The 481,613-nt window shown below is 36.6% G+C and overlaps 11 protein-coding genes and 1 long non-coding RNA gene across 19 annotated transcripts in view; 2 read left to right on the plus strand and 10 right to left on the minus strand.

Moving 5' to 3' along the window:
* Positions 1-38,121: 38,121 nt before the first annotated feature.
* Positions 38,122-46,787, minus strand: LOC129758432 (uncharacterized). The gene is made up of 5 exons (XM_055755936.1): positions 46,635-46,787; positions 46,478-46,562; positions 38,863-39,134; positions 38,213-38,781; positions 38,122-38,146 (listed from the first exon to the last, which is right to left on the minus strand). Exons 2-5 carry the CDS (start codon positions 46,542-46,544, stop codon positions 38,137-38,139), a joined length of 918 nt encoding a protein of 305 aa, XP_055611911.1. The 5' UTR covers positions 46,545-46,562; positions 46,635-46,787; the 3' UTR covers positions 38,122-38,136.
* A 21,940-nt stretch (positions 46,788-68,727) lies between these two features.
* LOC129758430 (uncharacterized) lies at positions 68,728-73,039 on the plus strand. The gene is made up of 5 exons (XM_055755933.1): positions 68,728-68,929; positions 71,258-71,685; positions 71,809-72,119; positions 72,187-72,621; positions 72,685-73,039. Exons 1-5 carry the CDS (start codon positions 68,863-68,865, stop codon positions 72,974-72,976), a joined length of 1,533 nt encoding a protein of 510 aa, XP_055611908.1. The 5' UTR covers positions 68,728-68,862; the 3' UTR covers positions 72,977-73,039.
* A 1,939-nt stretch (positions 73,040-74,978) lies between these two features.
* LOC129752275 (uncharacterized protein K02A2.6-like) lies at positions 74,979-77,078 on the minus strand. The gene is made up of 2 exons (XM_055748062.1): positions 76,927-77,078; positions 74,979-76,551 (listed from the first exon to the last, which is right to left on the minus strand). The coding sequence occupies exons 1-2, from the start codon at positions 77,076-77,078 to the stop codon at positions 74,979-74,981; spliced, it is 1,725 nt and encodes a 574-aa protein (XP_055604037.1).
* A 2,585-nt stretch (positions 77,079-79,663) lies between these two features.
* Positions 79,664-80,796, minus strand: LOC129752276 (uncharacterized). The gene is made up of 3 exons (XM_055748063.1): positions 80,636-80,796; positions 80,388-80,529; positions 79,664-80,089 (listed from the first exon to the last, which is right to left on the minus strand). The coding sequence occupies exons 1-3, from the start codon at positions 80,794-80,796 to the stop codon at positions 79,664-79,666; spliced, it is 729 nt and encodes a 242-aa protein (XP_055604038.1).
* A 4,026-nt stretch (positions 80,797-84,822) lies between these two features.
* LOC129758433 (uncharacterized) lies at positions 84,823-96,528 on the minus strand. The gene is made up of 6 exons (XM_055755937.1): positions 94,666-96,528; positions 94,541-94,606; positions 94,372-94,441; positions 93,006-94,256; positions 85,576-86,158; positions 84,823-85,511 (listed from the first exon to the last, which is right to left on the minus strand). The coding sequence occupies exons 4-6, from the start codon at positions 93,056-93,058 to the stop codon at positions 85,245-85,247; spliced, it is 903 nt and encodes a 300-aa protein (XP_055611912.1). The 5' UTR covers positions 93,059-94,256; positions 94,372-94,441; positions 94,541-94,606; positions 94,666-96,528; the 3' UTR covers positions 84,823-85,244.
* Positions 96,529-97,608: 1,080 nt separating this feature from the next.
* On the minus strand, positions 97,609-99,020 carry LOC129758434 (uncharacterized). Its single transcript, XR_008739981.1, has 4 exons — positions 98,781-99,020; positions 98,656-98,721; positions 98,487-98,556; positions 97,609-98,371 (listed from the first exon to the last, which is right to left on the minus strand). It is a non-coding gene; the product is annotated as an uncharacterized LOC129758434 (long non-coding RNA).
* Positions 99,021-99,331: 311 nt separating this feature from the next.
* Positions 99,332-264,780, minus strand: LOC129753518 (homeobox protein orthopedia). Of its 6 annotated transcripts, none has more exons than XM_055749337.1 (8): positions 263,158-264,780; positions 213,551-213,783; positions 213,303-213,464; positions 119,663-119,732; positions 109,658-109,792; positions 109,272-109,397; positions 107,313-107,575; positions 99,332-100,725 (listed from the first exon to the last, which is right to left on the minus strand). In XM_055749337.1, exons 1-8 carry the CDS (start codon positions 263,189-263,191, stop codon positions 100,543-100,545), a joined length of 1,206 nt encoding a protein of 401 aa, XP_055605312.1. In that variant the 5' UTR covers positions 263,192-264,780; the 3' UTR covers positions 99,332-100,542. The 6 variants fall into 6 exon arrangements, with proteins under 6 accessions (XP_055605312.1, XP_055605311.1, XP_055605310.1 ...); XM_055749336.1 differs by having other exon boundaries at positions 107,313-107,578; XM_055749335.1 differs by having other exon boundaries at positions 107,313-107,560; positions 109,245-109,397; positions 263,158-264,775.
* A 21,137-nt stretch (positions 264,781-285,917) lies between these two features.
* LOC129752277 (uncharacterized) lies at positions 285,918-288,434 on the minus strand. The gene has a single exon (XM_055748064.1). The coding sequence runs from the start codon at positions 288,432-288,434 to the stop codon at positions 285,918-285,920; it is 2,517 nt and encodes an 838-aa protein (XP_055604039.1).
* Positions 288,435-301,380: 12,946 nt separating this feature from the next.
* LOC129752278 (uncharacterized protein K02A2.6-like) lies at positions 301,381-302,487 on the minus strand. The gene has a single exon (XM_055748065.1). The coding sequence runs from the start codon at positions 302,485-302,487 to the stop codon at positions 301,381-301,383; it is 1,107 nt and encodes a 368-aa protein (XP_055604040.1).
* A 7-nt stretch (positions 302,488-302,494) lies between these two features.
* On the minus strand, positions 302,495-303,322 carry LOC129752279 (uncharacterized). Its single transcript, XM_055748066.1, has one exon. It carries the CDS (start codon positions 303,320-303,322, stop codon positions 302,495-302,497), a length of 828 nt encoding a protein of 275 aa, XP_055604041.1.
* A 77,186-nt stretch (positions 303,323-380,508) lies between these two features.
* Positions 380,509-385,844, minus strand: LOC129752280 (uncharacterized). The gene is made up of 3 exons (XM_055748067.1): positions 385,060-385,844; positions 383,620-384,903; positions 380,509-383,545 (listed from the first exon to the last, which is right to left on the minus strand). Exons 1-3 carry the CDS (start codon positions 385,842-385,844, stop codon positions 380,509-380,511), a joined length of 5,106 nt encoding a protein of 1,701 aa, XP_055604042.1.
* Positions 385,845-479,742: 93,898 nt separating this feature from the next.
* LOC129756514 (retinal homeobox protein Rx) overlaps positions 479,743-481,613 on the plus strand; it is a 133,525-nt gene continuing 131,654 nt past the window's right edge. Inside the window, exons 1-2 of one of the 3 annotated variants that reach the window (XM_055753423.1) lie at positions 479,743-480,698; positions 480,785-480,898. In XM_055753423.1, the coding sequence (XP_055609398.1) occupies positions 480,485-480,698; positions 480,785-480,898 (328 nt within the window). In that variant the 5' untranslated portion in view covers positions 479,743-480,484. The remainder of the gene's footprint in view (positions 480,699-480,784; positions 480,899-481,613) is intronic. The other 2 variants (XM_055753422.1, XM_055753421.1) reach the window with 2 other exon arrangements.

Below are 481,613 nucleotides of genomic sequence, written 5' to 3' on the forward strand. Positions count from 1 at the left end.
AAGTCGTTTTTCGGGATTCTGAGCTTAATTTGGGATCACAACTTTAAAATGCGTTTTCTGGCCTTTAGAAGCCGTTTTTCGGGATTCTGAGCTTAATTTGGGATCACAACTTTAGAATGCGTTTTCTGGCCTTTAGAAGCCGTTTTTCGGGATTCTGAGCTTAATTTGGGATCACAACTTTAGAATGCGTTTTCTGGCCTTTAGAAGCCGTTTTTCGGGATTCTGAGCTTAATTTGGGATCACAACTTTAAAATGCATTTTCTGGCCTTTAGAAGTCGTTTTTCGGGATTCTGAGCTTAATTTGGGATCACAACTTTAAAATGCGTTTTCTGGCCTTTAGAAGCCGTTTTTCGGGATTCTGAGCTTAATTTGGGATCACAACTTTAGAATGCGTTTTCTGGCCTTTAGAAGCCGTTTTTCGGGATTCTGAGCCTAATTTGGGATCACAACTTTAAAATGCGTTTTCTGGCCTTTAGAAGCCGTTTTTCGGGATTCTGAGCTTAATTTGGGATCACAACTTTAAAATGCATTTTCTGGCCTTTAGAAGTCGTTTTTCGGGATTCTGAGCTTAATTTGGGATCACAACTTTAAAATGCGTTTTCTGGCCTTAAGAAGCCGTTTTTCGGGATTCTGAGCTTAATTTGGGATCACAACTTTAGAATGCGTTTTCTGGCCTTTAGAAGCCGTTTTTCGGGATTCTGAGCTTAATTTGGGATCACAACTTTAGAATGCGTTTTCTGGCCTTTAGAAGCCGTTTTTCGGGATTCTGAGCCTAATTTGGGATCACAACTTTAAAATGCGTTTTCTGGCCTTTAGAAGCCGTTTTTCGGGATTCTGAGCTTAATTTGGGATCACAACTTTAGAATGCGTTTTCTGGCCTTTAGAAGCCGTTTTTCGGGATTCTGAGCCTAATTTGGGATCACAACTTTAAAATGCGTTTTCTGGCCTTTAGAAGCCGTTTTTCGGGATTCTGAGCTTAATTTGGGATCACAACTTTAAAATGCATTTTCTGGCCTTTAGAAGCCGTTATTCGGGATTCTGAGCTTAATTTGGGATCACAACTTTAAAATGCATTTTCTGGCCTTTAGAAGCCGTTTTTCGGGATTCTGAGCTTAATTTGGGATCACAACTTTAAAATGCGTTTTCTGGCCTTTAGAAGCCGTTTTTCGGGATTCTGAGCTTAATTTGGGATCACAACTTTAAAATGCATTTTCTGGCCTTTAGAAGTCGTTTTTCGGGATTCTGAGCTTAATTTGGGATCACAACTTTAGAATGCGTTTTCTGGCCTTTAGAAGCCGTTTTTCGGGATTCTGAGCTTAATTTGGGATCACAACTTTAGAATGCGTTTTCTGGCCTTTAGAAGCCGTTTTTCGGGATTCTGAGCTTAATTTGGGATCACAACTTTAAAATGCGTTTTCTGGCCTTTAGAAGCCGTTTTTCGGGATTCTGAGCTTAATTTGGGATCACAACTTTAAAATGCGTTTTCTGGCCTTTAGAAGCCGTTTTTCGGGATTCTGAGCTTAATTTGGGATCACAACTTTAGAATGCGTTTTCTGGCCTTTAGAAGCCGTTTTTCGGGATTCTGAGCTTAATTTGGGATCACAACTTTAGAATGCGTTTTCTGGCCTTTAGAAGCCGTTTTTCGGGATTCTGAGCTTAATTTGGGATCACAACTTTAGAATGCGTTTTCTGGCCTTTAGAAGCCGTTTTTCGGGATTCTGAGCTTAATTTGGGATCACAACTTTAAAATGCGTTTTCTGGCCTTTAGAAGCCGTTTTTCGGGATTCTGAGCTTAATTTGGGATCACAACTTTAAAATGCATTTTCTGGCCTTTAGAAGTCGTTTTTCGGGATTCTGAGCTTAATTTGGGATCACAACTTTAAAATGCGTTTTCTGGCCTTTAGAAGCCGTTTTTCGGGATTCTGAGCCTAATTTGGGATCACAACTTTAAAATGCGTTTTCTGGCCTTTAGAAGCCGTTTTTCGGGATTCTGAGCCTAATTTGGGATCACAACTTTAAAATGCGTTTTCTGGCCTTTAGAAGCCGTTTTTCGGGATTCTGAGCCTAATTTGGGATCACAACTTTAAAATGCGTTTTCTGGCCTTAAGAAGTCGTTTTTCGGGATTCTGAGCTTAATTTGGGATCACAACTTTAAAATGCGTTTTCTGGCCTTTAGAAGCCGTTTTTCGGGATTCTGAGCTTAATTTGGGATCACAACTTTAGAATGCGTTTTCTGGCCTTTAGAAGCCGTTTTTCGGGATTCTGAGCTTAATTTGGGATCACAACTTTAGAATGCGTTTTCTGGCCTTTAGAAGCCGTTTTTCGGGATTCTGAGCCTAATTTGGGATCACAACTTTAAAATGCGTTTTCTGGCCTTTAGAAGCCGTTTTTCGGGATTCTGAGCTTAATTTGGGATCACAACTTTAGAATGCGTTTTCTGGCCTTTAGAAGCCGTTTTTCGGGATTCTGAGCCTAATTTGGGATCACAACTTTAAAATGCGTTTTCTGGCCTTTAGAAGCCGTTTTTCGGGATTCTGAGCTTAATTTGGGATCACAACTTTAAAATGCATTTTCTGGCCTTTAGAAGTCGTTTTTCGGGATTCTGAGCTTAATTTGGGATCACAACTTTAAAATGCGTTTTCTGGCCTTTAGAAGCCGTTTTTCGGGATTCTGAGCTTAATTTGGGATCACAACTTTAAAATGCATTTTCTGGCCTTTAGAAGTCGTTTTTCGGGATTCTGAGCTTAATTTGGGATCACAACTTTAAAATGCGTTTTCTGGCCTTTAGAAGCCGTTTTTCGGGATTCTGAGCTTAATTTGGGATCACAACTTTAAAATGCATTTTCTGGCCTTTAGAAGTCGTTTTTCGGGATTCTGAGCTTAATTTGGGATCACAACTTTAAAATGCGTTTTCTGGCCTTTAAAAGCCGTTTTTCGGGATTCTGAGCTTAATTTGGGATCACAACTTTAAAATGCGTTTTCTGGCCTTTAGAAGCCGTTTTTCGGGATTCTGAGCTTAATTTGGGATCACAACTTTAGAATGCGTTTTCTGGCCTTTAGAAGCCGTTTTTCGGGATTCTGAGCCTAATTTGGGATCACAACTTTAAAATGCGTTTTCTGGCCTTTAGAAGCCGTTTTTCGGGATTCTGAGCTTAATTTGGGATCACAACTTTAAAATGCATTTTCTGGCCTTTAGAAGTCGTTTTTCGGGATTCTGAGCTTAATTTGGGATCACAACTTTAAAATGCGTTTTCTGGCCTTTAGAAGCCGTTTTTCGGGATTCTGAGCTTAATTTGGGATCACAACTTTAAAATGCATTTTCTGGCCTTTAGAAGTCGTTTTTCGGGATTCTGAGCTTAATTTGGGATCACAACTTTAAAATGCGTTTTCTGGCCTTTAAAAGCCGTTTTTCGGGATTCTGAGCTTAATTTGGGATCACAACTTTAAAATGCGTTTTCTGGCCTTTAGAAGCCGTTTTTCGGGATTCTGAGCTTAATTTGGGATCACAACTTTAAAATGCATTTTCTGGCCTTTAGAAGTCGTTTTTCGGGATTCTGAGCTTAATTTGGGATCACAACTTTAAAATGCGTTTTCTGGCCTTTAAAAGCCGTTTTTCGGGATTCTGAGCTTAATTTGGGATCACAACTTTAAAATGCGTTTTCTGGCCTTTAGAAGCCGTTTTTCGGGATTCTGAGCTTAATTTGGGATCACAACTTTAGAATGCGTTTTCTGGCCTTTAGAAGCCGTTTTTCGGGATTCTGAGCCTAATTTGGGATCACAACTTTAAAATGCGTTTTCTGGCCTTTAAAAGCCGTTTTTCGGGATTCTGAGCTTAATTTGGGATCACAACTTTAAAATGCATTTTCTGGCCTTTAGAAGTCGTTTTTCGGGATTCTGAGCTTAATTTGGGATCACAACTTTAAAAAGCGTTTTCTGGCCTTTAGAAGCCGTTTTTCGGGATTCTGAGCTTAATTTGGGATCACAACTTTAAAATGCATTTTCTGGCCTTTAGAAGTCGTTTTTCGGGATTCTGAGCTTAATTTGGGATCACAACTTTAAAATGCATTTTCTGGCCTTTAGAAGCCGTTTTTCGGGATTCTGAGCTTAATTTGGGATCACAACTTTAAAATGCGTTTTCTGGCCTTTAGAAGCCGTTTTTCGGGATTCTGAGCTTAATTTGGGATCACAACTTTAGAATGCGTTTTCTGGCCTTTAGAAGCCGTTTTTCGGGATTCTGAGCCTAATTTGGGATCACAACTTTAAAATGCGTTTTCTGGCCTTTAGAAGCCGTTTTTCGGGATTCTGAGCTTAATTTGGGATCACAACTTTAAAATGCATTTTCTGGCCTTTAGAAGTCGTTTTTCGGGATTCTGAGCTTAATTTGGGATCACAACTTTAAAATGCGTTTTCTGGCCTTTAAAAGCCGTTTTTCGGGATTCTGAGCTTAATTTGGGATCACAACTTTAAAATGCGTTTTCTGGCCTTTAGAAGCCGTTTTTCGGGATTCTGAGCTTAATTTGGGATCACAACTTTAGAATGCGTTTTCTGGCCTTTAGAAGCCGTTTTTCGGGATTCTGAGCCTAATTTGGGATCACAACTTTAAAAAGCGTTTTCTGGCCTTTAGAAGCCGTTTTTCGGGATTCTGAGCCTAATTTGGGATCACAACTTTAAAATGCGTTTTCTGGCCTTTAGAAGCCGTTTTTCGGGATTCTGAGCTTAATTTGGGATCACAACTTTAAAATGCATTTTCTGGCCTTTAGAAGTCGTTTTTCGGGATTCTGAGCTTAATTTGGGATCACAACTTTAAAATGCGTTTCCTGGCCTTTAGAAGCCGTTTTTCGGGATTCTGAGCTTAATTTGGGATCACAACTTTAAAATGCGTTTTCTGGCCTTTAGAAGCCGTTTTTCGGGATTCTGAGCTTAATTTGGGATCACAACTTTAGAATGCGTTTTCTGGCCTTTAGAAGCCGTTTTTCGGGATTCTGAGCTTAATTTGGGATCACAACTTTAAAATGCGTTTTCTGGCCTTTAGAAGCCGTTTTTCGGGATTCTGAGCTTAATTTGGGATCACAACTTTAAAATGCATTTTCTGGCCTTTAGAAGTCGTTTTTCGGGATTCTGAGCTTAATTTGAGATCACAACTTTAAAATGCGTTTTCTGGCCTTTAAAAGCCGTTTTTCGGGATTCTGAGCTTAATTTGGGATCACAACTTTAAAATGCGTTTTCTGGCCTTTAGAAGCCGTTTTTCGGGATTCTGAGCTTAATTTGGGATCACAACTTTAAAATGCGTTTTCTGGCCTTTAGAAGCCGTTTTTCGGGATTCTGAGCTTAATTTGGGATCACAACTTTAAAATGCGTTTTCTGGCCTTTAGAAGCCGTTTTTCGGGATTCTGAGCTTAATTTGGAATCACAACTTTAAAATGCGTTTTCTGGCCTTTAGAAGCCGTTTTTCGGGATTCTGAGCTTAATTTGGGATCACAACTTTAAAATGCATTTTCTGGCCTTTAGAAGCCGTTTTTCGGGATTCTGAGCTTAATTTGGGATCACAACTTTAGAATGCGTTTTCTGGCCTTTAGAAGCCGTTTTTCGGGATTCTGAGCCTAATTTGGGATCACAACTTTAAAATGCGTTTTCTGGCCTTTAGAAGCCGTTTTTCGGGATTCTGAGCTTAATTTGGGATCACAACTTTAAAATGCATTTTCTGGCCTTTAGAAGTCGTTTTTCGGGATTCTGAGCTTAATTTGGGATCACAACTTTAAAATGCGTTTTCTGGCCTTTAAAAGCCGTTTTTCGGGATTCTGAGCTTAATTTGGGATCACAACTTTAAAATGCGTTTTCTGGCCTTTAGAAGCCGTTTTTCGGGATTCTGAGCTTAATTTGGGATCACAACTTTAGAATGCGTTTTCTGGCCTTTAGAAGCCGTTTTTCGGGATTCTGAGCCTAATTTGGGATCACAACTTTAAAATGCGTTTTCTGGCCTTTAGAAGCCGTTTTTCGGGATTCTGAGCTTAATTTGGGATCACAACTTTAGAATGCGTTTTCTGGCCTTTAGAAGCCGTTTTTCGGGATTCTGAGCCTAATTTGGGATCACAACTTTAAAATGCGTTTTCTGGCCTTTAGAAGCCGTTTTTCGGGATTCTGAGCTTAATTTGGGATCACAACTTTAAAATGCATTTTCTGGCCTTTAGAAGTCGTTTTTCGGGATTCTGAGCTTAATTTGGGATCACAACTTTAAAATGCGTTTTCTGGCCTTTAAAAGCCGTTTTTCGGGATTCTGAGCTTAATTTGGGATCACAACTTTAAAATGCGTTTTCTGGCCTTTAGAAGCCGTTTTTCGGGATTCTGAGCTTAATTTGGGATCACAACTTTAGAATGCGTTTTCTGGCCTTTAGAAGCCGTTTTTCGGGATTCTGAGCTTAATTTGGGATCACAACTTTAAAATGCGTTTTCTGGCCTTTAGAAGCCGTTTTTCGGGATTCTGAGCTTAATTTGGGATCACAACTTTAAAATGCATTTTCTGGCCTTTAGAAGTCGTTTTTCGGGATTCTGAGCTTAATTTGAGATCACAACTTTAAAATGCGTTTTCTGGCCTTTAAAAGCCGTTTTTCGGGATTCTGAGCTTAATTTGGGATCACAACTTTAAAATGCGTTTTCTGGCCTTTAGAAGCCGTTTTTCGGGATTCTGAGCTTAATTTGGGATCACAACTTTAGAATGCGTTTTCTGGCCTTTAGAAGCCGTTTTTCGGGATTCTGAGCCTAATTTGGGATCACAACTTTAAAATGCGTTTTCTGGCCTTTAGAAGCCGTTTTTCGGGATTCTGAGCTTAATTTGGGATCACAACTTTAGAATGCGTTTTCTGGCCTTTAGAAGCCGTTTTTCGGGATTCTGAGCCTAATTTGGGATCACAACTTTAAAATGCGTTTTCTGGCCTTTAGAAGCCGTTATTCGGGATTCTGAGCTTAATTTGGGATCACAACTTTAAAATGCGTTTTCTGGCCTTTAGAAGCCGTTTTTCGGGATTCTGAGCTTAATTTGGGATCACAACTTTAGAATGCGTTTTCTGGGCTTTAGAAGCCGTTATTCGGGATTCTGAGCTTAATTTGGGATCAAAACCTTAAAATGCATTTTCTGGCTTATAGAAGCCGTTATTCGGGATTCTGAGCTTAATTTGGGATCACAACTTTAAAATGCGTTTTCTGGCCTTCAGAAGCCGTTTTTCGGGATTCTGAGCTTAATTTGGGATCACAACTTTAAAATGCGTTTTCTGGCCTTTAGAAGCCGGTTTTCGGAATTCTGAGCTTAATTTGGGATCACAACTTTAAAATGCGTTTTCTGGCGGGAAATGCGGGATTCTGAGCTTAATTTGGGATCACAACTTTAAAATGCGTTTTCTGGCTTATAGAAGCCGTTTTTCGGGATTCTGAGCTTAATTTGGGATCACAACTTAAAAATGCGTTTTCTGGCCTTTAGAAGCCGTTTTTCGGGATTCTGAGCTTGATTTGGGATCACAACTTTAAAATGCGTTTTCTGGCTTATAGAAGCCGTTATTCGGGATTCTGAGCTTAATTTGGGATCACAACTTTAAAATGCGTTTTCTGGCCTTTAGAAGCCGTTTTTCGGGATTCTGAGCTTAATTTGGGATCACAACTTTAAAATGCGTTTTCTGGCCTTCAGAAGCCGTTATTCGGGATTCTGAGCTTAATTTGGGATCACAACTTTAAAATGCGTTTTCTGGCCTTTAGAAGCCGTTTTTCGGGATTCTGAGCTTAATTTGGAATCACAACTTTAAAATGCGTTTTCTGGCCTTTAGAAGCCGTTTTTCGGGATTCTGAGCTTAATTTGGGATCAAAACTTTAGAATGCGTTTTCTGGCCTTTAGAAGCCGTTTTTCGGGATTCTGAGCTTAATTTGGAATCACAACTTTAAAATGCGTTTTCTGGCCTTTAGAAGCCGTTATTCGGGATTCTGAGCTTAATTTGGGATCACAACTTTAAAATGCATTTTCTGGCCTTTAGAAGCCGTTTTTCGGGATTCTGAGCTTAATTTGGGATCACAACTTTAAAATGCGTTTTCTGGCCTTTAGAAGCCGTTTTTCGGGATTCTGAGCTTAATTTGGGATCACAACTTTAAAATGCATTTTCTGGCCTTTAGAAGTCGTTTTTCGGGATTCTGAGCTTAATTTGGGATCACAACTTTAGAATGCGTTTTCTGGCCTTTAGAAGCCGTTTTTCGGGATTCTGAGCTTAATTTGGGATCACAACTTTAGAATGCGTTTTCTGGCCTTTAGAAGCCGTTTTTCGGGATTCTGAGCTTAATTTGGGATCACAACTTTAGAATGCGTTTTCTGGCCTTTAGAAGCCGTTTTTCGGGATTCTGAGCTTAATTTGGGATCACAACTTTAAAATGCGTTTTCTGGCCTTTAGAAGCCGTTTTTCGGGATTCTGAGCTTAATTTGGGATCACAACTTTAAAATGCATTTTCTGGCCTTTAGAAGTCGTTTTTCGGGATTCTGAGCTTAATTTGGGATCACAACTTTAAAATGCGTTTTCTGGCCTTTAGAAGCCGTTTTTCGGGATTCTGAGCCTAATTTGGGATCACAACTTTAAAATGCGTTTTCTGGCCTTTAGAAGCCGTTTTTCGGGATTCTGAGCCTAATTTGGGATCACAACTTTAAAATGCGTTTTCTGGCCTTTAGAAGCCGTTTTTCGGGATTCTGAGCCTAATTTGGGATCACAACTTTAAAATGCGTTTTCTGGCCTTAAGAAGTCGTTTTTCGGGATTCTGAGCTTAATTTGGGATCACAACTTTAAAATGCGTTTTCTGGCCTTTAGAAGCCGTTTTTCGGGATTCTGAGCTTAATTTGGGATCACAACTTTAGAATGCGTTTTCTGGCCTTTAGAAGCCGTTTTTCGGGATTCTGAGCTTAATTTGGGATCACAACTTTAGAATGCGTTTTCTGGCCTTTAGAAGCCGTTTTTCGGAATTCTGAGCCTAATTTGGGATCACAACTTTAAAATGCGTTTTCTGGCCTTTAGAAGCCGTTTTTCGGGATTCTGAGCTTAATTTGGGATCACAACTTTAGAATGCGTTTTCTGGCCTTTAGAAGCCGTTTTTCGGGATTCTGAGCTTAATTTGGGATCACAACTTTAGAATGCGTTTTCTGGCCTTTAGAAGCCGTTTTTCGGGATTCTGAGCCTAATTTGGGATCACAACTTTAAAATGCGTTTTCTGGCCTTTAGAAGCCGTTTTTCGGGATTCTGAGCTTAATTTGGGATCACAACTTTAGAATGCGTTTTCTGGCCTTTAGAAGCCGTTTTTCGGGATTCTGAGCCTAATTTGGGATCACAACTTTAAAATGCGTTTTCTGGCCTTTAGAAGCCGTTTTTCGGGATTCTGAGCTTAATTTGGGATCACAACTTTAAAATGCATTTTCTGGCCTTTAGAAGTCGTTTTTCGGGATTCTGAGCTTAATTTGGGATCACAACTTTAAAATGCGTTTTCTGGCCTTTAGAAGCCGTTTTTCGGGATTCTGAGCTTAATTTGGGATCACAACTTTAAAATGCGTTTTCTGGCCTTTAGAAGCCGTTTTTCGGGATTCTGAGCTTAATTTGGGATCACAACTTTAAAATGCGTTTTCTGGCCTTTAGAAGCCGTTTTTCGGGATTCTGAGCTTAATTTGGGATCACAACTTTAAAATGCGTTTTCTGGCCTTTAGAAGCCGTTTTTCGGGATTCTGAGCCTAATTTGGGATCACAACTTTAAAATGCGTTTTCTGGCCTTTAGAAGCCGTTTTTCGGGATTCTGAGCTTAATTTGGGATCACAACTTTAGAATGCGTTTTCTGGCCTTTAGAAGCCGTTTTTCGGGATTCTGAGCCTAATTTGGGATCACAACTTTAAAATGCGTTTTCTGGCCTTTAGAAGCCGTTTTTCGGGATTCAGAGCTTAATTTGGGATCACAACTTTAAAATGCATTTTCTGGCCTTTAGAAGTCGTTTTTCGGGATTCTGAGCTTAATTTGGGATCACAACTTTAAAATGCGTTTTCTGGCCTTTAGAAGCCGTTTTTCGGGATTCTGAGCTTAATTTGGGATCACAACTTTAAAATGCATTTTCTGGCCTTTAGAAGCCGTTTTTCGGGATTCTGAGCTTAATTTGGGATCACAACTTTAAAATGCGTTTTCTGGCCTTTAAAAGCCGTTTTTCGGGATTCTGAGCTTAATTTGGGATCACAACTTTAAAATGCGTTTTCTGGCCTTTAGAAGCCGTTTTTCGGGATTCTGAGCTTAATTTGGGATCACAACTTTAGAATGCGTTTTCTGGCCTTTAGAAGCCGTTTTTCGGGATTCTGAGCCTAATTTGGGATCACAACTTTAAAATGCGTTTTCTGGCCTTTAGAAGCCGTTTTTCGGGATTCTGAGCTTAATTTGGGATCACAACTTTAAAATGCATTTTCTGGCCTTTAGAAGTCGTTTTTCGGGATTCTGAGCTTAATTTGGGATCACAACTTTAAAATGCGTTTTCTGGCCTTTAGAAGCCGTTTTTCGGGATTCTGAGCTTAATTTGGGATCACAACTTTAAAATGCATTTTCTGGCCTTTAGAAGTCGTTTTTCGGGATTCTGAGCTTAATTTGGGATCACAACTTTAAAATGCGTTTTCTGGCCTTTAAAAGCCGTTTTTCGGGATTCTGAGCTTAATTTGGGATCACAACTTTAAAATGCGTTTTCTGGCCTTTAGAAGCCGTTTTTCGGGATTCTGAGCTTAATTTGGGATCACAACTTTAAAATGCATTTTCTGGCCTTTAGAAGTCGTTTTTCGGGATTCTGAGCTTAATTTGGGATCACAACTTTAAAATGCGTTTTCTGGCCTTTAAAAGCCGTTTTTCGGGATTCTGAGCTTAATTTGGGATCACAACTTTAAAATGCGTTTTCTGGCCTTTAGAAGCCGTTTTTCGGGATTCTGAGCTTAATTTGGGATCACAACTTTAGAATGCGTTTTCTGGCCTTTAGAAGCCGTTTTTCGGGATTCTGAGCCTAATTTGGGATCACAACTTTAAAATGCGTTTTCTGGCCTTTAGAAGCCGTTTTTCGGGATTCTGAGCTTAATTTGGGATCACAACTTTAAAATGCATTTTCTGGCCTTTAGAAGTCGTTTTTCGGGATTCTGAGCTTAATTTGGGATCACAACTTTAAAATGCGTTTTCTGGCCTTTAGAAGCCGTTTTTCGGGATTCTGAGCTTAATTTGGGATCACAACTTTAAAATGCATTTTCTGGCCTTTAGAAGTCGTTTTTCGGGATTCTGAGCTTAATTTGGGATCACAACTTTAAAATGCATTTTCTGGCCTTTAGAAGCCGTTTTTCGGGATTCTGAGCTTAATTTGGGATCACAACTTTAAAATGCGTTTTCTGGCCTTTAGAAGCCGTTTTTCGGGATTCTGAGCTTAATTTGGGATCACAACTTTAGAATGCGTTTTCTGGCCTTTAGAAGCCGTTTTTCGGGATTCTGAGCCTAATTTGGGATCACAACTTTAAAATGCGTTTTCTGGCCTTTAGAAGCCGTTTTTCGGGATTCTGAGCTTAATTTGGGATCACAACTTTAAAATGCATTTTCTGGCCTTTAGAAGTCGTTTTTCGGGATTCTGAGCTTAATTTGGGATCACAACTTTAAAATGCGTTTTCTGGCCTTTAAAAGCCGTTTTTCGGGATTCTGAGCTTAATTTGGGATCACAACTTTAAAATGCGTTTTCTGGCCTTTAGAAGCCGTTTTTCGGGATTCTGAGCTTAATTTGGGATCACAACTTTAGAATGCGTTTTCTGGCCTTTAGAAGCCGTTTTTCGGGATTCTGAGCCTAATTTGGGATCACAACTTTAAAAAGCGTTTTCTGGCCTTTAGAAGCCGTTTTTCGGGATTCTGAGCCTAATTTGGGATCACAACTTTAAAATGCGTTTTCTGGCCTTTAGAAGCCGTTTTTCGGGATTCTGAGCTTAATTTGGGATCACAACTTTAAAATGCATTTTCTGGCCTTTAGAAGTCGTTTTTCGGGATTCTGAGCTTAATTTGGGATCACAACTTTAAAATGCGTTTCCTGGCCTTTAGAAGCCGTTTTTCGGGATTCTGAGCTTAATTTGGGATCACAACTTTAAAATGCGTTTTCTGGCCTTTAGAAGCCGTTTTTCGGGATTCTGAGCTTAATTTGGGATCACAACTTTAGAATGCGTTTTCTGGCCTTTAGAAGCCGTTTTTCGGGATTCTGAGCTTAATTTGGGATCACAACTTTAAAATGCGTTTTCTGGCCTTTAGAAGCCGTTTTTCGGGATTCTGAGCTTAATTTGGGATCACAACTTTAAAATGCATTTTCTGGCCTTTAGAAGTCGTTTTTCGGGATTCTGAGCTTAATTTGAGATCACAACTTTAAAATGCGTTTTCTGGCCTTTAAAAGCCGTTTTTCGGGATTCTGAGCTTAATTTGGGATCACAACTTTAAAATGCGTTTTCTGGCCTTTAGAAGCCGTTTTTCGGGATTCTGAGCTTAATTTGGGATCACAACTTTAAAATGCGTTTTCTGGCCTTTAGAAGCCGTTTTTCGGGATTCTGAGCTTAATTTGGGATCACAACTTTAAAATGCGTTTTCTGGCCTTTAGAAGCCGTTTTTCGGGATTCTGAGCTTAATTTGGAATCACAACTTTAAAATGCGTTTTCTGGCCTTTAGAAGCCGTTTTTCGGGATTCTGAGCTTAATTTGGGATCACAACTTTAAAATGCATTTTCTGGCCTTTAGAAGCCGTTTTTCGGGATTCTGAGTTTAATTTGGGATCACAACTTTAGAATGCGTTTTCTGGCCTTTAGAAGCCGTTTTTCGGGATTCTGAGCCTAATTTGGGATCACAACTTTAAAATGCGTTTTCTGGCCTTTAGAAGCCGTTTTTCGGGATTCTGAGCTTAATTTGGGATCACAACTTTAAAATGCATTTTCTGGCCTTTAGAAGTCGTTTTTCGGGATTCTGAGCTTAATTTGGGATCACAACTTTAAAATGCGTTTTCTGGCCTTTAAAAGCCGTTTTTCGGGATTCTGAGCTTAATTTGGGATCACAACTTTAAAATGCGTTTTCTGGCCTTTAGAAGCCGTTTTTCGGGATTCTGAGCTTAATTTGGGATCACAACTTTAGAATGCGTTTTCTGGCCTTTAGAAGCCGTTTTTCGGGATTCTGAGCCTAATTTGGGATCACAACTTTAAAATGCGTTTTCTGGCCTTTAGAAGCCGTTTTTCGGGATTCTGAGCTTAATTTGGGATCACAACTTTAGAATGCGTTTTCTGGCCTTTAGAAGCCGTTTTTCGGGATTCTGAGCCTAATTTGGGATCACAACTTTAAAATGCGTTTTCTGGCCTTTAGAAGCCGTTTTTCGGGATTCTGAGCTTAATTTGGGATCACAACTTTAAAATGCATTTTCTGGCCTTTAGAAGTCGTTTTTCGGGATTCTGAGCTTAATTTGGGATCACAACTTTAAAATGCGTTTTCTGGCCTTTAAAAGCCGTTTTTCGGGATTCTGAGCTTAATTTGGGATCACAACTTTAAAATGCGTTTTCTGGCCTTTAGAAGCCGTTTTTCGGGATTCTGAGCTTAATTTGGGATCACAACTTTAGAATGCGTTTTCTGGCCTTTAGAAGCCGTTTTTCGGGATTCTGAGCTTAATTTGGGATCACAACTTTAAAATGCGTTTTCTGGCCTTTAGAAGCCGTTTTTCGGGATTCTGAGCTTAATTTGGGATCACAACTTTAAAATGCATTTTCTGGCCTTTAGAAGTCGTTTTTCGGGATTCTGAGCTTAATTTGAGATCACAACTTTAAAATGCGTTTTCTGGCCTTTAAAAGCCGTTTTTCGGGATTCTGAGCTTAATTTGGGATCACAACTTTAAAATGCGTTTTCTGGCTTATAGAAGCCGTTATTCGGGATTCTGAGCTTAATTTGGGATCACAACTTTAAAATGCGTTTTCTGGCCTTTAGAAGCCGTTTTTCGGGATTCTGACATTAATTTGGGATCACAACTTTAAAATGCGTTTTCTGGCCTTTAGAAGCCGTTTTTCGGGATTCTGAGCTTAATTTGGAATCACAACTTTAAAATGCGTTTTCTGGCCTTTAGAAGCCGTTTTTCGGGTTTCTGAGCTTAATTTGGGATCACAACTTTAGAATGCGTTTTCTGGCCTTTAGAAGCCGTTTTTCGGGATTCTGAGCCTAATTTGGGATCACAACTTTAAAATGCGTTTTCTGGCCTTTAGAAGCCGTTTTTCGGGATTCTGAGCTTAATTTGAGATCAAAACTTTAGAATGCGTTTTCTGGCCTTTAGAAGCCGTTTTTCGGGATTCTGAGCTTAATTTGGAATCACAACTTTAAAATGCGTTTTCTGGCCTTTAGAAGCCGTTTTTCGGGATTCTGAGCCTAATTTGGGATCACAACTTTAAAATGCGTTTTCTGGCCTTTAGAAGCCGTTTTTCGGAATTCTGAGCTTAATTTGGGATCACAACTTTAAAATGCGTTTTCTGGCCTTTAGAAGCCGTTTTTCGGGATTCTGACATTAATTTGGGATCACAACTTTAAAATGCGTTTTCTGGCCTTTAGAAGCCGTTTTTCGGGATTCTGAGCTTAATTTGGAATCACAACTTTAAAATGCGTTTTCTGGCCTTTAGAAGCCGTTTTTCGGGTTTCTGAGCTTAATTTGGGATCACAACTTTAGAATGCGTTTTCTGGCCTTTAGAAGCCGTTTTTCGGGATTCTGAGCCTAATTTGGGATCACAACTTTAAAATGCGTTTTCTGGCCTTTAGAAGCCGTTTTTCGGGATTCTGAGCTTAATTTGAGATCAAAACTTTAGAATGCGTTTTCTGGCCTTTAGAAGCCGTTTTTCGGGATTTTGAGCTTAATTTGGAATCACAACTTTAAAATGCGTTTTCTGGCCTTTAGAAGCCGTTTTTCGGGATTCTGAGCCTAATTTGGGATCACAACTTTAAAATGCGTTTTCTGGCCTTTAGAAGCCGTTTTTCGGGATTCTGAGCTTAATTTGGGATCACAACTTTAAAATGCGTTTTTTGGCCTTTAGAAGCCGTTTTTCGGGATTCTGAGCTTAATTTGGGATCACAACTTTAAAATGCGTTTTCTGGCTTATAGAAGCCGTTATTCGGGATTCTGAGCTTAATTTGGGATCACAACTTTAAAATGCGTTTTCTGGCCTTTAGAAGCCGTTTTTCGGGATTCTGACATTAATTTGGGATCACAACTTTAAAATGCGTTTTCTGGCCTTTAGAAGCCGTTTTTCGGGATTCTGAGCTTAATTTGGAATCACAACTTTAAAATGCGTTTTCTGGCCTTTAGAAGCCGTTTTTCGGGTTTCTGAGCTTAATTTGGGATCACAACTTTAGAATGCGTTTTCTGGCCTTTAGAAGCCGTTTTTCGGGATTCTGAGCCTAATTTGGGATCACAACTTTAAAATGCGTTTTCTGGCCTTTAGAAGCCGTTTTTCGGGATTCTGAGCTTAATTTGAGATCAAAACTTTAGAATGCGTTTTCTGGCCTTTAGAAGCCGTTTTTCGGGATTCTGAGCTTAATTTGGAATCACAACTTTAAAATGCGTTTTCTGGCCTTTAGAAGCCGTTTTTCGGGATTCTGAGCCTAATTTGGGATCACAACTTTAAAATGCGTTTTCTGGCCTTTAGAAGCCGTTTTTCGGAATTCTGAGCTTAATTTGGGATCACAACTTTAAAATGCGTTTTCTGGCTTATAGAAGCCGTTATTCGGGATTCTGAGCTTAATTTGGGATCACAACTTTAAAATGCGTTTTCTGGCCTTTAGAAGCCGTTATTCGGGATTCTGAGCTTAATTTGGGATCAAAACTTTAGAATGCGTTTTCTGGCCTTTAGAAGCCGTTTTTCGGGATTCTGAGCTTAATTTGGGATCAAAACTTTAAAATGCATTTTCTGGCGTATAGAAGCCGTTATTCGGGATTCTGAGCTTAATTTGGGATCACAACTTTAAAATGCGTTTTCTGGCCTTTAGAAGCCGTTTTTCGGGATTCTGAGCTTAATTTGGGATCACAACTTTAGAATGCGTTTTCTGGGCTTTAGAAGCCGTTATTCGGGATTCTGAGCTTAATTTGGGATCAAAACCTTAAAATGCATTTTCTGGCTTATAGAAGCCGTTATTCGGGATTCTGAGCTTAATTTGGGATCACAACTTTAAAATGCGTTTTCTGGCCTTCAGAAGCCGTTTTTCGGGATTCTGAGCTTAATTTGGGATCACAACTTTAAAATGCGTTTTCTGGCCTTTAGAAGCCGGTTTTCGGAATTCTGAGCTTAATTTGGGATCACAACTTTAAAATGCGTTTTCTGGCGGGAAATGCGGGATTCTGAGCTTAATTTGGGATCACAACTTTAAAATGCGTTTTCTGGCTTATAGAAGCCGTTTTTCGGGATTCTGAGCTTAATTTGGGATCACAACTTAAAAATGCGTTTTCTGGCCTTTAGAAGCCGTTTTTCGGGATTCTGAGCTTGATTTGGGATCACAACTTTAAAATGCGTTTTCTGGCTTATAGAAGCCGTTATTCGGGATTCTGAGCTTAATTTGGGATCACAACTTTAAAATGCGTTTTCTGGCCTTTAGAAGCCGTTTTTCGGGATTCTGAGCTTAATTTGGGATCACAACTTTAAAATGCGTTTTCTGGCCTTCAGAAGCCGTTATTCGGGATTCTGAGCTTAATTTGGGATCACAACTTTAAAATGCGTTTTCTGGCCTTTAGAAGCCGTTTTTCGGGATTCTGAGCTTAATTTGGAATCACAACTTTAAAATGCGTTTTCTGGCCTTTAGAAGCCGTTTTTCGGGATTCTGAGCTTAATTTGGGATCAAAACTTTAGAATGCGTTTTCTGGCCTTTAGAAGCCGTTTTTCGGGATTCTGAGCCTAATTTGGGATCACAACTTTAAAATGCGTATTCTGGCCTTTAGAAGCCGTTTTTCGGGATTCTGAGCTTAATTTGGGATCAAAACTTTAGAATGCGTTTTCTGGCCTTTAGAAGCCGTTTTTCAGGATTCTGAGCTTAATTTGGAATCACAACTTTAAAATGCGTTTTCTGGCCTTTAGAAGCCGTTTTTCGGGATTCTGACATTAATTTGGGATCACAACTTTAAAATGCGTTTTCTGGCCTTTAGAAGCCGTTTTTCGGGATTCTGAGCTTAATTTGGAATCACAACTTTAAAATGCGTTTTCTGGCCTTTAGAAGCCGTTTTTCGGGATTCTGAGCCTAATTTGGGATCACAACTTTAAAATGCGTTTTCTGGCCTTTAGAAGCCGTTTTTCGGGATTCTGAGCTTAATTTGGGATCACAACTTTAAAATGCGTTTTCTGGCCTTTAGAAGCCGTTTTTCGGGATTCTGACATTAATTTGGGATCACAACTTTAAAATGCGTTTTCTGGCCTTTAGAAGCCGTTTTTCGGGATTCTGAGCTTAATTTGGGATCAAAACTTTAGAATGTGTTTTCTGGCCTTTAGAAGCCATTATTCGGGATTCTGAGCTTAATTTGGGATCAAAACTTTAAAATGCATTTTCTGGCCTTTAGAAGCCGTTATTCGGGATTCTGAGCTTAATTTGGGATCACAACTTTAAAATGCGTTTTCTGGCCTTTAGAAGCCGTTTTTCGGGATTCTGAGCCTAATTTGGGATCACAACTTTAAAATGCGTTTTCTGGCCTTTAGAAGCCGGTTTTCGAAATTCTGAGGTTAATTTGGGATCACAACTTTAAAATGCGTTTTCTGGCCTTTAGAAGCCGTTTTTCGGGATTCTGAGCTTAATTTGGGATCACAACTTTAAAATGCGTTTTCTGGCCTTTAGAAGCCGGTTTTCGGAATTCTGAGGTTAATTTGGGATCACAACTTTAAAATGCGTTTTCTGGCCTTTAGAAGCCGTTTTTCGGGATTCTGAGCTTTATTTGGGATCACAACTTTAAAATGCGTTTTCTGGCCTTTAGAAGCCGTTTTTCGGGATTCTGAGCTTAATTTGGGATCACAACTTTAAAATGCGTTTTCTGGCCTTTAGAAGCCGTTTTTCGGGATTCTGACATTAATTTGGGATAACAACTTTAAAATGCGTTTTCTGGCCTTTAGAAGCCGTTTTTCGGGATTCTGAGCTTAATTTGGAATCACAACTTTAAAATGCGTTTTCTGGCCTTTAGAAGCCGTTTTTCGGGATTCTGAGCTTGATTTGGGATCAAAACTTTAGAATGCGTTTTCTGGCCTTTAGAAGCCGTTTTTCGGGATTCTGAGCCTAATTTGGGATCACAACTTTAAAATGCGTTTTCTGGCCTTTAGAAGCCGTTTTTCGGGATTCTGAGCTTAATTTGGGATCAAAACTTTAGAATGCGTTTTCTGGCCTTTAGAAGCCGTTTTTCGGGATTCTGAGCCTAATTTGGGATCACAACTTTAAAATGCGTTTTCTGGCCTTTAGAAGCCGTTTTTCGGGATTCTGAGCTTAATTTGGGATCAAAACTTTAAAATGCATTTTCTGGCCTTTAAAAGCCGTTTTTCGGGATTCTGAGCTTAATTTGGGATCACAACTTTAAAATGCGTTTTCTGGCGTATAGAAGCCGTTATTCGGGATTCTGAGCTTAATTTGGGATCACAACTTTAAAATGCGTTTTCTGGCCTTTAGAAGCCGTTTTTCGGGATTCTGACATTAATTTGGGATCACAACTTTAAAATGCGTTTTCTGGCCTTTAGAAGCCGTTTTTCGGGATTCTGAGCTTAATTTGGGATCACAACTTTAGAATGCGTTTTCTGGCCTTTAGAAGCCGTTTTTCGGGATTCTGAGCTTAATTTGGGATCACAACTTTAGAATGCGTTTTCTGGCCTTTAGAAGCCGTTTTTCGGGATTCTGAGCTTAATTTGGGATCACAACTTTAAAATGCGTTTTCTGGCCTTTAGAAGCCGTTATTCGGGATTCTGAGCTTAATTTGGAATCACAACTTTAAAATGCGTTTTCTGGCCTTTAGAAGCCGTTTTTCGGGATTCTGAGCATAATTTGGGATCACCACTTTAAAATGCGTTTTCTGGCCTTTAGAAGCCGTTTTTCGGGATTCTGAGCTTAATTTGGGATCACAACTTTAAAATGCATTTTCTGGCCTTTAGAAGCCGTTTTTCGGGATTCTGAGCTTAATTTGGGATCACAACTTTAAAATGCGTTTTCTGGCCTTTAGAAGCCGGTTTTCGGAATTCTGAGCTTAATTTGGGATCACAACTTTAAAATGCGTTTTCTGGCGGGAAATGCGGGATTCTGAGCTTAATTTGGGATCACAACTTTAAAATGCGTTTTCTGGCTTATAGAAGCCGTTTTTCGGGATTCTGAGCTTAATTTGGGATCACAACTTTCAAATGCGTTTTCTGGCCTTTAGAAGCCGTTTTTCGGGATTCTGAGCTTAATTTGGGATCACAACTTTAAAATGCGTTTTCTGGCTTATAGAAGCCGTTTTTCGGGATTCTGAGCTTAATTTGGGATCACAACTTTAAAATGCGTTTTCTGGCCTTTAGAAGCCGTTTTTCGGGATTCTGACATTAATTTGGGATCACAACTTTAAAATGCGTTTTCTGGCCTTTAGAAGCCGTTTTTCGGGATTCTGACATTAATTTGGGATCACAACTTTAAAATGCGTTTTCTGGCCTTTAGAAGCCGTTTTTCGGGATTCTGAGCTTAATTTGGGATCACAACTTTAGAATGCGTTTTCTGGCCTTTAGAAGCCGTTTTTCGGGATTCTGAGCTTAATTTGGGATCACAACTTTAGAATGCGTTTTCTGGCCTTTAGAAGCCGTTTTTCGGGATTCTGAGCTTAATTTGGGATCACAACTTTAAAATGCGTTTTCTGGCCTTTAGAAGCCGTTTTTCGGGATTCTGAGCTTAATTTGGGATCACAACTTTAAAATGCGTTTTCTGGCCTTTAGAAGCCGTTTTTCGGGATTCTGAGCTTAATTTGGGATCACAACTTTAAAATGCATTTTCTGGCCTTTAGAAGCCGTTTTTCGGGATTCTGAGCTTAATTTGGGATCAAAACTTTAAAATGCATTTTCTGGCCTTTAGAAGCCGTTTTTCGGGATTCTGAGCTTAATTTGGGATCACAACTTTAAAATGCGTTTTCTGGCCTTTAGAAGCCGTTTTTCGGGATTCTGAGCTTAATTTGGGATCACAACTTTAAAATGCGTTTTCTGGCCTTTAGAAGCCGTTTTTCGGGATTCTGACATTAATTTGGGATCACAACTTTAAAATGCGTTTTCTGGCCTTTAGAAGCCGTTTTTCGGGATTCTGAGCTTAATTTGGAATCACAACTTTAAAATGCGTTTTCTGGCCTTTAGAAGCCGTTTTTCGGGATTCTGAGCTTGATTTGGGATCAAAACTTTAGAATGCGTTTTCTGGCCTTTAGAAGCCGTTTTTCGGGATTCTGAGCCTAATTTGGGATCACAACTTTAAAATGCGTTTTCTGGCCTTTAGAAGCCGTTTTTCGGGATTCTGAGCTTAATTTGGGATCAAAACTTTAGAATGCGTTTTCTGGCCTTTAGAAGCCGTTTTTCGGGATTCTGAGCCTAATTTGGGATCACAACTTTAAAATGCGTTTTCTGGCCTTTAGAAGCCGTTTTTCGGGATTCTGACATTAATTTGGGATCACAACTTTAAAATGCGTTTTCTGGCCTTTAGAAGCCGTTTTTCGGGATTCTGAGCTTAATTTGGGATCACAACTTTAGAATGCGTTTTCTGGCCTTTAGAAGCCGTTTTTCGGGATTCTGAGCTTAATTTGGGATCACAACTTTAGAATGCGTTTTCTGGCCTTTAGAAGCCGTTTTTCGGGATTCTGAGCTTAATTTGGAATCACAACTTTAAAATGCGTTTTCTGGCCTTTAGAAGCCGTTTTTCGGGATTCTGAGCCTAATTTGGGATCACCACTTTAAAATGCGTTTTCTGGCCTTTAGAAGCCGTTTTTCGGGATTCTGAGCTTAATTTGGGATCACAACTTTAAAATGCATTTTCTGGCCTTTAGAAGCCGTTATTCGGGATTCTGAGCTTAATTTGGGATCAAAACTTTAAAATGCATTTTCTGGCTTATAGAAGCCGTTATTCGGGATTCTGAGCTTAATTTGGGATCACAACTTTAAAATGCGTTTTCTGGCGGGAAATGCGGGATTCTGAGCTTAATTTGGGATCACAACTTTAAAATGCGTTTTCTGGCTTATAGAAGCCGTTTTTCGGGATTCTGAGCTTAATTTGGGATCACAACTTTAAAATGCGTTTTCTGGCCTTTAGAAGCCGTTTTTCGGGATTCTGAGCTTAATTTGGGATCACAACTTTAAAATGCGTTTTCTGGCTTATAGAAGCCGTTTTTCGGGATTCTGAGCTTAATTTGGGATCACAACTTTAAAATGCGTTTTCTGGCCTTTAGAAGCCGTTTTTCGGGATTCTGACATTAATTTGGGATCACAACTTTAAAATGCGTTTTCTGGCCTTTAGAAGCCGTTTTTCGGGATTCTGAGCCTAATTTGGAATCACAACTTTAAAATGCGTTTTCTGGCCTTTAGAAGCCGTTTTTCGGGATTCTGAGCTTAATTTGGGATCACAACTTTAAAATGCATTTTCTGGCTTTTAGAAGCCGTTTTTCGGGATTCTGAGCTTAATTTGGGATCACAACTTTAGAATGCGTTTTCTGGCCTTTAGAAGCCGTTTTTCGGGATTCTGAGCTTAATTTGGGATCACAACTTTAAAATGCGTTGTCTGGCCTTTAGAAGCCGTTTTTCGGGATTCTGAGCTTAATTTGGGATCACAACTTTAAAATGCATTTTCTGGCCGTTAGAAGCCGTTTTTCGGGATTCTGAGCTTAATTTGGGATCACAACTTTAAAATGCGTTTTCTGGCCTTTAGAAGCCGTTTTTCGGGATTCTGAGCTTAATTTGGGATCACAACTTTAAAATGCATTTTCTGGCCTTTAGAAGCCGTTTTTCGGGATTCTGAGCTTAATTTGGGATCACAACTTTAAAATGCGTTTTCTGGCCTTTAGAAGCCGTTTTTCGGGATTCTGAGCTTAATTTGGGATCAAAACTTTAAAATGCATTTTCTGGCCTTTAGAAGCCGTTTTTCGGGATTCTGAGCTTAATTTGGGATCACAACTTTAAAATGCATTTTCTGGCCTTTAGAAGCCGTTTTTCGGGATTCTGAGCTTAATTTGGGATCACAACTTTAAAATGCGTTTTCTGGCCTTTAGAAGCCGTTTTTCGGGATTCTGAGCTTAATTTGGGATCACAACTTTAAAATGCGTTTTCTGGCCTTTAGAAGCCGTTTTTCGGGATTCTGAGCTTAATTTGGGATCACAACTTTAAAATGCGTTTTCTGGCGGGAAATGCGGGATTCTGAGCTTAATTTGGGATCACAACTTTAAAATGCGTTTTCTGGCTTATAGAAGCCGTTTTTCGGGATTCTGAGCTTAATTTAGGATCACAACTTTAAAATGCGTTTTCTGGCCTTTAGAAGCCGTTTTTCGGGATTCTGAGCTTAATTTGGGATCACAACTTTAAAATGCGTTTTCTGGCTTATAGAAGCCGTTTTTCGGGATACTGAGCTTAATTTGGGATCACAACACAACTTAAAAATTCGTTTTCTCCGAAAATAAAAATTAAAAAGAAGTGATTTTTTTTTTTCTAAACTTTATTTTCCTTTATTTGTTCAAGATAAAATCGTACATTTAAACTTAAAATCATGAATCACGTGATTATAATAAAAAAATAAGAATTTTTAACTTCTACACTTTCACTATTTGCTAAGAGAACGGCAAACATCAGACGGGATCGAATTTATCGGTGGTCCTTTTTTTGCCTTGCGTGTACGCCTCGAAGTTTTCTGCGTAAAACCATCTTCGTCAGTATCACCGGTAGTTTGTTCCATAACTGGAGATCGATGACGTTTACTAGCATTCTGCGTTCTGGTTTCTTCAATCTCCATCCGTTCTTGCTCTGCAAATCCCCTGAGAACCTCAGCGAAATTGCTTTTTTCTTTACCAGTTTGCGAGGTAGGCCTCTGTACAACTTCTGAGTTACTCAAATCTGCAGACTGCTCAGCACTGCTAGCACCGCTAGCTGTGGGAACCGAGTGCATTTTGTCGTGTTGGTTAGAGTTTCTTCTATTTTGTGTCCAGTCCACTTTTTTCGGGCAATTGGCCTTGAGATGGCCTTCTTCTTTGCATAAAAAACATCGTTGCTTGACTCCTTCATAATATATCCTTCCTCTTCTATTCAGAAAATAAAGAAATCCTGGGATATCTTTTTTAATCTCGATAAACACACCTCTGACTCCTGTGTATAAATCTAGATCGAGCTCCATGGGAATTTTTCTCTTATCATTCTTTTTACTGTTCCGTATTTGCCCAAAACAGCTTCTACACTTTCATCCGTGATTTCCGGAGGCAAATCGAAAATCCTTAAATATTTGGTAAAAGATCCTGCAATCGCAACCGTTACTTTCACTATCCTACCATCGAAGTATGGAAACTCAAGCTGCTCTGCATTCCGGGTTAACGCGTCCGTCAAGGCATCAATTGTCTTAAATTTGATGAACAATGATCTTTCCTCTCCTATTTTATAGTACGATTCCATCATCGACAAATCCGCATCCAAACTCTTCACAAACTTGACCATTTCGACGAGTGATGGACTGGGAGCACCATCGGGGAACTTGATAGCTAGCGTATTTTTTACAAGTTCGTCGGCCATTTCTAACACGTGTTCAGAGAACGATATCTTATCACCGCGTTTGTGGTTATCTTGTTTGCTGCATCGAACCGAAAGCAGGTCTGTTTCCAACGAAGTCTGATCGTCAACTAAATTCGGCAATTCAAAAGCTTCCTCGAAGAGTCTAATATATAAAGATGAGTTGGGCTATATATGTTTGTATATATATATGCACCTTATACAAATCCGCACAGCTTAACCGATCAGCTTGAAATTTGGTACAGTGATGTAAACGGACATGAGAAAGGTCGAGGTAATAGTTTTGAGCCCCTCCCACCTAAGAAAAGGGACCCTCCTGTAGAGGATATAGATGAGAAAGTCAAATAAGATAGAACAGATTCAAAATAGAAAAGTTGTGTGAGAAAAATCCTCTCTTTTATCCAAATAGAAAAACCGATCGATTTGGCTCCGCCCATTTCACTGACGCTCGGGTATTTGACGCTATAAAAAGAGCGTACCCAGCTCGTTTGGGCTCATTCGTTTAACTATTCTTGAACCGACAACATCTCTGAGAAGATCCTCCCAAGAAGACGGCAACAATTGGTGGAAGAGTTAGTCTTGGTTGGTTCAGCAGTTTTCACTGCTGCCAACAAATAAAGTTAGTCTTGAATTCATTTTGAAAGAATTGGAAAATTACGACAATGGCACAGTTGGTACGGTGAAGTGACCACGTCTCCTGTTTTAGAAAAAGGAAGTAGATGCGCTAGTCTCCGATGGGAAAGCGGTTGACTTGAATGCGCTGGTTGAACTTATGAGTTCAAAGATAATTCAGTTAGATTGCACTAGTCACCGATGAGAAGGATGACTTGAATGTGCTGGTAAACAGCTGATTTGTGATAAAGAAGCTAGCAAAGAGAACGATGCGTTAGTCTCCGATGAAAAGGCGGTTGACTTGTATGCGCTGGAAGATCGTTTCATGTTACTCTGATAAAGTATTGAATGAAAGAGCACTAGTCTCCGATGAAAGGCGGATGACTTGTATGTGCTATCAAGCACTGTAATCCGATAAAGAACGAATGTCATAAGTGTGCTATGATTAAATGGAAGATAACATGCATGAAAAAAGGTCAAAAATTAATAATATAGGCCGCCATGGTTCAATCTCTCTGCAGTTCGGCCTATTAGATACTGAAGTGAATGAGACCTATGAGTATTGTCACCAAGCAAAACAAATGGTTTTACCTCAGCAGTAAAACATAAGTCGAATCTTACTTTTGATTTTGAAATGGAAACTCCGAGAAAGTTATACAATGAAATTTAAGAAAACCATGCAGATTTTACTAAAGCAGATACGTTTGTCTCCTATACAACGGAAGATTACTCGAACGTGCCGCTTGAGCTTGAATGCCCTGTAAAGCATCCGATGATAAGGCGGATAACCTGAAACGTTAGAAGGTAGTTGAAGTTGAAGATAAAGAATAATGACTCAAACTTGATGTATAGTAAATATTTTCCAATCAAGTGGACAGCATGAATACGGACTAGAAATTGTGAGAAAACGCCAAAGATAGAACTTAAGAATATTTAAAGTGAAAAAAAATAACTAGCGATTTTCATGCATAGATAATACATATCATATCTGAATAAAGAGTAGAGGTAAATAGTAATGTAGAGGATATAGATTTTTTTTTTTTTTTTTTTTTTTTTTTTTATCTTTATTATAGAGACTTTCAGCCTCGGGCTGGTTCGTCTCTTGAGGATATAGATGAGAAAGTCAAATAAGATAGAACAGATTCAAAATAGAAAAGTTGTGTGAGAAAAATCCTCTCTTTTATCCAAATAGAAAAACCCATCGATTTGGCTCCGCCCATTTCACTGACGCTCGGGTATTTGACGCTATAAAAAGAGCGTACCCAGCTCGTTTGGGCTCATTCGTTTAACTATTCTTGAACCGACAACATCTCTGAGAAGATCCTCCCAAGAAGACGGCAACAATTGGTGGAAGAGTTAGTCTTGGTTGGTTCAGCAGTTTTCACTGCTGCCAACAAATAAAGTTAATCTTGAATTCATTTTGAAAGAATTGGAAAATTACGACACCTCCCATACAACTTATGTTTTTATTCCCACGAATCAAAAGTCATGGCACCCATTTGTCAACCGATTTTCGTTTCCTTTGGCGGGATTGTTTTCAACATCACCATGGGCCAGGCGTTAGAAACGACCATCCAAAGTTCACGTGTACTGGAAAGCAAATCAAAGCTTGCTGAGCATAAAAAATTTGAATGGATAAATTTTGGCGGGTGTTTTTTTCTTCTACTGTTCAAAGCACGTGGAACCGGTGCGAGGCATTTGATTGCAATAATGAGCATTCATTTAGGGTAGAAAAAACTACTCGCCTGTTAGAAATATATTGAGAAGAACAGTGTGTAAAGTATGGATACATTAGTTCATGTTCATTTTGAATTGACTTCTTCAGTTGAATAACTGTTTGGACTGAAAACTAATGTCCAGCTTTTAGGAACCAACCATATTTTCAGAACTTCTCATAGGGAAACAATTAATAAAACTGAGGGTTGTAAGTTCAAGGCTGCAATCTCAGCACTTTGATTGCCGTGTAGTAATTTAATTTACAATAGGAATTAGACAATTAAACGTTCATTTTATGCAAAAAATTAAAACCAAATCCAACGCACGAGACTTTAATCTGAAGTTTTTAGTTATGTACAATTCAATTTCATTTGAAAATTTTTAAATTTTAAGTTATTATTGATCATCGATGTGTTCAATTCTACCATCTAATTATAAGAACTTAAAAAGCTCATTGAAAACACGCAGAGGAAGTCTTTTATGAGGTTTCAGCGGAAATCTATTTAGAAATTTTTAAGTACAAAATAAAACTGAAATAGGTATTCCATTCTACGGGTAGATCTTGAAGAGGTCATTAACATTTGTTTACAAGCTTAATACATTAGATTTTCACTAGATAACCCATGGAAAAGATTAAAAAATGTTATCATTTAATGAAAAAAAGGGTAATTCAATTCAAGCTTCCTAAAAAATGGTGGGTGTAAAATAAGGTTGCCAGAATTGCCGTATCAGGACCGGACAAATCCAGTCAATTTTTGTCGAAAAACCTGCCCAAATCCAGCCTTTGATTTTAAAATGTTCAAACCGATATCCTGGCAATATTCGGGAAAACTTGGTCAAAACCGTGGAGTTATTCAGTAAAAATATCGAAATATATACTTGCAATATTTGTTTTCAACAAACCGCATCAGCAGATATTCAATTGTATATCAATCTTCCAAACACGAGTCATGATTATTTCTTAAACTTGGCATTTAAAACTTCTTTTTGAACGTAAAAATGAAAAAAAAAATAATTATAAAATCTCAGTTTATGTTACGTTTTGTAAATGATGTGAATAAATCCGACCTTTTGCAACATAATCCGGGAAACCGGGCCAGACCGGACTTACTTCAAGTTTGATTGAAATGTTCTATCAAATCCGGATAAATCCGGGCAACCTGGCAACCTTAGATTGAAATGTTTTTCGTGATAGAATGGATAAGCATTCCAGGGAAATTAGTTCAAATTTCTATTAGCAAACCTAAAAACTATTAGTTATTCAATAATATGAAAACGATAAACTTTGCTAAAAATCTCAATGAAAACTGTAAGAAGACTAACAAAACTTACAAAGCTCACATGGCCAAACATGGTCCAATTTGTTATGATGATGAACAAAAGCTTTCAAAATTTCAAAAAGTCAAACGACTCATTTCGATTAATATATGTGAACCCGAGCAAGGCCGGGTAAAATCAGCTAGTTAGATTATAAAAAAAAATTCAATTAAGTCTTGATGTAGTGAATTTCATGTCTACAAAAACAAACACATTCCAAAAACTGAAAAACCATACAATTATTTTAATACCTGATTGAGTGACTGAAAATAAATTTGGCTTTGAGTGCATTTTTCATTCGTTGAAGGTACTATCGTCTGAGCGTGTAGAAAAAATGGAAAAAATAAAAGTACCGGTAACGACATCTGGTGGCTCTTAGCTAAGTTGCAAAAATGGCGTCGTTTATTTTGAAATCACGGTTGGTATTTTTACACACGGTTGGGGCTCCAGCCCGAACTCTGGTTCTCTGTGGTAATACCACTGACCATACTGACTGGACACTCGATTTCGTTTTCTGGATAATTTTTCCAACAGTACGCAATGTCGATTCCAGGGTGCGCATCGATCGATTTGAAGAAATGCTATCCCAGTTAGGAAATGCCACCTAACTTTAAAAATAAAACACGCAATTTCTACGATAAAATCGGGCTAAACAGGACCATTTTTCCTACACGGCATTTTTTGTCAAATTTTTCAGGTTCGCCACCTGCCGTCGATATTGCGAACCTGCAAAATCTGACAACAAAAAATTAGACAGAAAATGGTTGAATTTTTGTTCTAAGTGTCATGTCAGTGTGATCAGTGGTAATACTATACTCATGCTAAATCCATTTTTCCATGGTAATTTTACTATGCGCTTTGTTTGAGTGTGTTTGAACATAATTTTCTTGCTCGATTTTGGTTTGCGGGAGCCGGAACTTGTCCTGTTTTTTTGAATTTGTGTTTGTCATTCTGCACCCTGGCTCGTGTTATCAATACTGATGCTTCAGATAGGTTCCGTGCCGTGCTCCGTGCCTACCGTAAGTATCAAGTTTGTAATTTCTCCTCCATCATCGGAACTAGCAAAACCAATAGTTCCTGGCAAATGAAATTATGGTTATCTTTTTTGGTAATTTGTTTTCGATTTTACAGGCTCGTGCCTGGATCCAGGCACCATGTTAAGCAGCTTCCAACAAGTTTCAGATGGCTACTTCCTTGGACAAGCTGGTGGTTCACAATGCCAAAACGGTAAGTTGAAACTAATTAATTGAGTGTAATTGACATTGGACTACATAATGTTTGTTTTCGTCCTAATCTAGGTCACCAGCGCCGGAATCCGAACATTTTCGATTCGCTGCAGGCCATCATCGAAGTAAAACATGACTATGGAAGACGTAAGAAACTGTTTTGTCCAACTCCACCTACTGCTGGTGGCAGTGGTGGACAAACCAAACGAGCCAAGAGCAAAATATATTGGAAAATTTGTTAAAAGTGCTAAACTGTGTAAAATTAGCTTGTTTAACTGAGTGCATGTATACGTGTATAAATTAAAATAAATTTAATTTGCAATTAATATCGTTAATATTAATAAAACCTCGAAACACCATTTCAAGAAGTAATGCTATAATACTACATTGTAATACTACCATGTAGTATTATACTGTAGGCAAATCTATGATAATATTATGATTAAAATCATGCTACATACACTTATAGTTTTATCATGGAACATTGGAATTCTACCATGCGGAAAGTAAAATTACTCGTGCTATTATTGATAGTTTTACTACAAACTCTGTCCAAATTACTATGCTCAAGAAAAATTAACGCATATTAAAATTACTATGCGCAAGGTAATATCAAGAACAAAACATTATTGACTCAAAAATATGGTTGCGTGTTGTTCATTTAAAAAACGGATTTAGTAATTTTAATCTGGGGGAGGAAGACTGAATAAAAAAAGAAAAAAATCTTGCAAACGTCAAATTTCTCTCATCAATCTACCGACCAGTGCGAAGGTTCAAGATTTTACTTTCTTATTTAGAGATTTTCAATAAAACATTTTTGATGCTGAAAAGCACTTGTTTTGCATTAAACAATTATTTAATTAGGTTTTGTTTCACTCTGGCAAATTCTTGCATGTTCAGGCATATTAAGTCGCTCAAATTTAGTTGAAGTTTTTGAAGGTGATAAATAAAAATTGTTTGATCAATCGCTGTTCTTGAAAATAGCTTAAATAACAGATTTAGATTTTGGGTAGTTCCCTTGGACCGAACAACATTTTTATATAGTTCAAAGTTGATATTTACGACAGAGTTGACAGACTGGTATCGAATAATCTAGCTGTTGGATTCGATTTCGATGTTTACTTTAGAATCTGCAGCAATTAACTCAGAAGACTTAAATGTAGCACCTAAACAACTGAGTTACATGACTCGCTACACAAAATTGATCATCTAAAGTTAAAATTTGAACGATTACAAATCTTTTCTAAAATTGCTGGTTTTTGTGGAACAGTAAAAAAACGATACAGAAAACGATACAGCGAATTTCAGTCTTCCTCCCCCAGATTTTAATATGCTTTTTTTTGTGTGTACACATTCAAGAAGTTGATCGCAAATGATGATCAAACGTATCTAGAATCTAGGTAGCCTAGGTGATTTGGTGTAAAACTCCGTTATCGGCATAATTTTTAAGGTTTGAAATCTAATATCGACCGATAGATCAGATGGAAATAAATATGATTATGATACTGAATAAGGTCGGTTACAGATAAAGGTAAGCTTAGGGTGTCTTGAGGTAAGTTGGGTATAAAGGTAAGGTTATTCTGTTGTATAACTATTTCATTTATTGATTATATTGTATAAGAACGTTCAACCAGTTGCCAGCTGGGCAGGTATCTACACGCATGCGGAATACCTGTCGTAGATTCATAACACTGAGAATGTTATGAATTTTATACGGTTGCGAAACTGTTTGCTCGTTCTACAAATAAGACATACACATACATAAAATACATTCATTACATGACAGTTCACACGAAGCCATGGTGTCGGGTATGTGGTAATTTGCATTGAAGATTGGCCGAACTTATAATCTAAAGAATGCAATTTAGCGCATACGTTGGCGAAACTGCGGTGAATCCGTGCACCCATGGTGGATTATCTACATACATACATACATTTACGCAAATTAACACCTAGGTTGTCAAAAGAAATCTGTGTTTTGACGATGATAAAATCTGACGTTCTAAGATTTTATCCAAAAAAATCTGTGATGGTTTTCTGTGTCGCTTTTTTTCAATCATTTCTTTAAAAAGTCATGTCAATTTGCGTCTTTTTTACATTTTACTTGAGAAAAATCAAAGAACATTACGAATCTTATTATCATATTTTCCAATTCATACTAATCAATTCAAAATGTATAACGACGTAAAAAAAATAATTTTCAAAAAACCTATGCAATTTCAAGATTTTGTGGAATCTGTGGCTATATCTAAAATTCTGTGTTCTGTGACAAAGATTCTGGGATGAAAATTTACTCAAAATTCTTTGTGATTAAAGATTTTTGTGTGATTTCGGCACCCTTGATTAACACGTTATTAGAGAGAAATATTTCAAGTCCTACATGTGAACGGCGAATTTAATATCATGTAAAAAACTTTTGTGCATTAACAAATATGTATATTTTAAATTTGTTTTGAAAATTTGAAACTCAAGAAAATTTCCATCATTGTATACTTGACTAATTAAGTTGGCGTGCAAAAGGCAATTGAACTTAGATTCTGTCGCGAAGTTAAGTTTTATAATCATCTAGAAGCAACTTAAACAGTACTAAATTTATTTTATTGGTTGAACGTGCTCCAAGAACAATTAATTGATCCGAATCTTATTGTAACGTCAGGACTTTTTAGTATTGTCTTATGTAAACTCTGAAAAAATTATGCTTATTTTGAGGAAAATGACCTTTTCGATTTGTTTGTTCTGTGTTGCTTATTTTGAGAGAAAAGACCTAATCATAAAGAGGATAAAGTTTGATTTTTTACAGTGTTAATCTGTGAGTTTTTTAAAAGTTTTCCTTGAAAAAAATAACGGGACATTTCGAGGAAAAAGCGGGACGGCAGGACATTCAACAAAAAAGCGGAACATGTCCCGCTTTTGCGGGACGGATGGCAATTCTATGTTAAGAGGGTCAGAAGGGGTGAGTGTTGTTTCTGAAGCAGATATTCAAAATTTCTGAATGCACGCTCCTTTATTTTAACTCAAAATTAAGTATGACCGACGTTCAAAACATAGTTCGATTCGATGAACTTTAAGTTAAGTACTATTTTTCCTCCTTGCGATGGTTCAAAACGGAGTTGGAACTGCGAACTCAAAGTTGATCCCTTTTTTCCCTTTGGCGAGGGAGCAAAGCTGAGTCCGACCTTATAAACTAAAAATTGAACTCTCTTTGTATAGGGCTGAAAACACTTAGCGAGTTCATTTTGAACCGGAACAGCAACCAACGAACACTCGGGATGAATAAGCCATAAGGATGCTTAAAATCCCTCGAGAAAAAAAGAAGAAAAAAAATCTCAACACTGCCGGGTGACAGCCTTCAATTCCCTGAAAATAAACAACCGCCTCGAATAAATGAGTATGCCTATCAGAACTTAGTTTTGCGATAGCCCAGTCGAACTCAAAGTTGAGGGCTGCCACTGAAGTGCTTTTTTGAACCAAAACTACTTAATTTTGAGTTTAGAAAAAGGAGCGTGTGCCTTCGTAAATAAAGGACTTTAAAGACTTTAAAGCCACACTAGGAGACGGTTCGTCTCGAGACGGTCTCAGCGTCACCCATTTTCTTCGGGAGACACTGCGACCGTCTCAGGTTTCCAACAGCAACAACAGACAACAGTTCGTCTCATAACAAAAATCGCAGTTCATGTTGCCTAATGTGGGCTAGGCTTAAGATAAAACAACAGTCAGCAAAAATGAAGTTCCTTAAAGTAATTTATACTGCACGAAAACAACAAATACATCAATGGGTACGACAGCAATTGTGGAAAACGCACGGACGAAACTGGAGACACGAACAGGATATCGCACTAAGGAAAATAAAATCGACTACAGGAAAATGGACAGGCATCGCCACGAGAAAAGAGCGGAAAATTTTCACCAGGCTGAGAACTGGTCACACGCTGATCACCCATCAACATGTCCTGGAAGGAAAAGAGGCACAAATTTGCTGCACATGTGGCGTGGCAATTACAGTGAAACATCTTCTAACAGAATGTCGAAAATATTCTGAGCTCAGACAGGATATATTACCAGGAGGATTAGAGATTATACTACAAAATAGCAAAGAAAGTGAAGAAAAATTAAGGCCTGAACAAATTTTAAATCCTTCTTTTGTCACTCGGAGTGGAGCATCGCGAGGGGGGGGGGGGGGGGGGGGAGGGCACAATAAAAATGCGGAAAACGAATTAATTGGAATAAATTTCACGGAAGCTAGTACAATATTGCATAATTGCATACTATATCGTTGCACAAAACTTATAAATCAAGTATTTTTTTATCGAATAATTTAATCAAATCAAGAAAACAAAATGTGAAATAACTTCCATCTTCTTAATTTTTTTTTTTGGTCTTGTAGTCTTTCATATACTGGAATGTTTTATGGAAATTTACATAAATTACTTCAAACTTTATTTATTTCCCCCTTCGGGTTTTTCGGAAATTTCTAAGGGTCCAGCCTAATAAGATTTCTGAAATTAAGTGAATTGTACAAGTGATATTTGAAAAATTGTAAAACTGTAAACTAAAACTAGAGGGTGAAAACACTTGGAAAACAAAAAAAAGGAAAAGTCAATGGCTTATCAGGTTCTCAGGCTGAGCCAAGAAAAATCAGGCACATTGGCATCACTGCTTGCAAATCGCTAGTGTAAACTGTTCGACTCAGGTGTGGTGCTCAAATCATAACTCTATACAGTGAACACTTGTTTGTAAATCAGCATCGGACAAAAGTCCACTTATTCTCCAGACCAAGATTGGATTTCTTGGAATTTTTGAAGCTGGGATGTAACAGAGACCTCATTCCAGTATAATGTGGGACCACTATCCTAAAAGTTAATTTAGCAGGTAAATTTATGGCTTAATCCAATAATCTGCAATTTTGGATAAGATCGGTATCAATTCTCTCTCATAATCTGGCTATGGAGGAGGAATCTTCCTGTCGGTTGTGACCAGCCTTGCCAGATCTACGGTTTTCTCCGTAGTTCTACAGATTCTAAGCATTTCTACGGAGCTACGGATCGATGCTCGAAATCTACGGGTTTTCAGCATTTTCTACAGATTATCGAAACAATTCAAGGATAAAAATGGACATCAAGTTTTATATTCACGCAGCGAAAAGATTTTTTATTTCAAAGGAAAGTGCCGCAAAAACAAAGGATTTTTTTCCTTTGATTTTGGGATAAATAATTTTTTTTTTTTAATTCAAAGGCATTTTCCTTTGTTTCAAAGAATTTTTCTTTTGAAAAATCTTTGAATCAAAATATAAATGCTTTGAAACAAAAGACAGTTCCATTTGATGCAAAGTTGTTCTCGTTTGCTACAATGTAATTTAGATTTAGATTTAAAAGGATTGGTTCATTGAACCATTTTCCTTTTATTCCAATCGGAAGAAATATTTTCTGTTGTCCCGCAGTTCCTATTAGGAATTTAGAATAATAAAAAGAAAGAATTTATATTTTAAATTCATTTTTATTCACAAAATTAACACTAGCACTGGTTCACTATAATTGAATCATCCAGTCCTAATTTTGGCCTGAGGGCATTCTTCTTGGGCCGCTCAATAGACTTTCGGAAGCAGCTCCGGTTGCTAGCTTTAGTGGTCATCCAACTGGTATTACCACTGAAGATCGGGCCGAAGATAATCAGACCGCTGGATTTAGGGCGGAATCTGCCGTAGTCCTGTAATGCAAGAGTTTATATAAAATCTTAAACATTCACCTTTTGATTAATGGATTAACACGCACTTACCATTCTTCATCCTGAATCCTCCTAAAGCTATCTCTGATTCACTAGTTTTGATTTTCAACACAACCGGACAAACTTTATTCGAAATTCGGTTCTTGCTCAATCCAAAATATCTTCTAAGTTTAAAATTTCAATTCAAAGAAATTATTCCTTTCTGTTGAAAACAATTACGTTTGATTGGAAGAAAATTTACTTTGTTTTAAACGAAATGTGCAATTGAACAAATTTCTTTTGAATCAAAGAATTTATTTAAAATCAAAGTTCAAAATTATTCAGTTCAAAAAATTAATTCTTTCTTTCAAACATTATTCATTTGAATCAGAACGATAATTCATTGATTCAAAGAAAACAGGAGTTTGATTCAAAAAACTGAATGTTTTGAATCAAAGTCAGTTTTGTTTTGTATCAAAATCCAACTTTTCTCTGCGTGTTGCCTTACATATATTTTATTTTTAATAATACTACAAAATAGCAAAGAACCGTGGGCGTGATTGAGTGCTCATTTATATCACTTTGATATAAATGGGTATACCTTGACGTATAGCAACATTAAATATAGAATAGTGAGAGTATCACAGTTCAGTGTTGCTATAGGCATCAACGGATCACTTCCGACCATAAGTGAAACGGAACCCCTAGATGTCGGTCCCACGGCTTTTAACTAAAGCTCAATCACATGGTCAATCTGGTCCGATCAGAAATGATTGTTTGACCTTTTTTTGTCATTTTAATGTTCTTTTCTATTTTTCTTAATGTTCTTTTCTATTTTTCAGATCATTCGGAGGTGGAGTTTTTTTTTTCTCTTCAGATATATTCAAATAGTTGGAAAGTTAGAAAGGAGTAGGTTAACATATTCAAATACCATATTCCTCCCCAATGCTCCAGTGGATGTGTATTTGCGGTTTATGAATTACGATGGCTTATTCTTAAATCTAGCTTTTTTCAATCACTGGGGGCTAATTGGATGGAAATGATATTTTGTCGTTTAAGGTTTGTGAAACGGATCTGTCACCTGAGTTGTTTTGATAGTATTATAGTTTAAAGCAAACAGTCTTGGCAATTTTTATCTCATTCAAAAGTAGGCATTCAACTATGTGAGGCAGGTAGTGTAGGGCAATGCTCAAACGGTAAGAAAGGGTCTTATATCCATATTTTGGTGAATTCGCATGATTGTGATGATGTTGTGATAGGAATAAGGTAGCTTACTTCTACTATTAATTTGAGCTAGAATTTTTATTAGTTTGAAATAGGCTTGCTTCAAAAAGCAATCAGGCTCTCACATCCATATTTTGGTAAAATAGTATGGTTCTATGATATGACAGGAACAATGTAGCTTACTTCTACTATTAATTTGATCTCGGTTTATTATGAGTTTAAGCTAGGCTTCTTCTTAGATATTGATAGATGATATGAACTAAAACTCTTTTTTTTCTCTTTTCTTTCTTTCTTTTCTTTTTTTCTGTTTTCTTTTCATGTATCGTGGCATGTACTACCGAGAAATCATTTGGTCCAATGATGACGTTGAGCGAACCTTCAAGCCATCCCCTAACATCATGAGACCCAGACGTTGGCTTTCGCATGACATGGTTGCCAGCCCAAGGATCTAACCATAAATCAACTGCTGAAGATGGTGTCCTGTAACTTGGTGAGATCCTTCCTTTTTATTTTTAATATTTTCAATGCGCTTATAAACCGTAGTATGTAGATGCTTGGGGAGTATGTAGAGGCCAGTCTCGAACCCACCCTTGTCCTTCCTCCAACTGGTATCGGGAGGGGTTGGTTTATTATCTTGAACTGCATTTTATCCATATTCCATGGATATAATGAGGTGCTTGATGGTTTAACCAACGTCTCAAGATCGCTTACTATTCTACGCTGCCTTCTCTAAACTTTAAATTTTCTTCTCCAAACTATTCTAATTTTCATTTCCAGCGTCAGCTCCCCGAGCTATTTAAACGCCATAAAAAAAAAAAAAAAAAAAAAATAATACTACAAAATAGCAAAGAAAGGGAAGAAAAATTAAGGCCTGAACAAATTTTAAATCCTTCTTTTGTCACTCGGAGTGGAGCATCGCGAGGAGGGGGGGGGGGGGGGGGGGCACAATAAAAATGCGAAAAACAAATTAATTGGAATAAATTTCACGGAAGCTAGTACAATATTGCATACTATATCGTTGCACAAAACTTATAAATCAAATGATTTTTTATCGAATAATTTAATCAAATCAAGAAAACAAAATGTGAAATAACTTCCATCTTCTTAATTTTTTTTTTGGTCTTGCGAGTCTTTCATATACTGGAATGTTTTATGGAAATTTACATAAATTACTTCAAACTTTATTTATTTCGAAGGTTCCAGCCTAATAAGATTTCTGAAATTAAGTGAATTGTACAAGTGATATTTGAAAAATTGTAAAACTGTAAACTAAAACTAGAGGGGGAAAACACTTGGTTAATGACTCTTTAAATAAACGATACAAAAAAAGGAAAAGTCAATGGCTTATCAGGTTCTCAGGCACATTGGCATCACTGCTTGCAAATCGCTAGTGTAAACTGTTCGACTCAGGTGTGGTGCTCAAATCATAATTCCATACAGTGAAGACCTGTTTGTAAATCAGCATCGGACAAAAGTCCACTTATTTCTCAGACCAAGATGGGATTTCTTGGGAATTTTTGAAGCTGGGATGTAACAGAGACCTCATTCCAGTATAATGTGGGACCACTATCTTTAAAGTTAATTTAGCAGGGTACAGCCGAACCTGGATGTGCGAGAAACCTCTATTGTGAGGGAAAACATCAAGTCTCAAGCTTTGCTAAACACAAAACCTCTTCAAGTGAGAGTGTAATACCTCTATAAGCTAGAGTCGTTTTCCTAACTAGACCAAGTAAATTAGAAAAAATATCACTTTTGTACCATATTGAAACTAACTCAGAGAACTTCGAACTGATGTCAGGTGGATTTTTATCAAATATATATTGAATAGTTGCATTTCTAGATCACTTTAATGCATTTGTTTGTTGCTGACCCTCTATAAAAGAGAACCTGGTTGGTTAACTTAGAAACCTCTTGAAGCCAGAAAAAAAAGTTCAGTACTTTGGACTCTTACTTAAGCAGGTTCGACTGTAGTTAGTTTTGTGTTTAGTTTTGTCGATAATAGTTTCATTACTAAATTTATATCATTTGAGTTATGCTTGTAAGTGTAGCACACTTGCGGAGAGTGAAAAAATGAGATAAATCATATTTCTCCGCAATTAGTTAAAACAACAATTCAAACTTCGTTTGCTTACTAATGAACCAAAATAAGCGTTTATGAGATAAATATACATCGAGACTCTCAAAAATACTCTTAAATTTTGAAATAATTATAAAAATATTTTTGAAATTCCGTGAAAAAATTTCAATGTCAATTTTCCCGGTGAGATGCCGAAATTCCCGGTTTTTTCCCGGTGGCGTGATGAAATTCCAAAGTTTTTCCCGGTTTTCCCGGTTCGCTAGCAACCCTGAAATGAGATTAAACAAAAAGGTGTTTTTCAAATAAGCAAAACTTGTATAAATTGACATGTTTGAATTCGAACCTCCCACTACATAATAGCTTTGTATCAAAAAGGAGGAAACTTTTATAATGGGTCTAAAAATAATAGCACAAATTACCAAATTATTAAGAATTATCAGTAATACTCCTAATTTTTTTTAAAATTATTTCTTCAAGATCGATGAGCCAAGGAAAATTTCACAATTTTCTGCATTAAAGACACATACAATGTTTTAGTTTCGTTTAAACAACAAAAAATAACAATTATATTTACCTTTCAATGTCACTGCAAAGGTGCCGATAGGATTTGTACAACCTACCGGAACGGTTTAACTTATCAGCCGACTCCCGATAATAGAAGGCCGCAATTTCGTTCGGGAACATAATAGCGATTGCACGTGCCCAGCGGCGAAAAGCTTTAGCGCTGCAATCGTTCTCGTACATATCGTACAAATATTCGGCAATATGCCTAGCCAGATTGTTCCGAAGAGACCTGGTGAGGAAAGTTTTCCCCAGCAATACTTTCAGCGTATCGCTCTGTTGTAGAAGATTCCTTAAAGCTTCAACGGTTTCGCGATCCCGATCAGTTACTTCCGATGGAGATGCAACGCTGAAAGTTATTGGGTCGCTTGTTGACTTTTGAGTATCACTTTGTTGAGGTGTATCTTCCAACAAGTGTTCAACAAGATTAGCATCTTCCTGTGCTTCGACAGCTAATTCCGAATGTCTTGTTGGGTTGAGATTTTCTGAATTTCCTGGCGTTTCTGCTGTATTTTCAGAGAAAGAGAAAGTTTGCGACAATGAAGACTCAATTTTAACTTCACGAATAATGATGATTTCATCCTAAAATAAAAAAAAATACAAAAAATTAACATGATTCTAAGCAATTAAAATTTTTAAACTATTGAGTAAATTATTTCCTACTTTGAGTTCACCCCTTTGCTGATTATTGGTTGAGTCCGTTTCCCGTTCCTGCAATATCCCTGGCAAGTCAGCTGCAACGACCAAAGTTTCACCTTGTGGCACTTCCGGTTCACTAACCGGTAGAAGCCGCATTGAAGCGGATGCTGCGGCTAGCTGCTCTCGGTAGGAGTTGTAGGCATTGCTGAAAATAGCACGTTTGCCTAGCTTGGGAACCAGCTCTCGAATGATTTCCTCGGTGAGACATTTGAAGGCTGGTTCGTTGACTTCCTCGTCTAAGTTAATTTAAAAAAAAAAGAGTAGAATAAGATTAATCATTCGATTGAATGATGAGCTTTTGTCTATTTAAAATTAATGTTTAGGTGTTTTTAACCATTATTATCAAAATTAATCTGTACAAAAAGAGATTCCACAGGGGTGGACTTGGAACTTATAAGATTCGGTGGAATAGGAGACGTTTAATATATTTTGATACTATCATTCAAATAGTACTCAATAGCAAAATTTGCAAACTTATCTTTTAAACACTTCCAAATATAGATGTAAAACGTCATTTTTCTGGATTTTAAAGTTCTAAAAACACAAAATACCTACTATGGGAGCTAAAATTATTCTGAAACAGAAAGATTTTGACGTTTACCTCAATATTGTAAATTTTATAATAGAAAGTGGAATTGATATGTAAAATGTTTAATGTTAGGAGAATCACTTGGCTGATTATGTAGTATAGAGGTTAAGCCAATAAAAAAAAATAATAAAAAAAAATACTATGGGAGATATTAACCAAACAGTAGCACGACAAAGTCTTCCATAGAAAAGTTTAGAGAATTTGGGAAACTTTCGGGAACAGACATAAAATTATGAGGAAATTAGCTCCTAATGTTATTTTTCAATAATTATTGGGCAAAATGTCATGAGAAGGTACTTGCAAGACACGCCGACGGAAATACATTTGATTTTTTACCAAAAATTTACGAAAAATGTGAAAACAGCACTCACAAGAGAAGTGTATTTTTTTTAAATGGAATACAACCCTTAAATCTATTATATAAAATTCTCTTGTAATGGTGTTTGTAGTACCACTCCTCCGGAATGACCCAAACGATTCAAATGAAATTATTTTTAGAATATTCTGTAGGCATGCGAATCGGTTTATATCGAATAAAAATAACAGAAAGTCGCATCAATTGTCCGTAATAATTAAATTTGTAGTTTTTGGAATCAAATTAAAAGTCATGGCTGTCATGTCCGGATTTATATTCTACACACTGTAAATGAACTCTGAAAATAACTCATGATTATGAGATCTCTCACGATCCGATCGAACGACGATCGTGATCGATGTCGAAATAAAAGATCATTCTATTCTTACCCGTGGTACATAGCGGAAGCCTTCTAAACGCGTGTTTGTTTTATTAATTGGAAAATCCCATTTCTTAATTTTATAATAAGGTTTTATAAGTCAAGTCGTGTGATAAGGATATACATTACAGCTGGCGACGACGGTAAAAATACTCAAACAGAAATTTAGCATATTTCTAGAGTGAGTCCGTAAGTATTCTTGAACTAGAATTGCTTGGGAGCTTGGCTCAAAGATTTGAAGTTGAGAATAATCTGATTGTAGCTTAGTGTAAAAATTCATGAAAGCTAGATCGCCGTTAATAATTTGATCAATCTAAAGAAAAATTAAATAATTCTATGCGTGCACATTAATATTGTGAAAAATATTGATTAAGTATAAAACGTGTTTTAACGCCATTTTCCTTTCTTCCAGCAGGTTACTCAAAGGGTTATTCGAAGAACAAAAGATTTGTTCTGGAATAGCGTGTTCAACGTGAGTTCCTTGGGCTAGTAGACTGCCTTAGCGAAGTATTCTACCGACGCCTGCTACTCGACGCTGATCAGCACAGACAGTGAAACAAAGTTTCTGTGAGTGCAAGTGAGAAAAAGCGTGCGAGTTATACTGCAACTGTGGATCGATCGCCAGGCAAGTGGAATCTTGTGGGGATTTCTTGTGTCGCTAGCGTCGAACTTCTTGTCACAAGTGAGACGTGAAGTAAGCCAAGAAGAACGATCGAGTTTGACTGGGAAGGTGCAACTCATAGTGCATTTCGCAAGACACCGACAGGTAGTAGATTCTACTGAAGCGTGAGTACTCAGATTTTACATTCTTTCTTTCATTACATTTTTACACAGTTTATTTACTATCGAATCAATAATGACTGCTCCAAGCATGATTGGAACGATTGACCATTACAATATTGGTCGATCTTTTCAAAACTATGTTGAAAGATTTGAGATACTGTGCGATTTAAATAAGGTGACCGAGGATTGCAGAAAGTCTTGGTTTATTTCGTTGAGCGGTGATTTCGTTTACGATGAAATAAAACTGCTGTTTCCTAATCAGGAAGTCAGTAATTTACAATACAAGGAAATAATAAGTAAACTAAAATCTCGATTCGATAAAACACAGCCAGCGCTAATGCACCGTTACAAATTTTACAATCGTTTTCAAGGAGCCAACGAAGGTTCTGAAAATTTTGTACTGGCAGTTAAATTGTTAGCGGAAAATGTAATTTTCGGGAGTTCAAAAATGAAGCGATCGTGGATCGCTTGATCATTGGTCTGAAGGTTAAAATTTTACAACATAAACTACTAATGGATGATGATCGTGAATTAGAGGAAGTAACAAATATGATTATTAGTAATGAGCTAGCTGGGGAACGCGCGAAAATAATAGGTGAGCACAGTGAAGCTCAAGCGGATATTTTTTCAATAAAAAATAGGCTGGGTCGTCGTGACAACTTCGAAATGAACGGATATGGGAATCGTACGGATTATAATCAACAGCGCTACGGCAAGTTTGCTAGATACCGGTCACGTAGCAGGAGTAGGGACGAAGGGGGAAATAATGATCGCCGTTTTCGCAGTCGCAAACAGTTTAATCATTCGCGAGCTGTTTGTAACAGATGCAATCGTTCAGGTCATTTGCGTAGAGATTGCTGGTTCGAAAAAAAGAACGTGAACTTTGTAGAACAGGAAGATCAAAAAACCGTTTCACCCACTGATAAATTTGATCGTCTCCGTTTACATGATTCTAGTGAGGAAAGCGAAATCAATTGTATGATGATCAAAACAATTAACAACATTTCGGAAGCTTGTCTCGTAGATGCGGTGGTAGAAGGACAGTGTCTTTCCATGGAGGTGGATACTGGTTCTGCTGTGTCCGTGATGAGTGATAGATTATACAAACAACGTTTTCGTACCCTACCGATCATAAAATTTGACAAAAAGCTAATCGTGGTAGATGGAGCCAAACTTGATGTACTGGGACAGGTTCAAGTGTTGGTTAGTCTCAATAATCGGATGAAAATTGAAAAATTGATTGTTTTAAAAAGCCAAAAAGATTTTATACCACTACTAGGTCGAGACTGGATGAAAATTTTTTATCCACAATGGAAGGCCAGTTTTTCGCATGTTTCATCTATTAATAATGTTGTTTTGGATGCAACAAGAGAAAAAACTCTGGGGGAAATAAAACAAAAGATGGAGCAACCGATTTTTAAAAGAGCCTATCAGGTACCATACAAACTCAAGGAAAAATTTCTGATTCATTTGCAAGAACTAAAGAAGCAGGGTATCATAACACCAGTCAAATCGAGTGATTGGGCATCTCCAGTCATTGCGGTCTTAAAGAAAAACGAAGAAATTCGTATGATATCTTTGGAGAAGCACGTTATCATGGCGCATCGACACCAGTTAAAAATGGTACACAACCCGCAACGAAAGTGGAACGTGATGATCCGGTCAAAGGTTTTGCAGGGAAACCAACAACCTTACAAACGCCGACGAAGCTCATCAGATGACGATATTTTGGGATTTCCGGATGATGAGGAACAACTGGATCAACCATCAAAAAAACGCTTCGTATCAGTACGCAGTCCTATTTGGACGCGGTCTAAAGGGAGCCCAGCAAACAATTCCCAAAATGGATTCTAGATATTCAGCAAGTCGTTACATAAGAGGTGTTACAAGTGCTGTCACATAAACGTGTAATCGAAGAAATGCCTAGAGAAAGAGAAGCAATTTAATGCTATCGAATATTTTCTTATCAATCAAAACTTTAATTATTCATACTGATATTGTATTTTCTGAAAACGGAGGACTGTCATGTCCGGATTTATATTCTACACACTGTAAATGAACTCTGAAAATAACTCATGATTATGAGATCTCTCATGATCCGATCGAACGACGATCGTGATCGATGTCGAAATAAAAGATCATTCTATTCTTACCCGTGGTACATAGCGGAAGCCTTCTAAACGCGTGTTTGTTTTATTAATTGGAAAATCCCATTTCTTAATTTTATAATAAGGTTTTATAAGTCAAGTCGTGTGATAAGGATATACATTACAATGGCATCCATTTTTTCGAGATTTTCTTTCCTTTGGCGGGGTTTGTTTTTTCGTCTCCAAGGTTGAGGCGTCGCGAATGAACGTCGCGAGAGAATAGTAACCATGGCATAGCATACTGATTAGTGGGAAAATTTGGGCGCGTATTTCTCAACCAAGCATACTGTCAATGCACGTGGTGGCGCTTTGAAGCCTTGATGTGATTTTTTTCTTCGTTATTCCTAGCTCATTTGTACAGCACATATTAATGAACGACGCCTAGATGTGACCAAGATTGATATTTTGACGATCGAATTAAAACCATTTGAACGATTTTAAAAATTGAAACATTTTTGATTTCGTGTAAATTAAAGCAGCAATTATTGTCTAAAAAATTTGAATTGAATACTGATGTATATGAAATAATGGTAAGACTCTTTGTGGACGTTTGAAAAAAAAAGAAAGTGGGAAGATTTACACACAGTTGAATAATTTAATACGTGATTAGTTAAATTTTGATTCATATCGAAAACAGATAAAATAATAAGGTGTTTTCAACAGAAATAGATCGAAATCCTTTTTTGAACATGAACTTAACCGAAGATGTATCAAGCGCCTTATGATTTTTTTAGAACAGACACTGAACTATCCTTCAAAATGGAGGAATGATGTATTTAGAGGCCGAATTCAGAGAATTTACACACAATTCAAGTACGTACTTTACATGATAATTGTGTTTTTGTTTTTCATATTTTGGCTAGATAGAAGAGACTTTTGATCCGTTTTTCTTATATTTTTTTAATTGATATTCCAGTGGAAGCAGATTTTTTTTGATAAATTTTAATATGACCTAAAAGCGTTGAAAATAATATTAACTTATGTCATTTCAAATGGTGAAACAAGTTCAAATGGTGAAACAAGTTCAAATGCGCCTATTAGCCATGAATCATCTACGCTTTAGAAAGGTCAGAAGGGGGTATCCCGTATGTTGAACCTGACGTGGATATTCCAAATTAATCAGATATAAATGTCAGCTATATAAATTACTAAGTTCAGAAAAAGCATTGTGTTTGAACTTGCCTTTATAAACGGGACAAATAACAATATTTTTGCATATTTTACTTTCAACAAGAGTTTGAAACTGATTTAGTTATGCAACAAACTAAAATTCATTTGTTTTAAAGATTTACATATTTTTCTTTAATTTACAAAAGTTCAACTATCGTAAAATCCGTTTGCATTTGCCCCGGCGTATCTGAATTGAAAATAAGATTCAAGTTAAAAAAAAGCAAAATAAACTTTAATAACTCGCACAATATAAAAGTTAGATAACGGCACAAAAATCATCATTTTAAGGTTTTGTGTGATGTTTACATGAAAATTTTCGGAAAAATATTCATTATACCGTCAAAACACGAACAGATTTTTTTCAATCCGTTCAACTTTTGAAAATCTGCTTCTCAATCGATTAATTAACAGATAAGGTTAGTAAGTTGAAATCCTGAAATGTCTTAAAAAGGAGGTAATTTTGTCGAATAACAAAATTTAAACAAATTTTTTCCCCCTTTAAAAACAATACTTTTCCTTAAATCATTGAGTTACAGCTTATCCATATGAATTCAATATGCACTTTTTGCTTTAACAAATAAAAATATAGTAATTTGCAATATAAAAAGTCGTCAGATGTCATGCCATGAAAAGTTTTTTTTTCTCGAGATTTTCATCCCGAAGGATGATTAATCCCTCATACCATGACAAGTGCTGTTTAGCATCACATCAAGTTGTAATGCGTCATATCTCCAAGTTAAGTATATTGCAAGAAAAATCTTTCTGCATTTACACTTTCTGCATTGCAGTGTAAAAGAGGGAGAGACATAGGGAGTTCCATATGAATTGCGTTGTATAGCTTGAAAACATATTAACCAATAAGGGATTCCATACGAGTTTGTTGGCATAAATAATTTGAGATCCTCCCTTCTTCTGGGTGGAGTCGGAAAGAAGAAGGCAAGTCATTAACCATATTAAATTTGGCATAATATCAAAACTTATGAGACAAATAAAGCGAAATGTTTCCTCAATCAGATACTAAAATTATTTTAAAGCAGTTCGTGAGCACTTCTTGCATTGGAAGATGGAAAGGGCAGTAATTCCATATCATTAAAACATTGATTTTGACATCATTTAAAACTCTATGAAGCTTATTAAATTAAGGAAAAAAAAAGTTTCAGATCTTGAAAAACCAATTTAAAGATTAATTTTAAGAAAGTATTATTAAATCATCATTGTACTGAAATTCGAAACTCCAATTGCAGCTCTCTTTCAAACGAGTTTGCTTCTAGATTATGGAGAAATTTGATTTGAAATGCTGCCTTAGAAAATAAATTTCCATTATTTAATTTATTTTTGGAAGGTGTAGCAAAGCACACCGGGTCAGCTAGTAGATCTATAAAAATCTGAATCATGTTAAATCTTCTTTCAGTACAATAAACAACTCTAGCACTCCGTTGATTCCATAAAAACCCATCAATTTTTTTACTTCGGTGAACAGAAAACAGGATAAAATTCCAGTTTTTTCAACCAGGGTTTTTCCTTGTTAGAATGCTTTCCAAAACAGAACTCTCGTAAATTTAGCTTACAAATATCTCCAACATTTTTTTTTTGAACGGAAGTTTTTGTGAAAATATCACTTATTTTTCATTCAAAAACTTTTAGAATACTTAGGTGTTTTCAATCGCAACAAAAACACCAATTTTTGAAACTCAATTTATCGCTTAGTAGCTATCAATATTTAAAACACTAGAAGAAGACCTAAAAGTTGATTCTACTTACTTTTTAAGAGATCTCTGAAGTAAAAGGCCGTAGTAAAATGAGTTTTAGTTTAATCGAAACCTTTTTGTTTACATTTTTTCCTAACCACAAAACGTCAAAAATTTACCTGGCATCGCGGATTTGCAAGCTTTTAGACTCACAAACTTAGAGCTTTAGAACCGTATAAATGTGTTTTGTTTACGATAAAAAGCAACCGTATAAATGTACGTTTAAAAAAAAAGCATGACTCGAAAGCTCAAACCTCACAAAATACCTTTTATAGTAAACCGCTATATATTATGGTAAACTGCAGATCTTGTAAAAACTATGAGAAAATAATTTCACATTAAATTTTAATTTTCATTTTTTGTATTGCCTTTCTATACTTTTCGTTCTATTAATTTCGAGATACTTACCGGCAAACTTTGGGATCAATTCCTCCAAACCCCATCGGGTCAGATGCGATTTGACGTAGCCATCCATGAGATTGTCTGGGTCAACCTGGAAGGAAAATAATGTATATGCGTTAATTGTGCATAAATAAGCCTGCTTATCCTTCAATATAATAGGTACCTTGAATGCGGTTCTACTATATTTCCATTTAAAATTGTTAAAAGCTAACTTAAAATTTATTCCATAACGGATGCCCTTTTCTTAAGAATTGTGGAGCAAGCACACCACTTCCAAGCGAAAACAAACAAACTCACCATAGAACTCACTCTGTTTCGCATTGAAATGTGTGAACGTACTCCGTATCTCAAAACAAAAATCCGCCATCTTCGAGCTGAAAATTATAAGCGTTGAAAAGTTCGGTGTAAAAAAAAAGTTTGTGGAATATTTGCGGATGTGAGGACTTGAATTGGTAGGTACCTACTTCTTTATTGGTTAAGCGTTAGCAATAAATCGTTTTTACCGAAAATAGATACCCGTTTCTCGGCTTGAGATTTTTTTTCCTAAATCGAGTACGAGTTGGGTGGTTATCTTTTGAAACTGTGCAAGATTGTGTGCAACATTGCTTAAAAATATAAAATATTCCAGATAGGGTGGATCGCCCCACTTTCCATAATCCATATTAAAGTATGTGCATCAGATAATGTTAATATCAATTCAGAATACTGGAATCAGAAATCTGAATCTGGAATTTGAATCTGAATTCGAAATCCGAATCTGAATTCTAAGTCTAAAATTTGAATCTAAAATCTAAATCTTTTGGGCTCGTAAGGCCGGAAATATTTGTAAATTCGTTTTAAGGGTTTCTCTTGTTGAAGAAATGATAAAATCTGAATCTAATATCTTAAATTTATTGGAATTTTCCCTACCTAAAAATATAAAAGATTCGAACTGCAATCTATAAAGATAAAAAAAGTGTCTGACAGTTCAAGCATATAATTAAAATGATAAGCTGGAAATCTTATGGAATGTTTGTTTAGCTTTTTTAAATTTAATTAACGTATTTCGTTGGAACAAAAAATGCAAAAAAATCATTTTTCTTACGGTCTTTCTTTTCCTAGACAACACTTTTATTGTTATCCTGGAAACAATTTGTGTATTTTTTTTTCTTAACCCTTTAATCAAATATAATAATAATCAATATACCTAACATCCCAAAAAAAAAAAATGGAAGACACACCGTGCGCGCCTACATATGGAGAAAGCTCTAACTAATCGTAGAAAAACAAATAAAAATAACCAAAGTTGCCACAGACATAAATTTTTCAAAACAGAACAAAATTTAGGTATCACAGTAATCGAACAGTTGTTGTAAAACATTTTTCTTCGTTGTTGTTTGAGGGCGTTTTTTTTTGAAGAATTTATCGGTTTGTGTTCAGCTCGGGTTCAACAATTTGGTTTTCAAATAAGGATACTGGTAGTTTTCGTATTACTTATTTAAAAATGGATGTACCTTAATTGTGTATTATTACCTGATTGATTTTTTGGGTATTCTAAACATCGACCATTGCGGAATCCATTTTTTTGGAACACTCAGCTTATATTTGCTTGTGTATGATCCAATTGAAGAAAGCCTCCCCCAAACACAAACGTAAAAAACCTGGATGATAATATGTTTGCTTTAATGCATAGTGTTGTTTATAACAACACTAATCAAAATTCAAATATCTCGAAAACGCGTGTAAATTTTTTAGTTTTGTATTCACAAAAAATATTCTAAAGATTAAAAGAAATCAGTCCATGGTATTTTTATTGCGATATTCTGATGTATGTGTGAGATATCAAACAAAGTATGGGAAAAAATTGCAAAAATCAAATTTATTTATTTTTTTGAAAAAAGTAGTTTTCGGAAAATCGATGTTATTTCTTCAGATTGGCAAATTCTTACAAATTTTTTAATCTCAATCAATCAGAAACACCTTCCTGCACCTAATTATAAAGGTTTGGAAGAAATTGGCAAACTCGTATTGCAATTAATTAAGAATTTCAAAAATTATTTTGTAACTTTGATTGGCCATAAATTTTATAATACTCATAATAATGACTTCAAACCTGTTGTGTTGTGTTATTCGAATTAAAATGTTATTATTTCAATGAACCAATAGCTGATATTTTCATTTAAAAAAAGTCATGCATTAAAGGGTTAAATAAACTGCTGTGCATCAATAAATTGGAAATTAAATGTTTGCAAACTTCATATGGATTGTTATTATACATTTATCTACACTTATAATATCTGCCATGTGTTTTTGAAAAAAGCCCCTTGAATTCGTATAAAAGCAGAAGTGTTCCTTCCATTCCTTTCCATCCATATCATTGTTTAGACAGTTTGTAAGATACTGTAAACATATATTTTTTTAAATATTGTCTGGCCAAGATGTTAGTAAAGCAATTTCAAAAACTGGAACTCTTACGTGATGTTTGATCAGTTGTTTTTTTATTTATCAATTTAATTTATCGGCAGTAGTTCTAAATTCATCTTTATTATCTTTTTTTTTTTTTTTGTAAATTCTTTATTTGAAACGGCTCATATCTTTAGGCTTTAAGGAGCCAAACTCGTTTTGTTTAATTACAATTGTGTGCTTATATCTAGTTCACTTTTAAAGAAAAAAGAAGATAGATAGGGAAATATGAAAATAAGAAGAAATTATAGACGAAGATCAATAGCTTTTAGGAAAAGATATATTTCGAACATGTAGTCCAAGTCCATCACACCCAGCACATCTCTCACTGGAACATAGGGTGGTTTTCGTCGGGCCCGAAGGGAGTCTATCAAATTCGTTCTAGCGACAAGATGGACCTCGCACGACCAAACAATATGCTCGATGTCGTGGTAACCTTGGCCGCAACTACACAAATTGCTGCTAGCAATATTCAAACGATAGAGTACCGCGTCTAAGGAATAATGATTGGACATGAGACGGGAAAATATACGAATAAAATCTCGACTCAGGTCCAATCTATTAAACCATGGTTTAAGGCTTACCCTTGGGATAATCGAGTGCAGCCACCGACCCTTGTCATCCTCGTACCATTTGCGCTGCCAGTTGACAAGAGAGTTTCTTCGAACTAAAAAGTAAAATTCGTTGAAGGCAATTTCACGCTGGTACGTGTCGCCCCCACCTTTGCCAGAGAGTCTGCCTTCTCATTACCCTCTATCGAGCAATGAGAGGGAACCCAAACAAAGGTGATAATAAAGCGACGTTTTGATAAAGCACTCAAACTATCCCGTATCTTCTCGAAGAAGTATGGCGAGTGCTTTCCCGGTTTTATTGAGTGGATTGCTTGAACAGAACTCAGACTATCCGTTACAATAAAGTAGTGCCCAACTGGCCTTGAAGCTATACTATCCAAAGCACAATGAATAGCTGCTAACTCTGCTATATACACAGAGCATGGTGACTCGAGGCTGTAAGAGGCGCTAGATATTTCGTTGAACACTCCAAATCCTGTTGATTCCTCTATAAGTGATCCATCAGTAAAGTACATTTTATCAGCATCGACGTGTCTATATTTAGCTTTGAAAATTCTTGGAATCAGAAGGGAGCGATGTGGGACCGGGATTCCACAAATTTCCTGCTGCATAGACAAATCAAACTGGACAGAAGAATGATCGTAGTCTGGGCTACAAACACGAGCTAGAGAATACGGAGAAGGGTTTACCTGCATTGACATGAGGACATGGTATATAGACATAAATCTGGTTTGAAAATTTTGCTCAAGAAGCCTTTCAAAATTTACAATCACCAATGGGTTCATGACCTCACACCTGATGAGGAACCGGAGTGATAATAAATTGAATCGATCTTTAAGTGGGAGTATTCCTGCCAAAACTTCGAGACTCATGTTATGCGTTGAGGGCATACAGCCCAAAGCGATGCGGAGACAACGGTATTGGATACGCTCGAGTTTGATAAGGTGGGTTTTGGCAGCTGACTGGAAACAGAAGCTTCCATATTCCATAACTGAGAGAATGGTTGTTCGATACAATCTTAAAAGATCTTCTGGATGGGCTCCCCATCAGGTGCCAGTGATTGATCGGAGAAAATTGATTCTTTGTTGGCATTTTCCTTTCAGATACTCAATGTGGGCCCTCCAGGTACACTTGGAATCAAACCAAACCCCAAGATACTTAAAACACCTCGATTGAGTGATCGTTCTGCCCAGGAGTTGAAGCTTAGGTTGAGCAGGTCTACGTTTCTTAGAGAAAACAACCATCTCCGTTTTCTGTGGAGAAAACTCAATCCCAAGCCCCAAAGCCCAGGTTGATAATCTGTCTAAAGTATCTTGTAAAGGTCTGTGCAGATGAAACTCATTAGATCCTGTGACAGACACCACGCCGTCATCTGCAAGTTGTCTTAGAGTGCAGCCTTCAGAGAGACAACTGTCGATGTCACTTACGTAAAAGTTGTACAAAAGTGGACTCAAACATGAACCCTGCGGGAGCCCCATGTAAGAGGTTCTTCTAACTGCAATATCTCCGTGAGCAAAGTTCAAATGTTTCTCACAAAGCAAGCCGTATAAGATGTTGTTCAATAGAGGAGGCAGACCCCGGGAGTGCAACTTGTCTGACAAAACCTCTATTGAGACAGCATCAAAAACTCCCTTTATGTCCAGAAACACTGAAGCCATTTGCTCACGTTTTGCGTACGCCATTTGTATCTCTGAAGACAGCAAAGCAAGACAATCGTTCGTCCCTTTGCCCCTTCGAAACCCAAATTGAGTATCTGAAAGGAGGCCATTTGTTTCTACCCATTTATCCAAACGAAACAAAATCATTTTCTCCATCAACTTGCGTATACAAGACAAAATCGCTATTGGACGGTACGAATTGAAATCAGACGCTGGTTTTCCGAGCTTTTGGATAGCAATGACTCTCACTTGTCTCCACTCTTGGGGAACAATGTTATGCTCCAAGAATTGATTAAATAAATTTAACAAGCGAAATTTTGCGGCATCCGGAAGGTTTTTCAACAAGTTAAACTTGATTTTATCAATTCCCGGAGCTGAATTGTTGCAAGAGAGGAGGGCAATTGAAAATTCGACCATCGAAAAGCAGGAATCCAGACCACACCTATCTGGAGGCACATTCCGGATTATTTTTTGTACTGGTGCAGAATCTGGACTGACTTTCCGTGCGAAGTTGAATATCCATCTATGCGAATATTCCTCACTTTCATTCGTAGATGATCGATTACGCATGCTTCGTGCCACTTTCCATAAGGTACTCAATGATGTTTCACGTGATAAACCACCCACAAAATTCCTCCAATACGCTTTCTTTTTCCCTTTAATCAATTTTTTGAACTGATTTTCAAGGGAAACATATGTATTAAAAAGAACGAGAGTTCCATGTTTTCGAAAATCTTTGAATGCTTTTGATTTGTCCTTATGCAGCTTGGAACACTGCTGGTCCCACCATGGGTTTGGAGGCCTTCGAGGAACTGATGAATCTGGGATAGGTTTTGTTTGTGCGCAAAGTGCACTTTCATGTATCAGACGTGACAGAAAGTGGTACTCCTCTAAAGGAGGTAAAATATTCATAGATTCGATGGATGTTGTTATTTCGTCCGAATATTTTTTCCAGTCGATGTGTCTTGTAAGGTCATATGCCATATATGTAGAATTTGAATTGCTGACCCCATTGGTGATTGTAATTTTGATTGGCAAGTGATCACTACCATTGGGATCAGGGACTACCTTCCACTGGCAATCCAATGATAGTGAATTTGAGCAGAGTGAGAGGTCAATTGCACTTGGTCTTGCAGGAGGTTTAGGTACCCGTGTTTTTTCACCCGTGTTCAAAATTGTTAAATTGAAACTGTCACAGATATCATAGATAAGAGTAGAACGACTGTCGTCAATTTGTTCTCCCCAGACAGTTCCATGTGAATTGAAATCACCCAGGATCAACCTTGGTTCAGGCAAAACTGAACACAGGTCCTCAAGGTGACTTCGATTCACTGCAACTCTCTGAGGCCAGTACAAACTGACAACGCATAAGTCCCTTCCTCTTATAGTTGTATGACATGCAACAGCTTCAATTCCTCCCGATAAAGGGAGGTTGATTCTAAAGAAGGAATGGCGCTTGCTGATTCCCAAAAGCACCCCTCCATAAGAATCGTCGCGGTCTAGACGTATGACATTAAAATCGTGGAATGTGATGTTAGATTGAGAAGAAAGCCAAGTTTCGGATAACGCAAAAATATCGCAACTAGTTTCATGAAGAAGAAATTTGAACGGATCCAGTTTAGGAATAATACTACGACAATTCCACTGTAAAACAGTGATATCTCCGACCTCTTGGTTTAAATTAGCCATCGAGAGAGATAAACACTGAAATGAGGGGCCAAGTTTGCATCAATTGCTTCAAAAATGTCTTCACTACAGGAAGCATTGCACTAACAATACCTTTGATGGATTCAGAGATGTTAAAAAACGAGAAAATACCGTTTAGGATGTCTGTCAACTTAAACAGTCCCGACTGGGAAGATGAATCAGATAAAATCTCATTAGTTATGGGGGCCTTTGAGGTCCCTGCTGGTGTTGGATCGATTTGTGGTGAAAAGATCGTGCGGAATCCAGAGGGAGTTTGGTTTTTTTGTTTTGCAGCAAAGGTTTTTTAGGGGGGCTTATTGGACGACTTATTGTAGGGATCTTTTTGGGAATCTTGGGTGTCTTTGATGTTGTTTTTACACGTTTCCGGGAGTTCGCAACAAAAATAAATGGGTTGTCTTCATCAGTCGTCTCTTCGTTGTCAACTGGCAACACAGAAAAAATGTTACTCGAATGAGGTTGGGCCAGTGGAGAAGCGCTCTTTAAGATAGAGGCATAAGAACGTCTTGATCGTTCTTTTAAAGAGCGCTTCTGTTTATCCCAGCGACTCTTAAATGCCTCGCACGAGGAGATCTCATGAGGTGAGCCCCCGCAATAGACACATTTCTGCTCTATTGCTGAGCACGCTCCAGCCCCATGAATCTCCCCGCATTGGGGACAGCGTGGCTTATTGCAACAGTGCGACGCTGTGTGCCCCAACTTGATGCAATTTTTACAATCCATGGGTCGAGGCACGAAGAGTCGCACAGGAAGCCTTAAAACTCCGTCAATCAAGACGAAGTGAGGGAGGGCGGTACCAGCGAAGGTAACACGAAATGAGTCTGAAGGTGAGTACACTTTGACTCCGTTTACGACGTTGGCAGTTCTGAGTTGTCGGCAGTCCAAGATTTCGACCGAAGCCGAATCAAGGCTCTTAAACTTACCAACGCCGTTGGATTTCACGTAATCAGCCTCCAGACTCATCTCTGTGATCACGCCCTCAATCTCTACGTCTCGAGACCACCTCGCCAGATCTTTGGTGATCTGTACCACATTAAGAGGTTTGCCGTTCTTTTTGGGCCGGATGAAAACCACCCAAGGTCCAGCGGAAGATGAACTGTCAGCATATTTTCGGAGCCGGGTTGTTCTACTTTCAACTGGTAAAGATGAGGAATTACTTTCCTGCTGAGAAACGTGAGCATTTGAGGGACCAGCAGCATCTGGATCCTCCAGATGCTCCTCATTCTCATAAGTCATATTCTCATCATTACCAGTTGAGGGGTTTAACCCCCCGCCTTCGTTCATATTTCTGCACGGGGACACGAATGTCTTCCGTGCTAGAAATATGAACGAAGCAATCAATTATCGAAATAAAAATAGGGAAATAAAATAGAAAAAGTAAAGGGAAAAAGAATAAAAAAGAACTCACAATTGTTTTTTTTTATCGCTTCGCTTCAATTTTTTTCCTGAGTGTCCGTTAATTGTTTCGAGCACGTGGTCCTCCGTTGAAAAAAGATGGCGACGTCAATCGGGGAGCACGACCAACCAAACACCGAATCGACCCGTAGCGTAGCTCTGCAACTGGGTCACGATAATCAAGCTTGTCCACACACTGACGGTAGAAAAATCCGGATTCTTGGGCGAACAGGGGGGCGATGATGATGATTATTGCCGTAGATGGTGATGGCAAATACTTGTGGTAGCAAACCAAATGGCGATGGAAATTTTTTTTCCAATTTGTTGTAGCGCGCGAGTCTCGGCAATTGACGACCGAGCGGGATGAGCAGGAAAATCACTCCGGGCTAACAAAAATGCACTTTCGCAAATAACCGACAAATAATAACTCCGACTTGGTAAAAAACCAAACTTCGTCACAGCGGTGAGGAAACGCATCCGAACTGATCGAACGATTGGAACAGAATACAAACGTTACGTTATACCGGTCCTTAGTTCAGAGCCAATTAATTTTGGGATTCAGTTTTGATTTCGAATTCTATCTGGCTGAGGCTATAAATAAGGCTATAAATAATTCATTGAGTTCGGAATCGTTCGTTTTAATCTCAATGGTTGATTTATTGTCTACTGCGACCAAAAAACAAACTACATGGAACTTTTTGAAAAACTTGAGTTCCAATTTATCTTAACTGTTTCTGGGCTCGTACCTATAGAAAGGTTCGAGGACATTCTGGTTGGATTGAGTAGAACAATTGTTAAGACAATTAAAAAAAATCAGAATAATAATCGTGAAGAATATATTGATTTATTAACTTTAATTTTATTTGGCGCTGGAAGTGTTCGTGATATAATGCTGTTTCACTTAAACTTATATTTTTTGGAAAAATAACTCCAGGAACGACCGTGTCTGTCGCCTGGTTATTTTTCCTTGCTCATTTGTACACGACCAACAAGTGTGCGTGAGAAATGTCAAAAACAACTGTATTGGCCTTTTTGGCATAATTCTGAACTTGAGTAAAATTAACCTAAAAAGCGATCATTTTTTAAGCCTATTTTTCCTAATCCGTATCCTAAAAGTCTTTTATTCAAAAAAAAATTGTTGAAAAACAAGGGCAAATATGCACTGAATTTAGAACATTTCAAAATATCTGTTTCAAATCCATTTTCTTTGCTTTCAAAGATTTTTCACCATTGACGTTTAACCATATTCTGGAAGTAATTCGTTTACAAAATGAATCCACTCTTCAATAAATTATAACATTAAATAAGGTTCATTATAATTTTCCTTAGCCGCTGCCCAGTAAATAAGCAATAATTTCGCAGTAGCTAAACTTATTTACCGAATTCAATGCTTTTCCACAACATCAAAACGAATTTTGAATGGTAAAAGAACTTTACTGTCTTGATGCAAACGAAGTTCATTTTTATTTTCTCAAGTTTTTATTTAATTTTCATTTCTGCCTCAGTCGATGTATTTGTTATAAGCTTTATGGTTGAATTCTTTAACCACATTCGGTTAATGTGCTCTAATTCAAAAATGGTTCTTTTGTGGTTTATGAAATATATCGTGTTATTTTTTCTATCAAAAGTAGGTAATCAAAAACGACCGTGTTCATTGCTGGATGTAAAAAAAACAAATAGCACAATGCAAATGTGTGTATAATATATCGATATTTTTCCTTTTGTGTATGTGGCCGTTAGTTTCACGATTTCCCGTAGATAGCGCTGCGGAACAAGCGCCAAAATCAGCCTTAAGTGGTCAGTCTGGGTATCTGGTGTCTGCGCTAAAAGTCTAACTTGTCTAAAACTCTGTTGACAATGTTCTAAGTCTTATGCAAAGGGTATTGTTCGAAACTGTAATCAAAGATCATAGTTTTGACCACAAACATTTAATTAATTGAAAAGACACCATTTCAACGTTTAAACTATTTTATTCCAAACAAACTTTAACCAGACCTTACAGCTTTTCCGGTGAGTTTTGCAGCGATCGACAAAACATTCTTCATGAATTGAGCATTTCCGGGCTCGGCCTCAGGAGCGGCATTCGGGAGTGCCATGGCAACGACTGCAAAGACAGCGACCAGGAAGAAGATAATTTTGTACATTTTGGAGGAATTTGTTAAGCGTCGATCTACGGCCAAACAAGTGATGTCTATCTGCAGAATAGCTTCTGCTTTTATACGAAATCGATCACAAATTTGTGATTGCCACAGCTGTTTCAAACAACTGGAATAAAATCTTGTTCAAAGTGACCGACTTTTGTATTTTGCAAGAAAAATAATCCTATTTCATAAAATGTGAAACATCTTTTACTGTCAAGTATAAGATTGTATGGAAAGGTTTAGATTGTCAAAATTGTCAAGACAACAAAAAAGTTTGGTACTTAATATGAACAACTGTTTTGAAAAAAAGAAAAAAAATACTCTGATGAAATGTTTTAATAGCTGTTGTTTAATTTCAAACTATGGTTTGTCCTCTACAGTGTTTGGTATTGAAATATTCCATATAAATTTTGTTTAGACAGATGCTGAACTAGAAGAGAAGATACAATGTTTTTTATATAGCTTGTTATTCAAGCGTATTTCAATTTGCGAAAACTGTGTCGATCGTAAACTGAAAATTTACGCTTTTGAAATAAATGCAGAATTATGATAACGTGACACACATTTAATAAACTTTTAATAATGTTATCTATTCTTTATTGAAAATTTGGAAAACATATTACATCCAAAGTAACATTTGAAATATTATAGCAGTCTGCTAGACCAAGTTTTGGATTCCTAAGAGGCTTAAAGATTCTCACAAAACAATCGGTATTAAATACTTAAGCATGCTTGGAAGTAGAACTCTTTAATCCAATTTCGTATTCTGATTGTGAATCTTTAATCCCGATTTTTAGTCTTGAATTTCAAAGCATTAATTCTGAATTTAAACTTCGATTTCGAAATATTCTATTATTATTTTATTCAGCATTCTGTATTTTGATTTCTGAACTTTACAATCTGAATTCTGTTTAAGACTCCAATTCTGGATTTGAGTTTTTCTTTCAATTTTTTTTCAAAATTCTAAATCCGTTTCCGTTAAATCTTTAGTGCTGATCCTGAAAACTTAACTAGAATCCAGGATCAGAACTCATAATAAGAATTCTGCAACAGAGTTCTTTCTGAAAATATTTTTCCCTACTTTGACTTTATAACAGCTATTTTGTAAAAGATTGTGGTATCGTTGTAATAATCAATAATTTTCATATTTATTTTTTAACTACGCATAAGCTTTGCGTTCGTTTAAGGTTACCCAAACAAAGTTTGGGTTTCTAAAGTTTAAAAAAATCAACTACTTATTCAACCATTTCAATTATCAATTAAAAGTGATGTTATTTGAAAATTGAATGAAAATTTAATTGAAAATTTCGTATACTTTTTTTGTTTTCAATGTCTTTGTTCTCTGGAAATTAACCGCCTTTAAACATTTTTTGTTTATATTCATGTTTGTGCTATTTTGTTTAATATATTTTTAAAAAGAAGTGATAGTTTTGAAAAATAATCCTTGTTATTAAACAGTATTTCTAAATTTTCATTATAATTTTTCTTCTTCCGTTATTCATCAGCTTACATCGGATATTACTCTATTCCATTCGTGTGAAACATCTGTTTAAACTTGACTCAAACCAAAAATATCGATCGATTTCGTATAAAAGCAAGAGCTCATCTCCGAAGGTCATCACATCTTTCAACGAAAAGTAGAGCTTCAAAAATGTTCAAAGTAAGGTACACCGGGGTAAGTGTGGACGCGGGGTAAGTGTGGACGATGGCTATAAAAACAATACTGTGCACTATTTTTTCAAACTTTTGATGCAGAATGTTCAATTTACTTGTAATCTATCAAATAACTGTGAAAAAGATACGATTCAGACAATAACGGTTGTTTACAGCGACTTATTCGGAATTTTCTATTTTCAACTACGATGAAAAACTCTACATTGAAACAATCCTTACATTCCAAACAACCAGTTAGGAAAAGAAACGGCGGTTAAAAATTAAGAAAAAAGAGTTTGTTTACAAAAAACTAAAATTTTGTCTCCAACCCCTACCTGGGGTAAGTGTGGACGGCTTTAAAAAGACTTGATGTTTACACATTTTTTCAATTTTCTGTCCTTCATCCTTTATGAGTTGTATTATTTAGCTATATTAAGCATTCGGATCATGAAAATTTGAGTAAAGTACATATTTGTTCTGTGTTTTTGATGAAATCGGATCTCGTGTGTTGTAACATAAATTACACACTATAATTATAGTATCATGAACTTTTTTCAAAATTTTAGACGGTTCGAGCAATAAAGTAACGTATTCAACCAAGAAAACACAAATTTTTTGAAATTTTCCTGAGAAATCAAAGGGAAAATCTACCGTCCACACTTACCCCATAAAGCGGGGTAAGTGAAGACACCAGCCGTCCATAACGATTTGCGTGATAACTTTTTTCGCTTTGCTTCTATCGAGCTCATCTCTTCAGCTTTTGTAAAAAACATGTTCTGCATCACATTGAACGTCAATTTGTAACCGATAGTTCCAAATGTACTTGTTGGCTTCGCCACAATAGTATTATAATACCTATCTAGTCAATTTATTTATTTCCCAATTTCCTTGAACCACCTTAATCACAACCTTCGTTTACCACGAGGCCTTGTGAATGTATAACTGTTATACATTCATGAGTGCCGGTCGTACCTGGTTTGAGATGCGCGCGTTCCGCGGCGCTGAGTTCTTGGTAACCGGGTTTGAACATCCTCAGTAACTACCTCTGTCGGTCGCTGGCCGAAGCTGCTCATGGAGACGGAAACCGAGTGGGTTGAGCAGTAGTATTAGCTTTCGGGAATTTGTATAAGCTCTCTCTTCTCACAACTTAAAATAACTTTCGATGACCTATTGTTAGCAATCTTTGTTCTTTCGGTTTGCAACCTTCGACGAAGGAACAAGTGCGCGTTTAACGTCCGTGAAAAGGTCAGAATTGTGACCATGTGCTTTGGTGAAGATTTTTAATGTTCTTTTGGTTATATTCTAGGCTCAAATACGGTTAATAACGTTACAAGTACCGTGTAAAAGTACGTTCACAGTTAAAAGAACGATTACAACAGAAATAGTACGGTGTATTTAGCTAAATCTAATGAAAGTTAAAACCACATGTATAAGATACGTTCACAGTTAAAAGAACAATTGCAACAGAAATAGTACGGTGTGTCAAGCTAAATCTAATTAAAGTTAAAACCACAATAATAAAATTATTGTACCGTTATAGTGAACGAAAAATCAGCGTAGTCATGCAAAATTAAAATAAGCGTGCTTTATATACAACAGAAAAAGGTAAATTAAAAACTATATGTACAAGCGAAATGTAATGTAGAAAAATGTATTTACATATAACAAGCGTATAAAATGTGCTTTGGGCTTGCTATTAATAATGTTTGTGGGGCAGGTCCAAACAGGGCCTTTTTTTGTTTATGTGCCAGTCAACGACTGGATCTATTTCCGCAGGAGCCATCGTTCCGACGAATCCTTCGCCGATTTCGGGGCAGTCGACCCTCGAAAGACACATGTTCGAAACCAACCACTGCGAACATAACCCCAAACTGGACTACATCAACCAACAAATCTAACCGCAAACCGAAGGTACAACATCGAAGCGAATTTCTATGCTGGTTCCGAATGCTGGTAGAAATTCGTTACAGCTGCGTCTGGGCCAGCAAACTTGTTGGATTGGCTCAGTTCCTGGAGTAGCCGAAGCCGAAGGTTTTTGGAAACCTGAAAAAGCCCCCACAACACCAACTAAAACAACAAATTATACGCAAGTACAAATAATGTGACGTCACAAACATATATATGTAAAAACCTTAAAAGTAACCGTTAAAATTGTTAAAATATAGGCCTAAATTATGTACACAAAGCTCAAAGTCGGTCTTATCAAATATAGCCTTGGGTTCTTAAAAGTTTTCACCATTGTCGGGTTTTAAAAGTTCGAATACTCGAAAGGAGTCATCCAAACCTTGCTCGTCGATTGTTTCTTCCCTAAGGTCAAAGATTGCTATATTTTGCTTTGGATAATTTAAATTTCCGGAGGTACGCCTCTGTCGATGCTTTTGGTAACTTTGTGAGATCCTACGAAGAATCCTATGGACCGATAGTGGAAACAGCTAGCGACAGATTTTGTTTTCCTATCCCTCGGTTCCCTGCGCATTGAGAATTCACGTTGTCGGTTCTGTGCGCATTTGAGATTAGCGACCCTGTGGTAACATCAACTCCCAACCAACATATTTTTCCCCTATCCCGAGTGCTAGCGGGTAACAAATTGGCGCCCAACATAATTTTGTTTTTAAAAGAAACTTTCTTAGCTTCCCTACCGAGGGGAAAATAAACAAAAGTAATACTTTTTTCTATATATATTTATCGTTCTTCAAACGAGTGCTGAAAGATGGATTTAGATTATGATTCTCAGTATAAGAATATTCTTAGTCACCACTTGGAGCGTGATGAAATGGAGTACGAACTCTTGATAAGAGCTGTTAAATGTAATAATTCCGAACCAAGAGGTGCCATCCTAAGAAGGCTGCGAGAACGTTTGAAGGAAGAGAAAGATAAAAATATTTCAGATACAGATTTCCGTAGATTAGAAACGTCTATTGATGACGAGATTAAAACTATTGATCAAAACCTTAACCGTATACGTGACATTTTGGAAAAAAGAGTCAAATTTGATGGGCTTAAGCAAAGCTTAAAGACCCGTTTAATTCACTACCTGTTCCGAGCTAGAAGAGCTCAAGACCAGGCTGAGAGTGATCAGGATTTAAACGATCTTGATCAAATCACATCAGTAATTACAGATTTACTGAGTACTTACTTTTCCCCCTTCCCTACATCTCAAAATATTCGTGATGAAGTGAGCCTTCAGATTGCTCAATCGTTCTCTAATCTTCACCTGACTCCTCTAGCTGGACCATCTACCTCGGAAAATAAGACCAGAAGTAGGAAGAAACCACGAAACCGTAGAAAACCTAGTAGATCTGGAGCAGCAAAAGAGAGAAGAGAAGGAGATGTCGAATCAGGTGTAGAAGAAATCGAAAAACCCGGTAACGTCGGCGTAAGTCGGTCATTGAAATCGATACGTAGTAATGAATCTCAGAACGATAAGCTAAAAGTGCCCCCAGGGTATCCACCGATTTGGAATCCCTACGCGTTTCCCCCATACCCGTATCCATGGCCACTTCCTGGCACTTCCGGTGAACATAAAATTCAAGAAAAAGTCATTCAAAAGATTCAACTTGATCCCAACCATTCATCGAAGAACCGCAAATTGAAATATGATTCATCTGACTCGCTTTCTTCTAAGGACTCTATGCATTCGGATTCATCGTCAGAACCAGAACAAAATAAATCTCGTTCTAGACAAGTTCGGTATTCCCGACGGAGATATCGACCTGTCTCAGAATGGAATTTATTTTACGATGGTAGAGACAATGGTCAGAAGCTTATGAAGTTCCTTAGAGAAGTCGAGTTTTACGCTAAGTCTGAGCACGTGTCTAAACGAGAACTGTTTCGTTCGGGAATATATTTGTTTCGGGACCGCGCTAAAACATGGTATATGTCGGGTATTGAGAACGACGACTTCGCTAATTGGGATGAATTGGTTAGGGAGCTTAGACATGAATTTCTTAGTCCAGATCACGACCACGTGAACGAGATACGCGCCACTTCACGCAAGCAAGGCGCTAAAGAATCTTTTCAAGATTACTTGTCCGAGATGCAAAAACTGTTTAACGCGTTAACGAGACCAATTTCTGAACGCAAAAAGTTCGAAATTGTATTCCGTAATCTTCGCTCTGAATATAAAGGACACGTCGTATCGTCCGAGATTAATAATCTCGCTGACCTAAAGAAAATCGGTCGTCAATTAGATGCAGTTTATTGGTTTAAATACGCGAACCCCATTCCCGAACAAAACGTGCGTAGTCGTCCACAAGTCAACGAGATCAACCGCGGCGCGAAACCAAAGTCCAACCCGCCGGAGGACTCGAAAAGATCAACCAAATCGCGAACGTTTTACAGGTCTTCGAGAAACGATAATGAATCATCAGGAGAAGAAATGCAAATTAACATTTTTCGCCGAGACAATACAAAAGTAACGAAACCCGACACCAGAAAGAAACCACAACCGAAAGGCTTACAAGCATTGTTAGAGACCTATGTGCCTCCGAAGAATGGCGTATGCTATAACTGCCGTCTCGCAGGACACTCCACCGTTGACTGTACTCGTCCCAAACATCAGTTTTGCGAAAAATGCGGTTTCTACAATGTCCAGACTTCGGACTGCCCGTTCTGCGCAAAAAACGAGCAGTAGACGACCTGGAGGGGCAGGTTTGTCATAACGGTTTCCAAAATCCCCTTAATCCTAACTTGACACAGCATCTTACCAGTCATGGGTTTATTCCCATAACTGAATCCTCTTACGATTCCCAAGACACCCGATTAGAAGAATTGTTCATCCAACTAAAAGGAGATGACCGTCCATTCGCTGAAATCATGGTTCTAGGTTGTCCCATAGTGGGCTTACTCGATAGCGGGGCTCATAGAAGCATTTTAGGAACGAACGCAGAACAATTCGTCAATAAACTCAAACTCCGAATTTTCCCTTCTAATTTAACGGTTTGTACGGCCAGTGGGCAAGAACTACCAATTTCCGGTTACGTTAACTTGCCAATGACCTTCAACGATACCACCAAAGTTATCGAAACGCTTATAGTACCCCAACTCAAACGACGCCTGATTTTAGGCACCGATTTCTGGCGGGCATTTGGAATCGTTCCACACCTGCAATCAGTATCGGTTGATGAGCTGGCGGGGCTCGAGGACTCCTCAGAGTTAACCCCGGCTCAGAATTCCCAGTTAGACAAGATCAAATCACAGTTTAAAGTGGCCGTTGATGGCAAGTTAGAATGTACATCGTTAATATCCCATCGTATAGAACTGACTGATGAGGCGAAGAAATTACCACCAGTTCGAATTAACCCTTTCCCAACTTCACCTCAACGACAACAACAAATTAACACCGAACTAGATAGAATGCTAGAAGCCGGTATAATCGAGAGATCCTACAGTGATTGGGCTCTTAGATTAGTTCCGGTAGACAAACGGGATGGTTCGGTTCGCCTGTGCTTAGACGCGCGCAAACTGAATGAAAGAACCGTTCGGGACTCCTACCCACTTCCTCACGCGGACCGTATACTCAGTAGACTCGGGCCTTGCAAGTACATATCGACCATAGATCTTTCACAGGCTTTCTTACAAATACCACTACATCCCAAGTCGAAAAAGTATACGGCCTTTTCCGTACTGGGTCGTGGGCTGTTCCAGTTCCGTCGGGCTCCTTTTGGTGCTGTTAACTGTCCTGCCAGCCTTTCGAGACTAATGGATAGGGTACTGGGGTCCGGCGTGCTGGAACCGAACGTATTTGTCTATCTAGACGACATCATAGTCGTTAGCGATACGTTCGAGGAGCACCTACGGTTCCTTCAAGAAGTGGCATCGCGACTAAGCCAGGCAAACCTGTCAATCAACCTGGATAAGTCTAATTTTTGCGTCAAAGAAGTCCCATATCTGGGGTATATATTGACCCACAACGGTCTTCGTCCAAATCCAGATAGAGTAGAAGCTATTCTCAACATAGTCCAACCCACCACGCTTAGGTCCTTAAGAAGATTCCTAGGGATGTGCAACTACTATAGGAGGTTCATAGCCAACTATAGCGAAGTTGTACAACCTCTAACGGAACTTCTTAAGGACAAACCTAAGTCAGTGAAGTGGAACGATAAGGCAGAAGGGGCCTTTAAGAAGATTAAAGAGCTTCTGATAAGTGCACCCATTCTTAAAAATCCTGATTTCAGCAAACCTTTCGATATCCACTGCGACGCTAGTGACATCGCAATTGCGGGTGTATTGACACAGTCACATGAGGGGGTGGATATGCCCATCGCGTATTTCTCCCAAAAGCTGGGTGGAGCCCAGCAACGCTATTTTGCAACAGAAAAAGAAGCACTAGCTGTCTTGAATTCGATTCAGAAGTTCCGCTGTTATGTGGAAGGTACTGCATTCACGGTCTACACAGATGCCTCAGCCCTCACATACATTCTTCGAAGTAGCTGGCGTACCTCGTCAAGGCTCTGTCGCTGGAGCATTGAATTGCAACGTCATGATATGCAGGTCAAACACCGGCGAGGCGTAGACAACGTGGTACCTGACATGTTATCCCGGTCGATTGAGGTCCTCACTGCTCCAGTGACAGGCCAAGACTGGTATAGCAAAGTATACAAAGGGGTGCAGGAAGAACCCGAACGCTATAAAGATTTCTCCATTGAGAAAAACGTCCTAAAAAAGTTAGTTTCCTCTCAAAACGATTCGTTAGACTACCGGTTTAGCTGGAAGATATGTGTTCCACCGGAACACCGAGAAAAAGTCCTCGTCCAAGAACATGATGACTCTCTGCACCTTGGGATCGATAAAACGATCGCCAACATCAAAAAGAAGTACTACTGGCCTAAACTCGCACAAGACGTCAGTACTCATGTTCGACGATGTTCTATTTGCTTACAATGTAAACCTTCCAACCGCTCACAGCAACCAGAAGTAGGTTCCCAACGAATAACAACAAAACCGTTCCAAATTCTAGCTTTGGATTACATCCAGTCGCTTCCAAGAAGTAAATCTGGAAACACCCATCTTTTTGTCACTATGGACCTCTTCTCGAAGTTTTGTTTGCTGTTCCCGGTTCGTAAAATATCATCGCAACAAATCTGCCAAATCCTTGAATCCTCCTGGTTTCGCCGGTACTCTGTTCCAGAGTGCATAATAACGGACAATGCACAGTCATTCCTCTCGAAGGAATTCAAAAATCTTCTGGACAGATACGGTATCCAACACTGGGCTAACTCCCGATATCACAGCCAATCGAATCCTGTCGAGCGGCTTAATCGCACGATTAACGCGTGCATTAGGACATATGTTCGTACCGATCAGAAATTATGGGATACTCGGGTACCCGATATCGAATTTCTACTCAATAATTCTCCGCACAGTGCAACTGGGTTTAGTCCGTACAAGATTCTTTTTGGACATGAAATTATAGACCACGGAGAACAACATCGCATGGATCGAGACACAAACGTAGTTTCCGATCAAGAACGGGTTTCTAAAAAGAAAGAAATCGATGAAAAAATCTACGATCTGGTTTATAAAAACATAAGAAAACACTTCGATAAAAATTCACAATACTACCAAACGCGTAATAAAACATTCGCCCCTGTTTATTCAGTTGGACAGGCGGTGATGAAACGTAACTTTCGTCTCTCTTCAGCCGTAGACAACTACAATGCCAAATTAGGTCCTTGTTATGTTCCGTGTCGCGTATTGGCCAGAGTTGGAACCAGTTCGTACGAACTGGCCGATGAGAACGGCAAACCGATCGGTGTATTTTCCTCTGCTGACTTAAAACCAGCTGACCCCTGAAAAAATAAAAGAAAAATCCACAAAGAATCATATTCATCAAAACACTATTTCGATCTACTTATCTGATGTAAACAGTGACTAGAGCCAGTCAGGGCTCAGCCTGTAGGAAGCTTCCTGAAAAAGAAAAAGAAAACAATTATTAGTAATGGTTATTGCAACCAAGCTTTCCGGAAATGTTTAGCTCCCTCCAGATCATCGAAATGATTTGTTTTTATGATCTTTGGAAATCGCGCGACCCAAAGATCACAAAAGTGACTTATTTCAGCTCTTTTTATCACCAAATCCAATTGAAACTTACCTTTATCTTCATTTCACGTACAGCCATCTTCCGCATTCAACTTTTTGTTCATTCGTTCCATATTTGACAGTTCACATTTTAGGATAAAAGCTTGTGTTGGTGAGTGACCAATCTAGAGCGTGCTTTGATGTACGATATATACAAGGCAAGGTTGCCAAGTTTACGGATTTAATTGCAAATATTTATTTAACATAAAATTTTGAAAAATTAATCATTCCCAATAAATTGGATACTCTGATCTAAAGAAAATGAACTAAGTTCATTTTCCTCCGGAAGAATGGGGTAATGTAACCGATAGTTCCAAATGTACTTGTTGGCTTCGCCACAATAGTATTATAATACCTATCTAGTCAATTTATTTATTTCCCAATTTCCTTGAACCACCTTAATCACAACCTTCGTTTACCACGAGGCCTTGTGAATGTATAACTGTTATACATTCATGAGTGCCGGTCGTACCTGGTTTGAGATGCGCGCGTTCCGCGGCGCTGAGTTCTTGGTAACCGGGTTTGAACATCCTCAGTAACTACCTCTGTCGGTCGCTGGCCGAAGCTGCTCATGGAGACGGAAACCGAGTGGGTTGAGCAGTAGTATTAGCTTTCGGGAATTTGTATAAGCTCTCTCTTCTCACAACTTAAAATAACTTTCGATGACCTATTGTTAGCAATCTTTGTTCTTTCGGTTTGCAACCTTCGACGAAGGAACAAGTGCGCGTTTAACGTCCGTGAAAAGGTCAGAATTGTGACCATGTGCTTTGGTGAAGATTTTTAATGTTCTTTTGGTTATATTCTAGGCTCAAATACGGTTAATAACGTTACAAGTACCGTGTAAAAGTACGTTCACAGTTAAAAGAACGATTACAACAGAAATAGTACGGTGTATTTAGCTAAATCTAATGAAAGTTAAAACCACATGTATAAGATACGTTCACAGTTAAAAGAACAATTGCAACAGAAATAGTACGGTGTGTCAAGCTAAATCTAATTAAAGTTAAAACCACAATAATAAAATTATTGTACCGTTATAGTGAACGAAAAATCAGCGTAGTCATGCAAAATTAAAATAAGCGTGCTTTATATACAACAGAAAAAGGTAAATTAAAAACTATATGTACAAGCGAAATGTAATGTAGAAAAATGTATTTACATATAACAAGCGTATAAAATGTGCTTTGGGCTTGCTATTAATAATGTTTGTGGGGCAGGTCCAAACAGGGCCTTTTTTTGTTTATGTGCCAGTCAACGACTGGATCTATTTCCGCAGGAGCCATCGTTCCGACGAATCCTTCGCCGATTTCGGGGCAGTCGACCCTCGAAAGACACATGTTCGAAACCAACCACTGCGAACATAACCCCAAACTGGACTACATCAACCAACAAATCTAACCGCAAACCGAAGGTACAACATCGAAGCGAATTTCTATGCTGGTTCCGAATGCTGGTAGAAATTCGTTACAGCTGCGTCTGGGCCAGCAAACTTGTTGGATTGGCTCAGTTCCTGGAGTAGCCGAAGCCGAAGGTTTTTGGAAACCTGAAAAAGCCCCCACAACACCAACTAAAACAACAAATTATACGCAAGTACAAATAATGTGACGTCACAAACATATATATGTAAAAACCTTAAAAGTAACCGTTAAAATTGTTAAAATATAGGCCTAAATTATGTACACAAAGCTCAAAGTCGGTCTTATCAAATATAGCCTTGGGTTCTTAAAAGTTTTCACCATTGTCGGGTTTTAAAAGTTCGAATACTCGAAAGGAGTCATCCAAACCTTGCTCGTCGATTGTTTCTTCCCTAAGGTCAAAGATTGCTATATTTTGCTTTGGATAATTTAAATTTCCGGAGGTACGCCTCTGTCGATGCTTTTGGTAACTTTGTGAGATCCTACGAAGAATCCTATGGACCGATAGTGGAAACAGCTAGCGACAGATTTTGTTTTCCTATCCCTCGGTTCCCTGCGCATTGAGAATTCACGTTGTCGGTTCTGTGCGCATTTGAGATTAGCGACCCTGTGGTAACATCAACTCCCAACCAACATATTTTTCCCCTATCCCGAGTGCTAGCGGGTAACAAATTTATCATAATTGCTCCACTGCTGATTTTTTTATGATTTTTTAAAGTTGAACTATACGAAAACCCGTCCACACTTACCCCGGTGTACCTTAATCTTTTTTCTAGTTGCTGTAGTTGCAGCTATTGCCATGGCACTCCCAAATGCTGAACCTGAAGCCGAGCCTTTAAATCAAGCTCTTTACCTCAAATTAATTGGGTAAATAGTTGGAAAACTCATCGGAAAAGTTGTCAGAACGGGTTTAAATCGGTTTGGAATAAATTAACTAAAAAGTTGAAGAGGTTTTGTTTTGTTTGATTAGTTTGATTATAGCTTCGAACGATATCCTTTGCATGATGCTTAAAAATTTTGTCTCACGTTTCCGTTAACCGAACAAAATTTCATTTAATGAAAAAATGCGCCAAAACTTGCTCAAAACATTGCGTACTACTTTCTTCAAGGAGCACGTTCACACATTCTGCAAATTCTAAATGAGTGTCTTCAGCTTTCATTTCACCAGGCAGTCCAAGAACGTGCATCGGAATCACATAAACGGAGTGCAGTTTACAGTCGGGCGTGAAAGGTGAATGATGCGAGTTGACGTGTAAAAATAATTTGTTACGGAAAACTAATTGTTGCATGTAGTTATAGTTGTTGTGTACGGTCTTGAACGAGCGGGCAACCATGGACGAATTTGTGTCCAACACGCTTAAGGCGTGGAAGTTACAAAATCTTATCGACACTTTCAAAGGTAAGGATGTAAAATTAATTTGCAGGATTTTGCATTGCGTTTGTTTTGCACTTTTGACAGCGAGTGAGTTCACAGTTCTGCACTCGGGTAGGTAAGTTTACCCAGTTGGTAGTGTGGGTGAGTGAGCGATGAAAACTTGTGTGCAACTGAGCGCACTACATCGCGCACAATAATCGTCCCTTAAGAAAAACAACTAGGTATTGTCAATTGCATGAATTTTTAGACTATTGAGAGAATCTGATTTGACAGATAACAATTCCGCACTCACTAACACCATCACATTCTTTATATAAACTATGATGTGCTAAAAGTTGAAAAGGGACTATATGAAAAAAGGACCAACATTAGAGTTCAGTTACTTCGAATTATCTCTACCAAAAAATCAACTTTCATACGCACCGTTGCCGTCTTTAAAAAACTGCGCAGATTGCACCTATTTAGACCCCCGTGCAAATAATTTTCGCGCAGTAAAATCTGCTCAAAGACCTATTTAGACAATGACACATATCGATATACTTTACATCTTTGGATAAAATTAAATTAAAAACAATTGCGACTGGTTTGTCAGTAAAAATTTTCAGTGAACCCATTATTTTTGGCTAATTTTTCAGTAATTCGAAAAACGCCTGAACAATGCATGATTTATTTGTCCCACTTACATTCTTGCATCCGAATGTACAGAATGCATTCTGTTTTCTGTTCGTTTCTTCTCATTTGTTGGTCGGTCAATTTTCGTTATTAAACTCCTTGGTTCGCATTTCATCATAATTTTCGCATTCGCATTTCATTTGGAAATGTGATTCAAAAATCAGAGGCGAGCAACGGTTGATTTGAAAAACTGACACGGGTTGTCTATGTGTGCGTCAGTGCGAAAATATTTCTGCGTGGAAATTATTTGCACAGGAGTCTAAATAGGTGCAATTTCCGCAATAAATATTCATTATATTTTATTTGTTCAGTTAAAAAAAAAATTATATGTGATTCGAGTCTTGCTCCAGATGTAAATTGAAACATGAAAAATCGTTAGGTATACTGAATTCAAAATTGATTGTTTTGGCACTTGCACCCATCTGATCCTGAGGGTCTCAATTATAATTCTCTAATGTTTAATACGAATTTTTGGCATGTACGAAATTGACATTGCATTGGTCATAAATAATAATGCCTACTTGTTTTCGCTCTTGTGTGTTAATATGACACTACTGGAAGTTTGGCGGCTTGTAACTTTATACGAGTGCATCCCAACAGAAATAATCTTCCGGGACCCTAATGAAATCTTCAATTTTGCATTATTACTATTTTCAGGGCCTTATTACATAAGACGAGTCGAGTAACTCGACTTGACTCCAGTCACTGTCGAGTCGAGCGAAATGTCGTTTTACGGTAGTCGAGTGAAACAACTGAGTCACGAACGTTCAAGCAGTCGACTCAATCGAGCTAATCGACTCGACTCGACTACTGTAATACCAAAATGGTTCACTCGAGTAAAATGACTCGTGACTCGTCTTATGTAATAGGGCCCATATACGCTCTTAGAAATCCTAGACAAACAACTCCCTAATCAGATCTTGAGTGTAAATTTTGTACTCTTATCTCTCATAACAACAATTGTTTGATTCGTACGAAATTTATAGTTGTATTACTCAAATATGTTTCTCAGACAATATTTAGTTAAAACTTTCATTTTTGGTTACTTTGGGGCCGTTTTCACATACCACGTGGGAAACTTGGGGGTGGTGTATGGACTTTTCAATCAACGAACCGTCAAAATTCTTTCAGTTGCATTATAATGACATAGACAAATTTTGAAAAGTGAGTTGGAAAGTTTACGTTATGTCCGGAAAATTTACATCAAGTAATTTTAGGAAAAGGCGAAAATGTCTTGACCAATTCGGAGGGCCTGATATCAGGAAAATAATGTATCAGTCAGTTGAACAATCCAATCATCAGATGGTTTCTCGATTTCAAGCTGCACTGCATAATTTGGATGAATATTTTATTCCACGACGTTCCAAAATTTTTGAACGATAGAAATTCCGACAAGCCGATCTGATGGAAATCGAAGCTATGAACAAGTCAGACTGCGGCAGTTACCTGAAATTTGTGACATGATAATCAATCGAATCATGTTTACAACTAGATTTCAAATCGTCTGAAGATAATCGTATTTCAAACCTACTCTCACCATATTTGGGGCCAGATTTTTAAATTTTATAATTCCGAATTTCAAAATTGTTGTTTTATTTAGTTTTTTTTAAATTTTATTTGTTATCCCTAGTTTTGTAATTTTCAATTGTAACCATGATAAATACATCAATATTTTCACAGATCAAGAGGTCGACGAAGAATCTTTCGGATTTCTGACCCCGGAGTTAATAACTGAATTGATACCGAAAATAGGGAAGCGTGCGATCTTCATAGCGCGTTACACAGACTTCAAAAGACAACTCGAAACGGGCCTCAAACTGTGCTCGACCTCTACCCAAACAGAACCGTTATTGGAAGTGCCACCGATTACGCCATCGGATACCTCGAAAAAGCCACGACTGAATCCTTCCCCCAGGGATGAACCTTCGCCGGTAAGCTCTATAAGCACCCTGAGCTGTTCCCGCAGATCGACACCAAAGGTTGAGGAGCCTGAAACAACTAATCCTAGATTGACGGTTTTTAATGAGTCATCTTCCTACGAAATATGCATCAAAGAGGAACTCCAGGACGAAGAAATTTTAGTGGCAGACGAATCGATTGAAGATGAGGTTTGTATACGATTTCTTACTACATTTCGAGATTTTTTCAAAACTTAACCAAAATATTCAATTTATTTTGAGCCTTCAGTTTTTCCTAAATTATGATTGAAATTTTTAATCATGTTCTAACAGCCCGAAACCGATCCTCTTCCGGATCAGGAAATTTCAATCATCGAGCAAACATCGGACAAGAATAGTTCCAACGAAATACTGGAAGTCACAGAATGTTATGCACCATCACCCAAACGATTCAAATGCAACCCGGTCGAAGTAAAAGGCATCAATGATCCCACTAGACCTAGGGCAGACCGTCTGCGGGACCTTCTGTTGGCTACTCGGAAAACCCGATCGTTGGTCGGCCTGAACGTCCTTACGAAAAGCCAACGACTGGACGTTTGCGGCGTGCTGATCCACTATCTGGACCAAATTCGTTCCGGAAAAAAGTAAGTCTTCAGATTAGAAAAAGTAGTTGACACAAAATGTTACTTATATCATTCATTCTCCGTACAGACGAATACCAACGTCGGATTTCTTCTACTGGGCTCAGGCCATTGGTGAACTGTTCTCCGGGGAGGACCCCCTTTTCTATGTCGGCTATCGGGACGATAACTGCCGGGAGGGCAGAACAGGGAAACTTCACCAGCAGTATAGTTACTTTCAGCGCCGCCGCAGGGCTAAACAATCGCAAAAGAAATCGACGCCAAACAGCAGCGGTAGTGAACCGATGGTTACTCTGGGAGAATCCTTCGAAGAGTATTCGATGGAGGGTTTCACAGTTTCCACTAGTGATCCAATGCTGCAGCAAACAATCGCCGAGTTAAACGAGCTTTTTGGATCGTGCTTTTTACTGAAGGATTTGGCCAAAGCAAAGGTTTTGTATGGGACCCAGAGGAATGATTTGACCGCTAACGTAGTGGATTACCTGATGGAAAAATACGGTGGACCGTAAGCAAAAAAAAATTTGGAGGGGTTTTACTCATAAACCTTATGCTTTAATTTATCTTTAAGAATATCGTCGGAACATTTTGAGCTGTGGGCCCGGGCGATTGGGACGGTTTTCCCGCAGGAAAACGTTGGTACCTATTTTCGGCGAAACCCGATGGCACCGGGTCGAACCTACGGTAAACTGGTCGATCGGTATGGCTACATGAAACGGAAAAATGGACATAAGTATGGCTTTGGGCAGAAAAACCGGGGAAGAAGAAAGTCAGCGTTGATGGTGGAAACCAAAGTCCTGTGGGACAATAATCCTCAAACCGCAACAGAATGGCCGGAAGATGTTAAACAAGCAAATATGTAGATGTAATTGGACGGTTGATGAAATGCTATCGATCAAATAAATTTTATTTAACTGTTAACTGTATCGATATGAAAGTTTTTCTTTAAACATTAACTTTTATTTTTACGATAACTATTAGCAAAACGCGTGTGGTTTATGAGAGTGAAGTGAACATTTATTTCAAACTTAATGCATAGCCTACTAAGTGACAATTACAGGTTACTTATTCAACAACCCCCTCATAAGCTGAATTTTCTAAACCTAGGGCTCTGGATGCTTCGAAGAATTTAGGAGCTCGAATGCCTTTCGTTAGGACATCTGCTTTCTGGAGATTGGACGCAAAGTGGAATATTTGAAAAGTCTTCTTCTCAAGTTGCTCCATTACGAAGTGATGTCTTAGATCGATGTGTTTGCTTCGGGGCGAGCATCCTATTTCCTTCTCAGCTAGATAAGTAGAACTTCGATTGTCACAAAGTAGTGGTACCGGTTTGCCTATTCCGAAGACCTCCTTCCGGAATCCATGCCACCACAAAGCTTCTTGCGTAACTGCGGACTGCGGCTTCTGTAGTAGAGAGTGCCCCAGTCGGTTGTCTTCTGCAACTCCGTGCTACAGATCCTCCAGCAAACAGGAAAGTGCATCCAGTAATGGACCGTCGAGATTCTGGGTCATTGCCCCTGTCAGCATCACTGAAACCTTCGAAAACTGCTTCTTTTTGCTTCCGCTAGACCAACTTCTTCGCTTTCGATTGTACAGGAACCGTAAGATCCGTTTCGCTGCAGTCCAGTGTGCCTCACCTGGATTCGAACTGAACGTGCTAACCATGTTGGCCGCATACGCAATGTCTGGTCTCGTACACTGCGCAACAAATTGAAGACCACCAATGAGCTCTCGAAAAGGAACCTGCTGCATTACTTGCTTCTTCTTTTCGATATCCGGGTACATCGATTTTGACAAACGTTGATTTGGATCCAGTGGAGTCGAATCCGTGTTATCATTTTGAACCGCTCCAACCATTCGTCGATGTACCTTTCTTGGTCCAGCGTAATTGCGTCATCACGTCGAATAATCCTTATGCCAAGGACCTGCTTGACCTCTACCAGGTCTTTCATCCGGAACATGGACATCAGCTGCTTCTTCACTTCTACAAGTCTGGCTTCGTCGCTCGGGAATATGAGAAAATCATCAACATAAACCACTAGAATCTGCTTTCTGCCGTTTTTTGTAGTATACAAACGGATCACGGATCGTAACTGGAACGTTTCAAGCCAAGTTTTTCAACTCAGTGTCCAGTTTCAAGTTCCATACTCGGCTGGCCTGCTTCAAACCGTACAGCGCTTTTCGGAGACGACAAACTTTCTTGGGATTATTCTTGTCCACGAATCCCTCGGGCTGCTGCATGAATATTTCCTCCTCGGAAGCTTCCTCTGGAGGAATGCTGTCACCGCATCCATCTGGTGAACGTGCATCCCAAACTGTGCCGCCACTGCCAGCAGTGATCATAGTCCACGCCGTGGACTTGGTAGAATCCTTTTATAACGACCCTCGCCTTTCGTCTTTCAACCGTACCGTCGCCATTCATCTGGGTCTTGTACACCCATTTACTTTTGAGTGCCTTTCTGCCGGGTGACAGATCGGATAGGTCCCACGTCTCGTTCAACCCCAAAGCTTTAATTTCTGCTTCGGAGACGTTGAAAAATTTCAGAACGTAGGTGTTGTAAACTGGGGTAGCACGGATACAAGAATAAATAACACGTAGTTACTTAACACTACATATTAAAAATGACGATTTATTAACGAGATAAAATACGTCGCGACTAAACGTTTACAAAACAAAACATAAAGTGATTGGTTGTTGTTGTTGTAATCTACCCGCTGGTTGGCGCGTCGATCGGCTGACAGAGAGGCTGTCAGCAGTGAGCCCAGCGGTATTGTTCGTTGGCCCTTACTGGGTCAGCAGAGCTTGATGATGATGGAGAAGGAGACGTTGAGAGAGAGACGGGACATTGGTGAAATATTTGGAGATTATTGGAACCGAACTTCTCCCCTCTTGAATGTTTCGAAATGGTTCAGCCTTGCTGTGCGATTGTGCTTTGGTGAAGTGCTGGATGCTGAATTTTTGGAACGTGGTGCTGCCTCAAATGACTCCGACGATGTGAATGGTTTGGCACTCGTGTTGCAAAAAGAAGAAATCGGCACCGACCAGAGCCCAAAAGCGTCGAGCAAATCGATACCGAACACGTTGAACGATTTGTCGACCACGTGAAATGTCCCACGGCGCTGCTGGCCATTGACGTTGACATCACACTGGAACTTGAAAAGGAGCTGGAGGGGGGCACCAGAAGCCGTAGATGCATTACGTAGTGCAGGGGTGGTAGAAGGCTTCCCGATTTTCTCCCACACACGCTTCGATACCACACTGATGTCGGATCCAGTGTCCAACTGCAGTTGCACTTCAGCACCGTTGAGATGAGCATAAACAAATTTTCGTTTTTGTTGCACTGCATTCACTTTCACTGCATTTGCTCGAAAAGTTTTATTTTTGTTCTTGCGATAGGGCTTTGCACTTTTGTTTTCGGATAAACAATAACCGTCACGGTGTCCGTTGTTGCCGCAATCACTACACTTGTAGTCCTTGTACGGGCACTCACGAGTGTAGTGCATTCCGCCGCACTTCCAATAAGGGGTTGGGGGAATGTTTTTTTGGGAATTCACTTTTTTCGGAGAACTTTTGGAAATTTGTTTCCGATTATAGTTCCGCTCCACGAACTGCACTGCTGGTGGTTCGGATGTTCCCTCGATCAGAGCAGTGTCTCTCTTCAGACACATCAGCCGCTGGCAGTCTTCAGAAAGCTGCTCCAAGGTCACGTCGTTCCGGTCCTCGATTTTTGCCAACAGTCTCGTACGCACCTCTGCATCACACTCCGCTTTCATGCCGCAAACAAATAATAAACATTTGAACTGCTCCTCCGTTAATTTGCTCAGATCAAAATCGACCGCGTTCTTGTTTACACGGCATGAAAACGAAACGTAATCTTCGGTGGACTTTTTCGTTGTCTGCAGGCAACGATACCGCTTGCTGATGAGCGATTCAGCAGCACCAAACAGGATCCCCAATTTCCGAACTGTTTCATCGAATTGGTAGTCCCTCGATAGTTTCGGAAGAATGAAGTTGACGTACCGTTCATGTTCGGCGGAACCCATCTTCCGGAGAAGCAAACGCACTTTTGCTTCGCTGTCGAGCCGGGAAGCGTCTTGCTCGAACAGGTCCTTGTACCGCGCGTACCAAGCCGCAAACGTTATGTTGTTTTCCGGATCGTACCGGAACTCCTTGATGTGATGCGAAAGTGAGTCTAAAATCACTTCAGGGTTAGATGGTACCTGCACGCTCAACGATGACATCGTACGGAGGAACATCTCCTGCTGCTGTCGCATAAATTCCTGCTGCTGATTGAGCATTTGTGTTGCAAATGCTTGCTGCTGTTGGAGGAGCTGGGAAAGGAGTGCGTCGGATGCTGAGAGGTGGTGTGTTGATTGATACGACTGTTGCTGCTGTTGCTGCTGCTCGGGGAACTGTTGAGAAAGTCCCTGTCGTAGCCTTTATTTTTCCGAGCGCAACTTTCCATTGAAAGCGTAGAACAACGTTTCTGCACACTTTCTTGGTCATCAAAGTTCGTACATAGACTGACGCGAGTGACGCGCAATCCATCCGAATCCAATTCAACCGTTCATTGAAGAAGTGTTGGTTTAGAACCCTTTAATGATATTTGCAACACACCACTACAAATAATCTCGTTCATCCCGCGTGTTTCCATTACCACAGTTCATCATGATTTTCGTTGTCTAGAATAGATTGATCCAATTTACATTCAAAGTGTGCTTTGAGAAAGTTACTCAAAACCAACGAAAGAAATTTAGTGTTAATTCCGATAATGTTTTTCTTTAAATTCATATTCTCGGATCCTTCTACTACAGTCCCGTCGGTGGCTGCTGACCGAACTGTGTGGGGCGAACAAAGCTTGCCATGCCAGCTGGGAGGAACTGCTGTCCACTGGGGAGCCCGTTGATGGTCCCAGTTGATCCAGCGGCTAGATCCGAAGTACGGTTATGTTCTTCCGAATCCATTTCACACCGTTGTCGTTTCCGCGTGGGGGGAATTAATTTTGCGATAATTCGGTGGATTTCGCGAAAATTAAACGACCGACTCGTCGCCACTGTTGTAAACTGGGGTAGCACGGATACAAGAATAAATAACACGTAGTTACTTAACACTACATATTAAAAATGACGATTTATTAACGAGATAAAATACGTCGCGACTAAACGTTTACAAAACAAAACATAAAGTGATTGGTTGTTGTTGTTGTAATCTACCCGCTGGTTGGCGCGTCGATCGGCTGACAGAGAGGCTGTCAGCAGTGAGCCCAGCGGTATTGTTTGTAGGGTGTTTCACGCCCTAAGAGCAAGTTCACTGGTTGAGATGGAGATAGAAATTTCGAAGGTTTACAACACATCACAATACATTTGCCGTACACCGGTGTTGGGAAAATCTGATATTCGAACAGTTTCGCGCTGCAAAATTTGTATCGTATAACACTTTTTGGCTGAGGGTGATAGAAAAACACGATGTTTTGCAACACCGAACCGAGTGATAGAGTCGGCGTTGCAATACAGTATTCGTGCATGAAACGCTTCGGTGCTGCCATCTTTCTTATGCTCAAAACCTTAGTTGAGGGGAAAATAACGAAAATTGACCTATTTCAGGATTTTAACATAAAGTGATATTTTCTTTTTTAAACAAATTATCTTATCACATAAATTGAAACGAATTACAAAGAAGTTAATCAACTCTTTAAAACCTACAGCCAATTTTTGTCATGCCCTTGCCAATTGAGTGGGCTATCATACATTTCGAGGCGCAGCGATGCCAGATAGCTGGGTAAATAAATTTGGTTTGTTTGAGCGGTTTCCGGGAGTAGGAAATCGTTTCGTTTTTTTATTTGAAAAAGATATTGCGTCGGAATGTCCGGTATCAAAGTTTGAACGCCGCCTTTAATGGCTCCATCATCTTTAGAAAACGGAACCCTCGCTGTTAATTCGTCGATTTTCAATCATATCAAACGCAAATTATTTTATTATCAAACCCCATATTCCAAATGTTAGGTTGTGCTGCCGGAATGCACCAAATTTGGCTTCCGGTGGGTTGGATCACTGATCCCTTTGTTGAAACACGGTCAGGAATTGTTCTGATATCGGAACGTTCCACAGGTGGGACCTGGTTGGATTTTCAAAGAAGGAACAAGAGAAGAAACCAATATAAGTTTGAATTAAAAGTTACCAAACAAAAACACTTAATTTAAATTATGTGTGAAACCTTTAAATTCGAAGAGTTTATCAAAGACCAAAATCACTTTCATGTGTGTTCTACTTGCCCAAACAATTTCGAGAATTTTACTCATAGCATTGGAAGAACGTTGCTATACCACTACCATATAATAACCTAGGTCAGGCAAATATAAATTTTGATGCAGCATTTTCGCAGTAGTTTTTACGTTTCTACAGAAAATTAGCATTTTTTGAAAAGATTTGTAAGCGTTTATAATAAAAATTCGTGCCGGAACCAAACAAAATCAACAAAGCTGTTGTTTCATAGAAGGACATGCTCAGTTTGGTGAAACTTGTAAACTTATCCAATGCAAAACTCTCTAAACAACTTAGAAAAAGTTTTAAGAATGGTCATTCTAATGAAACAAAATTTGATGCCTGCTCACTGGTCGATGATTTTATCAGATCAATTTGATATTTGAGCGTTTTTTTTGTTTTTTGTCTTATGAACTGATTAATTTTTTTAAATATTGGATTCCATTACAACTTATACAGTTTTTGTACATTAACATTAATAATAAATTTTTCATATTAGCACTACTATTTCAATAAAGTGAATTTGATTTCAATTTTTAAACGATCAATTCGAAATAGGAAAAATAGTAAAAGTACTGAACAGCAAATGCACTTGGCATCGCTGGTTGCCCCCAATTTTATACCTTCGTTTTCTATCACACCGGTGGACGGCCAACATTTTTGGTCTATTTTTCACGATACAAAAATTCCCATCTGTGCTACAGCTGTCAAAATTCCTACCACTTTTTTCCAACACCATTGGACTTGCTCTAACAGTAGGTACACTACAACTCATGTCAAAATCAAATACTTACCTAGAGGTTTGCTCTCCCGTACGCTGCGCCATCCTTCTGTTGATCTTATTTATGCGTAGGGAGCGCGGCCGGCGTCAAGGTCTCGTTGGCACTGTCAAAGTCGGTCGTTTCAGCATCGTCACTATCACAATCTTCAATTGTGATATCAGCATCCTCCCGGACCTTCACATCATCTTGAGCACATTCAGATTTAGCTCTTGGGACTTGAATTTCATCAGGACACCAAACTTGTTCTTCAATTACTACAGGTACCTTCTATTTTTCAGCTTCCGGATCCAAACTCAACGGTGATTTGCATGCTTCACTGACGAAAACAACAACTCGGCACACCACAACCCTTCTCGCTCTCGGGTTGTATATGCTCAATCCCTTTGACTGTGCAGCGTAACCAACGAAAATACCAGGTTCCGACTTCGGGTCCCACTTTTGCCTCTTCAGTCACTCCAATCACCATGGAGCGCACTAGTTTTAAACTTTGCTGGTTGAGGTGCCCCATCAGTCGATGCCACAAAGATATATCAGCAGTTCTGGAGCACACGTTGTTTGCTGACCAGCTTGACACAGCTTGTAGAGACCATCGCTTTCTCGACCAACAGCCACCAGCTCAGCGGACCAGGTTCGGACATCACACTTCTTTCCCGAAAACGAGACAATGTAGCCATTAGAGCAAATCTTACTCACCGATATCCAATTCAGTGCAAGATCCGGGACGTTTAAAACGTTTGCCATCATCAGCTCACACTTGTCGCCTTCAACCATCGCTTGAAGTCTCACACTTCCGCTTGCTTTGACCAGGGCTACGCCGTTGTTTGCCACATTTATGCGCTGCTCAACCTTCATTGCATCTTCCAAAATCGCTCTGTCAAGACGCATGTGAGCAGTCGCTCCGGAATCGAAGATCCATTGATTTTCATTGGACGACTGAAACAAGCTAAAAGCTGCATGTTCCCCAGCCTTGGGTTTTCTTTTTCAGTCGATTGCTCTTGTAGCATTTCACGCCGGATTTTTCGGTTCTTTTCATCGTTGATCGTTGTTTTGAAAAGAAAGCACCATCTCGGTTCGGAACAGCCGTCAATCTCGCACCCGATGTCTCCATTCTCATAATCATGGGCTCGTACGCTTCCGGGAGGCCCATTAAAAGAAGACTAGCCAGCCACGTGTCATCTGCGGCGAAGCCCACTTCCGCGAGTTAATGGCTTGTCGACATCAACTCACTTACATGTTCCTTCACGGAACCACAATCTTCGAGACGAATTCCAGTCAGATTCCTCAAAAGCCCGATCCGACGAAACATTCTGTCATCCTGGAACGCGGCTTGCTTGTTCCACGCTTCCCTTGCAGTTCGAGCACGTTGAACCAAACTGTAATTTACGGGTTCAATGCTAAGAGTCTCAGCCTGAGACAAATCGTTTCCAGTGCCTTCATGGAAATCGTATCCACCGGGCCCTCGTCTTGTCGGCCATCTACAGCTTCCCACGTTCCTTCCACGAGGAATAATTTTCGCGTCCTCGCAATCGCTCTACCATCAACATTGAGAAGTTCCCGCCAGCAATCCTATTGGGACCATTTCCGCTTCCTTCTGCTGTTAAGTTGCTGTTGGAACTACTTGAATTCGCTCGACCGTTCATTATGACTACTTGCGGAAATTTTTCAAATCTTCAACAAAAAAATCACTTTTGTTTGGCCGTTATTTCGGCGATACTCTGGGCTCATAACCTATTAGCAAAACACGTGTGGTTTCTGAGAGTAGTCAGAGAGAAGTGAACATTTATTTCAAACTTAATGCATAGCCTACTGACAATATGGAAGCTGACAAGACCGATCAAGGCGACGATGGATCGAACGCAGTGCTGTGTACGGATTTCGGGTGAATGGTCGAGTTCATTCCAATCGCGCAGGGCGCTTCGACAGGAGATCTATCGCACACTGAAACGCTAAGTAGGAAGGATTGGGTTGATGATTAATACGTCCAAGACGAAGTATATGCTCGCCTGCGGATCCGAGACCGACCGAGCCCGCTTGTCCAGTAACAACAAGGTCACGATCGACGGCGATGAGCTGGAGATAGTTAGAGACTTTGTCTTTGACACCAGCCGTGAGATCCGGCGGCGAATGATGAGTGGAAGTCGTGCCTACTATGGACTCCACAAGCAACTGCGGTCGAGAAGAGTTAGCCCTCGCACGATGTGTAACCTGTATATGGCGCTCATTAGATCGGTTGTTCTCTACGGGCATGAGACATGGATATTGCTCGAGGATGACCTGCGTACACTCGGAGTATTCGAGCGACGAGTGTTAAAACTGTCTTTGGCGGCGTGCAGGAGAACGGAGTGTGGAGACGAAGGATGAACAACGAGCTCGCGCTACTCTACGGCGAACCCAGTATGCAGAAAATGGTGAAGGCTGGATACGACTGTCCTGCAAAACAGGTGTTCGCTACGGATCCGGTAGGAACAAGACGAGCAGTGGCGCATAGAGTGAGGTGGTTAGACCAAGTGGAGCGTGATCTGGCGAATGTGGGATGTCCGAAAAATTGGAGAACGGTTGCCATGGACAGAGTGAATTCTAGGAATTATGTTCGTCAAGTTATGTCGTGAGACGGAATACTACGAAAATATAAATAAATAATGAAAGAGGCAGTTTGTAACTTGACTGACAGCTACACTCAGTGGGATGTGGGAGGAGAAATTATGGGACTCAGGGTCGTTATGTTAAGTTCACCACTGTGTCGAAACCGACAGGTTTGTCCGCCATATTTACTCGCTTCTTAAGTCACTTTTCACAACGCTAGGAGCTATCCGTGTCCGACGCTCTCTCTGAAAAGTTAGTCTTCAAACTGATCTCCTTTACACATCTTGTCCTGTGCCGAACCTATTCTCTGAGCTTTTTAGGAAACTCTACACACTCTCGTCATCCCTTGAAGCTCAATACAAATTCTCCCTTTTTATTCAAAGAGCAAGCATTGTGATCCGCTCCTTATACAACAAATAACAGGAGCACTTTTTTTTGCGATAGGGGTGGGAACTCAAACTATAGTAATATTTCTTGATGATTTCATTTTTCTGTAAACGCATGTTTGTTCGATTCTATTAATTTAAAGAGCTCATCCTTTTATATTTGATTGAAACAATTCTATTTATTTTTCTGTCTAAAGCATTATTATAATGTATATATTTATACCTATTGGAGTTTCTTACTTATTTATCTAATACCTATCCATATAAACTTAACCTGCCTTAGTTTATTTATTTAGATTACCTACACTCCACTTTATTTCCTACATTCGCCTCCGCCTCTATACTGCATTGAAGGACGAAATCGGTTGGAAAAGATGTTCATATATTTACGTGAATTAAGAATATTTTATTAATTAACGCATCTTTACAACAATAAATGGAATAACTAATACAATCATTTTTATTTTAAACTAGCTGACCCGGTGTGCTTTGCTACACCTTTCAGAATCAAATGATGTTTTCAAAAATTATTCAAATTTTTATTGTTTTATTGGCATTATTTTAAATCAAATTATAACATAACCACAACCGCTTTAAAGTGAGAGCTGCAGCTGAAGTTTCAAATTGCAACACAAAGATAACTTAAACTAATGTTTTGAATCTTGCTCTATAAACTTGTGTTAATGATCTGATAATTTAGATCTGTCTGAAATGTCTTAAATTAATCGTACGCAAAGAATCTAACTTATATAATATGGTTGTTTTTTCTTGATATGTTCTGGATTCATGCTAAAAAACTGATAAGAGAGCCCTCACCCCTGTCCTTCCCTTCACCCCCTGCTGAATGGAGATCGTGATCTTTAATAATCATACCCAGTTTTTTCGTTCCCAAAAATTCTCTTATTTCAAATAAAGTTTCATTGGTTGATAAGTTTTTAAGCCTTACAACAAAATGTATATGGAGCCTCCTCCTTTCTTCCCCTCTCTACACTGTAAAGCGTAAAGGTCTGTAACAATCGTGGAAACATATATCGTAATCAAGTACCTTTCCATGCCATATTTGTCTTCCTTTCGTTGGCATCGTTAGCATAAATTAAGAACTTATGCTAACAAAATTGTATTGGGCTCACCTCCCTCCTCCTATGAACCTACTCACTGAAAGGAGGATGGTGTGTCAGGTAATCATAGAACCATACCAAAATGATTTGTCCATTTCTCGGATTTTGTAAGGAAAAAAATTAATGTAAGCTTCCTCTTCCCTTCCTATATTCCCAATTCCATCATCCGACTGCAAGAAAGAAATTGTTTCACATAGAAAAAGTATTTTTCGTACTCAAATACTTTTTGATGCCAAATTTGGTTTCATTTGTTCGATTAATTCTCGAGTTATGCAAAAAATTGTATGGAAACCCCTCTTTCCCCCTGTATATCTTTCCTTTGAAAAAAGGTGGGGCTTAAATTAATGATAGAAACATTTCTCGTATCCAAATACCCTTACATGCCAAATATGGTTATATTTGCTCGATCAGCTCTCCAGTTAGACTAAAAATTGTATTTTCATCCAACTCTTTGAAGGAGTGAGGGATACCAAATATTTATAGAAGCATTTTTCGTACCCAAATATCGTTCCATGCAAAATTTGGTTCCATTTGCTGTTGTAGTTCTCGAGTTATGCAGTAAAAATTGTATGAAACTCCCCTTTCTCTTTCCTTTCTCCCCGCTGGAAGAAGGAAGGGGTCTCTAACAATCATTAGAACATGGCACGTTCCCAAATACCGCCTCATGCCAAATTTGGTTCCATTTGCTTAATTAGTTTTTGAGTTATTTAAAAAATCATAAAAGAGGCCCCTCCCCCCTTTATATCTCCCTACTGGAAAGAGCGATGGGTCTCATAAAATCATAGAAATATTTTTAGTATCCAAATACCCTCCCATGCCAAATTTGGTTCCATTTGCTTTATTAGTTTTTGAGTTATGTAAAAAAATATGAAAGAGGTCCTCTCCCCCTTTTTACTGGAAAGAGGGAGGGTTCTCAAATAATCATTGAAATATTTTTCGTATCCAAATACCTTCCCGTGCCAAATTTTGTTTAAATATCTTGATTAGTTTTCGAGTTATATGAAAAATTGTAAAGTAGCCCCTCTCCCCCCTTCCTATCACCCCACTGAAAGGAGGGAGGGGTACCTGATATTCATAGAAGTATTCCTCGTTCCCAAATACCACCCCATGCCAAATTTGATACCATTTGCTTGATGGGTTTTCGAGTTATGCAAAAAATTGACTTTTGTTTGGGAGGCCCCTCCCTCCTTCATGAGAGAGGGAGGGGTCTCAAACTATAATAGGAACCTTCCCCTGCCTCCAATACCCCCACCTGCCAAGTTTCACGCAAATCGGTTCAGTAGTTTTCGAGTCTATAGGGAACAGACAGACAGACAGACAGACAGGCAGACAGACAGACAGACAGACAGACAGAAATTCATTTTTATATATATAGATAATGGTAACGTTTATCTCTTATTATCGAAATTACCTCGACTTAATTTTATTAAAAACATTTAATACTTTTCTTGAATGTTTTATTGAATAATCCAAACTAAGAGTGTAAATTAAGATTAAAAATTAGAAACGGATAAAGTGCCAGAAAACCTGGCACCCCTGGTTGAAAAGGCCTTTTAAGTTTGACGTCTCACGCCGTCTCACGGAGCATCGAAAAAGAATTCAAGATGAAGAAAAAGTAAACAATGAATCAACTGACGAACTCGGAGCATCTGAAGCCATCAACAATGCGAAATTCAATTAAAAAGGACATTATCCAGATCGAAACCACTACGAAACTTCCTCGAAACCGCTGCTGAAATACTTAAGCGCTGAAGTATTGACGTTTGACTGTTCAACTGCAAATGCAATCGTGAGTAAAATACTTTTATTTTTTTCTAAGTGAGGTTAAAGAGTTTCGGAAGGCTTGATCTGTAAAGCAGTTTGCAGATCTGTAACTGTGGTTACTGTTTTTGTAACATAGAACTGATGAGTGTCACGGAAACATATATCAGTAATGAACTTTGTCACATGGATTTTAATTAATTGAAACTTTAACAAAATAAGATTACACTCAGAAAAAAATTAATATATCACATGATAGACAAAGTGATCATTAAATTTGTTTGGCTTGTTGATAATTCGCTTAGGTCTTTGCTCGTATGGATTTGTAACCATTGTAGGCGAGTTTCTCTCTCTCTTGTTAGGTGTAGCGGGAACCAAACTATTCGAGATATTGATTCCTTCAGTGGAATGATGTTCCATATCGATATCTGTCTCTTCCGTTTCGATGTCATGGCACTCCGTTTCTTCAACAGCATAATCATCCTCAGAACATAGATCGAAAGAATCCTAATTAATATGATGAATGATTTACTTATTCAAATACTAGAATCAATTTGTTATGATAGTTTACCTGATTTAACACCATATCCTTAAATTTCATAGGCTGTCTGATGTTACGCCTTGGTCTGATTCTTGGTGATTGTGCATTTACTCCTCCTGTTTGTTCATCGGTATGCGAATTCATATTAAAATGACCTCGTGTTCCCATTGTATAATCCGTCGACTGAGCGTTCCCGACGTTCGATGTCTCTGCTGAGTCGATAATATTTTCTTCAAACTGGGAAATACGCTGGTTTTCTGCACCTGGGACTAGTTTGATGTCTTGTACGTTACGTGAGAACCTTACACCTTTTTCGTTCTCGATAACCACCTTCGCTCCTTCCCTCGACAAAACTCTGAAAGGCTCGCGTGAAAAGGATGGATCGGTTTTGCTCTTCTTGGGTATAGCCATAAAAACCATATCTCCACAACATATTGAAGACTCTTTGGCTCCGCGACGGTCGTCTGCATGTTTCTTGCTTATGTGTTTTGCTTCCCAATCTTTTTCCTTGACTTCTTCACGGTTTATGCTCTCCTCCTTAGAATTCCACAGACAAGGAAACATTCCTCGATATCGCCAGCCAACTAGTAGTTCGAACGGTGTAATTCCCAACCTAGAGTGAGGTTTAACGGTGTTGTGTATTCTGACATAGTTCTGGAGGGCCAGTTTCCAATCCATTTTGTCTTGTTTCGCTCCAGCTAAGGCTTTAATGATGCCCTGGTTCTGCCTCTCAACACTACCATTTGATTGGGCGCTCAAGGGTATGGATTTTCTAATTTTGACACCTTTGTCCTCCCAACATTTTACGAATTCTGTCCCTTGAAATGGGGGGCCATTGTCGGTCTGTATGATGAGAGGCAGACCCCATCTAAAGAAAATCAGATTCAATGCGCTATTAGTACTTTTTGCGTCCTTATTATCCATTTCTACTATCGACAGAAATCGAGAGTACGTGTCCACAAGAATTAAAAATTCCCCTGTTCCACAACCGTTAACTGTAAGAAAGTCTAATTGTAGGATTTCCCATGGCCCATTAGGTAACTGACGGTTTGATAGCGGTATTGGAGGGTTCTTATTAGAAATAAGGAGACAAGTTTGACACCTCTTCACAAACTTCTCCACGTCCAAACTCATCCCTGGCCACCAAAAGTAGTCTCGCATTACTCGCTTCATAGCGCTAATTCCGATGTGGCCTTGGTGGGCTGATTTTAATGCAGAATTGTGAAGGCTTTTTGGTAGGATTATTCTTTCCCCTTTGAAAAGCGTGTTTCCAACGAACCGTAGCTCCTTTGCATGGGCTTCATATCTGTTGAGTTGTTTGGGCCATTTTTGGGAAATCATAGATTTTTTAACAAGTGAGAGTTCTTCGTCCACTTCCGATTCTGCTTCGATTTCTGCCCAAGTCATAGTCATCGAACCTGGATCAAGAGAGTAAAGTAGATGTTTGTCATCGTCCTCGTCAAACCCTTCGTCACTTTGAGCTCTGCTTATGAGGCGTGAAAGGGCGTCAGCCACATTCAAATGTCCTGGAACTCTGGCTATTGTCATATCGAAACACTGTAACCTTAACGCCCAAGCCTCCGCTCGCGAAATGGCTCGTTTGCATGTCTTATACCCGAATCCAAATATGAACTCGTTCGCTTCAGAGTCTGTACGAACGGTAAATTTTAGGTTAGTGAGGTAGAACTTGAACCGTTCCACTGCCCAAACCACCGCAAGTGCCTCTTTCTGGGTATGGGGGTATTTTAATTCGCGATCAGTCAAAGCCTTGGAGGCGCAAGCAATTATCCTTGGAATTCCCGCGCTGTTCAATTGTGTTAGGACCGCCCCTAACCCGATTGGAGACGCATCGACGAAGAGTTCGGTCTTATCTCTGTGATCAAAATATCCGAGTCTGGTTATTGTTTTAAGTGCTTCATGTTTTAGATAATTGAATTCATTTTCCTCTCCAGGACCCCAAGAAAACTTTTCCGAATTAGCAAGTGCTCTAAGGCACACGGTTTTGTCCGCTCGGTTTGGGATGAATCGCTCCGAGAATGTCACTAGTCCCAAAAAACTTTTAACTTCATTCAACGTTTCTGGCCTACGGAAGTTTTCAATAGCTTGTAATTTTGTGTTTTCGACTCTCATCCCATCATGAGAGAGCTCAAACCCAAGAAATCGTACGGTTTGTTTTCCGAATGAGCATTTAGTTTCATTGAGCTTTACGTTGTGCTCCTTTAGACGATTCAAGGTTCTATTTAAATTGATATCGTGTTCTTCCTTCGTACAGCCGTAAACAAGGACATCATCCAAATAATTGCGGACTCCTTCTAGACCTGCCAAGACGATCGTCTGCATGGTTTCCTGAAAAATATCAGGAGCGTTTGACAGTCCAAAGCAAAGTCGCTTAAAGCGGAATGTGCCGTTTCCAGCGAAAAAGTTTGTCAAATGTCTGCTATCCTCCGCTAGCTCTATATGAAAATAGGCACTCGTGAGGTCAAGCGTCGAGAACCACTTGGCTCCATCTAGGCTGGACAAAATGTTCTCTAGCGTTGGCATTCTGAACGGTGTCCGAATTATGCTCTTATTCGGCCCTCTCAGGTCGACGACCAGCCTAATGTCGTCCTTTCCTTTTGGGACTACAAGAAGGGACGAACAAAAAGACCTGTCCATATCGTCCGTTACCTGCTCTATTATTCCTGACATCAGGAGTTCGTTTAACCGCCTTTCCGTTTCCTGTCTGAATGCAGGAGGAATATTCGTATATATGCGTCTAGAAGGTGGTTTACTGATATCGTACGAGATGGATACTGGGGGTATCTTGAACTTGGGGAACTCTGGCCAACTTTGTAGGGCACATATTTCTCCCGGTACCAGCCTATACTCCGACTCCGAAAGTTCCGATCTAATAGTAACTTTGAGTCCCAACTGAAGCACACTAAATCGAACTGCTGTGCTTCTACCTAGCAAAGCCCGAGCCATCGGGATAACATAAAACTTTTCTAATAGAATCGGACGATCCTCCGAAATAAAGAGCTCCGCGACAAATGTAGCTAAAACCGTTATATGACCATGAGAGGCATAAGCCTTAAGAGGTTTGTCGGAACCTTTCGTTACATTAATCAACTTATTCCTTGAAGAACTTTTCGTGGACAGCAAAAGGAAAGACTCTTCACTAATGGTGTTGACTTCTGCTCCCGAATCGATCAGAAAATATATTGGTACTCCTGCTACGTAGCCCAAAATAGTACCGTCCTCACACTCATTGGTTGACAAGCTGAATACCTGAAATTATTTCTTGTTTTAATCAACATTGCTGTGAACATTGAAAAACAGTTTATTTCCTGCCTGTTTATTTCTCAAGGTAACCAAGAAGTAGAAGCGGTTTATAACTAACAGATGCTTAATGGTTTTTTTTCAATAATTGCATTCGAAGACTTGGATCACAATTACATGCCATCCCTATGATACGATCAAATAACAACAATAACAGTTACAACTCATTAATATTTTATTTGTTTTTCTTTTATCCAACAAAAAAGTAGTTACTTTCTATCTTTCAATTACAACCAACCAAACTTCAATTTCATTTACGATTAATAAAAGGAAAGAAGAAAAAAAAATTGCTTGTCACACCGGAAATTTCTATTATGAAATTCAATATTAAATATCAGAACTTACAGAATTGCCTTCCGGCTCGATATCCTCATTATTCTCATCCTTAGTGATTGCCAACACCTTTCTCATTTTAGGTACCGGTGGCTCCTCTTCGGTTTGATGACGACGCTTATTTCCTCTAGTTTCCCCTCGGATATCGGAACGTCGCTCCCGTAACATCGGACACGCTCTTTTAATGTGCCCACGTTCACCGCATACGTCACAAACTTTGTGTTTTGAGTTGCAGTTCTCAGACGGGTGAAATCTTCCGGCACAATGAATACAAGGCTCAAAACCACGAGGCATTGTTTGCTGCGAGAAACGGCCTCGTTGGTCACGATTGACTCGTTGGTCCTGGCTATGAGCATTTCTAGAGTAACCCGAAGATATATTCATTCTTGGCTGGACGCCGCCACGATTGCCAGATGGAAAGCGATAAGCGTCTTGTTGATAGCGCCTTGTTGGTTGTCGCTCTTGGGTAACCGCTGCAATCACACTTTGGCTCCCTTGATGAGTTCTTGCGAATACTTCTTCATTTACTTTGGCCAATTCGTGGGAACGTACCTTATCGACAAACTCTGATATTGGATAACCCTTCCGAGCGACCTTTCGAGCAATGTCTCTTACCTTGGCGTCACGAGCGTGGCTTTGGACTACTTCAGCCACATTCTCAGCGAGTTGATCATCGGGAAAATCGCACATTTTCGCCGCAGCAACCACCCTTTTCAAGTATTTGAGGTCCGACTCGTCACTCGATTGTACCGTGGCTCTCAATTTTTGACGATGTGTCATCACGTACTGCCTCGAACTGAAATATTCAACCAGCCTACGGATTGCGTCGGAATACGGTTCCGTACCAGGGTCAGGACCACCAGCAGAAGACTTAGTTCCGTCGAGGATTTCAAGTAACTTCATACCGGCCTTAACGCGAAGCAAACGCATTTTTGTGAATTCGTTATCAATTCCAGCGAGTTCCATAGAAGCTTCAAAAAGGGATTTCCACTGCTCAAACGTTTTTCTGTCGACCTCCTCTTCTCCGGATGCTGGTTTACATTCGGCCACATTTAAAGTAGCGAACGACAAACTGTTCATTGAATTTATTAGAACCGATTCTTCATTATGTTGTAAATTCTCGCGCATCGTGGAATGCTTTTGGATAAAATCCACGTTATATTCACTGTTTTCCACGATTTCTTCTAATTCTCTTTTATCAGATCGTGCTTTCTTCAATTTATTCGTCAACGAAAGCCTACGAGATCTTTCCAATTTTAACTGTCTTCTCAGGAACGCCAATTTTGTATTCTTTCTCTCTAACTTCAATTTCTTATTCTTCCTAAAAAAGATTGTAAAGACAAAAACTTGTTAGCCACGTACCTTATACAGTTGTAGTTTTCGTTTTCATTGTTTTTTTTTTGTGCTTTTGAATTCAACGAGTCATTCAATCGTGTTTTTCTAACTATGAAGATAATGCTGACTCTCTCAAAGCTTTGCTCTTTTTGTTAAGTAATACCTCTACTGGGGTTCTACTTAGGTACCGCAGTACATTTTACCTTTAAGTAATTAACCATACATTGTAAGATATTTTCCCTATGCTGCCCCTCTCAGGGGTTTGCACTTAGGTGATCATTTTTGTTTTATATTTCTGTACCGGGGTTTTTACATTTCACTTCAGAGTAAATAATCGTACTGTTCCTCACAGGAATTTGTACTATTTGTTAACAAAATGTATAATGCTACCCCCCTCAGGAGTTTGCAATGATCATCTTCTTAAAGGCCTAATCAATACTACCCCACTCCTAGTTTGGTACTGTTCCTCACAGGAATTTGTACTCATTATAAACTATCTCCACAATGCTGCCCCTCTCAGGGGTTTGCACTTAGATGATCATTTCCATTTTATATTTCTATACCTCCCCTCTCAGGGGTTTGTACATTTTATCGTTGAGTCATTAATCGTACTGTTCCTCACAGGAATTTGTACTAATTGTAAACTATCTCCACTATGCTGCCCCTCTCAGGGGTTTGCACTTAGATGATCATTTCCATTTTATATTTTTATACTGCCCCTCTCAGGGGTTTGTACAATTTATCGTTGAGTCATTAATCGTACTGTTCCTCACAGGAATTTGTACTAATTGTAAACTATCTCCACTATGCTGCCCCTCTCAGGGGTTTGCACTTAGATGATTATTTCCATTTTATATTTTTAAATATACTGCCCCTCTCAGGGGTTTGTACAATTTATCGTTGCGTAATTAATCGTACTGTTCCTCACAGGAATTTGTACTAATTGTAAACTATCTCCACTATGCTGCCCCTCTCAGGGGTTTGCACTTAGATGATCATTTCCATTTTATATTTTTATACTGCCCTCTCAGGGGTTTGTACAATTTATCGTTGCGTAATAAATCGTACTGTTCCTCACAGGAATTTGTACTAATTGCAAACTATTTCCACTATGCTGCCCTTCTCAGGGGTTTGCACTTAGATGATCATTTCCATTTTATATTTTTAAATATACTGCCCCTCTCAGGGGTTTGTACAATTTATCATTGCGTAATTAATCGTACTGTTCCTCACAGGAATTTGTACTAATTGTAAACTATCTCCACAATGCTGCCCCTCTCAGGGGTTTGCCCTTAGACGATCATTTCCATTCATATAATTTTTTGCCCTCTTAAGTGTTTGTACGCTTACCGCTAAGAAATTAATCGCACTGTTCCTCACAGGAATTTTATTATTTGTGAAAAAAAAAACAAAATCATGCTACCCCTCTCGTGGGTTTGCACCTCCTCAGGGGTCAGTACTGCTGCTCGCAAAGATCTATCCCATTGGACTAATAACGCTACCCCACCTATTATCAAGTGTCAAAGGTTGAATTTTATTATTTTATCATCTTTTCTGTTTTTGTTATTCTCACGTAGTTTTAACAATTATGGGATGCAACCTTTAGTTAGCATGAATCAAATTCAACCTGTAAGGCTTAATGTGTGTTTTTTTTTAATAATTTCGAATCACTTTACGTTAATAGTTAGTCATGATTTACACTATTCAGTAAATAATCATGATTTACACTATTGTAGCCAAAATAAAATGGAAAGATTATTCCCGTTCCAATTTCACGTGAGGATTTTGAGCATGTTTTTATACACCCAGAAATTGAAATAGCGAAAACATATTTTTTCAACATTCATTTGGAGATCTTAACTTAACTAATCTCACCTTAGAGGTCCGTACGAAAGAGACACAATTTTCTCTTCTTTTTTTTTTACCTAACCTCCCATTTTGTTTTATGCGCATTATGGCTGGAAATGGTTCTCCAGCCAACATAAAATTAAATCCCCACGTATAAAATATCCTGGTTCCGAGCAGTTTCCAATACGCCGTAATAATAAGTAACCGGATCATGCTAACATTCATTTGAAAGGTTTTAGTTACACTTAGTGGAATATACCTAAGCACGCTGATTGAGTGAGATAAGTCCCCCTTTTCCCCAATCTTCCATTTTGTCATTTACACGTGATTGCAGAAGCTGATCCGCCATTTTCTTTTTAGGAACAACTTGATGCTAGAATCGAATAGATTTTGCTACTGACCAATGAAAAACTTTATTCCAGTAATCTATTAACTACATTAGCATGCCGATTGACTGTGATTAATCACCTTCGCATTTTCACAACCCTCCATTTTGCAATTTTATCGTAATGGCAGGAACTGGTTCGCCATTTTCTTTTTAGGAGCAGCTTGATATTTGAATCGAATGATTTTTTTTTTTTTTACTGACCATCAAAAACCTTTATTGAAATAATTTATTAACTCACCTCTTCGTTGTACCGGCTGCGCCAATGTCGAAACCGACAGGTTTGTCCGCCATATTTACTCGCTTCTTAAGTCACTTTTCACAACGCTAGGAGCTATCCGTGTCCGACGCTCTCTCTGAAAAGTTAGTCTTCAAACTGATCTCCTTTACACATCTTGTCCTGTGCCGAACCTATTCTCTGAGCTTTTTAGGAAACTCTACACACTCTCGTCATCCCTTGAAGCTCAATACAAATTCTCCCTTTTTTATTCAAAGAGCAAGCATTGTGATCCGCTCCTTATACAACAAATAACAGGAGCACTTTTTTTTGCGATAGGGGTGGGAACTCAAACTATAGTAATATTTCTTGATGATTTCATTTTTCTGTAAACGCATGTTTGTTCGATTCTATTAATTTAAAGAGCTCATCCTTTTATATTTGATTGAAACAATTCTATTTATTTTTCTGTCTAAAGCATTATTATAATGTATATATTTATACCTATTGGAGTTTCTTACTTATTTATCTAATACCTATCCATATAAACTTAACCTGCCTTAGTTTATTTATTTAGATTACCTACACTCCACTTTATTTCCTACACACTGTTCACTTTCCTCTGCGGTATCTCACAACAGGAACTTCCAGATTCAGCGAACGTGCATATCCAGGGTGCCGAAACGGGTGGGTACCTCTCATGCTACCAACCAGAGTTAGACGACATCAATTAAAGAGGAACTATAAAACCTGTCAAACTGTTAGGACCACCCCAGGGCGAGGACTGAAGACAATTTCTGATCTTAGATTCGTGGGAAAACCCGAAAGAATAAATCACTTACGGAGGTCTACGGTTCACAAATATGGATGTTTTTATTCCTAATGGATAGCCCTAACTTTATGACGTGCTACAACATGGGGTACTTGCGGTATTATTGTGTTGCTACGATGCTTCGGTCGATCTAGCTTTCCGCCACGACCAATGGCGGATTCCGATGGTTGTGAATAGCCGCATCCGTTGACACGACTGTGAATCGCTGTTTTCGGAACGATTCCACCCGTGCTCGGTACTACTTTGCATGCGTTAGGGACAGCGAGATGTTTGTGTCGATGCTGACCCATGGATGTAAGGTTAGGTGCCGACTCGAGGTGTTGTATCGATGGAGTCGAGGCACGCAGGGACCTTTCTGTCCGGATCTGGTGATTGCCTGGGGATGAAGGAATTGTGGCTCGACAGAACCAGCACAAACCAGAAAGAAAAAGGCCCTCTTGGACCTTTCCGAGGGTGTTAGCATATTGTAGACGTCATTTGTTTTTAACTTGTTTGTACCCACATGTGGTTTTATGTTTTTAACTAAACCTTGTATATATATATAAAACATTATTTTACCTTTTTCTTTGTTTTTCGATTGCTCGTTTGTTTCCGTGTGTTTTAACAATGTTTATGTTTGTTACGCTTGCTTTTAATACGATAGAATAAACATAGATATTATTTTAATATGTTGTCTTTACAAAGCACATGTTTGTTCTTTTACTATTTGTTTTAACTATTACCGTACTTTTTAGGCTTTTACACAATTTTAACTTTATGTTCACCGTGTGTACTTGTCGCACTTTTTGTTTCTCTGTGAAAGTAGACTTTAGGTAAATAATTTAAACTTTATGTAATTTTACAAATTTTTACTCGACAAACTAACACGTCGCGCACTTCTTTTCCCTCAGGCGGTCACGAACAGAAAGGACAGGACAGGAAACGGATCGCTAACAAAGCGTTAAGTACACTATCTTGTCCAACCAACACACTAACAAACAACTATTATCTACAAAACATTTTAAGAGTGTGTTGCTTTTCTGGGTGGCCACACTTCCCCGCTTTGCTCTTTAAAATACACGGCGCCTCTGGAGAATCTCTGAGAGTGCCGTGAATGAGTGGTGAACTCCTGGACAGGGATGTCAGTTGTGCTGATAGAGGGCGACTGTTGTAGGGTTTTCTGAATTGTACAGGGATGTTTGAATTTTGTGACGGAGTCACATAGACATTAAGTAACAGATGGTTACATTACCCCATCGTCCCTTTTCAAAATGAATGGTAACACATTCATTTTGTTCCAAGAGAGATGAATGAACCTGTGTCTTGTCTCTATACTTTATTTTGTTTGATCAAAATAAATAATCCAACTTAATTTGAAATTTTTACTATCACAATCCGCGTAATTTCATGTCCACTCGTGACAGAAACAGCTTGTGATTTTATTTCAGTGTTTTGGTTATTGTAGCGATTCTTGACAGTAACTCACATAAGAGACGTCAAATGTATGTTCAAAATATTCATGAACAGGAATACATTTAAGAAGAAGTATAATTCAAAATAAACAAGTGAATGACTTGTTCGACCGGTCGAAATTTGAAGGTAAATAAACTTCCTATAGCTGGTGGATTATCAAGGTAAGTCCTAATCTTCGCAACATAATTCCTTTCTAGCGCTAATTATGCAGACTTCAGCCTAATTCTTACGTTTTTATAACTCTAATCTGTTCTAGCTCAAACTGCGGAAAGGAAATATCCGGAACCAGTGGAAATACATCTCGAAATATCAGCAGGTAAGTTTTTCTCGTTTTAGTTTTGCTATGTTCTGCAACACATCCGAAATGGTTGCTGTACATACAGTCGCAAAAAAAATAATCATTGTTTTTGTCGTCGTTCCAGCTCTTCACATCAACAATCACTTTTGGACGGGATGGAAGGAAAGCAACGCAAAATTAGATTCAAGGTTAGTTATGTATCGTTTTAACTCGAAAACAGTAACCTTTTAAGGTGTTTCTTTTTCAGATACCCGGTTTAAAGTTAACAGCAGAGAATGCAACGATGGATTTACCAGATGCCTCTGCTAACTTGTTCGGGATCGTCTGCAACCTAGCCATGACCGTACTAAGGAGGTACCATGGGCTAAATTTGGCTTCGTCGCCTGCAGAAACTAGGTGGGATTCCTCGTATGCTCATTTTCCGACGACCTTTAGGCACGGGAGCAAAAAGGGTGAAATGTTGAATGCAAGATTTAGTCTTTTTTGATAATTTTTTTTTCGTATTTAAGAGCGATTTTATCAATACATATTTTTGTTGTTGTTCGAATTTGAATGTGTAAATTGATATCCGAAATTCTTATACAGCTCTATCGATGTAATGTTCCTACAATGGGAACGATTTTTAAGTGAAAAAATCGTCAATATGGGGAAAATCCAGTTGTTATGTGTAACGAACAATTTGAGGTGTGTTATGAGGATTCTAGTGTCTTATGTTGGATCAGATCTCCGGTAGATCTTGATCCAATCACTTTAATTCGAATCAGTCTTTCAATCGAAGTTTGTATTCGAGAACTATTCTGAATTGATCTAGTTTGAATCTGAATTCGTTGCGTTCTATCCTAAAACTTTTTTCATTTTTGATTGTGGGACACGTAAGGATTCATTGTCTTCGAGGTTTTCATCTGTTAATGAAGGAACTTTGAAATTCCAATTTGCTTCATTTCTCCTGACTAATGTCGGGGGAGTGAAATTTTGAAAACTTTCGATAAATAATCCGCTTGCTCGACTAAGTTGGTTGCAAAAGGTGATAGAATTTCAAACATGGTGTAAAACCTGAATTGAAAAATCGGTTTCGTTCTACAAAAAGAATAATAATTTTAGTTTCATTAACTACGTAGGATTATAAACGAACAGTTGTACTCTGAATGAGCCCAAAACAACAATATTTTAAACGTTCGGAATTGTAACTTTTAGTTTCAGTTTATGGTTGGTTTTTTTGAACACCTAGTTGTGAAAATTTTCGGCTTCTGTTAGTGCACACTAATCGATGGGATCATTCATTGAATTGGATGACCTTTCCTTTGCACAAAGGCATTTAACATGGACATAATCGCAATAAATTAGGGTTCGATATCCTTATTGGATAAAATCTAGAAACTGGTCGAGTTTAGAAAGGGATTTTGAAAAAATCAGAACTACTTGCCCTTCCAAGTAGTTACCTGCACAATTAAAATATGCTGGAGGATTGTTACTATTCTTGTAACCGTTATCTTGGAGTCTAGAATTGTAACACTTTGCTTCACATAATTTTAAAAATTTCCAATATCACGGTCATCCGGAATAGGAATTTTGGTAACGGGTCTTTCGCGAGAGTACGTTCCTAAAATTTGATAGTGTTTCTGCTGATTTTGTTCTTGTTTGAGGCGAAATTCCTGATATTTCATTTTCCGACTCGTATTTGTATTTGGAACTTTTTTTTTAACTTCAATTCTTGTCCGATGATAAACCAGACATTTCGCTAAAAATTGTTCAGGTTCTGAATCCATTTCATTGATGTTCCAGTCCTAAAAAAACAAAAATTATGTGAATAAAAATAACACCAAACAAAAATCCATGAATGCTGCAACAAAAGCAATCAATTTTGTACAACATAAAACGTAAATTTTCATTTTTTTTTTACAATTTAAACTTAAACCACTTCTTTAAATAAATACTTGGTTCGGAATACCAATTCGTTTGGAGAACGACCAAGATCTAATCAGGAACTGATTTCGTCTCCCTCCGGGGGATGGAGAAATGTAAACATTGTGAATTTGTTTTCTTTTATGTGGGCGCCAGAATGTAACTTGACTGACAGCTACACTCAGTGGGATGTGGGAGGAGAAATTATGGGACTCAGGGTCGTTATGTTAAGTTCACCACTGTTCACTTTCCTCTGCGGTATCTCACAACAGGAACTTCCAGATTCAGCGAACGTGCATATCCAGGGTGCCGAAACGGGTGGGTACCTCTCATGCTACCAACCAGAGTTAGACGACATCAATTAAAGAGGAACTGTAAAACCTGTCAAACTGTTAGGACCACCCCAGGGCGAGGACTGAAGACAATTTCTGATCTTAGATTCGTGGGAAAACCCGAAAGAATAAATCACTTACGGAGGTCTACGGTTCACAAATATGGATGTTTTTATTCCTAATGGATAGCCCTAACTTTATGACGTGCTACAACATGGGGTACTTGCGGTATTATTGTGTTGCTACGATGCTTCGGTCGATCTAGCTTTCCGCCACGACCAATGGCGGATTCCGATGGTTGTGAATAGCCGCATCCGTTGACACGACTGTGAATCGCTGTTTTCGGAACGATTCCACCCGTGCTCGGTACTACTTTGCATGCGTTAGGGACAGCGAGATGTTTGTGTCGATGCTGACCCATGGATGTAAGGTTAGGTGCCGACTCGAGGTGTTGTATCGATGGAGTCGAGGCACGCAGGGACCTTTCTGTCCGGATCTGGTGATTGCCTGGGGATGAAGGAATTGTGGCTCGACAGAACCAGCACAAACCAGAAAGAAAAAGGCCCTCTTGGACCTTTCCGAGGGTGTTAGCATATTGTAGACGTCATTTGTTTTTAACTTGTTTGTACCCACATGTGGTTTTATGTTTTTAACTAAACCTTGTATATATATATAAAACATTATTTTACCTTTTTCTTTGTTTTTCGATTGCTCGTTTGTTTCCGTGTGTTTTAACAATGTTTATGTTTGTTACGCTTGCTTTTAATACGATAGAATAAACATAGATATTATTTTAATATGTTGTCTTTACAAAGCACATGTTTGTTCTTTTACTATTTGTTTTAACTATTACCGTACTTTTTAGGCTTTTACACAATTTTAACTTTATGTTCACCGTGTGTACTTGTCGCACTTTTTGTTTCTCTGTGAAAGTAGACTTTAGGTAAATAATTTAAACTTTATGTAATTTTACAAATTTTTACTCGACAAACTAACACGTCGCGCACTTCTTTTCCCTCAGGCGGTCACGAACAGAAAGGACAGGACAGGAAACGGATCGCTAACAAAGCGCTAAGTACACTATCTTGTCCAACCAACACACTAACAAACAACTATTATCTACAAAACATTTTAAGAGTGTGTTGCTTTTCTGGGTGGCCACACTTCCCCGCTTTGCTCTTTAAAATACACGGCGCCTCTGGAGAATCTCTGAGAGTGCCGTGAATGAGTGGTGAACTCCTGGACAGGGATGTCAGTTGTGCTGATAGAGGGCGACTGTTGTAGGGTTTTCTGAATTGTACAGGGATGTTTGAATTTTGTGACGGAGTCACATAGACATTAAGTAACAGATGGTTACAAGTTGGCGGACAGTCATTGAAAAACTTATCCGGTACAACTGTGATCGATGTTTAATTTTGGGCTCGAACTCATATTTCCAATTTAAATTTTTTTCCGGTTACCAAACCTTTCACTAAATGGAAATATTTCGAATCAGTGAAAAAAACAGCAATATTATTTCATAGTTTTCTGTTATTATTAGATATCAATAATGAAATATTTTACTAACATACATCTTCTTTTTTTCTTAGATTCGTCTTAATTTAAGAATTTTTATTTTCATTAATCGTATACACTGGTTGCTGATCGAATTGTTCTCAAATTTTAATCCATCTAGCCGTCTTCTACTTTCTTTTTTGTTGGCGGAAACGCGCGATGCATAAGTAAGAATGTTACGTACTCCGTTGATAGGCTCTTCCTGTTTGTTCTACTTATCGGGTTTATCTGCTTACGCCTAGCTTAGATACACATGTAATCGCCTGATTATTGTAATTTTTGGCCATTGAAAGGGGGTTTGTTCTCGTTTTTAATGAAAGAAAAAATTTAAAAGTGCTGTGAAATCTTTTAAGCGCTTTCCTCATCAACTGTTCAAAATAAAATGGTTTAGGACTGTACAAAATGGAAACGGCATGCGGGCAAGTTTACATGGACCAAATGATATCTTTTTGTTTTTACAACCAATTTCAATTACACTGTTGTCCCTTTTTAATAATTCTATAAAGAAAATTTTGAAGAAAACGAAAGTGTTCGCCTATTTACAGCACACTGGTCTTGGAATGTTGGCTTTTTACGTTCATTTATCAGCTGCATTGCGTTGTTTCACGATCGAGAAAGATTATTTTATACAGATTTTGCGTGTCCTTAAGATGAATTCAGTTTTCAATATTCATTAGAGTTTCACTGTGTATGAGTATAGAGAATAATTTATGATTACCACAAAAATACTTTATTATCATTCCTTTCATTCCGCGTTTTCTCTCGTTTGGGTTCCACTTTCACAGTCGTGGAAACTTCGTATACTTGGTTTCGCTGTTGAAGCACTTTTTGTATTTATAAAACAAATGAATTTTCCTTTCAGTTTTGAACTAAGCTAATGTTCGGTTTGAACATGATTAAAAATCGTATACTTCGAGATGTTGTTCCTTCACCAGGTTCATCACTGGTCTCACAGTTTAGTTTCCGCTATATATCGTATACTCCATTTTTGTTGCATTATAAAAACGATTTCATCGATTTGAATGGTAGTACGAGCTGTCTTTCGAGAGCCAAAAAGAAGATAAAATAGATTTGAACTAAAAACTTCGTTCAACCTGCGGGAGTCACGACCGAGCTAAATACCTCGACGTTTCAGCGGCCTTCGAACAGATCCGCAGCCCCCCACTGGCTGTCCTATTTGTATAACTGCAGTCAATACACCGAGTTGTGGTGATCGTAGTTGTGAGCGTGCAAGTACGAGGGCATCGTTTGGTTGAGCTCCGAGGCCCGCCTCCTGAGGGCCGCAATGCTGTGACCCCGCCAGACATCTTCGTCGCCCTCCGGGGTGCCGGAAGTTAAGCCCTGGCAGTTACCCAGATGCGGTCCTTGATTTGACTGGAATGAAAAGAAAGAGATTAGTCATGTTAATCGGCGTTTTGGATTCAAAATTTTTAATTGATAGGGCCTTCAGTGAACGAAATCTACATAACCTTACCGAAAGAGAAAAAAATTACATAAATAATTTTAGGGTGTAAGTAAAACAATCATTTTAACAAGTGATACATTTCGCTTAACGTTGAGAATTCATTTATCAAAACTTCCTCTTATTGTTTCTTAGAGGCTCATTCTTTAAGACCTTGAGTGTCCTGTGGAGCGTACCTGTCGCACTGGTGCGTCACGATCGACGGCGACGAGCTGAAGATTGTCAAAGACTATGTCTATCTTGGCTCCCTGGTGACCGCAGATAATGACACCAGCCGTCAGATCCGGCGGCGAATGATCAGCGGAAATTGTGCCTACTCTGGACTCCACAATCAACTGGGGTCGAGAAGACGTAGTCCTCGCACAAAGTGTAACCTGTACACAACGCGCATTAGACCGATTGTCCTCTACGGGTACGAGACGTGGATATTGCTGGAGGAGGATTTGCGAACACTCGCAGTATTCAAGCGACGAATGTCAAGAATCATCTTTGGCGGCGTGCAGTGTGGAGTGTGGAAGCGAAGAATGAACGCTGCAAAATGCAAGAGCTGAGAGTGGAGAGCTGTCCGAACTTTCTTGAAAAGACATACACCGTCTTAGCCAATTAAGGCTTTACAGACTGAATAAATGACGTGGACAACTTAAGATTAACATTTAACACCCAGTACCGAGATGGGAATCGAACCCATGCCATCAGTGGACCAGCGATTACCGTCTTACCACGCTAACCACTCGACCACCGAGACGTACGTACGTTTCGAATCATATGAACCGTGGTGCGGCAAGCACGGTGTAGCATTATAATTAAGTTCGTGTAGCTATTTTGTTCTGAGCGTGTCCTACCATTGGAGTTAACAAAAAACTAAAGATGAGTGTTTAACGACCCAGCTAACATGAAATCGTAATAGAAATGATAATCCAAATCGAATATTCAGACATTTTCAATAACTATCGTAAACACGTTGGTATTGAGTGATTTTCTATCATTCATTTACGACAAGCTTTGTCCAAAAAAAATTGAATCGGATAGCAGTTTAATCAATTCGTAAATATGTCTCCAAAAAGTTGATAATATGCTAATTCGACATTTACGATTTGAGTGAACTGATTTACGATTAATGAGCGGCCCTGCAATTGACACTCTCTCCGGTTTCTTCCTTTGACCGATTCGTAAAAAGAAAATCTCACCTATAGAGCTATAGTGTGGACCATATCAACTGATGAGTTGGCATCGTGGTAAGATACCGGACAGCGAACTCGGATACTGAAGTTCAAATCTCGGTCAAGGAAATTTTTTTTTCGTTTATTTTGTTTTTTGTTGGAAAATCGAATTGTTGGAATCTTGTCATTGTAGATATATCGCCTCCACTTTTGTAGCTATATGCTCTTTTGGTAAGTTTAATACAATCTTTTTATCTGGTATATTTGTTTGAATAATTCTGTTGTTCCTGCGTTATACCTTCATAAATGTTTGCTGGGGATGAAAGTGCACCTGTCAAACACACACATGGTGAAACAACACAAACAACAATCACAAACTAAAACAATATCAACGGAGGAAAACAAGTTAAGGGCCAAGATCCACCACTGCATTGGTAAAATTGTGAACGTTGTGCAGTAACCGTTTATTCGCAGACATCCCGGAGCCGAAGCCAGCAAAATAGGAGGTAATTTAGTGCGTATTTGCTGAAAAAGTTGAGACATCACGGTGGAACTTGTAACGGAGAGAAGACAACGACCTCAATCGGTGAGTTACGTGCAATTGGCGATGAAATCGAAAAGTTATTCTTTCTCTAAGTGGAGATGGATTGGAGATGAGAACGAGATTTACAGAGAGGCGCTTGACTGGAATTCAGATGGGCAGAAGAGGCAGGCCGAGAAGCTCGTGGCGGTGTATTCTAGCCGCTGAAATCCGCACAGTTGAAGAGAACCTTGGCTAGCAGCAAGTGAAGACGCTGGCTCCTGATCGTCAGCCCTATATGCCGGTCAATCGGCGCCGGACCATTAGGTAGTTAGGTAGTACTAAGGTACTAAGTCTAATTACAGGGTTCTCAATACACTTTAAACTCTACTTCGGAAACATCTCTCGAAACGTCGAAGTCGAAGTACACAGAAAAACATTATTGATCAATCTAATGGGAACATACAATCGAAGATCTTGGTTCCTGAGTCCACGGGGTCGCACACTGAGAGGAATGGCTTCCAGGAGAGTGGGGCAGTCGATTCGCGATGTCAGAAGATCGGCGACGAAGGAAGCTCGTGCTGCGTTTCTGCGGGCTTGAAGAGTGTATATTGTGAGGCTTGCTCCCGATTGCGTCGTTACTTGCGGCTAAAACCGAGCCCTGCTGGCCTAGTTCGCGGCTCGCTGTCGACTGGCCGAAGCGAAGCACTTCGTTTGGCCGAGCGTATCCAGTTCGCTGGAGAAGAGCGTGTCCGCGAGAAAGCGAAGGAGATTCCTAGATAATAATGATGTCGATGAGAGAAGATATTTGAATGCTGTCAAAAAGCGATGCCAGTTAGCATTGTTCATTATGTTAAATAAATGAACAAGATTACCCAAGCAACCAGAATTCTCTTAAAAAGGTTCCATAGAAGCTAAATCAGCTCTCGCTTGTGTCTGGAGATAATGCTAATCAGCCCAAAATTTAAGTTCTTAAAGCTACTTTCAAGTTCGTTTAGGTGGCTGTAGAAAACGCTATTCAGCTTCTAAGAGAATGTCAAAATGCTTACGCCTAGAGAATTGAACCGCTGCTCTCTAGGTTGCAATGAAACTCACCAGCCTCTCGACCAACCGAGCAATAGTTCATTGCCACTGTAATAATTAGTATTTAAACTTAATGTCATTTGAGATAATTGAATAGGTTGGTTAATAGATTGTACCTTATTTCGTTTAAAGGACTTTCAATACACAACATGAATAATAACAAAAATCCGCATCATCAAAACTTTATTCGAATATCTTAACATTTATAAGAAAAATTCGAAAAAATCTTGTATTCCATTTGTAAATATCAGTACAGATATAAACAAAACAAATACTATGACAAGAAATTGACAGACATTTTTGACATGTCGCTTAGAATTCCCATAAAGGTTCTTTAAAACACCTTCAAGCATCTTAATGGTGCGTTTTAGAATGTTACGCAAACGTTATCGACTTTCTTGAAAGGTTCTTTAGGTCGCTTAGAATTCCCATATAGGTCGCTTAGAATTCCCATATAGGTTCTTTAAATCACCTTCTAGTAACTTAATGGTGCGTTTTAGAATGTTACGCGAACGTTATCGACCTTTTTGAAAGAAGTTCCATTAAAAGCGCTTAGAAGTTACGTTATCGATAGTTGAACCTTTCAAAGGGCGATGGAAGTTCCTGAGTAACTTTTACGCGACAAGAGTCACCTGAAGTTCCCGTAAAACATTTTTTCAGCCAAATGTGAACTTCGGAGTTCCATCTTTAAGTAAAAATGCGACTTTTGGTTGCTTGGGTATTGGGCCTCATGCCACTGTAGTGCTTACATTGTGCAAAAAAGCATTAAAGCAAGCTTGTGTGATGCTAATTTAATGCTTAGGAAATATAGCATTTTTTATTCTGATTTAGAGCTATGTTGCATTTCAAAAGCATTGTGTAAAGCTGATAAAATGCTAGTTGCATTTTAAAAGAGTGGTATAAATCTAATATGATGCAGCATAGCAGCTGTTGTAGAGCAAAATTGCACTTGATGTGCTGATATAGTGTAATTTAGCACTTGAATGCTGGTGTAAAGCTAACAAAATGCAAAGCTTTAGTGCTTATGGTTACTTGGGTATTCTCCTGTTCCACAGAAGGAGTGTATCGAAAATGAATAAATTTGGGCATATTAGGGGGAAGTGTTCCTAAATGCGCATGTTGGGTAATATGCGCATACAGCCGATTGACGATATGGCTAGAGATTCGTCATATCTAATCAGTGCAGTTTGAGGGTAATACGCTTTTAACACATGGCATGAAAAAATTAAATTGTTATATAAAGTCGAAAATATTTAAAAATTCAAACAAGATTTTTGCCAGTTTTGTTATAATATATTGAACTTTAATTATTGTGCGTACAGATTCTATGAACAAAAATTTTAATGGTTTTTCTTTCTTATTCATCTGGAAATCGGAAATTCAACAAATTGAAGCTTTTGGCAAAGTTGTAGATGATATGATATTGGAATAAGAGACAGGTTCTGAATGCCCATATCAAGGCAGGTTAAATGCCTATATCAAGAAAAATAGATTATTCTTATAAATTTTTTACTTTCTATCATTTAAACATTAAATCTACGCTCAAATCACGATCTTACAGCAAAAAAAAAGAACTTCATACTGATCCGATAAAAATACAATATGAGCAAAATATTACCATGAAATATGGCCATATGGCATACTTAACTATGTTTCATGCAAAAGAACTATTGATGTAAAAAATTTCACCAAAATTTCAGCCTTGACGTATGCTCAATATCCGTTTCTACCGTTTTCAATTAAATAATATCAAAATATTGTAAGTGTAGATGAAATATAGCTTAAAACATAAATATGCGCATTTAGCCCGCCGGTTTCGGAAATCGGCTATTTTGACTTCTTTTGTTATAAAATTATTTTCACAAAAACTGTAAGAGATTTTAACAGAAAAATTGCTCTTACGTATAGAAAACAGATGTCCGCTCATGTGCATATAGTTTTCAGACTCCTATCTATCGGAATATGGGAGAAAATGAGTGTTTTCCTTAATATGCGCATATAGCCTTCCTCTCCCCTAAACATATTTGGGCCTTCTATTTATTAACGCGTGAACGCGCACGACTGTATGTAGCATCTTGATCTGTCAAAAGTGAACCAGCGCTTTGTTTACGTTTGAAACATTTGTTACTCCCAAAATGTCGCGAAGTAAAAAAGAAGTTAAATTCGTGGGTTGGACACTTGGATGCGAGAGAAGGGCATCTCGATGAATGAAGTGGCGAAACGTTTCGGCATTTATCCGGCAAGCGTAAAACTCATCATCCACAAGTTCGGGGAACACTAGACGTTCGATGATTTGCCAGGAAGAGGCAGAAAACCAGGACCATCTGACCCAAATCTGGACCGTAAGTTTATCAACCTCATCAACCGGAATCGATCGATGTCCATACGGGATTTAGCGAAAAAGCTGGGATATCGATCGGAATGGTACAGCGGATCAAGAAGCGGAACAACCTGAAGACATACAAGAAGCAGAAAGTGTCCAAACAAACGGCTGAACAAAAATCACGAGCCAAAACCAGAGCCCGGAAGCTGTAGGTATCATCGGATTTTGCAGAAGCCAGATGCGTGCATTCTTATGAACGATGAAACTTATGTAAAAGAGACCACAATTATACACTGCAGCTATTGGGGAGGATGTGAGTGACCACAAGAAGTCGATTGAGGTGGAAAAATTTTACCAGAAAGTGCTTGTGTGGCAGGCAATCTGCTCCTGCGGATTGAAGTCGGCGAGTTTAGCTACAAAAGAAACAAAAAATGCCGACATCTACCAAAAGGAGTGTTTGCAGAAAAGGTTGCTGCCACTATATAAGAAACATACGACTCCACCATTGTTCTGGCTTGATTTGGCGTGAGCCCATCCGGCTCTTAGATGGTTTGAGGAACACGATGTAGATTTCGTTGAGAAAGATATTAACCTACCAAACTGCCCCAGCTTCGCCCCATAGAACTATATTGGGCTATCGTCAAGAGAGTTTTCAAGAAGGATGGTAAGGCCAACAGGACCATGGCGGTTTTCAAGAAAAATTGAAATGCTGCGACCAAGAAGTGTGATTAATCAGCTGTACAAAACCTAATGAAACGCGTCGAGTCGAAAGTCCGCGAATATTACCAATAATTACATTTCTACTTGTATTTATTTATTGGTACATGGCGATCGATAACGTAATTCAAGATGGTCGAGAAGGTTTCGGCCGCAGCGTTGGGATCAGATAGGTCGAGCTCAGATTCCCAGTCGATGGTAAACCTGGGTAATCTCTTCAAAGTCGGCGTTCTTGAAGTCAAGATATAAGATATAAGACATTTTGTACCAGTAGACATATCGGTTCAGCCAGTAACGCTGCGCTTCTGTAGCATGCCCTTTTTCCCTAAATTTTTTGGGTACATTCCAGGCGAAGCTTTCTCATTTATTGTTGCGCCCATCACCCGACCGTCCTTGGGGCGTCACTCCAAGGGCACTGTTCCAATACGGAGAGGTAGTATTTGGCCATCGCCAAACCATCCTATGGAAGTAACTCCAAGGGCAGTCTTTGGAGGCAGGGCTCATTTACCTCTGTTTTTATTTAAAGCAAAGCCTCGAAAACCTAAAACTTAATTTGAGGAGTTACAAACTTAGAAATCTTTGAAACAATCCAATATTCCCCATTTTTTTCAAAAAGCCTATAAGTAGTTTGAAAAAAAAAAAATAAAAAATCAAAATTTCAAAGGCTGAAAGTTGAGAAAAGTGAATTCAACATACCATATCACCGTTGGCGTTCGGTTCGTTTTGACTAGCACCTTGCTGTTGTTGTTGCTGCTGCTGTTGTTGTTGTTGTTGCTGTTGCTGTTGCTGCTGCTGTTGTTGCTGCTGCTGCTGCTGCCCACTGCTGCTCCCGAGTGGCGGCGTCGACGAAGAACATGCACTAATGTTGGGCGGGGTCGAAGTCGGCGATCCTCCGGTGCATCCCCCAACTCCGCCCACCGAGTGTTGGTACATCATGCTGTCACCTGGAAACGGTACGTCTACTACAGTGAGCGAAATAAGAATAGCACCACTATGTGTTTCGCTTGTTAAAATATGAATGTTTGAAAATCACCGAAATTTTCTACTATAAATTGTTTTAAATTGTTTAACGGATGAATCAAGCATAAGTTTACTTTTTTTGGACGTTGCAATTGGCGTTGAGGACCAAAACTATGGAAAAAGGGTGCGAAATAAGAATAGAACCACTTGTGTTTTTTCAACAAAAACAAGATTATTTCTAAAAATTTGCTATGTAAAAGTGAATAATAATGCTTCTACGAATTATTTGAATAGTTTACTGCATTTTAAGGAGTTTTCTAGAATTACAAAGATTTTCGAAGGTTTTAAAATGGTGTTTTAAGAGATGCTCTTCTAGAACTAAGGAATTTGATATTTGAGCTGTAATTCTTTACCAAACTACTTACTTTCTTTATAAAAATGACGTGAAATGATGAATCAAACATTTTCGGTTTATTTTAAATACGAAAAAACAGGTTGGTATTCATAAACTTAGATTTTTTTTTCAATAAACATCACTTTTTCCAGTTTCAAGTCATAGATGGCAGCACTATCTTGCCGTTAATACCAAATTAAGTCTCAATATTTATTTTTCAGGTTTATTTCGGCCCATATTCATCATTTGGATGTAGTTTTCCAACACAGTTTTGTTGGAGTTCACGCTGCAGAAACCTTTTCCGGATTTGCAAAAAAACCACCAGCACAAGAATGTAACACCGCCAAAATTCCTGCACATCTCAACTTCCGATTCAATTGCAAATCATACCAATATTACTGATAGTTATCTGGTTCATCAAACTCCATCGGAAAGTACAAAATTATTCTCATTATCGGTCTAAGAAATTCACTTTTATGGGTTCATGATAAAATTCTTATTTTTTGATATTGTGATCTTAGAATTTCCAAGGCGGTCACACGGTACCAAGTACTTATTTCTTGACCAAAATCATCCAGCACACCTGAATTAATCTCAGATATTCGAAAATGGGCATCAATTCGGTTTAATTGCAAGATAGTGCTGCCATCTATGACTTGAAACTAGAGGAATAGCGTTTGACTATTTAAAAACATTAGTATTTTTGAATTTGAAGCCTGTTTTTTTATTCAAATTCAGCATCAAATCTATTTTTCGTCAATTTGCATCATACTCATGAATAATAATGAAGAAATAAAGCAGTTTGATAAAGAATTACAGCTCAAATAACAAATTCCTGAGTTCTAGAAGAGCATCTCTTAAAACACCATTTTAAAACCTTCTAAAATCTTTGTTATTCTGAAAAACTCCTTAAAATGCAGTAAACTATTCAAATAATTCGTAGAAGCATTATTATTCACTTTTACACAGTAAATTTTTAGAAATAATCTTGTTTTTGTTGAAAAAACACAAGTGGTTCTATTCTTATTTCGCACCCTTTTTCCATAGTTTTGGTCCTCAACGCCAATTGCAACGTCCAAAAAAAATAAACTTATGCTTGATTTATCCGTTAAACAATTCAAAACAATTTATAGAAGAAAATTTTGGTGATTTTCAAACATTCATATTTTAACAAGCAAAAAACATAGTGGTGCTATTCTTATTTCGCTCACTGTATTAGTGCTCATCGATAGGATGTGTCCTTCGGGGCAGAAAGGTAAAAGTATTGGCCTCACAGGAAAAGTCAGCTCTAAATTCATTACCAAGGGCGTTCAGTCCATAGTTGTGATAACCGCCGGCGCCCATGGCCGACGAAATGTTGATCCCCGAGTTCAGGCCACCATTGAGGGTGGACGAAAGCGAGGTGGTTTGATTCAGCTGACCGAATCCTTGAAGACGCGGCCGTGCGATGATGATGTTTGTTGATGAGGTTTTGTGGTTAGTCGATTAGCAAATTATCGAGGGAGAGGAGAAAAAGTTTCCAAAACAATGGTTAGTTTCAATTAGCTCGATGAACGGTTAGTTTGGGTGGGGAATGTTTGCTTAAATATTAGAAGTAGGTAAGCTTTGTGTTTTGTGGTTCTACTGGATTGCGTCTGATGTGTTTTTGGGAAAGCAATTACTACTTCTAGGAAGCTTTGGAACTTACCGGCGGTCATTGGATTGACTCCTACTCCCCACCGATCGCCACCGAACATCGAAGTCCCGCATAAACTTTCGCTCATTGCAATATTGGTAATGTTAGTGCCAAAGGGTGGCAGACCATGGGAGGGGAGAAGGGCACCTGCAAAGGACGAGAAAAATTTACTGCGAATTTTAAAAAAAATGTCCGTACAGTAAAAGTTTAAACATCAAGATCAAATATTATTTTATTCATGCACATTAGACTGCCCCAAATGACCCGACTTTAGAAAAAAATAATACGCTGCAGATAAAAATTGATCCTGGGCCTAGTACAAGATCTCATGCCAAATTTGGGCCAGATCGGATCACGGGAAGGGGTCGCTCAACGAGCCTGAAGTTTGTATGGGATTTTGAGACATTTTGTTCGAGAGGAACATGAAAAACCAGTTTTTCGTCAATAACTTTTGTCTCCTTCGACCGGTTTCTTTCAAAAACGGGTTTTCTTAAAGCCTAAACTATGACAAATATTTCATCCGAAGGTTGCATTTCAATTAAAGTTAAGATAAAAAAGTTATTAGGCTTCAAAAATTGGCAAACTTTTTTAAGGGTGATTTTCTTCACTGTTTTAATGAGGCGACTAAATGTCCGACCAGAACACTCAATGTGGAATGCATGCCGTTTCGTCAAATAATAACCGATTTTAACCATTGTTGTTGCGTTCGATTGCAATTTTTAATGCTTTTCTAATATTTAAGTATGGATGATATTCACTTGATAGTTCGAAAAGAAGTTAGGGCGGAAAAATGCTTGACAATTTAAAAAAAATTGCATAATCACAGAGGCTTAGGAACATGACTGGACGATTTGTGATGCCGTTGAGCGACCACTTCCCGTGGTCCGATCTGGCCCAAATTTGGCATGAGATCTTGTACTAGGCCCAGGATCAATTTTAGCCCTCAGTGTATAACATTTCACAGGTTTTAAATTTCCCATACAAATTTGGGGCAGTCTAATGCACTTACTTTTTCATAAGATTCAATAAAAAGCTATGAGTCCTCAAAATGAAGTAAAAAATTAATCCTCACACTGGTGCTTAGACTGGTTAAACTTGCCCATTTTTCTTAAGTTCACAACCAAACTTTCAGCAATTCGGCTAAATCGAAAGGTTTTAGGTAATGTGACATGAGATTTTGTGGTTTTTTTTAATATATTCTGTATTTTTTTTTTCTAGAGATCCACTGTTTCACACTTCTAAATGATATTGTCTTATACGGGCGTTAAATCCAACCATAAGAAATCTACAGTTCAAATACACTTTTCAAAAACTTGAAACTTAAAAATCGGCATTATTCATGAAATAATTCTAACCTTCCCATTGATGCATAAAACATAAGTATTGTACGCATAAGTTCAGTAAAAGTAATTAAAAAAGTTTGCAACACTAAATTTGTTTCAAATCAAGATACAACCTACTTATAAAATATGGAGTTTATTTGTTTCTTGAGATTATATTTTTTTTTTTAATTCAAAGCATTAAGATATTCATTAGGTATTTAAGCACGCAACTAAACTCAATATTTTTGGAATGTCTTAACTTTCAATTACTTTTAGTCTTGTTTAACTACAGGTTGATTCGAACCGCCGTGTGATACAGACGTGTTTTCGCGCAGTTCCTTAAGTTAAAATTATTTATTTTTCCGTCATAACCGTCAAGTGCTCGAAGTGCCTTCGTCAGTTTTATTCTTTTTTTTTTCCCAAAGTTGCTGTACAAAAAAAAAGTGTTATAGAAACATGCCGTGTCATATCGCCACATGTAATATCGTTGATAGCGTCCACCTTTGGACGTGTACTGGACCATGCCACCGAAGGTACCATGCTGCCTGTATTGGAGTGCAGCGGAATTGCGAAGAATCGATTAGGCGGTTCATGCTCCCGATGTGCCATGACTGCCAACTTTTAATGAACGAGCAGATTGACCATACAAGATTGATGACCCAGCAAACACAAATATTGGAGCAGCTCAAATTGCAAAATACGGCACATGAGAAGTTGAGCTCTAAAGTTTCAAAATTATCATATATTGAAACTTTGATTGAGGGTATCGATACACTCTCGAACCAAATAAGTATTCAAAAAAATGAACTCTCCTCATTGATAAAAGCCGCCATGCGACCATCTTCGTCAGCAGATAATCTAATTGACACGCTCCCATCGTATATGAAAGAGCAATACGTGTCAACTTTCGACGGACATAAAAAGAAGATGGCGCAAACCTTCGAAATGCTGGAAGAAATGATCTTAGGCCATCAAAATTGCCTTATGTCCATGGTGGAGGAGCAGCACAAAAATTGCTTCTCCAATTTAGAACAGGAGCTTACTCCTTCGCTCCAGTCCATTGCCCTGGAACTTAATGCACTAAGGGCAACCGTCCAAAACCCATCGAGTAACGTGGACCTGATTGATGAACTACGGTCGATTCACGACGCTGTTGCAGCAAAACCAGTCACCCCTTTGCCTGAACCAGGAACGTGCTTGGCCGAGGAATTGAATCAACAAATAAGTCAAAAAAATGTCTCAGGTTGGCGCCTTCTGGGTACCAGAAAGGTTTGGAAAGCCGATTGGACGGAGTACGACAATCGACAGTTGCGCCGCAAGAAGCAGCAACTAAAAGCCGATAAAGCAAAAAAAAAGACGGCAACGAAAGGCGCGTAATATTAACAACAATAATATGAACCCCTACATTAATAGCCGTTCTACCCACAACATGAATCATCCACTACCGCCTGATCGAGAGCTTCTTGCGGCGGCCAAAAACCTTTTTTCGCATCCGCCAGCCAGCCCCAGTAAACGCAGAAGCAAACGAGGTATCCAATTTATAAGGGGTGAAACTTTAAACCCTGCAAAGGACAACGTTCGAGGAACACCAAGCCCCGTGCCGTCACCGCGCCGTTATAGGCGTCCGATAATTACTGCACCCACCGTCCCACCAAATTTGCCAACAAATTCTTCGCCTGAAGTATCACCGCGCCGTAAAAGACGTCCGAGAATTACTGTACCTGCCGTCCCACCAAATTTGCCAACGAATCATAACGGAAACATGACGCCTTCAGTGCCACCTGTCTCCCCACAAGCGACGTTTGCCTATCCGTTTCCCAATCCGTACGTCACACCGTTTGCTGCCCCATGCTGCCATCGCGCTCCAACAGCTCCCACGGCGTTTGATTACCCGGTAATGTATGGGCAATATAATTTTCTGCCCCAACGACGCGTGCCAATGTAGGTACTAGATCCTCTATCGAAATTCTAGTTTATTGCCAAAATGTAAACCGTATGAGAAGCGCGGTAAAAATGAAGGAAATAAGCTTGAAACTTTTAGGCTCCTCTTATCAAATTGTTCTCTTTACTGAAACTAGCTGGGACGCTAGCGTTAACAGTGAAGAAGTTTTCGGTTCGAGGTTTAATGTGTTCCGCAGTGATAGAAATTTAGCATTGTCCAAAAAAAAGTCAGGTGGCGGCGTTCTTGTAGCTTTGGATTCTATTTTTCCCTCAGAAGAAATTGCAACGCAAACATATACTGAATTTGATTCTATCTTTGTAAAAACATTATTGGCAAAGGAAATGCACATTTTTGCTTCCGTGTACTTTCCGCCTGAATATGCCACTTCACATTATTTTGAATTATTCTTCCAAATTCTTGAAAATACATTAGCTGAACAACCGGAAGCAAAATTACACATTTATGGCGATTTCAATCAACGCAACGCTGACTTTATTTTGGATGATGACAATGAAGCAATTCTACTTCCAGTCGTAGGCGAGAACGAAACGTTACAATTAATCTTCGGCAAATCTTCTATTTTAGGCTTAAACCAAGTGAATCATGTTAAAAATAGTAACAATAATTATCTTGATCTACTTTTTACTAACTGTACAGAAGACTTTTGCGTAAACGAATCGACTGATCCACTATGGAAAAACGAAGCATTTCACAAAGCGATAGAATACTCGCTCTTTATCCATAACTGTGTAATACCTCGCGACTGGGAGTACGAGGAAATGCCAGACTATCAGAACTCAAACTTCGAACTTTTGAAACTAGAACTAATCAATATAGAGTGGTCAAGTGTATTGAAGAATGAAGGAAATGTTGATACAACAGTAGAAACCTTTTATAACATAATGATTAATCTCATAAACAGTCATGTTCCTTCAAAATTTAAAAGACGGTCCTACAGCTCTAAACACCCTGTCTGGTATAACAAAGATTTGAAAAACTTACAAAATAGGAAGCAAAAAGCTCATAAAGTCTACAGAAGTGATAGAAGTGTTACAAATCATCAAAATTATATAAATTTATGCAACCAGCTTAATTCATGTATAAAAAGTTCTTTTGAAAAATACAATCAGAAAATTGAAAAAGAAATTAAGCAAAACCCAAAAGCGTTCTTTGGCTATACTGAAACGCAGATGAAAAATTCAAACTTTCCTACTCAATTGACACTTGACGGGAGCATTGGAAATAATCCACTGGAAATTTCTAACTTATTCGCAACTTTTTTTCAGGAAGTGTATACTTCTTTCACTGAGGCTGACCGAGATAGGGAATACTTTTCAGTCATTCCAGATTTAGCGTGTGACATTCAGGTCAATGAAATTGATTACAATAATGTTTCCGAAGGACTTAGAAAACTTGATGCTTCCAAAGCAGCAGGGCCTGATGGACTTCCCCCATGTTTCCTTAAAAACTTGGCGGCCGAATTGACAGAGCCTCTTCTGATTCTTTTTAATATGTCATTAAATTATAGTAAAGTACCCAAATTTTGGAAAAAATCTTTTTTAATTCCGATTTTCAAGTCCGGGAAAAAATCAGATGTCCGAAATTATAGAGGAATAGCTATTTTGTCTTGCATCCCAAAACTCTTTGAATCAATAATAAATGAAAAAATTTATCAACAAGTAAAAAATATTATAACGAGCAAACAACATGGTTTCTTCAAAGGACGCTCTACAGCATCAAATCTTCTCGAATTCGTTACATACGTTATCGATTCTATGAGCAAAGGCTTTCATGTTGAGGCTATTTATACCGACTTTAGCAAAGCCTTTGATCGCATTGACATACCCCTTTTAATCTTCAAATTAAAAAAAATTGGCTTTCATCCAAATCTTCTCTCCTGGTTACAATCATACTTAACTGATCGAACACAAATCGTTCGTTTCCAAAACGAATTATCCAAATCTGTAGCTGTGACCTCTGGTGTGCCTCAGGGGTCTCATTTAGGACCTCTCCTTTTCATACTGTTCGTTAACGACATTTCCTTTATTCTAAAACGGATTGAATACCTAATATACGCCGACGATATTAAACTATTTCTGAAAATAAAAACAACCGAAGATGCTGAAACATTTCAAAACGAAATCAATGTTTTCTTTGAATGGTGCAACAAAAGTTTACTTCAATTGAATGTTAAAAAATGCAACTCTATATCATTTAGCAGAAAGCAAAGTTATCCTATCATTGAAACAAAATTAGGCAATCAACCAGTACAAAAATGCAAAATTGTAAGGGATCTCGGCGTCATATTGGATTCAAAACTCACGTTTGTAGAACATCAGAACAATATCATCAATAAAGCAAATTGCATGCTAGGATTTGTAAAACGTTTCAGCAAACACTTTCAAGACCCATACACCATAAAATCTCTTTATATATCCTATGTTCGTTCGATATTGGAGTATTGTAGCATCATATGGAATCCTTATTCAAATATTCACGAGCAACGTCTCGAATCAGTTCAAAAACAATTTTTGTTATATGCGCTACGTAAAATCAATTGGACCACTTTTCCTCTTCCATCGTATGAATCTCGTTGTAAGCTTATTGATATAGAACCTCTCAGTAAACGCAGAGAATTTTCCCAAATTGCATTTGTAAATGATGTTGTTACACAAAGAATAGACAGTCCTGAATTACTTTCAAAACTAAATTTTTACGCACGCTCCCGTCCATTGAGAAATAAACATTTGTTCTACATTAAACTTTACGACAAAGACTATGCAAAACATCAACCTATTAATCAAATGATGTACAAATACAATTTACAAAGTGAAATTTTAGACGTAGCGATGAACAAAACACAATTAAAAAAGGCATTCAAAAACAACTTCATAGAACAATAAAACAATAGCTTACATTAGTTTTAAGTAGTTTTAAGTATTGTAGTCTACATAGTTTGACTCAAATAAATAAATAAATATCGAAGTGTAAAACTGGTATGAAAAAGTACTTAGCATAGAAAAATAGGTTTATTGAAACAAAAAGCCCCATGCGTTTTGATGTTTTACGTTCCATAAAATCATCATCCACCTTTTCTAAAAACTCTGAATAATTATTTTTTAGAAACTGTTTGATTTTCGCAGATTCGTTTAATAAGTAAACTCATCAAAAAATCAATGTCGAAGATTAGCAATTCTCGATTAAGTGCTCTCACATATGCAGAAGTATGCAGGAAGTGAATGCTTCTAACAGCGTTGAAGCTTAAGTACCTATTTATTGAAGGTATTTCACACTATTTTTTCGTGCTTTTTACAAATTTTGCAGGACAACTGATTCCAACTTTCAACTAATATTATTATCATATTCAAAATGTACTTTTAAAAAAATGTAAAAATTGTTTTTAACAGTTTGGTTAACTTTACTACTGAAAATTTCAAAAAATTTAATAAAATTCAAACGTGGTTTGATCTTTTATTTTTGAAATGCAAAAAAAATAAAAATGATATTTTTATTTTTGTTTAAAACATTGTACCATTTTTATGTTATTTTTAATACAGACCCCGTTTGTTTTTGGCAACATTTGATATTGACAGTTGACACATGTGCCAATCGGACGGTTTTTTTGAAACGACAGTCCCTTATAGTTTTCGCTAAAACAGGACCAATGTTGCTTAGATAAACACCATAAATACGTTTTAACGTTCTTTTAAAATGATAAAATCAACAACAAAAACAAAAATAAAAAATGTAAAGTAATCAAAAAGGACGAAAAGATGATAATTTGATGAAATTAAAAAACAAATACATACAACAGACTAAAAAGGCCAAAAAAATTAAAAAAATTATGAAAAGTGACAAATTAACAAATAAGGCAAAAAACAACATTTTAAACAAAACAAGAAAAGTTTTAAGTGGTCAAAAACATGATAAAAAAGTTCAAAATAATTGAAAATGGTCAAAAATTGACTACAAATTATGTTAATGATAATAGTTTTTATGTACTAATAAATCAAAAACACAAAATATTCAGACATGTTGTCAAAATGGAACGAGGTCTGTATTAAATAAAACTGCAAAAAGTTTGTGGTTATATGGTGCAAATACAAACCCATTATGAAAGTTTGCGGAAAATCTAAAGATTCCCGGCACAAATTTTCAAATTGTGAAAGAATATCCATTATTCTAAACTGGCATCATTTCAAAACAAACCAATGAGCAGCCTTTTAAATCTGCGCTTCGTCAGTCTTTCTTAATTGCAGGAACTGGCAGGGTTGCCAACATTTTTTCACAAACTCAGGGAGCCTTGAGAAGAAAAATCAGGCAAAATCAAGCTAACAATAAATAGTCAAACAGATGACCTGTTTTCCCTTTCTTACATACAGTATGAAACCTTATTTTATAGGTACCTATTTAGCTCGATGATCTATCGAGCTGTTAGTAACTACATATGTTCGTGCGTGGCTGTTTGTTCATTTCTCTTCCAAACTGGGCTGAGCTAACCTATATTAAATCAGTCCCCGAAACTAAATAAAACGCCGCTTCATATTTTGACCTCCTTCATTCTTATGCAGTTTAATACCACCTATTTCCATCACATTCATAAAAATCAGGCGAATTTTCAAACATCAGGGAAAACTATGGCTTATCAGGGTGTCAGACTAAGCCTCCAAAAATCAGGCAAATCCTGAAAAATCAGGCACATTGGCATCTTTGGGAACTGGTATCTTATCAAAACAATCAAAGCAGCAGCCTTTCAAATCTGCGTTCATCGTACCAACCATGCCATGGTCATGAACTGACGATTAACCTGACAATAATTTAGAATCTCGCATTAGCACGTCCGTCTCTCGCAAGATTAGACCAATAACCAGGGATGCCAATGTACCTGATTTTGCAGGATTTTCCTGATTTTTTTTTTTCAACCCGATAAGCCATAGTTGTGATTTTCCCTGATTTTTGTGAATGTGATTGAAATAGGTGGTTTTGAACTGCATAAGATGCCACTGAAAGAGGTCAAAATTAGAGGCAACGACAAAAAAAGGTCCTCACTTTGACAGAGATTTCCGTTACTTTGATGTATCCTGATTTTTTTTCACACGTTTTCCAATTTTTGAAAAAAAAAAAATGCTGGTAACCCTGCTATCACCACCCATCGATTCGGCATTTAGCAGAGCACGCACATGGTGAATTGCTTCGCGTTTGCCGCTATTTAAAAAAAAACCAACTAGGTTCTTAAGTGACGGAAATAAGGTAATTTTTGAGCACCGGAAAATAAGTTCTTGTGATCTTAATCTATAAGATACGCACTGCAACATGATGTACACATTGTTCCTCAATTTTCACCATAACAAATTTTTTATTTTTCATCATAATTAATTTTAAAACGCATTTTTACTTTAACTTGTTGTCTCGGGCGTATAGAGCACGATTGATCGGGGCACGATGAGCATTTTCTACCGTAAAGTCTAGCAACGAATTCAACTCGACAAAGTTAACTGAATTATAGAGCCACAGCTTGATGATTTAGTCTATTGGTTAGGTGTCGGAAAGGTATTATCTTCCCGCAAGAGACCTGGTCGAGGTGATTTTTTTCTTCATTTACCATTCATGATCGATTATTTTGATTGTTGCATTATACGGATAGTAGCATCATCCGCCAAATAAATCACCAGAATCATCATGTATGAGTGTGTGTGAATTGTTTGTATTCTACAAACAGACATACATTATTTTGTTATTGCTTTGTTTGATAGATCTTCGACTCACCGTTTAGTGCAAAATGTTGTTCGACTCACCGTTTAGTGCAAAATGCATCGATCATGAATGGTAAAGTAAATGATAAAAAATCACCTCGACCACGAATCGAACTCGAGTCTTCTGATTATCTCTCCGACACCTAACCAATCGGCTAAATCATCAGATGAAACAAGTCAAGCTGTCCCTATATAATTCAACTAACTTAATCGAGTTGAATTCGCTGTTTGGTTCTACGGCAGAAAATGCCCATCGTGCCCCGATGAATGGTGCTTAAACTGTCCCTGTGAGCGTTCTCATTATGCCCCTACAGTGACCGATTTTCAGTTTTTGGCAAAAAAAAAAAAATAAAATGGATTTTTAAACGTTTTTATCTACTTTTTCAAGTTTTGTTGTTAGGAAATAGACTTTTTTAGTGTCTGAATACGAAACAATGGAGTAACCTACTAATTATGGCTGTTTTTATTGAGTAAATTAGCGCCCTTTTTAAGGTGGCCAACATGCCCTTATCTCCCCTAGTCAATATCAATAAAATAATATCAAAGTCGTCTAAAAATTGAATGACCAAGCGAAAAAGTCAGTCAGGCAGCAATGTCAATGTTGCATTCCGCTTTTTATTTAGTTTTGGGGTTGTGTTGAAAAGGATTTTATGTTTTTTGTAGCACAACAAATTGAAAAATGAAATCTTTTATTGCGAGAAAAAAATTTCGCAACATTCAAGATGTTGATCTTTCAAATCGGCCATGACATTGTAAGCTCAACAGAAACTTAGTATCGCAGAACATAGACATTCAAGGCACTATCGAAGTCGACTGACATTGGAAGTCTGACACTGACCATTTGCAGCTCCGATTACAAGTTATTTTAAACTGTGTTGTACTTTAAAGATTTCGAAAAAATGTAAAGTGATCAACTTAAGATTTTTAAGCTTAAAAATTGTCATACGACTGTTTTTGGATTTTTTTTTGTTTATCTGGAGTTTATCAATCTGAAACATACCTGGAGTTCTGAATACGTTGGTTGTCTTCTTTCGTTTCTTCCACTTGGCTCGTCGATTTTGGAACCAAACCTGAAAACGGAACAAAAAATGAAAAAGCAATTAGATGGAATTCGAAATTTCTCATCATCGCAATCAAAAGTTCGTTAAAATAGCTGTACCCGGGAAAAATCTCAATATTCAGAAATGTCGTTCCAATTTAAGCAAACGGGAGAAAATGTCGACAGTCCTAATTCGGAGACTACCTCCCGGTGGAAAGTTCTCATTCTCGATGCACCCTCTTATTCTTTTTTCTCGCCTAAAGTGGCAATGAAAGTGGGATTGTTTATCTGGAGCAAGGAAGAACCGCCACTGTCAGTATTTTTTTATCCCGAGCTTCAACCGGCAGCCGAAAATGTCGCGCTTCTTCCTCACGTGCAATTTATTATTTATTATTGTTTATCATTATGGTTATGATTATTATGTATGAAATTGCGCCAGGAGACTAAAAGCGAGAAAATAAGCAATGCCGGTCGCGGAATAGGGAACTTGCTTGGCCGGGCTAAAACCGACAACCGAAAATTGAACTCCTGGAAACAATCAGGAGCTACGAGTTCTACGGGTTCCACTTTTTGGCAGCAGCAGCTTAAACAAGATGATCTACGATTATGGTGATGATGTCGTGGTGAGCATTTCCCGGTACCTGGTACAGGATTGAATCCTTTGTAGGAAATACTGCCGCCGTTTGTGCTCGGAAAATTGCAATTCCGCGTTTCGCGGAACGGCTAGCTGTTATCTACGTACCTGACTGTATTTAAAAAGAATCCAAGCAAAATTGAGGAAGTTGATGAAATGAGAAGGAGAAAATGACAGTGCTCATAAGGTGAAACTGAAATGTAAAGGCCCATTTACACTTTTCGTGAAAATGAACGTTAAAAATCTTATTTCGTCAATAACTCGACACTGTGACTAAACTAGATTTTGTTACGTGGTGGAATCGATGGGGAATGGTTGAAAGATGAAAGTCAAACTGGTCTTGTTGTTTAAAAATTCTTAGAATCGATTAATTTTCGATTCCCATCTTTCAACCATTCCCTACACTAGTTGTAAGTTACAACTTGTAACCAGCGATGCCACTTTGAAATCGGTATTTTGAAGTCCGAAAAATCGGTATACGGTATGATAATCATCATAAAATTTATGATAATTAATCATTCATAGGTCAGAGTTTTATCTTAAGATTTAGCTTTTCTTCTGCGTCAAATGATTTTTCACAGTTAAATGATCTGTTTTATTATACAGTTTTTTAATGTGCTGATCTCTTAACTATTAGATTATCAATACATACTTAGTTTATTGAGACTTGCTGGCTGAATAGGCACTAGAATAACATTGGTTCAAAATTTAAAAAATATACGAAAGTTTTAATTATGTTATGGAAATAACTTTTCTGGCTAAGGAAGTTATTCAAAAATGGGTATGAAATCGATATGTGTTGCCAAAAATCGGTATTTCAAATATACCAATTCTTGAATTTCATCAAAAAATCGGTGTAAATACCGGAAAATCTATTCAGGTGGCAAAAATGACAAAATTGACAAAAATGAAAAAATGACAAAAATGACAACAAGGGCTTGTGATATAGCTCAGATGGCAAGTCAGTTGCTTTCTGAGCCGATGTCCGTGAGTTCAAGCCCAAGAGTAAACATCGATCACAGTTGTACCGGATAAGTTTTTCAATGACTTGTCCGCCAACTTCATCGTTGATATGAGTCGCGAATGACATGAAGATGTCAAAACGACTATAATCGAAAAAAAAATGACAAAAATGACAAAAATGACAAAAATGACAAAAATGACAAAAATGACAAAAATGACAAAAATGACAAAAATGACAAAAATGACAAAAATGACAAAAATGACAAAAATGACAAAAATGACAAAAATGACAAAAATGACAAAAATGACAAAAATGACAAAAATGACAAAAATGACAAAAATGACAAAAATGACAAAAATGACAAAAATGACAAAAATGACAAAAATGACAAAAATGACAAAAATGACAAAAATGACAAAAATGACAAAAATGACAAAAATGACAAAAATGACAAAAATGACAAAAATGACAAAAATGACAAAAATGACAAAAATGACAAAAATGACAAAAATGACAAAAATGACAAAAATGACAAAAATGACAAAAATGACAAAAATGAAAAAAATGACAAAAATGACAAAAATGACAAAAATGACAAAAATGACAAAAATGACAAAAATGACAAAAATGACAAAAATGACAAAAATGACAAAAATGACAAAAATGACAAAAATGACAAAAATGACAAAAATGACAAAAATGACAAAAATGACAAAAATGACAAAAATGACAAAAATGACAAAAATGACAAAAATGACAAAAATGACAAAAATGATAAAAATGACAAAAATGACAAAAATGACAAAAATGACAAAAATGACAAAAATGACAAAAATGACAAAAATGACAAAAATGACAAAAATGACAAAAATGACAAAAATGACAAAAAATGACAAAAATGACAAAAATGGCAAAAATGACAAAAAAGACAAAAATTACAAAATTACAAAAATGACAAAAAATACAAAAATCACAAAAATTACAAAAATGACAAAATTTTCAAAAAATTACAAAAATAACAAGAGTGAAAAAAAAAAATCTGCAATGTGGTCAATTCTACCAATTTTGTCAATTTGTTTGTTTGTAAATTGGTTTCAATTTTTTTTTAGTGTGTCATTTCTTTGTGTTTTTTAATTTCTTTTTGTCTTTTCCATCATTTCTGTTCATTTTCTCAATTTGACCAAAATTATTAGCTTTGTCATTTTCGTTTTTTTTTTGCTAATCTGATAAACTTTGTCATTTTTTTTAAATTTTGGCAATTTTGTCCGTATTGTCAATTTTCCAAATTTCATAATTTTCGACAATATTAAGTTTCTATGAACAAACTTGGAATTTTTCGAAACACTAAAGCACTAAATCGAAACACTGATAGTTACGTTGAGAATAATTTTAGGAATACTACTTCAGAGTCATTAAACTTGCAATAAATTTAAGGAAAACAATTTTTTCACAATTTTTAGACTCACCAATTTTTTCAGAATACACGCTCTTACTATTGCTAGGATCAAATTTTAAATATCATTTATGTAGGGCTAGAAGCGACCATGAGGCAAAAAAGTAAGGCAAAATAGTTACTTTTAGGTAAAATTAGGGTAAAAATAGTGACCAGATCAAGTCGAAAACTTACTCAATAGTGATTCCAAAAATTCCTATAGATCGATTTTAGAAGGCTCTTGGCCCCACTTATAGAAAGGCATATGTGGGACAAAAACCAACATTTTACCTAAATGAGTTTTGATGATTTAAGAATAGCGACTATAGAGTTCTAAAATTTTGTTCGACGAAAAGTTTGAAGAATAGACTTGATGTTAAGTGAATATTGGCTCAATATTGAACAATAAATGACATAAATAAAGAAAGTCATAACGTAAAAATAGAAAGATCCTCATAAAAAAGTGACAACACATTGATACAAGATTGAAAATAGCTCACAACAGTATGTTGACAGAAGATTGACAAAAGACTTACAGAAGCTTAGTAAAAAAAATATCGAAAGATTCTAGATATTCACACAAAAAAGAACACAAATTTGACTAGAATAATCTTCTTAGTAGAGTATAACTTGTTAATTCAAAACTAACTCAAAGAACATTTGCTAATAACAATGAAACATCAAGCAGAATTAAAAAAAATCATTAAAAATTGAAAAGGTTTTATGAGGTTTTAGAATGCCTCGCAAACTTTAAAAAAAGCCCTTAAAATTTTTTTGGAAATATTGCAGAAGTTCCTCATAATACTGTAAAAAAAATCATGAGCCAACCTCCAAAAAGGTGGAGAGATAACTGAAATATGTTTTGAAATCGTCAATTGATTCCAAGCTATCTTTTGAAGGATATCCAAGTAACAATTCGTGTTTTTGAATGCACTCTAGTCCAACTATGAACATTTGACTAAACATTTGTATATTTATAGACATTTGAAAATGTCAATAAATATACAAACTTTGAAATGAATTAACAGATTTTTTCGATTCAATTAAGTCACTTTTCACAAGTTTACCTTACATTCAATTCAACCAAGAGCATTAATAAATAATAGCAAATGTTACCAGCCATGCCATGCCATTACTTTTTGCATATTTTGCACTTAGATGTGGTGAATATTAGTTTTCATAGGTTTACGAAAAGCCCTGTTTACAGTTCCTGTGAACTCGGACGCGAACGTGAACGTGAACTCACCACAGTGAAAAAATATTCCGCAGTGAACTGTCAAATCGGTCAAATCTTCGAAATTAGCAAGAGGTTTGTTCAATGACAGGTTGAAATATGGTTTCGACCGGTAAATGACAAATCATTCAACCAATGTTTTTATCGATACTAGTCGAATCGGTGTTCAAATTTAAATTCAAATTTCTTAAAAAATATATAAAAAAACATATTGTTCTTCTTCAAAACATATTCAGCTTTGGGGCTTGTGATATTAGACTGAGTCGATTTGGGGTCATTTTTGAATATCTCAAACCCTGGGGTCTAAAAAGCTTCGTCCTGGTGCAAAACTCATCCATGATTTTTTGCAGAATTTTTAAATAACGTTTACATGAGTAAATTTGAACTTTTAGGTTTGTATGAGAAAATTGAATATTTTGTACTGAAAAATCAACATCATTTTTGTTTCTTCTGTGGAACCAAGCCAGCTGATGGTTTTTGTGCCAATTTATAAATTTTCTCACGGAAATTTTTCGCTGAACAACTTTATTGAAGACCGTAACTTTGTATCTTAATAGGCAAAAAAGTTATAAGCTGTTTAACAGGGTGCGATAAATCATCAGGAGAATTCTGGAATCTCGGGAGCAGTAGGATGATTTTAATATTTGTCGAAAAGATATCCGAAGGATTTTACAACAGCTAAGTATCCATAATTAAGAAAAAAAAATTTAGTCTTTGTATTTTTAGCAGTTAACGTATACTCAACCACTATGATTTGCTTGAAGGTTGTAAATTGTTGCATTAACACAACGATGTTTGAAGTTGTTTTTGTGCAGAACGGAATGTGATATTTTGATTGCAGCAAATTTTAAGGTCTCCTATATTTTCTTAAGATTTAAAATATGCAGTTTATGGAATAAGATTTTCATTAAGTGAAAGTGTGTTTTTTGTTTATACTTAGTGCCACAGTGAATGATTCGATAGGGAAGTGTGAAGGCATTTTCAACGTATGAACTTATAAAGCTATTTTATCAATCCACATATTATTGTTAGCAGTGACTTGTTGTGGCGATAAGAGTGACGCGATCGTTATTGGTGTGGACTAGGTTTAATATCAGACACTTTTTTTTTTATATATAAACTGACTGAATTAGTTTCGGTTGATTCAATGTGTCTCAGGACCCGTTTCGTTTGTGTGGGTTGAAGGTGTAGGATCTATGAAGAAAAGCACAGTGTGCACGCGCGCGCACGCGCATGTGTGTGTGTGTGTGTGTGTGTGTGTGTGTGTGTGTGTGTGTGTGTGTGTGTGTGTGTGTTATGTGGCTCTTCCTTATAGAATCATTTCTATTATGTTCAACGATACAGGGCTACCAGTTCGACCAAATGAAATCTTACACTCTAGCTGTTATCCGATTTTTTTTTCAAATTTATTTGGATTAAGTTTTGACATTAGACTGAGTTTCAAAAGATTTTTTTTTGATAGGTACCTTCAGCTGTTGGTGAATAAGACCAACAGAATGTACTCAAAATATTATCACATGAATGATTTTTATAAGATCGAACAGATTATTTTTTGATTTGCTTGGTTTTCTAAATATTTTTTTTTCTTCATTTCCGGATCAGATAATTTGTTATTAATCATGGAATATTTGACTACATTGTTTATAAAATATTTTGAAAATTTGAAACCTCATCCAGGAAAAAAGCTTTTTATAAAAAACTGATTAGACGTAAAGTTTTTTTTTTCTATTCATGAATATTTATGTAGGTATATATTTCATTAACGAACATAAACGTAATGTTTATCTAGAGAAGTAATGTATTGGACTTCAAAGCGATAACCAAAATCCAAAGTCCAGGATGTATCTAGTTCTAAATTTTAATTTTCATACTTCTCTGATGGTTTCAATCGTCAACATTGATTTTATTTTTCATAATAAACAGCTGCTTAACTTCGTAACTCATTGAACTTGGCATTAAACAGTTTTAATAAATTTGCGGTGTAACCGTTGTTGAATTTTTCCCAAAAAATATCATTAACTTAGAACTCTCTACCTCTCCCATATTTATTATTTGGTTTGTTTTAAATACATAAAATTATTCGATTCACTTTTCAATTATAAAAAAAAAAAATATGCATTTGTTTGGTATTTAAAGTAACCTACAGTAAGTAAGTAAAACTGAATAAAATAAAGTAACCTTAGTTAATCTGGCAATCAAATAATATCCATAATTAGGAAATAACATGCCATTAAAATGTAAACAATACGCAATGGAAATTAAAGAAAGTTGAAATCTAACACTTATTTTGATCAAAAATAACGCAAATTATTGTAACACATAAAATTTTTCTACAATATAATTGAGGAACATTACAAAGACCAAGGAAAGAGATTTAGTGAATAGGTAGAACATACAGATCCATACACTTGTCAAAAGTGTTTCCAGATCATATCCCTCTGAACCCACACTCCCAAACCAAATTTTTTGCTAGGATGCAGAGGTGACCTCGGTCCTAAAGCACAAATATAATTCTTTCATCCTTTTCTCTATTTTTCCTTTCTATCTATTGACTACTAGGACGTGGCCGGCGCCGTTATTGACGTTTCAAAGAGAGAGCATCAGTTTTGTCCATTGAGAATGAGCTACTAATCTCAAGTACCATTCTTTTGACCTCTGAGCAAAATTGATGGTCTCGGTCAATCACGGAGTAGCAACCATTGGCGATGTGGAATTCATTCTACTGAGCCACTCCAGCGACCGAGGAGTTCAAAATGCTATTATTTATTGTTCGATAAAAAGTTCAATTAAGCCTTCTTTTTTCAGTTGTGAAAAATACAAGATTAAAAAAATAATAATAAGGCTTAAATTTTCAAAAGCATTTTGGACTCGACGATTTAAGGTGGATGTGAGTAGTCGATCAAGCTAAGCTAAGCTAAGCTAAAAAAGTTATAAGCTGTTTAACAGAGGTATGTCTTTTCGCACTGATGAACAATAAATTCCATTGACATCACTGCTGGAGCCTCGCGAAGAGATGCATGAAAAGTAGTCATGCAATACTTCGTTAGGCACCCAGCAGTGATGTCAATTGAATTTATTGTTCATCAATGCGAAAAGACATACCCCTCTTAAACAGCTAATAACTTTTTTGTCTAATAAAATACGAAACTACAGTCTTCAACAAAGTTGTTTAGCGGAAAATTTCCTTGAAGAAATTTATAAATTGGCACAAAATCCATAAGCTGGCTCGGTTCCACATATGAAACAAAAATGATGTTGATTTTTCAGAACAAAATATTCAATTTTCCCATACAAACCTAAAAGTTCAAATTTACTCATGTAAACGTTACTTAAAAATTCTGCAAAAAATCATGGATGAGTTTTGGACCAAAACAAAGCTTTTTAGACCCCAGGGTTTGAGGAATTCGAAAATGACCCCAAATCGACTCAGTCTATTGTGATATAGCTCAGTTGGCAAGTATATTGTCTCCTGAGCCGATGTCCGTGAGTTCGAGCCCAAGAGTAAACATCGAACACAGTTGTACCGGATCAGTTTTTCAATAACGATCCGCCAACTGTAACGTTGATAAAGTCGCGAATGCCATAAAGATGGTTAAACGACTATAATCGAAACAAAAAAAAATTCAGCTTTGAAAAAAAAAGAAGAAAATAATCCAAAAATCCTTATCTATGAATACAATGAATTTAAATTTAAATTATGAATTTAAAGTACTCTCAAAAAGTATTTATCGATGAAGGAGTAACGAGCTTTCGCAATTTGTTTATTTTGAAAAGGTTATTGAAAGGACGTTATGAATAACTTCTACAAAATAGCCATTTTTTTTGTTCTTGAGGAAAAAACAAATTCAATATTATTCCTTGATAAGTGAAATGATCGAAAAGGTTTTTATAAAAATAAAATGCATCAGTTCACTTTTTTTCGTTAATTTGGCTGCTTTTCAGGTTCTCCTTAAAACACATTAATTTTGAATCATTTCATAAATTTTCCAATTATTTCCATACCTTTTCTAAAGCACACATTTGAACAAAGCGGAATCCATGTTTTTTTTCTTATTTCATTGGACCCTGGCCATTCGATGATCATCAATTACATTTATTTGTTGAGAAACTCTTCCAACAGGTGCAATTAAATGATGCCCAAGCGGATTTAAAATTAAAAAAAAATCGTATACGTTTCATTTCAAACTCGTAGTATTTTTGGCCTTTAGTTGCCTCTAAATGTGCTTGCAATTTAAAAACTTATTTTAATGGAACAAAATGAACGTGACGTGACGTGAAAATGAACGTGGAATTTATATTCACCACTATTGTTCGTTTTCCGTTTTCACTTTCGCTCAGCGCGTCTACACTTCGAGCAGAATAGCAGTGAACGCGGAAAAAATATTCAGCAGTGAAAATCGGAGGAATTGAAATAAAATCAATTTAAAGGGGTTTTGAACAAGGGAATCAGTTTAAAAATCATCTTTCAAGCATTCCGCATCTATTCCATCTAGTTTCGCAGCCATGAAATGCAGCATAGTCGAGTTTTTGAAGAATAGAAGTTTTTCCATTTTCACGTTCGAAAGAACTGTAAATGCACCTAAAGAAGGAAAAGAGAGGGAAAAAAGGAACACGTCAAATAGACGTAATTCTTTGGGTAAATCTGATATAAATACTTACTACGTGTCTTGAAACAATTAACATTAAACGGAATTTTCAATAATTAGAAAAAAAAAGTTAGAAAATTAGCTCAGTTGTAAAGTAATTATTGGAAAAAGTGACTTTAGTAACGAAATTTCAAAATAAGTGACATCTGAGTGACCTGTCTGAAAAAAGTGACAAAGTTACTAAAAAGTGACCAACTTCTAGCCCTGTATATGTATTCCGAATTTTTTTAGGAATTTTCTTACGTGGCTTAAAAAAATAATTCAGATCTCTCACATTGTGCCGATAGTTTAAACCTTCCTGCAGAAAGCTATTGTGAGATTTTAATTCTCCCTGCCTTTCTCGAATCTTCTGGCTAGAGTATATTTTATTACTAGAAAAAAGATCCCTATCCCCTCTTTTTTTTTAGGAAAAGTATGTTTTTCAAGCTTCAAACTTCAGATTTTACAGATTTTCTAAAATGAGTACTCAATTTTTCGTGGCTTTTAAAAGAAATACATGCTTTTTTCATCACAGAAATCCATAACAATTTTTTTGGGAATAGTAGGGGAAACGGACCAATTTTGGACCGCTTTGGGAAGTGGCTATGCTATTTTCTGAAATAAAAAAGTGCATGTTACAATTTTTGACTGCTTTATCCTTTCATTATGAAGATCAAGGCTTTTTCTTTCGAAATATATCGTCGTTTGTTGCAATGTAACAAGATTTAAGCCTAAAAACGCGTTTCTTCGATAATTACTCTGGTTGGTATTTTGGACCACCAGATTTCTATTTTGGACCACCCTCTGGACCTATTTTGGACCACCCTTAAACTAAAAAAGTTTTCTTTTAAAATTTTGCTATATTTACGACAGCGATTGTTGCGCAGTTATGCGAATAATTCAGTTAATCTTGTTGTTTCTTATTCTCGTAGCCAAGTTTTATTTGTTCGATAAGAATAGAGTTAAAACAAGAAAAACTCCTCCGTTATATAGCGTGTTTCAAATGTTTTGAAAATTCCGACAGCAAACTGCAATCTCGACGAAATTTATTCTGCAGTGTTAAACACTGGCCAATGGCTTATCTTTAGGGTAAATTTTCAAAACGCAAATCTCCTTCAGGCGACCCAATGGTAAGTTAAGAAAGTCTGACATCATTAACTCCGCGACATCAATTGAGGCATTTTGACTTCCAAAACCTTATTTGATTTGGTTTGGCTTCAGTTCTGAAAACATAGATTCAAAATGATAAAAAGGTGCGAGAATTATTCTATCTTTTTAACCATCTAGAAGCCAGATTTTTTTCGCTTAAAAATCGACAAAATATCATCTTTGAAACAACTTTTGTTCCAAATAAAAAATTATTGTTGGAGTAAATTTTTCAACAGTTTTTTTTAAATTGCATAACCACAGGGGCTAAAAAACTGGATTTCAGTACATTTTCGCTTGTAATTTTTACACATTTCTACAATTTTCTTCCAATTTTCGAAACATATATAACTATATTTGGATATATTTTTATTAAAAATGTTTTAACTTAAATTGAGGTAATTCAACAGTTACAAAAAATAAACTTGTTGTATATTTGCGATTTTCGGTCGTTTTTTCCAAACCACTCCGGGTTTATATTTCGTCTCTTCTACCTAACCAAGTTTTTTATCTACTAAAAACTCAACCTTGAATAGTGGTAACTTTTATACTAAACTGTCAATACATTTTCATGAAGCATCAAAAATAAGGACTTGGTGCAAGTCTAGTTGTTTCATGTTTTAAGCTTCATTAAGCTGTAGCTTTTGACAACTGCTTATCAAACCGTTGCCAATAACATGGATTACAATATGTGATTGAAATAGTGTGCATATATCTTTCATATAGTCGTACAACGTCTTATTACGTCCCTGAACATTTAGCAGCAAGTTTAATACTAAGGTTATGTTGAGTGGTCCAAAATAAGTCCCTTTTGAATTAAGTAGGACCTATTTTCGACATGGGTCAAATTAAGATTAAAACATGATTTTTTGGTTCTTCGGGCTGGAAAACTAGTTTTCAAGTGTTTTATCAGATCTTTGAATATGTATGTAGTTATTAAATTTATCTCAGTTATGCAGAAAACCTCTTGAAAGTTGACTCCAATAATGGCACGTCCTTCTGAAATGGCCTTGATTCGGTCCAACTGTGAAAAATCAAAACTTTATTTTCAATTTTATCTCCCTTATCAACTTATTTAAATGAAATGTTAGATATGATTAGAATCAGAAGAAGTAGCTTTAACTATATTTGTTCAAAATTTTCATGATTGACATGATTTTTGAGTGTAATATTGGAAAAAAGCGGAAAGGTGGTCCAAAATATGTACCCGGTCCAAAATAAGTCCGTTACCCTAATCACTGATAGTAATTTTTATTTGTCGTAAAAATAAAAAATTATTTTCTATAACCTTGTGGTGACGGCATTTTTTGAGTGAGAGTCAACAAAATGTTATTTAAATATCTATATGTAGTTCACGACTGAACTACGACGACTAAAGACGGCAAAGAGATGTGCCCTTAGAAATTTTAACAAATCAAGATCCTCCTATACTAAGGACATTTATCGTAGACTTAATTCTGTTTACAAAAAAGTCAGCAAACGTTGTCACCAAAACTATCTTACTCGAGTTCAGCGTGATCTCAAGTCCAGACCAAAATCGTTCTGGAAACATGTTAAAAGTCAGCGGAACGAACCTGGTCTGCCAAACCAAATGGTTCTGGATGACAATACGGCGAACTCTGATCGTGGAATCTGTGATCTCTTTGCCGAAAAATTCTCGTCTATCTACAATACAGCATCGACATCCCCTGAACATCTGGATAGTGCAGTCAGGAATATTGCGCCACTGGGCTTCTCTATAAACAACATTGTGGTTGAGGATGCAGTCATCTCAAAAGCAGCAAACAATTCTCTGCTTCTTATGGTGTGCCTCAGGGAAGCCATTTAGGGCCGATTATCTTCTTAATCTACTTCAACGATGCGCTCTCACTCCTCAACGGCCCAAAGCTATGCTATGCTGATGACCTAAAACTATTTTACAACATCAGCGGCCAGGACGATATTGATTTCCTACAAAATCAATTTAACCTCTTCGCACACTGGTGTGATATAAACTGCCTGCCTTTGAATCGCAGTAAGTGTGCAGTCATCAGCTTTTCAAGAAACCGGCAGCCTTTTTCCGCTGAGTACTTCCTCGGAGATGAGCCAATCGCACGCGTAGAACACATCAATGATCTGGGTGTAATTCTAGACCGGAAGCTGGAATTCAGGACACACACAAACTACGTTGTCGACAAAGCCTCGAGAAGTCTTGGATTCTTATTTCGAGTGTCCAAGAACTTCAAGGATGTGTATTGCCTGAAAAGTTTGTATTGCAGTATTGTTCGCTCTATCCTTGAATATGCATCAGCTGTTTGGTGTCTATACTACCAGAATGGAGCCGAACGGATCGAGGCTCTACATCGGCGCTTCTTGCGATTCGCCCTTAGACGCCTGCCTTGGCAAGACCCGTTTCACTTGCCAAGCTATGAACATCGATGCCGTCTCATAGACATAGACACTCTTCAAGCCCGCAGAAACGCAACACGAGCTTCCTTCGTCACCGATCTCTTGACATCGCAAATTGACTGCCCAACGCTCCTAGAAGCCATCCCTAAGTGTGCGACCCGTGGACTTAGAAACCAAGATCTGCGATTGTATATTCCCATTCGTTTGAACAATTATGGAGCTAATAGCGCTATCATCGGTGTAATGAAAACATTCAACCGTTTTTCTGAGCACTTCGACTTCAACGTTTCGAGAGATGTTTTCCGTAGTAAAGTTTTAAGTGTATTGAGAACCCTGTAATTAGACTTAGTACTCTTTTTATATTAATTTTAAGTCATCATTTGGACCAATATGTGTTCCGTTGATTTGTAATAAATAAATAAAAAAATAAATAAATAAAAGGGAAAGCGATATTTTTAGACTATCCAGAAACGAAAAGTAATTCAGACAATAACGTTGAAAATTCTTTAACATAAGAAACATAAGGGTATGAAAAATTATATTTTAGTATACTAACAACTACGAAAATTATTAATGTGGATAGTTCTTGAGATATTTACAGTGTAAGAAAAAATTTGGAAAAGTTACCGAATCCCTAATCTATTTTTTTAACTGTTTTCCAAATTTCAATCAATTCATATCATTTCATAGCTTTTTCTATTTTAACAAAAATGTAAATAAAAACTTTTTTTTGTCGAAAACGTGTTGTTGAATCGTTTCAAACGCTGAAAAATATCTTCAACGCCAAAAGACGGGTAGTGGGTAACAGAAGCACCGTAAAAGGTGTTTGCTGTTCGTCGTCATTCATGTGTTATTTTTTTCAGCGCCCCATCGGTTCACAACCGCTTTGGCTGGAAGAACGTCCATAGAGGGGGTAACGCGGAAATCAGAAATCAATGTTGGTGAGTTAAAACACTAGATAACGCTTAAAAAAATCAGTGTCAAAATATTGAAATTATGAATATTCATCCAATTTAGAACTCCAAATTAATTAATCTTTACGTTGCAAATTTTAAAATTTAATTTTATAATTTGTTTAAAAAAAAGGCATCAGTTGATGGAGCTAATTACTTCTTAGTGCTTTGAGTGTTTTTACGTAGATCCTATAGTTGATTCTATACATGGCGACCGTGATAATGCATCATGTTATGTGCCCTATCAATAAGGGAATACCAAATTTAGAAATTAAACGATCGAAACATACTGATTTCTTATTCTTGAACGATCCCTCCAGTTGAAACGAGCACCTGAACTTTAGAGACGAACCAAACAGAACCAGAAGACGAAGGTAAAAAAAATCCATCATCTCAAACAGCCACCACGTCAAAGGTAGCACATGCGGGATACAGAGAACGCGTCTTTAGTATAAAATTTCACACCTGCCTGCCAAAATATTTATTAGTCTCAGTTTTATTTACTCATCCATATATTTGTAGCCCTCTTTGTACCTGGTTTAGCGTGACTGTTGGCTTGTTTTTTTTCGGTTTCAAAAGGGTTTCATAAAGGCTTGATTTACAGGTGATCTTCCAGAAGCTTAAGTTTTGACTTGGATTTGTGAATGAAATTGAGCGACTGCCAATTTCTGTCTCAGAATATCAGGAACTGATAAAAAAACGCTGAAATATTTCAAGATTTCCAGTTCAATAACAGAAATTTTCGAAGAAAAATCGTTATATCCATTTGAATTTGTTTCTCCATAATTCAAGTAAATCGGATGATAGTATTGCACTGACGTTGCATTTATGGCAGGTGAATAAAAATTTTCTTCGAATTCATCTGAATATTAAAATCATCACAAGTCAAATCAAAACCATCCTAAGATAACAGGTGTCAAATATGTTGAACATGTAATGCACATTTAATGCTTTTTTGTCATTCCACTCTGGGGAATCGAGTCACTTTTTCCCCCTATCTCTAAAAAAAAAAATGAGCGAGTGAGTCCCTGCAATCTGTACGATTCTTGACTGCTGCTGGCGCAAAACGTAAGGAACAAAAAATAACGTCCTGATGAATCCACCTCCGCAGCAGAAGAATGTAGCGCTTTTGACAGGATAAAATTTTAAAATCTCTCAAAACGATTCCAATCATACATATAGAATTAGTTTGAAGTGAAAAAAAACCGATCGAAAAAAAAAACAATCCCATCCACTCAGACAAACTTTTCCTCAGTGGTTAGACCGCAAGCAACTGACTTAAAACTAGAGAATTCATTCCGGACACTTTTTTCTTCCCGCTTCCCATTGATGGACGGGTGAAGTGAAGTAACAAATCTGGAACCGAAATTCGGCGAGGGGGTAAAAATCCATGCAACTCGCTCGAATGCCAAAAAGAAAAGCTCTGCTGGATCATCGATCCGGGTGCGGGGAAAATGTTTACCGACGACGATTTCATAGATTTTTATTTCCATCATTTATATTTCAGTCGGATCTAAAGTAGTTTTACTTGTAGCTTCCATCTCCGGTGGGATTTTTTCCGTTCGTTTGTTTAATATTGTTGGTTAGAATCATTCCATGGCTCTGTTGCTGCTGGTGCCAATTCGAGGAGAGTGGGTTGGGCCAATATTTTTCTACACAGCACCAACATCATCCGAACGAAACATTCCGTTCGTTGATATGCTTTCGGTGACTTTTGTTTTATCCCCGGGAAAAAAAATGTCCACCTGGCAGGGGAAAAATGGGAAAACATTTTTTCTGGTTTTCCCTTTCCCTCCAGCGCAGACCGGAGAAGCACTCAGAACTGTGAGGTTTTGCGTTGTCGTCGGAGTCCTGAAGGAATGTTAGCCGTAACATTTGGCTTGGTTGTATCTGGTCGAGAATTGTTTTTTTGTCTATCAAACCAATGTTTTTGAATAATTTATCCACGTGCAAATGAAATAAAGGTTTAGAAATAGTATGGAAATCAGTTATGATATCTCTAATTTATTCCCGATTTCGTTGTCAAACATCGCAGCAATCAACAATCGGATCTGTTCAAAATAGAAAAATATTTAAATTGCGTTCAGTTGTAAAGTTGACAACTGTAGTTGTCGAAAATAGATATATTTATGGAGTGAAAAAATAGAAAACAGTTTAGACAACCAACAGATTTCTAAGAACTCCTCCAAACGTTCGTCTAAATATTATAACTACATAAGGATTTTTTATTGAAAAAATTTATATGAATTTAAATACCATATATACAAAGAAAACAATAATTTTTAAAAAGCTTAGCTAATTCTTAGTTCTTATGTCTGGTAATATTATTAGAATGCATCATGGTACATTTAATTTTTATTAGAAATTGTAAGAATTCAATAACACATTTGAAAATGATATGAAAATAATCAGAACAAACCATGAACTTTTTTTCACTGAACTCAACTTAGGGGAGATAAGGGCACAACGAGCACCCGGGGCATAATGAGCACTCCTCTTTTCTACAAAAGCACGTATTTTCATAATTAAATTTTTATGAGGATTTGTTTCGTACTTCCTATAGTATTAATATTTCTTCAAAAAAGAAACCTTCTTACCATCTTTACAGAAATATTTAAAAATAATCAACTAGGTTCTCAGGAGACGAAAACATTATAATTTTTGAGCACCACGAAATAAGCTTTTATTAGTTTTAAATCATCTTGATTCAAAATGTACGGACTGAAACATAATTCACATTGTTTCTCAATTTTCACCATCATTAAATTTTTGATTTTTTACTTAAATCAATTTTAAAATGCGTTTTTACTTAAATTTTTTGACTCGGGGCGAACAGAGCACTATCAATCGGGGCACGATGAGCGTTTTCTGCCATTTAATCTAGCAGCGAATTCAACTCGATGTAGTCAACTGAGTAATAGAGCTACAGCTTGTTTTGTTTCATCTGACGACATTAAAATAGTATATTGCCTAATTGGCTAAAACTTGAAAAAGTAGGTAAAAATGTTTAAAAATGCATTTTAAAAAATTTTGCCAAAAGCTGAAAACCAGTCACTATAGGGGCATAATTAGAACCCCCCTGGGGCAGTATAAGCACGATTTTTCGGGGCACGATGAGCGTTTTCTGCAGGGAATCTAGCACGAATTCAACTCGATGAAGTCAACTGCTTAATTGAGCTACAGCTTGGCTTGTTTCATCTGACGATTTGGCCTATTGGTTAGATGCCGGAGAGGTAATCAGAAGACTCGAGTTCGATTCCTGTTCGAGATGATTTTTTTTAAATACCATTCATGATTGATTTTTTTATTATTACGTTATATGGCTAGTAGCATCATCCGCCAAAAAAAGCACCAGAAACATGAAGTATGAGCATGTGTAATTTGTTTTATTCTACAAACGAGCTTACATCATTTTGTTATTGCTTTGTTTGATGGATTTACGTCTCACCGTTTAGTGCAAAATGCATCGATGATTAATGGTAAATGAAAAAAAAATCACCTCGACCAGAAATCGAACTCGAGTCTACTGATTACCTCTCCGACATCTAACCAATAGGCCAAATCGTCAGATGAAACAAGTCAAGCTGTAGCTCTATTAAGCAGTTGACTTCATCGAGTTGAATTCGCTGCTAGATTCCCCGGCAGAAAACGCTCATCGTACCCCGAAAAATCGTGCTTATACTGCCACAGGGGGGTTCTAATTATGCCCCTACAGTGACTGGTTTACAGCTTACGGCAAAAAATTTTAAAATGCATTTTTAAACGTTTTAATCTTCTTTTTCAAGTTTCAGCCAATTAGGCAATAAATAGACTATTTTAGTGTCTGAACACGGTACAATGATGTAATTCACATATTACATTGGCTGTTCTCTATGGTTAAAAAAGCGTTTTCCTTAAGGTGGCCATTATGCCCTTATCTCCCCTATATACCATAACATAAACCATAAAATATCATGAACATAGACGCTCCACGCTTTTGAGAGAAATTCAAGGTCCTGGAAATGGTTTCTGAATTATTTCCAAAAAAGGATGATAAAATCGAATGAGGATGAATTTGGCGAGTATAGATAGAATCAAACAGTGATAAAATCGAAAAACAATAATTTTTTAAATGATTTTCAATTTTTCAGTTCTGGTTCCGGTAATGTTATTAGAATGCAATGCAGAAATGTTCATTTAATATTTGTTAAAAATTGTTTGTAAGAATTCAACAAAACATTTGAAAATGACAAGAAAACAGTCAGAACAAACAATGCTAAAAATTTTCACTGAACTCGACTAACGGGAAAAAAGGTCATTAAATTCAAATTGATATACGGCATGAGAGGCGTTTTATGACTAGAAAGTAAAACTTGGTATCATATTGCCCGAATAAAGATGGTATAATGCCATGATTTTGGTTTCAATTTTCATATATGGATACTATAGTCATGCCTCGTTTAGTCAACATTTTCCGATGCCATTTTTCGGTGTCAAATGAGATCAAAATTTGGCAAATTCTTTTAAAAAGGCTCGCAAAAAAAAGTGACAAAATACTTTCTGTAAAACCAAAGTTTGGCAGAACTGTGCTATCCGCAAAATGTTGCATTGCCAGAATAAGCTTGTTTTTGCTTAGAAAATGACTCTGTTTAGAAAAATGTTGCCAGATTTTTTTCAGCACATATCCGGAAAAATTTATTCAAAAATCTGGCAAAATCCGAGCATTTGATTCCTAAATTGACAACCTTAGATCCGGCCAACATCCGGGCAAATTTAGTAAAAACCAAGAAATTACTAAACAAAAATTAAGAAAAAAAAGTAGAAAAAAAATTTCCATCAAAACTTATCGACAAATTAAAAATCGTATGTAAGCTTCCCAAAATTTGTAATGGTTATTTTTTTTTATGAAACAAGCTCATAAAATTTAAAAAACACTATATTTTCAAAGTTGGCTAGTGAAGTAGACAATGTGCAACTCGAGACCCCATACACCCAACCCTCGGGTAGTGGTCATATCACCTCTTGTCTGCAACTCCGATTCTCTACCTCCCCGTGGTACTAGCTGGGGTGCGAGCAACCTTAGCGGAGATCGGGTACCCAACTCCGGTGGATGCTTTGGTCGCATGCAGAATGAGTTAGGGGGCTTCGTACGCGTCTGTTCTCCATGTTAGGGGCGGCGTGCGGAGTGCAACAACGTCCTGGTGGTGTTCGGGACCCAAAACAGCAACATCACGACGGTCCTCCTGCGAGATAGTGGGGTTAGCTGCGGGCCTTGCGAGCCTGTGACTACTAAAAAAACCTGATTTAATACACTTGACAGTGGATTGTAGCCTTTCTTACAGCCTGTAAATTATATTTGGGTACATATAAAATAAAATGAATTATGAATTATGAATTATGATTAATGAATTTCATACGCAATAAATCCAAAATGAATTTAGGAAATAAAGATTCAAAGTTTTTATTAGGATAAAAGTATTTTTATATAATCATAAATTTCATATAAATAACCTTATTTGCAACTAATTGGAGATTTTTGAATAACTAGATTCTGGAATATCATGTATGATTCCGTTTCTATGACATTATAATCTAACTCAATTTACTCTTTTTGGAGTTACAGCATATGATATCTTCCAAATGGAAGGGGTATAAAAATTAAAAATACAATTTAAAAAAAGATACCTGACCATGTATTTCAAATAATTCAACCCCTCAAGTAGAGGAAACAAATACATAGATAAAATTATTGGATAAAATTTAAATTGCTAGAGTAAAATACGATACCAAAATGTAGAAAATCGGTAGAATAAATTTTGAAAATTAATAATATTGAAAATTTTGAAAGCGTAGTATTTTTAATTTTGTTATTTTGAGATTTTTATTCTGTTTTGTTGATTTTGTCTATTTCGTTAATTATGTTAATTTGGTCATTTTTTCCATTTTGTCAATAATGTCAATTTTATCAATTTTCATGATATTGTCAGCATTGTTAGTAAGTAAATTTTGTCAATTTAACCAATTTTCCAGATTTCGTCGATTTTAACAATTTTAATGATTTTGTCAATTTTTTCAAATTTGAAAATTCTGTCAATTTTTTCAAATTTGTCAATCTTGTCAATTTTGTCAGCTTTGTCAATTAAGTGCATTTGTCGATTTTGTCATTGTCAATTTGGCCAATTTTCTCAATTTTGTCAATTTTCTTCGATTTTGTCAAGTTTGTCAATTTTGTCAATCTTGTCAATTTTGTCAATTTGGTCAATTGGGTCAATTTTGTAAATTTCGCCAGTCAATTTTGTCAATTTTTTAAATAAAGTGAATTTTGTCGATTTTGTCTTTGTCAATTTTGTGAATTTTGACAATTTGGTCGTTTTAGTCAATTTTGTCAATTTTGTCGATTTTTGTCAGTTTTATCAATCTTGTCAATTTTGTCAATTCAGTGAATTTTGTCGATTTTTTCATCGTCAATTTTGTCAACTCTGCCAATTTTCTCGATTTTTTCAATTTTATAAATATTATCAATTGTTATGATTTTTTCAGCTAGGTGAATTTCGTCAAATCAATGAATTAAGCCAAGTTTGTCAATTTGGTCGATTTGGTCAATTGTGTCAATTTTGTCAATTTTGTCGATTTTTGTCGATTTTTGTCAGTTTTATCAATCTTGTCAATTTTGTCAATTTAGTGAATTTTGTCGATTTTCTCATCTCTTTTGTCAATTTTGTCAATTTTGTCAGTTTTGTCAATTTTGTCAATTTTGTCAATTTTGTCAATTTTGTCAATTTTGTCAATTTTGTCAATTTTGTCAATTTTGTCAATTTTTTCAATTTTGTTAATTTTGTCAATTCAGTGAATTTTATCGACCAATTTTCTCGATTTTGTCAATTTTATAAATTTCATCAAATTTTATGATTTTTTCAACTAAGTGAATTTTGTCAAATCAATGAATTATGTCAAGTTTGTCAATTTCGTCAATTTTGTCAAATTGGTCTATTTAGTCAATTTTTTCAATTTTGTCATTTTTGTATTTGGTCATCCTGGCGAAAATGTTTTTTTCTGTTTCTTCAACTTTGTCAATAATGATTATTAGAGCAAGTTTACTGGTGTTGGAAAAAAGTGGTAGAAGTTTTGACATTTTGAAAACTTTACCATGCAAAAATGTTTTCAAGATTTTTGGGCGTTGTATTTTTTTACAGCACTGTTTCTATTTCAGCCGTATGTGATAGAAATATTGCTATTTTTGCATCACAGCATACGAAACTACAACACGTGTTATTAAAAAACTTGAAGGCCACTGATCTTGAAAATGTTTTTGCATGACAAAATTTTCAAAATGTGCAAAAAGTGACCAAATTTCTACCACTTTTTCCCAACACCAGTGAACTTGCTCTTAGCATTTTAGCTTTATATGCATGTTCCAAAAAAAATCCCAAATGCTTCAAACTCTACTATGGAGGGCTTGGTGGCGCTACTGTTTGGTTGTCATCTTCCATTGGCTTCAGCAAGTGAAAGTTCAAATTGACCTCCAAGCAGTCATCGTTTTTGCAAGACACCAACCCCAACAACAACAACGCAACGTTAGATCTGAAGAGAGGAAGAGAAAAGGGAACAAAAAAACAAGCCCGAGAGCTTAAAGCTCGAGAGGATTCAGTAGCATTTGTCTTATTAGATTTAATTTGCTTCCACGGGCGAAATACTCTCCTGTCGTTGCTGCTTAAGAAAAAGCTTCGTAAGCACGAACGGCATGTGAGAAGATGAGAGGACATACATCGTCTGCGCACCCGTGTTGTTTTCCCCTTCTCAGAGCAATCTGTGCCTGAATATAATGTTGGGCGAAGTTACTATCGCTTCCGTACCATGCAGTGTGGGCATGACGTACTCATCAACGACTTCATCAATTTCGGGGTAGTACCCCTTGGTGAAAACCATTTTTATGATTCTACATTCGGGGCTTCGGTTCCGATATTTTTGCAATGGATTGGTATCAAACTGATCCATAAAAATTTAAAAAAAAATCATTGGCCGGGAAAGTTATAACTGTCTTCTTCCTCCCATACGGTTTCTGTCAGGATGACATCAAAACTTGAGTGGGAGTGAATTCTGTCTGTTCTCCCTTCCACACATCGACAGGTCCATACTTTTAGATAGCAAGCGCGTATCTATGACGTCACGTATAATTTGACGTCATATATACGATAATCTTGAGTTTAGTGATTGCTGGTTGTGGCTAGCCAGCCATATTGACACGTTTTTGGAGTGATGATTTGATGATAATTACTATGAAAATTTATTTTTCAAACTATTTTGTTTTTTTTTCTTTCTTTTATACATTGAAGAGGGAAAAAAATCTAATTTTTTAAGACAAAAATCATTTTTATTGTACTTCCCAGTTTCGCAAAAACGTGTGGACAATGTTTACAAAAAATCACACCAGCACACACAAATACACTGACATCGTCTGAACTCGTCGAGCTGATTCGATAGGTACCTATAAAGGTATATCTAAGACCCATAATTAAGGATCTCCCAAATCGACCGATAACTATACCTTTCTGTAAGAAAGGCAAAACATAAGCAACGAATAACGAACAACAAATTTCGGATGGAAATCGGCAAAGACACACGCGACGAAAAGGGACTAGCGATTGGAAACTTGGAACATGGAACTGCCGATCTCTAAATTTTGTGGGCAGTACCCACGTGCTCTCCAACGAATTGAAGAGCCGCAAATTCGACATCGTAGCGCTGCAGGAGGTATGCTGGAAGGGCTCCACGGTACGAACGTATCCAGATGGTCGTGCCATCTACCAGAGCTGCGGCAACACACACGAGCTTGGAACAGCTTTTATAGTGATGGGAAAGATGCAAAAGCGCGTGATCGGGTGGTGGCCGATCAACTCACGAATGTGCCGGTTGAGAATCAAGGGCCGGTTCTTCAACATCAGCATCATCAACGTGCACAGCCCTCACCTCGGAAGTACCGGTGACGACAAAGACGAATTCTACGCGCAGCTGGAGCGTGAATACGACCGTTGCCCAAAACATGATATCAAGATCGTCATCGGGGATTTCAATGCTCAGGTCGGCCAGGAGGAGGAATTTAAACCGACAATTGGAAGGTTCAGCGCGCACCAGCTGACCAACGAAAACGGCCTCAGACTCATTGATTTCGCCGCCTCCAAACGAATGGCCGTACGTAGTACCTTTTTTCAGCACCGCCTCCCACACAAGTACACCTGGAGATCACCGTACCAAACTCAATCACAGATCGACCACGTTTTGATCGACAGCCGGCACTTTTCGGACATCATCGACGTCAGATCCTGTCGGGGCGCCAACATCGAGTCGGACCATTATCTGGTGATGGTGAAGATGCGCCCAAAACTCTCCGTAGTGAACAACAAGCGAAACCGGCGCCCGCCTCGGTTAAACATCGCGCGACTGAAGCAACCTGAGGTCGCGGCAGACTACGCGCAATCGGTCGAAGCAGCGCTGCCGGCAGAGGGCGAGCTTGACGAAGCCCCTCTCGAGGACTGTTGGGATACCATCAAAACAGCCATCAACAGTGCGGCGGAGAACGTCATCGGTTATGTGGAGCGATCTCGACGAAACGACTGGTTCGACGAGGAGTGTAGGAGGGTGATGGACGAAGAAAATGCCGCGCGGGCGGCAGTGGTGCAAAGAGGCACCCGTCGAAATGTGGAAAATCACCGACAGCGGAAGAGGCAGCGAGTCCGACTTTTCCAGGAGAAAAAGCGCCGCCTGGAGGAGGAGGAGCTCGAGGAGCTGGAGCAGCTGCATCGTTCCCAAGAAACACGAAAGTTCTATCAGAAACTCAACGCATCCCGCAAAGGCTTCGTGCCGCAAGCCGAAATGTGCCGGGATAAGGACGGGGGTATCCTGACGGACAATCGTGAGGTGATCAAAAGGTGGAAGCAACACTTCGATGAACACCTGAACGGCGCACATGCAGGAGATCAAGACGGTGGGGGAAGGTACATCGCCGGCGTAGCCAACGACGAAGAGGAGCCACTCCCAACGATGAGTGAAGTTAAGGAAGCCATTCGCCAGCTGAATAGAAACAAGTCGGCTGGGAAGGATGGCATCGCAGCTGAACTCATCAAAATGGGCCCGGACAGGTTGGCCGATTGCCTACATCGGTTGACAATCCGGATCTGGGACATAGAACAGCTACCGGAGGAGTGGAAGGAGGGGGTAATATGCCCCATCTACAAGAAGGGCGACAAATTGGACTGTGAGAACTACCGAGCGATCACTGTCCTCAATGCCGCCTACAAAGTGTTGTCCCGAATCCTACTCCGCCGCCTAACGCCACAAGCAAACAGATTCGTGGGAAGTCATCAGGCCGGCTTCATGGAGGGACGGTCTACGACGGACCAGATATTCACATTGCGGCAAATCCTCCAAAAATGCCGTGAACACCAAGTCCCTACGCATCATCTATTCATCGACTTCAAAGCCGCATACGACACGATCGACCGTAACGAGCTATGGAAAATCATGGACGAGAACGGCTTTTCTGGGAAGCTGATCAGACTGATCAAGGCGACGATGGATCGAACGCAGTGCTGTGTGCGGATTTCGGGTGAATTGTCGAGTTCATTCGAATCGCGCAGGGGGCTTCGACAAGGTGATGGTCTATCCTGCATGATGTTCAACGTGGCGCTAGAAGGTGTTATTCGACGAGCGGTGGGCGAAATGCGGGGCACGATTTTCAACAGATCCAGTCAACTTATCTGCTTTGCCGATGACATTGATATAGTCGGCAGATCATCTGCGGCGGTGGAGGAGATCTACCGCAAACTGAAACGCGAAGCAGGAAGGATTGGGTTGATGATTAATACGTCCAAGACGAAGTACATGCTGGCCTGCGGATCCGAGACCGACCGAACCCGCTTGTCCAGTAATAACAAGGTCACGATCGACGGCGACGAGCTGGAGACAGTCGAAGACTTTTTCTATCTCGGCTCACTGGTGACCGCAGACAATGACACCAGCCGTGAGATCCGGAGGCGAATTATCAGCGGAAGTCGTGCCTACTATGGACTCCACAAGCAACTGCGGTCGAGAAGACTTAGCCCTCGCACGAAGTGTAACCTGTATATGACGCTCATTAGACCGGTTGTTCTCTACGGGCACGAGACATGGATATTGCTCGAAGAGGACCTGCGTACACTCGGAGTATTCGAGCGACGAGTGTTAAGAACCATCTTTGGCGGCGTACAGGAGAACGGAGTGTGGAGGCGAAGGATGAACCACGAGCTCGCGCGACTCTACGGCGAACCCAGTATCCAGAAGGTGGTGAAGGCTGGCCGGATACGCTGGGCTGGACATGTTGCTAGAATGCCGGACGACTGTCCTGCAAAACAGGTGTTCGCTACGAATCCGGTAGGAACAAGACGAGCGGGGGCGCAACGAGCGAGGTGGTTAGACCAAGTGGAGCGTGATCTGGCGAACGTGGGGTGCCCGAGAAATTGGAGAACGGTTGCTATGAACCGAGTGAATTTTAGGAATTATGTTCGTCAAGTTATGTCGTGAGACGGAATACTATGTAAATAAATATATATTTTCAAAGTAGATTGTTTGCATATATTTAAATACAATTGAATTTAAACAATTTTTCGATTAAAGTCATCGTTCCTCGGAACGAGTTCGGCTAATGATCCACATACTTAACAAAAAGTTGAAAGTAATAACCGTGGCCATGGTTGTAGGAACAGGGGGAGGGTTCACCTCCCCCCATGAGGGTCCAGAAAAAAGCAAGCAAGGTATCCTACTCTACATTCAAAATTAAAAATTCCTAATCAAATTTTGATGATTGAGGTTATTCAAGAGTAACAACTCAGAAATAATGCCAAAACCTCGAAAACTGATCCCAGGTTCAGAACTCTACTACAGTTTTTAAAAATATTCTCACTTGTTGATAGAAATCTCCAGTTCGAATCAACATGAGAAATTAGAAATAAAATGCTGTTTTGAAATCTCGGTTCAAATAAGGTTCATCGGTTTTAAAAATCGTGACTTCTAGTATCGAAAACCATGATTTTTTGATGAAATTTTCATAGTTTTTTGAAACTTGAATTTATCGAAACTGATGACTTGATTCATTAAACTCATAGGTATTTTTAATGTTTAAATAATAAACTTTCCGAATATGAAAAAAGAGTATAAGGAACCATCCTTAGTTTGTGCTTTATATTTAGATTCGAAATTCTTGAATTGAATCCTTATACAGAATTTAAACATAACAAAGCTTCATAATGGCGATTCAGAAATAAAAAATCATTTTCAGAATCATCATATGAAATTCATTTTTTTTTCAGATGCACAAGTTGGATTATAAATAAATAACTGAAATGATGAATCCAGATTGAAACCAAAAACAGAAGAGCTAGAATTACAGATTCAAGAAACAAAATTCTCTTCTTAGCTCATAGTAAAAATTTTGATATGGATTTAAGACTAAGATTGTTTTTGATATTTCAAAAAACTTATCATCAATATTTCAGAAATCGTTTTGCAATTTTGAAAACAGATCAAAAATTTAAATTTTTAATTCTGGTTCTGACAGAATCTGATTTTATATTAAAACGTCAGATTCTGATTTAGCTCGTGAATGAGTTTTACAATCAAGATAAAAATATCAAGATGAATGTTTTGTTTAAAAAAATTAAATCGCAAGAGATAGCAGACTGATAATTTTTATTGTTAATTCAATTTAAAATTATTTTTTTTTTCATCAAAGATGATTTGTATAAAAATTTAACTGAAAATCACGAATTTAAATTAGGATTTTTGTTTGTTTAGTAAATTTCGTTCAATACAAAGCCCTCCAAACATCGAAAAAATTTTAATAATGAAATTGATTTTCAAGGGAACATATTTGGTGATTGAGACATGAAATCTTAATTTGAAAAAATCTGTAAGGAATTCTAAAATTTCTTAGTTTATTCTTTCAGATTATTAATATTGCAGTTTCTACAAGAGCTAATTTTCAAACTAAAACCTTAGGTTTGGATCAAGTTTGCAGTAATCAGATTTAAACTGCTAATTTTTAATCTTTTCCTTTAACTTTTGAAGTTTTGATTTATTTTCATCGATGGTTAAATTTTTTCAATTTGCTCAAGAGTTTGGAAGACTCAGTTTATTTGATTTGAGCATAAAATAAGTTGTTTGCAAGAAATTGAAAAGAAAACTAATATTCAAAAACAAGATGTTGGCAGAAAGAAAGCAAAGTCAATTCTGGTATTTCGGTAGAGAAATATAATATTTTCATCATCCTAGGATAAAACTGTGCAATTCATTGAATACCATATACTTTAGAAACACACTTCAGGTTATCTAAAATATTTAATTTCTTTTAAAAATAACACTAATGCAATAAACTTTTGGTTTTTAATTAAAACGATACACTCAAAAAATACTTCATATCCGTATGGACTTGAAAAAGTATTTTTTAGAAAAATGTGTTTCCCTTAAATAAAGGGTGAACACGAAATTATTGTGATACCGAAAATGTCATGCCAATTTTCTTATAATGTTTAGAATAAAACCAAAATTTCAGGTTAAATGTATACATACATTTACTTCAAAAATCAAATGAAAAATTAGTCAATGGAGCCTTGAGTGCAAAATTGAATGCATTTTCGCTCGATTTCCTTCATCAAAATCTTTACAGTGTCATCCGGTTTTAGTTTTTCAGTTTTTTTTCCATTTTCTTAACATGTTCTTCTCGTCTTTGATGTCTTCTTGCTCCTCCGGGCACAGTTCCGGGCGGTTTGACAGGTTCATGTCCTTTGGAAAAAATGGACAGAATTGACCTCATACCACTCCAGGAATATTTTAGAATAGTGGCATGATGCCAAATCTGGCCAAAATAGCGGAGTTTCATCGTGCTGCTGCAAGAACGGAAAAAGGCGTTTCTCGGGGCACTCAGATTTGTAGATCTCGTCATGTACTGTGCCCTTCGTCACGAAAGGCTCACTCCTCAGTCCGGCCTGCTCAGACAAATGGCCTGCCAAACGAGATATTTGGAGGTGAACTTCGGCATTTTATTCTTCTTAAATTTGTCGTCCATATCGAACTTGCTCTTGCCAGTGAAAAACTTTAACCCCGTAATTTGCTTGAAATCGGCTTTTATAAACGTTTCGTCGTCCATCACACAGCAGTCATTTTTTGTCAGCATCTTCTCGTAGAGCTTCCGTGCCCGAGTTTTAACTGTCGATTGTTGCCGCTCATCGCGATTCGGGAAGTTCTCTACCTTGTATGTATGTAGTCCAGCTCTCTTCTTTGCATTGTGGACGTAGCTCTGCGACATGCCGATCTTTTAGCGAAATCACGGCTTGAGACGTTGGGATTTGTTTTGATCATCCGCTTCACCTTTCCCTCCGTCTTTTTGATCTCCGGTCTCGGTTTTCTTCCAGCTCCTTTGTCGTGGTTTAACGTCAACTGCTCCTGGAACCACTTCAACACTGTGGAGACGGTTGAATGGGGAATGTTCAATATTTTTCCCAACTGCCCAACTCCAGGTGTTTGGAAAAAAATTGTTTTTTTCGACTTGCGTTGGTTCACCTCCATTTTCGTTGAATCGAAAAACACGACTTCGAATTTAACAGCATGTAAACAATACACATGTATGTATGTATGTTGGTAATCCACCATGGGTGCACGGATTCACCGCAGTTTCTGCCAAAGTATGGGTTCACATACATTCCTTAGATTATTAGGTTCGACAAATCTCCAATGCAGTGCACCACCATACCCGGACCCCATGGCTTCGTATGAACTGTTATGTGGTGAATGTATTGCGTGTGTTGATGTAGGTATATTTTGGAAGAACGAATCAATCAGGTGGGCTAGTTTACTTACAGGTATTCCGGCATCCATGTATATACCTGGCCAGCTGGCAACTGATTGAACATTCCAATTATATAGTCAGTTATATAATGAAACACATCTTACCTGTCGGCCCGCTTATGGGATTCGAACCCAAAAGTTTTTCTTGCCGATACCGGGAATCGAACCCAGTACGCCTGGCGTACCAATACCAGACTCGCGCCCGCCTATCCACTAGACCACATCGGCGATCTTTAACAGCATGTAAACAATACACATCAATGATAAAGTGTGCAAATTTGCTTGATTTTTACCCAATGGTAAAAAAGTTATGCCCTGTTGAATGTGTCCCAATAATTTCGTGTTCGCCCTTTATGCACAGGTTGCAATGTATGGACGACTTGAAGGTCTTATAATTACCCGGCTTGGAAAAAAAAATCATTAAATTCCGAGGTTTCATTTTTTAGGAAATTGAGTTTCATTTAATGAAATACATTTTTTGTCAGTGTAGGATTTAAAAAAAATCTTTTTTTTCAATCGTTTTCCCAAACCTCTCTCTGAACCACATTTGTATAAGAATTGTAATTTTCGAGCTAAAAATGTTTATAAAATGTTTGTCTGAAAAGTTTGGCCCTTTGAAATGTCAGACTAGATAATTTTTGAGAAAACTAAGTATGCTAAGGATACTAAGTATGCTTAACTAGGTAAGATCTTCATGTCCACAAACGTTCATTGAATTCTGTGAGGGTCATGCCAACTTCGCGTTGATTTGGCGTGAAATCCGTCTTTAAGATTCATTAAAGACAAGTGTAGGGCATGCATGGTTAAAAGTGTTTAAATTTTCACTTCGAGATACATTAAATAGCTCTTTTAGGGCTAAAGAAATAAAAATTATACTTTTTTCATTAATTTGAACGCGATAAATCTGCGAAACAATAAGGCCATTCTGGCTGTTCGAATAAGAACTCATTATTTGTAATTATTCCCAACAGACATGATATGCTGCAATTTTTTAAGCCAGTTTTTGATGATGGTTTTGGTTTGTTCGCACTGTTTTTTTATTCAGACTGTTTTACATTAAGGGCCGAATTTGTTTGAACCTTCACACTAGACAAAAGGCACTAGGCAAATCTTCTATCCCATTAAAAAAATGTCTTTGCTAGGATGCAGAGGTAACCTGGTCCTAAAGCGCAATATTGATATTTCATCCTCTTCTTCTATTTCCAAACTATTGACTATTAGGACGTGGCCGGCACCGTTATTGACGGTTAGAAGAGAGAGCATCACTTTTGGACATTGTGAATGTGATATTATTCCCAGCCAACATTCTTTTGACCTTTGATCAAAATTGTAGCCTTGATCAATCACGGAGTAGCAACACGTAGATCAACTTCTACTGAGCCGCAATCATGGATCTCAAAATGTATTGATCTTTGCTAAAATTTCAATTTGTATTCAAAAACATCTTTATTTTCACTGTTCTAAAAATGTAATGTCAATCAAACTAAGCTAAGCTGACTAGTTTCTGAGTTTCTGAGAAGTTCGATATGCTTATCATTTTATGTCAAATGGAAAGGGAACACATAATTTTGAATCTATTCTCACCTTTTGAGTTAGTGAACTATGATTGCTTCGAAAAAATTGGTTAGGCTTCCGCTTTTCCAAATCCGAATTGCCGGGCCTTATGCCCCTGCCATCAGATTTTTTGCAGCCACCTTGTCCACCTTCTTCGCCGCAGAAAGCCAGTTTGCCTTGAACTGCTGCTCGTCCTTAGCAGTTTTTTGGTCTTCTTTAGGTTCCGCTTGACAATAACCCAGTATTTCTCAATTGGGCGCTCTGGCGTGTTGGGAGGGTACTTGTCCTTGGAAACCACCTGCACGTTGTTGGCGCCGTACCACTCCATAGCCTTTTTACCGTAATGGCGAGATGCAAAATCCGGCCAAAACAGTACGGAACAACCGCGTTTCTTCAGGAAAGGCAGCAGACGTTTATTCAAACACTCTTTCAATTAAATTTCTTGGTTGACAGTCCCGGAAGCTATGAAAATGCTGCTTTTCAAGCCACAGGTACAGATGGCTTGCCAAACCAGATATTTCTTCGCGAACTTTGACAGTTTCATGTGCTTGAAAATATCTGCTACCTTTCCCCTTCCTTTTGCCGTATAAAACTCCTGTCCCGGAAGCTGCTTGTAGTCGGCTTTGACGTAGGTTTCGTCGTCCATTACCACGCAGTCAAACTTCGTCAGCATCGTCGTGTACAGCCTCCGGGATCGCGTTTTGGCCGTCGTATTTTGTTTATCATCGCGATTTGGAGTCACTACTTTCTTGTAAGTCGATAGTCCGGCTCGTTTTTTGACTCGATGCACGGTTGTAGACGATACACCCAGCTTATTTGCGGCATCTCGAAGAGAGAGGTTAGGATTTCGCTTGAAACTACCGACAACTTTCTTTGTCGTCTCAGCGGCTTCCGGTTTTCGATTTCCCCCCGATCCAGACTTCCTGGCTGTCGACAAACGTTTCCCAAACACATTAATTACATTTGTAACGGTTGATTTGGCAACTTTTAGCGATTTTGCCAGCTTTGCGTGCGAGTAGCTCGGATTTTCGCGATGCGCAAGCAAAATTTTGATACGCTGCTCTTCTTCCTTGGACGGCATTTTGACAACTGAAGAGTGAATTCCAAAATAAAAATAGGAGCAACATTCTACACACACACACACACACACACCTTCAAAATGAGGGGTGTTCAGGTTTTTTAAATGCAAAATTGAAAGAAATACGTCAAGTTGATATTAACCAAATTTTGACCGTATCACCCTTCAAAGTTTTAATTAAACTCTACGACAATAAGCAATCATTTCGCTCATATTCAGACTTCGACTAATCTTCTCCCATCGGAAATCGCTACTGAAGGTGTCAACTCTGAAGCCTTTTTATTGTATGCGGTCATGACTTTCACGCCTTATTTTTATTTATCATTGTTATCAACCCTGCCCGGTTTTAACGCTCTTGTTTTGAATTTTGTTAGTAGGTTTCCTTTGGCATAATTTGAGCGAAGCTAGTTAAGAAACGCCAAGCAACAACACGCCGCCTTTTGATGGGGTAAAACGAAATCCTTCAACAAACAAGCCAGGGGGAATTTATTCCCGGGATTGGTACATAATAAAATGCACATCATTAAATAATGATGATATGGTCGTTTTCATATTTCAACCCCTCTTTGTTTATCCCGGCCGGGAATAATGTTTTAGCGCGAGATTCCTCTTCTTTTGTTCCTCAGTTATAGCTAACCAAAGCTGTCAACCGACATGACTGATGGATTTAAATAAAAAAGTTAGATTATCGTGTATGTGTTATTAAATTTTCTAACAAAGGATTGAAGTGATAGTTTTTTTTATTTTACATTGAAATAACAGCAAGTAATTTTAAACATTTTCAAAAGCATGTAGCACTGTTTTAGATGTGATTGGTCGAAATTCAAATCAAACCCTCCAAATTGGTAAAATACATTGTATCATACCTATCATTTCGACAAATAGTTAATTGAAAAAAAAAAAATGCGGCAAATGTTTTTGAATCCTACATTTCCTAAATAAATCGTCTCAACAAATTGAAAATAGATTGAAATTGTCCAAAACTGTTGGTGGTTTTGTGAGTTGAAATCTAAACCAAATATATTTTTAGAATTTTACATGGTGCTGCTCCTCCTCTCCAGATATTGTCAATACAATATATCACCTAATTTTGTAAAAACGTATTTGTCAATTCAATAAATCATCTCATTTTGTCAAAATGATTACATTCATACATTTTTAACGAAAATCCTTCAAGAATTGTGAAAATTGTGTCAATTTGTGTTAATTTTGTATGGGAGTCCCCCTTTTTTGGATTTGGAGGGGTTTGGAAGTAATATAAAAACCATTTCCGGTTTTAAAAATGGCTCTACACCAAATTTCACGTTGATCGGTTAAGTGTCTTGCGAAAAATGTTCGAATTGTGTTATATTTTTATTTATTTGATAAGGGAGCTCCCCCTCCTTTAAGTCGGAGCGGTTTGAAAGTGTTTTAGAAACCAACTACGATCCCAAAAGTTCTTACATACCAGATTTCACATTGATCCGTTCGGTATTTAGACAAACAGACAAACAGGTAGACAGGCAAACATTCATTTTATATATAGATACAGATGAGAGCTCTCATTAATTAAAATCAAAAGAGACTTTCAATAAAAAACTTGTTTGCCAAATCAATAAATCAGCTCATGTAGATAAAACGATTATGTTTATCAATTTTTATTAAAAACTAGCTGACCCGGTAAACTTCGTTTCACCCGTTACTTATTAAATCGTTGGAAAATGTTTACAGTTCTTTAACTTCTTCGTGATCGTGAATCAGTTTTCATGCAAAATCGTCTTCAAGTTGTTCAAGTTTTGACCCGTTTCTAGTTAATTTTGTATAGGAGGCCCCCTTGCATAAAAAGTAATAATCTCGAAACTAAGTATTATACAAACCATCACTAGTCCGAAAAACCCTCGGATACCATATTTCACTTCATTTCGGCCGACCATTCATACGTGATGGTGTTACAAAGAAAAAGCCTCCATTTTTATATATAAGATGTGGAAAAGAGATAATTTTGTATGGGGACCCCCCTCCTATAAAAAGTGAGATTCTTGAAACTATTACACAAACAATCTTTGAGCCGAAAAACCCTCGGATACCAAATTTCACTTCATTACGACTGACCATTCTTACGTGATGGTGTTACAAAGAAAACGCCTCAATTTTTATATACAAGTTGTTTCAAAAATTTATCAAATTTATTATGTTTCTATTTGTTTCGTATAGGAGCCTCCCTCTGTACAATCTATAACATAATACTTTAAATAATTTCATGACATAAAGAACTTTATTTTGTGACAAATTAGATCATAACCGTTTGAAAATGGTCGAGTTCTGTATCATCTTACAATGTATTTGTGAATGAAGCCCCCTCCCCCCCTTTAAAAAAATAGAGATTTTTTATACAATTACGTATGCAAATAGAACAAAATCTGTCAACCAACAATATGAATCATTTAATTGTGTGAAAATATGTTTGTGTAGAAATTGTTATGAAAATCATTTGTGAATAAATAAGATTGTGTCATTTCCATGTTATTTTTGTATGGGAGTCCACCCTCTTCCAAGTCCGAGGGCTCTGAAACTATTATAGAAACCATTCCCGGTCCTGGAAACGCTCATATACTAAATTCAAGTTTACCAGTAGTTTCTGAGTCTATAGGAAACAAACAGACAGACAGACACTTATTCATTTTTAGCGTGAGCTTTCATAACGTCGTATGAAACAAAATGTAAACAAACATTTTTTTTTTTATAAATTGTACCAAAACTGTCGCAACTTCTTTCCATTCAGAATATTTATAGTCTAGACAACAAATTCTAAATGTGAGATACACATTTTAAAGCTGTTTAGATAACTTTTGCAGCAGTTTTCTGTTAATTCGCTAGATGTTTCACACCACGTAATGAAAGCTCACGCGAGATATATAGATTAAACTTAGTAGTAAATCGGGAACATTTTTAAAACTATAAAAGTTTACTGCATCATGACACAGGTTATGCATAACATGTAAATAATATTTAATTTTCTCTTCACAAATGAAATACGTTCATTTAAAAATGTTTAATGATCTTCAAAATTTGGCGGAACTTCTTGAAAATAAAGCTTTTATTTCTACTGAGTGACCAAGCTATAACTATACATAGGACCAAAAATAAATCCCCCAGCATTTGAGAAGATAAATGGACAACTCACTCGGAACGATATTATCCTTCACCTTGTAACTTGTAACCATAAATCTTCCAGCCAATGCAATGTTGCAGATTGGTTTGCGAAAAAGGCCAAACAAAAAGTTTCCTTATTTCGGTTGTTCTCCTGCTCCCGTAAATCAGCAAAACATCGATAGTGATTTTTATTCCGATTATTTGCTAGTGCAAACATTTTTCTCCATTCGAAATAACATGTTTCCCCTATAATGAGTTGGGCAATTAATCATTTGCTTGCTCCGAGGGTTGTTGATCAGGGCGAACGGGAAAAAGACAGATGGAATAAAGCTTTTCCGTAGTTTGGTTTGGGTCACTAGCCACTGGCTGGTGGTGGCTTTTCCCTTGACGACATTATCGGGTTTTTGATCGATGCCGGTGATTTGGGAAGCAAATTTGGCAAGAATCCTTTTAACTGGACGTAAGTTTGACTTATGATATCTTTATTTTGGGTTCAATATTGTTGCTAGCTTGTTCTGTATCCTAAAGTTTAACTCGGAAACTTTTTTTGTTAACTTTTAATAGTGTTTTGAAAACTTCGACATGAATGGTTCTTAAAATAAAGTTTATTTTTTACAACAGATTTCCGTGTGAATTTGTTTACAAGTAAATATGATGAATAAGAATCCGCTTCTATTTTCATGGCGACCGTGAAAAATTCAAAGATATATTCAACGTTTTGTATTATTTCCTGAATTCACAAAAAAAAAACAACAAAATTTTGATTTCAATATTATAATGCGCATGCTTCGAGATTAGAAACTTTAAAAGGAGTGCTATCCTATTGCCTTTCGTTATTCATCATCCGCATCGAACGGAAAAGCAACTTCCAACGTTGAAAATCTTACAACCATCAGCGCTGGTAATAGAATGAAGTTCAACCCAAAATTCAGATTTTGTTTTCTAGCTCTTGAATATTTCCAACGCCCAAGAGAGTTGGAAAATTCTCACCCTCCCGAAAGAGATCGAGGAGAGTGGTTCAGTCTCGTGGAAATATTTCCCCATTCCAGGGGAAAAATCCTGGAAGTTCCAATGGAAATTGTGCAGACAATGTAGGCCACGACGGAAAATTTCATTGGGCTCCTGGTTCTATGCAACTAATGTTGGAAAGAACAGTAACGAAGGTAGAACGTTGCTTGCAGTTGGTGTTTATTTAGTGGAAATCTTTTGTTTGGAATCATTATTAAATACAGAATTTAGAATTTTTCGAATTTTCTCTTACTTTGAAATCTGAATATTTGATTAGGAAATCGTTTCTCTAATCTATGGAAGCCATTTTTTTGGAATTCCCTCCTGGTATTTGTGAGCTGGAAATTGAAATTCCTGTCATCAAAAGTTATAGTTATATCTAAAATAAAGTTGCCAGATTGCTCGGTTCTATCCGGGTTTACCAGGATAATTAAAATGAAATTTGGGGGCAGTTTTGCACAGCCTGGTTGCCCAGTTTTTATTGAAAAAATGCCCGGAATTTGCCCGGCTTTATTTACTTTAATTGGCAAATCAAACACAAAAAAAAAACAAATTTTGTTGTAAGATTATTTTTATTTATGCCTTCAAAGCGAAATTCTTTAAGCAAGCTTTATAAAAAAATCATTAAAGGTTTTTTGGAAGCCGATTTAGAATCTGTCGATGAGTTTTGATTAAATTTTTTTTTCATTTTTTTTTCTTGGTTTTTGTTGAGATATTTCTGGGAAAAATGAGAATGAGAAAATTTGCCCGGATATTGCCCGGATTTTTAGTCGACAATTTTTTAATCAAATGCCAAGATTTTGCCAGTTTTTTTTTATAAAACTGCCCGGTTTTGCCCGGCCTGGATACACTGAAAACATTCTGGCAATCTTAATCTAAAATTTTTAACAGTAAGTTCTACTTAAATCCGACATTCGAAACCTAAAATGTTGAATTTGATACATGTTTACTGATTTTTTTGTGTGTTTAAACATAAACCTGGTCGATTTTTTTCTTAATATTGGTGCATAAAATCAGAATTTGAAATGTACATTAAATTTTATTTTCCAAACTGTAGTTTGTGATTCTGGTGAAGTTCGGAAATTAAAATTTATTACAAAATTTGTGTTCCAAAGAAAAAATTGATGAAATTTCTGGTATTTCGAATCTTCATTTTTTCATTGAAATAAAGCGAATCAAGGAGATTTTTTTACTTAAGTTTGTTTGAGATTTGAAATCCAAAAATTTTCCCGTTTCTAGTCCTGATTGAACCCATTTTACGGATCATGTTTTGAATTTAAAAAATGCAGGCTTCAATGGAAACTACGAATTCCAAATATGAATATTTAATTTTTAATGAATGATAAGTCATAATATTAATGATTGTTATTTTTTTGAATTTATTGCTATTATAAACTTCAAATTAAAATTATCGATCCGAAAAAAAAAATCATTCCCTGAAGTTCCCTTTTTCTACAAGAAACATTTTTAAATGGTTTTCATTTGCCTCCTCAACTGAAGAATTATAATATTTTTTTTTGAAATTTGTTGTAATTATTTCTATTTAAGTCCTCAATGCTTTATTTAATATTGCTAAAAGATCTGGATTCTCTATCAACTTTGGATATTCATTTTCACTTTGATTACTGAGGAAGAATTATTGTCATATACATATTTTCAAAGCAGTTTAGCTTTTAAATGTTTGTAAATGTGAAAAGACTTTTGTATTTTGTTTTCAAAATAGCTCAATTAGTTTATGGGGTTTTATAACTTAAAAAAACCAAAAAAAAAAAATTAAAAAATTTTAATTAGAAGCTATGATTTCAAATTAGAAATCAGTTTTCGCTTTCTAAACGTTAATGTACTCCAACATGATTTAGTTAAAGAAACTAAAAACTTTTAAATAAGTTTGTGATTAAAAATTATTCGCATCATTTAAAATCAGAAATTTAAATATTGTTTAAAATTTTGATTAGAAACCCTCATTCTGAGTTCTTTTTTTCGGGTTTTTAAATCAATACGTCGTATGAAATAAAATGTAAACAAAGAGTTTTATTACGAAAAAATACGAATTTACGATTTAATTGCTTAGGACTATTCCGCAAATTGTATAAAAAAGGCTGAATTCTGAAATCAACACATTAGGTTTTCATTAAATTTGATATCTATTTTAGATCAAGCGTTTTAAAAAAAGGTAAATCTGTTGTGATTGACAAAATATATAAAAAACGATCTTTTGACCAATTAGAGATTCGAATAATAGTTGTAACTTTAGAAGCACACCTCAATATACCAAAAAAAAAAAGCTATTTTGCTCACCAAGAGAATCTCGAAATGAAATATGATCGAAAATCTTTTCCTGTATGTAGATTTAGGTTGCCAGAATTTTTCAGCACGTATCCGGGACAGCATAACTGGGCTATTTTATCTGAAAATCTGACAAAATCCGGGCATTTAATTTTAAAATTGCCGACCAAAAATCTGAGCAATATCCGGGTAAATTTGGTCGAAAAGCTGAAACAACTCAACAATAATCAAGGAAAAAAATTGAACCTTTTTTTTCAAAACTCATCAGCAGATTTGAAATAGTTTAGATATCAGGCTTCCATTAGAACTTTAATGATTTTTTTTATACAACATGCTTTAAAAATTACGTTTTAGACGCATAAATCAAATTTTTTACAACACAATTTGTTTTTTTGTGTTCCTTTTGGCAAATAAAATGAATAAACACTGGCTTTTCCAATGAAATCCGGGCAACCGGGCAGATCTGGAGTATTTCCAAATTTTGTATAAAATATCCGGGCAAACCCGGATCGAACCGGGCAATTTGGCAAGCTTAATGTAGTTGTAGTTGTTCTTAGAACATTTACTCACAAAAATCCTACTATACTGCAATAAATTCCAAAAGTTCATGGATGACATCAATTCTTTAGGGTAAAAATTTGGGAAAAACATGCATTTTTAACAAGTGATTAAAAGTTAAAATTTGAAATTTAATTTAAAAATATTTAGTGTGTATTAATATCCAGTTTTGGAAAATAAATTTTGTTCCAAAACTTACAAAATCAAGCATCAAAATTTTGTTTCTCAAAATTTAAAGTACTTTGAACGTAAGAAATTTACTAGTGTTTTCATTTGTTTGACACTCTTTATTCAAGGGCGGATTTTTCATGCAAAATCAATATGTATAATCCATAATTATTTTTCAAATTCTGAGTCTAAACTATTGCTCAGAGTGGAAAAATTTGGACTTTATGTCCAAAAAATTCACTGCCATACAAAAGTTTGTTTCTTTCACCCTTAAGCTATCATTTGAAGGTTGAGCCCCCAGAATACAGACTCCAGAGGACATAATACAATTTTGGGCCCTCCTTATTTTTAAGCTCAAATGTAAATTTTTTAATAGTTTATTTTTGAGATTTAATCGTCTGTAAATGATTTTAAGTATTTCAAAGCCTCTCAGATCGTCCAAAACTTCATCTTGCTAGAACATATACATTAGACCGCTGCAAGCTTTGTATGGAAATTTCAAATTCATAAATTTTAACATCTCTCATAAGGCTGGAACAAATATCAATTTCTTCTTTTGTCATACCCCCCCCCCCCCCCTTCGAAATTTCCAAAATCCCGAAGGGGGGGATAAATAAAGTTTGAAGTATTTTAGGTAATTTGGTTGCATACAAGCTTTCGTGCAATTCATTCTAATTTATTTGTTTTTCGCATTATTTTTTATTGTTCCCCCCCCCCCCCCCCCCCTCGCGATGTTCCAACTCCGAGTGACAAAAAAAGGATTTGAAATTAGTTCCGGCCTAACTTTTCTTTGGTGGTTTTTGCTGTCAGAAATAAATAGCAATAACAATTTTGGAAGCGAACCTTTTAGTTCTGAATTAGAGCAACGAGTTTTAATTTGTATGGGATAGCAAAATTGTTCAATCAAAAATCGCCAGAGATGTAATGAATCTTAAAAAAAATGTCTCTTTGGATGAAAAATAATCCTAGATTCGAGCAGTACAACTTATGTAAACAAAGCACAAACCTAACTTTTAACTCAGAAAAGATATTTGATGTTACACAACTTTTTTGTTCAATTTTTGTTTTCTATTTCAGCGTTTTCGACTGGTAATTTGAAATCTGTGTAGCCGAACGATGAGAAAAAAAATCTCAACAAGCTGCTTTTAGAATTTATTAATACATATAACTTTTGCAAAAACAAGTTATAAAATAATCAAAAACTCTGCCATTTTTAAATGCTTTTCAATGGATTCAGATTTTTTGTACTTTGAAATGGTTATAACTTTTTTCATAAAATGCTTAGCTGTTTTTCATGCTAGTTAAAAAATATAGATTAAGAATAGTCAATACCAAAAATCAAAAACCAACTTCATTTCAAGCTTATTTGAATTTTCAGGATGATTTAATGTGCAAGAATTTCTTTTCCATTAAAATTTCCATACAAATTTGAATAGCGTTGCGATAATTCAGGAATCAACCATATTATTTAAAAATTCTACTGATATTTGGTGTCTCAAAAGGAATCGAAAAACATATGGGAGCAAAAAGTCATTTTTTGCAGCTAACATACATACATATGTAAGGAACGTAGCCCTTTTTTTTTTTATCTTGAGAAGAAGAACATGAGATGGTTCTGGCCAAATCTGTCGGCATATTTGAGTTCCAAAGAAATTTTCATTTAAAATAAGTATTATGTATGATCTTTTACGATTTTTCAGAATTTTGAGGCCAATTTTTACCACTGTGCATTGTTTGAATTTGTTATGAAACTTTTAAATTTTTTTAATCACAAGTTCTGCGTAAGATAGAACAACTATCACACTATTATTTCACAAAATTTGAGCTTTTCGAAATTAACAAACACGTGATGCAAAACAATCATATTCCAGCATATGGAAACGAGATTTAAAAGGTGAATCTTTGATTTGCATTTTGATGCGTTTAAGCCCAGACTGATAACTGAATTATAAAAAAAAATTATTTAAAAATTTACTGATAGTTCGAAAAACAGTTTTCCAGTGTGTGTGTGTGTATAGGATAATAAAAGCAATATAAAGTTCGTAGGTGATATCATAAAGCCTATCCGTCATACTGGGTAAGGGTGGCCAGCAAGTTTCCATTTTCAAATTCCCGTTTTCCCGGTTTTTTTCGATCCGGATTTTATGATCTTCCCAATTTTAAAATACACAAATTAATATGTTTATCAGGATTTTTTAAACCAAAATAAGCCAATTTTTTTTAATGTTAAACATAAGTTTATTCAGATAACTATGATGTTGGTTATGATTTCTACGGAAAATACTTTAAACAGGTTTAAACGCAAAGGATTAATAAAATAACTAAGGTTCTTAGAATCAGAGAGATGACCTGCCAAAATCGTCAATTTTGATTTAAGTACATATACCAATCGATTTTTCATATCCTAATCTTCATCTGGTGCAAAACTCTGATTTTTGTTATATAATTTTGTTACACTTTTTTGATTACCTAAAAACGATGATGTTCGCATACATAATTTGACTATTGAGCTCTGGCTTTTTAATTCTGAATTTTGAAATATAATCATCAACGATTAATTTCGGGTGAATTACAGATCTATGAATCGAAATTTTACTTTAAGTTCGGATTCATAGTTCGAATCTTAACTTTTACTTATAATGCTTTGCTCCAGTTAATTGCTAGTGATTGATGTTCTTTTTCAATTTTCATGCATTTTTGAGAACAGAATCCGCTTAATTCTATTCCTCTTGATATTCTAAAATTGTGTTTTGATTTTCGTCTTGAATACTGAGTGAGGTTTTCATTTTATATTTTTAAATTTATTTAGAGCCTGAGTTCTGAATGTTTGATTCCTAACTTGGCATGTTAATCTGGATTTTGAGTCTGAATTTTAAATCTAACCAGAAAAATTGAATAACGTAATTCAAATTTAAAATTTAAATTTGAAGTCTTGATTCAAATTTTGAAAATTATTCTACGGTTTGAATTTTCTTTTCAAATTCTCTTTTTAATTGTGATAATTTCTTTATGTGATTTGTAGCTCATACATATTTACGATCTGTATTTTTTAACATTTTTTAATCAATAACGAATGCGATTACGAGTAAAAGCGCAAGGTGTATAATACAATCAAACAAACATTTGGTATCTCATTCTACCTTTTGTGCATTTTATTAATGAACCATGAAACATGGCGGCTTTTCATTTTCAATTTAACTATTTTCTTGTTTTTCCCCCGCATGATCTTATGAACTCCCGACTCTCCAAGGTTAAAATTGAATTTAATTGTGAAAAACATTTTTTTCAACCATATGAGAGATAAATTCTTCGCGCTTTTGACGCTTGTAAAAATTTCCTTTTTCATTTTTGTACAAATGTTTTGTTAGTGTTTGACATGTTACACAAACCAGAAAATTTAGATTCAATCAGATAAATTTTATATATTTTTTTCCATGAGCAGGGAAAAACCGTGGGAAAATACCTTCTTCCTGGACCTTGGACCTTATCAGTGAGCGCAAAAACCTCCTGTTCATTTATTATTTTTGTTTTTTTCGTTTTTGTTCATGTTGTATGAATGAAATAAAAACTTGAAGTTTGGTTATGCTAAAAATGTGTACTGAATATTGTGATTTGAAAAAAAATTAATCTTTCATATCCCCAATTCAAAGCAACTAAAAATAATTTAACTCACAAACAAAACCTCAATAAATTTAGAAACTGAAACACTTCAGAGCACTAAAAGGTATGCGTTGAGTTAAATAATCTCGGTTTTTTAAAGAAATTAAAAAAATGATCCACCGAGTTTTTCCTTCATTTTATCCATGGAATTTAGATCCCCATTAATATCGCTTTTCAGAAAAAAATTATGATGACATGAATGAAATTTATATCATCATTTTTTTCCCGGTTTCATCTTCAATTACCGGTTTTTTACGTTTTTCCCGGTCACTCTGTTGGTGAAATTTTTAACGGCATCGAAAAAAGTTAAAATTTGTACATCTATTTCTCCAATTTTATTAAATTTTGCTATGAGATTTAAAAACTTGAATACACTTTCTAACGATGTGAGAACCTATGTCATCTTCATTTTGTTGTCATTAAATGATAACATTTTGACATTATATTAAAATAGAAATTAAATAGATAAGTGTTGTGGTAAACACATGTTGCATCTAACTCTGCTGTTGCATGATGCCCCGTTTAACGGTATTGTTACTCTAAATAATTAATGTTTATTTGGTTTATAAGTCTATGAATATTTTTTACCTTTTTTTTCGATTCAGCTCTCACGAAGTTATGAATTTCTAGTACGCACTGGATTGAGTCTGACTTCACATTAGTTTTAAGTATCAATACGTTGATCTATCTTTTGATGCATTTTTTCATATTTCTTGCGTTTAAATTTTTATTATTTTGGATAGTAGGTAAATTTCCAAATCACAATGACTGAATTCTTTTTTCAGAAACATGTTCATTAGAATAATTTTTCTTAAACAAAATTCCTGAATTGAACCAAAAATTTTAATAGTCAAAAGCTCTGCTCAAGAACAAAGGTGAGATGCTTCAGTTTTACTTCTCTAATATTTTTGATCACATTTGTTTCAAAACCATGCTCAAAACTGCGGGAAACGTTTACTCTACATTCACCCATCACTTCTTTCAATATGCAATGATCTCCAGCAGCGTTTTCCATCGTCGTTGTTGTTGCTTCTAGATATCGACAAGAGCAAAGCAAAATGGTGCTGCCGCAAATGGCAGCGAGCGAAGCGATATGGGATGGAGTTGTTTTGGAGCAGGGAATGGGGGAATGAATCCAAGCTAGAAACGGAAATGGAAATAAAAATAAAATAAATCGTTCGCTCATCTCATCCACTCTCGAGCACATCGCACAGCGCCCACCATCACCCCTACCGGTTGTCAAATCGTGACGTGGGGAGAAACTGTTGTGTACTTTTTTTTTCTTTCTATTTTGTGCCGAGCGCTGCTGAGAAAATTGCTTTCTGCGCTTGGTTGTGTTGGTGACCGGGAATAGAATGGGGGGATGAAAACCCCTCCAGCTGGTCACGGAGTAATCGGGAGGTGGGGAAAAGAATACCGAGGAAGGGGGGATGCTTTCGGTTGGCTGGTTGGTTGGTTGGATGGCTGCCTAGCAGAGCGAGCACGCCATGATGCCAGCAGGGATTCCAGCTTCTGTGAATGACGACCTTTCGAAATGGCAGACAAACGATTTTCACGGTTCAGTTGAGATTCGTTTTTGGTTGGGCAGCAGCCAGTAAGGGGGGATGATGAAGCTGAGCGAAAACGAAAAACACGGAGGAAAAACGCAATGGTGGCCGTTTGCTCCCATAATAATAAAGCTATGAGCGTAAATATGTCTATATAGCGGGCGAACGTCGACGCTGCCAGGCAGTGGATATTGAAGTGGAGTAAAAAAGCGATTCGTTGAAATAAAATAAAACTAAAATGGGAAAGTATTCCATTCTCGTTTAGCTTTCATGGCGGAATGTCATAATTTGAAATTGGGTAGATTCTTAGCGTATTATACCGAATGTTGCCATGGTAAAGCGTTTGGGATGTGGTGTTTTGGGGAAGTTGTGACTTTTTTTTCTCTCTTTTTTCGTTCAATCGATATGAGATTTTGAAGCTTAAACTAATAAAGGCATATTTGGAGCTCGCCAGAGGTTGGGAGAAAAGTTTGTTTGCGGAAGTTTTTGCAAAGTTAAGCGAAAAAGGCTAGAATTGCTTATCATTTGGAATAAAAAAACACTGTTGTTTTTGGTTTCAATAGTGGAGTGTGGGTTGAGAGAAATTATCTATAATGAAAATTATTGTTCGAGTTCTTGGAATACTATACTTTGACGACTCTGGAAAAATTGATCTTTACTACTTGTAGAAAGTACAACCTATGCTCAATCAGGTCTTTGGTTGAAAGATCTTAACCGGCTTCTGATCCTCTCGTTGGAAGTTCTTCAGACTAAAGATTTTAAACCTAAAAGCCTTGACGTAAGATCGGAATACTGAAAATGGTCCCAATATCCAAGAAATCACTGGAAAATGTAGGTTAAATCTCACAAGCTATGTTTTGAATATCACGAATGCTAGAAGATCTTAATAATTTTTCATCAATAATATTTCAGCTACTCTAAGCTGAGATGGATTATTTAACATTTTCAAAGACACGACCTAAGTAGTGAAGCTTCATGGAAACTTATTATCGACTTCAACAAAATACTTTTTTCGAGCTAACTATAAATGGAGTTCAGTAATTTTTTGAGCACTTGAAATATGGCGAGCTCTGAAAGCTTAAATGTGGCTTTCCCATTTGCACTTCCGTCCCTTCATACAGTTAGCAAAAGTTACGATTGAAATAATCGAATCTCGACCTTCCGAAAGGGTGAGTGATGAGAGATCTGTGTACTCTGTCACTTCATTTTGCGAGTAAGTAAACCCTGCAAAAACCGACGGACAGTGAGGAAGTCAGCAAAAATCGTGGCCCACAAAAATCGATCCACCGAAATTCCGTCGGGCTGATGATTTTCCTTTTTTTTCCTCCGAAAACGTGAAGAGGAAAATTTTCTCCCCATGAAACCAAACCAGACTTGAAGCCGACCATCACCCGTCGGCTCATTTTCCCTCTCTGTATACAAAAGTGGTCTGGTGGGGGAGAAAATGTGTGAAAATAAATCTTTTCCCTCAGTAAATCTATTTGGGATTAATAGCACATTACGGGGGCACACTATTTATCATGTTGGGAAAATCTTTCCGGGATCGATGAATCAGGCGTCGCGCGATGACAAGGAGGAACAAGGACATCGGCGTCGCCGTCGGGGTGATGTTTTCCGGTGTACTGGTGTGAGTGCATGCGAAATGACTTTTTGATTTTTCCTCTTTTTCCGTGTTTATTTTAAGCCCAAAGGACGACAACGGATGGACGGGTCAGCTGAATACCCACCCATCATACCATTTGTCTGCGGGGGAGTGCTTTATGTCGAAGATTTACTTTCACGCCTAATTTCCACCAAATTGGTGATTGTGGCAGCCGATAAGCTCACTTTAATGCAGGAGGGTGGTTCGGTTTCTTACACCCGGTTAGTTAATTGTTTTCCAATTGAAGAAAATGTGAAGAATGAAAATTGTAACAAGGCAATGTCTCGTAAATATTTATTTAGTTTCATGAAAATTGGTCAACAATTTAAATTTAGAAGCTGTCGAAAATTTTGTGAAATTTGAAAACTGTTAACTAATTTCTTAGCTAATTTTTCTCAACCCATGTTTTGTGAGTTGGTGAGCATTTGATTCAAAGAATAATTGTCTTGCCTGAGGCTGATTCTGTTCATTCCGAGGGCAAGAGAGTATTCTGAAACATAGTTCCAGATGCCGCGCAAGCTTAGGAACGGAGAGATAGTGATTTTTTAACCCCAAAATCCCCTTCATTTTGTGAACAATCCAGAAAAAAAAACTAGTTTGGACTGAAAAATTTTGAACAAAAACAGACTTTTATTGTGTACTCTTTTTTCGAAAAACGGAATGAAGGCTGTTTGAACCTCTTCACGCTTCGGAAATGGAATTATGGCTATTTTTTCTTATATTTTTATTATATTTTTCAGGTTATTGAGGAAAAAGTAATTTCGGTATTGAAACATTTGAACGAAATGAGTTCTATCATGTGTGATGTTTTCCGAAGAATTGAATGAAGGCTATTCGAGCCACCGCACGCATCGGAAAATGGAGCTATAGCATTCGATTCCTCGATAAAAATCATACAAGATAAGTCTCATATGGTTCCAAATTTTCCAGTACCGAACAAATATGTTTATAATTAATTAGCATAATGCTGGTAAAGCCTCAAAAATTAAACCTTAAAAAAATTATTTAAAAAATGTTGGGAAAAGGTAAAGGTGGTAAAGGTAAAGGTGAAGATAAAATTGCCATTACTCCAGTTTCCGATGCGTGCGGTAGCTCAAATAGCTTTAAATATTTCGTAATTAAAAAGTTTAAAATTTTTTAGTCCGAACATGTTTTTTTCTCAATTAATTAAAACATGAAGAGAAATCAAGAGTGAAAACAACCATATCTCCATATTTCGATGTGTGTGGTGACTAAAATAGCCTTTATTCGATTCCTCAGAAAAAAAAACACACAACATAAGTCTCACTTGATTTTAAATTTTCAAGTCCGAACATGCTTTTCTGGAATACTTAAAAATTGAGGGAAATTTAGGTTCATTAGATTCTTCAGAAAAAAACATAGTACTAAAATTTTCTAGTGCGAACATGCTTTTCCTGGAATGTATTGAAAATGTAGGAAAATTGAGGGTAAAACGGCTATAATCTCGCTTTCCGATGCGTGTGTTTGCTGAAATTGTCTTCATTCGATCCCTTGAAAAAAAAAAACCCACGCAAGATAAGTTCAAAAATTTTCAAGTCTCATCATGAATTTTTCAGAACTAATCGATAAATGTATAGGGGGAATTGAGGGCAAACACAGCCATAACTTCATTTTACAATGCGTGCGGTGACTCAAACAGCCTCCATTCGATATCTCGAAAAGTATCACTCTAGATAGGCCACATTTGGTATAAAAATTTTTGGTACAAAATTACGAACTTACTTTTTTCATAATCAATTGAAAAAATATAGGGGAATCGAGAGTAAACCAGCCATGATTCCATTTTTCGAAGGGTGTGGTAGCTCAAGCAATCTTCATTTGATTCCTTAAAAAAAAAAAAAAAAAAGTCTTAAAGTCGAGTGTCTCTAGACTGAGGGCAAAAATGCTTTGAGTTTTGAGTGACTTGAAGACGAAAGTTTTCAGGAAGAAAGTCTTGGGGTCTCGAGGCCAAGAACCTTGAAAGCGAGAATCTAGAGTTGACCCAATAAACTTGAGATCTTAAGGCGGATTAAATGAAGTCCGTGAGTATAAAAAAAAAGTCCGTGAGTCATGAGGCCGAGGTACTTAACCGAAGAATTTTGAGATCAGAAGTCTAAAGGTCTAGAGAGTTGAGGTCCAGAGTCATGAGGCTGAAGGTCTATAGGCCAAAGAGACTAGGGGTTGAGAAACTGAGGGGTGTGAGGTCGATTGTCCAGAGTTTTAACACTGATGTTCTGAGACCAGAAGCCTTGAGATTGACCTTTCAAACGAGAGTTTTAAGGTCGAAAATCTTGAAGTAGAGAGCTTTTAGGCTAAGAATCCTTAGCCTGCAAACTTAAGGCCCTAGAGTCTTGAGGCTGAGGGCTTTAAAGATCTTATGGTCAAGAATATGGAAGCAAATAGTCTTAAGGCGGATAAAATAAAGTCCGTGAGTCATGAGGCCGAGGTACTTAACCGCAGAGTTTTGAGATCAGAAGTCTGAAGGTCTTGAGAGTTGAGGCCAAGAGTCATGAGGCTGAAAATCTATAGGCCAAGATACTCGGAGTTGTGAAACTGGAGGGTCTGAGGTCGATTGTCTAGAGTTTTTTCACATTGACATTCTGAGATCAGAAGTCTTGAGATCGAGGACCTTGCAAACGAGAGCTTTAAGGTCGAAAATCTTGAAGTAGAGAGCCTTTAGGGTAAGAATCTTTAGCCTGAAAACTTAAGGCTAAGAGTCTTGAGGCGGAGGGCCTTAAGGATCTTATGGCCGAGAATATTGAAGTCAACAGCTTAAGGCCGGGAATCTTGAGGTCGAGTCGTGAAGACGAGAGTTTACAGAACGAGGATTAAGAGACCGAGGGTCTTTTTACTGGAAATCTTAAGACCGAGAGTCTTGAGGCCGAGAGTTAACCCGAGAAACTTTAGATCTTAAGGCTGATGAAATGAAGTCCATGAGGCATGAGGCCTAGGTACTTGATCGAAGAATATTAAGGCCAGAAGTCAAAAAGTCTAGAGAGTTGAGGCTTAGAGTCATGAGGCTGAAGTTTTATAGGCCAAGAGAAACTGGAGGGTCTGAGGTCGATTGTCCAGAGTTTTGACACTGACATTCTGAGATCAGAAGTCTTGAGATCGAGGACCTTGAAAACGAGATTTTGTAGGTCGAAAATCTTGAAGTAGAGAGCCTTAAGGCTAAGAATCTTTAGCTTGAAAACTTGTGGCCAAGAGTCTTGAGGCAGAGGGCCCTAAAGATCGTATAGTCAAAAATATTGAAGTCAACAGTCTTAAGGCCGGAAATCTCGAGGTCGAGAGTCTTGAAGGCGAGAGTTTACAGACCGCGGATCAAGAGGCCAAGGGTCTTTTTATTGAAAATCTTGAAACCGAGGGTCTTAAGGCAGAGTCTTGAGGCCGAGTGTCTTGAGGCCGAGAGTTGACCTGAAAAACTTGAGATTTTAAGGCTGCTAAAATTGAGTCCATGATTCGTGAGTCCTAGGTACTTAAACGAAGAATTTTAAGGCCAGACGTCGAGTCGAGAGGTCTATAGAATTGAGGCCAAGAGTAACGACGATCTTCAGGCAAAGAGATTCGGGCTTGAGAAACTGGAGGGTTTTAGGTTGAGTGTCCAGAGTCTTGGCACTGATATTCTGAGACCAGAATCCCTGAGACCGAGGGCCTAAAAACGAGAGTTACAAGGTCGAGAGAGGCGTAGATTCTTTAGCCTGTAAACCAAGAGTCTTGAGGCCGAGGGCCTTAATGATCTTTCGGTCGGGATTATTGAAGTCAACAGTCTTAAGGCCGAGAATCTTGTGGTCGAGAGTCTTGAGGCTGAAGACGAGAGTTTTAAGGCCAAAAGACTTGAATTTGAGAGTCTCGAGGCCAAGAACCTTGAAGGCGAGAATCTGGAGGCCAAGTGCCTTTTAGATGAAAATCTGGAGACCAACAGCTACGAGACTGAGAGTCTTAAGGTCGAGAGCCTTGAGGCCTAGAGTCTTGAGGCCGAGAGTCTTGAGGCCGAGAGTCTTGAGGCCGAGAGTCTTGAGGCCGAGAGTCTTGAGGCCGAGAGCCTTGAAGCCGAGAGTCTTAAAGCCGAGAGTCGATCCGATCGAGTTCGAGATCTTGATTTTGATAAAATTAAGTCCTTGAGTCATGAGGCCGTGGGTCTAAACCAAACAATTTCTAGACCAGGAGCCGGAAGGTCTAGAAAACTAAGACCAAGAGAGGCCGAAGGTTTTTGGATCAAGGCACTAGAGGTCGTCAATCCAGATTCTTGAGACAGATATTCTGAGACCTGGCCTTAAAGAGTCATAAAGTAAAGTGTCTCTACACTGAGTCTTGAGGGTGAGAGTTGACCCGAGAAAATCGAGATCTTGGACAAAAGTCCCGGAGTCATAAGGCCGAGGATCTTAACCAAAGAATGTTCAGGCCAGGAAGTTCCAGAGAACCGAGGTTAAGAGTCATGAAGCCGAAGGTCTATGCACCAAGATTCTTGAAGTCGAGAAACTAGAGGGTCTTGGGGTCGTGAGTCTAGAGTCTTGAGACAGATATTTGAGACCGAAAGTCTTGAGGCCGTGGGCTTCAGGAGCGAGTATTTGATGGCTAAAAATCTTGAAATAGAGAGCCTTGAGGTCATAAATCCTCAGGCTGCAATCTTAAGGCCAAGAGTTTTGAGGCCAAAAAAGTCATGAGGACAAGAGTCCTAGGTTAAGGACTTGAGGCTGAAAGTTCGATATCGAGAGTCTTGAGTCCAAGAGTCTTGACGTCGAGAGCATTGAGGATAAGAGTCCTAGGCTATAAATTTTGAGGCCGGGAGTCTTTAGGTCGAGAGTTTTAAGACTGGTAGGCTCGATGCCCAGAGTCATAAGGTGGAAGAGTAATTTTAGTCCAATTAGGGTCTTAAGTCCGAGAAGAGCCTTTAGTCCGAGAAACGTTACTAAGTAAATAAGAGTCTTTAGTCCCAGGAGAGTCTTCAGGCCGAGAGGGATCTTTAGGCCTAGAAGTATCTTCATGTCGAGAAGGATATTCATATATGTAATCTTAAGGCCAACAGTCTTGAGGCCGAGGCCGTTAAGGATCTTGTGGTCGAGAATATTTGAGTCAAAGGTCTTGAGGCCGAGATTCTCGAAATCGAGAGTTTTGAGGCTGAAACACTTAAGGCCGAGACTCATGACCTAAGAGATTTGATACCGAGAGTCTTAAGATCAAGATATGTGAGGTCAAGAATTTTAAAGCCGAGGGTTTCGAGGCCAAGAGACTTTAAGTCGAGAGTCTGAAGGACGAGGGTCCTAAAGTCTTGAGCCCAAGGTCTTGAGGTCGGAAGTTTGATATCAAGAGTCTTTAGGCCGAAAGTCTTGACGTCGAGAGCCATGAGGACATGAGTCCTAGGCTGAAAATCTTGAGGCCAAGAGTTTTGAGGTTCTGAATTCAAGATTGGTAGACTTGATGCCTAGAGTCATGAGGAGGAAGAGTGTTTATAGTCCAATTAGGGTCTTTAGTCCGAGAACGGCCTTTAGTCCGAGAAACGTTATTAGCAAAGAAGAGTCTTTAGTCCGAGGAGGGTCTTCAGGACGAGAGGGATCTTTATGCCTAGAAGTATCTTCAGGTCAAGAAGGTTATTCATATATGTATCCTAAGGTCAACAGCCTAGAGGCCGAGGCCCTTAAAGATCTTGTAGTCGAGAATATTTAGGTCAAAGGTCTTGAGGCCTAGAATCTCGAGATCGAGAGTCTTGAAGCTGAAGCACTTCAAGCCGAGAGTCATGAGGTCGCGGGTCTTGAGCTTATAAATTTGATATCGAGAGTCTTAGAGTCGAGAGATGTGAGGACAAGAATGATAAAACCGAGAGTTTTGAGGCCAAAAGAACTTAGGTCGACAGTCTGAAGGACAAAGGTCTTGAAGTCGTCAGCTCAAGGTCTTGAGGTTGAAAGTTTGATATCGAGAGTCTTTAGGCCGAAAGTCTTGACGTCGAGAGCCATAAGGACAAGAGTCCTAGGCTGAAAATCTTGAAGCCGGGAGTCTTGAGGTCGAGAGTTTTAAAACTGGTAGACTTGATGCCCAGAGTCATGAGGACGAAGAGTGTTTTAGTCCAATAACGGTCTTTATTCCGAAAAACTTTATCAGCAAAGAAAAGTCTTTAGTACAAGGAGGGTCTTCAGGCCGAGAGGGATCTTTAGGTATCTTCATAAATGTATCCTTAAGGAAGGATATTCATATATGTATCCTTAAGGCCAACAGTCCTAAGGCCGAGGGCATTAAGAATCTTGTGGTCGAGAATATTCAGGTCAAAGGTCTTGAGGCCGAGAATCTCGAGATCAAGAGTCTTGAGGGTGATACACTTGAGGCCGAGGGTCTTGACCTAAGAGATTTGAAACCGAGAGTCTTAAGGTCGAGATATGTGAGGTCAAGAATTATAAAGTCAAGGGTTTTGAGGCCAAGAGACCTTAGGTCGAGAGACTGAAGGACGTGGGTCTTGAAGTCGTGAGTCCAAGGTTTTGTGGTCGGAAGTTTGATATCGAGAGTACTGAGGTCGAGAGTCTTGACGTCGAGAGCCTTGAGGACAAGAGTGCTAGGCGGAAAGTCTTGAGGCCGGGAGTCTTGAGGTCGAGAGTTTTAAGACTGGTAGACTCGATGCCCAGAATCATGAGGTCGAAGAGTGTTTTTAGTCCAATTAGGGTCTTTAGTCGGAGAAGAGCCTTTACTCCGAGAAACGTTACTTAGCAGAGAAGAGTATTTTTTAGAAGAAGAGTCTTCAGGCCGAGAGGGATCTTTAGGCCTAGAAGTATCTTCAGGCACAATTTTCCCGTAGGTTTGGATAACGTGCCGCTATTAAGCCTACCCCCATTCTGATACCTGATCTTCAGGTCAAGAAGGATATTCATATATGCAATCTTAAGGCCAACAGTTTTGAGGCCTAGGATTAAGGATCTTGTGGTCGAGAATGTAAAATCCGAGATTTCCACCGTAAACTTAAACATAAACTTGAACTTAATATAATTCTCCGTTTGCTCTCTAATTTCCACATTTATGGAACCTAGGCAACCGTCGCTTTCTGCCTAGCGCGGTGCACGCCGTACGCTGACTGGCTCCCCGATACTGGACGCATGAAAACCCATGTGAGTGCGAAAGAGAGACGAGGGACAAAATAAGAGACGATTATATAAAACATACTTGGCGAAGGTTGGTGCTGGCGTGCATAACGTAATATTACACTGCGATAAATCCACACCTTACAGAGAATATTTAAATCAAAGGTTTTGAGGCCGAGAATTTCGAAAATAAGAGGCTGATACCCTTGAGGGCGAGACTCAGGAGTCCAAGGTTTTGAAGTCGAAAGTTCGATTTCGAGAGTCTTAAGGTCGAGATTCTTGACGTCGTGAGCCTTGAGGACAAGAGTCCTAGGCTGAAAATCTTGAGGGCGGGAGTCTTGAGGTCGAAAGTCTTGAGGTCGAGAGTCTTGAGGTCGGAAGAAGACTTGATGCCCAGAGTCATGAGGTCAAAGAGTGTTTTTAGTCGAATTAGGGTCTTTAGTCCAAGAAACGTTACTCGGCAAAAAAGGGTCTCCAGGTCGAGAGAGATTTTTAGGCCGAGAAGTATCTTTAGGTCGAGAAGGATATTTAGGTCGCGAAGGGTGTTTCGGACGAGAAGGGTCATTTAGCCAGAGAAAAGTGTCTTTTAGCCAGAGAGTCTTTCGGGGGCGGAAAGTCTATAGACCGTGGAGAGTTTTTAGGCCGAAGAAAGTCTTCAGGACGATGAGGGTCTTCAGGTTGAAAGGTCTTTACGACAAAAGAGAATCTTTAGGCCGAGGGAAGTCTTCAGTCCTAGGAGGGTCTTGAGGCTACAGAGGATCTCCTGGGTGTTAGGGTTAGTGTTTTAAGAGTTTTCACTATAAAATACATATGAACAGCGGTTATCTTGAACTAAAAATGGGAGAATAACTTTCGATACTTATCTTCGTTTTTTGAGGAATTTTTAAATAGTTTGGGAATTCGAAATTATTTGCCGTTTATTTCCAGCCATATTTTGATTCCGGCAAGTTAGACAAACATCGGTGTTATCAATAAAAGAAGGTGCGTCGGGTGGCACCATGCCGACTCTCTCAGCCTTTTTGGTGGGCCATCAAATTGACGGCTCATCCCGGCCAGGAAAATCGATTTCCAAACGGTCAAACCCCTCCCCGGGAGCAGGATGACACGGCACATTGGCACGACAGCCTTTTTCTCTTCCAAACGAAAATTCTACCTGCTGTGAGACAGCAGCACGCGCGTAATCCAAATTTAGCGCAAACTGACAAGGGTCGTTTCTGGTTTTGCCGTGTTGTGTTGTGCCTTTTTTTTCGGTCATTCTGGGAAAACGAGGGAAAACTAGGCAATGTAGGGGGAAAATGGGACCACGGGCAATGAATCTACACAAATCCCTGCCTAGTGTGAAACCTAATGAAAACGTAATAAATGTATTATCGGAACGCGTGCGATTTATTGTTTATTTATTAATAACATGCAAATTGAAGGCAAACTTTCGGGGTGGCAGCAGGAGAACATGTTTGGATTTAGATTTTTTATTTTCGAAAACGAAAAAGGTTGATTCGAAGATAACTGTATTCAGTCGAAGGTTTGTTTGGTCCTGACATTCGGGAATTGAGAAAGCAGCATTCCGGAGGTGAATTTGCATAGAATCCACGAAATGCATTTTGTTTTTGCCAGTTCGGAATTCACCTGCCACAGGTTGCCTTATTCCGGTGCCCGTCAATTCAGGGAGCAGTGAGTTAGATTGATTGGAAATGTCGCTCAATTCTGCCGTCATCCGTCATATCCTGTCGTTGTTGGTGAAATTGTGCAGAGCACAATGTATTAGGACGAAGAGCTTTGCAGTGAGTGAATCTCCCAAAACGGGCAAACTTTTGCTCGAACGGAGGGATAATTGACAATAATTGATTGATTGGCTTCAAATTTTCAAATCAACATGATTTTATTTGCAGTCAACAGAGCTTGGCCAAATGAATCGATTCACATGCTGAGTGTGATTGTGTGAGTAAGTAATTCTCTTCTAATGCTTTCTCAAAATTAGAAACTCGCAGCCTTGATTAGGCATGGTTTTGGAAAAGCTTTCCAATGTTCTAGAAATGATTTTTCTTTGCTACCTCGAAGCCGCACATAAGTTTGTATCAATTGTACTCCATCATCGTTTGATCAATTTGACATTTCTGTATCCAGAGCTGATAATGGACACATTGAGCCAACCGGTCTCACAAACACAAAAATGCCACACAATCCATCATTCTCAAAACATTCAAATTGAAAATTTCCATAAAAGACTTTCCGGAGAAAATCCATTTGCAGCCGACATAGATTTCATTTAATTTGCGTCTTCTTCCTGATTTCCTCGCTTCGGTTTCCCGGGTCTTCTCTACAGACAATTCCCGAGAAACACGCACCGATAATCCTAAGGAATTTCTCAGGCCTATCGAAGACAACAGTAGAGCTCTCATTCTTAAAGCAAAGCAGCATAACCGGAAAGCTATTCATTAAATTTACCTTCGGTATTCATCGGTACAACGAGCAAAGGATTCACCGGAGAAAACTTTCTTCTACTTTCCCGAGGAAAAGCGTAAGCAAACGAAGACAGTCCCTCCAGACATCCGGCTCTCGGAAAATCTGATACCAACGTCTTTCCTATCGTCTCTGACAAAAATGGAAGAACTTGGGGGTATGAATATCATTAACCTACTAGGGTACTTCTGTCCATAATGCCCTTGTGGGCTAGAACGCCAGCGACTATAATTTGATGAATTTTGAAGATTTACAAGGTTTTCAGTGGATTCTTTTTACACAAATGTGTTCTTAAAATCAATACCTTGTAAGTTTAATAGAAACGATTACCAGATATTCATTTAAACACGAATAATAATCAAATTAAATTTTGTGATGGCTATTCATCACTTAAGTTGTAAAAAGTGATCAAATGAAATAAGCTTTTACACCAAGATGATTGCTTAAAACATCCTCACCATTGATTTTAATGGTTGTTCAATTTATATATTCGAATTTTCAATTGCTGAAAAACTGTGATAAATTGTTGCTTTATGGTAAACTGAAGATTGATTAAATTTTAAATTTCCGATCAAAATGCCCCCATCAATTTTTGGACAAATCGCCCTCCTCTCAAGGTGCTGTTCGGTAAGATGTAAACAAAACCACGTGTTTTATTCTACATTTTGAAGTGCAGTTTTCTATGAATACAGACCGATTATCGAAATGATATATCGATCTTTTTCTTTGCTTACTACTAGATTATCATTAGGATGCATAATAATTACAACTTTCGATCGGGTTTGAGTAAAAAACGTGCACTGAAAATTGAATCGGTGCACTTAATTTGTCGCCAAAAGCAGCAGACAAATTTGGTTGACACTGACACAGTTCAAAATAAAATCAAAAATTTTAAAAAATCTAATTTTTTCATTGGAATATGTTAACAAACCACTTGTTGTTATATGTAAATAAACTTGGAGAAAAATATTTTTTCACTTTTTTCCAAATTAAATAATAGAATTAATTTTATTTCACTGTGAATATTGTGTTGTTTTCGAGTCGTTTTGATCCAATGTTTTGGAGCAATATTTGCCTACACTGGGGCGTTTAACATCCAATGATTTCAAAGGTTGCTTTTAAAGGCGTTTAAAAAAATTCCACATTTTCATAGTTTTTACAATAAAAAGTTATTTTATTGACAGAATATGAGTAGAAGATAGAAATACGAAGCTCATGTTGCAATGTATTCGGGTGTTCAGCTTATGTATTCCGCATACTCGGTCATTTCCCTTAGCAGGTGCATTTTCCCCCGAAATACCCTACTACTCAGACAGGCAAACAGGAGCCAACCCCAAGACACGAAGCAAGAAAACACAAGACTTCCGAACAGAAGCTGGCTTCTGGGTATACACAAAGCCATACAAAGGTCGACTTAGAAGAAAAAGGTGTCGAGTATCATATCGGCTGAGCTTCAGAATCTTCTCCAGATTTGTGAGTAGTACAGGGCAGAATGTCTCCTCATCTTTTTTTTTTTCAACAAACATTCATCTGTTATTGCTAAGCACTTTCCTTCCAGAGGCAGCAAATTTGGTTCTTTAAAACAAAATCTGCGGAAATTATACTGTAAGAAAAATTTAAAGAAATAGTGCGTTTTGAACCGCTTTACCCGGTTGCACCAATCAGAAGCCATCGTCGTCTTAGGTCTTAGCCTTCTAAGACTCTTTGACTTTGGAAGGATTTCTGCCGTCTTACAAGATGTGGTTCTAGGCATCAAGAAGAACAAGAGAAGGCTGAAGACTGTAGGTCTTACTGCAGCCTGCCTGCAGCAGGTGTAGAAGTCTCTGTACTGAATATACACCTTGAGGTACATTATCAATTTTCCGACAAACTTTGCTTCGGAGCTTTGTTGGCAGCGACGAAATCCTCCCCAGAGATAAACGGGATTAAAAGTATTTCAATCGGTTCGGTTGAAATAATTATTTTGAAAGGGCTGAATCAGTGATTGTTTAGGTTTTTAATTATGCGTAAAAATGAAATTATTGAAAATTTGTTTGTAAATTCCGAAGGCAGACAATTTAAACTGATAAATTACTTCAATTTCCATAGTTTCAACTTAGTATCTTATTTCGAAAAGTGCCATTTTATTAAATCTCTAGTGTTGGTTACTGGCAGGGAAGCAAATCGAGCAGAACTGATAATGATAACTGATTTATCACTTGTTTAACACTTAACGATAAATATGAGAACGCAAAGACTTCTTATCCGTTTATAATGACGATCAAGATAACTCGTTCTAAATTATTCTCTCAGTCAGTTCTAGTTTTGAGAATATTCTCAGATAAAAGTGAAATTTAACGAGAGAACAAACGCACAGATAGTGTTTTTTTCAGCTATTTGCGTCGATTCTGACTCTCCACGCCCCGCGCCCCTAGCTTCATGAAAAATAGTGAGAAATTTTCTCTTGGCCTTGAGAGAATTTATCCTTAACACGTTCGTCGCCACGCTCATTTTGGTAGTTTTTACAAGTCAGGCCCGAAGAAATTCTCGGAGCGAGAAAGAAAAAAAAGGGAGAATTTCACCATTTGAGAGAACGTCACACGTTTTTGATGTGATGGGGCCTCCCAGGAAAAACACCTGTCACACGAATATAGGTCCCATGGCGACGAACGTTTTTGAAGAGAAGATAAATTTGAAATGCACAACTTATCGAGCTCAAAATTGAAAATAATAATGGCTAGCAGGGTTGCCAAAACTTTTTTTACAAAATTCAGGGAACCTTCAATATTAAAAATAAGGAAAAATCAAGCTTGAATAAAAAAAGTCGATCTACTGACTTTTCATTGTCTTTTTTACAAAAATGTTTAGTTATCGGTCAAGGTGATTTAATAAATTATGGATTTTAGACCCCCTTTTAAAAGTATATATCGATTCAGTTCGATGATTTACTAAACTTATAGTTCGTTCACCAAACCATTTCCAATATTGAGAAAAATATTCAATTATATAAAATTAACTATTTCGTATGAATAACGTTTCAATGAGTTTCCAAAAAAGTTTAAAATAAGTTGGAATACCAATTTTAATACGACAGAAACTGTAATAACAAAAGGATTGATGAACCTGGAAATTAAAAAGGCTCCTCTAGAAAAAGGTACCTATCAACCAAATTAAAAAAAATTAGAAGTTAGAAGAACAGAAAGTCTTAAGAACTTTTCCATATACTATGAACACTAGACTGCCTCAAATGACCCGACTTTTGAAAAAGTTATACGCTGCAGGCTAAAATTAATCCTGGGCCTAGTACAAGATCTCATGCCAAATTTGGGCCAGATCGGACCACGGGAAGGGGTCGCTCAACGAGCCTGAAGTTTGTATGGGATTTTGAGACATTTTGTTCGAGAGGAATATGAAAAACCAGTTTTTCGTCGATAACTTTTGTCTCCTTCGAACGATTTCTTTCAAAAACGGGTTTTCTGAAAGCCTAAACTATGATAAACATTTCATCCGAAGATTTTATTTCAATCAAAGTTAAGATAAGAAAGTTATTAAGCTTCAAAAATTGGCTAACTTTTTTAAGGGTGATATTCATCAGTGTTCTAATGAGGCGACTAAATGTCAGACCAGAACACTCAATGTGAAATGCATGCCGTTTCAAATAATGACCGATTTGAACCATTTTTGTTGTGCTCGATTGCAATTTATGATGTGTTTCAAATATTTGAGATTGGATGATATTCACTTGCTAGTTCGGAAAGAAGTAAGGGCGGAAAAATGCTTGACAATTAAAAAAAAATTGCATAACCACAGGGGCTTAGGAACATGACTGGATGATTTGTGATGCCAATATTTAGAGTTGTATGGGAAATTCAAAAACTGTGAAATGTTATGCGCTGCAGGCTAAAATTGATTCTAGTCCTAGATCAAGATCTCATGCCGAATTTGGGCCAGATCTGACCACGGGAAGGGGTCGCTCAACGAGCTTGAAGTTTGTATGGGATTTCGAGACATTTTGCTCGGAAGAAACATGAAAAACCAGTTTTCCATCAATAACTTTAGTTCCCGTTGGCCGATTTCTTTCAAAAACGGTTTTTTCTAATAGGATGATATTCATCACTGTCAATGAGTCGGGGCGGCCGAACATATTGACGCCTCATTAACAGTTATGAATACCATCGTTAAAAAGTAAGACCATTTTTGAAGCCTAATAACTTTTTTATTCTTAACTCTTATCGAAATGCAGTCTGCGGATGAAATATTTATCATAATTTAGGCTTTTAAAATAATTGTTTTTGAAAGAAATCGGGCGAGGGAACCAAAGTTATTGATGAAAAACTGGTTTTTTTTATTGGCCACAAATCGTCCAGTCATGTTCCTAAGCCCCTGTGGTTATGTAATTTTTTTTAATTGTCAAGCATTTTTCCGCCCTTACTTCTTTCCGAACTATCAAGTGAATATCATCCAAACTCAAATATTAGAAAAACATTAAAAGTGCAATCGAGCGCAACAACAATGGTTAAAATCGGTCATTATTTGACGAAACGGCATGCTTTTCACATTGAGTGTTCTGGTCGGACTTTATTCGCCTCATTAAAAAAGTGATGAATATCACCCTTAAAAAAGTTAACCAATTTTTGAAGCTTAATAACTTTTTTATCTTAACTTCAATTGAAATGCAACCTTCAGATGAAATATTTGTCATAGTTTAGGCTTTCAGAAAACCCGTTTTTGAAAGAAATCGGTCGAGGGAGACAAAAGTTATTGACGAAAAACTGGTTTTTCATGTTTCTCTCGAACAAAATGTCTCAAAATCCCATACAAACTTCAGGCTCGTTGAGCGACCCCTTCCCGTGGTCCGATCTGGCCCAAATTTGGCATGAGATCTTGTACTAGGCCCAGGATATATTTTAGCCTTACAAATTTGAGGCAGTCTAATGAACACTCATGGCAAGCGTCTGCTCATACTTAAATAGGTTTAAATTCCGTTGATTGGATTGGATTGGAAAATGAAAAATAAAGTCGCCTTAAATTTCTCATTTGTTACGAAAAAAGATTCGAATTCTAAATTTTATATTTCAAATTTTTCCAAAACATTCTGATTTCCTAATTCATTTTTAAAGCACGATCATATTTGAAATTCGTATTTTATATACGAAATTTTGATTACAAGTTATTTTTAAAGTCTCACATAGAGCAGTGCGTAGGCAACTTGTATATTCGATAAATACACGTGAGTTCACCTATCATATTTTTGTGAAACATTGCAGCGAAAACATAATTACTTTAATGGTATGTAAAAACTTTCCTTGTGAATGATATTTTAGTGCAAAAATATCATTTTAAAACATGATTAACCGACATGGATTCGTGATAATAACGCAAATTGAATTCCTGCAAAAAAAAAATGGAAAATAAATGATTGGACAATTCATAATAAGAACATAGAAATATTGAAAAATGATCTTAGAAAAATGGGAAAAAATTGTTTACTTCAAAGTCCTATTCAAATCCCAATTCAACATTCCAAAATCTTAAATTGAAATTCTAAATCCAAAAATTCATATTCCATATTCCAAATTCCAAATTTAAAATTTCAAATTTCAAATTTCAAATTCCAAATTCCAAATTCCAAATTCCAAATTTCAAATTCCAAATTCCAAATTCCAAATTCCAAATTCCAAATTCCAAATTCCAAATTCCAAATTTCAAATTCCAAATTCCAAATTCCAAATTCCAAATTCCAAATTCCAAATTCCAAATTCCAAATTCCAAATTCCAAATGCCAAATTCCAAATTCCTAATTCCAAATTCCAAATTCCAAATTCCAAATTCAAAATTCCAAATTCCAAATTCCAAATTCCAAATTCCAAATTCCAAATTCCAAATTCAAAATTTCAAATTTCAAATTCCAAATTCAAAATTTCAAATTTCAAATTCCAACTTCCAAATTCTAACTTCCAAATTCTAAATTCCAAATTCCAAATTCCAAATTCCAAATTCCAAATTCCAAATTTCAAATTCCAAATTCCAAATTCCAAAATTCCAAATTCCAAATTCCAAACTCCAAATTCCAAATTCCAAATTCCAAATTCCCAATTCCAAATTCCAAATTCCAAATTCCAAATTTCAAATTTCAAATTTCAAATTCCAAATTTCAAATTCCAAATTCCCAATTCTCAATTGCAAATTCCAAGTTCCAAATTGGAAATCCTAATTCCAAATTCCAAATCCCAAATTCCAAATTCAAATTTTTAAATTCCAAATTCCAAGTTTCAGTATCAAATTGCAGTATCAAATACCATGCCAAATTTCAAATGCCAAATTCCAAATTTTAAAATAACAATTTCTTAATCTTATTACCCTTTCATGTTCAGATTCCAAATTCTTATTTCGATTCCTTTTTTCAGACAATTTCCAGGTTTTTTAACTATCTTTTTAACAAATCCTTGTAAAGTGCCTCTAACAATTATTTTTAAAAAAATTCACAAATCTCAATTTCAATTCTTATCTCAATTTTAATTTTTGAACTCAATTCATCGTTTTCCGAATTTATCGTTTGAAAATTCATATTTATCATTTCATTTTATTTTTATTATCAATTCCAGGATACGAATTCTAAATTTGTAGAATTTTTTCGATTTTTATGGCATTCGCAACTTTATATCAATGTTGCAGTTGGCGGACAGTTATTGAAAAACTTATCCGACACAACATTTTTCGATGTTTTATTTTGGGCTCGAGCTCGCGGACATCGGCTCGAGAAGCAATTGACTTTCTAACTGATCGCTACGACAAGTTCAATTTGTAGACCTGGTTTCAAATTTTTTATATCTACAACTCGATTTCCAAGGTTTGAGTCCGATCATAGGATTGAAAACTTAACTTTGTTTTTCAACATTTAAATTCAGTTTTCGATAAAAATCTATGTTTCTTTTCAACTCACAATCTAATTTTAAAAATAGCTTGTCTTCCATACACAGTGTCTTTTTATGGGACCAATGAAAAGAAAAAATCAGCATCTTTGAAAACTTGCCACATTATAGGAAAGTTTCTCCTAATCAACGCACGATTCACGAAAAAATCGATTAGGATTCATCTGGGAACATTTTTTTTGTAAAGTTTCCAAGTAAGATACACGAAAAAATTGTTTAAAACTTTCACTGAAAACTATTTCTTAAAACTTCAAATTATCCATTATCCTGAGATTTATTGAAATTCTTTCAAAATTAAAAACTAACTTCAAACATTTTAATGAAAAAGATATTCAAACAAAAATGTTAGTTTCCTTTTTTTTTCTTTACACCACTCATGTTCAAAGAAGAAATAAATTTTAAGGGAACAACAGTATAATGTTGAATGATTAAATTGTAACTTCCTTCCTTCAACCCAAAACTGCATTCTGTCTTCGATAGAAATAATCAAAGAGAACTCGCCTTTTAAAATGTTTTTGTAAATTTTCTGCAATGTTGCCAGTCATTTGAACAGCTTATTCTAGAGTTTTTTCGTTGATTACTCTTTGTCAAAATTTTTGGTTTAACATCTTTTTCATTCAAATGTTTAAAGCTTATGTTTTTATTTTTAAAGGAATTTTGATGCATGCTGATACCGCAAATTGTCGTCTAGAACGTAATGCGTAAAAAGTACTCATTAAGCGTTAAACGACAACTAGAGGCTAAAATACAATTTTTGAACCGTAACTACTTTATTCTTTTAAGTTCAATCGTGTTGCAGTCTTCTGGTGAAATATTTGTTTCAATCGAGACTTTAAGAAAATTATTCATAAAAAGCAATCAGTCAATGAAGAAAAAAAAGTTATCGGTGAAAAACCATTTTTTTTAAATTCTTTAAAACCCACGCTCATTTGAGGCTCAAGAAACCCCTTTCCATGGTCAAATCTTATTGAAATTTTACTTGTTACCTTCTGATAAGTTAATCGAAAATTGATCCGTTTGGAGCGAGTGAGATTGATTATGTTGAATTCTTCCTATATTAAGATTAGTACACTGCGGTTCGTCAAATTATTCAAAAATGCAAATATAACTTCTTCAATTGTCAACCGCTTTTGATATAATAAAACACATAAAATCTTTGCTTAAAAGTGAAATTTTCGGTCCTTATAAAATCAGATGTTTTTAAAGTTTGCATCGAGTCTAAAACTGTCGATAAAAAAAATTGTATGAAAATGCATTTTTCATTATTTTTTTTATAACAAATTCACAAATATCAACTAGATTGTTGATCATACGCAAAAGTGAAGTTGAGATGATTAATAGCAAATTTATTCACCTTCAATATGCAAAAAAAAAAGATTTCAAATTAATGTTAGGCAGTCCGAGATATTTTAACACTAGAAAGACCGCACCGGTCAAAATGACTGGTTGAACACTTTGTTTGTTGAATATCTTTTATATACTCCGCTTCAAAAATTCGCAAAAAATATGACTTTTCATGAATTTTGAATCTCTACAAAACTGTGTATTTTTTTATTTCACTGGCTCTTTTAATAAGCGAGATAAATTTCGCCATGGACACTCGGACCGTGACCAGTCAAAATGACTGGTAAAATTCACAACCCTATAACTCAAACTAGATACATTTTTTTCGCTGGCTTTTGGTTTCATTTGCAATCTACATTCAAGACAATGAGCCCTAATTGATTTATGGTGGACAGAAGTGTGTCATTCGTTATGAAATTATTGATTTTCGATGCAAAGTCATGAAAATTTGTAGAAAAAGTTCTCGGATTGGCCGCTGTGTGGCGCTTCAAGAACTTGACTCCCAATTTTTTTGATCCGTTTTGTTGCCCAACTTTAATCGAACTTTCTGTCAAATTTGGCGAAATTTCATCAAGATTTGTAAAAGTTATGTTAGATTTAATACAAGTACATTCCAGTAATCGAGTAGTTTTAGGTGATGAATATGTTTTATACTAAACCAGAATGAGTAAAATAATTATGAATTGTGTGCTCATTTATTCAAATTTGAAGACAACAGCTATTAATCTGAATAATTTAAATGATATTTCAACATGAGTGCATGGAATATTTTTTTATGTTGGTTATCCACCATGGGTGCACGGATTCACCGCAGTTACTGCAAAAGTATGTATTCACATGCATTCTTAGATTATTAGGTTCGACAAATTTCCAATGCAAGTTCACTTACAGGTATTCCAGCACTCGTGTATATACCTGGCCAGTTGGCAACTGATTGAACATTTTTATTATAAGAGGAAACACATCTTACCTGTCGGCAACTTATGGGATTTGAACCCAAGAGTTTTCTTGCCGATACCGGGAATCGAACCCAGTACGCCTCTTATACCTAGACCAGACTCGCGCAAGCCTATCTGATACACCACAACGGCGCTAAGATATTTCAACATGGGTGCACAGAAAGGCTGTAAATTCGCCGTTGTAAATTATATAGAAATAAATAGTTTTCAACTTGCTTCAGAACACAAAATATTTTTGAGTTAGATATGATAGGTATTTAAAATGCAATATTGGTCAATCGAAAAACTTTTCAACGTGTACTTTTGACAATGTTGATTCATTATTTTTATTTTCACTGTTTTCCGTCACACGACATAACTTGATGCATATAATTCTCAAAATTCACTCGGTCTATGGTAACCGTTTTCCAATTTTTTGGATGTTGATCAGATCTTATCAGATAAATATACGATTGCAAAAACCTTTTTTTTAGAAATAAATAAATAAATTTATTATTTCAAGATATTTTTGAAATATTTCTTTTCCAGGAATGAAAAAAATGGAACTTAAAATAAAAATCGTTATGTAAATGTTTATATCTCAACATGATCGACATGGTTTCGACTTTGGTTTTGTTAAGATTTGTAAAAATGCTTTTTTTAAAATTTCCAAAAAGTCCAATATTTGATTAAAACGCGGTGAATCCGTGCACCCATAGTGAAAACCCATGTCTAAAACACAGTTTTCATTTGAATCTATTAAAGTCTTTATTCTTTACCTTTAGCATGCAAAAAAAATGATTTTGGATAAATGGCGGTGAATCTGTGCACCCATGGTGAATTGATCTACTTATAGATAAAATATGCTTCGAAACCTACAATATCAGGTATAATTTATAGGAAACGTGTTGAAAAACTTCAGAGTGATGGATGCTAGAAAATATCTACTAAAACAAAATTGAAGAGAAACCGTGCACCCATGGTCAATACCCATAGCCATATAATATGAGTTTATAATAAGATTGATAATGTGTTTTAATTTTTTGATAATTAATTGAAATATTCATGTTATGACATACACGCATTCGTCAAATATGCCAAAATGAGGTGATTCCGTGCACCCATGGTGAAAAAATATTTCTATTTTATAACAAAAATGTTATCGAATAAATAACAAAATAATGTCAAAAGAAAAAAGTTAAAAATATTGTGATATAAAGAATCTCCCCTTTACCAGTCACTTTGACTGGTCACGGTTCGAATAGGTATATTGAATTTGCCGGTCCTTCTAGTGTTAATATGAGTACAAGTACTTTTTTTATTTTTTCAAAATGTCTTATCTGGTCCATAACTCAAAAACTGTTCTACTGAGATTTTTTTTCAATTTAATTTTCGGATATAACGTTCAATTTTTCCATTAAAAATTTGGGTCAGTCGATGAAGTTCAGGATTTTATTTTTTAATTTTGTAAACTTGTCTTATTGATTCATTTTTAGTTTTTTGAGTCATTGTTGTTTCTACTTTTTCCTTTTTAAATATCATCATTATTCAGAAGTTCTTTAAAATGAAACCTGGTACTCAATTTTCGAATTTTCGAAGAATTATTTTTTCTTAAATATGAATTGGTATAACTTCTATTAAATAAACATGCATTTGGGATTATTATTTTTCATCTAAATTTGATACTATTCTTTATATTGTGAGTGTTGATGTGGGCTCAAACGATTCTTTTAGTCAAACTCGTTTTTCTGCTTTGGGAGTTGCTTTAAAGCTATATTTAGAAATGATAGATGTTAATATTTACATTCATTATAAAATAAAGATTAACTTACATTCTAGTTTTCGTCCTACCAACATCAACATATTTCATCAGTTTATCATTCTTTCTATACAGATTTACTTTGTTTTTAAATTCAAATTTCACTGCTTCCACATCTGATTTTCTGTCGCTGCTTACTGACCGTTATTTTTTCACTTTCACTACTTTTCTACCTTCGTGCTTTTCCTTCCGTCGATAATGCAGTTTGACAAGGGGTCTCTCGATGTAACAGTGAGAATGGATTATTTAACCCAAATTTCTATTAAAATTTCTGTAAAAAAGTGATAAGACTTTGACAGACAGGTTTTTTTTTTCAAATTTTTATTTCGAATAGTCAATGACCACGATATATTTTCCTTTGATATTAATAACTTCTGATGCAGGATTTTAATTTAAAGCCCGTCTTAATCTTAAATTTATTTTAATCCCCACGATTGTTCAAATTCTCAATATTGATATTTAAAATGAGATTTATTTTTGGCCAACAATTAAGCCTTTTCTAAGCATTTTCCATTTTTAAAACAAAAATTTATAAAATATGACGTGTTTGACAATATGTTGCAAATTTTTGGTGAAAAAAAGTTTAATACTTTTCAAAATACAAACTAAAAATTTGGAATTTTGCCATCTCCCTGGTATCTTCGGTTCAACTTATATTTCGATCTCATTTCACTCGTTTTGATTTTCGTGGTTCTCTGATGTCTGGATTTTTTTTAGAAAGTTCCAAATGAGTCTACATTTTCCAGAATACTGAAAATTTCGAAATGTTATGAGATATTAAAAAAAATTTGCAATGTTAGTCATCATTCAATATTTTGACACTTCTTCAATCTGAGGTTAAATTATGATTCAGTTTTCAACAATTTGATTTGAATAAAACTAAAAAAATCGTACAGGAAATTTTTTAAACGAATTTTTGGGTATGAGAGCAAACAAAATTTGTATAATATGCTCAATACAACAAAAAATTCCATTCTACAGAAACTTGGGCTTCTTCAACAAAAAATGGGAGGAGTCTTCAATGCTTCCTTCAAATGTGAGAGATATCTTTCAATACAATTAATCATCTCTAAACTTGAAATTAGTCAGTGAACCTGTCTTGATGAAAAAACTTAGATATTGTTCTTGATTCATATTAAGCGGGATTGTGCCAACGTAAGAACTTAATTACACAATTAACACACGACGTATTACAGGACACGACACTCAACGTTCTTACAAAACGGAAAAAGGATTCAAAATTACCTTTTTTGTCGACTGGTTTCGTGCTCGATGTTGCCCATCTGTTGTTCTTGATGATTATATGTTACATTTATTTACTATGAGATCCCCTTTCATAAAATCAAAAAAGAATTTTTAATACAATAAATACTACTTATCATATCAAATATTGTATTTAATGACAATAAATCATATTTGCATGTCAATACTCTCATTTGTATAAATGTTTAATGAAATTCATTTGAAGACTATCCAAGTTTTGTGATTCTGTTGTTAATTTTGTAAAAGAGCCTTCCTTCACAAAAACTTTAAACGTCTAGTAATAAACTAAAGCATCAAAACTTGAATGTCTGCCAAATAAGATCAAAATCATCAAAATAGAACTTTTTTTATAATGAATTTATATGGGACTCCCACCCCACCCCCCCACCTTTATCTCATTTCGGCATTTAGCTTCAATACAAAAAATCACCAATTTTTTCGAAAATGTGTTTGAGAAGCAAATTTTATGGAAATCATGAATAAATTGTGTCAGTTTGTCATGTTTTATTTTTATTTTGTATGGGAGCTCCTCCCTTCTTTAAGCCGAAGGGGTTGGTAACTATTAAAAAAAACATTTCGGGGCAAAAAATCCTCAGATTTTTTAAATTCACGATGATTGCACTATTGAGCAGTTCCATACAATGAGGTGGCAAAAAGTATTGTTTGGTGTTATGGACTCTTTTGTGAATTTTGAAAATTTTGTATGACCCTACTTTTTATTTCTTTTAAGTCGTTAATTGCATTAGATAATTACATGATAAATATTATTAAAACATTCCATGAAACTCAATAGAAAAATGTGTGAAATGATTGATTAATCATGATAATAGATTTTTTTTTACAAACTAGCAACAATTTTGTTGAATTTATACTCATTCATGGGTCAAAATTACCCATTTGCATGATATTTTCAGCTCTATTTGACTAAATTTAACTCTGAAAACGGTTCTTTAAGGTGACTTGAAACTCTTTCACTGTATTTTGAGGACCGAAAACTAGATCTTGAAAGTGAAAAGAGCTTGAGGCGATGCGGGGCTTTTTTTGACAAGGCTTTAAAGTTTTTGACTAGTGAAAAAAATGTTGATTTACTTATTTTTATCATAGATCAATTAAGTGTGTAAAAATTTTGAACGGTTCAAATGCTTTCAATATAAGCTTTCATATGTTGTTCTTTAAATTTAAGATAAAATGTTTTCCATGGAAATATACGCAATTAAAATTTGTTCATCATCATATAAATCTATCAAATTTTCAAAGCCTGATGTCTGTGGTGCGTTTAGTATCCAAGGTAATGAGTTAAAAAACTAGGGATATCTTAGTCAAATATTTTAAGTTATTAACTAGTAAAAATAATAAAAACGATCCATTAAAGTTCAGTTTTTGGCTTTTTGCCGCCTCAAACCCTAAAGGAGATTGGTCTGGTAGTACGCGTGTTTACAGACAGACAAACATTCATTTTTATATTTCAGGAATAGACTAAGAAACGTGTTGTTTTTTTTTATTGAAAGTCCTGAATGACTTTGCCGTCAAAATACTAAATTTGACAAAATTTTGTAACTTTTTTTGGTTCATGGATGCAATTATACTACAAATAATTCAACTCTATCGCTGAAATTTACTCCTGCATGGGATTTTACATTCCAACCCTACAAACATATCTATTCGTACCTATATGTTATGTCCCAAAAATCCCACCTCGACCACCAACGGTTCTCGTAAATGTAAAACGACACAACAGCGCAGCAACAATAATTCCCGAAAATCCCCTGGAATGTCAATTTATATGCCAAAATAATTCCCTCTGGTAATCCGGGCGACAGAGCCAGATCGAGTCCATTGCCCGGATGTGTCGTCGTGTGAAAATGTCCCCTCTTTTCGACGGTTTGTTTTAGTTTCGGGATAACTGTCCTTGCATACTATTGGCTGCGATTATCTTGAATGGTCTATAACAGAGGCGCGATTCGACCTTCCCAGACGAAACCCAAAAAAACGCAACTAGTTTGACCTGTTCAGCACATTTGACTTAGAATAGGAACTAGTTTTTGTGAGTCGAGCTTCAAGAGTCGGTATGGCTCATTGATCTGCATTTTGGTTTCAAGGTTCCCGAAAGGCATGGCAAAACTGTGCCGCATGAATGATTCTAAGGTCAAAGACACTGATCCCTAGCGGTAGATTTTCTAACGAGTGAAGGTCTCTGCTGGGCACTGGGTTAGATTTTTCGGGTAATTCTATCCCATTCGGCGGAGGAGATTTTGGTAAGGCCCGGGATGGTGGGGGGTCCTAAACTGGTCCACGAGCTAAGTTTCAGTTTCGTTTGACTGAACTTGAACTATTTGAGTTGAGGCTGCAATTGGATACCGGTCACACGTACAACTTTGCGGTCAGGTGCCACTTGAAACTTCACATGGACCTGTGTTGATTCAGTGTGGTTAGCTGCTGGACTGCATATTTTTCGATGTTTTGAATAATATACATACTTGAACGATTCTTATTGTACCTATTTTGAAGCACCCTCTTCCCGCTTTTTTCACCAGGATCATTTCCATGGCACCGACATCTAATTCCGTCCATCAGCTTCAGATTATCCCATGCTGATTGTTACGTTTACAAATCAATTTGACTTCATATTCACTTTATTAGTTTCCCGCAGCAGCAGCACATTTCCGGCAAATCGGTTTTCCCCTTTCTCGGAGGGATCGTAGAATTCCGGGGAATGGAACGCATCGCCGCAAAAAATAAAACGAGAACACGCATCCCAACTATTCCAACAATTTTACGCCGGATGCTGCAGAGGCGTTTAAATCAAAGCCAACCAAACGACCCGGGGAGGAAATTGTTCGGTTGTTTATTTGTGGGTTGTTTGCAAATTCACAGCTTTATTACGACCGGAGATAGAGCCGAGATTCCAGGGATGCCAGCTTACATGGGTTTTACAAATCGCAGGAGCGTGCCGCACATCTTCAAGCGTCGTCGTGCGTGGGTTCACGGACACGGACACGTGACGAAATTTAATAACAAACAGTATCTGCCCCGGTTACAGCTTCAGGTTGCTGTGCGGAAGACCTGTTGAAAATTGTGCTGATTTTTTTTTATGTTTTTCCATTTTCATTGCTTTCTGAGATCGTCATGGAATATTGCACTTGAAGCCGAAATGTATCAATTTTCAATTAATCTTTTGAAATAGGTATGAAGATAGCAACTCTAAGATGCTTTTTTAACCCTCGGACGCATCATCTTAAACTATATTTCTTACTAAAATGCTTTGGTTCCTTTCAATTGAACCAATTTTTAAGAATATATGGTTCCACAATAAAAGGATTTATCACAAACATCAAAATCGATCGTGATTCATTTTCCAAGTACAAGCAAATAACAACTTGATGAAAGTTCTGATTAGAAATTACCAGTGTTCGGCATCGCTAACTCCGTCAAAGTTAGCGATCGCTAATTAAAATCGCTAAACGTGCTGAAAAAGTTATCGCTGATACTTAGAGCGCTTATCGCTAACCGCTAACTGTTGACCAATAAAACGTACATCAAAAAATTATTTATGTTTATTTATTTCATGTTATTTGAGTTTACAGTACATATTTTACACCGGAAAATACAAACAAAGTTGATTAAAACTTCTAGCAACAACATTATAAACATCAATTATTTATAGCATAAGTTATGGCTGTATCTTATTTCTTTTGGTTTTGGTCCAGATTTTTTTTTATTATGTTTCCTACCCAACAGTTTTCATATTTTTCAAACTTTCAAGATAGAAATGTATGATGGGAACAAATCTTTTTTCAACTGAATTATCTGTTCTTAAATCGAAGGCTGAATTAACTATTTAGACTGAGTCGATTTGAGGTCTTAGAATTTCTCAAACCCTGTTCCTAAGATCTAAAACCCTATGTTTTAGTACAAATCTCATCTATGATTTTTTGAGTTATGCCTTCGATGCTAAAACGCATTCTTACGTTCATCACTCCATGACTCGGTTATCTGAAGAAATACTTAGTCACGATCATCGACATTTTTTTGGTCAAACTCTGCAAAAGTCGCTAAATAGTATTGAATTGAAACTAAGCTTTTTATACTTCAGGGTTTGAGAAAATTTGAAAATAATCCCAATTGACTCAGTCTAATGGCCAGCCTCACAATGCCAATTTATTCTATGGTCATATTATCTTATGTTTAAATTAATTGATCTGCAGAATTTCGTAAATAAAACTTTTGAAAAATAAATATCTTTAAACCACTTTAAAATCAATAAGCTTATTGAAGGAAGTTAAAAATAATTTATTACTGGGTTCTTCTTCTATTGAAATTTCCGAGAGAAGGGCTTTAGGATATGAGATGTTAATTCGCGTGGCAGCCGGTGTGTGAGATTAACGAAACCACTTCTATCGTCTGACTTCAGTACGCATTCCCCAAAAACACCATAAGAAATTATTAAAAATGCGTGAGTTTGAAACAAATATATGGGAGTTAGCGGTCTTCAATTAGCGGAACCCAAAAATAGCGAAACTTTTTAATTCGCTAGCTCAATCAAAACTAAGCGGCAAAATTAAATCGCTAACAAAAAGTTAGCGGACTAATTAGCGATTAGCGGATTTAGGGAACAATCCGATTTATTCACTTTATTTGGCAAATCAAATAGAAAAAAATGTAGTATTTTATTATGCCTCCAAAACGAAATTATGTGAATAATCTTGAAAGTTTTTTGGAAGCCTAAAATACAATTTAAAATCTGTCGTTGGATTTTGATGAAATTTTTTTCAATTTTTTTTCTGGATCATTGTTGAGTAATTTATGGGTTTAAAAAAATCGCCCAGATTTCTGGTCGTAAATTTTGAAATCAGGATTTTTCCAAGAAGACCCGCATTTGTCCAGGAAACGTGCAAAACAAAAATTCTGGCAATCTTAGGATCAAAACAATTGCCTGTAAAAAGGGTCTTCAACGGATTTAGACTGCTTTGGCAAAGAAATTAAATTTGTTGAGATTCTTGCTTATGGAAAACTTTCAAAGCGAATTGAGACTTCTGCTTCAGGGAAACAGTTACAGTGGACTGTAATAATAAATCGAAGATAAACTCATGTAAGCGTACGAAAGCTTCAGACTTTGCTACAAAAGAATAGTGTCCACTAGATAAAAAGAAAAGCAAAGTAATACAAATTATGAAAAACTGCTTTAGCACCTTTTCTCCCTACTGCATGCATAATCAGAAGAATTGTCATATTTTTAAATCAGTGGGAACAATTTCAATGATGTAATTTTTTCTAATTTAGTCTCAATTTAGTAAAAAAAATTTTTGGTTTTAAAATCGCAAATGGAAATTTTTGAGCCATTATAATAGATTGAAATATTGATGGCGTTGTGGTCAGAGTTCAAGTCATCTTCACCAAGGTTCATAAGATTGATTTCCGAAAATGGCTTAGTACACATTTTATGATCTTATGGTTGTAAAATCCTAAGCCATCATAATTTTGACAATTTGTAGATTCGTTCAGAGTTAGGGAAAGAATGTCGCTTCAAAAAAACATCAGAGAACATGAAAATGAGATCCTATGTGTGTGTTCGTTTTTACGTTTTTTCGCCAGACCTGGATTCAGTACAATTGCTCTAATCATCAGTAATTTTTACGTTTTTATTCGAAAACGTCCACAAGCTTTCAATAGAATTTATGTTTCAACTAAGGAAGACCACACCAGTGATTTGAACCAACTGGGATAGTCTATTATTTGATTCGTTTAAATTTGACCAATTGGGAAATATTTATACCGACTTGGAATTTTATAGGACTAGAATTCTGTTTACACAATTAGTCTCATTTTTAGGTGATTTTCTCCCGAAATATCAAATGCTGGCTGTTGAAGCCTCCGCACGCTTCTGGAGACCCTTTATTACCCTCTATTTTTTTTTTTAAATAATTCTAAAAAAGCAGGCTTTATCATTTTTTTTTTTGCAAAATGAAACCAATCTTATGTGATTGTTTCGAAGAGTTGATGAAAACTATTGGAGTTACAACAAGCTTCTGAAAGTGCAGATATTGGTTTTTTGCTGCATGCACACCTATAGGATCTCAGTGAAACTTCATGTTTCTTTGAAGAGATCTAATTGAAGAGACTTATTTTTTTTTTAATCAAAATGGGACCTATCTTTTTTCCGTGGAATCGAATGAAAGATTTTGGATCCACTATACGCTTCAGAAAATGTAGATAATACTGTTTTAACTTTATATTCTTTATTCAAATAATTCAGAAGAAACATGTGTGGACTTCAAATGTTTTAACATAATATCAAATATATATATTTTTTTAAAATAATTCACTGAAAAGCACAACTTGATTATTTTTAAATGAAACATTTCTTGCGTATTTTTTTACAATAGATCGAATGAAGATTATTGAAGCCACTCAAATCCATTGGGGGTTAACGGTTAACCCCTCCTCCATGAGAGTCCCGAAAAAGCAAATGAGGTTTTCTTTTTTACACTCAAGACTCAAAATTTTGAATACTATAATCAAATTTTTATTTTTTTTTGTTTCGATTCGAGTCGTTTTAATATCTTTATGTCATTCGCGACTTAAATAAATGATGCAGTTGGCGAACAGTCATTGAAAAGCTTATCCGGTACAACTGTGATCAATATTTACAATTGGGCCCGAACTCAAGAACATCGGCATCAAATTTCAATGATTGAGTAACGTTATTCAAGAGCAACAATATCGACTCCTAACTGATTCGAAAACCTCAAAAACTAATCCCAAATTAATAATTCTGCTACAGTTTTTTAAATTTTTTCACTTGTTTATAAAAATTTGGTTCCTAATTTCAAATTTCATATGACATTACACTCATTCCGTCAATCAATTGCGGTTCCATATTACTAAAATAAAAGTTTTTCTGTTTGCATATTTGCGATTTTGTTAAGAATTCTTGATTTCCAGTTCGAATCATAATTAGAAATTAGGAATGAGAAGCTGTTTTGAAAAAAAACTGGTTCAAAATTGATATTGCATTTCAGTCAAAGTTTGATTCATGATTTTTGAAACTCATATTCATTTTCAATAATTTAATAATATTCTTTCGAATTTTATGAAAGAAAATAAAAATAAGAAACTTTTTTGATATTTTTGTTCCATAATCAGATTCACAGTTTTCAAACTTAACTTTTATGCAGAATTTAAACATATGTATCAATGCTTCGAAATGGCGATGCAGAATCGGTAAAATTAGGATCAGCTCCAACATTCGAAATTCATATTTAAATTCAGAAACGATTGAAAACAAATTGAAACCCAAAACATCAGCATTTAAATTATAAATACTGAAATTAAATTAACTTCATGGTTTATATTTAAAATTCTGATCCTGAATATGAGTTCACAAATCGTTTTTTGTACATTTAAAAATCTGATTGAAATTCGGAAACAAATTCCAACAAACAAAGTAAAAATTTCAAGGTTGCTCAAATTTAGTCACAAGAAAATTTGAGGAATTTAAATTGCAAAAGACACATTCCAGACGCCTGTGCCACTCAAAAGTGATTTTTATCCGTTAGCGTATCAAAAAATCTCATACTTGTTTTGAATTTTGATAATTCAAATCACACAAAACCATCGAAAAAAAGCATTTTTTTAACATATTTTATAGGATTTTGAAAACCTATTTATTTGTTGGAAAAATTGCTTATTTCGACAACTTTTACAAAATAATTTACTAAAATATATGGATTAATTTGTGTTGGAAAAAAATTTAATACGTTACGAAGCCAGAAAACACAGCTTCATTTTTTAGAAAAATAATTTGTTTATATCCAATGTGGTTGTTCTGAAATGCGAACAAAAACAGTCGTAAATAAGCGCAAATTCTCGTCACGAAAAAACGGAATTTTTAAGTTTTACGAGAAAACTTTGAAATTTTCCGAACTAAAAAATGAGATCTTCTTTGAAAAAAAAAAAAAAACCAAAAAACCCTTAACTTTATAGAAATCAGTGGGAATTTACCTGAGTTATAATAGCGCGAAATTTGATTTTTTGTAAAATTTCTTAAGAGGAATATTCTCTAAAAGCTGTAGGGTCAGACGGTCGGATTTTAAAAAATCGAACATTATTTAGTTGATTTTTTTTAATAAGTTCGTTATTTGCAAATAAAAATACAAAAAGATTGAATAAAATAAAAAAAACATTTTTGGTTAATCTTTAAACGAAGACTGTGAGAAACAGTAGTAATTTTAACGTTTGATCCCTAAATATATTGCTATTCAAGTGCCAATCAAAATAAGGAAAAAGTTAAATGAATATATTGAAAATTTAGGATCGTGAAAGTAGGAAAAACAAAATATCGTTTTTAAAAGTGCACATACAATTTGAAGGCTCTAAAGAATGGTTCTGAATAACTTGATATTTCGTGACGTGAATTCAGTCAACTACCCTGTTCTGTTTAAGCTGAGTAAATTCACGTCACAACTTCAAATAAGCATAACTTCATTTGTTGTTATTCGATCGAGAAGCTTCGTACATCAAATTGTGGTTTATTGTTTTCTCTACAACTTATTTGAAGACTCCGAAATTCTATATCACCAGAGAGAACAAGAATTCAAAGTTTCATTACCGAAGTCAAAAATGTTGAACTGTAACGTGAATTCACGTCACAAAAGTAATCGATCACAAGGTAAAAAATTTACAAATTTTAATGACCAAATAATATTCATTTTGAAAAAAAAAAAAATCAATTTGCGGTCGTTTGCTACCTTTTTTTCATTTCAAGTTAATTGGTTTGCTTCGAGAATGATAACAGTTCAGAAAAGTCCGAAAAAGCGATTTCACGTTTGTGTCTAAAGATATTTATTTTTAATTAAATTTCAATTTTAAATTTTAATTTGTATTCACAACCCTGCTGAAAATTACAAGTTATTAGTAGAATTTGAGTATATTTTGCAAGTTTTATTTAACGAAAAAAAAAAATCTGATTTAAAAAAGAGTAGCTACAGATTTTAGTTAAGGAATTGTTGTTTTTAATAAACAACATTGGCTGAAAAAGAAACATGTAATTTAAAAGTAAGAAATTCGCACTTTTTGGTGTTTCGTTGAACATTATTATTATTTCAATTTTTTCATGAACCTCTTAGCTATTATATTTTACTTGCTCTTTTGAAAATTTGGAAATTTATCTTATTTTATTTGAACTTCTATGAGATGAGCAAGCAGAGCCTATAAATGGAATTAAGTTAGAAATAGATAAATTGTTGAGAAATGATTAAAAAAAAGATTGAGGAATTGACAGCTAATGCAAAAAAGGTGAGACACAATATTTTTAGTGAAATGCAAAATGTAGTTTTATTGTGAACTTTTCTTATCTAGTTTTAATAAAAAAAAACATCGTATGAGTTTTTTGTTTAAAGAAATTGATGGATTAAAAAAATTCTATACTTACACAAATCTAGTTCTTGAGCTTCATCTTTTGATGAAAGGAAGTTCTATTTTGTTAGTAAAAAACAAGGTTTTAAAAATTTTGCTTACAATTATAAAGATTTTGGGACAAATTTTCAAAAGTGTCTTTTAAATTTGAAAAACTAACAATGTAAAAAGTTCTGTTACAAACCCCCCCCCCCCTGCTATTCGAGGCGGTTCTTCTTACAGCTCTGAAACCACCTCACGCTTCCGGAAAAAGCATTTTTGTAATCACGAGAGGAAAACTGAATTAAAAAAAGAAAAAAAAAAACGTTTATACGCTGAAGTGCACTGATTTAATTTAATTTTCTATTTAAATTCAAAATTAAGCCCCGAAGGATAGTTCAATAAGCTTTTCATTTGTGCTGGCACATCATTGCTGGTTCATGAAATCGTAATAGAAATGATGATCCAAATCGACTATTGAGACATTTTCAAAAACGATCGTAAACATGTCGCTATTGAGTGATTTTCTATCATTCATTTACCACACGCTTTACCCAAAAAAAAATGGAATCTGATAGCAGTTGATTCAACTCCTAAATATGCCTCCAAAAAGTTGAGAATATGCTAATTCGACATAAACGATTTGAGTGAACTGATTTACGATAAATGGGCGGTCCTTCATTTGATACTCAATTCGGTCTCTGTGGCAAGATATTGTTAAAAACTTCCCGGATTTTGAACGTGTCTATTCAGATTATTTACCTAATCCTATAAACTTGAATTTCTCTTTGAAAGTTTTTAGATTTTGTGTTCAAAAACGATTTTTTAGAGTAAATTTAAAATAATCATCAGTTTTTGTTTCATCCTTAGATACGATTTAAACACTATTCATGTGATTCGATGAAAACATAAAATTTAAGTAATTTTCTTTTTGTTTCCTCCTGTCTGTTTGAAAATGATGCCTATATTCTGTTTAGATATGCTGTTTTTTTTACAAATGTTGAAAAATAAAACGTCCAGTTCCACTCATTTGGATACGTGTTGTAGAAAGTATGGTATGCTTAAGGTTATCGTTCTTTTTGGCAATTATCTTGAAGACATCTATCTAAAATTTGACAATCTTCTGATTCAATATAAAATAAGCAATATTAAATAGCTGTTTTGACATGTTTTGTTCCAGATTTTACTGGAGCCCCCAATCTCTTTAGTGATAAACGTCCTAAAAGCGACAAGTCAGCTGATGTCCTTCTAGCTATTGGTGTATTTTTGAAAATTAAAGAGTCCCCTATTTAAAGAAGATCTTATGTATTATACATTTGGTTGAAAATAATCGACTTAAAAACAAAAAGAGCATGAATATGGAAGAAATAGAAAAAAAAATGGAATTATGGATTTTTTTTTCTATAAAACACTCACCAGAACATTCGACCGAATATTCGTTTGGCCGAATAGTTGAAAAGGTCAATGTTTGGTATTCGGTACATCTCTATTTAATATTTAAAAGCATTCGTGCAATTTATTCTTATTTATTTGTTTTTTTTTTTCATTTTTATTCAATATTCTCCCCTCGCGATGTTCTAACTCCGAGTGACTAAAGAAGGATTTGAAAAAAGTTCTGGCCCAATTTTACAAAATATCACCATCAAATACCAATACTTTATCCCTGTGATTTGTACTTTAGCAGCTTTTTTAAAGTGTCAAAATTGTTGTAGTAAAGACAGCAATATGTTGGTGTTGTAGAGCAGGAAAAACGTGTTATTTACAACACGTTTTTCCTGCTCTTCAACATTAACATATTGAGAACTGTTAAAAGTGGTAGGGAGTGTTCAAAAGGAGGCCCTCCCGAAATCGAAGGGGGATTCTCCGTGATTCGATTTTTACGATGTCATTATGTTTTTATGAGCTTTCTCCCCCTTGCCTTGATGCTACTGGTTAGATTGGCCCAGTCAGTATCATACTTGGTATAACCAAACTCCACCATCGATCGGCGGAACTCTGTCATTGAGTCGGCGGGAGATCTTTTATTATCGTAAAACACAAAACGGCAGCCCATTGATTGGTCATAATGCGGATATTTCTACTTATGGAAACTTCCATCCGATTCATGCTATTGGTGGCACTTTTTTTTCTGTTGCTCTCTGTTGATGATTTGATCAACCGCAGCAGACAGAAGCAATTTGGAAGGCTATTGGATGGGTTGCATGAAACTGAAAAGAAGAGGAGAGTGGGTCGAATTTATGCAACGATACCCTAAACGGTCGTAAGAACTGAGGTTTATTTGATGGTTTGATTGCTTTCTGAGCTGTGCGGTGGGTGGTCATTGCATTTGTGATACTATAGGATCATGAAAAAACGATTATGTCAATTGCAATTGCCGGGAAAGTTAATACATGTGATAATTTTGTCATTGAGGAAAAAGGAAAAATTAGCAAAAGCCTGATTCAAAGGGTTCCGATTGAAAAATTTAACTCAAATGAAATGGATTCTTTATGTATTGTTAAACTTTCCCTAAAATGTTTGGGATCTCAACTTCCTGCGCTTAATACGATCACTGGCAGTGAAATCCTTTCTGGAGGTTAGCTTATGATTTATTCCCATTCAACATACAACCATTTTGACTTTCCGGGCAGATTCGCTACCAAAAATACGCCATGTTTTCACCATTCCTACACGAAAGTCGAGAACCCGGTAGCTTTCCTCATTCATAACCTCCATCAGCCTCCCATTTCAGCCCTCAGCCTTAAAAAGGGTCGTTGTCAGTTGGCAACGGTATCGATTTTTGCCGTTGACATCTAATGAAGAGTGCTAAAAGCGTCCTTTCGTCGGTCTCGGGTTGGTTTCCAAAACCCATCATCATCATGGCACCGGAACAACCCTATGTAAGGCATTTGCTTGCCTTGTGTCTTCAATGCTCCAGTCGAGGAAACTTTGATGAACCCTCCTCGGCAAAAGGCTATCTACGGCAATATCTCCAACGGAAACCAGTAGTGTGGCACTCATCAATTACAACGATGAGCCTTCCTTCCAGGTGGAGAAGGTCTGAAGCCTTGAGGCAAGAGGCGAGGTCAACAATCCGCAAAGGCAACACATGTCATTCGAGATTTATGTGGCAAAAGTTGTAAGATCCGGAGAAGGGATTCGAGCTTTTCTCACAAGACAGTCATTAGGACAGAACTGGTGAATGGACAATTGTTTAAGGAATCAGCTAGGAAGATTTGCAACGTCCATCCGAATGATGGATCTGTGGGGAAGGATTAGAAGAAAACAGTCGTATGTCGTGTTTATGCAAATGAGTGTTGTGAGAATGTTGTGGTTTGGGGCCTGGAGATAATTGAGACCTGTGACGTAGGATTTATTTTATGTCCTGTAAATCTGCCGGTGATTAGGCAAACTGTCTTGTAAGCCTTCATCAAGAACCATGTTTGATTTTTATAATCTTTGATCAGAAAGAGTGATGTTTTATTGTCAAATGATCACATAAATTTAATAAGTTTAGCATCCCCCTACCTAGAAGAAGAAATAACTCCTAAATTATAAGTTTATACAAATAGCAGATAAAAGACGCATAAATCAATCAAGGCCTAAAAGCCAGTATCACAAACCTTTGAACAAGCCTTCATATTGAATTTGCATCCATATCACGTACTTGAGCCGAAAAGGGCCCTGGTTAAGAAGAAACTCAAAATCTTGCCAGCATCTAGATCGTGAAGATTCAAGCAAGGCTTAAGAATATGCAGTAGCAGCAAAGTTTATCCTGGGTGGATTTCGTTACCCCAAACTGACTTCTTTGGTTTTATCAGAACTTTTGGTCTTATCCACATAGAATGTATGTATCGGTCCTGCGGCAAGCAAGTTTCCCAATATTTCAAGGTCCTCTCCTATCTTAGCACTCCTCCCAACTAGCTCACTCTCCATCCCAAGTTTGTGGTTTTCGAGAGATCATGCAGATTGCGAAATAAACGTTTCTTCCGAAAGCTGCAAGGAAGATGAACTTTCCCAATCAACCTAATTATTAGAGACTATACATTGGAAGGTATGGCTAGGTAAGAGATGTTTGGGAAAACGAACGGAAAGTCTACCGCAATCCAGTTGATTTATCCTGCCACTAATCTTGTGCCGGGCGTCGGCAGCAGCCGGACTAACTAATAAACCGCATTATACATATTTACTAGAGTATTGTGTAGTTTTCGGTTAGTTTCGCTTGACTCTCGCCTGCTGGGGAAAATTCATGTGCGGTTATTGTTGAATGTTATTGTGATAAAGTTTTAATCCTCAAAATTGAAAAGCTTAAAAAAAGGAAACAGGATCCTTTACCGAAGATTATTGGATTGTTTTGGGAAAAAGTGTTGATGAAACCCTAAGTTAATTTTGGTGTTTCCATGCATTGTGGAATATATTGTTTAAAAATTCATTTCGACTAAAAAATCATCGTTTTACCCAGCAAACATAAAATCGCTTTAGAAATGATAACTCAAGTCGTTAACAACGTTAATGCAAATCACAATTCTTACCAAATGAGAAAAAGATCGTAAAAATAGTTACTTGAAGTCGGTTTAAATCGAATAACAAAATTTTTCCGCACGGGTTTCAAGTGAGAAAACATCCTTGGTGTTCTCTCTGCTATCAGCAGTGCATCCAGATTGCTTAAAATCAGATGTTGTATTTGAAATCATTGTCCAATAAGAGAATATTGTCGCTGGCAACGGTTTTGTATAGTTCTTAATCTTATCACATTGGGAATGTTTACGAAAGAAAGTGGACAACTGTTTTTGTTGTCTAGGATTTACAGCTACAATGTCACAATGTCCAAAACTGATGCTCGCTTTTTGAACCGTCAATAACGGTGCCGGCTACGTCCTAGTAGTCAAGAGATAGTTTGGAAATAGTAGAAGAGGAAGAAAGACAAATATTGCGCCCTAGCCCAGGTTACATCTGCAGCCTAACAAAGAAATTTGTTGAGGAATGGGGAAGAGAAATTGATTAGCAGACACTTTTGACTATTGTGAAGGGTTAAACAAATTCGGTCCTTAATGTAAAATAGTCTGAAATAAAAAAAATAGTGCTAATAGACCAACTCCACCTTCGAAAATCGACTTAAGAAATTTTAGCATATCATGTCGGATATAATTACAGAAAACGAGTATTTATTTGAACAGCCAAAAAGTCTTGGACTTATAACGTTCATACCAATGAAACAGCATTATTTTTACCTCTATAAACTATCTCAAAGTAAAGATTTCAACACTTTCAATCATGCTCTACTAAACCATTCCCTACAGAGCCGGATTAAGCCATCGGGAGAGGGACCCCAGGGAAATCTTTCACAGGAGGCCCCTATGAACCTTTTTTTTTCAAGTGCTGTCCCAGAGAACACAAAATATTTTGAACATACAAAGCAACTATTAAAAGTTTGTTATATTACTTTCAAATAACCACTATGCCTCATATCTTCAAACAATAAATATTAATCCATCACGTGAAAACATTGTGGAGGAATTAATCCCTTAATCGAAAATGAAAATGCTGATTAAGGCTGTTAAAACAAAATTCAATTCACAATTTATTTAATAACTCCATCACAACACATCTCTGGATTAGAAAATTAACAGATAGATGTAAAAACATTTTTTTTTAACTTTTTACCACCATAAATATTTCCCTCGTGACAATTGAGAAGTGACATTAAGACTTCAGACAAAGAACCTAAAACAAAACAAAAATACAACAGAATTAAATTCACATTCACATGGAGATATATTATCCTTTATTATAGGATAATTAAAAAAGTACATAAGAATCAAAAGTATGAAATTTGAGCTTAATCCGTTGGAAAAGTTTCAATTAGAATTTTCTATCTTAGATTCAAATTGGAATAAAAATTTAATGGCGGAACTCAGTTTTGATTGAAAAACTAACATTAATTTTGCATTATTCATACTCATACTTATGTTTTGAAGTGGGCGTTTCAGATTGCCTAGTTTTATTTATTTTATTCTCAACAAAGCCCGAAATAAATTACAATTTAAAAAGATTTTCAATTTTTTTGTTCACTTTCTTCACTTTTTCAAATTTCATCAAATTTTCTTAAAAACACTGATGATTTCTGTATTTTTTTTTATTTTGACAAATCTCAGAAACAGTGAATCTATTCCTTGTAAAAGCCGTTAATTTTTTTTTTAATTTAGGAGAAAATATTTCCTTAAAATAATTTGAATCATCGACGTTTTTCGGCGGATTTTAGAATCAAAAACGTTATTACCATTTGTTCAGACGTTTCGAGCTACTATGGCTTTCGCTCCTCTTCTGTGGACACTAAAATTATATTTTTAAACAATGAATTTTTATATAAATTTACAATATTTAAAATCTTACAAACTACTGGCCTTCGTCTATACTAGTTTGATTCGGGACATTTTGTTTTGATTTTCGTTTACATTTGTATGTTAGTGTTTGTGACAATTTTTTGTTTAAAAATATAATTTTAGTGTCCACTGAAGAGGAGCGAAAGCCATAGTAGCTCGAAACGTTTGGACAACTGGTAATAACGTTTTTGATTCTAAAATCCGCCGAAAAACGTCGATGATTCAAATTACATTAAAGCGCGGCAATAAACAATATTCCAATATTTCCTTAATAGAACCTAATGTTTGATTCGCTGGAGACTCCTGAAAAACTTTTATTATTCAATAAATAAGAGAAAAAGGTTTTTTATTTATTGTAGGGTATGCATTCCAGATTCCCCGGATTTTTTCGGACATCCCGAGTTTTTAAAATAAAGTGGACAAATAAGGCAAACTGAGGTCCAAATTAGGCTCAATTTTTTTGTGCTTATGTTTTGGAGATTTTAAAAGAGATTTAATCGCTGCTGGTGTGTTTCGTGTGAGGTCGCGGCAGACTACGCGCAATCGGTCGAAGCAGCGCTGCCGGCAGAGGGCGAGCTTGACGAAGCCCCTCTCGAGGACTGTTGGGATACCATCAAAACAGCCATCAACAGTGCTGCGGAGAACGTCATCGGTTATGTGGAGCGATCTCGACGGAACGACTGGTTCGACGAGGAGTGTAGGAGGGTGATGGACGAAGAGAATGCCGCGCGGGCGGCAGTAGTGCAAAGAGGCACCCGTCGAAATGTGGAAAATAACCGACAGCGGAAGAGGCAGCGAGTCCGAATTTTCCAGGAGAAAAAGCGCCGCCTGGAGGAGGAGGAGCTCGAGGAGCTGGAGCAGCTGCATCGTTCCCAAAAAACACGAAAGTTCTATCAGAAACTCTACGCATCCCGCAAAGGCTTCGTGCCGCAAGCCGAAATGTGCCGGGATAAGGACGGGGGTATCCTGACGGACAATCGTGAGGTGATCAAAAGGTGGAAGCAGCACTTCGATGAAAACCTGAACGGCGCACATGCAGGAGATCAAGACGGTGGGGGAAGGTACATCGCCGGCGTAGCCAACGACGAAGAGGAGCCACTCCCAACGATGAGTGAAGTTAAGGAAGCCATTCGCCAGCTGAATAGAAACAAGTCGGCTGGGAAGGATGGCATCGCAGCTGAACTCATCAAAATGGGCCCGGACAGGTTGGCCGATTGCCTACACCGGTTGAACAGCTACCGGAGGAGTGGAAGGAGGGGGTAATATGCCCCATCTACAAGAAGGGCGACAAATTGGACTGTGAGAACTACCGAGCGATCACTGTCCTCAACGCCGCCTACAAAGTGTTGTCCCGAATCCTACTCCGCCGCCTAACGCCACAAGCAAACAGATTCGTGGGAAGTCACCAGGCCGGCTTCATGGAGGGACGGTCAACGACTGACCAGATATTTACATTACGGCAAATCCTCCAAAAATGCCGGGAACACCAAGGCCCTACGCACCATCTATTCATCGACTTCAAAGCCGCATACGACACGATCGACCGTAACGAGCTATGGAAAATCATGGACGAGAACGGCTTTTCCGGGAAGCTGATCAGACTGATCAAGGCGACGATGGATGGAACGCAGTGCAGTGTGCGGATTTCGGGTGAATTGTCGAGTTCATTCGAATCTCGCAGGGGGCTTCGACAAGGTGATGGTCTATCCTGCATGATGTTTAACGTGGCGCTAGAAGGTGTTATTCGACGAGCGGTGGGCGAAATGCAGGGCACGATTTTCAACAGATCCAGTCAACTTATCTGCTTTGCCGATGACATTGATATAGTCGGCAGATCATCTGCGGCGATGGAGGAGATCTACCGCAAACTGAAACGCGAAGCAGGAAGGATTGGGTTGATGATTAATACGTCCAAGACGAAGTACATGCTGGCCTGCGGATCCGAGACCGACCGAACCCGCTTGTCCAGTAATAACAAGGTCACGATCGACGGCGACGAGCTGGAGATAGTCGAAGACTTTGTCTATCTCGGCTTACTGGTGACCGCAGACAATGACACCAGCCGTGAGATCCGGGGGCGAATTATCAGCGGAAGTCGTGCCTACTATGGACTCCACAAGCAACTGCGGTCGAAAAGACTTAGCCCTCGCACGAAGTGTAACCTGTATATGACGCTCATTAGACCGGTTGTTCTCTACGGGCACGAGACATGGATATTGCTCGAGGAGGACCTGCGTACACTCGGAGTATTCGGGCGACGAGTGTTAAGAACCATCTTTGGCGGCGTACAGGAGAACGGAGTGTGGAGGCGAAGGATGAACCACGAGCTCGCGCGCCTCTACGGCGAACCCAGTATCCAGAAGGTGGTGAAGGCTGGCCGGATACGCTGGGCGGGACATGTTGCGAGAATACCGGATGACTGTCCTGCAAAACAGGTGTTCGCTACAAATCCGGTAGGAACAAGACGAGCGGGGGCGCAACGAGCGAGGTGGTTAGACCAAGTGGAGCGTGATCTGGCGAACGTGGGGTGCCCGAGAAATTGGAGAACGGTTGCTATGAACCGAGTGAATTTTAGGAATTATGATCGTCAAGTTATGTCGTAAGACGGAATACTATGTAAATAAAATAATGGTGTGTTTCGACAAAAACAATATTTTTGTTTGATGGTTTTACTCACTTTCTTATAGATTTGTTTATTGAATTTTCGCCGAATTCTGCCAAGATTTGTCCAGATTATATGTTGAAAAAATCGAGATAAAATGCCCAGATATTGCTAGGTATTATAGAAATGTGTATCTACTGATTTTTTCAACCAAAAATTTGCAGGAAAAATTTTGCTATGCTTACTCTAGGGAAGCCCCTTTACTTATATTAGAGTGAAACTATTTGAGAGATTGTTTTACGGAGGTCATATTGAACATTTTAATTCTGATTTTCATCTTCTTTCTTAGTTTTTTTTTAAGTGAAAGCAGTATGATTAAAGTAATGTTTAAATTTTAATTTTCCGCGGAGGCCCCTAAGCCAGGGGCCCCATTGCCCCCCCCCCCTTTGAAACGGCCTAGATGCTTTACGTTTTCCCGGATATTCAATTGAAAACTTGGGAACAGTCCGGCCCGATCCGGTTGCCGGATTTTATATAAAAATGCCCAGATTTTTCCTGGATTTTATGACTTTTTTTGGCAAGTCAAACAAAAAAAGGTGTGTTATAAATTTTTCGTTCATGCCTCCAAAACCTTTTTTTTTGGCAAGTTTTACAAAAAAAAAATCATGAAAAGTTTTTTGAAAGCCACAAATACGATTTAAAATCTGTTTTTTTTTGAGTAATTTCTGGGTTTTGTCAAAATTTTCCCTGCTATTGCCCGGATTTTCAGTCGTTAATTTTGAAAATTGTTTGGATCCGACTCGGCTCGGATGCGTACAAAAAAAAAAAAAGCAACCTTAATCAAGATCATCAACCGAACTCGTTTCGAGGAAGAGTTACCCTTAAGGATAAATTGTATAAATCAAATTGTGTTCATATGCAAACGATCAAATTTTGAAAGTATATTGTTTAAAGAGTTTGTTAGAATTTTTAATCGAATATTTCAGATAAATAAAAATGGCCAAATACTTCAATTATTCGAGCAATGATCACGTTTCCCAGAAAGCAGTTATTGCAAATTAGTGTTGAGTGGTTTTGTGCTTTATGCTTCAAGAATCCGGATTTTGTAATGAATTTCCTTTTAAATGATTTTTTTTATACATTTTAAGACAAAATATTTTTACTAAATAAATATTATTTCAAATTTATAAAATACTTTTTAATTTTTTGTGCATTTTAAAAGATCTAAAACAATATTAACAATTTAAAAATTAACAATAAAATTGTGCAAATGTAGTCTAAAACAATCTACTTGTATAACTTATGCAGTTCTTTCTCCTCAAAATGAGAAATTTGTGCTTAAAAATAGCTATTTAAGCATATACTGCCGATCACGGAATCCTCTAAATTTACTCGAATTCTCTTGGTTTTGGCTTCTGTACCATGTTTCTCAAAACGTATATCGATTATAGACCAGTGTCTTTCAATATGTCGCAGTTTGAGAAATTTTGATGAATTTCTGTATTTCTCGATAACATTTACTTTTTCTTAGTTCAGCCGATAACCGGTATAAGTAGTAAAGTGATTAGACCGCACACTGGACAAATTGCAATAAGATATTCCGCAGTTATAACAATGAGCCATAAATAATATGTTTTGTTGATTTTTCCAATAAGTCTCTTGATTTGTTGTGACCAGTTTGAAAAATGCAGAGCGCCTCAAGTCGTAAGTTCATTTTTTGTATCCAATCATACTTCTAGGATTATCTAATTTCTAATCTATATATATAAAAATGAATGTTTGTCTGTCTGTCTGTTCCCTATAGACTCGAAAACTACTGAACCGATCATCGTCAAAACTGGCATCTGAGGGTTTTTGAGGCCGGGGATGGTTTCTGTAATAGTCAAAACTCCATCCGACTTAAGAAAGGAGAGGCTTCCATACAAAATTTGTAATTTTTCGAAACAAATTAAAGTCATGACATCCATTTTCTTGAGATTTTTTTTTCCTTTGGGTGGTTTGTTTTTCGTCTCTATGGTCGAGGCGTCGCAAAAGGAAAGTAACCCAGGCATAGCATACTGATCAGTAGGAATATTTTGGCGCGTATTTCTCAACCAAGCATATTTTCTTTGAGGGGTTTGTTTTTCGTCTCCATGGGCGAGCAAACGTCGTCGCAAGAGGATAGTAACCAAAGCACACTGTTCATTGATTGCTGGAAAATTTAACAACAAGGCGCCTGTTTCTCAAACACGTGGGGGCGATATGCAACCTAGATATGTTTTTTCTTGCTTATTAGATTTGTACACAGCACGTGGTAATAAATGACGCTTAGATGTGACACGGATTGGTATTTTATCAATCGAATCAAAACCAATTTAAAGATTTGAAAAATACTTCCATATTTAGTTCATGTTAATGTAGGTAGCATTCGAATTTTCATTCAAGGAACATTAGAACATGTTCAAACGTTCAACTTTTTCTGTTAAAAAAAATTAAAAAATATGTTTTTTTCTAGAAATTGTTACTTCGGCCCAAATACACAACTGAAACGAATTTAGAAATGAAGGTGGGAGCTTTTTATTTGAAATAATTCTGAAATAACTATCGTACTTTTTGCTTACATACCAATTCAAGTGCGTACTTAACATGAAAAGTGTTTTTGTGTTACATGGCTGCATATAAGAGACTTTTGATCCGCTTCGTTTTTGAAAAGCGAGACTTTAGAACTGATATTCAACTGGAAGCAAAATTTTTAAGAGAAATTTTTAGTATACCCTTAAAATGTTAAAAACAATATTCCCTTCTGTCAACTTACACGGTGGGGCAAGGGCAAACGTCGAACTTTTAAGAAATTCATCTTCAAAATGATTCAATATGTTGGAAAGATCAGAATGGGTATTTCGAATGTTGAAACTGAAGCGGTTATTGAAAATTCTTAAATGTCTTTGTAAATGAAGGTCATTCCCTTTGAACAGCATTCGTTAAAAGTGGAGTAACAAACATAAATTTATATTACAGGAATACTGCAGATATATCAGTGAAACTTGATAGAACAAAAAGCAGGAATTCGTATTAAATCCATTTTAAAGCCATTACTCTGACGCATCTGTAAATAAGCTTTGCAATGACACTTGCCTCAATATACGGGACAAATGTAAACTTAGAAATTTGTTTTTGCCAACATTTTTGAATATTTGACTTTCAAAGAGAAAATTTAAAAAAAATGCTGAGAACTTATTTAGTGATGCAACTGATATTTTTTTTAAATATATATATTTTTACCGTAGTAAATTCATTTAAAAAAAAAAGAAATTTGCACTGTATTTAATACATAACTAATTTAATATATTTTTCATTACCATGATAAGTGCTGTTTGGGTATCGAGCCGGTTTAATTTGCCTACCTTCTTCAAGCAGTGGGGGACAAGATTGAAAAAGATGAGAGAGCTCCCATATAAATTTAAGATAAAGAGCTTTTCAAAGAAGGGACCATATTTAAAAAGGTTTTTTTTGGGTACAGAGTACAAATTTCAGATCTTGAAAAACGAGTTTAGAGTTCAAGTTTCAGTAAATAATATATACCATCTTTGAATTGCAATTCAGAACTGCAGCTGCAGCTCTCATTTCAAAGTTGTTGGTTCTGAAGTATTATGAGGTTTGATTTAAAAAAATGCTCTCTAAAATCTAAATTTGAATAAATTTTTACAAATTAAATTAATTTCCGGGGCGGAAGGTGTAGCAAAGCACAACGGGTCAGCTAGTAACATTATAAAATTGCAAACTAAAATTGCAACTCGTTTCAAATTTGGCAAAAGTTTAATCGTCCTCTAGAAACCAAAATTTATTTTTCACAATTTTGTGTTGGAAAGAGCTTGTATTAAAATTGTGATCATTTATAAATTAGGTTTTATTTTTATGTTATTCAGTTAGATGTAGATTTTTTCAATTTTTTTTGCTATATTGTTATGGAAATGAGCAAATTTTTTGGAAATTTTTTTAGAAAAAAACATGTTTTCTAGAATTTAAGAAAAGAGCGGCAATTTCCTCTTTATTCAGGTTTGCTGTTCTCTTTTTCGAACCAGATTTCCGTACATCATTAAGAAAATAAATTTATCTAAACATTTAATTTGTGCAGTGAAGTGAATTGGAGGAATATTGTTCATCAGGTTATGTCGTGAGACTGAAAACCATGTTAATAAAATAGATGGGCAGAATGCATTCTCCCAACGATGAGTTTACTCCATCTTTACCAACTTCAATCCAACTTTTTAAACATTTTTTCTCGTGTATTGCTTGAAGCAGAGTACATAATTTTTACAATTCTAGCTAGTACACTAGCAGAATACACTCAAAAACACTAAAATAACCCGTGTCCACTTTCTTTGGTGAGCAGTTCTTAAGTGTAAAATTTGAGATGATTTGGTTGATTCCTGTATTAGAACAAGGTTTTTCAATTGAAAAAAGCACTTGAAAAGTTCAACTTTTTTGCCAAAAATATATCCTTCCTCCCACCAACAACGTCAAAATCACAACATGCGATTCTTAGACTTGGATTCATTTGGTTGATATAGGTGTGCTATCAATTTTTGACGGTCGCCTTGGAGGAAAAGCAACTACACCAAGCAAGCAAGCGATCCACTGTGAAATTTGCCTTCCTAGAACTAAAACGGGTAATCGAACATTTTGGTAATGTTTACATTATCTAAATTGGTGATTGTGGTTGTGAATTTAGGGTTGAATAGAGTTGTTGATTAACATTTGTGGTAATATTCATGTCAATAACAAACAGAAAACTGATGCTTGAAATCGATCTCCATTAATATCTATCAGAAAACAAATTGAGAATCACTAGATGGCAAGCAGTGAATTGATAAATCGGAAGTCAATTTTGAATAAGGCGAATGCGCCAAATGTAAACAAATGGAGTTATCAGCTGGATGATAAAGTGCGTTCAGAGCTCTACATTTTGAATGCACAACGTTAACTGAATATTTAGTTTTCGAGGAACAGAGAAAACATAATAAAATTTTTGCTGGGAGCTTACGGGGCCGTCAAACTTTGAACGCGTTTTGCTCGAAACAGTGATCTAAGCGCATTCGCCGTATTCAAAATTCGATACCGATATGTATATGATTAAAAAAAAAAATCAAAAGTAGGTCGAACAATTTTGACTAATTTACAGCTAAATTTGTAGAAAGCTTTGGCTGACTTCCAAACTATGTTTTGATAGACATATCCTTTTGTTCCAAGGTACCCTTTTTCAAGATATTTTCAAGAACTCAATAAGTTTTCCGAAAGCAAAAAAACATCTATGTAGCTGCACATTTCCGTACACGAAAATCAACGAGCTTGATTTATCATCAGAAACCTATCGGAAGCCAAATGTTTGGAAAAACTCTCAGTCGCTGCCTTAAATCTCAGGGACACATTTCACTCCCCTTTCCACCCGCATCTCCGTCCTCCTCCCGGAAACCAAAGCGAAAAATTAGATCAAAAAGTCAACCAGGAGAAGTGATTTCGGGCACAATATAAAAGCATTAGCTACATTATTATCCTTTTTAGATTAGATACACCATCTGTAAACATTACCAAATCAACGCAACGACGCATCTTCCCTCTCAGGGGTGGTTTCTTCTGATTTTTGGGGTGCGAAAGCAGCCGGGTTAAAGTGATTTATCGCCCTGCCCCGGCGCGCGAATATTGAAGCTTGAAGCTGCCTTGATGTTCCGGGCGATGGTGGGTGAATTTTATGTAAAATCATTGCGCTCCATTAGAACGCAAACCGCATAGCGTGAGCCCGGCGAATTCCCTGCTGGGCGATTCGGGCCAGTACCTATGATACTCACTGTGAACGCAGATAACGGAACAAGAAGGGACGAACCGGAGCCGGAAAGTCAGAGTAGTAGGGTGGCAGGGGAGTGATGTGACGTGACGTGACGTGACGTGACTTGACACGTATCGAAACAGCTGATTTTTATTACACTTTCCGTGGGATCGAAATAAAATTTTCCGGAACTTGGTCTCTCGGTACGTGGAAGGGGACCCAAGGTGGTGAGAAACAAACCGACTGCTATCTCTATCATCGTCAGTTATCGATCAGCAATAAATATGTTGGACATATTGAATATGCAACTAAAAACTTGGTGTACAGACTGAATCGAGTTGGGGTCATTTTTCATTTTCTCAATCCCTGGGGTCAAAAATTTTTAAGTACAGTTTACATGAGTAAATTTGAACTTTTTGGATTGTATGGGAAAATTTAATACTTTGTCATACCGAGTTTGCTGTAAAACTGAGTTTGTTAATGGCTTTGGTGCCAATTTATAATTTATTCAAAGGAAATTTTACGCTTAAAAACTCTGTCGAACACCGTAACTTCCTATTCAATTAGTCAAAAAAGTTATTAGCTGTTAAATAGGGGTATGTTTCTTGGTATTGAGAAACAATTAATTTATTTGACATCACTGCTTAGCGAGGTATTGCATAACTTCTTTTCAAGCAGCAGTTTGCTAAGCACCAGCAGTGATGTCAAATGAATTGATTGTTTTTCAATACCAAAAGACATACTCCTATTTAACAGCTAATTACTTTTTTGCCTTAGAGCAAGTTCACTGGTGTTGGGAAAAAGTGGTAGAAATTTTGACATTTTGAAAATTTTACCATGCAAAAATGTTTTCAAGATCTTGGGGCGTTGTATTTTTTAACAACACTGTTTCCATTTCAGCCGTATGTGATAGAAATATTGCAATTTTTGCATCACAGCATGCGAAAATACAACACGTGTTGTAAAAAAAACTAGAAGGCCACAGATCTTGAAAATGTTTTTTCATGTCAAAATTTTCAAAATGTGCCGTGAGTGTCGAAATTTCCACCACTTTTTTCCCAACACCAATGAACTTGCTCTTACAAGATACGAAGTTACAGTCTTCGACAAAGTTGTTTGGCCGAAGTTGTTTGGTTATTGTAGAGAGTTTATAAATTGGCATCTTATCCATTAGCAGCATTGGTTTGACAGAACAAACATCAAAGGGCGAAACTGCCAAATGTAAACAAATCGAGTTAATGATCACTCCGGATGTGCGCGGTTGCACTTTATGAACGCGGTTTCATCTTAAAACTTTCGAAAAATTGATAAAATTCAATTGGGTGAAACTTCTTGTTGATGCATTTCCGTTGGAACGTGAAGTTACGCCTATTCAAAACGAGGTTAATTTTTTTATTCGTGTAGGGCCTAAAGGCGTAACTGATTTCACTCTGTGACAAAACGGCCAAATTAGTTTTTTTCGTGTAGGACCAAATGGCGAAACTTCAAAACCAAAACAAAAACGGCCGATCAATTGGGCGACTCTTGCAGGCGAAATTGGATGCGGGAACATAAAAGGGCGAAACTCGAAAATATCTTAAATTTAGTGAAAAATGTTAAAAATTTTGGAAACTAACAAACAATAAGTGAATATAATGCACATTTCTTAATTTTCTTGAAAAAAGAAGTCGACTTTTTTTATAGGATTTGATTAGATGTTCGGAAATTTCAAGCGCGTTTTTCTCGTTTCGAGCTAACTGCTAGTTTCGCCCTTATGAAATGTTTCGCTGGACATGTTGAAACTTACGGTTTTCTATTTGTTCCTCAGGCATCCTTCAAACCAGCAGATTTATGCAGCCACGAGCAGAACCAAAACCATTGTTTGTTTTGGATCCTCTTGCTATGTCCAATTCGCAATCGAGAACAATAAATCAATGGGTCGATTCACGATGACGTATTCTCCCTTTTGTGGTGACAGTTCGCACGTCCTGTTTACAAAATTTTATGAACGAGAAATGGGGTGCGGCGAAATTTTTCGTGTAGCTGCACGGTCAAAAAATTTAACTCAAAACTCAGTTTAAGGATAGCAAAAAACCAAGTTCCATTTTGTGAAATATATTTAGGGCATTTTTTGGTTTCTCATGTTTATCTCTTTAGAAATGAACAGAAAGTTGAAAATTCGTAAAAATTTCGAAAAGGAGGTCTGTGTATTAAAATGTTTCAACTTGTTTTCAGAACCCGTCTTCAACACATTTCTTCTGGACCAATTCTGAATATTCTGGGAAAGCGCGTCTACATTGAAACAAAAAAATCCCATCGAATGTCCAAATGTGGAAACTTCTAAAGAATTCGCCGAATCGATTGTACGGAAATTTCTTCTGTTATTTTGACCGGAAACTGTAAACAAATTAACATACTTGTACGACAACACTATTCAGGGACATAAGAATCCAATATAGGAAAATTCTCCGGTAAACATTCCGAAAGAAATGGCTGAACTATTATAAATTTTTATGATATGAATTTTCGAGGAAATAAAAATAACGTCAGATAGTTTAACCACTAATCACACTGACATAAGACTTAGAACCAAATTCCTCTCAGTTTTTCATTGATTTTTCAGAACAAAATATTCAGTTTTCAGTTTTGTTGTTTTTTTTTGTAATTATTATTGTTGAATTTTTTTAAAAACGTCCCCCATCCTTAATTCTGACTCTGATGTTGCTGCAGTGCATATTAAGCAAACTTTTAAATAATTAAAAAAAATATTAAAAATAACTATATTTTTCGCTAATTACACTAACCTGAACGCGCGACTCGGTCAGCCCGATCCGCATGGCGATCTCCTCGCGCATGAAGATGTCCGGATAGTGCGTCTTGGAGAAGCACCGTTCCAGCTCGTTCAGTTGGGCCGGCGTAAATCGGGTCCGGTGTCTTTTCTGTTTTCCGTTTTTATCCGTAATGTGCTAGGGTAAGAGTAAGAGAAACGATTCACTTTTTTGGTTGGAAGTCGCGCTGGAAGCGACACCACGGACGCCACATCTACATTTACCTGATCCTGGTGGATGTTGTGCGGTTCACAGAGTCCCCCGCCACTTCCTCCGGATCCACCTCCACTTCCGGCACCAGCGCCTCCACCCCCGCCTCCTCCGCCAGGGCCACTGTTGTTGACATGCAACCGATTGCCGTTGCTGTCTGAGCTGCCTGAATTCGGAATCGGACCAAAACCGTTGCCCCCGTGCAGAGATGTGATGCCGCCCTTCGGCAGGTCGCACTCTTTTGGTCCTGGAAACAAGAAGAAACGGAAGAAGCAAAAAAAAACATTCAGATCCGACCAGAGTTGGTTACAACTGCTGCACTAATTGAACTTATTGATTTTTATGTTCGATTGTCCGATTGGTAATGAATAGCACCGGATGGTGCTAATTAGTGGAAATTCGGTGAACACTCACTCGTGTCTCTTGATTTGACTGCTAACAACTACCTTCTTATCGCATTTCAACGAATTGTCAACCGTTTACATTTTAGTTGAATTTAATTGAACACCTCTAAATTCTTAGAAATTAAAGTAAAATTTTGGAAATTTTTAATATTTTGCACTTGTGAAATGAATGCTAACGCTAAATAAATCTTAAAATCGAAAAGCTTATCGTTCATTACTTCATGAGAAGATTGCCTATAAAGGATAAGATGAAAGATTATTCCAATGTTCCAGAACCTCTGTAAAAGAAAATCTTGATAAATGAGACAAGCCAGTTCTGTTCCAATCCTCGCTTATCCAGGTTGGAAGTTACGGTCTTCAACAAAGTTGTTCAGCGGAAAATTGTCTTTAAAGAATTTATGAATTGGCACAAAAACCATAAGCTCGGTTCCACAGAAGATACAAAAATTATGTTCATTTTTCAGTACAAAATATTCCATTTTCCCATACAAACCTAAAAGTTCAAATTTACTTATGTAAACGCTTCTTAAAAATTCTTCAAAAAATCATGGATGAGTTTTGAACCGAAACGAAGCTTTTAAGATCCCAGGGTTTGAGAAATTCAAAAATGACCCCAAATAGACACGGTCTACTGTTTATGAAAATATATTCAAAAAACAAAGTTCTAAGGTGACGAAAAATTTATAATTTTTGAGTACTAGAGAATAAGTGAATCGTGTTTATCTGTAATGTGCATCCTGCAATATCATTATGCATTGTTCCTGAAGTTTATCTTTTTTTAAGTTTTTGGTTCGAAAACTTCAATTTTTGTCAATGCCCGTTTTTACTAAAATTAACTGACCGGGGGCAAAGTGAGCACTTTCTGGTCATCGAATTGCCTCTTAGTCTTACAACGAACTCATCGGATTAGGTTTGTCGTTTTGGTTGTCTATTTCATTTTTTATATCTAAACTTGTTTATTTTTCAAACAGCGCATACCTTTGAGGTTTTTTCTTTAAAAAAAATCGTCAGTGCTTGTTTTTAGTGACGGTGGTTACAAAAAAGAAGAAATCTCTGATGCGCAGGTGGTGAAAATTGCTTGGAAATGGCCTTGTTGTTTGAAATTTGTGTAAATTTTTTTTTTAATCAATTCCAGCTGTATTAAAAATATGAAACCGTGATGACAATGTGAAATCTTGTAATTTAATAGCAGGACTGGAAGAAAATGTGCAGCCGAATCAAGATCACTGCCATAATATCTGAGCACTTTTGGACATAAATTTAATAAACAATCGGTTATCTTTACTCCAGCATACTTACCAATACATTTGTGGATCATGAAAAAAGATTAAAAATTCCTTTACTTATAACGTGCTTATAAATAAAAGCTTTTCTCACTAGACATAACGCATTGATCAATATAGTCACCTTCTAAACTGTTCTGATAAGAAAAAAATAACTTTTAGAAAATTCTTTCATCGGCATTAGATAGTGAATGAACATGAATGAACCACATGAATTTTAATGTCCTCGGTTTGTGATAATCTCTAATTAAACGTACTTTTACCCGACTCGTACGCCACCCCACTCCTACTTTAATTGTTTTTCGTGGTATCTCTATGGCCGGAAAATTGTGTTTTTGGATAAGCTCAACTTGAAAGGCTATCGTGCAGTTGATGTTTTGTCTGTTCGGAAAATTATTGAAAGAATGTTGCATCTATTTCTTTTATTTACAATCATTTCACTGAGCTTTGAAAAATGTTTTATTTTTATTTTTAACGATCCAACATAATATTTTTGCTAAAACTGCACCTACTTCAAATGAAACATTTATTTTAATGCAATATCAAGTATTCAAAACATCTTTTTTAAATACATTTAAATGCATGTCGTTTTTTAATTCTTTTACTCTTTTCTAATCATGGTATCAAAATGGCGTCCAAGCAAGAGGAGCAACGAATCAAAATTTTGTATATGCTTCGTGAAAATCCAAACAACACGCACGCAGTAAAAGCAAAATCGTTGAACGTGGCCAAATCAACCGTCACCAAAGTAATAAGAGAGTTTGGGGAACGTTTGTTGACAACTAAAATGACTGGATATGGGGAAAATCGAAAACCGGGAGCCGCAGTGACGAACAGAAGAGAATATCGTTTACAACCATGCATGAAGCTAAAAAACGATTCGGACTTTCGTATTATAAGAAGGTAGTGATGCCAAATTGCAACGATAAGCAAAAACTTACGTTTGATTGCGTGGTAATGGGTGACGAAACCTACGCAAAGGCCAGGATTTCAGACAGCTTCCTGGACAAGAGTTTTACACAGCAACCGGAAAGGGAAAGGTGGCAAATATTTTAGAGCATATTAAACTATTAAAGTTTGCCAAGAAATATATCGTTTCTCAAGCTATCTGTACCTGTGGCTTGAAAAGCGAAATTTTCGTTGCAACCAGGACTGCAGCAACCAGGAAATTTACGTAGAAGAGTGTCTTCAAAAGCGTTTGCTGCCTTTCCTGAAGAAACATGACTTGTCTGTGCTGTTTTGGTCGAATTTGGCATCTTGCCATTATGGAAAAAAGCCATTGAGTGGTATGCCGCTAACAACATTGAGGTTGTGTCACAGAATAAGATCTCTCCCAACACCAGAAAAATTAAGCAGAACCTCAAAAAGACCCAAAAAACTATTAGCAGCGAAAAGCAGTTAACAGCAAACTAGTATTCTGTGGCGAAGAAAGTGGATAAGGTGACTGTACAAAATTCGATGGCAGCCCAAGTAACAATTTCACAGGTCACTTGAGACTATTTACTTTAAGGCTACTTTATAAGCCAACGCGCATTCTATGCTTTAGCACAACTTCTTTAAAGCTAACATATTTACGTATGGACTAGTTGGCCCTGTTTTGTTAAGGTCTTTAAAGCTAATTCTATAAGCTATAATAAAACATCCAACAGAATAGTTTTATTCGACCTTATAGACATAGTTTTAAGAAACCCTTCTCTAAAGACTATCCACAGCTATTTTAAAACTACGTCCTGGAATCTGATAGGAATGTGTGGGAGCTTTTTGTTCCGTGTGTTTTTTCTCGTGTTATCACTTACTCTCCCAAGTATTTGGTGATTGGTGAAGATTTAATTTAAATTATTTTGAAAATATTTTCATTTTCATTATAAATATATCTTAGCATGGAACTTCGTGCAACCTCAGATTTCTGGTGAAATATATACGAAATAGGATTAAAACATAAGCGCGTCTCAAAGAAAATAAAGGTTTACCACATTTTAAGCATTTTTTTAAATAAAAAATATTAATTTAAGGAACATATTAATTTGCTCAAATGATGAAATTTTGTTTTTCATTGAAATTCATTACCTATACAACGAATCGTACCGCAAACATTGTCAAATTTGTTAAAAATGTTTGGGTTTTAGTATTATAATATTATTTCTAGCAAGGTGGCTTCAGTAATTTCGATTGAATTTCACAATCAACATGACGTTTAATATTTAAAATCTTAAAGCAGTTGTATAATAGTTTGAAAATTGTTTTATGCCAGTTTGAAAAATGCTGCAAAAAATACTATTTTTGAACCGCCATAACTTTTTTGCTTTAAGTCCAATCGAGTTGCAGTCTTCAGGTGAAATGTTAATTTTATTTAAAATTTTAATAAAATGAACATAATCAAGCAATCGATTGGTAAAGAAAAAAAAATTATGAAAAATAAGTTTTTTATACTTTTTCAGAATACAATGTCTCAGAATCCCTTTCACACTTGAGATTCAGTGCAACTCCTTCCTGTTGTCCGATTCCGCTCAAATCTGGCATATGGCCTTCTGTTCATTTCTCCAAACCATCAAAGTCTTGTTTTGCAAGTATTTTGATTTTAAAGTAGGTACTTATTAAGGCGAATTTTAAAAATTAAATAAAAAATAGCCTAAATTGTGTTTTTTATTTAGAATTATACCGTGAATAGCTCTTCACACAATCATACAAACAACATGCTTTGTTCAGCAAAGTTTAAGTGCACAAAAATTCGCATCTTTTGATGGCGTTGGTATCAAAAATATTTTACGCTTGGAACACATTTTGTTCAGTTGAATACAAAATTTTTGTGCCAAAAAAGATTTTTTACTTGATAACAGCTTGTTTATTTTAAATTTTGATATTTTGATTTTGATTTCATTTTTAACGTGTAGTATTTAATCAAAAAAAAAAAATATAAAAAAATAAAAAAATATGAAATGTATAAACTTTGTGAAAATTTTTGGACCCAGAATTTTTTTAAAATCAAATCTTTTTAAAGTGGACATTTTTCAATGATCGCGCTTGTGAAACCTCTAACCATCCTTTTGCGATATAAATAATTAGCGACTGGTTAAATTCAAACGTTCCTAGGTTCAAACCACAATTTTCCCCCGCTTGGAGTACACCAACGCTGCGAAATCTACGTCGTGAGAGGAATGCTGGTCTACGCAAACTAAGGAAAAATCGAACTGATGATTTGCTACAACAATTTAAAATAGCTAGAACTGCCTACCGAAGACTCAATGCTTTGCTATATAAAAACCATGTTTTGCGTGTGCAATCTAGTTTGCGAAGAAATCCTCATAGTTTTTGGACCTTCGTCAACTCAAAACGCAAGTCGAGCTCTGTGCCTTCGTCCGTTTTTTATCATGAAGCTGTTGGGAATACTCCAGACACTTGCTGCAATTTGTTTGCAGAACATTTTAAGTCTGTATTTTTAGATTCCGTCACACCCGAAAGCGATTGCAGCGAAGCGACTAATCACGTACCAGCAGATGTGATAGACTTTAATACTTTCACAGTTCATGAAGAGCTCATCGTTTCTGCTGCTAGAAAATTGAAAACTTCTTTCGCGCCTGGACCGGATGGGATTCCGGCTGTTATTTATTCTCGCTGCATCGAAGCTGTTTCATTGCCTTTAACTCGAATTTTCAATAAGTCGTTCCAACAACGTAAGTTTCCTGACAAATGGAAAAGTTCGTATATGTTTCCTGTTTTTAAGAATGGCGAACGTCGTAATGTAAAACATTCCAGAGGCATAACCAGTTTGTCTGCTGGTTCCAAACTTTTTGAAATTGTCGTTAGCCAAGCTCTTCTACGCGCGTCATCGCATTACATAGCCATTGAGCAGCACGGGTTCATGCCTGGGAGATCAGTTTGTACTAATCTGCTTGAATATACGTCATTCTGCATGAACCAGATTGAAAAGAGAAAACAAATTGATGCTGTGTATACCGATATAAAAGCTGCATTCGACACTATCGACCATGGGATTTTGTTGGCTAAGCTTGCTAAGCTTGGTATTCATAACAACATGGTTGTTTGGCTCAAATCCTTCTTAACATTTAAAAAGGAATTGAGCCAAACCAAAGAATCAAGCTCGCCGATAGCGTATCCTTTCCATTTACGAATCGGTCTGGCGTCCCACAAGGAAGCAACTTGGGGCCCCTATTATTCGCTCTGTTCTTTAATGATCTGATTATCAGCTTAGAAGACGGAACCAAAATTGGATTATCAGTTAGTGTGTCGAAATGTTCCGTCATCACTTTTCATCGAAACAAAACACCACTCCTCTACGAATATAAAATCGGCAACCAGCTTTTAAACAGAGTATCAGAAGTCGATGACCTTGGAGTCATCCTTGATGCACAGCTCACGTTTAACAGTCAACGTTCTTCAGTCATCAATAAAGCGAATCGTCAACTCGGCTTCATCACCAAAGTGGCGCGTGAATTTACAGATCCGTTATGCCTAAAATCCCTGTACTGTGCGCTCGTCCGATCAATGATTGAACATGCTTCAATTGTTTGGGCTAAGTTGGATCTTGAGGATTGAGCGCGTGCAAAAGCGATTTGTCAGAGTCGCCTTAAGACACCTTCCCTGGCGCCACCCCGAAGATCTCCCCGCTTATCCTGAGCGATGTCAGCTTTTGGGTCTAGAAACTCTTGGATGCCGCCGAAACACTCAACAGGCAGCATTTATCTCAAAAATTTTGAACGGAGAAGTGCAATCGCCAAATTTGTTAGGAATGATAAACTTCAGTGCCCCATCAAGGACCCTACGATCTGGCTCGTTACTGTTCAATCAAACTCATCGAACTTCGTATGGCTTCAATGAGCCACTAAGCGCGATGGTGCGTAAAGCTTAGTTCTTTTAGAAATGGGACACTTTCTGTTGCTAATAGCTCGTTTACTAGTAATCGGACATTTAAAATTTTGACTGCATTTTGTTGCCTGTGAAAATTACTAACCGACCTAATTTTTTTCAAAATTTTAAGTTCTTGCGTTTTTGAGATATTTACGATGCAAGAGAAAAAGAAAACAAATATCTTGCACAGTTTCCTTCAAAAACCATCATTATCAAAATGAAAGCTTACAAAATCGTTGATTATTCAAAGAATTAGTGTTTGTGAGTAGTGGAAAAGTATAAAAACACTGTCGAAGATGTCCACAAAGTTCAAATCAAGCATTGTAGTGAAGCACATGATCGGTAACTACAGTTAAGGGTTATCAGGGAAGACACGTCTCAGATCAGAATTTTTAAATTTGGATAAACGAAAAACTAAGTGTAGATCGGTGAAATGTCCAACAATTTTTCCTCTGATAAGCTGACAGTGTTGCCTAATTATGAGTCGTTCAAACCTTACCTCAAACAACATATCTCTTGCTAGTTCCAGAGCTCGTGAGGTGTAAAGCTGGTACCGAGGCAATGAGACAGGTGATTTCTGAAGGACGACAAAACTTGTGAAAAACCCTATATCAAACAAATTCCAGAGTTTGAGTCTCATAACATATCTGCTCCTGGTAAGGTACCGAGCATATTAAAGTATTTATTTGCTGATTGTTTTGTATAAGATATAATTATTTGCCAAGATTCTGCTCCTATGGAAGAAAAATAACAATTTTCAAAACAAAAACATTGATTGTTGCTGTTTTTAAAAGGCTAAAAGGAGTAATCTTGTGTGTACCCTTCGCAACCTACGATCTATACTAACCGATTATACTTTAAAATTAATCTTTTGATGGTTTTAATTCGTTTTTGTCAGATTTTGTAAGCAGAAATTCCATTAAAAACTCTTTTTAATGGCTCAAAATTAATCAAGTTTTGTTACTTTTGAAACAGCTTTATCCACTAAATTGACCTTTGTTTCTTTTAAAAGAGAAGTATTGGACCAAAAAGTAGTAAAATTTGAAGGAGGAGGATGCAGCCACCTAGAATACAGACTGGACGAAGTAAAAGTTGAAAAAACTGAACAATATCATGACTGAAAAAAGTGTGCGCCGGCCGATAGGAGGTACCAAGAATAAAGTAGAGGTTTTTCTTACAAAAAACGATAAATAATTTTTTTTAAATTTTTTCTTGAATTATCATGCAATTACCTTCATTTCCTCCATAGAAAGTATTTTGATCAAACGAATGGTAAACGCATTCGTAACTGTCTCATTTCTAGAAGAACTAAGCTTTATGTTCCAGGATGCTGTACACCTACACCAGTTTGGAGAATCCACAAGTCGCTTCATTCGTCGAATACGTCAGTCCAGATTATTTAATATAGGTTGACCGTGTTTTTACTATTCATTTAAACTTTTATGTTCGATGAATTAATAATAAAATAAATAAATAAATAAATAAATGATTTTTCTTAGTCAGCCCCATATAAAAGTTTGTTCCCCACATCCTTATCTATCATTTGGGAGGTGAGCCCCCAGATTCCCAGATATTATGCAATTTTGGGAAAGGAAAAGTGAATAAGGCAACGTGAAAAACATTAATTGTCATTATTTAATCATAAAGAAGCTTATTATAAAAGCAAAATCTTTATTCGAAAATAAAAACCTTCTGATGTACATATAATTTGGAATTTAATTTAGACTTTCAGAATAACCTCAATCTAAAGAAATAAGCCAATAAAGGCCAAAGTTATTTGTGGAAAAAGGTTTGTAATGATCTTCTTGAACAAACAAATTTCAGAAAATTTGGTATAAAATTTAGGCTCCCATTCCCATATCTTTGGAAGGAATTGTCGAAGAGATGTACATCTTTCTGCGTTGCTCAGATGATATCATATAAATATATTTTTGGAATAGAATGTTTTCTTAATTGTTCATTAGCTTAACGTTACATATTAATGTTGAAAAAGTTAAACAGTTCCATACCCAATGTATTAAAGATTTCCGTAACATGTTCTAAGTTTTGTAGTGAGCGGTCTTTGGAGAACTATAAGCGACAATTAATACCCTGGATTCCATTTTTTAACGATGACTTAGAGACTCTGCGGAAGTTTCGTATCAACCGCAGCAGAAAACAGCTTCCCGGTTTTACTCGTATCACCTGAGAATGGTCTTTCAGTTTGAAAATGATCGATTTGCAGGCCAAGTTGACCTCTTTATTCGAAAAAAGCGATGATTTTTGTCACGGTTGTTTTGAATTTTTTTTTAACGATTCAGGTTTTCACGAGTGTGCAACAATCTCATCATTTCATCTGCTAAATTTTTTTGTGGATCAATTTATTCGAGATTTTATTTTATTTTTTTGAAACTTTGAATTCCGTGTTTTTATCATTCCACATCTCATGAAAGCTAACTGTGGAACGCAGACTTTACTTGGGGAATTGCGTGGATTTGGTTGTTTTTGCTTTCTAGCGTCATTGTTAATGTTTTTGTTGTGTCAGATCTCTACAGATATTTCCAGCGCAGGTGTTAATTTTAACACATGTATATGATTTTGGCTACCGTTTTGTGGTGCATTTTTTATTTCAAACCACGATCGTTGTCATTGCCGGCTAGCCAGCGACGGACGGACGGGAACAAACTATATTTAATAAAAAATGAGAAGGGAAGGAAAAAAGTAAAGATTCAAGCTGCTGGAAACCTCATAAACCGGCAATCTCGAGCCCTGGCGATGTGGAATCTGACCGTGAAGAGAGCTGCCTGAAGACAACTTCGTGACAGCCGAGATCGCGGTATTAGCTTTAGCGTATGAAACCTGCGAAGTCGTACAAGATTTAGCCGCGCCGCGAGTTTCGAGTCTGTGTCTGGCTCTCGGACAATCCATCAGCCGGTGTTTGACGGACTTCGGACAAATTCGATCGTACATCCCCGTTGCCTTGTCTCTTCTTCTGAATAATCCTCAAGAAACCAGCAGCTTAACCTCGGTAGCCGATCGCTTGGAATGAGAAGCGATCATTATAATGAGGTATTTGATAGCTTTTTTTATCTCCATGAACGGCTCCATTCTTGTGCGGGCCACGAGGGTGATGCCAGAGATACTTTTCATAGCAATATCACATAACGCGTTTGGCATTCGTCGAATGTTTCTGTTCAGTTCAGAAGCGCTTCGGAAATTTGTTTTTGTTGTTACAAGAATAAGAAAGCCGGACGCCATCCAGTCATGTGTGTAAACCACACACGTGAGAGGTTCGAGACCTTGTATTTGCGTTTTGAAAGAAATTCATATTGATGGAACACCTAAACTGGTTTGTTTTAGTCAAAAACACACATAATTAAGAATCAGTTGAATGTTCAACTATTGTCGACACAATCACGATTCAGGTTGTGAAATGTTTGGCAGCAACAGCAACTGTCAGAAACCCTGCTAGGCAGAGTGGGCAAATGTCACTTCCGCAAAAGGCAAACACGTAAAGTGTTCCTGTCAGTGTGTTTTCCAATTCCACTGTCTGGTGGCAACAGCAGCAGCAAAAATCATTCTTTACGATAAATGCAACGGAACCCGGATCGGTTTCACACATTTGGAGAGCCAAAACCCACACACATATTTTTGTAGACACCGGCAAACAGAATTGGTCAGGATTCAACCTGAAAACGGGAACGGTCGGGAATCGTTTATTCTTCCTCGACAAAGTGCAGCACCATTTCGTGGCCATAGTCACGTACTTCGGTAGTGTTGATTCTGGTCCTTCTCTTCGACCAACTCGGCAATGGCACAGAACTCAACTCACAGAACCATCTACATAAAAGGCGGCGAGCATAAAATAGGTTTTAATAAAATTAAATTAAACATTATCACCATTTTCATTTCCCGAGAAATGGGTTCCAGTAAGTAGCTGGGTAGGTGAGTAGATGGAAAGATGGTGATGATTGGTTGGCCAGAACGAGCACATGTGTTGTTGGTTCTACCGTTAAAGTTGGAATCGGTTTTCACACCTGGACTCGCAAGGATTGCGACAGGATCGGAACGCAGGTTGGTTGATTTTTTTTTGCTATTTCTACCTGACTTTGAAAGTTGAGAAAATCTTTAAAAAAAATCAAATTCTACCTGAAGATTTGATTTGATTTGAAATTCGTTTATTTGAAAGGGTGCCGTGCGCTATTCCGATTAAGCACCCTTCCTCAAAATTTGAAATTGCCATGTTTAAATATACAATAGCCATGATTCGGTATCTAGAACACATCTGTAAAGCAGTATTGAATTCATGTTTGATAATGTTCAAATCTGTATATCTTTGATCTATGAGTTTCAAAGTACATGCGCAAAAGTAGAAACAAACAAAACTCTTCACCATTTGCTAGTGCTGAATTTAGAAATGTGAGAGTAAAGTAGTGAAATTCTGTCCAAGGAATGGCAAGATACAGCTGTTTGAGATTGTGGGATCATCGGTTTTGTTAGACGTTGGGCCTATAATAGGCTGACTTTTTACTTTCAGAAAAAAGAGCGACATTTCAGGAAAAAAGCGGGACATCGCTGAAAAAAGCGGGACATTTTAGAAACTCTTTAAAACCTAATTTATATGACCATTCCTATACATATGTATAAGTTCCTTCAGCTAAAATAGTTCATAGAAAGTAATATAACGTAGATAAATGAAATGTGTTCAAAATTGAATTTTCAATAAAACTTTAATCTTTTTATACTATGAACACACAAGTTGAAAATGTTGTAGCTCAGAGTAATTTTAAATGCGAAATTTGAAGAAAGATTTAAACTTTTTAACAGCCGTGTTTATCATCTCCCAAGTTTATGCAATTTAACTCGTTCATCCATTCATTGTTTGATTGAAAAAAGTTTATTTTCGCTCTGTAGTCCGGTTCTTTTCTATCCGGAATTAAACTTTTTCCTTAAGCTTTATACTCAAACGATTCTGTTAGGATTTCGGAAAAAAATATCTGGAGCCACCATCATTTGGAAGCAATTTAAAGAATATTTTCTTCAATAGAAAAATATCAACATCGCTAAAACGTGCTCATAGAACACTTGACTAAACCAGATTGTTAAGGTGATGCTAAGATAAGCTTGCCAGATTGCCCGGTTTTATCAGGACTTGCCCGAATATTTGGTAAAAAATTTAGACAAAGTCCGGTCCGGTATAAGAAGCAGTGATGGAAAAAAATCGCTTCTAGCGATAATTGAATACATACAAACCTCGTCTACGATGCATTGACATCGTTGCCTGTCGACGACACTCACATACTCCTCTCACAATTGCAAACAGACCTCTGTGAGAAACGAGTTACGAGTATCTCAATAGAGCACCATCTAAATACTGGCCCTTATTCTGCGCCGCGCGTGACGTGAGGATAGTTGAGTCACCCAAGTCACTCTATTCCAGTAGTCGGTTTAGGTGAGGATTGTCACTTCGGATGAACTTTGTGAGTTCTTACCCTATTCTCGTAGTCACCGTGGGTGAGAATCGTCGCATACGGGTGACGATTTTAGGTGACAATTGTCGGTACCTTTTCAGGTGGTGACAAGATAGAAATTCAATGAAAATTTTTCATAAAGCAAACTTAGTTAGGCTCTGAATAGTTCGTCACAGATAACAATGGCAATTTTTAGAAAACCCAGATAAACTTATTTACCTTTTTAAAGAAAATAAACTTTTTTCACCCTGTGAAAAAAAAATTTGTAATGAAAAAGATGATTTGTAAAAAGATGATTGTATGAAGATGATTTAAAGAGCTGATTTTCAAATCCAAATCTAAAGTTTGTTTCTGCATGTATAAAGTTATTTATTTTAGAAATCAAAATCCAAATTTAAATTTTACAATAATAACACAATATTGGTATGAAGGTGTTGATGATAATCCTTTCAACGAGTGATCATCTCCAGTATGGCCCATCTCCAGTTGGATCCATTGAAGCCTGGAACTGAGGCTTTCTGACGAACATGTTTCCTGGATCGCATCCGCATCTGATAGCCGATAGGTTGTCCGGTTGCTTCCAATTTTCGGTGGCTTTCCATTATGCTGACAAAACCTGCCACCTTCAATTCACCCCTACGAAAAGTGCAAAAAAATATATCCGGATTAGCTCGGATCATTTCTGTTTTTTTTAACTTACTTGTTGTTAAATCCTTTCTTATCCAGGGACAATACAATACCGGTTTGTCGGGACAGCAGCCGACGACTCCTGCATTCGTTTAGCATATTTTCCTCTAGGTATCATCGTATCAGCCAACTACATGATTATGTTTTCACACCATCCGCTGCACTTTTGAACTTCTTATCTAGCTTGAATGCCTTGCTTAGATCGTGCAATTCGACGGTAGCCTTTTCCGAATCGAAAATCTTACTAGTTGAATTAAAAACTAATTTAAAAGTTTGAAAGCGCTTACAAAACAAAACAAACCAAGCCGGTTAGACACATGAGTTCATTTGGTCACTCACACTCAAATGAGCACCTGTCACTTCACCCCCACAGACTCCGGGAATAAGGTGACAAATCTCACGGTGACTCGAGGTGAGGTGACAATCGTCACCTCATGCGCGGCGCAGAATAAGGGCCACTATCCGTGTTGGTTCAGACTTTACGCTCTCCTTCTTACCATATTCCGCTTGTAGTGTGCGCTGACCACAAGATGTGGATCTCAAAGTGCACAACTGGGTATAAAGAGTTTATCGGAAAATGTACATCTGACGAACAGAAGCGATCCTATCATAATCATTTCGTCAAAGATCATGATTTTCTTACTAATAAGCAGGGATGCCTAGAGCGACATTCATCAGTACGACTGTTCGGGGCCACCTGGTCCTGGCCAGTTCCAGAATCCAAAAAATCAAAATGATCAGATTTTAACTTGCGACACATGAATAGAAAGCTCTTGAGTTTTGCATGGTTAATATTTATATGGTATGGTGCCTGCCTGCGAAGTCTGACGAAACTACAGTTTAGCGTTTTTACACTCGTATGCACTTTCAGGAGACTATAAATGTTTCAATGTATTTTATTAACTTCCCACAAATTTTAACTAAAATCAATCAAAATTGAGGCATAATGCCTGCCAGACCACGTGCTTTTCGCTCAAATTTAGAATGCTGTTACCCTTTGAGAAAAGTTTCTGGTTCCCAAATTACAATAAAAATGCATAATTATATTGAATTTCGTCCTTTTCCAAGTTTAAAAGGTGCACCAATAATTGATTCGAAAAATTCAAGAAATTGAATTTCGTTGCCTACATGAAGGTGTTTTACCTAAAAGGATATAAAAAATTGTTTTTTGAAAAGCGAAATTTTCGATAAGTTTTGCAACAGTAAATGATTTTTTTCCAAAATTTATTTAGTTTATTAAAACACAATGAACATGTAATAAAACATTTGATGTTTCAATTTTAATTTTCTATATAATCATTGTTCCATTTCTATTCATGTGTCGCAAGTGAAAATCTGATCATTTTGATTTTTCGGATTCCGGAACCGGCCAGATTGGTCGTGGCCAGTACCAGATGGCCCCGAACCACTTTTCCTATCAATTCCCATCATGTACAGATCAAGAGCTTTCTATTCATGTGTCACAAGTTAAAATCTGACCATTTTGATTTTTCGGATTCCGGAACTGGCCAGATTGGCCGTTGCCAGGACTAAATGGTCCCAAACCACTTTCGCTATCAATTCCCATCATGTACAGGTCAAGAGTTTTCTATTGATGTGTCGCAAGTTAAAATCTGATCATTTAGATTTTTCGGATTCCGCAACCGGCCAGATTGACCGTGGCCAGGACCAGATGGCCCCGAACCACTTTTCCTATCAATTCCCATCATGTACAGGTCAAGAGCTTTCTATTCATGTGTCGCATCATGACATGGAATCAAAAATTCAAAAATGTCATTCCGACAGTCAGAGGACCAACAGAATCTTCGACTGTCACAAGTCAAAAATGTTATCGACACTCATTCTCCGTGCAGCATTTCAGCTTGCGATTTGAGTACACATCGAGCAAAGAAAGTTACTCACTTGTCAGAGCTATATGTTGTCTAACAATGTATTCGTTATCTCCGAGTGACAACCGTACCAACATTTTGTTATGGATTGAGAGGAACCAAGTTTGTTCGCTACTTGTACAGATCGCTAAGTGTACAGTTCAGGATAAAACCTTTATCGCATCATATTCATTTCATTTCCATCGCTGATAAGAAGCGTTTTCATAAGCACGGACCAACTATTTTGAAGTGATAGAATCGGAGAGTGTGGGTCTACCACAAAAGTGTTCTCAGAAAAAAAGCGGGACATGTTGAGAAAAAAAATCTTTCTTTTTGCCGAGTCCTTTTCAATTTACATGAAGCTGAAAAAAATCACAGGCTATATCGGGCTTGGCAAAAGAATATGACTTTGACAATGAACCTTCGTTAGACTTAGATGGGGCATTGGATAAAATGCAAGCCGAGATAATGTTGCAGTGAGTTCGGTTCTCACTTTATTTACTTTTAACATTTTTTTTATTTTGGGATGAATTTTCGAAAAGGATGAAAATCCCACAAAGTGTTTTTCTTGTTTCGCTTGAATGTAGTGGTCATACCTAACTTTGCTAGGGAGATTGAGTTTTCATGCTAGTAGTGCTTTTCCATTGGAATTTGCAACTTCTCCTTTGGGTGTAGTCAACGCGTTATTTAGAGAGGGGCAATTGCCCCCGAGTAAAAAAGTACTATACCAAGTACTAGAAATGTAGGAAAGGAAATAGAAACAAGAAAATCGGAATTAAAACGTAAAATTAAGCAGCTAGCAGGGACCTCTTGAAATAATATCTCAAATAGTTTCACTAGAATATAAGTTAACCGGGCCCCCTAGAGTGAGTATTTAAGAATTTTTCCCGCATTTATGAAAGCTGAGCAAATCAGGGCCATTTTTTTCAAAACTTGGTAAAATCTGAGTATATGTTTTTTTTTAAATATCTTCAAATAAAATCCGAAAAAATCTTGGTGAAATTCATTGATTATTTGAATGAAGTCAAGAATGAAGTGAGGAACAATTCTACAAATTTCAACGTTAAAATCGTTTTCGAAGATTACAAAAAATAACAAATTTAGATAAAACTAGCTTAAAAATTGAGCCCAACCAAAGCATTCTGTTTTTTTTCCTGTGTAAAAATCCAGCAAAATATGGACTTGTTTTTACATTTTGGCAACAATTCAAACCGTTATTGGCTTTTCTTGTTCACTTTACTTTAAAAACCTGTTTATGCCCGAAATCTTGAATGACTACCCACTATAAATGATACATCAAGCTCTCTTATTTATTGAACAAAGTATATTTTTTGGTAGTTCCTAGCGAATGAAGCATTTTGTTTTTAGTATGTAAAATTTTCTCAACAGTAAAAAAATAAAGGTTTTACGGCGACTGGACTTACTTTTTATTAGCTTTGTCGGGATTTGAACAAATTACAGTACATAATTATCAGTTTTTGAATGAAGACTTGCACAACAGAATAGATTAATGAAGTTCGCCTACCTTAAGTCTACCTCAATTGATTTAGAGACTTTACTAAAAAAATAGTTGAAAGACAAGATCAGAGCAAATGCCGAAAATTATTTAAATTAAAAAAATAACTTGAAGGGAACATAAAAAAATCAATGGGAATGAAATTCATAAACACGGGCAATCTAGAATGTTCACTTTATATGCAAAAGTATGAGTATGAATAATGCATAATTATTGTCAGCTTTTTGATCATTAATGAAATTTACAAAATAAATATTTAAATAAAAATCTTTAATTGCCTAAATTGGTCCAATCGGCCATGCTAAGATTCTTAATTGAATTTTCATTCCAATTTGTAGCTTATATCAGAAAATAAAATTGAAACTTCTCCAACTGAAGTTTTCTGCTATTGATCCTGATGTACTTTTATTTTTGAAATTTATTTACTGAAGTACACAACCTGAACTCAGCATATAATTTTCCAATTCATTAACAGGTTGATCGCCGAGATGAATTGTTTGTCGTTGTCATCGACTTTTTTCGGCGAATTTAAGCGAAATAGCTTGCCAGTTGGTTCAAACGTTTCAAACTACTTTTGTTGTTTCGCTCCTCCGCAGTGGACCTTAAAATTAAATTTATTAATCGTATAATTTCCCACCTTACAAGTACTAATCATCTTACTATATCTTACGATCGTCGTACTGTTATGTTGTTTGTTTTTAATGTTATGTTTGCAGTGATCTGTCAGTGTTTGGACCAACTGCAAGTTATTTCGTTTTAATTCTCGCCGGAATAAGTCGATGAAAACAACAAACATATTCCAATTGAGAGAGCTAGCAACACTGTTGGGGTAAGGTTGCATAAAATTTTGTTCGTGGAATTTTGATAATGTTTGTCCGAAAAAATAGATTTAAAAGTGGTTGGATAGGATTAAATAGCCGTGTGTTTACTAGTGTTTAGTTATTTGTTCAATTGAAAAGTGATTTAATACGGTAGTGAAACAATTAAAGTGCATTTTTAAGTCGAAAAGTGGTTGGACGAAAAAGGGGCTGGTGCTATGCCTTCCGGATGAGCGGAATTCCACTTGAAAGGCGGCCCATTGCTAGGAGTTGACTGGTGGCAATAAATTGGATACATTTATCTAAAGCTAAGTTGTTTATTTATCATTTTTACAAATAATATTGCCATTTTGCTTTTTTCCTGATTTGTAAAATTAAGAATTTCTAACTTTTTTTTTCTCTCTTACAATGCATGAAATGTTTCTGGAGAAATATTTCAAATTCAGGAATAACATTTCATTCAAACTTGTGTACAAGTTAAAACGAAAGCTTTACCTGAACTCAAACGAAACTTTCTGCTGAATGCACTGGTATAAAAACAGTTTTCTTATTTATTTGATTTCTTTGCTTAGAGAACAAAAAGCGTTTTAATGTTTTTGAATAATGAAAGAAAAAAAACAGGTTGGTGATACATTAGTTTTGTGGGAGGCATGGCTGAACTTCATGATTGAATATGGAATGTGAAGTAAGTGGATGTACATATGTTTTTAAATACGATAGTCTAAATTACGCAAGTTGAGTGTTTGACAAGCTTTGATCAATATACATCAAATTGTGTAGATAAGGATAAAAAATAACTGGTGAATTGAGCTTACTGACTCTAATCAACAAAAAGATAAATATTAGATAACATCATGTTTTAGCTTTCTCATATTAGTTAGTCAACTATAGACAAGTGCATTTGGCAACATTTGAGTGTGGAGTGTCTGTAAAAATTTCCAGATTTTTGTGTGAAAATTGTTGTGGTGAAAGGATAAGTAAAAAGAATGCTTAAGTGTTATAAATTTGGAATGATAGCTAAAGATCTTTAAGAAGAAGCTGGTAATAGCCCTTCCGAACCGACAGAAGATAAATTATCAAAGCAAGTCCTGCAATATTGTATACAAGCTTTTTCGGAAAAAGCTTCTTCAATCTAGTATAGCTAAAGCTTGAAATTTTCGTGTGAACATTAGGGCGTTTATCTGCTTCAGCGTCAGAAACGAGCTTTTGACGATATCAAATAACTCACATTTCTGATATGTGAGCATTTTTTCACATTTTAAATATATTCAAAACAATCTTTCAATATTAGTAAAACAATAACTCGTTTTTCAACTTAATTATAATGTTAGAATTTTTTTATTTAATGCAATGAAATGTTAGGAGTCCTGAATATTCATAATCCGAAATGACACGATTTTAAAGCAATACTGGATTTGGATGAACAAAATTTGATTTAAGGAATTAAGTATGGGAGAGTGGGGAATCATGGGCCACTTTTTTTCGTTGTTTCATAACTTCTTTACTATAAAAGATAAAATGAAAATAAAAAAAATGACATGGTTTTCTACATTTTCAAGGTATCTAAGGGTATTTTTTTAAATTTTCAATAAGTTATTTTCCCCAAATTCTGCCTGTTTGAAAAAAAGCAATATTTTTTGGATTTTGAAAAATGGTGGGGAATCGTGGGCCACCAAATCCAAATTGACCAAATAACATGCAAAGTTTATGAGTTGACCCAAAACTGTGATTTCCTTATTCATTTCGTTATTTTAAAGCAATTTCAGATGATGAAATAAAAAAGAGAGCTGTGTATGATCGCATAGATTTCAAAACCTGGCTCGCGAGCGATTTGGCAAAATTTCTTATATAGGATGGACAAAATATTTTTCATAACTCTTCATTCGGCATAAGAAAACTTTACAGATAGGAAAAACGTATTTAAGTACTGAATGTGTATAAAAACATGAAAATATAGGTAGTTCAAGATGGGTGGCCCACGATTCCCCACAAGCTATGATTTGCAAATTGGTTGCGTTTGTGTGACTTATTGATGTTTCATCAAAAATTCCTTTTCCACGTGAAAGATCATGACAAAACTAAGATCATAAGCGTATGAGCATATTTTTGTTATGCACTTTAGGTTCCCCATCGATGAAATTAGCGGGTATTTTTTTAATTATGTAAGTAAATTTTTCTTACTTTTTTAACCTTGATAAATAAAAGAAACATTTGATGCGTATTTCAGTCAACAACATATAGAAATATATGCTCACGCAAAACGACGGCGATGACAGTTGTTTTGAGATTTTTATCTCAACACACATCTGAGATATTAAAAGTGGCCCACGATTCCCCATGGCCTACGATACCCCACTCTCCCCTACGTATGTATGCACGGAAAATAAAAAAAAGGTAAAATTTACCTTTTTGCGAGGTGAATTTTTTCCACCCCTCTTTCGAAGTAAATTTTACCTTTTTTTCATTCACCTAGCAAAAAGGTAAATTTTACCTTTTTTCAATTTAACTAGCAAAAAGGTAAATTTTACCTTTTTCGCATTCACCTAGCAAAATAGTAAATAATACCTTTTTCCCATTTACTGATTTAAAAGGTAAATGCTGGTTGGTTTGATTGTTTTCTTCAATAAGAATTAAAAACATACAAAATTCTTTCAAAAATGATATTTATTGGAGATAAATAGGGACTGGTAATTCGGCTTCGCGTTCTTCTGAGCCGCTATGGCCGCTGAATCCACCTGCGTTGCGTACATTCATGGCCTCCTCCGTTCGACTAATTCGGTCAGGTTCGGCTTTTCCGGCTGGAGGATGACGTGGAATACACCTCAAAGCTCTATGGGCCGATCTGAAACAAAATCAATAGTATTATGACGAGAACCAGCACAACTAAATGATATTTAAGAACACTTACCATTCTATTCCGATTTTCACATATTAGGCTTAAAACAAAACTTGTTCCTAGAATGACAAAACAGCTTAACCTCAATGAACAGGTTCGGCGAATAGTTACTTTTTTTTAGAAGAATTGTACCGTTTTGTTTAGCTCAATCCAGGTCAATTACACCTCGCTGCGAGGTAAGATTTACCTTTTTTGGATTCACCTTTTTTCTCGGTGAATTGTACCTTTTTTCCAACCTCGATTCAGGTAAATTTTACCTCACTGTGAGGTGAGTTTCACCTCGAAGAGGTAGAAGTTACCTTTTTGGCTTTCACGAGCGTTCACCTTTGCTAACTCGGTAAATTTTACCTTTTTATTATTTTTCGTGTGTATGTCTACAGTAGGGTTACCATATCATGTCTGGCCAAAAAGAGTACATTGGGAATATTTTCGGAAAAAGTATAAAAGAGTGCAAAAATTAAAACAGAGTGAACACCAGAAACATGTTATATTTCATTTAAAAAAATATATATACACATATATATTATAGAAAAAAGATTAATTGATTAATACACCTTTCGGAAATTGATACTTTGTGTTACTTCGCACATATCCAAAGAAATTGGTATCTTGTTTGATTTTCTCGTAGAACTGCAGACAGTCCTCTTGAAAATTAATTTTCACCATCAATAATGCTTCGACGGATTGCGGTAACATACGGTTCCTGTCGTCAGACCAGTAGTTTTTCATCTGACTGAAAATTCTCTCGCAATTTGCATTTCTGCTTGGAATAGCAAAAAAGTATTGGCAAATTTTGAGTAATTCAGTGCAAGCAGAGGATGGCATTTCGCGGAAATAGTTCAGCCATTTTTGAATGGTGTGCTCGTGTTCATTATGTATTACCTTGGTCTCAATGAATAATGATAGCGCAGACATTTGATCGAATAATGCATTCTCGTTAAGCAGTACACCTTGGCTATTCACATTTTTAAATGTCTTCCCACTCAGGAACTTTTTTCAAATCCATTCATCTAAAAACATTCAAGTTTTGGAAATTTCCTGTCCATCGATTCAAGTATTCCTGGCAGTTTTGGTAGACTTGTATAAATTCGTTTTCAATGTTTTTTCGCTGTTCCAGGTCTTCGCACTTATTCAGGATGGTTATTACTTGAAGCGAAAGAAACCTTTTGGAGTATCGGTTCGAAATTTGTTCATTCACCCGTTCAAGTATATCCTGTGTTTCTATAAGACTGCAATCGGAAGACTCCAATTCTTTGATGTTTTCGTGGAACATCGACATCAAAGAGTGGATGACCCACAAATATGCCTCGTTAAGTTCGTTACTGAAAAACTTCATCTAAATTTTTGGAGGATTTTCAATCGAATGAAAATAGTTTCTCAGGGGCTCAATCATATGAATCACTCTTTCAACTGCTGGCAACAGTGAAAGCCAACGGGTTCTGGAATGTTTCAGAATTGATTTGAATTCTATGTCTGCGGATATGCAAAAATTGCGTAGAGCTTCGTTTCGAACCGTGTAAAATTAAAAATATCCATAAATTTTGAACATAAAACTTTCAATATCCAAAGACAATGCGTTAAATCCGTGATGGTCAGTATTATGAAGAAGGTGCGCTGAGCAGCCCACACCAATCAGGTCACGTTTCAAAATTTCCTTTATACGATAAAATATATTATCAACACCTTTGCGATTGATTCCTCCAAAATTAGTATTGCAATTATCTCCTGAGAATGAAACGCATTTGTCCAGCAAATTGTATTTTGAAAGAACTGATACCAAATAAGCACTGATACGACTCGCGGTCTCATTCTCCATTGATTCAAAAGAAAGTAGTGCAAATCGGATTCCTTTCTCTGAATTAAAATATTGACCTATGAGTGGAAACATTTTAGCAGCACCGTGATTGCTTCCGTCTGTACAGACACCCAAAAACTTAGTACAGGATTCGATTTCCTCCACGGCTAATTGAATTAAATATGGAGCAAGAACATTGTTCACAATGGCTTCTGTTTTCGTTCTGGCTGAAGCAAATTTGTCAGCAATTTCGGAATCTTTAAAAACTTTTTTCAACACTTTGGTGGAGCAGTCACAACTTAAATAACTAAAATTGTGCTGAACGACGTGAAATGCCATTGTGGCTTCGCCAGCCAAAACCTCCAATTCAAGTGATGAATTTCGTCCAAGAAAAAGTGAATTTATCTTACTTGATGTTCTTGCAGAGCGGATGTTAGCTTGGTGCTTCTGGGAGGCCAAATGCTGTACCAAATCCGACCCGTCCTTTGTTTGCAATCGATATTTTTTTCTGGCATAATTCGCACATCGCTTCAGTTTCGAGACATGTTGAAGAGCTGCAGAATATTTGTTGTTCCTTCGAGACATTCTTAGTAAATATATGTAATAAAAAAATAAATTGAAATATTTTGCAGCTCTATTCGAAATAAAAGCTTAGTTACTTTGATTCTTTCAATTCACTTTTCAAATTCAAATTTGAAAACAATCTGTCAATTTCGAAACACCACTTGGCACCTGCTTGTTTTCTGCGTATGTGAATTAAAGAGACTGCTTACAAAGAGGCGCAGTCTGATCCCTTTTGAAATAATAAGCTTGCAAACCTGCTGTAGGCTACCTTTAAGACTGCTTGGTTTTGCTCGATTGGAATGACACTGACAGAAAATCGAAAATTCCAATCGTGACATTTCGTCTCTTTGTTTACTATAGACTCGTTAATGTGAATGTAAACAAAGCGTATGGAGCAAAGTCCCAGTGTTTCTATTTGGGTCGAATGTCGTTCGAATTCGGACCGAAAATAATAACTTTGCATGGAAAATAAATGGGTATTATAAAAAAAAACACTACGCAAGAATTTGCTCCATGATTGTTTATTAAATTAATGAAAACTAAGATTTGTATTTAAAAGAAAAGAGTACATTTGACCTTTTTTTTCAAAAAAGAGTACATTTGACCTTTTTTCAAAAAAGAAGAGTACACAGTTTTTTTGATCGAAAAAGAGTACATGTACTCTTAAAAGAGTACGTATGGTAACCCTAGTCTACAGGCATTTCATGAAATTGTTAAAAGTTTCAATATCACTTTTTATGGAATTTTAATTGTTTCCAATCAATCATCCCGAATTACATGAAATATTGTAAAAAAACTTATAGAATTTAAACAACACTTGCTCCGTTGTGTAGAGTTTCAAGAAATTAGTAATACAATTCTAAAGTTTATTGTAGTCTTTTGACAACAATTGCATATCATTCATAAAATATTTCAGGCATTGTACTTAATATCTTGTAAATAATGTTTATAGTTCGTATTCATCCATACATAAGTATTGATGACCATAAAAAGTTAGCTTATGCATATACAGTTGCGTTCAAAAAAGAATGAAATTGCGTGAAGCTGTGCATCCACTTCCAAATTTGACAAGCTGCCATTTCTCTCTGGGTTCATATTTTTTCATGAAAATTTCATACAATCTAGTTCAACTATCCAACTAACACTCCACAAAATTTGAACCCTTTACATAGACGGGAAACAAAGATACAGCTTTTCCCGTAAAAAAGGGAAATTTGGAATTGCTTCACTAAATTTGCTGTATCTTTGACAATTTTCATCGAAAAACCTTGAAATTTGGTCCAAAGATGTAAAAATGTTTGATCTAATACCAGGCCAAGTTTCGTCAAAATCGATGGACGTGATCAAAAATGGTGCCGGGTTGAAAATGAGGTTCATTATCGCCCAGCAGACGATTCCATTCTTTTTTGGACGGATGTTTATATGGAAGACAACGTAATCCATGTATTCTTGGTATTTTCTTTCACAAAACCAAAATTTATCACAAAGAATGTTGTAAATTGATAAGAACTTTATTCTTGCTTTGTTTAGAAACAGAAATTGTTCCAACAGAACTGGTATTGAAACACAAGAGCGAATAGAATATTCGCTTTAATTGTGGATCAAATTTGTTTATCGGTATTATTAGCAGGTCATTTCTGAAACTCTCTTCTTCTCATTTTGAACTCTGTTGAAACATTTTCTCTTTCAAAAAAAAGTACGAATGAAGCTTTTAGCAATTTACAACATTCTTTGTGATAAATTTTGGTTTTGTGAAAGAAAATACCAAGAATACATGGATTACGTTGTCTTCCATATAAACATCCGTCCAAAAAAGAATGAAATCGTTTGCTGGGCGATAATGAACCTCATTTTCAACCCGGCACCATTTTTGATCACGTTCATCGATTTTGACGAAATTCGGCTTGGTATTAGATCAAACATTTTTACATCTTTGGACCAAATTTCAAGATTTTTCAATGAAAATTGTCAAAGATACAGCAAATGTAGTGAAGCAACTCCAAATTTCCCTTTTTTACGGGAATAGCTGTATCTTTGTTTTCCGTCATTGTAAAGACTTCAAATTTTGTGGAGTGTTAGTTGGATAATTGAACTAGATTGTATGAAATTTTCATGAAAAAATATCAACCGAGAGAGAAATGGCAGCTTGTCAAAGTTGAAAGTGGGTGCGCAGCTTTACGCGATTTCATTCTTTTTTGAACGCAACTGTAGTAAAGATGTTGTTTAGTGCTATGAGTTATTAATAACGAAGAAGCTGATAGTGTGTATGATAAACTCAAACTATATGAATATATAAATTATACAGGATTTTAGAAGATACCAAAAAATACAAATACAAAAGTATTTAATTTCGTTACATTGTCTTTATAAAAACAATTAGTGTCATGTCATAAGATCCCCAAGGTGGTCTACAATTATTGGAAAAAAATTCTCTCTAAATGCTTTCCAATCTCATAAAACTAAAATGAGATTATCCTCTTTATTAAACGAAATAGAAAAATGTAGCAAAATTTATTAGCTTAGCATTGCCTGTGTCTAGTAGATGTATTAAAAGAAAATAAGATTGCTCGACAATTAAATTGTAACCTTAAATGAAATAGACTTAGGAGAAATTATTTTTATTTTTTCCCTGTTCAAACTTTTTCTTAATTCTCACCCTGAAGAAATTTCAAATCGTATATACATATTAAAAACTGTTTTTAAAATACTTATCCGCTAATATGCACAATTAAATTCTTATTATATTAGATCTTAACTCATAAAAATGAGTCTTCAAAATTCCTTGCATGAAAAAGGATCAAGATATCGAAAAAGGCTAAATTTTTTTTATCGTGTTACCTAAATTTTCCAAATTTTATAAAATGCTTGCAAAATGATAAACTACAGCCATCGAAAAGTTTTAAGTTATAAAAAAACTCAACAAAAAAAAAACACAATTGAAAGGATTAAGTAAGAAATTATAGGAGCATTGAAAAAAAAGGACTAGAAATATCTGATCACACTTGTCAAAAGTGTTTCCTGATCATATCCCTACACCCAAATTTCCAACCAAAAGTTATTTGCTAGGATGCAGAGGTAACCTCGGTCCTAAAGCATAAATTTGTTCTTTCATCCTTTTCTCTCTTTTCCAATCTATCTAGTGACTACTAGGACGTGGCCGGCGCCGTTATTGATGTTCAAAGAGAGAGCATGAGTTTTGTACACTGAGAATGAGCTCCTAATCCCAAGAACCATTCTTTTGACCTTTGTACAAAACTGATGGCCTCGGTCAATCACGGAGTAGCAACCATTGGCGATGTGGAATGAATTCTACTGAGCCACACCTGCGATCATGGAATGCGAAATGTTTGAAATGCATTAGTAATGTGATCCTTATATCGCAATCTGATCATAATAAATCCAAAATAGAAAATACCTTAACAAAATAAATTCGTTTCAAAAATTAGTGGTGAAGCATTTCGGGTTCGATGATTAAAGGTGGATGTGAGTAGTCAATCAAGCTAAGCTATCAAGCTAAGCTAAGCTAAGCTAAAACAACAAACATATTCCAATTGAAAATTGTCAAATTTCATTTCATTTCATTTACATTTTCAAATCTTGTCTTGTTTTGTTGAAACTTTTAAACTCATCTGATTTGGTTTAATGTCTAGCTTTGAATATCCAATCCATTTTCTGATTTTATGTTTTCAATTTTGTTTTTTTGTCACATTTAGAATAACTATTTGACAAATTTATCTGTTTAGAATATTTGATCGATATTTAAAATTGTTATCCTCATCACAATTTTAAAATTTCAACACATTACTTTAAAACTATTTTTTTGTGTTTATGAATATGAAATAGAAGTAAAATTTTTAATTTTGTTTGAATAGAAAATTTGGTAATACGTTCTTTGGCTATGATTGTAACTTTGTTGCTCAAGTATGTATATGAATTGCATTTATAATTTGTTTCTCAAATATTTTTTAGAAGCTATAATTTTATCCTTTTTAACGAATAGTCACCGTTTTAATATGAGACACTGAATTGTGGTTTTGTATTAAATCTGGTTTCACGCCTCGAATTTTACTCTTGAACTGTTATACCGGTATCTTTATAAAAAATTAATTAACTTCTATTGGTTTTTTCCATAACTTGAAATCTAGATCTGAAGCAATTGTTATGATCGAAATATTTATCCTGCTTATCCTGCTTATGATGATGTACATAATAAACTAATAACGATGAAATAAAAATATTTTGATGTCCAGCTTTGATTTTTTCTTAACTAGAAAATTTTAGTTGCTGATAAAGTTATTAAATATTTAACGAATTGAATTTCAAAATTAACAGTTCTTATAAGAGTTTTAGTATTGCACCAGGAGGAGGATGTTTCATAAAAAAAAGACTCTTTATATGAATAAAAAATGTGGCTTTTTTAAGAAACCATCACATAAATATCATCCGTTCATACGTGCCCTGTTTTCAGATTGGCATACAATATGGTACCTGATGGATTTCGGGGCCGAGGATGATAGTTCAAAAACTCAAGTATGTTTTGACAAAATAAGATGATTCATCATACAAGACTTCCCCTCTTACCTTTGAAATGAAGAGTTCCCATAAAAAAAACTAATAGAAAACCTGAAATAATTCATGTTTTAGCTTTGTTCATAATATTTGGTACATTGCTCATTCAAGCTTTGGCATAACAAGTGGATTCTTTGTAATGCCCGACCTTTCCCTCTTTTACAACGGGAAGGTCCCATACAAAAATGCGTATCCAAACATATTAAAATGGATGCCATTTTTGTGACACTATCACTTTTGAACGGGTAATCAGGATGACGTGAAATTGGCTACCTGTTTGTTTTTCGGAATTCGTATGATAGTTTGACCCTCCCCCTTCAGGATGGAGGAACTTCCATACAAAACCTACTTGATATATATTCAAAGTCGAACAACTGTTAAGCGATTTTCAAAAAAGAAATTTCAAGAAAAAAATAATAGAAAAAAACGAAGTAACTTATAAAATGTTTAATAGATGTTCACGCGAGAGAACATTTTGAGAAAAAAATGATTTAACGTATTGTCCACAAGCAAGTGTTGAACTGATTTTTTTTTTTCAATTTTTGAATGAACTCTCCATAATGAAGTTCCATACAAAATGGGCACAAATAACAATGAAAACATCATCATAATTCTTGATTTTTTCGTGAAAAAGCGAAATTTTTAAAGAAGTTTTAATCGAAAATAGCATGAACGGTTTCTTGGAAACCTAAAAAACCATTCAGACCTGTTGATGTGTTTCTTCGAAAATTTTTTTTTACATGAATTTTGTTGAATAATTCCATGATTTTGTCAAAAATTATAATATTATTGCCCGGATTTTAAACTAACAATTTTTAATTCAAATGCCCGGATTTTCCAGGTATATTGAAAACATAGCCCTGATTTGTCCGGCCCGGATGCGTGTGGGAAATATTGTGGCAACCTTATTTTCCATCAACCATAACTTATGCACAGAAAAAAATTCAGACCTAGATGCATCAGCCTGACTAAATATCAGCCATGTATTTACCTTCTACTCTTTGTAATAATGTTTATTCGCATTGGTTATGGACAATTTTTATATTTAATTTCTAAGTCAAGCTCGATGGGAGAAAACAGCCATGTTGATGTATCTGAAATTCCTTGTCAAATTGCAATAGACTGGAACCGAAATCGACGCAGTAGACCTCAAAACGTTAACAGATTTGATCCTTCCTCCGAATTTGAGATGATTTGATGTAAACCAACCATGAAAGTGTTGGCTTTACAATTTTATCCACTTCTGATGAATTCGGGTAAGTGCATCAATGCATTCGTGTAATCCATATTGCAACCAGGTGGATGCAGGAAAATTAATCTGGACTTTTTCTCAATTTTGTTTCACATACTTACTGTTCATCGTGGACAGTTCTTTATGAAGCAAATAAGAGCAACTTATGTACCCCGTTGTTCAACGGTGGTCAAATCGAATTAAGTTAAGTGAAATCACATCTCGAGGTAAATCAATTTGGACAGCCTTTACGCCTCATTGTGCCACCGGATTAGTTTTTGAATTTTGTTTTGATATGAGCTTTCAATGATTTATAAGTTATGTGTTTTCTGCTTTTCAGTTTGATAGTTTAAAAAAGCATAACTCTTAACAACATTCTGTAATGTTGATTAATAAGGTTGTGTTATATTACTGCTTTAAGTAAGGTTAGAATTTTTTTTTAATTTTGAAAGCAGATGCAAAAAGCAAATATACTTGTTCAAGTATAATATAAACAATGTGTATAGTTAAAAAAAAATGTTTCCAAATCACGAAAACTTTAGAACCTGAACTTTCAAAAAAGTTTAATGCACACCGCATGTAAATGGAACTGCAGCCACATGTCAAAATTCCTCTTGTGATAAATTGGAGAGAAAAAAAACTCCCTCACTGAATGCACATTTCAGCAGTTTCACGCCACATTAGGCCCTGTCAAAACAACGTTCCCCTTTAATGGTTTTTCGGTGCAAGAAGGAAAAAAAGCAGCTTCTGTGCAATGATGGTGGCGAACCAAAGAACCACAACCGGGTTGGTATGCGTTCAAGGTATTTTTTTTGCTGAATGCTTCGGTAGGTCGAAATTTTGCTGGTTCTGACAGTGGGACATGAGCTAAATATATGACCGGGACCCAAGCCATGCCATATTGGGGTGGCCAGCCAGGGCACTCAGACGCGTACAACAACGTTTCCCAAGGGTGTCTTTCATTATGTGGAGGATACTCTGAATGAAATCCTTGTGTGCATCCCCTGACGACAGGAGGACATGCCTCTGTTTTTGCAAGGATGTCTATCATTGGAGCATGATGCGTTTCATAAATCTCAGAAGTTTGGGAAGAATTTTGGATTTGACAATTTACAATCTTCCTGATTCCCAAAAATACATACATACAAATATTCTCTAATCATATAACACTCCAACATTTGTAAATTAAAAAAAAAAATCAAAGTTTACTAGATTTTTCAACATATTTTTTTTTTTGTAGATCTTTATTTGAAACGGCTCGTACCTTTAGGTTTTAAGGAGCCAAACTCCTTGATTTTGTTTTTACAATTGTTTGCTTATCGTAACAATTTTCAACATATTGATTTGGAAACAAAGATTAATTTTCAGTTCACCAACTTTTTTACTTCATAATATTATGTTGAATCGATAATCCGTTCAAAAATTTCTTCAAAATTATCCTCTCATCAGCCCACAAAAAAGCATCCAACCACATGGTTCAAAATTTTCCACCCGGCTCTCGCGCTCGACGAAAGTTTTCTAATAAAAATGAATAAATTATCAGTATCGATCGGCGAGACTGGGCTGGGTTTGTCCTTTATACGATATCCTCCCTTGGGGAGTTATGGTAAGTTGCCCAGCTCAAAGAACCATGGACCGTTTCCGAAGGCTCGCTTCCATTTGCCTCTGCTTGGTATGTGTGGTGTTGTTTTTGTCGAAAAGAGCGTGATTTCAACGCTTCTTCAACCACAACATCAGTAGCGATGCGAATGGATGCGATTTTTCGCATGAATTCGGTAAATTTCTTAAAGCTGATTTTTTTCTTCGTGAGAACGAAATGTTGAACCTTGGTAAAGAAGCGAAGGCATTGGATTGGTTGAAATTTTTTACATATTGAAATATTTGAAATAGTTCTAAGTTATCAAAATCTTTGTTTAAATTGAATAAGGAGAACATTCGAAAAAAAAAATGCAACGCTTTGTTTAGTGAATAACTTTTGAATGCATAGATGGAAACTGATAAAATTTTCAGTGAAGTTACCTTGTAATGTAATGTGTACAAAATTTTGTTACAATTTGTCGAGTACTTTTTGAGATAGCGTCTCATACTGAAGATCATTGACAATTTTTTTTTGACAGAATCAAGAAAACTCCAGAAAAATACGGATATCAACTATTTGACAAAAATTTACAGGTTAAATCGTCCTAAAGGATCTAATAGTGAGCTAAAATTTGAATAGCAGTGAAGATGATTGATTCCATTAAAAGAGAGTAATGTGAGGGTGTTTTCAAGCTTAATCGGAAAATACGAATAGATGAAGTGACAAAAAAGGCGAATTTTTCTGACTTTTTCGTCTAGCTGACTTATAAATAGGTCTTACTTCATTTCTTCAAGTAAGGTAAAAAAAAAACGGTGGTCAAATCGTGCGCAAAATATTTCGACTGAATGTGGGGAGATATTTTGTAAAACTTCGCAATGGACTGTAAAACAAACCCTTTAGCGGTTACGTGGTAAAATTCCAACCATAAACTTTTAGTTAACAAGTTTCGCCTGTACTTTCCAGAGATGAACAAGGAGAAAAAAAAGAAAAATTTAATGTCTAGTACTTGAGGAGGTTAACGATCTGTGGAAACTGCAATTAATGCAGTCTTCCAAAACGATCGACACGATTAATGGATCAAAATACAAAGAAGGCTGCCTCCAAATGCGATCGTTTTCTCTGAAAAGCACTTCAATAGGTCCCAAAAAGTGTGAACTCTTCAAGTTGGATCTGGAATCGTGACATTATGCAAAAACGGTGGTGGAAAGATAGAAAAAATTAAACATGTTGTTTTTGTGCAGAAGGAGGACAATCGGTTTAATTTATTATAACTTCAAACAAACTCAAAGTTTGGAGTAATTTTGAAATTCAAGCTTCAGGAAACAGAAATCGTAATCAAAAATTTCCTTCATTTGAAAAAGGGTGGTTTAAAGTGTGCATTAAAGATGGCCATGAGATGCCCAAAAATAAAAGTCGAAATTTTTTTTTCATTGGACGCTATCTCAAAAATCACTTGACAGAACATACTTGGTATGACTGTAACTTCTGAGAGTGTTTAATTACAGCTCACAAAATCCACGTTTCTGAGAATATTCAACAATTGATCTGAGGGTGTTCAAGCATGTAACTCCCTCGTCACAGTTGATTCAGTTGAAAAGTTGTTTTCAGACGTTTTACATTCATTAATAAATGCATTTTCAAGTGTTATATGAATTTTTGCTAAAAAATTATCTCACAGATTCACAAAGGAATTTTTATGATTGCCCCTTATTTCAAAATACGGGCAAAACGGTCTTGAAACTCGGCAAGCCCCGTTGGATAAATTTACGACTTGTGCTAAAGAAATCAATTTTTGCAACTTGTTGTAATAAATAACTTATTAAAAACCATTCACCAAAATGTGTTTTCCATCTAATTGCAGAACTTGGGAATCTGTATTATGAAATCTGACTTCAAAAGTTAAAAAAAATATGTGGACAACAAACATAAATACTCTTTATTTAACAGTTGTGGGGTTTATTTTACAATTTAAGTTTGAGATTTAGAAAAATTAATAATATTTATATTCAATTCAGATTCACCAACTGATAGTGGGCCACTGTATTTTTGTTGTTTCAAACTAAGGCATTTCAAAATCGAAATGGATGTTGTAAACAAATGCAAAAGGAAATCAAAATTTGATACCTAAATTTATTATTTTGAAACCATGAATTTTGAGTTCAAGATAAAACTTTGATTATAATTTAAATTACAAATTTTGAAAGAAATTTAAAAAAAAAATGTAATTTTCTGTAAGAGTCATAAAAGATTTAAAGAAAACTTTTCTAAATCATCTACTACATACGACCCCATATATGGTCTCGAACTTTTTAACAACAATATTTTTAGCATGATTCATTACTGTTATGTTAATATACTATATTTATGAGATTTAGCTTGTTTGACTACTCATATCCACCTTAAATCATTGGAGCCTAAATGCTTCTCCAACATCATTTTTCAAACATTATATTTTTTTTCTCTTTTGGACAAAAAAACTGTGTAGATCGATCATCATTTTGTTCCACATCGCCAATGGTTGCTACTCCGTGATTGACCGAAGCCATCATTTTGCACAAAGTCCAAAAGAATGGTGCTTGGGATTAACAATTCATTCTCAATGCACAAAACTGATGCTCTCCCTTTTACAATGATCAATAACGACGCCGGCCACGTCCTAGTACTTAGGGATCACTGCAAACTATATTTATGTAATTAAAAAAACAGATTTCGTACATTATTTAAACAATTAAAATGATTGAAAAAAAGATTTATTTTTGTTGCTTAACTATCATAGTTCGATGTCAATAAAATATTTCCATTGAAAAAAATTATTCTCAACGTTCTCATATTTTTTTCAGTAGAGGGTCAGCTTAGTTATGCAGAAAAATGTGGATGGATTTCAGTGAAAAAAGTAACAGTTCATTGTTCAAGAAATATTTTTTTTGAGTCAGTTTCTAGGGGCTAAATTATGAAAAATAACTGTTCCGGTTAATGATAAAGTTATAATATATTTTGTAATTTGAAGTGTGATTTGGGTTTTGAATTTAAAAATTTCTTAGTTTTGAGAAAAATTAATCATTGATGACTAATAAACCAACAATCCTCTTTAAAAAACAAAAACTGATTTCGAATCTATTTATTTTTCTTCATTTCATAGATGATTTATTTGTAACCTATAGCTATTTAAGTTTCTAAAAAACAATGGTTGAGAAAAAAATTCTCAAGTTTTAAAAATTTAATAGAAAAAAATGTAACTATTTCTGACATCATTTAAGAACATTTATGAGTTTTCAAATGTGAAGATTAAGACTCCATAAACATCTTTGTTCGAGACTGCGGATTTATTTGACTTATGATTTGAAAGCAATATTTGATTTATTGTGATCAAAAAATATCACAAAATATCCTTAAATTCGCATATTTCACCAGACTGTGATATAAAGGACGCCTCAATTTCCTACATTATTTTAGATATTTCCATGTTAGTTACTGTCAAAACTATGTTTAAAATTTTGAGAAGTTACTTGCATTTTGTGATTTTTTTCCGCAAAGTTGGAATAATTTTAAACAAAGTGTGTTGACTGACATAATGATTAGAGTAGTTTGTTTTTTTTTTGTTTCGATTATAGTCGTTTTAACATCTTTATGGCATTTGCGACTTTATTAACGTTGCAGTTGGCGGATCGTTATTGAAGAACTAATCCGGTACAACTGTGTTCGATGTTTTCTCTTGGGCTCGAACTCACGGGCATCTGCTCAGGAGACAACAGACATGCCAACTGAGCTATATCACAAGCCCCATTAGAGTACACAAATAACACACGACGTATTACAGGACACGACACTTAACGTTTTTACTAACGGAAAAAGGAATTAAATTTACCTTTTTTGTCGACCGGTTTCGGGCTCGATGTTGCCCATCTACAGGACGATGTCCGACTGACTAGATGAAGGAAAAACACTAATACATGTTCATACTATCCAATAGTATTCGTCGAAGGGTGGTCGGGTTGTTGAAAACTTGGTTTGAGCAGGTTGAAAAGCGGTGATATGATTGGAGCGTCATCCTCGTTCATAAGTGGCCTTTCCGATGTAGTGATATACATGGATTCCCATGCGTTTAAATGTGACGCTTTGCGTACACATTTTTTGAACTTAACCTTTCCCCAATCTATGTGATGATTAAGTTCTGACGCGTGGGCTGCTACACTTGATTCGTTGCTCCTGCTGTTATCTACTGCGTTTTTGTGCTCTTTGATTCTGGTTCTGAATTTCCGTCTGGTTTGCCCAATATAGACGGCCGGGCAGTTTTGACATGGAATCTCATAAATTCCAGATCTCTCTTCCGGTGGCACTTTGTCTTTTAGAGCAACCAGTCGATCTTTCAAAGTGTTTGAACTTTTGTAAGCCACTTTCAGACCATGTTTAGAGAGAATCTTACAGATACTATTTGTCAATGGTGGGTGGTACGGCAGGCTGACTCTTTGGGATTCATCTCTTTCTGGTTTGAATGTGGTTGCGTTGCTACGGAGCTTTTTTCTTTCGTGTTTTCGGAGGATTTTGCTGACGAATTCTTGATCGTATCCGTTTAATTCACCAGCCTGCAAGATTTTTTGCTTTTCTAGTTCGAATTCATGGCTCTCCATCGGTATGTTGTACAGACGGTGGGCCATCGAATGAAAGGCAGCTTGCTTTTGCGCTCCAAAATGGTTTGAATCAACCGTAATATAGCGATCTGTTGACGTGGGTTTACGATAAATTCCGAATTTCACCGTGTTATCTTCTTTTCTAGAAATTAGAAAGCAGTTGTACGCGCTTCATTTGAAGCTGTTGAAACAAGAAGATTACCACACAGCTTCCGAGTGTATTGTCCTGAAATGCGCGGCAAAGAAAAAGTTGTGTTGGCAGACAGTGCTTAGTGCAATAAACGGCAATCTGTGCAAGCGAGTGATCAGCACAAAACAAAAGCATCGCAAAAAATTAGCGTCGCTCGCACAAGCTCAGCCGGTAAAGAAAAATCAAAGGGCACCTCAGCCCATTGAAAATTTTGTAGTCAATTTGTCTTCGGTTGCTTTGACTGCAAATGAAAACGCCTTGTTAAATAAAGGTTTGAATTTCGCCGTGGCTCCCGAGATCCCTCCGGTTGCTGATATAGTCAACAACATCGAAAGCATTATACAGTTTCGGAATTTTCCTTCCAAATCTGCTTTGCGCCACGATATTGGAAATGTTATTTTGAAAACCGCCCGGACAAAGCCCCGTTCGAAATCTGAAATAGCGGGCCCTGAAAAAGTTATAGCCAAGTTGAAAAAACACGAAGTGATTTTCACGCGAGCGGATAAGGGTAATGCTGTAGTGATTTTGGACAGGCAAGACTACGACAACAAGGTTCAGGACATGATTTCGACGGGCCCGTATGAGGAATGCAGTTACAAAAACGGTAAGCCAAAAGACCCTCTCAATAATATGATCGAGGAAGCAAACAGCACAAGGCAAAAAGTGGCTGACTTAATGGGTGAAATAAAACTCGAAAGAAAATTCCTCGTCCCGAACCCAAAAGTAGCCTCATTGTATTGCCTCCCAAAAATTCATAAGAACCCAATCGCAATGAGGCCCATTTCTTCAAACATCTGCACACCAACCGAAAAAATGGCAGCGTGGTTGGTAGAAGAAATGCGGAAATATCCAGTTAAGCACGGCAAAAGTGTCCTCAACTCGGTTGACCTAGTGGAAAATTTGAAGGATTTCAAAGTGCGTCGAGGAGAGATCTTAGTCTCGTTTGATGTCTCCGCACTTTTTCCCAGCGTCCCTATTTCTGACGCCTTACGCAGCCTTCGCAGACACCTGGAGCGACGCCGCGCACCCCCAAACCAAATAGCAGCGTACGTCACCATAGCCGAGGTTTGTATGAATCAAAATTACTTCTTGTTTCGGGGTAAATTCTACAAGCAAACCTTCGGCCTCAGCATGGGAAGTAAATTATCCCCCCTACTGGCTGAACTCTTCATGAGTGACTTCGAAACAGATCTCGAAAAACGGGAGAAACTTTTCCCTCGTGTTTGGTGGCGTTATGTTGATGATATCTTCGCCACCGTAAAGGAACGGTATCTCCCGCAAACGCTTGAGGTTTTGAACAACCAGCATAGTTCGATTAAATTTACCGTCGAAAAAGAAGTTGATGGGAAACTTCCATTCCTCGACCTGTTAATTTCTAGAAAAGAAGATAACACGGTGAAATTCGGAATTTATCGTAAACCCACGTCAACAGATCGCTATATTACGGTTGATTCAAACCATTTTGGAGCGCAAAAGCAAGCTGCCTTTCATTCGATGGCCCACCGTCTGTACAACATACCGATGGAGAGCCATGAATTCGAACTAGAAAAGCAAAAAATCTTGCAGGCTGGTGAATTAAACGGATACGATCAAGAATTCGTCAGCAAAATCCTCCGAAAACACGAAAGAAAAAAGCTCCGTAGCAACGCAACCACATTCAAACCAGAAAGAGATGAATCCCAAAGAGTCAGCCTGCCGTACCACCCACCATTGACAAATAGTATCTGTAAGATTCTCTCTAAACATGGTCTGAAAGTGGCTTACAAAAGTTCAAACACTTTGAAAGATCGACTGGTTGCTCTAAAAGACAAAGTGCCACCGGAAGAGAGATCTGGAATTTATGAGATTCCATGTCAAAACTGCCCGGCCGTCTATATTGGGCAAACCAGACGGAAATTCAGAACCAGAATCAAAGAGCACAAAAACGCAGTAGATAACAGCAGGAGCAACGAATCAAGTGTAGCAGCCCACGCGTCAGAACTTAATCATCACATAGATTGGGGAAAGGTTAAGTTCAAAAAATGTGTACGCAAAGCGTCACATTTAAACGCATGGGAATCCATGTATATCACTACATCGGAAAGGCCACTTATGAACGAGGATGACGCTCCAATCATATCACCGCTTTTCAACCTGCTCAAACCAAGTTTTCAACAACCCGACCACCCTTCGACGAATACTATTGGATAGTATGAACATGTATTAGTGTTTTTCCTTCATCTAGTCAGTCGGACATCGTCCTGTAGATGGGCAACATCGAGCCCGAAACCGGTCGACAAAAAAGGTAAATTTAATTCCTTTTTCCGTTAGTAAAAACGTTAAGTGTCGTGTCCTGTAATACGTCGTGTGTTATTTGTGTAGCATAAGTTTTTACGTTTAGCACAACCATTAAAATGAGTGGCCCATTAGAGTAGTTTATAAATTTAAATTCTTATGATAATCTTCTAATACCTTTTTTGAACTGTTGAATTCCGACTTGAAAATTCAAATTATAACTCCTAATTATGAATTATGGGTTGAATCCCTGATTTAGGAACCAAAACTGAATTTCGGTTTTCTTTAGTAAATTTTCTAGGTTTTTTCCCGGTTTTATTTTCAATTTTCCAGTTTTCCCGGTTCTGTGGGAACCATGAGTCATATACATTTATTTTAAATTGTAATAAATAAAACTCTTGGATTTTTAGTTACGGGCCTAAGATCGAGTATTCATTTAAATTAATTTTAAAATTTTTGATTGCAGAATGAACGTTCATTTTTCAGAGCTCATCTTTTTAAAATATCAAGTAGTATGATACCATTAGAATATTACGTAAAGCATTTAGAGGAAGGGGGAGATATAACAGCTTGCTACTTTTTTGTTTCGATTTTAGATGTTTTACCAAAATTGTGACATTCTTATCCGGTACAACTCTGTTCGATGTTTACTCATGAGCTCGAACTCACGAACATCGGCTCAGGAAGCTATTGTCTTGCCAACTGAACTATATCTCAAGCCCCCAGCATGTGACGGTATGTGGATTTTGGATTAAAAATCTAACAACTATCTCTATAGATTTGATAACTAGCTCTATAGAAGCAAAGTTTATTTTTTTTAGAGAAAAGTGTCATTGAATTTTCACAATTTGCTCCAGATAGACAAAAAATCGCGAAGCAAAAACAGGAGCTCAACGAAATCGTGCCTATGAATGGTTTAGGCTATGCTGCACTAATGAACTAAAGGCAGCAGCCAGCTTCATAATAATCAAAACAGTTTTGAGGCAACTGACAAAGCGGTTGAACTGCAGAGTCTTTTTGAAGCAAGCCAACCTTTGGTAAATAAAAAAAATCTACAAAAATTAGATGATGAGAATTTAAGAGGAAATCAGTGTAATAAAGTTGTAAGAAAATAAGAGGATTTTCATTACAATGATATTTATATGATATTTATATTATTCAAGTTGGAAAATAATATTTATATTATTCAAGTTGGAAAATAATATTTGAAGTATCAAACGGATTTGATACTGATATCAACAGTTTCATCAGAAAGCTTAAAATAACTGCTAGGTGATAGAACTGGCAGAAAATTGTTTTAATAAACTTTAGTATTTTTTCTAAGATATTAAAACGTAGGTATGACTGAGTATAAACATAAAAAAAACACTTTTGGCCATTTTTTTGTTTTATATACTCCTGTGTGCGGTGCATGGTTTATTTAACTTTGTCATTTCGGTTATTTCAACAAATAAGTTACAATAAATCAAGAGATTTCAATAGTTATCTGGCGATTGCAACGTTGATATAAAGTCGCAAATGCCATAAAAATGATCCAATGACGTTTTATTTCTTTTAATGACCTTTGTTTATTTTTTCATTCTTGATTTTAAATGTCAGTAACCTGTGAGCTGTTAGCAACATTTTATGAAATTTAACCATTTCTTAATTATATCTTCTGACTTTCAAAATGATATTGATGTTTGACGTACCTATTTCTTTTCTTCCAAATTTCAGAATTTGTTTCATGTTCTTGAGTTTATAGGCAGTTTTTTGTAGCATTGAAGATTTTTATTTTTATTTTTGCATATTGATATTAATTATTACCTGTGTATTTTCATTTATTCTGATGCCAATTGTAAATAACTATCTGCCGGAAGTGTCAATGTGTACATAAAAATGTAATGTTATGTTATGTTTCATTAAAAATAGTCTATGTTTTATTCGTTGTTATGTAATGTGTATCTTTTAATCAATTGCCCCTAGATAAAAAAAAAGCTTAAGACCAGTAATTAGTTATTGGACAAATTATGCATTTTTTTAGTATATTTTTCGGCACAATGTCTCAAAAATAGCATGCTATTTGATCTTAACAGGAAGAAAAATCAATATTAGCTGAGCCGAAACGATGAAACCCCAAAGTGCCGCCATTACTTTGCTATGCATAGTATCCAAATGCAAATGTGAACAAATTTGCCAATTCATTTGGCAATCTACGCTGCAAGTTTCCGATCGGAGCCGGTAAGCTATCTGCCGACAGTTTCAGCAAAAGTCCACAGTACGCACGACATGGTTTCCATAAATCAAACGCGATTTTATAGCCCGCCATACTGGTAAACGATTTTACACTGAGTTTTATGAAAAGAAATTTGGTGCAGTGCTTCTTATCTAATGTATAGAAGCTCTGTGAGCGTAAAATTTAATATAAATCTTTTTTGAAGAATTAAACCAATGAAAAAAAAAATGAAAAAAAACATTTTCGAAATTTTTTACCTTCATACACTTATTTGGAACCTCCTGCATCAAAAAACCCGAAGACCTATCATCCTAAAAGTGGATGCTGTGGGATAACTATTTTCAAATTATCATAAATTTCACGCCTTTAATCGGCCGCAGTTCAACAGCAACGCTTAACGTGTCGTTGCATCAGCGAATTTATATGCTTATTCATCCATAGCAGGAGCTTAAAGCCCGACATACGTCAGGCTTAAATGTGGGGAATGTAATTCATACAATAATTCGGCAACGCACGCTTTTACATGAATGACTTGGTAAGCCAGTTTGTTTTTGTTCCTGTGTTTGTGCTTGATGGTGTTCCCGTGAAAAAGCCTGCATAATTATTGTGACGCTAAATAGTTTCAAACCCCCCTTCCGGCATCATCTGGACCCATCGAAAGGCTGGGACCATTCAAGCGTTCCAGCGAAAAAGAATATCTATGCACAAAATCCGCTGCCAACAACCAGCACCGAGTCGGGTGTGTAAATTTGCATTTATTAAATGATAATTAATGACACTGTAATTGAGCGATAACAATTAAAATTATGATAATTTGATTGCAGCCCCATATAATTGAAAATAATCTGCGCACGTTTTTCCACGTTGGTAGGATGGTGGACTAGAGCAATAATCAGACGAAGACAACGTCTCATTATCATTTCGTTGAATGCAAACGGAAGACAATTTTGCTATAAGTATCCCTTTTCAATATGAATCTGTTGACGCTTTAAAGTCAACATTGTTTTCAATGATGAATTTGATAACTAAGAGTATTTTTTCTTGCAAATCTGAAAGCAAATTTGGTGTTTCTGCTCAAAGCTTGTTCAATAAAACAAGATTTTTGGAATGGTGATCAAAGTTAGTGTTTTCCTTTGGTCCAAAAGTTGTGTTTGAACCTTTATAGAAGAATCAAAATAATGAGATGAGTAAAAATAAAGGCAAGTTTCTCAAAATATGCCCATCGCTCAAATAAGGCCGCAACAAATTTGAAATCACTATTTTGTCACTTAGAATTGAAACATCACGTGTGAGGGGTGGGGGGGTCATGGGTGTATAATAAAAAAAGAATAAATAATTAATCGAAACAAATTGGTCAAAAGCTTGCATACCACAAACTAGCAAACAATCTATATAGTAGGACTAAATCAAAATATCGAGATTTTGAAATAAAAAAAAAATGAATACAAACTCTAGAATATTCTCATTTTCTACAATTTGACGTTCGTTCTATCAACTGTTTGAGTTTACGAAATTATTTATCATATTTTTCAATAAAATACCTTGAACTTAATTTATTGGAGTTGTTTCACAAATGACAGTGACCCAGAAAACAGACATCACAATTTTATGTTTACATTCTCAGCTCTATTTAAGTCTAGAAAACAGACAACAGAAAGAGTTGTATCTAATGTTTTGATTTGAAAATTTAAATATTATTCCACCTAAAATACAGTAGAGAAATATACAGTGCCACCTTATTTAATTGAAAAGATAAAGTTAAGTTGTTTTCTACAACGAGTTAGGCAATAGTTTTCCAAGCAATATTGTTAAAACACCAAACATAAAAACAATTAGTAAGCGCGCTATGTTTTTTTTTCAATATGTTAGAGTTTGTCTAAAACAGTTGTTTGATACTTACTTTGTTAAATGAGTTTATACATGAGCAGTGAGCTGTATTTGCAAGCACTTTTTTAAATCAAAATGAGCACATTTTTGTCTCAGGCAACATTAGTCTATCTCAAAGGATTCGTAAGTTTTGCCTAAGTCATTTTCTATAAATGTTTTTGTTATTCAAATTGTCAAACTTCTTGTTCGTTTTCAACACTAAATCACTTACAATAATATTGTAATTTGAATACGAAAAACGAAACGTTTTGCAGATCTCCAAAATGCAACATTATAATCGAAAATTATGCATTTTTTTAAAAAGAAGTTGAACTTAATCGCTTGTATGCTTAGTCTTAATGACAAGTTGTAATTGGCCTACATTTGCTTACTAGCATCGACAAAGCTGAGCAACGAATTCCAAATTTCACTGAAATTAATTTCAACATTAGATGATATGAATAAGAAAATGGCAATTGCTTCGATAGTTTCTTTTCAGCCCGAACTTTAAAATGGCAAAATTTGAAAGCATTTGCTCAACTTTATATGAAAAAGTAGAAGTGGAACACAGAACATTAACTTTCAACCAGCTCCGGATTAAAAATATGCATGCCATTCGAAGGATTGCTAAGGGGGCGCCATAAAATAATATTTCGATTAGTTTCATTCTAATATAAGTTAAAGAGCCATTAAAATATCACATAAATTTTAAATTTGAATTAAAACTGATCTAACTAACAGCAGATTTAAAGTCTGCTTCATTTAATATTGGAACAAATTTTTTTGCTCATTGTGGCGCTCCTAGTGGACGGATTTGGAAACTTTTTTCACCCACGTGTCGGGAAATTCATTACCTTTCACCATGTATTTATGTCATAAATAACACCAAACGATAGCATTTTGTAAACAACCGCCATGGAAGCCGAACGGAGAGATCGAATTGTGCACAGTTTTCTTGAAAATCCATTGTTGTCGGCATCGAAGCTAGCTAAACAGCTTAAAATGCCCAGAAATACCGTATGGCGTGTTATCAAACAGTACAAGGAAACATTGACGACGGCTCGGAAGCCGCATTCGAAGCGTCGGAGTGGAACTGTCGACCGGAAACTGCGTGGGAAAGTCATCAAGGCCGTCAAGAGGAATCCCAATCTTTCAGACCGCGATTTGGCCAATAAGTTCCAAGCCGCTCACAGTACGGTGCGACGAATTCGTCTCCGGGAAGGAATAAGGTCATTCCGAGCCAGCAAACAGCCAAATCGGACGCTGAAGCAGAACAATGTGGCCAGAATCCGTGCTCGAAAGCTGTACGACCAAGTGCTGACCAAGTTCGACGGATGTATTCTGATGGACGATGAGACCTACGTGAAGGCGGACTTATACTATACTTATACTATTGATTTCGAGTTTATTTTATTTTAAAATTATCCTCTACTAATGTAAATATCGTTAATTTTGCATATAATTTTGTAATGAACGTTTCTCTAATTATTTTCATAATAAAAATATTCTCAAAGTTTGAATGCAAATTTCATTGCGTTATTCTCAAAGTTTGAATCTTTTCTGGTTTTTATGTTTTATTCTTGCAGATTTTCCAATATATAATCTATTCATTGAAATTTTCAAACCTTGTGTTGTTTCTTTAGTTGCATACGGTTTTTCTGAGTTTCGAGTACTCGAGATCTTTGTTTAAGGGCCTTAACTCATTAAAATTATTCCTAGTCTGATTTTTTTTTATGAATACAGATTGGGTGTTCTCAACATTTAATCTCCATTCTGATTTTATTTTTTCAAATGTAGCTTTGTCATATTTTGAAGAACGATTTGACAAGATTTTCTGTTTTTTAACTGATGAGTATTTTATTCTAAATTAAAAATTGTAATTCATAAATCATTTTCAAAATTTCAACACATTTCATGGAAACGATTTGTGTATGTTTTTGAACCATGAAATAAAAATTAATATATGGATTTGTGTATGTTTTTTAACGATAAAATTGAAATTAAGATATGCAATTACTACGTCAGCTCTGATCGTACTTTTCGTTCTCAATATTGTATTTGAATTTCATTTGTTTTTTTTTCTCTCAAATATGAATTCAAAATAAGGATTTTTATTTGAAATTTTGATTTTGATTTTGAAATTAACTCTTGAACTCTCGTATATGTATCCCTATTGAATATGAATTCAAATCTATTGTTTTGTTCTGTTAATTTTCGATACATAGTCTGAAATCTTAATTTTCATCTTCATGATGGAAATATTAATTCTGTTTTCAATGAAGCACACATCAGCGATCAATTATGGATTTAAAAATAATAAACATCTCAACAGAGAATTTTTATGACTAAAAAACACATGATTTTTTTCAGATTTCTTAAAAAATTACTTTTCAAGTTAGATTCGGTTAGATTTTTTTTGTTAATAAAATAAAATCATATTTCAAAGCTACGAAACTCTGTTATTTTTCAACGGAAATCAAAAACCGTTTCAGATTGATCACCGAAGAAGATAGTAAGTTGCTATCGAAATACCGGTGTCTGAATTTTTCATTTACCGTGGTTGAATTAAACGGAATCTTTCGATTGCTTTGATTCAGTTGAATCATTCAACCAAGTAGGCTCTTATCAAAATAGAGTGAAAAACAAAAGGCTAAATATGACCAGAAATATATTTAAAATTATGGAAAATGATAAAAATAGCAAATATGACGTAAAAAATATTATCAACAAAACAAGAAAAGTGCTCAATGCATAAAAAAACAGAATAGAAAAAAAAATATCAAAAATGAATTAGTGACTAGAAATCATATAAATGATAGTAATTTTTTTTGCTGAAGTAAGCAAAAAAAAAAGTTGAAATAAACCGTTCGATTTTGGAAACACAAAATGTTCGGGCGTTTTTGATTGAAGCTCAAATGTTTTTTCGATCATCCTCAATATCGAAGGAAAAGTAAGCCAGAATGTGAGATTGATTCAAACATGCATGAATTTGCCGCTTTCGAATGATAATAAGGCTATGATCATTTGGTATCCGGGCAGTTACAAACGTGTGAATTTTAAAAACTATTCATTTGATCGAAAAACTTGCTATGGAGGAAATGAACGTGTTAATATGACAATTAATGTAAAAATACAAAAATTTTCTAACTTTTTCATAAAATCTCTGTTTTATCTTTGCACACTTTTTTCAGTCATGTATTGATTTATTTTTTTTTACCACAGAAGCAAGACCTTTGCAAAATCATGATATTTTACACAAACTCACCTGAAAAAGCAATTGGAATCTGGTTGGAACCTTTTCATGAGTAGGTATCTCGAAGAATTTGATTTCTGTAAATCCGGTTTAAACATAAATTTTGTTGTTCATCAGAACACATCTGTCATATTGCGTAAAAACCGGATGCACAGATTGCGATCTTTGGAACTGATCATTATTAGTCTTCTAGTCAAGAAACACTTTTTGGCTGCCGGAAATGGATTTATTGCATTATTGAAGGAGTCTGCATTCAGTTATCCCCAATAACCATAGACTTTATACCATATATAAGATCAAGGGTTGCAATCCAATTGTTGGTTTGAACTTCGTGTGGATCCTAGAGTGGCTCCTTATACTTCTTAACCATTTTGGTTCGAAAAACAAAATCAGAAAAAACCAACCGTTCATGAGCTTTCAAGTCAACAATGGAGAATTTTCGAGGAGCAAAATGCGTAAAAGGAGCAAATTTGTGCAAAATTATTTTAACCATGTCTTTTTGCATCGTAAATATCTCAAATACACGTTAACTTAAAAATCTATTAAAATTGGCAAGATAGTCCTTTTCATAACCAACGCAACACTACAAAAGTTTTGCATATCCGAGCTCTATTAATGTAGCTATCACCGAAATAAAGTGCCCGGATACTAAATGATCATAGCCTTATATAATTTTAATAATATTAAGGTCAACATCACATTTTATTTAGTGTTCGTCATCATTGAAAGTGAGTCAACAGTTATGTGAGGTTATTTCAACAATGCAATATCAATATCTCTTAGCAGTAGATAGCAAGAAGAGCCAGATAAAAGGTCGATTTTGAAGGTGGAGTAAACCAGCAGTCTACAGCAGCACTGGCAGCATTCATTCGGTTAATTTTAATAATTATCGCAAAAAATAAGCACTATTTGAATAAAATTACTTGTCACCGGTGTTCTTAACTTGCAATATTCTAACATCGATCCGAGCTAATGTGCTTTGGTATAATGCTAATATAGTACTCAAAAGCATTAAAGATAGCTGGTGTGATGCCAATTTAATGCTTAGGAAGTAAAGCGTTTGTTACTTTGATTTAGAGCTACGTAGCCTTTAAATGGCTTTGTGTAAAGCTGATAAAATGCTAGTTACATTTGAATAGTGTGGTATCAGCATAATACTTGAAGTGCTGTTTTAAGGCAGCACAAAATGCAAAACTAACTTACTTTGATGCTACTAGTAAACTTCACTTAATCCATTCTTCTACAAAAGTCAAATTTCATTCTACAATTTTTCCGAACATTCAAAAGAAACTTATTATTTTTTAAATAAGTTGACCACCGTTTAGTTCACCACAAGTAAGCTTCGGACCAACCATATCTCATTGTATAAGTTAAGGGGGGGGTAGGGTCTAACGGGTATAAAAAAAACACCATTTTCACGATTTTTTTCTAGAGCTATCGTTCAAACAAATGTATTCAAATTTTTTGCATTATACAAAGCATTGTTAAAAGAACATTTAGTAATTTTTTCGTAGAAAAATATTGAAAAATGAGCCGGTGACGGAGCACTTTCTAGGATGCCTTTTAGAAAACAGGATTTGCGGTGGACACTGTATCTCAGCACAGAATCATCTGAAGTCAAAAAATCAGAGCAAGATATTTTTAATAGATGTTTTTCTGGACCCCAACGTTTTTATTTAAATCAAAATTTTTTTAATGAAATTTTTGTGGCTGTTTGAAGTAAAAACTACGATTTTTCACGAAAAAATCCGCAATTTTTCACCTGTAAAATCTCCCCAAAGTAAAAAAAACAAAAAACCAAAACGTTGGGGTCTGGTATTTTATATGTAGAAAATATGTTCCAAATTTGAAGGAATCGGATAAGTAGTTTTCAAATGACGATGTCCACGGACTTTTTCGAGAAAAACGCGTTTGAAGTTTCTGCTCTTGCTTTCTTGCAGTATTAGATAGGAGGAGATAAAGGCCTATAACTTCTACAGTTTTGCTTCAATTGACTTGAAAATTTGACACAACATTCTTGAAATGTTTTACAATAAGAAAATAAAAAAATAAAAAAATCGATTTTTTGAAAGTGTTAGACCCTACCCCCCCCCCCCCCCTTAAGGTACCTCTATCCCAGTCCTGATCGGTCCCAAATAAAGAGATGTTGCTGGCATGGCCAATGGCATAATGATTGCATTCCGTGATTCCTTCAAGATAATTAAGATTAGACAATGAACCAATTGAAAGGCGTTGGGAACAAGCAACAAGAATCCCAATCTCTAATTTTTTTTTTATAAAAAACGAACACAAACACATACAGGATCTCAATGAAACATGATGTTTCCTCGAAGAGAAGTCTTATTCTTAACTCTAAGCGTACATCTTTCGAGGATATGATGGCTGGCAAATGCTAAAACCACCAACCTACCGAAAGTGTACTATGTATGCCGTGACCGGGATTCGATCTCACACCCTCTGGCTTAGAAAACTTGAAGGCTGTCCTCTACGCCACGGGCGGCGGCTAATTTGAACCAACAACGACGCCGGTCAATTCCATGTAGTCGATAGGGGAAAGGAAGTGCAGCACTTGTGATGATTTGGTTTTGCGGAGACCGCCTGTAAGCCATCTCTCTACAAAGCTTTTGCTGAGTTTTTGGGGTTTAAGGTAGGATTGCCACTCGTTCCGAAAAAGCAGGACATGTCACACTTTTTCCTCAAAATGTCCTGCGTTTTTATTGGAAAACATTTACAAAATACACTGACTTACAACAGAAAAAATCAAACTTTAGCCTCAATGTTCTTAGCATTATAGTAAAATTCTTATTCATCTAACCGTTCTCGGAACACGTTCAACCAATTAAATGTAAATAACTTTGGTATGTGGGAATTATTATTTAAGTTGCTTCAGATTGACTATACATCATTATTTTTTGCCAGGATCTTCATTAAATTGCCTTATACATCACCTTTTGAGATTCAATTGTCCAAATTATACAATGATGAAAGTTTTCTTGTGTTTTCATTTCTTTAAAACATAAAAAACCAACATAGGAATTTGTTTTGAGCATGTGATACAGCTCAGTTTGCAATTCAGTTGCTTCTTGAGCCGATGTCCGTGAGTTCGAGCCCAAGAGTAAACATCAAACACAGTTGTACCGGATGAGTATTTCAAAAACTGACCGCCAACTGCAACGTTGATATAATGTCGCGAATGTCATAAAGATGGTAAAAGGACTAGCTTAGCTTAGCTTAGCTTAGTTGACTACTCATTAAATTAAATCATTGAACTTGAAGTGCTTAGATATGGTCATTCATTTAAAACTTCAGATAGCATATTTGATTAGACTTTGCTCAACTTATGCACTTAAAATTCCATGATCGCTGGCGTGACTAAGCAGAACAAGTTCTACCTCGCCAATGGTTGCTACTCCGTGATTGATCGAGGCCATCAGTTTTGTGCAAGGGCCAAAAGAATGGTGCTTGGGATTAGCAGTTCATTCACAATGCACAAAACTCATGCTCTCCCTTCGAAAATGATCAATACCGGCGCCGGCCACGTCCTAGTAGTCAATGAGGAATGAAGGAAGGATTGTTAGTAGGATACTTCATAGGATCAATTAGCAACCTTTTGTCCCTTTATATTCCATATATTAATTTTGAAAAACTCAGTAACAAAGGTAAGTCAATATCTAGAACTATAGAAACCGTCTATACGTATGCGAATCTATATTTAAATATCCAAATATCCAAAGGGTTGTGTTAGTAGAGGAAAGGTTTTAGATCAGGATCCATTTTGGTGAGTGGTGCGATCGAGCTTTCCAACACCTCCTATGCTCCTAGATTTTTCCTTAGGAAACACCTAATTTCTATCTTTGAGGCTGTGATAAAAATTTAATAATGAAGTAGAAATCGTATTTAAATTTTCTTTAAACTAACTAGTTTTCCTAATTCTTGTTCCTGATACACTTGTGTTTCCAAAAACGACCCTTTAGAGTAAAGATAATTTTATCATACTTTGAATAATATTTATAAAGAGGTATTTTAAATATTATTTTTTATATGGATGAAGTGAATCTCCTTTTTGTTCATTTCAATTTTTAATTTGTTATGTAGGTTGTGATAACTGAATAAGATCGTTTTTGGAAACTCATCAGTGCAATTCAACTCTTTGCCTCATATGAATTTGATTACTATTCTGAGTTCTGAATCAAATCTGTATTAAAAATGCAAATATGAAATGTCATACTGAGCCTGAATTTTTAATCAAATTTATCTACATCAATTCAGGTAAAATTTTAAATAAAAGTTTACTCTTGAAGTTTAATCTTGATTTTCTATACGTAGGATTTATAGAGAAAAAGTTATTTCCACCGCATACCGTTTTTCACGGTATCAAATCAGCCGTTTATATGCAATATTTTTTCTCAAGCAATTTCCTCAAATTAATTTGCGAGAACCTTGAAAAATAAATTAGCTTATGGCAAAAACTCTTGTAAATAGAAAACATGTGAGAAAAGACTGAGCAAAATCAATTCTCGTAAAAAAACCTTATCGTACTTTCTATTAAAAACTTTGTCTGATGGTATTGTATCCTCTTCCTACAAGGGCTGGAAATTTAAAAGAAATAAAATTGCTAGCTTGATAATTTTTGTAACTTATCTCGATATTTGAATTCATTGCAATCATCGAAAAACCGTGTGGTTTTTGATACATCAATTATTGAAAAACTACTGAAACTCCGTAACAAAGGTGGAATTTCTTCATTCGGACCCTTTTTTTTTCAAATCATCTTTTAAAATTGTTAAAAAAGGATTCAAATTAAAATGTTTTAATGCGTTCAAATAAAAAAAAACGAGCAACATTAAAAATTCTAATTGTGAATATAGAAAATGAATTCTTTGTTCAAAGGAGATTTTAAAACATTCTAAGCATCTATGCAACCCTAACTAAGCTTCGCCTCGTTAAATGATAAAATAATACTAAATTTCTTGAAACTTAATTATTCTCATAAAAACATTATGAACCGTGAGCGTAATGAGTTTCAAGTTTTTATATTCATAAACATTCGTTAACGTAATCTCTATTCTTTTATTCATTGTTATGCTGTTTTTCTAAATTCCGGAGCTACAAATATAGCCAAAATTATAGTATAAGTTAAGAAACCATCCATCGGAGGGAAGTTCAAGTTCATAATGATATCTATGTATTATCAAAAAAAAAAAATTTAGGAATTCACATTTTAAAATATTCCCCATTATCCAGAGATAAAAAAACATAATTAGAATTAAATTTGATAAATTGAGTTCATAATAAATTGTTATAAGTGAACAACAAGAAACTTTGATTTGATGATTCACTTAATTCACTTATATCTGCATATATAATACCATCTCTCACAAATTGAAGTTTTTCGTTCTTCGATAAATTAATACAAATTCAACATCATGTGTTTTATAGGCGATGGAAGCGCAGACGAGTTTGGGCGATGATTTTGCATTAGAACAAGTTGGATTCTAATTTTACCCAACTTTTGATAGATTTTAACGGTTTTTCATAAGGAGAGACTTTTTGTTTTCAACGCCTATTGAAATTTATGTTGAACTGGAGGTTATGTTGAAGGGTTAAAAAATAAATTCTTGGAAATGTCTTCAATCTCATTGATTTACGTGAATTAAACATTATCTTACCTCCCAATCCAGCCGCACCCAGATTGTTCAGCATGTTGGCTGAGAAGCTTCTTATCGACAGGGCCGACAGTTTGAATTTGTTTTACTGCAAATTTTGCAGAATTTCTTTAGTCTTAGATTTCCGTCAAGAAGCTAGATAAGCTTCGCCGCCGCCACCAACGACAAAAACAAAATCCGAAATCACTCTCGCTTTCTTCTCAGATCAACCATGTTTGTGTATCGAATTCACTTCACCTTGACTAATTAGTCGCCAAAACAATTGTCGCGCATCATGTTTACTCACTATTAGTAAAAAAAACTATCACTTAATCATCAGGGCCAATCGACCAGCTGCAGCAACAGCAAATAGTAGCGAGCAGAGTCGTCTTCTTCGTGTGTAAGTAAGTATATACACTTTCAATTACGCATATCCAATTTGCACGCTAGAGCTTCACGACACGGGTTTAATTATGCATAAACGCTTATTGGCGAGATGATCACTGTGACTGGGCGCCTAATTTGCACCGCGCGTCGTCGTCCTCGTCGTCGTAAGTTGCAGGTTGAGTAGTAGTCGTCGTCGCGGCGTTTCACTTTCACGTGAGATCTTTCCAACTTTCTTCCTCCTTCGGAGGAGAAATCACGTTTTCTCCCTTAGGGATCACCAGACCTCCAACAATCCGGGACGAATGGAAAGTTGAACGAAAAAGGAAAAAAAAACTACGCCAGCGCCTCCAGCTCACACACTTCTCACGCTTATTAATTAGACACTTTATTAATTAAATGAGTAGGTAACAAATTTAATTCATTACGGCCAAAGTTGCGATAGTAGAGGACGATAACACCGAGATGTGGCGGCGTTTGGCCCGACGGTTCCAACAAAGTGGACGTCCCGTGACGCCTGGCGCTCTATCTAGGCAGGAGGATCCCAAAATCGAATCCGGCCCCGTCACTGGTCTGATGGGATTTGGTTTAGTGTTTGGATTCGTCCACCGAGAGCCTCGTTTCTGGTTGGCGACGGGTGCTGCTAAATGGAAGCTCCTAGCTAGAGCTTGAGCTAGAGCGACAAGAGTGTGGGTGAGTCCGGTGCAGAAGATCCGTGTAGGATAACACCGAGTTGAACCCACTCACGAGTACACGAGAATGCTCCGGACCAAATTCCCCCGGCTAAACAACTGTACGTAGCGCCGCACTCCGTTCGAGATTCGTATCAGTACTGATGATGGGCCGCAGCATCCAACAGACAGCGACACAATACACGGTAGTCGAAAATCCAACAAACGGAAAGAGGAGGCTCAGGGTGGGTGGACTATCAGAAAAGCCCGTGCGACACACAAACACCAACTTGCTGCGGATCAGCCCAAGTTAACTGCGAAGCTGATCTCCGAATCGATACCGATACAGACTCACACCCATACGCACGAAGGCCGCCGTTCGCTCTCTTTCGTTCCACTTTGTCATTTATTCATAACCATTCCAGTGGTTATCTGCCGTCTCTATCACTCTAAAAACAGAGGGGCGTGGCTTCCGCGAATCGGTAATCGAAATGTAACAACAATTCAAATTAAAAGCACGTGATATTAATAAACACCACAATCGAGTTGTCTTCAGCTGAAGAAAATGTTACTCTAACTAGAACTAGACCTGTGCCATTTTCTTCTCAAGAATGTAAACATCTGAAAATTCCGTTTTCAACGTTTTTGTTCAGTGCCTACTGTTGCCTACCGCTGCCATCATTCATCACAGTCGTCGGTCGCTTGCTTTGTTAGCAACTGACTGGCACTGCTGACAGATTGGTTGAGGGAATGCAGCAGTCGCAGTCCATTGATGGAAGTTTATGGGCGGAGCTTACCAGATGGTTGCTCATCGGGCAAAAGTTGCATTCCTTTCCAGGGCCGGCGCAGTGTTCGGTTTCTCTCACAAAGGAATGCATTCCAGTTTTCCTTGGTTGTAAAAAGTCGTCGTTGCCAATGGAAGGCAACACTAGAAAAGCTCTGGTGGGATTTCGGGGACGACTGAATGGAATTCTCCTTGCTTGGCTTGGCACATGCTTTTGGGATTTACTTCTGGGAATGGGAGTGTGGGCTACATTCGAAAGAAAAATGAGACTCTGGCTGGATCTCTCACGATCCGCAATACTTCAAGTCCAAGGAGCCCAAAACTGAAGTTATTGTTTTGGTGAAGGTTTACACTGACAGGTGAAAGTGTTTGGAAAAACTTTTGAAAATTTACCTTACTAGTTTTGTGAATTTCCAATGTTGTTTTTTCTTTAAAACAACATTAGAAATTCACATGATTTGAATGAATTGTTTATTATGTAGACCTTTTTAAGAATGGATTAGCAAGATTCAACGCAAGTTTCAGTGGTGGAATAGAGATAATCTTTATTTGTTTGTTTCCGTCAAGTCCTTAAAATGCTGGCGGCATGCGAACTAAAACCAACGAGTTCCTGTTAGCCCTCGCGACAGCCGAATACGACATTGTGATGATAACTGAGACGTGGCTGAAAGATAACATTTCCAACTCCGAGTTAGCTTTAACCCATAACATTTCCGCAGTGATAGAAATTCTAATAATAGTCATCTTAGACATGGTGGTGGTGTATTGATTGCGGTCCGACACGGCATCGATGCGGTATCCGTAACAGCACCTGATTGCGACAGCCTCGAACAAGTTATTGTGCGTATAAAGCTTCAACATCGTTCTGTATACTTTTTTGTGACTACTTCAGGCCCAATAGCGAAACTTCTTTTTTATGCATCGCACATGTCTGCTCTAGACTATATCCTGAATACTGCAACCTGTCAAGACTTCGCTGTTGTAGCTGGGGATTACAATCTACCGAATTTGCATTGAAGCTACGACGAGGATGCTAATGGATTTTTGCCAGTGAACGCTTCCACAGAACAGGAACTTGCTGTGATCGAATCGACAATAGCTTCCGGGTTATCACAGATGTGTTCCCTCGTAAACGTTAACGGCCGAGTCCTTGACATCATTTTTATAAACAGACCCGACCAAGCTGAACTCGTACAACCACCAAAAACAATTTTAAACACTGACCGTCATCATCCTCCATCAATTTTACTCCTTGAGTATAGTTCCGATGAGCCTATGGACACGGGTAGCCCTCTCAGACAAAATTTAGACTTCCCGCACTGCAACATCGAAAGGGTTGCTGAATTATTAGATGAGACAGATTAGCAATCAGTTTTTGAAGATCTGAATGTCGATGATGTGGTATCTGCCTTCTACAGTCAGCTTTGGAGCGTATTACGCGATCCACCCACCGTAAGCCTTATAAACTTCCTTGGTGGAACTCCGAACTGCGAACAAACTGCAATTTGGTCCGAAAAGCTCGCAAACGCTACTTCCGAAGCAAAACGGATACTAATAAAGCACTTCTATTGAGACTAGAGAACGAATATTCGGCTCTGCGCAATTCCACCTTTGAACGATACATCCAGAATATTGAACGTGATATAAAGCAAGATCCCTCTACTTTTTGGAAGTATATCAATAGCCGCCGCCTCACAAACATTGTTCCTTCATCTGTCACGTTCCAGGAACGCACATCGGAAACTGCTAGAGTCAGCTGATTTGTTTGCCGAATTTTTCAGCAGTGTGTATAGTCCGCAAACCTTAAACTGTGACGAATTCGAATCTTTGCCTACCTACAACATTAGGCTGCCACAGCCTGATTTCACTATTGAGGAGGTGTTTATTGCTTTGAGTAAGCTCGATCCGTCGAAAGGGCCCGGTCCTGATGGGATTCCATCGTCGTTGGTATCAAAAATCGCAGCATCTCTTGCCGTACCGCTACGTATAATTTTCAACAGATCGATTTCTGATTGTGCTTTTCCCAGCCACTGGAAAACTGCTTCAGTATCTCCAATCCTTAAATCTGGAAACTCTCACCGTGTAGAGAACTAACGGCCCATATCAATCTTGTGCTGCTTTTTCAAAGTCCTCGAGTCTCTGATATACGAAAGGCTATATTCAGCAGCTAAACCGATACTCATCGAATACCAGCACGGATTTGTAAAGAAAAAATCAACGCTGACAAATCTTATTTGCTATGTAAATGAATTGCACACCGCAACAAATAAAAAAATGCAAGTTGATTCAATATATATCGATTTTGCCGAGGCTTTCGACAAAGTACAACACACCATTTTTTTTTGTCGGTTCCCTGCCACTGCGACCAGTTGTTAGATCTTTTGTGGTTTGTCCCCTATTTACTGTAGCTTATCAAGATAGATCACTCTGATTGATTACAGTAGTGTCACTTTCTTGTTGATCAGCATTTTCCCAATTTGGAAGAACAACACGAATGAAGTTAACAACCTTATTGGAACCTAAAGAAAGTAAATCAGAAGGATCTAAAATTCATTTACCGAGTAGATTAGTTCTTTTTGACATAAGACAAGGGCATTCACATAGAAGGTGCTCCGATGTTTCCTTCTCAGCCTGACAAAAACAACAACACACCATAGCAATAACAAAGCTCGAACGCTACGGTTTTCCTTCATGGATAATAAAATGGCTGCATTCCTACCTGGTAAAACGCCAAGGTCACGTAAACATCCGAGGAACACACTCTACAGAATTCGACATGCCATCCGGTGATCCACAAGGTAGTCACCTAGGGCCGCTTATCTTTGTGCTTTTCATAAACGACATAGCTACCTACCTCAACTCGACTAAACTACTGTACGCCGATGACCTGAAAATTTACAGAGTCATTGACTCGATTGTGGACTGCATCGCGCTTCAGGAAGATATGAACTAATTATTGTTATGGTGTGATACGCATGGGGTGGAAGTGAATGTCGGAAAGTGTAAATGCATAAGTTTTTTCAGGACTAGATCTTCAATTCTATACGAATATTCGCTCAGGGACTCCACCTTAAAAAGAGTTTCAACGATAAAAGATCTCGGAGTAACTTTTGATCAAAAGCTCTCGTTCGCACAGCATATCTCGACAACCACAGCAAAAGCGTTTGCCTTATTCGGATTTCTTCGTCGAAATACACTGAGTTTTGAAGACCCCTATGCTCTTAAAACAGTATTCTGCTCGTTAGTACGAAGTGTACTGGAATATGCTGCACCTATTTGGGCACCTTACCAATCCATTCACATCGAAAGGATAGAAAGAGTCCAGAAAAAATTTCTCCGCTATGCATTACGAAGATTGCCCTGGCGAGATTCTGTACGCTTACCACCTTATTCCGAGAGATGTGGTCTTCTCTCACTGGCGGCTTTGAGGAAAAGGAGGACGTACTTGCAACGGATCTTCGTGTACGACATCTTAACAAACGTTATTGATTGCCCGCAACTGCTGCATTCTCTCAATTGGCACGCTCCAGCTCGACAACTACGCAATAAAAATTTTCTCTGTCTACCATGAAGCAGAACGAGTTTTGGCCAAAATCATCCACTACGTCAATGCTGTCATGCTTTCAACAAGGTTTCCCACCTGTTCGACTTTAATGTATCCAATTCGATGTTTAAACGTTCGATCCGTGATTTTACTTAATTTAAAATGATACACTGTATGTTACTTAGGTTAATTTTTAATTTTAAGACTTTAAGTCTGTACGACTTCACGGTCAAAGACTTGGAGTCTAAAGTAGAATAAATAACTACTTATCGCTTTAAGCTTAAAGCGCTAATCGCTAATCGCCAATGATAACCAATAAAGCTAATAAAAAGTTTTCCTTGCACCTTCAGTAAACGAACGTTTTCGATAATCGAATTTCCTCTAATCCCAACAGCGTCCGATTATCGAGCGACTATTGTATTTTTAAATTACATGTTGTTGGGATGTTCAGTACATATTTCACCGGAAAATTTATAAACAGTTATCGAAAACTTTTAAGAACACCAATGAACACAAAAACAAAAATTATTTCTAGCGTGGAATTGGTTGAATCTCGATTCTTTTATTTAAATACTTCGTAAAACTTTTTTTTTCCTCCAGTGCGATGTAAAATCTTTTTCCAATTTTAAATTTTCCAATTTTTATGATGGAAATCTAGAATACTTATGTTATGGTAGAAGCGTTACCAAACTTGGATATTTATACATTTTCTATTCGAACTTTAATCGAAGGCTTAATCGAAATCAAATAAACAGTTTTACATGTCAGTTCGTTCTTCTCTGATTTTTCTTATATTTATAGGAACTTATCCGTGAAATCAGTAATCAACAACCTATCAATGATCAAATTAAATTATGTAAAACAGTAAATAGTTTAATATTGTCAAGCAACTTTTATTGGCTTCTTCTATGATTATTTCGAAAAAAGTGCTAAGAGTAATCTGCGTGGCACATGGCGGTGGTGTACGGGCACGAGACATGGATATTGCTCGAGGAGGACCTGCGTACACTCGGAGTATTCGAGCGACGAGTGTTAAGAACCATCTTTGGCGGCGTACAGGAGAACGGAGTGTGGAGGCGAAGGATGAACCACGAGCTCGCGCGCCTCTACGGCGAACCCAGTATCCAGAAGGTGGTGAAGGCTGGCCGGATACGCTGGGCGGGACATGTTGCGAGAATGCCGAACGACTGTCCTGCAAAACAGGTGTTCGCTACGAATCCGGTAGGAACAAGACGAGCGGGGGCGCAACGAGCGAGGTGGTTAGACCAAGTGGAGCGTGATCTGGCGAACGTGGGGTGCCCGAGAAATTGGAGAACGGTTGCTATGAACCGAGTGAATTTTAGGAATTATGTTCGTCAAGTTATGTCGTGAGACGGAATACTATGTAAATAAAATAAATAAATAAATGGCGGTGGTGTGAGATTACCCCAAATTTTCATATCGTCTTACTCTAGTACGCACTCTTCACTGGGACCATAAGAAGTGACAATTTTCGTATGAAACGTATATGGAAATCAAAATGATACCCAATGTCTCCTAAGCCTAATAAATGACTAAAAGTATTTATTTATCATAAATAATCCATGAATTAAAAAATATATATGGGATTTAGCGATCTTTAGGTAGCGGAACGGTAGTTCAACCAAAATTTAGCTGCAAAATAAAACGCTAACGAAAAGTTAGCGGATTAATTAGTGATTAGCGGATTAAAGCTTTTGTGCCGAACACTGCTTATGAGGCTGGTTGCTTTTATATCCTAGTCGTTGTTATTTACTGTTACCATAGCAACCAGAATGTCTAGGATACTTATTTACTACGTACATAGCAACTTGAGTTGCTACGTTCTTTACATACAAATAGCTGTAAATTGCTGACTGCTATGATTTCCAACACCCCCTCTCAGATTTTTGAATCTATTAACCTTGAAGCTACAGCCAACGATCTGTAGACCTTCACTGGATAAAACGTTTGCATCTGAATGACTGTCGGATTACAGTCCCCTCTGAACACTTCATGTACTCCGTCTGGCTGGGCATCCAATTTTGAAACGACGTTTCTTTGACCGTTCAAAGACTGTCCAAGTCTGATGATCCTGCAACGCTATTTGCTCGCCCTGGATCGCTTGCCGCCTTTTAACCTCGGTTAGATGACCATCGACATCGGTACAACGTCCAGGAACCTGTTTGGGATAAACAAGAGCAGGAAATCAGAAAACCAACCTGGTCTACTGCACTCCCGACCATTAGACCTGGGAACTACCACGTTAGGTGTGTTCCTACCTTTCTGTGGTGGAAGTGTTGTTGCGCCTTCCTCGTTGCTGTCGTCTTCTTCCTCATCTACTCCAGCAGTGCTACTACATCCGGATTCTCGACCATCTTCTTCAGTTTCTTCTTTTACGCTTTCATGTTCTTCCTCTCGCTCGGGAAATGGTGGTATTATCTCCGGAATAACCATTCTCTCGTTCGCACTTGGGGGCCTTGCATAATCGACTCATCCGCCAATAGAAGAGGTTGCCTTTAAGTGGCTCACGCACGTCGCAAATTTCGTTAAGTAAACAAGCATTCGTCGCGGGCCATGTGACAGCTTGGACCCGAATCGAGAACCCACTCGACTTCGTATTGATTTCTGGACACCTTTGCACCCGAAACAAGTACAAACTCCTTGTTGAATGGAGTTTCCGCAACCTGCGCCTCGTCCGCTCGACTCGCCTCGGGACAAGCACGCTTCTTATGTCTGACCTTTCCACAATTGTAGCATTTTCAGGGAAAATTCGCTGACCTCCTACGTCCTTTTCCAGATTTGGCCGCAAACGCTACCTCGTCCGTACCGTTGAAAACACCCGGTCCGAATTCTCTTCCAGAACGCTTCCTCTCCTCTGCTTAAAGGCGTGCTTTTACGGTATCAACCCTTATTTGTTGATCGTCCGAATTTTTTATAGCCGTGGTTACGACGTCGTAGGTGGGTGGAAACGATATGAAAAACTGGCTCACCATGTCAAACTCAGTCACCGTGGCACCGGCATCCTTCAGCTGTCTCACCAGCTCATCGAAGGGACGAAAATGATCTGCCAGCAACGTCCCTTCTTCCATCTGCAGCATAGCCAAGGACCGCCGAATGTTCGTCTGGGAGGCAAAACCTTTTTTAGCGAAGGTACTTGCCAAAGACGTCCACATCTCTTTGGCCGTCTCCTTGTCGCGCACGTACTCTAAATGGCTATCCGCGATAAACGCCGTCAGGAGTGCTTTCGCCTTCTCGTCCCTCTCGAAAAACGCTGCATTCGCTGATGCTTCTCTGATTGATCCGCCGTGATAGTGTACTTCCCTCCATACGCCGAAAGTTGGGTGTCCATTCGAAACCTCCACGTGTCCTAGTTCTCGCCAGCGAACTGCACGATGCCAATTCTCTTCGAACTGCTCATCTTGAACCGAAATTATTGCGACACCGTCATCAAATATAGTAAAACAAATATATTTCACTGTCAGCAAATATATTAAAACAAATATACCTTACTGTCAGCCTTCTCCATACATCTCATCAAGGACACGTATGTCAGCACCACCTACTGACGAAAGTTCCTACTAAAGCCACTGATCGTATCGCCATCACGACCTCTAGCAGCAACAGCGCCACCTACAAGTCAAAAATCTGCCAGAAGTAGTTCAGATCGTCGATGTTTATACATGGTAGTTGGAACTTTTTCCATAGGATGGCGTGCCTTGTTTTTTGAACCATCACAATCACCAAGCGGCAACAGCACCATCTACATGTCAGAAATCCGCTAGAATCAGGTCAGATCGTCGATGTTTATACATCATAGTTAGAACTTTCTCCACATGATGGCGTGCTTGATGTGTCGCCTTGTTTTTTTTAGAGTGAGGTATATTGGTTTTATAACTATATTTGATGTCATGCCAGCTTTCTTATAATGTTTAGAATCAAACCAAGATTTCAGGGTAGTTTTATTCATACTTTGACTTCAAAATTCAAAAGAAAAATTGGTCAATGGAGCCTTGAGTGCAAAATTGCACGCATTTTCGCTCGATATCCTCCATCAAAGTCTTTACAGTGTCATCCGGTACCAGTTTTTTCAATTTTTTTTTCCATTTTCTTAACATGTTCTTCTAGTCTTTGAATGTCTTCTTGCTCTCAGAAGTTCCCGCTATATTTTTGCCCAGTACTGCTCCTCCGGGCACCCTTCCGGACGGTTTGACAGGTTCATGTCCTTTGGAACAAAATGGACAGAATTGGCATCATACCACTCCAGGACAATTCTAGGAAAGGGACATGATGCCTAATCTAGCCAAAATAGCGGAGCTTCGTCGTGCTGCTGCAAGAACGGAAAAAGGCGCTTCTCGAGGCACTTAGATTTATAGATCTCGCCATTTACCGTGCCCTTTGTCACGAAAGGCTCACTCCTCAGTTTGCAAGACAAATGGACTTCAAAATTTTGTTCTTCTTAAATTTGTCGTCCACATCGAACTTGCTCTTGCCGGTGAAAAACTCCAACCCCGGAATTTGCTTAAATTCGGCTTTTATATACGTTTCGTCGTCCATCATACAGCAGCCATATTTTGTCAGCATCTTTTCGTAGAGCTTCCGTGCCCGAGTTTTAGCCGTCGATTATTGCCACTCATCGCTGTTTGAGAAGTCCTGTGTGCCGATCTTTTAAGCCAAATCACGACTTGAGACGTTGGGATTTGCTTTAATCATCCGCTTTACCTTTGCCTCCGTCTTTTTGTTCTCCGGTCCCGGTTTTCTTCCAGCTCCTTTGCCGTGGTTCTACTTCAACTGCTCCCGGAACCGCTTCAACACCCTGGAGACGGTTGAATGGTGAATGTTCAATATTTTTCCCAACTGCCGGTGCGAGAATTTGTTTTCTCGACTTACGTTGGTTCACCCCCATTTTCGTTGAATCGAAAAACACGACTTCGACTTTGACAGCATGTAAACAATACACACCAATGAGAAAGTGTGCAAAATTTGGTTGTTTTTTATCCAGTGGTAAAAAAGTTATGCCCTGTTGAATGTGTCGCAATAATTTCGTGTACGCCTTTTATTGAAAAACACGTCTCTACGTTTTTGATTATCGTTTATTACAGGATAACTTATGATACTAGGCTGGTTGCTTTTATACCGTAGTCGTTGTTATTTACTATTACCATAGCAACCAGAATGTCTAGGATACTTATATACTACGTACATGGCATCTTGAGTTGCTTTGCTCCTTATGTACAAATAGCTGTAAATCGCCGGCTACTATGATTTTCAACAAAATGACTGATCCCAAAATTTTGAACAATACACCATGCTGCGAGATGATCTCCAACTTTTGGACGATAACTTAAGTGATTATTTTATTAATTTTAAGTACAATGCAAATTTTTTGCACAAGATTTAACAAATACGTTTTGGTAAGCATGGAATAAGGATTCGAGGACATTTTTAATTTTGAAATCTGGTCCACCTCAACCTGAGATAATAGGGTTTGAATTTAAAGTGCAGTTTTTGGAAAATGTTCCAACTTTAAGCTAAGTGTAAGTCATATAAAGTCAAATGCGTGCGAAGAAGGTTTATCTTGCGATCTTTCGAATAAAATCAAAAGCAATTCAATATGTCATAAGATATAGACGAACAAAATTTTTATTTGAGTGGGTGATTTTTTCTTTTTTTTAGATTGGGTGATCCCAATTTTAAGACCGGCAGCAATTTGCTTATGTTTGTTTCATTGTTCGTTTGTCCTCTATAGGCTCAGCCGTCTTAAGACCTAGAGAGTTGAAATTAGGCATGTATGTTCAGTAGAATCAGGAATGATGAAAAGTTTTCACATTTTTAGATGTTCCTTTTGAAGGGGGTCGTCCATACAAGACAAATATTGTTTTAGAGAAATAATTTAGTTATTATGCATCCAAACAAGCATTTTTTTTCGTGAAAATGCGTTCCCAATCACTGCTCAATCACAAATTCCTCTGCTTTAAAGTTAAAAGCGAAACGAAGTTCGTACGGGATCAGCTTGTAGCTTACAAAACTGGGAGGAGAAGTAATATTGACAAAATTTAAACAGCAGTTTGTAGAAAATGATGAAGAATGAAATCATGATATTTGTGTTCCGATATTTATCCAAACCCATAGAATAAACGCCATAACAAGACTTCATCGAATTTTTAGAACATTGACTCTTTTTTTTTAAACAATAAGGCACATCTAACACAATAACATATTTCATGGTTTAGTATTCTTAAGAAATATGTGATGTTAGAGCTTCAAATTCAACAATTTTTTGCATAAAGTATGTTGCTTTGGTTGATAAAACAAAGTTTATGGCGAGCATCCGTCGAAATCGCTTGACAAAAGTAAGGACATACAAAGGTCCACGGTATACTTTATAGCATAACGAAAAAAAAAATAGCTAATTGTTTTCGTGAGTGATCTTTCAAAAACAAACTTTTGTAACATTTAGAGTTATTTTGAAACAAAGACGAGTTCTGTAAGCAAAAACAAAGCATAAACGATGTATCGTTGTTCGATGTTGGAAGGGGTAAAAATGCATGGGTTAAAATAATTTTCTGAAATTATTTAATTTTCTTCAATGATATCCCGGTAATAAGAAAGCACTTAGTATACGATACTCTTAAAAGGAATTCACCATAATATAGGTGCTTATCGAATTTCGAAATTTTTATGTTAGTTAAAATTGTTGAAAACCAATGAGTGTAAGTATTTATGTATTTATATTTATTTTTTGATATCTGCCTGCAACAACGCTTATGAAAAAAACTCATGTAAGCTTTAAATTATTTAGGGTTATTATTAGGGTTTATAGGATTAAACTAATTTTTTTTGGATTTGTTTTTGACAACTTCATATATTTGGATAGGAAATGTAAGATTTATTTGTTAATTTTTTTTTAAACTTTGAATAAGGAACAACTTTCTTTCTTTCTTCAGAATTTGAACCTGATTATATTACAAATTTATCGATGTACATATATTCGATTCATTTGTTATTTTGAATTGCTTGAGGAACTCAAAATTCAATTATTTCACAGACTGAGCCCGAATACTTCTTCAGGTACAACATTTTCCACTAAATTGATTAGTTTTGGCTTCATCTTTGTTCGAACCGATATTGATGATTCGGTGAAACGCGATTTCCATATTTACTGAACCTGGGCGCTCCAAACGCGGTGGAATCCATACAAAATTCATTTGAATTTCACTTGAACCGAAATCCGTCCAATAAAGCCAAAACATTCATACAACGCCCTCTCAAATAAACGCAACATTCTACCAGGTAGAGGCAAATTTTATACTGGTGCGTATTTGGCTTTGATGTTTTCATCATCAGGCAAATCATATTTTTGTTGCTCCTGGCCGGGCAAATCTATCAACAAAACGGACGCCTGGCCCCGGAACTGGCCCGAATTTGGGAGGTTCGTTTGATGGAATCATCCGCCGAAATCCCACTTCACCCGGATCGTAACCCAAGGATGCAATTATGAAGCTATCTCTCGCTGAGTCTCTCTCTCAGGAGTTTTCCACAGTATCAAGCTCGCAGCAACACAGTTCCTAGAGATAAGAATTTTCCGTCCGGACCCCTGGGAAAGGTATGCTCGACATTGGATCGGATTGGAACGGATGTTATTCAGAGTTCAGTGAATGAGAGCAGTGAACAGGTAACCAAACCAACTAACTGTAGAGATACGGGAAAAAGATATGTACGTACAGCAGGCAGCCAACAATTAAACTCCGGAATGGTGGATCCGCTTTTGATTGAATTCCTTCGGCACGTGCTTTTGATTAGTGAGCCGTTTTTATTGGAATATTTTGTCTAAATTATTTGCGTTTGCATGAATGGGAGGAATTTTCCGGACTGGGATGGAGCGGAAAACATTTTATCGGTTCGAGCAGCATCAGATGATTTTTGAAAGTGTCTTGTCTTGCTTTTGTCTTTTCCAACATTAACATTAAGGTAAGAATTTTTGGTTTATCACCGCGATTTTTTATACTTCGAAGTTATCGACGTTTTTCGGTGAGTTTTAAAAAATAATCAAAACAAATTACCAGTTGTCCATACGTTTCGAGCTACTATGGCATTCGATCCTCTTCAGTGGACACTAAAATTATATTTTACGTTTAAAATTACACATTAAATCTAAATTTTAATTTAAACTTACAATTGACTGGCCATCTTCAAAACTATTTTGGGTTTGGACAGTTTGTTTTGTTTTGCGTTTACATTTGTTTGTCAGTGTCTGTGTTAACTTGGATATTATTGGGTCATAAGCGGTCTTAAAATTTATGGAATCTCTCTGCCTATTAACGACATTATCGTCTCCTCTCAACTTGATATAGAACGTTTCGGCAGTTATCCTAGCGTTGTATCCAGTAACTCTCTCTAATATTTTTGTGTTTTCAAAATCGAAAATGTGGCCAGTTTCTAGACAGTGCTGAGCTAGACCTGTGCTTATTTGTTTTGTGGATACAGTTGTTTTATGTTGTTTAAATCGTTTTTCTAAAAATCGACATACATAAAACAACTGTATCCACAAAACAAATAAGCACAGGTCTAGCTCAGCACTGTCTAGAAACTGGCCACATTTTCGATTTTGAAAACACAAAAATATTAGAGAGAGTTACTGGATACAACGCTAGGATAACTGCCGAAACGTTCTATATCAAGTTGAGAGGAGACGATAATGTCGTTGATAGGCAGAGAGATTCCATAAATTTTAAGACCGCTTATGACCCAATAATATCCAAGTTAACACAGACACTGACAAACAAATGTAAACGCAAAACAAAACAAACTGTCCAAAACCAAAATAGTTTAGACGATGGCCAGTCAATTGTAAGTTTAAATTAAAATTTAGATTTAATGTGTAATTTTAAACGTAAAATATAATTTTAGTGTCCACTGAAGAGGAGCGAATGCCATAGTAGCTCGAAACGTATGGACAACTGGTAATTTGTTTTGATTATTTTTTAAAACTCACCGAAAAACGTCGATAACTTCGAAGTATAACATTAAGGTAAAGTGTGTATATTGTTTATAAGGTTTTAATTAATCTACCTTAAAGGTGCCTCATAACAACAATTTATTGGATTTCCAGGTCGAGAATTCCCGGGATTCACAGTTTCATACCCGGGAATTCCCGACATGTATGAAATTATTCTTGGGAAAGCCTGATAGCCTCGGGCACCATTCTTATGGTTGTTATTGAAAATGTAGTATTGTATGTATGAATGTTGGCAATCCACCATGGGTGCACGAATTCACCGCAGTTTCTGTCTAAGTATGTGTTCACATGCATTCTTTAGATTATTTCGTTCGACAAATCTCCAATGCAGCGCGTCACCATACCCGGACCCCATGGCTTCGTATGAACTATTAGGATATATTGACAGTTTTACACGAACACCACCTTAGCAGGAGGCCTCAGCCATAACCTCAAACCATGGGAGAACAGAATCGATTTTTGAGAAGGGCGCACGATAAACGCGTTTTTCCGGTACTCATATCGACAAATTCGCCCTGTGGAAAAACGATACACGGTGTTCGTGTTTTGATTTTTTTGGGCGTTCAGGGTTGCCAAGTGCATTGATATTTGAAAAATGATTATATTTTTTAATTGCATTGTTATTGAAAAACCTTTTCATAAGTACTGAGAATTTGCAATATTCCCGTAGATTTCTAGAAAAAAAATGAAATGCAATTAAATGCGTAGAAATTGATTTCAACATTTGTCTAAACGGAATAACAACTGCCTGTATCGCACACTTAAACGATGTAGCGAATTATGTGGATTTTTTTATAATAATCAGAGCATGCAGGAGATTATTTTCCAAGTCAACATAGACGGGCTTTCATTAAATTACTTTTTTTGTAACAGTTAATGATTTGACATTCGTTTAGAAGATAGAAACAAATTTTGAATCTATCAAGCAGTATATGACAACATATTTCAGATGTTTTAAATTCACCTTGAAAATTCATTAGAAAAATATGGCTTATCTTCATCGATTTTGGGACGCCTCATAATGAATTCAAACGTTTAGCTGTTGACATTTAAAAAATTTAATCAATTAAGAAATATTATAATTAGTTGAAATCAAACAAATACTGATTTTAGTAACGCACCTAGCATCACTGGCGAGGCCGCCAGCAAATCAAAGTTTGAGGTTATGGCTGAGGCCAAATTTTCGCCAATACTATCGTCCGTATATACCCTTATGGAGCGAATGTGTTGCGTAGGTTGATGTAGTAAGTATATTTTGGAAGAACGAGTCAGCCCGGCGGGCTAGTTTACTTACAGATATTCCGGCATCCGTGTATATACCTGGCCAGCTGGCAACTGATTGCATATTCCTATTATAATATTATAGAATGAAACACATCTAACCTGTCGACCACTTATGGGATTCGAACCCAAAAGTTTTCTTGCCGATACCGGGAATCGAACCCAGTACGCCTGACTTACCAAAACCAGACTCGCGTCAACCTATTCGTTAGACCACACCGGGGCTTGTTCTTTTTGAAAATGTATTCATACAAAGCTTAGCGCGTCTAACAACCGGACCGATTACACTAGTTTACAAAATTTAAAAAAAATCGTGAACTTGATTAACTGACCAACATTTTTAATGTAAAATTTGGCGAAATTTCATATTTGGAGCGTAACTCAAAAACGGTTACTGCTACTGAGATTTTTTTAAATTTCATTTTCGGATTCAGCGCCCGATTTCACATTAGAAATGAGCTTCAGTTTACTGAGTTCAAAAAAACTGTAAACTAGTGTTACTGTCAAAAGAAAGCTTGTCAGTTAAAAAACGCCCGATTTTCGTCCGATTTTCCGGACCATTTCCCTGCTGCTAAAAGCAGCGTCGAACACAAAATCTGACAGTTCAAATCAGTTCAGATTTGGTTTGAATTCGGTCAGTTTTTCTTGGCGGAAATGACGCGACGCGTTGTCTAGTATTGTATTGTAACGTTTTATCGCGGTTTCAATCATAGCAATCATATAGTTTTTTTTATATCTCATAAATTTGTTCGATGGAAAGCATCGATAAACCAATCCAGATTCTTCGAGGTAACGCAAGGGTGTTAGCCTGCCGAAAAATAATTCTAATAATATGTGTTATCTAGATGTTAAATAATATAAATTTATTCCGAATAACTTGAACTTTTTGATAAATCCAAATGGTATTTAAATTTACGATGACAACAATAATAAATTTGGATTAGGAAAACGAACCTATTTTGATCCAGAATCCGCCTATAAACGGTCTGCGATCTGACCAATTTTAGACTGGAATCGGACCGAAGTAGGTCTGGAAATCCGGACCAAATTTGGTCTCGAAATCCGGACCAATTGTTTTGACAGTTTGTTTTTGGCATCGCGTCGCGGTTCCTCGACTGTCTTCACTACCTTAGGTCGTTTAAGAAGGTGCTGCTTCATAATCACCCAGTTCCAGAAGGCCAAAGTTAAGGCAGAGCTTTGAACGTTCAAGGTACAAAAGACCCCTAATCGCGACGAAAAGCAGAACAAATCCGCCAAAACCCGTGCCAGGAAGTTGTACTTCAACATGATGACGAAAGTTGAATGCTGCATCATGGACGACGAAACATATGAGAAGGCCGACTTCAAACAGATCCCCGGCAACCTGTTTTTCACGGCCAAGGGCAAGGGTAAGTTCAGTGTTCCGGAGCATGTTCGCACTCAGAAGATGTCCAAATTTTCGAAGAAATTCCTGATATATTTCCCGATTCCCGGGAACGGAAAAAATGACGGAAAATGAACACTCTACTCGCAATTTTCTATGGGGATGCCTCTATCCTTGAGTGTTCATTTCTCAGCCATTTGACCGTTCCTGGGAATCGGGAAATCTGACGATCCTTTTTCCGACCAAAGCATCCACCGGGGTTGGGTACCCGATCTCCGCTTAAGTTGCTCGCACCCCAACCAGCACCATAGGAATTCCCGGGCAGGTTTGACTTATCTCGAATTCTAAAAGCCCGGATAAAAGGCGAAAACAAAATTATTCCTACACATTCAACAGGACATAACTTTTTTACCATTGGGTAACAAACAACCAAATTTTGCACACTACCTCATTGATGTGTATTGTTTACATGCTGTCAAAGTCGATGTCGTGTTTTTCGATTCAGGTTAACCAAAGGTTAACCAAAGCGAGTTGAGAGAACAAATTCTTTCCAAACACCTGGAATTTCCTGACCTGTCGCACTGGCAGTTGGGAAAAATATTAAACATTCACAATTCAACCATCTCCAGAGTGTTGAAGCGGTCCCAGAAGCGGTTGGCGTTGGATCACGGCAACGGAGCTGGGAGAAAACCGAGACCGGAGAATAATAAGACGAAGGGAAAGGCGGATGATTAAAGCAAAACCCAACGTCCCAAGCCGTGATTTGGCTTAGAAGATCGGCATGTCGCAGTGCGACGTCAATAATAATACAAAGAAGAGAGCTGGACTACATATATACTAGGTACAGAACTTCCCAAACCGCGATGAGCGGAAACAATCGACGGCTAAAACTCGGGCACGGAAGCTCTACGGGAAGATGCTGACAAAATATGGCTGTTGTGTGATAGACGACGAAACGTGTATAAAAGCCGATTTTTACAAATTGGAGTTTTACACCGGCAAGAGCAAGTTCAATGTGGACGAAAAATTTAAGAAGAAGAAAATTTCGAAGTTCGCCACAAAAAAATTCGTTTGGCAGGCCAGCCTTTCGTGACAAAGGGCACAGTAAATGGCGAGATCTACAAATCTGAGTGCCTCGAGAAGCGGCTTTTGCCGTTCTTGCAGCAGCACGAAGAAGCTGCGCTATTTTGGCTAGATTTGGCATCATGCCACTATTCTAGAAGTGTCCTGGAGTGGTATAAGGCCAATTGTGTCCATTTAGTTCTAAAGGACATGAACTCGCCAAACTGTCCGAAGCTGCGCCCGATGGAGCAGTACTGGGCAATAATGATGCGGGAGCTTCCGAAGTGCAAGAATACAGTCAAAAACGAAAAGGACATGTTAAGAAAATGGAAAAAAAACTGAGGAACTGGTACCGAATGACACTGTAAAGACTTTTATGGAAGGCATCAAGCGAAAATGCGTTCAATTTTACATTCAAGGCTCCGTGGATTAACTTTTCTTTTGATTTTTGAAGTAGATATATGTATAAAACTTCCCTAAAATTTTGGTTTTATTCTATACATTATAAGAAAATTTAAAAAACATTTTCGGTGTCGCAATTTATCAAGGAAATCTTAATTAAAAGATAATTAAAATAAAAAGCTATATACAGTAAAGATACACGGGTACACCTTCGATATTTCACTGAAACCTCATCTTTTTGATTATTACGTAGCTTTTCAACATTACTTTTTTACATTCATTAAATCCTCCTATTCGGCCGAATACTAAGCTCAACTATTCGGTGGACTATTGAGCGGAATTCAGACATCAGACTTTCAGAAACACTTTTTAATTGTTTCCAAACCTTCTGCACTCAACTGTCCTATGAATCTGGCACTTAAAACCTACTCGTTTTGCCTGCATCAGGAAAGCATCCAGCAGTCGCGCAATAAATCCTCCAAAATCCTCGCGATCGAACGTGTAGCAGCGACTGATGCTGCTGCTGCGGCTAAAGCTGTACCATACAATCCTTTCCGTCTCGTCCTTACGACAACTTTTGCGCCAACGCTAATAGCTTTCGGATACTTTACAGCAGCACCCAAATCCCGGGCGATTTACGTGCTGCTGAATACTGGCTCACTCACAGATTCTTGTGTTTTGTGTGTTTGCATAACGGCATTCTTCCGAAAGTAGGTAGCTAGCTAGTCTGCCAAATCTTTGCTTCGAAAGTTTTGAGAGAATGAACGGCGTTCGATGTCGACGTCGCGGACAACGCGCGGATTCAAAACGACGGCGACGACGACGCGCCACCCACATATGTATGACGTTAGTGGATGCCTTTTGATACAGATGTTCCTCCATTCCAGGACGCGCGTACGAAGAAAGTGGTGAAAAGCTTACGGGTGGAAACAAATTGCAATGTTTTGCAAATCCTATCTAGAGAACGGCAAATGCAACCTTTGCTTGAGGTCTTGGATTTGGATTTCCATACCCCTACAACCCTTAGAATAGAAACCATGGATTCGAGAAAAAAAAAACATAACAACTTTTTTGTGCAGTCAACCATTCGAATCGATTTAGAGACAATTCCCTTAAACCCCGGGAAAAGACATCAATTTCAATTGGCTTTGCTGCTGGCTGGAGGAATTGTGAATCTGTTGGTTGCATTCGAATGTTCGGTTTTAGTTGGTCTATACTGCTCTGGTTCTGATGATTGTGTGCATATTTGTCATGCAAAATATGATTTATTATTTACGGTTATTGACGTTTCAAATCAACGAGTATTAAATTTTATTATCTTCTAAGCATATTTCTCTGGGGCTACATTTAATTGTTGTATGTTGGGTTAGAGGGGTCTCAAATTTTTGTTTTCATTCAAATCAATGTCGGGGAGACGCATCAGGGAGGTAAGATGACCTCCTAAAATAACGCTGGCCTTCCTCTAGGATTAAGTTTATAAATTTTTTTTTTGCTTTACAGGATATTCTGCTATATATCAAATACTTTATTGCTATAGCAAATTTAAAACTTTAAATCAAATAAACAATGTTTAGAATTTACTGAATCAAAGAGTTGAACTGATCATAATTGATCTGAACACTTAATTTACTTTAATAATGTAACTTAAATGTAATGATTGAAAGGCTAATAAAGACATATTTAAAAAAAAGCTGGCCTTCGAATGATGAATGAACTTTTCTTCACATTTATTTTTGCAAACTACCTTTTTTCAATTCTCAGGTGAAAATTCTTTGAAAACACGTTCATTATTAAAAGCATAAACATGAATCGAATATGAGGCGTAGGGGAATACTGTTAAAGCTATTGACAGCGCTAACAATCATTTAAGAACTAAATTGAACTTTTACGACGATTCAGGAATCTGCTTTACGTCTGACTGTTGAAATAGCTAGAAAATACACCGTTGACTTATAACAAAGGCTTCTCTTTAAGTTACCACAAACCTCGAATTCTGCTTCAGTTTTTCAAAATTTTATAATTTTTAGATAAAACTGTTTCCCAAGTACCTAATATCCAATGAGATTGAACACATTTCGGATGCTTTCCCGATCAGGAGAGCATATCAAAATAATAACTCAAACGTTTCTCACCAAGATATTAACATCTCATTCAGTTATAATTAAGTACTCCAAATTTTCGATTTGATGTTCTCCAATCTGAATTATATCTTATTCTAATTGACAGACTTGAATGGGGTTGAGCTCATTTTCAATGATCAAGATTTTTTTCGGATTGTCCTAAAATACAATGATTATACTTTATTTTGATATATGTACAACTTTATATGAAACACGGACATCGAAGTCAACGGTCCAAACCGTACATTAATGAGTTTTGCTCAACGGATTCATAAAATTGAATCCAGCTTTTTTTAAACCAAAAATGAGGCAAGGTTTTAGCAAATAATGTGGTTTATTGACATTCCACTGGAAAATTTTCTCGAAGCACTCATATCTTGATGAGTTATAATTTTGATAGGTTTTGTTCTGCCCAATATCAAACTATGCTATCTGAACGAGATATAATCTTGAAAGGAGCATATCTTAAATTGATATAATTTAGCTATGATCGCATAGATTTTTTGATATAATTTGAGATATTTTAACATCCTACGAGTACTGAATAAAAACTCATTTAGATAGGAAAAATTAGTATCAAAATCAGTGCTGCAAATTATCAGTGTCAGCTTTCAATTTTCAATTGAATTTACTGCAGTGTATGCTCAGTTCATTTCCATCTGCATTCATCTGATAATGAACAGAAAGCTCAATCCCGAAAGCACTCTGCATACTCATTCACGAATCGGCAACATCTGTGCTCAGTATACATTCAGGCTCTTTTCAGGTTCATGAGATTATCCAATCTTCATTTTCAGTATCAAGCAAACATTGCTGAAAGTGAAAAAAGCTCAATTCGATTATCATTAAGTTTAGTTGAATGGTGACAAAGCTTGTTCGATGCGCTAGACTTGCGGAAATTGAATAATTACTGCTGAGATTCCATTTTTTAAGGATTTTGATACGAAAACAACGTGATAGTGTGTAGAGGTGGGAAGGTTGAGAAATATGTGTTCGGGTTGGCGAGAAGAACGCTGGCGAGGGAGCGTGTGGGACGAATGTAGGGGACAAAATAACGACAAAAATGTAACAAAATTATGACACAAATATTACAAAAATTTGGCAATGAAATTACAAAACATGACAAATGGGGTAGAGTATGACAAAAAAAGTACAAAAATCTGACAAATATGACTTAAATTTTACAATATAATAAAAAAAAACCAACGCAACTCTGTCGAAAATATGACAAATGTGATAAAAATATGACCTTTTTTTAACAAAAATGACAAAATTATGCAAAAATATAACAACTGACAAAAATGTGACAACTATAACAAAAATATGACGAATTATTGTCAAAAAAATTCAAAAATAAGACAAGCGTGGTAAATATATGACGAATATATAACAATAAAATGACGATATCATGACATAAAATTGTGATAAAAATAAAAAAAATGTATAACATAAATAAGACAAATATGACCAATTTATGATTAAAATATCAAATAAAAATTAAATTGACAAAAGACAAAAATGTCGTCAAACTATGTAAAATTATGATAAAGTGATTAAAATATGACAAATGTAAAATCTTTCACATTTTTGTCATTATTTAACAAATTTGTCATAAGTTTGCCACGTTTTTTTTTCATTTTATTGTTAATTTTTTGTAATGATTTTGTAATATTTATCAGATTTATGTCATTTTTGTCTTTGTTTTGGTAATCACCTGTGGTTCCGGCTTGTGGTTCTCGGTCACCTCCGATGTGGTCCTACGCCGACAGCTGGTTCTTCGGGACGGATGGGTTCTACTGGGCAGGTTCGGATCACCTCCAGAAAGTTCACTTTTTTTCTAGGCTCTACTGGTTGATGTTGTCACAACGAGTGTAAAATAATTGTGTGTCATCTTTTTCCCTAACTTTGACATTTCTCATTTCAGGGGTGCCAGTATGACAGAATTCATGGTAAGTACCAAGGTAAGTAGGTATTTAAGGTAAGTGTACACGGAAAGTATAATGTAGGTGAAATATTAATTTTGTTCCAAGGTGAGTATAATTCTAGGTGAGGTAATGTGTAATTCAGTAATAATTCAAGTTTCTTATTTTTAGGTTTAACTATTTTGTGTAGGTAATGTATGCCGCAACATGCCGGCCGCCGTTGAAACCATCCGTTTCAACAGACCACGTCGTTGATCGATGTTGATGCTGATGGACCCTCACCGTTGCTGGTCTCAATTGGTAGGACTGCGACTTCCGTGATCGCTCGCTTGTATTCGCCAGACGCCGTTTTGACCATCACAACGCGTACTCGTCCGTCGGAACCGGTGATGGTTTGGATAATTCGACCAAGAGGCCATTGAAGTGGAGGGTAGTTGTCGAGCTTCAGTAGCACCAGTTGACCTTGTTGAACGTCCGAAGTTTGGCGTCTCCACTTACTGCGTTGATGAAGCTGGCTTACATAGTCCCTCGACCAGGAGCGCCACAGATCTTGAACCGAACGTTGCATGTCCTGCAAACGGGTGATTCGACTAGGCGACAGATGAAGAAGGTCGGGCTCGGGAATTGAGACGAGCGGTTCTCCAATGAGGAAGTGACCAGGAGTAAGCGATGAGAGGTCGTCCGGAGTGTCGGTTAAAGGAATGAGTGGGCGAGAGTTCAATACAGATTCAATCTGTGCAACGATGGTCAGGAGTTGGTCCATTGAGAAAGCCTTTTGTCCCATTATGCGACGAAAATGATACTTAAAGGACTTCACTCCGGCTTCCCAGAGGCCACCAAAGTGTGGTGAGCGGGCTGGGATGAAGCGAAAGATGATGCCGTGTCCTGCGCAGAATTCGCCCCATTCCTTCGACTTGAATTGTTGCTGGAACTCCTTCCGAAGTCGACGCAATTCGCGATCCGCCCCGACGAAAGCGGTTGCATTGTCGCAGTGCAATTCGAGAACGCGGCCACGACTGGCGACAAAACGTTTGACGGCGTTGATGCACGCGACGGTCGACAAGTCAGCGACGACTTCGAGATGCACGGCCTTCACCACCAAGCAGACGAACAACGCAACGTAAACTTTAACCGACGCACCTTTCCCAAACAGCGGACGAACGAAAAACGGCCCACAGTAGTCCATTCCTGAATAGGTAAAAGCTCGGGCTGGTTTTAGGCGTACAGATGGTAGAGGTGCCATGATTTGGTTTGTAGTTGTAGGATTGCACCTGAAGCAGACTACGCACTGGCGTACAATCTTCCGAGCTAACTCTCGACCCCGTAGTGGCCAAAAACGTTGGCGAATTGTTGCAAGGAGAAGTGAAGGTCCTCCATGAAGTGTCTGCAGATGAATCGATCTAGCAATCAACAAGCTCAGTTGATGATTTGCCGGCAACAAAATTGGATGGCGAGTATCGAACGGTGCATTCAAATTTTTTAAACGTCCATCAATCCGAAGAAGTCCGAATTCATCCATCATAATATTCAGATTTTTGAGTGGCGATTTCGAGGCGAATGAGACAGCATTGCCAGACTTGGTATGGCTATGCAAACGGACTTCCGTGGGAAATTCCTGGTGCTGTGCAATTCGAATGAGGGACTTGAGCGTAATGTCTACTTCTTCAGGCAACAAGGATGATGGAATACGCTCATTTTCCGGCAGTTTGCAGTTTTTTCGAAAGCGAAAACAGTAGGAAACGACTCGTAATAACTTTGCTAGCTCCGAAAACCGAGTGAAGATGTTGAAGTTTTCTTCTATTGCGTGAAGAGAAACCATTGGACGCATTTCCACTTCCAGTTCGGGTTTAAATGGTATCGATACAACGCCTTCCGGCCACATTTCGACGGGGGAGGAAAGAAATTCTGGACCATGCCACCACAGCTTTTCGTGCAGGATCTGGCTTGCGAGCATTCCTCGGGAAATACGATCAGCAGGGTTCAATTCCGTCGATATGTGCCTCCATTTGGAACCCTTTGTAAGACGTTGAATCTCTGCAACTCGATTGGAGACGAAAACTTTCCAACAGTTAGATCGGGAATTGATCCAGTGAAGAACGACTGTTGAATCCGTCCAAAATGTTACGGATCCGGTGATTCTTGTGTTCGTTAGCAGATTGTGAACCAATTGGCTGCCAAGAAGAGCTGCGCACAGCTCCAAGCGAGGAATAGATTGACCACGAAGTGGAGCGACACGAGATTTTGAGGTGAGAAGATGCGAGTGGAATTGGCCTTGTTCGTCAGATGATACAATGTAGATGCAGCAACCGTAACCTTTCTGCGACGCATCGCAAAAACAGTGGATCGTGTATTGTTGTTGTGTGTTCCGCAAAACTCTTCGAGGGATTTGTAATGATGATAGCTCCTTAATGTCGCTACGATATTTCCTCCACCATAGTGCCGACTCTTCTGCAAGCTCAGAATCCCACGATAGATCAGCCTCCCAGAGGGTTTGGACGAACATCTTTGCGTTGACGACTACAGGACCCAAAAGTCCAAGGGGATCAAATAGCTGAGACATCTCAGAAACCACAATACGCTTGGTAACAATTTCAAGGTCTGGGAGAGCAGGGATCTTGAACTTGAAGACATCCTCCTGGGGAAACCATAACAAACCCAAGGTTTTGACTGCTTGAGAACGATCGAGCTCTAGTTCTGTTGATGTCTCCCAGAGCTCTTCCGGAACGCCGCTGAGAACTGTTTTATAACACATTTTTTATATTTTTGACTAAGGTTTGACGAATTTTTGACATTTTATTGTTAAATAAATGTCATATTTCTGTCTTAATTTTGACATATTTTTGTCATATTTGTCAGATTTTTGTCATAATTTTTTAAATTTTTTTGTCATGTTTTGTTATTGTATTGTTTAAGTTTCGCTATATTTTTGTAATATTTTTCATTTTTTTGTCATATTTTTATCACATTTGTCAAATTTTTATCTAATCTATCAGATTTTTGCCATGTTTTTGTTATTTTTGTCATTTTATAGTTATTTTTGTCATATTTAGGCCATAATTTTGTCGTATTGGTCAGATTTTGGTCATACTAAATATTGTCATAATTTTGTAATTTTTTCACCATATTTATTACATTTTGTCATAATCTTGTCCTTTTTTGACCACAATTGGCAAATTTTTGTCATATTTGTCAGATATTCGCCATGTCGTCATCAAGAAATTTATAATTATATCTCTTCCCGTTCTATCTGAATAATCGTATAGTTTTAGCGAATTTCCAATCGTGTTTTCTTTTCGAATCCCATTTCACAATTTTTGAAAACGGCAAAAAACTAATGCCTACTGAAATTATCAGCAACTTTCGCTGACACTGATTGAATGCTAAAGCTACATTCACTGATCGAATGCAGTGAGTGACAGAAACGCCTAAGCGAAAGACGCTTTCGTAGCAGTCGAGTGAAACAAGTTAGTTCGGGTTTACGAGTAAGCTTTCTACTGACTGATAGACATACTCGTAAAGCTTGCCGCAGGCACGAAGATGACCGAGCCGATCAGAAGCTTTTATATTCGTTGACTTTTCTATTCCATTCATTTCAGTTCAAGCTTTTTACACTGATAGAAAATCACAGTCGTGCTTTCAGAAAATTTGCAGCACTGATCAAAATATCTCATCTTGATATAATTTAGTTTTTCCCTCCTGATCGGGTTGATTCCTGTTTTTTATAGAAATCAAAATAATATGCTAGATTAATGGCATAGCGGTGAAAGCTACGACGAAAATTTTTGATAGAAGAATTAAAGATTGAAAATAAAATGACGGATAGATAAAACAGATGCTTAGCAGAAGAAAATTCATAAATATTGAAGTTGAGCCTCAGAGAACAGACGTGCAAGCTAGCCCACGAATCTTGGGCTTTCGAACGGCGCAATAGATGGCACTGTTTCTAGTCAATTTCAACGTATTTTTTGGACGTCAACATTTGAAATTTTACACACTGTTTTGTAGATTTTTTTCTCGAGCTTGTACGTCTGTTCTCTGTGGTTGAGCCAAGAGCATATTTTAAGGCAACCTTCTAAGGTGCGTTCTAGACCCTTTGTCCCGCATCAATTGAATGGCTGGGAGAAGTAGGCGCAGTAACGTTCACTTATAGATACATGTCCAATTTTAAATTAATATCAAAGTTTGTTGCAACTTTCCCCTTTTTCTTAGTAGGATGAAAATCGCATGTTTTTGTATAGTTAAAAATAAGTTATGAAACCAACAATTTTTCTGACGGCAAACGGGGGAGGTTTTTGGGGTTTAACCCCTCCCCCAAATGGAGGTTTTTTTTTTCAAAGTAAATTTTAAAAAACTTGATCACAAACTGTGTTAAAAAATAAGTGTTAACAAACATGTCACAAAAATGGCTTGCCTCGAGCGAAATTTAGTTTGGGAATATCACTGTATTAGTGAACCTTCATATAAGAGAAGCGACATCTGATCCCTCTTAAAATAAAATTTGTGACAACATCGCCGAAATCTTGGATAAAAAATCCCCAGCACTGTTTTCTGGCTCAATGTTCAAGCTCTAAAGTGAACGCTCCTTCAATGCAACAAAACGACATAGAACTCGATGCCCGAAGAATCGCGATAAACGGTATGAATGACTTGAATTTCGTTAATAATCAGTTAGTTTTCTAACTAGAAGCACGATTCACCATAGCATTGAAAAAAATTGCACCTAATCATAAATTCATATGACCAGCTACAAAATTATCTGTTTGAACAATAACAACAATCACAATACCTTCCATGGTAGAGTTTTCAATAAGAAAGGTAAAAGCTCTGCGACAAAATGCTCGGATCGATTGGAATCGATTTTGACAGTTCTTTTGCTCGATTGGAATTTTGTGTTTCAGATGTCTCTTCTCTTATATACAGGTTCACTACACTGTAAAAATTTCTATTAGAGCAAGTTCACTGGTGTTGGGAAAAAGTGGTAGACATTTTGACATTTTGAAAATTTTTCCATGCAAAAATGTTTTCAAGATCTTGGGACGTTGTATGTTTTTACAACACTGTTTCTATTTCAGCCGTATGTGATAGAAATATTGCTATTTTTGCATCACAGCATGCGAAAATACAAAACGTGTTGTAAAAAAACTAGAAAGCCACAGATCTTGAAAATGTTTTTGCATGGCAAAATTTTCAAAATGTGCCGTAAGTGTCAAAATTTCTACCACTTTTTCCCAACACCAGTGAACTTGCTCTTAGAATTTAAATAAACACTTTGTATTGCAACTCAAATCTTAACACTCGAAGCCCTACCTCGTCATTAGAATGGGTTTTTATAAAGAAGTACTAAGAAGAGCTAAAGATGTTCAAAATTTGAGACCTACCATTGAAAATTAATTAATACATATAATACTAATCTAACATATCAACAAGTTGGTAGCCATGTGACAGGTGATAGGTATCTGAGGGTAAGTGTTTTGATAAATATCATAAAGCCACACAGTTCCCATTTTTTATGAGGTGCAAAGATTTCAGGTTTAAATTTTGGCTTCTCTGAATCAAAATATGCAACTTTTGAAAACAGGTAAAAATTATTTGAGAAATTTCTGCAATACTGTAAAACATTTAAAAAATATTTTAGAATAAAGTTTTTAAATCAATTATTAATTTTCCCCTAAACCTCCTGATTTCTTTGAAAAAAGTTATAGAAGTTTTTTTTTGATTACTTTTCCTGATTCTGTTAATATGAGAGTTTTGAAGAATTATAACAACAAATTTGAAATACATTAAATTGAAGATGTTTCTTAAAGCAAAAATCAAATCGTTATGCAGGCTTCAACATTTTATTTTGAATGATTTACAATCTTTTATTTTACTTTCTATTTAAATGTCAGGGATACTTGAAAGGGGCCGTTTACATATCACGTGAACAACTTAGGGAGAGGGAGAGACTACTTACTTCCAAAATATTTTCTAAAGATATATAAATATTATTAATATGCTTCAATCTAAACTTTAAAATTGCTAAGCTTTTAAATTTAAGTTTAAACAATTAAAACCACTTGAAAGCAAGTGGTAAATATGATAATTTAGAAATTTAAAATTCTTTGAATTATTTGATGTCAGGAAATACTTAGTATTTTTTTTTTCAAAATAAGCCATTTCAATAACAAAAAAGGTAAAAAGTAATGTTTTCTAACTGTCAAATGAGATTTAGAAAAAAAACCAATTTTAAATCTGTCCACGTGGACATTCGGGGAGGGAGATGGGGGTTTTCCAAATGTCCATGATTGTCCACGGAGGGGGGAAAGGGGTCAAAATCTAATTTTTCTGTCCACGTGGTATCTGAGCGACCCCTAATGATATCTTAAAAAAAAATTGCAAATTGTAGAATTGAACTTTTTCAGATAGTTGTGTCTTTGAAAAAAGAATATCTTTGCAAAACATTATTATTGTAAGTAGGTAATCACAACCTATACACTTCGCCCTTTGATAGTTGTTCACATTCCAGATCAAATCTTCGGTTGTACTACCAAAATGTGAGAGGTTTGCGCACCAAAATCGACGAACTTTTTCTGGCAGTTTCGGATCCTGAGTACGACGTTATAGTGTTCACTGAGACGTGGTTGAATGACGAAATCACATCGGTGCGGCTATTTGGTCATCATTATAACGTTTATCGTCGTGATCGTGACCCTACTATCACTGGTCAAAGAAGAGGTGGCGGTGTTCTTGTTGCTGTTTCCAACCGTTTTACATCCTCCCCTGTCACTGTTTTTAACGAAACCGAACTGAACGTCGAGTATTTGTGGGTGGCTATTGAGACTAACCAGAGAAAGACCTATATTGGCGTTGTTTACCTCAGTCCAGACGATGCTAGCGATCCTTCAATTTTGGATTCCCATCTGAACTCAGCGGCCGCAATAGCGGATTCTTTACGACCCAACGATCAGCACATCCTGCTCGGCGATTATAATCAGCCTCTACTCAGTTGGATAAGAAATTCCGCAAATTTTGCCTATCCAGACCCCGCGGTTTCATCATTTACAACTCGCTCTTCCGCCCTATTAGACGGGATGGATCTTTTGGGTAATCGGCAGATGAACCTTGTCACCAACTCTCGTGGCCGCATCCTTGACTTGGTTTTTATAAACGAATTCGCTGCAGAAAGTTGCAGCGTTTCGACCGCGATGGAACCATTGATAGAAGCAGATCTTCATCACCCACCGTTATTTATTGCGTCAACCTACACTGGCACCACTCCGTTTGATAGCGCAACTGACACATGTTCATTGAATTTTAATAGAGCTGATTTTGCACAAATATCCCAAATATTGTTATGCACCAACTGGTCGTTCATCGAGAATGTCACTGACGTAGATCAGGCTGTGGGCTTTTTTACCTCTACGTTACACGAGTCATTTCGAGATCACGTCCCATTAAAGCGACCTTTACGTAAACCACCTTGGTCTTATGCACATTTGCGTACGCTGAAACGCAGAAGAGCTGCTGCAATAAGACGCTTGTCGCGTGATAAGGTTTGGTATTGCAAGCAATGAGTACAAACGCTACAATCGACTCCGATACCCACAACACGTTGAGCGCATGCAAATTATGTTGAAGCACAACCCGAAACGTTTTTGGTCTTTTGTCAACGAGAAGCGAAAGGAAACCGGGTTCCCATAGGAGATGTTTTAGGCGAGCATAAATCGTCCATGCTTGGAACAGTCGTGTAATCTTTTTGCTGAACATTCCGCCAGCGTTTTCAGTACTTCGCATGCTTCGTCCACTAAAATCTCAAGAGCCCTGCGGTACGTTCCAAGCAACATGCTTAATCTAACAGGAATTATTTTCTCGGAGGTTGAAGTTAAAGCAGCGATATCAAAGCTAGAACCGTCTTCAGCTGTAGGACCTGATGGAATTCCGTCTAATATTTTGAAAAATTGTGTTGAGGCTATGTTGATGCCACTGTCAGCTATCTTCAACCTGTCCATTCGCACTGGTAAATTTCCAAGTTCTTGGAAGAAGTCGTGTATGTTCCCGGTTCACAAGAAAAGTAATAAGCACGACATTACGAATTACAGGGGAATCACTTCCCTCTGTGCCTGTTCTAAGGTGCTGGAAAGACTGTTATCACAGAGACTTTTTAATGCCGCTAAGTCGTACATTTCTGCTGATCAACACGGGTTTTACCCGGGACGTTCGACGAACACGAACTTGTTGGAGTTCACTTCATTCTGCATTCGCTCTATGGAAAAAGGTGGTCAAGTTGACACAGTGTATACTGATCTTAAGGCTGCCTTTGATCGTATTGACCATCGTTTGCTCCTCGCAAAACTACGACATCTCGGACTCGAAGAAGGACTCATTCTCTGGTTTAAATCGTTCTCTCACAGTCCGTCTCGGAAATGCCGAGTCCCATGTGTTCCAGAATAACTCAGGAGTACCACAAGGAAGCAACATCGGACCTCTTCTATTTTGCCCCTACTACAACGACGTAACATACGCTCTTCCGTCGGGGTGTAGAATGTTGTATGCTGATGACTTGAAAATTTATCGGAAAATCGAAAGCTACAGCGACTGCTTAGAATTGCAGCAAATGTTGAGTAAATTTCTGGAGTGGTGTAATTTGAATTGCTTAACGATCAATGTGGCGAAATGTAACGTGATAAGCTTTACACGGAAAAGGAATCCTCTGACTTGGAATTGCACCCTTCAAGATACCGCACTTGAACGAGTTTCCGTTGTGAAGGACTTAGGTGTGCTTCTGGTTTCCAAAATAACTTTTTTTTTTTTTTTTTTTTAATTTAAATTGGCATTTCAGTCAAAAGGAAGCAAACACTAAAATTTACAATTTGCCCGACGTTTCGGCCTTTGGTCTTGGCCTTCCTCAAGGGATATCTAAAAATTATTTTATTTTTTGAAAATTTTTGAAGTTGTGAATTTTACAAAGTTTTGTCTAATGTTGTACTTACATTGCATTATACTGTATGTGTTCCTGAGTGTATCGGATGTGAGGGGAAGTTTTGCTGGTATCTAACCTGTTATGATAATTGTTTTTTGTTGAATTTTCTATTTGAATATTGGATTTGTGTGTACTTTACCTTTATCTTGTATGTTGTTATCACTATGGTCATAATTTTATAAAAATTTCTAACTGTTTTCTGCGGACACAATTTGTTTAAACCTTTTAATTTTGATGTGGTTTTGTTTACACTTGATGTTGGATTGTGTGTTTGTATGTGTGAAGTAATTACATTTTTGTATTTAATATAGAAGTGTGTAAAAGCTCTTTTTTCAAAATTGATCTTATTTATCTAGTGTGCGTATACTTATCATTCTACTGTTTCAGTCGGGTGGCTGCTCCATATGGGTTGATCCGGATAGAGCCATTGGTTGAGATGAGTTGAGTGTCGGATCGGCTTGGTTAAATTTTGTTTTTACTCTCCTTCGATTGGCACTCACTGAGTGTAGTATCTCGGAGTATACAGGAGACATATCTTCTACGTCGGTACGATAATTAACAGCGTGTTTGGTGGATTTGATGTGAAATGTCTCAAGAACGTTCAGGCGTGAGTTCTGGTATGTACGATCTAAAACGTTTGCCTTCGTCAGATCGAAGCGGTGTTGATGCGTCACGCAGTGCTTGACGAGAGCTGTGGTGCTATCGGCTAATGCTTTGATCTTCTCACTCGAATAATCGCAGCCTGTGTTGAGAAGCGAATCTAGTTTGGTTATGCTAGATTTATGTGCTGATAGACGTTTTTTAAATAGTTGTTGCGTTTGGCCAATATATTTTCCTGGGCAACCTGTGCATGGGATCTGGTATATAATATTATGCTGTAACATTATATCGAGTGGATCTTTTACTTTTGTGTAGAAGTTTTTTATGGTGTTGTTAGATTTTGTAGCGATTCGCCAGGTTGAATAATCTTCTTTAAATATATTGGCGAGTTGTTCACTTAGCTGTGGTACATATGGAGCGGCGATGTATCTTTTTGGTTCCTGATTTTCGATTTTATTTTCCTCAGTAGGCTTTTCCACTTGTGATGTAATAGTATGAAATATTCTATTTATCAAGGTGGTTGGATAGTTGTTGATTTTGAGTTGTTGGTGAACTATATCTTTTATTTGAGTTTTGCTGAGGTTTTTACTTAGGGTGTTGACACGTTGTACAAAGTTGTAAGCTACATTTATTTTCATTTTTAGACTGTGGAGTGATAGATAGTTGAGTATTCGACCAGACGCTATCGGCTTGCTGTACCACTCAGTTGACATGTTTCCATCTGGGCATCTGATCACTACCATATCGAGGAACGGAAGTCGGCCTTCGTTTTCTTCTTCGACCGTGAACTGTAAGTGGGAATCGTATAAGTTGAAGCTCTGCAAAGTTTCGTGGACCTTGTCTTTTGGTAGTACTAGGAATAAGTCATCCACGTACTTTTTTAGAACGGGTATTTTGTAAGTCATGTTTCTCGTGACTGTGTCGATCAAAATACTTATAACGATATCTGCCAAAATTGGTGATAGTGGGCTCCCCATAGCTGTGCCAAATTTTTGGAGGTAAATGTTTGACTTGTACATAAAATAGCTGCTGTCGAGGCAAAACTCAGTTATTTCCAGAAAGAGGTCTAGATTTATATTTGTATTATCCCGTATCTTATCCCAGTTGTTGATGATTCCGCTTATGACAAGATATTTGGGAACATTTGTAAAAAGCGATATTACATCGAAGGACACCATAATGTGGTCTTTGGGGATTACGGTGTTGCATATTTCGGTAGAAAATTCGAAAGAATTTTTGATGTTGGTTTCGGATTGTATCGATCGTTGTAAAATTGACGCAAGAAATTTTGATAATCTGTATGTTGGGCTGGTCAAAGCTGGCACGACTGGTCTCAAAGGAAGATCTGAATTTTCTACCGAAATATGCAACACCGTAATCCCCAAAGACCACATTATGGTGTCCTTCGATGTAATATCGCTTTTTACAAATGTTCCCAAATATCTTGTCATAAGCGGAATCATCAACAACTGGGATAAGATACGGGATAATACAAATATAAATCTAGACCTCTTTCTGGAAATAACTGAGTTTTGCCTCGACAGCAGCTATTTTATGTACAAGTCAAACATTTACCTCCAAAAATTTGGCACAGCTATGGGGAGCCCACTATCACCAATTTTGGCAGATATCGTTATAAGTATTTTGATCGACACAGTCACGAGAAACATGACTTACAAAATACCCGTTCTAAAAAAGTACGTGGATGACTTATTCCTAGTACTACCAAAAGACAAGGTCCACGAAACTTTGCAGAGCTTCAACTTATACGATTCCCACTTACAGTTCACGGTCGAAGAAGAAAACGAAGGCCGACTTCCGTTCCTCGATATGGTAGTGATCAGATGCCCAGATGGAAACATGTCAACTGAGTGGTACAGCAAGCCGATAGCGTCTGGTCGAATACTCAACTATCTATCACTCCACAGTCTAAAAATGAAAATAAATGTAGCTTACAACTTTGTACAACGTGTCAACACCCTAAGTAAAAACCTCAGCAAAACTCAAATAAAAGATATAGTTCACCAACAACTCAAAATCAACAACTATCCAACCACCTTGATAAATAGAATATTTCATACTATTACATCACAAGTGGAAAAGCCTACTGAGGAAAATAAAATCGAAAATCAGGAACCAAAAAGATACATCGCCGCTCCATATGTACCACAGCTAAGTGAACAACTCGCCAATATATTTAAAGAAGATTATTCAACCTGGCGAATCGCTACAAAATCTAACAACACCATAAAAAACTTCTACACAAAAGTAAAAGATCCACTCGATATAATGTTACAGCATAATATTATATACCAGATCCCATGCACAGGTTGCCCAGGAAAATATATTGGCCAAACGCAACAACTATTTAAAAAACGTCTATCAGCACATAAATCTAGCATAACCAAACTAGATTCGCTTCTCAACACAGGCTGCGATTATTCGAGTGAGAAGATCAAAGCATTAGCCGATAGCACCACAGCTCTCGTCAAGCACTGCGTGACGCATCAACACCGCTTCGATCTGACGAAGGCAAACGTTTTAGATCGTACATACCAGAACTCACGCCTGAACGTTCTTGAGACATTTCACATCAAATCCACCAAACACGCTGTTAATTATCGTACCGACGTAGAAGATATGTCTCCTGTATACTCCGAGATACTACACTCAGTGAGTGCCAATCGAAGGAGAGTAAAAACAAAATTTAACCAAGCCGATCCGACACTCAACTCATCTCAACCAATGGCTCTATCCGGATCAACCCATATGGAGCAGCCACCCGACTGAAACAGTAGAATGATAAGTATACGCACACTAGATAAATAAGATCAATTTTGGAAAAAGAGCTTTTACACACTTCTATATTAAATACAAAAATGTAATTACTTCACACATACAAACACACAATCCAACATCAAGTGTAAACAAAACCACATCAAAATTAAAAGGTTTAAACAAATTGTGTCCGCAGAAAACAGTTAGAAATTTTTATAAAATTATGACCATAGTGATAACAACATACAAGATAAAGGTAAAGTACACACAAATCCAATATTCAAATAGAAAATTCAACAAAAAACAATTATCATAACAGGTTAGATACCAGCAAAACTTCCCCTCACATCCGATACACTCAGGAACACATACAGTATAATGCAATGTAAGTACAACATTAGACAAAACTTTGTAAAATTCACAACTTCAAAAATTTTCAAAAAATAAAATAATTTTTAGATATCCCTTGAGGAAGGCCAAGACCAAAGGCCGAAACGTCGGGCAAATTGTAAATTTTAGTGTTTGCTTCCTTTTGACTGAAATGCCAATTTAAATTAAAAAGAATAATAATCATCAGTCGTTAAAAATTACTTAAAAATAACTTTTGAAAACCAATTGAATCATGTTGTAGCAATTGCAAACAGAAATTTGGGATTTATGCTGCGAACCACCAAGGAATTCACAAATCTACGTTGCCTACGAACTCTTTATTGTGCTTTGGTGCGCTCGCACCTTGAATCAGCGGCTGTCGTCTGGTGCCCCAGCCACGATACCTGGGTCAGGAGAATCGAATCCGTGCAATCAAAATTTACCCGCTCAGCACCCCTGGCCAGTTTTGGGAGAATCTCCCACGTACCTGCAACGATGTTCCTGGTTTAATCTGGACAGCCTCGCTGACCGACGTGAATTCCTGAAGGCGGCGTTTGTTGGAAAGTTGCTGCTCGATGCTATCGATGCACCAAACATCCTTGAAAGAATTGATTTATACGTGGTACCTAGACAACTGAGAACGCGAGAATTTCTTCGGCTTGGTTTTCATCGAACGGTCTATGGTCAGAACGAGCCTATTCGTGCCATGTGTGCAGTATTCAATGATGTATATATTGTGTTTGCAGTAGGGCAGAAGCAGCAGGAAGACAACCCGTATCTGGAGTAAAGTAAAACGCACGAGTAAACTACTTATTAACTTTTAATATTACTCTACGATAGAAACGCGTACTTTACATATGGTGGCTGATGTAAGAGTGAATTTTATTGCGCAGTAGATTTTCACCGCGTGCTCGGCTGACAGCATACAGTGTTGCCAGAATAACTTCCAGGATATGACAGCTCTTCCCCCGGAAAAGACTACTCCGTAGAATCAAAGGTCCAGTTTCTGTGGAGCTCTGATCGTCCTTGCTGAACGACGTAGTCCTTGGTTCGCTTGTACGCCTGGTGATCGGTTTACAGCAGTGTTGCCAGTTGGTAGAGTAGGAGATAAAGCAACGGTAGGTTTTGGAGAGTTTTGTGGATCAGGAACAGGATCTGTACAGGAAGGAATATCTGGGATTGGATTCTGGGGGGTTACTGCGATTGAAACTTCTGAGTTCTCACAATCGTTAAACCCACCATCCCGCGAAAATGTTACCTCTTTCGACGAGTCTTGCTCCTCTACAGCAACAGCCCGTAGTTGATCGATATGTCTCCTCCAAACACGTCCATCATCCAACTGTACGAGGTAGTGCAACTTACCAAGACGCTCTTTTATTACACCGAACTCCTAAATTGTAGAATGATCGTAGTTGCGTGCTGACACCCTGGATCCAAACTGTCAAGTCACGTACTTTTCCCTGAACTACACTGTCTTTAGGATCGTCTGAAGGAATCATCAGGTCTAAACGAGAACGTAACTGACGGCCGAATACCATCTGAGCAGGGGAATGTCCTGTAGTCGGATGTATCATTTTTCGATACGATAGTAAGATATTGTATAATTCGGAATGTACATAGATCGGATTTGTTACAATCCATGGACTTCAATTTGCATTTCATAGTCTGGATAAACCTTTCGGCTTGACCATTCGTCGCCGGGTGGTAGGGAGCACTTAGTTTGTGAACGACTGTACGAAATGTACTGAAAAATTCCCGACAAACGCGTATTGCAGTTTCTGTAGTCATGTTCCTGAGGATACGTACCTCTGGCCATTTCGAATAAGCATCAATTAATATCAGAAAATAGAAACCCATGAACGGACCGGCGTAGTCCGCATGGACACGTTGAAAGGGTTCTGATGGGGTTTCCCAACAGTGAAACGAAATTTTCAGAGGATTTGCTCTATTCACTTGACAAGACGCGCAGCTTTTAATAAGATTCTCAATGTCCCTGTCAATGCCTTCCCACCAGCAGTAACCTCGAGCTAGTGATTTGATTCGGGTTATGCCAAAATGTGTTGAGTGAAGTTCATTCAGAACTCTGACGCGCAAAGTAGGTGGTACATAAACGCGAGCACCACGCATTAAGCAATCTTTTTGCAAACTAAATTCTTCTTGGTTAATACCGAAACGAAATCTAGCATCGATCGCTTTACCGGTTCTAAGCGCACGCATCAACTCTTGCACACCTTTGTCTAGTAGTGTAGCGCTACCGAGTTCATCAACAGTCAAAGGAAGTGTCTGAATCGTATTTATTTCGACGGCATCTGATTCCTCAATTTCGAATCCCGAATCAGTAGTGGCAACAGGTAGTCGCGACATTGCATCAGCGTTACAGTGATCCGACGAACGACGATAACGAATACTATAATCAAACGCTTGTAAAAACGCGGCGTAGTGTTGCATACGCATTGCCAACATAGTAGGTCAACCCTTTACCTCCGAGAAAATCTGACTAACCGGCTTATTATCGGTTATCAAAGTAAATTTACGACCGTATAGATATTGCTGAAATTTGCGAACACCGAATATTATCACGTAGGCCACTTTATCGATTTGAGAATACCTTTGTTGAGTTCTACTCAATGTTTGCGACGCGTACTGTAAAGGTCGCTCGGAACCGTCAGGGTACTGGTGGCTTGGGACAGCACCAACCCCATAAGGAGAAGCATCCGTAGCTAAAATCACCGGTAGAGTAGGGTCGTAGTGGACAAGAAAACGGTCGGTTTGCATTTCACGCTTAACTAGATTGAACGACGTAAATCGGGAAAAATCGACCGTAATAGCTAACAAGACCGATGAAAGAATGAATTTGTCCCTTGCTGGTAGGAATTGGCATGTTTTCGATCGCGTCAATCTTTGAACGTAGCTTATGGACACCGTGTCGATCTATTCTGTAACCGCAATACTCGATATTGTCCGCAAAGAAATCACATTTCTCCCGATTAGCTCACATATTATGAGCATCTAATCTTTTTAGTACTTCCTCTAATCTAAGCAAATGGGTACGGTCATCGGGACCTGTCACGCGAATGTCATCGATAAAAATTGTCACACCCGGAATATCTTGTAGGATCTGTTCCATTAATCTTTGAAAGATTGCAGGGGCTGAGGCCACTCCGTACATGAGCCTCGTTGGACGAAACAGTCCACGATTTGTACTAAGGGTAAGTAACTCTCTATCTTCGCGACGCACTTCTAATTGCAAGTAAGCTTGCAACAAATCTATTTTCGAAAATCGTTGTCCACCCGCGACAGTCGCGAAAAGTTCTTCCACCGTTGGAAGGGGATGATCATCGACAAGTAAGTTGGGATTTAACGTAATTTTGTAATCTCCGCATAAGCGCACCCTACCGCCTGCCTTCTGCACTGGCACGACAGGTGTGGCCCAGTTAGAATGGTCTACCTTTTCCCAGATACCATCACTAACTAATTTGTCGATTTCCTTGTCAACGGCATTGCGAACTGCAAATGCAACTGGTCTTGCTTTAATGTACATTGGTTTAGTATTGTCACGGATCGTAAGTGTAGCCCGCACACCAGAAATATGGCCAATACGGTCATTAAACACGTTAGGGTATTTATGTAAAATATTTTTTAAAGCAGTCGTGGTAACTTCCGGCACCAAGCTACAGTGAGACATTGAATGCGTACCAGGTTTAAAAATGCGATTAAAATCGATATTTGAATCACGAAGCCAGTTTCGACCTACTAGTGGGTGACGGCTGGAATCCGCAACGTGTAAAGGAAGTAGTGTCTCATCTCCATTAGCAACAACGCTAACAAAAATTTTACCGAGAATCGAAATTTCATTATCGCAATAACTTACCAGTCGGAGGTCAGCAGGATGAAGGGTAAGGTGAGGGAAATACCGTTGCTTATCTTGGGAACCGATCAATGACACCGGGGATCCAGTATCGACCTCGAATGTTAGCACCTTCTTGTTGACGGTAATGTTCAGCATGAACTTGCTTGAAAAGTTCAGCGCCGAACGCAAGTGGAAAAGATCCTTAACCACGTACGGCTCCTCCAGATGATGTGCATCGTTCTTTCTCATCTCTTCCTTACTTTTCGACTGGCAAACCTTTTCGATGTCCCTTCTTGTTGCAGAACTTGCACTTGGTAGTCACATACTTGCATTTGTCGGCCAAATGACCATCACCACCGCATCTGTAGCTAGTTCTCTTTTGTCCATCGAACTTTTTCGACGACGCAGCTGCAGTCGAGTTGGTTGAAGATAGTTGATTGTTGGACTTCTTCTTCTTGGTTTTGCCATGCTCGATGTACTTTACGTCAGCAGACGGCCGAAGACGGAAACCATGCATTTCGTCGGTCCCACGGAACGACATCTCCATACCGAACGCAATCTCCTTCGCCCGCTCGAGTGTTAAATCGCGCACTTCCAACAATCGCGATTGGATAACATGGGTCCGGATTCCGAAAACGAACTGGTTCCGGATAGCTTTGTTTAGATGGGCTTCGAAATTGCAAGTCTGGGCTAATTTCTCCAAATCCATCAGGTAGTCGCTCAACGTTTTATGTTCCAATTGTTTACGGCTTTGGAACTTAAAATTTTCTAATATTTCCAACGGAGCAGGAGTGAAGTGGTTTTTGAGAATCGTCACAATTTGATCGTAGCTTTTCTCCAGCGGCGGCTCGTCCATCAGCTTGTTGCACAGGATTTCGTAGGCCGCACCGCCCATGTAATGCAGCAAGTAGTCCCGTTTGTTTACATTGGCTAATTTGTAGATCCGGAACGAAATTTGCAATCGGTCTAACCACCGATCGAACTTTCCAGCAGCTGGGTTAAACGGTTCGAACGAAAACGTCACCGGCATAGTAGCAGCACCGGCCCCAGCAGCAGCAGCAGCAGCACCTTCCGGATGGATCATCTTTGTAGAAAGAGAGGTTAGGTACTTCCAGTAATCTCTCGCGCAGGTTTGAATAAGCACTCGTCGCCAAATTATTGTATTTGCAGTAGGGCAGAAGCAGCAGGAAGACAACCCGTATCCGGAGTAAAGTAAAACGCACGAGTAAACTACTTATTAACTTTTAATTTTACTCTACGATAGAAACGCGTACTTTAAATATGGTGGCTGATGTAAGAGTGAATTTTATTGCGCAGTAAATTTTCACCGCGTGCTAATCTATTTTGTTAATCCATTAGTGCTAGTTTTGCCTCCTGATAACTGTTGTATCGTTTATGTAATCTTCTTAGATGGGTTTTTTTGCCTAGTGCTTTTCCCATCACATCCATTTAGACTTTCGGTCCGATGGATTATATAAATAAACAAAACAATAAACAAAATAAATAGCATGCATGCAAGCTTTTGCACAATTTGTTCCAATTCGTAGAAATTTTGCATTGTTTCTTTATATTATCCCCCTTCTTGAGATGTTTCAACTCTCCAAGTGACATAAAAAAGATTTGAAATTAGGCTGGAACAAATATCAATTTCTTCTTTTGTCATTACCCCGCCCAACCCCCCTCCCTCCACCCTTCGAAGTTTGAAGTATTTTATGTAAATTTTGAAATTAAATCCAAATGTATATTTATTTCCGGCAAATCAGTCCAATTATGTTTAACAAACGAAAACAACAGTTATACAAAACTCTACCGCCTAAATTCACCCAACCTTTTTATATAAATAACCGTGAAACTAGTGACGGACAGATTCAAACAGTACGCTTTTTCCAAAAGCAATAACAACGACAATTTTTAGCCCCTGAAGATGATGTCATACGACATCGAAACGTCGGTTTAAAAATAAATTTCGTTTGTTAAACATAATTGGACTGATTTTCCGGAAATAAATATACATAACAAACATACAGTCGACATCTCGTAAAACCAACATTAAATCCAAACATCCGAAAAATTACAAGACCAAAAAACAAATTTTTGAAAATGGGAGTTATTTAATCTCTTGTATTTTTAATTCAATAGAATTTTTCTATAACTAGTAACTTGATTTATAGGTTTCGTGCAATGATTAATTTTGAATTTTGTAGCATATAAGCTTTCGTGCAATTTATTCGAATTTATTTGTTTTTCGCATTATTTTTTGTTGTCCCCCCCCCCCTCGCAATGCTCCAAGTCCGAGTGACAAAAGAAGGAAACTTGTTCCGGCCTTATTAGCGACCTTTAAAATATACTTTCTAAACATTAAAATTTCCATGTTCATTTCTACATGTTTTAAAATTCCATTAAATTAAATAAAAACTTCAAACAAACTAAATCGGCAAAAAGGTAAAAATTTCGAAAAAGAATTATTCAAAATTATTTGTAGAATTTTTGATTCTTCCTACACCTCTTAACAAAACCAAGTATCATCCTTATTTTCATGTTTAATGCGATCCTTTTCAAGGTTCATTTGACTGTGCCATGGATTTCATTCAGGCATCGTTCTTATATGAAACGTTTAAATTTATTGATAATGACCGAATAAAGAGATTTAGAAAAGAGTTTTTTTATTACATTTAACATTTACAATTCGCTTCTTCCCAAAGATGTTTTTACAAGAATCTCAAGTGACATTCTCTTCATTTATCTCATTCAAGTCTGTTGTTTCGAACTTCAACGAACTTAATCAACTCAACGCCCAATCTCGATAATTGCTCAATGTAGCCGCCAAACCGAAAAATTGAGACACCATAAGATCGACCGGGCATCAGTAGCACCGGCAGCAGCGCAGCGGCGATCACACTTTTCCGCTTGGCCAATTCCAGACACTTTGGTAGTAATTTAATCAATTTTTGACACTTTGTATAATGAACGAAAATAATAACAACATCCTACTCGCGCGCTCATTTCCACCATCTTCTCCACCCCGGATTTTATTCAACGGGGGTGTTTCGTTTCGACATTTCTCGCGGAATCTGTAGTCAAAATGCCCCCCAAAACTGGGCGAGATCTGCGTTTTTCTCGCTGTCGCCAGGAAAAGAATATATCAATTTGACGCTCTAGCGAACTGTGAACACCGAAACATCTGCTGGGTGGATGGAAGGTGGACATTTCGGATGAAAGCTTCGGGGGTGCCACAGGTGAGCTCTATCGTGGCCCCAGAAATAGTCTTGGCCCGAAGATTCGACAAAAATTTTCATGAATTTGGATTGAACCTCATCGATTATGAAAAAGCTTACGATGATACTAATATAAAAAATTCATCTTATTAGAATATAATAGAAATTTTTGTTTAAGTCCGATTATGTACTGTTGGAAATATTTTCACAATCTGTCCTATCGATATTGCGTTAAACCATTTCAAGGAATGATTATTTTTATTGAAAGGGTATTTAATCTTGTTTATCAAAAGTAAGAGCGTCATTTAAAAAAATTTATCTTTTCTTTAATAACAAAAATGAGGAAGAAAATTGTGGAAAATTTCAAAGCGTTTTAACTACTTAAAAAATTATTTTGTCAAATTCAAATTATAATGTTAATAAATTCAAAATGGTTGAGTTTTTTCATGCTTCTAAAGTTTGGACTTATGCGTACCAAATCCAAAAAAAAACACCCGAACCCATCGAATTTTTCATTGAAGGCATCACCCAAACGGCCATCATCATCGGTGTGTTATTGGTGGAAAATTTTCAATATTATTTCAACAGTGCTAATTGACGATAATTGAAATTTCGCGAGTTTACTAGTAGGTAGCTGACCATAAATTTCGGCTTGACCGAAGGATTGGCTTGATGCGTCTCGCTTTTTTAAGGGACACTAAATTAACTTTCATTCGTTGGGAGTTCTCTGTTCATCATCGCTGAATAGTGTGGAATTCCCTGATGCAAGGCGGAAAGGTAAACAGAAGAAGTAAACCAAAGTTTCGGATCGGTAAATAAACTCCAAAGCACCGTCCGACAAAAAAGGTTCGAAATTCGAAGGCAGAATTTTGGCCATCTTTCAATCCTTAGCTCGATCACGGCTTGGGCGGGAGATGCAGAGACAAAAAAAAAACTCAAACTATAACCCGAGAAGTCTTCCTCCATCTTGAAGGCGCTTTCGTGTATCATTTTCAAAGTCGATACGCCACCACCTCCAGAGATCTCATTCAACACGGCAGCCATATGCTACTTTTCACACGTCGGAAATGATTGATTCGGCAAATAAGAAAGGAACCAGGCAATAATTTAAAAATAACAACAAATTAAACCATGAATCTCGAGGAAATGCGCTCGAGCTCGGACTATCGAAATGAAACCGAATCGGTTAGAGCCAAAAAAAAACGCGGCCATAATGAAATATCTACCAACTGAAACGGGTGAAACCGACTGAGTATCGCGTGTTTTACAGATAGTAACAGGCACTTGCATTATGAATTCTTACTAGTTATTTTTTGTCAATTTAAGAAGGGGAAACAAATCAACTGCGAACGTAAACCTGATAACGTTTTAACAAAAAAAATCGAATTTCTCTTAAATTATTCGTAAGAAATTAAAACTGCTAGAAAGCACATCGTGGTACAGAATGCCAAAATTGATGTTCAAAACGCACAATGGGTGGTAAATGGCATTTCAAAATATTAACCATACTTCGGCAAAAAATCATTTGTCATTTAATTTATTAAAAAATGTAGCTAGAATTTTCGGAGTAGGCCATGAAATTACATTTCTAGGTAGATATCATACCAATATGACTGCAAATGTTTAGTTCGAATCGAATATTGGCCTACCTGAACAAGAACGAAATTTGTTATAGGGCAGTGATTTTCTCCCCCCTTATCTCAATATTTTAGAGCTCTACTAGGAGAATTTAAGAACAAATTTGCATAGAGAAACAACAAAAATTTGTACTTCAGGGCATGATGGCTCTAGTATGGTGATCTCATATGCCAAATCGCCATTCCGCCATATTGAAAAAAGTTTTGACAGCTGGCTGTAGTGTTTACGAAAAAAGGGGTCCAGGGATGCCAGGTGTTAGAGATAAAAAATCAGATGGCAAAAAAGTGTGTATGTGCACAAGCCAATCGTAAACGAAAGATCAAAAGATTTAAAACCGTACTGGGGTTTAGTTTATTTTATTATATTTAAATTGAGTTTTCGGAAAAAAGCAATGATATGAGTATATTCAATAAATTAATTTGTATTCTAAACACTTTTTTATAGTAAAATTACAATACAGTTCGGTCTATCCGTATGTTCCGAAAAAGAAAAACTTTTCATTGACCGTTATGATAGAAAGGATCTTAAAGGGTGGAACAAACAACCAAAACCCTAAACCGGATGTTGCTTGCTCCTTATTCTTGTTACCTTATCCAAAGAGCTATTTTGTTTCCCTCCAATCGAAAAGTGTTGGATGAAAATAAAAGTAAATCGGTTCTGCTAAAGGAATGCTATAAATTCTGCTATTAATAATTTTCATGATTAAATGATAAACGATTTTATGGTTCGAAATTTTTTTTTCAAATAACTGTTGCATCATGTAAATACTGCTTAAGCCTTTTTTAATATTAACATATTCAGTTAATGTACCTTCACCACCACCCACGAGCAGCGCTGAGCTGGAGCTTTGCTGCACTTGAGGATGACTAGCAATTGGACAGCATCACCTGCAGAATCCTTCAGGGGCTTAATCCATTCCGGACAATCAACAGTCTGCATTGGATCGAACTGATTCCCCAACCCACTCATCGGACTTATCGTAATGCTGCTCAGGCGCCTAACGTTGCGCCTATTTTCCTATTTCAGCTCATCGGTCCCATCATTCAAAAGTACCAAAAACTTCATCTGATTTTCCCAAATGCTACCCATTAGATCCGGATTACTCGATTGGATCTTCTGGAGCAGCGATGGCAACAGACGGGGGTCCTCCTGAAGCAGCTTTTTCATCTCGATGAAGATCGGATGTTCCTGCAGGAGGGCGCTTCTCGGACGATGGAATGTAAAGCCTCGCCATGTTACCATCCGATTCGATGACTTTCTGCTGCTTCTAGATAGCTCTTGAAAGAAAAAGTATTGAATAAGCATAAATTTGTCATAAGTAATGCAAAATTAATGTTACTCACCGCTACCGACAAAGCTGGCACCGTCGTTTATAGGTCCAACTTCTTCCAGCTTTGCTAACCAGCCCGGAGCTCAGCCGGAAGATTTTGTTTCGATTCTATGAATTATATTTGCAAAAATCAATTCGAAATCTTTGTCTAAGCAATATCTTGGTGATTGGCAAAACTTCGTGTTTTACAAAAAATCAGAGCACCTGGCATCCCAGCCAGCCAGCAGCCAGCCCATGATGGCTCTAGTATGGTGATCTCAAATGCCAAATCGCCATTCCGCCATATTGAAAAAAGTTTTGACAGCTGGCTGTAGTGTTTACGAAAAAAGGGGTCCAGGGATGCCAGGTGTTAGAGATAAAAAATCAGATGGCAAAAAAGCGTGTGTATGTGCACAAGCCAATCGTAAACGAAAGATCAAAAGATTTAAAATCGTACTTGGGTTTAGTTTATTTTATTATATTTAAATTGAGTTTTCGGAAAAATGCAATGATATGAATATATTGAATGAATTAATTTGTATTCTAAACACTTTCTTTTAAAATAAAATTACAATACAGTTCGGTCTATCCGTATGTTCCGAAAAAGAAAATTTTTTCATTGTCCTTTAATTATGATAGAAAGTATCTTAAAGGTTGGAACAAACAACCAAAACCCTAAACCGGATGTTGCTTGCTCCTTATTCTTGTTACCTTAAAGAGCTATTTTGTTTCCCTTTAATCGAAAAGTGTTGGATGAAAATAAAAGTAAATCGGTTCTGCTAAAGGAATGCTATAAATTCTGCTATTGATAATTTTCATGATTAAATGATAAACGATTTTATTATTCGAAATTTTATTTTCAAATAACTGTTGCATCATGTAAATACTGCTTAAGCCTTTTTTAATATTAACATATTCAGTTAATATACCTTCACCACCACCCACGAGCAGCGCTGAGCTGGAGCTTTGCTGCACTTGAGGATGACTAGCAATTGGACAGCATCACCTGCAGAATCCTTAAAGGGCTCAATCCATCCCGGACAATCAACAGTATGCAGTGGATCGAACTGATTCCCCAACCCACTCATCGGACTTATCCTCATGCTGCTCAGGCGCCTAACGTTGCGCCTATTTTCCTATTTCAGCTCATCGTTTCCCTCGTTCAAAAGTGCCAAAAACTTCATCTGGTTTTCCCAAATGCTACCCATCAGATCCGGATTACTCGATTGGATCTTCTGGAGCAGCGATGGCAACAGACGGGGGTCCTCCTGAAGCAGCTTCTTCATCTCGATGAAGATTGGATGTTCCTGCAGGAGGGCCAGCCGCTTCTCAGACGATGGAATGTAAAGCCTCGCCATGTTACCATCCGATTCGATGACTTTCTGCTGCATCTAGATAGCTCTTGATAGAAAAAAAGTGTTGAATAAGCATAAATTTGTCATAAGTAATGCAAAATTAATGTTACTCACCGCTACCGACAAAGCTGGCACCGTCGTTTATAAGTTCAACCTCTTCCAGCTTTGCTAACCAGCCCGGAGCTCAGCCGGAAGATTTTGTTTCGATTCTATGAATTATATTTGCAAAAATCAAGGCGAAATCTTTGTCTAAGCAATATCTTGATGATTGGCAAAACTTCGTGTTTTACAAAAAATCAGAGCACCTGGCATCCCAGCCAGCCAGCAGCCAGCCAAACAGCCAGCTGTCAAATTTCGGCTCCTCCTCCGCATCCAACCCTCGTCTACTTTTTGACAAAGTGAGACCACCATATCTAGAGGCATCATGCTTCAGGGCTTATTCCCTGCCCCTTTTAGTCTCTCAATAATAGGGTGGTCAAACCGGTTTTACCGAAACCGGTAAAACCGTCCATTTTCTGAATACCGGAATACCGACTTTTGGAACGGTAACAAACCGGTATTTCCGGTAAATTTTTTATCATTATTTGGCATTGTTCGAAAATTGACACAGCTAAATGTTTTTTTTTTCACCAAATATTTAAGCGTCCAAAATCCAAGCTCAATAAACCTTATTGCAAGGTTTATTAAACTTGTCTATGATATTTTTTTTTTATTTAATGCTTTTTTCATTTCAATTCAGCTATCGACTTAACGCTCCACAACATTTGAAGACTGTACAAATGTTCAATGCCTGGAAAAATATACAGCTACAAGAAATTTAAGATTGCTTTGCTTCACAATAAACGCTAATATTTTTATTTAAATGCTGAAATTTGATAAAATTTGCAAAACTGTTTGCCTATTGAGTTTCTATAAACATGTGTAGTCTTATTTCTTAGCATTTTGCCTTCTTTGACTATAAAATTAATTTCAGCTCGAGACGCAAATTTTTTTTTTCAATTTATTTCATATCATTATAATCATTACTGTTTTCACTAATTTTATATATCTAGATAAACTACGGTTTTAAAAGTAAGAAAGCAATATCTCAATCAAACAATCAAAATACGTCGATAAATAACAAACCAATTGAAACAGTTGAAACAGTATAAATGGAATCTCTACCATCAACAATATCGCTCTACTCACCTCACTAAAACCATCCCAATCCTACTCATATCGCGCTCTTATGTGAAAATCGCAATGAATATTTTCCGAGAAAGGGGGCGGGTGGTCCTTCTTCAGTCGCTGAGTCAGGTTATCATCATCGATTCGAGCCGCAAGGATCAAAGGGATTCCGATTTGAGACTTCTTCTTCTGCTTCTTCTTCCATCCACCAGCCAACAATAACTTGATTCGTTGGAAAATCAAGACTCAACATAATGTTCCAATCCAATGTTGGTGGCCAAACGGAACGAACGACGAACGTCGGCAAGTCGTGTGTCGGCACGGATGTTAGATTTGAATCTTGCTCAGGTGTGCAACCGTTTTCCCATCCTTAAGCGATCCGGAAGGCGGGCAACCGGGCAAGGATGGGCAGGAAGACGGTGTGAAATCCCTAGCAGGTCCGCCAGCTCTGAAGTTGAACGGAAAAGCCGAGTGATTCCATGCGAAAAGGATGAAAGTCCTAGGATCAACAAGCTCTCCCAGTTGTTGCTGTTGTTGCTTTCGGAATTCTCGAATATGGTAGCAATAAAAACATTGCTGCTGAAGTGATTTTATGTTTTATTGCTTTCGCTCTCGAAAAATGTTTGAAGGGATTTGATGAAATCGGTAACCCTTGGTTGCCTGGAGTCTCTCTCTTTCGGTGGATGATGCTGTGGGATGATGGGTTCATCTCGAGATGATTCCTGTTGTGGACAACCTCATTGGATAATAGAAACATCAAAATTGCAATAAAAATATGAAGAATTGTTTGCATGAATTGTTTGCTCCATCTGAGTTTACTTGTGAATGGGTTGGAAAATATTGATTGAAAACTCTTATCTGGATTTGTTTTGCAACACATGAATAATTTCATCGTTATTCGTCACAAATAAGTATTTATAATAAACGTTTCTCTTTCAATATTTTTTCATCAAACTAACTTACAGTTGAAGTTTGAGTTTGGCTAGTGAACGGTAGACAATGTGCAACTCGAGACCCCATACACCCAACCATCGGGTAGTGGTCATATCACCTCTTGTCTGCAACTCCGATTCTCTACCTCCCCGTGGTGCTAGCTGGGATGCGAGCAACCTTAGCGGAGATCGGGTACCCAGACTGAGTTAGGGGGCTTCGTACGCGTGTGTTCTCCCTGTCAGGGGCGGCGTGCGGAGTGCAACAACGTCCTGGTGGTGTCCGGGACCCAAAACAGCAATATCACGACGGTCCTCCTGCGAGATAGTGGGGTTAGCTGCGGGCCTTGCGAGCCCATGACTACAAAAAACATAAGCAACGAACAACGAACAACAAATTTCGGATGGAAATCGGCAAAGACCCACGCGACGAAAAGGGACTAGCGATTAGAAACTTGGAACATGGAACTTTCGATCTCTAAATTTTGTGGGCAGTACCCACGTGCTCTCCAACGAATTGAAGAGAAGCAAATTCGACATCGTAGCGCTGCAGGAGGTATGCTGGAAGGGCTCCACGGTACGAACGTACCCAGATGGTCGTGCCATCTCCCAGAGCTGCGGCAACACACACGAGCTTGGAACAGCTTTTATAGTGATGGGAAAGATGCAAAAGCGCGTGATCGGGTGGGGGTCGATCAACTCACGAATGTGCCGGTTGAGAATCAAGGGCCGGTTCTTCAACATCAGCATCATCAACGTTCACGGCCCTCACCTCGGAAGTACCGGTGACGACAAAGGCTAATTTTACGCGCAGCTGGAGTGTAAATACGACCGATGCCCAAAACATGATATCAAGATCGTCATCGGGGATTTAAATGCTCAGGTCGGCCAGGAGGAGGAATTCAAACCGACAATTAGAAGGTTCAGTGCGCACCAGCTGACCAACGAAAACGGCCTCAGATTTATTGATATCGCCGCCTCCAAACGAATGGCCGTACGTAGTACCTTTTTCCAGCACCGCCTCCCACACAAGTACACCTGGAGATCACCGTACCAAACGCAATCACAGATCGACCACGTTTTGATTGACAGCCGGCACTTCTCGGACATCATCGACGTCAGATCCTGTCGAGGCGCCAACATCGAGTCAGACCACTGTCTGGTGATGGTAAAGATGCGCCCAAAACTCTCCGTAGTGAACAACACACGAAACCGGCGCCCACCCCGGTTAAATATCGCACGACTGAAGCAACCTAAGGTCGCGGCAGACTACACGCAATCGGTCGAAGCAGCGCTGCCGGCAGAGGGCGAGTTTGACAAAGCCCCTCTCGAGGACTGTTGGGATACCATCAAGACAGCCATCAACAGTGCTGCGGAGAACGTCATTGGTTATGTGGAGCGAACTCGACGGAATAGACTGGTTTGACGAGGAGTGTAGGAGGGTGATGGACGAAGAGAATGCCGCGCGGGCGGCAGTAGTGCAAAGAGGCACACGTCGAAATGTGGAAAATCACCGACAGCGGAAGAGGTAGCAATTCCGAATTTTCCAGGAGAAAAAGCGCCGCCTGGAGGAGGAGGAGCTCGAGGAGCTGGAGCAGCTGCATCGTTCCCAAAAAAACACGAAAGTTCTAACAGAAACTCAACGCATCCCGCAAAAGCTTTGTGCCGCAAGCCGAAATGTGCCGGGATAAGGACGGAGGCATCCTGACGAACAATCATGAGGTGATCAAAAGGTGGAAGCAGCACTTCGATGAACAACTGAACGTCGCACATGCAGGAGATCAAGACGGTGGAGGAAGGTACATCGCCGGCGTAGCCAACGACGTAGAGGAGCCATTCCCAACGATGAGTGAGGTTAAGGAAGCGATTCGCCAGCTGAATAGAAACAAGTCGGCTGGGAAGGATGGCATCACAGCTGAACTCATCAAAATGGGCCCGGACAAGTTGGCCGATTGCCTACACCGGTTGATAGTCCGGATCTGGGACATAGAACAGCTACAGGAGAAGTGGAAGGAGGGGGTTATATGCCCCATCTACAAGAAGGGCGACAAATTGGACTGTGAGAATTGCCGAGCGATCACTGTCCTCAATGCCGCCTACAAAGTGATGCCCGAATCATACTCCGCCGCCTAACGCCACAAGCAAACAGATTCGTGGGAAGTCATCAGGCCGGCTTCATGAAGGGACGGTCTACGACGGACCAGATATTCACATTACGGCAAATCCTCCAAAAATGCCGGGAACACCAAGTCCCTACGCATCATCTATTCATCCACTTCAAAGCCGCATACGACACGATCGACCGTAACGAGCTATGGAAAATCATGGACGAGAACAGCTTTTCCGGGAAGCTGATCAGACTGATCAAGGCGACGATGGATGGAACGCAGTGCTGTGTGCGGATTTCGGGTGAATTGTCGAGTTCATTTGAATCTCGCAGGGGGCTTCGACAAGGAGATGGTCTATGCTGCATGATGTACAACGTGGCGCTAGAAGGTGTTATTCGACGAGCGGTTGGCGAAATGCGGGGCACGATTTTCAACAGATCCAGTCAACTTATCTGCTTTGCCGATGACATTGATATAGTTGGCAGATCATCTGTGGCAGTAAAGAAGATCTACCGCAAACTGAAACGCGAAGCAGGAAGGATTGGGTTGATGATTAATACGTCCAAGACGAAGTACATGCTGGCCTGCGGATCCGAGACCGACCGAACCCGCCTGTCCAGTAATAACAAGGTCACGATCGACGGCGACGAGCTGGAGATAGTCGAAGACTTTGTCTATCTCGGCTCACTGGTGACCGCAGACAATGACACCCGCCGTGAGATCCGGAGGCGAATTATCAGCGGAAGTCGTGCCTACTATGGACTCCACAAGCAACTGCGGTCGAAAAGACTTAGCCCTCGCACGAAGTGTAACCTGTATATGACGCTCATTAGACCGGTTGTTCTCTACGGGCACGAGACATGGATATTGCTCGAGGAGGACCTGCGTACACTCGGAGTATTCGAGCGACGAGTGTAAGAAACATCTTTGGCGGCGTACAGGAGAACGTAGTGTGGAGGCGAAGGATGAACCCACGAACTCGCGTGACTCTACGGCGAACCCAGTATTCAGAAGGTGGTGAAGGCTGGCCGGACACGCTGGGCGGGATATGTTGCGAGAATACCGGACGACTGTCCTGCAAAACAGGTGTTCGCTACGAATCCGGTAGGAACAAGACGAGCGGGGGCGCAACGAGCGAGGTGGTTAGACCAAGTGGAGCGTGATCTGACGAACGTGGGGTGCCCGAGAAATTGGAGAACGGTTGCTATGGACCGGGAGAATTTTAGGAATTATGTTCGTCAAGTTATGTCGTGAGACGGAATACTATGTAAATAAAATAAATAAATAATAGTTGAAAAAGCAGCGAAGAAACTCTTCCTTAAAATCAAATCAATCTCTAACGGCTAAGTACGAAACTATTTGAGAATGTTCGTATTTCTGAACAAATTGCCTTTAAGTATATGATCACTCAATATGAGAATTTCGGAAAAAATACATTTTAGGCACCGTCCATAAATGACGTGTTGCAAACATGCAGTTTCTAACCCCCTTATCCCAGTTTGTTACAAATCGTAAAGCTCAGATGTTCCTTTTCTTGAAAAATTTGTGACTAACTCTCCTTTCTTTCAAATTGAATTTTCGAAGATTGGAAAAAAAATTTTGTACATTTTTTTAAGTTTTTCATAAATAAACAAAAATCAGTTTGTTATGTAAAATTTTTTTAACATACTTAACTAATGACTGAAATAAACTAACATAACAAAGTTTTCGGATTTTCATCATACGATTCCAAATTTGCCCAGATTGCTTCTTAGCAGCTTATTAAAATTAATAATGCACAACAAATAAGAAAATTGATTTCATAAACAATTTTTCTACTCATGACCATCATACAAACACGAAAAATGACATTTTTTCTAATATTATTCAAAATAAATAGAACCTTAGTTTTAATCAATAGGGGAGATAGGGGTATCGTGGGCCATGGGGAAACGTGGGCCACTTTTATTATCTCAGATGTGTTTTGAGATAAAAATCTCAAACCAACTGCAATCGTCGTCGCTTTGCGGGAGCATATATTTCTATATGTTGTTAACTGAAATACACATCATACGCTTCTTTTATTTAACAAGCTAAAAAAAGTTAGAAAAATTTACTTACATAATTAAAAGAACACCCACTAATTTCATCGATGGGGAACCTAAAGTGCATAACACAAATAAGCTCATACGCTTATGATCTTAGTTTTGTCATGATCTTTCACGTGAAAAAGGAATTTTTGATGAAACATCAATAAGTCACTCAAACACAACCAATTTGCAAATCATAGCTTGTGGGAAATCGTGGGCCACAAATCTTGAACCACTTATATTTTTATGTTTTTATACACATTCAGAACTTAAAATACGTTTTTCCTATCTATAAAGTTTTCTTATGCCAAATGAAGAGTTATGAAAAATATTTTGTCCATCCTTTATAAGAAATTTTGCCAAAACGTTCGAGAGCCAGGTTTTCGAATCTATGCGATCATACACAGCTCTCTTTCTTATTTCATCATCTGAAATTGCTTTAAAATAACGAAATGAATTAGGAAATCACAGTTGTGGGTCAACTCATAAACTTTGCATGTTATTTGGTCAATTTGGATTTGGTGGCCCACGATTCCCCACCATTTTTCAAAATCCAAAAAATATTGCTTTTTTTTCAAACAGTCAGAATTTGGGGAAAAAAACTTATTAAAAATTATAAAAAAAATACCTTATGATACCTTGAAAATGTAGAAAACCATACCATTTTTTATTTTCATTTTATCTTTTATAACAAAGAAGTTATGGTCACTTCCATCTGTACCGTTGAGCCGTCAACACGTACGCCGGAGCATCGTATCGTTGCTGTGTACCTGCAGGAACATTTTTACATTATTTATTTTTTCCTTACCTGTTTTTCAATCAGCACTTCTCAGTGCTAAAATTATTTTTAATTTCTTTTATTCATATTTTTCTCTTTTCTTTCCAGCATGGGGAAGTCATCGGCCGGTTCAAGGGCCGGAAGAAAACGGATTGCCGAACCTAATCCAGGTCCATCGCCCAAAAAAGTTGAAATTTCCAATTCATTCGATGTCCTTCATAACATCGGTGATGAGGAAATATTCATATTTAATTCTGATAAGAGTACTAAGAAACCTTCTTCTTCTTATACTCTTAAAAACGAAAAGATTCCACCAATTACGGTCACGATTCCTGACTTCAATGCCTTTCGAAAAGAAATCGTCACTTCCGTCAAGGATGTGAAGATTTCTTTTCAGATCGGTCGAAGGGGAACTGCTCGTATTTTGGCGGAATCTTTTAATGATTTTCAAAAAAATTTAAATTATTTGAATAATAAAAAACACCAATTTTTTACGTACGATACTAGAAGTGATCGTCCTTTTAAAGTTGTACTTCGTGGTCTCACCGGCGATCAGACACCGGATGAGATCACAACTGAATTAAATTCTTTGTTAGGTTTTTCTCCGATTCAAGTAATTCAAATGAGGAAAAGAACCAACATGAATTATATCAGTAGTGTTGGTTTTGCTCCTGAGCTTTATTTGATCCATTTTAAAAAGGATCTAGTTTATAATTTGCAAATTCTTGAAAAGGCTCGTCTTATGTTTCATTGTCGAGTCAAATTCGAACCTTTTAGAAAATCTTCAACCAATTTCCTTCAAAATATTACGCAATGTCGTCGTTGTCAAGCTTTTTGTCACGGCACTAAAAATTGTAGAATGAATGCCAGATCCATGCTTTGCGGCTCATTCGATCATGAAAAATCTAAATGCCTTTTTGGTGGTGATAAGCCACAAACAGAATTTTTCAAGTGTGCGAATTGCGCAGGTAATCATTCCTCGAATTCGCTAGACTGTCCCATCAGGGCGAAAATTATTGCTTCTAGGAAAAATCCCAAAGTTTCCAGAAAAGTTTCTTCTCCTCCTTCCTCTTTTTCGTCTTCACACGTCGGGCCGGCAAACAACCTGCCTGTTCGCGGTCAGCCTCGGCCTACATTGGAATCACGGCTGGGTAATACCCGAAGTCATTTTAATGTTACCTGTGCTGAATCTGCGCCACAGACTCGTTGTTTATCGTTCTCAGAGGTGGTTGAAAATGGTTTTCCCTCTTCAGGTTTAACTAATAAAAATGGGAAAAAACCAAGTCTCAACGTTCATGCGAAGGCTTGGGAAAATCCCCGAAATTCAAATACTTGTTCTTCTCCTTCATTTTCTGAGCCTAACAATTTTGTTGATTTGGGTGAGATTACTGAGGAAAAATTAAAATTTTTGCATCAAAATTTAATGGAAATGATGCAACTTATGTTGAAAGCAAATTCAATGTTTGAAATCCACTCTTTATAACTTGTTCCATATATAACATATGTTGATTATATCTATGTTTCATTTATTGTATACCATTTAGTTGATTTACTCCGCTTTGCTCAAGATCACTTTAAGGTTGAAACCAAAATCAAAAAATTTTCATTTATTGGAATATATTGCATATGAAACTTTATGGAAGAAGAATTTTGAATATCGGGACAATTTTTGGAGTATTTGCTCAATATTCTGCCAAGCGCAGGACTTTTAGCTTCCGACAGTTTTGGATGGTACATTTTTTTAGAACTGAAGAAATAAAAAACATTAGAGAAGATATTTTACAAACCATTTTCAAGCAGCTTGCTGTTCACTATCCTCACCCTTGGAAGCAGTGGTTATTAATATCCATATTTTCATCAAAACCACGTCCAAAAAAAAGTTCGCCCTTTTTTTATTTGTCGGAGCAAAAATAGCAAATTTTATTCCATAAAATATTAACTCAATAAATCAAGTTTTCTTGATTTATTGGTTGAATGTTCAAAGGAATTTAATTTGGTTTTGAAAGGAGAAAAAATATGTTAATTTTTTTTTTCGTATTAACAGTGTTGAAGGTGATTTACGATTTCATTTAAGATTATGTGATATTTTCAAGATTCAATAACATTTAATTCGAATGCAGGTTTAAAAAAATTAAAAACATAAAAATAACTAATCTGTTAAGGCTACGATGATTTCATGTGTTCATTCTATTTTCTAGAAATTTTCATGTAAATTTACCTCGAAACCTTTAACATTTAAGTGTCTTTCTTTATTCTACATTGTTATTTTTATTAAAGAAACATCGGGGCAAGTGCAAATGGATATCATCACAGTTCAACTTTCATATTCTTCCAAAAAAAAAAGAAAGACTTTAAAATGAATTTAAAACTTGTTCCTGTTTGTCTTTTTTATCACCTTTCATTGATATATCTACAGTTTTCTCCAGAATAAAATAATTCTTGGTACTTCAATTTTTCTGAATACTGTTTAACCAAATGAACTTCATTTACGAAGACATTTATTAATTTTTGAATATCTGCTTCAGATTTAACAATTTCAGGTCATCATTAAAACTAATCAAAAAAAATTCGGCTTCTGCTATCAACAAAATTATGCTTCTGGATTATCAATCAAAAAAAAAAAAAAAATGACAGGCTCTTGTTCAGTTCATGTGTCTGTTCATTTTCAACGGATTTTGTAGATGTTCTGTTAATTTAAAAGCGCTTGATACAACTTCAGTAAAGCACATTTGTACATGTTCGAAAAATGTTTCTAGGCGTATTGGATTATAAACCAAATCTTTCGACTTTTCTTTTTTCAAATGTCCGTAAAGAGTCATACCATTATTTCATATGCATCAGTACTAAATTCATATTTTTCATACAAAAATTCCTTCTTTAAATAACACGAATTAAAGTTTTTTTTAAATCGTTTAAATGGTTTTGATTTGATCAGCAAAATATCAATTTCAAACGATTTCAAATATTAAATCAAGTTTTAATTCGTGTTAATGTAAGTAGTAAATTGTTTTCCAAAAGATATGAATTTGGTAATGATAAATATAAAATAATGACACTTTTTGGACGTTTTAAAGTAAGAAATTGGGAAGCTTTACATTCAATTTCGTATAATCCGATACGCCTAGAACGCTGGACACATTAACTGAACGAGAGTCTGTTCTTTGAAATAGATTAGATAGGATTGAAATTTTTAAAGGCCGAATGAACTTTTTGATTTTTTGCAAACGTAAGTTGAAGTTATTAATAAAATAATCTGCTTTTCTATAACAAAAAGTGAGGATATGAATTTTCCGGAAGAATTTTCAATAAAGAAAGTAAACTAGAGCAAGTGCAAACTTTCAACTTTTACGAAAAGTGTATACATTAATTCTTCATCTAAAAATTGTTGGGCCCAAAAAAAAAACTATCTCATTAAATAAACTCAACTCATTTTTTTTTAAATCATTCATCAAAAAACTGTTTACATGTTTACTGTTTGTTTACACACAATTCAAGTACGAACTTATCATGAAAAGTATGTTTTTGTTTAACATATTTTGGCTACATAGAAGAGACTTTTGATTCACTTTTTTGTTGAAAAGTTTTTTTGTGATTGATATTCCAGGGGCAGCAGATTTTTATGATGAACTTTTAATATGACCTGAAAGTGTTAAAAGTAATATAAATTCATGTAATTTCATTGGTGGAATAAGTGAAAACGCGCCATTTAGCAATGAAACATCTACAATTCAAGAATTTTATCTCCAAAATGGCCATAAAGGATATCCCGAGTGTTGAGTCTGAAGCGGATACTCAAAATTATTATAAAGGTCTTTGTAAATCAAGGTCTTTTGGTTGAACAGCATTCAGTGAAATTGAAGTACCAAGCATTAATTTATTCCGGAGAAAACTTAGTATATATCAATGAAAGTTGATAAAACAGACAAACAAGAACAAGTATTAAATTCATTTTAAAGTCTTTTCACTGACGCATCTGAAAAAGACCTATGTGTTATCACTTGCCCCAATAAATGGGACTAATGTATACTTCGATATTTCTTTTTGTCAACATAACTTATATTTTTTTTGAAAATATTATTTTTTTCTGAAAATATGAAAGTTGAACTGTGGTGATATTCGTTTGCATTTGCCGTTATGTTTTATTTTTGAAATGAACTCACGAAACCATCAAAACCTGAACAGATTATTTCATTTCGATCTATTAAATTTAAAAAAATCTGCTTTTCAATTAAATGTTATTAATCTTAAAAATATTACATAATCCTAAATGAAATCAAATGAACTAATTTGCATTTTTTGCTTGAATAAAAAAAAGGAATTTGCAGTATACAAAATCGTCAGATTTAATGCCATGACAAATGCTGTTTGGGAACATTTAAAGTTGAAATGTGTAAAGTCTATAACTTAAGTATCAGGCGAAACTTTTTGAAAATGATTTTGGTGAAAATATGGATTTTAATTCAAACTGCTTTGAAGAATGAGGATGATGAATAAAAAGCTGTTTGAAAATGGTTAGTAAAAAATCTTTTCTTATGTGTTTCAATTATTCAGCTCTTAAAAATACACCATCCAAAGATAATTGGGAGCTGAAAGCGCTGCGTTACTCAAAATATTCGGAAAACACTTCAAAAATTTTCCAAAGATTCATAAGCAATATATTCCAATAAATGAGATACTTTTTATTTCGGTTTAAACCTTATTGTGAACTCGAACAAAACGGAATAAATCACTAAATGGAATACAGCAAATGGAACATACATATTATCAACATAAGTTATTTATGGTACAAGTAACCAAAATAGGATTTTAAAAGACCCGTTGAGTTAAAATTCTATGGTTTAATTTTGATAGAATTAAGCGAGACGATTCGAGTAAAGGGAAAGAAGGGAAATGTAAAAAAACTAGGAAAAACTGAAAATGGACGTCAAGTTTAACATGGTATGACGAAGTTTACCGGGTCTGCTAGTCTATCTATATATATATAAAAAGTAATTTCCGTTTGTTCGTTTGTATGTTTGTCTTCAATAGGCTCAGCCGCCATAAGAGCTAGAGAGCTGAAACTTGGCGGGTGCTCATTAGGACCAGGAATGATGAAAAATGTTTTTAGATTTTCGGATGACCCCTTTTGAAGGGGGTTGTCCATACAACAACGGTTTTATTCCCACGAACCAAAAGTCATGGCACCCATTTTGCGAACCGATTTTCGTTTCCGTTCGTTTCGTTGGCGGGATTATTTTCACCATCACCATGGGCCGGGTATTAGAAACAACGACCATCCAGAGCTCACATGTACTGGATAGCAAATCAAAGCTTGCTGAGCATTAAAAATTTGAAAGTGAAAATTTAGGCGGGTGTTTTTGTACCTTCTACTGTTCAAAGCACGTGCTACCGGTACGAGATATTTGGATACAATTATAAGCCTACATTTTGATTGAAAAATACAACTAGCCTGTTAGGAACATATTGACAAGAATAGTAGTGGCTTTCAAAGTGCTCTTTACCGCCGTTGGGGGGGCTTTGAGAGTCAACCATTTTTATATTTTTGGAATTCCTCATACAGAAAGAAAATTTTTTTAGATTCAGAGTTATAAGATCAAGGCTGCGATTTTAACGCTTCAATGGGGATTTTAATAAGGGATTAGAAAATTGATTAGATAATAAAATTTGAGGTTTTGAGTTTTATACAATTCGATTTCACTGACCAATTTCTAACTTTTGAGTTATCATTGATGACCAATGTGGTCGATTCCCTCCATTACGGGGATGTTTGTGCCCATGAAATAAAAACAGTATTAAAAAAAACCTTTTTCATAATGAAAAAATGGTGCATTCGAGATGATTTGTTTTCGATAACTTCAAAAAGCTATTAGTAAAACTTTCAACATTTAAGATAAACTAAAAATAAAACAGTGCGAAAAAAATCACACATGCAATTGAAAACATGCAAAGTGAGTTTTCAACATGCTTCAACAAAGTTCGGAGGTTTATTAAGAAATTTCTAAGTAAAAGAAACTTAAATATACCATTTTACAGGGAGATCATCCATATTGATCTTCAACAGATATTTTTATTAGATGGAAAAGATAAAAAAAGCAGTTTAATCTTTTGAAGATAAAACTATTAGGCCAAATTAATTCAATCTTCCTAAAAAATTATGGTTGGAAAAAATGTTTTTCATGAAAAGTTGAATTAGCATACCAGGATTTTTTTTGAATTTCCATTGATTAAAATCTTAAAACTATAAATTTTTCAATAAAACGAAAACGATGAACAGTGAATATTCTCAATAAAAAACTTTAAAAAGACTAACAAAACTAACATGGCCAAACTTGGGCCAAATTTCGTATAATGATGAATATAAAACTTCCAAAATATCGAAAAATCAAACGATTCCTTTTGATTTATATTTCATGTGAACCCGAGCAAGGCCGGGTAAAATCAGCTAGTTAAATATAAAATGTTTTTAGGTGCAAAAATCAAATCTTTTTTAGACTTCGACAAACTTCTTTTAATTATGCTAATAAAATTATTATGACTTTACGATTCCCTCATGGATCCAAATAGATGTTTAAATATTATGAATTGGAACGCTAGATCTTTGCTGGTTAACCAAGATGAATTCTTTTTATTTTTGAAAACCCAAAACATACATATTGCTGCCATCACTGAAACTTTTTTAAAGCCGGACAATAACTTGAAAAGCAATGCTTTCTTTAAAATTTTGCGAAATGATCGACTTGATCGACAAGGTGGGGGTGTAGCTATTGTCATCAATAGTCGTCTCAAATTTAGACTTCTTCCTTCTTTCAATACCAAAGTCTTAGAAACAATTGGAATTGAATTAGAAACGTCTATGGGGAAAATTATAATTATTGCCGCATATTTGCCTTTTCAATGCAGCGGTGAACAGAAAAATTTTTTGAAGGGAGATTTACAAAAACTCACCAGAAACAAATCTAAATTTTTTATTATTGGTGACTTTAATGCAAAACACCGATCTTGGAATAATATTTCATCAAATTAAAATGGGAATATTTTATTTAATGACTGCCTTGCAGGTCATTATACTGTTGAATATCCTAATGGGCATACTTGTTTTTCTTCGATTAGAAATCCTTCCACAATTGATTTGGTTCTAACGGATTTAGGCGAGCATTGTAGTCAATTAGTTACTCATGCGGACCTCAATTCAGACCACCTTCCAGTAACTTTTTCTTTATCCCAAAGCCCCATTGAAAACCCTTTAAAATCAACTTTTAACTTTCAAAAAGCTGACTGGGAGCGATATAGGAATTTTATTGAACGTAATTTAGATGTAAACGTTCCACTGAATTCAATTGAAGATATTGATTTGGCTGTAGAAAATTTGACAACTTCAATAGTCAATGCTAAAGCCGCTTCAATACCCAAAGTTAAACATAAATTTGATCAACCTTTAATTGATGATGATCTTCAGTTTTTGATACGACTGAAAAACATTCGTCGACGCCAATATCAACGTACTAGGGATCCTTATTTGAAATTTATTTATTGCGACCTTCAAAAAGAGATCAAACGTCGTTTAAATTTCTTCCGTAATGAAAATTTTGCTAAAGCAGAAGAGGACATAAAACCCTACTCAAAGCCGTTTTGGAAATTAACTAAAATTCTGAAAAAGCCCCAGAAGCCAATTCCTACTTTGAAAGATGGGGATAAACTTCTTTTAACTAACGCACAAAAAGCTAAAAAATTAGCCCAACAGTTTGAGTCTGCTCATGATTTTAATTTAAACGTTGTTAGTCCAATTGATGCTCAAATTTCCCTTGAATTTGATGATATTTTTTCTAAGCAAAATGTATTTGAAAGTTCCTGTGAGACAAATATTGATGAACTTAAATTGATTTTCAAAAAATTTAAAAATATGAAAGCTCCGGGGGAAGATGGGATTTTCTATATTCTTATTAAAAAGTTGCCTGAAAGCACTTTAAATTTTTTAGTTAAAATCTTCAACAAATGTTTTCACTTGGCTTATTTTCCCAATAAATGGAAAAATGCCAAAGTAACTCCGATTTTAAAACCTGGAAAAAGTGCTTCAGAGCCTTCAAGTTATCGACCAATTAGTTTGCTTCCTTCTTTAAGTAAACTATTTGAGAGAGTTATTTTGAATAGAATGATGATTCACATTAATCAGAACTCTATTTTCCCTGATGAACAATTTGGTTTTCGTCATGGGCATTCTACTACACATCAACTTTTGAGTGTAACTAATATGATTAACGCTTGCAAATCTGAAGGTTATTCAACTGGTGTAGCTCTTCTTGATATTGAAAAAGCTTTTGACAGTGTTTGGCACAAAGGTTTGGTAGCTCAATTAGCTCGATTTGATTTTCCCGTATATCTCACCAAAATTATTCAAAATTATTTGACTAGCCGAACCTTACAAGTAAGTTATCAAAATTCATGCTCTGCTGGTGCTGGTGTCCCTCAGGGTAGTATACTTGGGCCAATTTTATACAATATTTTTACTTCTGATCTTCCTGTTGTACCAGAAGGAAAAGGTAGAAGATTATTTGCTGATGATTGCTTTTGGTACGCAGTAGATTGCAACAAAATTTAAATTCCTTTTTGAATTACTTGAAAATGTGGAAAATTTCTCCTAACGCTTCCAAAACTCAACTTATTTTATTTCCCCATAAGCCAAGAGCTCAATTTTTAAAACCTAATGAAAATCATTCCATAACTTTTAATGGGGTTTCTTTAGAATGGTCTGATCACGTGAAGTACTTGGGACTCACACTTGATCGGAATCTTACTTTTAAAAATCACATTGAAGATATTCAATCAAAATGTAATAAATACACTAAATCTCTTTATTCTCTCATCAACAGGAAATAAACGTTGTGTCTGCGAAATAAGATGCTTATTTATAAGCAAGTCTTCCGACCAGCGATAATGTATGCAGTTCCGATTTGGTCTAGCTGCTGCGCGACGAGGAAAAAAGCCATCCAGAGGATTCAGAACAAGGTTCTGAAAATGATTTTGCGGCTTCCACCTTGGCACAGCACCGAAGATCTTCATCGGATTGCGGGCATCGAATCGATCGAAGAGATGGCCAACAAAATCATCTCCAACTTCAGAGGCAAATCAATGCAGTCTTCCATCGCAGAGATTCGTTCTCTCTACAATTAGTTTAATTTTAGGATAGTTTTAGTTTTTAGTTGTAAGTTTAAAATATTTTTGACATTACAGGATGTTCTCCTACAAAAAAATAATTGATTGTGCTCAGCAAATTTAAGTCGAATAAATAAACTTTAGTGATTAGTGAACTATAAGGCTCTGGACAGTTCATTATAGAACTGAACACCTAATTTAATGTAATAATGTAATATAAATGTAATGATGAATTGGTACGAATAAAGACATATTAAAAAAAAAAGAAGTTATGGAACATCGACAAGAAGTGGCTCATGATTCCCCACTCTCCCATACTATTTCCAGTAATTCATTTATGAATTATTCATAATGACGTTCGTTATTCTGGACTGTAAATTTCCTTAAAAACAAGTTTTAAACAGTCTTGCATAATAATTTGGAATCAATATTTCCAAACCACTGGAAAACGAATACAAATTTAAATTTGGAATAAAACCAGAATTAAAAGCATTGAATCATAAAAGTCAGTGTACACAAAATGAATGTTAAATATCTAGTTTAGAATTAAGGATAAAGTAATTCCGCCTTTTAAAAAAATCTAAAATCAGGCCATAATGATAATACACTAGTACACTAGATTAATTGCATTAGTTTACAGCATTTTTGAACTAATTAGACTATTGATCACTTTCAATGTGAAATCGCACGCTAAGTTCGGAAATGAAATTCTAAAAATCCGCAATAAAGCAGTTTTTGAGTTATGCTCCAAATATGAAATTTTGGAAAAAATACTAAAAGTACTTGTACTTAGATTTTAATATCGCAGACTGCCTAACATTAATTTAAAATCTCTTTTTTGCACATTGAAGGTTAATGAATTTGCTATCGATCATTTGAACTCCTCTTCACTATCAACAGTATTATGAATTTAAGTGAATTAATGATTGAAAAAATGATAAAAACGCATTTTTAAGAGAAAATTTTGTTTCATTGACAGTTTTAGACTTGTTGGTAATATTTAAAAAATCTGATTTTCTCCGGACCTGATATGTCAATTCAAAACAAGGATTCCAAGTGGTTATTTATCAAAATTTGTTGAAAATTGAGGATGGTAAAGTAACCACCATAACAGTAATTTTAGCATTTTTGAATAATTTCACAAACCGCAGTGTATTAATCATAGTATAGGAAGAATTAAACATGATAAATTGCATTCACTCCAAACAAAAATTTATCATAAGTGTACCAGAGGTCACATGCCAAATTTCAGAAAGATCTGACTGGAAGGGTTGCTTGGATCTCAAGCGTGAGTACGATTTTAAGGTATTTTGCTCAGGAGGAAAAAAAATCTGGTTCCTCATTAATAACTTTTTCCTTCAACGTCCGATTGCTTGTTATGAATATATTCCTAAAGCCTAAAGTAAGACAAATATTTCACTCCAAGACTGCAATACGATTGGACTTAATACAAAATAGCTATTGCGATTCAAAGATTGTATTTTGACCGAAAATTGTCGTATAAAACGCAAAGCGTAAAATGTACTCATTGTTTTAGACGATTATTTGCAGCTAAAATACAGTATTTGAAGTTTGAACCGCAATAGCTTTTTTTATTTCAAGGCGAATCATGTTGCAGTCTTGAGGAAAATTTTGTCTTAACTTAGGCTTTAAGAAAATTATTCAGAAAAAGCAATCGGCCGACGAAGATAAAAGTTTTTAATGAAATCCCAGTAGTTTTTGCTTGCTCAAATGTGGCATGTGACCTTCTGGAAAGCTAATAATCAATTTTAGCTTGGAGCGAGTGAGATTTATCCTGTTTTATCCTTCCTATATTAAGATTGGTACACTGCGGTTCGTTAAATTATTCAAAAATGCAAATTTACTGTTATGGTAAAGTAACCATAACTTCGTAAATTTTCAGCAAATTTTGAAAAATTACCACTTGATATCTTTTTTTTTTAATTGACATCTAACGTCAGAAGAAAATCAGTTTTTTTAATATTACCATCGAGCCTAAAACTGTGGATAAAACTAAATTTTCTCTTAAAAATAAGGTTTTTTAAATTTATTTTTCTTTTAAAAGTTCACTATTGTTAACAAAACTGTTGATCGTAGACAAAAGTGAAGTTCAAATGATCGATAGCAAATTTATTCACCTTCATTTCTTCAATATGCAAAAAAGAGATTTTAAATTAATATTATGCAGTCCGGATATTAGATTCTAAGTACAAGTCCTTTTTTCATTTGGAGCATATTTCAAAAACTGTTCCACTGAATTTTTCTTAATTACATTTTCGGATTCAGTACCCAATTTAACACGAAAAATATAGGTTGGATAAAAATTTCATGATTTTTTTTATATTTTGAAAACAAATGCTTTTGAGCATCTTAATTTCCTTTTTTTTCATTTTCACTTGAAGGTTGATAGAAAAATTCCGTGGAAATGAATTTGAAAAAAATATTTTATCACGATTTTTAATGTGAATTTTGGTTAGGAAAAAAATATACAATTGATGAGAATTTATTCAAAACACATTGTTGGTTGTTGAATTTAATTTGGAAAAAAAAGAAAATATATTATTTTATTTCAAGAGTGCAACTGATCAAAGTCTGAGATAAAATAATTTTTTCTATTCAAAATCATCCATTTATCAAAATAAAAGCCAAAAAAAAATCATTTTAAAAGTTCACAATAACAACTTCACATGTTTAATTAATGTTAAGGCGTAAACTGACAAAGTACTGGTAGAGGAATTTGATTTCTTGAATGATAAATAAGAATCTGTTTAAAATAAAAATAAGGAATTTCATGTTTTGTTGAAAATATTGAAAGCACTAATAAATTATAAATTTAGTTGTAATTGCACAGTCACAGCTTAAAAGTTAATGCTTCAAATAAATTTTCGAACTTTTAAAAGATTAGTTTAAAATCATGATAATTCATTAAATTCATTTAATTTCAAATAATAAAAATAAGACAAATGTTTATAGTGTAAAATTTCATACTCTGAATATTTGGTCGCCACCAATTTAAATACAAGATGATTTTCTAATTAATTATTTATATTAAAAGGCTTCCAAGAAAATTATGTCTTCAGAACAAATAAATAAATATTTCATTAAAAATAAGCGCCAAACGAACAAAAAAAATTCAAAATTTTAACGGTGAATTTTTTATCAAATTTAAAAACTATACATTAATAGAGTAAATTTAATCGAAAATAAAATCAAAATATGAAGCTGTAAAATTTTTTTTTGTTTTTCAACATTTTTAAGGAAATTTTTACAATTAAAACATTCCACCATTGTTTATAATTGAATAGCGTTTTTGGTACCTTTGTTCTAATGATTGATTTGGAAAATTTGGTCTCGCACCTCTTGTTTCGGCGATATGGATTTTATAAGTTTTAAAAGGAATTGGATTTGAGTAAAATTAACCATTGATTACTGATGAACTTACAAACCTAAATCGAAGAAAAAAAAACTGATTCTGAATCGGTTTATTATACTTCTTTCAATAAATGAATAATGTTTTGCAAAGATTTTTTTTTTTCAAAGATATAATTATCTAAAAATTTATTTCATATAATTTTTTTTTATACTTGTAGAACGATTTGGTTTTTGCATTATAAAATATCTTAAGCTTAATGTTGTGCAAATTTTTGTGTTAATTCGTCGAAACATCCGTATTTTACAGAATCGGGAAAAAAACAAACACAAAAACTTCTATAACCTTTTTCAATGAGTCAATGAGTCGAAAATACATGCGGTCTTAGGGAAAGTTGGTACCTGATTTAAGAATTTATTTTAAAATATTCTTTGAAATGTTCTACAGTTTTGTTGAATAAGTGCAAAAATTTCTCAAATGATGTTTACTATTTTTACCAATTTTCAAAAGTATCATTCAGGGCTGCCAAAATTTGCACCTTAATTATTTAAAAAATGCCCGAATTTATTCACTTTTGTTAGCAAAATCCAAAAAAAAAATCAAGAAGAATTATTACAATTTAAAATGTTTGTAAATTTTGGGAATTTATCAAAATAATCATGATTGTATTTTTTTTCAGATATGATTTGAAATCTGCTGATGTGTATTTTATTAAATAAAAAGTTTCAAGCCACAAACAAAATCTTGGCTACCAGACTTTTCCTAAATTTTATGTCAAATATCCAGGCAAGTTCGGGTAAAACTGAGAAATCTGGCAAGCTTTAGTATATGGTATTAGGTACATTCGGGATGAATACACCTACCTGATTTAACATCCCTGAGAAAAAAAAATTAGGTAGGTACATGGTATTCAATGATTCACTGATACGCAAAATCCATTCTTTTAAGAAAACAAAAAAAAAACATTTTTTTGAAAAGTTTGCATGCTTAAATTGACTAATCTTCTAATCTAGACTAATATTAAAATTTCCAGATTTTCTTAATTTGGACCGAAATCTCTTACCTTTTATTTTAGAATAACCTTTTTGCGTAGTCGATAACGCGTTGACTTAGTAAACCAGGGCAGGGCAGCCAGTAGGTCCAGGTAAATCAAGCGAGATTTACTACTCCACACTAAAAAATTTAAATTCTATGTAAAATTTTTATTATTTCCTAGGGTTATTCAAGAGTAACGTACTTGTTTTTATTTAAACTGATACGAAAACTTTTAAAACTGATCCTAGTTTCCGAATTCTGCATCAATTTCTCCAAATATGCTCATTTGATAGCTGAAATTCAGTTCTGAATTTCGTAATATTAAATTCCAAATGAGATTGCTGAGAAATCCTGGTTCAATTTGACTATGCATTTCATTAGAAATATGATTCATGATTTAAAAAACTCATATTTATTTATTTATTTAATTTTCCGAGTATGAGAAAGCAATACCAGAAAGCATCCTGAATTTTTGTTTCATATTGAAAATCGAATTTCTTCACATTAATTGCTATGAAAAAACAAACACATCAAAACTTCAAAATGTCAATCCAGAGTAAGAAAATCAAAATAAGATTAGGGGAGAATGAGGATACTTGATCCCTGGGGATACTTGATTCCTTAGCTATATCTCGAAACTGGAATGTCTTACAAAGATCATATGTTCTAGAAAAATGTGCCAAAATGTAGCTTGAAGATCTTTTTTCATCACTTTAAAATATTCCTTACATGGGAAAATTATGAAAAAAATATTTGTTCCAATGTATCAATCGTTCGAGCGTAAAATGAACTTCATAATGCCATATTTTCAAAGCAATGGAAAACTTTCAACATTTTTCAGAAAAAGTTTTCTAAAATGTTGATTATGGGTATAATTGATCCCCTAGAGTTGGGTACAATTGATCCCCCTTCCAAACGGCATATTATTCTTCTGAATTGATCGTTATGATTGCTGATTACGAAATTACTAATATTTATCCAAAAACTAATATTTATCAAAAATTTGTCTAAAGAAAAGAGCAAAAATAATTAATTTTCTCTTAATTTTAAAAAATAGCGCCTTTAAGTATGCAATGTTTTTAGCGTTGAGACAAAGTTATAGAATTTTCTTCTTATGTCTGCTATAAATTGTGAAATGAGAACAAACATGACCAAAATAGTCAATTAACATTCTATCTTGGGGTTTTGTTGATTTTTATACAAGAATTAGGCTTCCTGAATAAAAGATCAAGTCTCCTTCAATAGGGGATCAAGTCTCCCCTAACTTCAGAAAAATCGCAATTTTTTTACTCCCACGAAAATGCTTCTTGTTCATCAACGGGTTCAGGTATCGTTCTAATTTTTTGAGCATAGAAACTTGAAGTTACAAGCTATCAGAAAATGTCAAAGACGGCAAGTTGCTAAATTTTTCAAAATAGATATGGTGAAAATAAGAAAAGGGGATCAAGTATCCCCACTCTCCCCTAACTATTTGAATTGGATTCAGAAAAAATAATTGAAATAACGAGTTCAGATGGATTCGAAAAATATTAGAATTCAAATTCATGCTTAAGGTTCTGAAATAAATGTCAGTTCTTGCTCATTTTTTTAAACTGAAAAAGCATTGAATTTTATTTGAGATTCTGATCTGGAAAGTAGATTAAAAATCATGTTTTTGAACCATTTTGAGTATAAAATAAAAATTTGGAAAGTGATATAAAATTCTTATTTCAAAAATAAGGTTCAGAATTAAGTTTAAAAATTAACTTTTTAAATTTAGATTCGAATCAGCTCGTATATGAGTTAAACAAACAAGATAAAAATATCAAGAAATTATTTCGTTGAGGATGCACGTCGCAATTTAAAAATTAAATTTTTTTTATTCAATGTCACAATTCAGCTGAACTTTCAACACAAAAAGTAGATTTTGAGTAAATTTTACAAGTTTCGTGAAAAGAGAAAACTAATTAACCCGTTGATTTAACCCTTTCCTTCTCATGGTAGCACAGGTGATCCACTACTTTGCAAAGCTCGCATTTGAACTGGACGCTTTGGATCAGCACCATTTTTTCAACGAATGTGTAGATATGAGTGAAGAATCATTTCACGAAATTTGAAGAAAATCGGCTCGCTAGGTTTTGCTTGGCAGATCAAAAGCTGCAAAAAAGTCGGATTTTTTTCGAATTTAAATCAAGTTGTCATTTGTTGTTCAATACCTTGACAAGTTTTCATAATTTCTTTTAAATAAAAATACTGACGTGCTGAAGGTTGCTTATGCAAGCAGAATCAAATGATGGTTTACTTAGATTTCAACTAAAACATGTAAATTTTTGAGTAAGTAAAGTAGATCACTGGTGATACACTGGGAACAAAACGTACTTTTCTTCTTGTGAAGCTTCTTATCAATACTCATGAAAATCATTTCGTCAACAAAAAAAAAAATCGCTTCAGGATAGTTATTTTATCTGCTTAAATGACCACATGTCTCGAAATATTTGTAAAAGTTCGTGATTTTCTCGAAAAACGGCATGTTTTGTTTTCCTTGCGCAAAGTGTCATGGCGGCCATTGTTCCAAGGCAAGAATGAAAATTTCAAATATTTCAATAAATAGACTTTCGAGGGATGCGTATACGAAAGAATTTTTTTATCAAATAGGATCGTTTTAGTTTGTCATCAATGAAGTGATTAAATTCCATGTTTTTTTTTGCAATTATTTCCTGTTTTTCTCTGGGCTTGTGATATAGCTCAGTTGGCAAGTCTGTTGTCTCCTGAGCCGATGTCCGTGAGTTCGAGCCCAAGAGTAAATATCGAACACAGTTGTACCGGATAAGTTTTTCAATAACGATCCGCCAACTGTAACGTTGATAAAGTCGCGAATGCCATAAAGATGGTAAAACGACTATAATCGAAACGAAAAAAAAAAAAAATTTCTTGTTTTTCATTTGCACCCTATGTGTTGTTATCTACCCAATGGAGCACATATGATCCAACTCAAAACCCAGATTTATCAAATGAATCATTAAAGTAGGCTTAAATTAAGCATCTTTTGTTTTAGAACTTTAGCTGTAAATCAATATTTCTATTTTTAAAACGTGAAAAACCTCGTGGAAAGGAAAGGGTTAACTCAGGGAATTTAACGAGCCTCTAATAAACAAAAGAGACGAAATGTCACGATTGGAATTTTCGATTTTCTGTCAGTGTCATTCCAATCGAGCAAAAGACTTGTCAAACTGGGGCTTGTGATATAGCTCAGTTGGCAAGTCTGTTGTCTCCTGAGCCGATGTCCGCGAGTTCGAGCCCAAGAGTAAACATCGAACACAGTTGTACCGGATAAGTTTTTCAATAACAATCCGCCAACTGTAACGTTGATAAAGTCGCGAATGCCATAAAGATGGTAAAACGACTATAATCGAAACAAAAAAAAAAAAAAAAAAACTTGTCAAACTGGAAATTTTGGAATTGCGAAAGCGGCGATAGCGAAAGTATTATCATTCATATCTGTAAACAAAAGGTAACCAAAACACAGTTTTTGAATACTCTATTTCGATTACAAGCTAGATTCTCAAGGACTTATTTCTTGGTATTTAATTGATAAGTTATGATTTTATTTATGATAAATATGTAGGTTATTTTTTTATATTGAGTTTTTAATGCCAGCACAAGAGGTTGCCGGATCAGCGGAGTCGAAAGGGAAAGTTTACCAATGAAAGTTGCGGATTCCAGTACAGAATCCCCCGAAATTTCTCTCGTTGTTTTGGTTCAGCCGGGAAATGGAAGAAAGATATATTTTTGAATCCGGGACAGGTTTTGTTAGAACAATTTTTTGCCAAACACTCCATGATTGCACTTTTTTCTATTGATAACAATAACAAAAAACAGCTTATGCCGTTTTCGTTTATCTCAATTCGCGCGGGCAAAACTTTTTCTGAATAAACAAACAGAATCGTTACCCGGGACGATGGAAATATATGGTTGCTATACTCACCCTTATGCTTACCACCAACACTGACAACTTTCACGGGGTGCAACCGCCTGCTTGAGGTTCAAATCCCGGGCAAAACTAGTGGACTTCTGAATTAATAACCGAACATAATAACAGCAGTTAGGGCAAAACTCGTGGGTAACTAGGTTGCCACTGCCAATAAACGAAAACACTATTAGTTGAAACAACAGACTAGACCAAAAATCACTTCCGAAAAAAAATGTAACCAAAATTGAAGTCATGTTGCTATATGATTTATTCTAAAAAGGATCAGATTGCGTCTCTTTTTTTTTTTTTTATTACAGGCTATTACAGGGAATTGATTATTTTATTCAAAAAAAAATCTGATAATGAGACATGTTATTTATCTGTAGGAAATTCCATATTTTCTTAGTGTCAAATCTCTTATTATACTTTTTAAAGTTTGATTCATTTTTCTCGTAGGTTAAAATTTGAAAATTGGCTCAAAAGTTTCGAAGATTTAGCTTTTTTCATTTCACCTTTATTTTTTTTTAAGAAATTCAAAATTTTCCTTAAATGAACTTTCAAGCTTTCAGCTTTCAATCTCGAATCAAATAAGCTAATTCTACCAAATTCTGGAATTATTTCAAATATTTTAACACCCTTTTTGAAAGGAAGTTGCCTCTTTTGTCATTGTAGCTCTCGTTGTTTAAATGTAGCTAACCTTTTTGAAGATTTAGGTGAAATATTTTCAAAAGTTATTATTTAGTGCAAAAAAATAGTGTGAAACTCTTAACAAGGCAGTTCTTCCTACGGTTCAGCTTCCCGCAAATAACGCTTTGAATTTTGAAAACAATTTTTCAACAACAAAAATCATTCTGTAAAGTCTTGCGTCAGTTTAAAAGTTTGATTTTATCATAATCTTCAACGGACAGGATAGAAAGAAGGAAAACTTGTCTAATCTAGGATAACGAGCTTTTGCATTACCGCGTACAACTAAAGCTTTGATCATATATGCTGTGCAAGCAAACGCTTCAGATTCTACTGCGTGCCACGTTGCATGCAACGTGAAGTTCCGAAAACGAACGCTTGGCAGACATGGGCGTAGTTTCAAAACTCGCCGTTGCATGACGTTAGCTGGCACAAAGAAGAACGCATCAAACGGCCATGCTGGGGAGTTTTTTAAACAGGCACCCATTTAAAGTTCATTCTTTAATTTGGTTCTGGATTTAGCAACTTTGAATTTTTTCAATGTTGTTAAATTATTTTCGATTGCACAAAGTTGACTATGGATTTATTTTAAGATAAAATAATGATCCAACGAGGTGATCCTACGGATTCAGGAATATAAAAAGTTAGCTTTTAAATTTGTAAACATCCTTTGAAATTAAAAATCAGTTTTTAACTGTATTGCATATTATCAAATTCAGTCTTAAGTATTTCCGAAAAATGATTTCGAATTAAAATTTCAAACAAGAACACAATTCGTGGTTCCTACTTAAAGTTTCTTTGATATCAACCTTCAGTTTTTTTTGTCTCTAAAGAACATGATTTGGCCCACGAAAAGAGCAAACTTCTTCCTAATTCTTGAACTTCCGTGTGCTTTTCTGAGTGTGATCCGATGGATTTATAATTTAATCTCGGTTTTTACTTTCACCGCCCTGGGGAAACAAATTTCGTCGTCTACCACTCTTCTATAATCCGAAATAGGAGAAAAAAGTTTCGGTCTCTATAATCATCGTCCTGAGTCCTGACCCAGTTCGAGGCCCTAGCCAAGGGTTTGTCAGATGTTTGTCGTTTGGGCGAAGAATCTGGCGGAAAGCTACAATTAGCCGAGATGTTTGTTGATAGTTTTCCATTCAAGTATGTGTTTTGAATGAAAGCAACCGACAGAAGAAAGAAAAACTTACAAACCAAACACTGTAAAGACACGGGCATTGTTTGGTTTGCAAAATCTGGCCCAGCATGAAGTCGATCTTTTAGTTGAGGAGAGAAACAAAATCCTTAACAACTTCACCGGTTGATTTGTCTGGCTGAGCATTGAAGAGCCCTGGCCCTAGCTCATTGATTGTCGTCCTCCGAAAGGAAACGAAAACCTCTCCTTGGTAAGAGGGAGGGTGTGAAACTGCTTATGGGTACTGGTACTGGTACTAACTAGGTATTCTGTTGACGCCTCGCCGAGCAGAAAAAGGTGCTTGAATAAATAAATACAACGTGTGAGAAATTAGATCGGTTGCCCAGCGTGTGGCCGGGAATTAAGTTCCATCATCCAGCTTTTGGGGTGCGGTTTCATGTACGGTTTCAATTTTTACAACACGTTGAAATCGAAAGCAAAGACTGTAAAGCATTTGCTGATTAAATCAGCGGGATGGCATATACATTTAAAATCAATTTAAAAATGTTTGCATAAGGTAACCAATTGTTTTATTAAAATTATTCTCATGATAAATTTGACAAACTTCGAAAGCTAATGGAATAGCTCCTGACAGAAGTGCACTTTCTCACATACTTGCTGTATAAACGGGAGGATTCCTAACGATTTCTATGCAAACTATTCGAACCATGAAATCTTTTCATGGAAAAAAAAGCTTCAAATTGTCCCCGAAAAAATAACCTCAAACAAAACAAACATCTTGAAAAAAGTAGCCGAAAATCCTTGGCTAATAACAATTGAGGTGACCATTGTCAACATCTCTGTCGGTGAGCTTCCGAAACCAAAGCCGGAACAAAGAGACAAAGACGTGGTGCCTATTTTTAAACCCAAGGATGCAATCTCAAGAAGCGTGAAACTCCAGCAGGACGTTCTCACCTTTGATAAGCCTCTTTCAAACAAAAATTTCCCTTCAATTGTTCGGTCGAGTATTGGAGGTGAAGCGTGAAATGGCACCTACAACAGAAATGTTTAATACCTCTGATCACAAAACATCGGAAGTATCGAGATTTTGAATGGAATGGAAATTTATTTCAATTAAATTTTACATTTTTTTCTGTGAAAAATGTTTAGAAGCATAGCGGTGCTGCATACATTTAGGGGTAAAAGATAATACAAAAAAATCTACTAGCTGAAATCCTATAATTTAATGTTTGGATGGATGAAATTTTGAAATAATCAATCGCGTGATGCAAAACAATCATATTCCAGCAAATGGAAACGATATTGAAAAGGTGAGTCGATAATTTTCATAAATAGAAATCTCGTATTTTTTATCTATAAAATCTTTAACTTATAATACATGTTCAATGAATAAATTTGCAAATATACTAGCTGACCCGGCAAACTTTGTTGAGCCTTTGAATTTTCACATAAAAAGTGTTCATGTAAGAAGACGGCAAATCATTATTGATGTTCATGGAACTAGATTGGAACCGTAAAATGGAGTGAATCGGGTCAGCTACGCATTATTTTCGTAAAATTTCAAACAAATTATGTTAAGGAACCTTAACAAAACTTAATTAAAGAAAAAACAGTAGTTCGGATAAATAAATAAATATAGAACGTAGATCAGTGCGTTGTTTTTCGCTTCGCAGATATTTTTAATTATTCCTTTTCCCTGTAATCAATTATCTTTACTTATATTCAAAGGAATATTATTTGTAGTGCCTACCTCCAGGGGCAAAAATTATCGTAATTATTTATTAGTTTTTAATTTTTTTATTTCCAGCGAAGGCTAAAAACGAATATTTTCTGATTTTTTTTTATTTAACATAACTTTCTCCGTTTACAGATAATCGTAGACACTGTTATGTCCATTTTCAAATAATTAATTTTTTGTTGTTGCGATTATAGTCGTTCTACCATCTTTATGGCATACTCGACTTCAAAGAATTTTTTGCTGTAATGTGTTGCTATTTTCAACAGTTTGAATCAATTGCCGTTCTCTTTATTCCCCAAAATCATTTTAAAAGTATTCTTCATTGTATACCAAGTCCCTAATTGCAGTGTTTTCAAACAACACTTCTCATGGTATGAAATTGCGCGGGTTTTTATGCTTCAATTTTTTTTTTCATTTTTTTTAGCAAATTTCCATTTTACATTCTGTTTCTTGTTATCTGTTACCTGAAATCAATTTGATTGTCTTCTTTAAATTATTTCATCATCTTCTCAATTTATATTTAATAAAATTTGTCGAAATGTGAATGCTTGAGTTTTTGAAAAAGAAAATAAGAACATTAAAAATATCCATCGAACTCTAATTCCAGCAATTTAAAATCATAGGATTATTCACAAAAAGACATTGAAAACTCTCAATTTACGTAGAGAATTATAGCAATTTTTTTTATTTCTTCATTTTAATCACTTTTAAAAATTAAAACATGTGTTTTCAAGGTCTGTAAATAAATTTTGCAACAGTTTGCGTGATTTCTTTTATAATTTTCTCTCATCGCTTTTGAATTCCTAAAGTAAATCGAATCTTTTCTATTTTCAAATTGAAATTTTTCCCATTGATTTTTTTTTATTACTTTTTATCTTTATCTCTATGTTTACCATGTTTTATCCTGGTTTGATGAGAATAAGAAATAAAATTCAAAATTGATTTAAATTGAACGATTAAATTAATTTCGGTCAACAATGCATTCTGACAGGAAGAATATCAAATAGATTAGATTAGGAAGCATGAAAGGTGTTGAAAATGAGCCAAGAGCGTTAAATGCCATCAATCATTCAATTAAAATCATAAACCGTCGGTGATAATCTGTTAACATAAAATTCAAAATTGTAAAATATTATTCTGGATTTTGTGGATTCAGCTTTTAAGTCTCTAAGCATGAAAGAAAGAACAGGAGTTTTTCTAACATTTCCTATTTTTTTTAATTTTTTCTTTTCAATGATGAAATGTTCATGAAATCACAAAGTTAATACCATTCTATTATCAAACTAACTGAATGCATTCTTAACATTCTTTAAAAAATCTTTTAAATCAATTAAAGAGTGCTTTTAACTAATAAGGTAAAAAAGGCATTCTCGAGGTATTCAATAATACATAATGGAATATTTTTTCGTTATCTGTTTAGTTGTATCGAGTATGTCAAAATATGTTCAGTCATATTTATGAATTTTATTTTCCTTGAGTAAACATGGTAATTTCGTTGAATTAATTTGCATGATTTTGCAAATATCAGGGCAAATCCGCGCAATCTGGGAAGTTTTGGGTAGATCAGAATCAAAAATGTTAAAGTTGCCTTGATTCTAAAGCAAAAATGACTATTTTCGGCAATAGGCTCCAGCTTGGCAAATAGCGTTTTTCACCCTGTAGATAAGCAAGATTTTCGAAATCATCCCTCCGTTGTGTTTTTCTTCGCGTGAAGACGAACACAACATACAAAATTGCATGAAAATCGGATGAACCTTTCAAGAGTTATTCGTGTTCGCACATATTTATACCTTCATATTTATATATGAGATAGTTGAAATAACACTAAAACTACATAGGTATAGACAAAGAAGAAAAATTGAACTTTTCGATTTTATTAGAAAAGGTGTATTCTTGCGAAGCTTTGAAAAAATTGAAATTATGAAATTGTAAAATTATAGTTTTTCTTGCAGCAAAATTTGAACCCCAATGTATATGCTTTCAAACGTAGAAAACTGTTTTCAGATATTAAAACTAAAGAATTAATTAGAGCAAGTTCACTGGCGTTGGGAAAAAGTGGTAGAAATTTTGTCAACTTTTGCACATTTTGAAAATTTTGCCATGCAAAAACATTTTCAAGATCTGTGGCCTTCAAGTTTTTTAACAACACGTGTTGTAGTTTCGCATGCTGTGATGCAAACATAGCAATATTCCTATCACATACGGCTGAAATAGAAAAAATGCTGTAAAAAAATACAACGCCCAAAAATCTTGAAAATGATTTAAATGGCATGGTAAAATTTTCAAAATGTCAAAATTTCTACCACTTTTTTTTAATATTAGTGAACTTACTCTTACTGAGGTAAGGAGTTTAAAGCATGATCATTGATAGCAGTATATTTGAACGACATTAGTGACGATAACTAAATTTTGTTACAAAACCAGATCATGTTTCGGGGTAACTTTGATCACTATGGTTTTTACGTATCTCAACATCTTCAAAATTATTGTTCTGATGCCAATTAGCACAGAAGGCACAAAACATCAATAACAGTATTTTTATGTTTGGACTCAATTGAATTTTTTAACGTTATTTTCCAAAAAAAATACATATGCTCAAAAGATGGACAAAGCTGCTGCATATATCTAAAGGCAAAAATTATAAACATTTCTAAATATTTTTTAGCCTCAAAAACAAACGAAATTTTACCATCATGCATTTCCCAAGGTCCTCCCACTGTTCTTATGATCTTTTTTTTTTTTTAACGAAACGTAACCATTTGATAGGATATTTAGCCATTTTTTGTGTACAGGCTTTCTCATAGAAAGTGTCCGTTTTTTTTTTAAATATTCAAAAATTATTATATAATGACAATGAAAAGAACTTTTAAACTATTTCTATTAAAAGGAAAAAAAGTTTAACTTTCTTATAAAATAACCCATATGCTTCTAAATGCTATTATTTTATCAGGAGAGGTGTTTGTTTGTAAGTCTTCGAAAAATCAGATATTTCAAAGTTACCCCGGTGATCAAAGTTCCCCCAGTTTACAGTACATATATTAATTCCGTGATTTAAACATCTAATCACAATTTAAAGTTTATGTTTTCAATTTTGTTACATTGAGAAGAACTTTTTAGAAAATTTCTATTTTCAATATTTGATCAGATAAGAATCTATTTCGAAATTGAAAATTGTAATCGTCATTATACATTTAAAATTTTTGACACATTAGATCAAAACGTTTTCTGTATTTTGAATATATGAATTTTAAATAAACATCTTGATAAAAAATTATTCAATTTGCAAGTCTTCTTTTGGCTTTAATTGAATTTTTGATTCTCAATTTTGTATTTGAAATTTATTTTTAAATTGCTTCTAAAATTTTGATATTAATTTTTTTCCCTAACGACACCTTACCATCCTTGTGGCATTCGTGTCTAAATTTGATTTGAAATTATGATTTGAATTTGAGACACTGAATTGTGGTTCTGGATAAAATATGACTAATGGTTTAGAATTTTTCTTTTGTACTCTTATATTTGTATGTTCATGGATTATAATTTGATTTTATTGGTTTAATATTCAAAATTTTGAACTGGAGTCTGAAACGTTAACGTTACTTCTTAATTGTCATGACGACTGTTATGCTTTCGATGAAGCACTTACTTTTATTGCAGGATTAAATTTAGAATAAAAATTCATCCAACACATTTCGAAATCAGAAATGAATTTAAAAATTATTGTCACGATATTTCCGAATCAACATTCGGAAAAATGTATCAGAATAAGAAAAAAATATATGTTTTTTTTTAAATCAGTTTAAAACTCAATGCAAATATTTAAAAAAACTAATTATCTTTTTCGAACGTTTAGTTTCTAAATTAGAAGAGAATTGCCTAAGACTTCGCTGTGTTAATCTTCGCTGATATGAAGAAGCTCAGGAAAAAAGATAATGCCGGAACAAATATCAAATCCTTCTTTTGTCACTCGAAATCGGAACATCGCGGGGGAGAGGGCAATAAAAAATAATGTGAAAAACAAATAAATTGGAATAAATAGTACAAAAGCTTGTATGCTATAAAATTGCATACTATATCGTTGCTTAAAACCTGTAAATCAAGTAATTTTTATTGGATAATTCACTAAAATCAAAATTACAAAAGGTGATAAAACTTTCCATTTTCCAAAATTTGGGGTGACAAAAGAAAAAAAATTATATTTGTTCCAGCCTAATCGAACAAATTTCTCGAAATTTGCGGCCGTTCTACAACAAGTGCACTATTTTCATTTATAAAGTCGAAATTCCCCAACTCCCTAGTAAACAAAATTTGGAAAACATCTTTTTATCTAGTCGCAAATGTCACAAACATGTTGAAACGACCATAATAGAATTTAAGAAGTTTTTTTTAATCAACATTTTCTTGAATGTAATTAAAGTGATATAGTCTTGAATCCTAATTTTAAAATTTTTTTGAATACCTCTGATTTAGATCAATGATATAAAATTGAAGTAAGAGCCAGTGTGCAACGCCCCCCCCCCCCATTACTCTTTGGAAAATAACATTTTTTCATTAGATAATAAAGTTCTATTCATTGGTCCATTCTTGAAATATTGTAAAATCAACCCCCGACCCTCCAAGAGCGAGCTCTTGGACCGCGCCCTATTTTCAGGGTAATGATACGTTGTCTGAGGAAAAAAAACATGTTTGTGGGTAATTTGGGCTGAATATTAACTCAAATATATAATAAGTTTTGTACACTTTATCTATCTATATATATACAAATGAATGTGTGTCTGTCTGTCTGTTCCCTATAGACTCGGAAACTACTGAACCGATCACCGCGAAACTTGACATGTGAGGGTTTTTGGGGTCGGAGATGGTTTCTATAATAGTTACAAACCGCTCCGACTTAAGGGAAGGAGGGCTCTCACACAAAATTTGTAGTTTTTCGAAACAAATTGAAGTCCTGGCATCCATTTTCTCGAGATTTTTATTCCTTGGGGTGGTTTGTTTTTCGTCTCCATGGTCGAGGCGTCGCGAACATACGTCGCGAGAGGATAGTAACCATGGCATAGCATACTGATCTGTGAGAATATTTAAGCGCGTATTTCTCAACCAAGCATATTTTCAGTGCACGTGGTTGCTCCTATTTTGATTTTGAAATTCACTCTTCAGTTGTCAAAATGCCGTCCAAGGAAGCAGAGCAGCGTATCAAAATTTTGTTCGCGCATCGCGAAAATCCGAGCTTCTCGCAAGCAAAGCTGGCAAAATCGCTAAAAGTTGCCAAAACAACCGTTACAAATGTAATTAATGTGTTTGGGAAACGGGGGGAAATCGAAAACCGGAAGCCGCTAAGACGACAAAGAGAGTTGCCGATAGTTTCAAGCGAAGCCCTAACCTCTCTCTCTAAGATGCCGCAAATAAGCTGGGTGTATCGTCTAAAACCGTGCATCGAGCCAAAAAACGAGCCGGACTATCGACTTACAAGAAGGTAGTGACTCCAACTCGCGATGATAAACAAAATACGACAGCCAAAGCGCGATCCCGGAGGCTGTACACGACGATGCTGACGAAGTTTGACTGCGTGGTATTTAATGGACGACGAAACCTACGTCAAAGCCGGCTACAAGCGGCTTCCGGGACAGGAGTTTTATACGGCAAAAGGAAGGGGAAAGGTAGCAGATATTTTTAAGCAACTTAAACTGTCAAAGTTCGCGAAGAAATATCTGGTTTGGCAAGCCATCTGTACCTGTGGCTTGAAAAGCAGCATTTTCATAGCTTCCGGGACTGTCAACCAAGAAATTTACGAGAAAGTGTGTTTGAATAAACGTTTGCTGCCTTTCTTGAAGAAACACGGTTGTTCCGTATTGTTTTTGCCGTATTTGGCATCTTGCCATTGCGGTAAAAGGCCATGGAGTGGTACGCCGCCAACAACGTGCAGGTGATTCCCAACGACAAGAACACTCCCAACAAGCCAGAACTCCACCCAATTGAGAAATACTGGCCTATTGTCAAGCAGAACCTAAAGAAGACCAAAAAACTGCTAAGGACGAGCAGCAGTTCAAGGCAAACTGGCTTTTTGCGGCGAAGAAGGTGGACAAGGTGGCTGTACAAAATCTGATGTCAGGGGTTAAGCGTAAGGCCCGGCAATTCGGATTTGGAAAAGCGGAAGCCTAACTGAATATTTTTCCTGAATTTTATACTAATTAAACTTGAAAAAGAAATTTAATTTGATTTTTTAAATAAACGATTTCACCGATTCACACGCGTTTTTCCTTGAAAATTTTTTGACCGTATCACCCTTTCTTTACGCTATTGATCGGTTTTAAAAATTCTATCTTCATAAAGTATAATATGCAATGAATTCCAACATGCGAATCTTTCTCTTTCAGTTAGAAATTTATGTAAACTCGAGCAGGGTAAATCAACCTACATTCTTCAAGCAGTGGGGGACAAAATTTGAAAAGAGCTCCCATGTTAGTTTAAGATAAAGAGCTTTTCAAAGAAGGGACCATATTTTATAAGAGGGTTTTTTTGCGTACGGATATTTGGCATAACTCAAAAATAGATGTGACAAATATTTTTACGAAAGTTCTTAACTTCCCACTTTGCGAAAAAAAGGTGGAAAATCCATAAATTTTGACATTATTTCAGTCATCATGAAGCTTTAAAAATAGAGTACAAATTTCAGATCTTGAAAAAAAAAATTTTGAGATCAAGTTTCAGTAAATAATATATACCATCTTTGAATTGCAATTCGGAACTTCAGCTGCAGCACTCATTTCAAAGTTGTTGGATCTGAACTATTGAGGTTTGATTTCAAAAAATGCTTACAAAAAATCTAAATTTGAATAAACTTTTACAAATTACATTTATTTTTGAAAGGTGTAGCAAAGCACACCGGGTCAGCTAGTTAAAAATAAAAAACAATGTAGTCGAAATAATTTGTGATTACCAATCATATAAATTATTGAAATGATGCAATTTTCGTATTTTTCCGGGCATCTGGCTAGCAACACCCACAAAACCAGACAAGCCGCTAGAAACTGTACGGGAAACTCAGTTTTCGAGCATGATTTGGTGCCACCCTCTCTGCCAAAATCAAACCATCGTCATCATCATCGCCCCAGCCAGCCCAACCAGCAAACTTGGAACGGGCCTCAAAATTGAATAATGTTATCAAAAATCACTTCAACGTAATTTCGCCTCTAAACGCTCGTCGACAGTGTTCATTCACTAGTAGGTTAGAGCAAGCGAGGCCGCGTTCGTTTTTGTATCAAGTTTGGTTGATTGAATAATTTTCTTTTTGCTGTCCTGCGGCGGCGGCCAAACTGTGGCAAGGCAAGGCGAAGGTCTCGTATTTATTTATCAGGGTTGGCCTCCCGGATTCGATCTCCGATAACGAACTCCAGCGGTGACCCTCGAATATATGTAGTTATGAAGTTATGATTTTGATACAGTCAGCAGAGCGCCTCAGGATGGTGCAAAGCCCAGATGATTTCTTTTGTCGGGGATGCAAACTTGTATCGAATTGTGTTGTTGGGACGTTGTTGATCAAATGTTAACCTGTAATTAAGTTTTCGAGCCCGGCAGTTTTTTTTTCTCTGATGGTCGCCTGCGGTGCACCGAAACATCGGAACTAGAAATAATATTTTCATTTGTAATCTTTTTCCGCATCCGTGTATCAGGGCACGAGTCAAATCAATTCGAGGCAGAAATTAGACAGATGTTGAACTACCCGCTGATAACAGCGGGAAAATTATGCGTATTATGATTCGTTTTGATTTGGCCGTGATTAATTTGAGGACATCGTTGACAATTTCCCTTTTTTCCAATCGTTACACTGCCGTTTGACTACTTCATATAAGATGGCACATTAACTACGCTTATGATCAAATTTTTCTTTTCATGTAAGGGTGTAAGCCTCTTTTGACAGTTGCAAAATTTTGCACGACCAATTGATGACAAGCTAATCTTTCAGAGCTCAATCATTGATTCATTCAAGATTTGATTGATTCTTAACAAGATTTCTATTTAAGTTTTTAATGGGATTATGATAACCTAGATTTGACGTGAGACCACAATTTCCATAATGATGAGATGCAGAATACCACAAACACCAAAAATATATCTGCCCAAGGGTCAAACATATCAACCCTACATCACCTTTTGAAATCAATTTCGGAAATCAATTTTCGGGAGGCTGATTTGAGTTTTGGGTTGCGCTGAGTCTGATCGGTAAAACGAAATGAATACGCGTTCGGATAAAGCGGATAATTTTGTCTAAATATATTTACATATATCTCCAACTTCAAGAATATAACTCAAAAACAAAATAGGATATACGAAACGGAGCTGTATAAACAGTAAATTAGCCGTTTCGTTTTCCTCAAATATTTAAAAAATGATTTGATTTCTTCGAAAAACTTCAATAGCATTAAAAAGCTTGTCAAAAAACGCATAACATAGAATCAAAAAGTCGAAATCGTCAAAAATGGATGCACGCCACTTTAGCATATCACGGTAGCAAAGCTATCCAACTTAAAAAAGCAGGAGAAAGATAACATCTGGACAGTTTTATAGATCTACAGTTGAAATTGGTTAGGTCATCTTTGAGATAAAGTTCATAAATAACGAAAAATTAAAAAAAAAATCCTTATTTCAATACCACGTAAATAACGAAAAACTGCGATAGTCAAACTAGCTAACCCGGTGTTCTCTGCTACACCTTGCAAAAATAAATTATATTTTCAAAAATTCACTAAATTTTTATTTTTTTTTTGTATTCATTAAAAATCAACAAAAATCAGAAACAACTATTTTAAAATAAGGTGAATTCATCTTATTTAGTGTAACTTGATCTCTAAATTGGATTAAATCTGAAATATTACTTTGTTTTTGTAAGTTTCATGAGTTATTGAATTATGCCATAATGTATGTTTTGTTTGAATGGATTCTCCACCTTCTTGCTCTTCCAAAATGGGAATAGCTTACGAACTTTCGAAAAAATAAAACATGGTTGGTATAAAAAGGCTCCATGCGTTTGACTAGTTTTCCAGTTATGCCAAATCTATCTTGCGTGAGCTTTTATTACGTTGTATAAAACATCTTAAGAATTCACAGAAAACTGCTGCAAAAGTTATCAAAACAACTCCAAATTTGTATTTTAAATATAGAATATGTTATCCAGGCCAAAAATATTATAAATGGAAAAAAGTTGTGAGTAGTTTATGTCAATTTTTTGTGTTTTTTTTTCGTAATAAAACTTGTTTTATACGACGTAATAAAAGCTCACGCGAGATATATAAAAAGCAATATCTGTATGGTTGTTTGTTTGTCCTTTATAGGCTCAGTCGTCTTAACACGTTCGTCGTCACGCTCATTTTGGTAGTTTTACTTGCCGGGCCCGAAGAAATTTTCGGAGCGAGAAAGAAAAGAGGGAGATTCCAAGATTAGAAACGTGTGGCTTAACTGAGCGGCTAACTTGAGTGAGAGAGCGTCACACGTTTTTCGATGTGACGAGGCCCCCCAGGAAATACACCCGTCACCCGAATATGGGTGACGTGACGACGAACGTGTTAAGACCTAGAGAGCTGAAATGTGGCATGGATGCTCATAAGGACCAGGAATGATGAAAAATGTATCCAGATTTTCGAATGATTCCTTTAGAAGAGGATATTTGAAACAAGACAAATAAAGTTTTATCGAGGTCGTCCATATTGACTGTTCGTGGGTTTTGGATTTTGACGTTATCATGCATCGGATTGGGATTTAAAATTCCACATGGGAGGTTTAAAATACGGATTATTATATGGATGTAAAAATTAGCACACGGTATTTTTTTGGGAAAAGACGAATCGATCCGTATTGTGGAATTATGAGTTAAAAGTTAATGCATAGGATCAATGAGGAAAATTTGTGCACAGTTAATTATTGGGAATATCCAATATCGGATAATCATTCAACGAAAAAGCGTCATTTCATGAGCCAACAACAGTTTCGAGACATTTTTGTGGAAATTATACGGGAAAACGTACGAATGGAAAAACTTGATTCAATCAATTTCAACACCTATCAAGCTTTCTCCTATTGGCGCAATAATGCCTGTATATCCACCTTTTTTCAAATTTCTATAAATAAATAGAAAAATTTATCTAGTTTTCATTCCGCCGAACATGCCATTAAAATGATAATCAAAGCACTAAATAATGTTATGAAAGTTCTATTTTTAAGTCTTTTAACTAGTTTATTATTTCAAATATAAATATGTCCGATCGTCACGACTTTTCCAAGCAACAATAACTGGAACAATTTATAAATAAAATAAAATATATAAAATCTTTGGATAAACAAGAGCTTTCCTAAACATTTTTCTGAGTCATTTCCAATTTTGGTCATTCTTAATTAAACAAGACCCCGTTATTTGTAATTTGTAATTAATTAACTTTAGCCTCGTCTGATTGAATGTTGAAGATCGAGAAGAAAACCTATGTGTTTAGATAGTTATAAATGCAACAAAAATTAACGAATAATTTGAAGATCACTTTTATATGTTGATATCAGCTTGTAATAAAAATTAATTTTAGATGTTTTTTTAAAATTAAGTTCATCTAAACAACTAAACAGTATCTACTATATTTTTAACCACATAAACATAAAATTGATCTAATATGCAATAAAAATCGTATGGGAGCCTCACTTCTCCCTTCCTACTTTCCCAATGGAAGAAAAGAGGGGTCTCAAATAATCATAGATTTTTGGTTTTCTTCAATAAAATCTTTTTTTTTCGTTTTTTTTAAGAACACAAACACAAACAGGATCTCAATGAAACTTGTTGTATCCTCGAAGAGATTCCTTTTTTTTTTCTTAACTCTAAGCGTATATCTCTCGAGGATATGATGGCTGGCATCTTACAAATGCTAAAACCACAAACCCACAGAAAGTGTACTATGTATGCCGTTACCGGGATTCGATCTCATGCCCACTGGCTTAGAAGACTTGAAGGCTATCTATCATCCTCTACGCCACGGGCCGCGGCAAATCTTATACTTTTTTTTCAAAAATGTTAAAAAAAGCATAGGGGTGCTGCTTACATTTAAGAAAAGTAATATAAAGTTTGTAGGTGATATCATTATGCCTATCCGTCAAACTTTTAAAAACTATCTCACGAGGTGAGATCCTATGACATGATCGTTTTGTTATCATTCAATAATTTGTCTTTTGTTTGGGAAACCCCCTCCTCCCTTTCTATTGGGGAAAAAGGAATTTAATATGATAAGAGGAACCTTTCCCAACTTTCAATACCCCAACTCTCAAGTTTCACGGTAATTTCCGCGTCAATATGGAACAAACACCGACAGTTATATACATACATGACAGAAAAACAAAAAAAAATTACTTAATATTTAAAAAAAAGTTTACATCGTAATGGTCAATAAATTTTTATAAATTGTTAAAAAATGATGAACTAAAATTATTATTTTTATGACATAATTGTTATCATTACTGTGCAATCGTAAACAACTTCCTAAACGCAATTCTAGCGCATCTAAACCGAATTAGAAATCACTTTGCGCACACCAACGACGACGCGATGTGTTTGCCTAGAATAAATAAATTTAATTTAAAACTCATTATCGGCATTGCAGCAAAACAACACGGGGAACTCGCGTGCCAATTTGCATCACCTTCTTTCTACCCATCGCTCAAATCATTTACACTGACAAGAACGGTGGGAGGAGTTTTGCACAAGGCTGTCGATTGAAGTGATTTACCTACAATAGATTGAAACAGTGCAAATTTAGCCCACCTTCGGGAGCAGCCATGAAAAATGAAGCTTCCTTTTAGGTGGGTTACGGTTTTGTCAGTGTAATAAAATAAAGTTTCAAAATCACAATACTGAAAAATCAATACCAAGCAATGCATTGCAATGATGTCATCAACCTTGCTGTATAATTCTATACAAAAAAAGTTAAACATAAATCGTTGTTAGATCTAGTCCATCACAAAAAAAATCGAAAAGCTCAATCAATCGAGATTGATGCAATAAAAAGCCAAAAAATCACATCACCCAAGCCCGGTAATGTTTCTAAATCAAATTTGACGGATAATCTTATCGGTTTGTAGGTATGTTGTAGGTATTTTCCTTCTTTGCTGGAACATTTTGGCAAAATCATTCGATGGCTGCATCGATTCTTCCCCTGAGCACATTCTCCATTGTCATGGGAGTGAGTAGGGTGGGGTATGTTGCACTCATGCTATCGGCTGAAAGATTGGATGGTTTTATCAGTTTTGACAGAGTTTTCGCTCGCAGCTTGAAGGGACGATCGATGGAAGAGACGCATTTTTTTGAACGAGTTCCCTACGTCAACTACCCCCAACTCATATATTGGGTCGAAAAAATCGACATTTCATAGTTTATTCTATGCATTGTCTGTTGTGGTTTGTGAAAGTTTACCTGTGGTGGGTCTAAAAAATATCATGTGTTTTAAATATTTTATTTCCAATTTTGCAGGCCTTTAGATCTTCAGAAGTCGATAACTTAAATTTGAGTTAAGATTGGAGTGGTAGGTAAAATGTCCAATTAGTCCACCCCATCGATTTGACAACAGCTGAATGCATTTTGACAAGCACCGATACAAACCGGTGTGGAAGATAAGCTGTAAAATTCCGTCTGCCAACATCATCGGGACCTGAATCCACACATGGGTGTGTGGGCGTTCAGCACTTTGTAACATTTTCCGCCATTCATGCTGGGACACTTCACCCACATACATCTTACGCTCGCTCACTCGCAATTTTTCCCCTGTCTCCGTCGCCCGGGGACGAAAATAGACAATCAGATTTGATTTATTTATTTTATGCAATTTTTGATGAAGTGCCATTCTTTGCTGCGCGTGGGTGTATTTTATTTTTGTTGATGTTACTCTCACTCAGTAGAAAATCCACCGTTTGTGAGGAGAAGATGGAAACTGTGAACCAGGAGAGAGAGAGAGAGCAGCAAAAAATACCATCTTTTGTCAAGCACAATGAATGCAGCAGGAGGGTGCCATTTTTACACCGTTAACGGTATTTAAATTAGATTTTCCTCCCGTGTTGGTGCCAAAGTTGCAGCTCGTATGTGCAAGTATTTATTTTGTTTCAGCTCCAGAAAATTGATTGAGTAAATTTTTCGTTCTCAAGAGACAAAAGTTGTTTCCCGCTATTTTATGTTCATGGAACGTTTTCAATACTTTTCATTTCATTCTAACTAGTTAATAAAGGCAGCGCGCTTGTCTTTTCTTTTCCAAGTTCTAAATTGAGAATAAAAATTCACATAAAAAATTACCTATTTCGGGAATCAGAAGGTACTAGAAAAACAGTAACGCTTTTTTTTCTGGAAACGAAATTTAAATATTTGGTCGGAGAGTTTCCATACACTTGGTTTTTTGAAGATTTTATGTCCATATTAATTTTTTTTAATTTCATCTTTTTATTTATTTTTTACTTTGGAATGGCCAAAATAAATGAATCATTCTAAAAACTCAACAATGATTGAAAAGTTAAGTTTTTTTTTTGATTTTTTTTTCAGTATGATCCTTCATATGTATTCCGTATATGAAAAAAAATGAACAAGTCAAAGTTATATTGTATTTTATTGTGATTGTTCAACTTTTTTTTTTCTACAAAATAATACTTTATGTTCAGATACGGATACGTCAATCACAATGTTGTTTTTTAATGTATTTTCTTACTTGACTGTAACCTTTGAGGAAGATATAATAGGACTTTGACATATTAGACAAATTTATGTATTTCGATCAGATTGATAACTATGTCGAAGACATCAAAGCCCAAATTTGAATATCGAAAAAGTAATATTTACAGCACTGTTGTCTCTTCTTAGTTTAAATAACGTAATAAGTTTCTGTAGTTACTCTTGTGTTGTATCATGCTGCTCTTTCTAAAATGTTGGCTTTTTGAAGATCGAAAAACCATCCACGATATTTAATTTCAACTGTTATCAAGGAAAGCACACATCAAATTTTTAATAGTTTAAGTGTTACAAAAAAGATTATGAATAATTTTGCAACTACCCCTTACTGTGCAGGCTTAGGAGAAAAGCTGCCCAGATATCTTAGGCAATTTGATATAAATGTTGCTTTCCGTTGGTGAAACTAGCCAGTTTTTTTTTAAAGAATCAGACAACATCAAACATATGCATCAACGAAACAAACGAGCTCTGGTTTAGCACAACATATCTAACAAACTGGTCATATTTTAGATTTTGCAAACATCAACATTTCAAAAAGAGTAGCAGAACAATTGCAGATTTTTTTTACATAAAACTTAGAGGGGACAGACAACGAAAGTAATGTTACTTTAAAACAGCAGAACAGCGACCTCATCATTTTTAAATAAACACAGACACTGACACATAGGCTTAAACGCAAAACAAAACAATCTTATCCAGAAACAATAAGTATAAGCGAAAACCAGTAATTTTGTCCACTGAAGAGGATCGAATGCCAGAGTAGCTGGAAACATCTGGACAACAGGTAAAAACTGTTTTTAATTTGTAATCTCACCGAAAAACGGCGATGAAATTCAACAACAATATGCTATATTTTGCAAACGTACCATCTGACAGTAGACTGAGTCGATTATGGGTCATTTTTGAGTTTCTCAAAGCCTGGGATCTTAAAAGCATTGTTTTGGTTCAAAACACATCCATGAAATTTTGCAGAAGTTACATTTACATCGATCACTAACATTCAACGAAAAATTCTACTGTTCGATGAAGTCCAAAGGCAGTGGACCTGATGGAATTCCAAATTCATTCCTCAAAAAGTGTGTTACCGGCATTGAAGTGCCTTTGCAATTGCTATTCTCAGCTTCAATTCGGGACGGTCAGTTTCCAAAACTTTGGAAGATCTCACACATTTTGTCGATTCATAAGAATGGTTCAAAACTGCCTGCTGTAAACTACCGTGCGGTAGCAATTCTCTCTACTATTCCCAAACTGTTCGAGAGCATAATTTACGATCAAATGTACCCATGGTTATAAAGAAAGATGTCAGATTTTCAGCACGGCTTTTTGAAAAAGTGTTCAAGAGTGAGGAACTTGGCAGAATTCGTTTCTTGAACTACTCAATGGATAATGCAGGTTGATTCCATATATACTGACATGTCAAAGGCTTTTGACATGATCGACATTAATGCTCTCCTGTCAGTTCTATGTAAAAATGGAACTACAGGTTCGTGCCTGCAGTGGATTGGTACATAGTCAACAGAGAGAGAGTACAGTTCGTGAAACTTGGGAATGCGAGATCTAGCGTATTCTCGGTTAACAGTGGTGTGCCACAAGGGAGTCACTTGTTATCCCTTCTTTTCATCACTGTTATGAACGAGTTTCCCGGAGTGTTGCGTAACGTGTATGTTTTGATATACGCAGATGATCTGAAAATGCTCCTTCCAGTTTGCATCCCCAAGGATTGTCTGACTCTGCAAAACGCGGTATACAGGTTTTCTGAGTGCTGCAGCGCGTTTAGATTGAAAATTAATGCATCAAAATGTAGCACGAAAACCTTTTCTCGGAAGATGAGTAGCATCCCAGCTAACATGAAATCGTAATAGAAATGATAATCCATATCGAATATTAAGACATTTTCAATGACCATCGTAAACAAGTTGATATTGAACGATTTTCTATCATTCATTTACGACAAGCTTTTCCCTGAAAAAATTTGGATCGGATAGCAGTCTAGTCAATTCGTAAATATGTCTCCAAAAAGTTTAGAATATGCTAATTTGACAGAAACGATTTAAGAGAACTGATTTACAATAAATCGACTGTCCTTCAATTGACATTCTATCCGATCTCTTCCTTTCTTCCTTTGACCGGTTCGTCAAAAGAAAATCTCACCTATAGAGCTATAGCGTGGATCATATCAAGTAATGAGTTGACATCGTGGTAAGATATTGGACAGCGAACTCGGAGGACTGGAGTTTAAATCTCGGTCAGAGAATTTTTTTTTCGATTTACTCAAATTACTTTAAATCGTTTATTTCTATTTTTGTGGGAATATCGAATCGTTTAAATCTTGTCATTGTAGATACATCGCCTCAACTTTTGTAGCTATATGCTATTTTGGTAAGTTTAATACAATCTTTTCACCTGGTATATTTGTTTGAATAATTATATTGTTCATGCGATATATCCTCTTAAATGTTTGCTGGGATCTTGCATGAATATCGTTTCAAAAACAGCAGTATCATTACTTAAAAAAAATTTCGGTGAAGGACCTAGGCTTTGAGTTGGATGCAAGGGATTGAAATCAAGAGAGAATTCTTTGTATTTGAAGTGGTAATGATCAAAATTCCACAGCTGCTTCACAAATTGCAACAATTTGCAACAATTAGTGCATTTTCACTCTCTCTGAGAACAGGTTTCTTTTTTATGAACTCAAACCTTCTAATTTTCTCTAACAAATTGCACAAATTACCACAAATTCAATCATTGGCTGCACAACTTGTGTGATCATTTAAGAGTTTTCTCCCTTCATTTCAATTCCCCTGTAGGAAGCAGAACTTAGTTTTTCAAAACACATCGAGCAAGTCGTTGCTAAAGCAAACTCCATGTACCTTATGGTATATAGGATTTGACACGAGCTGGACAATCCTTACACCATTTTTTCGATTTATGTTGGTCTTATCCGAACTTCCATCGAACACGGCAGTATAGTGTGGCCACCATACTACAATGTACATAAAAACAGAGTAGAACGAGTTCAAACAAGATTTCTGAGATACGCTCTAAGGAACCTTGGTTGGCATGACGAAATGCCGGAACATCGAGCCTTATGTATGCTGGTAGGATTGGGTACCCTGGAAAATCGTAGAAAATCAATCGACGTGTTGTTTTTTTAAAGTTCTAACCAGTGGAAAATATTTTTCATCGTGTTTGTTGTCACAAATATCACCTAACGAAGCGCGTAGCAGTTTGCGCAGCATAAGACCGTTCCAGCTAGCAAATCGTATCCAGAACTACGCTCGGATTGAACCTAAGTATTTATAGCATGATGGCGCTCTACAACGACCATGCTAATGTAATTAAAATAGAAATGTCTAGAGAACAAATATAAAACAGATTAAAGTTAGCGTATTCGTAAATGTTTTGTTAAGACTACTAAAGATTAAAGGCTGAAGCCTAGGACCCAATAAATAAATAAATGAGTAAATTTTAACTTTTAGGTTTGTATGGGAAAATTGAATATTTTCCACTGAAAAATCAACATATTTTTTCTTGTGGAACCGAACCTGCTTATGGTTTTTGCCAATTTATAAATTCTTGGAAGGAAATTTTCTGCTGAACAACTTTGTCGAGGACTGTAACTTCGTATCTTATTAGGCAAAAAAGTTATAAGCTGTTCAAAAGGATTAGTTGGGCCGAATCAAGCCCTTTTCAGTAGGACGTGCCATTATTGGAGTCAACTTTCAAAGGGATTTCATCATAGCTGTGATGAGTTTAACAACTAAAAACATGTGCACAGCAAGGCCGTGCGAACGGGGGGGTTTTAGGGGTTAAACCCCCCCCATGGAGATTTTTTCCAAGTAAAATTTTCAGCACAAGAAATGAATTTACCGGGAAATCACTTGATCCCAAAAGGTGTTTAAAAATAAGTGTTGACAAACATGTCAGAATTTCGGCTCGCCTCCGGCGAAACTCCATCTTAAATCATTGTCTAGGTCTAAAACATTTCGTTTTACGGCTCTTCATGTCGTTCAGGAATTGAACCTAACCAATTGTAGATTTCAAATTGCAATTCGAACAATACCTTTTGTATTGAAACTCAAATCTTTGCACACAAAAACCCTAACTAACGTTTTAAAAGGGCTTTTACTAAGAAGTGTAACTAAATAAGCTTAACATTTGAAACCAACCATTTGAACTTCAAAATTCATTCATAGAATATTAATTTAACACACCACGAGTTGGTAGCCATGTGACAGGTGTTAAACACGCACGATAGTCAACAGATTTAGCTAAATAAAAACAAAATCCTAGTATCGATGACATTATAACTAACCACTTTGATTGTAAAAAAGGGTAAATGTCATTCCTAATTTTATGCTGATTTGAAATATCCCTCAAGGAACCAATTTCAGCTTCAATTGTATTTCGTGGTCCCATTCTTTTGCATCCTAAACTCCATATTTAAAAAGTTTTTGATAAATTACTCAAGACCTCAAATTACACATTTTTTCTAGGTGCAAAGAATTTAAGAGATGATTTTGAATAGTTTTTGTCTAAAAGCTTTGTTTTTGAAATCTCTTTTGAAAATAGGTGGAAATTATTTATCAATTTCTTTTTTGACTTTTTTGACAAATCTTTGAAACATAAAAAAAATTTAAAAAAGGCTTTAAATCATTTTTCTGCTTCCCCTAGATCGCAACTAATTTTGGTTTCTGCGAAAAAAGCTATAGCAGTCTTATACTTGTTCACATTATTCTATTTAAATCAAATCTAATTGAAGATATTTTGAAGAGAAAAACAAATGCAGGTTTCAACAAATTGGTAAATTTAAAAATATCTTTTCTATTTTAAATTTCTTTACTAGATTTTGATATGCTTGTAATAAAATATCCAAGTTTATAAAAACTGTAGAATTTTACTTTTTTAGGTCATGCATCATCATCATCATTATTATTCCTTAATAAATTAAATATAATAAACACATTGACATTTGCTTACGATCTCTTACTAGGGGGGTAGGGGGGGACGTAAGAAATGTTACATTAAAAATTTATCACAGCCACAGCCATACGAAACCATATTACTCAGGTTTTTGATATGGTTTCGTATGGCTGTGGTTTGATATTATGTTATTCATCTTTGAATTAATTAAAAAAATGCAGGTTCTATAAAACTTATAGAGAATCAATTCAAACCAACATGCCATCAAAAACACTAAATCACATTATTGAAAAAGATGATGATTTCCGCTTTCCATCATAACGATCTTTTCAATTGAGAAATTTATAGATACAAAAAGAAAATTAGCGCATTGTGACACCACGATTTGAATCCATCGTATTTTGAAAATGACTTCATCCCAAGAAAAAATCATTAAAAATCAATATAAGGCGCTTTAAATAATGAATTTCTGGACAGTTTTTTCAGTGATAAACACTACCAAGTCTAAATTTTACAAACGATTTGCCAAAATAATCCTAAAACTTGATCGCCTACCGCCGAATGAGTCTGAGCGTTTAGGTTAGTTGACAACGTGATTGTCGTTAAACATTTTTGCCCCAATTGTAGTAGTATAGAATATTTTTTTTTTAATTTTTATGATTTTTAGGTAAAAAACATAACAATTTTTTATGATACCTTGTGCTAACCTGATCTCTCTTTTTTAAATCGGAATTTAGATTTTATATTGTTCATTCGATTGTGGATATTTATTGAAAATTTTTGTGACCCCAAACATGCTACGTTTTGAATAATTTTTTTCCGATTTTTTATGGCATTTAATCTGTTGTTTAGTATAGATTGTGCTTTTCAAAAACAGTTTTTCAAATTTTACTTAAAAAGTGCTTTGCTTTTAAGCATGTATGTAAAATTTTTAATATTTTCAAGCTATTCTTGAAAAAAACGTGTCAATTTCTCAAAGAATAAAAAACGTAAGATCTTACTAGGGGGTGAGGGGGTTTTTGAAAAATCTTACTTTGTCTTACTAGGGGGGGAGGGAGTTCTGAAAATTACCAAAATCGTGCTTACGTAATTAGTGAACAGCCGCTTAGTCCTTGCACCACTGAGGCGGCGAGAAATGTCATAAAGTAATCGAATATCTCCATTGGCGGCGGCTCTTTCTCCCTCTTCGGCTAGAGAGATTGTCCAGGCTCTCTTGTCTCCTCTACAAGTTCGTTTAACTGCCTTTTCCAGCTCCGGATGTCGTAAGCGAGCGGCTGCTTTGGCTGACCCGGTACATACCTGCTCAATTCCGACTTTCGCCTTTCTCCGATCATCGACCATCCTCCAAGTTTCATCCGACATCCATTCACTTCTTCTTCCACAAACTTTACCGAGAGTACCATGGCTCGTCGTGATAAAGGCATTCTTGATTCCACACCACTGTTCTTCGGCTGTTCCGTCTGTCGGCAGCTCCGAGGCTCTGGATTCTAGCTGTTCAACGGATGCCCTTTTCACCTCTGGATTCTCCAACCGGCGGACGTCGTATCGACACCTGACTTTCTCCTCGCGTCGTTGGACACGCGCAACTCTCAGTCGTATTTCGCCAAGGACGAGGTGATGGTCAGATGCAATGTCTGCGCTTCGTTTGTTGCGGACATCAAGAAGTCTCCTTCTCCATTTTCGGTTGATGCAGATGTGGTCAATTTGATTTTCTGTTCGGCCATCTCGGGATACCCCTTAATTTGGCTTAAGATTTATGAGCAGTTTTATTTAGTTGTTTTTTTTTTGATTTTCATTGAATTTTCGAAATCCAAGCATGGCTGGCACAGTGGCCAGGCCAGTGGCACCTTCTGAAGCAGCTGCAAAGGATTGAATATTCCATGTGATGTTATTATTATTGAATGTTGAAAAACAACCGGATTGTGTACCTCCTTTAGCGCTGATGCGCATCATTTACTTTGTTACAAGCGCATAGGTGGGAACAACACCATATAAACCTCTGAAATCAGAGCAAAGCATCTAGAGACAGAGTGAGAGAGGAAGTTCCGTTTTTCCACTGAGTGCTGCAAATAAAATGGAAATGCGTTTTGCAGTTATGATTATGGCGCAAGGACTTATAACAAATCCGATCCGCCCTACGGGGACAATTTCCGTTGCAAGGCACTCTACGCTGCTGCTAGCCTAGTGTGTGGGTCCTGGGAGACGACCTTTTATCGTTCCAAAACCGGCAACATCTCAGCAGGGAGCCAGTTCTAATTGGGCAAATTATGATCCCATCACGGTAAATGATTCTACCCACAAAACATGACACCTTTTGTGGTGCTGAGACCGGATGAAAAAATATTACGAGGAGCATAATCGTTAAAGCTGAAGAACGACGCTTTGGTAAGAGGGCTGCTTCATATTGAATTTGGCTTGCTTATTTTTGTTTTCTGAAATTAGAGACCGGATTTTAATATACCTACTAAGTTCTGCTAAGAATTCTAAGCCGGAAACACCAAAATTCGGCATTATTCATCTCAAAAACCACTGGACCGAATTCTACAAATCTAGTGTATTTGAGATCTAGAAAGTGATATGTTTAATTTAATAGAATATAATTCCATTATAAAATATATATCATTTGAACAATGCAACAATGCATTTGAACAATGAACAAGTGTAGCACACTCGCGGCAAGCACAAAAATAAGATATTTCATATTTGAAGTGCATAGTCTAATAACTCACATATTTACCCATAAGTCAAAATCTTGTCTATAAAATGTAAAAACTTTGAAACACACCTAATTTTTATGGTAAAACATCGACAGCACTCGTTTTGAAGGAGCTGCTCCTAAATGAGTCCATCAACTCTAATCAATTTCCCCAGAATCTTTTTTTACATTCTTCAAAACCGATGGTCCCGAAGCGAAAAATATATCCCGAACAACGATAGAAGCTAATCTTGACGGTTCATTTGAAAAATGATTGGATTTTGCGGTAAATTCAATCGTGCACTAAATCGAATCGAATTCAACCGTTTGCTATGTGCCGCAAATCAATGAGGCAGGTTTGTGGACCGACCGGGTCAAAAGATGAGCAGCAGCTGATAAGTGAGCCCAGCCATTCGAAGCACCAACCAAATTCACGAAAATTATTTGGTGGAAAATTGGAGCAGCTTTAGCACAAATACAGAACTGCCTACAGGAAAGCCATACATCTCAGATTTGAATTATCATCAAGTTTGATAAGATCTGTAAGATCTGTAAGGGGGCATCCATAAATTACGTAACGCTCCAAGCGAGGAGGGGGGAGTAAGTTCAAGTCTTACGAATTATTCCTTCGAAAAACTTCATTTTAATCGCGGATTATTTGATTTGTAAGCTCTTATAAAGATTGTGAGAGAGACTTCTTAAGTAACAAGAACTCTTTACGCGCCAATCTTTATGCGCCAACCAATAAGTGTTAACAGAGAATTATTATAAATGAGTACTGACAAACAATCTGTACAGATATAATCCCCGTTTGAGATTTTTGTTTTATGTTTTTTTAAGAACGTTTAAAGTATTATGTTTAAACCTTTTGTTTTTAACTTTTGAAAATCAAAATTCAAAAATATGAGAGGAGGAAGGGGGCAGGTTAATTATCAGCGTTACGTAATTTTAATAGGGGGTTCGCAGCGTTACGACCTGTTCCATAGGGGGGAGGGGGTCGATTTTTGCATAAGGTTAATTATGGATGCCGTCTTAATAAAATACTTTTAATTTCCAAACCAATGCACTTGACAGTGGATTGTAGCCTTTCTGACAGTCTGATAATTATATGTGGATACTTATTATACAAAATCATAAACAAATGAAAGTTTTCTGAATTCCGAATCATCAAAATATGATTATTTCTAACGCAGTAAATTAAATATTATTTGAAAATATCATAATTCAAAATTCCATTTCGTCGATTTAGTTTTTTTGTCAATTTAGCTTAGTTTTCAATTTTGGAAGTTTTGGCAATTTTGTGATCATTGACAAAAATTGAAAATTCAAAACAAAACACCAGAAATTGAGAAAATGAGCAATACTAACAAACGTTCGAAAAATTCATATAATTGAGAACTAAGAATTACAAAATAAACATGTCAATGATAAAATTAACTGAATTAACAAAATTACCATCAATGACAAAACTGACGATTTGACAAAATTGAAGACACTGACAGAATGGACCAAAATTTAAAAATTGATATAACTGACAAAATTAACAAGAATGGAATAATAGAAAATTGACGAAAGGCAAATAATTGTTTAAAAAAACAAAACTGACAAAATTTAAATAAAATATATGTCCAAAAATGACAAAATTGATAAAACTGGTAATATATGATTCATGTATGAAAACTTTGAATTTAGTCGATATTGTCATATTTCTGTCATTTTTGTCATTTTTGTCATTTTTGTCATTTTTGTCATTTTTGTCATTTTTGTCATTTTTGTCATTTTTGTCATTTTTGTCATTTTTGTCATTTTTGTCATTTTTGTCATTTTTGTCATTTTTGTCATTTTTGTCATTTTTGTCATTTTTGTCATTTTTGTCATTTTTGTCATTTTTGTCATTTTTGTCATTTTTGTCATTTTTGTCATTTTTGTCATTTTTGTCATTTTTGTCATTTTTGTCATTTTTGTCATTTTTGTCATTTTTGTCATTTTTGTCATTTTTGTCATTTTTGTCATTTTTGTCATTTTTGTCATTTTTGTCATTTTTGTCATTTTTGTCATTTTTGTCATTTTTGTCATTTTTGTCATTTTTGTCATTTTTGTCATTTTTGTCATTTTTGTCATTTTTGTCATTTTTGTCATTTTTGTCATTTTTGTCATTTTGTCATTTTTGTCATTTTTGTCATTTTTGTCATTTTTGTCATTTTTGTCATTTTTGTCATTTTTGTCATTTTTGTCATTTTTGTCATTTTTGTCATTTTTGTCATTTTTGTCATTTTTGTCATTTTTGTCATTTTTGTCATTTTTGTCATTTTTGTCATTTTTGTCATTTTTGTCATTTTTGTCATTTTTGTCATTTTTGTCATTTTTGTCATTTTTGTCATTTTTGTCATTTTTGTCATTTTTGTCATTTTTGTCATTTTTGTCATTTTTGTCATTTTTGTCATTTTTGTCATTTTTGTCATTTTTGTCATTTTTGTCATTTTTGTCATTTTTGTCATTTTTTGTCATTTTTGTCATTTTTGTCATTTTTGTCATTTTTGTCATTTTTGTCATTTTTGTCATTTTTGTCATTTTTGTCATTTTTGTCATTTTTGTCATTTTTGTCATTTTTGTCATTTTTGTCATTTTTGTCATTTTTGTCATTTTTGTCATTTTTGTCATTTTTGTCATTTTTGTCATTTTTGTCATTTTTGTCATTTTTGTCATTTTTGTCATTTTTGTCATTTTTGTCATTTTTGTCATTTTTGTCATTTTTGTCATTTTTGTCATTTTTGTCATTTTTGTCATTTTTGTCATTTTTGTCATTTTTGTCATTTTTGTCATTTTTGTCATTTTTGTCATTTTTGTCATTTTTGTCATTTTTGTCATTTTTGTCATTTTTGTCATTTTTGTCATTTTTGTCATTTTTGTCATTTTTGTCTTTTTTGTCATTTTTGTCATTTTTGTCATTTTTGTCATTTTTGTCATTTTTGTCATTTTTGTCATTTTTGTCATTTTTGTCATTTTTGTCATTTTTGTCATTTTTGTCATTTTTGTCATTTTTGTCATTTTTGTCATTTTTGTCATTTTTGTCATTTTTGTCATTTTTGTCATTTTTGTCATTTTTGTCATTTTTGTCATTTTTGTCATTTTTGTCATTTTTGTCATTTTTGTCATTTTTGCCATTTTTGCCATTTTTGTCATTTTTGTCATTTTTGTCATTTTTGTCATTTTTGTCATTTTTGTCATTTTTGTCATTTTTGTCATTTTTGTCATTTTTGTCATTTTTGTCATTTTTGTCATTTTTGTCATTTTTGTCATTTTTGTCATTTTTGTCATTTTTGTCATTTTTGTCATTTTTGTCATTTTTGTCATTTTTGTCATTTTTGTCATTTTTGTCATTTTTGTCATTTTTGTCATTTTTGTCATTTTTGTCATTTTTGTCATTTTTGTCATTTTTGTCATTTTTGTCATTTTTGTCATTTTTGTCATTTTTGTCATTTTTGTCATTTTTGTCATTTTTGTCATTTTTGTCTTTTTTGTCATTTTTGTCATTTTTGTCATTTTTGTCATTTTTGTCATTTTTGTCTTTTTTGTCATTTTTGCCATTTTGGTCATTTTTGACATTTTTGTCATTTTTGTCATTTTTGTCTTTTTTGTCATTTTTGTCATTTTTGTCATTTTTGTCATTTTTGTCATTTTTGTTATTTTTGTCATTTTTGTCATTTTCGTCATTTTCGTCATTTTTGTCATTTTTGTCATTTTTGTCATTTTTGTCATTTTTGTCATTTTTGTCATTTTTGTCATTTTTGTCATTTTTGTCATTTTTGTCATTTTTGTCATTTTTGTCATTTTTGTCATTTTTGTCATTTTTGTCATTTTTGTCATTTTTGTCATTTTTGTCATTTTTGTCATTTTTGTCATTTTTGTCATTTTTGTCATTTTTGTCATTTTTGTCATTTTTGCCATTTTTGTCATTTTTGTCATTTTTGTCATTTTTGTCATTTTTGTCATTTTTGTCATTTTTGTCATTTTTGTCATTTTTGTCATTTTTGTCATTTTTGTCATTTTTGTCATTTTTGTCATTTTTGTCATTTTTGTCATTTTTGTCATTTTTGTCATTTTTGTCATTTTTGTCATTTTTGTCATTTTTGTCATTTTTGTCATTTTTGTCATTTTTGTCATTTTTGTCATTTTTGTCATTTTTGTCATTTTTGTCATTTTTGTCATTTTTGTCATTTTTGTCATTTTTGTCATTTTTGTCATTTTTGTCATTTTTGTCATTTTTGTCATTTTTGTCATTTTTGTCATTTTTGTCATTTTTGTCATTTTTGTCATTTTTGTCATTTTTGTCATTTTTGTCATTTTTGTCATTTTTGTCATTTTTGTCATTTTTGTCATTTTTGTCATTTTTGTCATTTTTGTCATTTTTGTCATTTTTGTCATTTTTGTCATTTTTGTCATTTTTGTCATTTTTGTCATTTTTGTCATTTTTGTCATTTTTGTCATTTTTGTCATTTTTGTCATTTTTGTCATTTTTGTCATTTTTGTCATTTTTGTCATTTTTGTCATTTTTGTCATTTTTGTCATTTTTGTCATTTTTGTCATTTTTGTCATTTTTGTCATTTTTGTCATTTTTGTCATTTTTGTCATTTTTGTCATTTTTGTCATTTTTGTCATTTTTGTCATTTTTGTCATTTTTGTCATTTTTGTCATTTTTGTCATTTTTGTCATTTTTGTCATTTTTGTCATTTTTGTCATTTTTGTCATTTTTGTCATTTTTGTCATTTTTGTCATTTTTGTCATTTTTGTCATTTTTGTCATTTTTGTCATTTTTGTCATTTTTGTCATTTTTGTCATTTTTGTCATTTTTGTCATTTTTGTCATTTTTGTCATTTTTGTCATTTTTGTCATTTTTGTCATTTTTGTCATTTTTGTCATTTTTGTCATTTTTGTCATTTTTGTCATTTTTGTCATTTTTGTCATTTTTGTCATTTTTGTCATTTTTGTCATTTTTGTCATTTTTGTCATTTTTGTCATTTTTTTCATTTTTGTCATTTTTGTCATTTTTGTCATTTTTGTCATTTTTGTCTTTTTTGTCATTTTTGTCATTTTTGTCATTTTTGTCATTTTTGTCATTTTTGTCTTTTTTGTCATTTTTGCCATTTTGGTCATTTTTGACATTTTTGTCATTTTTGTCATTTTTGTCTTTTTTGTCATTTTTGTCATTTTTGTCATTTTTGTCATTTTTGTCATTTTTGTCATTTTTGTCATTTTTGTCATTTTTGTTATTTTTGTCATTTTTGTCATTTTCGTCATTTTCGTCATTTTTGTCATTTTTGTCATTTTTGTCATTTTTGTCATTTTTGTCATTTTTGTCATTTTTGTCATTTTTGTCATTTTTGTCATTTTTGTCATTTTTGTCATTTTTGTCATTTTTGTCATTTTTGTCATTTTTGTCATTTTTGTCATTTTTGTCATTTTTGTCATTTTTGTCATTTTTGTCATTTTTGTCATTTTTGTCATTTTTGTCATTTTTGTCATTTTTGTCATTTTTGTCATTTTTGTCATTTTTGTCATTTTTGTCATTTTTGTCATTTTTGTCATTTTTGTCATTTTTGTCATTTTTGTCATTTTTGTCATTTTTGTCATTTTTGTCATTTTTGTCATTTTTGTCATTTTTGTCATTTTTGTCATTTTTGTCATTTTTGTCATTTTTGTCATTTTTGTCATTTTTGTCATTTTTGTCATTTTTGTCATTTTTGTCATTTTTGTCATTTTTGTCATTTTTGTCATTTTTGTCATTTTTGTCATTTTTGTCATTTTTGTCTTTTTTGTCATTTTTGTCATTTTTGTCATTTTTGTCATTTTTGTCTTTTTTGTCATTTTTGTCATTTTTGTCATTTTTGTCATTTTTGTCATTTTTGTTATTTTTGTCATTTTTGTCATTTTCGTCATTTTCGTCATTTTTGTCATTTTTGTCATTTTTGTCATTTTTGTCATTTTTGTCATTTTTGTCATTTTTGTCATTTTTGTCATTTTTGTCATTTTTGTCATTTTTGTCATTTTTGTCATTTTTGTCATTTTTGTCATTTTTGTCATTTTTGTCATTTTTGTCATTTTTGTCATTTTTGTCATTTTTGTCATTTTTGTCATTTTTGTCATTTTTGTCATTTTTGCCATTTTTGTCATTTTTGTCATTTTTGTCATTTTTGTCATTTTTGTCATTTTTGTCATTTTTGTCATTTTTGTCATTTTTGTCATTTTTGTCATTTTTGTCATTTTTGTCATTTTTGTCATTTTTGTCATTTTTGTCATTTTTGTCATTTTTGTCATTTTTGTCATTTTTGTCATTTTTGTCATTTTTGTCATTTTTGTCATTTTTGTCATTTTTGTCATTTTTGTCATTTTTGTCATTTTTGTCATTTTTGTCATTTTTGTCATTTTTGTCATTTTTGTCATTTTTGTCATTTTTGTCATTTTTGTCATTTTTGTCATTTTTGTCATTTTTGTCATTTTTGTCATTTTTGTCATTTTTGTCATTTTTGTCATTTTTGTCATTTTTGTCATTTTTGTCATTTTTGTCATTTTTGTCATTTTTGTCATTTTTGTCATTTTTGTCATTTTTGTCATTTTTGTCATTTTTGTCATTTTTTTCATTTTTGTCATTTTTGTCATTTTTGTCATTTTTGTCTTTTTTGTCATTTTTGTCATTTTTGTCATTTTTGTCATTTTTGTCATTTTTGTCTTTTTTGTCATTTTTGCCATTTTGGTCATTTTTGACATTTTTGTCATTTTTGTCATTTTTGTCTTTTTTGTCATTTTTGTCATTTTTGTCATTTTTGTCATTTTTGTCATTTTTGTCATTTTTGTTATTTTTGTCATTTTTGTCATTTTCGTCATTTTCGTCATTTTTGTCATTTTTGTCATTTTTGTCATTTTTGTCATTTTTGTCATTTTTGTCATTTTTGTCATTTTTGTCATTTTTGTCATTTTTGTCATTTTTGTCATTTTTGTCATTTTTGTCATTTTTGTCATTTTTGTCATTTTTGTCATTTTTGTCATTTTTGTCATTTTTGTCATTTTTGTCATTTTTGTCATTTTTGTCATTTTTGTCATTTTTGTCATTTTTGTCATTTTTGTCATTTTTGTCATTTTTGTCATTTTTGTCATTTTTGTCATTTTTGTCATTTTTGTCATTTTTGTCATTTTTGTCATTTTTGTCATTTTTGTCATTTTTGTCATTTTTGTCATTTTTGTCATTTTTGTCATTTTTGTCATTTTTGTCATTTTTGTCATTTTTGTCATTTTTGTTATTTTTGTCATTTTTGTCATTTTTGTCATTTTTGTCATTTTTGTCATTTTTGTCATTTTTGTCATTTTTGTCATTTTTGTCATTTTTGTCATTTTTGTCATTTTTGTCATTTTTGTCATTTTTGTCATTTTTGTCATTTTTGTCATTTTTGTCATTTTTGTCATTTTTGTCATTTTTGTCATTTTTGTCATTTTTGTCATTTTTGTCATTTTTGTCATTTTTGTCATTTTTGTCATTTTTGTCATTTTTGTCATTTTTGTCATTTTTGTCATTTTTGTCATTTTTGTCATTTTTGTCATTTTTGTCATTTTTGTCATTTTTGTCATTTTTGTCATTTTTGTCATTTTTGTCATTTTTGTCATTTTTGTCATTTTTGTCATTTTTGTCATTTTTGTCATTTTTGTCATTTTTGTCATTTTTGTCATTTTTGTCATTTTTGTCATTTTTGTCATTTTTGTCATTTTTGTCATTTTTGTCATTTTTGTCATTTTTGTCATTTTTGTCATTTTTGTCATTTTTGTCATTTTTGTCATTTTTGTCATTTTTGTCATTTTTGTCATTTTTGTCATTTTTGTCATTTTTGTCATTTTTGTCATTTTTGTCATTTTTGTCATTTTTGTCATTTTTGTCATTTTTGTCATTTTTGTCATTTTTGTCATTTTTGTCATTTTTGTCATTTTTGTCATTTTTGTCATTTTTGTCATTTTTGTCATTTTTGTCATTTTTGTCATTTTTGTCATTTTTGTCATTTTTGTCATTTTTGTCATTTTTGTCATTTTTGTCATTTTTGTCATTTTTGTCATTTTTGTCATTTTTGTCATTTTTGTCATTTTTGTCATTTTTGTCATTTTTGTCATTTTTGTCATTTTTGTCATTTTTGTCATTTTTGTCATTTTTGTCATTTTTGTCATTTTTGTCATTTTTGTCATTTTTGTCATTTTTGTCATTTTTTTCATTTTTGTCATTTTTGTCATTTTTGTCATTTTTGTCATTTTTGTCTTTTTTGTCATTTTTGTCATTTTTGTCATTTTTGTCATTTTTGTCATTTTTGTCTTTTTTGTCATTTTTGCCATTTTGGTCATTTTTGACATTTTTGTCATTTTTGTCATTTTTGTCTTTTTTGTCATTTTTGTCATTTTTGTCATTTTTGTCATTTTTGTCATTTTTGTTATTTTTGTCATTTTTGTCATTTTCGTCATTTTTGTCATTTTTGTCATTTTTGTCATTTTTGTCATTTTTGTCATTTTTGTCATTTTTGTCATTTTTATCATTTTTGTCATTTTTGTCATTTTTGTCATTTTTGTCATTTTTGTCATTTTTGTCATTTTTGTCATTTTTGTCATTTTTGTCATTTTTGTCATTTTTGTCATTTTTGTCATTTTTGTCATTTTTGTCATTTTTGTCATTTTTGTCATTTTTGTCATTTTTGTCATTTTTGTCATTTTTGTCATTTTTGTCATTTTTGTCATTTTTGTCATTTTTGTCATTTTTGTCATTTTTGTCATTTTTGTCATTTTTGTCATTTTTGTCATTTTTGTCATTTTTGTCATTTTTGTCATTTTTGTCATTTTTGTCATTTTTGTCATTTTTGTCATTTTTGTCATTTTTGTCATTTTTGTCATTTTTGTCATTTTTGTCATTTTTGTCATTTTTGTCATTTTTGTCATTTTTGTCATTTTTGTCATTTTTGTCATTTTTGTCATTTTTGTCATTTTTGTCATTTTTGTCATTTTTGTCATTTTTGTCATTTTTGTCATTTTTGTCATTTTTGTCATTTTTGTCATTTTTGTCATTTTTGTCATTTTTGTCATTTTTGTCATTTTTGTCATTTTTGTCATTTTTGTCATTTTTGTCATTTTTGTCATTTTTGTCATTTTTGTCATTTTTGTCATTTTTGTCATTTTTGTCATTTTTGTCATTTTTGTCATTTTTGTCATTTTTGTCATTTTTGTCATTTTTGTCATTTTTGTCATTTTTGTCATTTTTGTCATTTTTGTCATTTTTGTCATTTTTGTCATTTTTGTCATTTTTGTCATTTTTGTCATTTTTGTCATTTTTGTCATTTTTGTCATTTTTGTCATTTTTGTCATTTTTGTCATTTTTGTCATTTTTGTCATTTTTGTCATTTTTGTCATTTTTGTCATTTTTGTCATTTTTGTCATTTTTGTCATTTTTGTCATTTTTGTCATTTTTGTCATTTTTGTCATTTTTGTCATTTTTGTCATTTTTGTCATTTTTGTCATTTTTGTCATTTTTGTCATTTTTGTCATTTTTGTCATTTTTGTCATTTTTGTCATTTTTGTCATTTTTGTCATTTTTGTCATTTTTTTCATTTTTGTCATTTTTGTCATTTTTGTCATTTTTGTCATTTTTGTCTTTTTTGTCATTTTTGTCATTTTTGTCATTTTTGTCATTTTTGTCATTTTTGTCATTTTTGTCTTTTTTGTCATTTTTGCCATTTTGGTCATTTTTGACATTTTTGTCATTTTTGTCATTTTTGTCTTTTTTGTCATTTTTGTCATTTTTGTCATTTTTGTCATTTTTGTTATTTTTGTCATTTTTGTCATTTTCGTCATTTTCGTCATTTTTGTCATTTTTGTCATTTTTGTCATTTTTGTCATTTTTGTCATTTTTGTCATTTTTGTCATTTTTGTCATTTTTGTCATTTTTGTCATTTTTGTCATTTTTGTCATTTTTGTCATTTTTGTCATTTTTGTCATTTTTGTCATTTTTGTCATTTTTGTCATTTTTGTCATTTTTGTCATTTTTGTCATTTTTGTCATTTTTGTCATTTTTGTCATTTTTGTCATTTTTGTCATTTTTGTCATTTTTGTCATTTTTGTCATTTTTGTCAGTTTTGTCATTTTTGTCATTTTTGTCATTTTTGTCATTTTTGTCATTTTTGTCATTTTTGTCATTTTTGTCATTTTTGTCATTTTTGTCATTTTTGTCATTTTTGTCATTTTTGTCATTTTTGTCATTTTTGTCATTTTTGTCATTTTTGTCATTTTTGTCATTTTTGTCATTTTTTTCATTTTTGTCAGTTTTGTCATTTTTGTCATGTTTGTCATTTTTGTCATTTTTGTCATTTTTGTCATTTTTGTCATTTTTGTCATTTTTGTCATTTTTGTCATTTTTGTCATTTTTGTCATTTTTGTCATTTTTGTCATTTTTGTCATTTTTGTCATTTTTGTCATTTTTGTCATTTTTGTCATTTTTGTCATTTTTGTCATTTTTGTCATTTTTGTCATTTTTGTCATTTTTGTCATTTTTGTCATTTTTGTCATTTTTGTCATTTTTGTCATTTTTGTCATTTTTGTCATTTTTGTCATTTTTGTCATTTTTGTCATTTTTGTCATTTTTGTCATTTTTGTCATTTTTGTCATTTTTGTCATTTTTGTCATTTTTGTCATTTTTGTCATTTTTGTCATTTTTGTCATTTTTGTCATTTTTGTCATTTTTGTCATTTTTGTCATTTTTGTCATTTTTGTCATTTTTGTCATTTTTGTCATTTTTGTCATTTTTGTCATTTTTGTCATTTTTGTCATTTTTGTCATTTTTGTCATTTTTGTCATTTTTGTCATTTTTGTCATTTTTGTCATTTTTGTCATTTTTGTCATTTTTGTCATTTTTGTCATTTTTGCCATTTTGGTCATTTTTGTCATTTTTGTCATTTTTGTCATTTTTGTCATTTTTGTCATTTTTGTCATTTTTGTCATTTTTGTCATTTTTGTCATTTTTGTCATTTTTGTCATTTTTGTCATTTTTGTCATTTTTGTCATTTTTGTCATTTTTGTCATTTTTGTCATTTTTGTCATTTTTGTCATTTTTGTCATTTTTGTCATTTTTGTCATTTTTGTCATTTTTGTCATTTTTGTCATTTTTGTCATTTTTGTCATTTTTGTCATTTTTGTCATTTTTGTCATTTTTGTCATTTTTGTCATTTTTGTCATTTTTGTCATTTTTGTCATTTTTGTCATTTTTGTCATTTTTGTCATTTTTGTCTTTTTTGTCATTTTTGTCATTTTTGTCTTTTTTGTCATTTTTGCCATTTTTGACATTTTTGTCATTTTTGTCATTTTTGTCATTTTTGTCATTTTTGTCATTTTTGTCATTTTTGTCATTTTTGTCATTTTTGTCTTTTTTGTCATTTTTGTCATTTTTGTCATTTTTGTCATTTTTGTCATTTTTGTCATTTTTGTCATTTTTGTCATTTTTGTCATTTTTGTCATTTTTGTCATTTTTGTCATTTTTGTCATTTTTGTCATTTTTGTCATTTTTTTCATTTTTGTCATTTTCGTCATTTTTGTCATTTTTGTCATTTTTGTCATTTTTGTCATTTTTGTCATTTTTGTCATTTTTGTCATTTTTGTCATTTTGGTCATTTTGGTCATTTTTGTCATTTTTGTCATTTTTGTCATTTTTGTCATTTTTGTCATTTTTGTCATTTTTGTCATTTTTGTCATTTTTGTCATTTTTGTCATTTTTGTCATTTTTGTCATTTTTGTCATTTTTGTCATTTTTGTCATTTTTGTCATTTTTGTCATTTTTGTCATTTTTGTCATTTTTGTCATTTTTGTCATTTTTGTCATTTTTGTCATTTTTGTCATTTTTGTCATTTTTGTCATTTTTGTCATTTTTGTCATTTTTGTCATTTTTGTCATTTTTGTCATTTTTGTCATTTTTGTCATTTTTGTCATTTTTGTCATTTTTGTCATTTTTGTCATTTTTGTCATTTTTGTCATTTTTGTCATTTTTGTCATTTTTGTCATTTTTGTCATTTTTGTCATTTTTGTCATTTTTGTCATTTTTGTCATTTTTGTCATTTTTGTCATTTTTGTCATTTTTGTCATTTTTGTCATTTTTGTCATTTTTGTCATTTTTGTCATTTTTGTCATTTTTGTCATTTTTGTCATTTTTGTCATTTTTGTCATTTTTGTCATTTTTGTCATTTTTGTCATTTTTGTCATTTTTGTCATTTTTGTCATTTTTGTCATTTTTGTCATTTTTGTCATTTTTGTCATTTTTGTCATTTTTGTCATTTTTGTCATTTTTGTCATTTTTGTCATTTTTGTCATTTTTGTCATTTTTGTCATTTTTGTCATTTTTGTCATTTTTGTCATTTTTGTCATTTTTGTCATTTTTGTCATTTTTGTCATTTTTGTCATTTTTGTCATTTTTGTCATTTTTGTCATTTTTGTCATTTTTGTCATTTTTGTCATTTTTGTCATTTTTGTCATTTTTGTCATTTTTGTCATTTTTGTCATTTTTGTCATTTTTGTCATTTTTGTCATTTTTGTCATTTTTGTCATTTTTGTCATTTTTGTCATTTTTGTCATTTTTGTCATTTTTGTCATTTTTGTCATTTTTGTCATTTTTGTCATTTTTGTCATTTTTGTCATTTTTGTCATTTTTGTCATTTTTGTCATTTTTGTCATTTTTGTCATTTTTGTCATTTTTGTCATTTTTGTCATTTTTGTCATTTTTGTCATTTTTGTTTTTTTTGTCATTTTTGTCATTTTTGTCATTTTTGTCATTTTTGTCATTTTTGTCATTTTTGTCATTTTTGTCATTTTTGTCATTTTTGTCATTTTTGTCATTTTTGTCATTTTTGTCATTTTTGTCATTTTTGTCATTTTTGTCACTTTTGTCATTTTTGTCATTTTTGTCATTTTTGTCATTTTTGTCATTTTTGTCATTTTTGTCATTTTTGTCATTTTTGTCATTTTTGTCATTTTTGTCATTTTTGTCATTTTTGTCATTTTTGTTATTTTTGTCATTTTTGTCATTTTTGTCATTTTTGTCATTTTTGTCTTTTTTGTCATTTTTGTCATTTTTGTCATTTTTGTCATTTTTGTCATTTTTGTCATTTTTGTCATTTTTGTCATTTTTGTCATTTTTGTCATTTTTTTCATTTTTGTCTTTTTTGTCATTTTTGTCATTTTTGTCATTTTTGTCATTTTTGTCATTTTTGTCATTTTTGTCATTTTTGTCATTTTTGTCATTTTTGTCATTTTTGTCATTTTTGTCATTTTTGTCATTTTTGTCATTTTTGTCATTTTTGTCATTTTTGTCATTTTTGTCATTTTTGTCATTTTTGTCATTTTTGTCATTTTTGTCATTTTTGTCATTTTTGTCATTTTTGTCATTTTTGTCATTTTTGTCATTTTTGTCATTTTTGTCATTTTTGTCATTTTTGTCATTTTTGTCATTTTTGTCATTTTTGTCATTTTTGTCATTTTTGTCATTTTTGTCATTTTTGTCATTTTTGTCATTTTTGTCATTTTTGTCATTTTTGTCATTTTTGTCATTTTTGTCATTTTTGTCATTTTTGTCATTTTTGTCATTTTTGTTATTTTTGTTATTTTAGTGATTTTTGTAATTTTTTGTCATTTTCGACGATTTAGTCATTTTTGTTATTTTTGTCATCAGTTAGATTATTCAACATCAGTCTGCAAACTTTGTATCAATTACCTTTAAATTTAGAAGTCACGGGGGGCAGCTCAAGTTTTTTAATTTCTTTTTCAAGTTGTGAAAAAGTCAAGTGTACTTTAAGAATATTTGATTTAGTAGAATTAGATGTACATTGTCCATTGTTGAGAAAAGTGAAGTAAGTACGTACAAGTATGTGCATTTGTTTACAGCTTCCGGTCAAAATTACACAAGATACTTCCGGACATTCGATTCGGCACATTCGAATTCTTTAGAAGCTTGCACATTAGGACATACGATGGAATTTTTTTTAAAGAAGAAGCGCTGCCCCAGAATATTTAATGCAAAGAGGATTGCTCCAGACGAAATACGTTGAAAACAGGGTTTTATACCTAATATGTATAAGAATTTCAATGAAAAAACCTTCTTTTCAAACATTTAAATAATTTTCAACTTTGTGTTCATTCCCGGATTACCGTTAAGCAGGGCCGGATTAAGCCATCGGGCGGCCGGGGGCAATTTTTAACGCGGGGCCCTAATGATCCTATTTTTTTTAAATGCTATCCCAGAGAATACGAAACATTTCAGACGTGTAAAAGAACTGCAGATGAGCTCAGTATACTCTCTTCAAATAGCCATGTTGTCTGTCTAAAAGATAGTTTTTGGTACCTTCAACCTCCAAATAAAAATTGTTAATTAATCACGTGCAAACATCGCGGAAGAGTTCAGAAATTTAAAAAATAAAAATAAATGCTCTGATATGAGCTGAAAAATGCATTTCTCATTTTTGTTTCATCGGAAAATATTTACCTCATAACAATTGGGAAGTATAATGAAGAATTAAAACATTAAAGACAAATTTCAGAAAAATAAACAAAATAATTAAACTCAAATTTCATAGAGATACAGATATAAGAGTTTAAGAATTCAAGAATAAAAATCAGGTTGTATTCCGAACCACAATTCAGTGTCTCAAATCTAAATCATAATTTCAAATCAAGTTTTGAGGAAAAAAAATATTAATTAAGTTTGAAAAAAAAGGATTCAAAGTTACAATCAGAGCTAAAGCAGAAATTTCACCATATGTGAACTTCATGTTTATAACTTTGAAACACAAAAAAAAACGTTTATGAATATGTTTCTGAATATGATTTTCATCAGATAAAAAATGGTTATCAAATTGTTATTCCAAATGTGACAAAAATTTAATTGGATGCCCTCAAAGCTCAAGGGATATAAGTGCAAAAATGATCGACTGAAAATAAAATCTGAAAAGAGATTAAAAGTTTAAATCACAGAATCAGTTATCATTGAAAAAAGGAATCCAAATGAGTTTATTACCTTTAACAAAGATCCCGAGTTCTCAAAATTCAGAAAATCCATTAAACTGAACTTTATTAACTGAAGAAACACCACGAGACTTCAAAATCTCAATGAATTGAATATGGATAAAGATAAGATCAAAAACAAAGAAATATTCATGTTAAGAAAATCACTCGATGATATTGGCAACTCAACTATTAGATCGTTTTTATGATAATTTGAGAATGATCAGTTGGAAAATGATATACTGAAATCAGGATATTTACTTCAGTAGCTGATAACATTTTGGGTTAAATCAGTTGAAAATGTTCCAAAACGAATTTTAAGTCTAAGGCAGAATGTGGGATGGAAATTCAATAAAGAAACTCTGTACTGTCGATCGGTCCAATTTAAGAAACTACAATTTTTTGTGCATTTATTTTCAAAAATAGGAAGGGAAAACGGTTTTGAATTTATAAACCAACGGAAAGTTCAATAATAATGATTGAAAAGTGGAAATTTATAATAATACCAGGTATTAACCCGGATACTGCTTGGGTAAAATTCTGAAATGTGTATCATAAAGCTTTTCTGTTCTCTCTTAGCACTGCCTGTGAGCTAACATGTTTCGATAAAAAAAAGAAAATTGGAAGTGTTTTGACTAATATTCTTCTTTATTTTTTTAGAATTTGGGTTGCCATATTTTTTTCCAGATTTTGAGTTGAACATTTTGAAATTCAATACCAAAATTTTCATTTTCTCAGCCCGCAAAATGCGAGAGATCTTCTTCACTACTTACTCTACGGGGCTCCCTTAACTTGAAAAACTTTTCTAGATATTATTTCACGGAGGCCCTTTGTTGTTATATTTCAAGTTCTCATTCCTATTTTCTAGTTTTGATTATTTTCCATAGATTTGTAGAAATTGAAGTAGTATGATTTAAGTAATGTAAAACTTTTTTTCCCTCGGGGATTCCCTTAGCCGGGGGGCCCGGGGCAATTGCCCCTTTTGCCCCCCCTTAATCCGACCTTGCCGTTAAGAAACCAAAACTGCGCTAAATTTGTTTTTTTTGCTTTTCTTGAACTAAGTTTCGAGTTCCATTTCTTGACCGTGCAGCTACACAAAAAATCGCCTTACCCCATTAATTGTTCTATTTTTTTTAAACAGGACCTGCAAACTGTCACTACAAAAGGAAATTACATACAAAAAAACATTTTTTAAGAGTTCCGTCGGGCGGGGTGACTATGGGCCAAAATAAAAAATGTTTGATTTAGAAATATCTTCATAAGTATCAGAGATATCGTTTAAATTATTTTACACATGACAGCTGGCCTTCTTTTGCTTTAAAAATTTATATATTCTGTTTGAATTCTAAAAATCGTCTTAATTTTGTGTCATAATGAAAAATAAACTACATCCCACAAATTCGTCATGTGTTAACTAACACCAGAAACTTTCATGGCTCTTTTCCTGATAAATACGTTCAATAGGATTAGCTTAAACAGAATCAGTGTTTTTTTTTTCTACAAATTGGATGAATATGTTAAGAATTATTCCAATTTTTTGAAGCAGTGTCCAAAATGTACAAATGGGGGTGAAAATGGGCCAAGCTAAGATCGCGGTTTTCACTTGAAGCTACTATTTCAGCTCCAAAAAACATAAATATTCAATTTATTTTTGTGCAGCTCCCTTCGAACTCAACACATATTACGCAGCCTTTAGACGTTGCTTTTTTTCGTCCCATGAAGCGCTGCTTGGATGAATTCTGTAAACGCTGAATTGGACTGAAAAAATTGAAGATACCTTCCAGGATTTTCTAAACACTAAACGAAACATTTTGGTAGAAGGCTCTACGAAGCAAAGAAAGAAGTTCAGTATCTCAGCCGGAACCAGCATTACAGCCGAGGAAATTGCAAACAGTGATAGGTAAAACCGAAATAAACGAACTAGAAAAATATCAAGCGTAAGAAAGGAAAATCCAAATAATGATAAACATTTTTTTAACCATCAGCTTTATGAAATAAGAAAAAGTTTCAATAAAATCAATGCATCGAAAAAAAAATTTTACCCAGACAAATTAATATTTGTTAGACTCGTAGAGACCCTACTTCCCTGCGCTAGCTCAACAGGGGAAAATGTATTGATCACCGGAGAAACTTTTACAACAATTAGAACAATTAAAACTGTGATTCTTGGGCGGACTTTTCAAACCTTTTTGAAACTTTACGGAAACAAACAACAAGAGAAGAAATATTCTAGATCTTTCAGGGAATGCACTTTTAATTAAAGAAAGACTCGACAATTTGGATGAAAGGAAAAGACCATACAAAATTTATTCCAGGAATCTGTTAATTCACTTTTCTTTGTGAGTTTTGTTTCTCGAATGTTTATGGGGAGTTTTTACAAAGAGAAAATGGTAAGTTTGTGGTGTTTAATTTTGTACTTGCGCTTTTTATTTGGTATCTCGATGATCTCGTTGCGGCCGTTTCTCGGTGGTCGACTCGTTGGGGGACTTCTGCTGGAACGACGTAACGGGATCGGGCGAATTCAGGAACAGGACGGAATCCGGAATTGCTCTTTGGGCAATTCCCGCAACAACTCGGCCTGTTGGGCGTAGGCCTACCGTTTCACTTCGGTCCGGGGAGCTCTTCTTGTGCACGGTAACCACGCGAGTGTCTCACTCTATCGAGGGGCAAGTAACGGATTGGTCGGCACTAGAACACCCAGAGGGAATTCCCACCAGACCTCACCACAGCACGGAGTGTCCCTAGGGGGTTGTAACGGGGGCGGGGCACTTGTCACAGGCACGACCTAACGCACTCGCGGGACACCGGTGTGTTCGCGTAAAGGCTGATGGTGATTCACGGCACTGGGGGAAACCAATTGTTCTGGGGTTCTCTTCACTTTGCCACCTCGACCGACCAGCTGGGAAATGGATTCGTGAAGCTTCCAGCTGGCCGTTGAAAAATCTTCAGATCACTACCGGAACTGATAATAACGGGGGAAGGGGGTGAATGCCACCCAAGTACGGTTGGAAACGGGCTAGTCACGTAAGGTGACGCGCTGTTGCTGCTCAACCTCGGACCGGAAATACTCGAAAAAGCCTCGAGCTTCTCGAGCTCCTCCTATTTATAGGTTTTCTTGTCCTTTCATCGCCATGTTCCCATTTCCCGTCAAGCATGTTTTGTCCCCTTCGAAGATGCTCGATGACAGCAACATGACAGTAACAATACAGGAACTGACATATAGAGGGCTGGTGTCTTTTCGAACAAAACATTTTATGGCGTGCATTCCATAACAAAATATATTAATCTAACAAAACTAAACCTAACAAATAACTAACTAAATGAATAATAAATAAATAACGCGAAAATAAATAAATAAATAAATAACGAAGAATTTAATAAATTAATAAATAAATAAATAAACAAAACTAAATCCCTAAATGACACCAGCCGATTGCTATTAAAATTAGAACAAGACACCACACAAACATGAGATATCTTATTCTTATTTTAGACATTTACGAACAATAATTTTTATTTACAATATTTACAAAGTTTTCATCCAAACTGGCCCAAAAATCACAATTTTTATTGTAACCATTAAATGAATGGTTACAATCTTCCCGGAGTCGGGGGTGAAAAAACCCGAGGACCAATGCATCGTGGTGGCTCCCTTAGCCTTAAAATCGCAACATATTCTAGAGTAATTTAGTCATAGCCAACCAGAGGAATCTTCCCATGTCGTCGATTCTAATGCCGGGTCACAACACACCATGTGTAATCGCGTAACCTACCGCCGCTCCCTTAGCATTAGAATCGCAACATATTCTAGGGTAATTGGGTCATCATTGCAGAGGAATCTTCTCACGTAGACGATTTTAAGGCGGGGTCACTAAACACGGTTGCAAAGGTCCTGTCTCGAACGAGGGTTTTTTCCTTGGGTTCTCCGCTGATTAACTTCACAGAAATGTAACGGAATATCCTCATAGCCATTGTGAAGTTAGAGTGCAAGCACTTCACATACCGTGGCTCCCTTGGTCTTCAATTCGCAACATATTCTAGAGTAATTGAGTCATATCCAAGCAGAGGAATCTCCTCATGTCGTCGATTCTAATGCTGGGTCACTATGCACGGCAGGAATTTGCGCCTTACCTACCGCGGCTCCCTTAGCATTAGGATCGCTACATTAATTTGTTCATGCTTGCAGAGGAATCTTCTCACGTAGCCGATTTGAAGACGGGGTTACAAAGCACGGTAACAATGACCCAAGATTTTTCCCGAAAGACGCCCATTTCTGTTCGTTCCTCAACGGAGTCATCCCGAACTAGTCGCCAAAACAAAGTCTTCCCTCCACCAAATCACGATTCCATAATAGGAATTACTGATCACTGACTACCATTTTGCGTCATCTCAAAAAAAGTTTCCTTCTTTCTCTTCTCTGATCCAAATTGTTTCTCAAAACCAAAAGTGTCCCCCCAATCATTCTGTGTGCGATCTCATCCAATAGGCTCTCAGAAAATTAAGAGATCATAAATTGCCAAGACATCTCTTATCACCTGTTGTTATACACCAAAGTTGCATTGACGATGAATTTATTTTAGAACGTTACCTAAATTACACTACCCTATCCTACTTTTTCCAATCACTCTTTCTTTCATTCGACTAGTATTTTTTCCATTCATACAATTTCATTCATTCGTTCAATCACCCAATCATTTACTCTTTTACGGTTAACGTCAAACACGTAGTTACATGTAATGACGAAAAAACAACTTATTATACTAATCAATCAGTTTCAGTTCGTACGAAACTGAAACGATTTATTCTGTGGCGGGAATATGCAACTCGAAACGTTATTTCTTTAATCGCTCATTTTTGAGTGCAAAATTGCGAAATAACGCAGAATTGCGTTTTATTCCCTTAGCGTGTATAAACAACACTGTTTGGCTGCGTCCTTTTCTGGCCAAACTGAACGAAACTCGCATCTGTTTTCGATGATGATTGTCGATGATGACAGCCGATGATGATTGCTGACGTGGCATTCAAATGTCATCAGAGCCTATCAGAGCGTGGGTTTATTTTGAATTCGATCCGGCATGTGGAGACGATGGAAGAAAATTCGCAGGTGCGATGACGCGAGAATTTTAGTGATTTTGGTGTTAATTGACTTTGTTTCCAGGTACTTGTACGTTCCACGCTGCAGCTGCATCCAAAATCCGATCTAGTGCTTGCGAAATACCAAAATACAGGTAGATAAATAAAAAAATATTCTACTCTTCCTGAATTACTTTTTTTTTTTCAGGTGTTCCGGATCGCTACGGAATGTTTAAAAGAGGCCTAGAAGAAGAATTTCGGATTTTGTGGAGAGATTCCGGTGGTCTTGAGAATATTAGAATGCCCGTTAATGGCCGATGGTAACTGTTGGGTGATGAGTTCCGGCGTTCATACCACCTAAAAGCAAAGGGGAACCGGGCATGACTGTTCCTGCAGTTCTGTAGACCATCCCGACGAGTATTATCTAAGACTTTCCGTGGAAAGCCGAAAATAACTGAGCGGGCATCTTGGCATGTTTTCGTCCGGGACTATCTGGTTACCAGAAACTTCTGCAGAATGGAAATAGTGACCGGAATCATTCGTTGTGGATTAGCTGGTTGCCGGAATGGAGAACGGCTTCGCCATTGAGACACTGTATGCCCCATGAACAGTGCAGGACATTTTCAGGAGCTGGTAGTGCATTGACTGGAATATACCGATATAACAGCTAACAATGACCAGGAGGCCCGCTTCCCAACGACGTCCTATTTCAACCTCTCCAGTTTGCCTCGTTACTTATGAAGAAGATTAATCCCGTGTAACCTATGTTCATGCTGATCGGCGCACCGGTGTCTGGCTGAATGAATCTTCCGTCGAATCGGTATGTTCTGGACTTGAACGTGACTTCGATCGCCACCACCTACGTAATGTAAACACCGTCTATGTTGCGGTCAAAATTTACCAACGAGCAATGTATTTCCTCGACGTGCCTATCTCAAAGTAAACGATGATCATATCCCGTTTCAAGCTGGAAGTACATTTTTCTTCGGAAAGTGGTTATTTTGAAGAGAACCTGAAAAGAATAGTCTATTCCCTGAAATGAATATTTGGTCCAATGGATTCTAGGAATGACTAGTGATTGTGGTGGTGAGTATTCGAATCTTTATCATTATTATTATTATTTTTTATCACCCTTGCACGAACATGTTGCACTTATGCAGGCTTTATGTGAGCGGCAGGCCAAACCCCTAGATCTTTGCCCTGGAGTTCTTCCAGTGTATACGAGGAAGTTCCTTTTACGCTTTTTATTTTGCACGGTAAATATTGGGGTCCGTATTTAGAGTTATAGCTCTCCCCCGCATTTGAAAGCTTCATGTTTCGTCGATAAACCAATTGCCCAATAGTAAACGGTTTAGCTGGGCGAATGCGTAAATCGTAAACGCGTTTGGAACTTGTGTACGCTTTTTCAAGATTTTTTTTCACCAACTCGTAGACGCTAAGGTATAAATCTTTTCGACGTTTCTCAAACTGTTCGGGTGTAAGATTTCCTCCATGGCGGGCGAGGCGATAGTCATTTCCTTGCTCCGCATATTCATGTCCATGGATAATGAAATATGGGGTAAACCCCGTCGGTGAGTGAACACTAGTATTTAGAATCATTTCAATCTCTGCAATTTTTGTGTCCCAGAGGCGTTGATCCCCTTTGACGTAAGTGCGGATAGCAGCGTTGATGGTTCGGTTTACTCTCTCTACGGGGTTCGCCTGCGAATGATATCGTGAGTTCAACCAGTGAGTGATTTTGAATTGATCAAGCAATGACTTGAACTCTTTCGAGAGAAAACTAGAACCGTTATCGGTTATAATTATCTCTGGAACAGAATTCTTCATGAACCATTGATCTTTCAAAATAACGCACAGGGTTGAACTAGCGATTTTCTTCACAGGCTGAACTAGAACCCATTTCGAGAAGTAATCCGAGACCACCAACAAATGCTGGTTGCCTTTACGACTTCTGGGAAGGGGGCCGATAAAATCAACCGAAATCATCTGCCAGGGTCGATCTGCTAGACGCATTTTACCCATTTCGGGAACCATGGCGACGTGAGAGGGCTTCACTTCTTTGCACGTCGTGCAATGCCGAACAAAATTACGGATTTCCACAGTCATGCGAGGCCAATAGTACCGCTGTCTGATCCTTGCAAGCGTCCGTTCATATCCGGAGTGAAAAGACGAGTTATGCGAATCCTCTATTATTTTGGCAATGTCCTCCGTCCGTGGTACGCGTTTCCATGCAAAATTAGCATCATGTGGGTAGTCGGGAACGGAAATATATTTGAGAAGTTGTCCATTTTCAACTCTAAAATCCACGTAATCATCTGGTCTACTCACAACTTTATGCAGCATGGAATCGTACCACGTTGTGGATGGGCTGTCAATTGCTGCAATGCTACGAGAAAGTGCATCAGGAACGACATTTTCTTTGCCTTTCCTGTGCACTATTCTCATATCATATTGCTGCAGAATGAGCGCCCACCTACTACAACGTGATCCTACTTTCCACTTTGCATTAAGTATGTGAGTAAGAGCAGATGAATCGGTGATTAAAGTGAAATGGTAACCCTCAATATATCCCCTAAAGGCATCTATAGCCAATATCGCTGCCAATGCCTCCTTTTCGGCTGCATGGTAGTTCTTCTGTGGCGTGCTGAGTTTGTGGGAGTAGTACGCTATGACGCACTCTCCGTCTTCATGCTGTTGTGTTAGCACTCCTGCCACTGCTACGTCGCTTGCGTCCGTTTGGATGGTGAAAGGACGGCTGAAATCTGGACTGGCCAAAATGGGGGAAGAAATTAACAGCTCCTTAATACGAACGAAAGCTGTTTCGGCATCTTCATTCCAGCGAACCAGTTTCGACTTCGTTTGTAGGAGATCGGTGAGAGCCGCCGTGGTTCCACTGAAGTCTGGAATGAATCGCCGATAATAATTGGCCATTCCCAGAAACCTCCGGAGTTTTGTTACTGTTGTTGGCCGTTCGTATTCCAAGATTGGCCGTACCTTTTCCGGATTTGTGCGTAGGCCTTCGGTTCCTAACAGGTAACCCAGAAAGGGTACTTCGGATACTCCAAATCGCGATTTATCGCGGTTAATACTCAAGTTGGCTTCACGTAGACGACGAGAGATCTCCGTAAGAAGCTGTACGTGATGCTCGAATGTTTCCGTTACCACAACAATGTCATCGAGGTATACGAAAACATTCGGTTCCAGTATACCATGACCCAGTACGAAGTCCATTATTTTGGCCAATGAAGCAGGACTGTTGACCAACCCGAAACACATCCGGGTATACTGGAACAACCCTTTACCCTGCACGCTGAAAGCTGTGTACCGCCGGGACTCCTTATCTAGCGGAACCTGTAGGAATGCTTCCGACAGGTCTATTGTTGACAAATAATTTGCTTTTGGTAATTGGCCTAATATTCTTCCAGGGTGGGGTAGAGGGTAAGCATCTCGGACAGTTCTTTCGTTGATCTTCCGTGCGTCTAAGCAAAGCCGAACCTTGTTTGGTTTGATGACCGGCACACAATTCAACGACCAATCTGAATCGCTCCGTTCAATTATGCCGGCCTCGAGCAACCGTTCCAGCTCTACTGCAACCAACGCCTGGGTTTTTGGAGACATGACATACGGAAATTGACGAACCGGTGGCTTGCCTTTGTATTCCTCCTTCAGGACAATCCGATGAGTGGCCAAAGGAGTGGTGGTAAGTTTACCGTGACCGGCAGCTAAAAAACTGTTTTTAATTTCTTCCAATTTCTCCTCTTCTTCTAGCGATGACATGTTGGTTGGATCAGGAACCTCCTCCACAACTGCTGCGTTCACGGAATCTCCAGTCAACTGAGTGGGCACGATGTGAAATTTGGTCCAAAAGTCCATCCCACAAATGCAGTCGATGGACAAATTGGCCACCACCAGAATGGTGATAACCTTGATTCGTCCATCAAACTGGATAGGGAGACAGGCCTGGCCTAAAACTTCCAACGAATCACCACTTGCTGAATGGAGATCCAATGATTTGGCTAACGCAAAAACCTTTTTCTGCCTGGTTTTGGCGAAGAGATTCTCGCTGATTAGTGAGTAATTACTGCCGCTGTCTAGCAGTGCTCGAACTGGGAAATCATGAATACGGATTTCAACAAAGGGACGATGATCGTTTGGAAAAGGATAGGAGATGTTGCAGATTTCAGTATCTCTAGAATAATAGTGGTTTGGGACCGTTTCCCAGAACCACGGTGGAGCGGATGAGTCAATGGATGAAGTGCTTACGCCTGGCGTTCCTGCGAACCGCGGTTTTGGTTCGCAGTACCGTGGTTTTTTACACAGTACGGACACATTGCTGTCGGGAAGCCACGAAGCCCACACTTGAAGCAGACAATGATTGGTGGCTGACGACATATTGCTGCGTGATGCCCCTCTCGATTGCAATTGTAGCATCGATTTGAAGGAGGAGGCTTATGGTTGTTCACCACCATCTCCAACGTTAGTGGTGGCTGTGACTGACTGCTGGATGTTTCCCCGGATGATTTACCAACCAATTGACGTGACGGGCCAGGTAAATTTGGCGAGAACTGGTTCTGACTCTTCGGAGCACTGTTCCCTTTTGAACCTGCCACAGCCGCCCGAGGATATGAGTTCTGCAGCTGTTGTACTGCAGCACTGGTGTCCGAAGTGGCCACCTGCTGCCTGTTTTTGGTGGCCTGCTTGTGATCAGATCCTTCAATCACGTTGACCACTTTATCTGGACCAAAAACTTTATTGTAGGCTGAAAAGTTGAGAGCATCAAGCTTTTGACCCGCCGCGACTAATGACTCCAGATTCAGAACAGGAACGAAAGCCATTTGCTTTTTATAATCCATCCTCATGTTCTGTTGGAGGATTTGGATCTTTTCAAATTCCGGAATTGGAGCGCTCATGGTCCGGATCAGCTTTTCTACCTCGCTGTAGAACTCGTAGAACGATTCCTGCTGCCGTTGGCGTCTTTGGTAGACCTTCATCTTGATGAGGGCGTCCAAATCCGGATGCAAATATGTCCTTCGAAGCTCAAAGACTAAATGCTGCCAGCTGATGAGCCGACCCATGGAGCGCTGGGTCATATACCACTTCAACGCGGATCCGGTAAACAGATGAACTGCCGATTCGAAAAGCTCCTGCTCGGAAACCCTTTCGGCCATGGAAAGAGCATGCACCACTTCCAGAAACTCATTCAGTTTCAACCCTTGATCGTCTCCGCTGTATTTAGCAATGTTCCATTTAGAAACTGGCAAAGTATGGCGAGACTGAACAGGGGTCTGAAACGGAAAAGATAGTCCAGGTTGTCCGTACTGTCCTCCAGATGGTCCATAAGGGAAACCGGGTTGTCCCTGGTACTGGTTCGGCAGCCAACGGTTGGCAAACGGAGGCTGAGAAGGATTCTGCATCGGAAAATTTTGCGCTGGGGGATTTGGCTGACCAACATTTTGGGAAACATTCACATTCGGAAGGGTTTGATTGGGGAAATTTAGAGGTGCGGGAAATTGATTGTAAGGATTGGGATAAGGATCTTGAGGATGGCTATTGTTATTTAGAGGGCAATTTGAAATTGAGAATTGAGGAGTTGGTCTATTGGTTTGGATTTTGTTTTCATGAATGGGTTGGGAAATATTTATTGAAGCTGAATAAGGGTAATGATTAGGAATTTGGGGGTAAAATGAATTTGTTTGAGGATACGTGGGATTAGAAAGGATTTGAGGAAATGAATTGTTTTGGAAACTAGAATTAGCGGAAAAATTTTCAAAATTCATGTTGGTGCCACCATCTAATGGGTTCGAAACATTTTGAATTTCCTGATTGGTTTGAGTTTCAGCATCCTTTCCTTCTTTTCTTTTAGCTAGTTCTTCTTCGAGACCTACTATTCTCGCCTGTAAGCTATGGATCCAGTCGAGATCGTCTTGGCCCAAGGCTGTAGGTGTAGGAACCTCGGACCTGGCGCTGCCTGTTGCCTCTACCATTGCCTGCGAAGGGTTGTCTATGGTGGTATCATGTTGCTCGCTTCCCGGTGGTTCAATCGCGGTTTGCATCAATTGCACTAATTCCACCAGTACATTCTGCATTTGCGTCAAAAGGTTTGGTGAGCCCCGTGACGAGCAAAGGAGAGTGGCTACTCGAGCGCCCACGTGAGCTAGACGAGCTAAGGAAATCCTTTTTTGCATGTCGTCGGAAGTGTTAGATTGTAAGGTTTTTTTAAGTTGTTTAAATTTTACCAAGCAAATTTCCCGTTCATTTTCGGGATCGCTTCTTAGATTTAAGGAACCTAATTTACTACCGGATTCTTTTTCCCTTTTTAAAGCATCCCGCAAACATTTCCTTTTCCTGGACAAATCCAGTCCCGACAATATCACATCGCGACATTTGAGCTCTTGCTCGAGTTCATCCTCCTCCAATAACTCCACCCGCATAACCTGGTATAATTTAACCAAGCGATCTAGCGCTTGATTAAAGCTTAGCTCCTCCATCGTTGACTAATCCTAGATTAACTAATAATAAATTTACTAATATTTCGATTTTCGAAAAATGAGCTGAAAAAGAAATACACTTAGTGGGTAACTTTGGGTATTAAACGCCAGAAAGTATGCAATATTGGCGATTTGAACAAAACCAAATGATAGATTTGTCTTGGCAAATATGAACTAAAAATTTTGCTATTGGATGAGAAGGTACTGTAGAATGGTTAGTAACAATTTCAGATTGATTAACAATTCGGGAGAACAGTATGGTTTGTATGATAGTTATAATCATTCGCGACAATCAGTGAATTTTCATCCCCAAAATTTCCTCGTGAAATTGACTTTAAGAAAACTTGCTTCAACGACTACGCGATTTTAATGAAGTTAATCTTAGCTGAATTTCTCCGGGAGACCAATTAGAAAAAGGGATTTACTTCTGGTCTTGGAAGTAGACCACTTTTTCTTATTTTTTTAAATGGAATTGAAATTTTATCAAAAAAAATTTTTACGTTGGGCGCCAATTGTTAGACTCGTAGAGACCCTACTTCCCTGCGCTAGCTCAACAGGGGAAAATGTATTGATCACCGGAGAAACTTTTACAACAATTAGAACAATTAAAACTGTGATTCTTGGGCGGACTTTTCAAACCTTTTTGAAACTTTACGGAAACAAACAACAAGAGAAGAAATATTCTAGATCTTTCAGGGAATGCACTTTTAATTAAAGAAAGACTCGACAATTTGGATGAAAGGAAAAGACCATACAAAATTTATTCCAGGAATCTGTTAATTCACTTTTCTTTGTGAGTTTTGTTTCTCGAATGTTTATGGGGAGTTTTTACAAAGAGAAAATGGTAAGTTTGTGGTGTTTAATTTTGTACTTGCGCTTTTTATTTGGTATCTCGATGATCTCGTTGCGGCCGTTTCTCGGTGGTCGACTCGTTGGGGGACTTCTGCTGGAACGACGTAACGGGATCGGGCGAATTCAGGAACAGGACGGAATCCGGAATTGCTCTTTGGGCAATTCCCGCAACAACTCGGCCTGTTGGGCGTAGGCCTACCGTTTCACTTCGGTCCGGGGAGCTCTTCTTGTGCACGGTAACCACGCGAGTGTCTCACTCTATCGAGGGGCAAGTAACGGATTGGTCGGCACTAGAACACCCAGAGGGAATTCCCACCAGACCTCACCACAGCACGGAGTGTCCCTAGGGGGTTGTAACGGGGGCGGGGCACTTGTCACAGGCACGACCTAACGCACTCGCGGGACACTGGTGTGTTCGCGTAAAGGCTGATGGTGATTCACGGCACTGGGGGAAACCAATTGTTCTGGGGTTCTCTTCACTTTGCCACCTCGACCGACCAGCTGGGAAATGGATTCGTGAAGCTTCCAGCTGGCCGTTGAAAAATCTTCAGATCACTACCGGAACTGATAATAACGAGGGAAGGGGGTCAATGCCACCCAAGTACGGTTGGAAACGGGCTAGTCACGTAAGGTGACGCGCTGTTGCTGCTCAACCTCGGACCGGAAATACTCGAAAAAGCCTCGAGCTTCTCGAGCTCCTCCTATTTATAGGTTTTCTTGTCCTTTCATCGCCATGTTCCCATTTCCCGTCAAGCATGTTTTGTCCCCTTCGAAGATGCTCGATGACAGCAACATGACAGTAACAATACAGGAACTGACATATAGAGGGCTGGTGTCTTTTCGAACAAAACATTTTATGGCGTGCATTCCATAACAAAATATATTAATCTAACAAAACTAAACCTAACAAATAACTAACTAAATGAATAATAAATAAATAACGCGAAAATAAATAAATAAATAAATAACGAAGAATTTAATAAATTAATAAATAAATAAATAAACAAAACTAAATCCCTAAATGACACCAGCCGATTGCTATTAAAATTAGAACAAGACACCACACAAACATGAGATATCTTATTCTTATTTTAGACATTTACGAACAATAATTTTTATTTACAATATTTACAAAGTTTTCATCCAAACTGGCCCAAAAATCACAATTTTTATTGTAACCATTAAATGAATGGTTACATATTAGCAAGCATAGGCGTGAGAGAACATTAAAAAGAGTCATCCATATACCATTTATTTGCTTCTGTTGAATGAATAACCTCGGTCGAAGTGAAAGATGAAAGATAAGTAAAGGAATATTTATTGATATTCATTAAATGAAACTGTAAGCCAAACATCCATGACAGATGAATTTATTACACTCTATGGGATCATTCTTCACCTAATCATATGGATTCAATTTATTTTTAAATTCTTGGAAACAAATTTTCTTAAATCAGGCAACTATTTCAAAGGTGGCCCATAGGCACATAATCTAAGAGGTGAGAATGAGCAAATTTTCTTTTTCTTGTGACTTTTTCAAAAAATAATCTTTTTCAACCAAATTTTGTACAGTTGTATATATCTATACTATGCCAGAACAAACCGGTATTTTTTTTTATTTTCGAAATAAGCTTAATTGCAATAGTTATTCAGAAAACAACCCAAACACCACCATTTTTGGCCCCTCATATGTTCCGCTTTTTTGGCTGTGTCCTGCTTATTTTTGTGAAATGTCCTGCTTTTTTTTGAAAAAATCTTGCAAGCCTATGCAAGGCGCGTTTTGAATATACAGCACCACGTATTTGCAACACAATTTTGTTCTGTGGCTTTGAATATGGTTTTATCAAAATCAAATTTTTAATGCAACTTAATGAATTTGAATAATAAAAAATCATAAGCATTTTTAGAAAAACACAAAAGAGAGCATGTTTCTAAATTATTGAGTACTAACAAACTATCTGGACAGATATTAACTCTGATCTGCGTTTTTTGAAGGACGGTTCTCAATTTAAACCTTTTGTTTTAAACCTTCGATAATCAAAATAAAAAAAAATGATATGGGGGAGGGACGTTTTGGGGATCAGAGGGGGGGGTCGATTTTTGCGTTACGTGATTTATAGATGCCGCCTTATTAAAATGATTTTATGTATATAAAAAAGAACCCTCTCGATGAGGTTTCCCAACCTATATTTTATCACATGTGTAGAATGTAGATCCACTGAATCTCAATTAAAATTCAATTATGCCAGGAGTAATAGAGGCAACAATTTTAGAGCTACATTAAAACAAAATCAATGCAAATAGCTTATAACCAAATCGTGCACCGATAATCTTCATTCAATTTGCCGATGAAAACTCAAACAACAAATCATCTTCGTATTCATCAATTAAACACACGAAGGGATCCGCACCGTATATTACCTAAACCAGATTCCGATCAGATAATCAATCCATTCATTGGATAGCAGCAAGCAGCAGCTCACCGAAAGCCATTTAATGAAGTGCTTTTGCAGGAAATAACCAACAAAACGAGAGAAAAAAAACCTTTTAAGCGATACCAATCTTGACTTGATCGGAGGTAATTAGGACCTTAGCCTCGGCTGGTGGTTGTACCGTACTTAAAGCCCATTGCTTTCGGAGATTTTCCTCTCGCCCAGACGTTGTGCCCTGATTGATTGGCATCTTTCGAGAAGATTATTCTCTGATTGTTGAAAAAAGAAAATCATGTGCTGTTTGCATCAGTTAATGTTTTAAATCAAAAAAAAAAATATCAAACTTTTTATGTTTTTAGAACTGATTTGCTTATTTAACGATTTTTAGGAAACAGAATTAAAAACCCCTTGGATGCTGAATAGAAGGTCGTTTAAACTTGTTTGAGAACTTAAAAGTAGCAACAAGAACTTACATTTGGAACGGCATAGAATGAACTTCAGATCAATTATAAGGACCGTATCGTAAATTATGAATACACGTTATAAGTCTTCTATTTATTTATTGCTCTTTTATTTTTCAATTCTGGTTGTTTGTACATGTTTATTAGACTTCAAAGAATGAGATAACAGCAAGGATCATCTAATTATCCTTGGACCTGCTCAGTTCACGCACTTTTCCGTTGATTCCTCGCATTAAGTTTTGCACAACGGTTGTATCGATGGTTTTGCTTACATTTATCCAGTTCTTCTTGAACTGATTGATGTCAACAGCTCCATGGTCCTTCTTCCGCAGTTTTCCATTCATCAGAGCCCATTACCTTTCGATAGGCCGGATCTCTGGGCAATTTGGAGGATTCATCGCTTTTGCCACAAAATTGACTTTCAGCTCTCGATACCACTCCAAGACTAAACGCGCGTAGTGGCATGATGCAAGATCTGGCCAAAAAGTGTCTGACCTTTATCCTTCTGAATGAGTGGCAAAATACGCTTTTGAAGACATTCAGTCCGATGCATTTCGGCATTCATGTTCCCGAAAGTGAAAAAAGGTGATGACTTCATACCACATTGACAAATTCCTTGCCAAACCAGCACCTTCTTGCCAAATTTTTCACAAAAAAATTATTTCTCCGAGTTTGGGACATCCGTTCCTTAAGGCACAGTGTAGAATTGTGCACCTGGAAGAGTTTTATAGTCCATTTCCACATATGTTTCATCATCCATAATAATGCACAAATACTTCTTGCTCAAAACCTCATCGTACAACTTTCGAGCTCGAGTTTTCGCGGATTTCGCCTGAATTTTGCTGCGTTTCGGACATTTCTGCTTCTTGTAGGTCTCCAACGAGTGACGTGCCTTGGCACGTTGCACCATTCCGATTGATGTCCCACACTTTCTTGCGCAATCCCGAACTGACACATTCCGTTTTCTTTCAAACTGCTGGCATATTTTTTGTCCAAAGCCGGCTTCGATGCACCAACTTTTCGGCCACGACCAGGTAGATCCCTGAAAGTGTTGTGCATACCAAATCGGGCAATAGCATTTTGAACTGCACAGATGCTGACTCCTTCCTGTTTCGCCATTTTTCTTACCGTCAAGTCGGGCTCCGAACAGTATTTGGTCACAATCGTTTTCCGTTTTTCTTCCGAAAGTCCCTTCATTGCTGCCCCGGGATTCAAAACTCAACCTTTTTCGAGATATTCTGTTCATTTACTATGTTTATAACACGCGATCACTAAACAGCTGTCAAAACACTTCATTGTCTTTTTCACAGAGAGGCTTAAAGTTGTATTCATAATTTACGATACGGTCCTTAAGGCTAAATAAGCTTTTAAGTAGCTGTATAACAGCAATTTTTTTGCTGGGGAATCTGTCAATTTGTCAGCGATATCTTCTCTAAGCATTCACAAGGATGCATCATTAAAAAATATACATAAAAAAAATGATTATTAACAACTGTTGGTGCCTCAAATCAGAATCAGAACTCCAGCACCAGCTTACACAATCCAAGAGTATAAGTCCCAAAAAAATCAATAAATTTTTCGATCAAAACCCCGCGGAGAAGGCCGTTTTGAGGTAAAAAAAAATAGTGAAAATAAAACGAGAGGTAAATTAAAACAAACAATATGAAATTAAGCTGTAACGAGCGTGTGCTAACCTTTTTTTCCGATGATCAGGTACAAGATGCAAAAAAGTGTCAAAAAACAAACACATGCTTTTAGGGTAGTTCCAAAACGAGGAGAATGTCCTCCTCCTGTTGTGCAATACAGAGACAAAGATCGACGAAAAAAAAGTAAAGCGAAAATGTAATCATCAACCGTTTTTTTTGCTTCAACGTCCTTCTGTGAAATTTTCACCCATCCATCGAGAAAAACAGACGAGAGAATATGTATGTAGAAAGCGAGCAGTAATAGTGAGTGACAATGTGTCTGCCAATCATTTTAGACGAAGAAGTGCCGGGGTACAAAATGCGGGAAATTAAAACAAAACATGCAATTTTGTGTAGCGGACACGGTTGTTCCGCGAACGGAATTTAAATTTTGTTACTTTTTTAATTGAAAATGGTCTCCGTGGAATAAGAGCTGAGGGATGAGTGACGAAAGGTTGTTATGCTTTGATAAAAGTTTGAAGGTGATCCGTGTAATGATGGGCGTAAACAGCGAACAATCTTTAACTAAGCGTCGATTCTGTTGCGTACTGAGCTTTTGAAGGGTGATACGGTCAAAATTTGGTCAAGGGAAAACGCGTGTAAATCGGTGAAATCGTTTAAATTCAGGAAAAATATTCAGTTAGGCTTCCGCTTTTCCAAATCCGAATTGCCGGGCCTTACGCTTAACCCCTGCCATCAGATTTTGTACAGCCACCTTGTCCAGTTTGCCTTGAACTGCTGCTCTTCCTTAGCAGTTTTTTGGTCTTCTTCAGGTTCCGCTTGACAATAGCCCAGTATTTCTCAATTGGGCGGAGCTCTGGCGTGTTGGGAGGGTTCTGTCCTTGGGAACCACCTGCACGTTGTTGGCGGCGTACCACTTAATGGCATTTTTTACCGTAATGGCAAGATGCCAAATCCGGCCAAAACACTACGGAACAACCGTGTTTTTTCAGTAAAGGCAGCAGACGTTTATTCAAACACTCTTTCACGTAAATTTCTTGGTTGACAGTCCCGGAAGCTATGAAAATGCTGCTTTTCAAGCCATAGGTACAGATGGCTTGCCAAACCAGATATTTCTTCGCGAACTTTGACAGTTTCATGTGCTTGAAAATATCTGCTACCTTTCTCCTTCCTTTTGCCGTATAAAACTGCTGTCCCGGAAGCTGCTTGTAGTCGGCGTTGATGTAGGTTTCGTCGTCCATTACCACGAAGTCAAACTTCGTCAGCATCGTCGTGTACAGCCTCCGGGATCGCGCTTTGGCCGTCGTATTTTGTTTATCATCGCGATTTGGAGTCAGTACCTTCTTGTAAGTCGATAGTCCTGCTCGTTTTTGGGCTCGATGCACGGTTGTATACGATACACCCAGCTTATTTGCGGAATCTCGGAGAGAGTGGTTAGGGTTTCGCTTGAAACTACCGGCAACTCTCTTTGTCGTTTCAGCGGCTTCCGGTTTTCGATTTCCCCCCGTTCCAGACTTCCTGGCTGTCGACAAACGTTCCCCAAACACTTCAATTACATTTGTAACGGTTGATTTGGCAACTTTTAGCGATTTTGCCAGCTTTGCGTGCGAGAAGCTTGGATTTTCGCGATGCGCGAGCAAAATTTTCGATACGCTGCTCTTCTTCCTTGGACGGCATTTTGACAACTGAAGAGTGAATTCCAAAATCAAAATAGGAGCAACATTCTACACACACACACTTTCAAAATGAGGGATGTTCAGGTTTTTAAATGCAAAATTAAAAGAAATACGTCAAGTTGATATTGACCAAATTAACTTGAAAATTATTCGATCAAATGAAACCAAATTTGGCTTGGAAGGGTATTTGGGTATGATAAATGGTTCTATGAATATTTGGTACCTCTCCCTTCTTCCATCAGTGAAAATACAGAAAGTAGGGAGGGGGGGACTTTTTTATAATTTTCAGCATGACTGGAAAACAAATCAAGCAAATGGAACCGAATTTGGCGTGGGAAGATATTTGATTAAGAGAAATGTTTCTTTGATATTCCGTTCATCCAGTCGGAAAATCTTAAGGGAGGAAAGTGCTCTCATACAAGTTTTAACATCACTCGGGAACTCACCCAGCAAGCGGAACGAAATTTGGCTTGGAAGGGTATTTGAGCACAAGGAATGTTTCTGAAAATATTTGGTACTTCTGCCTTCTTCCAGTGGGCTGATAGGAAGGAGAGAGCGGAGCTCCTCTACAATTTTTAGCATAACTCGAGACCTAATAGAGCAAATGGAAACAATTTTGGCATGGGAAAGCATTTGGATACTTAAAATGTTTTTTAAGATAAGTTAAACATAAAATGGTTATTTGCTGTTTTGGGACTTCTTTCTCCTTCAATTGAAGAGACAGTTAAGGAAGACGGGTGCATACACTATTTTTTTTAATTTTTCGATAACTAATCGAAAAAATGGAATCAAATTTGCATGGAAGCATATTTTTTAACGGGCAATGTTTCTTCGTTGGTTTGAGACCCCCTTCTCTTGCCAGGGGAGGTGTATTTGAAGTGGGGAGAGAGTCACCCATTTTTTGAATTATTCGAGAACTTATCGAGAATGGAGCCATATATGACATGGGATCGGATAAGTATACAAGAAGTATTTTTCTGATGTTATGAGATCCTACTTCCTTCCATTAGGGATATAGAAATGGGGGAGAGAACAAATATATAGGTAAAATAAGTGTCCCGTGATGTTATTTTGTTACAAAAAATGTTTTTATGATAGTTTGAGACCCTCTCCACATTAAAAAGAGACAACAAAGATTCCATGTATAAAAAAAATCATTTAGGCATAAGTTATAAACTTATAATGCAAAGAAATCCAGAGTCATAAAAACGATTTAAACACGGATTAAAAAAAAATTAAGATTACAAAATAAAAAAAGTAGCAAACTTATTTTGAAAAAACATTTGAATGTTTTTGAAATTGAATTAAAAAATTTCTGCAAATAAATGAAAAGTTAAATAACTAGGTACCACAAATATCAAAAATTTCTGGAAGGTGTAGCAAAGCTCACCGAGTAAGATAGTAAATAAAATAAAAACGTACACTTTCAATATATCGAAAACTACACTGTTTGGTATAAATCAAATGATGGGCATATGTTTGCCTAAGTGTATTTTTTCGAGACCCTTTGTTTATTTACATCAAGCAAGGTCTTACAATAGTATACAAAACGAACAAAAACTTTGAGGATCCCTTATTTTATGTAATTTCTCTACTTAGAAAATAATTCATAACTCGAAACATTTCTGGAAATTTCAACCGTTTTCAAAGGCGAAGTATTTATTAGGCTTCTCTTAACCATCTGGAGAAAAAATAGCGAATTTCGGTAGATTGACATGAGCAGCAAATGTATTGAAAAAAATTTTGCTAAGGCGGGCTAGACGGACACCTCAAGGTTCGGTAAAACGGACACATAAGTTTCTTCAGATATTTCAATATTTTTTTATCGGTTTAATATTCCATATGCCTTCACAAGAGCTTGGCAAGTGCAATTGTCGGTGGAAAGCACTCAACATTTCAGGTATGAAAACTGTAAAAACTAGATCCCGGAAAAGACAGCGCCTATATAATACGGAATTCCGAAAACCACACTGTTTCGTTTCTACACTACGGTTGCCAGATTACTCGGTTTTATTCGAGTTTCCAGGATATTTAATGCAAAATTTGGAACAGTCCGGCCCGGCTCGATTGCCTGGATTTTATTGAAAAAAAACCTGGTTTTTCCCGCATATATACACTTTTTTTGCAAATCAAACAAAAAGAAAAACAAAAAATTGGGTTGTAATTTTTTTTTAACCTCCAAAACGATATTTTTTGAGCAAGTTTTGCAATAAAAATCACGAAAACTTTTTTGGAAGCGCAAAATACGATTTTGAAATCTGTCGATGAGGTTTTTTTAAAAACAAAATATTTTTCAATTTTTTTTTCTTGATTTTTGTTGAGTAATTTCTGGGTTTTAAAAAAATTTGCCGGATATTGCCCGGATTTTTTTATCGTCAAATAAGAAATCAAATGCCGGATTTTGCCAGGTTTTTATATAAAATTGCCCGGATTTGTCCGGCCCAGATACGCGCTGAAAAAAATCTGGCAACCTTATTCTAGATTCGGGCCAGTTGGTTTTATTTAACATTCTTAAATACTTAACTCGCAAAAACATGTACTTTAAAACAATTTTTCCGGCAAAATGTACCTTTTTTACACAGTGTCCGTTTTATCCGACCATTTTTGGAAAGTTTTATTTGCAAGATATTTGAGATTGCTATAATGACAGTAAAATAATAAATAAATAAATAAATAATGACAGTCTTAATGAAGGAAATTTACTAATCCTAATGGTTAATGCGACAGCAAACAACCTAAACTGCCCAACTGCACGAAAATTTCGATGAAAAATGCAATATCTGATTTTCTATTGTAATTCTACTTTAGGGTGTCCTTCTTACCCGACGTTCAAGGTTGTTTTTTAAAAGCGACAATTAAATTGGAGAGAAAAATTGATTAAAATGTAAAATAACAATCCACAGAATGTTTCAAAAACTCAAATTACAGATTTTATTTTGTTAAGTATTCGAATTTTTCTGTGAAGCGAAAATCAAACCTTACTGAAGATTCATAGAAGGAACGAAAAGTTTTGGTATTTAGTCTTGAATCGATCCTTAATACGCTGTTGTGATTTTTGGTGTTGTACGAAATACTTTTTCTTTCACTTTTGGGCTTCAGTCGTTCCACGAACCCCTTAATCACTCGCGACACCATGGAATTTACGATTCCCAACGGTTTAGCAATGGAACGAAGTTAGTGATCCTTGTCCTCGTGATGAATGCGCAAGATTTTATCACGCACGAGCTGTTCTTTCGACTCCATTTCCGCGAGTTTTGATCACAGGACTTTAAGACTTTCACGATGTAACCAATGCACTGTGAACTGAATCCACCCAAATTTGCAATCAATTCTACCCAATAACGGTTGGAAAGTCAGAGCAATTTCATAGTGTGGCAATTTAATCGTGGACATCCTTTAGATGATTTCGACTTGGGGAACCGACTTGATTGGCAAACGGAGGAGTTGAGCCTTCCGACACAGTGGAAATGATCGAGTAAGTGCGCAATTGCATTTTGTACCTCACCAAGCAAAAGCTAAGTCCTTTTAATTAAATGTCCGTGTTTTGAAAGTGCCCGTACAAATCGATAATGTAAAGGCAAGGGAGCGTTTTGAAAGACTTTCATATGAATAGCTACTTTTAATAAAAAATTAGTTTATGTTTTTATTGAATTAACCTTTGAACCTGATTTCAAAATATAAGGAGGCCATGACTTGTTGGCTGCATCGGACGCGTTTTTTTTCGTTCTCCGTCGGTGGGAATATTATTTGAATAATTGTGTAAAACTAACTTCCAAATGGGAAAATTCTCAATAACTAAAATGCTGCAAATATTAAAAGTGATTTAGTTTTCCTAGTTTTAATATTGTAGAATTCAGTGTTCTTGGAGAGAGCAGGAAATGTTTGTGGAATTTAAACTGAAAAGCAAAACGGTTTAGGGCGCAGGTATTTTTCTCTCCTGTTTTAATAATCACTTTCGGAGATAAAAGTGTTATCAAGTGAAAATTAAAAGTTATGTGAAGCAAAGTTATACCAACGTATGACCCAAGTGATACGCAGTGGTTGAACTTAAAAGTAGCCACTCTAAAAGGCGAAGATTAGCGTTAAAATTGGGCCTGTGGGAATCTGAATCGGAAAATTAAATGCGATTTTTTCAAAGTGGTGTTTGATGAAACTGATCTAAAGTTATAAGATTAGTTAAAAGTAGTTCAAATAAAAATTCTTGCACTGGCGAACTTTGAAGATTGCTTATGGTCAATCGTGGCAAATTTTTTTCCGTTTTCGCGCACGTGCGTGGGTGGCAGGCTGGTATTAAATACTAGATTGCTGCGATAGGTAATAAATTGATACCTAACTGAAGAACATGCAGATTTTTGCTAAGTGATGTGGATCTACTAAAAACTGCTGAAGCCTCATGATGGCTTAAAGATAAGTATCCTTTAATTTCATTACATTTTAATCAAAACAGTATTTTTTCAAGTGATTCATGTAAAACAAAATATCTTAACTCTATTCAAGGGGATTGGTGGGCATTGAAATATTTTGGAACAAGTTTTCCTGGGGGAAGGGGATTTGGGAACACTAATTATGTTTTTTTATCTTCTAATGTTTCTTTTCAAGAGCGAGCAAAGGCGCTATATCCAAGGTCAAAGACCAGAAATGATAGTGCATCGATATCCGAAACTCTAATTTTTCACTATTACTATGCACGTTAATATAATAAATAATAATCGTAATTTAAAATAATAAAAATCATAGGAAATTCGGATGAAAATATTACTTATACCATGGGGTTTTGGATATCGGTGCAAAAAAAAAATCATTTCCATCCACAGAAGGACGAATCCTCACGGTCCATCATCAAGGAGCACAGAAAATTTAGCATATGTGCTTCCAACGTTAAAATCTTAGTTAAAAGTAGCCTTCGAAACGTATGGTACTGTTGTCCACGTTTCTTCCTCCCTGTGTTCCAGTTGTCTCTGCGTCCAATACTGCACAGTGGGCCCGGCCTAGTTAAGATGAGTAGTAAATGTACTTTTACTACTCACCGGGATGCTGACAAGATCTGGCTGTGTATGTATCATAAGCATAAGCATAAGCATTATTGAATTAACCTTTGAACCTGGCAATGCTTAGTTTCTTCTTTTTTTTGACTGACATGAAACGATATTTAGACACCATCTTTCCCATCAAGCTTGTGAAACACTTTGAAAAGTCATCCAAATCGTATCCTTGAATCGATTCCGTTTGCCTCGGTCGCTAAAAAGGATACTATAGGAGTTCATCATGAACACGTTCTGTGTTCATTGCCACACTCTTAAAGAGAATTCTCGCGTCTAATCTAATCAGTTCTCTCGCCCTCCTCTTCTTAAATGAATTCACTCTCCGCCAGAACGGTCCATTGCTGGATAAGAGCATGTCTCGATTATCTCGATTCCATTTTATGGCTCCACCCCTTTGGACCAATTTGCTTCTGCTTTCTCATTTGCTCACTCATGCTTCATACTCGACCCATTCTTCCACAGCGCGTTCTATTGCTTACTCGCTACCCTTCTCTTCTTCCATTGATGCCGGGCACGAAATAACTTAATTTTATAATAACGAATCATCCTCCAGCCAGACAGCCAGCCCGCATAATGAATGGTTGCGAGATGATTTTTCTCTTCTGTCTGTATCCTCCTCTTCGTCTTCTTCGCGTTTCTATGGCCGTTGCCTCTCCTTGAACGTTGGTACCGGCGGGAGTGTTGTGTTGTGGTGCTCTACGGCTGCAGGACTATTCGGTGCTCAATCTTCAACGTTTATTTTGCTTTATTCGATTGAAGCTTGTACACACGTTTTGGGTTGGATGGAAGGCTGCTGCTAACGATGCTAGTCATTGTGAGAGATAATTGAATAAGGCAGACGGAGCACGTCGTGTTCAACGTCGGAGGGAAAGAGATAGGATAGTGGCTCTCGTCCTACTCCGTTCCGTGCTAATGGGACTGATTGGCTTGAGAAGCATCCATTCGGATTTGATTGGGAGCAAATGAGATGGGGGAGTATTCGTCGTATTGGTAGGTATAGCTACATGATGCGAGTGTTTGTTTATTTTCTCCTCACGCTGCTGCTGTTACGAACTTTTTTTTCGGCTACCTATCCATTCTTCTTTCTCTCTGCAGGCTCTGCCATCCATCCTGGCACAAACATGTAATTAAATTTCATAAATTTAATTATAGCTTTGGCAACGGATAGACGAAAATTTGTCGGAGCGGAAAAAAGGCGAAGATGTATGGCTCCTTTTCTGGTGAGCGTGTGTTAAATTGTGCTTGTGATGGACATGCTCGGTGATTATTTTCTACTTATTCTGCCTGTGTCCACTTTACGTTTTCCGTAAACTTGTTCGGATGTGTTTTATGCTTTTTTTTCCTTTTCTCCCTTGGTTTGGGGTTAGCTACAGATTATGTTGGGGAATGAGAGTGTGGTTATGACCGAAGCGTGCCTCCAGTGATGGGAGCATAATAAATTGGGTGGTTGGTGAAAATTGGTTTCGATACGCCTTGGCAGAATGGGGGGATGATTAAGCAACAAGGAAGCGTGCGCGCGTGTGGTGAGCTGATAAGCGTTCGTCTGAAGGAAGTTCGCCTCGTTAGATGGAGAATCTTGCTAATTGATTTCAATTTCGAGCTTAACCCTTTGGATCGAGTGGCAGTTTTGGTGTTTCTTGTGATCAAATGTGTTGTAATTTCAAAGGTTATAAAGTCTATGGATTGGGATTGAGTTGCTTCGATTGAATTTTCAGATTGAATCTTAAATTAAAATATAAATAAAAATCTTAAATTTTAAGGTTAAGAAGGTTAAAGGTTAATAGTTTCTATTCCAGTAAAAACGTACTGCCATTTGTAACAAAAATCCGAACAGTGCCAAAGGTACTTTACTTCCGACGAAAAACTTGAAAAAAATGAACTACCTTAGTATTATTTATGCTGAAATAAATCGGTTACAACTTAGACTTTTATGAATACAAAACATGTTAAATAGTGTTAGGGCTCATCTAAATTGGAAAAATGGGTAAGATTGAGCAAGTAAAATGATAGTTCTACCTTGTTATATGGCTTGGAGCATGGTTGGTCGGCTTTTCCTAAACTACAAAGAGCCGGGAGAAAACACCACTGTTTTCAGTTCGGCTTCCGGTTGTAGGGGAAAACTGTACAAGACGCACCAGTTAAGCATAATCGCTTTTTACAGCGATACCAATCATCTAAGAACCAAACTGAAAGTTTTCGACTATTCAGGGATCAGATTTACGTATTATCCAAAAGAAAAAATTCGATAAAAACACGATTTTGATGATATTTTTGTAAAAAACTTAAACAGCCGGAAACAAACCGCGGGGTAGAACGCTAAAACTAGTGGACAGAACGCACCATACCTAAAGGGTGATAAGAAATGAAACAATGATTATAAGGAATGTAATGATTGAAACACAAAATGTTTGATTAAATGTTCATCGTATTTTTGTAAACTAACCATACTTTGGCAAAAATCATTTGCTATTGCTTAACTTATAGAAAATTTCGCTTTTCAAAATACACTTTTTTATAGCCCTTATAAGTAAAACGCCTTCAGGTAGGCAACGAAATTAAATTTCTTGACTGATATCACGGCAAACATGGCGGCAGATATTTTTTTCGTGTCGAATATTGGTGCACATTTTTAACTCTTAACAAGGACGAAATTTGTTATAATTATGCATTGATATCGTCAGCAAATATGAATGGCATTTTGTTTTGATATTTGGGGTTTCTCAAAAGTTTACAGCATTCAAAATTTAAGCCTAAAACACTTGGTCTAGTGGGCATTCTGCCCCAATTTTTAGATGATTGATTTAAGTTAAAATTTGTATAAAGTTAGTAAAATACAGCAAAATATTTATAGTGTTCCGAGTGGAAAAACGATAACCTGTAGTTTCATTAGATTGCCCAGACCAGTTTACCACAATACCTCAAATGTTAACCATGAAAAATAATAGGTTTCACGCTTATCCTATTAATCCTTCTGTTTCTAAGATGTAAAGCCATTTTTGTGAACTTTTCATCTAATAAACGATGAAAACCCTTGTTTGCTACAATATAAATGAAGAAAAACATCAATCGAAGCCATGGGTTAGTGTATGTTTGAGAATGAATGACATGGACCATCTTACCCCGCTGGTGCGTCTTGTACAGTTCTCCCCTAAGTCTCTTTCGCTGATTGTGCTTCGCTCGCTATCCGAGTTTACACGAGCTGTAAGCGCCTCAGACAGCAAGTGTTAGGTTAGAGCTTTCGCATCTGAGTGTGAGATAGAGAATTCTAGCCAAGAGTGCCCTAGTGTTTCAGTCATACACCTCAGTGTAAATAAGAAAAAGATTATTTCTAGAGTTAGTTTTGATTACGTCGTATGAACCAATGTAAACAAAATTGAGTTATTGGCTGCAAACGATTGATAAACATGTAATCTATCATAGAAAAAACTTTCATTTTATTTGTTCAATGAATAAATTCTACAAAATGGTTTGAATTTAGGACGTATGATGACTTTCTCATTTTCGAGTGCAATTTGGTTTTTACGACTTTTTGCATTGCACTGGATTGGCGTGCAAAACAAAGGTCGCAAAATATTTGTTCGGTTCGTTGGTTTTTGCGACCTTATGCATTTTCTCAGAAAATTCAGCGGCGAGTGATGTAAAGTTAAAAATTTAAAAAGAAATTGTTTGTGAGAGTTGTTCAAGTCAGTATAATCATACAAACTTCTTCTTTTTATTGTGAGGTATGTTCAATGCGTATCTTTTATGACTGGACTGATTTTCAGTTTCATCATTTTTCCACCACAGTGGCTGCCAACAAAACTAAAAACGTTTCGTAGAAACCGGAGATTCCGCAGAGAGCATATCACCCGCGAGGACCTAGACAAAGCTCCAGGATTCAAACGTAAGTCATTTTTTCTTGTTCTATACTATGCTGATTGGCACATGACGAATTCCTTTAAAACCCATTCCGGTAATTACCATTATTCAGATGAGCCATACATAATGTTGATGCTTGAAGCTAATTAGTAAGTGATAGAAATGTTTAAGACACATGTTATACAGTTTAGAGATAAAATTTAACAGCATTCAAAACGACGTTAGAGCCAATCATGCAATGCCAAAAGTCGTAAGTTCATGTTCACTCGAACAACTAAATGTATGCCTGAATCAAATATACTACTCTAATTCTCATCTATTTTCTTATCGCATACCGATTTCTTAAGACAACTCCGAGCAATTTTTCAAATATAAGATTTAAAAAGAGGTTACAAAACTTCAACAGTGATTTCTCGAAACACGTTAGGTGGCTCATACGACTTATTTTATTTTATTTACATAGTATTCCGTCTCACGACATAACTTGACGAACATAATTCTCATACGACTTAATCAAAACAAACTCTAGATTTAGACTCCTACCACACAACGTACAAAATATAACAACAATTTCTTCCCCACTTTAACGTTGCCTGGAGGTTTCGTAAAAAAGTCAGGACACCGCGATGAAAAAAACAGGATTTTACACCAGTAGATTGCATCAATGAAGGTGAAATAACGGTGCTTTAAACACCTTCATTTATGCAACAGAGGGGATCAACTTGTTAGCTGGCGTACAGTTTATATCAAAAAACATCGTTTGAATATTGTTCAAGCCAAGCTTGAAAGGGACTTAACATAAACCCTTCCAAAACTACCGTGATAGCCTTCACTAGGAGACGAAAAATTACACTAAAACCTCTAACATTAGATGGGGAAGTGTTAAACCTCGACTCACAAGTGAAATATTTAGGCATAGTACTAGACTCAAAGCTATCATGGAACCCACAGATAGAGCATGTAATCGCTAAGGCTACAACAGCTTTATGGGTCTGCCTCAAAGGAGTAGGGAAAAAATGGAGACTACAGCCGAAAATTATCTACTGGATATTTACAGCTATTATAAGACCCAAAATCTCTTATGCCTCCTTAGTATGGTGGACCAAAACTATGCAAATTACAGTCCAGAAAAAACTAGCGAAACTTCAAAGACTAGCAACGCTAGCTATAACTGGCGCAAAGCGAAGCACACCGAATGAGGCTCTAAATGCACTACTAAATATTCTGCCTCTACATCAATTCGTTGAGTTAGAGGCGGAACGCAGTGCCTTGAGACTCTCCAAACACAAAACGCTCTATGAAGGAGATCTTACAGGACACCTCAAAATCCTAAAGAAATTTAAATCAAACTCACTCATTGTGAAAAATGATGACTGGATGGAGCCCATTTTTAACCTAGACATACCATACAATGTAACTATCAATGATAGGGACGTGTGGGAGTCAGGTGGACCTGTGGTTCCTCCCAGATCGATCCTATTCTTCACTGATGGGTCAAAAATGGATAATAGAACTGGGGCAGGGGTTTTCGAACCTAGACTCAGGATCTCAATTCCTATAGGATACTGGCCAACAGTATTCCAAGCCGAAATTCAAGCAATTCTAGAATGCACTCTAGCCTGTTTGAAAAGGGGATACAGGTACACAAGTATCTGCATATTCTCTGACAGCCAGGCTGCTCTTCAAGCACTAAGTACGTTCACATGTTACTCCAAACTAGTTTGGGAGTGTATAGTTGCACTAAGAAACCTGGCCATAAGGAACAGAGTATCTTTATTCTGGGTACCAGGCCACTGCGGTATCCTAGGGAACGAAGAAGCAGACCAACTAGCTAGGGAAGGATCTCAGGGACTGTTGATTGGACCTGAACCTTTCTGCGGAGTATCGAGAAGTGCCTTGACTATGGAGCTCAAGAACTGGGAAAGCACCACTATTGTTTCCAACTGGAAAACAGCGGAGGGAGCAACTCAGGCAAAAAGATTCATTGAACCAAGCGCACGACTCTCCAAAAACATGTTGATCTTAAGTAAGCACGAATTAAGTACTTACACAGGTCTCTTGACTGGACATTGTCCAACAAAACAGCATCTCAAAAGGATAAACATAATTAAAAACGATGACTGTCGGTTCTGCGGGTTCGAAAAAGAAACTGCAGAGCATCTTCTATGCAACTGCTGCGCCCTCCTAAATAGGAGAGAGCGAGTACTTGGGGCAAAGTTAATAAGCGCACAAGACATATGGTTGCATATCAGCCCTAAGAAGGTTATATCATACATCTTTGATATCATACCCGATTGGGATAAAATGCTTAGTCAGCAATCAATCAACTGTCACTCCAATCAATAGTGCAGGTGAACCTGAAAGCATATAGTAACGCGGGGTAAATACCACAATAGATCAACTACTGGTCGCAGTGGGCTCTCCCCTACAAGGAAAAAAAAAGCTTGAAATTAACAATTCAAATATTTTGCGCCCATCCTAATTCTCGACATATGCGCACCACCCTATTCAATCGCAATCGACGAGATCCTGACGACGACGAGAAATTGGTTTTCTGGTGAATTTTAATGTATTACGGAGATCCTGAGTTAATATACTCAAAATCCCGTGCCAAGTTGTATTTTAGTGCAAGAAAATCTGAAAAAAAACACAAAAAAAAGTTCGAAAAACAGTAACCTTTGATAATTCGTAAAAAAAATATTTGTTTCGAATGTTGACCATCTCAGAATGCAAAAATGAGCAAAATTACGTCAACTTTCCAATTATATTATCAAAATTTATCTGGTGTGACCTTCACAATTTTAACGAGTCATTGATTGAAAAGTACGGGTTTACACTACTTCTCTACATTGTTTATAGTCATGATCTTAAACAATTTCATAAAATATATCCTTTTGTGCAACGTAAAGCTTCTAATTTCAGGTTTCTTGGACATTAAGTGGATTTTTTTGAGCATTCTGTAGCTGACCTATTTTCTGAAGCATGTTTTTCTGGATTTTTTTTCTTAAACTTTGAATTACGGAAAACTGAGGTGATGCAGGTGAATATTGTTTTAAGGAGTGTATCGAAAATAAATTATAAACACATTTTTTCATTGTATTGATTTTTTTGATGATTCAAACAAAGAAACAGTTCGGAAGTGTTTTAAAAAGCTTATTCTTACTGTTTATAAAAAAATACAAGTACAAAAGTAATTATTGGTAATCTGCCGCTCATAGCAAGTCCGTCCCATTAGCGTTTTCATCATTTTTCAGTTTATTGCTGGAATCACTTTACTATTATCTGTAGTTTCAAGAGAAAGCGTTGTTTTCAGTACTTTGTTCTGGTAAACATTGAAAAAAAAACTCAAGTAATTTTGACTCATTGAACGAATGATCGCAAGTCGGTCCCACAGCCATAAGAGCTCAGAAAATGATTTCCAACCAAATCAAAACAAAGAAAATTATCCTTATAAGTAAAGCGAAAATCTTTCATTAGCCGTTGCAGTGACAGATTCTGTTGATAATTTCGATTAAAAATGCGTACAAGTGCCGTAATACCGTAGGACTTTTTACGATTTTTCAATGCCGTTTTTTTTCATTTCAACAAAAAAGCAAATGGGACAGACTTGCTATGAGCGGCAGTAATATTCTCGGACTTTCGACTTGACGCGGTTTCATAAGGTTTTGTACAACTGATTGATCACACTTCTTGGCCGCAGCATTCCAATTTTTCTTGATAACCGCCATGGTCCTGTTGGCCTTACCATCCTTCTTGAAAACTCTCTTGACAATAGCCCAATATCGTTCAATAAAGCGAAGCTGGGGGCAGTTTGGTGGGTTAATATCTTTCTCAACGAAATCTACATCGTTATCCTCAAACCATCTAAGAGTGGATTTAGCATAGTGGGCTGACGCCAAATCCGGCCAGAACAATGGTAGAGTCGTGTGTTTCTTATATAGTGGCAGCAACCTTTTCTGCAAACACTCCTTTTGGTAAATATCGTCATTTATTGTTTCTTTTGTAAAGAAACTCGCCGATTTCAATCCGCAGGAGCAGATTGCCTGCCACACAAGTAATTTCTGGCCAAATTTTTCCACCTCAATCGACTTCTCGTGGTCACTCACATCCTCCCCAATATCAACAGTGTAGAACTATGGTCCCGGAAGAGTACTGGAATCCTCTTTTACATAAGTTTCATCGTCCATGAGAATGCACGCATCTGGCTTCTGCAAAATCCGATGATACAGCTTCCGGGCTCTGGTTTTGGCTCGTGATTTTTGTTCAGCCGTTTGTTTGGACACTTTCTGCTTCTTGTATGTCTTCAGGTTGTTCCGCTTCTTGATCCGCTGTACCATTCCGATCGATGTCCCAGCTTTTTTCGCCAAATCCCGTATGGACATCGATCGATTCCGGTTGATGAAGTTGATTACCTTACGGTCCAGATTTGGGCCAGATGGTCCTGGTTTTCTGCCTCTTCCTGGCAAATCATCGAACGTATAGTGTTCCCCGAACTTGTGGATGATGAATTTTACGCTCGCCGAATGAATGCTGAAACGATTCGCCACTTCGTTCATCGAGATTCCCTTCTTTCGCATCAAAGTGTCCAACACACGAATTTTAACTTCTTTTTTAATTCACAACATTTTGGGAGAAACGAATGTTTCAAACGAAAACAAAGCGCTGGTTTACTCTTGACAGATCAAGATGCTACATACAGGTGGGCACAGTTGTGCGCGTTCACGCGTTAGTAAGTAGAAGGCCCAAATGTCTTTTATGGTTCTTTGGAATAAAATAAAAGTTATGGTTGCCACATTATGAAGTCACATCATTCATTTGAAAAACTTTACCAAGTCTGTTTTTGATCTTCAGTTCTCTCTTTGGATGTAGATCAGAGCTTACATTCTCAGTTTTAATGATCAAAATCACAAATGTATGCGATTTGGCCACCAAAGTTTTTGTTTTGGGTTTCTTTACATATAATTTTCGGTAGCCAAAATATCACATCGAAAGGTATCAAAACCTTGTCTTAATTGTTAATTTGATTGGATTTGTAAATACATTAAATTCTTTCATGCCCTATGTTCAAAGTATAACATCTTCAAAATGCATTGATTAGATATGTTGTCTTGTCAGCCATTTCGTCAAATGGCTGTATGAGCATTTAACCAGCCAGGCGCTTTTAGGAACACTTTCCCAGATTCTGATTATTCGCGCCTCCATTGAATGAATAATGTGAATAGTCAGTCGAGATGATCCACAATTTCTGCCATTTCGTTATTCTTTCCAGTGTTGAGAGGTATCGCCATGGTCAACGAAAGTCAATGGATTAAGGAATAATTATAAGGTTAGCCTATGCTTTTACTTCAAAAGATCGCCATGTATGATTCAAACATGCCTGCAGAAAAATGCCAACAAAAAAGTGAATCGCCACAGCCCAAAATTCACATCATTTGCCTCCGCATTCCATTTGGTGTCGTGCACATTTTTCGCCACACGTTACGCAAAACGGTTCACACTTGACTGTCAGCAATTATGTAAATTTAAAACTACCCAATATGATCACTTTTCGAAAGTTATCTATTACAAATAAATACTCAATTGGAAAGCTTTTATCGTCTCAATACTAAAAATGGTGGGCCATTACGGGTTTCCACGCCGATCTCAATTTCAAACAGCTGCCAATTAGCGCCGCGCGTATCGATCGCGCTTCGAGTCTGCCTCTGCTTAGCGTTGGATGTCGAGGCCATGGCCATAATTGGATCTCACCAGTCTATCGGATATATAGGCTTTTGAGCAGCCATTTTCTACCAGATATCACGACGAAAAAAAAAAGAAACGTTAATTACGCTTCATTCTGCTGTTTTTCGCTCTATTGATTTCAATCAATTATCAACAACACACCATTCATCACCGAGCAGTTCAAATGATGTGCTGTAACACCGTACATAAAGTTTTGTTTCGTTTCGTTTTATTTTTTTGGAATTGCAACTCACACCCCTCTATCGGATGATAATCACGAATTAATGCCACATTCATCATCAGCATCAGCGTTAACTTATTCATGGCTGATCAAAAACCTGCAATCGGTACGAATAATGCGTGTAATCAAATCAATTTTCATGCATAGTGATATGAAATATGGATGGGTGTTTGGCTTTCTATACAAATTGATTTGTGCAGTGGCTTAGCTTCTTGAGTGCTAAACGAGATAAAGAGTATATCCATTTACTTAGTAAGCTTGCAGCAATAGAGAGAAGCTTCGACTTGTTATGTTTCAAATCAAAATTGGGAGAATCAATTAGACTTAATCAAAGCAGGCGTCAGGCAATTCCTCGATTTTGCATTTATGTAAATTACTAAAACATACCGAAAATTTCTAAATATTGTTGGAATGGGATGGGGATCTTCTTTTGCTGATTTTAAGGTTAGAAATTCGTAGTTACGATACCAATTTATCTTTTTATGTCTTGATTTTTTTATCCCCCGTACACGATGTATGGGAAAATGTAAACACCAATGACTATAACTTAATCTCTGTCAACTGTAACTAGTCTAAATGTCTTTTTTTTTATTATAAATATCAAACAGTGCTTCCAGAAATGTGTAACTATGATTAGTTTTATGGAATTGTTATAATTTTTTTCAAATTTTTAAACTTAAAAATATTAAAACTAGCCTCAAAGTTGTCCAGATAATGTATGTTATATATGCTGTAAGCTGAATTAGTGGATCAAGACTAGGGATTGAAAGCAGTAGAATTTTGGCTTTGAAAATCCGTAATTCAGTGAAAGGACTAACTTTACTTCTATCGACAATCCAAGAATACCATCCATTATGTTTTTAAAAAAGAAGGATTTGAAAGTATTAGAACGCTCAAAATTGATAACTGTGTATATATCTTTATATGACCCAATCTCAGAATAAAGAATCTTTCATTGAAATTATCAAACTCTCTTCAATTTTATAAAGAACCTGTGTAAATCATAAAGTATGTAATTATCTGCGATTTGAATTAAAATCTTGGAAAAATATCAAGTTATTCATGCATCAATTTTAATATGAAAAACTACGCTGAGTGCTTCTATTACATGCAGGCAACTTATCCACGAAATAAACACAATGTGGTTTAAATTAAATAATCTTCAAACAAGATATATCTTAAAGATTCACATTCCCAGTGAACATTTTTGTCTGTACATTTCAGTTGTTTCTGAGATATACACACTTTTGTACAATCTGAAAAAGTTGTATAGAATATTCAATATGAGCCTGTACGTACCAAAGTGAAGGCAATATGCGGACCAATTTTGCTCACCTTGAAAATATATAACTTTGTATTGCGATTTCAACAATTTGATAGCAACTTTGCTTTTCAAAAAATCTTAGGATTGTACAACTTACAACTTTCTATTGCCTGTCTTACAATTTGATTACAATTTTCTTTTGCAGGTAGCTTGAGGTTTGTACAACTTTCTCCACCATTTAATACAATTTATTGTTACTGTATCCCAAAGCAATTATATATTTTTTTATATTTATATTTAACTATTGTTGAAACTTACGGTTTTCCTTGGTAGCAGCAAGCAGCAACTTCTGCTGCCACGAGCAGAACCAAAACAGTTTGTTTTGGTTCCGCATGCTTTGAGTCAATTCGCAATTGAAACAATAGCGGTGATGATTGATGAATACAGCTGATGATGGTAAACGCGGTACAAATGTTTACATCATCACACTGTGAAGCCAAACAACTCAAATAGGGTTTGTGGTAACACAACAGTGTTGCCAGATATTCTGGGTAAGGATATCAAAGTACTCATTAAGAAATGAGTTTGTGGTAACACAACAGTGTTGCCAGATATTCTGGGTAAGGATATCAAAGTACTCATTAAGAAATGAGTACTTTCCCGGTTAGGGAATATAAGAAGTGGAAAGTGACAATTAGCTATCGCTAATTAATATAGTTGTATTCTACTGACCTCACAGACAAAACATGAATAAAGATAACTCTATTCCACCACTGAAACCTGGGTTTTCAACAGGTTATGGGCCCAGATACGTCTGGAAATGGAAGTAAAGGGTTAGTGAGAGGGGTACTCTCAAGTAAATTAGCCTTGCGGTTAGCAAGTGCTTCAGCAGCCAGCGCAGAAGGACCAGCCGGGGTCGAGGAGCCAGCCAGAAGCCAGAGGACCATCGCAGAGGGCCAGCAAGCTGTCGAAAGTCCGCCAGCGCAGACACGAGCCAGCGAGATGTCCCAGGCCAGCACGGAGGTTCCACCAGAGGTCGAGTCCGGGGAGGTTCGCGGATTGAGAGGGTTACTCTCGATGCCGTCACGAGCCACGTTGCGGTTAGCAAGCGTGAGTTCACGACCGACGGCCGGGAGGAGTCCCAGGATCCGCAACCGGGATGCGCAGAGATGGACAGGTCCAGCTGCAGCAACACCCCTGATTAATTGGGTGGTGCTGATAGCCGAGAGGGTTACTCTCGTGCTTTTGTTGTGCGCTATGGTCAGCAGCTATGAGCTGACCCATGCGCAGAGGACCACCAGCGCAGAGGATCGTCAACGCAGAGGCCACGAGATGCTTCAGGTCAGCCAGAAGGTGCCACTGGAGTTCGTGGGCGGGAAGTCGGGTTCCGAGAGGGTCACTCTCGATGCCGACACGAACCACGCTGCGGTTAGCAGCATGGTTTCATTTCCAACGGCCGGGAGGAGGACTCTCGGGATCTGTAACCAGGATTGGTCAGGTTCGAATGCTCCAGATGGAGGATTAGCCCGGATCGGAGATTGTAGGAAACTGTTCGAGAGGGTTACTCTCGTGATGTGGAGCTACGCTGCGATCAGTACGCGTGAGCTTATTCAAGCTAACAGAAGGATATTTCTGTGGCTTTGGCGGAGATGTTTTGGGCGACGGTTAGTTGCCAAATACTTCACCACTACATTCGATCCAGATGGGTCGCATGCAGCTGAACGTTGGCCTCCGGTTTTATGGAGCGCTCGAAGCGTTAAAGCAACGGAGCGAAAAGCTATGAAGCTGCAAGTCGAGACGATTATTCTCGTGCTTAGTAGCTGCGCTGCGGTTAGCATGCGCAAGCTTGTTTTCGGCGGATGGTTAATGTTTCGGGTGCTTCTAAGGAGGTGGTTTCAGCGACGGTTAGTCGCTATCGGAGTCAACCAATCCTTGCTGGCGATTCCTGCCAAAAGTGCAGATGCTCGAAGTCATCGCGATATGAAGACTTCGAACCGAAACGCGAAGATAGCTACAAGAGGATGCTTTTCTGGGGTTACCAGAAAGCAACAAAGAAACTCTGTTCGTTCGCGTGCTGAGGTTATCAGCCACCGGAATCAACGAATCATCGATTCCGATGCAGGTCAGCGCATGGCGCAAGACGAAAGCGACTGCGAGAGTAGCGATAACGATGATGATCAAGATTCCGTCAATCCCGAGCCGGCCTAGAGACGCAGTCAGCGAACAGGAGAAGCTAATCAACGCTACGTGGCTAACGTAGCCACTGATGATGAGGAAGAGCTAATTCGAATCATCAGCAAGCTCAAGGGCCAAAGGGACTGCTTTTCCGGAAAACCACCGCAGCCATGAAAGAGAACGAGATTCGGGCTGAACGAAGAGAGGTTATCACAGAGCAGCCGTTCAAGGATTTGATCGGTTGTTTGCTGTTTTCGAGGCCGAACATCAGTGTTGCTGTTAACACACAAAGCAACTATCATGCAGCCCCGGATGAAAGCGAGATTTGGGAAGCGGTTAGCTTATCCCAGGTTACAGGAAACCCATTCTGTCTCTGACACGAATGTTCGATAAACGTTGCTGAACAATAGTGAGGTTATCACTAGGCAGCCGTTCAAAAGTTGATCGGTTGTTTGCAGTATCTGGCGATATTATCAGACCAGATATTTGTGCAGCGGTTAGCGCACAAAACCAATACCAGGCCAGTCTGGCTGATGCCACTGACAAGCCTGAAGCGTATTCTGCGATACCTTCGAGGTACGACCGATACGGCGTTGGTATTCCGCAGAAACGCGAAGTCGGAACCACTCATCGGATATGGTGATGCAGATTATGCCGAAGATTCCGATGATCGAAGATCAGGCTACGCTTACATGATCTTCGGAAATCTTATTTCGTGGTCAACGAAACTTCAGCAGACGGTCAGTCTGTCGTCGACCGAAGCTGAGATAGGAGCCCTTTGCCATGCGGTGAAGGAAGGTTTGTGGTTAACAAACTTCCTTGGTGAATTGGGTGTGGTTAGCACTCCTTTCACGTTAATGGAGGACAACATCCCTTGCATCCAGTATCTGGAAGAGGCGCGGACTCATCAGCGGATGAAGCATCTGGATGTGAAGTATGCTTTCATCAGAGACATCATAAGAAGCGGTCAGCTATCTTTGCGACACATCTCTACTGAGGATCAGCCAGCTGATGCGTTCACGAAGGCGTTACCAAGGGCGAGGCACGCGAAGCTGTGCAGCATTCTTAATCTGCGAATTGAGGGGAGGTGTTGAAACTTACGGTTTTCCTTGGTAGCAGCAAGCAGCAACTTCTGCTGCCACGAGCAGAACCAAAACAGTTTGTTTTGGTTTCGCATGCTTTGAGTCAATTCGCAATTGAAACAATAGCGGTGATGATTGATGATGACAGCTGATGATGGTAAACACGGTACAAATGTTTACATCATCACACTGTGAAGCCAAACAACTCAAATAGGGTTTGTGGTAACACAACAGTGTTGCCAGATATTCTGGGTAAGAATATCAAAGTACTCATTAAGAAATGAGTACTTTCCCGGTTAGGGAATATAAGAAGTGGAAAGTGACAATTAGCTATCGCTAATTAATATAGTTGTATTCTACTGACCTCACAGACGAAACATGAATAAAGATAACTCTATTCCACTACTGAAACCTGCGTTTTTAACAACTATAAATCGCCATGAACATAAAAACAATAGAATTTAATGTTTACTGCGAATAAAATTGAATCATATACAACTTCATATATATCTTCCCTCAGTCTCGAACTCACAACGTTCCGATCCCTGTCCTTCGATACTACCTCGGCACCATTGCATGTTGATACAAACAAGCAAATTTGTTCATGTACAGTTGAGAGTTCCGTTTACAAATCGGTTGATCGTATAAAATACCACCGACTGCATCATTTTGAACTCCAAATCTATTTATAGATGCCGTTTTTTTATGTACAACTTTAACCCATCTCATGGACGATTCTATTACAATCAATAATAGTATTCAGTGCTGTGCGATCTTAGCTAGCTATTTACTGTACTGTTAAACGATTCGACAATTTAACATAAGATGATTACGATATTACTTAGCTTAGGAATTGCATTATTTACAATTATTTATCGATTAAGTTTATCTCACTAAGCGACTTTGAATGACAAGTACGAATAGTTTGTTTAAATTTCATGATACGATGTTCTCACAATTACTGTACGACCTTTCATGGAAATAATATGTCATCATAGATCGCAAGCATGAAAGATTGCTTAGTTGTACAGTGGGATTAAACATTGAACTTTAATACTGCGATTCAAAACAACTTTATTGATCTTTCTATACGATTAAAAAATGTTATCGTATATAATGAACAATACAAACCTTAAACGATAAAATATAACTTGGTTCAGCTACAACATGATGTTTATGCAATTCCAATCTAAACTGGATGCTTATACAATCTACAATAAATACTACTTTACAATTTCTGGTTATCTGGGTTTTCTATGGAACAAATTCATAGGTCTTTCATACAATATTTTTAATAAAATGAAAAAAAAACTGTCCTTAATTGCATTTTCCACCAAAAAGATTTTTTTAGAAAATCCAAATCGAACAAGTTCCCAGCAAACATGAAATCGTATCAGAAATGATAACTTAAGTCGTCTACAATGGTGTTGAAAATCGCAATTCCAACAACGTAGTGAACAGATCGTATAAAATGTCTGAAATCAGTTTAAATTGGATATGATTGAAAGTCCGCCATGTTTGTAAATTTTGAAATGATTTTGCTCCTACGCGGGCTTCAAGTAAGCAAATCATCATCATGTTCTCTCTGCAACAGGCAGTGCATCCAGATGGCTTAATATCAGATGGGAATTGAGTAATATTGACTTATGAGGGAACTAAAAAATATTGTCGCTGGCAAGGCTATGGGAGCAAAATCTTGCGCTCTCTTGCATTCTTCTGATAGGAACGATTAAGATGTCAGATAGTGCTCAATTGGTGTTGTTTTCGTCGCTTAAGGAAGAAATGAAAATAATTTATGTATATTGCCTCCAATAAATGCCGTTTTTCATACTTTCATACGATTTATTTATAATTTAAAAAGAATGTATATCAAAACAGCCTAAGAATATAGCTACAAAAATGTTTGCTGGGGTAGTCACATAAAATAACACAAAAGAAACCTAAAAAATAATTCAAAAGTTAAACAAATTAAAATAAGTATCTGTATTTTAAGCCTTTTTGGATTCAATGCATACAAGTTTTTGGGAATGAATAGATCTATTTCATCACCAAATCACATTATTTGTGAAGTTTCTTAACCCTTCAAGTTTTTTAAGTATTCATTTAAAGATTTAGTTTGATTTAAAATTTGAAATGAAATTTTGTGTCGTCACAGCGGGATTCAAAACTGTGTTTAAAAAATGGCGCGTAGTGACGTCACAAAAATTGTAAGCTGTATAAAAAATTGAAATCAAAATCTCAAAAAATGAACAACTGTGATTTGTTGGATGCAATAAACTGATACTTTTCTGAAATTTTCATAAAGTTTGGTTGTATAGAAGAGCAGAAAAGTACGGTTTGGTAAATAATCAGAAACGTGGAAAAAGTGACGTTGTAACGTCACAACTTCTGTTGTTTATATTTTGATAACGATTTGTTAAATAAAAGTAGGGCTGTCCAAATTGTAGGGCTTTAAATTTAGAAAATATAGGTATTTTGTTTTTCAATGTGCTCAATAAGCCGTAAAACTTACATACAATTAACCAAAAAATAGTTTTGCAATCGTTGTGACATCATGCTGGAATGGGTAATTTATGAAAATGAATTTATGTAGGTATGTCTATCTGTTTCCTATTTCCTAAAAAACCACTGAACCGATTTACGTGAAACTTGGCAGGTGGAAGGTTCTGAGGCCAGAAAAGGTTTCTATTGTAGTTTAAGATCTCTCCCTCTCACTGGAAGGGGAGGGGGGGGAGAGTTTCTAAAACAAAAGTAACACGCCTTCATAGCTTAAGAACTGACCATGCAAATCTAGCATGGGAGTGTATTTCGGAACAAGGAATGTTTTTATGTAGATTTGGAACCCCTCCTTTTTTCCAGTGGAGAGATAAGAAAAGAGGAGGGGGCTCTCTTACAATTTTTTACATAACTCGATAATTAATCAAGCAAATGAAACCTAATATGACATGGAAGAGTATTTGGGTACGTTAAATGCTTCTATGAATTTTTGATATCCCTCACTCCTTCAATGAAAAAGGGGTGGGGGGGGGAGGTCTCCCTTACAATTTTGAGTAAAACTGGAGAGATGATCGAACAACCAAATTTGGAATGTGAGGGTATTTGAATACAAGAAATGTTTCTATGATGAATTGAAGCCCCTCTTTTCTTTCAGTGAGAATATATTAAGGAAGAAGGGGGGCTTCCATACAAATTTTTTCATAACTCGGAAGTTAAACGACCAAATCAAACCATATTTTCCATCAAAAGAGTGTTTGAGTACGGACACTATTTCTATGAATATTAAGTTTTAAATTCGAGAGAGTTTAAATACTCTTTTTTCGCATAGTTTAAGAACTTCCAAGCAATCCATGTTTAAATCCATCGAATTTTAAGTTGCAGTTCGCATTGTACAGATATCGAAACATAATTGAAAATGATGAAAAAATAAACTAAATTTTAAATAATTTTCGAAAATTTCATTAATTTTTAAAAGGTGTAGCATTATATATTTTAACCTTTTTTATCTGATCACCATCCCAATACACTCAATCGAATCGATTCCAGAAGCCCCCTCGTTATCCGGGGGGCACTCTCGAAGGACACTTCCATCAATACTTTCCAAATGATTGCCTTCGAACACTATGGCACCACATATACGGTTGGTAGGAATGCTTCGGGCAGGAGAGAAATGTTATTAACGACCAGCAGCAGCAGCAGTCCAAAACTTTCAAGAAAGCACTCCACATGAATTCATCAATAATAATCATAATGGAATTAGCGCTGATGGGGACCATTCAATGTCGGGAACGAGCTCGGCTCGCGTCAGCCATTTCCCGTCCGCATTCCCGTGCCGATTCTGGCCATTGCTCGGTTGCTGTTATTATTATCATTATTATTATTGTTGCCAGAGATCAACAAGTTCGAAAGCATATTTTTCGCTGCTGCCTCGAACTTCGGTAGAGTGCGGATATTGATTACGCCGGCCGAGGGGTCATTATAGCAAAGGTTGAAAGAACGGGGGCCGCGCAGGTGGCCATCGTTGTTGGATCAAGCTTAGTCAGTCCGGGAAAGATACTGGAACACATGCCAATGCGGGCTTTTAAGAAGGAACCAGCCCGAGCTCACAAATAGCTCTTGTTGACCTCTCACTGGACGCAGGAGGAAGGCGTGTAACGTGATGAAAGCATATTCAAAAAAGGGCTACCGCTCCGGTATTCCACGAGCAATCAAGGAATCATGATTAACTACTGCGCTATTTATCGGTGAGCGATTGGAAGATGGGGAAAGGAACGAAGGGAAGGAAACAAATCAAAACACATTAAAATATCATTCCGAATTGTGTGCTCAATTATGTGTTCTTTGCTGTGCATCAATTCGCTTAAGAGCACCCATTGTGTTCAGAATTATGGAGCAAAGTCTGGAGTGAACAAAAAAAAAATTTGATAAGGTATTTTTGCTCCTTGGGGCAATCACTGCTCAAATTGATCGAAATATGCTTATTATTATGATTGACTTATACGCTGAAAGAAATTAAAATTCACAGAAGCGTTCCAGAGAACATCGTATCAACTTGGGGATCAGTTGTGTAGATTAAATAGATGCAGTTAAAATACTATTAAATCAATCGTGGAACATCAGCTTCCTTAAAACTGTTCTGATTTTTATATTTTTGTTGAAATTGAAACGGAAACTGGCATGCTCTTCGGTTGTTCAGAAATTAGCGAACCTGGTAGACTCCACCGATGTAGTTCAAGAGCAATTCGAATTACTTTTAAACGCATCCCGACCCGATCACCTGGATGGCGCTATAGTCGATAGAGATTCCAAAGAAGATGGAAGCCCTTGAGTCTCAATGCGCCAAAAGCTAGAAAAGATTCATTGGCGTTAGTCTCGCAGAATCCGAACGCACTAATAGCGAACGCTTACCTAGTGGCAAAAAATAGTCCATAAGACAATTTCCAACCCAACTCCCAAACAACGGCCTATCCGAGTTAGATATAGGGAAAAGGAGAGAGGGGCTGGTGAGAGATCGATAAAGCGCCTACATATGCTCGCTATGCATAAAATCCGATCACCTACCGGCTAGATGTTTCATTTGCACTGACAAACCGGGATTTGAAGTAAGTTCAACAAACTAAATATCTACACAGAAGGTGAAACTGGACTGTCGGACAAACAGTTCGGTTTTCGGAAAGGAAGACCTACAGTGGACGCCATTCGAATGGTGATAGCGAAACGCGTCTATCAAAAGAAGCGGACAAGTATTCGTCACTGCTGCGCCTTTGTGAGGATCGTCGTTGAAAATGCCTTTGCAGGATAATAGGAATCATCTTTGAATTTCGAGTTATAACTTACGAAACCGAAACCGTGCTACGAACTTCTGCCCTAACAGATCGGTTGTTCCACAGGGTACCATTTTCGGACCTGTGCTTTGGAATGCCATGTATAAAGACGTGTTAAAACTGAAACTACCATCAGCTGCGATTTGCAGACGATATCGTTCTCATGGTCACCGGCGAAACAATCGAGGAGGTAAAAACCCTTGCTACGGTGTCTGTAGAAAGGGTTGATATCTGGATGGAAGGAGTTAAGCTTCAGACAGCCCAAAATAAAACCGAAGTTCTGCTCGTGACCAACAAACAGATGTGCCGCACATGTAGATAACTGTTGGAGGACACATGACATCTTCGAAATAGCACCTGAAATACCTTGGAGTAATGGTCGATAACCGCTTAAGTTTTGGTGCGCATGTCAAATAAAGCATCGATCCCAAATCTGGACGCATTAAAACGCGTCTATTTCGGAGCTATGTAAACGATAAAAATGTAATGTACTCAAAGTTATGTACGCCAAAGTCAAAGTACTCCGAAAAACGGTTGAAGGTTTTTAGGATGTTTATAAGAGCGCTGTTAGCCCCATAGTTGTTCAGTCGAACAGGAACGTAGAGTTGCAGATTCTGGTTTCTCAACCCACGCGGTCACACGTTGAGAGGAATAGCTTCCAGCAGCGAGGGACAGTCAATCCTCGATGTAAGGAGATCCTCAACGAGCAAAGCACGTGTGGTGTTTCTTCGGACTTGCAGCGTGTCTAAGTTTATCAGGCGGCAACGATTCTCATAACTGGGCAAACGAAAAGGATCTTGCCAGTTCAGGTGTCGAAGGGCATATCGCATGAAGCGCCGCTGGATAGCCCCGATTCGTTCAACTCCATTCTGGTAGAAAGGACACCAGACAGCAGAAGCATACTCAAGAACGGAACGGGCTTTGCTGCAACATAAGCTTTTTAAGCAGTACCCTTCTTTAAATTCTTTAGCCACGCGAATCAAGAAATCAAGATTTCTGGAGGCTGTGTCTACAACATAGTTCGTGTGTGTCTTAAACTCAAGCCGTTGATCGAGAATAATACCCAGATCATGGATTTGGTCAACCCAGGAGATTATTTCATCCCCGAGAATGTACTCAGCATAAAGAGGGTGCCGCTTGCGAGAAAAAGATATAATCGAGTATTTACTGCGATTCAACACAGGTAGTTGTTGTCGCGCCAGTCAGCAAAAATGTTGAACTGCCGTTGAAGGAAATCGATGTCGTTTTCACCATTGATGGTGTGAAACATTTTCTTATCATCGGTATAAGCGAGTTTTGGGCCATTGAGAAGCGAGAGAACATCATTGAAATAGCTAACAAAAATTATTGGTCCTAAATGGCTTCCTTGCAGCACTCCGGAAGAGCCAAGAAACTGTCTCGAGAAGGATTCTCCAATATAAACGGACAAAGAAGCCCAAGTGACCTAGCTTTGCGAGAGGAATCTCGTAATTTTTTTTATCAAATGCAGCAGACAAATCTATATAAATAGCATCGGTTTGGATCTTCGTCAGTAAATTTGTGTAAGTTGATAGTTTAGGCATTGACCAGTATGGTCACTGGACACTCGATTTCGTTTTCTTTATAATTTTTCCAACAGTACGCAATGTCGATTCCAGAGTGCGCATCGATCAATTTGAAGAAATGCTATCCCAGTTAGGAAATGCCACCCAACTTTAAAAATAAAACACGCAATTTCTACGATAAAATCGGGCTAAACAGGACCGTTTTTCCTACAGGGCATTTTTTGTCAAATTTTGTTTGTCACCTGCCGTCGGTTTTGCGAACCTGCAAAATCTGACAACAAAAAATTAGACAGAAAATGGTTGAATTTTTGTTCTAAGTGTCATGTCAGTGTGGTCAGTGGTTTAGGCATAAATCCGTGCTGATCGTTTGAAAAGTGGTGCTTGCAGAATGAAAAAATGGGATCCAACACAACCAGCAGAAACAGTTTTGCAATAGCATACAGAGCTGTTATACCACGGTAATTGTTGATATCTTTCTTATCTCCCTTTTTGCAAACAGGAAACATATATGCTTCTTTCCACAAGGCGGGAAGATTGCGCCATCCAGCGATGCTTGAAAGATATGTTTGATAGGTGTAAGCAGATGAGGCATAAACCATTCCATCCGGGCCCTTAGAAGTAGAGTTTTTGAGTTGGCGATTGCTTTTAAGATAGCTGCATCGTCGACGAGAATACCATTTAGAGAAGAGCCTAGAGGTGAGACATTACTCACAGTCCTGGTCAGTTGTTCTGCAGAAATGGACCCGCTTGTGAAAATGCTCGAAAATTTCTCAGCGAACAGACTACAGATTCCAGGGTCAGTGCTAACTAGCAGTATTGCCGTTCAGGTACATGTGGGACGGAAGATCCGAAAGAACGACTTCGGACTGATATTGAAATTTCGCTGTAACCGATTGAGATAAGGCGGGGTGATGTGAGACAGGCTTAATAAGGGGAGCAGTAGCTAAATCTATTGTTGGATTTTAAACCCTTCGTTGACAAAGCAAAAGTCGATCAAATGAACGTTTTCATTTTCGATATTGTTGATTTGACGCAGAGCCGCTGAACTTGAGCTATCTAAGAAGATTTTAGAGGATGCCGAAAACGATGAACGTATGGAATCCGTAAACAGAAATCCGCTTCGCGAAGAACACCATTTCAAACCGGCAAGTTGAAATCACCAATAACGAGTACCTCTGTTGGCTAGTGAACGGTAGACAATGTGCAACTCGAGACCCCATACACCCAACCTTCGGGTAGTGGTCATATCACCTCTTGTCTGCAACTCCGATTCTCGACCTCCCCGTGGTGCTAGCTGGGGTGCGAGCAACCTTAGCGGGGATCGGGTACCCAACCCCGGTGGATGCTTTGGTCGCATGCAGACTGAGTCAGGGGGCTTCGTACGCGTCTGTTCTCCATGTCAGGGGCGGCGTGCGGATTGCAACAGCGTCCCGGTGGTGTTCGGGACCCAAAACAGCAACATCACGACGGTCCTCCTGCGAGATAGTGGGGTTAGCTGAGGGCCTTGCGAGCCTGTGACTACAAAAAACATAAGCAACGAACAACGAACAACAAATTTCGGATGGAAATCGGCAAAGACCCACGCGACGAAAAGGGACAAGCGATTGGAAACTTGGAACATGGAACTGCCGATCTCCAACGAATTGAAGAGCCGCAAATTCGACATCGTAGCGCTGCAGGAGGTATGCTGGAAGGGCTCCACGGTACGAATGTATCCAGATAATCGTGCCATCTACCAGAGCTGCGGCAACACACACGAGCTTGGAACAGCTTTTATAGTGATGGGAAAGATGCAAAAGCGCTTGATCGGGTGGTGGCCGATCAACTCACGAATGTGCCGGTTGAGAATCAAGGGCCGGTTTTTCAACATCAGCATCATCAACGTGCACAGCCCTCACCTCGGAAGTACCGGTGACGACAAAGACGAATTTTACGCGCAGCTGGAGCGTGAATACGACCGTTGCCCAAAACATGATATCAAGATCGTCATCGGGGATTTGAATGCTCAGGTCGGCCAGGAGGAGGTATTCAAACCGACAATTGGAAGGTTCAGTGCACACCAGCTGACCAACGAAAACGGCCTCAGACTTATTGATTTCGCCGCCTCCAAACGAATGGCTGTACGTAGTACCTTTTTCCAGCACCGCCTCCCACACAAGTACACCTGAAGATCACCGTACCAAACTCAATCACAGATCGATCACGTTTTGATTGACAGCCGGCACTTCTCGGACATCATCGACGTCAGATCCTGTCGGGGCGCCAACATCGAGTCGGACCATTATCTGGTGATGGTGAAGATGCGCCCAAAACTCTCCGTAGTGAACAACACGCGAAACCGGCGCCCGCCTCGGTTAAATATCGCGCGACTGAAGCAATCTGAGGTCGCGGCAGACTACGCGCAATCGGTCGAAGCAGCGCTGCCGGCAGAGGGCGAGTTTGACGAAGCCCCTCTCGAGGACTGTTGGGATACCATCAAAACAGCCATCAACAGTGCTGCGGAGAACGTCATCGGTTATGTGGAGCGATCTCGACGGAACGACTGGTTCGACGAGGAGTGTAGGAGGGTGATGGACGAAGAGAATGCCGCGCGGGCGGCAGTAGTGCAGAGAGGCACCCGTCGAAATGTGGAAAATCACCGACAGCGGAAGAGGCAGCGAGTCCGACTTTTCCAGGAGAAAAAGCGCCGCCTGGAGGAGGAGAAGCTCGAGGAGCTGGAGCAGCTGCATCGTTCCCAAGAAACACGAAAGTTCTATCAGAAACTCAACGCATCCCGCAAAGGCTTCGTGCCGCAAGCCGAAATGTGCCGGGATATGGACGGGGGTATCCTGACGGACAATCGTGAGGTGATCAAAAGGTGGAAGCAGCACTTCGATGAACACCTGAACGACGCACATGCAGGAGATCAAGACGGTGGGGGAAGGTACATCGCCGGCGTAGCCAACGACGAAGAGGAGCCACGCCCAACGATGAGTGAAGTTAAGGAAGCCATTTGCCAGCTGAATAGAAACAAGTCGGCTGGGAAGGATGGCATCGCAGCTGAACTCATCAAAATGGGCCCGGACAGGTTGGCCGATTGCCTACACCGGTTGATAATCCGGATCTGAGACATAGAACAGCTACCGGAGGAGTGGAAGGAGGGGATAATATGCCCCATCTACAAGAAGGGCGACAAATTGGACTGTGAGAACTACCGAGCGATCACTGTCCTCAACGCCGCCTACAAAGTGTTGTCCCGAATCCTACTCCGCCGCCTAACGCCACAAGCAAACAGATTCGTGGGAAGTCATCAGGCCGGCTTCATGGAGGGACGGTCAACGACGGACCAGATATTTACATTACGGCAAATCCTCCAAAAATGCCGGGAACACCAAGTCCCTACGCACCATCTATTCATCGACTTCAAAGCCGCATACGACACGATCGACCGTAACGAGCTATGGAAAATCATGGACGAGAACGGTTTTTCCGGGAAGCTGATCAGACTGATCAAGGCGACGATGGATGGAACGCAGTGCAGTGTGCGGATTTCGGGTGAATTTTCGAGTTCATTCGAATCTCGCAGGGGACTTCGACAAGGTGATGGTCTATCCTGCATGATGTTCAACGTGGCGCTAGAAGGTGTTATTCGACGAGCGGTGGGCGAAATGCGGGGCACGATTTTCAACAGATCCAGTCAACTTATCTGCTTTGCCGATGACATTGATATAGTCGGCAGATCATCTGCGGCGGTGGGGGAGATCTACCGCAAACTGAAACGCGAAGCAGGAAGGATTGGGTTGATGATTAATACGTCCAAGACGAAGTACATACTGGCCTGCGGATCCGAGACCAACCGAACCCGCTTGTCCAGTAATAACAAGGTCACGATCGACGACGACGAGCTGGAGATAGTCGAAGACTTTGTCTATCTCGGCTCACTGGTGACCGCAGACAATGACACCAGCCATGAGATCCGGAGGCGAATTATCAGCGGAAGTCGTGCCTACTATGGACTCCACAAGCAACTGCGGTCGAGAAGACTTAGCCCTCGCACGAAGTGTAACCTGTATATGACGCTTTTTAGACCGGTTGTTCTCTACGGGCACTAAACATGGATATTGCTCGAGGAGGACCTGCGTACACTCGGAGTATTTGAGCGACGAGTGTTAAGAACCATCTTTGGCGGCGTACAGGAGAACGGAGTGTGGAGGCGAAGGATGAACCACGAGCTCGCGCGACTCTACGGCGAACCCAGTATCCAGAAGGTGGTGAAAGCTGGCCGGATACGCTGGGCGGGACATGTTGCGAGAATGCCGGACGACTGTCCTGCAAAACAGGTGTTCGCTACGAATCAGGTAGGAACAAGACGAGCGGGGGCGCAACGAGCGAGGTGGTTAGACCAAGTGGAGCGTGATCTGGCGAACGTGGGGTGCCCGAGAAATTGGAGAACGGTTGCTATGAACCGAGTTAATTTTAGGAATTATGTTCGTCAAGTTATGTCGTAAGACGGAATACTATGTAAATAAATAAAGAGTGCCTCTGTCAGCTTCGGGAGAGCACATAGAGCTTTGGTAAGGCAGCGCGAGAGAGATTCAGCTAACACCTAGTCTCCGAAACGATCGGGAGGTACGTACACTACGCACAAGTAGCTTTCGGTCACCGAGATCGTTGCGGGCCCCTAAAAGTTCCAAATTTTCCCAGGAGTTGTCTTCGATTAGCATAGATGGGAGTTCAGATTTCACATCAAGTAACACTCCACCTCGGGTTGACATTTTGCTGTTTAATGGACTATGGTCGCATCAGAAGCCTGCATAGTCCGGACTGATAATCTTACTGGAAAGCGTGCGGTCGTTCAGCCATGTTTCAGTGAAAGCGATGATGTCATAGCATGAGCACGATGTAGCAAGCAGGTACATCGCATACATAGCATACTTGCCTGAAAGTGCAGGTTGGAGAACCTCTCCTATGAAGCTTGGTATGAACCTGCCGCTCGAAAGTATGCATCTTATGGAAACGTTTGAGAACGCTGCACACGATCAATTTGACCATTTTCAACGATTTTGCGATTTTTGAAATCGCGAAATTTCAAAATTAATTTTCCTTCGCTGCCTTATTACGTGTAATTTTATTGAAACTAAACAAATCTTAATGAAATTTTCAGCACTGATTAAGGAAACATTCCAAAACAAAGTACTGTCAAAACATTCCAGATCCAACAACGAGAAGCGCTGTGGTATAATATATAGTGCATCCAGATTTAAGATGTCTTTATAGGCTTTATGGTCGTGTAAAAATACACAGCTATGTAAAACTTTAGATATTTTAAGGGATATATGCAGTTTTTTAAAATATTCAGATATTTTAAAACTTTTTCTTAGAATATCATATTAGTTTACTCCAAATATTACACATTAATTTTCTGAAAAAAAAACATAATAATGAAAAAAGCCGCAACCGCCTTTTTTTTCCTTTGGTGGGTTGTTTTTTTTCATCATCACCATGGGCCGGGCATTAGAAACGACCGTCCAGAGTTCACGTGTAGGTATTGGTATATACTGAGCTTTAATGATTTGAAAGGGGAAATTTTGGCGGGTTTTTTTGTACATTCTACTGCTGAAAGCACGTGGTACTGGTGCGAGTTTTTTGATGCAATGGATTAAAAAATACAACTAGCCTGTTAAATATTAATTGTAGTGGTTTCAAAAATCTGGGGGGCTTCAATAGTCTACAAGAATATACCATGAACTGAATAGTGAACAGTGAACTGACTTCTTCAGCTGAAAAACTATTTGGACTGAGTGCTCAAAAACTATTGAACAGATTTTGATAAATTCCAGCTTTTAAGAACCAACTATTTTCATATTTTTATAACCCCTCATAGAGAAAGAAAAAATTTATAAGATTCAAATTCACAAATTGAAGGCTTCGATTTCAACGCTTTGAGAGCCGTCGGGGAATTTAAACGGGGTATTAGAAAATTTATAAGATAATTGAGTCTGAGATTTTTAGTTTAAACATTTCAAAATCATTTTCCAACTTACAATTTTTGAGTTATTTTTCGATTTCAATGTGTTCAATGTGTTCAATTCTACCACTGTAGAACTGTTTGGTACTGCGAATTTAAAAAATTGATATCTTAAAATTTTAACATTGATCACTCTTCACAATAATAAATATGATAATTGTGTCAAAGAATAGAAACATTTAGATAAATCCCAAATAAAACCTTTTTCAAAATATTATAATGGTAGATTCGGTTAAGATGATTTTTTTTCGATAACTTCAAAAAACTGGAACTTTCAACATTTAAGAGCAAGTACTCATAAAACAGTGTGAAATTAATAAGAGAAAAAAGCAGACATACGTGGAAAGTGAGTCTTTAACATGGTTCTATAAGATTCGGAAGTCTATTTGGAAATTTCTTTGTAAATAAAACTTGAATATACCATTGTACAGGGAACCATCTTGAAAAGTAAGAGATTTGTATTAGATGGGGAAAATTGAAAAAAAAAATTTATCATTTGAAGATAAAAAATATAAGACGAAATCAAATAAATAAACGCAGTGAAAACGATAAGCATAATAAATAATCCCAATAAAAACATTAAAAAGACTAACAAAATTCTTATAAAAATGAATATGAAGCTTCGGAAATTTTAAAAATTTAAACGACTCATTTTGATTTATATTTTATGTTAACCTGAGCAAGGCCGGGTAAGATCAGCTAGTTTTTTTTATGAATTCCGGTAAAAAAATAGATTATTCATGTTTTAGATTCCGTATACTTTAAGAAATTTTTTGCTGTATAAAAGTAGGTATAAAGTCGCCAACTGCCATAATTTTTAGGTGTTTATAATTTTTTATTGAGAACGAATAAAAACTTTCAATAAGTTGTATAAATAATATTTTATATAGTTCGAGCATTTCAATCCCTAATTTTTTTTCCTAGTTAGCTTGTATTTATTCAGAACCCCTTGGTTGATTCAGATAAAATCTGTGGATTGTCAAGGCTACATCTTATCGATTTATCCATTCCGCTACGTTCATTAAATGCTGTAAATAATGAATCTGTTTGAAAATGGAGACTTTTCTTTAACATTGTCTGTTATAAAAATGTAGTTAATTGTTCGCAACTGCTGCATTTTGGAAAACTGAACAACGCCAGTTCGTCTATGACCAACCCATTTCATAATTGTAACGAAAATCATAGAAAATCAACAAACCTGGTCCACGCCAAAACTTCGACAGACAAGCAGGCGTTGCCAAGAGCTCAGACGTCCAATAAATTGAGGTGTTCAGTTCATCATCCCGCATCCATCAAAAGTCATTGGAAAATATGCTAGCAATTATCGTTAATTACCTTCGGGATCCAAGCGGAAGCCAGATTTTAAGACCACGGCGCGGTGGAGCACACGCACAACACCAAGCAGTCTAACGATATTTTTTCTTCGCTTCATTCATTTGTGGAGCACCCCAACCGAAACTATTGGATGTGGGGAGAAAGAGGGAAACCAAAACTGAAACCCAAACAAGAAGAAACCCCAACTTCCATCATTGCTTGCTCCGCTGATTGGTGCCGATTTTGCAGATGGCGCGCGAGAAGGGGCACATTTCGCCGCTATGATTTGGCATTTTCGGACAGTTCATTCATAAATGAGCCTGTACGGAGTCAGAGATCGGTACTAGAAAATCGAACCCGTAGCTGCAATTAAAATTAATCATCGACATCCTTCGATTTTCTTCTGGTTGCGATCCGAACGAAATTACCGCTCATAATTGCTCTTTCCATAACGTGCTCCCCAATCATTGGATCATATCGAAGGGGGGAAAGAAGAAAACTAAATAGACCCGGCTCGACCAGTGCAAAAGCACAAAAGTTCAAATTCGAAACAACAAAACACAGTAATTGACTTTTCGTACCCGAGTTGTAGGGAAATTATCATCGTTGCATACGGGTAGTGAACGTTAATTACCCATTGGGTTGTGCATCAAAACGTTGTGCGGCGGATGTTTCTGGTTTGCGGATCAACATTTTCGAAAAATAAATTTTCTGAGGAAAGGTTATGGTTATTTTATTGGAACAATAGACCTTTTTTTAAATTAAAATCTTCAATACACCATGTTTTTTTAGAAACACGAGGTTCTCCGATTTTCGCAGTAGGGGAAAACTGTACAAGACGCACCAGCGAGGTAAAATGGCCCATGTCATTCTTTCTCAAAAATATACTAACCTATGGCTTCGAATGATGTTTTTCCTCATTTGTATTGCAGCAAACAAGCTTTTTCATCATTTATTAGATGAAAAATTCACAAAAACGACTTAAATTCTTAGAAACAGAAGAATTAATGGAGTCAGCGTGAAAGCTGTTATTTTTCATGGTTAACATTTAAGGTCTTATGGTAAACTGGCCTAGGCAATCTGATGAAACTACAGCTTATCGTTTTTCCACTCTCATGCACTTTTGGAAGACTATGAATATTTTGTTGTATTTTACTAACTTCATACAAAATTTAACTTAAATCAATCATATCAAAATTAGGGCAGAATGCCCAGAAGACCACGTGTTTTAGGTTCAAATTTTGAATGCTGTTAACTTTTGAGTAAACCCAAATATCAAAACAAAATGCCATTCTTTATATTTGCTGACTCCCAAATTACGATATCAATGCATAATTATAAAAAATTTAGTCCTTGTTCGAGTTAAAAAGGTGCACCAATATTCGACTCGAAAAAATTATCTGCCGCCATGTTTGCCGTGATACCAGTTAAGAAATTGAATTTCGTTGGCTACCTGAAGGCGTTTTACCTATAAGGCTATAAAAAAGTGTATTTTGAAAAGCGAAATTTTCAATAAGTTTAGCATTGGTAAATGATTTTTTGCAAAGTATGGTTAGTTTACAAAAATACGATGAACATGAAATTAAAAATTTTATGTTTCAGTCATTCAATTCCTTATAAACATTGTTTCATTTATTACCACCCTTTCGGTATGGTGCGTTCTGTCCACTAGTTCTGGCGTTCTACCCCGCGGTTTTTTTTTCTGGCAGTTTAAGTTTTTTACAAAAATAAAATAAAAATCGTGCTTTTGTCATATTTTTTCTTTTTGATAATACGTAAATCTGATCCCTGAATCGTCGTAAACTTTCAATTTGGATCCTAGATGATTGATATCGCTGTAAATAGCGATTATGCTTAACTGGTGCGTCTTGTACAGTTCTCCCTAAGTAGGCGAGGAGAGCGCAGGGCGCTCAATGAATTTGTTTTCAAAGATTAGAATATTTGTTCAGCTGTTGGCTCAGATGGGTTTATTGCTAAACAAACTCCATATATTTCGCAGTTGCAAAACCAAATTGGCCAAAATGGCTGAATCGGGAATTTGACATACGGTAACACCTCTTATATATCACCTTGCAAAACACATTGACCCACTGACCAAATTGCGCCATTCAAAATGTCAATAAGATTGCTTGTCACTGAACTTTAAATTGATCATCTCTTGCTTCCCCGAAATAATGAAAATTCCATGTGGAACTTTCCAACTGGAGTAGCACTTCATCAAAAGCGATCAATGCGCACTCTGGAATCGATATTGCATACTGCTGGAAAAATTATCCAACAAACGAAATCGAGTATCCAGTCAGTATGGTCTGTGGTATTAGCTCGTTGTATCCATTCTGTGGTTCTTTGGTTACTATTACCTACTTATTCAATGTTTTTTCTCATCACCTCTCTTTCCACCACATTGGTCTATAAATAGCTACTTCAATGTGGAGATGGTAATGAACGTTTGTAACGTAGCAATCAAAACATTGGAAACAATGATTCTCAGACTTGTGCAAGGGTAGTCTTGTCCCCACCTATAGTGGATGTATAGGTGGGGACAAAACTACCCTTGCACAAGTCTGAGAATCATCAGACTGCTATCCAATAATGGTATTCCTTGAAGGTGGAATTATCAGCATAAGATTCTATGCCACGCCGACATTAAATAAGGTGTTCAGCTCAATAATGAACTGTCCAGAGCCCTGTAGTTAACTAGATAATAAAAATGTATTTATAAGATTTAAATTTGCTGAGCGCAATCAAGTATTTAATGTAGGAGAACATCCTGTAATGGCAAAAATATTTGAAACTTAAAACTAAACACTATCCTAAAATTAAACTAATTATAAAGAGAACGAATCTCTGCGAGGGAAGACTGCGTCGATTTTTCTCTGAAGTTAGAGATGATTTTGTTGGCCATTTCTTCGATAGATTCAATGCCCGCAATCCGGTGAAGATCTTCGGTGCTGTGGCAAGGTGGAAGCCGCAAAATCATTTTCAGAACCATGTTCTGAATCCTCTGGATGGCTTTCTTCCTCGTCGCGCAGCAGCTAGACCAAATCGGAACTGCATACATTATCGCTGGTCGAAACACTTGCTTGTAAATAAGCATCTTATTCTTCTGGTTCAGTCGGGATTTCCTGTTGATGAGAGAATAAAGAGATTCATAGCATAGCATAGCATAGCATAGGGTGACTACACACATCTTGCATTGGCTGATACAGAAAGTACAACTGTTAATCAGAGCCAACACGAGATGCCAAAATAAGTATCTGGATTCAATACTTATTCCAAGTGCCGCTTTGATTTTCAGTGAGGTACTATAATGCACACCGCGGCAAGTCAATGTAATCATGATAGGGAAGTTCTGAAACAGCGAAATAAACTCCTTCGGTGCAGAGAACTCATACGACCCATGAAGCTGTTTCAGAAAGGATTGGGGAGGGTTTTAGATAAATATGGGGGATGCTACACGGCAAATAGGACAAGTTAACATAATAATAATGATGTGTTCCATAAATTCCTAAAAAATAAACAATCTCACCGAATCCAGCTAGCTTCCTTCCTCTTCAAAATACCATTTGACTGTATAGTATGATGGAACTTTGAAGTATCTTCAACCCATTGGTCAAAGCTTGTGACTTAAGCTTCCTAGAAATTGTGATGAAATCCGGGTCTTCTTCGAAAGCTAGACAGCGGGCGTCTTGAAATCTTCTCAGCAAACCTCTTCAAGTCGAGCCAATCCGTTCTTCCGCTGGCGAAGCAATGATGATTCCCGAAAGGCGGATTCCGGGAATCCAAGAAAATAAAAACAATTTTTGAAATCCTCTTGGTTCTTCAAGACAATTCGGCTCGAATCAAACTACATTTGCATTCTAAAAGCGCATCCTCCAAGAGATTCCTTTCTGATATGTTTTTCTTCACTTTTCCATTAGCAATTTTCTTCATTGCCGTGCGAATCGTAGCCAAAAGAAAGCAGAAGTCTTGGAAATGGACCAAATTCAAACATTGACAATTTTACACAGTTCATTTTTTGTATAAATTCTTAGAACTTTGTTCCACCGAAAACACGTCTGTCACGAAAAAAAATCTGCCTATAAATGACAAATCTTTGAAAAAAATGGATAAAATTTTGTTTTGCTTATTTTTGAACGCCAATAAAATTAATGCAAAAGTATAAAGTAATATGGATGAAACAAAATACTTAGCTTAACAAGCAAGTAATCGTGGCCTCCATCTCAAAATTTACACTTATTTTGATTCCTTTGACGGTCCGGAGGGCGGGCGCAGTGCGAGCCCTTCCTCTTCTTTCACAAGGAATAATTTTGAATTTTACAACATTAAAAACTCCAAACTTGTCTTCTTCTGGATCAAAATCACATAACCACTAAATCAATAATCGATCACTATTTGGGAATATTCTTTCGGATAAATTTAAAAAATTTCTATCTTAAAGAAAATTTTCGCGAACCTTGATGAGAGAATAAAGAGATTCAGTGTATTTATTACTTTTAGATTGAATATCTTCAATGTGATTTTTAAAAGTAAGATTCCGATCAAGTGTGAGTCCCAAGTACTTCACGTGATCAGACCATTCTAATGAAACCCCATTAAATGTTATGGAATGACTTTCATAAGGTTTTAAAATTTTGCTCTTGGCTTATAAGGAAATAAAATAAGTTGAGTTTTGGAAGCGTTAGGAAAAAATTTCCACATTTTCAAGTAAATCACCCCTTCATACCCTAATTTAGCTAATAAACCTTTGTGCCAAACACTGTCAAAAGCTATTTCAGTATCAAGAAGAGCAACACCAGTTGAATAACCTTCAGATCTGCTAGCGTTAATCATATTAGTTACACTCAAAAGTTGATGTGTAGTAGAATGTCCATGACGAAAACCAAATTGTTCATCATGGAAAATAGAATTCTGATTAATGTGAATCATCATTCTATTCAAAATAATTCTCTCAAATAGTTAACTTAAAGAAGGAAGCAAACTAATTGGTCGATAACTTGAAGGCTCTGAAGCACTTTTTCCAGGTTTTAAAATTGAAGTTACTTTGACATTTTTTCATTTATTGGGAAAATCAGCCAAGTGAAAACATTTATTGAAGATTTTAACTAAAAAATTTAAAGTGCTTTCAGGCAACTTTTTAATAAGAATATAGAAAATCCCATCTTCCCCTGGGGCTTTCATATTTTTAAATTTTTTGCAAATCAATTTAAGCTCATCAATATTTGTCTCACAAGAACTTTCAAATACATTTTGTTTAGAAAGAATATCATCAAATTCAAGGGAAATTTGAGCATCAATTGGACTTACAACGTTTAAATTAAAATCATGAGCAGACTCAAATTGTTGGGCCAATTTTTGAGCTTTTTCTGCATTCGTTAAAAGAAGTTTATCCCCGTCTTTCAAAGTAGGAATTGGCTTCTGGGGCTTTTTCAGAATTTTAGTTAATTTCCAAAATGGCTTTGAGTAGGGTTTTATGTCCTCAACTGCTTTGGCAAAATTTTCATTACGAATGAAATTTAAACGACGTTTGATCTCTTTTTGAAGGTCGCAATAAATAAATTTCAAATAAGGATCCCTAGTACGTTGATATTGGCGTCGACGAATGTTTTTCAGTCGTATCAAAAACTGAAGATCATCATCAATTAAAGGTTGATTAAATTTATGTTTAACTTTGTGTGTTGAAGTGGCTTTAGCATTGACTATTGAAGTTGTAAAATTTTCTACAGCCAAATCAATATCTTCTATTGAATTAAGTGGAACGTTTACATTCAAATTACGTTCAATAAAATTCCTATATCGCTCCCAGTCAGCTTTTTGAAAGTTAAAAATTGATTTTAAAGGATTTTCAATGGGACTTTGGGATAAAGAAAAAGTTACTGGAAGGTGGTCTGAATCGAGGTCCGCATGAGTAACTAATTGACTAGTAAGTAACTAATAACTAATTGACTACAATGCTCGCCTAAATCCGTTAGAACCAAATCAATTGTGGAGGGATTTCTAATTGAAGAAAAACAAGTATGGCCATTAGGATGTTCAACAGTATAATAACCTGCAGAGCAGTCATTAAATAAAATTTTCTCATTAGAATTTGATGAATTATTATTCCAAGATCGGTCTTTTGCATTAAAGTCACCAATAATAAAAAAAAACTAGATTTATTTCTGGTGAGTTTTTGTAAATCTCCCTTCAAAAAATTTTTCTGTTCACCGCTACATTGAAAAGGCATATGCGGCAATAATTATAATTTTCCCCATAGACGTTTCTAATTCAATTCCAATTGTTTTTAAGACTTTTGTATTGAAAGAAGGAAGAAGTCCGAATTTTAGACGACTATTGATGACAATAGCTACACCCCCACCTTGTCGATCAATTTAATCATTTCGCAAAAATTTAATGAAAGCATTGCTTTTCAAGTAATTGTCTGGCTTTAAAAAAGTTTCAGTGATGGCTATGTACGTTTTGAGTTTTCAAAAATAAAAAGAACTCATCTTGGTTAGCCAGCAAAGATCTAGCGTTCCAATTCATAATATTTAAACATCTATTTGGATCCATGAGGGAATCGTAAAGTCATAATAATTTTGTTAGCATAATTAAAAGAAGTTTGGAAAGCTTCAAACATTGAATTTGCTTTCAACATAAGTTGCATCATTTCCATTAAATTTCGATGCCAAAATTTTAAATTTTCCTCAGTAATCTCACCAAAATCAACAAAATTGTTAGGATCGGAGAATGAAGGAGAAGAACATGTATTTGAATTTCGGGGACTTTCCCAAGCCTTCGAAGTTGAAAGTTGAGACTTGGTTTTTTCCCATTTTTTTATTAGTTATGCCTGAACAGGGCAACCCATTTTCAACCACCTCTGAGAACTTAAACAACGAGTCTGTGGTGCAGAATCAGCACAGGTAACATTAAAATCACTTCGAGCATTACCAAGTCGTGATTCCAATGTAGGCCGAGACTGACTGCGAACAGGCAGATTGTTTACCGGTCTGACGTGTGAAGACGATAAAGAGGAAGGAGGAGAAGAAACTTTTCTGGAAACTTTTGGATTTTTTCTATAGAAGCAATAATTTTTGCCCTAACGGGACAGTTTATGGAATTCGAAGAATGATTACCTGCGCAATTCGCACACTTGGAAAATTCTGTTTGTGGTTTATCACCATCAAAAAGGCATTTAGATTTTTCATGATCGAATGAGCCGCAAAGCATGCATCTGGCATTCATTCTACAATTTTAAGTGTCATGACAAAAAGCTTGACAACGACGACATTACGTAATATTTTGTAGAAAATTGGTAGAAGATTTTTGAAAAGGTTCAAATATGACTCGACAATGAAACATAAGACGATCCTTTTCAAGAATTTGCAAATTATTAACCTGATCCTTTTTAAAATGGATCAAATAGAGCTCAGGAGCAAAACCAACACTACTGGTATTATTCGTGTTGGTTCTTTTCCTCATTCGAATTACTCGAATCGGAGAAAAACCTAATAAAGAATTTAATTCAGTTATGATCTCATCCGGTGTCTGATCGCCGGTGAGACCACGAAGTACAACTTTAAAAGGACGATCACTTCTAGTGTCGTACGTAAAAAATTGGTGTTTTTTATTATTCAAATAATTTAAATTTTTTTGAAAATCATTAAAAGATTCCGCCTATATACGAGCAGTTCCCCTTCGACCGATCTGAAAAGAAATTTTCACATCCTTGACGGAAGTGATGATTTCTTTCCGAAAGGCATTGAAGTCAGGAATCGTGACCGTAATTGGTGGAACCTTTTCGTTTTTTAAGAGTATAAGAAGAAGAAGGTTTTTTAGTACTCTTATCAGAATTAAAAATGAATATTTCCTCATCACCGATGTTATGAAGGACGTCGAATGAATTGGAAATTTCAACTTTTTTCGGCGATGGACCTGAATTAGGTTCGGCAATCCGTTTTCTTCCGGCTCTTGAGCCGGCCGATGACTTCCCCATGCTGGAAAGAAAAGAGTAAAATATGATTGAAAAACAGGTAAGGATAAAATAAATAATGTAAAATTTTGCTGCAGGTACACAGCAACGATACGATGCTCCGGCGTACGTGTTGACGGCTCAACGGTACAGATGGAAGTGAGTAGCATATCGCATATCCCATACCCAATTACAAAACGAAGCAAGATGGAAACGATCAGCCAGCAAGGACATTGTCGAATGATATAGGGGAACAGGGGGTATAACGCCCCACTGCGATATCTAGCTAGATATACACTTATTTTTAGAATTCGGTACGCTACTCTCTTCTAATTAACAGTAGAAACCTTTTGTACAAAAAATTAGCATCAAATATGCAATAAATCCCTGCAAAAGTCCAAAAATACTTTTCAAGTCATTTTATTTTATTTACATGGTATTCCGTCTTACGACATAACTTGACGAACTTAATTCCTAAAATTCACTCGGTTCATAGCAACCGTTCTCCAATTTCTCGGGCACCCCACGTTCGCCAGATCACGCTCCACTTGGTCTAACCACCTCGCTCGTTGCGCCCCCGCTCGTCTTGTTCCTACCGGATTCGTAGCGAACACCTGTTTTGCAGGACAGTCGTCCGGCATTCTCGCAACATGTCCTGCCCAGCGTATCCGGCCAGCTTTCACCACCTTCTGGATACTGGGTTCGCCGTAGAGTCGCGCGGGCTCGTGGTTCATCCTTCGCCTCCACACTCCGTTCTCTTGTACGCCGCCAAAGATGGTTCTTAACACTCGTCGCTCAAATACTCCGAGTGTACGCAGGTCCTCCTCGAGCAATATCCATATCTCGTGCCCGTAGAGAACAACCGGTCTAAAAAGCGTCATATACAGGTTACACTTCGTGCGAGGGCTAAGTCTTCTCGACCGCAGTTGCTTGTGGAGTCCATAGTAGGCACGACTTCCGCTGATAATTCGCCTCCGGATCTCACGGCTGGTGTCAGTGTCTGCGGTCACCAGTGAGCCGAGATAGACAAAGTCTTCGACTATCTCCAGCTCGTCGCCGTCGATCGTGACCTTGTTATTACTGGACAAGCGGGTTCGGTCGGTCTCGGATCCGCAGGCCAGCATGTACTTCGTCTTGGACGTAGTAATCATCAACCCAATCCTTCCTGCTTCGCGTTTCAGTTTGCGGTAGATGTCTTCCACCGCCGCAGATGATCTGCCGACTATATCAATGTCATCGGCAAAGCAGATAAGTTGACTGGATCTGTTGAAAATCGTGCCCCGCATTTCGCCCACCGCTCGTCGAATAACACCTTCTAGCGCCACGTTGAACATCATGCAGGATAGACCATCGCCTTGTCGAAGCCCCCTGCGACATTCGAATGAACTCGACAATTCACCCGAAATCCGAACACAGCACTGCGTTCCATCCATCGTCGCCTTGATCAGTCTGATCAGCTTCCCGGAAAAGCCGTTCTCGTCCATGATTTTCCATAGCTCGTTACGGTCGATCGTGTCGTATGCGGCTTTGAAGTCGATGAATAGATGGTGCGTAGGGACTTGGTGTTCCCGGCATTTTTGGAGGATTTGCCGTAATGTAAATATCTGGTCAGTCGTTGACCGTCCCTCCATGAAGCCGGCCTGATGACTTCCCACGAATCTGTTTGCTTGTGGCGTTAGGCGGCGGAGTAGTATTCGGGACAACACTTTGTAGGCGGCGTTGAGGACAGTGATCGCTCGGTAGTTCTCACAGTCCAATTTGTCGCCCTTCTTGTAGATGGGGCATATTACCCCCTCCTTCCACTCCTCCGGTAGCTGTTCTATGTCCCAGATCCGGATTATCAACCGGTGTAGGCAATCGGCCAACCTGTCCGGGCCCATTTTGATGAGTTCAGCTGCGATGCCATCCTTCCCAGCCGACTTGTTTCTATTTAGCTGGCGAATGGCTTCCTTAACTTCACTCATCGTTGGGAGTGGCTCCTCTTTGTCGTTGGCTACGCCGGCGATGTACCTTCCCCCACCGTCTTGATCTCCTGCATGTGCGCCGTTCAGGTGTTCATCGAAGTGCTGCTTCCACCTTTTGATCACCTCACGATTATCCGTCAGGATACCCCCGTCCTTATCCCGGCACATTTCGGCTTGTGGCACGAAGCCTTTGCGGGATGCGTTGAGTTTCTGATAGAACTTTCGTGTTTCTTGGGAACGATGCAGCTGCTCCAGCTCCTTGAGTTCCTCCTCCTCCAGGAGGCGCTTTTTCTCCTGGAAAAGTCGTACTCGCTGCCTCTTCCGCTGTCGGTGATTTTCCACATTTCGACGGGTGCCTCTCTGCACTACTGCCGCACGCGCGGCATTCTCTTCGTCCATGACCCTCCTACACTCCTCGTCGAACCAGTCGTTCCGTCGAGATCGCTCCACATAACCGATGACGTTCTCCGCAGCACTGTTGATGGCTGTTTTGATGGTATCCCAACAGTCCTCGAGAGGGGCTTCGTCAAGCTCACCCTCTGCCGGCAGCGCTGCTTCGACCGATTGCGCGTAGTCTGCCGCGACCTCAGGTTGCTTCAGTCGCGCGATATTTAACCGAGGCGGGCGCCGGTTTCGCGTGTTGTTCACTACAGAGAGTTTTGGGCGCATCTTCACCATCACCAGATAATGGTCCGACTCGATGTTGGCGCCCCGATAGGATCTGACGTCGATGATGTCCGAGAAGTGCCGGCTGTCGATCAAAACGTGGTCGATCTGTGATTGAGTTTGGTACGGTGATCTCCAGGTGTACTTGTGTGGGAGGCGGTGCTGGAAAAAGGTACTACGTACGGCCATTCGTTTGGAGGCGGCGAAATCAATAAGTCTGAGGCCGTTTTCGTTGGTCAGCTGGTGCGCACTGAACCTTCCAATTGTCGGTTTGAATTCCTCCTCCTGGCCGACCTGAGCATTGAAATCCCCGATGACGATCTTGAAATCATGTTTTGGGCAACGGTCGTATTCACGCTCCAGCTGCGCGTAAAATTCGTCTTTGTCGTCACCGGTACTTCCGAGGTGAGGGCTGTGCACGTTGATGATGCTGATGTTTAAGAACCGGCCCTTGATTCTCAACCGGCACATTCGTGAGTTGATCGGCCACCACCCGATCACGCGCTTTTGCATCTTTCCCATCACTATAAAAGCTGTTCCAAGCTCGTGTGTGTTGCCGCAGCTCTGGTAGATGGCACGACCATCTGGATACGTTCGTACCGTGGAGCCCTTCCAGCATACCTCCTGCAGCGCTACGATGTCGAATTTGCGGCTCTTCAATTCGTTGGAGAGCACGTGGGTACTGCCCACAAAATTTAGAGATCGGCAGTTCCATGTTCCAAGTTTCCAGTCGCTTGTCCCTTTTCGTCGCGTGGGTCTTTGCCGATTTTCATCCGAAATTTGTTGTTCGTTGTTCGTTGCTTATGTTTTTTTGTAGTCACAGGCTCGCAAGGCCCGCAGCTAACCCCACTATCTCGCAGGAGGACCGTCGTGATGTTGCTGTTTTGGGTCCCGAACACCACTAGGACGCTGTTGCACTCCGCACGCCGCCCCTGACATGGAGAACAGACGCGTACGAAGCCCCCTGACTCAGTCTGCATGCGACTAAAGCATCCACCGGGGTTGGGTACCCGATCCCCGCTAAGGTTGCTCGCACCCCAGCTAGCACCACGGGGAGGTCGAGTATCGGAGTTGCAGACAAGAGGTGATATGACCACTACCCGAAGGTTGGGTGTATGGGGTCTCGAGTTGCACATTGTCTACCGTTCACTAGCCACTTTTCAAGCCATATTCCTTGCAATTTGTGCCTTGACTTTTGTAAGGAATTACGGCATCTATCGCCAAAAAAATTACCTGACATCTGTTACAATGATGAACATTGGTCTTGAAAATCATCACAAAACGAAAATTTCCTTATTCAATTATTTTTTATGTTTTTTTGAACGATTTTTAATAAATATGTCTAGGTGGGGCAAAACGCGCCATGTCCGTTTATCTGTAAGCATGTTTCATATTTGTTTAAATTTATGTGCAGTTCCATCACAACAATTTTAAAGATATTTATAAGTTGCATTGGAAAACATAACTTGAATATAAACGAATATATTTTAAATTCCTAATTTTAATATAGATTTAATTAACTATTCACAAGAATTTCAGTATATCTGGCAGCACTGCGCGTAGCAATACATTTTTCCATCTGTGAATAGAGTGTCCTTCCCGAGATTTCCCGGTCGGGAATTCCCGGGAATTAAAAAAAAATCGGGAATTCCCGAATCCCGGGAAACGCTTAAAAATTCCGGGAATTCCCGAAGCTAATAAAAGTGCTAAATTACTAAAAGTTTACATGATCTAAAATGGATAAATGAATCAGATTGAGCAAGGAATATGATAGTTCTTCTTTGGTGGCTGTCGTATTTTTACGAATCTCGATTCAGAGATTCACTGAAACACGTCTGTCGCTCACAAGAATAGATCAATGACTGGCTTTGTTTTGTTTGTTTGTCTAGTGTTGGCAAAATAGCAAACGTTGCCAATGAAATTTATTTTATTTTATTGCGTGTTGCCGAATACAACTGTTGTTCTAATTTATTTTTAATTAAATTTGATTTCTTTTCTTCACATCCTTCATCTCATCCCTACAGTGAATTAGTCTTAAATATATTTTTTTTTCTTAAATCTTTTGATAAATCAAAAATTTCGATCGAAAACCTGGTGTAAAAGTTAACGAAACGACAAAAAATCTATAAAACCGAACAATTTCAATGAAGAAACGCTTCGGAGAGAATCTGAATGTTCTATTTTTCAACCATCAGCATTTAAAACTTCCGTTTCGGATACTTTTGACAGTAGCAAAATCATCAGCAGAGAAATGACATATTGTGGATAGTTTTCTGAAAATATGATATTTGATGAATAACCTGAGGTTTAGTTAACTAACTTCTATTGATAGTGAAAAATCTTTCTAAATTATTTCACATTTGCGTAGCTAGAATCAGACCAGTTTGTCGGTTAAAGTACTTTGTTTTGGGTCTTAGGTTTGCTTATTGAATTTTTGAGGCATAAACAAAAGTTTGAAATGTTTTGCAATACTAATACCTAAAATTTAAAAATACCATATCGATAAGGATTCGTACGCAGAAGATGATTAAGATCTTCATGTTGAAATCTTCATTTTCAATTTCTCCCGGGATCCCGGGAATTCCCGGGATAAGGATCGTAAGATTTCCCGATTCCCGGGAACGCTAAAATGGCCGGGAAATGGACACTCTATCTGTGAAGTAGAATAGAATTGTTTTTACCTGGCAAACGCTTTCGGAGGCACTTGAATCAATAAACACTTATTAAACGTTAAACGGCGCGATTGGGTACACACATATGCGCATTATGCCCCTACTGAATCTGAAATCCAATTTTCTACCTACTCTTAAAACTTCATTAAATTTGTGGCCTTTTTTGACCTTCCAGTTATTCTAACTATCAGATTTAGACAAAAAATAAACCAAACTTCCAAACACAATCGAAAATTAAAGTTAATCTTTTCAAATGTATTCTAAAACAATGCTTTCTTCTTAACGTGGGCATTATGCCCCCTCTTCCCCTACCGATCGGTGATGCAAACCGGGATTAGAAAATGAATTCTTGGTTTCAGCTGCTGTGCGTGTGTATGAAAACCAACAAAAGAAAACAGTCCCTTGTTTCCCATTCCCATCAAAAACAAAGGAGGACAACCGATTCTCACTTTTTCTCTGGATAAATTATCCAAAAGGATGAAAATCTTTCACTACAAATCAATCGCTTGAACGTAGTTTTTTTTTTTTTTTGTTTCGATTATAGTCGTTTTATCATGTTTATGGCATTCGCGACTTTATCAACGTTGCAGTTGGCGGATCGCTATCGAAAAACTTATCCGGTACAACTGCGTTCGATGCTTACTCTTGGGCTCGAACTCGTGGACATCGGCTCAGAAGACAACAGACTTGCCAACTGAGCTATATCACAAGCCCAAACTTGAACGTAGTGGTTATGCATCATTTACGAGGGAGCTCGAGTCTTTATGCCAGTAGTGCTTTTTCAATCATATCATCTTTTTTTCAGTACACTCAAGTACAGCTTTACTGCGCATTTTTGGCATAGAGTTAGCGCCGAGCGACTTTGAAATTTTGCAACATTTTCTTTGGGTTTAGAATAACCACATTGGACACAGCCAATCATGTTATTTCTAGAGAAGTTTAAACGATTGAAATGAAATTTAATTACTTTTTGGTTTTAAATTATTTTTTCCACTAATCAATTTATTTTCATTAAATATACTGTATTTTGATTTCATTTTTTGTAATTTCTAATGTATGAGGAAAAACTTTTCAAGTTTGCCAAGTTCCATAAATAGTGAAATTATTCTTGCAATTAGTAAAATTATTCTTTCTTGAAAGCAATGACTGCTGCATTGAAGAACAAAAAGTTTTTGTTGAAAACAGTATTTTCTTGAACTCCACACAGTGGCAAATCAAATAATGACAAGAACAAAATCGATTTATTTTCTTTAAAATCAAATCACCCTTCCCCTCAGTGTTTTTTTTCTTTCTCTCGAGATACACCCACATTAAAAGCAGCAGGCAATCCAGGTTACCCAGAGTATGATAAGCGCTCGATCAGGGTCGGTTTAAATCGTTCCAATTTCCTGGGGAAGCCTATGAGACTAAATATATTGAATAATTTGTCAGAGGAAATCGTCTTGATAAGCTTCCTGATGGTTGTCCGGGGTCTCTTTTACAAGTGAATTTAGAGATTTATGATTCGTCGTTGATTTCGTTACGCAGTAAGAAGAATTATTGTGCTTATAATTCTCGAGAATCATTTACCCAAGGCAAAGTTGGAAAAAACACTAAATTCTCTTCCAAAAAGTAAACCCATTCATGGCTCCCCTCCTTGATTCAATTGGTTGATTTCTTTTCAATAAAGTGATTCATTCGTTTTCTGGCAAAGATGGGGTCGGTGCTTTACCACCCAAAAAAAAGGAGGAAAATAACCATAAAAAGGGGCTACGGAAAACAGAGCACACAGCAACAATTAAAAAGCAGAACCAACAGGAAACTGTATTTTATGTTGAGCAGAATGAGGGGTCGCTCGCTCGGTTTCTTCTTTTCCTTCTCCATTAGCCTCACTCAACATAGCAGCAGCATCATCATCATCGTCGTCGTCTTCATCGTCTTTCGTGCTAAAGTTGAACCACAACGTTTATTGAGAAGAAACAAGCATAAAAAACCTAGCGTTGAAAAAAAGAAGACTAAACCACTCTCTTCTGCTGGCTGACGTTTTGATTAACTAAAATGAAGAGCAATTCGGGATGGATGCTTTTGGGGTGCGGCGTGGTTCTCAGTGAGGATGCTGTTGGGTGAACGCAAATTCATTCAGGCTAGAAGCTGTGGTTGATTGCTTTTCCGTTTATCTGTGTGTTGGAAAAAATAGAACATAGTCAGACGGAGGGAATATGGAGAAAAACCGACGAATACAACTGGGATTTATTTGGGAAAAGAAACACCGACGGAACTATTAGACTAGTGTCTTAAGGTACATAATGGTTTACGGCAAAACAAAATTTTTGCCATACCAAATGGATTGATTGTTTGAACCACATTTTAAAAATCGAAGTAAATGTCCGGAATAGTACGCATAATCAAAACAAATTTACCTTTTGAAAACTTTCTAAGTAGCTCATTGGTCCAGTTATTTAAACACAAGTAAATTTACATAAGATAGCTGCAAGCTATGTCTTTTAATATTCAAATTTATAATTTCTTACACCTCCCATTTTTTTTGGTTATTTTTACAGCAAAAAACACGGTAAAACCGCATCAAGGTTTTTCGGTGTGGAAACAAGTATGGAAAAAAAAATTTTCATTAATAAATCACAAGGTATGGAATAAAGTAAAAAAAATGTACTAAAGTAGAAAAACATATAATCTTGAATGATTCATATTCCTTGGTTCTTGCCCTTAGTTTAATGTCAGTTAATCACAATCATAACTTGTACCTCAAAAAGATACTCGAAGTTATGCAACTGTTTAAGTTATTTTTTAGTTCAAGCTTTTCTGCCTGCGAATTTAAAAGAAGATTACCATTAAAACCATTATGAACAAAAATTTGCAAAAAGCTTCATTTCAAATTCCATGGGTTTGTTTGTTTATGAAACCTCCACAAAAACATTCCATAAAATTTGAAGCTCAAGCTTAAAAATCTACCATTTTCAACTACCTTCTAATCATTAGATTCAAATCTTTTATTTTAATATAATTATATATTTTTCCATGGCATCTATGCTTATTTTCATAAAATCAAAAAAAAAAAAATAGTTAAAGAATGGCATAGTCAATACTTACAAAAATACTGAACTTAATTTAGTTTTTTTTTGTCAATGTTGTTGTTGCAAACAAAATAAAAACTCGATGCGCTTATTCAGTAATCAATCAAATAATCTCATATTTCACATTGATATTTTCGGAAAAAAAAGTTAAAGCCATAAGTTAATATTTTTTAGAGGCTTAATTGACACAGAACAATTTTGAAAACATTTTATCTGATTTACTTAAACATACCTAAATATTTTCGATTTGGCATGAATTTATCTTGGCACATGTGCCAAAGTTGATCGGTGCACACAGGAGTATATAAAACAAAAAGTTGGCCAAAAGGGTTTTTTTTTTATATTTTTACTCAGTAATTTTTTTTACTATCTTGATATAAGACTTATTAAATATTATTGAAGTTTATAGAAATAAGTTCTAGCCAATTCAATTTACCAGCCGTGATTTTTAAGCATTCTTTTAAAAAAAAAGTCGATATCAGTGTCGAATCCGCTAGATACTTCAAATAATATCTTCCACCTTAAATAATATTAACATCACTCATTTGTTCTAACGAAAATCCCTTTATTCTCTTACAATTTTATTGTACTGACTTCTACTCGAATTTGCGTAAATCAATTTTTGTAGTTTGTTTAAACAATGTGCTTTGAAAAAAAAATCCGGTGATTCAACCGCTTTGCAGGTGTTTCAGAAACTATTTGATTATTTTTGAATAAAGCGTATATCCTGCTGCCCTTAGTTCATTTGTGCTGCATGATTTAAAACATCCATAGACTCAATTTAGTGAAACTCCTGTGTTTTTTTCGCATATTTTTGTCTATTTGGACTGATATTTTTAAGCACATCGGAAAATTTCAATGAGCCTTTTCTTTAAAAATATAAGATTTGCTTCTATAGAGCGATCTCTATACTGCATGATTATTTTAAACAGCTGAGCTCTGAAAAATAAAAGGTCATAATCTTTAAAATTAATTTGAATAAATACTTGACTACTACTAGACCGGTAGCTAAAAATCCAAGAGTTTTTTATTTGTAAAAATTTAAGTTAAAGAATAAAGAAATTTACATTAATGAAAATGTATCATTATGTAAATAAATTATTTTCAATGTGCACGAAAAAACAATTTTAAACTATAATTTGAAAAACTTTTTTTTAAGCTAATGATTGAAATAAACATGGCCCATTGAAAGGATTTTACAAAAAATAGAAAAGAGAAACAATTTTCAACTTCAACACTAAAAATATCACGAGTGCGGAAGTATGCGGAAGTTTTTTCTTCTGTACATGGCTCATGAAGTTATGAATCTATCTAATCTAATATATAGAGATGAGTTGGACTATATATGTTTGTATGCACCTTATACAAATCCACACCGCTTAACCGATCAGCCTGAAATTTGGTACAGTTATGTGCTTGGACCATGGTAAGGTTTTAGTAATAGTTTTGAGCCCCTCCCACCTAGGAAAAGGGACCCTCCAATACAACTTTCGTTTTTCTCCCTCGAATCAAAAGTCATGGCACCCATTTTTCAAAACCATTTTTTCCCTTTGGCGGGGTTGTTTTCACCATCACCATGGGCATGGGCCGGGCATTAGAAACGACCATCCAGAGTTCACGTGTAGTGGACAGCAAACCAATGCCTGCTAATGATTAAAAACTTGATAGCAATTTTTTTGGCGGGATTTTTCTTTTTTTTTTTTTTTTTAAATATGTATTTATTCGTACCAATTCATCATTACATTTATATTACATTATTACATTAAATTAGGTGTTCAGTTCAATAATGAACTGTCCAGAGCCCTATAGTTTACTAATCACTAAAATTTATTTATTCGACTTAAATTTGCTGAGCACAATCAAGTATTTTTTTTTGTAGGAGAACATCCTGTAATGTCAAAAATATTTTAAACTTAAAACTAAACACTATCCTAAAATTAAACTAATTGTAGAGAGAACGAATCTCTGCGACGGAAGACTGCATCGATTTGCCTCTGAAGCTGGAGATGATTTTGTTGGCCATCTCTTCGATCGATTCAATGCCTGCAATCCGGTGAAGATCTTCGGTGCTGTGCCAAGGTGGAAGCCGCAAAATCATTTTCAGAACCTTGTTCTGAATCCTCTGGATGGCTTTTTTCCTTGTCGCGCAGCAGCTAGACCAAATCGGAACTGCATACATTATCGCTGGTCGGAATATTTGCTTATAAATAAGCATCTTATTTCGCAGACACAACCTGGATTTCCTGTTGATGAGAGAATAAAGAGATTTAGTGTATTTATTACATTTTGATTGAATATCTTCAATGTGATTTTTAAAAGTAAGATTCCGATCAAGTGTGAGTCCCAAGTACTTCACGTGATCAGACCATTCTAATGAAACCCCATTAAAAGTTATGGAATGATTTTCATTAGGTTTTAAAAATTTAGCTCTTGGCTTATGGGGAAATAAAATAAGTTGAGTTTTGGAAGCGTTAGAAGAAATTTTCCACATTTTCAAGTAATTCAAAAAGGAATTTAAATTTTGTTGCAATCTACTGCGTACCACCCGTAAATTCCGACCTTTGGCTGAAAGCAAAGTATCATCAGCAAATAATCTTCTACCTTTTCCTTCTGGTACATCAGGAAGATCAGAAGTAAAAATATTGTATAAAATCGGCCCAAGTATACTGCCCTGAGGGACCCCAGCTCTAATGGGAGTCCTTTCAGAGCATGAATTTGATAGCTTACTTGTAAGGTTCAGCTAGTCAAATAATTTTGAATAATTTTGGTGAGATATACAGGAAAATCAAATCGAGCTAATTTAGCTACTAAACCTTTGTGCCAAACACTGTCAAAAGCTTTTTCAATATCTAGAAGAGCAACACCAGTTGAATAACCTTCAGATTTGCTAGCGTTAATCATATTAGTTACACTCAAAAGTTGATGTGTAGTAGAACGTCCATGACGAAAACCAAATTGTTCATCAGGGAAAATAGAATTCTGATTAATGTGAATCATCATTCTATTCAAAATAACTCTCTCAAATAGTTTACTTAAAGAAGGAAGCAAACTAATTGGTCGATAACTTGAAGGCTCTGAAGCACTTTTTCCAGGTTTCAAAATTGGAGTTACTTTGGCATTTTTCCATTTATTGGGAAAATAAGCCAAGTGAAAACATTTATTGAAGATTTTAACTAAAAAATTTAAAGTGCTTTCAGGCAACTTTTAATAAGAATATAGAAAATCCCATCTTCCCCCGGAGCTTTCATATTTTTAAATTTTTTGAAAATCAATTTAAGTTCATCAATATTTGTCTCACAGGAACTTTCAAATACATTTTGCTTAGAAAAAATATCATCAAATTCAAGGGAAATTTGAGCATCAATTGGACTAACAACGTTTAAATTAAAATCATGAGCAGACTCAAACTGTTGGGCTAATTTTTGAGCTTTTTCTGCGTTAGTTAAAAGAAGTTTATCCTCATCTTTCAAAGTAGGAATTGGCTTCTGGGGCTTTTTCAGAATTTTAGTTAATTTCCAAAACGGCTTTGAGTAGGGTTTTATGTCCTCTACTGCTTTAGCAAAATTTTCATTACGGATGAAATCTAAACGACGTTTGATCTCTTTTTGAAGGTCGCAATAAATAAATTTCAAATAAGGATCCCTAGTACGTTGATATTGGCGTCAACGAATGTTTTTCAGTCGTATCAAAAACTGAAGATCATCATCAATTAAAGGTTGATTAAATTTATGTTTAACTTTGGGTATTGAAGCGGCTTTAGCATTGACTATTGAAGTTGTCAAATTTTCTACAGCCAAATCAATATGTTCAATTGAATTCAATGGAACGTTTACATCCAAATTACGTTCAATAAAATTACTATATCGCTCCCAGTCAGCTTTTTGAAAGTTAAAAGTTGATTTTAAAGGGTTTTCAATTGGCCTTTGGGATAAAGAAAAAGTTACTGGAAGGTGGTCTGAATCGAGGTCCGCATGAGTAACTAATTGACTACAATGCTCGCCTAAATCCTTTAGAACCAAATCAATTGTGGAAGGATTTCTAATCGAAGAAATACAAGTATGCCCATTAGGATATTCAACAGTATAATAACCTGCAGAGCAGTCATTAAATAAAATATTCCCATTTGAATTTGATGAAATATTATTCCAAGATCGGTGTTTTGCATTAAAGTCACCAATAATAAAAAATTTAGATTTGTTTCTGGTGAGTTTTTGTAAATCTCCCTTCAAAAAATTTATCTGTTCACCGCTACATTGAAAAGGCAAATATGCGGCAATAATTATAATTTTCCCCATAGAAGTTTCTAATTCAATTCCAATTGTTTCTAAGACTTTTGTATTGAAAGAAGGAAGAAGTCTAAATTTGAGACGACTATTGATGACAATAGCTACACCCCCACCTTGTCGATCAAGTCGATCATTTCGCAAAATTTTAAAGAAAGCATTTCTTTTCAAGTTATTGTCCGGCTTTAAAAAAGTTTCAGTGATGGCAGCAATATGTATGTTTTGGGTTTTCAAAAATAAAAAGAACTCATCTTGGTTAGCCAGCAAAGATCTAGCGTTCCAATTCATAATATTTAAACATCTATTTGGATCCATGAGGGAATCGTAAAGTCATAATAATTTTATTAGCATAATTAAAAGAAGTTTGGAAAGCTTCAAACATTGAATTTGCTTTCAACATAAGTTGCATCATTTCCATTAAATTTTGATGCAAAAATTTTAATTTTTCCTCAGTAATCTCACCCAAATCAACAAAATTGTTAGGATCAGAAAATGAAGGAGAAGAACAAGTATTTGAATTTCGGGGATTTTCCCAAGCCTTCGCATGAACGTTGAGACTTGGTTTTTTCCCATTTTTTATTAGTTAAACCTGAAGAGGGAAACCCATTTTCAACCACCTCTGAGAACGATAAACAACGAGTCTGTGGCGCAGATTCAGCACAGGTAACATTAAAATCACTTCGGGTATTACCTAGCCGTGATTCCAATGTAGACCGAGGCTAACCGCGAACAGGCAGGTTGTTTGCCGGCCCGACGTGTGAAGACGAAAAAGAGGAAGGAGGAGATGAAACTTTTCTGGAAACTTTGGGATTTTTCCTAGAAGCAATAATTTTTGCCCTGATGGGACAGTCTAGCGCAGGGGTTTTCAGATCATTTGCTCGGCGGAGCACTTTTTAAAGCCAAAAATTTTGGCGGAGCACCTACATTTTTGAATGAATGAAAAACCCAAGTTTTGAAAAATTGATAGCATTAATTGTTTTAAAAAGATCGTAGTCAATTAAATCAGTAATGAATGGCTACTCTTTGAATAGTCTTGTTTTTATTAACAAAATATGTAACATAAAAAATAATGATTTTAATAGAACAAATACGCTTTCTTAGATTTTTAAAGCTGTTACAAGTTTGGTTAAATTTGTGTCAGTTGTAGCTAGACGTCTGCTTTCGCGTTTTGTCGAGAACAGTGTTTTGCCTTCGTTGCGAGATATGTGGAAAATTCAGACTCACATAGATAAATTGCAGAAAACGGCAGAAGAATAAGTTTTGCTATATCGGACAAAATTTGAAATTCATTTTTCAGTTGACACCGGAGTTGACATTGAAGAATTTTTCTGGAAGCTGTTCAACAAATCCTGCGGCAAAACATTGTACCTGATTGTAATTGTGAATGACTTCATTAGACACGTTGGCCTGTTAGTTTAAGTTTACACCAAGGAATACAAAAATAAATTTGTCAACGAAAAGTGTTGTAATTGTCATAATTCTTGGAAATTTTCGGACAATAACTTCGAGATTATTTCTGATTGAATGCTTCTTAAATTTGGAAAGATGTCCAGGTTGCACTTTTTGAGCGATTCTGCTCAAAATTTGATTTTTCTCTTGATGGTCATGATTTTGCCGTTTTAATCAAAGTTTGTTTTTCCTTTACCTTGCATAGAAAGACTGAAGTCATTCATTTGATGAAAAATGTCAGCCGAAAAAGCCAACCTGACGAGCCACTGACTATCATTCAATCTTACCCCCAATGTCAAATTATTGTAGCTCAAAAACGCTCTGATTTCCGATCTTAATTCAAACAGGCGAGATAACGTTTTTCTACGAAATAGCCAGCGATCTTCGGTATGAAGTAGTAGCGTGGAATGTTGGCTATCCATCTCTTCACACAACGCCTTGGATAACCTTGAATTTATCAATCGAGCCTTAATAAAGTTGATTATTTTTACGCTTCGTCCAAGACTTCCTTCAAAGATGATGATAGTTCCTTCATAGCGAGTGCATGTCGATAAAGAATAGTCAACTACCGCAACTTTTGATCATTTCTATGATCTTGGCAACTTCGATAGCAAACAAAGATCATCAGAATTGCTAGTCCTGCTACATCTGTGGATTCGTCAAGCTGCATGTCGAATTTTGAAGTTTTCAATCGAGAAACTAAAATGCTTTCAACATATTCAGCCTTGTCACAAATTTGCCGAGAAACCGTATTGTCTGACATGGGAATCGAATTTATCAATTCCACTGTTTTATCATCAATCATTATACGGACGACTTCTTGAATACAAGGTTTGATTCAATTTTCAGCAATAGTATGCGCTTCTCCAGCTTTTCCAATCGGTAGCTCACTATGTTCGGCGCAAGAACAGCCAAAGCAGTGCATTTCGACAATCCACTATTCTTTGCCAACAGGGATTGAGCCGCCAGTAAAGGCAAAGTAAACAAAATTTATTCGTTCGTACTATATGCCCTGTGAATTTTGTTTTCATGCTTCGATAAAAATTAAACGATAAAAAAATTACAGAGTTTTTCAATGTTAGCGCGGAGCACTTCCAAAACCTTCGCGGAGCACCAAGTGCTCCGCGGAGCACGATCTGAAAACCCCTGGTCTAGCGAATTCGAGGAATGATTTCCTGCGCAATTTGCACACTTGAAAAATTCTGTTTGTGGCTTATCACCACCTAAAAGGCATTTAGATTTTTCATGATCGAATGAGCCGCAAAGCATGCATCTGGCATTCATTCTACAATTTTTAGTGCCGTGACAAAAAGCTTGACAACGACGACATTGCGTAATATTTTGAAGGAAATTGGTTGAAGATTTTCGAAAAGGTTCGAATTTGACTCGACAATGAAACATAAGACGAGCCTTTTCAAGAATTTGCAAATTATTAACTTGATCCTTTTTAAAATGGATCAAATAAAGCTCAGGAGCAAAACCAACACTACTGATATTATTCGTGTTGGTTCTTTTCCTCATTTGAATTACTTGAATCGGAGAAAAACCTAACAAAGAATTTAATTCAGTTGTGATCTCATCCGGTGTTTGATCGCCAGTGAGACCACGAAGTACAACTTTAAATGGACGATCACTTCTAGTGTCGTACGTAAAAAATTGGTGTTTTTTATTATTCAAATAATTTAAAATTTTTTGAAAATCATTGAAAGATTCCGCCAAAATACGAGCAGTTCCCCTTCGACCGATCTGAAAAGAAATCTTCACATCCTTGACGGAAGTGACGATTTCTTTTCGAAAGGCATTGAAGTCAGGAATCGTGACCGTAATTGGTGGAACCTTTTCGTTTTTAAGAGTATAAGAAGAAGAAGGTTTCTTAGTACTCTTATCAGAATTAAATATGAATATTTCCTCATCACCGATGTTATGAAGGACATCGAATGAATTGGAAATTTTCAACTTTTTTGGGCGATGGACCTGAATTAGTTTCGGCAATTCGCTTTCTACCGGCTCTTGAGCCAGCCGATGACTTCCCCATGCTGGAAAGAAAAGAGAAAAATATGAATAAAAGAAAATGAAAATAATTTTAGCACTGAAAAGTGCTGATTGAAAAACAGGTAAGGAAAAAATAAATAATGTAAAAATGTTCCTGCAGGTACACAGCAACGATACGATGCTCCGGCGTACGTGTTGACGGCTCAACGGTACAGATGGAAGTGTCGGATTTTTCTTTGTACTGTTCGTAGCACGGGGCACAAGCACGAGGTTCTTAGATGAAATAATGAGTCTACAGTCTACATTCAGGATGATTCTACTCGCCTGTTATGAATATATCGATGAAAACAGTGGTTTTAAAAGTGGTCCCTACCGCCGCGGGAGGCGTTGAGAATCTACAAAAATATGCAATGTGAGAATAAGGACGCATTGATTCATATTCATAATGAAATGACTTTTACAGCTGAATAACCAGCAATGTTCCAGCTTTAAGATACCAACCATTTTCAAACTTTTCGAATTCCTCAGAGAAAAAGAATAATTTATTATACCCAAAGTTATTTGATAATAATGTAAAAATTTAAATGAGGGAATAGACAACTAAACGTGCATTTTTGGCGAAAGTTAAAACCAAATCCAACGCTTGAAACTTTTTAGTTATTTAATCTGAAGTTTTTAGTTTGGCACAGTTCAACTTGGTAATTTATAAATTACTAATTTATAACTTTTCAATAATTGTTCAAATTTTGAGAATATAAAAACCGTTTAAAACAGCGAATAAAAAAAAAAAAATCTAACGATTTCACGATGATTAATGCGATAGTTGTGCCAAAGAATAAAAGAAAATGATCAGAACTCGAACACCTTTTTCATATCATTATAAAATGAATGATTTCGTGTCAGAGATTAGTGGAACTTTCAAAATCTAAGAAAAACTTCAACTGAAAACCTGCAGAGTGAGTGTTTAACAAGGTTTTAGAGCAAAACTTCTTAGAAATTTCTAAGTGAAGCAGAACCACGCTTATTCGAGCTCCGGTAATCAGAGCATCCGTGTAACCCAAGCCTCCGTTTTCATACAAAATCCATGTGAAGTTGTGTTTTATCACCGTTTTATATTGTTGTGGTATTAAATCGTTTTTTTCGGCTAATTTTAAGTCTTTATTTGCAAAAAACGTCGATTAAATAGCATAACAAAAACCATGCCTTTACCGAGCTATGCGCTTGAATGATATACATAACCAGAGCCAAAGGATTAGATTTTCAATGTATTTCGTGTTATCCGAGGTTTCGCTTATCCGAGGTGGTCCTTCCCCCGCGGGGTTCTACTGTAAATAAAAATTGAATATACCATTCCACTGGGAAATAATCCATGTTGAGAAGTGGGATCTTCAAAAGGGGTCGTATGTTGACATGCTTGAGAAACTGAATTTTCATAAAAAAACATTGTTATCATTTGATGATAAAAATATAAGGCTAAATCAATTCAAGCTTCCTGAAAATGATGGGTTTAAAGTTTTTTTTGTTATAGACCCAACAATTCAAGGGAAATAATTTTAAATTTCTATAAATAAAAACCTCTTAGCTATTTGTTTTTTTTATTAAAATGAAAACGATAAACGTGGTAAATAATTTCAATTAAAACTTCAAAAAGACTAACCAAAGTTACAAAAGTAACATGGCCAAATTTCTTATAACGATGAATACAAGGCTTCCAAAATTTTGAAAAGTCTATCGACTCATTTTGATTTATATTTTATGTGAACCCGAGCAAGGCCGGGTAAAATCAGCTAGTTTTTACATAATGTGAAATTTGTTGCTGGGACTCACTGGGAACATAAACAAAAACACTTATTTAAAAAAAGCTTTGAATATTGCAAATCACTTTTTTTGCAACCACTTATTCTGAAATATATCAATCCAACATTCATTTAAATTTTTCATTTAAATTTGTTTCATTTAAATGTGTTATAAAATTCCAGTTAATAAAAATATGTCGACAGCCGCTGATGCTAGTAAAAAAAATTAAATATTAAAAATCTGACAGGTACGTGGTGGCAAATGTATTCAAGAAGCAAAAGAAACATAAAACCAAAGTAATTGTTAATTTTTAAATTCTGCCTTTGGCCAGGTTTTTGGTAGAAGTACTCCTGTGTGCGGTGTTTTCAATCTTAATTCGTTAACATTTTCCGTTTTGCAAGACCAATTAAATTTCAACAAATATTAAAACATATTGTGTCCTTGATTTTATTAATAAAGAAAACCAAAAATGCACAAAATTCCAAAAAATGAGAAACAAGAAATTTTTTTTTTAATTTAAAAATAAATAAAAACGATGGACAAAAATGACAAAAAAAAAATAAAACATGATTTTCAAATAGCCAAAACAACAAATACCTTGCATTTTTTTTTGGAAATTGGTTAGAAATCAATAATTTTTTTTCAACTTTCTAATATTTGAATTGATTCAAAATGTTTTCAAAATATTAAAGGTGGGGAAGAACAAATGGAAATTTAATATAATCTCGAAATATTAAGACACTTTTGTACTGCCTAATTTTTTCATGTATCTGATGTTGGCTAAACAAAACATAATATCCCATAAAAGTAAATAAGTTGCTTTATCTACCGAAAAAAGGAAACCATAGTTATCAATAATAAACAGTGGCTCCCGAAAATAAGTGTACACAAGGGTGTCCCAAAATTGCATAATGTCTGGGAATCTGGAGGCTCACCCTTCAAATGGTAGATTAGGACGTGAAAAACAAACTTTCATTCGATCTTTGAAAAAAGGCTGCTTTTCAAACATTGATTTTAAAAAAAATTCTGGGTCCAAATATTTTCACAAAACTTACATATGACCCATTCCAAGCACCCCTCAACTGGAGAACCGAGTTTATTTTTCATTATCCAAAAATAAATTACATAGTTAGCAAGGTTATTTCTTGAGTGTCATTTTCCATTAAAAGATTTTCAGCTACTTTTTTTAAGAACTAAGTATGTTAACGTTGAAATTTAAGGGGGGGGGGGGGGTAGGGTCTAACGGGTATAAAAAAAAACCATTTTCACGATTTTTTTCTAGAGCTATCGTTCAAACAAATGTATTCAAATTTCTTGCATTATACAAAGCATTGTTAAAAGAACATTTAGTAATTTTTTCGTAGAAAAATATTGAAAAATGAGCCGGAGACGGAGCATTTTCGAGGATGCCTTTTAGAAAACAGGATTTGCGGTGGACACTGTTTCTCAGCACAGAATCATATGAAGTCAAAAAATCAGAGCAAAATATTTTTAATAGATGTTTTTCTGGACCCCAACGTTTTTATTTAACTTAAAAATATTTTTATGAAATTTTTGTGGCTGTTTGAAGTAAAAACTACGATTTTTCACTTTAAAATCCGCCATATTTCACCTGTAAAATCTCCCCAAAGTAAAAAAATCAAAAAAGAAAAACGTTGGGGTCTGGTATTTTATATGAAGAAAATATGTTCCAAATTTGAAAAGAATCGGATAAGTAGTTTTCAAATGACGGTGTCCACGGACTTTAAAAATGTGCTTTCGAGAAAAACGCGTTTAAAGTTTCTGCTCTTGCTTTCTTGCAGTATTCGATAGGAGGAGATAAAGGCCTATAACTTCTACAGTTTTGCTTCAATTGACTTGAAAATTTGACACAACATTCTTTAAATGTTTTACAATAAGAAAATAAAAAATAAAAAAATCGATTTTTTGAAAGTGTTAGACCCTACCCCCCCCCCCCCTTAAAAAAATTAGTATGAAATTTAATTGATTTTTGCAAATATTCTTTATCTATAACATAACTTTGTCAAAAATCTAGCTATGTCAAAAAAATATTACAAAATGATGGTAGAAAAGCCATCTTTTAAGCATGATATAAGATAAACAACACTGCAGGTTTACGCTCTAGATTCGTAAATAAAGGTATCTATTTTTAAGCGTTGTGACGTCACGAAGATTCTACTGTTTTTAAATTTTTGATTTACTGAAACTTCTCGTTTTTGTCGAAAATTGGAGGTCTCTTCTAACTTTTTGAGTGGAATTTAATGCAATTTTTAGATTGAAAATCGGTTTAGCAGGTTGTGAGTTGCACCCGGGTAAAAAATGCGTTGTGACGTCACGAAAACTTTTTTTACATTTATCGAAAACGTTCAAGACTTTTTACTTCAACACTATGATAGTATTTCTTCAATACAAGTTCAACACAACAATGTGCTTCAATAAACGAAATCCATTATCAAGTTTTAAAAGAAAATAATTTTTTTTGCATTACCTCAGTTGTTTTTAATCATTTCTAATACAACATATAAAACAGCGCTTTAAACCGCTGGATTCAAGAATAAACAAACGATCAAATAAATGAAATCCTCATCGATTTTGTAAAAGAATATTTGTGAATCATAAAGCAGGTAGTTATCTGTGATTTGAATAAAAATCTTGCAAAAGATCAAGTTCTTCATATATCTATGTTAGGATGGAAAACACCGCTAGTAGCTTCTATTTCTTTCTGGCATTATGTTCAAACAAAATAAGTTCTATGAAATAAATGTGATGAGATTCAAAAAATCTTTGAACATGATAAACTTAATAAATTAACTTTTTTTATTAAAAAATTCATAAGATTTTCATAGAAATTTAATTAATAAAATTAATTAAATGATTTTTATAAAAAACTGCCCTTATTGAAATTTCCACCTCAAAGAATGTCTCTAGAAAATCCAAATCGAACCCCGTGTTCACATAAAATCTCACAAAAGAGACTTTGAACTAAATAACAAAATTAAATAAATTCAAATATGTACAAGGTCTCATGCAAAATTTGGGTCAGATTATTCTAAGGAAAGGGGTTGCGCAACGCACCAGAAGTTTGTATGAAATTATGTAGATTTTGTTCGGCATGATAAAAAAAACCGTTTTTCGTCGATAATTTTGGTCTTTATCAACCAATTTTTCTTTTAATTTGAATATTTTAAAGCTTTGATTATGATAATATTTCATCTGAGGAACGCGTTTTGATTAGAGTTATCATAAAACAGCTATAACATTTAAAATTAGCGTTGATTAACGATCATTCAGGTATTTTTTGTATTTGACCCATCAGAAGCTAATTTTTGAAACTCAAAAACCTTTTTAACTAAACCATTGTCTAAATGGAATCTTGAGATAAACTATTTGTCATTATGAAAGTTTTGTGAATGACTATAATTAAAACAAATCAGCCGATGGAGACTTCAGAAATTGGTGCATTACTTGGTTTTCATGTCTTTCCAAACCCAATTTCTCATAATTCCATACAAATTTGAGGCTCATTGTGCCCTCTATTTCCGTGGGCCAATCCCCAAATTTGGCACTGGACTTTGTGTTAGGTCTAGGATCTATTTTAGCTTGCAACTTATAAGATTTTCATTAGATGGCTGATTTAGGCACTCTAGTGTCGATTATCTATCTTTGAAAAGATCGAAGGCTTTGAAGTTATCATTTATTTTCCTTTCCTTTGCAATTAAAGATTAAAAAGATTGAGAAACACATTTTAACGCTTTTACGAATAAATATATCCTAGTTTTAGTTTTGTCCTAAATAATATTCACATGATCGCACAAAAAAAACTTCGAATAAAATTGATGTGAGCAGTGTTGCAAACCTTATCTGCTTATATGGGCCTTTGAGATTTAGTTCCTTTTAATTTTTGGGAATAAATGGATCGATTTCATCAACAAATCACATAATTTTTTAAGTTTTTAAGCATTTTAAGTAAACTAAGCATTCATTTTAAGATTATACTTTGATTTATTTCATGTAGCTAACCATAAAATTTCGTGACATCACAACGCTTTGCAAAACCCTGCTTAAAAAAAATGTTGCGTTGTGACGTCACGAAACTGAATCGCTCTAAAATAAATTGATATCAAAATTTGAAAAAATCAAAAACAGCGATTTGTTGGTTGTAATGAATCGATACTTGCTCGAAATTTTCATAAAATTTGATCAAATAGAAGAGCAGAAAAATGCGGCGTTGTAAAAAAACTGAAAAGTGGAAAAAGAGACGCGTTGTGACGTCGCGATTCCTTTTGCTTATATTTTGTTAACTTTTTATTCTATACTAGCTGACCCGGTGTGCTTTGCTACACCTTCCAAAAATAAATGTAATTAGTAAAAATTTAGATTTTTGTTAGCATTTTTTTTAAATCAAACCTTATTATAGGTCCGAACCAACATCTTTGAAATGAGAGCTGCAGCTGGAGTTCCGCATTGCGATTCAAAGATGGCATATATTATTTACTGAAACTTGATTTCTAAATTTGTTTTTCAAGATCTATCACATCTATTTTTGAGTTATGCCAAATATCCGTACGCAAAAAAGCTCTTTATCTTAAACTTACATGGGAGCTCCCTTATCTTTTCCAATTATGTCCCCCACTGCTTGAAGAACTTAAGCTGATCTACCCGGCTCGAGTTTACATAATTGAAAGAAAAAGATTCGCATATTGGAATTTATTGCATATTGTACATTTTGGAGATAGAATTTTGAAAACCGATCTAAAGCGTGAATCGGGACAGTTTTTTGAGTATATTCTTAATATTCTAATATTATGAGCACTTCCAGCTCCTGATTAGCTTTAGATGGTGTATTTTTTGGAGTTGAAAAAATAAGCTATAGAAATTTGAAAAAAAAAAAACGATGAAAAGGATTTTTTTAAACCATTTTCAAACAGCTTCTTTCACCATCCTCGCCCTTCGAAGCAGTTTGAATATCTATCCTTTTTGCGCCAAAATTATGTTAAAAAAATGTTTCGCCATATGCCAACATTACAGCTTGAAGTTTTCTCAAACAGCACTTGACATGGTATGAAAATTATCGATTTTATTCAGTGCAAATTTCTTTTTTTCAATAAATTTATTAAAGCAAAAAATATAAATATAAAAAAAAATATCATTTGCATCACTAAATAAATTTTCAGCGTTTTTTATTTTCTCTTTGAAAGTCAAATATTCAAAAACGCTGGCAAAAACAAATTTCTAAGTCAACATTTGTCCCGTATATTGGGGCAAGTGTAAACGCAAAGTATATTTTCAGTTGCGTCAGAGTAAAGGCTTTAAAATGGATTTAATACGTATTTCTGTTTGTTTGTTTGTTTTATCAAGTTTCATTGATATATCTGCAGTATTCCGCTTCATTTCCAACATTCGGAATTCCCCTCCTGGTCATTCCAATATATTAAATCATTTTGAAGATGAACTTCTTGAAAGTTCGAAGTTTGCCCTTGCCCCACCGTGTAAGTTGAGAGGAGGGAATATTGTTTTTAACACTTCAAGGGTATAATTAAAATTTCTTATAAACATTTTGCTTCCAGTGAATATCAGTTCTTAAGTCTTATTTTCAAAAAAAGAAGCGGTTCAAAAGTCTCTTTTATGCAGCCATGTAACACAAAAACACTTTTCATGTTAAGTACGTACTTGAATTGGTATGTAAGCAAAAAGTACGATGTTTTTTCAGAATTTTTTAAATAAAAAGCTCCCATTTTCATTTCTAAATTCGTTTCAGTTGTGTATTTGGGCCGAAGTAACAATTTCTAGAAGTAAACATATTTTTTAATTTTTTGGTAACAGAGAAAAATTGAACGTTTGAACATGCTCCAGTGTTCCGTGAATGAAAATTCTTTCGGAAAATGAATTCCCTCACTTTTGGTCAATAAAAATCAGTCTAATTCACTGATACCTTTCACTTATGCACACGTCAGTCCTATCTTATATAATTTTAAGAAAAGGCTCTTGATCAGTTCATGTGTCGGATCGGAATTTTTGATCTTCTTTAAATTTAAATGACGCATCTTAAAACTTCAGTTAAGTACATTTTTACATGTTCAACAAAATGTTTCCGATCTACCTCTATAGAAACCATCTCATTCATATTTCTGCTATCAATATGATTCAAAATTAACCTTGTAAGCAAAATGAGTTAAAAAATTGTATTTAAGTTCTTTACTTTCAGTTTTTTTTTTTTCAATTGTCCGCGAAGTGTCATACCATTATTTCATTAGCATCAGAACTAAATTTATATTTTTTAGATAACCAATGCTACCTACATTAACACGAACTAAATACGGAAGTATTTTTGCAAATCTTTCAATTGGTTATGATTCGATTGATAAAATACCAAACCGTGTCACATCTAGGCGTCATTTATTTCCACATGCTGTGTACAATAAAGCAAGAAAAGCACATCTAGGTTGCATATAGCCCCCACATGCATAAGAAATATAGGTACTTGGTTGAGAAACAGGCGCCTAATTGTTCAATTTTTCCAGCAATCAACGAACAGCTTTGGTTAATATCCACTTGCGACGACGTTTTCTTGACCATAGAGACGAAAAACAAACCCCTCAAAGAAAAGAAAATTTCTAAAAATGGATGCCATGACTTTTCAATTTCATATTTTGGCAAGAAAAACGTATATGTTTTATTCGATCGGCAAAATGTCAATCTGGATAACATCTAGGCGTCATTCATAATCATGTGCTGTACAAATGAGCTAGGAATCAAGTAGAAAAAAAAATCAGATCAAGGCTTCATATCGCCACCCCTTGCATTGAAAATATGCTTGGTTGAGAAATACGCGCCAAAATATTCTCACTGATCAGTATGCTATGCCATGGTTACTATCCTCTCGCGACGTTTGCTCGCGACCGACGCCTCGACCTTGGAAACAAAAAACAAACCGCCCGAAGGAAAAAAAAATCTCGAGAAAATGGATGTCATGACTTTAATTTGTTTCGAAAAACTACAAATTTTGTATGGGAGCCCCCTCTCCCTTAAGTCGGAGCGGTTTGTAACTATTATAGAAACCATCCCCGGCCCCAAAACCCCTGAGATGCCAATTTTGACGATGATCGGTTCAGTAGTTTCCGAGTCTATAGGGAACAGACAGACAGACAAACATTCATTTTTATATATATAGATAAATACTTTTGGTTTCAAATTGTAGAGAATTAAATTTTGACCTAATAATGTACAATTTTTAACAATGTACGATATGACCTGTAAAACTTACATACAATATATCAAAAAATTGTTTTGCAAACGTTGTGACGTCACGCTGGAATGGGTCATATATATATTTTACAAATTTGTAGATTAAACACTACACGCAAAAAATAAAATAAGAACCAAATTTGCATCAATATTTTAAATCAACTAGCTATATTCTAGAAAAAAAAAGTTGTATTCAACTGACCATAACGTGTAGAATTTTTTTGATATCAATGCTATATTTAGTTAATTTATCAAATTCGTTTTAATAAATACCTACTTGAAAAGCAAACCATTTATAATTTGTATAAGAAGAATTATAAGAAGGTTATATTCAAAATTAGAGCTAAAGCTGATAACCGGGAGGGGTTGCACTGAACCTCAAGAATGATAGGGTTTCTGAGACATTGTGTGCTAAAGAAGCATAAAAAACTGGGTTTTCATCAAATACTTTTTTCTTTACCAATCTATTGCTTGTAATGTACCAAATATTATGTAATTGGAAAAATAGTAGGGCTAGATGGGCTAATTATGAACAAAATTACTCAGTTTTTCATACTATCAGCTCAAACAAGTAGCTCTTTAATTTTGAAATTCTGGAAAGTGGCTAAAAATGAATGACTGGTTCCATGGCCGTAGGAACGGGGGGATTATGGGGGTTGAACCCCCCCCCCCCCATGAGGATCCAAAAAAGCAAGCGAAATATTCTGCTCTACACTAAAACTTTTAAATTCATAATCAAATTATAATACTACAGTAAGGTTATTCAAGAGTAACAATCAAGACTAAAAACTAATGCCAAAACCTCAAAAGCCCACCCGAAGTTCAAAATTCTGTTACAGTTTTCCAAAAATTTCTCACTTGCTCATAGAAATCCACGAATAATCAAAGGAAATTAGAAATGAAGAGCTGCATCGAAACCTTTATTCAAATTTGGTTTGACCTTTCATATCAAATTTGAATAATGATTTTTGAAAATCATTTGCGTTATCAATATTTTGATAATAGTTTTCCGAATATGAAAAAAAAAATATTTGAATTCGAAATTCTCAAACCTAATTCGAACGTTAGAAACTTCAAATTGTGATGCAAAATTTGAAAATTCAGTTTCATTGCAAATTCTTTTTATTTCAATTCAAATTCACAATAAAGATAATTAATAAATAATTTAAATAATGAATTTATATTAAACCAGAACTACAGATTTTGAATAATAGATTCATGAATGAAGACTCTGAACGGTGGCCCATAAAATTTCTGATCTGGAATTAAGTTTCCCACAGAAATCGTATAGAAATTCGAAAACAGATTCACAGCTCAATTTTTTAATTCAGATTCATAATTCAGATTCAGAATGCAGATTCAAAATTCATAAAAAAGATTAAGTTTGTAAATGAGTTTTACAATCAACATAAAATTGTTGAGGAATTCAAGAGATCATGCAATTCAATTTCTAGATTCCAAGTTTTTGATCAACATTAGTTTTTTCACACAACTTAGCTTAAAATAATAAATATGAAGAAGAATTTGAGTTAATTTCCTAAGTTTTGTTTTATGGAAAAAACCCAAATTTTATTTTAAAAACATCATCCACAAGATTTTTATAATGAAATTACCTGTGTACCTGATCTTCACCTGAAACATCCGCACAAAATTTTATATTTTCTCAGCGTATTGTTTAAAATGTGAATGTTGAAATTTATTTAAAGCCAAGTTTCAAGCCAAAATAATAAATTTGGTTCAAGTTTGCATCACTCAAATTTGATCCTAAAATCTTGAAATTTTTTTGAAAATTTGATTTTCTTTTTCATCAAAGGTTAAAATTTTTGATTTTGCAAGAGTTTGGAAGATTGGGCTTCTTTTATTTGAGTACAGAATAAATATTTTTTTAAGAAATGGAAGGCTCTCCTAAAAAACTGATTTTATGCTTAGATCCAATAAGTTTGATCGAACAGATTTATGAAAAAATTCAAAGATTTTAACCATCGATAAAAACGAATTCCATATTTTGTTACTGGAGGTTCTATTTTAAAAATTAAGTTCACCTTTAAGGTTAAGATCCAATTTTCTAAAGTTACGATTTAATACGAAAACTATTAATGTAAAAGTACCTTTTTAAAAAAGAATTATCATATATCTAGTTACAAACATGATTTGTTTTTTTTTTTTGTATTCGTGCATTGATGGGCAAAAATCATATATAAAAATCAGTCACGAAACCCCCATGAGTTGGTTCTTCCTACGGCCCTGAATGGTTTCCTTCTTCATTTAAAGGTTTTTCTCTGATTTTAAAGTTGCAGCTTGTGGGCGTGAAACGCTCGTTCATAATTACCCCGTTTGTTCATAATTACCCCCTTGTCTATGGGGTATTTATGAACATGGTTACGAACGTGAAGACTTTTGATATTGGCCATATTCCTAGATTGAAACCACCTCTAAACAGTGCATTGTAGTGAGATTTGTTGATTTTTATAATTTGTGTTGAAGAGTTATGGGTTTTTTAAGTTCTACATAGGTGGGAGGTATCTTTTCATATTATCACAGATCCACTATTCTAAAAAATATATAAAGTAATGTTTTAGGCTTTTTTTCAACTTTTGGATGGTTATCGTGATTTTGAAGGTAAAAAGAAAATTTTAATCATAAACCATAGCTGAGAAAACACGTATTCATAATTACCCCGCATCTTGAAAAGTATGAGGTAAATATGAGGGAATTTTTTTTCAACATAAAATCATATCACACCACATGCACATGAAGCATCAATTACCAAACGTAAACTTTCAAAAACAACATTTTATCTCCATTCACATTGACGATGAGGTCAATTGATAAGATACGTCTCAGAACGATTTTCGTTTCTCCGAGACATGAATTTTGTTAATAACTGTAACTTCAAAATTTATACAGTAAGGTTGGCAAGTTATAACTGTAACTTATCAATAGAATGACAGACTATCACATTTGATCAGTTTTGAGACCCTACTATGACCCAAACGGCACTTACGGCATTTGTTCATAATTACCCCACTTAGCCCTACTGACATAAAGACACGAGCCCTCAATCAAAGTATTGCATGAAAAGTAGTCATGCAATACCTCGCTAGGCATCCAGCAGTGGTGTCAATTGAAATTTTTGTTTATCAATGCCAGAAGATATACCACTGTTAAACAGCTTATAACTTTATTGTCTAATGAAATACGAAGTTACGGCCTTCGATAAAGTTGTGCAGTGGAAAATTTCGTTCGAAGAATTTATTATTTGGCTTAAAAACAATTGGCAGGCTCGGTTCAACAGAAGAATGAAAAATGATGTTGATTTTCAGATCAAAATATTTAATTTTCCCATACAAACTTAAAAGTTCTAATTTGCTTATGGAAACGTTTCTTCAAAATTTTACAAAAATCATGGATTAGTTTTGAACTAAAAAAAAAAGCTTTTAAGACCCAAGAGTTTCAGAAATTAAAAAAAATGACCCCAAATCGTCTCAGTCTAATCGACAGTCATATGAAAATAAAGATGTAAGAAAAAAAGTATAACTGCTTCAATAAACCTTCAGACCCAGTACGTTGATCAAATTTTTCAAAAATTGACTGTTCGGAATTGTATTAATTGTTAAATACAATACATTTGGAGGATTTTAAATGAAATTTATAAATTAATGAAGTTTTGGGAGAATAAACGTTTGAACTTTATACGCTTTTGCCGATTTCGTTTTGCCGACGGAAAAACGTTGAACATTCTGTTTAAAGCTACTAAAAAGCTTTCAATTGCCCTTGACTGGTGGTTGACCCATTTCAAACAGCATGAAGCCCCCGAGCGATCCGTAATGTAAATCCAGTCATCAAATCGATTCAGACTCATAATTGAATAATTATCTTGTCAAAAAAAATCTAGAGTCCCCGCCACGACCACAGACCACTCTGCAGGAGAAACTAATTAATTCAATTAATTAAACTTATTAAATCAAAAGTGTGCTCCATAATAACACAAAAATTCTACGAAACTTCTCCATTAGGATGATCCACTTCTGCCCGTCCACTCTTCTGATCCGCCCTTGGGTCACATGGGTGGTTTCGAATCTACAAAACACTACGCCACCCACAGTCATTGGTCCCAGTCGCAAGTCCCAGTGGGAGGAGAAAATGAGCCCGAAAGCTTTGCCCAAGCGTAATTTCAACGAACCTTTATCATCACAAAATTAAACTTTTAACCACATCCCCAAACAACAACAACATCATGAACAGCTTCATCATTGGCAAGCAGGCAACCAGCAACGGCAGCAGCAAAACAACCAACCATTTACGATGCGAACGTCCCTCGATGCATGTCATGCCGCCTAAAACTCATTTCCCTCAACGACCTCGCAGCCTCGTTCATACCATCAAAAAAAAACATCGAGGGGCACACATTTCCGAACGTTTGATGAAAAATCCCATTCAATTTTCCAGCTCACAAACAACTGCGGCACGTTCAAGCAGCCGTCTCTTTCCAGCACCACTTCAATATTAATAAACTTCAAATAATTACATTACCCACAAAATTCACTCTCGGCTTCTCCATCTGCCGATCCTAACTTCACTCCTTCTTCTGTTGGTCTGCTTACAAAACTTGGCATCATCGGTCTGTGTGTGGTAGCATTTTCCGAAGAATTGCCAACAAACGGAGCTCGTCTCTCGTCGAACCAATCCACCATGTTGCAGAGGGAAAACGCATATGAGAACCATCGGAATCTCGGAGAGTGAAGCAGATTGGGAAATTGGTTCACTTTGGAAACGAATCAAGGTTCATTAGGGAAAAGGTATCTGACAAAGAGAGTGGAAATTCTCATCACAGAAAACTCTCACCCCATGGAATGAATAATTTTAGATGAACACTGATGATCACACTAGGGTTTAAAGCAATGAATTTAACCATCAAGATTTCATCATGGTTCGATACCTATTCATAGAGAAGTAGAATATCCTAATATTTGAAAAGAACGGGATGAATCATCCAACCGGATAAAAATCCCCGAAAAAAAACAAGCAAACCTTAAAATCTTGTCAAAAGTAGTGATAAAAGTGAAAGATGCAGATAATAAATACGTTTTTGCCAGAGCATTGCTGGACCTAGCTTCAAGCCTTCTGTCAGAAACTACATTTGAAGCGGAACAAACTCAATTCGCCAGTTAGTGGAATTGGACAATCCATCCTCAACGTTCGCTATGGTGTTACATTTGCCATTGCGTTTGAAACTTTCGCTACTCATATAGACTGTCTCGTACTACCAAAGCTTACCGTTTCGCTACCCAGCCATCACATTGCCGTTCTCGCTGGAGGATTCCAAAACATCTACCGCTTGCAGATCCGCAGTTCATCATAAGCCAAGGTGTTGACATCATCATTGGGGCTGCTCTGTTCTTCGACCTTCTTCAACACCAGCAATTTTCCCTTGGTTCTGAGTTTCCGACGCTACAGAAAACGGTCCTCGGAAGCAGTCAAATACAGAGCCTAGAGAACTGCAAGCATGCCACATTTGCGTTGCCGATATCCTCGATACTCATCTTCATAGGTTTTGGGAAGTTTAAAACTTCGATGACGGTAAAGCTCTCACTCCTAATGAGCAACACCGCAAAGATCACATCAAAACCACCGTTTCCCGTGACGATACAGGTCGTTATATCGTTCGCCTTGCACTCAAGAAAGAGATGGTCTCGATGCTTGACGATTCATACACAGCTGCTCTTCAAAGATTTCAACAGATAGAATAGAGATTCGCCGTTAACCAAGATTTGTATCGCAGCTATACAGCTTTCATGGCAGAGTACGAGAGTTTGGGTCACATGGAGTTGATTCCCTCGCGCCGCGTAGAACACAGTTTTTCCTTCTTCATCAGTTCGGACCAAAATCCTCATCGGACTAACAGTTTAGCCAGCGCTTTTCTCTACTGTCGTAAATTTTCGTCTGCCATTTTTCGCCATTACCGCCGATGCCGAGAAAATGTTCAGGCAGCTTTGGGTCCACCTTGATGACCGGAAATTCCAGCAAATCCTCTGGTGGAAAAGCCCAACTGACCCAATCAGCATCTACCAGTTGAAAACGGTGACTTATGGTCTTGCCAGTTCCCCTTTCCACGCTGCGCGTGTGCATAACCAACTCGCTATCGATGTCGATATCCTCTTGCCGTACCAGTGATTCAAAACGGCACATACATAGACGATATCATTTCTGGACACGATGACCACGACACGATGATACATAACCTGCAAGCAATTATTGGTAATGTTGAAGTCGGCTGGATTTGTTCTGCGAAATATGGGCGTCAAACTACAAAACAGTTCTCAGTGGTGTTCCGGAAGAGTTCTGGGAGACAAACACAGAACCAGAGCTCGATCGACCTCAAGCAGTCAAAACCTTGGGTTTATTATGGTTTCCCCAGCAGGATGTCTTCAAATTCAAGATCCCTGCTCTCTCAGAACATGGAATTATTACCAAGCGCATTGTGGTTTCTGAGATGTCTCAGCTGTTTGATCCCCTTGGACTTCCGGGGCCTGTAGTCGTCAACGGGAAGATGATCGTTCAAACCCTCTGGGAGGCTGATCTATCGTGGGATTCTGAACTAACAAAAGAGTCGGCACTATGGTAAACGAAATATGGTAGCAACATTAAGGAGCTGTTATCGTTACAAATCCCTCGAAGAGTTTTGCGGAACACACTACATCAATACACGATCCACTGGATCAATTCCTGATCCAACTGTTGGAAAGTGTTCGTCTCCAATCGAGTTGCAGAGATTCAACGTCTAACGAAGGGTTCCAAATGGAGGCACATATCGACGAAATTAAACCCTGCCGACCGTATTTCCCGAAAAATGCTCGCAAACAAGATCCTGCACGATAACCTGTGATCCCAAGTAACACAGATCAAGCTAACTAGCATTTCGATGTTTTATTATGGTTTTATTATGGCTTTTTTTGTGCAGCTCGTTTTATGATGGTTTTATTATGGTCATGCAAAATGCTTATATTCTTGAATCGACCATCTGTTTTTAGATAGTTTTGAAAACGCTCATAAATCTTCCATTAAACATACTGTTTTAGTTATATAGAAAGAGTTAGGAATGCTTTGTTTAAACTATAATAAAACACAAACTTAGAAGTTTGCTCCAAGCTTTCTTTTGCATGTTCTATAATAGCACTCAGTGCCTGATTATTAAACCGCCATAAAACTTAGTGACAGTTCTCGATCAAGATGTCAAATCAGGACACGCTCAGATTAGATAGCACATATTTGAATTAGAATTCCCATTTTTACACATTTTTGATAAGTTCTGTGTGTTGATTTTGAGTTAAAATAATAAAAAATTATAAAAATCTATGAAAACTTCGAATTAACGGAAGTGGAATTAATAACTCTACAATATGAGTATTGAGTGAAAGAATTCAAATAGGAGGAACAAAATTTGTTGCTTGACGCCATCATTAGTACAAGATGGCGGCTACCGCTTTTATTTTCAAAGTTGTAAATAACTGAAAATATCATGAAACCTTATTAAAATTTTTATTAGGTGAAAGTAATAAACGAGTAGAAGTCGAATTTCGTTGTCCGTCGCCATCTTAAATTCCAAGATGGCGGCTACCACTCAACTTTAAAATACTGTAAATGACTGAAAATCGCCTCAAACCCTCACAATATGGGTATTAGTTGAAAGAAATGAACCAGTAAAAGTCGAAGTTCGTTATTTGACGCCATCCGAATTCAAGATGGTGGTTTCCACTGAACTTTAAAATGTTGTATATGACTTATAATCGTATGAAACCTCAACAATATTGGTATTGGGTAAAAGGGCTAAACGAGTAGTAGTCGATTTTCTTTTTCCGCTTTACTCTGAAATGCTGTAAGTGACCCAAAATCACACAAAGCAACCACAATACAGATCCCGAGCATTTTTGGCAACATTCAATTTTGGAGACATCCGATTTTGGCACATGTCCCTTAATCAAACAAATAACAGAAACAACATAACCTTATAGTTTTCGCTTTAATAGGACCAATACAATTTAGACATATTAGCATGATAGACATAATACAATGACATAAATAGCAAATGGCAAAAAACAAAAACTATCGACAAAACAAGAAAAGTGCTAAATGCATCAAAAACATGATAAAAAATGTAGTATAAAGAAAAAACAAAGTTGAGGAAAGAATCGTTCGATTTGAACAACACAAAATGTTCGAGCGGGTTGCCAAAAACAATCAGGGTCTGGTTCTTCTAGTTTATCCCTTTCAACGAATAACAATATTGTAAAGCTTTCGTACGGTTTTTAGTCATTTGCAGAATTTTGAAGCTCAGTGGAAGCCGCCATCTTGGATTTCAAGATGTCGTTTGATAGAAAACTTCGACTTCTACTCGTTTGGTCCCTTCACACAATGCCTATATTGTGGGAGTTTCATGCGATTTCCAGTGTTTAACAGCATTTTAAAGTTCAGTGAAAGCCGCCATCTTGGATTTCGAGATGCACCTGATAGCAAAATTTGACTTCTTCTAGGTTAGCCCTTTTAGCCAATACCCATATTGTGGGTGTTTCAAGCGGTTTTTTAGTTATTTACAGCATTTTAAGGTTCAGCGAAAGTCGCCATCTTGGATTTCAAGAGAGAGAAATTCCACTTAAACTGATTAAGCCATTTTACCCAATGACCATATTGTGGGAAGTTCTAGTGACTTTCAATGATTTCAATCATTTTATAGTTCAGTGGAAGCCGCAATCTTGGATTTCAAGATGACGCCTTATTGCGAAATTTGTATTCTACTCGTTGATCCTTTTCAAATTATTCCCATTTTGTGGAAGTTTCATGTGATTTTCAGTGATTAACAGCATTTTAAAGTTCAGTGGAAGCTGCCATCTTGGATTTCAAGTTGATGTCCGATAGCGAAAATCGACTTCTTGTAGTTTAGCCTTTTCACCAAATACCAATATTGTGGGCCTTCCATGCGATTCTCAGTGACTAACAGCATTTCAAAGTTCAGCGGAAGACGCCATCTTGGATTTCAAGATGGCGTCGAAAAGAAAAAAATCGGCTTCTTCTAGTTTAGCCCTTTCAACCAATACCCATAATAGTGGTTGTTTAATGCGACTCTTGGTCATTTACAGCATTAAAAGTTCAGCGGATGCCGCCATCTTGGATTTCAAGATGGCGTCTGACAGCGAAATTCGACTTCTAATCGTTTAGCCTTTCACCCAATACCAATATTGATGGGATTTCATGCGATTTTAAGTCATTTACAACATTTGAACGATCAGCGAAAGCCGCCATCTTGGATTTCAAGATGGTGTCAGACAACGAAATTTGACTTCAACTCATGATTTATTCCACGGGTGATTAACAACCAATCCGTTTTTATTTAAAATGTATGTCCTCATTTACTGTACTAAGGATTAACAACTCAGAAATTAGGAACTCATCCTAAGCGTGTAATTGATTGGCTTGCGAGAGAAACGTCAAATCGTAGCTTTTTTTGGGGTCATCATTAAACCATAATAAAACTATGAATTGACTCACGCCATGTTGGTTGCAAAATCAAAGGGCACAAAATGACGCCATGTTGATGGATTCACAATGCAACCATTGGAAAATATTTTTTCAAGCCCATTTTCCATCAATTTCATCATGATTGACCATCAGATTTGACGAGGCGCATTTATTTTAAGATACTATTTCATACACATTTTACCTAAAATCTTGACTGGCAGTACAAAAGAGGCTCATAATATGGTTAAAACATTGGTATTTTGGCTATTTATTTTACCAGATCATAAATATCTCAATAATGCAATCATCATTCATCAACCATTATGGTTGCTGGAAAAAAAAATAAAACTCCGAGAACTCACAGAATCGAAAAAAACAAAAATTCAAAAAAAAAACATGTTTTATAATAGCTTTTTAAAAGCTTTGGTGACCAGAATTGATGACCAACAAAGATATGTCATGATGACGTTTCTAGGGTGGGGCCAAATAGCCTAATTTTGGCTTTATTTGAGTCCAGGTGATGTTATAGAATGCGCTTTAGCTTTTTATGAAGATTAATGCTATAGTCCAAACGAAATGACCATAATAAAGCTAAAATTGTTACTTGGGATGGCATGGTACAAAGTTTCATTCCTTCCCCGTTGAAACATAGTCGGAAGACGATGTATCGATACCATTTCAACCCGAACTGGAGGTGGAAATGAGTCCAATGGTTTCTCTTCACGCAATAGAAGAAAACAAAATCTTCAATCAGTTTTCGGAGCTAGCATAGCTACAACGAGTCGTTTCCTACTGTTATCGCTTTCGAAAAAACTGCTAACTTCCGGAAAATGATCTTATACCATCATAATTGTCGCCTGAAGAAGTAGACATCGCACATCACCAGAAATTTCCCACAGAGGTCCTAAAAATTATGATGGAAGATTTCGATCTTCTTCGGATCGACAGGCGTTAGAAAAATTTGAACTCACTGTTCGATACTCGCCATCCAATTTTGTTGTCAGCAAATCATCAACTGAGCTTGTTGATTGCTAGATCGATTTATCTGCAGGCACTTCATGGAGGACCTTCACTTCTCCTTGCAACAATTCGCCAACGTTTTTGGCCACTACACTTTGAGAGTTAGCTCTGAAGATTGTACGCCAGTGCGTAATCTGCCTCAGATGCAATCCTACAACTACAAACCAAATCATGATGCTGCTTCCTTCAGTACGCCTAAAACCAGCCCGAGCTTTTACCTATTCAGGAATGGACTGCTGTGGGCCATTTTTTTTTCGTCCACTGTTTGGGAAAGGTGCGTGTCGGTTAAAGTTTACGTTGCGGTGTTCGTCTGCTTGGTGGTGAGGGCTGTGCACCTCGAAGTCATCGCTGACTTGACGACCGTCGCGTGTATCAACGCTTTCAAACGTTTTGTCGCCAGTCGTGGACGCGTGCTTGAACCGCTTTCGTCATTCAACCGACTCTCCCGATGCCCGCTCATCACTTACTCCTGATCACTTCCTCATTGGAGCTCTGTGAAGTAGTTCCACCTCCTCGTGGTGCAGAGTTGAAACTTGTATGCAGACTCGTGTTGCGAGAATGCCGGACGACTGTTCTGCAAAACAGGTGTTCGCTACGAATCCGGTAGGAACAAGACGAGCGGGGGCGCAACGAGCGAGGTGGTTAGACCAAGTGGAGCGTGGTCTGGCGAACGTGGGGTGCCCGAGAAATTGGAGAACGGTTGCCATGGACCGAGTGAATATTAGGAATTATGTTCGTCAAGTTATGTCGTGAGACGGAATACTATGTAAATAAATAAATGCAGACTCGTCACCTGCAGTCGTACGGCCAAGAGAACTGCACGACACTCTTGGTACTGTCAAGCTTCGATGACAATCTGCGTACCGAGTGTGGCACAAACGTGGTGAGACTGGGTGCCTCGGTACTATAGTGCTCAGTCGCAAGAGGGAGGGGAGGCGTATCGGCAAGTGTTCGAGCGGATGTTGATCGGACTGCTTTTAGAGGAGGTTCCTGGCCCCGATTCGCGGGTATGATTGACTCACGACGGGCAAAGGGCCTTGTGCTGTAAACATGTGGCACCCAGAGTGGGCCTCAAACTCAAGAGAGTTGAGACGGAGAATACATAAAATGAGGTGGGTATCTCCAGACTCTAGGAGAGATGAGTAGCTGCTCGTCTCGAATTGGGTCAAGAGACGGATCGAAAGAGGACCCTCACGACACGAGGATAGGCGAGTTGTTGTCATTTTGAATTGGATTTGAGAGGGCGGAGTGTAAGAGGGTCTCGAGTCACGAAGAGAGACGCCGGACCTAACGCCTCAAATTATGACAAGAGGCCGAAAGTGGGCCTCGAGTCTCCACCTGGGTGGATCAACTAATACAACTTCCTCATTGGAGAGCCTCTTGTCTCTATTTCCGAGCCCGACCTTCTTCATCTGTCGCCTAACCGAATTACCCGTTGCGGAATGAATCACCTACACAAAAATTACACATGAAAAATAATGAATTAAAATTGAATTACACAAAACTTTACGTAACACTGTACTAACCTTGATATACCAACACTTCACCTGAAGTTGTACTTACTGTCGAGACCGACCGAACATTTTTCCAAAACTCGCGTATTCCAAAGACGCCTCGACGGCATTCAAGAAGCGAACCTCTCTTTGTCAATTTAGTCTGTAAATGTAAACTGATCCGTTCTTCTCATTCCAATCTCGTGCGTCATTCCCTTTCTCTCCAACAGATTTCTTCTCCGTTTAACGGCAGATCCTGTCAATGAATGTGCTCTTCCAATGCAGTGTTGCTATATTATTCATTTTATTTTAACTGGATTACATTTCCTCATCGTATTCCCTACACTTACCTCGCAAAAAATGGATACCCACCTGAACATACACTTATCTTGCTACGAGACGTCAACGTGCCATGAAAACACACACGAAACCACTACACTGAAAGACAAAACTGAAATGTCAGGGGGATGCAGTTCTATTCAATTCGTGTGGAGCACATCTCTCAAATTTAATTTTTTCCTCAGATTTAAGCTTTTTTTTTGCACAGATTTGAGCTTTCATCTCTAAAGATCTCAAAGCAAAAAAGCTTAAATCTGAGGAAAACAAACTTAAAAACGACATTCACTAACACTTAGCAAATAGATGATGGTCACATGATACTTTGAGAAATCTTAAAACTTTGCATCCCCGTGTGAAATATAAACTCAAAACTGTACACGAGGCAAAGTTGTTGTAAAGTGGATCGAAAGGACAGAACAAAGTGCGATATGTGATTCGCGAATAAAACGACTTCCTGTTTCCTGTAAATGATGTAAGAAAGATCAGTAAAATAGAATTGGTCAAACCGAACAAAAGTGGCTTTCTATTATCTCGGTCCGAAACACAATGCTACAATGAAATCTTCTTCATCACACTTTTCTGCCTTTCGTGATACTCCATGATCTTTAAGGGGGGGGGGGGTCTAACACTTTAAAAAAATCGATTTTTTTATTTTTTTATTTTCTTATTGTAAAACATTTCAAGAATGTTGTGTGAAATTTTCAAGTCAATTGAAGTAAAACTGTAGAAATTATAGGCCTATATCTCCTCCTATCGAATACTGCAAGAAAGCAAGAGCAGAAACTTCAAACGCGTTTTTCTCGAAAGCACATTTTTAAAGTCCGTGGACATCGTCATTTGAAAACTACTTATCCGATTCTTTTCAAATTTGGAACATATTTTCTACATATAAAATACCAGACCCCAACGTTTTTGTTTTTTGTTTTTTTTTACTTTGGGGAGATTTTACCTGAAACCTGAAAAATGGCGGATTTTTTCGTGAAAAATCGTAGTTTTTACTTCAAACAGCCACAAAAATTTGATAAAAATTTTTTTAAGTTAAATAAAAACGTTGGGGTCCAGAAAAACATCTATTTAAAATATTTTGCTCTGATTTTTTGACTTCGGATGATTCTGTGCCGAGATACAGTGTCCACCGCAAATCCTGTTTTCTAAAAGGCATCCTCGAACGTGCTTCGTCACCGGCTCATTTTTCAATATTTTTCTACGAAAAAATTACTAAATGTTCTTTTAACAATGCTTTGTATAATGCAAAAAATTTGAATACCCCTTAAAGCGAAAATCACAATTTAAATCAGGTCAAACTGAATTGAATGTTTTCTCAATTAAGCCATTTTAACCACAAATTTCTTTCGAAATATGTTGATTTTTGGTAGCATTTTTCTTTCCATACTTATCGCTTCACAGTATAACATACCAGATAACAAACTATTAATCTTCAAATGGATAAAAATTGCTGCTTGGACTAGAAAATACTTAAATGGTATACCGTCAAACGGGGCATCATGCAACAGCGGGGTTAGATGCAACATTTATATAACACCACACTGAATCAATTTTTAATTTAATGTATTGTAATAAAGTATCTTTAAAGATTACAATATTATGATGACGTAATTTCTCGCATCTTAAGCTGTTTTTTTTAAGTTTTCAATTTTTATATAAAACCAGCTGATCCCGTTCGAACTCCGTTTCGTTTTTAATTTCGAATATTTGTTAAGTGTTTGTAAATGGTAATTGAGATGCATTTTCACGACAATGTTGCATAAAATATAAAACATTATTTTTGAAAGACTCTTTTGATTGTCTATCCAACACCCGTGCACCAAATTTTAGCTTGTTCGGATGCATAATCACGCAGTTATTAAAAAAATAGGATACAGTTAATATGAAATCAGGATTCGCTAGCATAATGCATAATAACGAAATTACTGAATAAATTTTAAACAGTTAGTATGAACGTCCCTTTTCTGTCCTTTGATTCAGATTTTGAAATCAGGAATCGATTGTTCATTTTGTAAAGCTTCCGTGTATGAATCGTCTCGATTCGATGCACAGTAAGGTAATTTTTACAGAAACATTGAATAATTAACAGCGGCGACTCTTTTTGCTGACTCCTGCAACAAAATTAGATTTCTGAAATTAATTTTCCGTGCATTCAAACTTCCATGTAATTGTTTTCATAACAATCCGATGTAAAATCATGACAGGGGTACAAAAATTTCGTTAATTTGGAGTGCTTTTTTTCGTCCGAGTGAAAATTATTATAATTTTATTATTATTAAATAGAAATCGTTAAAAAAAACTGTTGAGAAAGGTGTTAAACGAGTGACCGTATGTATTTAGAATCAGTGATCATCGAAATATTCTTCAAACAACTTGTGTTTTGATTTATTGGCTTCCGGAAGTTTGCTATGGACGAATGTGTAGAAAAGTTAGTTTGCATTGTTGAAGTTAACTCCCGCCGGTCAAGCAAAATTCTTTTGTCCTGAAAGTCAGTCCATGATCTATTTGTATTAAAACCTGGATTCTGAGTGATTGGGTATGGTGGAGCAAACGATTAGATCATAAGAAGTTAAGATTTAAGAGGTGACCGCTCATCTTCGTGATTTTTATTAACGACCTGGCAACATTCCTTCAGTCGCCGAAACTGCTGTTTGCAGATGATCTCAAAATCTACCGGACCATCGATTCGATATTGGATTGTGTTGCGCTTCAGGAGGACGTCGATCGATTATTAGTATGGTGTGGATTACACGGTATGGAGGTTAACGCCGAAAAATGCAAGTGTATAAGCTTTTTCAGAACTAGAGCCTCTGTTGTCTACGACTACGGTCTAAGGGACACCTCTCTCGAAAGAGTAAGCTTTATTAAAGACCTCGGAATAACGTTTGACCAAAAGCTCTCATTTGTTCAGCACACCGCGACCACTGTAGCCAAAGCCTTCGCTTTGCTCGGCTTCCTGCGTCGGAATACACTCAGCTTTGAGGACCCGTATGCTCTGAAAACAGTTTTCTGCTCATTGGTACGCAGTGTTCTGGAATATGCGGTACCGGTCTGGGCACCCTACCACTCTGTCCACAGCGAAAGACTCGAAAGGATTCAGAAAAAATTCCTCCGCTACGCCCTGCGACGATTGCCATGGCAAGATCCCGTACGGTTACCACCCTATTCTGAGAGGTGTGCCTTGCTATCAATGACGTCTTTGAGCCAAAGAAGAACCTTTCTACAGCGCACCTTCGTTTACGATATCTTGACAAATGCCGTTGACTGCCCGCAATTGCTTCAGAGATTGAACATATACGTTCCAGCACGCCGACTGCGTAATCAAACCATGTTTTGGCTGCCAAGAAGCAGGACTGTCTTCGGACAGAATCACCCACTCTTTCGATGTTGTGAAGTTTTCAATGCTGTTTCTCACTTGTTTGACTATCATGTTACAAAATCTAAGTTTAAATGTGCAATCCGTGACGTCACCTAACCTAATTGCAATGTAATCTAAATATAAGCTAATCTTAAACAATCAGTCTGTATGACAATAGTCAAAGACTCCAGAAATAAAAATAAATAAATAAATAAATTAAGTTTGGAAAAACTCATAGTGCCACTGTGGGAAAGAAAACTTTGCGGATCATCGAAAACAATTATTTCAATGCATGCTACAATCATAAAAGTTTTTCGCTCTCTGCTGATGAACCGCTGAAAGATTGCTGTAGCCTTCCGATGGCTCTACGATAAGTATCCTTTCTTAAAGTTTCAATTGGGCTGACTATAGAATTTTCAATTTTATTTTACATTTGCTGATGGAGCGATTTTACCTTTCGAGCTCTTTAAGACCTCGGAAGGTTCTGTGTTTTACTAATGTTCTTTTAGTTTTTTTAGGTCCTTGTTATTGGCGAAATTGCTTCACGTTGCGCATGGTTTCTTCATCAAGGAGCATTTTTCATAGCATGCTTCCAACGATACCCCCCATTTGAAACGTATGGTACTGGTGGTCCACGTTTCTTCCTGTTCCTGTGTTCCAGATGTCTCTGCGGTCTCTGCTCCATGGTAGGCCCAATCATTTTATGTTTTTGATTATTTTAATATTTTAATGTTAACATAATCGAAAGCATAAACATAGAAAAGAAGAATAATAACGTACTCTTATTATTCTTTGGGACTCAGACATAAATTCTGGCTATGGAAGTACGACAAGTGATAAGTGATAAGTGAATCCGATGTAAAATCATGACAATATCACAATAACAGTTAAAATTTTATATGGATGACCCCGTTTTCCTATCCCTGATCCAAAATTGGGCACCTGAAATCAATTGCCCGTCTCTCAAACCTCCCGTGTACAGAATTTGATCTCAATCTAATGCGTAGTCACGATAATATAGCAAAACAATAAACATTTAATATGAACGACCCCTTTTGCCGTCCCCGATCCGAAATTTGAAACCTGAAATCAATTACTCGTCCCTTAAATCTCCCATGTGCAAATTTTTATCACAATCCAATGTAAATTATCCTTAATATCGCAAAGCTAGTGAAAAATTCATAGGGACGACCCCTTTGGTCGAACCCTCACTCAAAATAAGATAATTAAAATCAATTGCTCAAAACATCCATGGGCAGATTATCATCTCAATGCGATGCATAACCGCGACAATATCGCGAAAACACTGAACAACTTACATGGACGACCCCTTTTTTGGACCACGATCCAAAACATGACACCTGTAATCAAATACCTTGACTTTAAAACGCCCAAGTTCCAATTTTTCATTAAAATTCTATGCACAATCAAGAAAATATCACAATAACTGTGAACTGATAACATGGACGACCCCTTTTACTGACCCCTAACTCAAAATTCGAAACCAGAAAAACATTAAAAGGTTTATATGGACGACCCCTTTGGCCAATCCCGGAAGCTAAATTTGAAACCTGGATATGATTGCTCGTCCCTCAAAACACACATGTGCAAATTTTCATCTCAATCCGATGTATAATAACGTCAATATCGCTAAAACAACATTTGTGTTGTATGGACGACCCCCTTCAAAAGGGGTCATCCGAAAATCTAAAAACATTTTTCATCATTCCTGGTCCTCATGAGCCTTCATGCCAAATTTCAGCTCTTTAGCTCTTAAGGCGGCCGAGCCTATTGAAGACAAACATACAAACAAACAAACAAACAAACAAACAAACGGAAATTACTTTTTATATATGTAGATATTCAGAAATAAGAGTATCAAATAAGGTTTACAGGTCAAATAAATATAATTTTTTATTCTTTTTAAACTCGAATGAAATTTAAGAATTCAGTTAGATTTTTTGTTCAAGAATCTGCAATGTTAATAATGTTTAATGTTAATAAAATTTTCAGCTGAATTCACCTGACGAAAATTCAAATTCTTTTAACAATAATAAGGCTGGAACAAATATAAATTTCATCTTTTGTCACCTCCCTCCCCTTCGAAATTTCCAAAATACCGGATGGGGAAATAAATAAAGTTTGAAGTATTTTACGTAAATTTTGATAAAAAAAAATCCAATGTTTGAAAAACTACAAGATCAAAAACCAAATTTAAGAAGATGGGAGTTATTTCACCTTTTGTTTTCTTTATTTGATTGAACTATTTGATAGAAATACTTGATTTATAGGTTTTGTGCAACGATATAGTATGTAATTTTGTTGCATACAAGCTTCCGTGCAATTTATTCCAATTTATTTGTTTTTCGCATTATTCTTTATTGTCCCCCCCTCACCCTGTTGCAACTTCGAGAAGGATTTGAAAATTGTTCCGGCCTAATTTAAAATTTCATAACTTAACCCCTGTGTATAAAGTTTTTTTTCAAAAACAAATTCTTTGAAATGAATTCATATCTTATTCTATATTTGTGATTTCCACCAGGTTTGTGTTTCTTAACTGACTCTGATTGCTTTTAGAGACTGAATTTTGAATCAAGAATCAAAATTTGAAACAGCGTTCTTCTTTAATTTGAATCCGTAATGAAATTCTGTAATCGATATTTTAATAATGATTATAAAACTTTTCTTCGAACTAAATCTGGATACGAATTATAAATTTTGATTCCGAGTCTGAATTCTGCATTTTGCATCTAAATTCTGAATCTGATTGATTGATTGAAGTGCGCGTATTTGAGAGGATTGTGTGCGCAAACCGGTTTAACATCCTGATTCAAAATCTGAGTTTAAATTCCAGATAAGAATTACAAATCCCAAAAATTGATATTTGATCAGATCCCTCTGCCAAAAATCTATCATTTTATTCTAAATTTATGGGTTTCAATATAAATTGTTTTCAATTTCTTACAAGTAATTTAACTTGTTAATTTGTAGGTACGAAAATTACTAATAATGAAATCATTTCAGATTAGATTCAATTCTTGACTCATTAAACTTTATTATGCATTAATTCGGCATATGAATTGAGGATAAAAATTTCAAGTCCAAATCGAATGGTTTGAATTTTAAATATTTTCTTCTCATGTTACGAAATGATAAGTTTCGAATATGAAAAATCCATCTTATTTTAGTTTGAAGTGCAAAACCCAGATTCGAAACAGGATTCTAAAAATCAAGAAAAATAAACTGAGAACAATACTTCAAATTTTTCGGCAAGTATCCGGATCAGGCAAATGCTGGCTATATTATGTTAAAATCTTGCACTAACTGAGCAAACCGTTTCAAAATTTTCTCGTGAATCCTGCCAATACCCAGAAAAGTTTTGGAATAATTCAACCTAAATCAAGAAGATAAACACTTGAAAAATTGGGTTTTTTCATCGGAACAAATAAGCCGATTAAGAAACATATTTAAGGCTTCGAAAAAATTCGTTCTAGTTTATTTCAACAACATTTTTTTGGATGTAAGATGCATAATTCTAAGGATTAAATTAAAAGTTTTGCTTGATTTGCAAGTAAAGTGAAAAAATCTGCACAAAATCTGGGCAATCTGGCAATTTGAGTCTAACTTTTGGAATTCAATGTTGTGGACTTACTATCCACAAGTGACAAATTTTCCGAAAAACTGTTGTAAAAATTGAGTTTAAGTTCTGAATAGGGATTGTTTCTCTTGACTAATTTTAGTTGTTCATAAAAATTTGATTAAGGCCTTAAAATTTTAAGTTCAGTGAAAAATATTTTGCATGGCATTATTGGACCCATCATGGAGAGGGGGCTTTAACCCTAAACCCTCCCTTCTCCGTTTCTACGGCCATGGTCCATCTCATTTTTATATATTAGATCGATTTTGGGAATCAATCTTATGCTCTATTTTTAATCGTAGGCCCGTTTAAAGAAATCCAAAAGTAGTTAATTTGGATAAATTTAAAAATTGTAGTGAAACTTGAGAAACCTTTAGACTAATTTGGATTTCTGAACCTTCCTTACCCTGAAAGATATCAAGGAGCTAATTTTATCCTTTTTATATGATAAGCATAATCGCCCGTTTATTATCGACTTATCAAATTACAAAGCTTCTCGTCGTAACATTTCCTATGTTTGAATGAACTCCCAAGACCCACGTTCATTGAGAGAATCTGAAAGCATGGAAATCTGTTCACCACCACCCATTCGCATCGATGAGAAAAGTTCATTGCACAACCTAAACAAAGCCTCCATTATGGTGCGAGTTCGAAAGCGATGAAGGAAAACAGAGACCAACCCGCTTCAGCTTATTGGCCAGAGCGAGCACGATTGAGTTTTCCTGGCACCGCCCCATTGAACCATTCTTACTTTCGTTCAGCATTCGCTGCCTACTGCTTTTGATTCACAACCAGCCAGCCAGCCATCAATGAAGTGTAGTGGCCAGAGCCAGCCAGTCAGTGCAAACACACGGCAAGGATAACTAGATGTTGATTTACCTTTCGTGCGGCTAGTTGCTTGTGAGCTTTTCCTCCGCGTTTTCGGTTGCCTTCGGTTGTTCGTTGGAAAGTGGAAGTTGAGCATTCGAAGTGTTTCGAGCCCCGGTTTGCATGGGTGCACGTTGAGTGAACAGAAAATTCAAACGATTCCCGTCGCGTGGTTTTGCGCGCGCGATTTCTAGTTATTTCTGCGGTATCCTCTACATTAGGCCGGTGTTTGGGGTGAGCTGCGGTTTGATTCGAAGAAGGGTCGCGGAAAGATCGCGTGCAGTCTTTCGCCCTTATTGTACTAAAGTGTTGCTTCGCGTGATTTTGGAAATTTCTTTGTGGGGTTTTTTGGCAATCAGCTTGGTGAAACTGTGAAACTATGAGGTTTTTTATGTCCGACGAAATTTGAAGAGATAAGACGCTACAACTGTGAAGATTGTTAAACATAGTAGAGTGAGTTGCCGATTCGAAGAAAGGTGCACGTTGGGAAAAAAGCTTAAAGAGATAGTTTCTGGATAAATAATTCGATCGAAAAAAGCCTTTATTCAGTGTTCAAAGTGTTTCATTTTTTGCAAAACAATGAATCTTTGCAAATAGCTGTAAATTGGAACAACACCGATTTGTGATCGTTTTCGTAAAAACCAACGTCTGGCAGCACTGCTCTGCAAACCAAAAGGAAAAATGGACATCAAATCGCTATCGGATGTGCAAAAACAAATCTTCCAAAATTTGGTCGAGAAACTAGTGGCCCGGAATAAGTTCTCCCCAAACGAAGCTGAAGACGTCCAGAAGCTGTTGGACGATGTGAGGGATGCAAAAAATTTCCACAAAATCATGGAAAAATTGAAAGAGTGTGGCCAGCTGGACCTGGATATCGAGGAAAACTTTCGGGAAGGTATGGATAGAAAAACCTTTCACGCATCTCTGAACCGGATAACATACTGATCTCGACCAATCCGTTTTTGTTTCGGTTTTCCACAGAGGGCGGCTTTTTCCTGAAGGATACGGCGAAAAAGTTTGGACCCGGCGGCCAGACGCTGACACCCCGGCACACCATCGACGCTATACTAGGTTTGAATAGTTGTGAAAATGGAGGTAGGATACTAACAGCAACCTTGTGTAGCGAAGGGAAAAGGTGTTACTAATTTGATTAGGGATGTGGATGTGGGTGATGAGAGTTTTGCGATATTAGTGCTTTAAGGTTCTTCGAAAATTATTTCCGACGCGGGTAATACCAATCGAAAGTAACTGATGATTTGCACAAAATATTGCAAACAGAGTTAGAATTTATCGGCATACGGTACAGACGATAAGACAGATCTAGAATTTTTTTCATCAGAATATCAGTTGAAATTTAATTTTTCAACCATTCTCCATAGATTCCATCATGTTACAAACATAAGTTACATTTTTCACGTTCTTTTTAACAAGAACTGAAAATAGTTTTTAGAGCTCCTACATTCTGATCGAATTTAATCCTAAGAGGCAACAACAAGCACTGGGTCGTTGTGGCTGACCCAGTGCTTGTTGGAAATAAAATGTAAAAACGGTTGTTGTTGAAACCCTAAAATATTTATCGAATTAGTTTATAGTCATGTCATGATAAATTCACGCAATACCTTAAGCTTAGAATAATCTTTTTAAGATTGACTTTTATTTAAAACCGCTTGTATTCATCCAAATTGATGATCCAATGTTTACTGAAAGTTATATAAATGGAAGTTATTATGTGAAATGTACGTTTAACAACCAAAGGGATGTTTTCAGAAAAAAGGATAAAGATACAATTTCATGAATGAGAAATTTTAAC

The sequence above is a fragment of the Uranotaenia lowii genome, chromosome 3 (assembly GCF_029784155.1).
Source record: "Uranotaenia lowii strain MFRU-FL chromosome 3, ASM2978415v1, whole genome shotgun sequence".
NCBI classification, from domain to species: domain Eukaryota; kingdom Metazoa; phylum Arthropoda; class Insecta; order Diptera; family Culicidae; genus Uranotaenia; species Uranotaenia lowii.

Bases quoted from the DNA above. Each gene is read 5' to 3' on its own strand.
- LOC129758432 (XM_055755936.1), bottom strand. From the start codon at position 46,544: ATGGATGGCTACGTCAAATCGCATCTGACCCGATGGGGTTTGGAGGAA. The intron at 39,135-46,477 runs GTAAGTATCTCG...AAATTAACTTAG, and splicing joins ATTGATCCCAAAGTTTGCCG to ACGAGGAAGTCAACGAACCA. The intron at 38,782-38,862 runs GTAGGAAATAAT...TTTTTATTTTAG, and splicing joins AGCAAAGGGGTGAACTCAAA to GATGAAATCATCATTATTCG.
- LOC129758430 (XM_055755933.1), top strand. From the start codon at position 68,863: ATGGACGAATTTGTGTCCAACACGCTTAAGGCGTGGAAGTTACAAAAT. The intron at 68,930-71,257 runs GTAAGGATGTAA...ATATTTTCACAG, and splicing joins TCTTATCGACACTTTCAAAG to ATCAAGAGGTCGACGAAGAA. The intron at 72,622-72,684 runs GTAAGCAAAAAA...TTTATCTTTAAG, and splicing joins ATGGAAAAATACGGTGGACC to AATATCGTCGGAACATTTTG.
- LOC129752275 (XM_055748062.1), bottom strand. From the start codon at position 77,078: ATGGATTCGGAAGAACATAACCGTACTTCGGATCTAGCCGCTGGATCA. The intron at 76,552-76,926 runs GTAGTAGAAGGA...GGAAAAATAAAG, and splicing joins CAGCAGCCACCGACGGGACT to GCTACGACAGGGACTTTCTC.
- LOC129752276 (XM_055748063.1), bottom strand. From the start codon at position 80,796: ATGAACGGTCGAGCGAATTCAAGTAGTTCCAACAGCAACTTAACAGCA. The intron at 80,530-80,635 runs GTAGATGGCCGA...CGTAAATTACAG, and splicing joins TGGAAGGAACGTGGGAAGCT to TTTGGTTCAACGTGCTCGAA. The intron at 80,090-80,387 runs GTAAGTGAGTTG...AGCTTGTTTCAG, and splicing joins GTGGTTCCGTGAAGGAACAT to TCGTCCAATGAAAATCAATG.
- LOC129758433 (XM_055755937.1), bottom strand. From the start codon at position 93,058: ATGGCGGACAAACCTGTCGGTTTCGACATTGGCGCAGCCGGTACAACG. The intron at 86,159-93,005 runs GTGAGTTAATAA...ACCTCACTCTAG, and splicing joins GCAGCCGGTACAACGAAGAG to GTTGGGAATTACACCGTTCG. The intron at 85,512-85,575 runs GTAAACTATCAT...CATATTAATTAG, and splicing joins AGGATATGGTGTTAAATCAG to GATTCTTTCGATCTATGTTC.
- LOC129753518 (XM_055749335.1), bottom strand. From the start codon at position 263,191: ATGCTGAACAATCTGGGTGCGGCTGGATTGGGAG. The intron at 109,793-119,662 runs GTATGTTTCAGA...CGTCCTTTGCAG, and splicing joins CAACGTATTCAGAACTCCAG to GTGCCCTTCTCCCCTCCCAT. The intron at 100,726-107,312 runs GTATGTTGAATT...TTTTCATTCCAG, and splicing joins CGAACGCCAACGGTGATATG to TCAAATCAAGGACCGCATCT.
- LOC129752277 (XM_055748064.1), bottom strand. From the start codon at position 288,434: ATGTGTTATAAAACAGTTCTCAGCGGCGTTCCGGAAGAGCTCTGGGAG.
- LOC129752278 (XM_055748065.1), bottom strand. From the start codon at position 302,487: ATGAGAAAGAACGATGCACATCATCTGGAGGAGCCGTACGTGGTTAAG.
- LOC129752279 (XM_055748066.1), bottom strand. From the start codon at position 303,322: ATGATCCATCCGGAAGGTGCTGCTGCTGCTGCTGCTGGGGCCGGTGCT.
- LOC129752280 (XM_055748067.1), bottom strand. From the start codon at position 385,844: ATGGAGGAGCTAAGCTTTAATCAAGCGCTAGATCGCTTGGTTAAATTA. The intron at 384,904-385,059 runs GTATCCTCAAAC...AAATAACAATAG, and splicing joins CAAATCCTTTCTAATCCCAC to CCATCCTCAAGATCCTTATC. The intron at 383,546-383,619 runs GTAAGCACTTCA...CTATTATTCTAG, and splicing joins GGTTCGCAGGAACGCCAGGC to AGATACTGAAATCTGCAACA.